This window comes from Podarcis filfolensis (assembly GCF_964270895.1).
Source record: "Podarcis filfolensis genome assembly, chromosome: 6".
NCBI lineage: Eukaryota > Metazoa > Chordata > Lepidosauria > Squamata > Lacertidae > Podarcis > Podarcis filfolensis.
Genome location: NC_139609.1, coordinates 95,033,772 through 95,504,967, shown reverse-complemented (window position 1 = coordinate 95,504,967; position 471,196 = coordinate 95,033,772). Strand labels below are relative to the sequence as shown.

Genomic DNA, 471,196 nt, shown 5'->3' with positions numbered 1-471,196 from the left:
CCAGTCATGGCCGACTCTGGGGTTGCGGCGCTCATCCCGCTTTATTGGCCAAGGCAGCCGGCGTACAGCTTCCGGGTCATGTGGCCAGCAGGACTAAGCCGCTTCTGGCGAACCAGAGCAGTGCACGGAAACGCCGTTTACCTTCCTGCCAGAGCACTACCTATTTATCTACTTGCACTTTGACGTGCTTTCGAACTGCTAGGTTGGCAGGAGCAGGGACCGAGCAACGGGAGCTCACCCCGTTGCGGGGATTCGAACCGCCAACCTTTCAATCGGCAAGTCCTAGGCTCTGTGGTTTAACCCACAGCGCCACCCGCGTCCCCAACAGACGGTACCACACTTCTAAAAGATAAAGAAGCTATTGCGCTGTGCTGGAAAGAACATTACCAACATCTCCTTAACCGCAACTCCCCTGTGGCTGCTGAGGTCCCCGCACAAATTCCGCAAAACCAAGTTAGAGATGAGCTTGCAGTATCTCCAAATCTGGGAGAGTTGTGTACAGCTATTAACCAAATGAAAAACAACAAACCAGTGGACCTGATGGGATACCTGCCGAAATCTTCAAAGTGGGTGGAATTGAACTTACACGACAATTTCACAAGCTCATCGTAAAAATCTGGGAAAGAGAAGGGATCCCAACAGACTTTAGGGATCATTCGATAACAGCAAGAAACCGACACCTTTTGTGTCATTGGCCCATTGGAACTCTCTGCAGCTAGACATTCAGCCGGCACCTTCTGGGCCAACGTCTTGCTGGAAACTTTTCTATTCTGCCATGCCTTGTGGCAGATGCAAATAAAGATTCTAATCTACGCCTCTGTCTGTTCTGCTAGGCTGATGCAGGCAATAGCAGCAAGCTGGCTCAGGAGAGAAGTGCCTCTAATTTGGTCGCTTAAAATAAGAATACCGGAGGCACACTCCATAGTCTCTCCAGACAGACGGATGCCGACAATGTGGGCAATTCAGAATGCATCTTTCTGCAGCCGTTAATTGATAACTCATTTTAGCCTTTTATGTGGTTTGTACAGCTTGTACTGTATGGTTTGATGTACTATTAATTTACTATTGATGTAGTACTGTTGTCAACCACTTTGATTTTTTTTTTAAATGAAATGGCAGTCTATAAATATTTTTGCAAATATTTATTACATTTGTTGAACTGATGTTTTGTTGTGCCACTGTATGAATAAATCTTTGTTTCTTTTTAAAAATATTATACCTGTTTAATTGCTAAAAATCAGTGAACTCTTTTTAAAAATAGTGACAATTTCATGGTAATCCTGGACAGAGCTTAGAGCACGGGTAGGCAAACTAAGGCCCGGGGGCAGGATCCGGCCCAATCGCCTTCTCAATCCGGCCCGTGGATAGTCCGGGAATCGGCGTGTTTTTACATGAGTAGAATGTGTCCTTTTATTTAAAATGCATCTCCGGGTTGTTTGTGGAGCACAGGAATTCATTCATTTGCCCCCCCCCCCCCAAAATATAGTCCGGCCCCCACAAGGTCTGAGGGACAGTGAACCGGCCCCCAGCTAAAAAAGTTTGTTGACCCCTGGCTTACAGCTTCCTTTGTAGTGCAGATAGGAGTTCTGGACATTGCTCAATTGATATGCAGATAATGACTTGGGACTCTGTCATTTCAGAAAAGATGGCAAATTTACTCTGGCTTTCCTTAATGACATGGCTCAAGGTCTCTGAGGCTGCCTCTTTGTGCATCAACTTCTTTCCTTAACCACTCATAGAATGAATTGTCGTGTTCAAAGGGTTCCCAATTCTCATCTGGTCCAACCTTCTGCAATGGAGGAATCACAGCTAAAGAATCTCTGAGACATGACCATCCAACCTCTGCTTAAAAACCTACCATGAAGGTGGTGGGAATGTAAAAAAGTGAAAAACTTCTGGGAAATGATATATAATGAGATGAAAAAGATGTTGAAATATACATTTATTAAGAAACCAGAAACATTTTTACTTGGCATTGTAGGAGATGAGATTAATAGACAGGACTGTAAGTTGTTTTTATATGCAATGACGGCAGCAAGAATATTACTGGCACAAAAATGGAAGCAAGAAGAACTACCAACGAAAGAAGAATGGCGGATGAAATTGATGGACTATGCAGAATTGGATAAATTAATACGAAGGATTCGAAACCCGGAGGACCGGAGATTCTTAGAAAACTGGAGTAAATATACGAACTAATTGAAAAGTAATAGTGATGAACAGATTATGCTAGTAGGACTGCAAGAAGTTTTGTAAAGAGGACTATATGAAATATTACAAGAAAGACTATGAGGAGAATTATTAGTTTATGACAATTAAGAGTAATAGAGAAATTAAGAAATGCAGAATAAGAGAGAAAGATCGGAAAATCATCAGAGGTGTTGACGGAAGTCTAAAACATTGTATAAGATAAGAAGTTATGTTATATGATTGTTGGAAATTATATGTTAAAAAAACTAATACCGTATTTTTTGCTCTATAAGACTCACTTTTTCCCTGCTAAAAAGTAAGGGGAAATGTGTGTGCATCTTATGGAGTGAATGCAGGCTGTGCAGCTATCACAGAAGCCAAAACAGCAGGAGGGAAGCCAGAACAGCATGAAGGAGAGTCCACCATCTTCTGAGGGAGACCGTTCCACCACCAAACAGCTCTTACTGTCAAAAAGTTTCATTGGAATCTATTTCCTTGACATTTGAAGCCATTAATTTGTGTTTACTTCCCTCTGCGGCAGCAAAAAACAACCTTGCTCCCTCTTCTATGTGGCAGCCCTTCAGATATTTGAAGATCTGAAACTTGTTGGAGAGGTAAAAAGGGGAGAGGTTCATATATGCATATGTGGTGGGAATGTGGAAAAAAAATCAAAGAGTTTTGGGACACTGTATACAACGAATACCTAGATAGCATCTTAAAAAGCAGAGACATCACCTTGCCAACAAAGGTCCGTATAGTTAAAGCTATGGTTTTCCCAGTAGTGATGTATGGAAGTGAGAGCTGGACCATAAAGAAGGCTGATCGCCGAAGAATGGATGCTTTTGAATTCTGGTGCTGGAGGAGACTCTTGAGAGTCCCATGGACTGCAAGAAAATCAAACCTCTCCATTCTGAAGGAAATCAGCCCTGAGTGCTCATTGGAAGGACAGATCCTGAAGCTGAGGCTCCAAGACTTTGGCCACCTCAGGAGAAGAGAAGACTCCCTGGAAAAGACCCTGATGCTGGGAAAGATGGAGGGCACAAGCAGGAGGAGCGACAGAGGACGAGGTGATGGGACAGTGTTCTCGAAGCTACCAACATGAGTTTGACCAAACTGCGGGAGGCAGTGGAAGACAGGAGTGCCTGGCGTGCTCTGGTCCGGGGGGTCACGAAGCGTCGGACACGACTAAATGACTAACAACAACATACAACGAATAAAAAAAGATATTCAAGTTCACATTCACAAAAAGACCAGAGGCCTTCTTTTTATTAGGGATAATGTCAACTGAAATCAAGAAAGAAGTAAGACCACTTTTTATGTATGCAACACCTGCTGCCAGGATTCTGGTCGCAATGAATTGGAAGAGTGAAATTGCACCCACAAAGTCAGAATGGCAGGTAAAATTGACAGAATACATCCCAATTGGCAATAATGACAGGGAGAGTTAGAGGATACGCAATGCACAAGGTGAATAAAGAATGGATAGTATTTAAAGAATATTTGAAAACCTATTATTGATAGCAAAACCATCCTGGCAGACCTTAAATGATTCTTGTAATGTATAGACAAACTAAAGAATATTTCTCTGAAGGAAATTAAGGAAACAAAGTATGATACTGTGCAAAAAAGACTTAGTTTTCTGAGAACAATCGGAAGTTTATTTTATCCTTCTTACTTTCATTTTTTATTTCCTTTTCCTTTTTATTTATTTATTGTTGTATTTTTCTTTTTCTTGTGTCGCGTTCGTGCATAAACTGTAATGTGGCAAATTGTTGGGTAAATATGTGTTGAATGTTTAATAATGAATTATATATAAAAAAAAGATGGTTGGGAAATCACCTCTCAGTCTTCACCAGGCTATTGCAAACCCAACTCTCTCATCCGAAAAATGCTCTGGCAAATGCGTGGCAAGCTCTCGGAGGCAGTGACCCATGTGAGGAACGTAAACCGAGTCAATTGGGGGGGGGGTGTTGGAAAAAAATATGTTTGCAATCCTGCTTTGTTTGCTGGCAACCCCCGTCTGAGGCAGCTGCGCCAGTGTAGTACGTAAGGCAGAGGGGGAAACAGAACAACTATATTATCTTTTAATAAAATAGTCCTGTTGGATTTATGGCTGTGCTTGCGTTGGGCTGTCGTGCGTCATCAGCAGTGGAAGAAAGGCAACGTTCCATTCTGTCCATTTAATTGCTTCCACTTGACCTTGATGGCTGGGGCTGGCAACTTCAAGGCTTGACTACTGTAGAGCTCTTTATGTGGGGCTGCCTTCGTATCCGATGCAGAAACTACGGCTAGTGCAGACAGCAGCAGCCAGGTTGAGATCAGGAACATAATAATTAATAATAATAATAATAATAATAATAATAATAATAATAATAATTTTTTATTTATACCCCACCCTCCCCAGCCAAGACCGGGCTCAGGGCAGTTTTATTACTGGCAACATTGCTGTTTAGGCCCTAAACCCAAACTTAGGCCCAAGGTTTAATCGTCATTATCAACATGGATAGCAGCTAACAGACTGAGGTTGAATCCTGACAAGACAGACGTACTGTTCTTGAGGGACAGGAGATGGGCAGGTGTGGAGGACTCCCTGGTCCTGAATGGGGTAACTGTGCCCCTGAAGGACCAGGTGCGCAGCCTGGGAGACATTTTGGACTCGCAGCTGTCCATGGAGGCACAGGTTAATTCTGTGTCCAGGGCAGCTATTTACCAGCTCCATCTGATACGCAGAATGAGACCCTCCCTGCCCGCAGACTGTCTTGCCAGAGTGGTGCATGCTCTGGTTATCTCTCACTTGGATTACTGCAATGTGCTCTACGTGGGGCTACCTTTGAAGGTGACCCGGAAACTACAACTAATCTAGAATGCGGCAGGTAGACTGGTGACTGGGAGCAGCCGCCGAGACCACATAACACTGGTCTTGAAAGACCTACATCGGCTCCCTGTACATTTCTGTTAAGTTGTGGGTGAACATATCAGACGACACAGCAATTCTTCAGACAGCTCTTGTTTATTCACAGGCCAGAATAGAACTCAACTGAAGGGTTCAGCCAACCTGCTTATATAGAGCTCAACTACAAAGCAACAGTAACAACTTTCTGTAACTATCCAATCACTGAACGTCACTTTCAATTCCTTATTTGCATATGCGGACCTGAGTGAAAACTATCTACAGTATCCCCCTGATGGCCCAGGGTGAGAACTTCAGTACATAACAGTTTCCGAGCACAATTCAAAGTGTTGGTGCTGACCTTTAAAGCCCTAAACGGCCTCTGCCCAGTATACCTGAAAGAGCGTCTCCACCCTCATGCTTCTGCCCGGACACTGAGGTCCAGCTCCGAGTGTCTTCTGGTGGTTCCCTCACTGCGAGAAGCCAAGTTACAGGGAACCAGGCAGAGGGCCTTCTCGGTAGTGGCGCCTTGACATCTTGATCTCCTTGATATCTGACGGGAGGGAGTTCCACAAGGCAGGCACCACCACTGAGAAGGCCCACTGTCTGGTTCCCTGTAACTTTGCTTCTCGCAGTGAGGGAACCACCAGAAGACACTCGGAGCTGGACCTCAGGCAGAACGACGGGGGTGGAGACACTCCTTCGGGTAATTCCCTAAGAACTAAGAATAATTCCTGAAGAATTATTATCACACATGGCTGAGTGAGGATTTGAACCCTAGTCTCCCACATCCTAGTTCAGCGCTCTAACCACTACTCCACACTGGCTCTCAGACCTTTTAAGTGTGCATTCACAGTTCACACAGGGCAATGATGAGACCTCCGCGTGGGCTGTCTGCGCACTCTGGAGCCGGACCCATACTCAGTGTAAAAGTAAGGTAAAAAGACACAGGCGACGCTGTGGGCTAAACCACTGAGACTCTTGAGCTTGCCGTTCGGAAGGTCGGCAGTTCGAATCCCTGCGACGGGGTGAGCTCCCGTTGCTCTGTCCCAGCTCCTGCCAACCTAGCAGTTCAAAATCACACCAGCGCAAGTAGATAAATAGGTACTGCTGTGGTGGGAAGGTAAACGGAGTTTCCGTGCGCTCTGGCATTCGTCACAGTGTCCCGTTGTGCCAGAAGCGGTTTAGTCCTGCTGGCCACATGACCTGGAAAAAGCTGTCTGCGGACAAATGCCGGCTCCCTCGGCCTGAAAGCAGAGATGAGCGCTGCACCCGCACAGTCGAATTTGACTGGGCTTAGCTGTCCTTTCTCTTTTCCTTTTACCTTCCTCAGTGTGCAAGTAGCTGAGCAGCCAACGTGTTCGCTGGAGCCAGGAGTTTTGAATACTGCTGAACTCAGAGTTTTCCTCCAGGCCAAGGAGCAAGCAGAGGGAGCCACGCAAACCTCTCCCATAAGCCTGTGAGTCGAGGGCTGTGGCTTCTTTATGATGGAAGCCAAAGGCCACATGAAACTGCCCAGCTCCTCTCACATCGCTGTGGTCTGGGGAACGTTGTGGGAGGTACTGAACGACAAAAACCGCAGTGGGCGACTTGAACGGAGCCATTAATTAGCTGGTGAGAGCTGCAAAGGGTGTTTATGGCAGCGTGAGACAGCTCCTTGCATGGAGTCCCCGTTGCACAGATAGCGGGAAAGACCAACCATCTCAAAGGGGAAAGTAGATCGACAGGTCAGTCAGAGGGAGAGCAAGGAGGAGGAAAAGGAATTCTGTGAGGGCACTGCTGGATGCTTAAAAGGTGCTGGGTGTTGTAAACAAATATCTGCCCTTTTCCCCCCTTATGGGCTATCTAAGAGTCCATATAGAGTCCTTACGTAGGTTCCCTATTGGTAGGAGAAAATAACAGAGGCCAACCAGAGAATACTGAGAAGCAAAGCAGCTGGTAAGCCTGATCTTTATTGAGGGTCCTCACTCACCACACACAGGAGGGAGGAGGAACCCAGAACAATGGTGTGCAAGCCCTTATACAGACTTTTGAAATTGCCACCCTGTAGATCAAGACCTGGGACGCAGGTGGCACTGTGGGTTAAACCACAGAGCTTAGGATATGCTGGTCAGAAGGTTCGAATCCCTGCAACGGGGTGAGCTCCTGTTGCTCGGTCCCTGCTCCTGCCAACCTAGCAGTTCAAAAGCACGTCAAAGTGCAAGTAGATAAATAGGTACCGTTCTGGCAGGAAGGTAAACGGCGTTTCCGTGCACCGCTCTGGTTCGCCAGAAGCGGCTTAGTCATGCTGGCCACATGACCCGGAAGCTGTACGACGGCTCCCTTGGCCAATAAAGTGACCCCCCCGATACATCATACCTACACCACAGAAAGGGCAGTCTACAGCAGAAATCTGAGTGCTTTGTTGACCTCCTGTCTGCTAGGTTACCTGTTTAATGGTCACTTGATTGGATTGCCTGGGGAGCCTGGCCAGTCTTTTGTAATGATAAATACTTAGTTCCTGAGCCAGGTCACAGGCTCACACCCTATTCATATCTTAAATGTGCCCTTAAGACAGGATTTGTGAGGAAAGAGACAATGGGGAGGTTTCCCACTTTGACCTTGCAGAGAAATAATTGAGGTCAGTTTGGGAATCAAAAATGGTTCCAGGTCAGTCTTCCTGTGCTCATCTATGTACATGCTTGGTTGGTACACTTATGAGCATTTAACATATATCTAAGACCTCAAAATTCCTATCACAAGGGCATGGGCCCATGAGGATCCACATTTGGACATGTTAAATTATATGTATAGAAGTCTACATCAGAAGAGCTTTGCTGGATCAGGCCACTGACCCATCTAGTCCAGCATCTTGTTTTCACATTGACCGTCCCCTCCATTTGTCCCACTTTGGTTCCAATGCTCTGGCCACACCAGAGCATGGGACAAGACGACGAGTATTCCCCGCCCCTCGTTCTGCACTGCGGCATGAGACAGTTGGCTCCCACTGGAGCATGGAACCCAAAAATGTCACGGTCTGGTTCACGGGCGATCAAAGTCCCGGCTGGGGACGTTGGGACCGGGGGCAAGATGGCGGGGTGGGAGCAGGCGGGGTCAGAAGCCAGAAGTCAGGAAGCCAAGAGTCTGAGGGTCAGGAAGCAAGGAGTCATGAAGTCAGGGGTCCGAGGATCAAGAAGCAAGGAGTCACAAAGTCAAACATAGCAAGGCAGGGAACATGTTGCTGTGGCAAAGAGCCGAAGGGAAATGCTGACCTTATATCCCTTCCCAGCTCTTGCCACCAGGTGCTGTGAGTTACCAATCAGCTTCACCTGTGAGGCTGCACCTTGCCTCTTTAGAACAAACTTAGGAAGGCCCCAGTCTTGCAGAGTCCTATTGGTCACAGGGCCTGGCTCCTGCACCCGCTCCTGACAAAAAAAATGGAGAAATAACCGACCTTGTCTCCTTCACTCTCCTTTCTTCTTCCGTTGTGGCACTTCTGGAAGCACGTCTGCTGCATCAGCGAAGGAAGAGGAAGCGGAGGTCACGGAGGAGATGAGAGCAAACCAGGAAGAGTCTAGGTAGCCACTGTGGGAACAGGAGGCTGGACTAGATGGAGCTTTGATCCTGTCGGACACTCCATATGACCTTGCTTGGGTTCTCTGCACTTGTCCGTCACCCTGGAAACATATTAAATCATTTGAATCAGACGCAGTAACAAAAAATAAAACTCGTTCAAGAACAGCCAATGCATCCCTCTGAAAATGTAATTGGATTTCTGTCTTATCAGCCGCAGCCCGTGTGACCAATGGTCAAGGATGATGGGAGTGGTAGTCAATGTCAGGAGGATACCATGTTGGTTATCCAAAATTTTAATCACTGGCAATATATGAAAGGCCATCACCTCAGAAGGTGGGATACTCTGCTCCATTTTGTGGGATGTAATCCACTGGGAGCAGTCAAATACAACATTCCTTGTTTTCCTAGAGTGGACATGCGGGGGAATGTTTGGTCCAGCCATTCGAAAACTTCCTGTTTCCTCCTGGCTGGGACATACTTCCTTTGCATGCGACTAGAGGTGGGCATGACCTTACCTGTTCAGGTAACAAAAGGACAGGGCACACAACACACTCTCTCTTCCATCTTCGTTTCATCATGTCAGCTTGAGTTACTGCTGCCTTGCAATCACTGGGATCATTCCCCCATATGGGGTATATCCACATGTATATTTCTGTAACTAAGTCTGCCTTCAGGGAACCATCTGTGAACTGATGTGAGTAAACTTCTTTTGTATACTTGAAATAAGATTGTTGTGTGCTGATTCTTTTTAAGAGGGATAAAAAAGGGAACTTACCAGGAACATACAACTGAATACAGTGGACACTCAGGTTGCGAACGTGATCCGTGCGGAATGCACTCTCGCAACCTGCACAGCGTCTGCAACCCACAGCAGAGTGTCTGCACACACGCGGGTGGCGATTCGGTGTGCATGCGCAAAGCACAATTTAGTGCTTCTGCACATGCACGACCACTGAAACTCGGAAGTAGCCCATTCTGGTACTTCCAGGTTTTGGCGGTCCACAACCCGAAAAAACGCAACCTGAAGCATCTGTAACCCAAGGTATGACTGTATTGAATTGTACGAAAGTGAGAGGCTTACACAAGCTTGCAACCAGCTATCCGCTGTGCATGTTTAAAAGGGGAATGTAAAACTCTGCTAAGTAAAAGAACTTGCTAGCGCATGTTAGGAAGGATATTAATAAACAATATATCCTCTCCTGCCTCCCTGAACACTCCCACAATAAGGCTACCATTTGAGGTTTCTAAGCAGAGGTTAGATGGCCACCTGCCAGGGATGCTTTAGCTGAGATTCCTGCATTGCAGGGGGCTGGACTAGATTGACCTTGGGGTTCCCTTCCAACTCTACAATTCTATGATGCCTATTTTTTGTGCCCCTGACCAGGTGGTGGCCCATCCTAGTTATGCTCGGATGATTAGGATTGGGCAAATTAGAGCCGTCCTTGCGCTCAGTTGATGATGTTGAGCGCAGCTGCACACAGCCAGCAGAACGATGTGTCAGTGGCCACAGAAGCTAGCACACTGCCCCACCACCGTCACGCAAACCACATTCCTCCTTGGCCTCCGTAGTTTTCCCTTGGCTCACAGCTCCTCGCAGAAGGGCACTGGAGCAATATCTGACTTTAACAAGGAGGACAGAAAACAAATTTCTCAATCCACCGGTCAGCCCGAAATGATTGTGCATTGGAAATGGAAAAACAACAGCTGCTGCTGCTGCCGCCTGATTATTCAGAAGTGGCTTCCTATAAAGCTGGGCATTTTTGGGAAGGGTGGAAAAGGGCGAAGCAGGAAGGGATTTCTTACCTTCCTGTGACGCCGTCGTGATCCTTTAACGGCACAGCCAACATTCCATACCACCAAGTAATTCTGACCAAGAACCACAGTGAGGAACGTTTGGGAACGGTGCTCGGATGAGCCTCTGATTCTGCAAAAATCACAGCAACTGGAATTTCTTATGAGGTCCTCCTGGGGAGGAGAAGCTGAGCCTGGAAAGCAAAACATCTTCAGCCAGTAATCAGCTCTGGCACTTGGTCTGAATTGCATCCCGTTTCCTGAAGAGTCATGGTCTTTCCGTGATGAATATGTGAAGGCATCACCATTTACCACGCAACCCAGCTTTTTCAGCCTGGCAGCAACAGCTCTCTGCAATCGTTGTGAGGTGGCCGAAGGTAACACGATTGTGTTTTCCTTTCTGCTAATCGTTTCTCAAGGGACATGGGTGGTGCTGTGGGTTAAACCACAGAGCCTAGGACTCGCTGATCAGAAGGTTGGTGGTTCGAATCCCCGCGACGGGGTGAGCTCCCGTTGCTCGGTCCACGTCAAAGTGCAAGTAGATAAATAGATACCCCTCTGGCGGAAAGGTAAATGGCATTTCCGCGCGCTGCTCTGGTTCGCCAGAAGCGGCTTAGTCATGCTGGCCACGTGACCCGGAAGCTGTATGCCGGCTCCCTCGGCCAATAAAGCGAGATGAGCACCGCAACCCCAGAGTCAGCCACGACTGGACTTAACAGTCAGAGGTCCCTTTACCTTTACCTTTAATCATTTCTCATGCCTTCCCACCTACCCCAGAAGACAGGCAAGCCCAGCCATACTGAGATATATCAAATCCAAACTCTTCTCTTCTTCTTCTTCTTCAGGCAGTTTGTATGGAGGTCCTAGGCTTACCAGATGATGATGAAGAAGAGTTTGGATTTGATATCCCGCTTTATCACTACCCGAAGGAGTCTCAGAGCGGCTCACATTCCCCTTTTCCCTTCCTCCCCCACAACAAACACTCTGTGAGGTGAGTGGGGCTGAGAGACTTCAGAGAAGTGTGACTAGCCCAAGGTCACCCAGCAGCTGCATGTGGAGGAGCGGGGAAGCGAACCCGGTTCACCAGATTACGAGTCTACCGCTCTTAACCACTACACCACACTGGCTCTCAAGATCCCCCTCTCGGCCTCTCTGATGTGGTCCGAAGGAAAGCAGAGCAATATATTTGGCAACAGCTTGGCTGTGGGAGTTGCTGGAAGGAGGCGGACAAGGCCCCATCCAACTCTCTTAGGGACTCCTAAGGGGTTACTCCTTAGCCTTTATTTCTCCTGAAAATGTCCTGCAAGGCAGAGGGGAACAGGTTGTTCCTCAGGCTTTACTCCTGAAGCCTTTCTCACAAATGAGTGTATCTGCAAGGCAAGAGAGGTTTACGACCAGAGTTTTCCTTCTCCTAGATAGGCTCCCTTCCTAAGTTGACAAGCCCCATCTGCCCCTCACTTCCCTCTACAACACGTGCAGAAACAGCCTCCTTGGCCATGTTGTTGTTGTTTAGTCGTTTAGTCGTGTCTGACTCTTCGTGACCCCATGGACCAGAGCACGCCAGGCACTCCTGTCTTCCACTGCCTCCAGCAGTTTGGCCAGACTCATGTTTGTAGCTTCGAGAACACTATCCAACCATCTCGTCCTCTGTCGTCCCCTTCTCCTTGTGCCCTCCATCTTTCCCAACATCAGGGTCTTTTCCAGGCAGTCTTCTCTTCTCATGAGGTGGCCAAAGTCTTGGAGCCTCAGCTTCAGGATCTGTCCTTCCAGTGAGCACTCATGGCTGATTTCCTTCAGAATGGATACGTTTGATCTTCTTGCAGTCCATGGGACTCTCAAGAGTCTCTTCCAGCACCATAATTCAAAAGCATCAATTCTTTGGCGATCAGCCTTCTTTATGGTCCAGCTCTCAATACCATACATCACTATTGGGAAAACCATAGCTTTAACTATACAGACCTTTGTTGGCAAAATTAACCCTCTATTGATCTTGTCCACTCAATCCACTGGATGTAGGGAAAATACCTAACTCGCCAACGGTTTGACACCCATTGGCTACCGCCACCTGCCCAATTCCCTTTTATAATTGTCTTAAATTGGCCATGGCTAAATTTTGTGGTAGTAGATTCCCTAGTTTAATTATTATAGGATTTGATTGTCAGGCTACATTTACTAGAGCCCAGAGGTGTTGCGTTCTGTATCACTGAGTAACACCATCCTGAAATCCGAGTATGTAGATTCACACGACTGCATTTTACTGTAAAAGATGGAGATGGAGTAGCAGTTTTTTTAATGGATTTTTAAAAAAATCCCGTCCGCTGGAAATGTCAATTTTAGTAAAAAAAAATGAAAAACCATGAACCATTTGGCTCAGCTGGCCCCTCCTCTGAGTTCTGAGGAGGGACACGACGGGGAGGCCTCTCTGAGAAACACTGCAAGTCTTAAGGAACCTCTTCCGGGCATGCCTGAAAATCCTGCAAGTTTTTTGGATGGAGAGATTCTCCAACATTTGCTTCAATTTCACCTGAGGCGAAGGAGTCATCACTTGGGACGTCAGAGGCAGAAGCGAGCCAGCCTTCCCAGTGGGAGATCGCAGACCCCTTCAATGCTGCTTTGAAATTCAGCCTCCCGAGAGTACCATAAAGTTCGTTTTAAAGAGTTACGCTTTCAAGAACGCTTCCTGAACAACAGTCCTTTTCACTATTGGTGGGGCAAATGAATGGCGCTTCCTTGTGGCCTTTAAATGTCCACTGAGAATACTTTTCTTCTGACAGGATTACGGTTCAACAGGCTCTTAGGGTCTTGCTCCCAAAGTACACGTGATGTTGCTCCCAGGCTTTGCTTTTGAGTATGCAATTTTGCTTTCAGGAATAGCTATCGGGGCAGGCTTGAGAAAGCAGATAGTGAGAAGTCTTCCTCCCTTTCCTCCCTCTCTTGCTCGATGTTCATTACAACTGCAGGGAATGGTTTTGTGTTGTTGTTTTTTACATCTGTTTATATGCAATGTTTTTGAATTATGGTGCTGGAGAAGACTCTTGAGAGTCCCATGGACTGCAAGAAGATCAAACCTCTCCATTCCGAAGGAAATCAGCTCTGAGTGCTCACTGGAAGGACAGATCCTGAAGCTGAGGCTCCAATACTCTGGCCACCTCATGAGAAGAGAAGACTCCCTGGAAAAGACCCTGATGTTGGGAAAGATGGAGGGCACAAGGAGAAGGGGACGACAGAGGACGAGATGGTTGGACCGTGTTCTCGAAGCTACCAGCAGGAGTTTGACCAAACTGCGGGAGGCAGTGGAAGACAGGAGTGCCTGGCGTGCTCTGGTCCAGGGGGTCACGAAGAGTCGGACATGACTAAACGACTAAACAACAACAACAATATGTGATGTACTTGATTCAGCTGCTAAACCACTCTTCAAAGCATGGCTGCAGACCCCAGGCCCTCCAAATGTGGCGGGACTCCAATACCCATCAGCCCCTGCAGCCAACGCAACCAGTGGGATAGGGATGATGGGATTTGTGGTCCAGCAACATTTGGAGGCCCAAAGGTCCCTCAGCCCTGAATCATACAATCATAGAAATGGAGAGTTGAACAGGACCGCAAGGGACATCTAGTCCAACCCCTGCAATGCAGGAATCTTTTGCCCAGTGTGCGGTTCGAACCCACAACCCTGAATTTAAGAGTCTCATTCTCTACCGACTGAGCTATCCCAGAAGCACCTGAATTGGAATCGAAGGAAAGATTTAAAAAATTGCAGATGAAAATGAACTGAGCCTGAAATGGTAATCATTTTGACCCAGTTTTTGGTCTGATCTGATCCAATAGGGAACTTATATTTTTCTTATGTTTTGAATTCCTCCTTTGTTACAAAGTCTTCACCAACTTTTTAAACAAAAAATAAGAACGTAGGGAGGGCCTGCTGGATCAGGCCCATAGCTCACCTAGTCCAGCATCCTGGCCAATCAGATGCCTCAATGGGAAACTTGAAAGCAGGATTTGAACACAAGACCTTTCTCCCCTCCTGTGGTTTCCAGCACCTGGTCTTCAGAAGCATCGCTTCCTCTGGCTGTGGAAGCAGAGCAGAGCCACTGTGGCCAGGAGCCATCGATAGCCCTCCACAATTTTCTCTAATAAATCTGTCCTGTGAAGCTCCAACATGTGCTTTTCATTGAAAAGGTGCGGTGTTGGGTCAAGAAGACAGTGGTGAGCACATCTGGATGGAAACCAACCCCTCTCTCTCCCCCGGTTTTGTCCCCCGTTCAATATCGCTTGTGCCGTAAATCCCCCTGGTTATTAACCTCAGTTGGAATCCAGGATATGTGGAACAAGCTAATGATGCCTCCAGTATTTTACCCTTCTCAAAAATCAAATCATTCTTGGATGTAGCCATCTGATGAGTCATGGTGGGCTCAGGGCAAACAAGACCAGACCACAGCTTTAAGACATGGTTCTGGGAAGAGAGAGAGAGAGAGAGAGAGAGAGAGAGAGAGAGAGAGAGAGAGGAACAGAACAGAGATTTCGCTGCCTTCATTGTTTTCCAAAGCCTATTGGCAACCCAACCCAACCAGCGTTTATGTCTGCTTCAAATCTTTAATTCAAGCATGCTGGGAGTTTGGAAGTGCTAATTGCCTTCGCTTTTAACATTTCTGATGAAAGCTATGCGGCTTGCTCCGAATGTTCCTCTTGCCTTCCGTTTCCTCCCCCCCCCCCTGCTACTGTGTCTCCAAATATGGTTTGAATTTTGGGTCTGTAGGAAAATCCCCACCTCCCCTTTTCGGCACATGTGCGTCTCGTTGACACACAACCCCCACCCCAATTTCTGAGGACTCCAGGAAGAAAGAGGATTTGATGTATTGGGGACAACGTTTGCTGGGGAAGGCTGGGAGCCAGAGGCCAAGAGGATAATTCATTCTTGCTTGGTTTCCCCCCCCCCCCTCTGGGAAATCTGAGGTTCAGCTACCAGCCGAAACAGCTATGCGCTGCCTCCACAGCTGGGGGCAATATTGAAGGAGAGGCGCAGTAGCCATGACACCTAAGCATGTCCAGACGCAGCCTGCCTCAGAATACCTGGTTTTTTGGGGATCATTTGCGGGGGGAGTGCCGCAGTGCTTGTGTCCTGTTTATGGATCTTCTATCAGGGCATCTGGTTGGTCACTGTGAAAGCTGGATGCTGGACAAAATGGACCTCTCTCCGTCCCTATCTCACAGAGTTGCAGAGTTGGAAGGGACAAAAAACACATTTAGAACCAGCATTAAAATTTCCAGTTGCTTGAAAAATGGCTCAGTGGTCAACATTGCCTGCACGTCATTTCCAAAGGCCTATCTAGGTCTTTAGGGACACAGGTGGCGCTGTGGGTTAAACCACAGAGCCTAAGACTTGCCGATCAGAAAGTCAGCGGTTCGAATCCCCGCGACGGGGTGAGCTCCCCTTGCTCGGTCCCTGCTCCTGCTAACCTAGCATAGAATCATAGAATCATAGAATCATAGAATCATAGAGTTGGAAGAGACCACAAGGGCCATCGAGTCCAACCCCCTGCCAAGCAGGAAACACCATCAGAGCACTCCTGACATATGGTTGTCAAGCCTCTGCTTAAAGACCTCCAAAGAAGGAGACTCCACCACACTCCTTGGCAGCAAATTCCACTGTCGAACAGCTCTTACTGTCAGGAAGTTCTTCCTAATGTTTAGGTGGAATCTTCTTTCTTGTAGTTTGGATCCATTGCTCCGTGTCCGCTTCTCTGGAGCAGCAGAAAACAACCTTTCTCCCTCCTCTATGTGACATCCTTTTATATATTTGAACATGGCTATCATATCACCCCTTAACCTCCTCTTCTCCAGGCTAAACATGCCCAGCTCCCTTAGCCGTTCCTCATAAGGCATCGTTTCCAGGCCTTTGACCATTTTGGTTGCCCTCCTCTGGACACGTTCCAGTTTGTCAGTGTCCTTCTTGAACTGTGGTGCCCAGAACTGGACACAGTACTCCAGGTGAGGTCTGACCAGAGCAGAATACAGTGGCACTATTACTTCCCTTGATCTAGATGCTATACTCCTATTGATGCAGCCCAGAATTGCATTGGCTTTTTTAGCTGCCGCGTCACACTGTTGGCTCATGTCAAGTTTGTGGTCAACCAAGACTCCTAGATCCTTTTCACATGTAGTGCTCTCAAGCCAGGTGTCACCCATCTTGTATTTGTGCCTCTCATTTTTTTTGCCCAAGTGCAATACTTTACATTTCTCCCTGTTAAAATTCATCCTGTTTGTTTTGGCCCAGTTCTCTAATCTGTCAAGGTCGTTTTGAAGTGTGATCCTGTCCTCTGGGGTGTTAGCCACCCCTCCCAGTTTGGTGTCATCTGCAAATTTGATCAGGATGCCCTTGAGTCCATCATCCAAGTCGTTGATAAAGATGTTGAATAAGACCGGGCCCAAGACAGAACCCTGTGGCACCCCACTAGTCACTCTTCTCCAGGATGAAGAGGAACCATTGATGAGCACCCTTTGGGTTCGGTCAGTCAGCCAGCTACAAATCCACTGAGTGGTAGCATAGTCAAGACCGCATTTTACCAGCTTCTTTACAAGTTTTACCAGCTTCTTTACAAGCTTCTTTACAAGCATTTTACCAGCTTCTTTACAAGTTCGAAAGCACATCAAAGTGCAAGTAGATAAATAGGTACCGCCCCAGCGGGAAGGTAAACGGCGTTTCCATGCACTGCTCTGATTCGCCAGAAGTGGCTTAGTCATACTGGCCACATGACCCGGAAGCTGTACGCCGGCTCCCTCGGCCAATAAAGTGAAATGAGCGCCGCAACCCCAGAGTCGACCACGGCTGGACCTAATGGTCAGGGGTCCCTTTACCTTTACCTTTATCTAGGTCTTTGCTTGGCTGTGGAAAGATAACAAGGAGGGAGCCAGGCTAACCCCTCTCTGGGGAAGGAGTTCTGCAATATGGGAGCAGCCACAGAAAAGTCTCTCTCTCTCTCTCTCTCTCTCTCTCTCTCTCTCTCTCTCTCTCTCTTTCTCTCTCTTCCCACCACTAACTATGCCTCTGATCTTGATGGTATCAAGAGAAGATGCTCACCTGAGGATCTTAGCACCTGGGCAGGTTTGTCAAGGGAGATATGAATATATATATATATATATATATATATATATATATATATATATATATAGTTTTCCATTAAACAACATTTCCAACCATACAATAACCAACACAAAAAACCCTTTTTGCTCTGCCGAGCTTACAGCTTCCCTACCTCCCTTCAACAGGTATCCCATATCAAATCCCATCGCACAATTTATCCCTTTACTCTATGTCTACATTGTAGGATTTATCTCAATCCTGTTAGTGTCTTCAAATTCTTACAATTGTCATTCAAATATGCAATAAATTTACTCTAGTCTCTTTGGACTTTCTGACCGTCCTGGTCTCGCATCCTGCAAGTCAATTTGGCCAACTCTGCAAAGTCCATCATCTTCGCCTGCCACTCCGCCATGGTAGGTACTTCTTACAATTTCCATTTTTTGGCCAACAACATCCTTGCTGCAACTGCGGCGTACATAAATACTCTTTGATCCACCTTCGAGATCTCATTTCCCATCAAACCTAGCAAAAATGCTTCCGGTTTTTTTGGGGGAAAGGTATATCTGAACAACATCTTTAATTCATTACAGTATACATCAATTCCCAAAGGGAGATATGAATTTCAGGTAGCCTGGGCTCAAGCCATATAGGGCTTTGTAGTTCATAACCAGCACTTTGAATTGTTCCCAGAAATGGACCGGTAGCCGGTGAAATCGAATTAACAGGGGAGTGGCATGATTCTTGCAACTGGCCACAATCAGCAATCTGGCTGCAGCAATCTTCACCAGCTGCAGCTTCACAGCATTTTTTAAGGGCAGCTACTTCTCTTCTTTGGCCTCATCCAGTAGTCAGGCTCTTCGCCTGTGCTCATGTTTTTTGGAACTTCTGACACAAACGTGCACGGTCTGCCTCCCGCAGCCAGAATGTGTCTTTCTGAGTAAATTCCTGCGTTTAACTAGCTTCTAAGTCAGGCATGTCCAAAGTCCGTTTTGGGGGCCTAATCCGGCCTGCTGGTCTGTTTAATCTGGCCCCTGAGGCAGTTTATTTCCTGGGGTAAAATCCTAAACTCAACAGTTTGGACATCACTGTATCTAAGCACATCCAGGATTCTCCTAGAGTTCTGCCGATCAATTTTGGAGAAATTGCACAAAACAAATGAAATACCGTGAAAATCCCTGAAATGAGAAGTGTTGTTGTTTAGTCGTTTAGTCGTGTCCGACTCTTCGTGACCCCCTGGACCAGAGCACGCCAGGCACTTCTGTCCTCCACTGCCTCCCGCAGTTTGATCAAACTCATGCTGGTAGCTTCAAGAACACCATCCAACTATCTCATCCTCTGTCGTTCCCTTCTCCTTGTGCCCTCCATCTTCCCCAACATCAGGGTCTTTTCCAGGGAGTCTTGTCTTCTCCTGAGGTGGCCAAAGTATTGGAGCCTCAGCTTCACGATCTGTCCTTCCAGTGAGCACTCAGGGCTGATTTCCTTAAGAATGGATACGTTTGATCTTCTTGCAGTCCATGGGACTCTCAAGAGTCTCCTCCAGCACCATAATTCAAAAGCATCAATTCTTCGGCGATCAGCCTTCTTTATGGTCCAGCTCTCACTTCCATACATCACTACTGGGAAAACCATAGCTTTAACTATACGGACCTTTGTTGGCAAGGTGATGTCTCTACTTTTTAAGATGCTGTCTAGGTTTGTCATTGCTTTTCTCCCAAGAAGCAGGCGTCTTTTAATTTCATGACTGCTGTCACCATCTGCAGTGATCATGGAGCCCAAGAAAGTAAAATCTCTTACTGCCTCCATTTCTTCCCCTTCTATTTGCCAGGAGGTGATGGGACCAGTGGCCATGATCTTCGTTTTTTTGATGTTGAGCTTCAGACCATATTTTGCGCTCTCCTCTTTCACCCTCAATAAAAGGTTCTTTAATTCCTCCTCACTTTCTGCCATCAAGGTTGTGTCATCTGCATATCTGAGGTTGTTGATATTTCTTCCAGCAATCTTAATTCCGGCTTCGGATTCATCTAGCCCAGCCTTTCGCATGATGAATTCTGCATATAAGTTAAATAAGCAGGGAGACATTATACAGCCTTGTCGTACTCCTTTCCCAATTTTGAACCAATCAGTTGTTCCATATCCAGTTCTAACTGTAGCTTTTTGTCCCACATAGATTTATCAGGAGACAGATGAGGTGATCAGGCACTCCCATTTCTTTAAGAACTTGCCATAGTTTGCTGTGGTCGACACAGTCAAAGGCTTTTGCATAGTCAATGAAGCAGAAGTAGATGTCTTTCTGGAACTCTCTAGCTTTCTCCATAATCCAGCGCATGTTTGCAATTTGGTCTCTGGTTCCTCTGCCTCTTCTAAATCCAGCTTGCACTTCTGGGAGTTCTCGGTCCACATACTGCTTGAGCCTTCCTTGTAGAATTTTAAGCATAACCTTGCTAGCGTGTGAAATGAGTGCAATTGTGCGGTAGTTGGAGCATTCTTTGGCACTGCCCTTCTTTGGGATTGGGATGTAGACTGATCTTCTCCAATCCTCTGGCCACTGCTGAGTTTTCCAAACTTGCTGGCATATTGAGTGTAGCACCTTAACAGCATCATCTTTTAAAATTTTAAATAGTTCAGCTGGAATACCATCACTTCCACTGGCCTTGTTATTTGCAGTGCTTTCTAAGGCCCATTTGACTTCACTCTCCAGGATGTCTGGCTCAAGGTCAGCAATCACACTGCCTGGGGTGTACGAGACATCCACATCTTTCTGGTATAATTCCTCTGTGTATTCTTGCCACCTCTTCTTGATGTCTTCTGCTTCTGTTAGGTCCTTACCACTTTTGTCCTTTATTATGGTTTCCAAAGAATAGCAAGAAGAGACAAGAAGGCCTTCTTAAACGAGCAATGCAAAGAAATAGAGGAAAACAACAGAATGGGAAGAACCAGAGATCTGTTCAAGAAAATCGGAAATATGAAAGGAAATGAGAAGTAATCGACTAGAAATATTATCTTGTGGAAATAAACTAAATAATAAAAATCAAAAAGTTTAAGGGAAAAAATTAGAAAAACCTAAAATTGAACAAAGCCTGAATTATTTCACTGAATTATTCAGTTTCCTCAGAAGGAAATAGAAAAATCATAAACTTTAAATGACGAAAATTTTTAAAAAAGGTAAACCCCCCAAAATTCTGAAGTATTATAATCCTAGCTTGACCAAGGTAAAGCAAAGGAAACTGAATAATTCAGTGAAACGAGGTTTGTAGCCAGCATCCCATTAAGGCTTTGTTCAATTTTAGGTTTTTCTAATTTTTTCCCTTAAACTTTTTGATTTTTATTATTTAGTTTATTTCCACAAGATAATATTTCTAGTCAATTTTCACGGTATTTCATTTGTTTTGTTTTGGGATAGTGCGGAGACTGTGGAGCACTTTGTAGAGGAGAACTTTGTGAAGAGTTGCAGGACTTTGCAGGCAACTAAACTCAGGACTTATGGACTTTGACAAAGTCCACAGCAAGGACTTTGTAAGCAAGGAGCCCTCTCTGGGCTCAGAGAGTGAAGACTACTTGCAACATCTGTGAATAGTGTGTTTACGTATAAAAGTGTGTGTTGGTGTTGGCTTAGTAAAGACAACTTTGTTAAGCAGCTGTTTCCTGGGCTGAGCTTAGCCACTTGGCTGAGCATCCGCAGTGCACAACCCCCACTTGTCCCCAGCCGTTAGATCCTGAGAGGCAAAACCTGGAGGAGGGATTCTATTTCTAAAATATATTATTCTGCATAATCTCAGTAACCCAACGACAATAAACATTATACTGTATACAAATAATTAGAGGTTACAATCATTCTCTGAAATACATAAGCTTTAATTAATAGTTCCAGATGGAAGCACACGGTGTTGGTGGCCACGCAAACTGCAGAACGTGTCGACATGCTACATTCTTATTTATATAGGAAGAAATTTTCAACTGACATTCTGTGCAGTGCAACTGTGTTAGGCATACAATGAGGGGGCGGGGTAGAATTCTTCTAGGTACGGTGTCTATTGCACTTTGCTGGGGAAGAGCCACATGAGTCAAATTCTGTCCTTAATTAATTTCTTAAACTTTAAGGTTTAGAGGGACAAGAGCTGACAACAATGCTTACATCCCAGCTTTTCAATTTTGGTTTCCAAAACATCCTAGGAAAGCCCAGAAATCTCTTGAGAAACTTTTTTAGTCTTTCTGAAACACTCGTCTTCTTTTGAAATTTCTCAGACGCTTCATCTGGGGAATAATTTTCTTCAAATTCCTTTTTAAGTGGAATTTCAATGGCAACTTTAGTTTCATGCAGAGCTCTGCTGAACGTTCACACATGTTGCAATGGCTTTTGGGTGGGGAGTTGATCCCTGTTCATTTTTGCCGATTGCTGTTATTTCTTTTCTCTGTTGTTGTTTGGGAGCCATTTTGCAAGGAGGTCTTCTCCACGAGGACAGTTGCATGGGTGCTCCCATCTACATAGCTTATGAGATCTGATGGCGTCGCTGATGACATCACTGAGGGCAAATGAAGCCAACTGAGAGGGAGGTCAATGCTTTTTGGGTCAACATTGCCCTCACTCTGAGTGAATGAACAATCCTTCCCCCTTTCAGAGGAATTCCTGGAAAATTGATCATGTGGCTGGATTTTAATATTTCAGCTTTTATGAGGCGTAAAGCACCTACCATGCCTTAATTTAAACATGGTGGGTAGACGGGCAATTTTGTCTTCAGCTTTATACATCTAAGAAGTTGACAGGCACACATTTGAGACAAAAGGCTGATTCCTGTCAAGCCAGGCGCCATTAATGTTGCAATTGCGGGAAAATTCTGACAAGCAATTTCCCTTCAGAACATAAGGTTGGGTTCCCCTAAGCTATGAAATGGTTTGGGGAGTTGCTTCAGTTTAAAGCTTTGCTCTCTCACATCAGCCAGAAAACTGCTACACAGCAAAAGGCTCTCCAAATTCGCAGGCTTTGAGAAATACGACTCTGTGGTCAGATCGGAAAAACAATCTCACATCCTCGGAGCCTGCAGACCACTTGAAGGAGGAACATCAAGGCGATGCAATCACAGCAAAGCGGTGATTTTCTTTTTTTTTAAAAAAAATTTCACTTAAAACAGGACTGAGGGGTCTGTGTGAAAATATTACTGGCCTTTATTAAAGGGGCATTTACCTACTGAACAATCATATACCGCAAAGCGTATTTGAAGGTCCTGTTCATTGCCATTTGGGGTAGGGAGCAATCAATATATTTTCCACTTTGCTGGTTAAGAAATGCTCAGAGGAGCCTTGCAAATGCAGAGCTAGGTGTTTGAAAGAGGACTGAAGGGAACCAGGTCTGAGAAGGGATTTTGGAGAAAGCAAGGGTTATGGGAGAGAACATCACCAGGCACCTGCTTTGTGGGCTGGGTCCTGCGTCTGAATTTTGCTCTCTCCCAGGAAGGGACCAGCAGTGGTCTCCTCCTAACCAAAGATGGGGAGAGGGACACTCCATGAGATCATCCCAGGAGAGCAAGGTGTTGCCAGATGCCTTTTAAAATATCACTTTCTGATTTTGTGGCGCAGTTTAAAGGCAGGCAGGCGGGTCCCCGCAGCAATACTGCTGCCCAGACGCACTGTTGTCATCACATCCTTGTTCCCAGTTACTTGGGCAGCACCAGAACTTGGCACCATTAGGTAACTCACCCGATTTACAATTATTTTTACATTTTGGTCCGAGTAAACAGCCTGCATTCCCCTGTTGAAATTTACTCCAAATCCCATCTCTTCCATCACCCTCTTCATGAAGCTCCACGAAACATTATCAAATGCTTTTTCAGCATCTATAAACATTAATGCTGCTTTTTTCCTCATTTCTCACTTCCAGGTATTCTATAATATTCAGTACATTTCTGATATTATCTTTAATTTGTCTGCTTGGAAGGAATCCAGCCTGGTCACGATGAATAAATTCTTTTAGATTTCTTTTCACTCTATTTGCCAAAACAAATGCAAACAATTTATAATCCCCAGGGTCCTCCAGTCGACCCAGGTGTTTGTGGAGAAGTCCTGGCTGATTTTCTTCCTTTTGGCCCAGGTGCCAGCGGGGGGGGGGGGGCTCCTTTATTTGTTTGTGTGTGTGTTGGTGTGTGTTGGTATAGATTATTTTACTCGGTATAAGGCAGCTTCCTATGGCCATCTTGTGGGCTTCAGGGTTGCCAACTTAAATAAAAGATTGGAAGGGCCCAGGTAAGCCCCACCCCACATAAATGATCACATGACATGGCATACACACACCTTTTGAATGGCAATGCCCATCAACTTTGCCCCCCTCAAATATTTTATGGGGGGGCAAAGGGACCTCGGCCCATAGGAGTTGGCTCCTATGGTGGGCTTACCAGGTGGGTCTGCTGGAAACAGGATGTTGAAATAGGCGAGTAAATGATGACGCGATAGACGTTTATAAAATGATACGTGACATGGATTAAGTGGAGTAAGAACAGTTTTTCTCCCTCTCTCATAACACTAGACTTTGAGGACATCAAGAACTGAGCTACACACCTGCAAATATAACGTTTTAAGTGCATTATGCAAATGTGACACTAGATGGCAATGGTGAGCTTATGGCAAATTCAATAAATTTTTCAAAACGTTTTCTTAAAAGCATTTTCACGGCATTTGTTATATGCAGCTTCCACCCCAATGAAGCCGAATGCTAGAAGATTCAGGATAGAAGAGAGAAAGTCCTCCACACGGCCAACGTCTTTCATAGTTAAACTATGGAACTCACTCCCACAGTGATGGCCGCCAACCTGGGTGCCTTTAAAAGAGACAAATTCATGGCAGAGAGGTCTATCTAACTTTCCTCGCTCTGCCTCAATGGTCAGAGGCAACAATGCTAGCACTTCCTTCTATCTGGTTGGTGCCAAGCAGACTGACCCATTCAGTGCATCAACCCCCCCCCAAAAAAGAGAACATTTTTTTCTTTTAGGCTCCACATAAAATTTCCACATGACAACTGATATGCGTAAGTGCAAATCTGGAAATGATGAGTATAATTTATACAGATGTGTCCTCTCTCACCCTAACAGGGAGGCTGTGATCAGGTAGGTCTGCTCAGTGCGCCATCTGCTGTTGTTGTTTAGTCATTTAGTCGTGTCCGACTCTTCGTGACCCCCTGGACCAGAACACGCCAGGCACTCCTGTCTTCCACTGCCTCCCGCAGTTGGGTCAAACTCATGCTGGTAGCCTCGAGAACACTGTCCAACCATCTCGTCCTCTGTCATCCCCTTCTCCTTGTGCCCTCCATCTTTCCCAACATCAGGGTATTTTCCAGGGAGTCTTCTCTTCTCATGAGGTGGCCAAAGTATTGGAACCTCAGCTTCAGGATCTGTCCTTCCAGTGAGCACTCAGGGCTGATTTCCTTCAGAATGGAGAGGTTTGATCTTCAAATTGGAGGGTGGGCAGCTCTGAGGTCCTCCTTGCCCGCTGTTTAATAGTTTCGCATCTTTAAACTGGACTTGGACCAGGAGTCCTTTGTGAAGTAGGACATCCAAGCAAGGGATACGGAGGAGGAGGAGGAGAAGGATGAATTTGGCACATTCAAAAACCATCAAAGCACCTTGGCTACGTGTCTCTTGTGAGTGAAATGAACTTCACCCACTTCATGTGCAAAACAAAACAGAATCGTTCTTTCTCCCTTAATACAACTGTGGGCTTGCTTGTGGGCAGCAAGGAGGTAGGTAAAGACTCAGGAACAACAGTTCCAGCTCTCTGTGTTTGAATTTGGATTCACCCATGTCCTTCATAGGGACACGGGTGGCGCTGTGGGTTAAACCACAGAGCCTAGGACTTGCTGATCAGAAGGTCGGCAGCTCGAATCCCCACGACAGGGTGAGCTCCTGTTGCTCGGTCCCTGCTCCTGCCCACCTAGCAGTTTGAAAGCACATCAGAGTGCAAGTAGATCAATAGGTACAGCTCCGGCGGGAAGGTAAACGGCGTTTCCGTGCGCTGCTCTGGTTCGTCAGTAGCGGCTTAGTCCTGCCGGCCACATGACCCGGAAGCCGGCTCCCTCGGCCAATAAAGCGAGATGAGCGCTGCAACCCCAGAGTCGGCCCCGACTGGACCTAATGGTCAGGGGTCCCTTTACCTTTATGTCCTTCATGTTCCTTAAAGAAAGAAAATATTATCCCTCCCTCCATCGTTTTTTGTCCTGCGTGGATATTCCCCTGCCCCAGCTCTCTCTCTCTCTCTCTCTCTCTCTCTCTCTCTCTCTCTCTCTCTCTCTCTCTCTCGTTTTCTTTGTGGTCATCTTTTAAAAGTTGTAAAACTTTAATACAAAGGAAATTAAAAAACCCCAAGGAGCTATTTTCAAAATAATTTCCCAATCAAAACATATTCCCTCAGTAAATCTAATTTGTAGGAAATAAAGAACAAAGCATCACAATAAAGGCCTTTTCAGCAGATCTTAATGGCTTACATGTGGCGAGGGGTTGGCGGGATTCTAACCACCCAGTTTAGCATGCCAGCTACTACTGGAGGAGGAGAACGGACAGGGTTCCCCTTCCCTGACCTGCTTTCCCCCCTTCATCAGGCCCCAATCCATGGAACTGGGAGCATGGAAGTAGGCTGTGTGCCAGCTCCTGTTCTCATGGAGTCCTCACTCGCCCCAGTGCCATGGCTGGCTCCCAAGGGTGCTTGGTGGGGCAACAGTCAGAGCTCTCCTGGACAAAAACACTCCAGCAAAATCACATGGTTCTTGCAGCTCACTGGTACTCTGTCTGCTTTCCATGGAGAAAGGTCTCAGGTCTGAGCACTGCTGTCTCCAGACAGGTCTGGGAAATGGCTTCTGTTGCCTGAAATCCCAGAGAGTTGCTGTCAGTCAGTGTAGACAACACCAAACTTGATGGACCAATCATGAGAAGATAAGACTTCGGATCAAGCGAGTGGCCTATATTGTCCAGCATTGCAGTGGCCAGTCAGATGCTTCTTGGGAAACCCGCAAGCAGGATTTGAACACGACAGCCCTCTCCACAGCTTTAGTTTAGTTTATTGTTTGTTGTTTAGTTGTTTAGTCGTGTCCGCCTCTTCGTGACCCCCTGGACCAGAGCACGCCAGGCACTCCTGTCTTCCACTGCCTCCCGCAGTTTGGTCAAACTCATGCTGGTAGCCTCGAGAATACTGTCCAACCATCTCGTCCTCTGTCGTCCCCTTCTCCTTGGGCCCTCCATCTTTCCCAACATCAGGGTCTTTTCCAGGGAGTCTTCTCTTCTCATGAGGGGGCCAAAGTCTTGGAGCCTCAGCTTCAGGATCTGTCCTTCCAGTGAGCACTCAGGGCTGATTTCCTTCAGAATGAAGAGGTTTGCTCTTCTTGCAGTCCATGGGACTCTAAAGACTCTAAAGTCTCCTCCAGCACCAGAATTCAAAAGCATCCATTCTTCGGCGATCAGCCTTCTTGATGGTCCAGCTTTCACTTCCATACATCACTACTGGGAAAACCATAGCTTTAACTATACGGACCTTTGTTGGCAAGGTGATGTCTCTGCTTTTTAGGATGCTGTCTAGGTTTGTCATTGCTTTTCTCCCAAGAAGCAGGCATCTTTTAATTTCATGACTGCTGTCACCATCTGCAGTGATCATGCAGCCCAAGAAAGTAAAAATCTCTCACTGCCTCCATTTCTTCCCCTTCTATATGCCAGGAGGTGATGGGGCCAGTGGCCGTGATCTTCGTTTTTTTTATGTTGAACTTCAGACCATATTTTGCGCTCTCCTCTTTCACCCTCAATAAAAGATCCTTTAATTCCTCCTCACTTTCTGCCATCAAGGTTGTGTCATCTGCATTAGTTTATATTAGTTTATATAGCAACTGGTATTCAGAATCGTTGCTGACTCTAGCTGTGGAGGAAAAGCAGAGCCAAAGTCATGGATTGCCCTCTTTTCCATGATTTACTGTATTTTCCCATGTATATAACACAACCCCAAAATTAAGAAACGAAGAAATCAGTATTTTAAAGTTATGCAACTTTTTGGACACAGCCTCGCATTGCCTCTCCAGCCTGTGTCTGACTTCGACTAAAAAGCTGGGTGGGAGGGAATCGTATTTTACAAAGAAAAAATACAGTAGTTTAATCATCTTTAAAAGCCATCCATGTTGGTGGCTGTTATGTACTAAGCTTGGATCCTAGAACAATCGGCAGGTAGGATTCTAGAATGCAACAACCTGATTGGCTGGAAGAAGCAGCCCAATCAGACCCCAGGAGGAAGTTAATCAGCCTATTAGTCTGGTAGGATCCTAGAATGCAACAACTGATTGGCCCGCAGGAGCAGCCCAATCAGGCTCCAGCAGGCAAGCAGAATCAGCCAATCAGATGGGACTCATTGTGCAAATAATGTATATAAAGCCTGATTTTTTTGGGGGGGGATTCATTCACTGTTTTACGAGCTGCAATAAAGAGCATGAAATCACTATGCAACTCCAAGTATATTTCAGTGGCCATCATTGCCTCTTGTGGCAGGGAGTCCCACAGTCTGACAAAGTGCTGCATGAAGAAGTCCTTTCATTTATCCTCCAACATTCAACTTCATGGGATCCCCACAAATTCTAGCGTTACCAAAGGGGGAGCAAAACCTTCCTCTGTACACTTTCTCCATGCCTTGCATGATTTCGTAAATGCCTATCCTATGAGCAACATTTCCCAGAATGGGTACACAGTCAGTCCTTCACAGGGAACTCTGGGAATTTCAGCTCTTCTTTCAGGGGAGTCTTCTAAGAACTCTTGATGTCCTTGATGTTCCCAGAATCCTTTGGGGGAAGCCAGGACTTTTTAATGTGGTATGATGCTGGTTTGAGTTCCTTACAGATTTGTTGACTTCCGTCTACCTCTTTGCGGCTTCGACTCAACTATTGCAATTCAATACTCTGTTTGTTTGTTTGTTTGTTTGTCCAAACAGGAAGAAAATTTTCCCTTTTCAGTGAAATTAACCAGTATGAAAGACTTTGTGTATTGAGTTGAATTTCCTAATTCATGTTTGCTTTTGATAAGTAATTTTAATTTTTTTTTTGTATTTTTTAGTTTTGGTTTTTTCTTTTCAAGGTTATTCTATTTATCACAGATCTTTAAATATTTCTGCTATGCATTTTGTAATAATCTGTTTTTATCTTAGAATATGTAGTTTAGAATTAATTTGTCTTTTTTCTGTGTAAATTTTGTAAATGCAATAAAGTGTGTATGTGTGTGTGTAATAAAAAAATAAAGTGGTCCGATGCTGCTTTAAATGCGTGGTGTGAAAGTCAACTTTCCTGCCTGCCAAGCCCCAGAAACTCGCATGACCTCAGAGTCCTCCGCTGCTTCCCAAGGCTTTATTTTCCCGTAAAGAACCAAGTTCTTACTGCTGGCAACATGCAGGGCTTTGTTTAACAACAATTCAGAAGAACTGGGCTTGCTCCATCAGGCCAACTTAGTCTAGCCAGATGGCTGAAGTTTAGCCTGGGGAGCCACTGTTGGAATCTAAAGCCATATCAGTCAGAGGAATTTGGCACTCTCCAGGTGCCCGGCTTGGATTCCTTGTTGATCTCCCCCGTCTCGGCTCCCGGCAAGACAAGGCCAGATCTCTATCGGCCGATCCTTCTTCAAACATGAGAAGAACACAACCACTCCTCCCCTCTTCCCTGCCATCCCCAGGGAGGGGAAAGAGACAGACAGAAATGTCTTTACATGCCTTTATTTCTGTCTTTCCAGCAGTGCAGAGAAATCATGTCTGCACTCTCTCAACATCAACAGCAGAGAGAGAATAACTCCTCCCATGTACTCCCAGTACAGGGTCATGTGACACTCTGAGCTAACATCCGGTGCTCAGTGCACAGAATAGACTGTCCCTTGTTCCCACGGTACAGTCCCATAACATCAACATCCTGTTTGGCTTTCCAGCCATCTGGAGCACTCAGCAGCATTGCTCCTTTTTCGTAACAGCCACAGGGCCCCCATCCCTCTTGGTCTCAATTTTAGACTATAACATAAGAAGGTAAGAAGAGGCTGCTGGATCAGGCCATGGCCCATCTGGTCAGCAATCCTGTTCTCACAGTGGCCAGCCAAATCCCAGTATGAGAAACCCACAAGCACAAGAATAAAAGAATCATAAAATTGTGGAGCTGGAAGGGACCACATGGGTCATCTAGGGACGTGGGTGGCACTGTGGGCTAAACCACCGAGCCTCTTGGGCTTGCCGATCAGAAGGTCGGCGGTTCGAATCCCCATGACGGGGTGAGCTCCTGTTGCCCTGTCCCAGCTCCTGCCAACCTAGCAGCTCGAAAGCACACCAGTGCAAGTAGATAAATAGGTACCACTGCGGCGGGAAGGTAAACGGCGTTTCCGTGCGCTCTGGTTTCCATCATGGTGTCTCGTTGCACCAGAAAGTTAAATACAGAAATAAATAAAAAAAGAAAGAAAAGAAAGAAAACCTCACGATGTAAAAAAACCCAAAATACAAAAAAGTTTGAAAAAGCAAGAAAAAAGGGGGGGGGGGGAGAGAGAAAATAAAACCAAAGATTTATACATCATCATATCTATCAAATAAAAATTCTTTGTAAGAAACTTCCGATTGTTCTCGTTATACTTTTTCTGTTGTCATGGTGTTATCGCACAGTTTTGTTTCATATCTTTTTTCTTACATTACAACCGCTCTGTTAACCACTGCCAGTAGTTTCATCAACACCATATTCAGCATAGGAATACAGGTCATGAACTGTATTTTTCCACATATAAGACGTCCCCGTGTATAAGACGCCCCCTCTTTTTTTGGGACTGCAGGACCACAACAGCCAATCGCACACACATTGCCAAACCCGCCACAAATCGCTCATCCAACCTCTCCACTATCCATGTATAAGATGACCCCAATTTTTTGGCTTAATTATTTAATAAAAAAACTTAGTCTTATACACGGTACAATAAGGTACAGCAGTACCTCGGGTTAAGAACTTAATTCATTCTGGAGGTGTGTTCTTAACCTAAAACTGCTCTTAACTTGAGACACCACTTTAGCTAATGGGGCCTCCTGCTGCCACCGTGCGATTTCTGTTCTCATCCTGAAGCAAAGTTCTTAACCCGAGGTACTATTTCAGGGTTAGCGGAGTCTGTAACCTGAAGGGTCTGTAACCTGAGGTACCACTGTATATTGTTTGCAAAACAGCCTTCTCCTACCAGCCCATGTTATTTTCCCTGGAGACCTACATGACCGAATTATCCACCCACCCTTGAGCTCAGTGGGCACACCAGTTGGCATGTTCTGAAAAGGGGAGCCTTAGGTTCCGTGGAACTCCTTGCAGAGGAGGCCCTCGTCTTTGCACCCCCAAAGAGCCCCATTCATGAACTTCCCGCTCGCCATCTCCTCAAAGCCGCACACATTAACACATAGCAATTTTCCCTTTGCTGACATGAAAAACCCGTTCGGTAAACAAAAGCCGTTGGCCTGCATATCTGCAACCGCCCACCTTGTAAACAATTTCCTGGTGGTAATCTTTCAAATTGCTCTCCTGGGCAGAGCAAAACCACCGTGCCAATTTCAACTCTGCCCCTGGACAAAATGCACACATATTGGATCCATTAAAGACTCTTCTGTCGGGGCGCATGAGACCGGGACCCGTTTCCCCTCCTGCCTTGTTGATAAAACTTTCCCCCAAGCTGTTCAAATCCCAGAGCTTTTCCTTTGCTATCTGCAGTCGCTGTTCCATGTATCTGATATTGCTGATGTCTGAAATCTGTGGACAGGCTGCGTCAAGGCTGCATTCTGTGAAGGAACCCGATGGATGGTACCATCTAGAAGGGACTTCAAGTTGAAGCACACCATTCCCCAAGACCAAAGGGACTACAGTCTCCTCCAGAACTGTTATGTACTGAAGTTCTCACCCTGGGCCAGCAGGGGGATACTGTAGATAGTTCAGGTCCACATATGCAAATAAGGGATTGAAAGTGACGTTCAGTGATTGGATAGTTACAGAAAGTTGTTACAGTTACGTTGTACTGGAGCTCTATATAAGCAGGCTGGCTGAACCCTTCAGTTCAGTTCAGTTCTGTTCTGACCTGTGAATAAACAAGAGCTGTTTGGAGAATCACTGTGTCGTCTGATATGTTCACCCAAAACTTAACAAGAACCATCTCCAATGCCTCTTTCATGTATCCCAAGGAGGAAGTAGTCAGTGACTGGGAAAGCTAATACAGTACAGTAGTACCTCTGGTTGCGAACAGGATCCGTTCCAGAGCCCCGTTCGCAACATGAGCAGAACGCAACCCGCATCTGCGCATGCGCGGGTTGCGATTTGCCGCTTCTGCGCATGCGCGTGACGTCATTTTGAGCATCTGCGCATGTGTGAGTGGCAAAACCCGGAAGTAATCCTTTCCGGTACTTCCGGGTCACCGCAGGACGCAACCTGAAAAGATTTAACCTGAAGCAAACGTAACAAGAGGTATGACTGTATAGTCTTTACGCCAGGGGTCAGCAAACCTTTTTAGCTGTGGGCCGGTCCATCGTCCCTCAGACCATGTGGTGGGCCGGACTATATTTTTTTTGGGGAAATGAACGAATTCCTATGCCCCACAAATAACCCAGAGATGCATTTTAAATAAAAGCACACATTCTACTCATGTAAAAACACCAGGCAGGACCCACAAATAACCCAGAGATGCATTTTAAATAAAAGGACACATTCTACTCATGTAAAAACACGCTGATTCCTGGACCATCTGCTGGCCAGATTGAGAAGGCGATTGGGCTGCATCCGGCCCCCGGGCCTTAGGTTGCCTACCCCTGCTTTACACAGTGCAAGCAAGTTTCAGGCTTGCAAGATCTACTTTGTTTTTGTTTTGTTTTCTATACCCCTGAAGTCCACCAACCAGAGCCAGGTGCAAAAGGGTAAAAAGGTAAAGGGACGCCTGACTGTGAAGTCCAGTCATGAACGACTTTGGGATTGCAGCACTCATCTCGCTTTACTCATCTCGCCGAGGGAGCCGGTGTTTGTCTGCAGACAGCTTCCAGGTCATGTGGCCAGCATGACTAAGCCGCTTCTGGCGAACCAGAGCAGCGCACGGAAACGCCGTTTACCTTCCCACCAGAGCGGTACCTATTTATTTACTTGCACTTTGACGTGCTTTCAAACTGCTAGGTTGGCAGGAGCAGGGACCAAGCAATGGGAGCTCACCCCGTTGCAGGGATTTGAAACGCTGACCTTCTGATCAGCAAGCCCTAGGCTCTGAGGTTTAGACCAAAGCGCCACCCATGTCCCGCATGCAAAAGGGTGGCTGGTCCTTAAACTAGGGACCAGGGTGCCTGTGAGCATTTATTCCCACCCAGGAACTCGTTTTCAGCATCAAAACCAAGCTCGTAGTCCTGCATTCCACCATCATCTCAGAAGTCCAATTTTGAAGTGGGTAGAAAGCCGTTTCGTTCTGATCCGCTGCAGATCACTTGGAGACCTGCCATCAGATCCTCATCTACTTTCTGCCGTAAAACTACAGAATCAGCTCCTGCAAGATGGCGACTGAGTTCAATGGCTTTAAAAGGCTATCAATGGGTCCTAGCCACAAATGGCTATGTTCTGCTGCCACAGTTGGAGTCAGCGATGTTTCTGAATATCAGTTGCCGAAAACCACAGGAGGGGAGTGGACTCTTGTGCTTGAATACTGCTTGCGGGTTTCCCACGGGTACAGCGTGTTCTCCTTCATGGAGAGCACGTGTTGCGATGGGGGCTAACAAGACACCCCACTGTTGCTGGGCGGGTAAAAAAGTGTTGGCCACCATTACGATTGGGCTCTTCTTGTTGTCGGGGAGATTTATAGGTTACCATTTTGTGATTGACAGCCAGAACCTATATATTCCCTGCGTGCAGCGTTGAGCTTCCTCTTTTCGCTGCACGCATTGGATCACCGTCTACCCTCCCTATTTTTAGGGTTGTTCGCATTGACCTTGCTATGCCTACCATGGGGTCATCTGCTTTTGTGGCAGGAGCCCGGTAGGAATTTTGTCCATTTGGCTGATTGGCTGGTGCCATTTGGCTTTTGCCTACTGCGCAGCAAATCGTCACAACTTGTTTTTTTTTCCCTTCAAATTTTTTTATTGGTTTCCCACAATAATAACAATTATAACATATCAAAAACACAAAACAAAACATCTTACAATACTAAAAGAAAAAGAAAAAAGAATATAAACAGTCATTACTTCCAAAATCCATGTTAACTTTCATTGTAGTCTGACTTCCTCGATTCCCCCCTAACTGAATTTCACTGTATCTCCTTTGCAACAGTTCTCCAAAATCCTCTTTCTAATACAATTAACTCTATTGTCACAACTTGTAAGGTTGCGGTTAGGCATTGGTTTTACGAATTGGTTGGTGGAGGGGTATGGATTGGCTGTGCCTGCCCCTCCAATGCTGCTGCTGCAGGGTATTCCATTAAAGGAATCCAGGGGTTCGCCATGCTTTTGTCCAAACCCCTGTCAAGGGGCTAGGGCCATGCAAGAGCCCCTGGGAGCATTTGGGGAGAGTTGAGGGCATGGTACCCATTCTCATCTCTCTCCCCAAAATGTTTTCCCTTTTGGACTTTGCGGGTGTGCAAATGTCTGTTTGTCCCCGTGTGGGGTCAGGTAGTCGCAACCAATGCCTAAGTAACCACTCACATTTTTTGTATTTTAATAAAGTTGTGGCCAAAATTATGTCAAAACCCTTAAACCAAAATTCAGTGTGAATTGTGCTTTATTTGGGGTGGCTTGGGGACCTCAACACGCGACTAGTAAGAACAGGATGCTGGTCTAGGTGGTCCATTGGCCTGATCCAACATGCTCTACTTATGTTCCTAACCACTATTCCACACTGGCTCTCTTCATCAGATGGGACACAGGCCAAGGGCCATTTGAACTCCTCCTCCCTTGAGGGTGGCCAACAAGGGCTAACATGAAAAGCTGTTAAAGGCACAAATGTGTTTCCCTCCTGAAAGGTTGCAGAGAAAACTGACGAAGGCTGCGCTGCTTCTGGGCTGAGCCAATTGGACTTGGCCCATCGCGCTGCCAATTGCCTTTTCCTATAGGTTACATCAGAATTAGACGCGCAGAGCATCCTGATAGAAGCTTGCCTCCACGACAAGCTGTTCTTTGGCAGAGAGAGGGCTTGAATTTCCAAGTGGATGAGAGTTCTTTTAATGTTTATTATGATTATTATTTAGAAAATCTATGTGTGCAACCTGAAAGCTTCAGTGTGGGATGTGAAACACAAGAGCAGTCAAGTACAACATTCCTAGAGTGAACATGTTTACACATGGGGAGGAATGTTTGCCCAGCCAGCAGGTAAACTTCCTGTTTCCTTCTGGGCTGGGACAGACTTCCTCTGCTGGGACAGACTAGAAGTGGGTGTGGCCTCACCTGTGCAGGTAACGGCAAAAGCACAGGGCAGGTCAGCCATCTCTCTCTCCCTTTGACTACGTGCATCAAAGAACTTCTGTAGGCATCTGAAGGCAGCCCTGTATCGGGAAGCTTTTAATGTCTGTTGTATCATGTGTTTTTCATATTCTTTTGAAAGTTGCCCTGTGTGGCTGGGACAACCCAGTCAGTTGGGCAGGGTACAAGCAATAAATCATCATCATCATCATCATCATCATCATAATCATGGTGTTGACTACAACACCCATCAGTTCCGGACTCAATGCTCAGCGATGCTGACATCAGTTGGCAACGGAGTGCACTTTGTGGAAAGATGTTTCCTGGCTTGAATCAGAGCTCCAGTTTTGCAGGCCAAATAAGGCTTACTCTAACACAGCCAGCCCGGTGCCCTCTACAAGTTCTGGACTACAACATCCATGGGCCCCAGCCAGCCAAGCCTTGCTGACTGAGGCTGATGGGAGTTCCATGAAAAAGCACATCTTTTGTCAGTCCTTGAATATACCTCTGATCAACATCATTTGGTGTCCTTGAGTTCCAACATGAGAGAGAGAATGGAGGGTGGAGGAAGGGGAGAGAGAGAAAAAAAGTTTGATGAAGGCAGTGTATACAGTGGTACCTTGGGTTTCAGATGCTTCAGGTTGCAGACTCCGCTAACCCAGAAATAGTACCTTGGTGAAATATACTCAGAATCGAGAGTGGATTTCATGCTCTTTATTCAGCTCATAGTGGTGAGAGGGGGAATGAAAGTCCCCTTAAAGTATCTGCTTTATATACATTATTTACACAATGGGCCCCACGTGATTGGCTAATGCCGGAATTCTCCTGTAGGCCAATCAGGTTGTGGATTCACTTCCATCTGGATCTGGATTGGGTGGCTCCTGCAGACCAATCATACTGCTGCATTGTTCTAGGACCAATCAGACTGCTGCATTTTGGATCCTATTGTTCTAGGACCAATCAGGCTTCTGCATTTTGGATCCTATTGTTCTAGGACCAATCAGACTGCTGCATTTTGGATCCTATTCAACTCAGGACATAACACTTGGGTTAAGAACTTTGCTTCAGGATGAGAACAAAAATCATGCGGCGGTGGCAGCGGGAGGCTCCATTAGCTAAAGTGGTGCTTCAGGTTAAGAACAGTTTCAGGTCAAGAAGGGAGCTCCAGAGCAAATTTAGTTCTTAACCCGAGGTACCACTGTACATAGTTCCCTCCAGATGTTGCCAAACTACAACCCCCATTATCCCTGACCACTGGGGCTGATGGTGTTTGTAGTCTTTAGCATCTGGAGGGCGCTGGGTTGACTATCCGGGCTGATGGTCCAGCGGCAGCATTTTTCACAAGCTCTTTGAGACTATAGAACGATGAAATTCCGTCCCCATACCATGGAGGGATAATATCTTTTCCATCTGGTTTTGCAATGGCCAAATTAGATTCATTAGAAAAAGCCTCTGAAATAACCAGATGAAAGAGCCCCTCTGTTTATTTGGAACATATTTGACTGGGAAAATCCCAAGGAGGTAGGAAGGTTGTGTTTCCACTGGTGGTATCCTGACACCCCCCTCAGTCTCAGGTTGTTAAAAGCCGGGGCAAGAAAGCTTGAACTTAATCCAAGGATTCAGGCTGCAAACAGGGGAGAAGCAGGAATGCCTGAAACGTCGAAAACAATGCTCTACCTGTTTGGCTCCCTTGCCCCCTTCTCCCTCTGTTTTCTTTTACGCAGTGCCGGCGTGAGAGGGGCTGACACAGAAATTACTCTGCTGCAAAGCCCTCTTTCATGTGCCAAATCAGGCCATTTCCTAGGCAATTTCCCCAGAAAGCGGAGTCTGATTGAAAGTGACGTGGAAGACGGTGAGGGGATTTAGATCACAAACGTCCACTGGTGGCAAGAGGCTGCCTGCTAGATTGTCTCCCCAGGTTTCATTAACTGCAGACGTAAGAAGTTACGACTTCTGGAATTGCTTCACAATTGGCTCTTCTAATGCGTTGCAAATGGGGCTGCCCCTTGCACGGGAGTTATTAAGACCCTCGCTGACCCCATCTGTGTCCTACAAGCCCAGAGCGGGAAAGGAAACGTTCTGCAGAAGGAAACCCGGGAGCCTCTGCAGGAAGCCTCGTGCAGTATTCGTAGAGTCCTTGCTTGTGTCATCCTCACACCATTATGAAGTTTTGCCAATGGCCCATCCAGTCCGTCATCCTGGTCTCACAGTGGCGGGTCAGAGGCCCATTCAGTGCCGGATTTACGTATAAGCTAAACAAGCTATAGCTTAGGGCCCCACTCTCTTGGGCCCCCCCAAAAAAAAATTTAAAGGGGGAAAAAAGCTGGATGTACATTTTCAAAACAAAAAATAAAAGAAAATAAAACCTACATACAGCAACAGTGTTTTGTGTTGTGTATGCTCTTATGATGTAAGTAATGCTAGCTGGCTCCCTAAAATATCACTGGTTTGCTCATTTCTATATATGCGAACCAAGGTCCGTATAGTTAAAGCTATGGTTTTCCCAGTAGTGATGTATGGAAGTGAGAGCTGGACCATGAAGAAGGCTGATCGCCGAAGAATTGATGCTTTTGAATTCTGGTGCTGGAGGAGACTCTTGAGAGTCCCATGGACTGCAAGAAGATCAAACCTCTCCATTCTGAAGGAAATCAGCCCTGAGTGCTCTCTGGAAGGGCAGATCCTGAAGCTGAGGCTCCAATACTTTGGCCACCTCATGAGAAGAGAAGACTCCCTGGAAAAGACCCTGATGCTGGGAAAGATGGAGGGCACAAGGAAAAGGAGCGACAGAGGACGAGATGGTGGGACAGTGTTCTTGAAGCTACCAGCCTGAGTTTGACCAAACTGCAGGAGGCAGTGGAAGACAGGAGTGCCTGGCGTGCTCTGGTCCAGGGGGTCACGAAGAGGTGGACACGACTGAACGACTAAACAACAAATATATAGGGTGCCTACATTCAGCATGGACTGGTTGTATGGCAACATGTGCAAATAGCTTTAGATACCTATTGGGGCCATAAATGATCATATAGCATGCATTCAGCACAAAAAGCAGTGTCAATTTGTTGTTGACAAAGGACAGCTGGGCATATAAGGGATTGAAGAATTTATTGCTATGTTTTAAATAAACTATAAAAACTATAAATTTATTGGAACCAGGCAGAGGGCCTTCTCAGTGGTGGCACCCGCCCTGTGCAATGCCCTCCCATCAGATGTCAAGGAGATTAACAACTACACAACTTTTACAAGACACCTGAAGGCAGCCCTGCATTTGTTGTTCTTTAGTCGTTTAGTCGTGTCCGACTCTTCGTGACCCCCTGGACCAGAGCACGTCAGGCACTCCTGTCTTCCACTGCCTCCCGCAGTTTGGTCAGAGCAGCCCTGCATAGGGAAGTTTTTAATGTTTGATGTTTTATTGTGTTTCCATATTTTGCTGGAAGTTGCACAGAGTGGCTGGGGCAACCCAGCCAGATGGGCTGAATAATAATAATAATAATAATAATAATAATAATAATAATAATAATTCCAATCATCAGCTGCTATTTTTATTTCTTCTTGGACAACTGCTAAGCTTTGTATTCCTTGCATGGGTTTGTTTCGTTACTTGAAATTAAAAATCAGTTGAAAAGGGGGGGGGGGAGAAACTATACATATTTGGAGCAGAGAAGAGACTTTTCTTCATCCCCAGCTGAAGACAATTTTATATTGAAATGTTTTGGGTGAGTTTTGTCCCACCTTTTCGATTTCCGAAAGAGAAATTACAGCAAATTTGCTGCTCCTAAGCCTAATTCCTTTGAGGCAGGCCCTATTGATAGAGCACTGTCTGCGCCGAAAGCCAAACCTCATGAAACCCGCCGCACTCAATGTGGTGGACAAGTTGTCCCTGCCACTCTGTATAAGCGGGTTTGGCGAGGGCCAGCTCAGCACTCCTTGTTCAGTTTCAATTTCTGCGATTCATTTTGTAGCACCTGGAGACTCGTATCTTCCCAGCAGGAACAGATGCTGGCGCTGTTGCCGCCTTGTAAATCAGGCGCAGAAGAAACGGCAGCAGGTGGTGGGGTCGTCAGCGATTGAGTAATTGCGGTTCCTTGCTTAATTGCAGGAAGATGTTGTCCTGGCGTCAGCTAAGAGCTGCCCACATCAGTTTGCACCCAGGAGCCTTTTGTGGGGGGGAAACTTCCTCCTGGCTTGAATCAGAGCTCCAAATTGCAGGCCAAATGTTGCTCACAGCCAGCCTGGTACTCCGGAATACAAATCCCATCAAGCTCAGCTAGCACAACCTTTTATTGACTGAGGCTGATGGAATTTGTAGTCTCCAAGGTCTGGAAAGCCTCAGGCTCAGAAAAGCTGCTATTTCATGTGGTGGGAGTGCCCCAAAAATCCAACTATTCTGGACAACAACCATATGAGAAATAAGTAAACTAACCAAGCAAGTATTAGAAACCACCCCAGAATTGGCCATACTAAACATCTTCCAAGACAATAATGCCCACTTACACCACAAAGAACTCATAACCCACCTACTTTCAGCAGCCAGAAACACCATAACCAGACACTGGAGAGACCTGTCAGGAGTAAGCATGGACCAATGGTAGCAAATAGCATGGGAAACAGCCCTACTAGAAAAATTAACCAAGAAACTGAAACTGACACAGGGACAAATAGAAGAAGACGCCTTCACCCTGGTATGGCTCCGCTTTATCACATACACAGCCCAAAAAGAAAAAAAGGAATAAAAATACAAAATACAAAAGACAAATAGCTAAAAAAGAATTAAAAACAAATCCGTTTTTTGTAACCTTGAACTCCTTAACATATTTCCTTGGCCTCCTCACACCTCCCCTTTTTGTATTCCCATTTAAATATTCAAATCAGCAAATCCTTACCCTCTTTCGTTTATCTTAACTCTGTATCTTAACATATTATAACTCTATATTTTCATCCATTATCAATTCATTTATGCATATTCTTATTAACTTTGTTGCTAATGCCACTTATTTTCAATCCAACATCATTTTAACATTCATTAATTTTACAGTATTTCTGAAGATAGTCTTTAAATTTCTTCCAGTCTTCTTCCACCAACTCTTCTCCCAGGTCTCTCCGACTGAGTGCAGGAAGCTCCAGCCCCCTGCAATGCAGGAACCTTTCACCCAACGTGGCACTCGAACCCACAACCGTGGGATTAAAAGTCTCATGGTTTACCAACTGAGCTACTTCTAAGTGGTTTTATTTGTTATGTACTGAAGTTCTCACCCTGGGCCAGCAGGGGGATACTGTAGATAGTTATGCAAATAAGGGATTGAAAGTGATGTTCAGTGATTGGATAGTTTTAGAAAGTTGTTACAGTTACGTTGTACTGGAGCTCTATATCAGCAGGCTGGCTGAACCCTTCAGTTCAGTTCTGTTCTGGCCTCTGAATAAACAAGAGCTGTTTGAAGAATCGCTGTGTCGTCTGATATGTTCACCCACAACTTAACATTATTCATTCATATTATATGCCACCCTGCTTCCCAAAGGAGGTCTAATATTAGTCCATTAAAGTTATTTAGAAACGCCATGGTGCATCAGCACAACTAGACGCCTTCATCTGCCCCCGCTGCAACCAAACATGTCTCTCTCATGTCGGCCTCTAATGTCACAACCTTCCAACAGTTTGACTTCACCCTCCAAAAGTGCATTCCTCCATTGTCTCCTGAGACAGACGAGTGCCAGCAACAACAATTTATTTGGGAATAAGTACCATGGAATCTATGGTCAGGTGACCACAACACTCAAAAGTAGGCTTTGCATCAAATTTTCAATTTCCCTCAAGGAAATATTCTTTATATTTGAACCAGACTCAGACTGGTCAATCCTTCAGAGAGAGGACTCTGTATTCTCCAACTGACCCTCCATTAGAGGACTGTTGTCTGTGGAGCAGGACACATGGAGACCCCAGAAAAATAAGACGAGCAATGATGTCAACAACGGAGTTCAAATTGTAAACATCGAAGGAACGATAATAAACAGTAGCGACACCTGAATTGAATTTTTAAAACTTTAAAAGTCGAAACCTGGTCATAAATATAAGCACCAATTCTGTGAATTGGCCATATTTCTACTGTTATTTGCAGCACAATACTACTTTTAATGTCATATTTTTATAAATTGCTTCCTAGTCACTGACCGTATTAAAGAAAGATGATGGGAGACCCCAGAAAGGACTCTAGCCCAGGGGTCAGCAAACTTTTTCAGCAGGGGGCCGGTCCACTGTCCCTCAGACCTTGTGGGGGCCGGACTATATCTTGCGAAAAAATATATGAATGAATTCCTATGCCCCACCCAGAGATGAATTTTAAATAAAAGCACACATTCTACTCATGTAAAAACACCAGGCAGGCCCCACAAATAAGCTAGAGATGCATTTTTAGGAGGTAATTTAATTATTGTTTGATTTTATACCAGTGTTATATATTTGATGTTAGCTGCCCTGAGCCTGACTTCGGCCAGGGAGGGCGGGATATAAATAAAAGTGTTTTTTTTTAAATTATTATTATTATTATTATTATTATTAAAGGACACATTCTACTCATGTAAAAACGCCAGGCAGGCCCCACAAATAACCCAGAGATGCATTTTAAATAAAAGGACACATTCTACTCATGTAAAAACACACTGATTTCCGGACCGTCTGCTGGCCGGATTGAGAGAGCGATTGGGCCAGATCCGGCCCCCGGGCCTTAGTTTGCCTACTTATGCTCTAGTCCATAATGGCAATTGCAAATGCAGAGCTGGTGGGAGGTAATAACCCTGGATCAGCTGTGGAAGAGGATAAAGATGGCATCTTGCACACATGGAACTGCAATGCGTTCTCAGGGAACTACACTTCCCAGAGTTCCTTGGGGGAAAGCAAAGATGTTAAAGCCACTTAAATGTTAACACACTCAAGGAGCCCAGCTGCAACTCTTGGAAAACGTCCAGGTATCCTGTTCTAAATGAGTACTTAGTGTCCTAATTAAGGCTGTGTTGAAATTGCTTCTATTGTTCTGTTTTCCCTTATGCCTTCCTTCAAAATAAAAATAAAAAAATCAGACATGAAATAATGTTGTGATCCAGCACCCTAAACATTTTGAAGGAAAACTAGGTAACCCTGAGATGGCCACTCTCATCCTTGATGTGTGGGGGGACTTGATTTGGCCACACTCTGCCTCCCCCCAGAAAATAATAATAATAATAATAATAATAATAATAATAATAATAATAAAAATTATACCCCAGCCATCTGGCTGGGTTTCTGCAGCCACTCTGGGTGGCTTCCAACAGAATATTAAAATACAATAACCTATTCAACATTAAAAGCTCCCCTAAAGAGGGCTGCCTTCAGATGTCTTCTAAAAGTATGGTAGTTGTTCTTCTCTTTGACATCTGGTGGGAGGGCGTTCCACAGGGCGGGTGCCACTACCGAGAAGGCCCTCTGCCTGATTCCCTGTAACTTGGCTTCTTGCAGTGAGGGAACCGCCAGAAGGCCCTCGGAGCTGGATCTCAGTGTCCAGGCAGAATGATGGGGGTGGAGATGCTCCTTCAGGTATACTGGGCTGAGGCCGTTTAGGGCTTTAAAGGTCAGCACCAACACTTTGAATTGTGCTCGGAAACGTATTGGGAGCCAATGTAGGTCTTTCAAGACTGGTGTTATGTGGTCTCGGCAACCACCCCCAGTCACCAGTCTAGCTGCCGCATTCTGGATTAGTTCTAGTTTCCGGGTCACCTTCAAAGGTAGCCCCATGTAGAGCGCATTGCAGTAGTCCAAGCGGGAGATAACCAGAGCATGCACCACTCTGGCGAGGCAGTCCGTAGGCAGATTGGGTCTCAGCCTGCGTACCAGATGGAGCTGATAAACAGCTGCCCTGGACACAGAATTGACCTGCGCCTCCATGGACAGCTGTGAGTCCAAAATGACTCCCAGGCTGCACACCTGGTCCTTCAGGGGCACAGTTACCCCATTCAGGACCAGGGAGTCCTCCACACCAGCCCGCCCCCTGTCCCCCAAGAGCAGTACTTCTGTCTTGTCAGGGTTCAACCTCAATCCATTAGCTGCCATCCATCCTCCAACCGCCTCCAGGCACTCACACAGGACCTTCGCTGCCTTCACTGGTTCTGATTTGAAAGAGAGGTAGAGACTTGTGGTCTTACCCAGGGGTGGAGTTGGGGGTGGGCACAGCATGGTCAGCTGGCCAATCAGGAAGAGGAGATGTTCAGACCTTATAAATTGGCGCTGCCTGAAACCTGCCACTCTATTTTGTTATGCCTCACTCCATCCCTGCCTGCCTTTTCAGTGGGGAGGGGGGGCTTGCTAATTGCCTGTTGGGGGGCTGAGTAGAATTTTTTGGGGGGCAGCCCCCAATTGGCCTTGAGGGGCTCCTCTTTTCCTCCCACTTCACACGTTTGGGAATTCTTTTGGAGTGGCGTTCCCCTCCCGATTTGATTTAATGGGCTTTTAGTCCGGGAAAGAAAAAGAGAAAGGGTTAGGTAAATCTCTATGTGGGACAAGAAGCTACAGTTAGAACTGGACATGGAACAACTGATAGGTTCAAAATTGGAAAAGGAATACGACAAGGTTGTATATTGTCTCCCTGCTTATTTAACTTATACGCAGAATTCATCATGCGAAAGGCAGGGCTGGATGAATCCCAAGCCGGAATTGAGATTGTCGGAAGAAATATCAACAACCTCAGATATGCAGATGACACAACCTTGATGGCAGAAAGTGAGGAGGAATTAAAGAACCTTTTATTGAGGGTGAAAGAGGAGAGCGCAAAATATGATCCGAAGCTCAACATCAAAAAAACGAAGATCATGGCCACTGGTCCCATCACCTCCTGGCAAATAGAAGGGGAAGAAATGGAGGGAGTGAGAGATTTTACCTTCTTGGGCTCCATGATCACTGCAGATGGTGACAGCAGTCACGAAATCAAAGGACGCCTGCTTCTTGGGAGAAAAGCAATGACAAACCTGGACAGCATCTTAAAAAGCAGAGACATCACCTTGCCAACAAAGGTCTGTATAGTTAAAGCTATGGTTTTCCCAGTAGTGATGTATGGAAGTGAGAGCTGGACCATAAAGAAGGCTGATCGCCAAAGAATTGATGCTTTTGAATTCTGGTGCTGGAGGAGACTCTTGAGAGTCCCATGGACTGCAAGAAGACCAAACCTCTCTATTCTGGAAATCAGCCCTGAGTGCTCACTGGAAGGACAGATCGTGAAGCTGAGGCTCCAATACTTTGGCCACCTCATGAGAAGAGAAGACTCCCTGGAAAAGACCCTGATGTTGGGAAAGATGGAGGGCACAAGGAGAAGGGGACGACAGAGGATGAGATGGTGGGACAGTGTTCTGGAAGCTACCAGCATGAGTTTGACCAAACTGCGGGAGGCAGCGGAAGACAGGATTGCCTGGCGAGCTCTGGTCGATGGAGTCACAAAGAGTTGGACACGACTAAACAACAAACAACAAGAAAGGGTTGGGTAAATCTCTGAGGCATATTTGGGTTAATTACTTAATTTCATAAAATTTATGCACCACTTGATTTTGTGGGGGGGGGAACCAAACACGTCAATCAGTGCTTTTTTTCTGGGGAGGGGCACAGGGGTACGCATACCCCTAAACATTTTTTGAATCTTTGTACTTTTGTCCATTTACTGTATTCCCTACCACCACCCATTTGAACTATAAAATGGTGATTCTCTTGAGTCAAAATGAGAGTACCCCAGAAGATTTTTTTTTTTTAGAAAAAAAGCACTGACGTCAACACTGTTTACAAAAAAAGGTGAACCATACAAGATTCGATAAGAGGAATTAGCAGCAAAATTTTAATTCTTTTGCTAAGTTAGTATAGCAACAGGCTGAAAACACATCAACTTTAGAAACATCTGGATAGGCTTGTCTAAACAAAATTCTTTTATCAGGCGCTGAAATGAGTAAGGTGAAGGGGCCTGATCTCAATCGGCAGCCAGTTTCCAGGGTTAAAGACACTCTTTGGTCATATCCCAAGGAATTTCCTCACAATACTTTGCAGGGGGTGCCTGTAAACATTCCTAGGAGACAGGAGGAAGTAGATCCCGCTGTCATTAAAGAAATTCCTGACTATTCTTTTATTTTGCTAATTCTAATTGATTTGGGGTTTGTTTGCACATCCCATAAAGGCAAAGGTAAAGGGACCCCTGACCATTAGGTCCAGTCGTGGCCGACTCTGGGGTTGCGGCGCTCATCTCACTTTATTGGCTGAGGGAGCCGGTGTACAGCTTCCGGGTCATGTGGCCAGCATGACTAAGCCGCTTCTGGCGAACCGGAGCAACGCATGGAAACGCCGCTTACCTTCCCGCCGGAGCAGTACGTATTTATCTACTTGCACTTTGACGTGCTTTCGAACTGCTAGGTTGGCAGGAGCAGGGACTGAGCAACGGGAGCTCACCCTGAAATAGAGCACGCTGTCATTAAAGAAATTCTGACTATTCTTTTATTTTGCTAATTCTGATTAATTTGGGGTTTGTTTGCACATCCCATAAGTTATAGTTTAAGAAATAGAACATTTTCTGCCATAATTATGTGTCAAGAGCCTTCTTTATGGATGTGAATGGCAATTTGCAGCCACAGGCTCTGCAGGTTTTGTGGAGGACGGTATCGAAGCGAGTAGCCACAACACAACAGCTTCCTGGACGAATACACAAGAAACAGCAAAGCAGTTTGAGCACTATGGTGTCTAGGAAGTGAAACGTGAAGCAGTGAAACTCAATGACGTGAGCGGCCTTTTCATTCAGAAACTGCTAGTTCACCGTGCTTATAATGTCAAAGAGCCATGCTTCTTTACTTAGCAGATGGGTCTTGTCGTTAACTGTTCCTCCCCCACCTAGCCTTTCAAAATATTGCAACAGGATTGTGGGTTGAGCTGGATAACCTCAAGGGTCCCTTCCTGCCCTGGTGCTGATCGCAACAGTGAGGTCGAACCAGTAGTGCTGGCGGAGATGATCTCAGTAGCTCTGGCTGAATGGGCAAGTCCCTTCCCTGGTTCTGGGGATGGTTTTCTATCTGGAATCATCTGTAAGAAGAGGGCTAACCTTTTCCTTTCCTCCTCACCAGCTGTGCAATGTGCTAGTTTTAATCACTTTAATGTGCTAATAATGTACAATGGTCTCTCTAAGCTGTGAACAAAGAAAGAAGCGGCTTGAAGAGTTGCAGACTGATACGAGACTGCAGGCGGCGGAGCAGAGAGATGAATGGAGCTCTGGGGGATTTTAAGGTGCCTGTGCTGTGAAACTCCACCTAGGTGCAACCTGTACATACGTATGTGTAAATAAACTATAAATCACAGCATGCTGGTAAATCTCCAGTGACCTCATTCCATAGAAAACAACACCTGGGCTCATGCTGTGCTTTTACACAACTCTGAAAATTAGGGTGTGTGTAACATTGGACAGCATCTTAAAAAGCAGAGACATCACCTTGCCAACAAAGGTCCGTATAATTAAAGCTATGGTTTTCCCAGTAGTGATGTATGGAAGTGAGAGCGGGACCATAAAGAAGGATGATCACTGAAGAATTGATGCTTTTGAATTCTGGTGCTGGGAGGAGACTCTTGAGAGTCCCATGGACTGCAAGAAGATCAAACCTCTCCATTCTGAAGGAAATCAGCCCTGAGTGCTCACTGGAAGGACAGATCCTGAAGCTGAGGCTCCAATACTTTGGCCACCTCATGAGAAGAGAAGACTCCCTGGAAAAGACCCTGATGTTGAGAAAGATGGAGGGCACAAGGAGAAGGGGACAACAGAGGACGAGATGGTTGGACAGTGTTCTGGAAGCTACCAGCATGAGTTTGACCAAATTGCGGGAGGCAGTGGAAGACAGGAGTGCCTGGCGTGCTCTGGTCCAGGGGGTCACGAAGAGTCGAACACGACTAAACGACTAAACAACAACATTGGTGTCAGAAGTGGGATTGTGTTTCATCAGATGCATTTCCTTGTAAGCTGATGACTGATCCAGAAAAGATGGAGGTTAGCCTGAAAGGCTTTCTTCTTTGATTCACACAGATCAAATTATCCAAGCAAGTTACTATGAGGCTTCTAAGTGTCAACCTCCATAGTGCTTTACCCATTCTACCACAATTGCTCTGCTCTGAATGAAAACCTGATGGGCAGATATATGGTCATCAAGCAGGACATCTAGGCCACGATATTAGCCTGCCTGAATATCAAGCCAGCTGATCTGTAAGAGTTATTCCCTGTCACCTAGAAAGCCTGAGGAACATAAGAAGCTGTCTACCCAGCTCCACCTCTCTTTTAAATCGGAACCAGTGAGCGCAGTGAAGGCCCTGTGTGAGTGTCTGGAGGCGGTTGGAGGATGGATGGCAGCTAACGGATTGAGGTTGAATCCTGACAAGACAGAAGTACTGTTCTTGGGGGACAGGAGGCAGGCAGGTGTGGAGGATTCCCTGGTCCTGAATGGGGTAACTGTGCCCCTGAAGGACCAGGTGCGCAGCCTGGGAGTCATTTTAGACTCACAGCTGTCCATGGAGACGCAGGTAAATTCTTTGTCTAGGGCATCTGACTACCAGCTCCATTAGGTACACAGGCTGAGACCCTACCTGCCTGTAGACTGTCTCGCCAGAGTGGTGCATGCTCTGGTTATCTCCTGCTTGGACTACTGCAATGTGTTCTACGTGGGGCTACCTTTGAAGGTGACTACAATTAATCCAGAATGTGGCACCTAGACTGGTGACTGGGAATGGCCACCGAGACCACATAACAGTGGTCCTGAGAGACCTGCATTGGCTCCCAGTATGTTTCCGAGCACAATTCTAAATGTTGGTGATGAGCTTTAGGGCCCTAAACGGCCTCGGCCCAGTATACCTGAAGGAGCGTCTCCACCCCCATCGTTCTGCCCGGGCACTGAGGTCCAGCTCCGAGGGCCTTCTGTCACTTCCCTCACTGCGAGAAGCAAAGTTACAGGGAACTAGGCAGAGGGCCTTCTCGGTGGTGGCACCTGCCCTGTGGAACGCCCTCCCACCAGATGTCAAAGAGAAAAATAACTACCAGACTTTTAGAAGACATCTGAAGGCAGCCCTCTTTAGGGAAGCTTTTAATGTTTGATGTATGACGGTATTTTAATATTTTGTTGGAAGCCGCCCAGAGTGGCTGGGGAAGCCTGGCCAGATGGGCGGGGTATAAATAATAAATTGTTGTTGTTGTTGTTATTGTTATCAGTCGTCTTCCTTGTGAACAAACACTGGCTGCCATCCTCTCGGGCTCCGCTTATAAACCCAGTTTATTATTTGCCCAAAGGTGCTTGTCATTTTTCAGACCTCATTGCCCCGGAGGCCCTCCCAAACCAGCTCCTCTTTTGCTCCGTCCGATGTGCTGTCTGTCTGTCTGTCTGTCTGTCTGTCTGTCTCTCCCTCCTTCTGCCAGTTTGATTCTGGACAGTCTTTTTCCCCTCCCCTACTGGAACCTATTAACTGCAAGCGGAATGTGATGTTGGCAAAGATGAAACTACACAGGGTCCCCTTTAATGAGAAACAGTGACATTGCGATGGGATGGAAGGAGCGTGGGGCGGGGGGAGGAGGAGGGAAGAAAAATGTAAAATTGGCAAAGTGGGCTGTGCTCTGCAAGCGAGGCAGGCGAAGAGGGATGCTACAGGCGAAATGTGCCATCTTTATTCCATTAATAGGAATCGGAACAGAAGAGCTATGGGAGCCTTAATTGGACAAAAAGGGGTGATTCTGAAGCTGAGATGGCGCATGTTGTTGTTTTTTTTAAAAAATATTTTATTAATTATTGCATTTATATTCTGTCTTTTCCTCCAAGGAGCTCAAGGTGGCGAGTGAAATTCTCTGGCTCAAGGGGCATGGAACGCCATTTGCTGGTTTGCAACAGCAGGGAGAGGACTTGAGCCCCATTTACAGCTTGGGCTCCCCAAGGAAGGTCATTGTGGGAAGCAAGATGGCAGAATGAATGGCTCTTTGGTCTGGCCCAGTAGGACTCTGAGGTCGTAGGCATATGATGAGTGGCTGGAACAATTAAGAATCTATCTTTTGGGCGATCCGAGAGACTGCAAGTAACAGATCAAGAAGGGGACCATCTGCAAAGTCCACAATGCTTATAACATGATGCTATTCCTGTACAGAGGGTGGCGCTGTGGGTTAAACCACAGAGCCTAGGACTTGCCGATCAAAAGGTTGGCGGTTCGAATCCCCGCGACGGGGTGAGCTCCCGTTGCTCGGTCCCTGCTCCTGCCAACCTAAGCAGTTTGAAAGGACGTCAAAGTGCAAGTAGATAAATAGGTACCACTCCGGCAGGAAGGTAAAAGGCGTTTCCGTGTGCTGCTCTGGTTCGCCAGAAGCGGCTTAGTCATGCTGGCCACATGACCCGGAAGCTGTACGCCGGCTCCCTCGACCAATAAAGCGAGATGAGTGCCCCAACCCCAGAGTCAGCCACGACTGGACCTAATGGGGTCCCTTTACCTTTTTATTTTTGTACAACTACTGAACCTGATACCGGCTGCTCATTTCCCCTGCTGCTCCAGATGGTGTTCGATTCCGAGGTTGGCAACTCTGCAAATTAGTTCTAGGTTTGATGGATTATTGACCCGACCCAACCTGGCAGCAAATATGTTCTTATGACTTTGGGTTTTTCAGAAAGGAAGGGGAGGGGGAGAGAGAGAGAGAGCTGCAGTCTAGTTCTGGACAGCAGGTTTGGATTTTCAAACAACTGGGAGTACTTTGGGGTTTCTATTCCACCCCCCCTCCTTTCTCCTGGTGGAGAATGGAGTCAAATCCTATCCAGATGGGATTGCAGACCAACTGCTAATGTGGAAAATAATTACACCACTGGATTTCCTATTAATACTGAGAGAGGTCGGCTGTAAAACAAGGACTGAAGTCAGAGGTGGTGAAGCAGGACAAAGGTGGGACGTCAAACAGGCAAGGGGGCTTGGAATAGCAGCCTTCAGCCAGGATCTCAGAAATTTTAGGGATTCCATGGGAGAAAGGAAAGTCAATGCTGACAGAGAAACACCAAAACATGCCCAGCTTGGTCTTTCTTTAAAGGGAGGGAGCTAAGGGACAGGGGAGAGGTCAGATTCAGTTTGCATTTGAAGGAGAGCTTACTTAATTCACATTTTCTGAAACAAGACGCGGACAAAAGCTCTTCAAAGTTTGCAGCTCTTTGAATTTTGCAAGGCAGCTCTCCAGCCAAGGAAGTTACCTGTATTAAAAAATAAATGTGCAAACCATAACGTGGATCTACATTCAGACACGCGGGGAAATCACACCCCTAAACGCATTACGTTGGTGAAAATTGCTTTGCAAATGATGTGTGTGCAAATTGCATACATAATGCGTCTATTAGGATAAATTTGCACTGAAAGATTAATGAATTTTGGTGAGGGTTTAAAAATAAAAATTCAGTGACGTGGAAATGTGGAGAACTGGAAAAACGAGAATCCAAGAGAAACTAGAATTGGCATATTCATCCATTCATTGTGGAAGTACAGCTCAGTGGAAGAGCTCATCTCTTGCCTGCCTCTATCTCCAGTTAAAAGAACCGGGCACGAGGTGATGGGAAGGACTTTTCCACATCTGGGACCCTGGAAAGACCCTGATAATTGGGAAAGAATAGAGTAATGCCAGGCCAGATGGGTCAAACACTTTGGCCTGGTATAAGGCATGCTCTAAAATCATCCTTAAACATGGGTCCTCAAACCTAATAGCCAATCACCCATTCCCTCCCCTCTTTCTCATTATATATAAGGGTCTGATGACTTCTGTTTCATTGTATCTGAAGAAGTGTGCATGCACATGAAAGCTTATACCTAAAACTACTCAGTTGGTCTCTAAGGTGCTACTTTATAATTTTTAAATTCTTTTGGAAGGATTATTTTAAAGACTTTCTTAGATCATAATAACTTGATTCTTTTAAGGGAGTTTTTGGGTTTTTAAGAAGAGTCTTTTTAAATATCTTTTAAAAGAATTGTTTTAATTTACAGTGGTACCTCGGGTTACATATGCTTCAGGTTATGGACGCTTCAGGTTACAGACTCCGCTAGTCCAGAAATAGTACCTCAGGTTAAGAAATTTGCTTCAGGATGAGAACAGATATTGCGTGGCAGCAGCGGGAGGCCCCATTAGCTAAAGTGGTGCTTCAGGTTAAGAACAGTTTCAGGTTAAGAACGGACCTCCAGAATGAATTAAGTTCTTAACCCGAGGTACCACTGGATTTTGAAATGGGTCCTCACATGTTGTTGGACTACAACTCCCATCATCCCTGACCTCTGGTCATGCCAGCTAGGGATGATGGGAGTTGTGGTCCAGCAATATCAGGAGGGCATCAGACTGGCAAAAGCTTACCTCCAATAACAAATACCTATTTCTCATGGCAGTAGACAATCTGTGCCTGGAACCCCTCACTTCCAACCTCAACTAGCAGTTCGCGTGGTTGAATGATCCTCCATTGAATGATCTAATAAATTAAAAATTCTGCACAGAGGGGGAAATTAAGCGAGGAGAAGGGGTCTAGCGTATCCTTGCTAAAAGGTCTTTGGAGATGTGAACCTGATAAGTGCACTGCTGTGTCACTGGTCAGCATTCGCCCTGGTGCACAGGCCAAGTTTAAAGGGCACCCGGTGGGGTTCCATCGTGGCTGTCCCCCTGCCCGCACTGGGCGCCCCACCCCCGGGACGCATGCCAGCCCCGCCTGCTCACCACGCCCCCGTGCCGGAGCATGAAGCTGCGCCACTGGCTGAAGGGAGTGTTGCAAATTCTTCATGGCGCTTTAGCAGAAATGCTCAGAGTTCCAGGTTCTTCAGTGCAGTATATTTATTGTGAGCTATATATACAAAAATCTACAGGCTATAATGGGACGCGGGTGGCGCTGTGGGTTAAACCACAGAGCCTAGGACTTGCCGATCAGAAGGTCAGCGGTTCGAATCCCCGCGACGGGGTGAGCTCCTGTTGCTCGGTCCCAGCTCCTGCCAACCTAGCAGTTCAAAAGCACCTCAAAGTGCAAGTTGATAAATAGGTACCGCTCTGGTGGGAAGGTAAACGGCATTTCCGTGCGCTGCTCTGGTTCGCCAGAAGCGGCTTAGTCATGCTGGCCACAGGACCCGGAAGCTGTACGCCGGCTCCCTCGGCCAGTAAAGCAAGATGAGCGCCGCAACCCCAGAGTCGTCTGTGATTGGACCTAACGGTCAGGGGTCCCTTTACCTTTACAGGCTACAATAATACACAAGCAGTTCATACAGTCAAACAGAGTACCTGGCTGCACCTTAAGGCAAACAGGAAGACCTTTCTACCTCTCTCTCTCTCTCTCTCTGACCACACTTTTCTGCACCACCACATTTACAGGTTTCCCTTTGAAACCGATGACAGCCAATCAACTGACAGCACATTACTGCTGAGTCTTTCTGACTCAGAACTTCCATAGAAAGTATTGCAGGCTGATTGCACCAGCCAGTTGCATCAGTTAGCAAACTCAAGCCTGCAGGCTTACTATCTCACACAGCATTCTGTGAATCCCGACAGGGAGGCCCCCCCCCCCCAGAAGCAGCCCGGGAGGGGGGCAACAGTGCGCTGCCCACCTGCAACTCCCAAGCCTCCCCCGAGTTGTCAAAATGAAGGGGGAAGGGGGGAAGGCCGGCGGCAAGCCGGCACAGCTCTGCCCCTTCTCCCGATGGCTCAGGGTAGTCATGGGAGTCGCAGGCGTGCGGTGTGCCAAATGTCACCCCCCCTCAGTGATGACACCCGGGGCGGACCACCCCCACCGCACCCCCTTCCTCTGCCCCTGCCCTTAACTCAAGAATGCCTCACAGGTCCCCTTGGTGGGGATGCAGAAGAAGCGCTTCTTGGTAGCTGCTCCCAGACTCTAGAACTCCTTCTCTAGAGAAGACAGACCAGCTCACTCCTTGCTGTCTTTCCCTGGCAGGTGAAGACTGTTGTATTCTGGTGGGCTTTTTGGGACTGGGTATTATATATTTTTATGGGAAGGGCTTTTAAATACAGTGGTACCTCAGGTTACATATGCTTCAGGTTACAGACTCCGCTAACCCAGAAATAGTACCTCAGGTTAAGAACTTTGCTTCAGGATGAGAACAGAAATCGTGTGACGGCGGCACGGCGGCAGCGGGAGGCCCCATTAGCTAAAGTGCTGCTTCACGTTAAGAACAGACCTCCAGAATGAATTAAGTTCTTAACCCGAGGTACCACTGTACTGCTGTGCTGCTTTAACAAGCTGTTATTTTAGCAGATCTTGTTTTTATATTGTTTAAATTACATTTCAGCGATTATCCCTGACATGCTTTAAAGCCTTCCTGCATTTTATCTGTGTCATTTTAATTTGTGTTAGCCATCTTGGATCCCTTGGATCATATATATATGATGTAATTTTATAAGACATGCTAACCATTTGAACTCCACAAGCATATCTTCCAATATTTCTCAGATGAAAATAGGGATGGCCTTAATAATAATAATAATAATAATAATAATAATAATAATAATAATAATACATCACCCATCTGACTGGGTTGCTGGAGCCACTCTGGGTAGCTCCCAACATAAATAGAAACATAACAACACATTAAGCATTAAAAAAACCCAAAACCTTCCCTATACAGGGCTGCCTTCAGATTTCTCCTAAAGGTTGTATAGTTGCTTATCTCCTTGGCTCAGGGTTCACATAGATCCATATCCTCCAACATTTCTCCAATGAAAATAGGGACTTCCTAATGTCAACCCTATCCATCTGGTAAATAGGGACATCCTAAGGAAAAGCAGAGGGACGCGGGTGGCGCTGTGTGTTAAACCACTGAGCCTAGGACTTGCCGATAAGAAGGTCGGCGGTTCGAATCCCCGCGATGGGGTGAGCTCCCGTTGCTCGGTCCCTGCTCCTGCCCACCTAGCAGTTCAAAAGCACGTCAAAGTGCAAGTAGATAAATAGGTACCGCTCTGGCAGGAAGGTAAACGGTGTTTCCGTGCACTGCTCTGGTTTGCCAGAAGCGGCTTAGTCATGCTGGCCACATGACCTGGAAGCTGTACACCGGTTTCCTCAGCCAATAAAGCAAGATGAGCGCTGCAACCCCAGAGTCATCCGCGACTGGACCTAATGGTCAGGGGTCCCTTTACCTTTACCTTTTAAGAAAAAGCAGGGCATTCCAGGATCAAATGAGAAACCAGGACACCTTCTGTAAACCTGGACTGTCCCTGGAAAGTAGGGACACTTGGAGGGTCTGCACAAGGACATGTTAACATGCTAGGTGGGGTCACCTTGAGCCAGAAGGAGGGAAAGATGGTAAGGAAACCGATCGGATTGATTGAATAGAGTGACACCGTCTGCCAGCCACAGACACGAGTGTCTGCAATGAACATGCCCTTCTCCTTCTGGGGCTTCTAGAGTGGGTGTCCTGAATGCACAAACAGAGTTCCTTTCTGCTGTGTGGTCTTCTTTGGGTGCCGTGACTTAGAAAAGTACATTATTAAAAGGGACGGAGCACTACTAACCTCTAATCATCTCTGCTGCCCACTTAGAAGAGACCTCTGCCTAGAAACATTTCACTCCACTCTTTCATTACGCTATTAAGACATTTTGGCCTCAAAGGCCAGCGAGTGGTAATGGAAACATTGCCTGTAGCCACAGGACCAATCTGCCTGGTTTCTCGTACTGCCTGGACCCGCAGCGGGTCCTGGGTGGGAGCTGTTCCTTTGTTTATTTTAAACGCTGTCAGTAATTTTCAGTAGCCCTGCTCACATCCTGATTGCCAAATCGGGGGCCCTTGAGACGTCATGGAGACTGCTCTTCAAGAAAGAAGTTCTGGCCGGAAACCATCGCAGCGAAGCTGAAATGAGAGTTTGCGTCCTGCAGGGTGTTGCCAGATGTTCCCCCAAAGAGGAAACAAACCTACGTACCATTTTGAAAAGTTTGGGGGTAGTTGTTTTGGGGGAAGGGGAAAGGAAGGAATCCATTTGGAAATTTGCACGTTGACGATTTGGAGTGTTGACGCATTCGAAGAGCTAATGAGGCAGATGAGCAGTCTGGCTACCATGCATATGGGGAGATCTCCACAATAGTATTTGAACAAGTCACCATTTTTCACCCACTTACCCCCCCCCCAGCCCTCTTCATTTCCTCATAGAAAATGAATGTGTGAGCAAGCAAAAGAATTCACATATGGGCACCATCCGGGTAGCCAACAACTTCCCACCCCTGGAAAAGCCGTTTACCAACATTCCATCGTCACACACTGGCGTGACCAAGGAATAGGTCCCAGGGTGGGGCAATTTGTCACACCAGAATGCGGCAGTTTAATGTTGGGGGTTGGCTTCTCATCCACCACCCATCCATCAAAGAAGCCTTAGCTGATTAATTCACTTTGATCAAGCAATCAATTAAATCTGTACAGATTTGCACATGATAAGATTCTTATTTAGAGAGGTTTGGGGTATCTGCTCCCGCTCTCTGGACTGCTGTTGCTATGAGTTTGGTTCATCTCCCTATAGTTCCATCATAAAATGGTAGAATTTGTTTGAAGGGATCTTGAGGGTCATCTAGTACAATGCCCCAACCATGCAGGAATCTTAGCTAAAGCATCCATGACAGATGGCAACCCAACTTCTGCTTAGAAACCTCCAAGGAAGGAGATTCCACAACCTCCCAAAGGAGACCATTCCACTGTTCAGCAGTTCTTACTGTCAGAAAGCACTTCCTGGTGTTTAGTTGGAATCTCTTGTAACTTGGAGTCCTTGGTTTGTGTCCTACCCTTCAGGGCAGGATTAAACAAGCTTGCTCCTTCTTCCCTGGGACAGCCCTTGACATATTTGAAGATGACTATCTCCTCTCAGTCTCCTCTTTCCCAGGCTAAACATACCCAGCTCCTTCAACTGCTCCTCATAAGGCTTGGTTTCCATACCCTTGATCATCTTGGTTGCCCTCCTCTGCACAAGTTTCAGCTTATCAACATCCTTCTTAAATTGTGGCTCCCAGAATTGGACACAGTATTCCAGGTGTGGTCTAACCAAAGCTGAACAGAGTGGTTCAATTATTTCCCTTGACCTGGACACTATACTTCTGTTGATGTAGCCTGGAATAACTTCTACTCTTTTTTGCTTCTGCATCACCCAATTGACTCACATTAAGCTGTGGTCTTCTAAGACCTCTAGATCCTTTTCACATGTACTACTGGTGAGACAGATATCTCCCATCTTATATCTGTGCATCTGGTTCTTCCTGCCTAAGTGCAGAACCCGACATTTGCCCCTGTTGAAGTTCATTCTGTTAGCTTGGGCCCAGTTTTCCAATTTGTTAAGGCCATTTGGAATGCCTGGGAAACTTGTGGCTCTCCAAGTGTTCATGGACTACAAATCCCATCATCCTTGATCATTGACATGCTGGTTTGGACTGATGGAAGTTGCAGTCCATGAACATTTAACTTCGTCGGAAACTGTGTCTGGGCAGAAATCTCTTAAATGTTGATTTTGGCAAATTTCATTAAAAATGGCTCAAGAACTTTGAGATTTTCCAAAAAATTAAAAAGGCTCAACATCTTTGGGCAAGAAAGCTCAACAACCTTTGTGTCCAGATTTTCAACTTTTTGAAATATGGCACACCCTACCTTATCTGAAGACAAAGGGTGGTTTAGAATATAAAAACACAAAAGTATGTTGGAAAATGGCATTGCAAAATTCAAATAACTACAAAGGTTGAAGGAGAGCCCTTCAGCTTGTGTAGCTGTTGAAGTTCCTGGTCATCATTACATCTTGCAGGAATGGGCTCCATAGTTTAACTGCCGGGTGGACTTCCCTTCTCCTCAAATCTCCTACTATATTCTGCTTCTTAGAACTGTGAGAGAGGGATAAAAATGTCTATTTATATCTACTCTCCTGCACCACACATGATTTTACACACCTCTGTCATCTTTCCCTCCTTATTTACCCTTTTCTCTAAGCTAAAAAGCTCTAAATGTAGCCTTTGCTCATAGGATCCCCTTGATCATTTAGGTTCAGGACCGCCCAATCTCCTCTTTGATCCAACTGGGCCCAGTCTGACCTGCATATTGGAGACACGTTGTTGGAGCTCAAACTGAGGTTCGCTTCCTTGAATGAGACTTTTGATTTTCTCCCCCCCCCAAAAAAAAACCCCCTGTGTGTAGGGGAAATGGGTGGGTGGGAGCATAGATCTGTTTGTGATTAGTTGCTGGGTTTTTAATATCGTATAGGAATGCGTTGGGCTGCGATTCGCCCAGGTTGCTGCCTCCTCGCCTTTCAGGGAGAGCAATATCATCCTCCCTGAGCTCTTTTTTTTTCTTTTTTGGAAAAAAAAATGCATTGCATATCCTGTTTATACCACAACAAATTGAATTTTCAGGAGTTGGAATAAGAAACACAGTTTGCTTTAACATGTCGGGGGCGGGGGGAGGCCTGTTAAATTTTATTTTAACGTTATTTCTTTTGTGGTCAATGGGAGCGCAGAGCTGGAAGTTCACGGAATTTCGGGGAAAGGGAGACTGTATAGTGAGTTGGGGGAGGAAGGAAAAGCGAAGGATCAGAGGGCTATTGTCAGAGGTGAGGCAGGATCCGGGAGCCAGGAGCTGAGCCAATGACTCAAAGGGCTTTCATACTACTTCCCTTTCCAGGAGAACTCAGTGGCCGGAACTGGGTGGGCAGTTCCAAGATGTGTTGCAAGCTGCATCACTGATGGGTCGCCAAAAATGAGTTGGGCAGAAGCAGAGGCAAAAGGTGGGAGATTTTTTTAAACTGGTCTTGGTGCAAAAACCAAAGCTCATCCTTCAACTACAATTCTGCTTTTGCGAACAACTTCAGGAGAAGAACAGGCTAAGGAGTGAAGCCTACCTGCTGAGACCATATAACACCAGTCCTGAAAGACCTACATTGGCTCCCAGTACATTTCCGAGCATAATTCAAAATGTTGGTGCTGACCTTGAAAGCCCTAAACGGTCTCGGTCCAGTATGCCTGAAGGAGCGACTCTACCCCCATCGCTCAACTGAGGTCCAGCTCTGAGGGCCTTCTCGCAGTTCCCTCCTTGTGAGAAGTGAGGTTACAGTGAACCAGGCAAAGGGCCTTCTCGGTAGTGGTGCCCACCTTGTGGAACGCCTTCCCATCAGATGTCAAGGAAATAAACAACTATGTTTGATCTTTTATTGTGTTTTTAATATTCTGTTGGGAGCCACCCAGAGTGGCTGGGGAATCCCAGCCAGATGGGTGGTGTATAAACAAACAAACAAACAAACAAACAAACAAATTATTATTATTATTATTATTATTATTATTATTATTATTATTATTATTATTACCCAAATCTGGAGTGGAGTCTCTAAGTCTCAAGGGGGCTTCACAGCCAAAGGAATGCACATGGTAGATAGTTAACTATTTATTGTTGCTTCTACAGCTCTGGATATCTACGCAGACCAATCCAGCCAGTAGGCAGCTATTCTTAGGTCTGTGCTCTATAGCGCAGTTGCAGCAACAGGGGACCATACCCCTCCACCAGTTTATGTACCTTTCCCCAATGGGCTGCATACACACAGCCAGAGACTATGCCTGCATGGAAATGTCCTCTGCTCATCCCTCTTCAGTCCCCTCCTGGTTCTGGGAGACAGTGGTGCAGGAGAGGGTAGGGAAACACCCAGCTCTGGCCTGGCCTTCCTGTTCCTCCTTTTCTTCCCTGCTTTTGATTCTTGCCTCCTATCTGTTCCTGGTCCCTGCAAACCACTGCCACCCCCCGTTTTGAGCCACAACTCCCACCAGCCCCAGATCTGTAGTCCAAGACATCTGGGAAGGACATCAGCTTAGAAAAGCCTGGCCTGGAGTATCAGAAATGCTAGAGCAGGCATTCCCAAACTCGGCCCTCCAGATGTTTTGGGACTACAATTCCCATCATCCCTGACCACTGGTCCTGTTAGCTAGGGATGATGGGAGTTGTAGTCCCAAAACATCTGGAGGGCCGAGTTTGGGGATAATTGTTTACGTAGCCACCTACAACCATCACCTAAAGGTGAGGTCAGCCCCAAGAGGGTGGGGGAACAAAGGCCAGAGACTCTGTGGCACATAGTGACTGCATCATGTGTGAGTCAACATGACTCAACACTGTTTGCTCAAAAGCGGCAGGAGCCCAGGGCATTGCTGTGCGGCATCCAAGGAGGCAGATGGAGAGGGATTTGGTTGGCCGTCTTGGATGTGGCCAAGACTGCAGGTTTTCTGATCCAAGACACAAACTTCAGAGAGCGTCGGTCCATTCCTCCCGGAGTGATGCCGAAAGAGATCTGACAACTGTCCGTTTGTACCCTTCCTTTCGCCAGCGCCACTGTCAGAATGACAATGTAAGCTCGAGGGATCTGCAGCCATCCCTATCGTTAAAAGAAGAATCTTTGGCACCGCAATTTCATTAAAGGCCAAATTGCTAGAGCAGCTGAGGAAAGGGGCGTCACCATCGCTCCCCTTTATTAAACTTGGTGGTTACAGAAGCTGACAGTTTTAAAACGGAAAGTTCTGTGCCAAATAAACAGGAAAAGCAATGGCAAAAAATAAAAATAAATCTCGCAGCTTTTCAAAAGGATTATTATTAAAACAAACAAGTTCCCCCGTTGTAACTCAATGTATTTGGTCATGGAAATGTATTCCTTTCCCTTGAAGAAAATCAAGGACAATCTATCCTCCAAAATTCACACAGGTTTTTTATGGTGCCCCTTGACGTCAGCAAAAGGACGAGACAGTTTCCTATTTGTTGGGGCTTTGGGGTTGGATGGGATCTCCACAAATAATAATTATCACTTTGTTTTTTTGCTGGTGATATTGAACGTCTCTCTCGTTTCATTAATTTTTTGGCAAGAGGCTTTATTAAAGTTGTCTGCATGCAATATCTCCGCTCAAGCCCGAGACTGTTACCAAACAAGAAACTTGCGGCGGCAATTTCTTTTCCTGGGTCTTGCAAAGAAGGCGTTGTCCAGGCGTTTCTGCCTTCAATAGAAGGGACTGCACTGAAAGGTGGTGGAGGTTTTTAAACAAAGGTTGGAAAGCCATCAGCCAGGAATTCTTGAGCTGTGATTCCTCCATTGCAGGGCGTTGGACTAGAGGATCCATCAGTTGCTGTTTGACGCTACAATCCTATGATTCTATTATTCTAGATCCCTGAGGTCCACCAACCAGAGCCAGGGGCAAAAGAATTGCTGGTCCTTAGAATAAGTACCAGGGTACCAGTGAATGTGTGTTCCCTACACAGGAATTAGTTTTCAGCACCAAAACTTAGCTCACAGCCTTGCACTCCCCCACCATCTCAGAAGTCTAATTTAGAAAGGAAGAGAGCCTTTTCATTCTGCAAATCACTCTGGGAGCTGCCAACAGATCCTCATCTCCTTTCTGCCTGCCTCACGTAGTAAAACTACAGAATTCCCGTATTTTTCACTCCATAAGACGCACTTTTTTCTTCCCAAAAAGTAAGGGGAAATGTGCGTCTTATGGAGTGAATGTGTGGTCCCTGGAGCCGAATTGCCCAGGGGCAAAAAGCAGATCATGCCTTTTTTTTTTGAAAGAGGGAAGTGGGTGTTGAAACAAAGCCGCTGATCGTTTGCTGATCGGGGAGAGAGATAAGGGACGCTAGAGATAAAGGAGGCTGCCTGGGAGCGGGGAGGTAAAGACAGCAAACTTGCAAGGAGAGGAGACAGGAAAACTAAATCAATGAGGAGAGAAATTAGAAGAAAAGGAGGAGCAAAAAACTGCTCCAGCTAAGGAAAAGACACTAAGGCAAACAAGAAGGAAGGGAGTGTTGAAAGGAAGCAGCTGATCGGTGGGATCGGAAGAGAGATAAGCCCATGGATCCTCAGGATTTTTATATTGAGTCATCCCAAATTCGCCATCAGATCACATAGCATGTCCATGGCTACAGCCTGCAGCAAAAAATCACGCATCCACTGTTGCCTGGGGCTGCAATGGTGCAAAAATGGTGCACAAAGCACGGATCCACATGGATCCTCAGGATTTTTGCATTGGGCTACCCCAAACTCACCATCAAATCACATGTCTATGGCCACAGCATGAACCACAAAAATCATACACCCACTGTTTTGTTCAGAATATTTTTTTTTCTTGTTTTCCTCCTCTAAAAACTAGGTGCGTCTTATGGTCAGGTGCGTCTTATGAAACCTAAAATATCGCTCCTGCAAGATGGAGCGATGGTGGGCAGCTTTAAAACGCCTTTAAAAGAGGATTAGACAAATACGTGGAGGATAGGGCCTGGAGACGGTTTTGCGGCGTGAGCTCTCAGCTTTCTGAGAAGCTCAGTAGGCCGACTCCCGAGGCTAAAATCGTGACGTTCCTGGCTCTGGGCCCAGAGTCCCTGGCACTATAGGATGCCAACCATCACACCATGCATGAACCCAATTACTAGCCTGGCATGTTCTGAGCTGTGTTCAGAATATAGCCGTGCTTGTCAAAGCATTATGTTTCCATTATGCAGAAACAATTTATGGACTCGTACCGGGTGCATGAAACGGGTTACGGTCTGGCCTAGATGCTTCCCATATCTTCTTGCAGCCGGGACATATGTTTCAGATCTCCAAATTCATGAAACACATTGGATCAAAGATCTGACCACGTTGATGCCCCATAAATACCAAAAAATAAAATACAAATAACCCCCCAGCCCCTCCCCAGGATAGCTGGACAACAGAAGTGCAATTGATGTAGCTTTGGGCCAAACTGGGGTGGGGGTTTCAGAGAAGGAAATCAACCTATTCCCCAGCCAAGTGAGCCAGCAGGGAGGGGAAAATGCTCTTTTTACCGCAAGGAATGGGAAAAAGACTATGTTTATCGTTAGTGGAACCATTTCATCATCTTATTTCCCTGATAAGTATATGTTAGGGAAATCAGACAAGCAAGCGGGGGGGGGGGGAGATAGATTCTTTTTCGTTGCTGTTTCTGAAAGCGCCCGCAGCAAGGAAGGGGCAGAGAAATGGAGAAGTGTTTTCTAGCTTGCAAAAAAGAATGGCGATAATCACTGTTATTGACATCTGCCAGGCTCCTATATAGGTTCAGATGCCTGCTGAACAATTTTTGTTTCTGTTTCGCAAACCCTACCCAGGCATGTAATTTAGTTGCCTATATTGGTTTTTGAAAGATTCATTGATTTGTTTTAAACGATGATTCCTTCTCAGTTTGCTTTTAATTGCTCTGCGGTGGATTTTAGCTGTGTTTTATGTATGGCTTTAATAGTTGGTGCTCTGAGAGCTCTTTGACTGAGCGGGTTACGCATCTTCTAAATAATTGTTGTAAAAAAAGAATTCCCTGCCATTTCGTTATAACTTCACATATTATATACTGGTCAGCTGTGAATCTATGTGAATCTATGGTTCGTATGTATTAAGAACATAAGACTGGTCTAGAAAGAAGAAAGTTAAAGCTAAAGAAGGTTGGCGAGTTAAATATGATGAAATAGCAAAACTGACAATGAAATTAAGAGGAAGAGATGACAACGAATTTAAGGAAGAATGGAAGCGGGGGCATATGAAGTGGAGGTGGCGGAGGGGACGGGCCGCCCCGGGTTCCACTTGGGGGGGGGTGACAAGATGGCCCCTGCCTCCCCCCAGCTGTAGAGCGGCCGGGGGTGCGCACAGTCAGTATGGGCGCCACTTGCGCGGCGTCCGTACAGGCTGCTGCGCATTTGCATTCCGTATGGGATGCCACACATGTGCACTCTGTACTGACGCCGCATATGCCAGGCTTTGGCTGGGGAGGGCGGAACATAAATAAATTTTTATTATTATTATTATTTCTCCGCCACTGAATGGAAGTACTTTACTGTGTATACAGTGGCACCTCAGGCTAAGAACTTAATTCGTTCTGGTAGTCCGTTCTTAACCTGAAACTGTTCTTAACCTCAGGTACCACTTTAGCTAATGGGGCCTCCTGCTGCCACCGCGCCATTGGAGCATGATTTCTGTTCTCATCCTGAAGCAAAGGTACTATTTCTGGGTTAGCGGAGTCTGTAACCTGAAGCGTCTGTAACCCGAGGTACCACTGTATACAGAAGCAATCTGCACAGGTTAACACACTGGCAGGGTTTTAGGATTACTTGTAGTTTTATTATGAATGGACAATAAGTAATTCAAATGGCTAAAACCTTATAATGTACATGTGATACATTGATATACAATGGAACCAGGAAGGGGAGGAATTTGAAATTTCCCCCTGCAGGCATTCATACCGAATGTGTGGACATCAGGGCCAGAATAAATGTGATGATTTTTTCTCCTTCTCCTTCTCCTCTGCAGCATTTCAGGTCCATCTTTGGATAAACACCTGTTTAAGTTCGCTCCCATCACCTCCTGGCAAATAGAAGGGGAAGAAATGGAGGCAGTGAGAGATTTCACTTTCTTGGGCTCCATGATCACTGCAGATGGTGACAGCAGCCATGAAATTAAAAGACGCCTGCTTCTTGGGAGGAAAGCAATGACAAACCTAGACAGCATCTTAAAAAGTAGAGACATCACCCTGCCAACAAAGGTCCGTATAGTTAAAGCTATGGTTTTCCCAGTAGTGATGTATGGAAGTGAGACGTGGACCATAAAGAAGACTGATCGCTGAAGAATTGATGCTTTTGAATTCTGGTGCTGGAAGAGACTCTTGAGAGTCCCATGGACTGCAAGAAGATCCAACCTCTCCATTCGGAAGGAAATCAGCCCTGAGTGCTCATTGGAAGGACAGATCCTGAAGCTGAGGCTCCAATACTTTGGCCACCTTATAAGAAGAGAAGACTCCCTGGAAAAGACCCTGATGCTGGGAAAGGTGGAAGGCACTAGGAGAAGGGAACGACAGAGGACAAGATGGTTGGATAGTGTTCTCGAAGCTACCAGCATGAGTTTGACCAAACTGCGGAAGGCAGTGGAAGACAGGAGTGCCTGGCGTGCTCTGTTCCAGGGGGTCATGAAGAGTTGGACACGACTAAACGACTAAACAACAACAACAATCTATTCCCTTCTGATTCCATGTATCCACCACATCCTACTATTGCCTTTGGAACACAAAATTTGCAGGTTTTTGTATCATTTTCTGAAAGCATTATTTTTTTCCCCCCAGTTCAGTATGAAACATGTCTTCCTATTGCAAAAATCTGTGTATGTTCTGCACATGTCAAACGAGTCATCACCGCTGCAATAAACTCAAGCATATGAATGTAGTGTTTTCTATTTTTTTAAAAAAAGCATCTTCATTCAGCCCCCGCAGTAAAGAAACTGTGGGCTAATTTTAGGACTGAAAAAAATAATAAAACAATGGTAAGAATACAGCTTTTATTAAATAAATAAAGAAAGGGCCTCACTGGAAATATTTCCATAAGATGTTTTCTTTTTAAAGCTTCCTTTGGAAACCATTTTTAATTAAACTTTCCTTTGCTAAATTGGCAGCCCAAACAATACTATGAAGGAGGGGGAAAAACCTTGGCTATTCAGACCGTAAAAATAGAGAAATAAATGAAATAGACTTTTTTTGTGTGTTTTGCTTTGTTTTGTTTTCCGCTGTTTGAAGAAATGCGCAGCTAATTAAGCAGCAGGAATAACAACCGGACTTTGGAAGATATGGAACACCCTTGGTTGAGCACAGCTTCCCGTTGAAAAATATATCCCCTTTATGACGAGGCTCCAATCTGGCAGAAGACTGAAGAAGGCACTCTTACAACCCATGTGCAAAGCATCAGAGACAGTCTTCGCTCTTTGCCAAGGCGGGATTAGCCACTATCCTAAACAGGCTACAGTGCAGGGCCTGAGCCAAACTGAGGCCTCTGTTGTGATGTAATTTATTGAAGCAACTTTTCATGTGCTCTGCAAGATACCTTAGCCAGCTGAAAGGTAACTGCAGGCCCTTGTTCCTTGCAGCTGAAACTTGAAATGGAAATTCGATCCAGACGCTTTCCAAACAAACTGGGTTGTGAAAGGCGTATTATGTCGGGCACAGGAAAGACATACCCTCCAACATTTCTCCGATGAAAATAGGGATGTCCTATTCCATCATCATTGTTATTTATACCACACCCATCGCATTGGGTTGCCCCAGCCACTCTGGGCAGCTTCCAACATATAGTATGTGAAAACATAGTAAAACATTAATCATTCAAAAACTTCCTTATACAGTGGTACCTCGGGTTACATATGCTTCAGGTTACATATGCTTCAGGTTACAGACCCCGCTAACCCAAAAATAGTGCTTCAGGTTAATAACTTTGCTTCAGGATGAGAACAGAAATCGTGCTCCAGCGGCGCGGCAGCAGTGGGAGGCCCCATTAGCTAAAGTGGTGCTTCAGGTTAAGAACAGTTTCAGGTTAAGAACAGACTTCCGGAATGAATTAAGTATGTAACCAGAGGTACCACTGTACAGATATCTTCTGAAGGTTGTACCAACCTTACTATATGCTTGTGAAACATGGACCACTTATAAACGCCATCTCCAACTCCTTGAAATATTCCCTCAATGGTGTTGCCGAAAAATTCAACACAGCACTTGGGAAGACAGGTGAACTAATGTCAGCGTACTGAAAGAAGCAAAGATCACCAGTGTCAAAGCAATGAGTCTTCAACATCAACTTTGTTGGACTGTTCACGTTGTTCGGATGCCTGATGGTCGTCTTCCAAAGCAACTACTCTATTCCGAACTTAAAAATGGAAAGCGTAATGTTGGTGGTCAACAACAGAGGTTCAAAGACTCTCTCAAGGCAAATCTTTAAAAATGTAGTATAAACACCGACAACTGGGAAACACTGACCTGTGAGCGCTCCAACTGGAGAACAGCCTTTACCAAAGGTGTCATGGACTTTGAAGACGCTTGAACTGAGGACGTAAGGGAGAAACGTGCTAAGAGGAAGGCATGCTTGGCAAAACCTCACCATGATCAACTTCCGCCCAGAAACTTATGTCCCCACTGTGGAAGGACGTGTGGGTCCAGAATTGGCCTCCACAGTCACCTATGGACTCACTGTTAAAACTGTGTTTATGGAAGACCATCTTACTTGGTTACGAGGGATCACCAAAGAAGAAGAAGAAGAATAGTTACTTATCAACTTGGCTCAGGGGTTGCATAGCTCCATACCTTCCAATATTTCTCCAATGAAAGTAAGGATGTCCTAAGGGAAAGTGGGACATTCCAGGATCAAATCATAATCTGGGGCACCTTCTGTAAATCCGGGACTGTCCCTGGAAAATGGGGAAGCTTGGAGGGTCTGGAAAGTCCCTGCTAACTAATCTACTTAGAACAAAGAGATGCACTTTATATCAAAGCTGATCTTTCTCCTGCCTGTGGTGATTCCTCTGTTGGCTTTTCCCCCCGGTTGAGTTTCATCCAGTGGTCTTTTTCTAGAAAAAGAGGTGCTGAAGCTTACCATGAATGCCTCCCTTATTCGAGAAGAACAAGGATAACAACAAGAAGATTGAAAGATGGGACTGGTGAACACTAAAAGCAGCAGAAATATGAGATGATTGGACCCTACTGAACTCGAAGCATGGGAACCCCCAACAAAAATTTATAATTTGGCAAAATATTTGGACTTTATGATATGTATTGGTGTAATTTGGAATAATTAATGTGATATGATTGAATTGCTAAATGGAAAACTTAATAAAAATTATTATATAAAAAAAGAATGCCTCCCTTATTCTCTTATAATAGCAATGGCGCCCACCTGAGAGGTGCCGAAACTCAGTTCCATTGAGAACCAGCTGAAAAAAAGCCCTGGGAATATCCGATAAAGTTAGTTAAACATGAGCACATGAGCATGGATCTTGTTGCTTGAAAGGGACAATTTTTTCCCCTTAAGGTACAAAGCAACTGCTTTTTCCAGCAGCTATCAGATTTCAAAACTATATTTTCTGCAGCCTGTGGGAAGGGGAGGGGTTAAGGCATATTTCCCTCTGTAATGACATCCATTAGGTCGGCTCAAGTCAACCCCGCCTTTGAACAAGGCAGTAATTCACATATCAGACTCTCTGCTGACGAGAGAAGATAACATTTGACCTCATTGTTCTTCTTCTTTTAAATCGCTCCCTCTTTCTCATGAAATATTTGGCCACAGCTGCAAATAATTAGAGGGGGAAAGGTGCAGAATCACTTTCCTCTGCTTCCCACCCAAAATTGGTTGACTATCGAGGAGGGAGTACGTACCTAAGGGGGGCGCTAAATAGGCAGTACGTACCTAAGGGGGGCGCTAAGGAACAAGGGGTGGCAAGGATACGCTGGGGTTGTAAATGACAACCAGATGTTGAAAAACTGGTCTCATTGATCAAGCTCATCATTTTTTTCTGAATGAATTAAACTAAATGGTTTTAAATGGATTTTGAATACACGTGATTGCTGTTGCCTTAGTCTTTATTTTGTTATGAAATCGGTCATGATGAAATGGGCACAAGATATCGGACATAGCATACAATTTGAAGATTGGGAAAAACTGTGGAAAACAGACTTAAAATTTACAGACTTCTTCTCTTCTGAAAGAAAATCACATGAAAATGATGTATGGATGGTATATAACACCAGTACAGATAGCAAAAATGTATAAAACTGGGTCAAACATATGTTGGAAATGTAAAGAAAAGGAAGGGACCTTTTACCATATGTGGTGGGAATGCAGAGAAATTAAAACATTTTGGGAAATGATATACAATGAGTTGAAGAAAATGTTTAAAATGACATTTATAAAAAAAAACCAGAAGCATTTTTGTTAGGGACCTGCCAAGGAAAATAAAGAATTTATTTATGTATGCTACACCAGCGGCAAGAGTCTTGATAGCACAAGGATGGAAGAATGAGGAAACCCCGACAAAAGAACAGTGGCAAGAGAAATTGATGAACTATGCAGAACTGGCGAAATTGACATGCAAATTGCGAGGTAAGGACAACTGTGACAATTTTACAATATGCAGAAGTTAACATGGGTTGAGAAATCAGAGAGAGGAGTTGAGGGAAGTCTTAGGGGAGAGGGAGGGAGGGTTTGTCGGGGAGGTGGGAGGCAAAAATGGGGGGGGGAATAATGAAGATGATTTGTTGTGATAATTTGTTAGGTTGAAATTGTTAATAAAAAATTATTTTTTAAAAAGTCTTAATTTTGTTATTATATTCCTTAGCAGACCAAGCAAACCACTATTCTGAGTAATGCTTTTTATAGGGAAAGGGGCAATTGGGATAAGTTGATGGAACCAAGAGGGCAGTATCCTGAAAAAGTCTGAGAACCAATGAGTTAGTTCTCATTGGTTTTGGCATATTGGTGACACAGAGAGGACAACGTGAACGAAAGAGGGGGAGGGAATCAAAATGAGATTCCAACCCAAAGGCCAGGTGGAACAATTCTGTCTTACAGGCCCTGTGGAAAGAAATCAGATCCTGCAGGGCCCTGGTCTCATGAGGCAGAGCGTTCCACAGGCCGGGGCCAGTGTTGAAAAGGCCCTGGCTCTGGTTGGGGCTAATCTGACTTCCTTAGGGCCCGGGACCTCCAGGGTGTTGCTATTTATGAACCTTCAGAATCACACCCTTTTCACATATTCCATATACAGGCAACCCCTGAATTGTGCTGGGGTTGCATTCTGGATCATTGTGCGCGACATACAACCCCATTTTTGGGCCACTTATGGGTCGCTGTGATGTTTGCATGCGTGGTTGCGCAGCAATTGGATGCACATAAATCGGTTGTTGCCTGTATCTGCCGAGACTGTTGTTAAGGAGTGTCGCAGCAGTGCCCCGTTAGTATTACTATAGATTTGTGGGGGGCAGGGGGAGCACCCTAAGCCCTAGAAATTAATAAAGGGTAGGATTTTGATGATTTGGGATGTGAAGGGAGAAATACAGGAATGCCTGAGCTAGCAAAACAACTTGACCAAGCCAGGACCATCATGAAACACAACAGGGCCGTGGAGGGACATTGGCAATGCAAGAGAACTGTGTTCCCCCCTTTGCCCTGAAGTGTGAACAGAGACTGGGGATTTGGGGGGTTGCCAGGGTAACTGGGTTTGGGGTGACTGGAAAAGAGCGTTTTTAGCAGGGTGTTCTGGGAAGCAGAGGGAAGAAGAAAGACTGGGATCCATTTTGGGCAGGCTGGCTGAAGGCTGGCTGGGAGAGATGCCTTGGACTTATGCACTGCTATGGGGGACGAGCCCCTCTTGAAATGACCATGCTGTAAGATCTGGCCTCCCTCCATGCAGACTGAAGGTGTAAATAGATGAATCAACCATATTTCTTAAAGCAACGGTGGTCTCCACTGTGTCTCAGGTCTCCAAAGAACCCAGACCCCGGGTGAATGCCAGGAACCCACTGGAATCTGGCACAGAATGGGGCTGGCCCCCAACTTTTGCGACAGTATATTCCAGCCCAGCTGTTGTTGAGTTCTCAAGTCCCATCTGCTCCAGCCAGCATGGCCACTGGTCAAGGATGATGGCAGCTGGAGCCCACGAGCATCTGGAAGATCACATCTGGGCCTCTTAGAGTGTCCCAGTTCCTGAATCTGGTCCCTCCTTCGCTGCGGACAGGCTCAGCCCCCTTAGTCCCCCTCCAGCTCTTCGGAGGCTTGCAGGCTCCCACCCAAGTCTGCCTGGTTGATCCTGCTTGGAAAATTTGACACTTACACCCCTGGAAACCAGCAGCTCAGCCTCTGCCAGGGAATCCGCTTTTGTTCTCTTCGCTTAAGCGCTTTTGGAGGGCGCACTGTAATCAGCAAGCTATTTATTTCAAATTCCCTCTTTTATGTTTATCTGATTTTCACTTTAAAGGAGAAGTCTTGTTTTAATTAGGCCTTCCTGAGCTATTTTGACTATACCCTGGCCCAGAAGCTCACAAGAATCTCGCTGTTTAGCCATACGCTACTGTGCTATAGTAAACAAGAGGGTTTTTGAAAGAGGAGCCCTGAGTGACAAGCCTGGAACAGACCCCCGTGTTAAGCTGGAGAAGGGAGGCTTAGCGTCACATCAGTTTCCAGTTTATTCCTAGTTCGGGCCTCCAAGCAGACTTACCACCTGATTTTAAAGTATGTGGTTGAAGGGTGCGAGACTGCGAAGAAGGAGTGAGAAAGCTACTGAGCCTAGATTGGTTTCGGTCCCTTTTAAGCTGCCATCCGCACTGTTATGTGGAACCAGAAGGAGTGAAGCTGCTTCACTTCCAGAGAGCTAGATTGTTACATGATATGCGCCATGAGGACTGGAGACTTGATCGCTTTCATGATATGCAAGGAGCAAAGGCTTTGAACAGTCAAGAACATTGTTTAGATTGGCAGCTCCACAGAGTCATAGAATTGGAAGCATAGCTGTCAACTTTTCCCTTTTCTTGCGAGGAATCCTATTCGGAATAAGAGAATTTCCCTTTAAAAAAGGGAAACGTTGACAGCTATGGTTGGAAGGGATTGCGAGGGTCATCTAGTCCAACCCCCTGCAATGAAGGAATATTTTTTGCCCAACGTGGGGTTCGAACCCACCACCCTGAGATCTCATCCTCTACTGAGGGAGCTACTGCTAGGAGCCATTACACTAATCTGCGTAATGAATTTGACTTTCTTGGCTCCCTTTGCATCATGGGTATGCCTATAGAAGTGTGAGAATCTAAGAAGAATCCTGCTGGATGTGACCAAATTTCCCTTCAGGGGGTTGAGCTAGATGGCCTTTGGAGTCCCTCCGAACGCTACAATTCGGCAGCTAGACTGGTGACTAGGAGCGGACGCCGAGACCGCATAACACCAGTCCTGAAAGACCTACATTGGCTCTCAGTACATTTCTAAGCACAATTCAAAGTGTTGGTGCTGACCTTTAAAGCCCTAAATGGCCTCGGTCCTGTATACCTGAAGGAGCATCTCCACCCCCATCGTTGTGCCTGGACACCAAGGGCCTTCTGGCGGTTCCCTCCCTGAGAGAAGTGAGGTTACAGGGAACCAGGCAGAGGGCCTTCTTGGTGGTGGCGCCTGCCCTGTGGAACGCCCTCCCATCAGATGTCAAGGCAATAAACAACTATTTTACTTTTAAAAGACAACTGTTTGGGGAAGTTTTTAATGTCTCGTGCTGTATTGTTTTTAATATTCAGTTGGAAGCTGCCCAGAGTGGCTGGGGAAACCCAGCCAGATGGGCGGGGTATAAATAAATAAATTAATAATAATAATAATAATAATAATAATAATAATAATAATAATAATAATAATATATTATATGGTAGGAAACAAACTCTGGTTAGTCTCTGCCAAGCAGAGTCGGTAAATCTGGGCTAGACAGTCTAGCTCATTGTAAGGCAGCTTCACAATACAGTGGTACCTCGGGTTACGTACTTAATTCATTCCGAAGGTCCGTTCTTAACCTGAAACTGTTCTTAACCTGAAGCACCACTTTAGTTAATGGGGCCTCCTGCTGCTGCCGCATCACCACAATTTCTGTTTTCTTCCTGAAGCAAAGTTCTTAACCTGAAGCACTATTTCTGGGTTAGCGGAGTATGTAACCTGAAGCGTATGTAACCTGAAGCGTATGTAACCCGAGGTACCACTGTATGCCCACGTCCCATTTCCCCCACTTCCAAACAGAGATATTTAGGCGAAATTCCTGATGCCAGCAGGAGGTCGATCTTCACGGCAATTCTGACTCTGTTACTTGAGAACGCCATGGAGGCCTTTGCAAAACCATATGTTTTCCAAGCGCCTCACCTGATTCCAATTTGATAATACATCTTTAATGCAGTTTCCCATTTCATGGCTCTTGCAGGGTAGCATTGCAGCCCCTGCAGCCAGCAGTTGTCACGCTCGGTCTGTAACCCGACAAAGGCGTCTTGGGCCTTTCCTTTGGCACTTATAACCAGACACATCCATGCAGGCCGGTTAGTGGAGCTGCAGGATTCGCACGAGGACCCGGCGGCTGGCGGAGGCCACCCAAGCCTGAAGACCTGCTCTCCGTGAGCGCCTGCCGTGCTTCCTATTTTGACAGCTGCACGGAAAATTGGAAGGCGATGTCTACATGTGTCAGTGATCCACTAAATAGGAGAACTGGGGGCCATCTTTCTCCCGGCTGCCTCTGGGAGCCCCACAGCTGCTCACCAAAATGCAGAAGTCAAGGTGTTTAATGCATCCACTCTCAGTTAGCAACGGAGAGGCAATCCCATTCCATTTGCATTTGAAGGACCTTGTCTGCACACTGCGAAAACAACACGGAAACTGAAACACGGCCACCGGTGGAAAATTGCACTTCTCCAAATTTCACTGTAAGGGACATGGGCGGTGCTGTGGGTTAAACCACAGAGCCTAGGACTTGCCGATTAGAAGGTTGGCGGTTCGAATCCCCATGACGGGGTGAGCTCCCCTTGCTCGGTCCCTGCTCCTGCCAACCTAGCAGTTCGAAAGCACATCAAAGTGAAGTAGATAAATAGGTACCGCTCTGGCGAGAAGGTAAACGGCGTTTCCGTGCGCTGCTCTGGTTCGCCAGAAGCGGCTTAGTCCTGCTGGCCACATGACCTGGAAGCTGTACGCTGGCTCCCTCGGCCAGTAAAGCGAGATGAGCGCCGCAACCCCAGAGTCGGCCACAACTGGACCTGATGGTCAGGGGCCCATTTATCTTTACTAAATTTCGCTGTGCTGTTCTCCAGCCAAGGAATAATGCATATGGAAGAGCGACGTGTGGACGAAAATGCATCCTATCATGGGAAATATAAATACATAGGGAAACGTGCATTTGAAGTTTGTAAGGAAAGATGCAGACCACGGTGGGTTTATTAGGAGGATTTTGCACTAAAATGCTGGTGGGTTTTCCTGAGGGTTGCTGCAGAAGTATGGAAAAAGGAAATTAAGACCGGAAGAATGAGTGAAAGCAAAATTTTCCCAATAGAGAATTGTCTTTTTTAAAATAATAATAAAAATATTATTTTATTAATTTAGCAAAAACAACAAAAAATAAAATTAACAATACATATTCAACCATAGGGAAAAAAAATAGAGTTGACTTCCCCCTTTTCCTTTCCCTGGTTCCATTGTTTATCATCATACCGCATGTCCATTTTAAATTATAAAATCATTAAAATTACTTATTGTCCAGTCATAATATCTTTTCAAGTATTTTAAAATCCTGCTAATGTATTAACCTGTGTACATTGCTTCTGTACATATGCAATAAAGTCCTCCCATTCTTCTTTAAATCCATTGTCATCTCTTCCTCTTAATTTCAAAGTCAGTTTTGCCATTTCAGCATGTTCCATTAATTTCACTTGCCAGTCTTCTTTACATGAGACACCTTCCTCTTTCCAATATTGTGCTAACAGTATTTGTGCAGCTCTTGTTGCATACGTAAATAAATCCTTTTGCATTCTTGGTATATCCACACCTAGTAGGAAAGCTTCTGATTTTTTTAACAAACGTTATTTTAAACATCTTCTTCAATTCATTATAAATCATTTTCCAGTGCTTCTTAAGAATTTTGCAATCCCACCACATATGAAAAAATGTACAGGGGGTACAAAAATACCAGGCACTCCTGTCTTCCACTGCCTCCCGCAGTTTGGTCAAACTCATGTTCAAAGCTTCGAGAACACTGTCCAACCATCTCGTCCTCTGTCGTCCCCTTCTCCTCGTGCCCTCCATCTTTCCCAACATCAGGGTCTTTTCCAGGAAGTCTTCTCTTCTCATGAGGTGGCCAAAGTCTTGGAGCCTCAGCTTCAGGATCTGTCCTTCCAGTGAGCACTCAGGGCTGATTTCCTTCAGAATGGATAGTAGCACCTTAGAGACCAACTAAGTTTGTTATTGGTATGAGCTTTTGTGTGCATGCACACTTCTTCAGATACCACGAATGTAGGAAGATGGTTAAACCATGGTGCCGAAAATGCCAAGGTTGCGGGTTCGATCCCCGTATGGGACAATTGCATATTCCTGCATTGCAGGGGGTTGGACTAGATGATCCGTGGGGTCCCTTGCAACGCTACGATTCTACAATTCTATTGGTCCATCTAGTTCAGAATCGTGAACACTGACTGGTAGCAGCTCTCCAGGGCTTTCAGACAGCGGTTCCACTCAGACCAACCTGGAGACATCAGAAATTGAACCTTGACCCTTCTGTATGTGTAGCAGATGCTTTGCGACTCAGCCACAGCCCTTTCTCCTGCTCACACTCCTCCATAACACATCAAAACGAACAGTTAGCACACCATCTCTGAAAGGAGCTGATGCACAGCGATGCCGGGCGACTTCAGGTTGCCAAGATGCGTTAGACCTGGACGGTTCTGTAGTCTTCTCCCCTCTCCCCCTGGTTGCCAGGTGCTGCTCTGCTTCTGATTATCTCTCCGTTTTTTGGTCTGTGGCCACAGGAGAGTGTCGGGGTCTCTCTGCGCTGATCTCCAGGTGTTAGCCATCCTCGGCTCCCTTCAAATAGCTGCCAAGTTGGGCTCATCTCATTTGGGGAAAGCTGGAGGGGGGGATTTAATTCGCTTGTTGCATGGCGTAGTTGGCTGACCCCTGAAGGCCACCTAGCCGAAGTAAATATTGGTGGGAAACAAAGAGGAGGGAGGCAGTGTCGCAAAGACAGGAAGAAACGTGTCAGCAAATCAATGCAGGCTTACATCGCCGGGACCAATTTGTGGGAATGTCGAGGAAGGTAGGAGAGGATATATTGATTAAATATTATGCCCCCTCACTCACACTAGTGAGCAAGCAGCAGAGCACATTCCTGGAAGCAAGTTGATGATTCGTTAGAATCCTTTAAATTAAGCAATCCAATCTGGCTTGTCCCGTCTGGATTGTTCCTGGTACATTTCCCCCTGGGACCCCCCCCCCCCCCAGGGACCCCTGACCATTAGGTCCAGTCGTGGCCGACTCTGGGCTTGCGCCGCTCATCTCGCTTTATTGGCCGAGGGAGCCGGCGTACAGTCATGTGGCCAGCATGACTAAGCCGCTTCTGGCGAACCAAAGCAGTGCACGGAAACGCTGTTTACCTTCCCGCTGGAGTGGTACCTATTTATCTACTTGCACTTTGATGTGCTTTCGAACTGTTAGGTTGGCAGGAGCAGGGACCAAGCAACGGGAGCTCACCCCGTCCACGCAGGGATTCGAACTGCCGACCTTCTGATTGGCAAGTCCTAGGCTCTGTGGTTTAACCCACAGCACCACCCGCATCCCATGTCCACTCTAGGCAACAGGAAAATGACTGCTACATCCCATACAATTCACATATGCTGGGACATCATTTGATGTTCACCTGATGGTCCCATTCAAGGCAGAATGGCCGTAGCTCAGTGGTAGAGCAGATGATGATGATGATGATGATGGTGGTGGTGATGATGATGATGATTTTATACCCCGCCCATCTGGCTGGGTTGCCCACTACATGTGGATGATCCTGGGTTCAATTCCTGGCATCTCTAGCTGAAGTTGGGAGAAAAGCCATTTCTGAAACCCTAGAGAGCCTGTAGATAATGCCCTACCCTCTAACACTTCTCTGATGAAAATAGGAAAGTACTATTACAGTGGTACCTCTGGTTGCGAACAGGATCCGTTCTGGAGGCCCGTTAGCAACATGAATAGAACGCAACCCGCATCTGTGCACGCGCGGGTCATGATTCACTGCCTCTGCGCATGCGCATGATGTCATTTTACGCGTCTGCGCATGCGCGAGTGGCGAAACCCGGAAGTAACCCTTTCCAGTACTTCCGGGTCGCTGCGGGACGCAACCTGAAAAAACGTATCATGAAGCAAACATAACATGAGGTATGACTGTTTTTTTATATTATTATTATTATTATTATTATTATTATTATTATTATTATTATTAATAATAATAATAATAATTACCCACCCATCTGACTGGGTTGCACCAGCCACTCTGGGTGGCTTCCAACATATAAAAAAACATAATAAAACATTAAGCATTAAAAAACCTCCGCTATACAGGAGGGCCTTCAGCTGTCTTCTAAGGGTTGGCTCAGTGGTACCATAACTCCATACCCTCCAACGATGAAAATACGGACACAGTGGTGGAGCTTCAAGCTCTGGCGGGGGGCGGAGGGTGGAGAGCAGGTGGGGGCGTGACAGGGGCATGTCCCGGGGGCATGGCACGCTGCCCGCAGGGGTGTGGCACATGTCCTGGGGGTGTGGCTCCCAGCACGGGGGGGGGGAGCAGCCGCGATGGCACCCCACCGGGATTGTGGTGCCGGGGGCGATGCGCTCCCCCCTCACTCCTGTTCCTCCACCAGTGTACGGACATCCTACCCATACCCTCCAACATTTTCCCCGATGAAAATAGGGAGATCCTAAGGAAAAGCGGAACATTCCAGGGTCATACCAGAAGGTGGGTCAGCGTCTGTAAATCTGGGACTGTTCCTGGAAACTAGGACACTTGGAGGGTCTGTTAAATGCTGAGAGAGATGAATGAGTAGTTGGAAGGCCAAAGAACTGTTCAATAATAATAATAATAATAATAATAATAATAATAATTTTTATTTATACCCCGCCCTTCCCGGTTCCAAAACCAGGCTCAGGGCGGCTAACAACAAATTTAAAACACTTTAAAACACTTAATTATAAAAGCAGCATAAAATACAGTATAAAAACATGAATAACAAGAAAATTCAAAAGTCAAAAATCAATTAGATAATCCCCAGGGCTAGCTGGCTGAATTGGTCCTGCTTGGGCCAGCAAGGGGAGAATTGGCTGTGGAGTCTTCATAAAAGGGGAGGGGGAGGGAAGTGAAGGGAAGGGAAATAAAAGATCAGGCTGAATTCAAATTAAAGGCCAGGCGGAATAGCTCTGTCTTACAGGCCCGACAGAAGGAGGTTAAATTCTGAAGGGCCCTAGTCTCATGGGACATTCTAAAGATGTCTCATCCAAATGTTGACTGGCACTTCTCTCTTTTGGGCTCAGGCCTTTGGTCTTCCAGGTTTTGTGAGGATCCAGTTGCCATCACCCTCTGCCAGCCTGGCCAATGGTCAAGGGTGATGGGAATTGTGGTCCAGCAACATCTGGAGAGCCACAGATGCCCCAGTCCTGGCCAGGCTGCCGCAGAAACTGCGGTTATTGAGAGCTGGAAAGTAGCTTCAAGAAACGAGCGTCGAACCCTGAGAATCTCATAATCCTCCAGATCAATTCTGCATTTGAAATCGTAACCTGAGTGCAGCAACCATGGGCTCTGCAACTCTCCCATTTGCTTTCTCAAGAGCGAATGGTTGGAACGAGAAGTGAGTTTTGAAAACCTTACATTTCCATATGAAAAGCGTAGCATGTCTACAAACACTCATGAGCCTCCGTTAGCCAAAACTGGCAAGGCAACAGCTGTGAATTTCCATTCTTGTGGGGAAGAGGGCTGCTGCCACCACCCAAGGCATCTGGGGTTGTAATGGTGGAAGAATGCTGACTATTTTTCATTCTGATCCTCCACCATCCACCCCAAATCCTCCCGTGATCAAACCCACATTTGTTGTTTCGGATGCAACTGCCTTCCTGCCCCTGAATCTTTTAATGTGGCCAAGCCAGTAGCCGGCTGTGTAGTGGTTCAGAGCGGTGGACTCGTAATCTGGGGAACCGGGTTCACTTCCATGCTCCTCCACATGCAGCTGCTGGGTGACCTTGGGCCAGTCACATTTCTCTGAAGTCTCTCAGCCCCACTCACCTCACAGAGTGTTTGTTGTGGGGGACGAAGGGAAAGGAGAATGTTAGCCGCTTTGAGACTCCTTCGGGTAGTGATAAAGCGGGATATCAAATCCAAATTCTTCTTCAAGCTCCAGCGGGGGGTGTGTGTGTGCGTAGAGCAGGTGGGGGTGTGGCACGCCGCCTCCGGGGGTGGGGGGGGGGAGAAGCCGTGATGGCACCCCACCGGGAGCGTGCCGCACCCCTGTTCCTCCACCAGTGGCCATAATGATCACATCTTCTGTGGGGGTTAGATTTGAAGGGTTCTGCATAGACATGAAACCACCAGGTTGGTAGCTAGAGGGAGAGAGCTCTCGTGTACCAAGTGGGCCTTTGCCTGTAAGCAAGGCAGAGAGCTTAAAAGCTCTTTTTGCACCAGGTAACCCAGAGCAGACCTGGCACAGAAGGAGCCAGTGTGGTGTAGTGGTTAAGAGCAGTGGACTCGTAATCTGGGGAACCGGGTTCGCGTCTCCGCTCCTCCACACGCAGCTGCTGGGTGACCTTGGGCTAGTCACACTTCTCTGAAGTCTCTCAGCCCCACTCACCTCACAGAGTGTTTGTTGTGGGGGAGGAAGGGAAAGGAGATTGTCAGCCGCTTTGAGACTCCTTCGGGTAGTGATGAAGCGGGATATCAAGTCCAAACTCTTCTTCTTCTTCCTTTGGAGGACTTTAGAAGCAAGAAGGTAGCCTGCCAGGGACATCTTCCTTGTGTGTTTCATAATAATAATAATAATAATAATAATAATAATAATAATAATAATAATTTATTACTTATACCCCGCCCATCTGGCTGGGCTTCCCCAGCCACTCTGGACAGCTTCCAAAAAATATTAAAATACTGTAATACATCAAACATTAAAAGCTTCCCTAAACAGGGCTGCCTTCAGATGTCTTCTAAAAGTCTGGTAGTTGTTTATCTCTTTGACATCTGGTGGGAGGGCGTTCCACAGGGCGGGCGCCACTACCGAGAAGGCCCTCTGCCTGGTTCCCTGTAACTTGGCTTCTCGCAGGGAGGGGACCACCAGAAGGCCCTTGGAGCTGGACCTCAGTGTCTGGGTAGAACGATGGGGTGGAGACGCTCCTTCAGATATACTTTCTTTTGCTTTATCAGCTTCGCAGTCCAACCTGATTCCCAGGTGGTGAGGGAGACCTGGAAAGTTCAGTGCTAGGACATCTGCCTTGCATGCAGAAGGTCCCAGATTCAGTCCCCAAAAGCATCTCCAGGTAGGACTGGCAGAGTTCTCCGACCAAAAACCTGGAGAGATACTAAAAGTCAGTGCAGGCAGAGCTAGATGGACCAATGGTTTGATTCAGTATAAGGCAGCTTCCTCTGTTCCGATGTTTGCATCATGAGCAACGATGCCATGTAGTGATGAAAAAGAGGCGTATGAAATCAAATAATAATTGTAAAACCATTAAATTCTTAAGAACATAGCCATTATTCTGTTACCGTATTTTTCGTTCTATAAGACGCACTTTTCCCTCTCCTGGCTTCGATTTGCTGGAGCGGCGCTGCGAGAGGGAAAGCTGCACAGCTCCCCTTCAGCGAAGTGGGAGGAGAAACAGAGCCCCTTCCATTTCTCCTTCCACTTTGCTGGAGAGGCGCTGAGCAGAGAGGGAGAGAATAATTTTTTTCTTGTTCTCCTCTAAAACTAGGGGTGTCTTATGGTCGGGTGCGTCTTATAGAGCGAAAAATACGGTATATTAGCTGTGAGTCCTGTCCTGCAGGGGGCTGGACTAAATAACTCTGTTCTTCATCTTGGACAGAGTATTTGAAAGTGAGAGTAGGTGTGTGTGGAGATAGACAGACAGACAGACAGACAGATAGATATAGAATCATAGAGTTGGAAGAGACCACAAGGGCCATTGAGTCCAACCCCCTGCCAAGCAGGAAACACCATCAGAGCACTCCTGACATATGGTTGTCAAGCCTCTGCTTAAAGATATAGATAGATATAGATATGTAACTGAGAAATTAGGAAGAATGCTGAATGTATGCTTTTCCTTACGATTTTACCTGTAAAAATAAAATAAAATAGTAACACATAAGGAAAAATCATTTAAAAATGAAAGCAATAACCAGACCAGATTAAGATTAAGCCTTGGAGCTATACTGGTGTGTGTGTGGTTTTCTTTGGGGGCGGGGTGGCAAGAATGCACCCCTCTTTTTTGTAAACTGCTTTGAGGTGTGTGTCCCCCACATACAATAATGTCATGAGGCACTGGTTCGTTCGTGGAAGAATTCTGTGCATGCCTTGGAGCAAAGGGGACAGAAACACACATACTTCTGCTATGCTTTTCCTGCTGTAGTGAATGCAGGGGTAAACTGGCTGCCTGCAAAAGGCATTGCAGAGCTCATTCAGGCTCGGAAGGGGCTCAAAACGACTTTTGAAAAAATATCAAAGCCAAATTAGATTTGTGAAACTTCATCCCAGGCTCTTCTCCCTCTTTGCACAAACACGCTTCTTCTTTTTCTTTCTCAGATCCAACGCTCCTCTTGTTTCTCAGGCATCTGTTGTCAGTTTGAATTAGAGTTACAAAAGACACAGATCTGGGGGGGGGGGAGAGGAAGATAAAGGCTGGGTTTCTGGAGGCGGCTTTCTCCAGGCTTAAGATTGTCAGAGGCATGTTATTTACTGGGTAGCTTTATGGGCCTTCGGAGAGGGAGCCAGCCAGGATTTTTAAGCAAAGGTTTCCACTCCTGAGTCCAGCCAAGCCGAGAGAGATGCGATAAACTCCTCAAAACTCGCTTTCAACCATCCGTGTCAAAGCTGGGGTGATCCGACACAAACTTCAGCCTCTGTTTCATGCGGCTGAGTGACACAGCCTAGGAAGATATAGAAGGGTTTCATTGCCTTACTCAAAAGTAGCCAAAGCCCTCTCTTTACTCGATGCCAAAGATCGCAAGCGAATGTTTCTAAGACCACGAAAAGTGTGAAACAGCTGGGGAGCGAACTCTTGCCCATCGATTAAGATCAGTATCGTGTCTCTGGCAGTTCTCAAATCCAGACCTTTCAGGAGGCTTTAAAACAGGGCGGGGGAAAACCTCAGGGCCCCCAAGCCTGTCTATCTGGCCTTTCCAAGCTCTTCCCGGGCCATAGCCCCCTACAGGTCTTGCTGTGCACTCTCCATGAATATTTTTGCCTGGCTGGAATAGGCCCTTGAACTCTGACGACACTCTTGGTTCTCGGTTCAGGTAGGTAGCCATGTTGTTCTGACGCAGTCGAAATAAAAGTAAGAAAAATAAAAATTGTCCAGTAGCACCTTATAAGGGACGCGGGTGGCACTGTGGGTAAATCCACAGAGCCTAGGACATGCTGATCAGAAGGTCGGCAGTTCGAATCCCTGCGACGGGGTGAGCTCCCGTTGCTCGGTCCCAGCTCCTGGCCCACCTAGCAGTTCAAAAGCACGTCAAAGTGCAAGTAGATAAATAGGTACCACTCCGGCGGGAAGGTAAACGGCGTTTCTGTGTGCTGCTCTGGTTCGCCAGAAGCGGCTTAGTCATGCTGGCCACATGACGCGGAAGCTGTATGCCGGCTCCCTCGGCCAATAAAGCGAGATGAGCGCCGCAACCCCAGAGTCGGCCACGACTGGACCTAATGGTCAGGGGTCCCTTTACTTTACTAGCACCTTATAGACCAACTAAGTTTGTTCTGGTATAAGCTTTCGTGTGCATGCACACTTCTTCAGATAACTCTTGTTTCTCGTGATGGAGGGAGAGAAGGGGTGTGTTTGTGTATGTGTAGAAACCAGCCTGTTGCGCAGAGGTAAAATTTCCATCAGTTGCTCAGAATTGAGTCAGTGGCTCATGTGCTTGCACTCTTTATAAAGATTTGAGGAGTGAGGTTATTACCTCTCTATTATTGTCCATGCCGGGTCACTCAACCATTGCTAGTATGTCCTTTCTTTTAACAGATCATGATCAGGTGTCAAAAAACCCCACCCCTGCAGGGTTTTTAGCGGGGGCAATTAGAATAAGATCTATTATTTGATTATTGATGTAAACCCCCAAGGTGTATTTTCTATAGCAGGGATGTCCACCAGGTTGATTGCGATCTACTGGTAGATCCCCGGGAGCTTTTGGTAGATCTGCAGAATGAAAGATGGAGTTTACTCAGTGAGGCTGCTTGTTTCCCCAGCAATCTGTTGGTGAGTGGCTGCTCCTCTTTCTCCCCCAAAACCCATAGAAACGGGGCTTTTCTCCTCCCTAAAAAAAGCTCAACCCCCCCCCAAAACAGGGCTTTTATTCACAGAAAAGGTCAACAACTTTGACATGAACCCCCCAAAAACGGGGGTAGATCACTGCCAGTTTTCAATTCTGTAAGTAGATCACAGTCTCTTGGGAGTTGGCCACCCCTGTTCTATAGTTAAATTTTTACCTCTATCTTCAGAAAATTTGTTTTATTTTATTGCTATGGCTAGTGGCCGGTGCAAAGGAAGATTCTTCTGACTCATCAGTCTGCACACGTTTGCCTCTGGCTCCCCGCCCTGCGTCTCTGGATGTTTCCTCAGGGTGTAAATTGAACCTCAAGCTGAAAAATGTCTCTTCCTGCTTTAAAATAGCAAATGCCACCCCTTTGGCCACTGTCACCCTTCAAGAGATGTTCAACAGCGGAACTGACTCCCTCAGAAGGTGGTGGACTCTCTTACATGGGAAGGTTTAAAGCAGAGATTGGATGGCCATCTGCCATGGATTTTTTTTTGTTGTGATTCCTGCATTGCAGGGGGCTGGACTGTTGAGATGTGTCCAGGGAATGGGGACAATTCGCAGGCCCCCAGCTGGCTCCAGCCCACCGGCCGGCAGCTGGGCGAACTCCGGTCTCCCTTGGAACAGCATCAATCAGCGACTCATAGCTTCAGAAGCCTTCAGAAACTTGAGCACGCTCTAATCAGCAGAGTGAATAACTCTTCACAATGGAAGTGGCGGACAGAGGCATATGTAAAGCATTTTATTCGGCATAGTTCAGGACAAAGAAAACATGTCTGCTCTCTTTCGTGTCCAAGAGCAGGAAGCACAAAAACAAAAGCTATACACAACGGAAGTTCCCAGCAAGCAGTGCTGGACTGTAAACAGGCATGCAACACACAACAGTCATGTCTGTTTCTTTTAAGGTGGAACAGAACATCAATATCCTAACATGGACTACATGACCCTTGGGGGTCCCTGTGATTGGGGGACGTGAGTGGCGCTGTGGTCTAAACCTCTGAGCCTCTTGGGCTTGCCGACTAGAAGGTCGGTGGTTCAAATCCCTGCGATGGGGTGAGCTCCCGTTGTTCTATCCCAGCTCCTGCCAACCCAGCAGTTTGAAAGCATGCCAGTGCAAGTAGATAAATAGATACCACTCTGGTGGGAAGGTAAATCACATTTCCATGCACTGTTCTGTTTCGCCAGAAGCGGTTTAGCCATGCTGGCCACATGACCCAGAAAGCTGTCTGTGGACAAACACCGGCTCCCTCGGCACGAAAGTGAGATGAGCGCTGCACTCCCATAGTCGAATTCAGCTAGACTTAGCCATCCAGGGGTCTTTATCTTCTTCTTCTTCTTTTTACCTTTTACCCTGTGATTCTATGAAAGCCACTTCCGCCTAAGGAGGAGGTGGGGTTGTGGGCTTCACGACCCCTCCATGTGCACGGCAAGCGGAGCCAGCCCCGTGCGATTGGGGGGATTCCTGGCTGAGTCATCCCCTGACCAGCCAATCGGCAGGTTCGGGGGGCTTGGCCTGCCCTATTTAAGGCGGGACGCAGCCAGGGATCTCCCTCTTTGCCGCCTGCCTGCTGTTCCTGCTTTTCCCGTCCTATAAGGTTTTCGTTCCTTGACCTTGCTATGGACCTTGGTTGGTCGCCGTTGAGGGGCCTGGTAGGAATTTTTCCACTTGGCAAATTGGCACCAGCCACTTGGTTTTCGCCTACCTTGTAGCAAATCGTCACAACTTCGTGGGTATTGGCGGTTAGGCATTGGTATTGATCTGTAGATGGAAGAGGGGAGGTAGTGCCATCACCTGCCCCACATACTGAAGGGTAGTCCATTAATAGATTCTGGGGGCATGGCCCTGTCCGAAGCCTGGGGAGGTGGGGGCCTAAGGCACGCCCCCTATCAGTGACCCTGGGGGGGGGAGTTCCTAGTTGATGTCCATCAGCAGGACTCCCCCTACTGGTGGTTAACCCTTCCCGGACTTCAAGCTGATGGGCTGAAGTTGGATATAGTTGGTTAGGTCCAATGCCTAAGCCAATAGCTCTCTTCACCTGTAACCAATAAAGTTGTGGCCTTTTTTAGCCCATTAACCTTAATGATTGTGTCATGTGTCATTATTTCCATCGGGGGGGGGTCGGGAACTCGTCACGCAACAGGGATGGAGCTCAGCAGCATTCTGCTCCATGGACTTCTCAGAACTATCCATTTGACCTCCTGGCTCCTATGACTGTGTTGGCTACACATGTGACCACACAGATCACGATTCCTCGATGATGTTGATGTTATCTGAAGATCTGGCGCTCTTAAACTTTTTTTGCTTTTAAACAGACCGGCCGCTCCATTGCCTTGCTTCTGTTTTATAGTTTCTCTTGAAAACAAAGAGACCAAGAAGAACGATAACTTTCGGCTGACCCTGGTGTTCCAGGACGGAAGCCAAAGAGGAAAGCTGAATCATTTGCATTTATAGAAACGTTGCGTAACATCATTAAAAGGTTACGAGTGTTCATCACAGATTTTGCCATTTGGTTCATGATAATGAAGTAAATTGCTTTCGTCACCAGTGTAAGTAGCAAAGTTTAGGGTCTCATTATAGGGTCATTTGCTGTTGTTTTAGCAAAGTTTGTGGGGGGAGCTTCTGTGTGTTGATGTTGCACCAGATTTAGGGAGGTGCAGGCAGTTCTCCTGCACAGGGCACTGAGCCAAGGGGGCACAGAATAATAATATTGCAAAGATCCAATAAAAAAGCAGCTGTACCAAAAATAATTATGGTAAAAATAAGAAATATTTAGACGAAGTGCCAAATTTTGTCAGATGACAATTTACGACCTTAAGATTTCTTTCAATCTTAAATTCACTTCTTGATATTTCTGCATCAATTTGCAATTAAAAAAAAAATCCTCATGAAAATTTGTCAAGAATTTTAGTGTGAATTTCTCCTAATAAACTCATGTATGCAAGCAATTTCCCCATATAGACTGGATTTTTGTATGTTATTTTCATGAATATATTCGTCTTTATACACCTTTTCTCCTAATAGAAATATTTGTGTAAACACTACTTGGCTGGAGAACGGTGTTGCAAAATTCGGATAAGGGTGAATTTCAAAGGCTGGCTGTATTTTGGTTCTCGTGTTGTTTTGGAAACTCTGAATTAGGTAGGTGAGCCTATAATTTTTTTTTAAAAAAGGAATTTCTCCTCCATCTCTGTCTGCTTGATGCATTTGCATCTGAGTAACTCTGTCTCAAAATGATTCCTTTGGTGATGGCCCCTTCTCAGGTTCTTCCTAGCCCTTTCCATCTCGGCTTGGGTCCTCATCTTGCTGAAATTCACACTTTTACTCCTCAGTGTCCAATTGATTAACTGGGATCAGAGCATCTCAGTTTTTCATTTTTCCATTCTTAAGTTTGGTCCTCCACATTTCCACAGCAATTTGTGATTTATTTTTATTTCTTTAAAGTCACCATGCAACTTTATCGGCATTTTAGTGTAAATTTCTCCTAGGCATTTGTTGTTTAGTCATTTAGTCGTGTCTGACTCTTCATGACCCCCTGGACCAGAGCACGCCAGGCACTCCTGTCTTCCACTGCCTCCCGCAGTTTGCTGGTAGCTTCGAGAACACTGTCCAACCATCTCGTCCTCTGTCATCCCCTTCTCCTTGTGCCCTCCATCTTTCCCAACATCAGGGTCTTTTCCAGGGACTCTTCTCTTCTCATGAGGTGGCCAAAGTCTTGGAGCCTCAGCTTCAGGATCTGTCCTTCCAGTGAGCACTCAGGGCTGATTTCCTTCAGAATGGAGAGGTTTGATCTTCTTGCAGTCCATGGGACTCCAGCACCATAGTTCAAAAGCATAAATTTTTCGGCGATCAGCCTTCTTTATGGTCCAGCTCTCACTTCCATACATCACTACTGGGAAAACCATAGCTTTAACTAGACGGACCTTTGTTTGCAAGGCAATGTCTCTAGGTTTGTCATTGCTTTTCTCCCAAGGAGCAGGCGTCTTTTAATTTCGTGACTGCTGTCACCATCTGCAGTGATCATGGAGCCCAAGAAAGTAAAATCTCTCACTGCCTCCATTTCTTCCCCTTCTATTTGCCAGGAGGTGATGGGACCAGTGGCCATGATCTTCGTTTTTTTGATGTTGAGCTTCAGACCATATTTTGCTCTCTCCTCTTTCACCTTCATTAAAATACTTTACTTCAAAATATAACTTTTTTTATACATGTTACCAGGCTGGAGCACTGCTTTGCAAAATTCAGAGAAGTGTGGATTATTTAAAGTGAAAAATAGAGAGGGATTTTGTCCAGTGGTCTTGTGGTTTATGCTAGTGGCCTTTGGAAGCAAATATTATGAACTTGAGAAGATTCTGGATCAGGCCCATGGCCCCTCTGGACCAGCATCCGCTTCTCAGAATGGACAACCAGATGCCTGTGGAAAACCTGCAAGCGGGATTCGAACACAAGATCAACTGGGATTCAGAAGCATTGCTGCCTCCAACCAGGGATGCACATCATCACAATCACGGCTAGAAGCCATTGATAGACCTCTCTTCCTCCATTAAATGGTCTTATCCTCTTTTATTATTTTTTTTTAATAATTTTTATTGAATGATTTTATGTTACAAAAAACATTACAACCACATTCCCACAAAATATAACTGAGAAATAAAAATTACATGCATCAATGTTTTGTTTGTTATTTGTTATTTACCGTCTTATTTCCTCCCAAACATTTCATACAAAACACACACACTGAAAATAATAATGAAAATAATGAAAATAAGTATTTTTCCCCTTTTAAAGGTGAAGGGACCCCTGATCTTTAGGTCCAGTTGTGGCCGACTCTGGGGTTGCGGCGCTCATCTTGCTTTACTGGCCGAGGGAGCCGGCGTACAGCTTCCGGGTCATGTGGCCAGCAGGACTAAGCCACTTCTGGCGAATCAGAGCAGCGCATGGAAACGCCTTTTACCTTCCCGCCGGAGCGGTACCTATTTATCTACTTGCACTTTGACATGCTTTCGAACTGCTAGGCTGGATGGTTACGTGGGAGCCGGTTGAAGCTAAATCCTTCGAAGACAGAGGTCCTGTGGCTGGGACGGGACGATATGGGATTGGGGGGGCAACTCCCATCTCTTGCGGGAGCGCAGTTAGTGCCAGCACCGTCCGTTAAGAGTTTGGGTGTAATCTTCGACACCTCCCTTTCCATGGAGGCGCAGATTGCAGCTATAACAAAGGCGGCATTTTTCCATCTCCGCCAAGCTAAGCAGTTGGCTCCTTACCTCTCTCGCCCTGACCTAGCCACTGTGATCCACGCGACGGTCACCTCCAGACTGGATTATTGTAACTCGCTCTACGTGGGGCTGCCCTTAAGACTGACCCAGAAACTCCAGCGGGTGCAGAATGCTGCAGCGAGACTCCTTACGGGGTCTTCGCTGCGAGATCACATTCATCCGGTGCTATATCAACTGCACTGGCTCCCGGTGGAGTACAGGATCAGGTTTAAGGTGCTGGTTTTAACCTTTAAAGCCCTATACGGCCTTGGACCCTCGTACCTACGGGACCGCCTCTCCTGGTATGCCCCACAGAGAAACTTACGGTCTTCAAATAAAAATATCTTGAAGGTCCCAGGCCACAGAGAAGTTAGGCTGGCCTCAACTAGAGCCAGGGCTTTTTCGGCTGTGGCTCCGACCTGGTGGAACACTCTGTCACAAGAGACTAGGGCCCTGCAGGACTTGACATCTTTCCGCAGGGCCTGCAAGACAGAGCTGTTCCGCCAGGCCTTTGGCCAGGGCACAGCCTGACTCCCTCCCTCGGCAATCTTCGCGGAGCTCTGGCCCAATAGTGGCCAGTGGCTTGAACTTAATTAATTTTATAATGAATGATTTTAGAGCGTTGTTTGTGTTGTACTTTTGTATTGTTTTATTGTTGTTAGCCGCCCTGAGCCCAGCTTCGGCTGGGGAGGGCGGGATATAAATAAAATTTATTATTATTATTATTATAGGTTGGCAGGAGCAGGGACCGAGCAACGGAAGCTCACTCCGTGGCAGGGATTCAAACTGCCGACCTTCTGATCAGCAAGTCCTAGGCTCTGTGGTTTAACCCACAGCGCCACCCCCGTCCCTTTCCCCCTTTTACCTTACAAAATCTTTTCTTCAATTTTGACTTCCTGTAAAGTCCCTTTGCATAGGTTTTATCTTACATGTGAATGTACACAAAACAATAAACCTTTCTATATAAATTTTCCATTACATTCAGAAAACATAATAAATCCTTAATTGTTATCCACCTCCTGTTACTTCCTTTGTCACTCGAATGCTAGGGTCCTATCCTCTTTTAAAGCCATCTGCTTTGGTAACCATCCCTGCCTCCTGAGGCGGTGAGTTCCAGAGATTAACTCTGTGCCGTGTGAAGAAATACTTTTGTTTATTCTGAATAAAACAGAATGCCTGTACAAAACATTAATTTCTGAAGTCAGCCCAGAAGCAGCATTTCAGGAACATTTGTGCCCTGTTCCCCAGAAAGCAATAATAATGGCTGGGTTTATTTTTGTTTTAATGCCAAAGTCAAATAAATGTTTTTTAAAAATGATCCACGCAGTGCTTTTCTTTCTTTCTTTCTTTCACCATCTGGCTCTCTTTGGTCGTTTCGTAAACAAAGTGGAATAAGTGCCCTGGACTCTTTTAATCTTTTAATTCTAATTCAGGGCTTCCCAAATTGCTTGGTCAATCCCTCGCTCAAAGGACCAGACCCTCTTGAGTTCCTTCTCCCTGGCCTAGCCCACCCACTCAGAAGGGGCTCAGCTCCCTTTGGCCCATCAGGATGCAAAGCTGCTGGGTGAACAAGCTCCCTGAAGCACCTCAGGGTGGAACTGGGACTCTGGTTTTCAAAGAGGGGGGAAGCGTCGCTCAGTGGTCAAAGACTCGCTCTGCACCCAGTACAGTACAGTACAGTACAGTACAATAACATAACTGGTACAATTCCTGCCCCAAAGATGAAAATAACTGACTTGAAAGGATGGACCGATTCACACTGGTGACCAAAAATAGCAGATGATCATTGAAGGATCTCCCATAGTTTTAAACAGAAGAAAAGCAATTCAGCATATATCAATGAATGACTTTAAATAGTGTAGTTAAACCTGTATATGGTTAAACTTATGAGAGTTAGCAAAATAATCAATTCATAGAAGAGTGGAGTCTTTTTATTCATTACTGGAATAATAAAGCTCAGAATCCAGTTCATCCCTCCTCCTTGTTAGGTACGATCTAAATCCAATTCATGGTTGTTGTCATGCCTTTGATTTTACCCAGCGAACTTATGTCTGTTAATTTAATATTAACCATACAGCCGTAGCTTGCGTTAAGAACTTAATTCGTGTCGCAGTCCGGTTCACGGGCAATCTAAGTCCCAGCTGGGGACGTCGGGACCGGGAGCAAGATGGTGGGGTGGGAGCAGGAACAGAAGTCCAGAAGCCAGGAGTCAGAAAGCCAAGAGTCCGAGGGTCAGAGAGCCAGGAGTCAAGAAGCCAAGGGTCCGAGGGTCAGGAAGCAAGGAGTCACAAAGTCAGGGGTCCGAGGATTGAGAAGCAAGGAGTCACAAAGTCAGGGGTCTGAGGATCAAGAAGCAAGGGGTCAAACACAGCAAGGCAGTGAACGTGTTGCTGTGGCAAAGAGCCGAAGGGAAATGCTGACCTCAGTGGTGTAGCGTGGGTTGTCAGCACCCGGGGCAAGGCAAGTAATTTGCGCCCCCTAACCTGTGGATTTGCGCCCCCTAACCCATGGATTTGCGCCCCCTAACCCGTGGATTTGCCCTAACCCCAGATGTTGCGCCCGGTGCGGCCCGCCCCCCCTGCACCCCCCACGCTACGCCACTGGCTGACCTTATATCCCTTCCCATCTCTTGCTACCAGGTGCTGTGAGTTACCAATCGGCCTCACCTGTGTAGCCGCGCCTTGCCTCTTCAGAACAAACTTAGGAAGTCCCCAGTCCTGAAGAGTCCTACTGGTCACAGGGCCTGGCTCCAGCACACACACCTGACAATTCATTCTGGAGGTGCGTTCTTAACCTGAAACTGTTCTTAACCTAAAGCACCACTTTAGCTAATGGGGCCTCCTGCTGCTGCCACATCGCCGGAGCACAATTTCTGTTCTCATCTTGAAGCAAAGTTCTTAACCCAAGGCACTATTTCTGGGTTAGCAGAGTCTGTAACCTGAAGCGTCTGTAACCCGAGGTACCACTGTACTTATTCTTTTTACTACTCTTAAATAAGCACTCTGTCCAGTTTCCATCTCTTTCTCTCTCTCTCGGCTATGAGTGACCGCCGAAGAGGAAAATATATATTTCTCATTTATTTATGTTTTTATTTGTTTATATATGATTTTTCAATAAAACATGAGACAGTGGACAAAAAAACAAATGACTCTATAGAAGGTTGTATTAGAGCAGAGCACTAGCAATTGTGCTAACCAGTTCTTTCCCAGACGTGGCAATTTATGGCTCCTGGCTAATTAACAGCAGCTTTCCCCCAATTAGTCTGCTTTGCCTGGGAACTATTTTGGGACATTGCAGAGACTGTTCTGTGCAGGTATACATTGCTGCATCCTGCTCCCTGCTACCCCAAGTGATGAGAATGGGTTGCACAATTGCACAGTAATTCCGCAACTCACATGAATTTAATCTGTGTGAATTCAGCTTTATCCACTTGGCAAGAATAAAAAATAAAAATAAAAATAAATTAATAAGGGGGCAGAAAGAGAGCAGGCGTCTGGGGCGGCGGGGGGGGGAAGACTTCAGCAATCCCACCCATTGTGTTTTGACTATATGTGATTTTGGCTTTAGGTACAATCTCTGGAACGAAATATCAAAAAACGAAGATCATGGCCACTAGTCCAATCACCTCCTGGCAAATAGAAGGGGAAGAAATGGAGGTAGTGAGAGATTTTACTTTTTTGGGCTCCATGATCACTGCAGATGATCACAGCAGTCACAAAATTAAAAGACGCCTGCTTCTTGGGAGAAAAGCAATGACAAACCTAGACAGCATCTTAAAAAGCAGAGACATCACCTTGCCGACAAAGGTCCATATAGTCAAAGCTATGGTTTTCCCAGTAGTGAAGTATGGAAGTAAGAGCTGGACCATAAAGAAGGCTGATGGCTGAAGAATTGATGCTTTTGAATTCTGGTGCTGGAGGAAACTCTTGAGAGTCCCATGGACTGCAAGAAGATGAGATGGTTGGACAGTGTTCTCGAAGCTACCAGCATGAGTTGGACCAAACTGTGGGAGGCAGTAGAAGACAGGAGTGCCTGGCGTGCTTTGGTCCATGGGGTCACGAAGAGTCGGACACGACTCAACGACTAAACAGCAACAACAACTATGCACTATTAGAGCTGGATCAGTGAGCTGGTTTTTCGTAACCTATATATAAATTCTGTGATCTGCTGAAGTGCGGAAAGTATGTCCATCACCAGAGCAACAAATTGATACAATCTGAACTTGGACTGGTTTAAAAAAGCACCTGGTAATAATTGCTGCATTTTGGTTTTGTGATGTCAATTGGAAACTTTAAAAAGAACGGCTCATAGTTCTCAGCCTAACCAACCTCACCGGGTTGTTGTGAGGATCAAATGAGAAGGAGAGCCCTTTATGCTACCTTGAGCTCCTTGGAGGAAAGCCGGGATATGAATGCAATGGATAAAGAGATTTAAAAGAAGCTTTGCCGAAATTCTACCCCTGCATATACAATGCCCCACTTTCCCTAAGGGAATGATAGAAAACAACCACCAGAAATTGGCGTTGGAAACTGACCCAGGAGGAGGGTGACAGCAATCTCTGGTAGCCAAACAGTGACTGGAGACACATGGTCAAAGTGTGTGCTTAAAACCATTTGCTGGAATGAATTGAATAAAATGTTCCATCTAACATTTGTTAAAAAACCTGAAGCATTTTTGTTAGGGATTGTAGGAAAAGACCTGCCAAGGAAGCTGAAGAACATCTTCATGTATGCGACAACAGCGGCGAGAGTCTTAATAGCACAAGGATGGAAGAATGAGGAAATCCCGACTAAAGAACTGTGGCAAGGGAAATTGATGGACTATGCGGAATTGGCGAAATTGACACATAAACTACGGGAGAAGGATAACTGTGACTTTAAAGGGGAATGGGAACCTTTTACAAAGTACCTAAAGACACAACAAAGTGAATTGGACTCCTTGGTAGGCTTTGAATAAACACTCACAAATTTGTTATTGATTCGTTAGATTAATTAAGGACTTATACAGTTCTGTAACATGCAGAGAATAGCATTTATAGAGAAACCAGAGGTTGGAACTGGGGGAAGTCAGGGGGGCAGGGAGGGAGGGGTGTTTGTGGGAGGGAGGGGGAGAAGGAAAAACGAGGGGGGAAATTAAGGATGATATCTTTTAAGATAATATGTTTTGTTGAATTACCTAATAATTTATTTATTTATTAAAAAAACCATTTGCTGGAAGGAACAGGGACCAGACAGCAACACCCTGTGAGTTCACTTTGACACCATGAACTGCTGATGAGGTGTTCATTCCCCGGGAATGGAACTGGTGCAACATGTTCTCCAGCTGTCCTGTCTCTGACACAGTCCACATGCCAGCAAAAATCTTAATCAGTGTGCATTTGCAAATGGCTGGTCTCAAAGAGGTGATGACTGCTGACCATTTACAGAGCACTAAAGGGCTGTCGAAAGACTGGTTTCCGTGGGCTTAAGCTGGTGATTCACACGTCCATGTATTTATTCAGCACATACGTTTGAATGTGCGCAAATTGACCTGTGGCCTTCCTCCTTGCGACATGTCCCCATTGCGGTGTCTGTTTCTGAATAAGCTGTCCATCTCTCCTTCAAGACATTTGCCTCCTTGCGCAGCTGTCTACCCCAGGAATGTGTCACACACCAAACGGGATGGAAATGCGCCACTTCCCATCAGGCCAGTTTCTGCTGCTGCAGTTTTTCAAGTTGCACACGATGTCTTCATCTGTGTCGTGCGGCTGTAAAAACCTGGCTTTCCAGAAGGCTGGGAGTCTGCATTGATTGTGCAGCAGCAAATGAAAGAAATCACCTTGCCGACAAGGATCCGTATAGTTAAAGCTATGGTTTTCCCAGTAGTGATGTATGGAAGTGAGAGCTGGACCATAAAGAAGGCTGATTGCCGAAGAATTGATGCTTTTGAATTCTGGTCTGGAGGAAACTCATGAGAGTCCCATGGACTGCAAGAAGATCAAAGCTCTCCATTCTGAAGGAAATCAGCCCTGAGTGCTCACTGGAAGGACAGATCCTGAAGCTGAGGCTCCAAGACTTTGGCCACCTCATGAGAAGAGAAGACTCCCTGGAAAAGACCCTGATGTTGGGAAAGATGGAGGGCACAAGGAGAAGGGGATGACAGATGGTTGGACAGTGTTCTTGAAGCTACTAACATGAGTTTGACCAAACTGCGGGAGGCAGTGGAAGACAGGAGTGCCTGGTGTGCTCTGGTCCAGGGGGTCACGAAGAATCAGACATGACTAAACAACTAAACAACAACAACAAAGTTCTCTCCATCATTCTAAGAACATAAGAAAAGTCTGCTTGATCAGGCTAATGGCTCATATTGTCCTTAGGCCGAGATGGAAATTGGGCTCATGACCTGGGGTTTAAAACTTAGTTTTAATTCTTCTTTTAACATGATTTTTAGTAGATGAGAGCAGGAAGGAGGTGTGGGTGTGAGACTCAGGGTGAGTTTGGGGTTGGGTGATTTGGTAGGGAAAGTTCTCTGCCCCAGACTTTAAGCTTCCCATGTTAACTCCATTTTATTAGATTCCCATTTCTTCTGGTTGCCTCAGTGTTAAAAGAGGAGGGAAAACATTTGTGCAAAAACACCCATAAATATGGATGGGGAACCTGGGACAAATTGACGCATTCCTAACAAGCAATCCCATAAAAGGAGAGTTGGAGTCTGTTAAGGAGGACAGAATCTGCGTTAATTGGTGTCAAATTCGCACCTCGGTGGGTGTTAATAGACGCGGACTGATTTATAACAAGAACTTGACCCTCTTCCCAAAGACACCCCTTTTGGAAGGGGATGGATGAAGCAGATCTTTGAGAATCCCAGCCTTCTGACTTTGAAGATCCTGGTGTTTTCCCCCCTTTTGGACAAGATCACGCATTGAAGTGAGAACCTCTGGCCAAATCTGTATGGCAGATCAGAGAAAACCCGCTTCCCTTTGACTGGGGCTGAATATGCGAGACATACTTATCCAATGAAGAGAGGGGCTTTCATTCATATTTTCTGAATTTCATTTATAAATGCCTGTGGTCGCATGTGGTGTATTTCCACTGTCTCTTTCCCAAGAACCGGGGGTATTGTTGCTATTAAATAGCTCGGCTCCAGCTGTTCCTCTACTGCCTTGCAATTCTTTTCGTGAGTCACCCGGGAAGCCAGTGTCTACCTTCTCCCTTCTTTCCACCCCTTGCCAACAGACAGGAGAGCTGCGTCACCTGGAGCAGAGGATGAGCAGCGTCACAAAGGGTTAGCGCTCGCTCCTGGCTCCCTGTCGGTTAGCGCTTCCGTTCCGCCCCCGACGTCTCCATCCGCAAAGAGAACCACGTGGACGTCCTTATGAAAGCCTCAGTAATCAGAAATTCCTTCGAAAGGACATTGCTGGCGCAAACATCTGGAGAAACCCCAGTAAATGTCACGTTATTAATGGCAACCAGAAGAAAGAATTCTGGATTGTACAAAAAAGGAAGACAGGGTGGGGAGGGAAGAGAGATTTGACATTATTTTTAAGGCAAGCTTTAAAAGGTCCAATACCATGGCTCTTCCTGATTTGTGCAGCTGCTCCTTCTTCCTTCTGGGTTTTGCCAAAATGTCGCACCACAACAGTGGCGGCAGGATTAGGCCAAACCTGAGTGACACCCTTGAATGGAACCGTTCCATGTATGTTAAAAACTGGTGACTGGATAACATTAAGGGCTATTTTATACATGTTCTGAGTTATAATCTGCCTTGGGCTCTTAGGTCTAAAGCCCTAAACTTTAAACCTCGGCTTCTTAGGTCTGTGTGGTCTCAGCCCAGTATACCTGAAGGAGCGTCTCCACCCCCATCGTTCTGCCCGGACACTGAGGTCCAGCTCCAAGGGCCTTCTGGTGGTTCCCTCCCTGCGAGAAGTGAAGCTACAGGGAACCAGGCAGAGGGCCTTCTCGGTGGTGCCCCCCCATGGAACGCCCTCCCATCAGATGTCAAGGAGATAAGTAACTATACAACCTTTAGAAGACACCTGAAGGCAGACCTGTATATGGAAGTTTTTAATGTTTGATGTCCATCCAGAGTGGCTGGGGAAATCCAGCCAGATGGGTGGGGTATAAATAATAATTTGTTGTTGTTGTTGTCGTCGTCATTATCTCGTTCTGTTTTTATATTGCATTTGAAAGCTGCACAGAGGGGCCAAACAAGTCAGATGGGGGGCCTATAAGTAATTGTTGTTGTTTAGTCGTTTAGTCGTGTCCGACTCTTTGTGACCCAATGGACCAGAGCACGCCAGAGATTTCTGTCTTCCACTGCCTCCCGCAGTTTGGTCAAACTCACGTTGGTACCTTCGAGAACACTGTCCAGCCATCTCGTCCTCTGTCGTCCCCTTCTCCTTGTGCCCTCCATCTTTCCCAGCATCAGGGTCTTTTCCACGGAGTCTTCTCTTCTCATGAGGTGTCCAAAGTCTTGGAGCCTCAGCTTCAGGATCTGTCCTTCCAGTGAGCACTCAGGGCTGATTTCCTTCAGAATGGAGAGCTTTGATCTTCTTGCAGTCCATGGGACTCTCAAGAGTCTCCTCCAGCACCATAATTCAAAGGCATCAATTCTTCGGCGATCAGCCTTCTTTATGGTCCAGCTCTCACTTCCATACATCACTACTGGGAAAACCATAGCTTTAACTATACGACTAACTTAAACTATAGCTTTAACTATAAGTAATACATTATTATTATTATTATTATTAAAGCCAAATAGCCAAATATATTGTTGCAGGACTGGGGTGGGGCAGTTGTTTGTATGTCATATTTGGGGTTCATGTGCAAACCTGTGGGCTTCTGTAGAAGACGATGAAACCAATCCCTTTTTTAGGTTAATGGACCTCGCCGAGTCAGTTAGGAAAAGGTTACCAGATGTTCCTGTTTCCCGGGGACAGTCCCCAGATTTACAAATCAGTCCCCTGACAAAATCCATCTATTTAGTAGGTAGCCCCTAGATTCACTGAAAAAAATCTGGTAACCTTAAGTTAGGAATCTCTCCCTCTATAACTAAAGAGTTGGCCAAGTACAGGGGTCTTGACAAAGGAGGGCTTTTTTCCCCGCCGGAACTCACCAGAATTCGGTTCTGACAGCTCTCAGGTGGCTGCCATTGCCATTCTCAGAGAACAAAGGTGAGCTCATGGTGAGCTCCAGCACCATTTTTTCTAGAAAAATAGCACTGCTTCTTCCAGAAGAGGGCAGGCCTTCTCCCCACCAGCAAGGTTATTTACTTATTTATTTATTTATACATACATACATACATACCCCGCCCGTCTGGCTGGGTTTCCCCAACCACTCTGGGGAAGGTAAAGGGGACCCCTGACCATTAGGTCCAGTCATGGCCGACTCTGGGGTTGCAGCACTCATCTCGCTTTACTGGCCAAGGGAGCCGGCGTACATCTTCCGGGTCATGTTGCCAGCATGACTAAGCCGCTTCTGGCAAACCAGAGCAACGCACGGAAACACCGTTTACCTTCCCGCCAGAGCGGTACCTATTTATCTACTTGCACTTTTATGTGCTTTCGAACTGCTAGGTTGGCAGGAGCTGGGACCGAGCAACGGGAGCTCACCCCATCGTGGGGATTCAAACTGCCGACCTTCTGATCGGCAAGCCCTAGGCTCTGTGGTTTAACCCACAGTGCCACCTGCGTCCCCAATTGATACATAGTGAACAATAAAAGGTATTTTAGCCCTGTGTTCTGGGCTCAGATTTGGAAATAATTCCTCTGAGACATTCTGCTAGCTAGCAGTAGATAAACACCTTTCCTTTTCCATTGCTGCGTGGAGTCTTCCTTCAGCCCGAAGATTTTTGCAACAGCAGAATTTTATGAAATATGAGGGATGCAGTGAAGAGGGCATTTTCTCTCTCTTTCTCATAACAATAAAGCATAAAATTCAGGGTCAGTCAATCAAGATGAGTCGCATTGGGTTTAGTACTGACAAGAGAAAGCGTTTCCTCACAGAACTGGCAGAACACATTTGCTCAGATGGCTTTGAAAATGGATTAGCTCCATTAATAAAAACGAAGTGTCTGTCAGGGGTTGTTGGCTGTCATAGCTAAATGGAACTTCCTCGTACAAAGGCAGTCTATATTCTGAATTCCAAGATTGGAAGAAATTTAAAGACTATTTACAGAAACATTGTAAAATTAATGAATGTTAGAATGATGTTGGAATGAATCTATGTGATTTTAGCAAAAATGTAACAAAGATTTAAGAAAAATAGACTGTTAATTGGTGAAAGGAGGGAAAGCAAACTTATATTAAGATCAAGATAAATTTTCAGGATAAAAATTTGAAGAGAAGGAAAGGATTTGCTGAAATGGATAATTGACTTAGAATACAAAAAAGGGAGGTGTGAGGAGGTCAGGGAAACAAGCAAATGAAAGACAAGTTATGGGAAGGTTCGATTTGGTGTTTTTTTTCCTTAATTGTTTCTATTTTTCTGTTTTTTATTGTGATGTGTTGTTTTGCTGTTGTTTAATTTGGTGTTTCCTCTTTTTTCTTTTTGTAAACTTAAAACTTCAATAAATACTATTATAAAAAATATATATATTCTGAATTCCAGATGTGGAGGGCCAGTGTGGCTTTGGATTTTCTGCTTTGCCTTAAAAAAAAAAAAGAATTTCAGTCTCCCCCCCCCCTTTTTCCTTTAGTTTTGAAGCAATAAGGACATACAGTCATACCTCAGGTTACAGCCGCTTCAGGTTGCGTTTTTTCAGGTTGCAGCCCGCTGAAACCCGGAAGTACCGGAACGGGTTACTTCCAGGTTCTGGCGGTCGCGCATGCACAGAAGCACTAAATCGTGCTTTGCGCATGCGCAGAAGCACTGATTCGCAACCCACGCAGGCGCAGACACGCAGGCGCTGGTTGCGAACGTTGCGGGTTGCAAATGTGCATCCCGCATGGATTACATTCGCAACCCGAGCGTCCACTGTACATGCTGACAATATTCTGCCCAATTACTCACTTAGAAATCAATTTATTTGCCCTGAAGAGAACATGAAGGAATTTTCAGGTGTTTCATGGTGCATCTGCAGCAGCACAACCACACACCTTCATCTGCCGTCCTTGGAGTTTTTAAAGCAGAGGTTAGATGGCCATCTGCCATGAATCCTTTAACTGAGATTCCTGCCTTTCAGGGAGTGGAGTAGATGACACTCAGGTTCCCTTCCAGCTCACAGTTCTATGATAGGAAACGGCCATGGATCTTTCAATGCAGACGCAGGATACATTCTGGGTCTAGACTCCAAAGCACCTTTTTCTTCAAAGTAAAACAGGTCACTTTAAGCACCCTGTTTGATCTATCGTATTATAGGCTTGAATTTCCCAGACATATTCAGAATACTGCCCCCAGCAGCAGTGCCTGGGTGGGAATCAGCAAAATGTCCAGGAAAATCTGCCCATGTCGGCAGTCCGTTTTGGCCGATTTCCCATAAAAGTAGCTCAAAACTGGCAAAAGCTCGACAACTTTGGCAAAAGAAAGCTCACATTTTTCTATTTATCTACTTCTCTGTCTGTCTCCTGTCTGTCTGTCTGTCTGTCTGTCTCTTGTTAATATACAGCTTGGGTTCGACTTAACTGTCCAGGAGTCCTTTACGTTTTTTTACCTATTTACCTTTACCTTACAACTTGGGTCCGGGATCCCTTAAGGACCACTTGAATCCTCATCTCCTGATATCAGTCACAAAGGCTGCATGCGCTCCAAATGTTTAAAGCACATCCCTCCCGAAGAATCCTGGGAACTGTGGTTTACTCCTCGCAGAACTACAGTTCCCAGAATTCTTTGGGGCGTATGTGCATTTGCTTTAACTGTGCTTTAAATGGTCTGTACGGCAACTAAGGTGCTCAGGAGGAGCTGTTAGTGGCCCTGCCATGTTGCTGAGGCCCAGCTGGCTTCAACTATAAGTCAGGCATGCTTTAGTTTAGTCACTAGCTGCCTGCGATGGGATATTTTTCCTGCAGAAATTCTGCTGGGCTCCTCACCATTGACTTCCAGATTTCTCTTGAGCATCTTCTGCCTCTGACAGACCTAGGCAGCTTCCTTGATTAGCTGATCATTTTAATAACTATTTGGGATTGTTTTGTGTGTGTGTGTCCCCACCCGCCGGGTGTTTTGTGGTTGTTGTTTTTTTTGTACATGTATACATTTGTGTGCAGTTTATATGAGTTGGTAGTATAGAAATAGTTTATAAAATGGAAAAAAGGAGCCTAATGGAGGAATTCAATGTTGTTTTGTTTGCTTGCTTAGTATACCACTCTTCCTCTGAAAATCGCAGGCTGCTGCCCAATATAAAAACAGAAAGCGAGAACACAAAATTCAGCCCCTGAATTCGGCACCAGCTGAATTTTCAAAACCGTTTTCAGAGTTAGTCCCGTGAAAAACGCATTGCAGTAATCAAACCTAGCAGTTACCAGAGCACAGATGACAGAAGTTAGGTAGGTTATTGAAATATGCTCGGAGTCAAGAGTGGATTTCATGCTCTTTATTCAGCTCATAGTGGTGAGGAGGAATGGAAGTTCCCCCAGAATGTCTGCTTTATATACATTATTTACACAATGGGACGCATGTGATTGGCTAATTCCAGGATTCTCCTGTAGGCCAATCAGGTTGTGGATTCACTTCCATCTGGAGCTGGATTGGGTGGCTCCTGCAGACCAATCATACTGCTGCAATGTTCTAGGACCAATCAGACTGCTGCATTCTGAATCCTATTGTTCTAGGACCAATCAGACTGCTGCATTTTGGATCCTATTGTTCTAGGACCAATCAGACTGCTGCATTTTGGATCCTATTGTTCTAGGACCAATCAGACTGCTGCATTTTGGATCCTATTCAACTCAGTACATAACAGTTATTCTTGTCCAGATAGGGGCACAAGTTGTTAAGTTCATATGTTTAGCTGAAATGTTTTTGCTTGCCGGCTGAAAAGATCTCCTCTCTCTTCCCCAATCGTGCTGTTCTGAGGACTTTTTCACCCCCAGGCCAATTTGGGGGGCAGCAGGGAAGTGTGGGCTGGTGGGGGAGAAAGCCTATTGCACTAGCAGCGCCCATTGTTCTGGCTCTCACTAGTCTGACGGGTTGAATCCAGCCCCAGGTAACATACAGCTTGGCCCTTCGAAGTCTCCAGTACAAAGAGTCTTTTCTAGGCAACTGCAGCCCTGGCAAAGCACTGGAAAGTTGGAGAGGATTTCTCCAGAGTTATGGAGCTGATCAAAGATCTAGAAGAAAAATTGTAGGCAGAAGAGATGAAGGAACACCACTTCCTGACACTCGAGAACAGAAGATTAAAGGGGAGATGTTCGGGACTGGAACATATTTGCCGATCCCGAGGTGCCAAAATCATTTTGCACGCCAGCATTAAATTTGTAGGTATCTGTGGCTTTCTTCCTGACCCTCATCCACCTCCAGCCGTGAACATGCTGTTCTCAGATAGCAAGAAGGAGAATCTTTAAAAAGAAGGCAAGAAGCAAGAAGCCTTTGCTGAGGTCGAACGTTAGTGGAGAAACCCGAGATTCTCAGCTCCTGCTGAGTGTGGAAGGCTAAAGGACGAAATTTGAAATATTTCCACAGTTCTGGAGACCCAGAACTAAGGTGGAAAGGACAAAAAGTCCCAAATTCTTAATGTCAATAAGGTATGATCCTGCTACAAATCACCTCCCCCAGCAATTTTCCTTCCCACTAGGAATGGGGGAGAAATTTGATCCTGTTTGCATTTATAGGTGAATTTTGCAATGCATTTTCTCCAGCCTAGCAATGTTTACCAAAATGCATATACTGGGGTATGAAAAGTGCATAAATAAGGCACGCATCAGTAAAAAACAGTGTACAAAAATGCATCACGTTAAGGGAAATTGCTTTGCAAAAAGGTGCGTAATTAGGCACAATTACATGCAAACATGTGCGTATTAGCATAAATTTGCATGGAAATGCTGATGACTTTCCACAAGAAAATGACAATTCTCAGAAGTGTTTAACAGCCAGTCAGTCCTCCCAGGGAACTCTGGGAATTGTAGTTCTGTGAGGGAAATGGGGGGCGCCCTTAACAAACTACACTTCCCATGATTCTCTGGGGGAAGCCATGAATGTTTAAAGTGGTGTGATACTACTTTAACTGCAGGATGCAGATGGGGGGGCCAGAGAGAGAGAAGAAATAATAAATTAATACGCAGCCATCTTTTCATTTAATTGTGAAAGTTTTTAACCATCATTTTGCAGGCATATTTCATGCCCTTTTTAGAGATGCATAATGGACGCGGGTGGCGCTGTGGGTTAAACCACAGAGCCTAGGGTTTGCCGATCAGAAGGTCGGTGGTTTGAATCCCTGTGACGGGGTGAGCTCCCATTGCTCCTGCCAACCTAGCAGTTCAAAAGCACGTCAAAGTGCAAGTAGATAAATAGGTACCGCTCCGGCGGGAAGGTAAACGGCATTTCCGTGCACTGCTCTGGTTCGCCAGAAGCAGCTTAGTCATGCTGGCCACATGACCTGGAAGCTGTACGCCGGCTCCCTTGGCCAGTAAAGCGAGATGAGCGCCGCAACCCCAGAGTTGGTCAAGACTAGACCTAATGGTCAGGGGTCCCTTTACCCTTTACCTTTAATGGTTTCAGAAATATGTTTGATTAAGTGGCATATAAATATTGCTAAATGAATACATAAATGTTGACACACTAACATTCTTCATTTCAAAGATTTCTAAATCTTAAAAAGCAAAAAAGATTGAAGTTTATGTTCAATACGCTCCGTCACCAGGAGGATTAAGCCGCTATTTTGGGGGGAAATTAAATTGGCAGTTTCACTATTTAAAGAAGTTTTCCAAGCTGCCCCCCTCCTTAATATTACTGTGTAATGGTGTTCTGTCCAAATGTAGATAATGTGAATGATTAGAAGCTCAGTTGTGACAGGGAAATTATTCCATTTTTTAAAAAAGCAGCTGCCTCTTGTTTTCTGACCTTTGTTGTTTCGCCCCTTAAAAATCAATCTGGATTTTCCTTTCCAGGAGAACGTTCATTTTTGGCTGAAAATGTGTGGAAAATTCAAAGAGCAGCACTGCAGTTAACGAACACGCAAGACATACAGAAGAAATCTGCTGTTGTTTTGCTCACAGGAGGGGAATGAAGAAGCAAATCTCCCGCGATGCAGAGATAACGTTGGGAAACAAACGTCCCAGGTCAGTAGCTATCAAATGAAAATTTATTAGTTGCTGTAATAAACAGTGGCTGTAAAAATGCAAAGAGGGAGTCCCTTTGATTTTCATTTCTCTCTCTCTCTCTCGTTTTTTGGCTGTTCATACCCCCTGCCAAAAGACACCGACTTTGTCATATGGAATGCGGCTGAGTAAATTGAAGTGATTAAATTTCCCCTTTCTGAAATAAAGTCTGGGGGAGAGACCAGCATTTGTGACTGAGTAATCCAGAAAGTCTGTCGAAGTCTGTCTTTCTTTAACCGGGGGGGGGCGGCACGGCGACACGGGGGCAAGGGTGAACGAGCGGCTCGCCGGCAGGGACACGGTTAATTCCCTGACTCCACCCCAATAATTTGGAAGGGCTTTACATTGAACCTGATTTCCGAGTCATGGCAGAAGTTCAGCTTGAGCGGCGCAAGGCAGACCAGCAGCTCTCGGCAGAGGTGAAGTCTGGAGCTCTCCAGAGAAGGAAGTTTGCAGGGTTTTGCTCCCTTTGGCCTGGGAGTGCTGCGCATGAGACAGGTGAGGAGGAGAACTGCCACTTCTAAGAGTGCCCTGGATCTGCCACTGAAGCTTCTTCTGCGCCATGGTTCTTGGGACCGGCCGCTGAACTCCTGCCATCTTCCCTGATGCCACCATAGAGAGCCCACATTTGGTGACCAGCTGGTGCCACGACCCACCTCACAGGGGATGCTGTGAACCGTGCTTTTGTCCCCATCATTTTCTCTTCCTCCCACTTTTTTCTTTTATCCCACTCCCCTCCAAAAAGAGAAAGAGAGAGAGCTGTTTTCCCTCCTTTTGCTCAATCTGCGCTTGGCAGCAGGAGAACTGTCAGCCGCCTGAATGATCTGATTCTTCCCTTGCGCCAATTTATTTCTGGCCAGATGCAGTGGATTCTGTTCCTGTTGCTGTTATTCGTAAACTCCATGGAAATGCTCGCTCAAGCCAGGAGGAAGAAACGAGGTAGGGGTCGCGTCCGCTCCGTCGGTCGGTTTCGCCTCCAGAGCCGCGCAGGGCTCCCCGCGTATTCCCACTATGCAGTGCCAACCCAGGTCGATTTCGGTGCTGAGCCGGTCTTGCGAATTCCGCGACAGGTGTTCGCAATTTGCCATCCATTGTGCTCGATCCCAAACTGCTCTGGCAAAATCTCTTTTTTTAATTTAATTTTTAATTTTATAAAGTAAATACACAGATACCCCCACTATCCCCTATTCCCGCTTTCCCAAGAGCAGAGCGTTTATGGAAAAACATTTCTCCAGAGCTGAAACTGGGAGTCTAGAGGACGCCACTTTGTGGAACTCTCAGTTGAGATTTTTTTTCTGCTGAGGCTTTTGCTTATTTGGTCAATTTTTCAAACAAAGCTATTGTCCGTGCTTTCTTATTGCCACAAGGAGATCTGCATGTATTCACAACTCTTCCATGTTGCAGCTATAAGCTGCTACTTATAGGGAAATGATCAGTTTCTTAGAAGGTCAATGCCCTCACCTTGAGATATTGTCAATAATGCTAGTCTGGGAATATTTTTTCAAGGCAGGGCAAGGATTGTTCGGGATGCATGTTCAAGATTAAGCCAGGCACAAGGCTTTAGGTATGAACCAGCTGGTCCTGTGTTTGATTCAAAAGACCAGACAAGACAGAAATCACCCTATCACACCCATCCCAGTTCTTGCCCCCTATCCAGATAGCTCTGGATAGGATAGAATGGGAAGGAGAGGGCATGAGTGTCACCCGGAGACCCAGTAAGTGAATCAGGGCAGGGAGCAACGAGACACATTAAGAGGTCAGAGACATTTTCTTCCAGGTGGATGAAAGGTGTTATAATAGAGGCCTCACTGATAGTTCATTAAACTTGTCCTCACCCATCTTTTGTGCCCTGCTTTCATCTGCAATCAAATAGGTCTTGCAGGCTGGCAGGTACTCCAGAATCCTGAAGAACCTTTTAGTGGAACTGATTGTGGGATAGGTGGGCACACCAGCCAGGCCTAGCTGATGGGGATGAGGCAGGCCATCCTCTCGCCTTCCTCCGTCTCCCGAGGGCTCCCCAGAGAAGTAAAATCCCAGCTCCTGGGCTCAAATCTGAATGTTGCCCATTCTGAGCTGAGCACTGCTCCATCTGAAGCATTTGCAGGGTAGATGCTCTGGCAAAGGTGCTGTAAAAAAAATCAGCTTGCGTTCTCCCAGACCAGGTGCATCACCTGAAAAACCACAATTGTGTGACTGGGTATCTCTCGTCCCCAAATGATGAAGTTATCTAGGGTGTGTGTGTGTGCATGTGTGTGTGAACAGGTGGGCAAAATCAGATATCGCACAGGATGGAAGTGAAAAGCAAATGGCAAATGGTGGGTGGCAAACCTAGAAACAGAGGGTTGAAAAGGACGCAGAAAAGGGTGACTTCAGAATCATAGAATTGTTGGAAGGAACTCAAAGGGTCGTCTAGTCCAACCCCCTGCAATCACAGCTAAAAGAGTTGGGGACCTAGACCCGAGGAGAGTTAAAATCACATGGGGCTTTTTAATTGAGAGAGAATATGATCAGGGTGTTGAGAAAGCACACAATTGCCTTTCTTTCTTTGGTAGTATAATTTGTTCTTGTGGCCACTTGCTAAAAGAAATTCACCGGCAGGTGGCTCAAACAGAACAAAGAAAGGACTTCATGAAAACACACAGTTAGCTTATGGAACTCGCTGCCACAAGAAGTCGAAAAAAGGATTGGCTCCGCTTGTGAAGGGTAGGGCTATCCAGTCAGACCAGTTGCCCTGCTTGTGAGCTTTGTAGAGGTTCCTGGCTGTCCCCTGTTGGAAACTGGATACTGGGTGAGATGGACCAGCCTTGGTCTGATTCAGCAGGGCTTGCTTTCATTGGTTCCCGCAGAATCCTATGGAAATATCCTGAAGGAAATGATACCCGATGTTATACTCTGTAGATGTCAGAGGGGATAGCTTCCTCGATGAAGGATTTATGTTCCTGCTGAGGTACTTTGGTGTTAAATCAGACACCTGAGGTGCTCCTGGAAAATACAGACAATGGGCAGGTGTTAAAGGGATACTGTGAATAGTTTGGGATAAGCATTGCTGTCTCCTGGACAGAAAAATTGGCATAGAGGACACCCGTATGGTGTGTGATCTCTTTCTGTGCACTGCAAAATGGTGCAATAGAAGTATCTTGAGCATAAAGTGAAGGGAAAAGTAATGCAATGCCTATTGATGATGAGAGACTGATGATATTAGGAGGAATCATAGAAGGAAATAGATGCCAAATGCTAAAATAAATTAGTATACCAGAAGTAATTGCAAGGGGTGTGTGTGTTATTTGTACATTTAAATTATTACATTTATTCCCTTCCTTTCCTGCAAGGAACTCAAGGTGGCCTTGTGTAGTTCTCCTCCTCCCCGTTTCAGCCTCACAACAACCTTGTGAGGTAGGACAGGCTGAGAGGCCTGAGAGGCAGTCAACAGCCCAATGAACTTCGCTTGGCCGACTGGGAATTTGAACCCTGGTTCTCCTCTCCCAGGTCTGAGTTCGACACTCAGTACACCACCACTGGATCTCTAAAGTGCAGATACATTTATCAAATTCATGGAATCATAGATGCATTCAGGGAATCAGGTAGGGACTGGGAGAGATGCTCTCCTATGGCTGCCAGGTGGTTTGAGATGCCCTTGTCCAGTGGCGTAACGTGGGTTGTCAGCACCCGGGGCAAGGCAAGTAATTTGTGCCCCCTAACCCGTGGATTTGCGCCCCCTAACCCATGGATTTGCGCCCCCTAACCCTAACCCCCAGATGTTGCGCCCGGTGCGGCCGGCCCCCCCTGCACCCCCCACGCTACGCCACTGCCCTTGTCACCTGAGAGACTGGTTTTCCGATGGGGGATTTGGTTAAGTCATACTTAAGTCCACTGAAACCAATGGATTTAAGTCAAGCTGGTGAAACTCAATGGGTCTACTCCGATTTGGTCAGATACAGCCCAATGTGAATATTGTTTCCAGAGGCATAGCATGGTGGGACCAGGGGGCGGGGCACATTTTTGAGGGGGCACAATCGTGATAGGCATGGAGCCCTGGCAGCTGAGGAGCAGCAGCAGGCAGGTTGGTTTAGTGGGCAGGTGGATGGAGGCAGCAGGTGAGGAGCCTGTTGGAGGCGGAATCCGTTCACTTTCTGCATGGGCTACACATGCCCCCCCCCCAGCATGTTCCCCAGCCCAGCTGCCCAGTCCACAAGGGAGGTGCAACACTTGCCCTGCCCTGGGCACCAGAAAGCCATGCTATGCCACTGATGGTTTCAGATAGCAATCATCACAACCTTCTGTAATACAGCGGTACCTTGGGTTAAGTACTTGATTCGTTCCGGAGGTCCATTCTTAACCTGAAACTGTTCTTAACCTGAAGCACCGCTTTAGCTAATGGGGCCTCCTGCTGCTGCCACGCAACCGCTGCACGATTTCTGTTCTCATCCTGAAGCAAAGTTCTTAACCTGAAGCATTATTTCTGGGTTAGCAGAGTCTGTAACCTGAAGCGTCTGTAACCCGAGGTACCACTGTATTATTCTGCCCCAGGGAAATTTTTTGCCTCTTCAAGTTGAGTGGAGCAGGAGAGATAATAATAATAATAATAATAATAATAATAATAATAATAATAATAATAATAATTTTATTATTCATTTTATTTATTATTCAATTTATTTATACCCCGCCAGAGCTGGGCTCAGGGCGGCTAACACCAATAAAATCACAGTAAAAACATAATAGGGGGAAGAAGAAGAAAAACCAATTTAAAATACAGGTTAAAATGCAATTTAAAATGCAGCCTCATTGTAAAAAGTAGCTGATAAATCAAGACCATAAGGGGAGGGAAATATAAGGGTCAGACTGAGTCCAAACCAAAGGCCAGGTGGAACAGCTCCATCTTGCAGGCCCTGCGGAAAGATGTCAAGTCCCGCAGGGCCCTAATTTCTTGGGACAGAGCGTTCCACCAAGTCGGGGCCAGTGCTGAAAAGGCCCTGGCCCTAGTCGAGACCAATCTAACCTCCTTGAGGCTCAGGACCTCCAAAGTGTTGTTATTTGTGGACCTTAAGGTCCTCCGCGGGGCAGACCAGGAGAGGCGGTCCTGTAGATAGGCTGAATGGACACTGAAAGGTGTGTCGGGATTTCCCTCCAACTGCAGCTGCTGCCTGTACTGCCAAAGTACATCAGTTTGCAACGAGCTGCACGTTCTGAAGGCAGAATTGCAACCACAGCAAAGACAGTCAACCAACACCCAAAACAAGAAGAACACCATTCATGGGGGACAAAGAGACATTCAAAAAATATGCTGGAGAGCCAGTGTGGTGTAGTGGTTATCTGGGCTATCACTCAGGAGCTCAGGGTTCGAATCCCCCCTGAGCCATGGAACCTCCGTTCCTCTCAGCCTAACCTACCTCTCAGGGTTCTTGTAAGAATAAAAAGGGGAGGAGAAGAAGTTTGTATGCCACTGTGAGCTCCTTTGGAGAAGAAAAGTCGGGCTATAAATGAAATGAAATGAATATTGCAAATATAGCTTAAAGACTCCATTGAGTTTTCATGGATATCAGAGAGTGTGAAGCGATCAATCGGGGGCAGAGGACAGGTTGCATGCTTATTTATTTTATTTGATGATAATAATAATAATAATAATAATAATAATAATAATAATAATAATTTATTATTTGTACCCCGCCCAACTGGTTGGGTTTCCCCAGCCACTCTGGGTGGCTACTAACAAAAGCTTAAAAATACATTAAAACTTAAAAAGACAAAAAATACATTTCATTTGATTAGGAAAAAACCAATAAACCTCAAACAGTTTACAAAAAGAATAAAACGATAACTGTTTTTATCCATAAAAACGGTTAAAATGGCTATTTAAAGCATTCAAATAATAACTACAATCCGTGGTACGATTAAAACACATGCAAACGTTCTAAATATCTGGGTAGACTTTCCTGAACAAAAACGTTTTTTGCAGGCAACAAAAAGAGTTCAGTGAAGGAGTCCATCGGCAGGGAGTTCCTAGGTGTTGCGGCACAAAAATCTTGCTCTTTTCCTACCGTGGAAAGGGCATTAAAAGGTAAAGGGACCCCTGACCATTAGGTCCAGTTGTGGCCGACTCTGGGGTTGCGGCGCTCCTCTTGCTTTATTGGCCAAGGGAGCTGGCGTACAGCTTCCGGGTCACGTGGCCAGCATGACTAAGCTGCTTCTGGTGAACCAGAGCAGTGCACGGAAATGCTGTTTACCTTCCTGCCGGAGCGGTACCTATTTATCTACTTGCACTTTGACGTGCTTTCGAACTGCCAGGTTGGCAGGAGCTGGGACCGAGCAACAGGAGCTCACCCCATCATGGGGATTCAAACCGCCGACTTTCTGATCAGCAAGTCCTAGGCTCTGTGGTTTAACCCACAGCGCCACCCTATCCACATTTGGAAAAGAGCGCAGATCGAAGTGGTCGGGTGGGCACATAGAGAGTAAGGTTATCATCTCTACCAGTTGGAGCTTGGAAATGGGTGTTCAGCCTTTAAGAGCCAGTGTGGTGTAGTGGTTAAGAGTGGTGCACTCGTAATCTGGTGAACCAGGTTCGCTTCCCCGCTCCTCCACATGCAGCTGCTGGGTGACCTTGGGCTAGTCACACTTCTTTGAAGTCTCTCAGCCTCACTCGCCTCACAGAGTGTTTGTTGTGGGGGAGGAAGGGAAAGGAGAATGTTAGCCGCTTTGAGACTCCTTAGGGTAGTGATAAAGCGGGATATCAAATCCAAACTCTTCTTCTTCTTCTTCTTTAAACTGCCTGCTGAGCAGAGCTGTGAAGAAGTGCAGAACCCTCTCCTATTTGGCACACTGGCAAGCGGGTTTGGCCACCACACAAGGATGCGGGTTTAATCACTTTTTCTTCCTTTCTTTTTCCTTTCGCAAACCTTCTAACCTAGTTCCTCTCCTTCCCCCAGCCGCAACGGCGTTCTTCTGATCTGTGAGTCGAGCCCCCTTAAATGACCTCTGAGAGAGAGAGAGGGAGCAAGCTCAGTTAGGCCCCCTCCGTTCCACTGCAAGCCAGACTTCATGATGGTGGCAAACATGGCTTTTGGAGAGGAGCAGGTGGAGAGAGCTGGTTGTCCATGGAAAAGTAAACAGACGGAAAACAAAAGGGATACAGCAGAGCATATGAGATACTGGAGAACTGGATGGATTTGGCGGGTTTTATAAGAACCGGATGGGTTTTGTGCCGTCTGAAAGGTTTGAGCAATACTTGGCATTCAGCGTACGGAAAAAACCATCCTCTCATTAGAGCTGCTTAGGCGCTGTCATGCTTACAGCATGGGGCATGCAAAGCTTTGGCTGGCCCAGTGCTGGGCAAAAGCTGTCCAGGTCTGAATGGCATTGTCCGGTCTGAGAGCTAAGTCTTTTTGCCCCATATTCCCCCTCCCCAGTAGCAAAAAAGGAGAGGTTTCCCTGTTGGAAATCATCTCATTCGAAAAAGCGTCTGCAGAAATATTGCAAAGACCTCAGTTTGCCAGTGATGGGGGGATTCCCAGACGATTCAGGATATTGTTATTGACAATGCAGCACTTTTGAGGCAATGCTTTCCATGTGAGAATAATAATAATAATAATAATAATAATAATAATAATAATAATAATTTATTATTTATACCCCACCCATCTGGCTGGGTTTCCCCAGCCACTCTGGGCAGCTTCCAACAAAACACTAAACTACAATAACCTATTAAACATTCAAAGCTTCCCTAAACAGGGCTGCCTTCAGATGTCTTCTAAAAGTTTGGTAAAAGCTATGGCTTATAATGTGAGGATGAAGTTGTTTGTGGGATCTTTGAAACATGGGGACCTAGCCAGATGCACTGGTTTTATAATTCCCCGTGGCTGTGTACACGCCATATGTTTAAAGGACATTTCACTCCCCAAAGAACTTTGGGAACTGTAGTTTGTGCCCCACAGAACTAGAACTCCCAGCATCCTTAAACAAACTACAGATCCTAGGATTCCTGAGGGGGGGGTGTGCTTTAAATATACTGTGTGTAAGCAGCTAGATGTGCAGGAGCCAGGGGCATTGCTGGGTAGCTAAAGAGCTCAAGGTTTGGATCTGCAGCGCGAAGGTGCCTAAATGTATACAGGACCTCCAGGCATGGGCTGGAGGAAGAAATTCAGTTCAGGTCACATTCTGATGCAAACCTACCCAATAGACAGTTTTCAAAACCGTATGTGGACCAACACACTGTTATCCTTTGAAATGTACGTTTCCAAACCCAAAAACTGGGTACCAAAAAATGGATACATTTCTAAAAATGCATATAATTAAGAACAACCACAATTACTATATTAATAAGACTGGATATAAACATGCATTATATTGGGAGAAACTGCATGGGAAAATGTGTACGTTAGGAAGAGCAGCGCACTAAAAGGCTGCTGAATTTTTGTGAGGACTTTCAGAATAAATACCCAGATGGCGAACTGTTGTGAAAACGTCAACTTAGGGGTGGAATAATGAGAAAGTGAGAGAAACTGAAGACAAGCGATTCCTCCAACCTATTCTGTAAGCAAACTTTATTATTATTATTAAAGTTTTTAAAGAGTAGGGAAGTAATAGGAGATCTGGGGCCCGGCAGGAAAGACTTGGAGCTCTGGACCCCGGTCCACCCCTGGCTGTGCCAAAGATAAAAAATGCCTTGTGGCTCTGGTGCAATGCAGTGAGGTCTAGCAAGTGGCGCACAGGGCCGAGGGTGGACAGTTATGGGATGCTTTGGTGCCTAGTGCCGCCCACACACGCCATTCCGAAAGGGAAGGAGAGGCTTGTTCGTCAATCTACTAGAACGCAGGCACATCCATGGCAGTGAGGGCAAAGCAAAGTGCTCAATTTTCAGTTTCCTTCAGTCTCTCATTTCTCCAGTCCTCCATTCAGTCCTCCTCTTTCCAACATCAGCCTGCAATTTTTCTCTTTAAAAAAAAAGCCTGCATGAAAATTTAGCGGATTTTTAGTGCTGCTGATACGCACATTTTTCTATGCGCTGTTGCCTAAGGGACCCATGCTTGCAAACTAACGTTCCCTAATCCAAAGCATTTTGGATGTTCAAAGTTTTGCATGGTGTCTTCCCTATTATATGCGTTTCTGTGCACGCTTTACCCTGGTTTGTGCATTTTTGAGCATGTCACTTGGCTGGGGAAACGCATTACACATTACGGAGAAGGGCGGATTTTGATGTGCAGCTATGTTTGGGTTTGCACATTGCTTTCAAAAGTGCAAATTAAACGCAAACTGGGTCAAATTTCTCCTGCCCTTCCCCATCCTCATGGTTAGCTCAGAGTTAAAGAATCCTGGCTGGGTGGTAGCCTGGAATTTTGGGGATGAAAGCACACTGGGAGCAGCTCATTCTACATTTCTGATCACATTCTGTCCATCCTCAAAGTAGCCGTTGAAGGTTGGCTCTTAATCTACCCATTTCACAGACGGAGAACTGAGGCTGCCGGACTTGCCAAACTCACTCAAGTCTGCTGATGACTTAACTGGCATCTGAACCTGAGATTCCCCTGCTATCATCTGCATGGTCTTTCTTCTCAGTTTCTGTTCTGCACCTCCGGGTGGGTGCGGCCAAGCGCTAGATGCTTGAACCAGAGCAGGCTCCAGGCCAGGGACTTAAGCCGAAAAAATGCAGGCCTTGAATTCGAGTGGCGACAATTCCAGACGCAAAATACTTTCAGTAAAACCCCGGCTTTCTCGGAATTCCTGCATGTGAGGGATGAAAGAGGTGGCAGGCAGGCTGGTTTGGGGGTCGGAGCGGAGGCTGTGGGTCAGAAACCTCTGGCTTGGCTCTGCTCAGCTCCGGTTGCAAAACAAAGACACCTGTTTGCGAAACAGACGCTTCCAGGAGCTGGAGGGGACTGGATGAAGGGAGGAGACGGAATGCATCCAGGGACATAAGCAGAGAAAGAGCCCGTGGGGTCTAGTGGCTAGAGCGTTACATTAAGACCTGGGAGACCAGGGTTCATTGAAGCCACGAACATCGGACTATCAGTGCTGAATGAATGTCAGATCGTAGCAGAAACTGTCTTTGTGTGTGCGCAAGGGATTCTGAACTCTCTCCCTGCGGGCTGGGGATTATTGTAAATATTAGGTATTTTTGTTGTTTTTTAGTCATCTAGTCATGTCCGACTCTTCGTGACCCCATGGACCAGAGCACACCAGGCACTCCTGTCTTCCACTGCCTCCCGCAGTTTGGTCAAACTCATGCTGGTAGCTTCGAGAACACTGTCCCACCATCTCGTCCTCTGTCGTCCACTTCTCCTTGTGTCCTCCATCTTTCCCAACATCAGGGTCTTTTCCAGGGAGTCTTCTCTTCTCATCAGGTAGCCAAAGTCTTGGAGCCTCAGCTTCACGATCTGTCCTTCCAGTGAGTTAAGTATTAGTAGTCTCAAATAATTTTTGGTGGTCTGTAGCAGTGGCATGCGGTTCAGATCCCCGTGATGGGATGAGCTCCCGTTGCTCGGTCCCTGCGCCTGCCAACCTAGCAGTTTGAAAGCACGTCAAAGTGCAAGTAGATAAATAGGTACCGCTCCAGAGGGAAGGTAAAGGGCGTTTCCGTGCACTGCTTTGGTTCGCCAGAAGCGGCTTAGTCATGCTGGCCACATGACCCGGAAGCTGTACGCCGGCTCCCTCGGCCAGTAAAGCGAGATGAGTGCCGCAACCCCAGAGTCGGCCACGACTGGACCTAATGGTCAGGGGTCCCTTTACCTTTATCTTTAGAGCTGGATCAGGGAGCTGATATTTTGTAACCTATATATAAATTCTGTGATCTGCTGAAGTGCGGAAAGTATGTCCATCACCAGAGCAACAAATTGATACAATCTGAACTTGGACTTTGAGCAAGATTTGGTATGAAAAAGGGATAGCATGAAGCCTCAGATCCATCTGGACTGTGTTGCTTGATTTGCTTTCCTTCCGTCAGAGAAATTACTGAAACTATCAGAACTATGGAGTGAAAATTGAAATACGTGTGAGAAGGGCTGAGCAAGTGGAGGCTGGAATCTGAAGGCTGTGTTTGCAAGGAAACTATGAGGGAAGGACAAAGAAGGATGATAGCCGGACCTTGTTATTATACGGTTACCAGATTTTTTCAAGGAATCCGGGGACACTTTTTTTGGGGGGGGGGGTCATGCTTTATTTTAGCAAAGGGTTGCCCAGAGTTCTGGACCCACCTCGGAGGTGACACCTGGGGCAGCCACACCCACAGCACCCACCTTGCTCCGTCTCTGGTCTGTAGCCTGCCCTTGTAGTGGAAAGAGAGGAAGAGAAAAAACCAAATATCTTGAAATTTCCCCATCATTCCCCAAATTAATTTTGAGCCCCGTTAATCAGCTAGAATCATGATGTTTAGTTGCAACCTCCTTTCTTGTAACTTGAAGCCATGGGTTCGAGTCCTGCCCTCCAGAGCAGGAGAAAACAAGCTCGCTCCATCCTCCATGTGGCAGCTCTTGAGATATTTGAAGATGGCTCTAATAATAATAATAATAATAATAATAATAATAATAATAATAAAAAATTTTATTTATACCCCGCCCTCCCCGGCCAGAGCTGGGCTCAGGGCGGCTAACACCAGTAAAATTACAGTAAAAACATAACAGGAAAAAAACAAATTTAAAATACAGGTTAAAATGCAATTTAAAATGCAGCCTCATTTTAAAAGTAGCCCATAGATCAAAACCATAAGGGGAGGGAAACATAAGGGTTAGACTGAGTCCAAACCAAAGGCCAGGCGGAACAGCTCTGTCTTGCAGGCCCTGCGGAAAGATGTCAAGTCCTGCAGGGCCCTGGTCTCTTGTGACAGAGCGTTCCACCAAGTCGGGGCCAGTACTGAAAAGGCCCTGGCCCTAGTTGAGACCAATCTAACCACCTTGCGAACTGGGACCTCCAAAATGTTGTCATTTGGGGACCTTAAGGTTCTCCGCGGGGCATACCAGGGGAGGCAGTCCCGTAGGTACGTGTGTGTAGGATCTTTCCAACATTACCTCTCAGTCTCCTCTTTTTTTAGGCTAAACACACCCAGCTCCCTCAACCGTTCCTCATAAGGCTTGGCTTCCAGACCCTTGATCGTCTTGGTTGCCCTCTTGTGCACACCTTCCAGCTTGTCAACATCCTTCTTAAATTGTGGCGCCCAGAACCGGACACAGTATTCCAGGTGGGGTCTGAAGGAGGCAGAATAGAGTGGGACTATGACTTCCCTTGACCTGGACACTTTGGTTGATGCAACCTAAAATAACATCAAACAGAGATTCGTTCACTTGCATGGAGGATAAGGCCTCAAGGGGACTACTAGCTACAATGGAGATGTTCCACTAATTCCACTGTAGATCTTGGAACATCCCTTCAGACGGGAGAGCTGCTGCACTTAGATCCTGCTTGCACCTGGTGGGTGAGAACCTCCTGTGAGAACAGGAATCAGCTGAGCTGAATGGGCCTGATCCAGCTGTGCTTTTCTTGTTTGGGAGCGGGCAGTCAAATCACAAAGCTGCAGCTTTTTCTCTGACATGCTACATTTCTACATGCAATGATTCTGAGGGGTTTGGTGTGTGCATGGGGGGGGGCACATGCAGACAGTGCATCCTCCACCCCATAGACTGAGGATTGGACACAAGAAAGAAGTTAATACTGAGTTAATCTGTGGAACTCACTGACACAAGATGTGGCTTTGCTGGCTTTAGAAGTGGAATTAGATTATTTCAGGGAAGAGGAGATTTCTCTCCATGGCTAAATTAGCCATGATAACCACATGGAAACTCCAGAACACCAAACCTATAAAATCCAGCAGTGGGGAGCAGGGCTGTTGCCTACTCACTTCCTCCTTTGCAGCTGTCCACTCTTGGAAATAGGATACTGGGCCTATGAGGACTCCTGACCTGATTCTGTATGGTTCTCCTTGGGTCTGTAGAACTAGGCATGCACACGAACGTGCATGGACAAATCTGCCTATTTCACTTTCTCTCACTTTCTGATCCTGGATTTAGTTCTCCCCATATCTGCAGCAATTCGCAATTCTTCTTCAAGAAAATCAATTTTTTAAAAAGCAAGCAATGTTATTTTCTCTAATCAATGCCTTTTGTGCAGACTTCCCAATAACGTCGGCATTTTCGTACACATCGTTAGGTTGGGGAAGGGCATTGTAAAATTCAGAAAAAGTTAAATTCTGCAGGGTGTTTCAGCTCATGGCTGGTTTGAGAAGTGTGAATTAGTTATTATGTCTTTAAAACACAAATTTGCATTTTTACCCATACTCACTGATATCCCTTTCTTTGTCTGGAAACAAACTATGATGGGTTTGCTGCCCTCAAGTCACACTTTCTCATGAGGATATGAGACAGGCCATCTGCAGGTGATTGCAAGAGGGAGATTTCAAATGGTTCTGGTAGAAGGATAATTTTGAGGCCGAAGGACATGGCAACGAATGCAGCAGCCACACCTGTGATGCCTGGGCCTTGGGCTGGGGTGGGAAGGTGCGCCAGGCTCATGCGTCAGTCTGAGAGACATTGCAGGTGGAGCTCCCTTAACATGTGTACTTTCAATGCGTAGATGTGAGCCCTTTCTGAACGCCTATGTTCTTCCGTAGCTCAGTTGTACAGCAACAGTTTGGCGTGCAGAAGATTCCTGGCTCAGTCACCAAAATCCGCAGCAGCACAGTTAAACTATGGAACTCCCTCCCACTTGAGGCAGTGATGGCCTTCAACTACTGGCTTTGAAAAGGATTGAGCAAATTCATGGAGGAGGAAGATGCTATCAATGGCTATCCTAGCTCCCTTCAGTCTTCTCTTTGCCAGGCTAAACATGCCCAGCTCCCTCAACCATTCCTCATAAGACTTGGTCTCCAGACCCTTGATCATCTTGGGCACCCTTCTCTGCACACATTCCAGCTTGTCAACATCCTTCTTAAATTGTGGTGCCCAGAACTGGGCACAGTATTCCAGGTGATCAAGACAGAATAGAGTGGGACTATGACCTCCCTTAAGGGATGCTGGTGCTGTGGGTTAAACCACTGAGCCTAGGACTTGCCGATCAGAAGGTCAGCGGTTCGAATCCCCACGACAGGGTGAGCTCCCGTTGCTCAGTCCCAGCTCCTGCCAACCTAGCAGTTTGAAAGCATGTCAAAGTGCAAGTAGATAAATAGGTACCGCTCCGGTGGGAAGGTAAACTGCGTTTCCATGTGCTGCTCTGGTTTCGCCAGAAGCGGCTTAGTCATGCTGGCCACATGACCCGGAAGCTGTACGCCGGCTCCCTGGGCCAGTAAAGCGAGATGAGCGCCGCAACCCCAGAGTCGGTCACGACTGGACTTAATGGTCAGGGGTCCCTTTACCTTTATGACTTCCCTTGATCTGGACACTAGACTTCTGTTGATGCAGCCTAGAATAGCATTAGCCTTTTTCGCCGCTGCATCACACTGTTGACTCATGTTCAGCTTGCGGTCCACCAAGACCCCTAGATCCTTTCCACATGTACTGCTAGTAAGCCAGGTGTTCCCCATCTTATATTTGTGCATCCGGTTCTTCTTGCCTAAGTGCAGAACCTTAAATTTGAAATTCATTTTGTTAAGGTCATTTTGAATCCCGATTCTGTCTTCTGCGACATTGGCTACCCCTGCCAGTTTGGTGTCATCTGCATCCCCTCAATTCCTTCATCCAAGTCGTTCACTCTCTTTTCTTCAAAAGTGGGGTCACTTTTAGAGGAATTACTTAAGAGTTTAGACCTCATGCAGGTTCGTGGCTCCACGCAGTGTAGTAGTATTAGTAGTAGTAGTAGTAATAATAATAATAAAATTTATTTATACCCCGCCCTCCCCGGCTATAGCCGGGCTCATGGTGGCTAACACCAATAAAATCACAGTAAAAACATAATAGGGGGGGAAAAGAGGGGGGGAACCCAATTTAAAATACAGGAAAAAAATGCAATTTAAAATGCAGCCTTATTTTAAAAGTAGCCCATGGATCAAAACTGTAAGGGGATGGAAACATAAGGGTCAGACTGAGTAAAAACCAAAGGCCAGGCGGTACAGCTCTGTCTTGCAGGCCCTGCGGAAAGATGTCAAGTCCCGCAGGGCCCTGGTCTCTTGTGACAGAGCGTTCCATCACGTCGGGCCAGTTCTGAAAAGGCCCTGGCCTTAGTTGAAACCATTCTAACCACCTTGCAACCTGGGACCTCCAAAATGTTGTCATTTGGGGACCTTAAGGTTCTCCGCGGGGCATACCAGGGGAGGCAGTCCCGTAGGTACGTGTGTGTAGGATCTTTCCAACATTACCTAGTAGCCCATTATTTGATACCCAATTAACTCACTCAAGCATCGACACCATTAGGGCTATCATTAGACTTGCAGAAGAACACCCAGCTGAAAACATTGAAACCAAATGTAGAAAAGAAGGCCATAGTTCAGGGGGGAACATCTCTTCTGCATGCAGAACATAGGAGCTAACTTCTAGGGACTGTGTGGGTTTCAGCCCCCACAATAAAATATTGGAGGGGGCTGGGCCCCCCAAATTTTATGGGCATTCCCATTCAAGTGGTGTGTGTGTGCACCGTGTCATGTGATTATGCAGGGTGGGGCTTACCTGGGCCCCCACAAAAAATTATTCAAGTTTGCACCCCAGGTGCAGAAGGTTCCAGGATCAATCCCTGTCATCTACAGGTAGGCTGGAAATGGCCCCTGCCTGGAAAGCTGGAGAGTCCCTGCCCCTGCCAATAGCAAGCTAGGTGCTTGAGAATATGGAGAGGCAGTGTGGTATACTGGTTAGAGCGCCGGACTAGGACATGGAAGAGACCGGGGTTCAAATCCCCACTCAGCCATGAAATTCAGTGGGTGCCATTGGGCCACTCACTCTCTGCGTAGCCTACCTCAAAAGGCTGTTGTGAGGATTTAATGGGGAGGAGGAAAACTGTGTAGACCACCTTGAGGTCCTTGAAGGAAACGGTGGGATATAAATGTAGTAAATGAATAAATTGAATGAGTGAATGAATTAATGGATAAAAATGAATTCAGTATAAAGCAGCTCCCTATGATCTTCTAATCAACGCAGAAAGGTAAAGGTGTCGGCAAATGCAGCTAATTTGGAAAACCGTATCTGAAGATTTAATTTGAATTGCTCTACTCTGGGACGCGGGTGGCGCTGTGAGTTAAACCACAGAGCCTAGGACTTGCCGATCAGAAGGTCGGTGGTTCGAATCCCCGTGATGGGGTGAGCTCCCGTTGCTCGGTCCCTGCTCCTGCCAACCTAGCAGTTCGAAAGCAAGTCCAAATGCAAGTAGATAAATAGGTACCACTCCGGCGGGAAGGTAAACGGCGTTTCCGTGAGCTGCTCTGGTTCGCCAGAAGCGGCTTAGTCATGCTGGCCACATGACCCGGGAGCTGTACACTGGCTCCCTCGGCCTATAGAGCGAGATGAGCGCTGTAACCCCAGAGTCGGCCACGACTGGACCTAATGGTCAGGGGTCCCTTTACCTTTACTCTGGCTCTGCGTTGCTGGAAAAAAGCAGCTTTTATTGATTACAAAAAGGAAAGAAGGATTTGAATGGAATAACTATCTACCAGGACAGACGTGTTCTGAAATTCTTACCGCTTGGTCAGAATCCTCCAGGGTGTTAGACAGGGGCAGCAGTTCATATGCTGTGTCAAAAGAGACAACTGTCATGAGATCAAGTTTTGAGTGGAAAAGCACATTCTGTTCCCCTCAGAATGCAAGTTCACCTGCATCCTAAACCCCACTGACCTGGGGTTGATAGGCCTTGCTTCTGAGTAGACATGGTTAAGATGTGCTGCCATCCTGCAGGTTCTGGTGCCTATCTTGGAGCTATTTTGAAATCTACAAGTAGCTAGAGCAGTCGTTCCGCCACCCCCTGGATTCCATAAACTCACCCCTATTAAAAAATAACAATTTGCACAACCCACTAAGGAAGATGATAACCCAATAAAATTCAAAACAGTAACGGTCAATTGCATCTTTGTTCGGAATCCAATGAAAACAATTTAATGATTCAACAAAACCGATGCACTTGATGCCAGCTTTTCAAAGTCTGATAGTCATTTACGCTTCCAGAGTCCCACTGCCTCTTGGTGCCCCCCCAGGTAATCCCACGACCCCCAGGGGGCGCTCCCACCCACTTTGGGAACCACAGAGCTAGATTTTTTTTAAAGAAATATTTATTAAAGTTTTACAAAAACAAATATGCAAAAACACATAATAAAAGAAAAAAAAGAAATAAAAATAAACACACGGGAAAAAATAAAAAACAATTAAAAACAATTCCATTTTTCATAACTTAAAACTCATTTGCTTGTTTCTTTGACCTCCTCACACCTCCCCTTCTTGTAGTCCCATTTAAATAATTAAATCAGCAAATCCTTACCCTCTTTCATTTATCTTATCTCTATAACTTAACATTTTATAACTCTGTATTTTCATCCATTATCAATTCATTTTTGCATATTCTTATTAACTTTGTTGCTAATACCACTTATTTCCAATCCAACATCATTTTAATTATGTTTTTACCTAATTATAACCCTTTTTTCCATATTCTCTTAAAGCATTACAGCTGGAAACCACTTAATTTCTATCCAACATCATTCTAACATTCATTAATTTTACAATATTTCTGTAGATAGTCTTTAAATTTCTTCCACTCTTCTTCCACCGACTCTTCTCCCTGGTCTCGGATTCTGCCAGTCATTTCTGCCAGTCCCATATAGTCCATCATCTTCATCTGCCATTCTTCCAAAGTGGGTAGATCTTGTGTCTTCCAATACTTTGCAATGAGTATTATTGCTGCTGTTGTAGCGTACATAAAAAAGTTCTGTCCTTCTTTGGCACCAATTGGCCGACGATGCCCAGAAGGAAGGCCTCTGGTTTCTTCAGGAAGGTATATTTAAATACCTTTTTCATTTCATTATATATCATCTCCCAGAAAGCCTTGATTCTTGGGCACGTCCACCAAAGGTAAAAGAATGTACCTGGGAACCACAGAGCTAGATTATCGAAAAACAAACCAGGGGGATTTTCAACCCACCATAGCCAAAAGCAGTTGGCTGGGGGCACAAGTGAGATGATGCCACTCACTCTCCTTTTGAACAGCGAGCATCAGTTCTGGTTTTGGAGAGAGGGAGGGGTGAGGCACGCAGAGGTAGGTGCGGCAGCAGGATTGGTTCTGCTGCCGTGCTTGCACCATGCCTCACCCTACGCCCCATCTCAGGAACCAGCATCACCCCTTGCCCCAATAATAATAATAATAATAATAATAATAATAATAATAATAATTTTTTATTTATACCCTGCGCTTCCCAGTTCAAAAACCAGACTCAGGGCGGCTAACAACAAATGTAAAACACTTTAAAACACTTAATTATAAAAGCAGCATAAAATACAGTATAAAAACTTGAATAACAATAAAATTCAAAAATCAATTAGATAATCCCCAGGGCTAGCTGGCTGAATTGATCCTACTTGGGCCAGCGAGGAGGCCAGGGGTGAATTAGCTGTGGGGTCTCAGAGCGGGTGATCTTCATAAAAGGGGAGGGGGAGGGAAGAGAAGGGAAATAAAAGATCAGGCTGAATTCAAATTAAAGGCCAGGCAGAATAGCTCAGTCTTACAGGCCCGACGGAAGGAGGTTAAATCCTGCAGGGCCCTAGTCTCCTGGGACAGAGCATTCCACCAGGTCGGAGCCATCACCTCAGTGACCACTTCTGATCGCAGGCAGCACTAAGTGTCCGAGAAATTGTAGGAGGGGGAGTCATTGAACAGCTTCCAGACGACTCCTTGTGATGCCAGGAAAGTGTCTGCCAACTCTTAGTTTGCAGATGCCCTGTGCCAGGCGAGCTGGCACATAGTACAAATCAGAGAGAGACAAGGCAACACCAACTAACTTGCGGGGATTCGTTTTATTAAGGAATTGAAATAGAGAAACATACGGAGGCTCCTGAAATACTGTGCTTTTCCGTGTATAAGACAAGGTTTCTTTGTTTAAAAATTATGTTAAAAATTGGTACCTTGGGTTACATACAGTGGTACCTCGGGTTACAGATGCTTCAGGTTACAGACTCTGCTAACCCAGAAATAGCACCTCGGGTTAAGAACTTTGCTTCAGGATGAGAACAGAAATTGAGCGGTGGCAGCGGGAGGCCCCATTAGCTAAAGTGGTACCTCGGGTTAAGAACAGTTTCAGGTTAAGAACGGACTTCTGGAACAAATTAAGTACTTAACCCGAGGTACCACTGTACATGGGTAGTGTATAAGGGTGATATGGGAACGGTTGCTGCAGCGAGCCGGAGATTGTCAGTGGCTATTTGGTGTGTTATTGGTGGCTGAGGCAAAGGCTGGTGTTGATTTGCTGTCGCTGTGGCACTAGGGCGGGCGATTGGTGGCTCTCCTGCTGGCGCTGGGACAGACGATAGGTGGCCTTTGTGATGTGTGTGAGTGGCAACCCATTTTCTTAATTTTGCATCCCACAAAATCGGAGGCGTCTTATACACAGGGGTGTGTTATACACGGGAAAATATGGTATATTCCACTACAGCAAGCCATGTGGACCAGAGCCTTGCATTCTTGTGGGCTCTGAGCTTCAGAGGTGGATATCTGCCTTCATTTGTCCAAATATGGGCCCCGGCTTTTTAATCTAACCGGAAAAGGCTTTGTGCGTGCTCTGGTTACGTGATTCATCAGGCTGGCCAAAGGGGTGAGTCATTTTATTAGATCAAGCCCTCCATCAAAGGAGCGGTAGCAGGGAAGTGTGTGGACAGTCATGGTATGAATTGCACCTCAAAGGCGAAGGCACAGACTGGTTAAGAAACAGCAGGAAATGGACTCACACACTCCTTCTCTTCTATGTGCCAATTTCATGCCACAAAGAGAAGCCAGTAGACTTTTGTTCTCACTCTTTAAAAAGCCACAGTTCCCTGCGACACCTGAACTCAGAGACCTGGGATCGATCTACAGTGAGGACAAAGCATGCTGAAACTACAGTTATATCAAGCCACAGTTCCCTGGGTTTGGACGTCATGGGGAACTGCGGTTTGTTTAAAACAGGAAGTGGGTGCTTGCAGTTCCCTCCTTCAGTGGGCAAAAAAGGAAGAGAAAGGATGGGGACAGAGTCCAAACATGAGGTTCATTGATGTACAGGGAAAGTACAGTTTCAAATTTGATCTGAATTAGGCCCAGACATTTTATTTCCACCAAAAACTCAGTTTCAGCTTCATGAAGGGAAATACATTGCAACTGGTGATACAGTTCCATTGGTAATTCCCGTAAAACTACTTTTTCCTTTTTTATTATCACACTAAGGGCCCAGAAAAGAAGGAAACGGAGGTATGTTTTTAAAAGAGAGGTTGAAAGAAAACAAGATTAAATCAAATATGACATGATGTCACAGGGAGATCCTTTGAGACGAAGCTTAAAATAATGACGCAGCCAGCATATGACAAATGCAAACCATAACGTCTTATGACTCCCAGGTGCATTAGTAATGGGAGGAGAGGATTCTGACCTCCCTCTGTACCAGCAGCCATGTCAAATAATAAAAGGTAAAGGTAAAGGGACCCCTGACCATTAGGTCCAGTCGTGACCGACTCTGGGGTTGCAGCGCTCATCTCGCTTTACTGGCCGAGGGAGCCGGCGTACAGCTTCCGGGTCATGTGGCCAGCATGACTAAGCCACTTCTGGAGAACTGGAGCAGCGCACGGAAACGCCGTTTACCTTCCCGCCAAGTGGTACCTATTTATCTACTTGCACTTTGACGTGCTTTTGAACTGCTAGGTTGGCAGGAGCAGGGACCGAGCAATGGGAGCTCACCCCGTCGCGGGGATTCGAACTGCCGACCTTCTGATCAGCAAGTCCTAGGCTCTGTGGTTTAACCCACAGCGCCACCCACATCCCATGTCAAATAATACCCATGTCACAAAGGAGCTTGCCAGGGTTGGGGTGCAGCCATTGTCGAAGTTGGGCTGCTTTTGCAAAGGACATTTAAAAGTTGCTGTCTAGTCCAGCTTGCCTTGGGCCACAGCTTAGCAAGAGAGTGCCTGGCCCACATATGGATGATCCCAGGTTATTTCTGGTACCTCCAGTTAAAAGGGGTCTCTGGTAGCAAGACAGGGAAACTCCTCACCTTGAGAACTTGAAGATGCACCGGCAAAGTAGACAGTTCTGGACTAGGTGCATTTGTGGTCTGACTGGGTACAGAACAACTTCCTCTGTTCGTGAGATAGGTTTCCTTCTGGAATCGCTAACCACCACTTCCTCCAACCCAGTGCCCACAAAACTAGGCAATCCATTATTGACACAGGGCAAACAGAGAGCCAGTGTGGTGTAGTGGTTAAGAGTGGTGGACTCGTAATCTGGTGAACCAGGTTCGCTTCCCCGCTCCTCCACATGCAGCTGCTGGGTGACCTTGGGCTAGTCACACTTCTTTGAAGTCTCTCAGCCCCACTCACCTCACAGAGTGTTTGTTGTGGGGGAGGAAGGGAAAGGAGATTGTTAGCCGCTTTGAGACTCCTTCGGGTAGTGATAAAGCGGGGTATCAAATCCAAACTCCTCCTCCTCCTCCTCCTCCTCCTCCTCCTCCTCCTCCTCCTCCTCTTCTTCTTCTTCTTCTTCCGGGAGCACAAGACTCTTAAACTCAGGGTTGTGGGTGTCAGGAGCTCAGCCTACACTTGAGTAGGACCCTGGCAGAGACACATGCCCAACTGGCATGTTCTCTCCCTCCTGGTCGATCGTTCGGGAGCTTCAAAAGCTTTCTTCAGCCCAGACATCACAGCGACTGATGCCAACAGACATCGCCACACTTAGGGATCTGCAGAGTTTGCGCATCATGCGTGACAGACCTCAGCAACTCAGCATGTTGGCTAATCTACTTTATTTACATATAAACACACACGGAGCACTGCAACATGGCTCCCTCTCTTTCTAGCATCAGACAGCAAAGACATAGAACAAAGGACAATAGTCCCACTTCACGGAACACAGTAACATAAACATCCTGTCTCTGTCACTTCCCTCTTTGTGGAGTCAAAATATACACCGTCATGTGATAGACAACAATCCCATGACTGCAATCATGGAGCAGGAATTCTAACAGTGGGTTCGAGTCCTATATTGGGTAAAATATTCCTGCCTTGCTGGGGGTTGGACTAGATGACCCTTGAGGTCCCTTCCAACTCTACAATTCTATGATTCTATGATGGTAGGAGATGCCCTGCTTATGAATCTCACGAGGAATCATATAGGGAAAGGTGGGAGGAAGTGGGTATGGTTAGCCTAGAGGAGGGAAGATTGAGAGGTGGCAATAATATCACTCTCCGTCTCTCTCCACATACCTGAAGGGCTGACCCACTGAAGGGGGGAAAGGCTGCTCTCCGCTGCCTCCCAGGGGACAGGACTAGATCGAAGGTGCTTACATTACAGGAGGACAGAGTTCAGTTGAGCATTAGTGGAAACGTCCTGACAATGGAACCAATTTCCCGGTGGGCTCTTCAAGCAGAATCCAGAGGACCGTCTGTGGGAGATGCTCAAAGTCCAGATTTTCTTCACTGAGCAGGGGGGCAGCACACCATATGGCTTGCAAGGTCCCCTCCAACCTTCAGATTCTATTGATACATCCTCAGATCGCAGAGAGATTGCCTTATTTTGCTCTCTGCCCTCAAGGTCCCTTCCAGCTCTCCAATTCTATGATTCCACAAGAGGTGTGAGCTTGCTTTTGCTGGGCGATCTCATTTAGATGAGGTCTGATTTGAGACAAACAAATTCTCGTCTCCTCATCAGCACAAAGAAGCCTTTATCTTTTCCGATCTTTCATATTCGCCAGAGTTGAAAATCCCTGTTCCCAACGATATGTTTGTGGAGAACTGCAGAATAGCCAATGCTCTTGAAGAGAGAGGCGCAGATGCTGTTTGTAGTTGTGTGTCCAAAAAAGATTTATTTTGATACCATGCTGCACTGAAAGGTTTAGATGTTTCTTTGATGGTCCCTGAATCTTCCTGCCACACTCGCCATTCTCTCATCGCACCCTTTGAGAACCACTGCTCAATTCTTATTGCGTCTACTTAAAGCTGGGCTTCTTGTTGACACACTGAAGCTTGCTGGACTGATCGATCTGGAGGGGGGAAAGACCACTGAAATGAGGGAGGTGGGAACATGTGGATGATGCTGGCATTAGAAAACACCAGTAAACATTAGGAGGAACATTTTGACAGTAAAAACTGTTCAGCAGGGGAACGGTCTCCCTCAGAAGACTCTCCTTCCTTGGAAGTTTTTATTTTTTATTATTTTTATTCAATTTCCAATACAAGATTTAAACATACATTTTCAATATTGTCACAGATTTTGACTTCCTTCAGCTCATCCGTGAATCTTCCGTTTTCTAATCTTCTATCCGCAATTCTAAATTTAACATTGCCTTTTGATTTGATTTAAACCTATTCCCTTGTTCCCTTTTTTACAGTGTTTCTAATATTGTTTCTTCACAAAGCTTCCTGTAAACCCACCAACGTTATTTGTGCATCACATATGCTTTTCATATAGTCCACAAATTTACTCCAGTCCTTGGTAAACTTGTGATCTCGTCGGTTTCGGACCCTTCCTGTTAATTTATCTAGTTCTGCGTAGTCCATTCCTTGGAAGTTTTTAAGCAGAAGTTGGATGGTCAGGGATTCTGTAATTGCGATTCCTGCATTTCAGGGGGTTGGACTAGATGATCCTTGGGATCCCTTCTACAGTTCTATTATTCCAGAAGCGCAGTGGTGATAATGGTGGAGTTAGTAAGACCAGCCCAACGAGGACAGGGTGTGAGACATCCCCATGCAGAAACGAAAGCTGCAGATTTGGGGGAAGCATCTAGATATTTTGTTTGTTGTAGTATTCTTCTTTTAACCACATTGGCTGTGGGCATGGGGAGCACGATTTGCATGTTCTGTTCCAGGCGCCAAAATGTCTTGGAATTAGGGAAGAGTGGAATGGAACGGTTCCATCCCATAATTGTTCTGGGATCCTGGCTCTCTGTCGGTTCTCCTCCGCTCAAATTCAAGTCAGAAACAATGGATGTCAGGATGGAACAATTGCCATCGCTATTAATTTTTTTTGTTAGTAAACTTAAATACAAATTTCAATTTCACAAATGCACTATTTGGGGGACTGGTCAGGGTGACTGAAGAAACGCGGGCTTTGAAGATGAGCCTACAACAATCTCTGAGCAGGATGAAAACCATTCTCGGTCCTTCTTAATCCCTCAGATGGTGAGCGTGATAGTCCCCAAATCACAAAAACTGCTGCCCCCTCCTCTATATCTTCCCCCCTTGGTAGCAGTACAGGCCCTCTGCATTCTGTGCCTCACTCTGAGAAAGGACGCCTTTGGTCCATGCAAAATCTAGATGCCTATTCCCCATCAACACCAGACAGCTGGGACTGTGCTGTGTGGGGACCACCAAGTCTCCCCTTTGGTCTTGTGGGGGCATTTTGGCCAAGTCCCGCCCACCTTCGCCTACCCCTGGTGTAATATATGTGGACTGGGCTTTGCAAGTGCCAAGAATCAGCTGACAGTGGGCATTTGCAAAGTGCTTTGCCTTCAGTGGCATAGTCTGATTTCAAACCACATTGGGCCAAAGTAGGTCACCTTGGGTCGGGTGAATGACAGTTGGGAAGCCCCTCCCTCCTGTCAAACTGGATCCGTGGGGGTTCCCAAACCCTGCTCTGAAAGATGCTTGTCTTATCCAAATCTTGGAACTGGAAGTGCGTACAGGTGCATTGTATCACCTTAATTGCCTCTCTTGGCCAGAGAGAATGGGCAGAATTCTAGCTTCCTTTAAAGGACTGCATACTGTTGGGTAGGAATAAAGGCCAAGGATTAAATATAAAATACTTACAGAGGTGAAAGATAGAGGCGGGTTTGCCCTCCCAGACCTTAAGTTGTATTATGAATCTGCCTGTTTGGTATGGATCAGGGACTGGATGAGGTTGGAAAAGCAAGAGGCATTAGAATTAGAAGGACATGATAACAGATTTGGCTGGCATGCACATTTATGGTATGGGAAAGGAAGGTTCACAGAAGTTTTTATAACCATATAATTAGGAAATCATTAATGAGAGTATGGGAGAGATATAAAGACCTGCTGGAACAAAAGACTCCTTGGTGGCTTTCACCACATGAAGCATTACTGCTCAAACCACTTGGAAATGGATTCTATTTACATTCTAATGTGAAGCTGCCTGACTTGCTCTTCTGGAACTAGGAAGCAGATGGGGGGGGGGGAAATGGCTCCCTTTGAAATTTGCAGTTCTCTGAATTTTGTGATGCATTTTGGAAGATTCAGAACAGACAAAATTTCTCAAATGGTGCATGTTGACCTGTGGAACTCACTCCCACAAGAGGTAACGCTGACCATAAGCTTGAATGACTTTAAAAGAGGATTGGAAAAAATGCATGGAGGAGAGGGCTATCAGTGACTACTAGCTAGGATGAATATCAGGAAAAGTCAGAGCTATTTTTCTAGAAAAAGAGGTGCCAGAACTCACCATGAATGCCTCCCTCTTTCTCTTAGAATGGCAATGACACCCACCTGAGAGGTGTCAAAACCGAGTTCCGGTGAGTCCTCCCTGGAAAAAAAGTCCTGGGGAAAGTGTTCACAAAAATGCATGTGTTAGTGAAAGTCACTTTTAAAAATGCATCATATTAGGAAAAAATTGCTAGCAAAAATGTGTTAGAATCTTCTTGAAGACAGATGTGGAAGTGGGACGAACAGAAATCAAAGATGTGGAGAATGAGAAATTGAGAGAAGCCAACATTGCCAAGACTCATCCATCCCTGGTGGAGTACCTCATCTTAATATCTTGTTGGTGGCTTCTGTCAGAGAGTACAGGGATGAGACTGTGCCTGGAGGAAGCATGTGACAGGTGTCATCAAAAACATCTGGAGGGCACCAGGTTGGAGGATGTGGAGCTTGCTTCGTGTATGTAAAGCTGATTATCCCACTTCCTTCCCCCGCTTCCCATATGGAGCCTTCTGCATGCAAGGCAGATGTCCGGCCACTCAGCTATGATCATCTCCCAGATGGCTGTAGGTGATCCTGGCCACTGTGTCTTGCTTACTTACTCAATACCACAGCTGGTTTCCTATATCCCCATGTCCATTACCAGAGAGCATTGGCGAGGTCTGTTGTGTGGGTCTCCCTGTTGCCTTGTAAATAAAAATGGACACTGTCTGGGTCTGTGCATTGCAGGGGAAGATCTGTAGTGCTGATCTCCTGTTTTTCAGGGAAGCTAGTCTGCCATTAGGGACACCGGTGGTGCTGTGGGTTAAACCACAGAGCCTAGGACTTGCTGATCAGAAGGTCGGCGGTTCGAATCCCTGCGATGGGGTGAGCTCCCGTTGCTCGGTCCCTGCTCCTTCCAACCTAGCAGTTCGAAAGCACATCAAAGTGCAAGTAGATAAATAGGTACCGCTTCGGCGGGAAGGTAAACGGCGTTTCCGTGCGCTGCTCTGGTTCGCCAGAAGTGGCTTAGTCATACTGGCCACATGACCCAGAAGCTGTACGCTGGCTCCCTCGGCCAGTAAAGCGAGATGAGCATCGCAACCCCAGAGTCGGCCATGACTAGACCTAATGGTCAGGGGTCCCTTTACCTTTAGTCTGCCATTATTGACTTTCTCATGGAGACCTGCTTCCAAGCAACCTCAGGTTTTCCTGGAACACCATTTCAAAGCCACATCTTTGGCTCAAACTTTGTTCTTTATAGTATACCATCCATGCACAGGATGCTTTACAAAAATGAAGGGACAAGTCCCTGACCCCAAAGGGCTTACACTCAAAAATCCCTGAGCTTTACAATCAATCTCTCAGCCTGTTCCATCTGCTGCACAGTTTTTAATGAGATAGTTTTATTGCACGTTTTCATTGTGGATGCTTATAATGTCAATGTTTTACTGGGCTTGTGCACTTGAGGTTAATATTTTAACGTTTGTGGAATTTGCAGAGCCTTTCCTTTTTTAAAAATCATTTTTATTAAGTTTTCCATTTTAACAATCCAATCCAATCACATTAAATATTCCAAATTATACATATACATATCAAATAATCCAAATATTCTGCCAAATCATAAATTTTTTGTTGGGACTTCCCATGCCTTAAGTTCAGGAGGGCTCTGATCATCTCATATCTCTACTGCTTTTGATAGTCATTTCTAATAGTTCCTTTAAATCTTCCTGTTGTTAACCTTCCTTCTATCACCACCTCTGAGTTGTTCCCACAAGCGAGTTGAAATAAACAATGATTGCAGAGCCTTTCCTATCGGAAGAAGGGTGAGTGCCTTCACCACTTCACCAATGGGACACAGCCACACATGCCCTTTTGTAGATTTACAAAAGGAAAAACACACACCAATAAATAAATTTTAGAGAGGGGAAAGGTGAGACGCAGATGCACAAAGCATTTAAACAACAACAAGCAATGCCCCTTATGCTCTGTTCTGCTCCCTCTTCCTTCTTGCCCAGGGTGGCCCTGACCTTTACCTGCCCCTCAGAGCCAGGGGGGGTGGTCCTTGATGGCGGCAGACTCCCCTCCTCCTCACTTGCTCTCCAGCAGCTGCTATGAGCTACCCAAAGGAGGAGGCAGCCACGGAGAGGCCACGGGATGCTCTCTCATGGCCACTGCAGCTACAGCTGCCACTTAGGACAAGCTCATCCTTCTCCCTGAGCTCATAGGCACTGGAGCTGGCAGGGGAAATAGGGACATTCTGCATCCAGAATCAAAGCAGAAGACGGGATGGCTTTCGTAATTCCAGGACTGTCCCTGGGAATTAGGGGCACCTGGAGGGTTTGCTTCATGATCAGGGCTGGATTTAGGTTTGATGAGGCCCTAAGTTACTGAAGGTAATGGGGCCCTTTATATGTCCAGCCGCCCTTTGTCAACAACAAATGGTCGCTGTTTTTTGTATTGGATATATAGGTAAAGGTAAAGGGACACCTGACCATTAGGTCTAGTCATGGATGACTCTGGGGTTGTGGCGCTCATCTCACTTTACTGGCCGAGAGAGCCGGCGTACAGCTTCTGGGTCATGTGGCCAGCATGACTAAGCTGCTTCTGGCGAACCAGAGCAGCGCACGGAAATGTTGTTTACCTTCCTGCCGGAGCGGTCCCTATTAATATATTTGCACTTTGACGTGCTTTCGAACTGCTAGGTGGGCAGGAGCAGGGACCAAGCAATGGGAGCTCACCCCGTCATGGGGATTCGAACTGCTGACCTTCTGATCGGCAAGCCCTAGGCTCTGTGGTTTAACCCACAGCACCACCCACGTCCCATTGGATATATGCTATGTGGTAATTTATGGACCTATTAGTTATCTAAAGCCATTTGCACATGTTGCCCTGCAACCAGTCCATGCAGAATGTAGGCACCCTATATATAGAAAGAGCAAACCAGTTATATTTTAGGGAGCAGGCTAGCAGGCGGGGCCCATGACTTACATCATAGGAGCCTACACAACACAAAACACAGTTGCTGTATGTAGGTCTTATTTTATGTTTTTTTTATCTTATACAGTGGATGCTCGGGTTGCAAACGTGATCCGTGTGGGTTGCGCGTTCACAACCCGCGTCTGCGCAGGTTGCAATTCGGCACTTCTGCACATGCGCAAAACGTGATTTAGCGCTTCTGCACATGTGTGACCGCCAAAACCTGGAAGTAACCCGTTCCGGTGCTTCCAGGTTTCAGTGGTCCGCAACCTGAAAAGATGCAACCTTAAGCAGCTGGAACCCAGGGTATGACTGTATTTTGGAAATGTACATCCAGGTTTTTTCCCTTTAAATTTTTTTTGGGGGCCCCAAGAGAGTGGGGCCCTAAGCTATAGCTTGTTTGGCTTATACATAAATCTGGCACTGCTCATGCTGTCAGTAGTCCCTGTTCACTGCCTCCTTCCCATCTCTGATTCCTCTCTCTCCCTACCAGTAAGCACCACGTTGTTTGAGAACTGCACCGGGTGCGTCATGTGTTCGGAGGACAACGGCTGCATCTCCTGCCAGCAGAGGCTCTTCCTGCTCATCTGGAGGGACGGGATCCGGCAGTACGGGGCCTGCGTCCACGCCTGTCCACCGGGATACTTTGGGGTGCGAGGCCAAGAGGTCAACCGTTGCATTAGTAGGTGGCTGATTACGCAAGCGGGTCTCTCCTATCCCAGTGGGGCTCCTTATAGCTGGTCCTTGGTTCATTCAGAGGTCTGGCCTCTCTGCTCTCTGGAGGTTGCAGCTAGGGAAGAGAATTGCAAAGCCAAACTACCTCATTTTCATTTCCCAAAATGCAGCTATCCTTTGGAACCTGCACTCCTCTGAATTTTGCTCTGCAGTTCCCCGGACAAATAGTATTGCAAAAACGTGTTTCATAGGGGAAAGTATACAGAAAAATGCACATGTTGTTTAAACACCATACAAGAATGCATTATAATGGGCGGAATTGTTTGCAAAACTATGTTTATTTCCTGGAAAAGCATATGAATTTTTATAGAGAAATAATAATAATAATAATAATAATAATAATAATAATAATAATAGCAATGCACTCTATGTGGGGCTACCTTTGAAGGTGATCCGGATACTACCGTACAACTAATCCAGAATGCGGCAGCTAGACTGGTGACTGTGGGCAGCCACTGAGACCACCTAACACCAGTCCTGAAAGACCTACACTGGCTCCCAGTATGTTTCCGAGCACAATTCAAAGTGTTGGTGCTGACCTTTAAAGCCCTAAATGGCCTCAGCCCAGTATACCTGAAGGAGCGTCTCCACCCCCATCGTTCTGCCTGGACACTGAGATCCAGCGCCGAGGGCCTTCTGGCGGTTCCCTCATTGCAAGAAGCAAAGCTACAGGGAACCAGGCAGAGGACCTTCTCGGTAGTGGCGCCCGCCATGTGGAACGCCCTCCCATCAGATGTCAAAGAGATAAACAACTACCGGACATTTAGAAGACATCTGAAGGCAGCCCTGTTCAGGGAAGTTTTTAATGTGTGACATTTTAATTTATTTTTAATCTTTGTTGGAAGCCTTCCAGAGTGGCTGGGGAAACCCAGCCAGATGGGTGGGGTATGAATAAATGTATTATTATTATTATTATTATTATTATTATTATTATTATTATTAATTTTAATAGCAAACTGATAAACTGATAAATAAGATGAACTGAACTTACAGGCTGAAAATGCAATTCTGGAAGAAAATGAAATTGGTAGATTCCGCCATCACTAGTTAGAATAATAGGATCATAGAACTGTAGAGTTGTGAGAGTCCTGTTGCCGTGGGAAGTGGGTTGGAGATATTCAGGAAGAAATAAATATATGGCAAGGTGTTGCTGACCTCCCTCCCTCCCTCCCTCTTTATTCTCTGTTGTCTCATGCAGAGTGCAGGTCTCCCAGCTGCGACAGCTGCTTCAGCAAAGACTTCTGCATGAAATGCAAAGAGCAGTTCTACCTGCACAAAGGCAAATGCTTCAGCTCGTGTCCCCAGGACACAGTGGCCCAGCACAGCACCCGGGAATGCCAAGGTAAGCCAAGCAAGGAGTCGCGAAGAACCCACCCCAGACTCTGTTAGAGATGCTTATCGGTCACTTGTCACTCAAAGGTCTCCAAGTGACTTACATTAAATAAAAATGTATACACATACATTAAGGTTGCCGTATTTCAGAAAGCGAAAAAACCTGGACACAAAGTTGGGGGAAAGTTGTTGAGCTTTTTTTGGCAAAATCTCCAAAAATAAATTCAGTTTCCGAGGTATTATAAAGGCGCCTAAAGGTGTATAATGAAGGCGCCAGGTGAACTTCAACTGGGGAGAGCATTCTTCAGACGGGGAGCCACTGTAGAGAAGGCCCCGCTCTCGTGTTGCCACTCTCCGCACCTCTCGAGGAGGAGGCACACAAAGGAGGGCCTCGGAAGGTGATCTGAGGGTCCTGGTAGGTTCATATGGAAAGAGGCAGTCCTTGAGGGATTGCGGTCCTGAGTCGCTTAAGGCTTTATAGGTCAAAACCTGGCCCACCACCAATCCCCAGACTCTAAGCCTTCTTCCCATGGGGGTTCCCCAGCTGGTTCCTCCACGGTCCAACCAGTCCCTGACAGGTGGTGAACTTCAGGTGCACGGTCCACATGCAACCCCCAGGAATTTCTTATCTGGCCCGTGGAGTGTCTCCAGGCCATGGAAGAAAATCTGGCCCCTGGGTTCCCTGCCCCTGAAATAATCTTGGGCTTAGATCAGCCTTTCTCAACCTGTGGGTGCCCGGATGTTGTTGAACTACAACTCCCATCACTCCTAGCTAGCAAGGCCAGAGCTCAGGGATGATGGGAGTTGTAGTCCAACAACATCTGAGAACCACTGACTTAGATGGACAAAGCTCAAACCAAGCCTGACCTGGTGGTTGTGGGTTTTTCTTCCTTATTTCACCCCCGCCAGAAAAATGTGAGGTGGGTCCCTGGGGCAGCTGGAGCCCCTGCAACAACCAAGGACGGACGTGCGGCTCCAAGTGGGGTTCGACGACCCGGGTCCGCGAGGTTCTCAGGCCCAGCAAAGATGAGGCGGCCGCGTGCCAAACGCTCTCCGAGTCCAGGAAGTGCCGATTGAAGAAGATCTGTCCGGGAGGTGAGGTGCAGTGGGATGGAGGGAGGGGGCAAAGAGATTGGAACTTGCCAGCATTTCTGAATCCCAGACAAGGTTGGGAAACCTCTGGTCCACAGGGGAGGTTTATCTCTCCAAGAGATCCAGTTCAGCCCATGAACTACACCCACCTGCAGTGCCGGATTTACATATAAGCTAAACAAGCTATATCTTAGGGCCACACTCTCTTGGGGGCCCAAAAAAAATTTAAAGGGAAAAAGAACTGGATGTACATTTCCAAAATATAAGATAAAAAACCCACATAAAATAAAACCTACATACACCAACAGTGTTTTGTGTTGTGTAGGCTCCTGTGATGTAAGTCATGGGCCCCGCCTGCTAGCCTGCTCCCTAAAATATCACTGGTTTGCTCATTTCTGTATATAGGGTGCCTACATTCTGCATGGACTGGTTGCACGGCAACATGTGCAAATGGCTTTAGATATCTTTTCAGTCCATAAATTACCATCTAGCATATCTTCAACAGAAAAAACAGCAAGAATTTGTTGTTGACAAAGGACAGCTGGGCATATAAAGGGCCCCATTACCTTCAGTAGCTGAGGGCCGCATCAAACCTAAATCTGGCCCTCCCCACCTGCCAATCAACTGACAATCAACTGGTGATGTCACTGGGTTGGCAGGTGCATGGACTGCGGTTCTGCATTGGCTGCGCAGGGCAGTTGCCCGCAAGGTGCTGTGAAATTTGTCTCTGTTTGCACTGAAAGGCGAACCTCCCCACTTCCCACTTTCTCGAATGCTCTGGGGACGGAAAGTTCACACTGCTCCAAATTTTGCCAATGGAATTTTCCAGTTGGGACACTTGTGTGAAAGGTAGAGCATTTTAGAAGCTGAGTGGCATTGAGATTCCTACAATTCATTAAATAGAGAATACACTACAAAGCAAGGCAAGGATGTTTTAAATAACACCAGCATCCCCCAGGACTCACCAAATGGCAATTGCGAAACAATAATGGATAGCAGCAGACCATCACTAACAGGAAACAGAGCAAGATGCAGGTTGGTGGCCGGGGGTGGGGTGGGCAAGGAGGCTAAGCAACCTATTTCCCATCCCATAATACTTCCACTGCTGCGAGCAGGATGCTGCTAAGGCTGGCATTCTCAAGATCTCTGGATGGAATAATGTTGTTAACTGAAACTGCTTTTAGATGGGTTAAATGGTGTCCTCAGAATGGTGTAAGTGTTTTATTGTTTTAAGACCAGCATGCGTAGAGTGCTTCCAGGTTCTTGCTCTTTTCCGGTGAGATTCAGTTACGTATTGGCATGTTCAGATTGCAGAATTGCAATTGATTGGGACTTCTTGCTTGGACTTCTTGCAATAAATAAAGTCCTTTGACGCAACTGTCGTCTAACGTCCCTGCTAACCAACTGGAGCAAATGCTTGCTAAATTGCCAGCATCACCTCATCTCGTTGCAAACAGATCAGGGTGAACGCTCAGCAAATAGGTTGTCTGGAAGCACCCTAAGGACTTGTAGGGCAGTTCATGACCTGATCTCCTATAAAATGCTAATTTAGATAGTATTGTGGGATACTAGAGTCATCAAACCATCTCATTCTCATGGGGAATTCGCTACTTTCCTCCCTGCCCCCCAGCTGTTATTTCCTACACATATTTTTGCAGCAGTGATGAGGTTTGCTACTACCTCTAAATCCACATCTGAAACTAAATTATTTCTACGGAGCCTGGAAATGATACTTTCAGTGCTAATAGTAATGCATATCCCCAAGGCTTCTGTTGTTGTTGTTTTTTGCATGTGGCATGAAACAAACCCCTGAACTAAACGTGGTTCTGGTTTTGCCTTTCAGAGAACAAGGAAAAGCAAAAGAACGCAAAAAGGGAGAGGAAACAGAGGAGGAAGAAAAAGCTGGAATCTCTCATGGTTATTTAATCGCCGTCAGAGCAAGTGGAAATGTCAGGGAGGGGAGCAGTACATGAGGCAGTCCAGCAGGGGGCATCCTAGTGGACAAAAAAAAAGACCTTCTTTCTCTGCCTCTGCGAGGTTCCTTCCTCAGCTATTTTTGCATTGTTGTTGTTTTTCCATCTTTTCCATCCAGATCACGTTGCACAATCCTTCTTTCCAGAAAGAGAGAAAAGGAAGCCTTTGCGGCCTGTCAGATGTTTCCCCTTTAGAGGTCCTAATTTGTTGCCACACACGCATCTCCCTCCTCACCCCCAGATTGCCGGCACAGACAGAACAGTATGGAAAAGGACGCTGGGGACCGTACGGCGTTTGTGTCGCTGACACTCCCTGCACAGCCTTCGTTGAACTGGAAAGGCACCCCAGAGGGACTCAGAGAAGGAGGACGACGTCTCCCAAAGGATGGAAAGAGGCTGTAATTCAAAGGTGGAACACCTGTTTGGGGCTCAAAAAGGCCTCTCTGCCCGAACCCCTGGAGAGCTGCTGCCGGCCAGTGTAGACAAGCTGAGCTAAATGGACCAATGACCTGACTTGGTACGAGGCAGATTCTTTTATGTTCCAGAGGCGGCAAGTCACCCTGACTTGGTGGCTTGTAGGCTTGTGTTTATCTCCTTCCAAAGCAATGCAAATATACCACAGGTGTTCACAGGTGGGTGGATAACCAGCTCTCCTGGCTTTCCCAAATGGGCCGACCCAAACTGCCTTGCACCCTTTGCCTGAGAGCAGGTGAGCTCACCTAGCAGAACTGATGAACGGAAGAAGCTGGCTAGGCTCTAGCAGCCCCTCAGAGTATCTTTCCTCCTAAGAAGAGGCCGGGAAGTCTTTCAATGCGTTTGCTAGGCCGCCACGCAATGCTTGCCTTCTCTCTCTCCTGCCCACTTGGAACCCATAAAGGCAGAATCCTCTCTGCACAGATGCCAAAGCAGTTTGCCCGGAGTGTCTCTTGATCTCCACCTTCCTCACACAGGAGGAGTTGTGATGGCTGGGCAGTTGACAGGGGCTCACTGATGCATGTGGAAAGTCCAGCAAGCCAAGCCCTAGACCTGTTGAGACCTCCAGGTCACCTTCTCCGCTGCTTCTCCAGCGCACTTTCGTTGGAGAGTCTCTTGCTGCCGCCAGGACAGAAGATGGCTCCATGTCAAAGAAGTCTTTGAAAGGCCTCAACTGGTTTCTCTCCATTCAGGCGACCATGAGGGGTGCATGAATATCCCCCCCCATATTGTTCTTCCATTTGTTTTGGCCTTAATAACACCACTCCTTTCGTTGTTTATTGAAATGGCAGTTGTTCTCGTTATTCACTTGCAAAAAAGCTCCTTTCTTCTGTAGGCTTTCCTTCCTTTCCTCGTTTATTGTGGCTCGGCCCCCAAATTTGGAGCAGTGGCAGCAGAGCTTGATTTCATTGGCTGCATCTTCCCAGCAACTCTTGCTTTATTTTCCCAGAATGCCCCTGGTTGTCGTGTCATTCTGGAGCACGGGGAGAGGAGTGCCAGCTGCCATTAGACGACCTGGAACGATGCAACACCCAGGGCATTCTGGGAAAACAAAATGTCTCCTGTTTCCACTTCTACTGCAGGAACTTTCCAGATAATCCTGAATGACACATGAGAAACGGGGGATATCAGTCATGAACCTAGTTTTACCCAACCCTATTGGCATTTGCGAGCTATTGGCTTAATTTTGGTGCATTTTAAAATTTGTTATGGAATGAATGCATACCGCTGTACGGGGGGAGGATGGGGAAGGATTTGGGGTCTGAGCAATTGGTGCTCTAAGGCTACAGCCCGAACGGCACTATTCAATGGGCTGGATGCAGGCTAGATTGGCTGAAGTTAGGGCTCATTGAAATCAATGGGACAAGTTGGCCATAACGACTTCAGGGGCGGAGAAAGGAGGGTGCGGTGGGGGCGGACTGCCCCAGGTGTCACCACTGAGGGGGGTGACAAAACGCCGGCGGCACTCACTGTGGGGCCTGCAGCGTGCCCAAGCCACACATCTTTCCTGGGAGTGACGCGGTGGCTTGGGTGCCCGCAGGCTCTGTGCTGTCCCAAACTCTCCACCTGTGGCCTCCCACTCAGCTGTGGGGCAGCTGAGTGGGAGGAGACAGGCAGACGACTCGGAGACCCTGCGGGCAACTAGCCCCACCCCACGGGTAGCTGGCCCTGCCCCTGGGCACAGGGCATGCACACAGCCCCAGGCACCCAATTGGCTTGCTCCGCTGCTGAACGACTTACGTCTCATCAATTTCAGTGGGAACTAAGGGCAATCAACTTCACCTGGAGCTGAGCCATCGGGGCCATAGCTGTCAACTTTCAAATTTGAAAATAAGGGATCAGCAGCCTCACCTGTCCCGGGGACAGTCGACAGGATATCTAACAATCTGGGATAGCAGCAGGAAATGGTGCTGGAATAAGGGAATTTCCCTCAAAAAAAGGGAAGTTTGACAGCTATGATCGGGGCTCACTTTGGATTCAACAAGCGTGGAGAGTCAAGAAAGGACAACTCTCTTGTCAGAGAACTCCTGGAAGTGACTCCAGCTCCTGAAATACCCCAGGACAGGGCCCAGAATAGAAATAACCCAACCCAGTTTGTGCAGACAGGTCATGAGGATTTATGCTGTAGTTGGAGCTGAGCTGTGCCTCTGTCTACCATCTGCTACAATGGCGCTGCAGACTTTCCAAGTCAAAATTTTGAAGAGGGAGCGAGAGCGAGTGAGAGAGAGTGCATTTGCTAAATCAGTCCCATAGCCGTAATCCTTCCTGCTACAAAACCATAGATTTGAAAAATAACCTGGGCCCTAGGGGTTGCATTTCCCTGAAAATATAGTGGACACAACACACAGGAAGCTCTCCTGCATGACTAAAACCTATAGCAGCGATGGTTTTCCACAAGGCCCAAACAGGGAGGAACTTCCCAGTGGAGAAATCCTGTTAGTTCTACAGGAAAAACGAAGGAATCGACATTGCTCTATAAGTGGCGAAGGAGAACGACCTTCGAAACCCACAGCTGAGCAAGACCTTTATTGGGATAACTGAGCAATACGTCACAAAAGTGGCGTGAGCTTTTGAGTTCCACAGAATTCTTCATCAGCCTAGAGGTTACACAAACTGCGGGAAGTGAGGGGTGGGGTGAAAGGGAAAGGGGAGGAAAGTACAAAATAGCACCACATTCAGCCCCCGATCTGCATCTTGGAACTGAGTCTACATAGTGAACTCGTGGCTAAGTATCAGCTTAATTTTTATACTTAATAAAGAAATCCTCTCCCCCTTCCCACTTTATGTTGTCCAGCTGAGGGTTTGTGGAGGGTCCAAAACCCCAACCATCTACCCCCTTTACTTTATTTTAGTTACTTGCCTTTGAGAAAACTTGCACTGTAAGCCTACATAGGTACATTTCTTCAGCAAGATGCAGATTTTTGGATAGGTTCCTGTGATTCTGGATGAAAGCAAATTACATTTTATTGTTGCTATGAATAATAAATAAATATATATATATATAATATAGAGAATTTATTTGTAGAATGTCAATGTATTTAAAATGCTCTTCGTCATATAGATTTATTTCTTCAATTTTGTTTTAAATGTATTTTTGTTTTTGTTTTTTTTTAAAAAAGATGCATTGTAAATAGCAACCTCCGTTTGAAACCTTGTCGAGACTTAGGCTGAAAAAAACAAATGTGATTGCATGGAAGATGGACACAACCACATCTTAAAAGAAAAGTTTTCCAAGGAAAGGGATATTTTTGTTGTTGTTTTTTTTGTTTTGTTTTTACATACACATTTTTTGCAGCTACCACTTGGGGGCGCTACAGAGTAGAGGATGGCTGGTACTCCGTTCTTGCATTTAATACAATTTCAGCTGTTGCCTTCTAGTGAATGCAAGTGAAACGCAAAATCCGCAACTGCTACGGTTTTGTATATTGCTTGTATCACTTTCACAAGCAGGGCAGCTGTCTGACTTGTTTGCTTTCCAATAAAAACGTTCTTTTTTTAAAAAAAACAAAACTTCTGAATGTGTGCATTATATGTTGCTGTTGCTGTTTAGTTGTTTATTCGTGTCCGACTCTTCGTGACCCCCTGGACCAGAGCACGCCAGGCACTTCTGTCTTCCACTGCCTCCCGCAGTTTGCTCAGACTCACGTTTGTAGCTTCAAGAACACTGTCCAACCATCTCGTCCTCTGTCGTCCCCTTCTCCTTGGGCCCTCCATCTTTCCCAAAATCAGGGTCTTTTCCAGGGAGTCTTGTCTTCTCCTGAGGTGGTCAAAGTATTGGAGCCTCAGCTTCACAATCTGTCCTTCCAGTGAGCACTTAGGGCTGATTTCCTTCAGAATGGAGAGGTTTGATCTTCCTGCAGTCCATGGGACTCTCAAGAGTCTCCTCCAGCACCATAATTCAAAAGCATCCATTCTTCGGCAATCAGCCTTCTTTATGGTCCAGCTCTCACTTCCATACATCACTACTGGGAAAACCATGGCTTTAACTATACGGCCCTTTGTTGGCAAGGTGATGTCTCTGCTTTTTAAGATGCTGTCTAGGTTTGTCATTACTTTTCTCCCAAGAAGCAGGCGTCTTTTAATTTTGTGACTGTTGTCACCATCTGCAGTGATCATGGAGCCCAAGAAAGTAAAATCTCTCACTGCCTCCATTTCTTCCCCTTCTATTTGCCAGGAGGTAATGGGCCCAGTGGCCATGATCTTCGTTTTTTTGATGTTGAGCTTCAGACCATACTTTGCGCTCTCCTCTTTCACCCTCATTAAAAGGTTCTTTAATCCTCCTCACTTTCTGCCATCAAGGTTGAGCCTTGCTTATTTGGAGCAGGATTAAGCCAGGGATAGGGAACATGTGGCCCTCCTGGTGCAATTGGACTACAACTCCCATCATCCCTGTCTATTGACCACATTTTGATGGATGCTGGTTGTAGCCCGAAACATCTGGAGGCACCAGGTTGCAGGAGACTGACAAAGGAACCAACAGGAATGCAAAAGCTTTCTCCCATCCATAACCCCCAACACCGACATTCGTAGAATCATGGAATCGTAGAATTGTAGAGTTCGAAGGGACCCCAAGTCACATCTGGTTCAACCCCCTGCAAGGCAGGAATCTCAGCTAAGGCATCCACAAGAGGTGGCCATTCGACCTCTGCTTAAAAACCACCAAGGAAGGAAAGTTCACCACCTCCCGAAGGAGACCGCTCCACTGTCAAACATCTCTTACTGTCTTAAGTTCTTCCTAATATTTACTCGGAATCTCCTTCCTTGCAACTTGAATCCATTGATTGGGGTCCTACCCTCCAGAGCAGGAGAAAACAAGTTTGCTCCACCTTCCATGTGACAGCCCTTTACATATGGCTCTCATAATAATAATAATAATAATAATAATAATAATAATAATAAATTATTTATACCCTGCCCATCTGGCTGGGTTTCGCCACCCACGCTGGGCAGCTTCCAACACAATATTAAAATACAGTAGTCCGTCAAACATTAAAAGCTTCCCTAAACAGGGCTGCTTTCAGATGTCTTCTAAAAGTCAGCGTTGGGCCTCGGCGCTGGACCTCAGTGTCCGGGCAGAATGATGGAGGTGGAGATGCTCCTTCAGGTATACTGGGCTGAGGCCGTTTAGGGCTTTAAAGGTCAGCACCAACACTTTCAATTGTGCTTGGAAACATACTGGGAGCCAATGCAGGTCTTTTAGGACCAGTGTTATATGGTCTCAGTGGCCTCTCCCAGTCACCAGTCTAGCTGCCGCATTCTGGATTAGTTGTAGTTTCCGGGTCACCTTCAAAGGCAGCCCCACGTAGAGCGCATTGCAGTAGTCCAAGCGAGAGATAACCAGAGCATGCACCAACTCATATCACCTCTTGGACTCCTCTTTTCTAGGCTAAACATACCCAGCTCCCTCAACCATTTACTCATAAGGCTTGGTTTCAGCCCCCTTCATCATCTTGGTTGCCCTCCTCTGCACACATTCCAGTTTGTCAATATCCTTCTTAAATTGTGGTGCCGAGAACTGGACAGAGGAAACAAAATGATCGTGGCTTTAGCCTTTGGCAGGATTCTCCTCCTTTATAGCACTGCAGTGCTCAGAACCAGATGTGATTCTCCAGGTGTGGCTCGATTAGGACAGAATACAAGCTCTCAGAACCATCCCTTTCAATTGGTGGGCAAGTCAGCGGAGGGAAGGCAAAAAGATGCACTGGTGTGTTGGGTTGCCAGACCTCCAGTTTCACCTGGCTCTCTCAAGGTGGCAGGTTGGAGAGTATGGATGTCCAGGTGAACAATATGGCCTTTAGTCGTAATAATAGCAGTAACAGCAATAACTATGATGATAACAGGGCCGTGCCTGCTCCTTGCAAGCTTCAGCTCAGCAGGAGATGCCTGCAAAGTATAGCATATAGACCAGCCTTCCTCAACCTGTGGGTCCCCAGATGTTGTTGAACTATAACCCCCATCATCCCTAGCTAGCAAGGCCAGAGCTCAGGGATGATGGGAGTTGTAGTCCAACAACATCTGGGGACCCACAGGTTGAGAACCACTGATATAGACCATGGGTAGGCAAACTAAGGCCCAGGGGACAGATCCAGCCCAATCACCTTCTAAATCTGGCCCATGGACGGTCCGGAAATCAGCCTGTTTTTACATGAGTAGAAAGTGCCCTTTTCTTTAAAATGCATCTCTGGGTTATTTGTGGGGCCTGCCTGGCGGTTTTTACACGAGCAGAATGTGTGCTTTTATTTCAAATGCATCTCTGGGTTTTTTTTCTTTTCAAAATATAGTCCGCCCCCACCCCACAAGGTCTGGAAAAGTTTGCTGACCCCTGGCATAGACACTCTGTCCGCTCCCCTCTCCCAATTAACCTCCGTCTCCAGGGCCCAGCCAATGACGTCATCAGGGGATCGTCACAACAACATCACCAATGGCCTCCACTAGTGACAATGCCATGCCCCCCCCCCCGCCCCAGGTCTCAGCTTTGTGTCCTGAAATTTCAGCATCTGGGATGCTACTGAACTGGCATCCCTACATATGTGGTGGAAATGCCTCATTTTCTCCATCCTGGGGGTTTCCAGGGTTCCACCCCCTTGTTTTGCACCTGGTCTGGGTTCCAGTGTAAAACCAAGTATTTCTTGCAGGCTTGAAGAAAAACAGCGGGATTCTTTAGCTGTGATTCCAGCATTGCAGGAGGTTAGACTGGATAACTCACTGGGACCCATTCCAACTCTACGATTCTGTGGGGCTGCAGCAATAGCCTCCCAGAAGTGGCAGCAGCATCACAGTTGCTTCCCAGGAGGGGCAAAGTGGGGCTTCACAAGCCTGCCCCGTTGGCCTAACGTGGACTGGGTTTGCATCAAGCGTTCCCGTTTCCATTAGGACGCAGGAAAAGCTGGTCTAGTTCCCATCCCAACTGCAGGCCAAAGGGCAGCATCTCAAAGGAGTGATCCCGCTCAACATGTAAACAGAGCCGGCCGGGATGTTTATTTGCCCAGCTGGCACGAGCCCAGGGTGCCTGGCAGGGCGAAAGGAAGAATTCCTCCTAGTTTCTCTTGCGACATCTCTGACAAGGACTAGAAATGCGAAGAGTCTCTCTTGCGTTGTTTGGACCTAAGCAATGCATCACCTTGGGTTTGAATAATGAGAAGAAGGCAATAAACCACGTTGTAGAACCTTAGCTGTGCTGCAAGACATTGCAGAATATTCTCTATCCAGAAGAAGGTTTGGCCCAGGCTATCCGAAGGACCGAATTCTCCCCTATGAACCTGCCTGGGCTCTGCGATTTTCACCAACATTCCTGCAATGAAAATAGGGACATTTCATTCCTTCAGCAATATATTACTGAAATACTTTATTGTCACTTGTACAACTTGTATACCGTGAGATTACACAAGCACCCCCCACTCAGATAATAATAATAACAACAACAATAACAATAAATATTACAAGAAGAAGAAGAAGAAGAAGAAGAAGAAGAAGAAGAAGAAGAAGAGGAAGAAGAAGAAGAAGAAGAATTTATACCCCGCCCATCTGCCTGGGTTTCCCCAGCCACTCTGGGCGGCTTCCAACAGAATATTAAAATACAATACAGTGGTACCTCGGGTTACATACGCTTCAGGTTACATAGGCTTCAGGTTACAGACTCCACTAACCCAGAAAGAGTGCTTCAGGTTAAGAACTTTTCTTCAGGATGAGAACAGAAATTGTGCTCCAGCCGCACAGCGGCAGTGGGAGGCCCCATTAGCCAGTGTGGTGTAGTGGTTAAGAGCGGTAGCCTCATAATCTGGTGAACCGGGTTCGCGTCTCCGCTCCTCCACATGCAGCTGCTGGGTGACCTTGGGCTAGTCACACTTTTCTGAAGTCTCTCAGCCCCACTCACCTCACAGAGTGTTTGTTGTGGGGGAGGAAGGGAAAGGAGAATGTGAGCCACTCTGAGACTCCTTAAAGGGAGTGAAAGGCGGGATATCAAATCCAAACTCCCCTTCTTCTTCTTCTTCTTCTTCTTCTTCTTCTTCTTCTTCTTCTTCTGGTGCTTCAGGTTAAGAACAGTTTCAGGTTAAGAACGGACCTCTGGAACGAATTAAGTACTTAACCCAAGGTACCACTGTAGTCTATTAAACATTAAAAGCTTCCCTAAACAGGGCTGCCTTCAGATGTCTTCTAAAAGTCTGGTAGTTGTTTTTCTCTTTGACATCTGGTGGGAGGGCGTTCCACAGGGAGGGCGCCACTACCAAGAAGGCCCTCTGCCTGGTTCCCTGTAATTTGGCTTCTCATAGCGAGGAAACCACCAAAAGGCCCTCGGCGCTGGACCTCAGTGTCCGGGCTGAACAATGGGGGTGGAGACGCTCCTTCAGATATACTGGACCGAGGCCGTTTAGGGCTTTCAAGGTCAGCACCAACTCTTTGAATTGTGCTTGGAAACGTACTGGGAGCCAGTGTAGGTCTTTCAAGACTACATATAATATAACCTTGCACTAGCAAGTGATGATGAATGCCCAGTAAACAGGTAGTCTTGAGACAATGCACAAGAAGAGTTTGGGATCCCCAGAAATGGGAGGCCACTGGTTCTTGTTCTCTCTCTCTCTCTCTCTCTCTCTCTCTCTCTCTCTCTCCCTCTCTGGTGTTATGGTTGGCAACACACTGTTGTGCAAAGAGGGCCTCTTCAACTTCCCTGGGGATGCTCTCGAAAACAAGCTTGGCCTGGCACTGAGAACTGCGACTGCCGTTAATCATGTCCCGGGCTTGGTGGCCAGGCCTGAAGTCTGTAGAAGAGGGGTGGATGGAAAAACCGGTTACCAATTCCTTCTAGAGTAATCAACTAAGTTTGAAAGCCAGCTATAGTAGAACCATTTTTCATTTGTTGACTGACAACAGAGCAAAATCTCTCAAAACAAAAGCCTTTCCATCTCTGGGATTATGGAATTATTTTAACTGGAAGGAGTGTGCATCACAAGATCACTTGCCACAAAGATGGTCCAGAAAACATGACCCTAATAAGAAGTGTGGAGAAATTTCAGTAATCTGTTTTTAGTCTACAGTTATTTTAACAGAAGGGACGTGGGTGGCGCTGTGGGTTAAACCACCTCAAAGTGCAAGTAGATAAATAGGTACCGCTCCAGCGGGAAGGTAAATGGCGTTTCCATGTGCTGCTCTGGTTCGCCAGAAGCGGCTTAGTCATGCTGGCCACATGACCCGGAAGCTGTCTGCGGACAAACGCCGGCTCCCTCGGCCAATAAAGCGAGATGAGCATCGCAACCCCAGAGTCGGCCACGACTGGACCTAATGGTCAGGGGTCCCTTGAACTTTATTTTAACAGAAGTCTTAAATTATTGCTTCTAATTCTTACTGATGATTTTATTGATTTATCTTTCTCGTAAACAACTTTGGCTCTTTTTAAAAATCAAGTAGGATCTACCCATTATCACTAAGATTCCACCCCTGAGATTCAGGATCTAAGGCTCAGGAGGAAGTTTGCAATTCCTGAGATCATCTCGCTTTGTTTTTGTGTGTGTGTGAATTATTGAGCCCAAGCTGCTTCACAGCTCTTTCTCGTCCTTAATTTTATTGTTCCATACTGCCCCAGTCTCCCAGGGGTGACAGACCCCAGGCGTTTGAAGTGCTTACCCAGGTTCTGTTTCCTTGGAATGAAAGTATGTGGAGACTGTGGTGTCTTTCGGATATATGGTTTCATTTAGACACATATACAACCTGAGCGTAGGATGGAGGGGCTCACAGCATTAACACCCCCAACAGATCTCGCTTTTCCATTAGGTTTCCAGAGATGCCCCCTAGTCATGGGTTTGTATCCAACAAAACGTGTCTCTTTCTCTCCCGCTTTGGGAGGAAGGACAGGATATAATTTGAAATGACAGATAAATTCATATAATAACAGGCTGGTGCTCAATGCACGAGAATAATCCATACCCAAAATTAAAATGGCACCAAAGCGGATGCTTCTCACCGGTATGTTCCTTAATGCTAAGGAACTTGGTTGTGGGCAATTTGTCTTATACACAAATGTTTGCAAAGCAATTTGGCCCAATGCAATGCATTTTTCTGTGTTGTTTTCACTAATACATGCACACTTATCCTAGTATCTGTGTTTATGAGTGTTATGTACTGAGCTGAATAGGATCCAAAAGGCAGCAGTCTGATTGGTCCTAGAACAATAGGGTCCAGAATGCAGCAGTCTGATTGGTCCACAGGAGCCACCCAATCCAGCTCCAGGTGGAAGTGAATCCGCAACCTGATTTGGCCCTACAGGAGAATCCCGGAATTAGCCAATCACGTGGGGCCCATTGTGTAAATAATGTATATAAAGCAGACATTCCGGGGGAACTTCCATTCCTCCTCACCACTATGAGCTGAATAAAGAACATGAAATCCACTCTCAACTCTGAGCATATTTCAAAGAGCCAGAGAACTGCATTGCAAAATTCGGGAATGTGCAAATTTCAACAGACAGCTGTGTTTTTGTTTGTGTCTCTTTTCAGAAAGTGGGACTCAGGGTGGTTTGCCTTTAAATGCAAATCAAACGGACTCCCCCATCCTATTCAAGAAGTCTCAGAAGTAATCTCAAGGACTCCAAATCCTTTGTGGCTTGAGAGAGAATATCCCTTGATGTGAGAAAGGTTTGCAGGAGAGTCCTGACTCATTTCCCTGGGACGTTATAAATAGACCACAGAGAAGGAGGAATCCCTGAATCTAATCTGAATGCGGCTCAGCTGAACCCAGCAAGGTCACAGCTGGTCCTGATCAGAGAAGGATTTGCTGAGTTATGGCATGAAGAGCAGAGGGGTGCTAAGAAAGAAACACTCTTTGCTTCAGAGGCTTGCTGTCTGCTTTGCCTCCTAGAACGGGGCCAGGGTGCCACACTCTTGCAACCAAGGAGCCTCCGACTAGAGAACTGGTGCAAGGCTAAGAGGCAGAAAGAACGAGCAGGGTGTGCAACTGAAGAAGAATCTGGGGTGAAAAAACAGTGAAAGGGTGAAATGGGAGAGGTTCAAGGCAGTTTGCATTCAGAGACGATCCTATCTGATCTGAACTTTCTGGAACAACCAAACCAGGGCCATCTTTGGGAGTTTGCATGCTTCTGATGGAGCAAGGCATTTGTATGAGGCACCTGGGCCAAGTTGGGTACCATATCAGCTGTCTAGAGAGAGGCTGTGGTCCCTGCATTCCTGCGGTGCCTTCAGCCCATTCGCTCTGCCTCCTATCTCTTTCAAACGACAAAATGCTGTTTCTTCAAGCCAGCTGTGATGGCCTGGGACTCGGGCTTGGACTCGGAACCAGAGGAGTCTCAGTCATGCACCGGATCCTTTGCCTCAGGCATCACCTGAACCAGGTCTGGGGCCTGAGTCTGAAAAGCCCCAGTCTGCACAGGTTCCCATGCAACAAGCACCAGGTGGGCCGAGTCCGGGTCTGAGCCTGCCCTGGCTCCAGATGCGGGGATGACCTCGTTGCCTGGGCCATCACTTACAGCTGCTCCACTACCGGTTGGGTCAGGAGAGGCTGAGGCAGCCTCTGGGTCTAGTAACCCACCGACGTCTCCTGAGCTGCAGATACTAAGGTCTGAGAGAAGGAGAGACCTGAGTACTCGCAGAAGGAGTGCTCGCCTATGGGTGAGACAGGGAGGTGAGTCACCGGGGGAATCAGGACCAGCTGTTACCCTGACAAAGATAAAAGGCTGTCAGACCCTGGCCCAGGTTGCGGGAGCAACATTGCTGCATGCTAGATCCTGCCTGAGACCCTGTCCCTGACCTAGCCTGGTTTCCTGCCTTGGCCCTGTTGGACTGATTCCTCGCATAATCCTTGGGTTCGGGACCGGACGTGGACCACGTTGCTCAGGTTAACCCCCGGGCCCAGCACACCAACCCACAGTGACAGGAGTCTGGGTGTGCCTTTCCTTCTCCAAGGCCTCTCTTTCCAAACACTTGGATTGGCAGGTATCAGGATCAGACTTTGGACAAAGAGCTCCCATCAGGGAGTCAGGAAGCAAATATTTAAAAAATCCTTTGGAGCAAGGCACCCTGACAGATCTCAAAGAAGTGGCCCACTTCTTTGGCTGGATGATGTAAGAATATAAGAAAAGCCTGCTGGATCAGGCCAGTGGCATATCTAGCATCTTTTTCTCACAGTGGCCAACCAGATTCCTGTGGGGAACCTGCAAGTAGCATAATTATAATAATAATAATAATTTATTATTTATTATTTATACCCCGGGCATCTGGCTGCGCTTCCCCAGCCACTCTGGGCGGCTTCCAACAGAATATTTAAATACAATAACCTATTAAACATTAAAAGCTTCCCTAAACAGGGCTGCCTTCAGATGTCTTCTAAAAGTCTGGTAGTTGTTGACATCTGGTGGGAGGGCATTCCACAGGGCGGGCGCCACCACCGAGAAGGCCCTCTGCCCAGTTCCCTGTAACTTGGCTTCGCGCAGTGAGGGAACTGCCAGAAGGCCCTTGGTGCTGGACCTCAGTGTCTGGGCAGAATGATGGAGGTGGAGACGCTCCTTCAGGTATACTGGATTCGAACCCAAGAGCAACTCCTTTGGTTTGCAGCAACTGGCATTCAGAAGCACTGCTGCCTCTGAGCACAGCCATCGTAGCTAGTGGCCAGTGATGACCCTTTCTTCCTCCATGCATTTGCCCAGTCCTGTTTTAAAGTTGGTGGCCCTCACTGTCTCCTGTGGCAATGAGTTCCACAGTTAAACTTTGTGCTTCCCAAGGTCCTTGCCTCCAACAGGAGAGGTAGAACAGAGCAACATATCTGCGACAATCTTCAGATACAATGCCACACTTTCTTTGCCACGACCATGGCAGTGTGGCTTGCTGGAGCAGCCTCTCCACCCCCTCACTTGCCCTTTGGCCTATCGATTATAAAATGATAGAGAGCAGACAGGATGCAAATCAAACCACAGAGCGTTGCTAAGATCTGCGCAAAGCCCTTGGGAGAGCCGTCGGCTTGGTTATGTGTATGCAAAAAACCTCCTGTTTCTGAAACTTGAGCTCTTGTACTGGGATAGGGAGACGAAGGAGGGGGAAAACGCATCAAACTTCTCTTTTTAAAAAAATGAAAAATGTCCGGCCAGCCAATATTGTTACTGGAGCCAGCATAATGATAAAAGAAAGAGTCTTGGAGGGGGGTGGAGAATGTTAAAATGAGAAGAGGAGGAGGAGGGGCAGGGTGAGAGGAAGTCGAGATTTTGCAGGATTTCACTGTGTGTTGAGGAACGGGCAGAGCCTTTTGGAGGCTTCACTCCAGCTGGGTCTCCAGAACCAGCACCCAAGGGAGTTCTGACTAGCAGCTTCTACACCCTGAGAATACCAACTGGGTGCTGGATCGGTGCAAGGGGTGGTGGGTGGCCTGGGACTCGGCGAGACCCACCCCCTCCGTGCTCAGCCATGTGGACGGTTGCAAATCTCAACGTTGGGGCCTTGGGTCTCTTGGTGGTCACGGCTTCCTGGGCAGTGGGCAGCCAGCGGAGGGCGGCCGAGGGGGGCATCCGCAGGAGGTCTCACCGGGTTCAGAACGGGCGCTGCAGTTACACCTTCGTCTTGCCAGAGGCTGACCCCCAACCCTGCCAGCACCCCGGGGAGACCTTCAACGTCAACACGCTGCAGAGGGATTCGCCAGCCGGCCCTTTGCTGTGGAGTGATGACCAGTCCACCCAACGGGTCCAGCAGTTGGAGAGGGTCTTGGAAAACAACACCCAGTGGCTGCTGAAGGTAAGGGGGAAGGGAGGGTCTTTGGGGGGGTGAGGGCGGAGGATGGGAGCCCCAAACGGGAAGAGATGCTGTGGATCAAGCCTGCCCATGCCTGAGCCTAGACATCAGCCTTTGGCTCAACGGCAAAAGATGCTCTGCACGTCCTCAGGAGCTATTGCACACTCATTCGGCAGTTCTTGGACGGAAGCTTGTTTGGGATCAGCGAAGCCCACCATCTAGTCCTCTGTCGTCCCCTTCTCCTTGTGCCCTCCATCTTTCCCAACATCAGGGTCTTTTCCAGGGAGTCTTCTCTTCTCATGAGGTGGCCAAAGTCTTGGAGCCTCAGCTTCAGGATCTGTCCTTCCAGTGAGCACTCAGGGCTGATTTCCTTCAGAATGGAGAGGTTTGATCTTCTTGCAGTCCATGGGACTCTCAAGAGTCTCCTCCAGCACCAGAATTCAAAAGCATCCATTCTTCGGCAATCAGCCTTCTTTATGGTCCAGCTCTCACTTCCATACATCACTACTGGGAAAACCATGGCTTTAACTATACAGCAAGGGCTAGTATCACATAAAAGGTTCTGGGGCAAAACGCAAGGAGCCCTGAGCTCTCTTGCCGATGCTGAGGACCCCTCTCAGCCTCAGTTTCCCGCTTGTGAAATGAATGAAGAGGTGGTTCTAACTTTTGAGGAGGCATGCAAAAAGTCACTCGCCTCACTGCCTGGGAAGACGGCAGGCTCTCCTTCTATGGAGGTTTTGAAGCAGAGAATGGATGCCTGTCTGTCAGGGATTCATTAGCTGTGACCCCTATATCGCAGGGGGTTGGGCTGGATGATCCTTGAGGGTCCCTTGCAACTCTACAATTCTATGGTCCTGAGTCAGAAGCACCTCCAGGCACCCAAGAAAGCTCTTTCCTTACTTCCAGGTCATGGAAATACAGGTGGGTTTGTCAACCTCTGGAGAAAGACGCACCTACTTAATTTTAACTCGCTGGAATTTCAGCGCATTGGTGCGGCGCAGACAGTTTTTCTTGCTCAGAAGGAACACCCACAAAACAACAACAAACCTCTGGTTACGTGAAACATATTCAATAAACACACAAGACGTAGCCAGCTGTACGTTTGAAAAAATAATATATACTATTCATTGTACAGTGGTACCTCAGGTTACATACGCTTCAGGTTACATACGCTACAGGTTACAGACTCCGCTAACCCAGAAATAGTGCTTCAGATTAAGAACTTTGCTTCAGGATGAGAACAGAAATCGCGCTCCGGCGGCACGGGAGCAGCAGGAGGCCCCATTAGCTAAAGTGGTGCTTTAGGTTAAGATCAGTTTCAGGTTAAGTACGGACCTCCGGAACGAATTAAGTACTTAACCCGAGGTACCACTGTATTGAATTGTAGATTTCAATAGAAGTAGCTCATAATGTTCAATGAAAAATGTAGAAGATTAGAGAATGAACTGATCTGAAGAAGAAGAAGAAGAGTTTGGATTTGATATCCCGCCTTTCACTCCCTTTAAGGAGTCTCAAAGCGGCTAACATTCTCCTTTCCCTTCCTCCCCCACAACAAACACTCTGTGAGGTGAGTGGGGCTGAGAGACTTCAGAGAAGTGTGACTGGCCCAAGGTCACCCACCAGCTGCATGTGGAGGAGCGGGGAAGCGAACCTGGTTCACCAGATTACGAGTGCACCACTCTTAACCACTACACCACACTGGCTCTCATCTGCTGGTTCTTCTACCTTTTTCGTTGAACTTTATGAGCAACTTCTGTTGAAATCTACAATTCAATACAATGAATATTATTTTTATAATATAATTATTATATATTATATAATAATAATTATTATATATTATTTTTTCAAACGTACAGCCGGTTACATCTCATGTGTTTACAGAAGGAACACCCAGCATGCACAAACACCCAGGTGTGACAGGTGAGGGCTTGGTGGAGATATTACCCCGGTCAGCAGCAAAATGGCCATCATTTTGATGGATGGACAGCCTTAGAAGTTTCATAGAAGCAGAGGTTTTTTTCGGCCACAACTCACGAGTTCCGGCACCTCTCAGGTGGGCACCATTGCCATTCTAAGAGAATGAGGGAGGCATTCTGGCCCTTTTTCCCTAGAAAAATAGCGCTGCATAGAAGTATCATAGATTCAGAGTTGGAAAAGACCATGGGAGTCGTCTATTCCAACCCCTTGCAATGCAGGAATCTTTTCCCCAATATGGGCCTTGAACCCACAGCCCTGGGGTTAAAAGTCTCATGCTCTACCAACTGAGCCAACTCAGTCATGTGTGTTACAAGGCAGCCCAGCACACCTCTGCATGCCATAGAGAAAGGGGAAGGGTCATAGCTCAGAGTTAGACCATCTGCCCTGCCTAAAGGTAAAGGGACCCCTGACCATTAGGTCCAGTCGTGGCCGACTCTGGGGTTGTGGCGCTCATCTCGCTTTATTGGCCGAGGGAGCCGGCGTACAGCTTCCGGGTCATGTGGCCAGCATGACTAAGCCGCTTCTGGCGAACCAGAGCAGCGCACGGAAACGCCGTTTACCTTCCCGCTTGAGCGGTACCTATTTATCTACTTGCACTTTGATGTGCTTTCGAACTGCTAGGTGGTCAGGAGCAGGGACTGAGCAACGGGAGCTCACCCCGTCGCGGGGATTTGAACCGCCGACCTTCTGATCGGCAAGTCCTAGACTCTGTGGTTTAACCTACAGTGCCACCTGCGTCCCATCTGCCCTACCTACAGAAGCTGCAAAGTTCAATCCCCAAAGGGCTTGGAGAGATCCTTATCCAAAGCCTTGAAGAACTGTTGCCAGTCCGTGTAGGCAATACTGAACTCGGTGGACCAAGGGTCTGACTCTGTACATGGCAGCTTCTAATACATACTGTACCCCCACATGCAATTTCCACAGGATCCAGGCCAGTCAGGGCCATGTCCGAACCAATGGATTCAAACTGAAAGGAAGGAGATTCCAACTAAACATGAGGAGAAATTTTCCGGCAGTGAGATCTGTTGGATTCCCTTGGAAAGTGATGGGCTCTCCTTCAGGTTTTTAAGCAGAGGTTGGGTGGCATCTGTCATGGATGATTTAGTTGAGATTCCTGTGGGATGTGAAACACAAGAGCAGTCAAGTACAGCATTCCTAGAGTGAACATGTTTACACGTGGGGAGGAATGTTTGTCCAGCCAGCAGGTAAACTTCCTGTTTCCTTCTGGGCTGGGGCAGACTTCCTCTGCATGTGACTAGAGGTGGGCGTGGCCTCACCTGTGCAGGTAACGACAAAAGCACAGGGCAGGGCAGCCACCTCTCTCTTTTTTGACTACATGCATCAAAGAAGCAACATCTGCTTAGCCAAAGATGCTCTTTGAGGACAAAGGGACTGTCTTCTTATGGGATAGTTTCTAGGTATATGTTACTTTTCTAAGCTAAGTCTGCCTTCTGGGATCCCATTGTGAACAGAATGACATGTGAGTAAACTCTTTTTATACTTTTAGAGAAGACTGTGTCGTGTCTTATATTTTATGAGGGAATAAGGGGGAAATACCAGAACAGTTAGAGGCTTTAGCGAGCTTGAGCAAATGCATCCGCTGTGAGTTCAGAAGGGGGAATGTTACTCTGCTAAATTGTGAACTTGTTAACACAAGTTGGAAAGGCTATAACCAAACAATATATCCTCTCCTGCATCCCTGAACATTCCCACAATTCCTGCATTGCAAGGGGTTGGACCAGATGGCTTGGGGGGGGGGTCCCTTCCAACTCTTCAATTCTCAGGTTCTCTTTTACTCTGAGGTTTTCCGGAGACAGGGACGAGGGGCGTGTTTTTCTCTTCCCCAAAGCAGTGTTCCGAAATGCAGAAGTGCCTGGTGTGCCCATGAGAATGGAAATTTCATTCAAATGGGGGGGGGGGATGCACCCAAGGCCACTGGTTTTCTTCTTCTGCTTCTCACTCCAGGCGTTAAGAATTAAGCATGCGCCTATTTGCATGGCCACACCTCCTGATAGGCATAGCCCCGCCTTTGGTTCTCTTTCTTGGTCACACTGAAACATGACAGAGTTTGGAAACTGTGGCGTGTGGGGATTGAGAGAGAGAGAAAGCTGTTGCTGTCATTTTGGAGAGGACGGAAGAGATATAATTTGCTAGAGCCAAATAGTAAAGATCTGGAAATATTTGGAGTCTACGAGGGAGGAGGCTAGAGAACTAGTTTTTATCTGTACTCTTGGATGGAGTGAAGCTACTGAGCATGCACAGAGTGCCTTCCTCTCCAGCTGAGCACTCACTCATAGCCTGGCCCGAAGGAGACAATGTGTGTGAATATTGGACGTCGCATTATTCTTCCCCCCACCCCCGCGATGACCAGTCCCTCTCCACCACACCACCCCCCGGCCATCACTAATCCTACCTCTGGGAGTTGAGGAGGGTCAGGAGGATGTGGTTTCCCAGTGTCCTCTGGTTCATCTTGCTACCAGAACTTTGCTTCTGGGGCTCATCTAAACTCAGCTCCCGGGGGGATTTTCGGAGGCTTGCAGGCAACAATTTATATGTGCTGATGTGCAAGGGCGGCGGATGAGGGGGGGGGACTCTGCACAGACAATGTCAGGCAATGCCAAAGAACTGAAAACTTAAATACCAGTGATCTAATACAGAATCATAGAATCATAAAGGTAAAGGTAAAGGGACCCCTAACCATTAAGTCCAGTCGTGGCCGACTCTCGGGTTGCGGCACTCATCTCACTTTATTGGCCGAGGGAGCCGGCGTAAAGCTTCCAGGTCATGTGTCCAGCATGACTAAGCCACTTCTGGCGAACCAGAGCAGCGCACGGAAACGTCGTTTACCTTCCCGCTGGAGCGGTACCTATTTATCTACTTGCACTTTGACGTGCTTTCAAACTGCTAGGTGGGCAGGAGCAGGGACCGAGAAACGGGAGCTCACCCCATCGCGGGGATTCGAATCACCGACCTTCTGATCGGCAAGTCCTAGGTTCTGTGGTTTAACCCACAGCGCCACCTGCGTCCCTCATTAATTACACTAGCATACATAGACCTCAGGGCGGTTCACAACAAAAAAGAATAATAGAAATGTAGTTGGTAGGGACCCCAAAAGTTATCTACAGTGGTACCTCTGGTTGCAAATGGGATCCATTCCAGAGGCCCGTTCGCAACATGAAAAGAGCGCAACCCGCAGCGGCGCGTCTGCTCACCCGTGGGTTGCGATTCTGCGCATGCGTGAGCAGCGAAACCCGGAAGTAACCCTTTCCGGTACTTCTGGGTCGCCGCGGGACGTATCCTGAAAGAATGTAACATGAAGCAAACGTAACGTGAGGTATGACTGTAGTCCATCCCCCTCAATGTGGGAATCACAGAGCAAATTTGTGTGTGTGTCTTATGGCAGTGGTTCTCAAAGGGCGTGCGATGCGCCACACTGATGTGGCAGGAGAGGCTGGCAAGTGTGGCAGGAAGATTCAAGGACCATGAAAGAAACATCTACATTTCAGTGCAGTATGGCATAGTATCAAAATATTTCTTTTATTTGCAAAAGTGAGCTCATTCCTCTTACTGTGTTTTTATACACAGTTAAGGTACTTATGATTATATTTTGGGAGTGATACATTTTTTCTTATGTAGCTGCATCGTTTTATACTTTCTGCATGTCCCGTGATCGTATTATAAAGTAGTCATGTTCTGTGTCATGAATGCTAGGAGTTTTTTTATTTTTGTTTCCCAACACATTACTTATCAATGAAAAATTTTTGGTGTGGCACGAGCGAATTTTTATCTTGAAAGTGTTGCCTGGAGAAAAAGGTGCAAGAATCATGGAGTGTGAAGGCAATTTTTGTCAAAAGATGTGTTAGATGCCCGTCCATCAGCCTGGCCCTTAGCAGTCATTGGCCAGAAGACCATTGGGAGGTGGGGATAAGTTGATTTCTCACCCAGCAATTGGCCTGCACATTTTTTTTCTCATGAGAGTGGAAGTGAAGAACTGGAGACACAACCTTGACATAGATAGATACATGATAGATAGATAGATAGATAGATAGATAGATAGATAGATAGATAGATAAGATAGATTTGAAGTTGTTACGGAAATTACGGGGAGGGGGCACATTTTTAAAGTTGTTAAATGTTACAAATATTATGCCTGAATGTATCCTTTCAACTTGACAGCTCAGGGAAGTTACCTAGCTTTAAAAATAATATAAAATTAACTCCTTTGCCATTTTCCTCCATTCCAAAGCTATTTTCCCCTTGAAAAAGGATCCAGGAAGTTCCCAGAGGGGACAATTGCTGAGCTGATTGTTGGCCAAGGAAACACCGGACTTGCCAATGGGCCAGACATGCAAAGGAAGTTCTATTGTACTTTGGGTGGTGGGACTTCAGAAGGTGTTTGCCTATGCTAATCTTATACCTGAGTCTTGCCCTGCCATGTCTGCTTATGATAATCTTGTACCAAGGACTTGTCTGTACATATTTGCCCAGGTTAAACTAGTATAACCCGTTTACCCCTCCCCTTTTGTGACATGTCAGTGATGTAGCAATGATGTATCAATGATGCTGAAATATGCTCGGAGTCAAGAGTGGATTCCATGCTCTTTATTCAGCTCATAGTGGTGAGGAGGAATGGAAGTTCCCCCAGAATGTCTGCTTTATATACATTATTTACACAATGGGCCCCACGTGATTGGCTAATTCCGGGATTCACCTGTAGGCCAATCAGGTTGCGGATTCACTTCCACCTGGAGCTGGTTCGGGTGACTCCTGTGGACCAATCAGACTGCTGCATTCTGGACCCTATTGTTCTAGGACCAATCAGACTGCTGCATTTTGGACCCTATTGTTCTAGGACCAATCAGACTGCTGCATTCTGAATCCTATTGTTCTAGGACCAATCAGACTGCTGCCTTTTGGATCCTTTTCAACTCAGTACATAACAGATGCTGTACAAACTGTATTCTGGGATACGGTGGGAAACTTTTAAAAGTCCTTGTCACCCCATCCTCGGGGTTCAAAATTCCTCTTTGAACCTGTTGCACAATAAACTTTGGTCTACAGCTATTTGGTGGCTGGACTCCTTCTTTTATTCCACAGGGACCCGCGGGCTCTGCCCGACGAGCTGGGTGACTGAGCAGCCTCGCACCTAGATTTTCCCCTGTAACAAACTGGAGGGAGGTAAGCGGATTGATTCAGAGAAGGAGCTAGGAATATCTATCGGGGGGGCCCAGCTCTCCTCTCCCTCCTCCCCACTATTTTCCTGGCAGCCGACTCCCTCCGAAATAGGAGATGGCCATGGCGAGGAGAAAAGTCGTCTTCTCTCTAGAGGACCGGCTGGACCTCTCGTCTGTCATCTAAGCTACAGTTGCTTGCGTCAGACCTGCAAATAACTCCATCCCTGATTGGGTTGGGACCAGAGAGCGTCCCATAGCATCCGGTGGACAACTGGAAGGAACTGAGTTCCCCGGCAAAGGGGGAGGAATCTCTGGGCCTTCTTCTCATGAGAAATGGAATGGGAGGTTGCGGGGGGGGGGGTGAATGCTTGTGAGCCCCCGCTCTTCAGTCTGCTTTCCACCACGGTCACTTCAAAACGGAGATTTTGAGCAGGATACGTTGCGCTGCTTAAATGGCCCGGGGTACAGTCCTGGCATAGGGATTTGCGTAAAATTTGCTTTTTTACATGCAAAGATGCAGATATAGGCTGACTTTCAGAGGGGAACTGACTCTGCCTCTTTATGCCAGGGGTTAATCAGCGCCCTGGGGAAATTAAATCAAATGGACGTTGATGAAATTATGTGTGGCATGGAGAAAATCGACAGAGAAAAGTTTTCTGCAATTATTTATATTAATTGCCCAAATTATTACAGAGCCAACCAAATTACTTTAATGTAATACAATTTCTTAAAATCAGGTTTCCCGCTCCTGTTGCGACATATGTTTGATACAGTTTTCCTCCCTCATAAACACTAGTATTCATCCATTGAGACGAATGTTGGAAGATTCTGAACATGTAAAAGGAAGCACTTACTTACACTGCCCAGTGTGCTGGGCCTGGGGGTAACCTGAGCAACATGGTCCAGGTCCAGCCCCGAATCCAAGGGTACCATGATGAGTCAGTCTGGCAGGGCCAAGGCAGGACACGAGGCAGAAAACCAGGCAAGGACAGGTACAGGATCTCAGGTAGGATCTAGCATACAGCAATGTTGCTCCCGCAACCTGGGGCAGGGTCTGACAGCCTTTCATCTTTGTCGGGGTAGCGGCCAGTCCTGATCCCCCGGCGACTCACCTCCCTGTCTCTCCCGAAGGCGAGCACTCCTCCTGCGAGTACTCAGGTCTCTCCTTCTCTCAGACCTTAGTCTCTGCAGCTCAGGAGACGTCAGTGGGTTACTAGACCCAGAGGCCGCCTCAGCCTCCCCTGACCCAACCGGTAGTGGAGCAGCTGTAAGTGATGGCCCAGCTGGAGGCAATGAGGTCATCCCCGCATCTGGAGCCAGGGCAGGCTCAGGCCCCTGACTCGGCCCAGCTGGGGCTTGTTGCAGGGGAACCTGTGCAGACTGGGGCTCTTCAGGATCAGGCCCCAGACTTGGCTCAGGTGATGCCTGAGGCAAAGGATCCAGTGCAGACTGAGACTCCTCTGGCTCCGAGTCCGAGCCCGAGTCCCAGGCCATCACACCCAGAGTTAAACTATGGAACTCCCTCCCACAGGAGGCAGTGAGGGCCCCCAACCTAGATGGCTTTAAAAGAGGATTAGACAAATTCCTGGAGGAGGAGGAGGCTATCGATGGCTACTAGCTGGAGGCAGCAATGCTTCTGAAGATCAGTTGCTGGAAACCACAGGAGGGCAGAGGGGTCCTGTGTTCAAATCCTGCTTGCTGGTTTCTCATGAGGGCATCTCATTGGCCACTGTGGGAACAGGAGGCTGGGCCAGATGGGCCATGGGCCCGATCCACTAGCCGGGCTCTTTTTACAATGTTCTGACATTGCATGTTTTGGCCATAAGACAGCACCTCTGAAACCAGCCAGTTTGGATCTCATCTTAAAAATAATTTAACTCATTTCACCTGTAGACACACACACCTCTTTAAAAAAAGCTGCCAAATTAATTAGGCTCACCTTTGTGATTTATTTTTCTTTTTTTAAAAAAAAGCAGGTTATACATAGGGCTGCCTCTGAAGATGGTTCGGAAACTTCAGCTGGTGCAGGTTGCTCACCGGAGCAAGATGGTTTGAGCACTTTACACTGATCCTGGTACCACTGCACTGGCTACCAATTAAGTTTCCGGGCCCAATTCAAAGTGCTGGGTTTGACCTATAAAGCCTTAAGCGACTCAAGACCGCAATCCCTCAAGGACCTCCTCTTTCCCTATGAACCTACCCGGACCCTGAGATCATCTTCTGAGGCCCTCCTTCGTGTGCCTCCTCCTCGAGAGGTGCGGAGGGTGGCAACACAAGAACGGGGCCTTCTCTGCAGTGGCTCCCCATCTGTGGAATGCTCTCCCCAGTTGAAGTTCACCTGGCGCCTTCATTATATACTTTTAGGCGCCAGGCAAAAACGTTCCTTTTTAACCAGGCCTTTGGTTGATCTTATTGACATCCAACACCCTTTTAGAATGCGGTTCTTTTTTGGGGAGTTTTAATTGGGTTATTGTTTTTGGTTTGATTTTATATGTTGCAGTCTTGTTTGTGAACTGCCCTGAGACCTCTGGGTATAGGGCGGTGCATAAATTGAATTAATAATAATAATAAATCTGACTGATAAAATAAAGCTGTGTGAGCTTAATGAGCACAGTCATACCTCGGGTTACAGACGTTTCAGGTTGTGTGTTTTTTTGGGTTACGGACCCGCCGAAACCCAGAAGTACAGTGGTACCTCGGGTTAAGTACTTAATTCATTCCGGAGGTCCGTTCTTAACCTGAAACTGTTCTTAACCTGAAGCACCACTTTAGTTAATGGGGCCTCCTGCTGCTGCCACACCGCCAGAGCACGATTTCTGTTCTCATCCTGAAGCAAAGTTCTTAACCCGAGGTACTATTTCTGGGTTAGCGGGGTCTGTAACCTGAAGCGTATGTAACCCAAGGTACCACTGTACCGGAATGGGTTACTTCCGGGTTTCGGGGGTTGTGCATGCTCAGAAGCACTAAATTGCGCTGTGTGCATCTGCAGAGGTGCCAAATTGCAACCCACGTGTGCACAGACGCGCCACTGCGGGTTGTGAATGTGCCTCCTGCACGGATCACGTTCACAACCCGAGCATCCACTGTACACAAGACTGCCCCTACCAATTTGGCTTAGGACTTGATGTTGCTCTTAGTAAGTTGGGTGGAGAGATAGAGAAATTAAATGCATCCATGGCCTGAGCATCAAAATCATTTTAGCTCTGAGCTGGCTCTGAGCAGTCCCTCAATGGAAAATAGTAGCCCCTCTTAGAAGGTCTGTAGCCACTTGAAGCTGAGGACTCTTTCCACGTTCCTTTGGAAGAGTATCTTCTTGATATTGGACATCCGGCTGCTCTCTTCTGTGTACACAGCTGCACCGGAGGCAGCTACTGGGAAAGTCTGGCTGACCCAGCAACGCTTTGCAGGACGAAATGTACACAGAGCACGGGGGTAGAATAGCAAGGAACTACTGCCTGAGCCTCCAGCAACGACCACGACTCCTTTCTTCCTCAAGAGCCAAATCCCACTGCTGAGACTCTTCGCTAGAGGACATGCAAAGATTTCAGCGCACTTTGCACGGTCAGATCCGAGTCAGGATTGCGTGCATTACACAAATCCTTGCATTAGATTCGTGAACACAGAATCGTGTCTGGCACAGAACCAGGCAGCGTGAGAATCATAGCTGTCAACTTTTCCCTTTTCTTGCGAGGAATCCTATTCGGAATAAGAGAATTTCCCTTTTAAAAAAGGAAACGTTGACAGCTATGGTGAGAATGCCAGATTCGCTGAAACGAAATTTCATAATATTTTCACAGCGCTGCAAATTTCAGCAAATGCTAAGGTGAGGGTGTCTGCTGTTACTTATTATTTTATTTATTCCACAAAGTTCCTATACTTCTTGAAAGGCTTTTTAAAAGAAAACAACTTAAGGAGGTTTACAAAACAGATAAGACAATAAGAAAAGTTATGAACACAAATTTAAAACTTTGGGAAACTTAAAATAACAGTAGGCTGGAAACAGATTAAAACTCACATCAACTTTCTAAATATCTGGGTGGGCTTGTCTAAACACTGGAAGGAATTCAGGGAAGGTGCCTGCCTGGAATCAATAGGCAGGGAGTTCCAAAGGACCACACTAAAATATCAAGAAATTTATACATTTGTTGTGGTGACTGTTACTATTTTTATTATAGTAAGAGCTGTTTGGCAGTGAACCGACTCCCTCGGAAGGTGGCAGAATCTTCTTCATTACAGGTTTTTAAATAGAAATTCAATGGCCATTTGTCATAGATGCTTTAGTTGACGCGGGTGGCGCTGTGGTCTCAACCACTGAGCCTCTTGAGTTTGCTGATCGGAAGGTCGGCGGTTCGAATCCCTGCGACGGGGTAAGCTCCTGTTGCTCTGTCCTAGCTCCTGCCAATCTAGCAGTTCAAAAGCACACCAGCGCAAGTAGATAAATAGGTACCACTGTGGAGGGAAGGTAAACGGCATTTCCATGCATTCTGGTTTCCATCATGGTATCCCGTTGCGCCAGATGCGGTTTAATCCTGCTGGCCATGTGACCCGGAAAGCTGTCTGTGGACAAACGCTGGCTCCCTCGGCCTGAAAGCGAGATGAGTGCTGTAACCCCAGAGTTGCCTTTACTGGACTTAACCGTTCGGGGGCCCTTTAGCTTTTTTAGCTTTTAGTTGACATTCCTGCACTGCAGGAGGTTAGACATGGTGATTGTTGAGGACCCTTGCTACTCTACAATTGTGTGATTCGATAAAAGGGTTGTGTCCTGCACCTGTGTCTTGCAAGGTGGCCATCTATAAGTAGGGACGTGGATGGCACTGTGGGTTAAACCACAGAGCCTAGGACTTGCCAATCAGAAGGTTGGCGGTTCGAATCCCCGTGACGGGGTGAGCTCCCGTTGCTCGGTCCCTGCTCCTGCCTACCTAGCAGTTCGAAAGCACGTCAAGGTGCAAGTAGATAAATAGGTACCGCTCAGGCGGGAAGGTAAACAGCGTTTCTGTGAGCTGCTCTGGTTCACCAGAAGTGGCTTAGTCATGCTGGGCGCATGACCCGGAAGCTGTATGCTGGCTCCCTCGGCCAATAAAGTGAGATGAGCACCGCAACCCCAGAGTCATCCATGACTGGACCTAATGGTCAGGGGTCCCATTACCTTTACCATCTATAAGTCCTGAAAACATGGGCATTACTCTCCCCCCCAGTGATTTGACCAGGTAGAGCCATTTTCAACCCTAAAGACTTCAGGATTTGGAAGTTAATCGGTGTGCAGATTTGCTGTCGGTGGGTTGCTTGGGACCTCTAACGGAGAATCCTGCAAACCACACTAAACTTCAGCTCCCAGGGTTCTTTGTGGGAAGGCATGGCACTTAAAGAGGTGCATTGGAGCCAGTGTGGTATAGTGCTTAAGAGCGGTGGACTCGTAAATCTGATGAACCGGGTTCGCGTCTCCGCTCCTCCACATGCAGCTGCTGGGTGACCTTGGGCTAGTCACACTTTTTTGAAGTCTCTCAGCCTCACTCGCCTCACAGAGTGTTTGTTGTAGAGGAGGGAGGGAAAGGAGATCGTTAGCCACTTTGAGACTCCTTCGGGTAGTGATAAAGCGGGATATCAAATCCAAACTCTTCTTTATCAAACTGAGAACAAATCTTTAGTGTGCTGGAGAGCCAGTGTGGTGTAGTGGTTAAGAGCGGTAGTCTCGTAACCTGGGGAACCGGGTTCGCGTCTCCGCTCCTCCACATGCAGCTGCTGGGTGATCTTGGGCCAGTCACACTTCTCTGAAGTCTCTCAGCCTCACTCACCTCACAGAGTGTTTGTTGTGGGGGAGGAAGGGAAAAGGAGAATGTGAGCCGCTCTGAGACTCCTTAAAGGGAGTGAAAGGCGGGATATCAAATCCAAACTCTTCTTCTTCTTCTTCTTCTGAAAGTCTCTGGCTATGGCTAGGTTTGCATCGCTGTCCATTTAAAATGAGAAGCGATGCATGCTGAACCCTGAGGCTCTGGGCTTCCTGATTGTGGCTGTGCAGGGAACCTGAAGGATTTCTCAGAGAAGGGGGAGCATCTGCTCTCCCCCCCCCCGACCGCCTCTCCAAAAGACCCGTGTCCCCATGACCCCCATGCCACAAGGCGCCTCTTCCAAAGCAGGCCTGTTTTTCATAAATCCAGCTGGAAGCACTTAATGGGACCTGTTTTCTTTGGATCCAGGTCCTGAAAAAACAACTCTGTTGCAGGCATTGGGGGGGGGCAAGCGGAGGGGAGGAGGGGGTTGTGAAAGAATTGGAAAATGTAAGAAAAATATTGGCCAGGCAGTTAAAGGGAAAGTTCTGCCTGTCTTCAGGCCATGATGCCTGCCTGTGGAGGCCAGGGGTTACTATGAAGGAAATTGACAGCATTGTTGTTAATAATAATAATAATAATAATAATAATAATAATAACTTATTTTATTTATACCCCGCCCTCCCCGGCCAGAGCTGTGCTCAGGGCGGCTAACATCAATAAAATTTCAGTAAAAACATAATAAGGAAAGAAAACCAATTTAAAATACAGGTTAAAATGCAATTTAAAATGTTGTTGTTCTTGTTCTTGTTAGTGCATATGCAGAGTGCTCCCCCCCCCGATGGATAAATCTGTCTTTTGTGATTTCTCCTGGTTTCTCATTTTTCCAATCTTAAATTCAGTTCAATTTCTTTCAATCCTCATGTCAATCCAGCAGCAGTTAGTGAGAATTTCTTTAAATAACTAATAGGCACATTTTGACTGATAGGCACGATTCCCCCAATTAATTCCTCCAAATATAATGTGATCTTCAATCATATATATCCGTTCGTATGCACGCTTCCCCCCCAATATCTGTGTTTTTGTACACATTGGCTGGTTGGAGAACTGCATGGCCAAATTCGAATAGGAAGTCCAATTTCGGAGGATAGTTGCACCTCCATTCATATACAGTCATACATCGGGTTAAATGTGCTTCAGGTTGAGCGCTTTCAGGTTGCGCTCCGCAGTGACCCGGAAGTAACGGAACGCGTTACTTCCGGGTTTCGCCTCTCGCGCATGCGCAGACGCTCAAAATGACGTCATGTGCATGCGCGAAAGCAGCAAATCGCGACCCACGGACGTGTAGACGCAGGTTGCATTTGCTTCTGGATGTGAACGGGGCTCCGGAACGGTACCACTGTACTGGTTCGAGGGTGCGAATTAGGCAACTTTGTCATTAAAATGTAAACAAAACTGAATTTCCTCCCATCCCTAACACACACACACAGACACACACACATAAAGCGAGTGTGTACACCATGAATATTGATGCCATAAGAAGCAAGAGGCTTGGCTGAGGACACATTCTGGATCATGTTTGCTCGTTGGAGTCTGGCAGCCTTAAACTATCTGTTTGTCCCTGCCATTGCCACACTAACTTCTTAATTTGAAGATAAACAGGCGGCAAATTAAGACCCTATAGGACTCCCCGGCCTTCTCCACCAAAGGTAGCCAACTTTGCAGTGGTGTAGCAAATTCCTTCCTTCAGTGGAAGAGGGGAAGAGAAAGAACGGTATTTGGAGGAGAGAATCCTCCATCTCTCCTTTGTCTCCACCCTCCCTGAATTTCTCTCCCTCCTTCCCTTAAACTGCTGCTACACTGCACATTTCAAGCAAATCCTTCCCTCTCTGGAAGCTTCCCAGGGACAACGAAAGCACAGATCGGTCCTGCCGTTCCCAAAATAACGAGGCATGTGCCCGCGACCCCGTCCTGTTCCCTCGCTGGCACTTTTGATGGTTTTGAGTTTGTTATTCTGGCTTTGTCAGAAATCAGGGCGACAGGGCCTGGGCTTCGAGTTCCTTTCTGAACTCGATGTTTTGCATTGTGGGAGAGATTCGATTTAGTTGAAAGGAAAACATGGGGCAGCGGGGAGAAAGCGAAAAAGGAGGAGGGGGAGCAGAGGGTCTTGTGCACTAGGCAATAGGCAACCATGATTAATGAGAAGCTGTGGAGAAAGTGAATTAGCAAGATGTCCTTACGCTCCCCCCAAACTCACTGGAGTGGTTTTTAAGAGATAGCTACAGTTTCTGCAGAGCTACTGAAATATACTCGGAGTCCTGTAGTGATTTCATGCTCTTTGTTGCAGCTTGTAAAACAGCGATTGAATTGCCCCCCAAATCTCAGGCTTTTATATGCAGTCATACCTCTTGCTACGTTTGCTTCAGGTTGAGCGTTTTCAGGTTGCGTCCCGCGGTGACCCGGAAGTAGCTTCCGGGTTTTGCCGCTCGTGCATGCGCAGACACGCAAAATGACATCACGCGCATGTGCAGAAGCGGTGAATCGCGACCCATGCACGATGTGGGTTGCATTCTGCTCATGTTGTGAACGGGCCTCCGGAACAGATCCTGTTTGCAACCAGAGGTACCACTGTACATGATTTACACAACAAATCCCGTCTGATTGGCTGATTAACTTCCTCCTGGAGCCTGATTGCTCTTTTCCTGCAAGCCAATCCATTGTTGCATTCTAGGATCCTACTTGCCTATTGTTCTAGGATCCAAGCTTAGTACAGCGGTACTTTGGGTTAAGAACTTAATTTGTTCTGGAGATCCGTTCTTAACCTGAAACTGTTCTTAACCTGAAGCACCACTTTAGCTAATGGGGCCTCCCGCTGCCACCGGAGCACAATTTCTGTTCTCATCCTGAAGCAAAGTTCTTAACCTGAGGTACTATTTCTGGGTTAGCGGAGTCTGTAACCTGAAGCGTATGTAACCTGAAGTGTATGTAACCTGAAGCGTATGTAACCCGAAACCCAGGTACCACTATACATAACAGCTACTATCAGTCTTGACGGAAGGAGGAACAGGCCGGGAGATGGAAAGCAATTTGGCTCAAATCCAGGGCAAATAACTTCATTGTACCTCTCGGAACTGAGTAGACTTTGCTGCTTTTCTGCATGTTCCTAATGCTCGGGGTCAGGAACTTTTGAGACTTTCTAGTTTGGAGAAAAGGCAAGTAAGGGGCAACATGATAGAAGCTGATAAAATTATGCACAGCATGAAGAAAGGGGAGAGAACAAAACTCTTCTCCCTTTCTCAATAGTAGAGCTCGTGGGTGTGCAATTTGTGTGGCGAGTTCCCCCCCCCCAGTGGAAATAAAGATACATGACACAATTATTTAAGGTTAATGGGCTAAATATGGCCACAACTTTATTTAGTTGGTTACAGGTGATGAGCGGTATTGGCTTAGGCATTGGTCCTAATAGACTACCCGGCTTCAGCCCGTCCGCTTGAAGTCCAGGAAGGGTTAACCACCAGTAGGGGGAGTCCTGCTGATGCACATCAACTAGGAACTCCCCTGGGGTCACCAATTGGGGGCGTGCCTTAGGCCCTCACCTCCTTAGGCTTCGGACAGGGCCACGCCCCCCAGAATCCTTTATCGGACTACCCTTCTATATGCGGGGCAGGTGATGGCGCTATCTCCCCTCTTCCATCTAAAGATCAATACCAATGCCTAACCGCCAATACCAAGAAAGTTGTGATGATTTGCTATGAGGTAGGCAAAAACCAAGTGGCTGGTGCCAATTTGCCAAGTGGAAGAATTCCTACCAGGCCCCTCAACGGCGACCAACTGAGGTCCATAGCAAGGTCAAGGAACGAAAACCTTATAGGGCGGGGAAAACAGGAACAGCTGGTATGCGGGAAAAGAGGGAGATCCCCGGCCGCACTTGCGTTTAAATCGGGCAGGCCATGCCCCCAAAGCCAGCCAATTGGCTGGCCAGGGGGGTGACGCGGCCGGGGATTCCCCCAATCGCGCGGGGGCTGGGCCGTGACGCCCGCAATCCCACCTCCTCTGCAGGGCGGAAGAGGCTTAAGCTGAATGTGGGGAGATTTAAGACAGATGAAATAAAGCAGCACCTTTACGCGTCACATGCCCTTTACGTGTCATACTGTGGAACTCCCTGCCACTGGAGGAAGGTGGCTACCAACCTGTATGGCTTTAAAACAGGATTGGTCCACCTGGAGCTCCATCTCTGAAAAGGTAGGGATGGTTATGGGGTTACGGTTCCAGGATCATTCTGACTACAGTATATGCAATTTTGCCTTTACGTACAATCTCCCCAGAATGTAACTCCCATGTAAAACACAAATGTGGTTCATAATTTCCCCCCATTTTTAAAAAAATAATATTTATTACTTTTCCAACAATTTAAACACTACAAAAAAAAAAGAACAGTACACACACAAACACAGAGGAAGATCAGATTTTCATTTATGGATGCTTCTTCTTTCCCCATTTCCTGTGTTAATCTTGCGGATCTTGGAAAAAGCCTTGGATTTCTCAATGAAACTTCCTCCTGCCCCCAGGGAAAACATCATATCCCACTGGGTTCAGCAGGAGCAAAGTTTCCGTGTGACCTGGAGCAGGCCTTGTTGTGCATGGCCAGCAATTTTGGCCGGTGGTCATTTGCTCTCAGAAAACCTCCCCGGTCTTGAGATTTCAGATTCTGAAAACCCTAAAAAGACTTAGAAATGTCGTCATTTGGTTTAGATTGGCTGAATTGGAAGACTCAGGACAGACAAAATACATCTTCAAAGAGAGCAATCTTCAACTATGGAACCCCTTGCCACAAGAGGCAGGGAGGGCCACCAATGTGGATGAGACAAATTCATGGAGAAGATGAATAACCATTGATGGCTACTAGCAGCAGAGACATCACCTTGCCAACAAAGGTCCGTATAGTTAAAGCCATGGTTTTCCCAGTAGTGATGTATGGAAGTGAGAGCTGGACCATAAAGAAGGCTGATCGCCGAAGAATTGATGCTTTTGAATTATGGTGCTGGAGGAGACTCTGGAGAGTCCCATGGACTGCAAGAAGATCAAACCTATCCATTCTTAAGGAAATCAGCCCTGAGTGCTCACTGGAAGGACAGATCCTGAAGCTGAGGCTCCAAGACTTTGGCCACCTCATGAGAAGAGAAGACTCCCTGGAAAAGACCCTGATGTTGGGAAAGATTGAGGGCACAAGGTGAAGGGGACGACAGAGGACGAGATGGTTGGACAGTGTTCTTGAAGCCACAAACATGAGTCTGACCAAACTGTGGGAGGCAGTGGAAGATAGGAGTGCCTGGCGTGCTCTGGCCCATGGGGTCACGAAGAGTCGGACACGACTAAACAACAGCAGCAATGGCTCTGCTCTGCCACCACAGTCAGAGGCAGCAATGAATGCAAGTTGCTGGAAACCACAGGATGGGAGAGGGTTGCTCTTGTGTTCGAATCCTCCTTGCATGTTACCCACAGGCCTCTGGCTGGCCACTGTGAGAGCAGGTTCATCTTATGTTTTTATGAACGGATGACACGATGGAAATCACGGTCTCCTTACATCCCTAAGTACAGGGATGTGAGGACAGCATCACAGCAACACCCAACTATCAAATTAATACAATTTCTGCAGACTTCTACAGCTTAGTCCCCTTTATGGGCTGTTTCTTTGTATTCATCGGGACAGTCTGTTGAGTTGCACTCGAATGAAACTTGACTTGAGCAGACTAATCCAGTTAGCAAGTTTGTCAAGAAAAGGAACTCAGAGTTCCTTCTGGGGTATGTATTAAAAGGACAAAAAACAAACAAAACACTCACTTCTGACCCTCTATTTCTGTCTTTCCTCATGCTGGCGTCACTTATTTGGGTCACTTTCCTGTAAAGCAATCCAAGCTGTCATTACACATTTTATCCCTCTTATTATCTACAGTTGGCTTAATTGCACACCATGTTCCCCGTTCTAAAACACGGCGCAAGGCTCTCACTTCTGAATCATTGTGCTCTGCATGTGACAACGGCGTGTAGATCCAGACACGGCTTTCTTTTCGGTGTACATCTGATGGCAATCTGCTTGCAAGAGCAAATCAGCTATTTGTTGGAAGTCAAGGATCATGCAACTTAAGGGTTAATCATCTTGATTTGAAAGCCAACTAGCTGAGAGGGAGCTGTGTGGAGGTGTTGGTTAGCATCCAAACAAAGTGACATGATCCTCACCGAAGAAGCACATGTTCTGATTGGCTCTGTAGTTCCAAGGGAATTTTCCTCTGTATGTTTGGTTGAGTGTCTCCTTGCAAAACAGGGAGGTGAGTCGCCGGCGGATCAGGACCAGCTGTTACCCTGACAAAGATAAAAGGCTGTCGGACCCCACCCCAGGTTGCGGGAGCAACATTGCTGCATGCTAGATCCTGCCTGAGATCCTGCACCTGTCCTTGCCTGGTTTCCTGCCTCGTATCCTGCCTTGGCCCTGTTGGACTGACTCGTAGCAGAACCTTCAGATTCTGAACCAGTCCTGGACCACATTGCATGGGTTACCCCGGGGCCCAGCACACTTGGCATAACGTTAACTTCCTGTAACAGATTTCCTTTCCTGACCAGGAGAGAACCCCACATCTGGTTTGCCAGTGTGAGGACAGGAGGCTGGGCTTGATGGACCACTGGCCTGCTCCTTCTTATGCTCTTACACCAAGCTCTGGAAAATATTTGCGACAAACAAGAAGCAGTTCACACTCAGTCCTGATTAATTCAAGCCAGCTGCCTCTACTTGCTCCATTTTTTGCTCCATTTAACCAACATTAGACATGCCCCTTTCCACAAGAAAATGAGAAGCCAAGTTGCAGTTGGTGGGCATGTTGTTTTGGGTAATGTGTTCCTCCCAGCCTCGACCCGTGACCACCCCTCCCCCAGCCTCTGCTTGTGTTTCCTGTACTCAAATTTGTTCATTTTCATAAACAAAACTTTTGCCCGGTGTCAGGGAACTGACCTCGGAGCCAGAAGTGGAGGCAAGGCTCCCAAGCGATGCCGGAGAAGGGCCCAGCAGGGAGAGAGGGGACTCATCGGCTGGGGAAGGAAATCAGCGTAACACCAGGGATAAAGGGGGGCGGATGGGGGAATTGGAGAGGGGGCTCCAGGACTCTTCGCCGGAGACCAGTGGGGAGAGCACAGGTCCTCCGCTACCCACACCCACCCTGCGCAGAAGACTTCCGCGCAGGGAAAGTAGGTGTAGACTTGGCGTCAAAGAACTTCTTTGCTGGAAGAAGTTCAAGAAACGCCCACTGACGGATTCTGCTAGCGACTGAAACAGCCACGAAGTGAAGGGGTGTCCAGCCAGGAAAAGGTTTAACCAGGCAACCTCACCAAGAGTGGCGGCAACTTACGCACGAGCAACCCCATATAACCATTACACCTGGCAAAATTGGAGGATTAACAATGTGACACTAAGGGAAAGTCTCCAGGAGCTGTGGGTATTCACACTGACATGTTCTCTCCAGATACTACCCTCTGCTCGACAAACTACTCCTAATGTGCCACGCAGATGATGTAGGTGACGCCACACATTTGAAGGATTGAAATATTTCTCTCCATCATTCCAAACACCTTTTGAAGAGTCCACCCCAAGCTATTGCTAAGCCCTCAGCTTTCAACAATCCGCAGCAGAACATCTCTGCACATCATAGCACAAGGGAGGTGGCTGCAAGGGCGTTTATTCCCCCCCCCAAAAAAAATAATATTTATTATTTTCAGTAGATAAACATAGTAAGAAAAGATTAACAATAATAAAAACAAACAAAAAATAGGAGAAAAAGAGAAAAAAGAAAAAAGATACATACAACATATTACCACTTAATTAATTAAAATTAAGTACCATCCATCTTCATAAACATAGTGTTTGATTTCCTCGAATCTCTTCCATCCAAATTTCTTAGTAATTATATGTAGCAGTTTCCAATATCAGAGTTTCAAAAGACCATATCACAGTCCTATCATATTACATAGCTTTCCTTATCGTACATTTTCTTATTTATAAATTTAATTCCATTTGCAAGGGAGTTTATTGTGGTGTTAAGAGGCAACATCTGAGGCTGAATCCAGATGTCTGCTTCCTGCAATCCAGCCTATTAAATCACCATGGTGAATGATAGAGAATGGAAAACTATTGGCACTGCTGGCATCTTTGTGTGACTGCCTCTTGTGGTGGGAGGCTGAATTGCAGGAGTTAACATTTTTAGAGAAAATGAGCTCGCTCTGCCCATTCAGGTTGACCAATGGTGCTTTCTAGACAGGGAGGGGCTTCCTTCTCCAGCTGAATATTGCTCTGGCACAAAGCTTTTCCTTTATTCTTCTTTCTCCCCTGGCTCTGCTTTACCTTTGGTCCTGCCTTATCCATTCTATCCACTGATTCATCGGCTCCTGCAAGGGCTACCCATAACTCAGACTGACTGTCCTCTTCTCTCTTGGGATATTCCAGGTCATCCAGGGAAGGGCATATATTCAGGAAAGACAGCTATTATGGACCTATGGTACTCCCTGCCTCAGGCTCTTCTTATGTCCTTAAGCTGGGGAATTAACCGTCAGAAGAATCGTGTCTAACAAAGTTGCTGTGTCCAGAAGTGTGTTGCAGAAGGAGGGGAAGAGGGTAAACTTGGTGCTGGGGTTTATTATGGGGCTTGGTTCGACCTGCCCTTCATGGATCGAGCCTAGTCCTTTGAAAGCCATCTGCATATGTCTTGGCATTGTCGGGAACATGGCTCATCTGAGCGCAAGAGTCAGACTCAGAAATTGAACTAAGTGAGAGAAAGAGCCAAGAAAGGGTGATTCGACCCCCCCACCTTCCCAAAGATGACACTGTTAGCTCTCAAGGAGCGGGAGAGTTGGGAGGCAGCTAGAGCATTGCTAGGCAACCAGCAGATAAGCAGAGGACTGAGAGTGTGTCAAGTGGAAGTAGGGAGGTAGGAAGGCCAGCTTCTCAGTCCCCGTTTTAGGAGATTGGATAAGGTCAGAGGACAACCGTAGGGCAAGAGGGGAAGGGCGGGAATTTGGCATCCTTCCTGCTGTGAAAGGGGTAGAGATTCAGACTGGCCAATGCGAGCAGGCGAGAAGCCGTGCTCTGGATGTTTTAAATAAATGCACATAAAACTGCCGGAGAGTCATTACTTCTTATCGGGGCTTGCTTGCCTGCCTGAGATCATTACAGGCATCTTGTGATGCAGGAAAACTGGTCCTTCACACCCAGAGACTCCTAGTTCAAGGCCTGGTCCCTCCGCAGTAGGAATCTCTTTCTGCTACGTTCTTGCTTCAGGGGCCTCAACAGCATGTATTCTGAAGTCCCCATTTCCCTGTCTCCCACAAGTCCTTCCAAAAACAGGGGGCACCTGGGATGTATCAAATTAACCAAACATTTGATTCACAACAACCTCTCCTAAAAATAGGCCAGTTTTGGGAAACTCATCTCCCTGGTGGCTTGAGAAAGAGGAAGGGACATCTGACTTTCATCTGCATCCTAAGCTTGAGGCGTCTTTCCGTTTTTCTCAGTGACAACTCGCGGATGCCCCTCTCTGCCGCTGCATCTTCTTTGCCCTCAGCCAGATCAGACCCAGATGCTTAGAGGGACGTCGCTGGTCAGCTTTTAGATGTCACGATTCAAGGCAAACCTCACTTTCTGAAACAATATGGGAACTGAAACGCAGCCCTTCTGCAAAATTTGCCCTCTGGCATCCTGTTCTCTCAGTGGCCAATGAGATGCCTTAAGGAAATGCCGCAAGCAGGATCCGGACACAAGAGCTCTCTCGCTTCTTGTGGTTTCCAGCCACTGGTATTCAGAAGCGTTTAGTTATCGTGGGTAGGAGCTATCGGCAACCTTTTCCTCCCTAAATTTGTCTAATCCTCTTTTAAACCCATCAGTGCCTCCTGTGGCAGGGAGTTCCATAGTTTAACTCAGTGGGGTTTTTTTCTTTAAAAAATGTTAGGGGTACTCTCATTTCGACTCAAGAAAATCACCATTTTATAGTTCAAATCGGGGGGAAAGCAAATGGACAAAAGTACAAAGTTTCACAAAATGTTTAGGGGTATGTGTACCCCTGTGTATCCCTAGCAAAAAGCACTGGTGACAGGAATTGGACCTTGTGGCGTTTGCCCTCCTAGGTGTGTGACATCATACTGGGCTCATAAGGAAAGGGTTTTGTTGTTGTTGTTTAGTTGTTTAGTCGCGTCCGAGTCTTCGTGGCCCCATGGACCAGAGCATGCCTTCCACTGCCTCCCGCAGTTTGGTCAAACTCATGCTGGTAGCTTCGAGAACACTGTCCCACCATCTCGTCCTCTGTCGTTCCCTTCTCCTTGTGCCCTCCATCTTTCCCAACACCAGGGTCTTTTCCAGGGAGTCTTCTCTTCTCACGAGGTGGCCAAAGTATTGGAGCCTCAGCTTCAGGATCTGTCCTTCTGGTGAGCACTCAGGGCTGATTTCCTTAAGAATGGATAGGTTTGATCTTCTTGCAGTCCATGGGACTCTCCAGAGTCTCCTCCAGCACCAGAATTCAAAGCATCAATTCTTCGGCGATCAGCCTTCTTTATGGTCCAGCTCTCACTTCCATACATCACTACTGGGAAAACCATAGCTTTAACTATACGGACCTTTGTTGGCAAGGTGATGACTAATTGTTAAATGACTAACCAATGGGAACCCAAGGGGCATAAGGTATAAGGTTTAAGCACAGAGGTTTTTGGGGGGAGTTAGAGTTGGGGTGGTTGAGAAGATAGTCTGGAGTTCGAAGAGACAGTCTGTGGGTTGGGCTAGTCTGGTGTGAGAGAGTGAGAGAATTTTCTAGGAGGAGTCAGTCAAACAGTTGAGATAATCAGTCAGAAGGTATTAGGAAGGCATAGGCTGGTAAAGAAACTAAAGTTAAGATACTGACAGGGATATTATCCGAGAAACCATAAACTTGTTAATGTTTGTAAAATAAACTTGTTTTTTGGTTCACTTTTAACAACTGTCTGGACTCAGTGTTTTACCTGAGAGTAACGGGTTGGTGGCAGTGGGGAAGCGAGCACAGTGGTGGCACAGGGATCAATAGACCATTAAACATCCGGGGACCCTGTGTGATTGCCACAGACCTGTATAGAAATACAGTGCTTAGCCAACTGCCTGTTGTCTTTGTCCATGGAGTTTTCTTGGCGGGGATACTGGAGTGGCTTGCCAGTTCCTCCTCCGGGTGGATCATGTTTGGTCAAAACACTCCACTATGACCTGTTCATCTTGGGTGCCCAGCTCGGCATAGTTCATAGCTTCTCTGAGTTATTCAAGCCCCTTCGCCACGGCAAGGCAGTGATCCATGAAGTGAGAGCTGGACCATAAAGAAGGCTGATCGCCTAAGAATTGATGCTTTTGAATTCTGGTGCTGGTGGAGACTCTTGAGAGTCCCATGGACTGCAAGAAGATCAAACCTCTCCATTCTGAAGGAAATCAGCCCTGAGTGCTCACTGGAAGGACAGATCCTGAAGCTGAGGCTCCAAGACTTTGGCCACCTCCTGAGAAGAGAAGACTCCCTGGAAAAGACCCTGATGTTGGGAAAGATGGAGGGCACAAGGAGAAGGGGACAACAGAGGATGAGATGGTTGGACAGTGTTCTCGAAGCTACCAGCATGAGTTTGACCAAACTGCGGGAGGCAGTGGAAGACAGGAGTGCCTGGCGTGCTCTGGTCCATGGGGTCACGAAGAGGCGGACACGACTAAACAACAACAGGCAACTGCACCATCAGAGCTGTTATTTGTGCTGCACCCTTCATCCTGGAATAGTTTTGGCTGGGATTCCATATTCCTCGACTCCAAGCCAGCAACTGTGAGCAGTCCATCAAGCGGGTGATTTGCTCAGTTAGCAAGCCCTTTAAACAATGCAGTTGAAACTATAGTGGATTGATCACAGCAATTATCTGATTAAGGCTGGCTCTCCCCTGAAGCTCTTTCAGCTAAAGGCTTGGAATAGGAAGTGCTTTAGAGGAAATGACATGTTTATTCTTACCCTGCCCCAAGCCATGCGGAATGGTGTTGGCGGATCCCAAGGGAGAGATGCACACAGACCTTTCCCAGCTGCCGGCCAGTTGGAGAAGGGGGAAGAGGAGAAGCAGGAGAGGGAGCGGGGGCCAGTGCTTTTTGCCTTCTTTTCATCCAATATATCAGGGCTTTGGGGGCAAAGATTGCGTGTGCCTCACAACAAATGCACAGTTGCTATAGGGAATCCCGTGTGGAGTGCTCCTGTTCAGGGTGCTGGCCAGCCATGCCCGTTTCCCAAATACTCCATTCCATTCCCTGCCCCGCCCCAAATAGACACTCGATATTCCGTGCTCACTGAGCATACTCAGTCTTCCTTGGGAAGTTTTTGTGAGTTCCTCCCCTCAATAATAATAATAATAATAATAATAATAATAATAATAATAATAATTTATTTATACCCCACCCATCTGGCTGGGTTTCCCCAACCACTCTGGGTGGCTTCCAACAGAATATTAAAATACAATAACCTATTAAACATTAAAAGCTTCCCTAAACAGGGCTGCCTTCAGATGTCTTCTAAAAGTCTGGTGGTTGTTTTTCTCTGACATCTGGTGGGAGGGCGTTCCACAGGGTGGGTGCCACTACCGAGAAGGCCCTCTGCCTGATTCCCTGTAACTTCACTTCTCGCAGTGAGGGAACCGCTAGAAGGCCCTCGGCACTGGTCCTCAATGTCCGGGCATAATGATGGGGGTGGAGATGCTCCTTCAGGTCAAGTGATGCTGTTTGGGCTGTAATAATAATAATAATAATAATAATAATAATAATAATAATAATAATTTATTTATACCCTGCCTATCTGGCTGGGTTTCCCCAGCCACTGTGGGCGGCTTTCAACAGGATATTAAAAACACAGTAAAAGATCAAACATTAAAAACTTCTCTAAACAGGGCTGCCTTCATACGTCTTCTAAACGTCAGGTAGTTGTTTATTTCCTTGACATTTGATGGGAGGCTGTTCCACAGGGCAGGTGCCACCACCGAGAAGGTCCTCTTGCTGGTTCCCTGTAACCTTGCTTCTCGCAGCGAGGGAACCGCCAAAAGGTCCTCGGCACTGGACCTCAGTGTCCGAGCTGAACGATGGGGGTGGAGACACTCCTTCAGGTGTACTGGGCCGAGGCCATATATGACGATTCACACTCAGGTGACAAGTTCGCTGTTAGTATCCCAGATCTCCTTTTTGGAGAGGAGAATTCGGGGCGAGCAAATGCCTTTCCTCCCTGCAGATTCTCTGCCAATTCATCTTTGAAAGAGCCCCTATTTTCTCAGAGAAGCTATCCAGCTCCAGCATTGAAACCTGTATGTTGGATGGAAGCAGGATTTTTGCAAGAGAAAATGGGAGTCTAGAAAACGAGAGGGATTTCAGGGACACCATAAACATCCAGCGCTTTTCTTAGCCAACATTTCTCAGAGAGATAAATTTTTCCAAAAGCAGATTCCACCCCCAGTCTCTCATGGAGGCAGCGTTCCAGGTTTGCTGACAACATGTCAAGACCTCTAGATAGCTCAGGATTTTGCCTGACCACAAAAAGCATCCCTGAGCATCATCTTGGTCAAATTGCCCTGAGTTATATTTCTCAAGAACTGCTCCAGATTTGGCACCGTTGTGGAGCCAAGAGAACCCAAGGTGCCTCTCTAGAGACAAACGCCGCAATTATTTCATCCGAATGAGTTTCTCAATTATTTCTTCCGAAGGAGGAAATGGGGAGGGGGGGGAGCAAAGGGACCTTTTTGTCAAATGGGCTGGAGGAAGGCAAGACAGAGGGGGAGGAAAGGTCTTGAGGAGTTTGCCTTAACATTTTGACTCCTTCCCCTTTAGCTGGAGAGCTACATCCAGATGAATATGAAGTCAGAAATGGTGCAGATCCAGCAGAACGTGGTGCAGAACCAGACGGCCACGATGCTGGAGATTGGAACGAACCTATTGAACCAAACAGCGGAGCAGACCAGGAAACTGACCGACGTGGAGGCTCAGGTTGGTGGAGGTTTTCTAATGGAGGAAAGAGGGTTGAAGAAGAGAAGAAATACAGAAAGTTTGTTATGAGCTTCCAGAGGTCAGTCTAGATGCTACCCTGGTGTACCTTCCAAATCTGCAATCCTGTAGTTGTGAGGGTAGAATGTATTATTCGTTTATAAAATATATTTATAGATCATTATACGGTACTTCATCCCAGCTTCAGGTTTTCTTCTGTGCCTTGCGCAGGTACTCAACCAGACCTCTCGCATTGAGATCCAGCTACTGGAGAACTCTCTGTCCACCAATAAGCTGGAGAAGCAGCTGCTGATGCAGACGAACGAGATCCACAAGCTGCAGAACCGAAACAGGTAGGTGTAGGAACACCTGTGCAGGTGTAGGAGCACCTGGATTCCTGCAGAGCTGCCTCTTTTCAAGGCAGAGAATATATTCAGGGGCTCAGGGCTGCTGCTGGAGGTGGGTCTCTTTATGTCCAGGGTCAGCAACCTTTTTCAGCAGGGGGCCGGTCCACTGTCCCTCAGACCTCGTGGGGGGCCGGACTATATTATGTTTTTTTTTGGAGGGGATGAACAAATTCCTATGCCCCACAAATAACCCAGAGATGCATTTTAAACAAAAGCACACATTCTACTCATGTGAAAACACCAGGCAGGCCCCACACACATATATATATATAAATACTTCCGGCTATATATTTGTTTCACCTTGTTTTTGTTAGTAAGAATGCATAAAAATATTTTATGCACACACACCTGTGCCTATAAGTGAGTTTATCTGGGAACCTATAGCTATAAACTGGAATTTGAATAAATGTGCAATTTATTGTTACTGTTACAGCTATTATCTTCCTTTGTGGGTCGAACCACTATTTTGTATACTTTTTATAGGCTAAGGTAGAGGGGGCACTGGGGATGAGTTTGTGGAACCAAGTGAGCGATGCCTGAAAAAGTTTGGGAATCACTGTATTTACGGGACCACCTCTCCTGGTCTGCCCCGCAGAGGACCTTAAGGTCCATGAATAATCATGAATAATCATGGTTTAGAGGTCCCAGGCCCTAAGGAAGTCAGACTATCCTCCACCAGGGCCAGGGCCTTTTCAGTGATGGCTCCGACCTGGTGGAATGCTCTGTCCCATGAGACCAGGGATATAACTTCCTTCCGCAGGGCCTGTAAGACAGAGCTATTCCGCCTGGCCTTTAATTTGAATTCAGCCTGATCTTTTATTCCCCTTCCTTCCCTCCCCCTCCCCTTTTTATGAAGATTACCTGCTCTGGGATCCCACAGCTAATTCTCCCCTGGTCTCCTCGCTAGCCCAAATAGGACTAATTGAGCCAGCTAGCCTTGGTGATCATCGAATGTTTATTGGATGGATTTCCCCCCTAAATTGATTTTTGAATTCTGAATTTATCGTTATTCACATTTTATACTGTATTTTATGCTGTTTTTTGTCTCATCAATTAAGTGTTTTAAATTGTTAGCCACCCTGAGCCCGGTTTTCTGAACCGGGAAGGGCGGGGTATAGATAAAAATTTATTATTATTTATTAAAGCAAATCATTCTCTCTTTCATTAGTTGCTACAAACACATTCTCTTGGGTAAAAGGAATCTCCAGTTTGCTAATCCTATGAGCCAAGAACCCAGCAGGGCTTGGGCTTTGATTCTTGGTTGATTCCCTGTCCAGAAATGTACTCAGGAGGCGTTGAAATAAATCCCCAACTGCAATTGGCTCTCTTCCTTATCTCAGTCTTGCTCTCCTGGACTACAGATCTCAGCTTCCAAAGGACTGAGTTTCTCTTCCCAGCCATCACCATCCATGGCTCTGCTGATATGTGAGGGCCTCTTGGTTTCTCTGTAATTCCAGCAGCGTTGTCCAAAGGAGCACCTCGTTCCATTAGGTCACTAATGGATTTGTTGGCCGAGGACCAATATGTGGATTTTGCTGCTTGGTTCCCAGAAGATAAGGAGCAAAGGATAAAGCGAGTTCCATTGACTGGGGATGGAGGGTGTGCAAGTTCTCAAAGTGGTGCAGAGCTGTATCCAGCATTCATCCTGTAGAAATAATGGGCATGACTAAGGTCAGTCCATTAATTTCAGTGGGTCTACCCTGTCGCCGGGGGCGCTGTGGGTTAAACCACAGAGCCTAGGACTTGCCGATCAGAAGGTCGGTGGTTCAAATCCCCGCGACGGCGTGAGCTCCCGTTGCTCGGTTCCTGCTCCTGCCCAACTAGCAGTTTGAAAGCATGTCAAAGTGCAAGTAGATAAATAGGTACCACTCCGGCGGGAAGGGAAACGGCATTTCCGTGCACTGCTCTGGTTTGCCAGAAGCGGCTTAGTCATGCTGGCCACATGACCCGGAAGCTGTACGCCGGCTCCCTCAGCCAATAAAGCGAGATGAGCGCCGCAACCCCAGAGTCAGCCACGACTGGACCTAATGGTCAGGGGTCCCTTTACCTTTTACCCTGAGTAGAGTGTAGTTAAGTAGAAGCCATAGTCTAAGGTTACCAGACGTCCCCGTCTCCCAGGGACAGTCCCCGGATTTAGAAATCAGTCCCCTATCATTCCTAGTGTCCCTGGATTCATTGAAAAAAATCTGGTAACCTTACCATAGTCTGCCTGCCAGCCCACAACTGAAGTCCCTCCTGCCTATGTGGTCACAACATTTAGTTGATGCATCAGATACATCCATGAGCTTTATCCAGGTGGTCCATGACATGTCTCTGGATTCGTGGTTGAAGATGGGAAACAGGACATCCATCGCTTTAAATATTCCTCTTGCTTTTTTAATTCTATTTTTTAATCGCTTCTTCCATTGTATATTACTGCGTTACGATATGAATTTCTATGGAATTACAATTGCTACAGCAGGTGGGAAAATCACTAAGTGATCCATCTGAGACCCCCAGGAATTTTCAAGAGGTTATGGGCAAAAAAGGGGGGGTTGGTGGGGAGCTGCTGAGCTAGATGAATCAGTTTAAAACATTTTGGTCCCTTGCGGGAGAGGAAAATAAAAACCTTCTATGAAATAAGTAGAAAAACAATTGGGCACCAGCTTCAGATCCTTGGAGGATGAAGATTTGCTCGCAGTTAGCAACACCCTGCCGCTCAACTCTCATAAGACCAGCACAAAAGAGCATTTAGAAATCAAAATTATTTATTTATTTATTTTCAAAAAAAAATATTCATTTTATAACACAAATAAAGAACACAAACAATACAAACAATACAAACAAATTCTTGTCTTATCCTTATTTTCCTAAACATTGTTAAGTGGGCTTCCCCAAGTCCCACCTATCTGATTTTCATTTTACTTCATCTTTAGCAGTTTACATATATCATAGTTTCTAACCATCTTTCCCCCCCCCACACACACTTAAAATAACTTCACAATTTATCACTTTCAAATAATACTATTTTAAAATACACTACCTTCTACTTCTAACCCTACAGCCGATATCCACTTCCAAAGCTATTCAAAGATTTAAATATTAACATATTTTTTTCAAATATTCCTTAAACTAGAAATCAAAATTAAAAGCTATATGGAGTCACTTTGGAGTGACTTTGGTTTCCCTGCTGCAGTTCCTCTCCATTCTTGCAAAGGATCCAAACTGTGCTGAGATCAGTGCTCGTTGCATCCCGGCCAGCTGGCTTCCCAAAGTTTTGGGGGGTGATTTCTCTTGCAACCGCAGCACTTTTTGGATTGTTCCCAAGAGGCGTTTGCTGTGCCAAACTGTTATGAAAAGCCAATTTATGGCCATCTCGCCTGGCCAAAGAAAGGTGATGGGGGCAGTGGGGAGGGGAGCCAATCGTGCAGCACCAATATGGCGCAGAAGCATCACGAGAGATGTTGTCTTTTTTTTTCTTTTTAAAAAATGAAATCCCTGATGGCTGCAAAAATAAACTGATGAAGTGCATGGTGATGACAGAAGCAGCAGCAGTGACAGAGTCGTAGAAGTTGCCTGTTACGGCCTTTGTTATTCCAGAACACATGCACGCACTCTCTCCTTCGGGGACGGTCTCTAAAAATGGCAAGCATGAGAACATACAAAGAGCCCTGCTAGATGCTCGGTCAAGCCAAAGGCCCATCTAGTCCAGCATTCTGATCTCACGGGAGACACTAGATGCTCGTAGAAAAGCTGCAAGCAGGACTTGAGCACAAAAGCCCTCTCTCCTCCTGCAGTTTCCAGCAACTGAGATTCAGAAGCATTTATTTCTCCAACTATGGAGGCATGGCAAGTAGCCAACAATTGCCCTCTCCTCCTCCATGGATTTGCCTATGGATTCCCCATGGATTTTTCACAGTTGGAGGAAGCAACGCTTGTGAATCTCAGTTGCTGTAAATGGCAGGAGGAGTAAGTGGCCGGGACGCAGGTGGCACTGTTGGGTGGTCTTTTGTCAGGAAGGCCATCTGTTAGCTGTGATTCCTGCATAGCAGGGGATTAGACTAGATGACCCTTGGCACCCTTCCAACTCCAAATGCCCAATCAGCATTTAACTGTCTGCATGTTGATTGTGTCTTCTTCTTTGGTCATTCCTCGTAGCTGAGTAAGATTGCCTTCCATGAACACAGTCTTAACAGTGAGTCCGTAAGTGACTGCGGAGGCCAATTCTGGATCCACACATCCTTCCACAGTGGGGACATTGGTTTCCGGGCGGGAGTTGATCATGGTGAAGATTTGCCAAGCGTGCCTTCCTCTTAGCATGTTTCTCCCTTGCGTTCTGAGTTTGAGCGTCTTCAAAGTCCATGACACCTTTGGTAAAGGCTGCTCTCCAACTGGAGCGCTCACAGGCCAGTGTTTCCCCTTTGTCGTTGTTTATACAGTGGTACCTCGGGTTAAGGGACGCGGGTGGCGCTGTGGGTTAAACCACAGAGCCTAGGACTTGCCGATCGGAAGATTGGCGGTTTGAATCCCCGCGACGGGGTGAGCTCCCGTTGCTCGGTCCCTGCTCCTGCCAACCTAGCAGTTCGAAAGCATGTCAAAATGCAAGTAGATAAATAGGTACCACTCCAGCGGGAAGGTAAACAGCGTTTCCGTGCGCTGCTCTGGTTCGCCAGAAGCGGCTTAGCCATGCTGGCCGCATGACCCGGAAGCTGTACGCCAGCTCCCTCGGCCAAGAAAGTGAGATGAGCGTCGCAACCCCAGAGTCAGCCACGGCTGGACTTAATGGTCAGGGGTCCCTTTACCTTTATATACTGTCCCAAAATGCCTTTGGTTTTTTTACACAGCCACCACATGTGGTAAAAATCGCCAATCTTATCTAAACATTTCCAGCATTTTTTACTTCTAATCCTGTACATTTTTGCCAGCTTGGTTGGGGTGAGGAAACCCAACTAAATTTCCAACTATCTTTACACCTAAAACAGGACCCACATCCTGGTGAATCCCATAGATGAACTCTGTGGATGTGACTGTGCGGCCCTATAGGCAGGTGCCCGCTTTTTAAGCTGACCGCCTTCTGAAAAGTGTCTCTTGCCAGCTCTTTGCAAATCCACCAGCCATCCGCCCTGCAGTTCTGTTGCCCTCATTCCCTCTCCTTCCTTCCTTGGCAGTATTTTGGAGACCCGAGTCCTGCAGATGGAGACAAAGCACCTGATGGAGCTGGAAGGGATCCGGACGGAGAAGGAGGAGCTGCAGCAGCTGGTGATCCGCCAGAGCGACACCATCGAGGTCTTGGAGAAGTCTCTCCACGCCGCCAGCGGCAACACCAGTCTGCTCCAACAACAGCAGCTGCAGCTTTTGGAGTCGGTTCAGAATTTGGTCCAGCTGGTCTCCCAAGGCAAAGGTGAGCTCAGAGCCACCAAAATAAATCACGCTTTATCTCAAATGAGGCAGCTTCCAAGCCTCTGCTGCTTGAGAGCTCTGGATGATATGCATGCTAGCCAGAGGTCCACCGCAGACGGAGATAGCTCAACAGTTCACAGTCTTCTTGCTCCTTTTTCTGAACTCTCCTGGCTGCTTACACAGGTTCCACCTGCCGGCAGCCTCTCTCCTTGTCCCTCCCTCCTAGTCTCCCCTTCCAAAATGAACTTTCCTTTCCTTAGCAGAGTCGCACCTTTTTGCCAATGTTCCATCATCAGGCCTTTCCCCTCTGAACTACTTGATTTGTGAACATTCCTTTACATCAGAGCAGCCGAGCCAATGGGAAGAGGGAGTGGGACGAAGCCTCCAGAGATGCTCTGTGTCATTTGAAAGTTCAGATGTGCAGAATAGCGCACGAGGCCAATTTGGCGCAACTTACAGCAAAGAGTGGACGCGTTCCATTGTGAGGGATGCTTTTGAAAAACTTGAAATTCTATGTTGCTTTCTAAATATTAAAGCAATATTTTGTTGGAAGCCGCCCAGAGTGGCTGGGGAAGCCCAGCCAGGTGGGCAGGGTATAATTTTTTTACTATTATTATTATTATTATTATTATTATTATTATTATTATTATGTGTAACAACTTTTCGAACTCAGTGCTTTTACACCATGTCTTCCCATCCCCACCTGCAATAAACTCAGGTCAGATCCACAACATACCTTTGATGGACATCTAATGCACCTGGCTTTCCCCCAAAGGATTCTGGGAACTATAGTTTCCCTGCACAGTGCAACACTTCACAGCACCCTTAATAAGCTACGGTTCACAGAACTCCTTGGGGGAAGTTGTGCGCTTTAAATATGCATTAGGTGTTTGTTAAATGCATGGTGTGGATCTGACCAAAATATTACTGGAAGGATGAGGATCCTCCAAGTGCTGTTGAACTACAACTCCCATCATCCCTAACCATTGATCATGCTGGCTGCATCTGGAGACTCACAGATTCCCCACTCTGGTCTTTAGCTTGGATTGATGAAGAAAGAACAAGGCAGGAATTTGTAAATATAATCGCAGTTTTCCCCCAAGCAAATTTTAAATAGGAATTTTATTCACATTTCAAATAGGGAAATTTGCTTGAGACTGGCAGCTCACCGTTGCTGTATCCATGACCCAAAATGCTTATTTAATTTGGAGAGGCCAACTCTTTAGCATTTGACTTTCTCTTGCTAGTTCCTCCAAAGAAAGAAGACCGGCTGTTCCAGGACTGCGCAGAAATCCGCCAATCTGAAGTTAATCTCAGTGGAGTTTACACCCTCCATATCAACAATCTGACTGAACCCAAGAAGGTCAGTGAAACCACAAGAGCCTATGAATGGAGGCAGGGAGAAGGATCATTGCTCAATTTGTACAGCTAAAAAAAAGCACCTTGGTTCTCCTACCGTCGGTGCTTCTAAAGGAATCTGACCCTGTTAAGTTGTGGGTGAACATATCAGACGAAACAGCAATTCTTCAAACAGCTCTTGTTTATTCACAGGCCAGAACTGAACTGAAGGGTTCAGCCACCCTTCTTATATCGAGCTCCACTACAACGCAACAGTAACCACTTTCTGTAACTATCCAATCACTGCATGTCACTTTCAATCCCTTATTTGCATATGTGGACCTGAGTGAAAACTATCTACAGTATCCCCCTGCTGGCCCAGGGTGAGAACTTCAGTACATAACAGACCCTCTCTAAGGCTGTCTGGAAAACGTCCTGATCCAGAAACAGGTTCTGCAAAGGCCCAATGTTGCCCAAACTTGGGTTTCCAGCTGTTGTTGGACTACAAATCCCATCATCCTTGACCGCTGGTCCAGCTAGCTAGGGATGATGGGAGTTGTAGTCCAAAAGCAGCTGGAGACCCAAGTTTGAGAAACATTGGCAGCTAAGCAAAAGAGGGGCAGGGAGATTTTATTCAAATGGATTGCCTTTCTGTGCTTGGTTCTGGTGGCTAGATTTTGCTTTGGGCTGGGGAACATTCATAGGTTCAAGGGGAAAATTGGCAGGACCTGGAAGGAACTCTGGAACACAGGAAGTTTCCTTACAACTTCTATATAGACCATTGGCCTATATAGTTCAGTACCGTCTACACTGATGGGCAGCGCAGGAGCAGGGACCGAGCAACAGGAGCTCACCCCGTCGCGGGGATTCGAACTGCCGACCTTCCGATCGGCAAGTCCATGGCTCTGTGGTTTAACCCACAGCACCACCTGCACTATGCACAAGAAAATTGTTCATTCCAAGCCAGGTTCAGTACTCCACAGTTCCACAACAGTTTCCAGCGTTGTTTATTTTTATTTTTTTTAAAAAAAGTCTGAGCATCCTCTGCTTTCTTCCTTTACAGACCTATTGCGATATGGAGACGGACGGAGGTGGCTGGACGGTGATCCAGTACAGAGTCAATGGCAGCGTCAGCTTCCAAAAGAGCTGGAAAGAATACAAACAGGTCTGATTCTGCCTTGGACTTGTCATCCTCACTCCGTCAGATCTTTTCGATCAAAAGTAGAAAGAGCGGAGACCACATAACAATCACCACGGGGCCAATAGCAGCCCAGGGCTTTGCTGACCCCTATTTTGCTGACCCACTGGCTTCCTGAGGCCATGGGTCAATGTGCATAATTTTATGCAGAGGAAACTTGCTCGCCACTGTTTGGTCAGTTGCACACTCTACTCTCCCAAATCAAGCAGGAGGGAACCATATACCGGGGTTCTGCACAGCACTGATTGGCCAGGGAGTGTGAAGTCACGAACGCACTTTGCTCTCCCTCCCCAATCACTGTTTCAGCGTCCAAAAAATTATTCAGTAGTGATGGATTCAAAGAAGGGGACAAATGTGCATTCTACTGAATAAATTACTTTAATCGTAAAAAAAAGAGAGAGAGACAGCTGATCTGAAGCCAGGCAGTACATAACACAGCAGGAGCTTCTTCTTCTCCATGTTACACAAAGTAATAAGAGGGAATCAGAAGCTTGGAGTCAACTAAATTACTCTCAGAGTAGACCCAGTGAAATTAATGGACTTGGACTACTCATGTCTATTAATGAGTCTACTCTGAACTAACATTGGATACAACCAATAGTGTTGGAAATGACCACAGAGTTAATCTCACCTTTCCTACCATGGACCCCCCCTCCAAAAAATATGTGTCATCTGATTTTTACAAGACATTGCGGTGTGGAGTGCTCTTGTTCAGGGTTCCAGCCAGCCAGCTGTGATCCTCTTGCAAAATACCCCATTCCGTTCTGTTCCTCTTCCCAGTTTTCTGTCCCTTTCTCCAGAGACTCAGCACGCTGTTGCTCTTCATTTGTCAGTTTTTTGGGGGAAGGTTGCCTAAATATTTCCCCCCCGTAAATGATGTTTGTACATCTGCAGACCTTGGAGTTCTCCTGACCATGCTGATCCCATTTCTTCTCTCTCTCTCCCCATCGTGGTCCCATTTCGACCGCATTCCTTTCAGCCCTCACTCACCGGCTGATTTCAATATTCAAGGAAGGGACAGTCTCTCAGCTGATATATGAAGAACTTAATTGAGCAACCCACTTAGTGCTTTGTGTTTTGCCTCTCCCAGGGCTTTGGGGATCCAGCAGGAGAATACTGGCTGGGGAATGAGGCAGTCCACCTCCTGACCAACCAGGCAGCCTATTCTTTGAGGGTCGAACTCCTGGACTGGGAAGGCAATCGCGGCTACGCCCACTACGAAAAGTTCCAGCTGGGAAGCGAGCGTCAGCGATATAGGTAATATGCGGTCTTTGCCAGCTGTATGCAAACAGCGTGGTAGGTGTTTATCAGCAGGGTTCAAATCTCCACTCAGCCGTGGAGCTCACCTTGGGCCATTCGCCATCTCTTAGCCTAACCTACCTTGTGAGGGTGAAATGGGGGGGGGGGGGGAGAGAACCACACACACCACAGTTCAGACCCTCTGAGTGTCCCTGTTTTCCAGGGACAGTCCTGGATTTACAGAAGCCACCCCGGTTTTCTGATCTTACCCCGGAAAGTTGCACTTTTTCTTAGGACATTCCTATTTTCATTGGAGAAATGTTGGAGAGTTTGGTAAAGGTAAAGGGACCCCTGACCATTAGGTCCAGTCGTGACTGACTCTGGGGTTGTGGCGCTCATCTCGCTTTATTGGCCGAGGGAGCCGGCGTACAGCTTCCGGGTCATGTCACCAGCATGATTAAGCCGCTTCTGGCAAACCAGAGCAGCGCATGGAAATGCCGTTTACCTTCCCACCAGAGCGGTACCTATTTATCTACTTGCACTTTCAAACAGCTAGGTTGGCAGGAGCAGGGACCAAGCAACGGGAGCTCACCCCATCGCGGGGATTCGAACTGCCGATCTTTTGATCGGCAAGTCCTAGGCTCTGTGGTTTAAGCCACAGAGCCACCCCTGTCCCTGGAGAGTTTGGTAGGACATCCCTATTTTTATCAGAGATATGTTGGGGGGTATGGAGTTATCCAACCCCTGAACCATCTGAAGGCAGCCCTGTACAGTGGTACCTCTGGTTGCAAACAGGATCCGTTCCGGAGGCCCATTCGCAACATGAAAAGAACGCAACCCGCAGCGGTGTGTCTGCACATGCGCAGGTTGTGATCCGCCGCTTCTGCGCATGATGTCATTTTGTGCTTCTCCGCATGTGCGAGCGGCGAAACCCGGAAGTAACCCTTTCCAGTACTTCCGGGTCGCAGCAGGACATAACCTGAAAAAAAGTAACATGAAGCGGACGTAACATGAGGTATGACTGTATAGGGACATTTTTTAATGTTTTATTGCGGGTTTTATGTGGGTTGAAAGCCGCTGTAGAAACTGTGAGAATGATCAGGAACATACCAGAGAGTGAATCCTATTCAACTTAGTGGGACTTAGTTCTGAGTGTTTAAGACTGACCAGTTTTTACCCCGTTACGTAGGAGTAAACTCCACTGAATACAGTGGGACTTCTTTCTGAGTAAACAGTATAAGGCTCCATTTACAAGAAAGGAATAAGCACTCCCTGTGTTTTCTAATAAATGGCTGGCTGCAGAAGCATGGCAGTGAAAGAATTTAAAGTGGATTGGTGACATTGTCTTTCAAAATGATAAAAGGTAAAGGTATAGAATCATAGAATCATAGAATCATAGAATAGAATCATAGAATCATAGAGTTGGAAGAGACCACAAGGGCCATCGAGTCCAACCCCCTGCCAAGCAGGAAACACCATCAGAGCACTCCTGACATATGGTTGTCAAGCCTCTGCTTAAAGACCTCCAAAGAAGGAGACTCCACCACACACAGGGGTAAAGGGACCCCTGACCATTAGGTCCAGTCGTGGCCGACTCTGGGGTTGCAGCGCTCATCTTGCTTTATTGGCCGAGGGAGCCGGCGTACAGCTTCCAGGTCATGTGGCCAGCATGACTAAGCCGCTTCTGGCGAACCAGAGCAGCGCAGGGAAACGCCGTTTACCTTCCCGCCGGAGTGGTACCTATTTATCTACTTGTACTTTGACATGCTTTTGAACTGCTAGGTTGGCAGGGGCAGGGACGGGAGCTCACCCCATCGCGGGGATTTGAACTGCCGACCTTCTGATCGGCAAGTCCTAGGCTCTGTGGTTTTACCCACAGCGCCACCTGCGTCCCTATCAAAATGATAGGATGGGCTTTTTATGCCAGCTTCACCATCTCCTTCGTTTAGTGCAGGACTTTTATTTCCAGGATAAACAGGAGTCTGTTTTTGCAGCTACACACAGCACTTCTAATTGTTTTCCGGGACGTGGAGGGGAGGAAAAAGGAAAAGAAGGACATTCTGGGATCAAATCAGAAACCGGGACGGCTTCTGTAATTCCTGGACTGTCCCTGGAAAATTGGGACGCTTGGAGGCTATGAGATCCCCTTCATTTTAGAGCTAATCCCTGTCTGGAATCTGATAGAGAACTGGTCTCACCTCCTAAACCATTGAGCTCCATGGAGATTCCACCCGGGGGTTTTTTGTACGTGCTTCAAGCACCAAATCAGCCAAAGTCACCCGAATGAAAATGCTTGCTCTGGCCAGCTTAGAAGGAGATTTGAACCTACTCTGATAAAGGCGAAGGGGCTTGGACAAGTTGTTCCAAGAGTGCTTTGCCCTGGAGGTCAGCCACCTAGCAAATCATCAGCCCCGGGTGCAGGGACCATCTCCTGTGGGTTTAATGGGGGATCTCAGCCCATCTCAGGTGGCCTTTTGTGAGAGAACTTTGCCACCTAGCAAATCTCCAGCTCTGTTTGTGTCTTCACCTCCGCTTTCCTTGGGAATTGCCCTTCCAAGAGCAGAGTGTGCCAAGCCTCCTTTAACTTGCTGGTATTTGTGGATGTGACTAAGGGTTTCTGGCGAGCAACTGTTTCTCAGAGAACATGGTGCTCTTTCAGGGTGTCCTCCTTGCCCTCTGCTCACCAGGCAAGGACACTTCTCATTTCATCTGCTTTTGATCTGCTGAGGTATTTTTGGATTTCCAAAAACATCATCATCATCATCTCTCTCTCTCTCATTTTTATTTATTCTCCATTTAATAATATACATTCACATCATCATTATCCACTTTACCTCCCTGGCTCTTTAGAGCCTATTGACTTCCTTCCCTCCTGCCTCATGGCTTTCAAAATTAACCTTTATATCATTGCCTTTTGTATGTTTCCCCATTCCAATTACACTCGTTACAAAATAGCTCAAAATTTAAATAAATATAGAAAGGGAGAAGACTTCTCATTATAAGTCTTCAGATATCTCTGATAGTGATGTTAATTGCTTACAATAATCTTTCAGATATTGTATAAATTTAGTCCTTTTGGAATACTGTATTTGGTTGTGCTGGTTTCGGATTTTTCCTGTCAGTTTCACCAGTTCTGCAAAGTCCATCATCTTCATCTGCCCCTCTTCTTACGTTGGTACTTCTTCTTGTTTCCATTTTGGGGTTAAAAAAATTCTTTGTGAAGTTGTTGCATACATAAACAGCCTTTTATCTTCCCTTGGTATCTCTTTGCCCACTATACCCAATAAAAAAGGCTTCTGGTTTTTTAACAAAAGTATTTTTAAATATTTTCTTTAACTTGTTATATATCATTTCCAGAAAGCCTTTCCCTCTTGTAAGTCCACCACATATGGTAGAAGATCCCTTCCCTTTCTTTACATTTCCAGCACTCATCGGTTCTTGTCCGGTACATTTTAGCAAGTTTAAAAGGAAAAGGGACCCCTGACCATTAGGTCCAGTCGTGACCGACTCTGGGGTTATTATTATGATTATGATTATGATTATTATTTATACCCCACCCATCTGACTGGGTTTCTCCAGCCACTCTGGGCGGCTCCCAACAGAATTAAAAGCACAATAAAATATCAAACATTAAAAACTTCCCTAAACAGGGCTGCCTTCAGATGTCTTCTAAAAATCAGATAGTTGTTTATTTCCTTGACATCTGATGGGAGGGTGTTCTACAAGGCGGGCGCCACCACCAAAAAGGCCCTCTGCCTGGTTCCCTTTAACCTCGCTTCTCACAGTGAGGGAACCACCAGAAGGCCCTCAGCGCTGGATCTCAGTGTCTGGGCAGGACGATGGGGGTGGAGATGCTCCTTCAGGTATACAGGACTGAGGCTGTTTAGGGCTTTCAAGGTCAGCACCAACACTTTGAATTGTGCTCGGAAACGTACTGGGAGCCAATGCAGGTCTTTCAGGACTGGTGTTATGTGGTCTCGGCGGCCGCTCCCAGTCACCAGTCTAGCATTCTGGATTAGTTTCTGTTTCCAGGTCACCTTCAAAAAATATCTGTCACCAGCCCTGCACACAAGGAAATACAATCCTGGAGCCCCAACCTCTGCCAGTGTGGTGTAGTGGTTAAGAGCAGTAGACTCATAATCTGGTGAACCGGGTTCGCTTCCCCGCTCCTCCACATGCAGCTGCTGGGTGACCTAGGGCTTGATGGGCTTGATCCAGCGATACCAGCTTTTCAAAGCCGGATAGTCATTTCCACTTCCACTGACACCCCGCTTGCCTCTTAGTGCCCCCCCTAGCAGGGGTGCCAACTTGACTTCTTTGAAGTCTCTCAGCCCCACTCACCTCACAGAGTGTTTGTTGTGGGGGAGGAAGGAAAGGAGAACGTTAGCCGCTTTGAGACTCCTTCGGGTAGTGATAAAGTGGGGTATCAAATCCAAACTCCTCCTCCTCCTCCTCTCTCCTCCCTGCTGCAACTTGTAGGGGATTTTGTTCTTTCTCATCATGATGCCTTCTGTTCCACAGGCTTTTCTTTTTTAAAAAATAATAATAATAAAAGTTTTCAAATATAACAATAAAGGAAAAACATTCCATCCAAAATTTACATCCAATTCTAATCTTTCTACTTTCAGACTTCCCTCAGTCTATCTGGAAATTTTCCATATTATCACAATTATTCACATTTCTTCCATCTATATTGTTGTTGTTGTTGTTTTACCATATGAATCTTAACAGTTATTATAAAACAATATTTCTTTCCATTATTATCACAGAGCTTCTTGAAAACCTACAAACGTTAATTGTTCTTCACATATATTTTTAATATACTCTGTAAATTTATTCCAGTCCTCGGTAAATCTTTGGTCTCGCCGGTTCCGAATTCTCCCCGTCAATTTATCTAATTCTGCGTACTCCATCAACTTCATTCTCCATTCTTCTTTCGTCGGGATTTCTTCCTGTTTCCATTTTTGTGCCACCAGAATTCTTGCCGCTGTTACTGCATATGAAAACAACTTCTCATCCTTCTGTTCCACAGGCTTTTCTTGAGAGGCTACAAAGGCAGCGCTGGGCAGCAGAGCGGCTTGCCTCTCCAAGGGACGGGCTTCAGCACCCGAGACTCTGACAATGACAACTGCCGGAACTGCAAGTGCGCCCAGATGCTTTCTGGTGGTGAGTCGGCCTTTGAGCTCCCTGACTGGGAAGGAAGGGGGGAGAGAGCGAGGGGTCAAGTGAGAATCCAAGAGCTTTGAATCTTGAGTTTCTCTTTTCCCAGACTCCACATTTCCAAATCAGTTTGCATACACACATATATAATGCACCAGCATTTCAGCGCAAAATTCTCATCCTATAAACATTTGCATGCAATTTCCCCTGCTATACACATTTTTGCAGAGCACCTTCCCCTAATAGAATGCCTTTTCATGTTTCTTTCGCTAATGTATACAATTTTACACACACTTTCCTCCATTTTTATACACATTGCTTGGCCAGAGAGCTATGTTGTAAAATTGGGGAAAGCGCAGATTTTTTTAAGGATGGCTGCGTTTCCATTCTCATATTGCTTCAAAAAGTGTAAATTTCTCTTCAAACTAAAGCTCCACTAAAAGCCAAAGAGCTTTGGCATTTTAAAGCAGTTTGAGTTTTTAAGCACTCTGTACATGCTTGTCTTCTGCTTAAGCATTTGGACAACAGTGGTTCACAAACTTTTTGGAGGCCACTTGGTTCTATAAACTCATCCCCAGTGCCCCCCTATAAAATGTGGTTTGCATGAATAGTGATTTGCAAGAGCCACTGAGGAAGGCAATAACAGAATAAAATTCAAAACAGTAGCCTACGGGACCACCTCTCCTGGTATGTCCCATGGAGGACATTATGGTCTTCAAATAAAAAACATCTTGGAGATCCTGGGCTACAGGGAGGTTAGGCTGGCCTCAACCAGAGCCAGGGCCTTTTCGGCTGTGGCCCCGATCTGGTGGAGTGCTCTGTCACAAGAGACTAGGGCCCTGCGGGACTTGACAACTTTCTGCAGGGCCTGCAAGACGGAGCTGTTCCACCAGGCCTTTGGCCAAGGCACAGCCTGACCCCCCTCCTTCGGTAATCCTCACAGAACTCTAGCCCAATAGTTGCCATTAATTTGATTCTGAATTGATTTTAGAATGCTGCGTTTACTTTTACTTTTGTTAGCCGCTCTGAGCCCGGCTTTAGCTGGGGAGGGCGGGATATAAATAAAACATAATTAATTAATTAATTAATTGCACATTTATTCAGAATCCAGTTAAAACTATTTAGTTCAATTATTCCAACAAAACTGATGGGCTTGATCCAGCGATACCAGCTTTTCAAAGCTGGATAGTCATTTCCACTTCCACTGACACCCCGCTTGCCTCTTAGTGCCCCCCCTAGCAGGGGTGCCAACTTGAAAAAAAATATTGGGGGTGCCAGGTAAGCCCCGCCCTGCATAAATAATCACAAGATGTGGTACCACACACATGGCAATGCCCATCAACTTTTGGGGGGTGTCCCACTCAAATATTTTATGGGGGGGCAAAGGGACCTCAGCCCCTAGGAGTTGAATCCCACCACGGCCAGGGGGTGGTAGCACCTACTTTGGGACCCACTAATCTACGGTTTGCTTCTCCTGATGCACGTTCAGGTTGGTGGTTTGATGCCTGCGGACTCTCGAACCTGAATGGCATCTACTACCCGGCAAAGCACAATATCCGGAAACTGAACGGGATCCGATGGCACTACTTCCAGGGACCGGGCTACTCCCTAAAGGGCACGAGGATGATGATCCGGCCTTCGGGCAGCCCTGAAGGAGCATAACAGAGAGACGCTGAGCAGGACTGCAGTTTCTGTGAGCCAGGGAGAGCCAACCTTGGCACAGGTAACAGGAACTGCCTTCCGGTTTGGACAGGTGGCAGGTGCAGAGAAACTCCCTGGGAAAGAGGCCCTCGCGGCTAGGAATTCATGGCTGCGGTCGGATGCAAACAGCACCAGCTCTCTCTTTCCCCTCCCAGATGGCGCAGGAAGCTGTCTTTTGTGGGCTTTTGGACTTCCGAGAAAATGTACGGCGAACTATTCTGTATGTTAAAGGCTGAATCTGCCCGTGAAAAGTGTGTCACGCTATCTGGCTCATTTGGGGGCAAGGGGCGAGCTTGTTGGGTAAATGCAGAAAAATCTGGTCAGATTTATATTATGTTGTTGTTGTTGTTTAGTCGTTTAGTCGTGTCCGACTCTTTGTGACCCCCTGGACCAGAACATGCCAGGCACTCCTGTCTTCCACTGCCTCCCACAGTTTGGTCAAACTCATGCTGGTAGCTTCAAGAACACTGTCCAACCATCTCATCCTCTGTCGTCCCCTTCTCCTTGTGCCCTCCATCTTTCCCAAGATCAGGGTCTTTTCCAGGGAGTCTTCTCTTCTCATGAGGTGGCCAAAGTATTGGAGCCTCAGCTTCAGGATCTGTCCTTTCAGTGAGCACTCAGGGCTGATTTCCTTTCAGAATGGATAGGTTTGATCTTCTTGCAGTCCATGGGACTCTCAAGAGTCTCCTCCAGCGCCATAATTCAAAAGCATCCATTCTTCGGCGATCAGCCTTTATATTATTTATATTATGCTTCAGGCTTTATTTGGGTAAAGACACACATGATCCTGCCAGTGTTGGACACTGGTTCTGCAGAGATTGGTGGGAGTTCAGAAACATCTGGATTGCCTAAGGTTTTCCCCATCCCTGATTTAATATAAGACAGGGTCATGCTCTGAAGATGAAGCTGAGTTCCCTTCTTTTGCTTCACATAAACACAGATAGGCTCAGAGACCCCACAGTTTGGAGCCTCGGTGCCGTGAATGGACTAAGCTGCCCTCTGCTGGCATAGTCTGGGTTGCAACATCCTTGCAAGAGACTGTGAAGCGTTTCTGCTGTGGTTTATGGGGGGGTCAAACTGGCCATTTTCAACCCCTTGCTTCAGCGATGGCTGGATAAGCTGGTCTTTTCTCCACGTTGAACTGGTCAGCAAGGCTAGCCCAAGATGGGAAAATCAAAAGGACCCCTCCCCTTATTAGGTAGCAGGGGGAATCAAGTCTCCAGCAAACCCTCCTGCAAAAGGCTCAATAAAATCTCACCTCGCCTTGGCTGTTCTGTTTCAAAACATTTTGAGCCAGCTGTGCGAAAGGCATGAACGTGATGGGGGCAGTTTTTACTGTGCTCTGCCTGCAGGATATGTCTGCCATTTACTTGTGGAACAGCTTCTTTGGAGAAAAGGTGGCACAACACCCCAAATCCTCCAGCCTCGAAAGCTGAGATTTCCCCCTTCTACCTGCCCTGTATTTATCCCTACAAGCCCTGCTTGAGGGCCAAAGCATGACAGCTGCCCGGCAAATAATGTTGGTGAACATTCCGTGACGTGCAGCAACTCCGCCGATAGCGAAGTGGCCATTTTTTGCTTGCAATATACCGTATTGGCCCGAATATAAGCTGCACCCGAATACAGTATAAGCCGCGCTTCTAAAATTGGAGGGGGGGAAAATACCCGAATATAAGCCTCTCCATTCCTTGTAGCTCCTGGCTGCATACTAGACAGGGGGAGAGGAGGGGACGGGGGACCATAGCTGTCAACTTTTCCCTTTTCTTGCGAGGAATCCTATTCGAAATAAGGGAATTTCCCTTTAGAAAAGGGAAATGCTTGTGCCGTGCACCTGGCTGCATATATATGCCACACTTTAACTTTTCATGGACAGAATTTGGGGGGTGGGGGAATGAGGCATCTATTCAGGCCAATACATCATAAAACAAAAAGTATTTTTCTTTCTGTTGCACCTCCGATGTAGCAAGCGCTTCACTTCCTACGGTGGCCTGGAGTCCAGGGATGGCCAATTGCCCAGGGCCCAAATCTCACCCAGGGAGGACATGATTCCAAATGTCCATAGATGCACACATGAATGGAAGTCTGATCAATCTATATACCACGAATCATCCCCATTTCCTCTGCATGCAATCCATTCATGGGAGTTTGGCAGGTTGGTGTGGATATAATTTCTGGTTGACTTTAGAGTCCAAGGCCATCAAATTGTGACACTCTGGTGTCTCTGCCTTGTACCTGGTCCTAGAGACATCAGAACAGACACCTGGGATCCTTTGGGAGGAAGGACACAAAATAATAATAATAATAATAATAATAATAATAATAATAATAATATAGTATCCTTGTCATGGATATTTGTGAAAAATAGGTCGATTGGGATCACAGAAGCCTCTCCTTAATGCACAATTTCACTTAGTTTTAAATGAGCTTTGTATATAGTCATCTTTGTTTTGTGATTGGGTTGTTGTCAATGATTCAGTAGAAGAAAGGAGTTATATTCACTCTCATATTAAGCTTTATGTAGCTGACCACCAGTCTCATCTTTGTCTTTTTCACCCCGTCTACTTCATAGTGTTTCCTAAATGGTTTTGTTGTTGTTGTTTTTGCTGCTGAAGCGATGTATTTGACAATTCTACAGTTTAAATATGGGACGCGGATGGCGCTGTGGGTTAAAGCCTCAGCACCTAGGACTTGCCGATCGAAAGGTTGGTGGTTCGAATCCCCGCGGCGGGGTGCACTCCCGTCGCTCGGTCCCAGTGCCTGCCAACCTAGCAGTTCGAAAGCACCCCCGGGTGCAAGTAGATAAATAGGGACCGCTTACCAGCGGGAAGGTAAACGGTGTTCCGTGTGCTGCGCTGGCTCGCCAGATGCAGCTTGTCACGCTGGCCACGTGACCCGGAAGTGTCTGCGGACAGCGCTGGCTCCCGGCCTATAGAGTGAGATGAGCGCACAACCCTAGAGTCTGGCAAGACTGGCCCATACGGGCAGGGGTACCTTTACCTTTACCTTTACCTTTACAGTTTAAATGATACAGCAATTAACTTTGTGGTACAATAGTCAATGTTCAGCTTTTATTCTTCCACATTTGCCTCTGTAATGTTAATTTGTACTATGTATCTGAAAAATAAACCCCAAACAAAAAACTTCAGCCAAACTCCCCTTCCTCCTCCAGCTTTATTGATAGTTTAAAACTACATTTCTATATTCTGGGACTTCAATTGCTTTTACCATCTGACGGTATTTGAGATCTTTGTTCATTCAAATGTCTCTTACTTTTATTCTTATCTCTGGGAAACCAAAGAAAGGCTTTGGAAAGTGGCTATCGAGGGAATGATGTTGGTCAAGTTAGTATTGTTAATGTTGTTGGTTAATGTACCAAGATGAACGCAAAGAGGGAATATTTTCTGAAGCTTCGAAAGAGCTCTATGACAGGTAACCAGCAGGCAGCACAAACCTAGAACAAAAAGCGTTTTGTTTTGAGCTTAGTGGAAAGTCGTCGTTTAGGAAAGGTTGGCATTTAAATGACGAAGTTGGGATTCAGATAGTTCATTATTTAGGAGCGATAATCCAATACATTTTGAATTACAGTAGATTTTAAAAATGAGAGATCATTGCTGATATACATGAGTTCAAGCATATAAATATTATAGTCTAGTCTTGGGGAGGGACAGACACTTTTGACACCTTAGCCTCTCAATTATCTTGACTTCTCCACCTCCTTCAGGACAAGAATGGAGAGATCATTTTGATAAGATTTTTGAAGAAAAGCCTAACTCCTTAAGAAGCTTTGGAAAGCTTTCGAAATGCATTTTCACTTATTACAATTACCACTATTGCGTTCTTTCTTTCCCTCTCTCATGCTATATCTCATTATCCTGTAAATACAGTTTTGAAAATTTGAAATAAACTAAGTTTTTATAAAGAACTTTTTCTCAGGTATTTTGAGTTGCGTTCAACATCTGTACAACACCTGTCAGAATCCACAGGAAATACAGGAGGATGTTCTTAATGGGTAATAGCACACATTCAGGTTAACACAAGCAACTCAAGAGTTTGGTACTGGAGTGTGAGAACTGATCTCTTTATCCTGGCTTTTGACCCCTGAGGTATTTACTTTTAGGCCCCACCTTATTTCTGGGATTTCAAGTTGTTTTGAATTGGGGGGTTTTCCCCCAAGGTGGCCAGCGAAACAGATGTTTAATTGAGGTGCATTCTGTAACATGTTCTTGGTTTCTTTCTGTTTATTTTATTTTTCAAAAATTTACAGACATACAAATCACAAACACACAAATCGCACACAATTCCAATACACACATATATTTGACTTCCACCACCCCCACCTTTTGTGGTTTCTTTTTAATTTCAATGTTTTATGTTGCATTTTCACATTAAACAATTTTTAAGTTACTTTTCAGTTTCCCTTGATAGTATTAAAAAAATTCCTTCCAGGAGCACCTTAGAGACCAACTAAGTTTGTTATTGGTATGAGCTTTTGTGTGCATGCACACTTCTTCGGATACCAAGTGTGCATGCACATGAAAGCTCATACCAATAACAAACTTAGTTGGTCTCTAAGGCACTCCTGGAAGGAATGTTTTTATTTTGTTCCGACTATGGCAGACCAACACGGCTACCTACCCATATCTTGATAGTATGTTTAACTGCTTGTTTTACCCTGTTTTACCCTGCTAATGAACTTATTTGTATGCAATAGTTTTTCAGATATTCCACAAATTTTGATAATGTTTTCTTCTTCTTGGTTTCTTATTACACCTGTTAATCTTGCCATTTCAGCATAATCCATTAATTTAATCAGTCCCTCATTCTTGGTTAGTACTGCATCTTCTTTCCATCTCTGGGCAAAAACCATTCTAGCTACAGTTGTAGCATACATAAACTATTATTATTATTATTATTATTATTATTATTATTATTATTATTATTATTATTATTATCATTGTCTTTTGGTATTATCCCTAGAAGAAAAGCTTCTAGTTTTTTGGGTTTTTTACTAAAAGTTATCTTGAACATTTTCTTCAATTCATTATAGATCATTCCCCAGAAAATTGTTTTCAATTGTTTTAATTGCTGAAACCCACCTTAGGGCGAATGCTATTAATAGGGAACAGAAAGAGGAAGGAGCCATTTTTTCAACGAAATTCACATTTTCACTACGTGAGCTTGGCATCCAAGCAAAAGAGGAGACCCACAGCCTGTGGTTCAGACAACATCTTTGCTTGGGCTGAGTGACTGTGTAGGGAGATCCAGTAGATCAGGCATAGGCAAACTCGGCCCTCCAAATGTTTTTTGGGACTACAACTCCCATCATCCCTGACCACTAGTCCTGTTAGCTAGGAATGATGGGAGTTGTAGTCCCAAAACATCTGGAGGCCCGAGTTTGCCTATGCCTGCAGTAGATCCTGCCTCCTCCTAATGCGTATAGCTCTCGTACTGGTGTTTACTGAATCCAACATGTAGGATTCTGACTCTCCCACCATGCTCATTTGCTCGCACTGAAATATATTTTCACAATGAACAGATCCAAGCGGGGCCGGATTTAGGTTTGATGAGGCCCTAAGCTACTGAAGGTAATGGGGCTCATTATATGTCCAGCTGTCCTTTGTCAACAACAAATTGCCACTGTTTTTTGTGTTGAATATATGCTAGATGGTAATTGATGGACCTAATAGGTATCTGGGACGTGAGTGGCACTGTGGGTTAAACTACAGAGCCTAGGGCTTGCCGATCAGAAGGTTGGCGGTTCAAATCTCCACGATGGGGTGAGTTCCCCTTGCTCGGTCCCTGCTCCTGCCAACCTAGCAGTTCGAAAGCACCTCAAAGTGCAAGTAGATAAATAGGTACCGCTCCGGCGGGAAGGTAAATGGTGTTTCCGTGTGCTGCTCTGGTTTGCCAGGAGTGGCTTAGTCATGCTGGCCACATTACCCGGAAGCTATATGCCGGCTCCCTCGGCCAGTAAAGCAAGATGAGCGCCGCAACCCTCGAGTCAGCCATGACTGGACCTAATGGTCAGGGGTCCCTTTACCTTTACCTTTAATAGGTATCTAAAGCCATTTGCCCATGTTGCCATGCAACCAGTCCATGCAGAATGTAGGCACCCTATATATAGAAAGGAGCAAACCAGGGATATTATAGGATAGCAGGCTAGCAGGCGGGGCCCATGACTTACATCCTAGGAGCCTACACAACACAAAACACGGTTGCTGTAGGTAGGTTTTATTTTATATGATTTTTATCTTATGTTTTGGAAATGTACATCCTGTTTTTTTCTTTAATTTTTTTTGGGGGTCCCCAAGAGAGCAGGCCCTAAGCTATAGCTTGTTTAGCTTATACGTAAATCCAGCACTGGACTGGATCATCCAAGTTAAACTCAACTTGCGGGAAAGTCAACCCCAACTCGAGCGTGCAAATAAAGCTCCCACCACTAGAGGTCGCCGCAGGCCAGAAATATAATTTGGAGCTGAACTGAAATTCAAATCAGATGCAAGTGAGATGGTAGTGATTCCCAATCAGGCATTATCATTGAACTGTAGACACCTCGAGGATCATCTAGCCCCAAACCTGAAATGCAGGAATCTTTGCAGTGCATGCACTGCAACCTGCCTTGTGTCCCCAAAGGTAACCTGCTGCCCAATTGCCAGCGTTGGAGTAAGATTCAGCTGCCAGTCTTGGTCGGCTTTTGCCTATGAAAGGAATCTTTCTCCTTCGCCGCATGCAGGAAAATGTCCTGGGCCAATCTGGGGTTTGCACAGGGTTCCATGTCTCCCATCAGATCACTGGCAGGTGGCTTGACGGACGGTGTCGCAAGCATCAGGTTCTGCTGCAATGTGGCCAGACTAGTTCGGCCGCCGGAGCTGAGGGGTTTTCACTGGGGGTCCAGTTGTAGCCTGCAGTGTTCATAGCTATAAATTCCATTGCTAGGAGAGTAATTGTTTCAGCCTTCGGCACAAATAAGTCAAAGGCTAAGCTGAGCATGCACGGCCACATTGCAAGCCCAATGGTCAGGTAAAGGTAAAGGACCCCTGGACAGTTAAGTCCAGTCAAAGGTGACTTTGGGGTTGCGGCGCTCATCTTGCTTTCAGGCCGAGGGAGCCGGCGTTTGTCCACAAACAGCTTTTTCCAGGTCATGTGGCCAGCAGGACTAAACCACTTCTGGAGCAACGGGACACCGTGATGGAAACCAGAGCACATGGAAACGCCGTTTACCTTCCCACCGCAGCGGTACCTATTTATCTACTTGCACTGGTGTGCTTTTGAACTGCTAGGTTGGCAGGAGCTGGGACAAAGCAATAGGAGCTCACCGCATCACTCGGATTCGAACCGCCGACCTTCCGATCGGCAAGCCCAAGAGGCTCAATGGTTTAGACCACTGGAGCTGCAGTTCAGAGACCCCTATTCCCATTGCAGAGCTACAATTCCCCAAAGTTCCCCATGACGAGGGATTGATTAAGCTACTCTGGGAATTGTAGCTCCGGGAGGGGAAGAGGCGTGTTTTAGCAACTCTCAGCACCCCTAACAAACTACAGCTCCCAGAATTATTTAGGGAAGCCACAGCCATTTAAAGTGGCATTGTAGTGCTTTAAATGCATGACATTATTATTATTATTATTATTATTATTATTATTATTATTATTATTTCAATTTATATACTGCCCTTTATCCAAAGATCCCAGGGCAGTGTACAACATTAAGAACATAATTTACACAGCATAATACAGTACTAAAAACTTAATACACAGCCTAATAATAAAATAATCATATTAATACATCTAGCAGGACTTTTAATAGGCCATAGGTTATTTAGTGGTGGAAAGCCTGGGTAAAGAGGAATGTTTTCCCCTGGTGCCTAAAAATATAGTCGTATACCTTGGTTCTCGAACGTAATCCATTCCAGGAGTCCATTCGGCTTCCGAAAATGTTCAAAAACCAAGGCACAGCTTCCGATTGGCTGCAGGAGCTTCCTGCACTCAACCGGGAAGCCGCATCAGACGTTTGGGTTCCAAAAAACATTCGAAAACTGGAACACTTACTTCCGGGTTTTTGGCGTTCAAGAGCCAAAATGTACAAGTACCAAGGCGTTCGAGAACCAAGGTACAGTGGTACCTCAGGTTAAGTACTTAATTCATTCCGGAGGTCTGTACTTAACCTGAATCTGTTCTTAACCTGAAGCGCCACTTTAGCTAATGGGGCCTCCTGCTGCTGCTGCACGATTTCTGTTCTCATCCTGAAGCAAAGTTCTTAACCTGAAGCACTATTTCTGGGTTAGCGGAGTCTGTAACCTGAAGCGTATGTAACCTGAAGCGTATGTAACCGGAAGCGTATGTAACCTGAGATACCAGTGTACCACTGTATGTAATTATGGTGCCAGGCGAGACTTTCTGGGGAGAGCGTTCCACAGACGGGGAGCTACCACCGAAAAGGCCCATTCTCAAGTTGCCACCCTCCAAACCTCTCAGGGAGCAGAAGGGCCTCAGATGACAAGCGCAGCATCTGGGTTGGTTCGTATGGGGAGAGGTGGTCCCTAACGTATTGAGGTCCTGATCCTGCAACCCAAAGCCCTGCATAATAGGTGCTGGAATAGGCGACAGTGTTTAACACCCACTGAATGGAGGAGAAGAATAGAGTCATAAAACTGTAGAGGTGGAAGCGACCCAAGGGGTTGTCTGGTCCAGCTCGCCGAAATGCAGGAATCACAGCTAAAAGCTTGTTGTTGTTGTTGTTGTTTAGCCATTTAGTCGTGTCCGACTCTTCGTGACCAGAGCACGGCAGGCCCTCCTGTCTTCCCCTGCCTCCCGCAGTTTGGTCAAACTCATGCTGGTAGCTTCGAGAAGACTGTCCAACCATCTTGTCCTCTGTCGCCCCTTCTCCTTGTGCCCTCCATCTTTCCCAGCATCAGGGTCTTTTCCAGGCAGTCTTCTCTTCTCATGTGGGGGCCAAAGTCTTGGAGCCTCAGCTTCAGGATCTGTCCTTCCAGTGAGCACTCAGGGCTGATTTCCTTCAGAATGGATAGGTTTGACCTTCTTGCAGTCCATGGGACTCTCAAGAGTCTCCTCCAGCACCACAATTCAAAAGCATCAATTCTTCGGCGATCAGCCTTCTTTATGGTCCAGCTCTCACTTCCACACATCACTACTGGGAAAACCAAAGCTTTAACTATACGGACCTTTGTCGGCAAGGTGATGTCTCTGCTACTAAAGCTACTAAGAGGTTAATGCGCCTGGGAGGGAGGGAGGCTTTTAGTTCAGTTTCCGTGTTCCCCTCCCTGATTTGTAATGGCTGATCCTCTTAAGTCAAGGAACCTGTTTAAACCTCCCAGCTGAGGCTTTCTTCCTCGGAAGAGGACAAAGAACCTCCCTCGCCACAGTAGGGAGGAAGCTTACTTCTGAGGAAACACAGTGAGGATTGTGCTGCACCCAGAAGTGACTTCCCCCCGAATCTTTTTGGCATCGCGGGTGGCGCTGTTGGTTAAACCACAGAGCCTAGGGCTTGCCAATCAGAAGGTCGGCAGTTTGAATCCCCGTGACAGGGTGAGCTCCCGTTCCTCGGTCCCAGCTCCTGCCAACCTAGCAGTTTGAAACCACGTCAAAGTGCAAGTAGATAAATAGGTACCGCTCCGGTGGGAATGTAAACGGCGTTTCCGTGCGCTGCTCTGGTTTGCCCAGAAGCAGCTTAGTCATGCTGGCCACATGACCCGGAAGCTGCACAGCGGCTCCCTCGGCCAATAAAGCGAGATGAACGCCGCAACCCCAGAGTCGGCCACGACTGGACCTAATGGTCAGGGGTCCCTTTACCTAACAAATGCTCAGTATTGCCAGCACGGACTGGCAGCTGCGCTCTTCAAACTTTTGCGTAGGGAATGTTCCCAGATGCTGAGAATCAATCCTGGGTCCTTCTACATTCCAAGCAGAGGCTCCGCCAGGGATCGATGCATTTGCAGCGCACATGTGCCAGAATGTAACTCCCAAAGTCGAAATTCAAGTCAAAGGCCAACAATGGGAATCACAGGGCAGGTGATGAAAGTCAGATTTATAAGATTATTACGGTACTACAGTGGTACCTCGGGTTACATATGCTTCAGGTTACAGACTCCGTTAACAGAGAAATAGTACCTCGGGTTAAGAACTTTGCTTCAGGATGAGAACAGAAATCGTGCTCCGGCGGCGCGGCAGCAGCAGGAGGCCCCATTAGCTAAAGTGGTGCTTCAGGTTAAGAACAGTTTCAGGTTAAGAACGGACCTCCAGAATGAATTAAGTACTTAACCCGAGGTACCACTGTATTAGGATCTCAAGTGCTCAAAGCATGGGTTCAGATCCCAGCTCACAAGTGCAACCTGCAGATCTGAGGCTTAAAAGGCCAGTCCCATGCCCACCACCAACTGCACATAGAATTGTAGAAATGTACAGCTGTAGGGCACCCCAATGGTCATCTAGTCCAACCCTCTGCAATTCAGGATTCGCAGCTGACACACAGCTATGTTACCTACCCATTACATGCAAGCACAATGTTCTGCTTTGAAAGAGGAGCTTCAGGGAAGGAGATTGAGCCAAGAGACAGTTAGTGAGGAGGGATGCTTAACCCTTTCTTGCCTGCCTGCCTGCTCCCCGTCTTTGGTGGGGATGAGAGACAGGGCCTTCTCAGTGGCTGCCCCCAGCCTTTGGAACTCCCTTCCTAGAGAGGCTAGACTGGCTCCCTCCTTGTTGTCCTTCCACCCTCCTTGTTGTGCCCCCCCAAGTGCTGTGCTGTTTCTATTATCTGTATTTTAATAGATTTTTTTATCCTCTATTGTTTCATTTCCATTAATTCAATTACTTTATAGCGGTTATCCTTATAGGATTTTAGCTCCCTCTTTGCATTTTATCCATGTTGTTTTAATTTGTGCAAGGCGCCTGGAGTTCCGATCTGGGGAAAAGGTAGGATATAAATAGTAACAACACAGTAGCTTTCCCTCCCCATGCATAAAGTCGCGTTCTGAACCCCACAAGGGGGACTTCCACGTGCAATAGCAATGCAGAGGGTGGCGATTTGGAGACACTGTGATTAAGGGAAAGAGGGAACCGTCTTGGACCCTTCACGTCCCCACCTCCAAGCACACACAAAACCCACGCACCCGTTCCCCCAGAGCGTCCAAATAAATAAATTAATTAAAATTCGGGATCCGAGGGTCTGAAGACAAGCACCCGTAGGTTTTCAGAGGCCAACAAAGGGCCAAGTCATGCAAGAGGATTGAGAGGCCCGTCGCCTTTCGATTCCTAATGTCTCCGCCACACTTCAGCCGAGGCAATATTTTAAAAGATTTGCATCGACTCCATCCCAGGATTGGCGATTTGCGGAGATAACGCACAGCCTCGGGGGATCCGTATGGATTTGTGCGCGCGTTTGCGCCTGGCAGCCTGGGCTGAGTGATCACCGCACATCCCACAGGGGCTGCTATAGCAACTGCCTAATCACCCCCCCCCCAGGCTCCCCCATTTTTTCCTGTGTACATGAGCAGCCCCCTGCGTGGGGAGGGGAGGGAGACAAAGGAGGGGGCGGCTGCCAGCTGTCACGCGGCAATGCTGCTCCTCCAAAACCTATAGATCATAATTGCACGCGCATTAGCGCAGAGCCCACACCTCCTGCTGCTTCTCGGGGGCGCACGACACACGCCCCCCCCTTGACTTTCCACCCGCTGCTCAGAACACGCAGCTGACTTGAGATTGCAAAGCGATGAAAAGGGAAAACTGACCGGCTCCGGATGCCAAGATAAAAGAGATGGGGGGAGGCCAATGTTGGGTCTGTAGGTCTGCCTGCAACTAGTTTCTTTCCGCTGAGAATTTCTGAGAGGCAGTGTGGCGCAGTGGTTAGAGTGCCGGTCTAGAACCTGGGAGATCAGGGTTCGTATCCTCCACTCGGGCATCTAGGGTGGTAACCTTGGCCCGTTGCAGAATTATAGGCTTGCAGAGTTGGAAGGGACCTTTGGTGGTCATTTAGTCCAACCCGCTATGATGCAGGAATCGCTACTAAAGGATAAAGTCGCTGTTTAAAGACCTTCGCTGAATTAGAGTCCACCAGAATGCGGCAGCTAGACTGGTGACTGGGAGCGGCCGCTGAGACCACATAACACCGGTCCTGAAAGACCTACATTGGCTCCCAGTACGTTTCTGAGCACAATTCAAAGTGTTGGTGATGACCTTGAAAGCCCTAAATGGCCGAAGGTCCTGTATACCTGAAGGAGCGTCTCCACCCCCATTGTTCAGCCTGGACACTGAGGTCCAGCTCCAAGGGTCTTCTGGTGGTTCCCTCCCTGCGAGAAGTGAGGTTACAGAGAACCAGGCAGAAGGCCTTCTTGGTAGTGGCACCCACCCTGTGGAACGCCCTCTGACTTTTAGAAGACATCTGAAGGCAGCCCTGCTCAGGGACATTTTGAATATTTGATTAATTATTGCATTTTAATATTTTGCTGGAAGCCACCCAGAGTGGCTGGGGAAACCCAGCCAGATGGGCGGGGTATAAATAAATTATTATTATTATTATTATTATTATTATTATTATTATTATTATTACCACCTCCCAAGGGAAAGTGTTCCATTGTCAAAGAAGCTCTTTCTGCCATAAAGTTCTTCCTGATGTTTCAGGCAGAATCTCCTTTCTTGTAACTTGAATCCAGTGGTTCAAGCCCTAACCTCCAGAGCAGGGGGGGGGCAAGTTGTCTCCATCTTCTATGTGACACCCCTTGAGAGATTTGAAGATGACTCTCCTTATCATGAGCAGGAAACCCCAGCCTGCTGTTTCAACCCACAAACCAGGGTGGGGAGAGATTCATTCAGAAGTGGATCTCCTGGCAGATGATCTACCGTATTTTTCGTCCCATAGGACGCTCCGTCCCATAGGACGCACCTAGTTTTTTTTTTGGGGGGGGGAAATAAAGGAAAATTTATTTTTCTTTATTTCCCCCCCCCCCAAAAGCTGGTCGGGGAAACTGAACCAGGTCGAGGAACAGCGGGATGGCGGCGCTGCGCCTCCCTGCTGTCCCCCGAGCTTGTGGGGCTGGCCGATCTCTGCCCAGCGCGCGGGGCACTCTGCTTCAGCGCGCCCTGCCTGCCGGGCGGCAGGCTGCTATCTGCAGCGTGGGGAGCCCTGCGGGGAACTCCTGCAGGGCTCCCCACGCTGCGGATGTATGCCCGGCGCGAGGGGCGCTCTGCTTCAGGGCGCCCCTCGCGCCCGGCGGCAGGCTGCTATCCGCAGTGAGGGGAGCCCTGCGGGGAACTCCTGCAGGGCTATCTAGGCTGCGGATAGCAGCCTGCCGCCCGGTGCGAGGGGCACCCTGAAGCAGAGCGCCCTTCCCGCCGGGCGGCAGGCTGCTATCCGCAGCGTGGGGAGCCCTGCGGGGAACTCCTGCAGGGCTCCCCACGCTGCGGATGTCTGCCCGGCGCAAGGGGCGCTCTGCTTCAGGGTGCCCCTCGCACCGGGCGGCAGGCTGCTATCCGCAGCCTAGATAGCCCTGTGGGAACTCCCGCAGGGCTGCCTAGGCTGCGGATGTCTTCCTGAAGCCTGGAGAGCGAGAGGGGTCGGTGCGCACAGACCCCTCTCGCTCTCCAAGCTTCAGCGAAAGCCTGCATTTGCCCCATAGGACGCACCCAGATTTCCCCTTCATTTTTGGAGGGGAAAAAGTGCGTCCTATAGGGCGAAAAATACGGTAACCACCTTGCAGGTTGGATTAGTGAGCTGGGGGGGGGAGGCTTACTCACATGTAGACAAAGACACATCCCTCCAGCCTGCTGGGTCAGGTGTGCAGAGGAGCTCTCACCTGGGAACATTTGTGTGGGCAAATGTTCCAGCTTGCCCTTTTAAATAGTGAGGTGGAGCAAGTTTCCAAGAGTGGTCCTATGTGATGGCCTGGGACTCGGGCTTGGACTCGGAACCAGAGGAGTCTCAGTACGCACCGGATCCTTTGCCTCAGGCGGCATCTGTACCAAATCTGGGGCCTGATCCTGAAGAGTCCTAGCCTGCACAGGTTCCCCTGAAACAAACACCAGCTGGGCCAAATCAGGGGCCTGAGCCTGCCCTGGCTCCAGATGCCGGGATTCCCTCGTTGCCTTCAGCTGGGCCATCACTTACAGCTGCTTCACTAACAGTTGGGTCAGGAGAGCTGGGCAGCCTCTGGGTCTAGTAACCCACCAACGTCTCCTGAGCTGCAGAGACTAAGGTCAGAGAGAAGGAGAGACCTGAGTACTCGCAGGAGGAGTGCTCACCTTTGGGCGAAACAGGGAGGTGAGTTGCCGGGGGATCAAGACCGCCCATTACCCCGACAGAGATAAAAGGCTGTCGGACCTCACCCCAGGTTGTGGGAGCAACATTGCTGTTTGCAAGAACCTGCCTGAGACCCTGTGCCAGACCTAGCCTGGTTTCCTGCCTCGTGTCCTGCCTTGGCCCTGTCGGACTGACTCCTCGTGGAATCCTTGGATTCGGGACCGGACCTGGACCGTGTTGCTCGGGTTAACCCCTGGGCCCAGCACATCCCACTTGAGAGATAGTAGTCTAGCCTGCTCCTTCAAGCAACAAATGCTTTCTTTTCCCCCTCCCCTCTCTTGTTTACGTGCTTCAAAAGCAGGTGGTAGGAGCAGGAGCAACTAGAACCAAGAGGAATTTGCGTCTCTCCCCTCCTCCTTTCCTTCCAAAGCTGTTTCTGTTGGAAGTACAGCAGCAGAGATCATTCCATTAGTAACCTAAGGGTTAATTCTAACCAACCAAGAGGGCAGTGAAGGTCACCCCTAGCAACCAATCAGAATGGCATGATCCTTGCTGAGGTAACTCATGATAGGCCCTGACTGGCTGTGTAGTTCTGAGGGAATTTACCTCCTGTAAGTGTTGTTGAGTGTCTTCCTGCTTTCTACCAGACCAAGAAAGACATAGCCCCTTTCTCTCCCCCCCCCCTTCACACTACACACTCTTCTTGACCTGTTTACTTGTAAGGTTCCCTCAGGGTTTCCTTTGCTCTCTGGCAGGCATGGCCAAACTTGGCCCTCCAGCTGTTTTGGGACTACAACTCCCATCATGCCTAGCTAACAGGACCAGTGGTCAGGGATGATGGGAGTTGTAGTCCCAAAACAGATGGAAGGCCAAATTTGGCCATGCCTGCGGGTCTGGATTTCATTTGCGTTATTTAAAGGACTCCGCTAAAACCCATATTTCCTGTATTTACTCACGAGGCGTTAAAGGATGGGAGTGGGCGACTGAGGGGGGGAAGGAAGGAGGGAGAAACAGGAGAGAAAATATTTTGAGTGTGTCTGTGTCTGTGTGTGTGTGATTTAGTTTATTTCCAAATAAATAATAATTAATAATAATAATAATAATATTGTTGAAATAGTGGCCAATGGGCCGGGGGAGTCAGCGGGGCTTGTCGTTTTCCTGCTTTTTCCTTCCGTGCTTTAAGCATAGATTGTGTGAACCTGTTTAGCATTGTTTTATGACTACAGTGGACGCTCAGGTTGCGAACGTGATCCGTGTGGGAGGCACGTTCGCAATTTGCAGCGTTCACAACCCGCAGCCCCACGTCTGTGCACGTGCAGGTTGCGATTCGGCGCCTCTGCGCATGCGCAAAGCATGATTTAGCGCTTCTGCGCATGCACAACCATTGAAACCGGGAAGTAACCCGCTCCTGTACTTCTGGGTTTCGACACGTCCATAACCCGAAAAAACGCAACCTGAAGCGTCTGTAACCCGAGGTATGACTGTACTATTAAATGTACCTTTCGATTACATAATATGGAACACGGAAAGTTGCCCCCCAAGAGATCCTATGGATATGGGTTGGGTGTGTATTGGGGGTGTGTGTAGGGTGGAATTCTGACTCATGGTTGTCTTGTGGGTGGCACCTCTCTCTCTCTCTCCTGCCTCTCCCAAAATAAGGCAGGATGATCCGTGACTCAGGCGCTCAGAGGATGGCTGCAAAGCTGAGTGACTCACAGCTTGGCTGCCAGAATCCTACCCTTCTCCCAGGGACCACCTCCTCCTTCGGTGCTCGTCCTTCTGTGCGGCACAGTTCTGATCTTCCTCCCCACTCCTCAGCGACGTCAGGACAACTGTTGCATCAAACAGGCACTCGGTGTTTTATTTTCACCATTTGCCGCCAATTAAGGAGAACAGAAACGGCGTTTTAAAAAGCATCAGGAGAGAGAGAAAATTTCAGCAGCATTCTCGTGGGTGTGGTGAAAGCCTTTCCTTCCCATTTTTGATGCACTTGTCTTTGGTTTGAGGTAGAATCGTAAACTTGGAAGGCCGCCGAAGGGTCATCTAGTCCAACCCTCTGCAATGAAGGAATAACGGCTGATTTCAGTCCCATGAGACTGCAGGGTGTTTGTCAGTGTCCTTTCTTTTGCTTTGTAATAATAATAATAATAATAATAATAATAATAATAATAATAATAATAATATATTTATACCCCACCCATCTGGCTGGGTTTCCCCAGCCACACTGGGCAGCTTCCAACCTAATATTAAAAACAATACAGCGTCAATTTCCCTAAACAGGGCCGCCTTCAGTTGTTTTTTAAAAGTAAAATAGTTGTTTATTGCCTTGACATCTGCTGGGAGGGTGTTTTACAGGGCAGGCGCCACCACCAAGAAGGCCCTCTGCCTGGTTCCCTGTAACCTCACTTCTTGCAGCCAGAAGGCCCTCGGCACTGGACCTCAGTGTCCGGGCTGGATGATGGGGGTGGAGACGCTCCTTCAGGTATACTGGACCAAGGCCATTTAGGGCTTTAAAGGTCAGCAGCAACACTTTGAATTGTGCTTGCAAATCATCTCCCTACTGGCCTGGAACATATCACAAGATATCCACTCCCATCGTTCAGCCCAGACACTGAGGTCCAGTGCCAAGGGCCTTCTGGCGGTTCCCTCATTGCGAGAAGTGAGGTTAAAGGGAACCAGGCAGTGGGCCTTCTTGGTGGTGGCGCCCTCCCTGTGGAACACCCTCCCATCAGATGTCAAGAAAATAAACAACTATCGGACTTTTAGAAGACATCTGAAGGCAGCCCTGTTCAGGGAAGTTTTTAATGTTTGGTGTTTATCATGTTTTTAATATTCTGTTGGGAGGCGCCCAGAGTGGCTGGGGAAACCCAGCCTGATGGGTGGGGTATAAGTAATATATTATTATTATTATTATTATTATTATTATTATTATTATTATTACTACTACTACTACTACTACTACTGACATGGAGGCTTCTTCATATCAGAAAGGACAAGGGGTTTGGTTTATATGTAATAAATCAAACGAAGAACCAAAAGGACACAGTGTAAAATACCAACAAGGCAAGACAGAGGCCGAGGTCAGCAGAAGGACAACACAGAGCAATTATAGTGGGTTAACACGCCCATTTTACAGATGAGGAAAACTGCCTGACTTGTCTCGGGGTCCTCCAAAGAGTTTGTGGATGAGTTATGAGCTTCCAGGTCAACCTGCAAAACTGGACTTTAAATAATAATTACGCAAAACTGCATTCCTCTAGAGGGGTTTTTCTCAGGCCCGTAGCACACAAATAAACTCTGAAAAATTCCCTGCGAAAGAAATTGCCTGCAACCATCTAGGCCCCAGGAAATGAAGGATTCCTGATGGCAGGGGAGAAAAAGGCCTCTGTCCTCATTCCTTACTCCGAAACCCAATCTTTGAGATGCCAACAGGTGCGAGGGAAAGTGATCTAGGGTGCAAGCTGCCGTCCCACAGCCGGGGAGTTCTGTGCAGTCGGCCTGGCGGGGTGCGGTGAGGAATTTTGTTTTTGCTGTCCAGCGTTCAGTCTCCTCCGGAGGCGTTGAGATTGGCTACTGATCAGAAGATCTGGTCCAGCCTGCTCCTGAGCCTTAAACAGAAACTGTGTGTCCAACATTTCAGAGGTGTCATCGCATTCATTGGCTATTGCAGGGTAGAATGCCAACTTCAAATCAAAACACGAACTTCAGTGAATTTGTTTAGTCCTTCAAAAAAACAACAACAAACAAACAAACCCCACACATTCCAAGTTAGCGGCTGTCCTCAACAAATCTTGTGGCAGTGAGTTCCATAAGTTAACTACTTTTTATTTGCTCCTGCCAGGGCCAAGCTTTCCACTTCTATAGTTTATCTGTGAGCTGTGTGCAGGAGAGCATTCTGATTGTTCCCAATCAATGCAGACAAGCCTCTGCCGACCTAGTAAATTTTAGATCAGCACACCAAACGCCCAGATTTCTTTGTCCGTCTTGCAGACAAGGAGATGCATCGCAAGCTTTTGAGTCAATGGGCCTTGGAGAGTGGGTGTGTTTTTAAATGAAGAAAGTAGATATTTGTATCCAGCAGAGACTGTGGCTTCTTGCTAAAATTAGACCCATTGATCCTTAGGCTCCAACCCAGCAGTAAGCTGATCTCTGAGGAAGTCTGGGAAGAATTTTCCATCCCTCAACAGCATCTGGGGAGTCACAGGGGGTCAAACAGGAATGTCTGCACTCTCTGGTCAATGGGGTGGGAGTCAGGACAGGATTTGACAATATGAGGCAGGGTTCGTACCCAGAGCTCCTTACAGTGCCAACCGTGGAGTGGAGGGCAAGTTAACAAACTGTTGTGGTTTTGGTGGGGTCAGTCTAGATGATGCCATGAGTCGCTTCCAGTTCTTGGGGTCCTGTACCCAGACAGGGTTAGAATCTAACAGGGGATATAACACCAGTCTTGAAAGACCTACATTGGCTCCCAGTACGTTTCCGAGCACAATTCAAAGTGTTGGTGCTGACCTTTAAAGCCCTAAACGGCCTCGGTCCAGTATACCTGAAGGAGCGTCTCCACCCCCATCATTCTGCCCGGACGCTGAGGTCCAGCGCCGAGGGCCTTCTGGCGGTTCCCTCATTGCGAGAAGCAAAGCTACAGGGAACCAGGCAGAGGGCCTTCTCGGTAGTGGCGCCCGCCCTGTGGAACGCCCTCCCAGCAGATGTCAAAGCGATAAACAACTACCTGACATTCAGAAGACATCTTAAGGCAGCCCTGTTCAGGGAAGTTTTTAACGTGTGATATTTTACTGTATTTTTGGTTTTTATGGAAGCCGCCCAGAGTGGCTGGGGAGGCCCAGCCAGATGGGCGGGGTATAAATAATAAATTATTATTATTATTATTATTATTCCATTGCTGAAATAGTCGCATAAGTTTCTTTGTAAGACTGGCCTTAACTGGCCACTTAAATGTCTTCTTCAGCATCCCAAAAGAATGAGCCAGGTTGCAAGAGTTATAACAGGTGAATGAGTAGGAGGAGAACCATGCCTGCCACCTCTGCTGAGGAGAAAAGCAAAAATCCTGAAATTAAGTGGTTTCCAGCTGTAATGCTTTAAGAATATGGAAGAAGGGTTTAGCAACAAAGGTAATAAGAATATGCAAAAATGAATTGATAATGGATGAAAATGCTGAGTTATAAAATGTTAAGTTATAGAGATAAGATAAATGAAAGAGGGTAAGGATTTGCTGATTTGATTATTTAAATGGGAATACAAGAAGGGGAGGTGTGAGGAGGTCAAAGAAACAAGCAAATGAGTTTTAAGTTATGAAAAATGGAATTGTTTTTAATTTTTCTTATTTTTTCTGTGCTTTTATATGTTGTATCTTTATTTTTCTTTTTTCTTTTATTATGTGTTCTTGTATTTATGTTTTTGTAAAACTTCAATAAATATTTCTTTTAAAAGAAAAAGAAAAGCAAAAATCCTTTGGCCTCCTTCCCTACGTTATGGAGGGGTGCAAGCCTGACTGTTTACCTTTGTACATCCAGCAGACATGCGAGCCTCTAGGCCTCCTGCTGTTGATATACTATGCATCTGAAGAATGCAAGAAAAGGCTGCTGGATCAGGCCAATGGCCCATCTAGTCCAGCATCCTGTTCTCATAGTGGCCAGCCAGAAACCCACAAGAGCCCCTCTCCTCTCTTGTAGTTTCCAGCAACTGATATTCAGACACATTGCTACCTCCAGCCGTGGAGGCAAAACCATTGCACTGGCTCCTGGTGGAGTATCGGGTCAGGTTTAAGGTGCTGGTTTTGACTTTTAAAACCCTTTGTGGCTTAGGGCCCTCGTATTTACGGGAGCGCCTCTCCTGGTATGCCCCGCAGAGGACCTTAAGGTCCATGAATAATCATAGTTTAGAGGTTCCGGGCCCTAAGGAAGTCAGACTATCCTCCACCAGGGCCAGGGCCTTCTCAGTGATGGCTCCAACCTGGAGGAATGCTCTGTCCCATGAGACCAGGGCCCTGCAGGATTTAACTTCCTTCCGCAGGGCCTGTAAGACAGAGCTATTCCACCTGGCTTTCAATTTGAACTTAGCCTCATCTTTTATTCCCCTTCCTCCCCTCCCCTTTTCATGAAGATTACCTGCACTTGGGGTGTTAATGCTGAGAGCTCCTCCATCCTATAATAATAATAATAATTTATTATTTATACCCCACCTCTCTGGCTGGGTTTCCCCAGCTACTCTGGGCGGCTCCCAACAGAATAATAATAATAATAATAATAATAATAATAATAATATTAATAATGCGACAAAACATCAAACATTTAAAACGTACCTAAACAGGGCTGCCTTCAGATGTCTTCTAAAAGTCAGATAGTTGTTTATTTCCTTGACATCTGGTGGGAGGGTGTTCCACAGGGCAGGTGCCACTACCAAGAAGGCCCTCTGCCTGGTTTCCTGTAGCTTCACTTCTCACAGGGAAGGAACTGCCAGAAGGCCCTCGGAGCTGGACCTTAGTGAACGATGGGGGTGGAGACGCTCCTTCACGTATACTGGGCTGAGGCCGTTTAGGGCTTTAAAAGTCAGCACCAACACTTTGAATTGTGCTCAGAAACATACTGGGAGCCAATGTAGGTCTTTCAGGACTGGTGTTATATGGTCCCAGTGGCCACTCCCAGTCACCAGTCTAGCTGCCGCATTCTCGATTAGTGTAGTTTCCAGGTCACCTTCAATTGCATTGCAGTAGAGCGCATTGCAGTAGTCCAAGCGGGAGAAAATTTATTGGGCAAAACCGCACACAAATAGGTAGGTTTCCCACAGGCTTTTGGTTGGCCACTGTGAGAACAGGATTCTGGATGAGATGAGCCACTGGCCTGATCCAGAAGAGCTATTCTCGGTGCTATTTTTCTAGAAAAGGGATGCTGGAGTTCATTATGAACACCTCCCTTGTTCTCTTAGAATGGCAATGGCGCCTACCTGAGAGGTGCCAGAACTGAGCTCTGTTGAGTTCCAGTTGTTTGTTAAGAGAATAAAATGCAGGTTACTTTTTCTGAGAACTTCTTTAAAAAAAAAAAACTCATGCAGAAAATAGTTCAAGGCTGAATTTAAGATTGAAGAAAATGGTGTTAGGATTGGAAATTAAAAGAGAGAGAAACCAAAATTAACAGATTTATATATATATCTTTCTCTTATTCCTGTCCTCCCTGAATCTGGAAGATATAAAAAGTGCAAGATCCATGATTGCTTTGACCAGTGTTTTTTGTTTGTTTGTTTTAAAAAACTCAAAAACTCCTCTCTGAGTATTGGGGGGATTGTGACACTGGGTGTGTGTGTGTGTGTGTGTGTGTGTGTGTGTGTGTGTGTGTTTAACCCTTTCCTTCCATCCCATTTGCTCAACCAAATTCACACAGAGACACACATCAAACTGCTATCAGCTCTACGGGTGGGTGAGGGTTACAAGATACGATCCTGCAATCCCCTGCTGTAGAAGGACTTTGCACCCTGACCGGCTGGGTTTTGCAATGGGTATCTCTGATCTCAGCTTTGCAGAACTCACAGGCTCCTCTTCCCGCCTCCTCAGGAGCTCTTTAAGTGGTCAGAGGAAGGAAGGAGAACCTGTTTTTAAAGTCCCCAAGTTACGGTAAGAGGAGACTTCAAAGGGAAAGGGAGAGCGATGCGCATCCTTCAACACCCTTTCCTCCCCATGGCCAGAGGCAAGAGCTCATTCTTCCCAACGCAACATGTTTTGAACTGGTCGCATGACGTGGTTTCTGGACGTCTTCTTACCGCGTGCCAGAAAGGCTAATTACATTGTTTGGGTTTATGATGTGGCCTCGTGCAATCAGCGCTTTGAAAGAACAAAGTCATCTGCAAACATTGTCCTAGAAGGAGCGTGGATGAAGGATAAACATTCTTAGGCTATCTGACAGTCTTCTCACTTTGCCAATGACACCATGTTTCCACCCCATAGCTGGGAAGATGAGTCTGAATTCCTGGACAGTCTTAACGACAGAGAAGGGATCAAACAAGACAAAATTAATGGACTACGCAGAATTGGACAAAATGACAGGAAGGATTCAAAACCTGCGGGACCAGAGATTTACAGAAGATTGGAAGAAATACACAAATTATTTGAGGAGCAACTGTAATCAACAAATTATGCTAGTTTTGTAAGGAGAAATATATGAAAGATTGCAAAGAAGAGAAAGAAGAGAGGTATTAGTTATGAGATTTAAATGTAATAGTGAAAATAAAAAATGTAAATTAAGTAATTAGATTGGAAAATTTTCAGATGTGATTGATAGAAGTAAAAAAAAAATTGTATAAGGTGTAAAAGTATGTTTAATTATTGTTTAAAATGATATGTTGAAAAACTAATAAAAAATTATACAAAAAAAAAAAAGAGAAGGGATCAAACAGAAACATCAAGCGATTAGTCCCCATTGTTGCATCCTTGAACTCTGAGAATGCCTCTGGCTTGCCTGGACAGAGGACAGAGGTGTGTGACGTCATGGCACAAAACACATTTTTTGCTTTGCCTGCTCTTTCCTCTAGCCTTCCGCTGGCATGCGGCCCCTGGAAATTCCCTTAAAAATGAATGTGGCCCTTCGGTCTGAGAGAGATTCTGCATGGCTAAGGAAGGTGGACAGATTAAGACTTGGTGTCAGGCAATTTTGTACGTAAGAGATACTTCAGCCTGCCTTGGCCACATCAGTTCACTACCAGAGCTTGTGACAATAAAACGGGGAGGTGGAGAATGATGTCTGCCATGTTGAGCTCTTTGGTAGGAAAAGGTGGGATGTAAAAGCCATGAAAAGGGATGCGGGTGGCGCTGTGGTCTAAACCACAGAGCCTAGAACTTGCCGATTGAAAGGTCGGCGGTTCGAATCCCCGCGACGGGGTGAGCTCCCGTTGCTCGGTCCCAGCCCCTGCCAACCTAGCAGTTCGAAAGCACGCCAAAAAGTGCAAGCAGATAAATAACGTATTTTTCGCTCTATAAGATGCACCAGACCACAAGACGCACCTAGTTTTTGGAGGAGGAAAACAAGGAAAAAAATATTTTGAATCTCAGAAGCCAGAACAGCAAAAGGGATCGCTGCGCAGTGAAAGCAGCAATCCCTCTTGCTGTTCTGGCTTCTGTGATAGCTGCGCAGCCTGCATTCACTCCATAAGACGCACACACATTTCCCTTATTTTTAAGGAGGGAAAAAGTGAGTCTTATAGAGCAAAAAATATGGTAGGTACTGCTCCGGCGGGAAGGTAATGGGTGTTTCTGTGCGCTGCTCTGGTTTGCCAGAAGCGGCTTAGTCATGCTGGCCACATGACCCGGAAAAAACTGTCCGTGGACAAACGTTGGCTCCCTCGGCCAGTAAAGCGAGATGAGGGCCGCAACCCCAGAGTCATTCTCGACTTGACTTAACTGTCAGGGGTCCTTTACCTTTTTAAAAGCCATGAATGAATGAATGAATGAATGAATGAAACGAAACGCTCGGTCTGCCCTTTTCCTGAACCTTACATGTTGTACAGAGGTACCACTGTACAACATAATTTAGCATGAAGGCAACATGCTTAAGAGAGCAGTGCAATACTTACTTTGCTCCTAGACCAGGGATACACTGCCACCATACTGGTAGACCAGCCACTCTATTCTAGGTGTTCACAGCCCAGGAGAGAAGGTAAAGACATATTGTTGCGTGGCACCCCAATCTCCGAGCATTGCAGGATTCCAGGGGTTCCAGGTGCTTACCTGTCATGACCTGGCAGGACAATGGGGATAAGGATGTAGCCACAACTAGTACACAGCGGGGCAAGGTGGGGATGGAGACGACGACCCCCAATTTCAAACTTCAAAAATTTGGGGGGAAATATAGTCTTATACACAGAAAAATACAGTACTTTCATCCAGAAGTGCCGCGACACAGCGGGAAAGAGGAGCGGTGATGTGCAGGGCCAAGCTACGTCTTCCTTCCGCTCTTTGGTCCTGCGCTCTGGTGTGAGCCAACACCCGTCTTTTGGAACCAAACTCTGGCATGGCCAGAGCATGCGAGCCAAAGCAGGGCATCTGGGATTGGGACCAGTGCCAATCCTGGTTAAATTGGGGCACTTGAAGGGTACGTGATAGGGGATAGGGGGACAAACAATGAGAGTTTTAGCAGATTCCGAAACTGCAGCTGCACAGAAACAGCTCTGGTTGCAGCGAATGCTGCCTCCTTACAGTCCGAGCAGCAAGTGATGGAGAGAGGGGAAGGGGAACCGGCCCTTACGAGGAGGCCTGGCCCTTGGTTTCCAAAGCTCCCTGCTGGCACCGTTCTGCTTGGCAACTGGAACGGGCAGAGCTCATTCTGCTAAGGATGCGTAGGACAGAGGCAGCTGCTCACCTGTTGTGGATCAGTTGCAGCACAATGATTCTGTTGCAGCTTGCTTTGCTGTCTTGAAGCTCACGGCCCGGACTTGCCTCCTGTTCCTGGCCTGCCCCTTCTGGCTCGCTGCCAACAGGAGCAAAGAGCAGCGAGCCTCATTCAAACCTCCCCTCCCGGCCCAACGCATTCTCTGAGCCAACTTCGGCTGCAAATATTGGGGATCAATCCTAAGTACAATTCAAAGAGCACAATTCAAAGTGTTGGTGCTGACCTTGAAAGCCCTAAACGGCCTCAGCCCAGTATACCTGAAGGAGCATCTCCACCCCCATCGTTCTGCCCGGACACTGAGGTCCAGCGCCGAGGGCCTTCTGGCGGTTCCCTCGCTGTGAGAAGTGAGGTTACAGGGAATCAGGCAGAGGGCCTTCTCGATAGTGGCACCCGCCCTGTGGAACGCCCTCCCACCAGATGTCAAAGAGAAAAACAACTACCAGACTTTTAGAAGACATCTGAAGGCAGCCCTGTTTAGGGAAGCTTTTAATTTTTAATAGACTATTGTATTTTAATATTTTGTTGGAAGCCGCCCAGAGTGGCTGGGGAAACCCAGTCAGATGGGTGGGGTATAAATTTATTATTATTATTATTATTATTATTATTATTATTATTATTATTATTATTGGAGTTGCCTCATTGGGGTGCATAGATTTCCCTCTTCCATCCATGCCTTGATTCCTGAGTTTATGAAAGCAAAGAAAGGATTGGGAGAGATCTGGGATGTGCCCTCCAGAAAAGATGGAGCAAAACCTTGCTTTGTGTTCATTATAATTTCTAGCAAGTGAAGGCGGGTCCCATCAGGGCAAGTGGAGCGCTGGCCTGTCAATCTCAGCATGCTCTCAACCAGCCTCACCTGCCTGTCAGTCCAGGGGCTGGTGGTGTCAATAGCCAGCTTCCCTCTGCAAAGTTTTGGAGGAGAGGGGAAGTGTGGTGTAGTGGTCAGCGTGTTCGTCTAGGACCTGGGAGACTGGGGTTCGAATCTCCACTCGGCCATGATGCTCACCAACTGACCTGGGGCAATTCACTGTCTCTCCACCTAGTCTACCTCGCAGGATTGTTGTTTTGATTAAATGAATGGAGAGAGCCATGTACATCACACTGAGGTCCTTGGAGACAAGGGTGGGAGGGAAATCCAATCAATCAATCAATCAATCAAAATGTACAGGCACTGTTCCTCTGATTTTGGGGAGGAGGGGGGGAAATGGTTTCAAAAATGGGACACGAAACAGGTGGGGATAGGTTTAAGAACAGGGACAAAAAAACTGGAAAAGCTTGTTGAAACGAAAGTGTCTTCAGTTATTTCCAGAGTGCAGATAAATACGGGAAAATCAGAGGCTCACTATGTCAGGTTCCTATTGGAAGACTGGTATCGGTGGTTGCAAGAACCAATGATCCCTATCTTTAAGTCTGAACAAAATGCTTGTTTAACCTGGAGGTAGGCTGTCTGAATTGTGCATTGCTTTGTAACTATTTGTTCGGTCTCTGGACCATAATAAAGATTGATTGATTGATTGATTGATTGGTGCCTGTCCTGTCATATCTCACAGGGATGGTATTCCATAGTACCAGGACAACCTCCCTAAAAGCCCGGCTCCAAGTTAACATCCAGTGAGTTTAGGAGGCCATCTCCTGCAGAACGCAGTTAGTCCTGGGTATATACAAACTGGGCTCTGAGATCTTCAGGGGAGACCCTTCTCTCGAACCGACCACTGGCACACTTGGTGAGGATGCAGAATAGGGCCTTCTCGGTGGCTGCTCCCAGACTCTGGGACTCCCTCCCTGGAGAAGTTAGACTGGCTCCCTCCTTTTCCTTCCACCAATGGGCCTTTGGGAACTCTTTTTTTCAGGAAAGGGCTTCAAATAGTGCTGTTTTACTCTCTGTGTTTTAATAGATTTGTTTTTTTACATTATTCTGATGCATTATTATTTATTATTATTATTATTATTATTATTATTATTAATTTGTACCCCTCCCATCTGACTGGGTTGCCCCAGCCACTCTGGGGTTTTTACACTCTGGGGTAAACCCTTCCCTTTTATACGTCGTTAGCTTTTTTTGTATTTTTATCGGCGTGCTTTTACGTTGTTCAAGCTGCCTCGAGCCCCCATCTGGGACGTAATTGATGGACTGATTAATTACATTTAAGGAACGAGTTGGTCTCTCAAGTAACCCAGCCACCCGAGCTGTATGTTCCTACCAACACCTCAGATTTGGCTTGGTAAGAGATTGGCAGACAATGTACTCAATGAAATCACAGTGTGTGTGTGTGTGTGTGTGTGTGTGTGTCGCTTCCTGGCCAGCTGTTGCATAGATGGGACTTCTCTGAGGATGGAGGGGGGAGAGGGAAAGCGAGGCCGCAGGAAGCGCTAATGTGTTTCTAGCTCCAAATATGCCCTGAGTGCATTAATACAGGATTTCCCTCGGCTGCCTTTGCAACCACGGCCAAGTCATACTTGGCAAGTGGTCAGCGAGCTGAGCCAACCTTTACGGAGGAGCTCAGGGGACGCAGATTGCTGGCCCAGGCAGGGGCAGAGGAGAACAGCAAAATTTCAGGGCTGGGTTACAACGCAGGGCGAGGTCTTAGGAGGGTGCTATGCTGCGTTGCGGAGCTCCCACGCAGCTCTGACTCACAAGCCAAGTCTCTGCAAGCGCTCCTCTGAAAGCTAGTGCGGTGTAGTGCTTAGAAGTTTGGGCTGGGGGTTCAAATCCCGACTGAGCCATGGTGGAAAGATACCCACTATGGAGGAATGTCTGGTGAAAAGCTGTTGGGCTCGGTTGAGATGGCAAAGTGAACATGCTTAAATAGAGAAAAAAATCATTATTGACATTGAATCAGGATGGGAAAATTCCCATGGGCTTTTTTCATGAACGAGAAAACCTGCAATTTTGGTATTTGAAGATTGAAAAAATACTGGTTTCACAAGAGATAGAATGGTTGGGTTTTAATGAGTTGGAGACTGTATTTAGCTGCAGGACAGAGAACCGGAAGTCCTTTTATCTTTCTTTAATCTCTTCTCTCTCCTCCTCTTCTTTTGTTTTCTCTGTCTTTCCATCTCTTTCCTTTTTTCCTTTGTTCTTAACTAGATTAAGTGGTGTAATATAGAAATATGCTTTGCAATGAGCATCATATTTGTACATTTTTGAATAAGTATCAATATTTTTTTTTAAAAAAAATCCCAACTTAGCCACGAAGCTCACTGGTCGGCCATTGGCCAGCTGCTCACTCTAAGCCTCATCTCCCTCACTGTAAGTATAAAATGTGTAGGAGGAGAACCATGCCTGCCACCTTGAGCGCCTTGAAGATGTTTTGGACTACAACTCCCATCAGCTTCATGGCCGTGTGGAGAAGTGAACTCCAGTCTCCCAGGTCCTAAACTGACACTCTAATCCAGTGTTTTTCCCCCCAACCTGAGTCTCCAGCTGTTGCCGGACTACAACTCCCATCATCCCTAGCTAGCATGGCCCATGGTTGTGGATGATGGGAGTTGTAGTCCAACAGTCGCTGGCGATCCAAGTTTGAGAAACGCTGCCAAAACACTACACAACCCTGGCTCTGTTTTATTCTTTGTTTTTAAACGAAAGCTGGGAATTTGGGGGGTTCTGCCGCCACCCCTGTGGACACTGCAGCCCCTATCAGTTGTGGAGGTGCAGATCAATTTCTGCAGGCCCTCTGGCCGCCATTCCTGATCTCAGATTGTCCGGTGGCATTTTTGCCCTCACCTCTCTCTTTCCCTCCCTCTCTGCGCTCCCTCCGGGTCCATTCTCAGAAATGAGATCATAAGGGCTGCTTCTCACAGCCTGACCTTTCCCGCTAATGCCTCTCGAGCAACAGCGAGCCAGGGAAAACCTTTCTCTTTCCCCAAAAGCGGGTTTCTGCCAGAGGCCCGCGGCTGAAATTTCAAACGGGGGCACGGCGGCAGGCTGGCACAGAAGGGATTAGGCAGAGGGCAAAACAGGCTTTGCTGTTTTTAATGCGCACTTTGCAGATTTCGTAGGAGGCGTATTTTGGTCTCCCCTATAAGCTCAGCTCTTGGGACAGAAGCGTTTCCCAACCGAACCACAGAACTGTAGTCAGAAGGGACTCCAATGGGCCATCTAGTCCAACCCCCTGTATGCAAGAATCACAGCTAAAGGACTGTATGAACAAAGGAGACATCCCTTTTTCCTTGCCTCACTATGTCCTGTCCTGGATTTGGGGGAGTTTATCATTTCACAGGGACGTGGTCCACAGGGACGCGGGTGGCGCTGTGGGTTAAACCACAGAGCCTAGGGCTTGCCGATCAGAAGGTCAGTGGTTCGAATCCCCACGACGGGGTGAGCTCCCGTTGCTCGGTCCCAGCTCCTGCCATCCTAGCAGTTCGAAAGCACACCAGTGCAAGTAGATAAATAGGTACCACTCTGGTGGGAAGGTAAACGGCGTTTCCGTGCGCTGCTCTGATTCGCCAGAAGCGGCTTAGTCATGCTGGCCACATGACCCGGAAGCTGTACACCGGCTCCCTCGGCCAATAAAGCGAGATGAGCGCCGCAACCCCAGAGTCGGCCACGACTGGACCTAATGGTCAGGGGTCCCTTTACCCCTTTACCTTTACAGGAGAGGAGAGGGGCTCTTGTGGGTTTCTGGTTGGCCACTGTGAGAACACGATGCTGGACTAGATGGGCCATTGGCCTGATCCTGCAATCTCTTCTTGCACTCTTAAGAAGCATAGTATATCAACAGCAGGAGGCCTAGAGGCTCGCATGTCTGCTGGATGTACATAGGTAAACAATCAGGCTTGCACCCCTCCATAACGTAGGGAAGGAGGCCAAAAGATTTTTGCTTTTTTCCTCAGTAGAGGTGGCATCAGAGAGTTGTCCTCTCTCCAAATACTATCCATTCTTCCATTTTCTGTACAGATTTCAATCCCAGCTGTGCAGGCTGGCTCCAGAACTGCCCCCCCCCCCGCTTCTGCAAAGAGGGCTTATTTTTAAACACAAAAGCATCCTTCCCCGACAAGTCCGTTCCAATATACCCTTTTCCTGCTGAGGTTACATGCGTTCAACCGGGTGTGTCTATCCGACAGGAAGAGAGAAAGAGATAGAGAGAGGCAACAGGCCATTCTTTAAAGAACAAGACTTTAATACAAATAAGTTGACAGGGGTTTTTGTTTTTCTCCCCCGCCTTTCCCTTGCTAGCTAAACTTCACAACCGTGGGCACAAAATAATATACAAACTTGGAAAGAACAAATACAAAGAAACATTATATAAATAACAAGTTTGGGCAACTTCAATGCAAACAGGCTCAGAGTTTCGAAATACAAAGAGAAGGAGTTGCACTCATACACAAACACACACACACAATAAAAACATAGCCAAAGTTGGGAAAGGTGACTAGAGGCGGGTGGCTGCATTGCTAAACATCCTGGCCAAATTCTGTTCCTGCCAGACTGTTACAGATCTGTATCCACCAGAGACAAGGGACCTGTGGCTATCAAGGTATTTGCTGGACTACAAATCCCATCAGCTCCAGCCAGCATGGCTACTGGGGAAGAATGATGGGGGTTGTAGTCCTGGGAACATCAGGAGAGCGGCAAATTTGCCTGGTATAAATCCACTACTGATGGCTATCTTCTGGGTCAGGTCCTGGACAGAAAGAATTGCTTGTTTTATTTTTCAGTCTGGATGTCTTCACCCATTTCCCTCCAGCCTTTTTCTGTTCCCTGTGTACCACCTGTACGGGACGGGGCAGCTATTCTTTATTAGACAGGAGACCCACTCTAGCCAAAGTGATGAGCACCAGAATTGACTTCCCTTCCTAACAGGAAATCCTATGGCTGACCAAGACTCAAGACAATTGGGTAGGGGGCAAATACCATTCTACCAGAAACTGTGGATCCCAACACTTTCCCAGTGCGTTCTTCAGCTCACCCCTCCAATGGGGAGTTCGCAGCCCCCCATTCATATTGGAGAAGAGGTGAGATAATCACACGTAAAACAACATCCAGTTATGGAAAGGGGGTGGAAGCAGAGGAGAACTATTATCCGCTTTGAGCTCAAGCCTTCGGAGGAGAATAGGTGCACAAACACCAGGCAGGTGGAAGAACACCTGCAAACGGTTCGCAGTATTGGAACAGAGTCAAAAGAGCTGTGCGTTAGCCAGCTGCACCCTTCAAGGAACAGGCAGGACAGTGATCCCCCCAAAATATGGGGAGATTCAGTCCATGCCCCCCTCCAATGTCCCTTTATTGCTCAGTTGGTGACTGGGAGAGAAAATCGTTCTCCCTGGAGAGCCTGGACAGAAAAGGACCCTTTGTTTTCTGCAAACAATTCAGAGGGGTCCACGGTCTGGTTTAATCACCAAATGAATTTCTCAATTATCTTTCTTTAAAAGGGGTTTTAAGAAGGTGTGTATGACCCAAGTCACCTCTGCAAAGGGGGAAAATTAGGCTCGGGGTTTTTGGGAAACCTGCTGGCTGATGACAGCCAGTTTATTCCACATTCTCCACCCCGGCAGACAGCTCTTGCTTGGCAAGCATCAGAAACAATAGGATATGGACGTGGAGGTTGCATCACGGGCGGCGGTTGTTTGATGGAAGACTTGGCGCCACGTGCCCTGAAGCACAAGCTGTTAGAAACAAGGGGTTTTCCCTAAAGCCTGGGGGGAGAGGTCCACACACCTTCCTAACAACACAGACCCCCCCAAACCTGGAAGACACCTCCACATTACCAAAGGTTTGCAAAAGCAGTTGCTACATCCTCAAGGATGCTATCAGCACCCCATCATTCACTCTCCTTTGTTTTGGACACCTTGGGACCAGACTCTACTGGATTGCCCAGTTTGGGTCTTTGGGGGGGGGGACTTCCAGGGCAGAATGCCACCACAGGTCAATGGGTGCTTGGCTATTTCCTGGGCTTGCAGGCCCAAGCAGGTATTTCCTGGGCGCCTGCAGAAACAGCTTGCATTCTTCCGCCTCTCTCACAATAGGCCCGGTGGGGTTTTTTTTTTACAGCCCTCTCAGCCGTTAAGATTTCCATTGTTAACAATCCCATTGTTGCTTCTGCAAAAGCTTATCCCTGTCTGCTCTGTGCTGCACAGATTCCCAAGGCTTAGCACACAAACGGGTGCGACCAAGACCTTGGGAATTAAAACAGCAATGTCTGGCTTAAGAATTGACTGTACTTGGTAGCACAGGACCCACCAGTAATGGACCCACCAGTAATATTTCCAGGGCACCAGCACCACCAAATGTGGCCAATGGTCAGTGTGGATGGGAGTTGGAGTCCAGGAACACCTGGAAGTTTGCAGATCCCTCCTCCAGTGGGTTGCTTTCCTCCTGGTGTAACATTGCCCACATATTCAGGGGGCTCCTTCCTTACAGGACTTGGCAAGAATCTAGCAACCTGCTTGCTCTGGGCTTCTCACTCCTGGAAAAGACGTTCTAATGAACTCTCTTCCTTTTGGACTTTTTGGAGATTCAGAAGGAGCCCAGATACTTCTCTTCCCCAGGTGGATTTTCTGCAGGGATTTAAATTATGGGACGCCTCATCAGAACCACCCCGCTGCCCCAAGGCAGACCAGACATTTCGCAAAAGGAACACGCACAAAACCCATGCAACAGTTGCCAATGTTTTCCCTCCAACAGTAAATATCAAAAACACACACTGAAACAAACAGTGGGGTGGGGAAAGTTTGTTTGTTTGTTTTCCTCGCTTCCTGTTGGAGCCCGCCAAAGTACCGCTATACGTTGGATACCTTTTGGGACTCTCTGGCTTGCCGTAGTCCATACAGCCACTTGATGACCCGGGCGTTGCGCTCGATGATGGAGATGCCGTAAGGTATGCGCTCGGCCTGCCTCTCCTCCAAGGTGACGGCGCTGCGGCGAGAGCGGGTCCCCTCCGAGCTGGCCGTGCTGACGCTGTGGAACTTGACGGACACAATGTCCGAACTGGCCCGGGTGAAGCGCTCCACCTCCACGTCCCCCATGTCCTCCGGGTCCAGGCCACAGTAGTTGAAGAAACGCTCAAGGTCCGCCGTCGCCCGGGAGTACCGGTCACTCAGGTCCGATTTGGAGCGGTGCAGCAAGGTCTGGCGCCTGGCGCTGTCTGTCCGCAGCTCGTCGCGGGGGCTGGGGGAGCTCAGGGGCCCAGCGGACAGGATCTTGGCCTGCGCGGGGGAGGAGGGGACCGGCGTCAGCTGGATGCTGGGAATGACCCTCGCCCTCAAGGCCCCGCACGGCCGGACGTCCACCCTGCGCACGGCGACCGTGCTGGGCGGCTTGGAGGAGGCCGAGCTTTGGGACAGCTTGCTCATGCCTTCCGCCGGGTGGCCCTTCTTCCTTGGGGTATCCGGGAGGCTCCCGGGGCTCCAGCCCTGGCCCCCTGCCCCCCACTTGTGCTCTGCGGGGCTCTTCTCCGGCTTGGGGAACGACAACGGGCTATCGCAGAAGTTGATCAGGTTGTTGAGGATCTCCAGGTTCAGGGAGGTCTTGGCGGCCCCACGCGCCTCCGCCCGGCGCCCTCCTTGCGGGGTCTTCCGGCTGGGGGTGAGCATCACCCGTCGCACCCCTGGGGTGAAGAGGGGCTGCTTGAGGAACAGAGCCCTCACCGGCTCCTGTCTCGTGCTGGCCACCTGCTGGCTCTTTACATACTTGGCCTTGTCCGCTTCCAGCCTCTCCACCGCGCTGGGCTTCTTGGTGGCAGCGCCGGCTGCCGGCCGACGGAAGTACTCTGGGCCCTTGTTCAGGATTCGGAAAGGCATGGCCGAGGTGAAGGGGGCAGCGGCCGGGACGCCTTTCATGGCGTGGCTGGCTTGGAGGGTCTCCACCGGCATGGCACTCACCGCAATGCTTCTAGACCACCGCCGTGTCCCGTGGCAGGGAAGGGGTTGTCACATGCCACAGAGGGCAGCCCGCCCTGGAAACACGTCGCTCCGGCTTGCCTCCCCGCTCTCGATCAACAGGAGTCTGCTGCTGGCCTGACACTTTGCTGCGGAGAAGGAAAAGAGGGCAAAATCAGTAGCCGAGACCTGGCAGGCTTCCTTGACCCTGCAGGTCTTTTCCACCCCTCCTGGCGCAGCTCAAGTGCTGCTGTCGCTGCTCCAGAGCCGGGATTTCTGTGCTGTCGTCCCCTCAGACAAACAGCACCCGGCAGACAAAGGCAGGAGCTGGCGCTGGGCAGAGAGGGCTGAGCGCTGAGCAGCCTATTTCAAGGCAAGGGACCGCCCACCGCTTTCAGACCGGGCTGTCCCCGCTGGCCAATCGGAGAGGAGAGAGGCACTTCAAATGGGGGCCTCAGCCTATCAGGAGGAGCCTGGGGAAAGGGAGAGAGGAGGGAGGCGAACTCATTGAATGAAAATAGCCCTGGAGAAAGAAAATCAGTTCCCGTCTGGACCTCCTGCCAGCTCCAGCCTCCACTCGGCTATTATTATTATTCCCTACCCTCCTCCTCCCACTTCCTCCTGCCTCCCCCCTTCCCAACATCACCTGTGCTCTTTCCACATACTAGGATCCGACAGCTTTAAGAGAGGGAAAGAACAAGCGGAGGAGGCAGCGTCATCATTCAAAGATAAAGCCCTGCTCCCTTTCAAATGTTACTAGATTCGCGTAGGTATTATCTGCCAACCTCCCAGTACATCACGCAGAGCAAGGTTCTCCCCAAAGACCAGATGAAGGAACAGATGATCAGCCGCAGCTTTTCCACAGGGGAAAGGAGGGGGGATTTTGCAGGAATTTATGTATAGGTTGGGGGGGTTGCCCCTCCAGCAGATATCATGCACATGCAGCCCACTACCAAAATCAGCACAATCGCTTTTGTGACTCTTGTGATTTGTCCCCACAAAACACTTCATTGCAGTTTCTTCCTATCTATTCAAAGGGCCTTTGCTGCACGATACCAAATGTAACAATTCACTGATCAATGTCTCTATGTACTGGCTCACTGGGAAAACTTCAGAAATTCATATAGACATGTGAGCTCAGCTACTCAGCAGCCCCTCTGCCTGAGTGACAATTCCTGGCATCCTGATACCCGAGTGCCAGACAGGTAGCCATTCCAGAAATAACAAACCCAGATGAAGACAAAAGGGTGTGATTAACTTGGCTGGGAAACAGATAAATGTAAATATCTTTTTTGATACACTTGATGGGTGTTTGGTGGAGGGCAAGGAGAACCATGGGGCAGGGTCCAGGATGCTCAGATTACGGCCACCAGACTTCCCCTTTTATGATGTAACCGTGATGTATGAGTGATGTAGTTTGGGGGGGTGTAACATGGGGATTAGCAGCTAATAAAAGTTTGGGTTCTCTTTTGTTGGGGGCTTACATCTTGTTCCACCTGGTGGCAGGTGGGAGTCCTGTCGCGACAGTCTTCAATGAAGACCAAGCCTACTGGCTGCTGTTTTGCATTGCTATTCCTGGCTGGTGTCCCTGTTTTTTATCCAAGGGAGCCCTCAGATTTCTCCGTTAACAGGATAAATAACACCCCAAGTGGGGAGTGGGGCAGCGATGGCACACTCCCTGCTAAGTACACAAGACAAGCACGGCTCCAGGATCAGGCCGGAGGGCCACCCAGAGCCCAGGATCCTGTTCTTGCAGTGGCCAGACAGATCCTCGCGGTCCAAAATCCCAGGCATCTCCAGGGAGGTCTAGGAGAGACCCTGGTCCTGGAAGGCTGCTGCTGGCCAGTGTGAACAATACTGAGCTACAGGGGTGAAAGGTCTTATCCATTAGAAGGAAGCTCCCCAGCGTTCCTATGTTCAAAACAGCTGGTGGGCACCAGTTTGGGGAAGCTTGCTTTAGAACAAAGAGGGGAATGGGGAAGAATTGAAAACCACCCATTTTTGGGGTGGTGCTAGGCCAGGGGTCAGCAAACTTTTTCAGCAGGGGGCCGGACCACTGCCCTCAGACCTTGTGGGGGGGGGGCCGGACTATATTTTTTGGGAGGAAATGAACAAATTCCTATGCCCCACAAATAACCCAGAGGTGCATTTTAAATAAAAGGACACATTCTATTCATGTAAAAACACGCTGATCCCTGGACAATTCGTGGGCCGGATTTAGAAGGTGATTGGGCCGGATCCGGCCCCTGGGCCTTAGTTTGCCTACCCATGTGCTAGACAATCCTCTCTTGCCTACCCACCCCCACCCCCGCTTCAAATCAGGATTTTGATTTTGTTAGGTGGCTATACAGGTACAGTACAGATCCGTGTCGTTTTCTGTATTCATATTCATGAATATATTCATCCTGAATTGTGGCTGGGGTGGCACGATAGAAAAAAAATCAATTCACAACATCAATGGCAATTCTTGGGAGCTACAGCTGCCCTCCCAAAAGACACACTCTGTTTAATGCTATAAGATTACAGCACAATTTTTGCATTTAAAAAAAGCCAGTGTTTGAGAGAAAAGGGGAGAGCAGGGTTGCAGGCAGTTATGGACCAGGAAGAAGAAAGAGAAGATGATTTTCTACCCACAGGGTGGCAGGAAGTCCCAAAGGCTTGTCCTCCCCCCTTTCTCTCATATGTGATAGTGAATCGCACACACAAAAGCATCGCCCAGACCTGGAGCCTTTTTTAACCCAAAGCGACTTCTGCCTTCTCCTCCCTCTCTCCGCCCCTTATCCTCGCAAGAGAGGCATTTTAAACAGTTTGCAACTGCTCTGGGTACCTCATTAGCCAGAAGGATTAGCAGCAGAGGTTGCTCAAATGTCTGGCAAGGGGGAAGAGAGGCTCATCAAAGGCTCAGGAAATGGCTGGTAGGCAGTGCTGGGCTCTCCCCATAGGAGGGAGTGGGGTGTCTGCTGATCTGCCCCCCACCCACCCAGCACGAGCTGACAAAAAACCAAAAACAAAAGGCAATTAAGAGGGAGCTTCCATAAGGCCAAAAGGTATCTGGCCATCGCTGCAAAAGAGGTCGTAGAACACAGTGCAGATACCCCCTATGTAACCCCAAAGAATTTGGCTTTTTATTTTTAAGAGAATGGTCGCACCGTTTCCACTTTCCCCAACAGTATTTATTTTATTATTTTTTAAACGCCTTGTACCCAAGGAGAAGTTATTGTATTGTGTGACAATGAGATGCAATACGTCCTATGGTCGCTGGGGTGCCTTCCCAGGGAAAAACAGGACCTTGCCACCAAAGGTCCGTATAGTTAAAGCTATGGTTTTCCCAGTAGTGATGTATGGAAGTGAGAGCTGGACCATAAAGAAGGCTGATCGCCGAAGAATTGGTGCTTTTGAATTATGGTGCTGGAGGAGACTCTTGAGAGTCCCATGGACTGCAAGAAGATCAAACCTATCAATTCTGAAGGAAATCAGCCCTGAGTGCTCACTGGAAGGACAGATCCTGAAGCTGAGGCTCCAATAGTTTGGCCAACTCATGAGAAGAGAAGACTCCCTGGAAAAGACCCTGATGTTGGGAAAGATGGAGGGCATAAGGAGAAGGGGATGACAGAGGACGAGATGGTTGGACAGTGTTCTCGAAGCTACAAACATGAGTCTGACCAAACTGCGGGAGGCAGTGGAAGACAGGAGTGCCTGGCGTGCTCTGGTCCAGGGGGTCACAAAGAGGCGGATACGACTAAACAACTATACAACAACAACAACCCTTACAGGAACAATCAAACCTATAAGAACTACACTTTCAGATCAGTCCAAGAATCCGTGCGGCCCAACGTTTGGCTTCCCACAGTGGCCACGAGAAGATGCTACCAAGGAGAGCACAAGGAGCGCAGGGAGAGAACCACTTTCCCCCTGTTATTTGCCCCCTAGCTATTGATATCCAGATAGACTGCTTATGAACCAGGAGGTTCTATTCCATTGTGATGTTTCCATTCACTTGTGTTTCTACCCTGCCCTTTCCCCAACATGCTCCATGCATGCTTCTCTCCTGCTTTTATCCTCACAACAGCCCTGTAAAGTAGGCCAGTCGAAGGAGAGAGTGAACGGCCAAAGACCACCCAGTGAGCTTCATATCTTAAGGAGGATTTGAACTCGGGCCTGGTCTGAAAGCCAGCTATTTCCAAAGTGGATGGCACTACCCCCTTGTGAGTGGCAGGGTTACATAAGGGGTACGAAGAGGCCAGTGGGGTGCTGGAGGTGTAAATGATTTCAGACTTTGAGAACCTAGTATCACCGGATCAGGTTCATCAGAGAATCATAGAATTTTGAGCTGGAAGGGACCCCGAGGGTCATCCAGACCAACCCCCTGCAATGTAAGAATCTCAGCTAAAGCATCCATGACAGATGGCCACCCAACCTTTCAAGCCCTAAACTGCCTCGGCCCAGTATACCTGAAGGAGCGTCTCCACCTCCAACGTTCTGCCCGGACACTGAGGTCCAGTGCTGAGGGCCTTCTGGTGGTTCCCTCACTGCAAGAAGCCAAGTTACAGGGAACCAGGCAGAGGGTCTTCTCGGTAGTGGCACCTGCCCTGTGGAATGCCCTCCCATCAGATGTCAAAAAGATAAACAACTACCAGACTTTTAGAAGACATCTGAAGGCAGCCCTGTTTAGGGAAGCTTTTAATGTTTGAAGTTTTATTGTGCTTTTAGTGTTCTGTTGGAAGCCGCCCAGAGTGTCTGGGTTTCCCCAGCCAGATGGGTGGGGTACAAATATTATTATTATTATTACAGTGGACGCTCGGGCTGCGAACGTGATCCTGCGGGATGCACGTTCGCAACCCACAGCATCCGCAACCCGCGTCTGCACTTCTGCACACGCACAGGTTGCGATTCGGCGCTTCTGTGCATGCGCGACCGCTGAAACTCGGAAGTAACCCGTTCCGGTGGTCCACAACCTGAAGCGTCTGTAACCCGAGGTATGACTGAATTATTATTATTATTACCTCTGCTTAAAAACCTTCAAGGAAGGAGAACCCATCACCTCCCGAGGGAGTCTGTTCCACTGTCAAACAGCTCTTCCTGTTTGGTTAAATTGATTAAACTAAATCGTTTTAACTGGATTTTGAATAAATGCATAATTGATGTGCAACTGCTCCGAATTTTATTGTGTCATTGTCTTCTTGGTCATGCCATCAGCTCTTTTGAATAACGCTTTTTAGGTAGGACAGGGGACAGTGGGAAGAGTTTACGGAACAAACCGAAGTACCAGTGGCCTGAAACAGTTGGCGAACCACCAGTCTAGCTGCCATATTGCACTGGCTCCCGTAAGGGCAAATAGCAGACAGTCCGTCAAACTGCCTGCCGTGCATCTAGCTCAGGGGTCAGCAAACTTTTTCAGCAGGGGGCCGGTCCACTGTCCCTCAGACCTTGTGGGGGGCCGGACTATATTCTGAAGGGGAAAAAAATAAACAAATTCCTATGCCCCACAAATAACCCAGAAATGCATTTTAAATAAAAGGACACATTCTACTCATGTAAAAACATGCTGATTCCCAGACCGTCCGCGGGCTGGATTTAGAAGGCGATTGGGGAAGATCCGGCCCCCGAGCCTTAGTTTGCCTACCCATGATCTGGCTGATTTTGCTAACATCTCCACCCAAAGGCATTTGGGAGAGGGAGCCCCAAAGCAAACTAGGTAGTCGCTGGGAGAGCCAGGATGTTGTGCTGCTTTTACGTCTGATTTAGCAAGCCTCTTTGGAGAATATATCAGGCCTTCAGCAGCAGGCTTTCTTCCCCCACTCCACCAGAAGCCACATCTTATCTCATGTCCAGGAAAGGATATGTGCAACTCTATCGGTGAGTAACACTTTGGGAAATTCTGACAGTGCCCGTCACGGCGGAGTGGGGGTGATGGCACACTGTGAATTTTCAAAACAAAAAAAAATTTTTTTTTCCTTCCAGTAGCACCTTAAAGACCAACTAAGTTAGTTCTTGGTATGAGCTTTCGTGTGCATGCACACTTCTTCAGATATCTTCATGTATCTGAAGAAGTGTGCATGCACACGAAAGCTCATACCAAGAACTAACTTAGTTGGTCTTTAAGGTGCTACTGGAAGGAAAAAAATTTTTTTTTTGTTTTGACTATGGCAGACCAACACGGCTACCTATCTGTAACTGTGAATTTTCAGCTTTCCATAGAAGGAAGGATCACAGAATTGTAGAGTTGGAAGGGAACCAGAAAGTCATCCCTGCAATAAGAATCCAAAGAAAAGAGAAGGGATTCAAGACAAACACACCCCACTACCCACTTTTGAGGCTCACCTGTCTATTCAACAAACAGGAAAAGTTAAGGACTTTGAACGGGGCACAGCCTGCAGCAGGAATCCATGAACATGAGAGATTAGGGAATGTGTGGCCTTGGGTTATCGTTCCTTTGGCGGGACGTTTTCAGCTATCTGAAGGAGCGTCTCCAACCCCATCATTCTGCCCGGACACTGAGGTCCAGTGCCAAGGGCCTTCTGGCGGTTCCCTCACTGTAAGAAGCCAAGTTACAGGGAACCAGGCAGAGGGCCTTCTCGGTGGTGGCGCCCACCCTGTGGAACCCCCTCCCAGCAGATGTCAAAGAGAAGAACAACTACCAGACATTTAGAAGACATCTGAAGGCAGCCCTGTTTTGGGAAGCTTTTAATGTTTACTGTATTTTAATATTTTGTTGGAAGCCGCCCAGAGTAGCTGGGGAAGCCCAGCCAGATGGGCGGGGTATAAATAATAATAATTATTTTTCCCTGTTTTCCAGGGACAGTTCCAGTTTTACAGAAGCAGTCCTGGTTTCTCCTGTTTTTCCTTGGGGCATCCCTATTTTCATCAGAGAAATATTGGAGGGAATGGAGTTATCTGATCCCAGAGCCATCTGAAGGCAGCCCTGTACAGAGAAGTTTTTAAATGTCTAATGTTTCATTATGTTTTTTATATATGTTGGAATCCACCCAGAGTGGCTGGGGCAACCCACTCAGATGGGTGGGGTATAAATAATAAGATGTTGTTGTGGTTGGTGATAATGGAATAGGATGCAACTATTTTCATTGGAGAAATGTTGGAGGGTATGAACTATTATTATTTTGTTTGATGCAAGGACATATGAAGAGCCAGTGGCACATCTAGTTGGTCAGACAGTGGCCAGCCAGATGCCCATTATGGGAAATCCACAAGCAAGATTCGAACACAAGAGTGCTGTCCCTGCCCTCCTGCGGTTTCCAGAGACTGGCTGTCAGTAGCATTACTGATTCCGAGCGTGGAGGCAGAACATAACCATTGAGGCTGGAGCCCACTGATATATTTCAGCAAGATGCCTTGGGAGGGTTTTTGGGCCCCCCAAGCCAGCCTAAAAGTGTGTAAGTAAAGAAAATAAAAAGGAGGCAATGTATGGCCTCGATCCAGTATACCTGAAGGAGCGTCTCCACCCCCGTCGTTCTGCCCGGACACTGAGGTCCAGCGCCGAGGGCCTTCTGGCAGTTCCCTCGCTGCGAGAAGTGAGGTTCCAGGGAACCAGGCAGAGGGCCTTCTCGGTGGTGGCACCCGCCCTGTGGAACGCCCTCCCACCAGATGTCAAGGCAATAAACAACTATTTTACTTTTAAAAGGCAACTGAAGGGAAGTTTTAAATATCTGGTGCTGTATTGTTTTTAATATTCGGTTGGAAACCGCCCAGAGTGGCTGGGGAAACCCAGCCAGATGGGCGGGGTATAAATTATTATTATTATTATTATTATTATTATTATTATTATTATTATTCATTAAGCCAGACTTTTCTAGACAACAATTCCAAGTTCCCTCATTTAATATGGCACTTGTGCCTGGCCTTTTTGTAGCAATGCTCTCAGACTGAAGATTCGCCACCGCAACATCCGGTTTCCCACAGCCGTCAGTCACATGTCCTTGGGAACCCCATGTGAAGAATGTGAGAACATCAGAACAGCCCCTCTGGATCAGGCCAAAGGTCCGTTCTGAGTCAGCATCCTGTTCTCACAGTGGCCCGGCCAGAGGCCTGTGGGAAGACCGCAAGCAGGACATTGGGGGATTGTTATATTAAAAAAATGTTTTTAAACCCTCAAAGTTGCTTACAAATAGCTAAAGCAATAAAATCAAGAAAAATCTGCAACCCTGCTTTAAAATACGCAAAAGTTAAAATACTAAAATGTATTAAAACCACCTCCCCTTTCTCAACATCTGGGTTGGCGTGTCTAAACAAGAATGTTTTTAGCAGGCACTGAAAAAGAGTACAGTCGTACCTTGGATCTCAAACGCCTTGGCTCCCAAACAAATCGGCTCCTGAAAGATCGAAACCCGGAAGTGAGTGTTCCAGTTTTCGAATGATTTTCAGAAGCCGAATGTCCTGTTCCGGGAGTCGAACGGACTCCCGGAACGCATTCTGTTCGAAAACCAAGGTACAACTGTACAGTGAAGGCGGTCGCTTGCTTCTCAATAGGCAGGGATTTTGTAGGCACTGCCCCGTGAAGGAGAACTACTTGGAAATGATTTACAGATGGTATTTAACTCGGAGTAGGCTTACTAAGATGAATAAGACTGAATCAGATAAGTGCTGGAGATGAAATGAGGTTGCGGGTACGTTCTTTCATATGTGGTGGACCTGTAAAAGGGTAAAAAGAGTATTGGGAAATAATTTATAATGAATTGAAAAAAATGTTTAAAAGCACCTTTCCAAAAAAAGCTTTTTGGTGGGGATAATTCAGACTGAAATTCCCAGGTGTCAAAAAAGGTTATTTATGTATGCCACTACGGCAGCCCGTGCTTCGTTAGTCCAAAAATGGAAAATGAGCGAGGTCTCAACCAAAGAAGAATGACAACTTAAACTGATGGAACATGTGCAGCTTGCAGAACTAACTTATAGATTAAGAGAACAAGGAGAACATTCGTTTAAAGAAGATTGGAAAATGTTTACTGAATATATGGGGCGGAATTGTGTATACTTGAAAACATTGGCAGCATTAAGATAAATTCAACAGTGTGAATAAGTTTTGCTGGAAGTAATATATGCAAGGATATATGCTATGTAAAATGAACAATGGAAAGAGAAGAAGGGAAATCACTGATATTTTAAGGTTGTCTAAGTTATAAAGAAGGCTGATCGCCAAAGAATGGATGCTTTTGAATTCTGGTGCTGGAGGAGACTCTTGAGAGTCCCATGGACTGCAAGAAGATCAAATCTATCCATTCCTGAGGAAATCAGCCCTGAGTGCTTACTGGAAGGACAGATCCTGAAGCTGAGGCTCCAAGACTTTGGCCACCTCATGAGAAGAGAAGACTCCCTGGAAAAGACCCTGATGTTGGGAAAGATGGAGGGCACAAGGAGAAGGGGACGACAGAGGATGAGATGGTTGGACAGTGTTCTCGAAGCTACGAACATGAGTCTGACCAAACTGCAGGAGGCAGTGGAAGACAGGAGTGCCTGGCGTGCTCTGGTCCATGGGGTCACGAAGAGTCGGACACAACTAAATGACTAAACAGCAACAACAAATGAATATTCTAAATTGTAAAACAGAAAATTTAATAAAAATTACACACACACACACACAAAGTGTAGGCACTGCCACACCGAATGGTGGAGTCCTTACAAATGTGGAATGGGCATTATGTGGCACCTATAGTAGTGCCGGTTCCACCAATCAAAGCACTAGCAAGAAACCAGTCTTTTAGTGGGCCGCGTCTCCACTTTGGAACTATTGACATCAGGCAGGTGCCCTCCCTTTACTATTTTCAATACCTGCTTAAAACATTTTTGTTTAGGCGGGCCTATCCGGACATGTAAAAGGTGGCATGCGTTTGAGTCTCTTTTTAACTTGCTTTTGCTTTTAATTATATTTGGGGTGCTTTTATTGCACCTGTTTTCAACAGCCTTTCATTGATAAATTTAATGGGTGTGTTTTTGCAAACTGCCCGGAGGCTTTATTGCAACATTTCCAAACATGAAATGAAATAAACAAATCTGCCGCCGAAGGCAGTTGCCTCACTCTGCCTAATGGTGCAGCCGGATGGCCCTGCTCAGGCGGATATTGTTCCTGCACATGGGAGTATATTATAACTAATAGCCACGGATAGCTACTAATTTGCCAAATCCCCTGTGGAAAAGAGCAGTGGAGAACAGCCTGTAAGCAAAATGAAAAGGTGAAGAGAGGAAGAAGAGGGAGGAAATGAACTGAAGTTTGTAGCAGCTGCTTCTGGGAGCCAGAGTTTTCAGCTGAAGAAGATTTGGGGGTGCAGTCCTAATTCTGTTTGGCTGGGAGCAACTGCTACCAAATGCAAGAGGAGTTATTTCTGGGTAGACATTGTTAAGATAGTGCTGTTCAGGGCCGGATTTAGGTTTGATGAGGCCCTCAGCTACTGAAGGTAATGGGGCCCTTTATAAGTCCAGCTGTCCTTCGTCAACAACAAATTGTCACTGTTTTTTTGTGTTGAATATATGCTATATGGTAATTTATGGACCTAATAGGTATCTAAAGCCATTTACACATAACGAAGAGGTGCCAACACAACACAAAACACTGTTGCTGTGTGTAGGTTTTATTTTATTTGTTTTTTATCTTATATTTTGGAAACGTACATCCATTTTTTCCCTTTAATTTTTTTGGGAGAAAGCCAGAGAGTTCCAGAAAGACATCTACTTCTGCTTCATTGACTATGCAAAAGCCTTTGACTGTGTCGACCACAGCAAACTATGGCAAGTTCTTAAAGAAATGGGAGTGCCTGATCACCTCATCTGTCTCCTGAGAAATCTCTATGTGGGACAAGAAGCTACAGTTAGAACTGGATATGGAACAACTGATTGGTTCAAAATTGGGAAAGGAGTACGACAAGGCTGTATATTGTCTCCCTGCTTATTTAACTTATATGCAGAATTCATCATGTAAAAGGCTGGGCTGGATGAATCCGAAGCCGGAATTAAGATTGCCGGAAGAAATATCAACAACCTCAGATATGCAGATGACACAACCTTGATGGCAGAAAGTGAGGAGGAATTAAAGAACCTTTTATTGAGGGTGAAAGAGGAGAGCGCAAAATATGGTCTGAAGCTCAACATCAAAAAAACGAAGATCATGGCCACTGGTCCCATCACCTCCTGGCAAATAGAAGGGGAAGAAATGGAGGCAGTAAGAGATTTTACTTTCTTGGGCTCCATGATCACTGCAGATGGTGACAGCAGCCACGAAATTAAAAGACGCCTGCTTCTTGGGAGAAAAGCAATGACAAACCTAGACAGCATCTTAAAAAGTAGAGACATCACCTTGCCAACAAAGGTCCGTATAGTTAAAGCTATGGTTTTCCCAGTAGTGATGTATGGAAGTGAGAGCTGGACCATAAAGAAGGCTGATCGCCGAAGAATTGATGCTTTTGAATTATGGTGCTGGAGGAGACTCTTGAGAGTCCCATGGACTGCAAGAAGATCAAATGTATCCATTCTTAAGGAAATCAGCCCTGAGTGCTCACTGGAAGGACACATCGTGAAGCTGAGGCTCCAATACTTTGGCCACCTCATGAGAAGAGAAGACTCCCTGGAAAAGACCCTGATGTTGGGAAAGATGGAGGGCACAAGGAGAAGGGGAAGACAGAGGATGAGATGGTTGGATGGTGTTCTTGAAGCTACCAGCATGAGTTTGATCAAATTGCGGGAGGCAGTGGAGGACAGAAGTGCCTGACGTGCTCTGGTCCAGGGGGTCACGAAGAGGCGGACGCGACTAAACGACTAAACAACAACAGCTGGGATTGGACTGAAAATCTGCAACTATACCTAGAAGTTTACACTTGCAAACTATATGCAAATCTGTGCCTATTGCCCAATGGCCCCAAATCTTTTAAGTATCTGGCAACACCCCTGCGGTATAGTCCCATCCCAACCTGCTGCTTGCAAGTTGCTTGGAAAGCGTGGTGGAGCAAAGGTGTTCCTCAAGTTGAAGAGCAAGGATTTCCCCGTAATCCATCAATTAATTACAGGATTGCAAAAAAACTACAACACCCCAAACCCTGCAGTTTAGTAAGTGGTTAAATATACCTCTCCTGCCAGCCTGGGATATAGTCTAAGATTGCAACAGGAGAAGAATGTCTACGTGTCATCACAAGGGTGTTTGCAACGTGGGAGGCTGAAACTATCCTGCCCTCGGGGTTTGGGAAGAAACATGTCGGCAGGCCAGGCTCCTCAGGACTCAGCCATCAAACTGACAACAGAGGCATTTGCAGGGTCATGCCATGCCACCAGCAATTCACACAACCATCTGTTTAATAATAATAATAATAATAATAATAATAATAATAATAATAATTTATAACAGTGGTACCTCAGGTTACATACGCTTCAGGTTACAGACTCCGCTAACTCAGAAATAGTGCTTCAGGTTAAGAACTTTGCTTCAGAATGAGAACAGAAATCATGCTCTGGCGGCGCGGGGGCAGCAGGAGGCCCCGTTAGCTAAAGTGGTGCTTCAGGTTAAGAGCAGTTTCAGGTTAAGAACAGACCTCCAGAACAAATTAAGTACTTAACCCAAGGTACCACTGTATTTATACCCCTCCCATCTGGCTGGGTTTCCCCAGCCACTCTGGGCGGATTTCAACAAAGTATTAAAATACAGTAGTCTGTTAAACATTAAAAGCTTCCCTAAAGAGGGCTGCCTTCAGATGTATTCTAAAAGTCTGGTAGTTGTTGTTCTCTTTGACATCTGGTGGGAGGGCGTTCCACAGGGCAGGCGCCACTACCGAGAAGGCCCTCTGCCTGGTTCCCTGTAACTTGGCTTCTCGCAATGAGGGAACCGCCAGAAGGCCCTCGGTGCTGGACCTCAGTGTCCGGGGCTGAACGATGGGGGTGGAGACACTCCTTCAGGTATACTGGACTGAGGCCGTTTAGGGCTTTAAAGGTCAGCACCAACACTTGCTGACAAGTGCTTGGAAATGTAGTGGGAGCCAATGTAGGTCTTTCAAGGCTGGTGTTATGTGGTCTTGGATGAATGAGCCTGACCTCCGGGAAGCTGCCTTATACTGAGTCAGACCAACAGTCCACCAAGCTCAGTATTGTCTACACTGACCGCCAGAGGCTCTCTAGGGTTTCAGGCAGGGGACAAGACCAGCCCTAATCTGGAGCGGCCATTGGGGGTTGAACCCGAGACCTTCTGCATTCAAAGCAGATGCATCTGACTTATGCTGAGTCAGACCCATCTAGATCAATACTGTCTGCACTGACTGGCAGCAGGTCTCCATGGTTTCCAGACAAGGGACTTTTCCAGTTTCAATCCTTCTCACAATAATCCATTATAAACTGGTCACACCTGGCTGCTGGGGGAGGTCTTAGTCAGGCTCAGCCGGCCTGTGGTTTCTGACAGCTCACTAGGCATGGTCTTTCTATTTCCACACCCAGGACTAGCAACTTGAAACAGAGGAGGAAAAACTGCTATTCCAAGGAAGGTGAATTCTAGGCCCAAAACCACATGTGGGATAGACACAGTTGTGTGCCTTTGTTTCTCATTTTGACCCATTTCCCATGGGTCTGTATGTAATAATAATAATAATAATAATAATAATAAATTTTATTTATGCCCTGCTCTCCCCGGCCACAGCGGGGCTCAGGGCAGCTAACATCAATAAAATCATAGTAAAAACATAATAAAAGGTAAAGGGACCCCTGACCATTAGGTCCAGTCGTGGCCGACTCTGGGGTTGCGGCGCTCATTTCGCTTTACTGGCCAAGGGAGCCGGCGTACAGCACGGTCATGTGGCCAGCATAACTAAGCCGCTTCTGGCGAACCAGAGCAGCACACAGAAATGCCCTTTACCTTCCCGCCGGAGTGGTACCTATTTATCTACTTGCACTTTGACATGCTTTCGAACTGTTAGGTGGGCAGGAGCAGGGACCGAGCAACGGGAGCTCACCCCGTCGCGGGGATCTGAACCGCCGACCTTTTGATCGGCAAGTCCTAGGCTCTGTGGTTTAACCCACAGCACCACCCTTGTCCCAAAAACATCATGGGGGGGGGGTTAAAATACAGGTTAAAATGCAGTTTAAAATGCAGCCTCATTTTAAAAGTAGCCGATAGATCAAGACCATAAGGGGAGGGAAACATAAGGGTCAGACTGAGTCCAAACCAAAGGCCAGGCGGAACAGCTCTGTCTTGCAGACCCTGTGGAAAGATGTCAAGTCCCGCAGGGCCCTGGTCTCTTGGGACAGAGCGTTCCACCAAGTCGGGGCCAGTACTGAAAAGGCCCTGGCCCTAGTTGAGACCAATCTAACCACCTTGCAACCTGGGACCTCCAAAATGTTGTCATTTGTGGACCTTAAAGTCCTCCGCGGGGCAGACCAGGAGAGGCGGTCCCATAGGTACGTGGGTCCTATGTATTGCAACATAGAAAGCTGCTTATTGTATGAAGCTACTAGCTGTGTGTTCTGATTCTTTGGGTGGTTCCTGATGGGGCGAAACTGAATTAAATCGGAGTGGGGGTTAAATATGGCTTGGCATTTTGATGACAAGTATATTGCGTGGACAGACATTGCTAAAAGCAATGAAGGTTTGAGAAGTCCTGATCCCATAATAAACACCCACCATGTTCTACTAGGGTGGTGGGTTTGGATACTGAGATCCAGGTTCAAATGTTCGCTTAGCCATGAAGGTCAGGCAGATTCACCACCGCTCAGCCAACTCTACCTCGCTGGATCAGTGCTGGGATGAAATGAGAAGCTGACGGAACAGTTCTGCAGAACAGCAAATGCTTCGTCACATCCCAATGACAGCTTGCCAGAGTTCCTGAGGAGGAGCCACGCCACCTCTGGGGTTTAGGCATGTCCTGGGATGACTCAAGAGCCTAACCTGCACGGCGCCTGGCGAACCAAATATGGAAGAGGAAGTCCCAAAAGGGGTGAGAAAAGGGAAACCACAGAAGCTCAGATCCAAGCACAGGCTGTTCAGGAAAAGATTGAGCAACTGGCAAAGTACTAGAGAAGTCAGGACAAGAAATAATAATAATAATAATAATAATAATAATAATAATAATAATAATAATTTATTTATACCCTGCCCATCTGGCTGAGTTTCCCCAGCCACTCTGGGCGGCTTCCAATAAAACACTAAAATACAATAACCTATTAAACATTAAAAGCTTCCCTAGCTGCTGCATTCTGGATTAATTGCAGTTTCCGGGTCACCTTCAAAGGTAGCCCCACATAGAACGCATTGCAGTAGTCCAAGCTTGAAAAGCACAGCTTCTGCTTCCTGTTCATTTACTCAAGCACATGTCCCACCCTGTCCCAGAGGCTCGAGGTGAACAGCAAAACATCTATTATGAAAACAGAAATTAAACCCATCCTATACCCTAGGAGGCTGCTCTAGGCTCCTTTGGAAAGAAGGACAGGATATCATTAATGTTATGGGACGAATGACGAAAGTGGGACCTGCAGTAAAGTTTGGTGGACTTTGGGCTCTCCAATTCCAGCAGCGCTCTGTGGGACACGAAAATGTGGCACCTCCCGCCTTTTGCACTCCATTCCACAACATTGTTGGGATGCCCCCGGCAGTGTGGCCCTCCTTGAGGTCAAACCGGTCAAGCTACCCTGAAACCGCCTCTGCAAAGTGCTCCTGATCAGGGTTCCAGCCAGCCACATCAGGAAGCTCCATTCCATACTTCCGCCCTCCTTGTTTTCCACCTCCCCTGCCTTTTCCAACAGTCAGCTATTCAGACCCCATTTGGCTAAGTCCACTTGCTTATGTGTTTGCACAAAGTTTTGGGGAGGTTAGACACAGGTTTTTGGGGGGAACATCTGTTCTTATTTGTTTGCAGGGAGGTTATATGACAGGGCATCAAGCAAGCCTTTTCCCAAACTTTGTATTTCCTTTTCACTTTTCTTAACGGCAGAAATGGATTTGTTGAGCAAAGGCACGAAATCAACTCTTAATTATGCAACCTGAGTTTGTTAGTATGTGATTGTATCACACCTGAAAGTGCACACACATCCCTTTTAGCGGGATCTATCTATCATCTATCTATCTTTCCTTTCTTCCTCTCTCTTGCTGCAGAAGCGGCGATGGCGAGTCTTACGAGTGACACACATTATTGCCTTTCTGAAACCAAAACAGTTCAAAAGCAAAACAGCAACTCCTAGTCTCCACCCAAAAAACCAGACAGGAGGAATTTCAAACCAAACAAACTTTTGTTATGCAGATTAAAAAATGCCGATGAAATTAATCACTTCTATTTCAATCTGGGAACCGAAAAGCCTTCTGACCAAAATCACCAAATCATTTATTGGGTATGGAAATTCCACTGTTGGTGTTTTACAGCTCCTATTTTGGAAATGTGGTGTTTGTTGGGTTTTTTGCCAATTTTTTTTTTTAAATAAAAGCACAGAAGTCAGATGACCATCTGTCAGGAATTTTAAAGCTGCGTTTCCTAAATCACAGTGGGTCGGACTTGAATGTGTGAAGGAGAATTGGGGAGGGGGGTTCATTCACACAGAGACCCCACATGTGTGGCGTTATTGTGCTTCCCCTCCACAATATTGATATCCCCCATACTCTTCCAGCATAAAAAACCCAAGTACCTAGTCCTCATAGTTGGAATATTTCTGTTGAGAAACACTAGTGAAATAGCCTGGCTCCCTTTGGTCCCAGGCAGGACTTGTGCAAGTTAATTATCACTTTCTTGAGCACGTTTGTTCTTCCCACCCATGGCACGAGCTCTTCCTGGGCTCCCCTGATAACAAGTTTAACTGGTTGAGAGGCCTTGAGAGGCCTATTCTGGGCAGCGGACACAAGGAGAATTGGTTGTGGGATGTTCATCGCTGCGGTACTGAACCTTCCCAGGTTGTGCAGGGGAAGGAGAAAGGCGTGGTGAATTCCCCCCCCCCCCCCATTAATGGAATGCATTATTACTACATCTACATGGCACTTTTTGGAGCGACATAGGCAGGATTTTTTTAAAAAGGAGACGGAAAAAGCAGTAGGCGCTTCCAGTCTGTGGGCTGGGATGACAGCCGAGGACAGAGAGAAAAGCAAGGATAGCAACTATTCTGAGCGGATACGGTGGCGAGGTCTGAATATTCATTTCAGCTGGAGACAGAAGAGGCGGGTGCCCTTTGGGAGTGGAGTAGAGGAGGGCAGGGAGTCCATAGAGTGGGTGGAGCCACAGCCAATGAGAGGCGGAGCCAAGGTGGATTATATGGAATTGGCGGAAATGACTGGCAGAATCCGAGACCTGGGAGAAGAGTTGGTGGAAGAAGACTGGAAGAAATTTAAAGACTATATTCAGAAACACTGTAAAATTAATGAATGTTGAAATGATGTTGGATTGAAAATAAGTGCCCATAAGTGGCATTAGCAACAAAGTTAATAAGAATATGCAAAAATGAATTGATAAATGGATGAAAATATAGAGTTATAATATGTTAAGATATAGAGTTAAGATAAACGAAAGAGGGTAAGTATTTGCTGATTTGACTATCTAAATGGGAATACAAAAAGTGGAGGTGTGAGGAGGTCAAGGAAACAAGCTAATGAGTTTAAAGTTACTAAAAACGGATTTGTTTTTAATTCTTTGTTATCTATTTGTTTTTTGTTTTTTGTATTTTTATTCTTCTTTTTTCTTTTTTTGTATTTTTCTATGTCTTCTTTTTTGTATCTTTTTCTTTCTATGTGACTTTTTTCTATTTTGTAAACTTATGTTTTTGTAAAATCTCAATAAATATCTTTTTTTTAAAAAAGAGAGGCAGAGCCAAGGAAGTAGTTTTGCCCCCGTCCTTGTCCCTGCCAAGTTCTACAAGCATGGCCTGCCCGCTCGTGAGACAAAGTGAGGCACTTGCCTCAGGCGGCAGCAAGAGCTGCTCAACGGAGGAACAGTCTCCCTTGGAAGGTTAAGGGCTCTCCTTCCATGGAGGTTTTTAAGCAGAGATTGGATGGCTGTCTGTCATGGATGCTTTACCTGAGATTCCTGCATTGCAGAGATTGGACAAGACAACCCCTTCCAACTCAATATTTCTATCCATTTCTTGCTCATCATCACGGGGTTTGGGTTGGGTGTTCATCAGTACACAGATGACACCCAGCTCCACCTCTCTCTTAAATCAGAACCAGTGAAGGCGGAGAAGGTCCTGTGTGAGTGCCTGGAAGCGGTTGGAGGATGGATGGTGGCTAACCGATTGGGGTTGAATCCTGACAAGACAGAAGTACTGTTTTGGGGGGACAGGGGGCGGGCTGGTGTGGAGGACTCCCTGGTCCTGAATGGGGTAACTGTGCCCCTGAAGGACCAGGTGCGCAGCCTGGGAGTCATTTTGGACTCACAGCTGTCCATGGAGGTGCAGGTCAATTCTGTAGGCGGTTGTCTACCAGCTCCACCTGCCTGTGGACTGTCTTGCCAGAGTGGTGCATGCTCTGGTTATCTCCCGCTTGGACTGCTGTAATGCGCTCTACGTGGGGCTACCTTTGAAGGTGACCTGGAAACTGCAATTAATCCAGAATGCGGCAGCTAGACTGGTGACTGGGGGCAGCCGCCGGGACCACATAACACCGGTCCTGAGAGATCTGCATTGGCTCCCAGTACGTTTCCAAGCACAATTCAAAGTTCTGGTGCTGACCTTTCAAGCCCTAAACAGCCTTGGTCCTGTATACCTGAAGGAGCATCTCCACCTCCATCATCCAGCCCGGACACTGAGGTCCATCTCCGAGGGCCTTCTGGCGGTTCCCTCACTGCAAGAAGTGAGGTTACAGGGAATCAGACAGAGGGCCTTCTCGGTAGTAGCACCCGCCCTGTGGAACGCCCTCCCTTTAGATGTGAAGGAAATAAGCAGCTCTCTTATCTTTAAAAGACATCTGAAGGCGGCCCTGTTTAGGGAAGCTTTTAATATTTAAAGCTGTATAGTTTTTAACACTCGATTGGAAGCCGCCCAGAGCAGCTGGGGAAACTCAGCCAGATGGGCGGGGTATAAATTATTATTATTATTATTATTATTATTATTATTATTACTACTATTATTCAAGTGACTGGCCCTCATGATCATCGGTAGAGGCTTCCCATCTTCTCCCCAACTCCCCCCTGCCTTCAAGGCGCGTCTCTTGCAGTGTGTTTACAGAGGCTCAGAGCAGAGTGACAGGAGCTGGGCGGGAAGATCTAATCTATGGAGGAGGCAGAGAAGTTTCTGATGAGCCATTCCAGAGACACCTCTAAACTTTCCGCACCCTCAGCACCTTTGGGTGCAGCTTGCGCTTCCGTGCCTCCCACGCCTTTTCCTTATTTTGCAAACACCGTGTCTTCAAACAGGGTGAGCCAAGGTGCTAAATAAATCCTGAAATTATAAGATGATTAAAAACAGCACGCACCGTTTAAATATAGACGCGGGGTTTGCAAAATAAGACGTCTGTGCAAATGTGGTCCCTGTGTTGAATAAAGGATTAAACTCCTAGTTTTCATTGGCACGGGGGAGATTTTGCCCAACGGTATCTTCTAAAGACCGGTCCTTGCACCCAGGACGGGCCCCTTTGCCAACCTGGTGCCCTCTAGATGTTTTGAACTACAACACCCAGTACTGGCTTGGGCTCATGGGAGTTGTAGTCCAAACCATCTGGAGGGCACCAGGTTGGCAAAGGTGCCCGCCCTAGGTGCCAGGCATGGAGATACTCCAAGGAAGACGATTTGCCCAGAAAACAGAGTCCCAAGCTACCACAACATCCAACTGCCGAAATGAGGTCCTTTGGCCTTCATTGTGTTTGACTACTCTGTGCTGGGCCTCATTATCTGACTGTCCGAGAGACGTCCTGACTCCTGTTCTTTTTCATGCAAACAGAGGGGGATCATTCAAACTAGGTGCCGGGAAATTGCAGACTGCTGCCTTCCAAACAAAGGCTGTTAATCAGTAACACTGATTCTTTTTTTAAGTTACAGATAGGTAGCCGTGTTGGTCTGCCATAGTCAAAACAAAAAAATTTTTTTCCTTCCAGTAGCACCTTAAAGACCAACTAAGTTAGTTCTTGGTATGAGCTTTCGTGTGCATGCACACTTCTTCAGATTCTTCAGATGTTTGTCTCAGCATCCATTTCCTAGGTTTGAAAGCACTTTTCTGATCTTGACTTGCATTTGTTTGAATTTTTGAAGTTGGGATGTCCTGGGAAGCAGCACCAATGTTCTGGATGGAGAAAACTCGAGCAAATGGACTGACAGCTTCGGTTATTAAATTCATGGGGAACAAATTCAGAGGTCTACCGATACCTTTTAGCTATGAAAGTTCAAGACTTATTACACTGACTGTGTAAAGGCATTTTATTATTATTATTAAGTTGTCAAAAACTCTTGTTAATTTGTTAAGGAAACTCCATGTGCAGAAGCAGTCTACCACTGGGAATAGGGTGCTGCAGGCAAACAAAAGGGGAAGGCTGTTGCCTTCATTTCCCTGCTTGTAAAAGTAAAGGGACCCCTGACCATTAGGTCCAGTCGTGGCCGACTCTGGGGTTGTGGCGCTCATCTCGCTTTACTGGCTGAGGGAGCCGGCGTACAGCTTCCGGGTCATGTGGCCAGCATGACTAAGCCGCTTCTGGCGAACCAGAGCAGCGCACAGAAACGCCGTTTACCTTCCCACTGCAGTGGTACCTATTTATCTACTTGCACTTTGACATGCTTTCGAACTACTAGGTTGGCAGGAGCAGGGACCAAGCAGCTGGAGCTCTCCCCATCGCGGGGATTCGAACCACCAATCTTCTGATCAGCAAGTCCTAGGCTCTGTGGTTTAACCAACAGCACTACCCGTGTCCCTTCCCTGCTTGTTTCCTTCCCTAAATACTTGGGAGAAGGGGTTAAGTCAGATCCCCGGAGTCCTCACAATGCATTCATTGAGCATTCGCCCTGCTTTGCTTGTAGGGAGGTTAGATGACGCTGTGTCAAAGCCAGCGTTATCCTGCACTTTCCAGTGTATCATTTTTCCTTGCTGGGGGAATCGGGTTTGTTGTGCAAGCGCTCCAAACCAACCACAATTGCGCAAACCTGAATTTCCCAGCGTGCCACAGAATCTCACCCGAAAATAGTAAGAAAGTCTGGAAGCTCCAGGGGGCTTTTTCAGGATGAAGGGAGGGAAGAGGCCTTCACACACCAAACTTTGCTATCAGATAGAAGAATGTTGGAACTAAAAAGAGAGAGGTCGTCACCTATTACATCAGGGAGGTTTTGGCTTCAAGGAGTATCTGAGAATGTTTGACCACAGTCAAATAATGCGTGAGGAACGGATCATATTTCGTCAGCCAACTGCCTGGAATTACTGCAAATAACAGGACGGGCCGCAGGCAACTCAGTTTTTGTTAGATTCACTAATTACAATGGGCCTAAGTGAGTCATGCCTGTTAATTTCAATGAGCCTACTCTGAGTATGAGTAATGCTGGATGCAACCCATTAAGCTCTAATTCTCCCTGCCTCGTGCTTAGGCTCCTTCTCATCGTTTTTAGGAGAAGGAACAAGATCTCAAAGGAAAGGATCACAGAATTGTAGAGTTGGAAGGGAACCCATGAGTCATCTAGCCCAACCCTCTGCAATGCAGGAATAAATCAGAATCAGCGGTGGTAGCACACTTCTCCAGCCTATTTTCACAGCTTTTTTTTCTATTTTCTTGGCGCCCCGGATGTCAGAACATAAGAAGCGCCTGCAGGATCAGGCCAATTGCATCCTGTTCGCACAGGAGCCGCCAACCAGATGCCTATACGAAACATGCAAGCAGGATTTGAACACAAGACCGTGGAGTACCAGCAACCAGAAACATTTCTGCCTCCAACTGTGCAGGCAGGGCATAGCCATGGTGCCTAGTGGCCACTGACAGCCCTCTCCTCTATGACTTTGTCCAGTCTAGCCAACTAGGCTGGTGGTTATCACTGCCTGCTGTGGCAGGGAGTTCCACAGGTTAACTACACACTGCGTGAAGAAGTCCTTTCTTTTATCTACCCTGAATCTCCCAACTTTCAGCTTCCTTGCATGTCCAGGAATTCTAGTGTTGCGAAAGAAAGAGAAAAGCATTTCTGTCCACTTTCTCCAAGACATCCTGCTTCACCCGGAAGCACAAGGCACAAACAGACTGTCCCCTTACTCGGTGCCATAGCTACAGGGGAGGGCCAGCCGGGTTTTTTTGCCCTGGGTGAAGAAAGGCACCATTGAGGCTCCCAGCCTGTGTGTGTGCATAATAATAATAATAATAATAATAATAATAATAATAATAATTTATTATGATATTTATACCCCGACCATCTGGCTGGGTTTCCCCAGCCACTCTGGGCGGCTTCCAACAAAATATTAAAATACCATAATACATCAAACATTAAAAGCTTCCCTAAACAGGGCTGCCTTCAGATGTCTTCTAAAAGTCTGGTAGTTGTCTTTCTCTTTGACATCTGGTGGGAGGGCGTTCCACAGGGCGGGTGCCACTACCAAGGAGGCCCTCTGCCTGGTTCCCTGTAACTTGGCTTCTCGCGATGACGGAACCGCCAGAAGGCCCTCGGCGCTGGACCTCAGTGTCCGGGTAGAACGATGGGGGTGGAGACGCTCCTTCAGGTATACTGGACCGAGGCCGTTTAGGGCTTTAAAGGTCAGCACCAAATGCATGTGGGGGTTGCCCCTGCCCTGACCCACCAGGTGCCATCCTATGCCACTGAGACACTACTAGGCTCCACCCCAGTCTGAGTTGGCCCCACCCCTAAGCTCCCAGGCTCCGCCCACTGCATCTCAGGTGAACTGGCAACCATACGTCTGCTCTGTGTGGGTTGACCATATTGTACTTCCTATTATATATGCACTGTATGGTTCTCTCCTAGATCAAGCCCACCCCAGCAGGGTGTTCTGCATGTTGCCCTCTTTGAGAAAATCCCTTTGCAGGCTCCCCGCTGCTGCTCCACAAGCCAACTGCCGGCAGTGCAATTCCATGCATACTTACTCTGAAGTCGTTCCCACTGTTCTCAATGGGCCTACACCCTGTAAGTTCATGCTTGCAGCTTTGGTGTAATCACGCAGCATCCAGTTCAACTATGGAACTCCTTGCCACAGGAGCCAGTGACGGCCGGTGAGATTAGGATGCTGGACTAGATACTCCATTGGTCTGATCCGGCCATCTTGTCTTACGCTCTTATATGGATTTGATAATAACAGTGTTGCTCAGAAATTATTCCTCTGTCCCACATCTGCCCGGCTTATCCTAATTATAGTGTGGCTCAAGAAAAGCACCTCTGAGGTGCATCATGCCAGAACTGCTGGCTTGTGTTAAAACAACAACTGCCACCACCTTTATAAAGCAACGTAGGTAACTTTAAACAGTGAGCCAAGTTACACGGCCAAAACAAGCGAAGGAGCAAATGTTCCCTCCCTCAGGAGGTTCCTCTTTTAGAAACCTACAAGATCTATGGTGTGAAAGAGGAAACAACACACTTCTGGAATCAGTAATGTTCAATTAATAAGCAAAACCTGCAGAGCCTCTCATATTTTTTGGACAAAGAAAGGAAACAAGGCCTCGTTTTTGGGATCCGTTGGCCAGCACCCCCCTAGCTAATGAACGCTGCAAATTTGCGCCACTGCAGAATATATTTCCTTATCTACTGGGGAAAGTCCGTTTTTTAACTTTTTTATAGGTTTTATTGCTGTAAACCGCTGTGATTTTTTAAAAAAAATCATACAGAGGTATACAAATATTTTTATACACAATAAAACTCGGCTCACACATTCAAACACCACAGCATTTTATGCTTCAGAGTGTGTGCCTCTACACAACATGCACTAGTAATAATGTCTGCAGGGTTTCATTAATCAGTAAAGCAGAATTTTTTGATCCGGTACCAAAGGGAAAACGGTGCTATTTCACCAATTATATCGACTCAGAGGTGGTGACAGAGAGGGACTCCTTTGCAGGTCAAAAAGAACACACTCTGGTGCCACAACACACAACCTCGCCTCGTGGGAAATAACCCTGGGAAATGTCTCTTCCTTTCTTCCAATATCCACCTTTGAGGCTTCCCCAGTCCACCATACATATCCGGCTGTTGTTCCTAAGTAAACCAAGCTGCGTGCCTTTGCTTTGGAAAATGAAAGCAATTAAAACAGAACAAAATAAGGCTAAAAGTCTACAGCTGCCCTAAACGATACGGAGCCAGTTCCTTGCTTGGTCTCTCCTTCTGACCAGGGTCTCTTGGCCAGAGAGATCTTTCCCAGCCTGTTCACTGGAGGCGATGAATAGCGACCCTGGGAACGACCTCCCACCGGCGGAGCGCACTCCACCACTAAAGAAAGCGCCCGCGCTGTATCTGTTGAATTTCTGCCTGCAGCGCCGCAGCTGAAGCCCTGCGAGAGATGTATTTTTTGGGGGGGGGCGTGGACTGAGGAAGCAGAAGCCTTGCGCTACTCAAAAGAACCATCTGGCTTCGAGCCTCTTGGGACAGCTGCCCTTCCGGTCTCCTTCCCCTCCCCAGATTATACCTCCTTCTCAAAAATGATCAACCAGAGAGAGAGAAAGAGAGTCCTCCAAGGGCTGGCATTTTACCTGTCCCAGGTGAGGCTCTTGGATTCCAGAAAACCGACCGACCAGCCAGCCAGCAGCTCCCCAGTAATAAACTGCTCGCTTCGGTGCAGGCGCGCGTTAAACTTAGCCAGCTGACCTAAGGGCTCAGGTAACCTCATTGCACAACTTCCTGTTTACACTCACCTGGGGAATTTCCCTTCCTGCTCTCTCTCTCTCTCTCTCTCTCTCTCTCTCTCTCTCTCTCTCTCTCTCTTCACCCGCCTAGGAGCAGCAAGAAATCCGCGCATGGGGGAACCAACTGGCCGCCCCGTTCCCACGAGACAGTGCGCAAGGGGCGGCCCCACTTGAGTAGCCAAGCTCACCTGGGCTCAGCTTCATTGGAAAGCCCCCTGCGCCCTGCGGGGATGCGCCCCCCCCCTGGGGTCAAAGAGGCTGGATTTTGGAGGAGGTTTCCCGGGATGGGGAGTGGGGGGGGGGTCCCCGCCAGCTGATCGGCCGGGCGCGCCCGCCTCGTTCTCCAGCTGATGCGTTCAGACAAGCTGAACATTAAAAGACAGACGGCCTGACAACCCGCCTCTCCCCACCTCCGCCTCCTGCTCCCTCTTTGCCCTGGGCGGATTGCGAAGCGTGACCTAGAAAGAGAGAGGAGGAAGGCAGATCCCGGGCGCAGCAAGGAATGGCCCCTCCGACATCCATCCCCGGGGATCTGGGGAGAGACAGGAGTCCGGAAAGCCGGGCGGGCTAAATGGGAAGCGCGCGTGGCCTTTGCGCGCAGAGGAGCGAAAGGCAAGCTGGTTGCAGCGCCCAGGAAAGGGGCGCCTACTCAGCTCAGCCGATGAGTGCTATTATTATTATTATTATTATTATTATTATTATTATTATTATTATTTTATTTATTATTTAGTACTATTTATTAAATTTGTCAGTCGCTTTCTCTTACCCAGGGCAACCCAAAGCGACTTCCAGCCAACCACAGAGACATTAAAATTAAGGAGGGTAAAAAAAATGAAATAAAAAAAAAATCACACCAACTTCTAACAGGTTTAGTCGTGTCTGCCTCTTTGTGACCCCACGGACCAGAGGATGCCGGGCACTCCTGTCTTCCACTGCCTCCCGCAGTTTGGTCAAACTCATGCTGGTAGCTTCCAGAACACTGTCCCACCATCTCGTCCTCTGTCGTCCCCTTCTCCTTGTGCCCTCCATCTTTCCCAACATCAGGGTCTTTTCCAGGGAGTCTTCTCTTCTCATGAGGTGGCCAAAGTCTTGGAGCCTCAGCTTCAGGATCTGTCCTTCCAGTGAGCATTCAGGTCTGATTTCCTTCAGAATGGAGAGGTTGGATCTTCTTGCAGTCCATGGGACTCTCAAGAGTCTCCTCCTGCACCATAATTCAAAAGCATCAATTCTTCAGCGATCAGCCTTCTTTATGGTCCAGCTCTCACTTCCATACATCACTACTGGGAAAACCATCGCTTGAACTATACGGACCTTTGTTGGCAAGGTGATGTCTCTGCTTTTAAAGGATCCTAAATATTTGGCTGAGAAATGTTGTTGTTGTTGTTGTTTAGTCGTTTAGTCATGTCCGACTCTTCGTGACCCCCTGGACCAGAGCACGCCAGGCACTTCTGTCTTCCACTGCCTCCCGCAGTTTGGTCAAACTCATGCTGGTAGCTTCGAGAACACTATCCAACCATCTCGTCCTCTGTTGTCCCCTTCTCCTTGTGCCCTCCATCTTTCCCAACATCAGGCTCTTTTCCAGGGAGTCTTCTCTTCTCGTGAGGTAGCCAAAGTATTGGAGCCTCAGCTTCAGGATCTGTCCTTCCAGTGAGCACTCAGGGCTGATTTCCTTCAGAATGGAGAGGTTTGATCTTCTTGCAGTCCATGGGACTCTCAAGAGTCTCCTCCAGCACCAGAATTCAAAATTATTATAGTATATTGCTAGTATATTGATCTGAGTTATTTGCTGCATTTATAGCTTGACTTTCCTCCAAGGAGTTCAAGGTGGCATATCTAGTGGTTATTATTCTGCTTATTTTGTTTATATCCTGCCTGTTCCCTGGCCTGGGGCTCAAGGCAGCTAGCACAGATTAAAAATGAGATGAATAATATGCAGTAAAAGATCATCATTAGAGAATAATTAAACAGTTACAGAATTAAGATAAAAGCAAACCAGTTGAATTACAGATAATAAAAGCCCTATTTAAAAGTCCTTTTCTTGCAAGAGCCCCCAAAGCCTGCAGGAATAATTCTTCACCTCCCGGCAGAAGAAGCCAGTCCAGCTTCTCTAGTAAGGAAGTTCCAAGGGCTAAAGACCATGAATTGGCATGGCCAGGAAAGCCTTCTACAGGAGGCTCAAGAGAGTCACTGTGGGTCAGTGCAAACAATACAGGGCTTGATGGGCCGATGGTTGGGCTTAGATGACTTTTGGGAGTCCCTTCCAACTCTACAATTCTATGATTCTAATAATATATTACAATTATAATAACATCAGGGTTTTATGTTGCCAACTGCTCTGTGATCACTTGGGAAGACAAGAGAACTAATGCCAGAGTACCGGAAGAAGCAAAGATCACCAGTGTCGAAGCAATGATTCTTCAACATCAACTTTGTTGGACTGGTCAGGTTGTGCGGATGCCTGATGATCGTCTTCCAAAGCAACTACTCTATTCCGGACTTAAAAATGAAAGTGTAATGCTGGTGGTCAACAAAAGAGGTTTAAAGACTCTCTCAAGACAATTTTTTAAAAATGTAGTACAGTGGTACCTCTGGTTGCGAACGGGATCCGTTCCGGAGGCCCGTTCGCAACATGAACAGAACGCAACCCGCGTCTGCACATGCGCGAGCGGCGAAACCCAGAAGTAACCCTTTCCGGTACTTCCGGGTCACCGCAGGTCACAACCTGAAAACGCTCAACCTGAAGCAAACGTAACAAGAGCTATGACTGTACAAACACTGACAATTGGGAAACACTGGCCTGCCGGCGCCCCAATTGGAGAACAGCCTTTACCAAAGGTGTCATGGGCTTTGAAGACACTCGAACTCAGGACGCAAGGGAGAAACGTGCTAAGAGGAAGGCATGTTTGGCAAATCCACACCGTGATCAACTCCCTCTTGGCAACCAATGCCCCACTGTGGAAGGACATGTGGGTCCAGAATTGGCCTCCACAGTCACTTACGGACTCACTGTTAAGACCGTGTTCATGGAAGACAATCTTACTCGGCTACGAGTGAGAACCAAAGAAGAAGAAGAAAAAGACCATCTCTGGATGAAAGGCGGAATATACAGTAAATTTAATAAATAACAACAACATTGGAAGCTGCCTTCATAGAATCATAGAATTGTACAGCTAGAAGGGACTCCAAAGGTCATCTAGTTCAACCCCCCTACAAGACAGGCTTGGATCCACAAGTCTGAGCCAGACCATTGGTCCACAGGCTGGCAGCAGCACTCCAGAGTGTCCTACCTGGAGATCCTGTGAGGGATCGAACCTGAGAGTTTTTACGTGCAAAGCATGTGTGCTGCCACTGAGCCACAGCCCTTCTTCAGCTTCTGGCCAGCAGTGAATGGTGCTTTTCAAGAGGATTTCCCACCTGGCCTTGCTAGAAACATTTGTGTGTGTGGCGGGGAAGGGGGGAATGGTTTCAACAAGGAGGAAAAAAAGACTCTCCATTTCTTGCAGAAGCTTCGCAGTCCACGCGGCACACACACAACACACACACACACACTGTTCCACATTCTTGCTGCCCTGGCAGGCGTCCAGCCCTGGCACCAACTGCCAAGCCCACAAACCAGTGCTCAGTCCGACAAAGAGTCCTACAAATAAGTCCTTTGTTCGGGGAATCAAATACAACGCAGCCGTTATCGCGCCGAATGCTTGGAGGGGGCGTCTTTGCTGTCATGGGTGGGCGAAGCTAGGCCGAGGGAGAGGAAAACCTGTCTATATAACCCCTAAGATGGGAACAGTCAGAGCAGCCCCAGCAAGAAGGGGGGAAATGAATAGGGACATTCTATTTTGCACTTTGAAATGTGTCCCAGGAGGGGTTCTGCTCAGCTGACTGTCTTGCCAGAGTGGTGCATGCTCTGGTTATGTCCCGCTTGGACTACTGCAATGCGCTCTACGTGGGGTTACCCTGCTGGTGAGGCTCGCTGACCTCCCAGAAAAGCAAAAAATATCGACCTTTTCCTGTTAGCCAAAGATCATAAGACGACCCGAATGGTCACCAGATTCTGTGTACAGATCTGTAGGCGCAGACCATCCCCCAGCTCAAACTAGTTCGTTAAGAAAGTCCGCAAACTCGGTTCCATGGGGGACTCTGGGTCATCTCTCAGTGGTAGCTTATCTTAAAGTTTTAAGTGTCTATACACTTATCACATTTATAAATTTTAAACTTATTGTTGTACATTGTTTTAAATGTTTGTTTTCCTTCTGGGATTGTGCCCCCACGTGTGTTTTATAAGCTGGTCTCTGACCGTAATAAATTATCTATCTATCTATCTCTATCTATCTATCTACCTACCTACCTACCTACCTACCTACCTACCTACCTACCTGGGGCTACCTTTTAAGGTGACCCGGAAACTACAACTAATCCAGAATGCGGCAGCAAGACTGGTGACTGGGAGCAGCTGCCGAGACCACATAACACCGGTCTTGAAAGACCTCCATTGGCTCCTAGTATGTTTCTGAGCACAATTCAAAGTGTTGGTGCTGACCTTTAAAGCCCTAAATGGCCTCAGCCCATTATACCCGAAGGAGCGTCTCCACCCCCATTGTTCAGCCTGGACACTGAGCTCCAGCTCAGAGGACCTTCTGGTGGTTCCCTCATTGCGAGAAGTGAGGTTACAGGGAACCAGGGAGGGGGCCTTCTTGGTAGTGGCGCCCGCCTTATGGAACGTCTTCCCATCAGATGTCAAGGAAATAGACACCTGACTTTTGGAAGACCTCTGAAGGCAGCCCTGTTTCGGGAAGTTTTTAATGTTTGATGTTTTATTGTGTTTTCAATATTCTGTTGGGAGCTGCCCAGAGTGGGGGCTGGGGAAACGCAGTCAGGTGGGCAGGGTATAAAGAAATTACTATTATTACTACTACTACTACTATTATTATTATTATTATTATTATTATTATTATTATTATTATTATTGTTAGGGTAGTTGCTGGTAGCCACTGGAAATTGTGAATTTGGCTTGCAAATGGTTAACGGCAGTGCGTGCTGCTTGTGCCTCAAATTCTGTCCTTCCTGTGCTGCCGTTGTTATGTACTGAGTTGAATAGGATCCAAACTGCAGCAGTCTGATTGGTCCTAGAAAAATAGGATCCAAAAGGCAGCAGTCTGATTGGTCCTAGAACAATAGGATTCAGAATGCAGCAGTCTGATTGGTCCTAGAACAATGCAGCAGTATGATTGGTTGGCAGGAACCACCCAATCATGCTCCAGATAGAAGTGAATCCACAACCTGATTGGCTTACAGTAGAATTCCGGAATTAGCCAATCATGTGCAGCCCATTGTGTAAATAATGTATATAAAGCAGATACTTTGAGGGGACTTTCATTCATTCCTCCTCACCACTATGAGCTGAATAAAGAGCATGAAATCGCTTTGCGACTCTGAGTATATTTCAGCCGCTCTTTGCTTTCCACTACAAATTGGCCATGGAAGGCCCAGATCGCCTGCTCAAAATCTTTCCCAATCAAACAAACATTGGTGCCCGTCAGAAAAGCTGCTTCGGTTTGAGTGTTGAAACTTCAAAGCTGGAAAAGGTTCTTGGGTGAATGATAACCATTGAGCAACAGCAAGCAAAAGGAAGAGAGGGGAAGCTTTGTGGGTTTTGCAGGGGTGGGTCTTATCTTTATAGCCAGCCCCACTCTTCTTACACACAGCTCGGTCATCCTTCCTCCGTCATACTCTCTTCAGATCATCTCCTTTGCTGACAAAATGATAAGCTATGCAAAGGTTGGCAGACAACTGCTTTCATAGGGTGCAACATGTTTTCTGCGCCTCCACAGCACTCCTCTGCAAGCGCAGAATCCATTACCTGGAGCACCATCCTGCTTTTGTTACATTTCAATGGATTGTGCAAGTTCCTAGACCTCATGGCCGCCACGCACAGGAATGTTAAGGATCGGGACACTGTGATTACGAGCTGTTGCCACGTCCGCCACCCTTTTCTTGAGGAGTGGCCGTTTATTAGAACATAGGAAGCCTTATGCTGAGCCAGACTGTTGTTCCATCTAGCTCATACCGCCTACACTGACCGGCAGCAGCTCCCAAAGGTTTCAGACAAGCCTATCCAAACTTGTGGAATATTGACATTAACCAGGCTTTTAGCTAATCATTGATTTTAAGTATTTTATACAGTGGTACCTTGGTTCTCAAACTTAATCCATTCCAGAAGTCCATTCCAAAACCAAAGCATTCCAAAACCAAGGTGCGCTTTCCCATAGAAAGCAATGTAAAATGGATTAATCCATTCCAGACTTTTAAAAACAACCCCTAAAACATCAATTCAACATGAATTTTACTATCTAATGAGACCACTGATCCATAAAATGAAAACAATAAACAATATACTGCAGTCACACAATCAATCAATCAGTAGCTGAACTGGGTTCCACATGGTGTTTCCTGCTTGGCAGGGGGTTGGACTCGATGGCCCTTGTGGTCTCTTCCAACTCTATGATTCTATGATTCTAGTCACAAAAACAAAAGAGCTGCAAAAACAAAAATGCAAAATAAACAGCAAAAACAGACAAACCTCAGTGTAACACTCAAAACGGAGCACGTTCGGCTTCCGAAAAAAGTTCGCAAACTGTAACACTTACTTCCAGATTTGCTGTGTTTGGGTTCCAAGTTGTTTGAGTACCCAGGTGTTTGAGAACCAAGGTATCACTGTACTCTGCACTGACTGGTAGGATTCCAGGCTAGGATCTCTCCCAGTCCCAGCCCACCCTGGAGATACTGGGGACTAAGCTTGGGGACTTCTGCATGCAGCGCAGATATTCTGCCTTGCCAGTGTCCTATTTGCAATACGGTATGTGATACATGGCTCCTGCATTGCAGGGGGTTGGACTAGATGACCCTATGGGGGGTTTACTCCCAACAGCACAATTCTATGATTCTGTGTTTGCAAAGTAAGACCCCCCCACCTCAATTCCCTCTGAACGTAATGGGCTTAAGGGGTTTTGTTCTAGCTAGCCTTCCTTCAAATTGCTGTTAAAGGTCTACAAATGACAACCTTAAGGTTCACAAATGAGAACATTTTGGAGGTCCCAAGTCACAAGGTGGTTAGATTGGTCTCAACTAGGCCCAGGGCCTTTTCAGTACTGGCCCCGACTTGGTGGAACGCTCTGTCACAAGAGACTAGGGCCCTGCGGGACTTGACATCATTCTGCAGGGCCTGCAAGACAGAGCTGTTCCACCAGGCCTTTGGTTCGGACTCAGTCTGACCCTTATGTTTCCCTCCCCTTATGGTCTTGATCTATCGGCTAATTTTAAAATGAGGCTGCATTTTAAATTGCATTTTAACCTGTATTTTGGGACGTGGGTGGTGCTGTGGGTTAAACCACAGAGCCTAGCACTTGCCGATCAGAAGGTCGGCGGTTCGAATCCCCACGACGGGGAGAGCTCCTGTTGCTCGGTCCCTGCTCCTGCCAACCTAGCAGTTCAAAGCACATCAAAGTGCAAGTAGATAAATAGGTAGCGCTCCTGCAGGAAGGTAAACGGCGTTTCTGTGCGCTGCTCTGGTTCGCCAGAAGCGGCTCAGTCATGCTGGCCACATGACCCGGAAGCTGTACGCCGGCTCCCTCAGCCAATAAAGCGAGATGAGCGCCACAACCCCAGAGTCGGCCATGACCGGACCTAATGGTCAGGGGTCCCTTTACCTTTAACCTGTATTTTAAATTGGTTCCCCCCCCCATTATGTTTTTACTGTGATTTTATTGGTGTTAGCCGCCCTAAGCCCGGCTCTGGCCGGGTAGGGCGAGGTATAAATAAAATGTATTATTATTAATAGTAATAAAGTCAGCCTGGCTTTCTTTCTGATGGTTTCTCGAACGAGATCATGGCAAGGTGATATTTGCAGGTGTTGGACTCTTTGGAAAATTTAGGCTCCTCTGAAAGATCTTTGGTATTAAATATCAGCAAAGCAAGCATTGCAAAACCTGGGAAGAGAGCGAGCGAGAGGGCGGGATCCTTGTGCAAGAATGGTCTTGACTTGTAAGAAACGGTTGTGCATCAATCATTTTTTATTTGTTCGCAGGCTGCAAAATCCCAAACAAGCAACTTGGAACAAGCATAAGAGTCCTCAGCAGGGCTGGCCCAATACATTTTGGCATCTGAGGTGGACTCCAAAATGGTGTCCCACTCCCACTCCTGGCCAGGGAAGAACGGATGAGAGAAGATCTACATCAGGAACAGTGGGGGCAAGAAAGATTTGCATTGGAAACTGCTGCCCTGGTGGATTCTGCCACCTGAGGCAGTCCCCTCGCCTCGCCTCTTCGGTGGGCCAGCCCTGGTCCCCGTTATAAGCGGGTTGATTAAAGCATTCAGAGCAAAATTTTGCTTCTCCAACATCTTTTCAGGCCTTGCACAGGAGTGAAATAGTATACACCAGTGATTCCCAAACTTGGAAGTTCCCCACCCCCAAACTGGGTGGTGGGTGAGGTTTTGTGGGGTGGGGCGCTAAGAGGCAAGAGGGTGGCAGGAGGGCTCTGGCCATGTCAATAGCTATTTGTGATGGCCTGGGATTCGGACTCAGAGGCTGAGCCTGAGGGATCCCAGCCTGCACAGGAGTCCCCGCCTCCAGAACCAGCTGAGCCGGGGCTGGGGCCTGAGCCTGAAGGGTCCTCACCTGTGCTGGATTCTCAGGTGCAGCATCAGCTGAGTCTGCTCTGGCTCCTGAGGTGATGGAGGACCCATTGCCTGCAAGTGCTCCACATTCAGCCCCGTCAGGGGAAGAGGAGATTGCCTCTGGGTCCGGTAGCCCTCCAGCCTCTCCTGAGCTGCAGAGGCTCAGGGCAGAGAGGCGGAGGGAACTAAGTTCTCGCAGGAGGAGTGCTCGCCTCCAGGCCAGGAGAGGCAAGTCACCTGTGGACTGGGGCCGCCCTATGCCTGGGGCAGATAAAAGCCAACAGCCCCAGTCCCAGGTAATGTAATTGTTCGCCTGTTCCTGCCTGCACCCTGTCCTGCTCTTCTGCCAGAGCTCTAGACCCCACCAGACTCCCCGCCTTGGACCCAGCTACAGCCTTGACGGACAGCCTCCATACCGCATCATCGACCTCGGACTGGACTCGGACCTCACCTCTTGGTTAGCCCCCGGGACCAGCACACTATCAAACTTTGAGAAGCTTGCGTCACTAGATGAAGTTCATCAGTTTCGTTGCATGACTTAAACAGAGCAGTTTGAACTGGATTTTGCTTAATTTCTACTGGTTTGAATTTTACTGCGTTGTGGCGGAGACACCCCTAAACCCAAGCAGTTAATGAGTGTCAGAATCTAGGTAATATTGGGGAGAGGAAAGGGAAATTCAAGCTACAGAACTGTGCCAGACAAGGAATTCCTGGGCCGAGTTATGCAAACTGCCCTGGCAAGCTATTATAAAACAATAGCCATGCATTTACACATCAAAGGGGCTCAGGTCTGTGCAAAACAGGGGTTGCCAAGGTGACGGAGAGAGGTGTGAGGTGACAGGAAAAGTGTCCTTTTACTGCAGGTGTGCTGGAAACAAGAGGGAGGACAAAGGCCACATTTCCGAGCACAATTCAAAGTGTTGCTGCTGACCTTGAAAGCCCCAAACGGCCTCAGTCCAGTATACCTGAAGGAGCATCTCCACCCCCATCGTTCAGCCTGGACACTGAGGTCCAGCGCCGAGGGCCTTCTGGCGGTTCCCTAACTGCGAGAAGCCAAGCTACAGGGAACCAGGCAGAGGGCCTTCTCGGTAGTGGCACCCACCCTGTGGAACGCCCTCCCACCAGATGTCAAAGACAACAACTACCAGACTTTTAGAAGACATCTGAAGGCAGCCCTGTTTAGGGAACCTTTTAATGTTTGAGGCATTACTGTATTTTAATATTGTGTTGGAAGACGCCCAGAGTGGCTGGGGAAACCCAGCTAGATGGGCGGGGTATAAATAATAATAATAATAATAATAATAATAATAATAATAATAATAATAATTGTTGTTATTATTATTGTTGTTGTTGTTGTTGTTATTCTCCATGAGCTTCTGGACAGACCCATCTTGGCTTGGAGGATGCACTAAGAGACCAGGAGCCATGACTGGCTGCTGCTTTGGAGCCAAGCTTGCTGAAGCTATGGGAGGAGCAGTAGAATTCACAGTATTCACGAACTCATAGAGTTGGAAGGGACTACGAGGGTCATCTAGTCCAACCCCCTGCAAGAAGGGAAACATTTGCTCAATGTGGGGCCCGAACCCACAACCCTGTTATAATAATTTTAAGGTTTCAAATACAGAATAAATATTCATAAATGCACACATATATGAACCATGATATGCCTGAAATGGTCTGGGAGAGCAATTTTGGTGCCATTTGGACTCTCCCAATGACCTCAAATATTCCTCTGCAGTAAGGGAGGCAAACGGGGAAAGCCATCCCATTGTCTTTTCCCTTGCAAATCCTGTCTTAAGGGCGTATTTGTGCATGAATAGGGTGAGCCTGTGCCCAGGATTCAGGTACTAAAGTTTTAACCATCACGAAAAAATGGCCAGGCTGCCCAGGTAATGCAGTCCGTGACCATTATAAGATACCCTGGCAGCCAGGATTTTTGCTGTAGACCGCCTCCTTCTGTGATGTATGTATGATGTTTGGGGGGGGGTGGTCTTGAGCTACAGGGTGGGCAATTTCAAAAGTCTGTATTAGGGCTTGCTCACCATTGTCCAGGGTTCTCCCTCCTGCGTGTGGTGTGTGGGGACCCTGTTGCAACAGTTCCTTTAATAAAGATCAGGCTTACTAGCCACTTTGCTTCTCAGTATACTCCGGTTGCCTGTTGTCTTTGTCCATGGAGTTTTCTTGGCAGGGATACTGGAGTGGCTTGCCGGTTCCTGCTCCAGGTGGATCACATTTGGTCAAAACTCTCCACTATGACCTGTCCATCTTGGTTGGCCCTGCACAGCATAGCTCATAGCTTCTCCGAGTTATTCAAGCCCCTTCGCCACGGCAAGGCAGATCACCTTGCCAACAAAGGTCCGTATAGTTCAAGCTATGGTTTTCCCAGTAGTGATGTATGGAAGTGAGAGCTGGACCATAAAGAAGGATGATCTCCGAAGAATTGATGCTTTTGAATTATGGTGCTGGAGGAGACTCTTGAGAGTCCCATGGATTGCAAGAAGATCAAACCTCTCCATTCTTAAGGAAATCAGCCCTGAGTGCTCACTGGAAGGACAGATCGTGAAGCTGAGGCTCCAATACTTTGGCCACCTCATGAGAAGAGAAGACTCCCTGGAAAAGACCCTGATGTTGGGAAAGATGGAGGGCACAAGGAGAAGGGGACGACAGAGGACGAGATGGGTGGACAGTGTTCTCGAAGCTACCAGCATGAGTTTGACCAAACTGCGGGAGGCAGTGGAAGACAGGAGTGCCTGGCGTTGTCTGGTCCAGGGGGTCACGAAGAGTCGGACACGACTAAACAACAAGCCCTCTCCTCCACGAATTTGCCTAATCTTTCAAAGCCTCCTGTGGCAGAGAGTTCCCTTTGCACTGCGTGAAGAAGTGTTGTCTTCTCTCTCTCCAGAGCGAAATACAAAAGCTGTGCTCATACAGGCAGAAAAGCATGCCTGGATCTGTTTGCTCCAAAATAGCCTGACCTGGTTTTGTTCCTGGCTGCACTTTTCCACCTGTTGGCGTGAGCTTGGTCCGGAAGAAGCCGGCTGGCGGAAGGTGCAGCTGTCCTCACTCTGCAGCGGGGCTCCAGCCTGTCTGCCACTCACTTCCTGAGGGATCTGCCCCGACACGCTTCTCCAGGATCCGAGCTGTCCTCTTTTGAGTTCTGGAGAGCCTGTCAGTCACGCGGCGGTGCTGCCCAAACAGCCTCACCCAGCCTGGGAATAACCCAAGGATGATTGAGAGGGGCCAAACCCTGCACAGGAACTTTCAGATGCACACAATAGTAAACACACGCAAACACACACAGACTGACAACGTCCTTGAGAGCAGGACTGGAGCCGCTCTGAGATCTGGGACAAATGCAGCTAAGGCAGGCCTGAACAAGATGCGATGATTGGGTTTTATTTACTTTTTTAAAAAATGAAGATTGCATCACCCGGGTGGACTGAATTAACAGGATCAGTGCAGGCACCGGGGGGGGGAGGTATGGAGGACCCCACCTGCATTATACATTTGTGTGTCCCCCCCCCCCCGCAAAATATTCATTTTATAACACAAATAAACAACACAAACAGAAAAACAAACAATACAAACATTGTCCTTATTTTTTCTAAACATTGTTAGGTGGGCTTCCCCAAGTCCCCCCCATCTGATTTTCATTTTACCTCATCTTTAGCAGTTTACATATATCATAATGCCTAACCATTTTTTTAAAAAAATCACGCTTACTTTAACCATAAAAATCTTCACATTTTGTCACTTACAAATAATACTATTTTAAAATAAACTATCTTCTGCATCTAACCCTACAAGCCTATATCCACTCCCAAAGCTATTCTAAGATTTAAATATTAACTTATTTTTTCAAATGTTCCTTAAATTTCTTCCAATCTGCATTATACATTTGGGCCAAGATATTTCCACTTTTCTCCCCAGCTGCAGTCCAGATGAGCCGTCATGAGGGAAGACGGATCCATTTTGTTTTCTCCTGCTCCAGAGGGTAGGACCCAAACCAAGGGATTCAAAAGGCGAGAAAGGAGATTCTAACTAATCAGGAAGAACATTCCGGTGGCAAGAGCTGTTCAAAAATGAAACAGATTCCCCCAAAAGGCGTGATATCCGCTTCCAAAGCTATTCTAAGATTTAAATATTAACATATTTTTTCAAATATTTCTTAAATTTCTTCCAATCTGCTTTATACATTTGGGCCAAGATATTTCCACTCCCCAGGGGTCCCTTCTGTAATAAACAAATATCTGCCCTTATTCCCTTATGGGGGACACAAGAGCCTTTATAGAGTCCTTTGTAGGTTCTCCATCGGTTGGAGAAAAGAACAGAGGTCAACCAGAGAATATTGAGAAGCAAAGCAGCTTGTAAGCCTGATCTTTATTGAACTGTTGCAACAGGGTGCTCCTCTCACACGCAGGAAAGGAGGAGGACCCAGAACCAAGGTGTGCCTGCCCTTATATAGACATTTTAAATTGCCCGCCCTGGAGTCCAAGACCACCCCCAGAAACATCATACATATATCACAGAAGGGGTGTAGCTCAAGACCACCCCCCAGATACATCATACCTACATCACAGAAAGGGTGGTCTACAACAGAAATCTGAGTGTGTTGTTTATCTCCTGTCTGGCAGGTTACCTGTTAATGGTCACTTGATTGGATTACCTGGGGAGCCTGGCCAGTCTTTTATAATGATAAATACTGAGGAACTGAGCCAGGTCACAGGCTCGCCCTATTCATACACAGACATACCCTTAAGACAGGATTTATGAAGGAAAAGACAATGGGGAGGCTTTTCCATTTTCCTTCGACCTTGCAGAGAAATATTTGAGGTCAATTTGGGAGGGACAAAATGGTTTCGGGACTTTTTCTGTGGGGTTTCAGACATGTGGTTTATATATGCAGTTATGAACATTTATCTTTTATATACAGTGGTACCTTGGGTTACATACGCTTCAGGTTACATACGCTTCAGGTTACAGACTCCTCTAACCCAGAAACAGTACCTTGGGTTAAGAACTTTGCTTCAGGATGAGAACACAAAATTGTGCGGTGGCAGCAGGAGGCTCCATTAGCTAAAGTGGTGCTTCAGGTTAAGAGGTTTCAGGTTAAGAACGGACCTCCGGAACAGATTAAGTACTTAATCCGAGGTACCCACTGTATATATCTTAGACCTTAATTTTTTATTTCACTTCCAACTCTACAGTTCTATGAAAATCTCTTCTCTACCAATCCCATACAGCAGAGATTTTCAACCTTTTGGGGTCCACGGCTCCCTTGACCAACTACACTCTTTCTGTGGCACCCCTGTGGGGCTCAGGAACCCAGTTACGCCACCCCTTGCCTGCAGAGCTGGCAGCCCTTTTCTAACACCCTCCCTTGTGGAGGGTTCCCTCAGCCTCCTCTCTTCTCCCCTTGACTTGGGGGTCCTCTGGGCAGCAGCTGCCACCGCCCCTGGTCTCTGAGCTGCCCTCCCCTGCCCCAAAGAGAGGTCATTGAGTTTAAGACTGCAGTCAAAGCTTGCACTTTGCTTTGAGCAGGGAACCCCCCATTGCTATCAAAGGAGACTTTCTTCCTAATACAAGCGCCAGAGGAGGGATTTTCCTCAGCGCTGAGAGAGGATTGCCAACTTTTTTTTTTTAACTGGACCTTGCTCCTGTGCATCTTGAACAGCAGAATTAGCCGATGAACATGCTATCTCCATGCCAGGAAAAGTTTCACCTGCTGATTTCTAAGGAGCGAGTAGCTGTTAGAGGCATAGATGCAGGGCAGCTTGTTTTCTTCCTGATCAGTTGGCATTATAATATGTAGGCCCAGGAGCAAATGAAGTCAATATTTTCAGGTCAGTTGGCAGTCCTAGGCAGAGATAGGAGACAGTAGGAGCACTTATATGGAATTGGAAGAGGGGATTGCTGTGGTGGGAAAAATGCTCTCTGTACATGATCAGAGGCATTTTCCTTTCTATTATGACTGGACATGTGCCAAGGACCAAGTCCCAACAATGATAAAGTTACAAGCTTGGTGGATCAGGGGAATGCTTGGAATGTACTGTATCTTGATTTCAGGAAGGCTTTTGACAAAGGCTCCCATGATATTCTTGCAGAGAAGCTGGTAAAATTTGGGCTGGATGAAATAACAGTTAGGTGGATTTCATGACTGACCAAACCCAAAGAGTGCCCATGAATGGTTCTTCATCATCCTGGGGGAAAAGTGACAAGTGAGGTGCTGCAGGGTTCTGTCCTGGGCCCGTTGTTGTTCAATGTGTTTACAGTGGTACCTCGCGTTGTAGAGAGCCAGTGTGGTGTAGTGGTTAAGAGCGGTGGACTCATAATCTGGGGAACCGGGTTCAATTCCCTGCTCCTCCACATGCAGCTGCTGGGTGACCTTGGGCCAGTCACACTTCTCTGAAGTCTCTCAGCCCCACTCACCTCACAGAGTGTTTGTTGTGGGGGAGGAAGGGAAAGGAGAATGTTAGCTGCTTTGAGACTCCTTCGGGTAGTGATAAAGCGGGATATCAAATCCAAACTCATCCAAACTCATCATTCTGGAGATCCGTTCTTAACCTGAAACTGTTCTTAACCTGAGGTACCACTTTAGCTAATGGGGCCTCCCACTGCCGCCGTGCAATTTCTGTTCTCATCCTGAAGCAAAGTTCTTAACCCAAGGTACTATTTCTGGGTTAGCGGAGTCTGTAACCTGAAACATCTGTAACCTGAAGCGTCTGTAACCCGAGGTAAAGGTAAAGGGACCCCTGACCATTAGGTCCAGTCGTGGCCGACTCTGGGGTTGTGGCACTCATCTCGCTTTACTGGCCAAGGGAGCCGGCGTACAGCTTCCGGATCATGTGGCCAGCATGACTAAGCTGCTTCTGGCGAACCAGAGCAGCTTATAGAAACGCCGTTTACCTTCCCGCCGTAGCGGTACCTGTTTATCTACTTGCACTTTGACGTGCTTTCGAACTGCTAGGTTGGCAGGAGCAGGGACCGAGCAACGGGAGCGCACCCTGTCACAGGGATTTTAACCACCGACCTTCTGATCGGCAAGTCCTAGGCTCTGTGGTTTAACCCACAGTGCCACCTGTGTCCCCGTAACCCGAGGTACCACTGTATAAACGACTCGGACAAAGGAGTTGAGGGGATGCTCAGCAAATATGCAGGTGACACCAAACTGAAAGGGGTAGCTAATGCCGCAGAAGACTGAATCAGGAGTCAAAGTGACCATAACAGGTTGGCGAACTGCCCCCCCCCCCGAATTCCAGAAGGGACAAATGTAAGGTTTGACACTTAGGCAGAAAGAACCAGCTGCACAAATATAAGATGGGGGACATTTGGCTTGCCAGTGGGACATCTGAAAAGGATCTAGGGGTCTTAGTGGACAAGCTTAACATGAGTCAACAGTGTGATGCACCAGCAAACAACCAGCAAACAACAACAACAACAACAAATGCTATTCTAGGCTGCATCAAGAGAAGCCTAGTGTCCAAGTTAAGGAAATTGATAGTCCCGCTCTATTCTGCTTTGGTCAGGCCACACCTAGACTATTGTGTTCAGTTCTGGTCGCAACAATTTAAGAAGGATATTGACATTGAAGGGGGTTAGACTAAATGACTCTCGGGTTCCTTTCCAATTCTATGATTCTATGAAAACAGATTGAGAGTCAAAATCCTAGGATTTAGACCTAGTGAGTCATGATGACTCAGATTAATCCTTGAGAATGAGAGAGGGTTATATGGGTGGGAGAGAGAGAGAGATTTAAAATAAGGACCAGAAGCTTGCAAATGCTCCAAGCATGTGGCAATAGAAAGGCTTAAGGTAACTGCTTGTAACAGGCCACTATTCCACAAACCTGTGATGACTTGACTGATCTGTTCTTAAGTTATGGTTACCAGACGTCGCTGTTTCCCAGGGACAGTCCCCGGATACACAAATCTGTCCCCGGACAAAATCCGTCCCTGGATTTCATTTAATGTCCCCGGATTTATATTTTAAGTGTTGCAGATTTATTAGCAAGGAATGAATGTTGCGCGATTGGTTCAACGGCACAAGACACATCACATGGGGACTTCCGGTGAGGCAAAATGGCGGATGCCATGGCAGCAAGCAGCTCCTGAAGCCAGCCAGAGCCAACTGCACTACCAGGCTGGCTCCGGGCTGCTGAGACTGCCACTGCTGAGGGGGAACCAGGAACGCCCGGCACGTCAACTGGGGGAACAGCTGATGACACCCACCCCCATGACCCAAATCGAGCCAGAAGCGAGAGCACCCGGCCACCCAGCCAGCCAGCCGACTGCCCAGTGGCGCTCCGGGGCCAGGAAAACCCCGGAGCCGACACAGGGAGAAGGAGGAGAGGAGAAGGAGAAGGAAGAGAAGAAGAAGAAGAAGAAGAAGAAGAAGAAGAGGAGTTTGGATTTGATATCCCGCTTTATCACTACCCGAAGGAGTCTCAAAGCAGCTAACATTCTCCTTTCCCTTCCTCCCCCACAACAAACACTCTGTGAGGTGAGTGGGGCTGAGAGACTTCAGAGAAGTGTGACTAGCCCAAGGTCACCCAGCAGCTGCATGTGGAGGAGCGGGGAATCAAACCCAGTTCACCAGATTACGAGTCCATCGCTCTTAATTACTACAGAGGAAAGAGGAAGGAGAAAAAAGAGGGGAGCCTCGACCTTGCCTCGCAATCTACCGTCTTCGCATGCACCATTGTTTACATCTCTGCCACATCCCTGCTGCCTAACTTGCTGTTTTCTTCTAAGCTAATTCAGCCAGCTAGCCCTGGGGATTATCTAATTGATTTTTGATTTTTATTGTTATTCATGTTTTTATACTGTATTTTATGCTGCTTTTATAACTAAGTTTTTCAAAGTGTTTAAAATTTGTTGTTAGCCGCCCTGAGCCTGGTTTTTGAACTGGGAAGGGCGGGGTATAAAATAAAAATTATTATTATTAAGCTAAAAAGCGCCCGACATTCCTCATTGGGCGAAGTTGTTCCAGCCCCCTGATCATCTTGGCTACTTTCTTTTTCTCCGTAGGGCATTCCTCAAGACACCTCCAATGGCCACTGTCAGCTACTGGACTAGATCAGGAGTCAGCAAAGTGTTTCAGCAGGGGGCCGGTCCACTGGTCCTCAGACCTTGTGGGGGGCCGGACTATATTTAAAAAATAAAAATAAAAAATGATGGAAGGCACCACGAGCCCCATTGGCTGCTTACCTGTGTCTTGGGAGCGGCAGGGGCTGGTGGTGGTGGCGGCGGCAGGACGATAAGCTGCACACAAAAGGGCTTCGGAGAGGGGCTGCTTACAGTGGCGGCCGCTTGAGCGCTGCTGCTGCTGGCACCAACAAAGCCCAGCCCCCTTCCTCCTCTAGGCAGGGCAGGGAGAAGCCAGGAGGAGGGAGGGAGGAGGTGTGTGAGGGAGAGGGAAAGAATGTGCATGCTGGTGATCCACGTGGTGATTCCCGGACTACCCATGGGTTGGATCCAGAAGGCAATTGGGCCTGCTCTGGCCCGCGGCCCTTAGTTTGCCGACCCATGGACTAGATGAAGCTTTGGTCTGAAACAAACCACCAAGGCCACCCCCCCCCATGGGTGCTTGTGGAAAACATGCAATAATTGGGGTAGACTGGGGACATTCGCAGGGAAACCAAAATGCTTGTTTACAAAGCTATTGTACTACCAGCCTTGCTGTATGCTTGTGAAACATGGACCACTTATAAACACCATCTGCAACTCCTCGAAATATTACATCAAATCTGTCTCCGAAATGTTTTGCACATCACTTGGGAAGACAGGCGAACTAATGCCAGAGTACTGGAAGAAGCGAAGAGCACCAGTGTTGAAGCAATGGTCCTTCAACATCAACTTCGTTGGACTGGTCATGTAGTGCGGATGCCTGATGATCGTCTTCCAAAGCAATTACTCCATTCCGAACTTAAAAATGGAAAACGTAATGCTGGTGGTCAACAAAACAGGTTCAAAGACTCTCTCAAGGCAAATGTTAAAAAAGGTAGTATAAAGACCAACAACTGGGAAACACTGGCCTGCAAGCGCTCCAGTTGGAGAACAGCCTTTACCAAAGGTATCATGGAGTTTGAAGACGCTCAAACTCAGGACACAAGGGAGAAACGTGCTAAGAGGAAGGCACGCTTGGCAAATCCACACCATGATCAACTCCCACCCGGGAACCTATGTCCCCACTGTGGAAGGACGTGTGGATCCAGAATTGGCCTCCACAGTCACTTACGGACTTGTTGTTAAACCCGTGTTTATGGAAGACAATCTTACTCAGCTATGAGTGATGGCAGGAGAAGGAGGAGGAGGAGGAGGAGGAGGAGGAGGAGGAGGAGGAGGAAGAAGAAGAAGAAGAAGAAGAAGAAGAAGAAGAAGAAGAAGAAGAAGAAGAAGAAGAAGAAGAAGAAGAGGAAGAAGAATTGGGGATTGCAAAGAAATGGCCGTATCTGATAAGTCACATACCGTATTTTTCGCTCTATAAGACGCACCAGACCACAAGACGCACCTAGTTTTTGGAGGAGGAAAACAAGAAAAAAAAGCAGCGATCCCTCTTGCTCTTCTGGCTTCTGGGATAGCTGTGCAGCCTGCATTGGCTCCATAAGACGCACACACATTCCCCCTTACTTTTTAAGAGGGGAAAAATGAGTCTTAAGAGCAAAAAATACGGTCTTTTCCATTAACCTCCCATGCATCCATCAGTAAGCTGAACTGCGAAGCCTTTCGGTGATACTTGGGAAGGGGAAGGGCTGTTTGCTCACCTTATCCTCTTCATCCTCTTGAAGGTCTTCCCGCCCCATTATTACAGCTCGGCTCCTTTTTCTTCTCAGAGCGGCAGCCATAAAGCAAGGCACCTTGCCATTATTATCAGCAGGGAACTGCAGAAACTCCCAGGTGGACTTTATGTATTTATTTTGTAATAGGTGTAGAAGGGGAAAAGGGTGGGGCCATTTATTGCCCAGTTGGAGGCCCACCTGGAACAGCGTCACCTTGGCAAGGTATGGCACCCCCTCTCCACACACACCCCCCTCTCTCCCAAGCCACCCCAATTCATCTTATCTGGGTGTTAATGCCTGTTAATGCCTCCAACACGTTTCAACTTATCTGGGTGTTCATTGCAGCCCAGCCAGTTTCTATTATGAGAGCCAAGAGGTTAACTCTTTCAGTGCTTCTCACAAGAAGCACTTGGGCTTCCTGGCCCTCAATGACATTTTTTATTATTATGGCTTTATTAGTTAAAAAAAGAGAAAAAACAGTAAACAAAAAACCAAAGGATAATGTTGTTGTTTAGTCGTGTCCGACTCTTTGTGACCCCCTGGACCAGAGCATGCCAGGCACTCCTGTCTTCCACTGCCTCCTGCAGTTTGGTCAAACTCATGCTGGTAGCTTCGAGAACACTGTCCAACCATCTCGTCCTCTGTCGTCCCCTTCTCCTTGTACCCTCCATCTTTCCCAACACCAGAGTCTTTTCCAGAGAGTCTTCTCTTCTCATGAGGTGGCCAAAGTACTGGAGCCTCAGCTTCAGGATCTGTCCTTCCAGTGAGCACTCAGGGCTGATTTCCTTAAGAATGGATAGGTTTGATCTTCTTGCAGTCCATGGGACTCTCCAGAGTCTCCTCCAGCACCATAATTCAAAAGTATCCATTCTTCGGCGATCAGCCTTCTTTATGGTCCAGCTCTCACTTCCATACATCACTACTGGGAAAACCATGGCTTTAACTATACGGACCTTTGTTGGTAAGGTGATATCTCTGCTTTTTAAGATGCTGTCTAGGTTTGCCATCGCCTTTCTCCCAAGGAGCAGGCGTCTTTTAATTTCGTGGCTACTGTCACCATCTGCAGTGATCATGGAGCCCAAGAAAGTAAAATCTCTCACTGCCTCCATTTATTCCCCTTCTATTTGCCAGGAGGTGATGGGGCCAGTGGATAATACGAATTACAAAAAGGAAATGGATTTCTTATAACACAACTTCTGTTATGACTTCCAGTCACACCATCGAGTGTCCTGGGTTACCTTTACGTAACACACTTTTTTTTATCACTCCAATCTTATCCCATACTTTTAGTTTTTTAAGATTTTCTATGATTCTACAGGGGTCCTTCTAAGCCTGCCAGAGAATTCACATTTTTACAATGCTCTTTACGATATTTTCTGTAAATACCCCACTCTCTAATCAATGTTTGATCTGTGTTATCTCTAATTCTTCCCATTATCTTTGCTAATTCTGTAAATTCTAATAATTTTGTCTGCCAGTTCCCTTTGGTCGGGATGGAATCTCCTTTCCAATTTTTGGCTACTAAGATTCTTGCTGACACTGTTCCTCTTATTTGGGGGAATAGCCTACCTGTTAAATTGGAAGTTAAACCGGTAATGGTTCAATGGGCCAGAGGCTTTGGTTATAATATTCCAACAGACGCATGGGAAAGATTATGGAAAGAAGAGCTGAAGTTTACGGCATGTTAGACCCTGAAAGGGAACTTCATGTAAATGCTTTTCCGTTGGTATCTATCACCATCAAATTTGGCAAAAATGTACAGAACCAGGTCAAGCATTTGTTGGAGATGTAGAGAGGCTGAGGGTACGATGAGACACATGTGGTGGAATTGTAGGAAAATAAGGGAATTTTGAGACTTAATATATAATGAGCTCAAAAAGATGTTTAAAATCTCTTTTGGGGGGGGAACCCGAATGATTAAGTGACAATTTTAGGTTATATTTTAGTGATCAAGATTTAATGTATATTTTTAACTGCTGTTATATCTGAATTGTCTCTGTTAAACCCAACTGCAATTCAATGTATTCCTGTTGTGTTTTATGATTTTTCTGATAATGTAAGTGAGCCGGAACTGGTCTGCAACCGTAATAATAAAATTCATTCATTCAACCCAAAGCCTTTCTACTGGGTATAGCAGGTAGGCACCCGATGATATAAAGGAGACCCTCCCAGTCTCCCTATTTCCCAGGCAGGGGCGTCTTACCTATAGAGGTTAGTGACACTGGACGCCAGGGCGCCAAGTTCTGGAGGGCACCAGGGAAGAGGCGGAGGCTGAACATGGCACCTCCTAGAATCAGCTGGCCGCCCTCACCCGCCTCCACCATGCCACACCGAAGCAGCGCCCTCCAGCCGCTGCCTGCCTCCTCCAGCCCTGCCGGCAGCGCCGTCTTGGTTGACAACACTGGGAAGGGACGGGAGTGCCAGAGGGAGCTTTGCACCACAGCGCCGGATATGCTTAAGACGGCCCTGTTTCCAGGGACAGTCCTGGATTTACAGAAGCTGTCCTGGTTTCTGATCCCGGAATTCGTAGGAGGAATAGATGTGTTGGGTGTGGGTGGGATAGGGAGCCCTCATTGCAATGTCCAGAAACTTAGATAATACAACAAGGCTTTCTTTTTCTCTCTCTATTTTTTTAAATATTGATCGCTGAAGAATTGATGCTTTTGAATTCTGGCGCTGGAGGAGACTCTTGAGAGTCCCATGGACTGCAAGAAGATCCAACCTCTCCATTCTGAAGGAAATCAGCCCTGAGTGCTCACTGGAAGGACAGATCCTGAAGCTGAGGCTCCAAGACTTTGGCCACCTCATGAGAAGAGAAGACTCCCTGGAAAAGACCCTGATGTTGAGAAAGATGGAGGGCACAAGGAGAAGGGGACGACAGAGGACGAGATGGTTGGACAGTGTTCTCGAAGCTACCAGCATGAGTTTGACCAAATTTCAGGAGGCAGTGGAAGACAGGAGTGCCTGGCGTGCTCTGGTCCAGGGGGTCATGAGGAGTTGGACACAACGAAATGACTAAACAACAACAACAAAAATTAGTTTTTTTAACATATGATTTCCAACATTCATATAACATAATTTCTTATCTTAGACCATATTTTTTACTTCCGTCAACTCCTCTGATGATTTTTCGCTCTTTATCACTTATTCTGCATTTCTTAATTTCTCTATTACTCTTAATTATCATTAAGTAATAATTCTCCTCATGGTCTTTCTTGCAATATTTCAAATAGTCCTCCTTACAAAACGTCTTGCAATCCTACTAGCGTAATCTGTTCATTACAATTACTTTTCAAATAGTTCATATATTTACCGGTACTCAAGTCTTCTAAGAATCTCTGGTCCTGCAGGTTTCGAATCCTTCTTTTTCTCTCTCTAAGGGTGAATTTCATGGGACGTGGTTTGCCCTTGTCAAAATGTTAGTAAAATTTAAATAATAATTTCTTATTGGGTTGGGCTAGATGACCCTCACGTCCCTTCCAACTCTTAAGATTCTATGATTCCTAAATGATCACTGCCAATTTCTTTCTTTCCTTTCCAGGCTTGGCATCTGTGCCTTGATGAGCTTTTCTAGGTCAGAGACATTTCTGAGCGTCCTTTTTTTGCATCGTGCTGACATCTCTGCGCTTGGGAAAATCATCACCAGTTGCCATTCTACTTGTTGTGCGCTCTCGTGGAAAGAAGAAGAGGGAAGCTGTCACTGAGAGAAAACAAGAGAACATACATCTCCCCACGGCCTGACCTGTGGGTCCCTTTACTCCCAGAATAGAGGAAACAGAAAATATCACATCACTGGGAAAAAGAAAGACTAGGCTCTTAATTTAGGAGTCAAGTCTATTGACATTCCTCAGCAAGTCGCTCAGGATATCTTCTTAATGTTTAAAGGTAAAGGGACCCCTGACCATTAGGTCCAGTCGTGGCCAACTCTGGGGTTGTGGTGCTCATCTCGCTTTATTGGCCGAGGGAGCCAGCTTACAGCTTCTGGGTCATGTGGCCAGCATGACTAAGCCACTTCTGGCAAACCAGAGCAGTGCACGGAAACGCCGTTTACCTTCCCACTGGAGCGGTACCTATTTATCTACTTGCACTTTGACGTGCTTTCGAACTGCTAGGTTGGCAGGAGCAGGGACTGAGCAACGGGAGCTCACGCCGTCACGGGGATTCGAACTGCCGACCTTCTGATCGGCAAGCCCTAGGCTTTGTGGTTTAACCCACAGCACCACCCACATCCTTAATGTTTAGGTTGCTCCTAATCCCAAAATCAACCAGCCTGGGAATCTTGGATGTGTTCGTGCTCCCCTTAGCACTAGAGATTTAAACTTGGCAGGGATTCAGAAGTAAGCTGAAAATAGGATCGAGGAAGGATAAACAGGAATGTGTGTTTTGCTTTGGAATCAAAGCAGGACTGTGTTTCGAAACCTCTGGCAGACTTCCTAGGACCTCTGATGTCTCATTCAGATTTACTGCAGGAGAGCCTCTTGTGGTTTGAGCAGCCTGAAATTGAGTGTCCAGTATCCTCTCCACATCTCGCCTATTGCAACATTTTAATCGTATCCACACCAAATCATTTCCTGTAATTTCGTCTAATCTGGCAGCACTTTACAGGCATACCTCATGTTACAGACGCTTCAGGTTGCATTTTTTTCGGGTTACGGACGCGCCAAACCCCAGAAGTACCCAGGTTTCAGTGGTTGCGCATGCGCAGAAGCGCAAAAAAATTGCGCTTTGCACATGCGCAGAAGTGCTAAATTGTGCTTTGCGCATGCGCAGAAGCACTGAATCACAACCTGTGCATGCGCACACACGGTGCTGCAGGTTGCGAACGTACTTCCCGCATGGATCACGTTCGCAACCCAAGCATCCACTGTAGTTGTGAAACAAGGCCTGCTTAATATGGCATACATTTTATTCCCCCACTCATTTATCTTCCACTTAGCTCAGTGGCAGAGCACCTGCAGAAGGCCCCAAGTTTAATAATAATAATAATAATAATAATAATAATAATAATAATAATAGATTACTTGACACGGGTGGGCTTGCCGATCAGAAGGTAGGCGGTTCGAATCCCCGTGACAGGGTGAGCTCCCGTTGCTCGGTCCCTGCTCCTGCCCACCTAGCAGTTTGAAAGCATCTGTGCACTGCTCTAGTTCGCCAGAAGCGGCTTAGTTATGCTGGCCACATGACCCAGAAGCTGTCGGTGGACAAACGCCAGCTCCCTCAGCCTATAGAGCGAGATGAGCGCACAATCCCAGAGTCGTTCGTGACTGGATTTAATGGTCAGGGGTCCCTTTACTTTTTTATTACTCATAACCTGCCCATCTGGCTGGGTTTTCCCAGCTGCTCTGGGAGGCTCCCAACAGAATATGAAAACAGGGGATGACCTTCAGATGTCTTCTAAAAGTCAGATAGTTGTTTATTTCCTTGACATCTGATGGGAGGGCGTTCCACAGGGCGGGCGCCACTACCGAGAAGGCCCTCTGCCTGGTTCCCTGTAACCTCACTTCTCGCAGGGAGGGAACTGCCAGAAGGCCCTCGGAGCTGGACCTCAGTGTCCAGGCAGAACGATGGGGGTGGAGACGCTCCTTCAGGTATACTGGCATCTCTTGGTAAGACTGTGAATGTCACCTGTCTGAAACTCTAGAGAGTCACTGCCGAACAATGAGACTCACTGCAAGATAGCTTGGTATGCTTGGGTGTTTCATGGTAACTCACGTGCGCAGGAATGTATTTTCATGGCTTTAAGACTATAAAACCCATGATGCAGTGCACCTGTGAGCGGGACACCTGCAGGCGTGAAAACATTCAGAGCCTTGAATCAGTGAGCAACTGAAAAAGGCCCAGAAGAAAGGAAGTCAGGGTATAAACAGAATGAATGAATGCATCAATAAATAAATAATAGGATAAACAGAGCCATCTGAAATTCAATTAGACAAATGGATTTTCCATGGAAATTGCTCCCAAGAAAGCAAGATTCCTCCTGTGGGCTTCAGCAGAAGCCTTGGATAAAAGCTCCATGCAAATGGAGATAATCTCCGTGAGGAAGGTGACTGTTTTTGCTGCAAAGTGAGCTCTGTCCGTCGCAGGATCGAAAGCCTTTTCCATCTGACTTTGAAGTCATTAAGTCACGTCTCGCCCCAGTGAGCTCCAGCCAGCTTGACCTTTTCTTTGTTTTATATCCAGAAATTAAAAACAACCAGCCCAGGTCCTGTGACATTATTGGGCCCTCCGGGAGTGTTCCTGCAAAGTCTCTCATCATTGCAGCTGGTCAGGCAACCTTAAAGAGACATGAGGTGCGCATAACTCTTAGAGCAAGATTTGCACATGACTCACCAAAGCAGCACTTCCTCCAACGGACGTTTCCTGGTGTCTGGTCTGTGACTCCATTTTCAAAGCCCTACTAAATGATTTCTCACTGTTTCTGGCTATGCCTACAGGCTTGCTGGAGAAGAAATGGTACCTCTGAGCATGTGCAAAGTGACAATCCCCAGAATGGGTACTTCTCTGAGTTTATTGACTAAGTCACCCTGGAAGTTGAAGAACCTCTCAGCTCCTTTCACAAAAGTCAAGTGCAGCTGAGAGGTGTAGGAATGTTTACTTGGGCGTAAGAGCCTAGTGGGCTGGGTAGGGCTTGCTCTCTAGTAAGTGCACATAAGAACACAGATTTTGAGGGGGTTCTGTATTCTCACATCTCTAGGATGATCTGCCACAACAGGCTGCTCAGGTGAGAAACATGAGCTCTTAAAACAAGCCCTGAATGACCACATCCAAGCTGGCTGGGGCTTGGGGAGCTGTATGCCAAAACCGCTGGAGGGCACCAGGTTGGGAATGGCGGCAGCAGCTAATAGACACTCGCTATCAGTGGTGATAGAGAAGCATGAAACATACAGAAGCAAAAATGAGTGTGGGAAAAGATATTCACCATCCATTCATCTAGCTCAGGCCTGTCCAACTGGTCGATTGCAATCTATCGGTCGATCACGGGCTGTTCGTGGTAGATCCAGGTAAATCGTGAGATCTCCATCGATCAACTCAAAAGCTCAACAACTGTGATCTTCCTCCCTAAAAGAAGCTCAACAACTCTAGTCTCTGCCCCTAAAAAAAAGTATAAAAACTTTGGTCAACCTTTCATCCCCCCAAAAAGCTCAACAACTCTGGTCAAGCCAATGGGTGGATCACTGCCAGTTTATTTATCAATCAATCTTTATTACGGTCCAGAGACCCAACAAATCGTTACAAAGCAATGCACAATTGAGACAAGCCTACCTCCAGGTTAAACAAGCATTTTGTTCAGACTTAAAAATAGGGATCATTGGTTCTTGCAACCACCAATAAAAACTTCGCCACTGCTAATGTTCTAGCGTTTGTCCGGTCTTCCAATAGGAACCTGACATAGTGAGCCTCTGATTTTCCCGGGAAAGGGACCAGCAAAGGTAATATCAGTTCAGCCCTGGCTTGCTCGTATTTCGCACAGTGCAGCAAAATATGTTTTATAGAATTGATGTCTTGGGTGCACGAGCAAAGTCTGTCCTGGTAGGGAACTCCTCTCAACCTGCCATCCAACACTGCAGAAGGAAAGACGTTTAGTCTGGCTTTGGTGTATAACCTTCGATAATTTGGTACTGTCAGGTTTTTAATGTGAGGTGTTAACTTAAAGACATGCCCATATTGTACTCCTACTGCCAGCGGACTACAGACTGCGTGTGGTTGAGCTCGCAAGTCACTGTGTGTATTATCCCAGTTTATTTATAGTGGGAGTAGATCGCAGTCTCTTGGACACCCCTGATCTAGCTCAATTTTTCCCAAAGTGGGTGGTAGGACTCTCCGTGGGTGGGGTGGGCGCTAAGAGGCAAGGGGGTGGCCAGCTGCAAGGATGTTGCTTGCCCAAAGTTGGAAAGACAATAAGATACCTATCTGCAGACTGGCAGATGAAACTATTGGACTATGCAGAGACGGCAAGATTAACTGGGGAAATCAGAAATCAGGAGGATCAAAACTTCCAACAGAGAATGGGTCAAATATAGATTGTATTTGAAAGACCACTGTAAACACTTGAACTCTTTGGCAGACTCTTGCAATGATATATAGACTTTGTATATAACGGAGGACTGTAAACTGGATGGACTTATAACACGAAGTTGGGAAAGCTTTTTAATGAACCCACAGAGGGAAGTCCTAGGATTCGAGAAAATCTCGTGTAAAATTCTAATATTTGCAAGAATATTTTTTGTGTGAATGAACTTGTAAAACCAAATTAATTTTAAAAAAGAGAGAGGCAAGGGGGTGACAGGGGGGTGCTGGCTGTGTCAGTGAGATAACAACAAAAACAACAACTTATACCCTGCCCATCTGGCTGGGTTGCCAAGGTGGCATTTTTGTTTCAACCATGTTTGTTTTTTAGAATGCTCCCTGCTTAGAGGCTTTTGCAATGCGGAGTGGTACAGAAATGCTTTTAAATAAGTAAAACAAAGAATCAAAAGCTGGTGAATTTTGACGAGGACAATTTTTTAATTACAGTGGACGCTCAGGTTGCAAACGTGATCTGTGTGGGAGGCACGTTCACGACCCGCAGCATTCACAACCCACAGCGCCGCGTCTGCACATGCGCGGGTTGCGATTTGGCGCTTCTGCGCATGTGCAAAGTGTGATTTAGTGGTTTTGCGCATGCACGAGCGCCAAAACCTGGAAGTAACCCGTTCCAGTACTTCTGGGTTTGGTGTGGTGCACAACCCGAAAACACGCAACCTGAAGCGTCTGTAACCCAAGGTAAGTAAAGGTAAAGGGACCCCTGACCATTAGGTCCAGTCGTGGCCGACTCTGGGGTTGCGGCGCTCATCTCACTTTACTGGCCGAGGGAGCCGGCATACGGCTTCCAGGTCATGTGGCTAGCATGGCTAAGCCGCTTCTGGCGAACCAGAGCAGCGCACGGAAACGCCGTTTACCTTCCCGCCAGAGCGGTACCTATTTATCTACTTGCACTTTGATGTGCTTTTGAACTGCTAGGTTGGCAGGAGCAGGGACCGAGCAACAGGAGCTCACCCCGTCGCAGGGATTTGAACCGCCAACCTTCTGATTGGCAAGTCCTAGGCTCTGTGGTTTAACCCAAAGCGCCACCCGCATCCCATAACCTGAGGTATGACTGTATTATTATTATTTTAAAAAAACAACAACACCAAAATATCATAGTCATGAAGAATTGTGATAACTGAATTTAAGATGGAGGGGGGATAAAGGAGAGAAAGTGAAATTGACAGAAAGTGAAATTGACAGATGTAGCCAAGCGCCCCACAATTGGGAGGGTGAAGCCCTGCTCCCTTTCACCCCCCACCCCAAGCCAAACTATCAGCCCCCCGAGTGCTACCCAAGGAGCCCGAAGGACACAATTCTCTCCTCCCCGCAGTTCCCAGCCAGAATGGGTCTGCGGGCTGCCTCTGCCTGGCCTGATCATTAGACGTGAGGCACACTTGCCGGGTCAGAGGTCAAGGTCTGGTCTGCGCCGTCCGCTGACCGCAGCACCCCATCTCGATGACAGATGGAGATTTACCATCAGGTTGGAAGGTGGGGACTGGGCTTCCCCCAGGGGTACAGCACTTTTGTCTCTGGCTGACGACTGTCGCGCTGGTTTTCGCTCATTAGGGAAGCGAACGTCCCTCCCTGAGCCCCCCACCCAAAAAAACCCTCTTCATTTCACCCCCCAGATGGCTGAGCGGCCTGCTGACAGTCGGGGCTGCAAAGACCCTCTTTTGAGAAGCTAAGATGAGGCACTCAACTGGGCTGGGGCAGGCCAGCACCCCGGGGACCACCGCCTTTTGTCCCCTCCTAACCCTGCACAGCAAAAGCCCCTCGCCTCCATCCCCCCCAAGGGATGAGCAGACAGAAGCCTTTCAACTTTCAACTTGACCTGGTCTTTTGGTATGGAAATTGGATGCAAATCGGGCAGGGAAGCAAAGAATGGCGTGAGGTCTCCTGACGCCAGCCGTTTGTTAGCTGCAAATTATTATTTGGGGGGGGGGGGGCGGAATCCATATCACCCCTGAAAAATTGCAGGACTGCTACGGAGAACAAGGGGAAGGAAAGAATTTGAAAGAGGCATATCCATTCTCCGTTCGTTTCTGCCACATCTATATGCATACCCTCCAATGTGAAAATAGGGATGCCCTATATAATAATAATAATAATAATAATAATAATAATAATAATAATAATAATATCCTGCCCATCAGACTGGGTTGCCCCAGCCACTCTGGGTGGCTTCCAACATATATGAAAACATAATAAAGCATTAAACATTAAGAAACTTCCTTATTCAGGGCTGCCTTCAAATGTCTCCCCTAAGTGTTGTATAGTTACTTCTCTTTTTTGGTATATAATTTTTATTAAATTTTCTGTTTTACAATTTATTTATTTTTTTAAGAAATATTTATTAAAGTTTTACAAAGGCATGAATACAAAAATACATGAAAGAAAAAATAAGAATAAAAAATATAACATACAAAAGACAAAAAAAGTAAGAAAAATTTAAAAACAAATCCGTTTTTCATAACTTTAAACTCCTTTGCTTGTTTCTTTGACCTCCTCACACCTCCCCTTTTTGTATTCCCATTTACATAATCAAGTCAGCAAATCCTTACCCTCTTTCGTTTATCTTAACTCTATATCTTAACATTTTTTAACTCTATATTTTCATCCATTATCAATTCATTTTTGCATATTCTTATTAACTTTGTTGCTAATGCCACTTATTTTCAATCCAACATCATTTTAACATTCATTGATTTTACTGTATTTCTGCAGATAGTCTTTAAATTTCTTCCAATCTTCTTCCACCAACTCTTCTCCCAGGTCTCGGATTCTGCCAGTCATTTCCGCCAATTCCATATAGTCCATTACCTTCATCTGCCACTCTTCCAGGGTGGGTAAATCTTGTGTCTTCCAATACTTTGCAATAAGTATTCTTGCTGCTGTTGTTGCATACATGAAGAAAGTTCTATCCTTCTTTGGCACCAATTGGCCGACTATGCCCAGGAGAAAGGCCTCTGGTTTCTTCAGAAAGGTATATTTAAATACCTTTTTCATTTCCTTATAGATCATCTCCCAGAAAGCCTTAATCTTTGGGCACGTCCACCAAAGGTGAAAGAATGTACCTTTCTTTACATTTCCAACACTTTCTTTCACTTTCTTTACATTTCCAACATTTATTATCGGGCAGATGATATATTTTTGCAAGCTTGACTGGTGTCATGTACCACCTGTATATCATTTTCATAATATTCTCTCTTAAGGCATTACATGCCGTAAATTTCATACCGGTGGTCCACAACTGTTCCCAGTCAGCAAACATAATGTTATGTCCAACATCTTGTGCCCATTTAATCATAGCAGATTTAACCGTTTCATCCTGCGTATTCCATTTTAACAGCAAGTTATACATTCTTGAAAGTATCTTAGTTTTGGGATCTAACAGTTCTGTTTCCAATTTTGATTTTTCCACCTGGAAGCCAATTTTTTTATCCAAATTATAGGCCTCTCTTATTTGATAATAATGTAACCAGTCTCACACCTTATCTTTTAATTTCTCAAAACTCTGTAATTTCAATTTGTCTCCATCTTGTTCCAATATTTCCCAATATTTCGGCCAATTGGCCTCCATACTCAGCTTCTTCTGAGCCTTTGCTTCCATTGGTGACAACCACCTTGGGGTTTTAATTTCCAGTAAGTCTTTGTATCTTATCCAGACATTGAACAATGCTTTCCTGACAATATGGTTTTTAAATGCTTTATGTGCTTTAACCTTGTCGTACCACAAATATGCATGCCACCCAAAAACATTATTGAAACCTTCTAAGTCCAAAATGTCTGTGTTCTCAAGAAGCAGCCAATCTTTCAACCAGCAGAATGCTGCTGATTCATAGTAAAGTTTAAGGTCCGGCAGGGCAAATCCACCTCTTTCCTTTACGTCAGTTAGTATTTTAAATTTTATTCTGGGCTTCTTGCCCTGCCAGACAAATCTAGAAATATCTTTCTGCCACTTCTTGAAACAGTCCATCTTGTCCAAAATTTGCAATGACTGAAACAAAAATAACATTTTTGGCAATACATTCATCTTTATAGCTGCAATTCGACCCAACAAGGAAAGCTTCAAATTTGACCATATTTCCAAATCTTTTTTCACTTCTATCCAACATTTCTCACAGTTATCTTTAAATAAATTTAAATTCTTAGCAGTCATATTAACCCCCAAATATTTTACTTTCTTAACTAATGTTAAACCTGTCTCCTTCTGAAACCTCTCTTTCTCAATTGGTGTGAAATTTTTCTCAAGCACTTTAGTTTTTGACTTGTTCAGCTTAAATCCTGCCACATGACCAAATTCTTTAATCAGTTCTAATACTCTTTTTGTACTAGATTCTGGCTCCTGTAACGTCAAAACTAGGTCATCTGCAAAAGCTTTCAATTTGTATTGTTTGGCTCCGACCTGAATACCTTTAATCAGACGGTCCCTTCTAATCATATTCAGCAAAACCTCCAGAACCGAAATAAAAAGCAATGGGGAAATTGGGCAGCCTTGTCGTGTCCCTTTCTCTATCTTAAATTCCTCTGTCATCACATTATTGACTATTAACTTAGCCTTTTGTTCTGAGTAAATTGCACTTATACCATTTTCAAACCCTTGGCCCACCCCCATTCCCTGAAGACTTTTCTTCATAAAATTCCAAGAAATATTATCAAAGGCTTTTTCCGCATCTATAAAAATTAAAACTGCTTTGGTATTGATGTTCACTTGCAGCTTCTCCAAAATGTTAATTATATTCCTCGTATTGTCAGACAGATGTCTACCTGGGAGAAAGCCAGCTTGGTCTTTATGTATCTCTTCGACTAATACCTTTTTTAATCTGTTAGCCAAGATATCAGCAAAAATTTTGTAATCCACATTAAGCAGGGATATGGGGCGGTAGTTCTTGAGTTGTGTCTTTTCAGACTCAGTTTTCGGTATAAGTGTAATGTAAGCTTCCTTCCATGACTCTGGCGCCTTTTCCCCCTCCAAAATTTTATTACAGACCTCCTTTAGTGGCTGAATTAACCAGTCTTTCAAAAATCTATAGTATTTGGAGGTTAGACCATCCGGCCCTGGAGTTTTACCCAACTGCATGTTCTGAATGGCACCTTCTACCTCCTGTTCTGTAATTTTGTGGTTCAACATTATCTTATTTTCTTGAGAGATTTTTTGTAATCCATTTGTTCTTAAAAATTGGTCTAAATCAGTCTCTTTCTGTGGCCCTTGTGTATATAGTTGTTTAAAGTATCTCTGGAAGCACTTTCTAATCTCCAATGGATTCTGTATGTTCTTTCCTTCCACATCCAGATTTGTGATAGTGTTTAATTTTTGTCTTTTTTTCATCTGCCAAGCTAGCAGTTTCCCGCATTTATTAGCCGATTCAAATGTATTTTGTCTCATCTGCTTAATTTTCCATTCTACTTCCTGATTTATCATTTTCATATATTGTACTTGATATAGCTTTATTTCTCTCAGAATCTCTTGCGACTTTGGTTTCGCTCTTAATTTCTTCTCTCCTTCTTTTATTTTTTCCAAGATTTTATCTTTTTTCTCATTTTGAATTCTCTTCTTTATTGCGTTCTGTTGAATCAGAAACCCTCTCATGACCGCTTTGCTTGCATCCCAGATTATTCTTTTTTCAACCGTGGTATTCAAATTTATCTCAAAATAGTCTCTCAAGATTTTTTGGGCCTTCTTGGTAACCTCTTGATCTCTAAATAAGGTGTCATTCATCCTCCATCTGAAGGAACCGATTGGTGTTAGTTTCATCTCCATCTTCACCGCATTATGGTCGGAGCAAGTTTTTGGGCAAATTTCCACTTTTCGAGTCTTAGGTGCCAGTCCTCTAGTTATCCATATTTGGTCAATTCTTGTCCATGTCATTTTGGCTTCAGAGAAGAATGTTCCCTCTCTTCCAAGGGGGTTCTTAGTTCTCCAGATGTCAATCAAGTCCATATTGTCAGTCAATTCAAAAAAAGTTTTTGGTAGTCTGCCATCTTTAGTTACAACCTGTCTCTGCGACTTGTCCATATTTGTAGATACCACTCCATTCATATCTCCCATCATAATGATGTTGTAGTCCATATAGTCTAGCAATGTCTCATGCAATTTCTTGAAAAATTCAGATTTCCCCTCATTTGGTGCATAAACTCCTACAATCAGAAATTTTTCTCCTTGTGATTGAATCTCAATTGCCACAAATCTTCCTTGTTCATCTTTAAAAACAAATTTCGGTGATAGGCTCTCTTTGGCATAAATAACAACTCCTCTCTTTTTAACCTTGTCCGATGAGATAAACTCTTGGCCCAATCTTTTATTAATCAGTACTTTCCTATGTAGCCTTCTCACATGTGTTTCTTGTAAACAAATTAAGTCCAATTGTTCCTTTTTTAATAAATGAAAGACTTTCTTCCTCTTCTCCGGGGAGTTAAATCCATGAATGTTCCAACTTAATAATTGCAGAGACATGGTGTGGTTATTCTATTCTCCTCCAACTGCTCCCAAAAGTTCTTCTTGTTCTGACGGTGGTATCACTTTTTTTAGTTTGTCCAGTCCCAAAGGTGGTGGTACTATGTCTAGTATTCCTAATATTAAAGCTCTTAGCTCTTCTAGAACTTCTTTTTGCAGGTCTTCTTCGTGGTCTCTCAAAAATTTTCCCTTGTCTTCCACTGATCTTATTTTGAACTTTTTCCCTTTAAAGGTAAAAGATAGTCCCTGGGGGAATTCCCACCTAAAAACAATTCTGTTTCTTCTCAGGAGGGCCACCAGATCTCCGTAGTTGGTTCTAAGATCCAATAGATGTTTCGGAATATCCTTAAAAATCTCCACTCTCGAATCGTTGATCTCCAAAGTCTTCTGGAAGTGCGCACTCAGTATTTTGTCTCTCTCTTCTTTCGTTCGGAGGGTAACCAAACAGTCTCTCACCCTGTTTTTTCTCCCTCCTCTTCCAAGTCTGAACGCACTTACTATCCTAAAGTCTTGCTCCACCTCCAAATTCCAAAATTTTCCAAATTCCTGTGTAAGATAGTCACTTAGGTTCTCTTTTTCAAGTTCCAGTACTGCCCTGGTCCTCAGATTGGTCTGTTTCTCCCTCAGTTCAATCATAGACAGAAGTGACTGATGATCCCCAATCTGCTTGCGCATCGGTTTTATTTCTTCCTCTACAGCCACTGCCTTTTCTTTTGCTTCCTCAGCTATTTTTCGATTAGACGCAGATTCTTCCAGCAATTTTTCAATAGATTCTGTATTGGAATTCACCTTCTGTCCCAAATTATTAATGCTGGCAGTATTCCGGTCTATTTTAGTTGATTGTTCAGTAACTTGTTTGCTTAGGCCTTCCAATTTTTCATAAATTTTATTTAACACAGAAGTAAAATCCCCTTCTGAAGCCATTCCTTTTGACCCAGCTTGTGCAAAATCTTCCCCCTGTGTCACAGGAGGGCCGGGAACAGATGATCTACGTTGCTGGGAAACTGTGCTGGGCTGCTGCACTCTAGCCTTGCCCGATCTTTAAAATACTCATTTTTACATCCTTAAAATATCAATGAATTCCCTTCTTCTCTTTCCATGGTTCATTTTACATATCATAAATCCCTGCATATTTTAAAAAAACTATATACCTTTCAGTATTCCCTTACTGCATCCATCGAAGCTTATTTACACTGTTGAATTTATCTTAATGCTGACAACGTACACAATTAGAATCGAATTTATTAATTTCGGTCACAGACCAGTTCCAGCTCCCATACAATATCAGGGAAGTCCTAAAACATGATAGGGATACATTTGAAATTGCAATTGGGTATATGAGTGCACAACCCTAGAGTCTGTCAAGACTGGCCCATACGGGCAGGGGTACCTTTACCTTTACCTTTATGACAGGGGCAATACAGATATAGCAGCAGTTAAAATATATATGTCAAATCTTAATCACTAAAATATAACCTAAAATTGTCATTTAAGGCCTTAGTCATTATGGTAGCACAGCTACCATACACAATTATTTCCCATATTGGCTGGGGGAGGGGTCACATAACTCCATACCCTCCAACATCTCTCCAATGAAAATAGGGACATCCTAAGGAAATACTTTGGCCACCTCATGAGAAGAGAAGACTCCCTGGAAAAGACCTGATGTTGGTAAAGATGGAGGGCACAAGGAGAAGGGGACGACAGAGATGGTGGGACAGTGTTCTTGAAGCTACCAGCATGAATTTGACCAAACTGCAGGAGGCAGTGGAAGACAGGAGTGCCTGGCGTGCTCTGGTCCATGGGGTCATGAAGAATCGGACACGACTAAACAACAACAGCTCCCCTTCAGGTAACTAACATGCTATGCACCCACAAACCTAGACAGCATCTTAAAAAGCAGAAACATCACCTTGCCCACAAAGGTCCGTCTAGTTAAAGCTATGGTTTTCCCAGTAGTGATGTATGGAAGTGAGAGCTGGACCATAAAGAAGGCTGATCGCCAAAGAATGGATGCTTTCGAATTCCGGTGCTGGAGGAGACTCTTGAGAGTCCCATGGACTGCAAGAAGATCAAACCTCTCGATTCTGAAGGAAATCAGCCCTGAGTGCTCACTGGAAGGACAGATCCTGAAGCTGAGGCTCCAAGACTATGGCCACCTCATGAGAAGAGAAGACTTCCTGATGTTGAGAAAGATGGAGGGCACAAGGAGAAAGGGACATCAGAGGAAGAGATGGTTGGACAGTGTTCTCGAAGCTACCAGCCTGAGTTTGACCAAACTGCGGGAGGCAATGGAAGACAGGAGTGCCTGGCGTGCTCTGGTCCAGGGGGTCACGAAGAGGCGGACACAACTAAATGACTAAACAACAACAAAGGAAAAGCTGGACATTTCAGGATGAAATCAGAAACTAGGATGCCTTCTGTAAATCCGGGACTGTCCCTGGAAAATAAGGACACTTGGAGGGACTGCTTAAGTGGTCATTTCCCCCATTTAGGTAAGAAGCAAATCTCCTTCCCATTAGGCCTTGAAAGTTGCCTGCCTGTTAGATGGAGGGCTTATTTACACTTCTGTTTCTCTTAGCATGGGTCTGAGATGTTCTTTTATTATTTGGCTGCTTTCCCAGGGAAAACCCTCTTCTGAATCAGAGCAGGCATAAATATGCAGAAAACCTGATTGACATTTGTTCCGATTCAGCTGTAAGCTGTGGCTTTTCCAGGAGGAAGTGGCGGGATAAAAGAAAAACCTCTTGGATTTGTGACTAGAAATCAGGGGACAAACAGACGGAGCCACTGCTCCCTTGGTTGTTATTATAATTTTATTATCATGGTTCCACCAACTCATCCCTAGTGCCCGCTACCCTACCTTATAAAAAGCGCTATTGAGAGCTTGCACAACCCACTCAGAAAGATATTGGTGCAATAAAATTCAGAACAGTAACAAGTAATTGCACATTTATTCAAAAGCAAAGCGATTTAGTTTAATTAACTCAAGGGAGTTGGTTAACTTGGTCTGGGGATACCAGCTTTTCAAAGTCTGATAGTCATTTGCACTGCCAGCACCTACTTGCTGCCCCCTCGCTTCTTAGCTCCCCAAAAGGTAATCCCCCCAGAGGGTGCTACAGCACACTTTGGGAAGTACTGAATTAGGCAAAGAGCTGCATAATTCTACAAACAGTGCAAACGTTGGGTTGAAGCAGCAGGGTGTGAATGTTCTGCTTGCACAACAAAATGTTCTGCCCTTTTCTTCCCGTTCTAGGGGTTCCCCCAGCCTTCACAAGCAGATTTGGAAGGCCATGAGGCACGCACGGTGGTGGTGAATGGGAGAGACCCATTGTGCAATCAGAAATCCTAGCGCTGATGGGATCCATAAATTGAATATTGCCCTTTGTATTTGACTTGCAGAGTCATTGAGAGAATGATTGCATTTGGACTCCTAGATAGCTCCTATCTAAAGTCTCGCAAAGTCCTGTATATAAGCTGTTAAACTGCTTAGATTTGTAAAAGTGTAAGGATCACCCTATCAAATTTATGTCATCTACCTTTCCACTAAGAAGTACAGATGTGCATTTTAGCTTCACAAAAAATCCTGGGCTGAGAGAGGTTGCTATTTTCCTGAAGGTCTCTCTATTACCAAGGCCAAGACAGAGCTGGGATTTCCATATCTCAGCATCCTGGGCTATTACACCACAATGTCTGTCTACCTAACCAATAAATGCCTGGATTAAAAACTGCAGAGAAAAGTAATCTCCCCAAAGGATTACTCTCTTTCAAATAATCCTTGAAATTTGGCATTCTAAAGCTTCTGGAACAGCTTATAGAAATGCACGGAGTGAAACATATCACCATTTTTCTTGCCTTGCATTTCGCGTGAAACATTTAGGCTGCAATCTTCTATCTGTATACTTACTTACCTGGGAGTAAGGCCCATTGTATTCAATGGGCTTTGCTTCTGGGTAGAGATTGCAGAGGCTTACACTATCAAGAGGCTTCAAGATCAAAGGCAGCAGACTATGTTTACCACTTTGGGACTTTGCAAAACTGGCTAGTTAAGTCTGCCTCTTCTTGTCACCATTCGAGGAAGCAGGATTCTCAGAGGTCGAAGTGTCCACTGAGCCACAAATCCCTCATTCCAGTCATGCGGTCTTGTAAGCAGGCATGTTGCGTGTGTTTCTGTGTTAGGCAGACCTTTGCTTTCAGATAATAAACTAAATGTTTTGAGAAGGGGTGCATGATGCTTGCTTACATTCTGGAAAGCGCCTTGCGGAAACCTGTGGCTGATGAGTCAGGATAACATAGAAGGCTGGCAGAACCAAAATGAACATTCCTACCTGGGACCTTTGTCCATGGAGTTTTCTTGGCAGGGATACTGGAGTGGCTTGCCGGTTCCTGCTCCAGGTGGATCACGTTTGCTCTAAACTCTCCACTATGACCTGTTCATCTTGGGTGGCCCTGCACGGCATAGCTCATAGCTTCTCCGAGTTATTCAAGCCCCTTCGCCACGGCAAGGCAGATCACCTTGCCAACAAAGGTCCGTATAGTTCAAGCTATGGTTTTCCCAATAGTGATGTATGGAAGTGAGAGCTGGACCATAAAGAAGCCTGATCACCGAAGAACTGATGTATTTGAATTATGGTGCTGGAGGAGACTCTTGAGAGTCCCATGGACTGCAAGAAGATCAAACTTATCCATTCTGAAGGAAATCAGCCCTGAGCGCTCACTGGAAGGACAGATCGTGAAGCTGAGGCTCCAGGACTTTGGCCACCTCATGAGAAGAGAAGACTCCCTGGAAAAGACCCTGATGTTGGGAAAGATGGAGGGCAAAAGGAGAAGGGGACGACAGAGGACGAGGTGGTTGGACAGTGTTCTTGAAGCTACAAACATGAGTTTGACCAAACTGCGGGAGGGGGCCTGGCGTTCTCTGGTCCATGGGGTCATGAAGAGTCAGACACGACTAAACGACTAAACAACAACAAACTGGGACCTTCCTCATAAGAAGCAGATGTGGCCCAGTTCTGATGCAGAAGTAATTCAGATGCAGGTGAACATTGGAGGAAGGTGAGAAGTGGGTGGCTGTGAGAAGAAGCCCCTTCTTCTCTTGCAAGCATCCTTCACCCCAGAGCCGTCTGTCCCATCGGTCTTCGTGGTGCATTGCGCCAGGGCGCTGGCCTCTCAGGGGCGCCCCGGTGAGTGGGGGAGCTGCATGGCTTTGCCGGCGGCCTCCGCTTTCCCTGAACACCCGCCAGACGCGCCCCATCAAACATATGGCTGACGGGCGTGCATCTTGCCTCCCGAGCCTCCGCTGGAGGAGAGTGATCCCTGCAGAGTCTTAGGGTGGAAGCTGTACCCCCCAATAGCTGGCAGTGCGTAGCTTCGCTGCCCCCCCACTATCTGTGGTAATTTGGGGGCACTGGGCGGATATTTGCACCCCGGCGCTGCATCTGCTAAAGACGGCCCTGCTTTACCCTGAAAGAGCATCTCCACCTCCATCGAAGGGAGCCCAAAGGTCATCTAGTGCAGCCCCCTGCAATGCAGGAATCCCAACCAAAGAATACCTGAAGGAGCGTCTCCACCCCCAAAATACATATATACATCAACTCTGTGAGGTAGGTCAGGCAGAGAAAATAGGAAATGGGTTATATTTGCTTTTTTAAAAAACAAAAAAAAACCAACAACCCTCAATGACTGATTGCAGATTTGAAGTTGGGTCTTCCCAATCTTATTATGGCAACTTACCTACTATGTTTCCGAGCACAATTCAAAGTGCTGGTGCTGACCTTTAAAGCCCTAAACAGCCTCGGTCCAGTATACTTGAAGGAGCGTCTCCACCCGCATCGTTCTACCCGGACACCGAGGACCTTCTGGCGGTTCCCTTGCTGCTAGAAGCGAAGTTACAGGGATCCAGGCAGAGGGCCTTATCGGTGGTGGCACCCGCCGTGTGGAACACCCTCCCACCAGATGTCAAAGCGAACAACAACTACCAGACTTTTAGAAGACATCTGAAGGCAGCCCTGTTTAGGGAAGCTTTTAATGCTTAATAGGTTATTCTATTTTAGGGTTCTGTTGGAAGCTGCCTAGAGTGGCTGGGGAAACCTAGCCAGATGGGTGGGGTATAAATAATAATATTATATTATTATTATTATTATTATTATTATTATTATTATTATTATTAACACTAACCAGAAGACACGTGCTTAGGGAACATGCGCCTGCCAGCGGATTCGAAGAGAGGTCTTCCCGCAACTCTCAACATCCTTTGCAAACATCCGTTCCCAGAACATGGCTGTTTAAAATGGTGTCATCGTTCTTTAAAAGCATGGTGGGAATGTGGCCTTGGATGAACCAGCGGCCTCACTGGGCAGGAAGCTGTTGAAACATGTACCTCTTTTTTACTCCAATGTGATGACCTGCTGCTTCCTACAATGGAAGTTGAGGGTGCACACCTTTACATTCACATCCACTGCCAGCTGCACTGGCAGCTGCACTGGCTCCCGGTGGAGTACAGGATCAGGTTGAAGGTGATGGTTTTGACCTTTAAAGCCCTATATGGCCTAGGACCCTCGTACCTACGGGGCCATCTCTCCTGATATGTCCCACGGAGGACCTTACGGTCTTCAAACAAAAACATCTTGGAGGTCCCAGGCCACAGGGAGGTTAGGCTGGCCTCAACCAGAGCCAGGGCTGTTTCGGCCGTGGCCCCAATCTGGTGGAACGCTCTTTCACAAGAGACTAGGGCCCTGAGGGATTTGACATCTTTCCGCAGGGCCTGCAAGATGGAGCTGTTCCACCAGGCCTTTGGCCAAGGCACAGTCTGACCCCCTCCTTTGGTAATCCTCATAGAACTCTAACCTAATGGTTGCCATTAATTTGACTCTGAATTGATTTTAGAATGTATTTCAATTAATTGATTGTGGTTTTATGTATACTGTGCTATTTTTACTTGTTAGGCACTCTGAGCCCAGCTTCGGCTGGGGAGGGCAGGATACAAATAAAATATTATTATTATTATTATTATTATTATTATTACCCGCGAATTGCGGGAGGGTACGCTGTACGATGAGCATCTTCAAATATCTGAAGGGTTCTCACACAGAAGATGGAGCAAGCTTGTTTTCTCCTGTTCTGGAGGGTAGGATTCGAACCCATGGCTTCAGTTTACAAGAAAGAAGATTCCAGCTAAACTCCAGGAAGAATTTTCCAGCAATAAGAGCTGTTGGACAGCGGAACGGTCTCCCTCGGGATGTGGTGGACTCTCCTTCCTTGGAGGTTTTTAAGCAGAGGTGGGCTGCTCATCTGTCGGGGACTATTTAGCTGTGATTCCTTAATTTTTTGGGGTTGGTCTGAATGACCTTTGGGGTCCCTTCCAACTGTATTATTCTGTGTCACACAATGTTGATTCCTGAAGCCGCAGCACCCGGGCACGTGTCCCTGGGTCCCCCAGCCCAGACCCAGCCAAGGAGGGTCACGCTTCCAGATACCCCTCAGCTGCCAAATGTCGTCGTCTTGCGCCAGGGGACTTCGCTCACATCTGTTCCGGTCTCAACTGGGGCAACTGGGATTTGACAGGCTGCCGTCCTCCTCACATCGCCCCGATCTGTTGGCTGACATCTCAGCTGCTGAAGATAATTTGGGATGGGGTGAGGGGAGAGGAAAAGGGGGGGGGAGAGAAATTTCACGCTGCCTCACCCAGACGGGGGAAGGCGGCACGTGTCGGGAAGGGGGCCTGGGGCGATGGGATGGCGCAAACCCCCCCTTCCACGCGGATTACTTCCCCCTTTTGTCTGCCTCTTGTTCACCCTCTCCCCCAGCAGCCAAATTGATTTGGAAAGCGCCTTCATGCTGACGACCACACAGCAACTGCGCCAGCCAGCCCTCTTCCTTTGTGCTCCGTGGGGCTCAGAAATCAAACCCGAGACAAAAGCCTCTGAGCATCGCCTCCCTCTCTCCTCCCCAAACCTCCAGAGATCTCTCAGCTTTCGACTCTGAAAGCAGGACCATTATATAGGACGCATCTCTCCATCTCCCCAGAGCAGAAAGGACAAAGAGAGCTCGGGATGCGGGGAGAAAGACCCTGTAATAATTTCCAGAAAGGCAGCGGCGACCGTCAGAGGAGATGGGGCGAGCCTCTGGTTTTGTCAGGGAAGATGTCTGGGGCCATAATATTAAAACCAGTGGAGGCTGGTCCATTGGAGGGCGAGTGGAGCACTGCTCTACAAACCCCAGCAGCCAGCAGCCACCTGGCTGCCTCCAGGTTTATAACCTGCCTAGGGGATGGCAATGGCAGCCAGTCTCCTCCTCAGATTACATTTGTGACACACAGGACCGCTTTAATTTTCTCTGGTTTTCCCCAAAGTATTCTGGGAGGTGTAGTTTTCTCAGGAGGTTGAAAGTTGTTAAGAGGCCTCTACTCCCCTCCCGAGGGACGCAGGTGGTGCTGTGGGTTAAACCACAGAGCCTGGGACTTGCTGATCCAAAGGTCGGCGGTTCGAATCCCCGCGACGGGGTGAGCTCCCGTTACTCGGTCCCTGCTCCTGCCAACCTAGCAGATCGAAAGCACTTCAAAGTCCAAGTAGATAAATAGGTACCGCTCCGGCGGGAACGTAAACGGCGTTTCTGTGCACTGCTCTGGTTCACCAAAAGCAGCTTTATCACACTGGCCACATGACCCAAAAGCTGTACGCTGGCTCCCTCGGCCAATAAAGCGAGATGAGCGCCGCAACCCCAGAGTCGGCCACGACTGGACCTAATGGTCAGGGGTCCCTTTACCTTTACCTTTACTGCCCTTCCAGAGAGGTTCAGGAATGTCTGCCACCTTCCTCTTGATCCATTCCAATTTCTCAGTATCCTCCTCAACTGTGGTACCCACAGTCCACTAGGGACACATTCGCATCACTTCTCCTACCTGGGCAGTTATCTTTCCACAAGGGGCGACATTGATGCCGAAATTCAGCATCGCCTGAGCTCTGCAAGTGCAGTTTTATCCCAATTGAAGTGCAGAGTGTTTGAGGACCGGGACATTTTCAGGGAAACCAAAATGCTTGTTTACAAAGCTACTGTACTACCAACCTTACTGTATGCTTGTGAAACATGGACCACTTATAAACGCCATCTCCAACTCCTGGAAAATTTCCATCAACAGTGTCTCCTAAAAATTGTACGCATCACTTTGGAAGACACACAAACCAATACCAGTGTACTGGAAGAAGCAAAGATCACCAGTGTCGGAGCAATGATTCTTCAACATCAACTTTGTTGAACTGGTCATGTTGTGCGGATGCCTGATGGTCATCTTCCAAAGCAACTACTCTACCTCACATGGTTGTTGTATGCAGAACAGAAGATGGAAAGCAGGCACATTTCCTTGAGGTGATACTTGGATGAAATAGCTTGAAAGAAAAAACCATAATAATAATAATAATAATATAAAAAAATTTATTTATATTTATATCCCGCCCTCCCCAGCTGAAGCAGGGCTCAGAGCGGCTAACAACAGTAAAAATAACACAGTTTACATAAAATCAGCTCTGATGCCCGGAAAGTTTCTTTCTTTCTTTCTTTCTTTCTTTCTTTCTTTCTTTCTTTCTTTCTTTCTAGTATTTGCAGCTTTTACAACTGACAGCCACTAGATGTCACCCCTGCATAGCTTTATAAAGTTATCTCTGCTCTGTTACTCAAGCCTTTAAAAAAAAAAAAAACTTTTGCAGTTATGGTGCAAGCCTATGCATGGCATAGCAAGGTCAAGTGGCACCCGGTACGGAAAATTTCTTGCCACCCACCCACTGAAATTATTAAAAGAATGCAAAATAAGATACAGATCCTATGTCATTGTTTAAAAGGTAAAGGTAAAGGTACCCCTGCCCGTACGGGCCAGTCGTGTCCGACTCTAGGGTTGTGCGCCCATCTCACTTAAGAGGCCGGGGGCCAGCGCTGTCCGGAGACACTTCCGGGTCACGTGGCCAGCGTGACGAAGCTGCTCTGGCGAGCCAGCACCAGCGCAGGACACGGAAACGCCGTTTACCTTTCCGCTATAAAGCGGTACCTATTTATCTACTTGCACTCTGATGTGCTTTCGAACTGCTAGGTGGGCAGGAGCTGGGACCGAAAGATGGGAGCTCACCCCGCCGCGGGGATTCGAACCGCCGACCATGCGATCGGCAAGTCCTAGGCACTGAGGTTTTACCCACAGCGCCACCCACGTCCCATGTCATTGTTTATTCTCAGCCAAATGAAAGTCCTGCTATGTCCAGTCACAGGGCTTACTCCTGGGAAAGTGTAATAGAATTACAGCCTTACATTCCCTTCCGGGGTTGGGGAACTTCCAGGCTGTTGCTATTCAATCACCTATTGTAAATTTCTGGTTGTGCAATTTTAAGATTTTGTGCAAGTGGATTTGTTATCACAGCCCCATCTTCCCACACTACCCCATGGTCAGACTTCCACACGCACAGTTTCTCCTTCTATTCTTAAATCTACATTTTGCATCTAAAAAAAGCAAATCCTTTTCGAAATCCATCAGCATTTTCGTGCGACTTTCTCCTAACAGACATGCGTTATATGTGGTTTTGACAAGCGCACCATATATTTTGCAAGCAACGCCCCCTAATAGAATGTGTTTCTGTGTGATACTTTTGCCAACGTATTCATTTTTATTCACACTTTCGTCTAAGAGGTGCATTTTTGGAAACATTGTTTGCTTAGAGAATTGAATAGCAAAATTCAGAAATGCGCAGGTTTCAAAGGATGGCTGTGCTCCCGGTTTTCATGTTGTGTCGGAAAGTGCAAAAGATTCAAAGATTCGCCTTTTAAGTGGGAGGGAAGGAAGTCAACAGGCTCTAAAGAGCCAGGGTGGTAAAGTGGATAATGATGATGTGAATGTATTAATTTTAAATGGAAAATAATAAAAAAATTATATATATATATATATACTGTATATACTCGAGTATAAGCAGACTTTTTCAGCACATTTTTTTATGCTGAAAAAGCCCCCCCCCCCCCGGCTTATACTCGAGTCAATAAGTTTCCTCAGTTTTTTGTGGTAAAATTAGGTGCCTCAGAACTGGCCAAATTGACTTACAAATTGCAAGACAACTGTGACTTCAAGGAGGAATGGGAACTTTTTACAAATTATCTAAAAAAGACAGCAAAATGAATTGGACTCCTTGGCAGGTTTCTAATAAACATACACAAATTTTTTGGCAACATGATGGATAGATATGTAAGGATATGTACAATTTTATAATATGCAGAGGAAATATATGAAGAGAAATCAGGGAGAGGAGCTGAGGGAAGTCCTGGGAGGGGAGGGGGGGAAATAATGTATGTGATTATATGGTCTGATAATTTGTTATGTGGAAACTGATAAATAAAAAATATATTGTTAAAAAAAAATAGGTGCCTTGCCTTATATTCAGGTCGGCTTATACTAGAGTATATATGGTATGTAAACAGAGGAGAATCCGCTTGAAAGTGGATCACAGAAAGTGGATCCCTATTTCCTACAGCCACTGGGACATCCTCCCAGGAGCCTCAGGGATACACAGGGTTGTTTTATTCTGGTATTCCTAGTCACGTGTAGGAGGAAAGAGTAACACTGGAAGTTTTCTTGAGTCACCCTCTTGGTTTCTGGGTGTTCTGCAGCCCACACGCTTTCGAGAAAATCTGCTCCATCGAATGCCCAGGATCTTATGGAACCAGAATCTCTTGGCAGCACAGCACATTCTGGTGGTTTCCAGAACACCTGTCTACTGAGCGCTCTTCCTGGTTCAATTTGCAAGGGAAGGTGAGGGTGATTAAATTAATTACCTGCCCATTTGCAAAGCAGGCTACGACAATTAAAAACAGGTAAAACAGATTACAGGCACGAGAATTGGGTGAGCCCTGGAAACAAAAATCTCCCAGGTGTCAAAGGCAGTACTGGATTTACGTATAAGCTAAACAAGCTATACTTTAGGGCCCCAGTTTCTGGGGGGGCCCCCAAAAAATTAAAGGAAAAAAACTGGACGTACATATCCAAAATGTAAGGTAAAAAACAAATAAAACAAAACCTACATACAGCAACAGTGTTTTGTGTTGTGTTGTGTAGGCTCCTATGATGTAAGTCAGGGGTTAGCAAACTTTTTCAGCAGGGGGCCAGTCCACTGTTCCTCAGACCTGGTGGGGGGCCGGACTATATTTTTTGGGGGGAAATGAACAAATTCCTATGCTCCACAAATAACCCAGAGATGCATTTTAAATAAAAGCACACATTCTACTCTTCCTAAAACACGCTGATTCCCGGACCGTCTGTGGGCCAGATTTAGAAGGTGATTGGACCGGATCTGGCCCCCGGGCCTTAGTTTGCTATATATAGGGTGCCTACATTCTGCATGGACTGGTTGCACGACAACATGAGCAAATGGCTTTGGAGACCTATTAGGTCTATAAATTACCATATAGCATATATTCATATAGCATATAACCTGTTCCGGTACTTCTGGGTTTCGGTGGTCTGCAACCTGAAAAAACGCAACCTGAAGCAGCTGTAACCTGAGGTGTGACTGTAGATCTAAAACACTTGAAATATAAATCCAGGGACATTAAATGAAATCCGGGGGATTTGCAGGGATGGATTTTGTCTGGGGACAGATATGTACCGTATTTTTCGCTCTATAGGACACACCGGACCATAGGAGGGGGAGAACAGGAAAAAAAATTCTCCCCCTCTCTGCTCAGCGCCCCTTCAGCGAAGCGGTAGGAGAAACGGAGCCCCTTCCATTTCTCCTCCCGCTTCGCTGAAGGGGCGCTGCGCAGAGAGGGAAAACTGTGCAGCACCTCTCCAGCGAAGCCTAGAGAGCGAGAGGGATTGGTGTGCACTGACCCCTCTCGCTCTCCAGGCTTCGGGCAGCTATCCGCAAGCCTTTGGAGCGCAGCGGGAACTCCTGCTGCGCTCCGAAGACTTGTGGATAGCTGCCTGAAGCTCCCGGAGCGCAGCGGGAGTCGCGCTGCGCTCCGGGGGCTTCAGGCAGCTTCAGCGAAAGCAACGCGAAGCCTCCGGAGAGCGGGGGGGGGGGAGCTCTCCCTCTGCGCTTCGGAGGCTTCGCATTGCTATCACTGAAGCCAAGGAGCCTGCATTCGCTCCATAGGACGCACACACATTTCCCCTTAATTTTTGAAGGGGAAAAAGTGCTTCTTATAGAGCGAAAAATACGGTAAATCTGGGGACTATCCCCAGGAAACAGGGATGTCTGGTAACCATACATTACACCTTTCCTTAGTTTCCCCCTTTGGCTCAATTTCCTCCTTCAAAGACACAAACAAAGTTAGAATACTGCAACCTGACTCACTGTGGTGCAGGCAGAATAACTACTCACAGCATTCCCTACTTAATATGCTAATGACATTTGCTTCCTCAAATGAACCAGGAAGTTGGAGGCTGGGACACAGATGCAATGATATCCTACTTCTCCTACTTCATACAAGTGTGTAGCTTCTTTCCCTTTTCTGCAAAATATTTTTAAGTTCAAGCTTAATGGATTTGCTTGCTCGTTTTGCATAATTCATCTGTGCAACAGATGCACTTAAGTACTAACCTGGTTGTACTTCAATCTAAAGGAATAAGCAAACACTTTTTTTGGGTGCCTCCAGACTGCCACTTGCAGGAGTGATTCGAACACCTACCATAAATTTAGGTTTGCACAATAAAAGTGGTTTAAAGGGTTCTGTCAGCCTGGTACCACTGATCCACTTTTTTACACACAAAAAAAGGAAATAAATTTACAAGGGAAGCAATGAGGAAATGCACTGAAAAGAGTGTAATGGGCAAATGATGAATGTGAAGATGCAAAAATGCCTTGCAAGAAAATCAGGATGAATGCAGGAAGGGTTGCAGCCCTTTAAAGTGCAACCGATCCTAAACTTGTCCCCTCAGAAGTACCGGTAACTCCTTTTCGATTCAGTGGGGCTTCCTCCCAGGTAAACGATTATTTTTATATCATAAAATTTATACACCACTTGAGTGTAACAACAGCAACCGCAAAGCCATTTTCAAAAAAAGGTATAACGACAAAATCATCAGTAAGAAAAGTTAACAGCAATAACTAAAGACTTTCAAAAAGTTAAAATAACAACAGATAAAGAACCAATTAAAACTCACATTGACTTTCTAAACGTTTGGGCTTGTCTAGGCAAAAATGTTTTAATCAGGTGCGAAAAAGGGCACAGTGAAGGTGCTTGCCTGAAATCAATAGGCGGGGAGTTCCAAAGTGTAAATTAAATTAGGATTGCAGCCTTAATTGTGAAGAGTTGCTGGATGGGAGCTGGGGAAAATCAGGGCTGGAATTTTAAGAGAGGGGACCTTGGCTTAGGCTAAAACTCTTTCATTCCTCCCTCTTCCCCTCCCTGCTTTCTGCCACACATTCTTGGTTGTGTTTGAAGAGTATTGTCTGCCTGTTTCCGGAAAGAGAGAAAGAGAGATTTAATTCGTTGTGCAAAGGGTGAGTCAGCAGCAATGAAAAGATGGATTAGACACATGCTTGGCGACTCTCTTTTTGAATTAAATCCTACCATTGTTTCAAAGAGCTTTGGGAGGTTCCTTTTAGCAGCTGCAGCAGCACCACCACCAATCCTTTAAAGTAGGCCAGAAGGAGAGATATGAAGTGGATATAAAGTCTGCTCATCAGCCAGAGACTGAACATAGATTGGAACCCAGCCCCTTTCTCCAGAACAACCCTTAAAATGTTACTTAACACATTAGTATGTTGTCCTTTCTACGAGGAATTCAGGGTAGCCATACAAGAAGCTCTCATATTTTGTCCTCACGACGACCCTGTGAGGTAGGTGAGGATGAGACACAATGACTGAGCTAAGACTGACATTGGAAGGATTTAACATCAGCAGCACAACCCTATGCACACAAGCTGTGAAACAGTCCCGTTGACTTCAGTGCTTTTTAGTTCCCGGTAAGTGGGTGCAGGGGGACGCGGGTGGTGCTGTGGGTTAAACCACAGAGCCTAGGACTTGCTGATCAGAAGGTCGGCGGTTCAAATCCCTACGACGGGATGAGCTCCTGTTGCTCAGTCCCTGCTCCTGCCAACCTAGCAATTCGAAAGCACCTCAAAGTGCAAGTAGATAAATAGGTACCGCTCCGGCGGGAAGGTAAACGGCGTTTCCGTGCACTGCTCCGGTTCGCCAGAAGCGGCTTAGTCATGCTGGCCACATGACCCGGAAGCTGTACGCCGGCTCCCTCGGCCAATAAAGCGAGATGAGCGCCACAACCCCAGAGTCGGTCACGACTGGACCTAATGGTCAGGGGTCCCCTTATCTTTACCTTTAACTTGTGTTAGCAAGTTCCTTTACTGAGCAAAGTTTACATTCCCCTTTTAAACGCCTAATGGTCAGGGGTCCCTTTACCTTTAAGTGGGTGCAGGACTGAAGGCAAAGTTATCGAATTGAATCTCCTCCTTTAGTTTTCTCCTTTGCCTTTTTGGAGTGCAGCCTCCTCAGGGCAGAGACCTCCCTTGCGGTGCAACTCTAAACAAGCTTGTTGTTGTTGTTGTTGTGTAGTCGTGTCCGACTCTTCGTGACCCCATGGAGCAGAGCACGCCAGGCACTCCTGTCTTCCACTGCCTCCCGCAGTTTGGTCAAACTCATGCTGGTAGCTTCGAAAACACTGTCCAACCATCTCGTCCTCTGTCGTCCCCTTCTCCTTGGGCCCTCCATCTTTCCCAACATCAGGGTCTTTTCCAGGGAGTCTTCTCTTCTCATGAGGTGGCCAAAGTAAACAAGCTTACTCGGAAGGAATTCCCACAGAGCTCAGTGAGACTTGCTCCCATGTAGGTGGATATAGGATCTGAATTTTCTTCCTATAGCTTAGAACACTTTTCAAAATAATTGTTAGGGCAGGATGCAGTCGTAATTTAAGGACTTTTAAAAAGCAAGAACCACAGGTTTCACTGAGAAAGATTGGTTTGTGGTTAACTCCACTGAAACCTACAAAACTTCAAAACAGAGGTGTCTCACCTGTGGCCTTCCAGGTGTTGTTGGAACTACAGCTTCCATAATTCCTGGTCACCAGTCATGTTTGTTGGGGTTAGGAGTGTGCAGAATGGAGGAGAGAGGCAGCAGCTTCGGAAACAAGATTGGGAAGGTGGAAAAGAGACTTAGGAATTGCATTTTTGGGAGGGAAATGGGAAGGTCTGATGGGGGGAAGCAGAGGTTGGCGAATGAAACTAGCGAATGCAGAGCCTCTCCATGTACTATAATGTCTGTTTGCTTTTAATCTACACTTGCAGTCTTTAAAATTGTGTATTTTTTTTAAAAAAAGTTGAGACCTCTGTGGTGTAAGCAGGCAGGTAATAATGTTAATGCACCTGATCAGGATTTTTATTTATCAAAAATAAAATAAAATAAAATGTGCATGCTGCTTAATTGCAAATAAAACTTCGAAGCGGTTTGCAAAGGGTGACAGTCAACTAAGATTTATGTATTTCTTGTTGTTGTTTAGTCGTTTAGTCGTGTCCGATAGAACACTATCCAGCATCAGGATCTTTTCCAGGGAGTCTTCTCTTCTCATGAGGTGGTCTTGGAGCCCCAGCTTCAGGATCTGTCCTTCCAGTGAGCACTCAGGGCTGATTGCCTTCAGAATGAATAGGTTTGATCTTCTTGCAGTCCATGGGACTCTCAAGAGTCTCCTCCAGCACCATAATTCAAAAGCATCAATTCTTCGGCGATCAGCCTTCTTGATGGTCCAGCTCTCACTTCCATGTATTTATTTTATTGCAATTCCATCCCGCTTTTTCTCAAAGGAGCTCAAGTTAGTGTCTGCGGTTCTCTTAACCTCCTCATTTGACCCCCCACAACAACCCTGTAAGGTAGTTTAGGCTTAAGAATCACTGACTGGTCCAAGATGACCCAGCGAGTTTCATGACTAAGCAAAGTGATTTGAACCCTGGTCTCTTCCAGGTCCTAGTCTGACACACTGCACCCTGCTGACTTACTCATAGTAGACCCACTGAAATTACTGGGCCTAACTTAGTCATGTTCATTTAGCTGTGATTCCTGTGTTGCAGGGGCGGGGTGGACTAGATGTCCTTTGGAGTATCCCTTCCAAGGGTGCTACAACCTACTTAATGCAATTAATTCCTGTGCGTCTACTGTGAGTAAAACACCCCCAAAGAACATAAAACTTGCATTGAAATGATCAAAGTTTTAAAAAATGGGGGGGGATGTAAATTATAAGCTAAAATAACCGATTAAAATAGAATAAACTTGACTTGAAACATGAAATTTATTACGGTCAGAGACCAGCTTGAGAAACACAAATGGAACTACAATCACAATAGCAAAACAAACATTTAAAGCAATATGCAACAATGGATTTTAATGGGTGGGTGGGTTTGCTTGAGCAGAAAGCTCTTTGGCAGGTGCCAAAGGAGGGATGCAGCGACGCCCTCTGCTTAGCATTGTTAACGGAAAAATCCGAGGGCTCCCTTGGACAAAAACAAAGACACCAACCAGGATAACTTGGAGCAAAACAGCAGCCTGTAGGCTTGGCCTTTATTGAACTGTTGCAACAGGGTGGTCCCCTCACTTGCAGGAGAGAGGAGGACACAGAAAAATAGTGTGCAAGGCCTTATAAAGACTTTTGAAAATTCCATCCTGTAGACCAAGACCACCCCCAGAAACATCATACATACATCACAGAAGGGAGGGGGTGAGGGAGGAGTTGTGGTGGTAACCTGAGTATCCTGTCACCTGGCTGGTTCCCTCTTTCCCCCTCCCCATGAGTACTTTCCAGGTGACAGAGGGGAGTTTGCAGTTTCCTGCCCCCAGAGGGAAGAGCTGATTATTGTCCTTTGTTCCAGTCTGTGCTGAATCCACTCCCATATGCAAGTTCTTTGTGATCTTGATGGTCTTCTATCTAGGACCATCAGGGTTAGCATAGCAACTGGGCAGGGCTCTTGTGGATGTGCTGGCATGGTCAAGGGATTATGGCTGCCCTGTATCAAACCTTCCCCATTTTGTAGTCCTTCCTTCATGGAGTAAAATAAAAGGGGAACAGTGCAAATCTGATGTATGGTTGATTTTCTATGAATTTATAACAGAAGCGTAGCGTATGTAGTGTGTGAGTGTGAGTGTGTGTGAAGTTTGTACAAACTGAATGATTGGGGGGCGGTTTCCTGCTACAGCATCAATGGGCAGGGAGTTCCAAAGGGCAGGATCTGCCACTCTGCACTCTGCGGATCAGCCTGGGCAGAAGAGAGGGATTAATAGCTCCCGGCAGCCATAATATATCCAGCTGAGCTGGCTTAGCCACTTCATCAAATATCAATAGTGCCTTTGGGGCAGACGGAGGCCAATCTTGGTGCTTCCGAGGCTCCAGTTTCAAGGCGGAGCTTCTGGAAGACACCCAAGGATTTCTAAAGAACCTGCCTGAGCAGAAACCAGCCTCAGCGTATCCCGGTCCATGTCTTGAGCACGCAAATGGTCTCGCACCTTTGCAGGTTCTGTTGGGTTGGGATAAATGAGGAAAGGCACCAGGTTCGGGATTCGCCGGGGACCTTTTCCTGCTGTGAGGGCTAGAGCAGAAGGAGGTCACCCTTGTTCTCCTAGGAAAGTGAAGTTGGAGATCTGCTTCCATCACTGAAGGTAGGTGGACTCAAAGACATGGGCTTCTCCACCCAGCTGAGCCTCCTGTTCTCATTTTGTGCATAGGTAAAGGTGAAGGGACCCCTGACCATTAGGTCCAGTCGTGGCCGACTCTGGGGTTGCGGTGCTCATCTCGCTTTATTGGCCGAGGGAGCCGGTGTACAGCTTCTGGGTCATGTGGCCAGCATGACTAAGCTGCTTCTGGCGAACCAGAGCAGCGCAGGGAAACGCCGCTTCCCTTCCCGCTGGAGTGGTACCTATTTATCTACTTGCATTTGGACTTGCTTTCGAACTGCTAGGTTGGTAGGAGCAGGGACCGAGCAACGGGAGCTCACCCCGTTGCAGGGATTCGAACCGCCGACCTTCTGATCGGCAAGTCCAAGGCTCTGTGGTTTAACCCACAGTGCCACCCGCGTTGTATTTTGTGCATAGCACATGGTTAAAAGCAATGACTTGCCTCCAGCTAAGTCTGACTCAGAATAGACCCGGAGAAATTAATGGCACTAAGTAAGTGGTGTATGTTGGCATCCGTCCGTCTTGGGAGACAATGGAGGAATGCTCTGTTGTGGGTGATGTCAAACCAGCAGAGAGTTACAGCGCCTGCTGTGGCTGTAGAGATGGATAAGGGAGAGACATGTTTTGTTGCAGCTGGGGCAGATGGTTGTGTTGATGCAGATAGAATATCAGAGCTGGAAGAGACCCCCAAGGCTCATGTAGTCTGACCCCCCAGCAATGCAGGAACCGAATATGCAATGAGGTTGAGGGAATGTTCTTTCACATGTGGTGGGCTTGTAAAAGGGTAAAAGCGTATTGGGAAATAATCTATAATGAATTGGAAAAAAATGTTTAAAAGTACTCTCCCCCCCAAAAAAAACAGAGTCCAGGTGGAAATTCCCAGGTGTCAAAAAGGTTATTTATGTATGCCACTACTGCGGCCCATGTTTCGTTAGCCCCAAAATGGAAAATGAGCAAAGTCCCAACCAAAGAAGAATGGCAACTTAAGTTGATGGAATATGTGCAGCTTGCAGACTTAACATATAGAATAAGAGAACGAGAAGAACATACGTTTAGAGCAGATTAGAAAACGTTTATTGAATGCATGGGGGGAAATTGTGTGCACTTGAAAACGGCAGCATTAAGATCGACCGTGCAAATAAGTTTTGATGGCTGTGATAATGGAATACTGTTTGGTAGAGTTTTTGTAAAATATGCAGGGATTTATAATATGCAAAATGAACCATGGAAAGGGAAGAAGGAAAGTCATTAATATCTTAGGATGTCTAAATGAGTATTTTAAATTTTAAAACAGAAAATTTAATTTTAAAATTATATATATATATATATATATATATATATATATATATATATATAGCAATGCAGGATGGTCATTTGTTACTCTCAATGGGTCTACTCTGATTCGGGCTAGCATTTGTACAGCCCTCTGGAAGATGCTGCTAATCTTGTTCCCTGCAGCTCCACTTACAGTCTTTGGGTGAATCACGCACCCTGCACTTTGAGCCCGTGTGGTTTTCTTGCGCAACACTTCCAGGTTTCCGAGAGCTGAGAGTCAAAGTCTGAGGGTGGGAGGCCAAGAGGACATTTGAGGTATTTGAGCAGCCTACCCAAGCATTTGACTTGTATTGGAATGTGCTGTTTTATTTCGCAATGTACTGTATATGTTTTTAAAAACTGCTGGTTTTATGATGAGGTTTATCTTAAGCAAACTTGTTTTCAACATCTCATTTTGCAGCAGTAGAACGAGCCTTATGTGCTTCTTGAAAGAGTAGAGGTGGCCCCAAGTCCTTACGGTCTTTATCAACCCATTTTGATTGAGTGAGTTTATTTAAGGCATTTTTTCCCACTGTACTACATACCGTATTTTTTGCTCTATAAGACGCACCGGACCACAAGACGCACCTAGTTTTTGGAGGAGGAAAACAAGAAAAAAAATATTCTGAATCTCAGAAGCCAGAACAGCAAGAGGGATCGCTACGCAGTGAAAGCAGCAATCCCTCTTGCTGTTCTGGCTTCTGGGATAGCTGCGCAGCCTCCATTCGCTGCATAAGACGCACACACATTTCCCCTTACTTTTTAGGAGGGAAAAAGTGAGTCTTATAGAGCAAAAAATACGGTAATCATTAACATTTCTAAGCAGTTTTTAGCACTGCAAGGTTTCTCAGACAAGGAGACCACGAGGCGATTGGAGCGCTGCGTCCATCCTTCTCCATTTTTTCTTTCTTTTAAGAAATTAGCAATCCAACCAACCTCACAGCCTTGGGCAGCAAGGGCATGGAGACCCATGGGAGCAGCAGGACGTTGGGGCATTCCTCCGCTCTCTGGGGGGATTGTATGGGGGGAAGATGGGTACCCAAAGTGCTGGCTTTAAACTGGGTCTGGACACGAGCAGGCAGCCGGCGTCACTGGCACAGAACTGGTGTCCCGTGTTCTGAATGCCTGGCCGCTGCCAGGATTCTCGCTGCCATATTCAACTTGGAAGATTTTGCTGGAGAAACCCCACCACATAAGAGCCAGGAGGCAGCGTGGTGTGGTGGTTAGAGTGTTGGACTAAGTCCTGGGAGACCAGGGTTCGGATCCCCACTCGCTCGCGAGCCTTGAGCCAGTCGCCGCATCTTAGCCTAATCTACCTCACAGGGTCGCTGTGAGGAGAAAATGGGGAGGAGAAATATGCATGCCACTTTGAGCTTCTTGGAGGAACGGTGGGGTATAAATGTAAAAATAAATGAATGAGTAACATGAGACCAGGCAGTGGCTTATCTACTCGTGGAGCCACAGAACTGGAAAGTTGGAAGGGATCCCAAGGAACATCTAATAATAATAATAATAATAATAATAATAATAATAATAATAATAGTTCTATACTGCCCTAGACCCATGGGTCTCAGGGCGGTTCACAAGCCAAAACCCACAATATGAAAACACAAATACATAATCAAAATATAGACAGAACCAGCTGAATAAAGCCCCCCCCAAAACACATAAAAACAGTTAAAAACTATTATTTTTTTAAAAAAAACAACACTACACAATTAAAAAGCACTTTAAAAGAATGTGAACAGTACTCTCTGCTGGGCAGCAGCAGCCGTTTTGTAGTCTAGACTATCTATGTATTCCAACATGGAAACCAGAGACGGAGGTTATGCGCTTCTTATTACAGGGGAGAGACCAGGAGCTCACCAAGACAGTAGCTAAGCTCCTCTATTTGATTTTTTTTGTCACTGAAGTATGCTACAGGATCCTGCCCTTGCTGGAAACCCACAGAGATGAGGCAGATCGCTCGCCTCTTCTGCCCTTTGGCGGGTGACTGTGCCCTTGGGGTGGCGACGAGATCACACTGGCCTGTCTATTCTGAATGTATTCTGAATGTTCTTATGTGATGCCAATAAAGGCTACTTGACTTGACTTTGGCTGGACTTAACCGTCCAGGGATCCTTTAACTTTTGACATGACTTCAGCTTCAAGCCTTCCCAGATGGTTGCCTGGGAGGAACTGCAACCCCTCCTCTGATCCGTCTCTCTTCTCCAGCAGGTGCACCACCGAGGAGCGAGATGGCTCTGCTCACCCACGTGCTGGCTTGCATCTTTGGGATCGGCTCCTGGATGTCCATCAACGGCGTGTGGGTCGAGCTCCCGGTGCTGGTGAACGTTCTGCCCGAGGCCTGGTACCTACCTTCCTATCTAATCATCATCATCCAGCTGGCCAACGTGGGCCCTCTCTTCATCACCCTCATGCACAAGTGGAAGCCGGGCTTGCTGAGCGAGGTCCTCGTCATCTGCGTCGTGGTCTCCACCGGAGTCGTGGCCTGCTTCCTCCTGGCCTTCCTGTGGCACTACACCATGGATTTCGGCGGGGCTCGCCACAGCGTGGCCTTCTTCATCTTGACCTTCTGCCTCTCGCTGGTGGACTGCACCTCCTCCGTCACCTTCCTGCCGTTCATGGCTCGCTTCCACCCTCGATACACCACCTCCTACTTCATCGGGGAAGGTCTCAGCGGGCTGGTCCCTGCTCTCTTTGCTCTGGCGCAGGGAGCAGGGATCTCCAGCTGCGTCGAGGTTGCCATCCCAAGCAACCACACTCACAGAAGCAACGCCACCTTGGGCAACGTGAGCGCGGGCGACCCCGTCCCTTTCCGCCTAGAGACCCGCTACTCCCCTGCCAACTTCTCCAGCTTGGTCTTCTTCCTCATCCTGTCCGGCCTGATGTTCTCCTGCCTCGTGGCTTTCTTCTTCCTCAATCGCCTGCCCAGGGTGTGGGATCTTTCGGAGCAGAAACTCTGCGCCAGCGAGATCACCCTCCACTCCATCAGGAAGATCCCTGCGGATGGAGGGCTGAAAGAAGGGTTCACTAACTTCCCTGTAGAGGGAAAGGCAGAAAGTTGCTCCAAAGAAGACAAGGAAGGAGCTCCAGAGAAGGTTGTCTACTCCTGGACCACGTTGGCCTTCATGTATGTCCTCATCACTTGGTGCAGCTCCTTGATGTATGGAGTCCTGCCCTCAGTGCAGAGCTACTCCTGCTTGCCCTACAGCAACTTAGCCTACCACCTCTCCACCACCCTGGGTGCCATGGCTGTTCCTCTTGCCTGCAGCATCTCTTCATTCCTGCCCAGCAGGTACGTACCCACCCATCTTCGCAAGAATTCTCCGAGCTCTGGGGTTTATTCTGCTTCACGAGTATATTTTGCTTTTGCCACCGCTGCCTTAAAGAAGGCTCGAGATGCAACTTGCAATGAGGAAAGGTTGCATTTCATAGAATCATTGGGTTGCAGAGTTGGAAGGGACCCCCCCCCAGTCATCTAGTCCAGCCCCCTGCAATGCAGGAATCCCAACCAAAGCATACCTGAAGGAGCGCCTTCACCCCATTGTTCTGCCTGGACACTGAGATCCAGCGCCGAGGGCCTTCTGGCAGTTCCCTCCCTGCGAGAAGCCAAGTTACAGGGAACCAGGCAGAGGGCCTTCTCAGTGGTGGCACCTGCCCTGTGGAACGCCCTCCCACCAGATGTCAAGGAGAAGAACAACTACCAGACTTTTAGAAGACATCTGAAGGCAGCCCTGTTTTGGGAAGCTTTTAATGTTTGACAGACTATTGTATTTTAATATTTTGTTGGAAGCTGCTCAGAGTGGCTGGGGAAACCCAGCCAGATGGGTGGGGTATAAATAATAAATTATTATTATATTATTATTATCCATGGCAGATGGCCATCCAACCTCTGCTTAAAAACCTCCAAGGAAGGAGAGTCCACCATCTCCCATGGGAGACTGTTCCACTGTCCAACAGCTCTAACCATCAGACAGTTCTTTGTAATGTTTAGTTGGAATCTCCCTCCTTATAATTTTAATCCACTGGTTCAGGGCCTCTACCCCCCAGAGCAGCAGAAAACAAGCTCGCTCCATCTTCCATATGACAGCCCTTGAGATATTTGAAGATGGCTATTCTATCTTCTCTCAGTCTCCTCTTTTCCAGGCTAAACATACCCAGCTCCCTCAACCGTCCTCATCAAGCTTGGTTTCCAGACCGTTGACCATCTCAGTCACCCTCCTCTGCACTCCTCCCAGCTTGTCAACATCCTTCTTAAACTGCAGTGCCCAGAACTGGACACAGTATTCCAGGAGTAGTCTGACTAAGGCAGAATAGGGTGGTTTATTTATTTAAATATCGCGACATAAACTTGGGAGGATTTGCCTAACCAGGTAACCAAACTGAACCAATCAGCCAGATCCAATTAGTCAAGCAGCAACATTTGCTGCCGAGAAAAGGAGCGTCTCCCTTCCTGTTCCTGGACAGAACACCTTTCATCCTGCAACAAGGCAGGTTTACAGAAGTGTAGCCAGTTTGTCCACATTAAGCGCCAAGCTAAGGGGCCACTACAGGTGGCGCTGAAACACTAATGAACGAAAGAAGGAGAGAGGCGGGGGGTGGCACCAATTTTTGGTGCCGCACATGCCCTACTGAAATTTTAAAGCCCAAAGTCCACCACTCCTTAGAGCTGCCATATTTTTTCACCCCATAAGACGCACCTGACCATAAGACGCACCTAGTTTTTAGAGGAGGAAAACAAGAAAAAAAAATATTCTGAATGAAACAGTGGATGTATGATTTTTGTGGTTCATGCTGTGGCCACAGATATGTGATTTGACGGTGAATTTGGGGTGACCCAATTCAAAAATCCTGAGCATCCATGTGGATCTGTGCTCTAACCACATTTTTGCGCCATTGCGGCCCCACGCAACAGTGGGTGCGTGATTTTTTTTAGTGCAAGCAGTAGCCATGGACATGCTATGTGATCTGATGGTTAATTTGGGGTGACCCAATGTAAAAATCTTGAGGATCCATGGGCTTTTACCTCCCCCCTCCCGGGCAACCTCCTCTGTCTCTAGCATCCCTTATCTCCCTCCCGATTGCTTGCCGATCAGCGGCTTTGTTTCAACACCCACTTCCCTCTTTCAAAAAAAAAAAAAAAAAAAAAGCTTGATCTGCTTTTCACCCCTGGGCAATTTGGCTCCAGGGACCCAGGCATTTACTCCATAAGATGCACAGACATTTCCCCTTACTTTTTAGGAGGAAAAAAGTGTGTCTTATGGAGCAAAAAATATGGTAGCTTATTTTTTACAGTCCAGCAGTATATAAATGTTGTTAAAGAAATAAACACCCTGTAAGCAAATGCACAACAAAAAGAATCGCTGTTGTATAACCTCACTGCAAGAAAATCAGTGCCAGATAGAATCTAACCTCTGCTTTGAGATTTGTGCAATCAAATCAGGATGAATGCAAATCGAGATGCTCAATAAATAGGTCATCCGAAGGAGCTCTGAATCTCTCCCTCTCTCTGTTTGAGGCTTCATCCCATGTGAAATCCTGACCCCAATTTGGCTTGAAATTTGCTGCCTATTTGCCTTGATGCTTTCCTTTGCCCTCCCCTCCCCCAGGTCCCTTGCCTTCTTGAGTGTCTTGGCAGCCACCGGGACGGCCTTTGGCGCCTACAACATGGGCATGGCTGCCCTGAGCCCCTGCCCGCCCCTAAACCACTCGGAGTGGGGGGACGCACTCATCGTAAGTAGCTTACACCAAAGGCTCTGTTTTGCAAGAGAGATGTTGCTCAGAGACGTGATGGGGTGCCCTGCAGCTTTGCAAACGGGTCCAGGAAACTTCCTAACCCAGAATGGGTCTTGACAAGGACCCAAAGGCTGCAACGGTTGCTCACTAGCTGCGAGGGCCACATTCTGTCCCAGGCAGCCTTCCAGGGGCCGCTAGCCGGTGGTGGGTGTGGCCCGAGGTCAACAGGGGTCAGGGCCCTGGGTGCGGATTTTGCAATTGTTCAGAAGGCATGTGAAAATTCAATTTTCTCCAGCCTCTGTTCAGGCAAGAGGTAGGCGTTTGGCCGGTTCAAGGACAAATTCCAGCCAAGCAAAAGTGTGGACACGGGGGGAGGGGGGGTACAGGGTGAAGCCAAAGGGGGGTGGGCCCTACAGGGAGGGGTGGGGCCTTGGGAGAGTCCCAAAGGCCAGGTAGAAAGCCCTACAGCTTCTCCCCTCCTGCCCTAAAAGAAGATGAGGCCAGTTCCTGGAGGAGAATAGGTCTACTTGGCTACTAACCAAGACAAGTGGGACCTGAGACTGTTGTAAACAAAAATCTGCCCTTTTTCCCTTATGGGGTATCGAAGAGCCCATATAGAGTCCTTACGTAGGTTCCCTATTGGTAGGAGAAAATAACAGAGGCCAACCAGAGAATATTGAGAAGCAAAGCAGCTCGTAAGCCTGATCTTTATTGATCTGTTGCAACAGGGTGATCCCCTCACCACGCGCAGGAGAGGAGGAGGAACCCAGAACAATGGTGTGCAAGCCCTTATATAGACTTTTGAAATTGCCACCCTGTAGATCAAGACCACCCCGAGAAACATCATACATACATCACAGAAGGGGTGTAACCTAAGACCACCCCTCAGATACATCACACCTACATCACAAAAAAGGCGGTCTAAAACAGAAATTTGCATGTTGTTTTCCTCCTGTATTTGTTTATCTCCTGTCTGGCAGCTTACTTGATTGGATTGCCTGCGGAGGCCAGCCATTCTTTTGTAGTGATAAATACTTAGTTCCAAATGTTATAAGGAATTAAGCATAAACAAGTATTATAGTATTAATGGAAAATAAGGTTAAAATATGTTAAGATAATTATATGACAGAAAATAGAGAAAGATGGAAAGGACTTGCTGAAATAATTAATAGAAATGGAATACAAAAAGGGAGGTGAGAGGAGGTCGATGAAACAAGGGAATGAAAGAGAGGGTATTGAGATGGCATGATGTGTGTTTTTTGTTTTTGCTCTCATTTTGTTTAATGTGTTAATGTTGTGTTGTGTATTGTTTATATATTGTACTGTATTGTTTTTTCTTTCTTTTGCTTTTGCTTTTTTTTCTTTTCTTTTCTCTTTTTTGTAAGGTTTAAAAGTAATAAATATTATTTAAAAAAATAAAAATAAATAGTTCCTGGGCCAGGTCACAGGCCCACACCCTATTCAAACACAGACATACCCTTAAGACAGGATTTGTGAAGGAAAAGACAATGGGGAGTCTCTTCCATTTTCCTTTGACCTTGCAGAGAAAACATTTGGTCAGTTTGGGACAGTTTGGGAATCAAAAATGGTTCCAGGTCGGTCCCCCTGCACTGATCTATGTACGTGCTTGGTTGGTACACTTATGAACATTTAACATATAACAAAGACCTCAAATTTCCTATCACAAGACAAAGGGGAGTGATGCTCTTCAGGATTTTACCCACTCCAGTTCATCCCTCTCGCCACGTTTCCCATTCCCAACACCCCTTCTACAGTCCATCAGTTGCTCAGTATGTTATGCAGAAAGCATGACCAGTCCTTATTGAGCCTTTGGGGGTTTTTTTTGCCCCAAACATGTTTTGTACTTCTGCAAACCTTGTGGGTTCCGTGCGGGCTGCGCGTGCCTCCCTCTCACGTGTGGGTGGCATTGTTTTAGCTACATAACACTCGATCACAGACCATTGGGAAGTGGAGCCTGCAACAAAATGTTGCAGCGTGGAATGCTTCTACTCAGCCAGCCAGGCCCCTTTTCGGGGCACCTCATCCTGTTCCCACCCCACGCCCGGCCACTCCATCATCAGCATTCTGTGCCCACTGAGCATGCTCAATCGTCATTTGGGTGCTTATTGGAGGGGTGCAGGTTCATCCAAACCACACTGGGGTTTGGAAAAATTCCCCTTTTCTGTATTTTTGCCATTCCCTCAAGCCTGCTGATACTGCCTCTTGAACTGAGATTCCTGTGAGCATGTAGGGTGATGGCAAGATGGAGCCTCCAGGTTTAAAAGCACTCTACCACCATTTGCTGATCGGTGGGGAACAGGAAAGCTAATGTTTTCATTAAAGGTGTTGACCTTTAAAGCCCTAAACGGCCTCGGCCCAGTATACCTGAAGGAGCGTCTCCACCCCCATCATTCTGCCCGGACACTGAGGTCCAGTGCCGAGGGCCTTCTGGCGGTTCCCTCGCTGCGAGAAGTGAGGTTACAGGGAACCAGGCAGAGGGCCTTCTCGGTAGTGGCACCCTCCCTGTGGAACGCCCTCCCATCAAATGTCAAAGAGATAAACAACTACCTGACATTCAGACGACATCTGAAGGCAGCCCTGTTGAGGGAAGTTTTAAATGCGTGGCATTTTAGTGTATTTTTGGTCTTTGTTGGAAGCCGCCCAGAGTGGCTGGGGGAACCCAGCCAGATGGGCGGGGTACAAATATATTATTATTATTATTATTATTATTATTATTATTATTATTATTACCCTTATCTCAAGTATCTGGCTAGCCAAGTGGGAAGCAAATTGCTGAACTAGGTTAATGTTTAGCTTGTTCCAATGCAACTTCTGTGTGCTTAATGGAATAATGAAAGGGGAAGGTGATAATTTGTTGGCTTTGGGCCAAGAAAGGAATGCAATAGCAGACATTCAAACACAGCTGTTTCTGTGCCGACAGGTGATCTCCTGGGTGCTCTTCAACGGGACCCTCGCGTACGTCAAGGTGATTCTAGGAGTGATCCTTCGTGGCCACAGCCAGAGCGCCCTCGTGTGGTATGGAGCGATGGAGCAGCTCGGGGGGCTGCTTGGAGCTGTCATCATGTTCCCCTTGGTGAATGTCTACAGCGTCTTCAAATCGGCCGACTACTGCAGCTTCCGGTGCCCGCCGTGACCTCAAGAGGAGGAAAGGGCTTGTCTCGGATCAATGCAGCAGTCAGGACGCTTGTTCTGTTTCCAAACTGAAGGAAGGAACCGTGTGAATAAGTTCCCCTTAAGATCAAGGCGAAGGGACGCAAGGGATCGTCAGCCAATGTCACCCTTGACTTTGTGTAACGGTGACAGACGATGAATTAACTTTAGACATGGCTCCACGCTCCTCCTCCTCCTCCTGCCATTTCTTAACCTTGGATGGACAAGAACCCTGCTGCAGGCCTGTGTTCAGAACCTGGCCAAGGAGTTGTATGCCTTGTAAATAAATCAGTCGAATTACCAACTCCTGTGTCGAACCTGGATTCAGCACAGACGTTGCCACCAGTTGCTTAAGGTCCCTTTGGGCAGCCGTAAGCCACAGCCCACATCAGTGAGCTTCCCATTTAGTTTTTCAAACCTTTTTTGTAAATTCAGTATTAGGACCTTTGAGTCCTTAACCCTTTATTACTGCTCTTTGCTTCACCTAGGTCGAGCTAGGATTATAATACTTCAGAATTTTGGGGAGTTCTACCCCCCTTTTTGAATTTTGGTCATTTAAGGTTTATGATTTTTCTATTTCCTTCTGAGGAAACTGAATAGTTCAGTGAAACGAGGTTTGTAGCCGGCATCCCGTTAAGGCTTTGTTCTATTTTAGGTTTTTTCTAATTTTTTCCTTCAACTTTTTGATTCTTATTATTTAGTTTATTTCCTTAAGATAATATTTCTAATCGATTACGTCTCGTTTCAGGGATTTTCACAGTATTTCATTTGTTTTGTGCAATTTCTCGGTTGTGTGACTGTCTTTTTTCTACTTGCCACACCAGTGTGCTTGGCAAGACTGGGGAGACTGGGGAGGAATCGTAGCATGTGCCAGCGTTGATGGTGCTGCAACCCACAGGGTGATCCTTAATCCACATGGAATAGGATTTCTAAGTCACGTGCAAAGGGGAAAAGGAACAGACTCCACACCCAGGATGGAGCCCAGGGAGGGGTGGGCAAACTGGTCCATTTCAGTTCTCATTTTTCCAAACTGAATTTCATTTCTGCACATTTCCACATCAGTTTGCAAAACCGAAAACCAAAATTCACATAAGAATGTGAGCCTGCTGGATCAGGCCAGTGACCTATCTAGTCTGGCATCCTGTTCTCACAGTGGTTCACCAGATACCTGTGAGAAACGCACAAGCAAGATCTGGTCACAAGAGGACTTTCCCCCCTCCTGTGGTTTCCAGCCGAGCCATAACAGCTGCACATTTTTGTTTGCAATTTTGCTTTATTTCTGCAGAGCAGTTTCTCCTAATATAATGCACTTCTGTGTGCGATTTACCCCAGTATTTGTAAGCCTTACATGGCTAGAGAACTGAATTGCAGTCTTCAGGGAAGCACAAGTTCCAAAGGATGCCTCGTGGGAGTTGTACTCTGAAACATTTAGAGGGCACCAGGTTGGGAAAAGCTGGTCTCTGGGCCAGCCCAAGACCTTTTGGGGCCTGAGGCAAAGGACAGACTGATGCCTCCCTCCACTCTCTGTACAGGTGCAAACCGAACAAGTGCTTCCCTTCACCTCAAGACAGCAGGCACACACACATCACTCTGCCCTCCATCCTCCTGCAGCTGTTTTCCACCCACATCCCTCCCCAGTATCTCCCGCTTGAGGAAGCTACCTTGAACCACATCACTGTGGCCGGCACTGGATGATCTATAGCAGCACAGAAGGTGCTTTTCCTGATTTGCAAATATCTGAGAATAATCCAAGAATCCCTTAGGTACGCGGGTGGCGCTGTGGTCTAAACCACAGAGCCTCTTGGGCTTGCCGATCAGAAGGTCGGCAGTTCGAATCCCCACAACGGAGTGAGCTCCCGTTGCTCTGTCCCAGCTCCTGCCAAACTAGCAGTTTGAAAGCATGCCAGTAAAGGTAAAGGTACCCCTGACAGTTAGGTCCAGTCGTGGACGACTCTGGGGTTGCAGTGTTCATCTCACTCTATAGGCCGAGGGAGCCGGCGTTTGTCCGCAGACAGTTTCGAGGTCATGTGGCAAGCATGACTAAGCTGCTTCTGGTGAACCAGAGCAGCACACGGAAACGCCGTTTACCTTCCCGCCGGAGCGGTACCTATTTATCTACTTGCACTTTGATGTGCTTTTGAACTGCTAGGTTGGCAGGAGCAGGGACTGAGCAATGGGAGCTCACCCCGTCTCAGGGATTCGAACCGCCGACCTTCTGATCGGCAAGCCCTAGGCTCTGTGGTTTAGACCACAGCGCCACCCGCGTCCCTAAGCGTGCCAGTACAAGTAGATAAATAGGTACTGCTGTGGCAGGAAGGTAAATGTCATGTTAGACAAACTAAGGCCCCGGAGCCGGAGCCAGCCCAATTGCCTTCTGGATCTGGCCTGCAGATGGTTTGGAAATCGCTGCATAGATCGACGTGGAGATTCTGATCGTTTGGGCTGCACCATTTCCCCCTCACCTTCCTCAGACATACCACGGTGGAGCCTCCTCCCTCCCTCCTCCTGGCTTCTCCCCGCCCTGCCTAGAGGAGGAAGGGGGCTGGGCTTTGTTGAGCTGCAGTTGGCTGAGCCATTTTAAGCAGCCCCTCTCCGGAGCCAGCCCTTTCGGCCCCTCATTGTCCCACTGCTGCCACTGCCAGCCTCTACCACTCGCAAGGCACAGGTAAGCAGCCACCGGGGCTCGCCCGGCGCTGTGGAGAAGGGAGGGGAGAGTCAGTGGGGAGGATTCCCCCCCATATAGTCTGGCCCCCCACAAGGTCTGAGGGACAGAGGACCGGCCCCCTGCAGAAAAAGTTTGCTGACCCCTGGTAAACGGTGTTTCCGTGTGCTCTGGTTTCCGTCACGGTGTCCCCTTGCACCAGAAGTGGTTTAGTCATGCTGACCACATGACCCAGAAAGCTGTCTGTGGACAAACACTGGCTCCCTGGGCCTAAAAGTGAGATGAGCGCCACAACCCCATACAGTGGTACCTTGGGTTAAGTACTTAATTTGTTCTGGAGGTCCGTTCTTAACCTGAAACTGTTCTTAACCTGAAGCACCACTTTAGCTAATGGGGCCTCCCGCTGCCACCGCACAATTTCTTTTCTCATCCTGAAGCAAAGTTCTTAACCTGAGGTACTATTTCTGGGTTAGCGGAGTCTGTAACCTGAAGCGTCTGTAATCCAAGGCACCACTGTAGTCGCCTTTGACAGGACTTACCTTGAGATCCACCAGATGGCGGCATAGGTTCAAGGAACCAGGTCCCGACGCTGGTTCAGCAGTTTTGCTTTTCCGCCTTTGTGGTTTTCTGCGTAGCCTTGCATGCCACGGAACTGGTGCTGCACAGTTGGCAGCAACAGGAAGGCAAGAAAAGCCATGTGATTCTTTTGGGGCTGCTCAGCCACCATTGCTGATTCTTGCACTTGGAGCACATCCTCCAAAAGCCCAAGAGGGTTCTGAGCAACTCAAGGATGCCCCAGAAGTGGAATGGAAGCCATTGCTCTGCTTCCCATGGGCTTGTTTGTTTTTCTCAAGAGCAGGGAACCCTTTTCTGTCTGGGGGCCACATTCTCTTCCCAGCAGCCTCCCAGGAGCTGCATGCTGGGGTCCCAGGAGCTGCATGAGGTGGCCATGGACAAAAGTGGGCGGAGCAATGAATGCAAGTTTTACTGTTGTGGTTTCTAAGCACACAGCCCTCTCTATCCTGCACCCAGGGAAAAGAGGCACAATACCAGAGTTCAATGACAAACCTAGACAGCATCTTAAAAAGATTGAGGGCACAAGGAGAAAGAGACGACAGAGGATGAGATGGCTGGACAGTGTTCTCGACACTACCAACATGAGTTTTACCAAACTGCGAGAGGCAGCGGAAGACAGGAGTGCCTGGCGTGATCTGGTCCATGGGGCAAGAAGAGTCGGACACGACTAAACGACAACAACAACCAGAGTTCAAGAACGCATTCCCATCAGGTGAACACACTTGAGGAAGAAGAAGAAGAAGAGTTTGGATTTGATATCCCGCTTTATCACTACCCGAAGGAGTCTCAAAGCGGCTAACATTCTCCTTTTCCTTCCTCCCCCACAACAAACACTCTGTGAGGTGAGTGGGACTGAGAGACTTCAAAGAAGTATGATCTGCCCAAGGTAACCCAGCAGCTGCATGTGGAGGGGCGGAGACGCGAACCCGGTTCCCCAGATTACGAGTCTATCGCTCTTAACCACTACACCACACTGGCTCTCCAGGCTGTGATGTAGGGCGAGTGAGAGGCATGGTGTGCAAAGGGGGGACTGGGGAGGGCAGCAGGGTGGGAAGAATCATGGGGGCCAGATGGAGAGGTGTGGAGGGCCACATACTCCCCTCCCCTGTTTAATATGCTGATAACACAGATTTTGCCAGCTGATTCATATAATTTTATAATTAATCTAAAGGCCAGAGAAAATCTGGAGAGGATCAGACATTTGCTTGCAAATCTTAAGGTCAACCATGCATGTAATATTCTCTTCTGCAAACTGCATAAGATCATATAAAGTGGTGAGCGGAGCATGGAATGACAAATATAATTTCGGTACCGTGTTATGCTTAATGCAAATTGGCTCAAAAGGGCAACGTAAGTCACTAGATTTCGCTACCTCTGTCTCTGGAATTCAGTCATGGGACATTTTCGCTCCTTACAATACACTTTCAGTAAATGACCGAAATCTCATCCAGCATTTAAAATGCCAAAACGAAGGCTTGCGAGGCAACAATTTTAGGCATTCTCAGAGAGCATTGTCACTTCTGGTGTTAAGGGGTAAATGATGATAGACATATGCAAAAACTGCTGCCTCTTGGGTTCTTCCAGGTGTCGCAGATCTTCACTTGTGAAATGGGTGTAATCCCTTAACAGCTGCAACACACAGTTTTGGCAAGGATGGAAGAGCAGCTGATGACTGGATCCAGCTCCCCACGGTTCTACAGTTCTGTAGATATGATATATGGTGCATCCAGCCTCAGTTCTCCATCTGGAAAATGGAACTTCTGTGGGCATTTCAAGGACTTGGAGGCCCTCTCATTAAGTATGATTTTGCATTTCCCACTGCTACAATTCAGATACAAAACCCTTCCACTTCTCCCCCTGCAGGAATAACTTTCATGGATGGGGCATCACAGTCTACAGGAAGTTTGTAGTGTCACCTGTGAGGGAGTGTGCAGTGACAGCTGGGAAGGTCTCCAATAAGTATAAGGTAAAGGTAAAGGGACCCCTGACCATTAGGTCCAGTCGTGACCAACTCTGGGGTTGCGGCGCTCATCTCACTTTACTGGCTGAGGGAGCTGGCGTGCAACTTCCAGGTCATGTGGCCAGCAGGACTGAGCCGCTTCTGGCGAACCAGAGCAGCGCACGGAAACGCTGTTTACCTTCCCGCCAGAGCGGTACCTATTTATATACTTGCACTTTGACATCCATCAACTTCATCTCTGGTTGGGACTTCGTCTTCTTTCTATCTCTGGGCCAATAACATCTGTGCAGCTGTGGTCGCATACATAAATAGTCTTTTCTTCTCCCTTGGGATTTTGGCACCTAAAATTCCTAAAAGGAAGGCTTCAGGGTTTTGTTTTGTTGTTGTTGTTGTTGTTTAGTCATTTCGGGGTGTCCGCTCTGTTGTCCCCTTCTCCCCAACATCAGGGTCTTTTCCAGGGAGTCTTATGTTCTCATAAGGAGGCCAAAGTCTTGGAGCCTCAGCTTCAGGATCTGTCCTTCCCATGAGCACTCAGGGCCGATTTCCTTCAGAATGGATAGGTTTTATCTTCTTGCAGTCCATGGGACTCTCAACTGTCTCCTCCAGCACCATAATTCAAAAGCATCCATTCTTCAGCGATCAGCCTTCTTTATGGTCCAGCTCTCACTTCCATACATCACTACTGGGAAAACCATAGCGTTAACTATACGGACCTTTGTTGGCAAGGTGATGACTCTGCTTTTTAGGATGCTGTCTAGGTTTGTCATTGCTTTTCTCCCAAGGAGCAGGCGTCTTTTAATTTCGTGACTGCTGTCACCACCTGCAGTGATCACGGAGCCCAAGAAAGTAAAATCTCTCACTGCTTCCATTTCTTCCCCTTCTATTTGCCAGGAGGTGATGGGACCAGTGGCCATGATCTTTGTTTTGTTTTTAGCAAAGGTTAAAGATTTTAGCATCTGGACAGAGTATATTCCTGTTATACTTCCCTTTTCCTGTCCACCAACAGCATCTTCCTCCCCACCCCCTTTGACAATCGGCCAGAGGGGGGGTTCCCTCTATCTGTGCCCATTGCCCAGCTGCTTGCAATTTCCTCCTCCGCAAAAGCTGTTCTTTAAGGAGGCTCGCGACTTGCATGAGACACGCACATATGTGTATACACACACACTGCAATGCCTCCCCCCCCCCACATTTGCCTGCCCTGCACTTAATCACAATTAGGCAGAGGGTGTCAGTCCCATTGTCCAGATCATCAATCAGAGCAGGCACAGCCGGCAGAGGCGGCCAGAGGAGAGACTGGGTGACCCACTTGCCATCCGGCCAGCTTGTCAGGCCAGTGAGTGGATGGCATGCTTGATGCCCCAGGAAGGCCAAGGCAGCTCCTTCGCCTGTCAGAGCGGGGGGGGGCACTGGGCTCCCCCCTTGCCCGGCAGCAAGTGATCCTATTAAGAGCAGGATGGGAATCTCTGCATCTGAGCACAAGTTGGGAGTCAGGATAAGGGAGAAATGGATTTCAGTTTGCATTTAAAGACCACTTCACGCCTTGCAGAACGCAAACTGAATTTTGCAATGCGATTCCCCAGCTGAGGAATGTGTACGATAATTCCTATAACTGGGGCACAGTCTTGTTTATAAAGGTGTATATATTACCGAGGGTAACAAGCAAAAAACAAAAGTGCATTAGATCGAGGAGGATTGGTTTGGAGAGCTATGTACGGTACTTTGGGTGAAATTGCCTGCAAATGTGTATACTGCATTAGGAGAAATTTGCACTAGAATGCCGTTGAATTTTCATGAGGCCTTTAAAAAAAATAAGAACCCTGCAAAGTGAGGTGGATATGTGGATTTAAGAAAAATAAGAAACGGAGAGAAATCAAAATTGATGGATTCACCCGCCCCATGTGAATGTTTTACGTGTTTATATGTGAGTAAACAAATACCTGAGATTGCTCAGTTGGTAGAGCATGAGCTTCTTAATCTTAGGGATGTGGATTCAAGATCCACATTGGGCAGAAAGATTCTACACTGCAGGGGGTTGGACTAGATCATCCTCATGGTCCCTTTCGACTCTATGATACTACGATCTTTAGTTACTGGGCTTATGAAAAGGATTTCCTCTGCTAAAGTGTTTCTCTATGATGCCCTGCCATTTCACTGGCAGGAGAAATCTTTTTTTTAAATAATAATAATAATAATAATAATTGTTGTTGTTGTTTAGTCATCTGGTCATGTCCGACTCTTTGTGACCCCCTGGACCAGAGCATGCCAGGCACTCCTGTCTTCCACTGCCTCCCGCAGTTTGGTCAAACTCATGCTGGTAGCTTCGAGAACACTGTCCCACCATCTCGTCCTCTGTCCTCCCCTTCTCCTTGTGTCCTCCATCTTTCCCAACATCAGGGTCTTTTCCAGGGAGTCTTTTCTCTTCTCATGAGGTGGCCAAAGTATTGGAGCCTCAGCTTCAGGATCTGTCCTTCCAGTGAGCACTCAGGGCTGAGTTCCTTAAGAATGGATAGGTTTGATCTTCTTGCAGTCCATGGGACTCTCCAGAGTCTCCTCCAGCACCATAATTCAAAAGCACCAATTCTTCGGCGATCAGCCTTCTTTATGGTCCAGCTCTCACTTCCATACATTGCTAGTGGGAAAACCATAGCTTTAACTATATGGACCTTTGTTAATAATAATAATAATAATAATAATAATAATAATAATAATAGATGAACATTCTGAAGGACATCCGTCACCTGCACCCAGAACAGGTCAACTCCATATCCCCAAGGCAGGAGTCCACATTCTGTTGCCTGTGTGGATGAGTCCCTGGCAAAATCCCTTGGCATGTGACCAAACCCTCTAATTAGTTAATTTCTTGGAAAGACCATGCATGTTGTCTTTTTCTGCTGATTCCAGGGATGTAATGAGCAGGAGGTTGGATTAGGTGGCCTCAAATGTAGTTTTGGTCCCTGTGATTCGACACAGAGGTTTGCAACAAAATGCCACAGCTTCGAGTGCTCCTGATTCAAGATTCCAGCCTCTCCAACTCCACTCACAAACAGAAACTGGAAGTCAGTTTGAGGGAGTAAAGTTTGTTGGTGCTTCTACGAACCTCAGTGTGTCCTCACACCTGCTGACACTTCCCTTGCACATGTGCAAAGTGCCATTCTGACACTCCAAACATTAGAAACAGAGGGGATGAACAGTTTGGTTCCCAAACGTAATCCGTTCCAGAAGTCCGTTCTTAAACCAAAGCGTTCTAAAACCAAGGCGCGCTTTCCCATAGAAAGTCATGCAAAATGGATTCATCCATTCCAGACTTTTAAAAACGACCCCTAAAACAGAAATTTAACATGAATTTCACTACCTCTATTGTTGTTCTGTTAATGGTTCTCTTGGCTTTGCAGCTTTTATCCATTTCCACAGTCACACCATCAATCAATCACTGTGTAGAACTAGGTTCTACACAGTCAGAAAAACAAATTAACCAAAAAAGCCACACAAACAAAAACATAATTTTTAAAAGCAAAAACAGAAGCACCAAATATAAGCTCCAAATATCTAATCGGAAGCAGGTGTTCAAATCAGAAACAGAAAACTCAAACAGGAAGGTAAAGGTAAAGGGGCCCCTGACCCTTAGGTCCAGTCGTGAACGACTCTGGGGTTGCGGCGCTCATCTCGCTTTACTGGCCGAGGGAGCCGGCGTCCAGCTTCTGGGTCATGTGGCCAGCATGACTAAGCCGCTTCTGGTGAACCAGAGCAGTGCACAGAAACGCTGTTTACCTTCCCGTCAGAGCGGTACCTATTTATCTACTTGCACTTTGATGTGCTTTCGAACTGCTAGGTTGGCAGGAGCTGGGACTGAGTAACGGGAGCTCACCCCGTTGCGGGGATTCGAACCGCCCACCTTCTGATCGGCAAGCCCTAGGCTCTGTGGTTTAACCCACAGCACCATCCACATCCCCAAACAGGAAGAGGAACACACTAATCAGAAGCAGAGGACAATAAAAACAGAGCACGTTCAGCTTCCCCCCCAAAAAAGTTCGCAAACTGGAACAGTCACTTCCGGGTTTGCAGCGTTTGGGTTCCAAATTGTTCGGGAACTAAGCTGTTCGAAAACCAAGGCACCACTGTATTTACGTGTGAAACGCACACCCTTCCCCCCCAAAAAAAATTGAACAGAGCCCTTGAGATACGGGTGGGTGCTGCTTCATACTAAAATGGCATGGAACCTGCATGCAGAGAGGCAAATTCTGAAACCAGGGGTTGTCTGTGTGTCCCTGACGCCAAGTTCCATCTGTCTGGAATCTCCCATAAAGTTGGCAGAAGGTGTAGAATGATTCCAAGCCCCCTCCCCTCTCGCTCCAGCCCTGGCCAATTTTCCAGGCATAAATTTGGTTGCAATTTTGCCTCCAGCCTGCAGGAGTCATCCTCAAGAGACGTCTGTGTGTGTGTGTGTGTGTGTGTGTTGATGTGATGGGGAGGGGTATAATTAACTCGGAGCTAATAAAATGCCGATTTGGGGGTTCTTTTGTGCTGGCTGCAGAAGGCAGCATTGAGATGCAAAGTGCATCATGTCAGCGCCTGGTTGCTGATATCCCTCCTTGGCTGCAGCTGGCCAGGAATGGCCAGCTGTACATGCCAGATTTGTCTGAGGGTGCAGATCTGGAGCTGGAGTGGGGGGAGGCAGGAGAGAAAACCTCCCCCCCCCATTTCTCCTGCAAGTGGCTGACTCCATCCACTCAGGCCTCTTGCCTTGAAAGTCTCTCTGTTTGCACACAGGAGGACAGTACGATTGGACACTCTTAGGTAGAGCCAGGATAGATAATAATAAAGCAGATTATTATTATTATTATTATTATTATTATTATTATTATTATTATTATTACTTTGCCACCCATCTGGGCGGCTTCCAACAGAATATTAAAAACACGATAAATCATCAAACATTAAAAACTTCCCTGAACAGGGCTGCCTTCAGATGTCTTCTAAAAGTCAAATAGCTGTTTATTTCCTTGACATCTGATGGGAGGGCGTTAGGACTTGGACCAATGGATTCAAGATACAAGAAAAGAGATTCTGCCTGAAAAAATCAGGAAGAACTTTATGGTAGAAAGAGCTTCTTTGACAGTGGAACAGTTTCCCTTGGGAGGTGGTAATAATAATAATAATAATAATAATAATAATAATAATAATAATAATAATTTATTATTTGTACCCCGCCCATCTGGCTGGGTTTCCCCAGCCACTCTGGGCGGCTTCCATAGAAACCAAAAATACATTAAATATCACAGATTAAAAACTTCCCTGAACAGGGCTGCCTTAAGATGTCTTCTGAATGTCAGGTAGTTATTTATCGCTTTGACATCTGATGGGAGGGCGTTCCACAGGGCAGGCGCCACTACCGAGAAGGCCCTCTGCCTGGTTCCCTGTAGCTTTGCTTCTCGCAATGAGGGAACCGCCAGAAGGCCCTCGGCACTGGATCTCAGTGTCCGGGCAGAATGATGGGGGTGGAGACGCTCCTTCAGGTATACTGGGCCGAGGCCGTTTAGGGCTTTAAAGGTCAACACCAGCACTTTGAATTGTGCTCGGAAACGTACTGGGAGCCAATGTAGGTCTTTCAAGACCGGTGTTATGTGGTCTCGGCGGCCGCCCCCCGTCACCAGTCTAGCTGCCAATAATAATAATAATAATAATTTATTTATACCCCACCCATCTGACTGTCATAAAATTTAAAGGGTGTTTGGAGGGCCCCATGGATTGAGCCTGAGAACCTGGCATGAAGGGAAAGGGTTCATGCTCCCCCTTCTTCTTCCTGTTGCTTTGATCTTAACTTCCACGGCTGCTTTCAAGTTAAATCAATCATCCGATCCATCAGGAGTTGCAACGTCATGTCAATCTGGCCCTGCAGACAAGCGGGCAATGAGCCCATCAAATATCACCCATGCACTCTTTCCTTCCCCAGGTGGTAAAGCAGGAGTGGGAAAATCTATGGCCGTCCATAGGTGATTGGGCTCCCAGGAGCCCCAGGAAGCATGGACAATGGTCATGAGAACATAAGAAGGCCTCAGGCCAATGGCCCATCTAATCCAGCATCTTGGATCTCACAGCGGCCAACCAGATGACCATGAGAAGCATGCAAGCAGAAAGAGGAGCACAAGGAAGCTCACCCAACTCTGTTCGGAAGCAACTATGCAGGCAGAGCTTCTTTCTTCTTCTTTGGAGATCCCTCGTAGCCAAGTAAGATTGTCTTCCATAAACATGGTTTTAACAGTGAGCCCATAAGTGACTGTGGAGGCCAATTCTGGATCCACACATCCTTCTACAGTGGGGACATTGGTTTCCAGGCAGGAGTTGATCACGGTGTGGATTTGCTAAGCATGCCTTCCTCTTAGCACGTTTCTCCCTTGCGTCCTGAGTTTGAGTGTCTTCAAAGCCCATGACACCTTTGGTAAAGGCTGTTCTCCAACTGGAGCGCTCGCAGGCCAGTGTTTCCCAGTTGTTGGTGTTTAATAATACTTTTTTTTTTTAGATTTGCCTTGAGAGACTCCTTAAACCTCTTTTGTTGACCACCAGCATTACGCTTTCCATTTTTAAGTTCGGAATAGAGTAGTTGTTTTGGAAGACAAGAAGAAGAAGAAGAAGAAGAAGAAGAAGAAGAAGAAGAAGAAGAAGAAGAAGAAGAAGAAGAAGAAGGAGGAGTTTGGATTTGATATCCCGCTTTATCACTACCCAAAGGAGTCTCAAAGTGGCTAACCATCTCCTTTTCCCTTCCTCCCCCACAACAAACACTCTGTGAGGCGAGTGAGGCTGAGAGACTTCAGAGAAGTGTGACTAGCCCACGGTCACCCAGCGGCTGCATGTGGAGGAGCAGGGAATCAAACCCAGTTCACCAGATTACAAGTCCACCACTCTTAACCACTACACCACACTGATAATCAGGCATCCGCACAACATGACCAGTCCAACGAAGTTGGTGTTGAAGACTCATTGCTTCAACACTGGTGATCTTTGCTTCTTCCAGTACACTGGCATTAGTTCGCTTGTCTTCCCAAGTGATGTGTAAAAAATTTCGGAGACACCATTGATGGAATCTTTCGAGGAGTTGGAGATGGCATTTATAAGTGGTCCATGTTTCACAAGCGTACAGATCATGGGTAGGGAGTCATCAATAGCCCTCTCCCCCATGAATTGGTCTCATCCTCTTTCAAAGCCAGTCAAGTTGGGGGCCATCACTGCCTCATGGAAGAGTGCATTCCAAAGTACAGTGGTACCTCGGGTTAAGAACTTAATTCTGGAGGTCCGTTCTTAACCTGAAACTGTTCTTAACCTGAAGCACCACTTTAGCTAATGGGGCCTCCTGCTGCCACCGTGCCAACGTCGTGCAATTTCTGTTCTCATCCTGAAGCAAAGTTCTTAACCCGAGGTACTATTTCTGGGTTAGCGGAGTCTGTAACCTGAAGCATCTGTAACCCGAGGTACCACTGTACAGATCTGGCCACCCTATAAGATCAATTTCTTGCAAGTGCAGAATTAATATTACTTGGCCCTTACAGCATTGCCAGTTCTGTAGTTTTCTGGTGTGGCATAGAATACACACGCAAACCTATGAGCAGTAAGGGGGCAGCTGTTGCCTCCACTCACCCCACACCCATGTCCTGAGGGCAGATCTGGATCTGTTCTCATCCTGAAGCAAAGTTCTTAACCTGAGGTTCTATTTCTGGGTTAGCGGAGTCTGTAACCTGAAGTGTCTGTAACCCGAGGTACCACTGTACAGATCTGGCCACCCTATAAGATCAATTTCTTGCAAGTGCAGAATTAATATTACTTGGCCCTTACAGCATTGCCAGTTCGATATTTTTCTGGTGTGGCATAGAACACACACGCAAACCTATGAGCAGTAAGGGGGCAGCTCTTGCCTCCACTCACCCCACACCCATGTCCTGAGGGCAGATCTGGAGCTGTCAACAACAACCCCCCAACAACAACAACAACAACTCAGTGCAAGAGAACAGGGATAATTGAGCTTCCCTTCCTTTCCAAGAGTCAGAAATGCAGATGCTCCAATTTGTTTGCTGTCTTGGGTTCCCCAACAAATGGAGCAAGCAGCACGGGGTGTCACAAACAGCTCGATTCAATCAAGGTGCTAAGCGAGGACCCTCCAGTGTGTGGAGCACAGCTATCAGGAAAACCACATCAATTTCTGCTGAGAGAGAGAGCAAGAGAGGAAGGTTTCTGCAAGGAGTCTGATAATTGCATTCCACCTGCATCCTCAGCTTAGGATGTTGAACTATTGATCCGAGACCCCACTGAGAGATGGGCTGGGGGACTATGCAGAGAGAGAGAGAGAGAGGCAAAATGGATTTCAGAGAAAGCCTTATGGCGGACAGCTCCATCCACAACTATTAGGTATGATTGCCTAAAATGGTGGCACCAAGCTGAGAGGCGGCAGAACTTGCCTTCACACAGCGAATGCAAACAACAAAGGCATCCTTGTTGCCTGTATTTTTATTTACTCATGTTTTATTATGAATAAATTAAATTTGTATACCACCCTTCATCTGTAGATCTCAGGGTAAGGTAAAGGTAAAGAGACCCCTGACCATTAGGTCCAGTCGTGGCCGACTCTGGGGTTGCGGCGCTCATCTCGCTTTACTGGACGAGGGAGCCTGTGTACAGCTTCCGGGTCATGTGGCCAGCATGACTAAGCCGCTTCTGGCAAACCAGAGCAGCGCACGGAAAACCTTCCCGCCGGAACGGTACCTATTTATCTACTTGCACTTTGACGTGCTTTCAAACTGCTAGGCTGGCAGGAGCAGGGACTGAACAACGGGAGCTCACCCTGTAGCGGGGATTCAAACCGCCAACCTTCTGATCGGCAAGTCCTAGGCTCTGTGGTTTAACCCACAGCGCCACCCGCGTCCCCTCAGATCTCAGGGTAGTTTACAACATAAAAAATACAAGATGAAAACACAAAATACAAACACACACACAGACCAATAACCTCCTTGCCCACTCCCTCCCACAAACACATTTAAAAGGGGCATCAGGTGTCACTCAGCCCAAGGCCTGGTTGAGGAGGAACGTTTTCACCTGGCACCTAAAGATGTACAGTGAAGGCACCAGGCAAGCCTGCCTGGGGAGAGCATTCCACCAATGGGGAGCCACTGCAGGTAAGGCCCTGTTCTCGTGTTGCCACCCTCTGGATTTCACGTGGAGGAGGCACATGACAAAGGGCCTCAGATGGTGATCTCAGGGTCTGGGTTGATTCATATGAAGAGAAGCAGTCTTGCAGTACTGAGAAGCAGTATTGAGGTATTGCTATCCTGAGCAGTTTAAAGCTTTATAGGTCAAAACCAGCACTTTGAATTGAGCCCAGAAACGAATTGGCAGCCAGTGCAGTCGGACCAGGATCAGTGCAATATGCTCAAACTTTCTTGCCCCAGTGAGCAACCTGGCCACTGAATTCTGCACATCTTACAATAATCTAACCCCGCCTTTCTTCCATCATGAAACCCAATGGGGCACACCTGTGATTCCTGAATTGAAAGGGTTTGGACCAGGGTCCACTTGTGTCCCTTCTGATTCTATGATTCTGTGTGGGCCCCAGGTGGTCTCCCATCCAGGCACTGACCACCCTGAGACCTGCTTAGCTTTAGCAAGGTGGCTGCCTCATGAATCCTCAGGTGAGGCCCAGACTGTACGTTGTGAGAGTTTCCCTTTTGTAAAAACTGAGCTGCCTTATATCGAGTCAAATACCACTGGTCCAACTAGCTTTGTTCCTGTTGCTCGGTCCCTGCTCCTGCCAACCTAGCAGTTCGAAAGCATGCCAGTGCAAGTAGATAAATAGATACTATTGTGGCAGGAAGGTAAACAGTGTTTCCATGCGCTCTGGCACTCGTCACAGTGTCTTGTTGCACCAGAAGCGGTTTAGTCCTGCTGGCCACACGAAAGCTGTCTGTGGACAAACCCCAGCTCCCTTGGCCAGAAAGCAAGATGAGCGCTGCAAGCCCATAGTTGCCTTGGACTGGACTTAACCGTCCAGGGGTCCTTTACCTTTTTACCTTAAACGGCCTCGATCCAGTATACCTGAAGGAGTGTCTCCACCTCCATCGTTCTGCCTGGACACTGAGGTCCAGCTCCAAAGGTCTTCTGGTGGTTCCGTCATTGCGAGAAGCCAAGTTACAGGGAACCAGGCAGAGGGCCTTCTCGGTGGTGGCACCCGCCCTGTGGAACGCCCTCCCACCAGATGTCAAAGAGAAAAATAATTACCAAACTTTTAGAAGACATCTGAAGGCAGCCCTGTTTAGGGAAGCTTTTAATGTTTAATAGGTTATTGTATTTTAGTGTTTTGTTGGAAGCCGCCGAGAGTGGCTGGGGAAACCCAGCCAGATGGGCGGGGTATAAATAAATTATTATTATTATTATTATTATTATTATTATTATTATTATTACCTTTACCTGCACACAATGGCTCCTTGATACAATCCCTTGCATCTTCAGATTGGGTTTGCAGAAACCCGGAGCTGAATCTCTGGACAGCTACTGCCAGTCCGTGTAGACAAGAGCAAAATGAAGCGACTCAGTACAGAGCCTTTTTCTTTCAAAAGTGGAGTGATGTGCATGGCAGGGGGTTGGACTAGATGACATGGATGTCATCCAAAATGGACGTATTATTCAATGTGAAAATTAAGCACTGCGCTTTCTACATGTTTCCAAAAAACCGCCAATGCAAGTGTTGCAGATGGTAAGGAAAACCTCAGTGAGAGGCGTTGAGAGGGGTTGTTTTTCATGGCTACGCTGTGAAGTCCTGGCTCCCTTTTCCCTTCTGGAGAGACCAGGTTCCTCCTTTCGCCCACCATCCCTTCATGCCCCAAGCAGAACCCCACTTGCCCCCCAAAGGAGACCCTTTTTTATCGCTGGCCCTTTTGACGAGCGGCACGTCCAAGATCAAATTAACTTTTGCACACTTAATTATGCCTCCTTCTCCTCTCCTGCCCCCACAATGAGACACACACACACGCACACACGCACACACACACACACACAAGGCAGCCAGATCTCACACTCCAGTCCTTTGGGCAATTAATCTTCGCACCTCAACCAGCCAACTGGCTATTGTGCGGCCATGAATGGGATGGGGGTGCAGGCAGGAGCCGTGGGGCTCAGGGCCTGTTCACGGTGATAAGGAAGGAGACACACTGCCAAGGCTGCTTCCCCCTTTGTGAGGGGCTCAGGGAGGAATGGATAACCCCCCCCCCACCGGCACACTCCTCCTTGGCTGTCTCGCTCCCCTCCTCCTTCCCCTTTCGCCTTCCATCCATCTGTTTGCACAGGACTATTCCCCCAGGGTGCTGGGAAGGGGGGAAACAGAAAGAGAGAGAGAGAGAGAGAGCGCTGATCTATGGCTTTTGTGTGTCCTCGTTACTGCATGAAAGTATAATTATTTGGGGAAGGAATGGGGTGGGGGTGGGAGGTTGCAAAATAATTGTTCTGGAGCTGAACTTGGCATCACGATCATGAAGTCACCAGGGGCCATCAGAAAGAGGTCCATTATTTCCTCCCCATCCTCTCTCAGCGATGGAGATCAGGAAGTTCGGATCCAGGTGGGAAAGTCAAAGAGGAAAAAGACCACCTTCAGCTAGGTCACCTCCTGCCCCAGTTCAAATAAACAGGAGCTGCGCAACACGATGTTGGAATCCTTGCACCTTCCCATTTTGGGGCAAATGCAGGCAATAATATAAATTCAGCAACGACATTCAGTTTATGCAGGACAAAGGATTCTATTTTTTCTCGGAACAGAATTTGGGCTGCCTGGGGGCCTCATTATGTTTCCGCTTTATATCGGCATACAAGGAGACACAACTTTGCCTGCGTGGGCCTCTTGCTGCTGGGTCCTGTCACACATGAAAATAGGTAAGAACAATCTAACAAATGGGTTGGCAGGCAGGTTTCCCAGCACCACCACTCCACACAAAAAAATAGCATTTGTTTGCTGGTTTGCTTCCATGCAAAGCGCTCTGAGGAGAGCAAACCCGAGTAGGGGGTAGCCACAGCCAAGAACTTGATTGATCACAATAATAATCCAGTTAATTAAAATTGGAATCTGGGAAGAAGGCATCCTCCAAGGCTCTGGGGAAGGCTTCGATACATTCTGTTACAAGCTCGGGGTTTTTGGACTGCAATCGTTGGCACTCTGCTGCATGGGCCTCTCTGGTGTCCACGCCACTCCTGGTTCAATTTCCCCTTGCTATGTTAGAATCAAAGAATTGTAGAGTTCGAAGGGATCCCCAAGGGTTATCTAGTCCAACCCCCACAATGCAGGAATTCAATTTTGCCTAAACTCATGACAGAGCCAAGGGTGAACTTGTGCAAATTGCAAAATGACTCGGGCTACTGCTGGGGGCAGAATGGATGGCAGCTAACAGATTGAGGTTGAATCCTGACAAGACAGAAGTACTGTTCTTGGGGGACAGGAGGTGGGCAGGTGTGGGGGACTCCCTGGTCCTGAATGGGGTAACTGTGCCCCTGAAGGACCAAGTGTGCAGCCTGGGAGTCATTCTGGACTCACAGTTGTCCATGGAGGCGCAGGTTAATTCTGTGTCCAGGGCAGCTGTCTACCAGCTCCATCTGGTACACAGGCTAAGACCCTACCTGCCTGCAGACTGTCTCACCAGAGTGGTGCATGCTCTAGTTATCTCCCGCTTGGACTACTGTAATGAGCTCCACATGGGGCTACCTTTGCAGGTGACCCGGAAACTACAACTAATCCAGAATGTGGCAGCTAGACTGGTGACTGGGGGCAGCCACCGTGACCACATAACACCGGTCTTGAAAGACCTACATTGGCTCCTACATTTTGCTCCGAGCACAATTCAAAGTGTTGGTGCTGACCTTTAAAGCCCTAAACGGCCTCGGTCCAGTATACCTGAAGGAGCGTCTCCACCCCCATCGTTTTGCCCGCACACTGAGGTCCAGCTCCGAGGGCCTTCTGGCGGTTCCCTCACTGCGAGAAGCCAAGTTACAGGGAACCAGGCAGAGGGCCTTCTCAGTAGTGGCACCCACCCTGTGGAACGCCCTCCCATCAGATGTCAAAGAGATAAACAACTACCTGACATTTAGAAGACATCTGAAGGCAGCCCTGTTCAGGGAAGTTTTTAATGTGTGACATTTTAATGTATTTTTAATCTTTGTTGGAAGCCACCCAGAGTGGCTGGGGAAACCCAGCCAGATGGGCGGGGTACAAATAATAAATTATTATTATTATTATTATCATTATCATCATCATTATTATTATTATTATAGATGACCCTTAGGGGTCCCTTCCAAATCTACCGTTCTGTGGTTCTGCGATTCCATGCGCAAACACTCCACTCTCTCCCCTACGGAGAGGCGCTTCGCACATATCATGTTTGAAGCAGCATGGAAACGGCTTGGACCTCTGGTGCTCCAGCTGCTTAATTGATACGCAGATCGATCCGTTTGATTGGCCGCTGCTGGAGACCTTCTCCTGCGACCTTTCGGCACGGAGGGCCAAGCTGGGTGGGCTCCATTTGCCCACCCTGTGGTGAAGAACAGAGATCACCGAGCAGTGGTGGGTCTAACTGATACGTGGTTGAGAGGGCCTGAGTGGAGCAAGCTGCAAAAGCGAAAGCCACAGGGCTCTTTCCTCAAGCCATGGGCAGCCAGAGGATTAAAGGTTTATGAGAGAAAGAGACCAGGAAAAACCCTTCTCATTGTTGGCCGCCATGTAAGTCATCCGGCCAAGCGATGAGAAGCCCTGCGGCAAATCAGCTGCTCTTTCGAAGCTTGAGGTTGTTCAAATAAATATGTATTTACATAGTATGGAAAAGATTTGGTTATCATATCTGATTTAGATGGTCAAATTCTGAATCTTTAGAATGGAAAGTTCTGTTGATATGCTTGGGCCCATACTTCACTTACTTGCATTCACTCACCAAACTTAGTACAGTGGTACCTCGTGTTACAGATGCTTCAGGTTACAGACGCTTCAGGTTACAGACTCCGCTAACCCAGAAATAGCACCTCGGGTTAAGAACTTTGCTTCAGGATGAGAACAGAAATTGCGTGGCGGCGGCAGCGGGAGGCCCCATTAGCTAAAGTGGTGCTTCAGGTTAAGAACAGTTTCAGGTTAAGAACGGACCTCCAGAACGAATTAAGTTCTTAATCCAAGGTACCACTATACCATAGAACTGTCTAGTTGGAAAGGGATGCCAAGGGTCATCTAGTCCAGCCCCCTGCAATGCAGGAAATTCAACTGAAAGATCCAGGACAGATGGCCATCCAACTTCTGCTTAAAAACCTCCAAGGCAGAAGAGTCCACAACCTCCCAAGGAAGACCGTTCCAATGTCAAACAGCTCTTACGGCCAAAAAAGTATTCCTGATGTTTAGTTGGAATCTCCTTGTTCAGTTGAAATCTCCTTTCTTGTAGCTTGAAGCCATGGGTTCGAGTCCTACAGAGCAGGAGAAAACAAATTTGCTACCTCTTCCATGTGACAGCCCTTTAGATATTGGAAGATGGCTATCTCTTCTCAGTCTCCTCTCTTCCAGGTTAAAGATACCCAGCTCCTCCAAGGACTCCTCATAAGGCTTGGCTTCCAGACCCTTGATCATCTTAGCTGCCCACCTCTGCACACATTCCATCTTGTCAACATCCTTCTTAAACTGTCGTGCCCAGAACTGGACACAGTATTCCAGGTGTGGCCTGACCAAGGCAGAATGGAATGGTCTTATGACTTCCCTTGATCTGGACACTACTATTGATGCAGCCTAGAAAAGCATTAGGTTTTTTTTGCTGCTGCTGCATCACACTGTTGACTCATGTTCAGCTTGTGGTTCACCAAGACCCCCATATCCTTTCCACATGCACTGCTAGTAAGCCAGGTGTCCCCAGTCTTGTATTTGTGCAGCTGGTCCTTCCTGCCTAAGTGCAGAACATTACACTTGTCCCTATTGAAATTCATGTTATTAATTTGGGTCTAGTTCTCCAATTTGTTAAGGTCATTTTGAATCACTTACCTGCTCTTATGCTCTATATGTTTCCCATATTCACATGCTTCCCACAGGCATCTGGTTAGCTACTGTGAGAACAGGACGATGGACTAGTTGGAGCCCTGGCCTGATCCTGCATGGCTTTTCTTGTGTTCTTATATTCTCATCATCAGGCAAAAACGGCCCTGTTCTTCCAGGCATTTGATATCTGGTTCCTGTTCCTCTATTTGTTGCTGATGTTTTGAGCAGCTGACAATATTCTTTACGGTTCCATGGCTGGCGTTGGCTCAGTAATGTTAAGTTGCTAACTAGTTGTGGTTTTTGTTCTAAATGGTTGTGTGTTTTTAAATCATGTTGGAAGTTGCCTACAGACCATTTGGAATTACACAACTAGCACATGAAAATAAAAACAGCAGCAGCAACAACAACAAACGACTCATGAAGGCATTTGATCCACAAAGTAGCTTGCTGACGGGATGGTGAGTGATCCATTGCACATTTTGACTGCACAAGCATGCTGCACTCTTAATTTTAGCAACAAGGTGAAAGAAGAATGGCAGACGAAATTCATGCACTATGCAGAATTGGACAAAATGACAGGAAGGATTCGAAACCTGCGGGACCAGAGATTTACAGAAGATTGGAAGAAGTATATGAATTATTTGAAGAGCAACTGTAATCAACAAACTACGCTAGTAGGACTACAAGAAGTTTTGTAAGGAGAAACATACGGAGTGTTACAAAGTAGAAAAAGATAGAGATATTGGTTATGAGTTTGAAATGTAATAGGGAAGATAAGAAATGCATACTAAGAGATTAGATTGGAACATTTTCAGACAGGATTGATGGTTCCAGAGAAGCGGACACGGAGCAATGGATCCAAACTACAAGAAAGAAGATTCCACCTAAGCATTAGGAAGAACTTCCTGACAGTAAGAGCTGTTCGACAGTGGAATTTGCTGCCAAGGAGTGTGGTGGAGTCTCCTTCTTTGGAGGTCTTTAAGCAGAGGCTTGACAACCATATGTCAGGAGTGCTCTGATGGTGTTTCCTGCTTGGCAGGGGGTTGGACTCGATGGCCCTTGTGGTCTCTTCCAACTCTATGATTCTATGATTCTAAGTCAAAAAATTGAGTATGATGTAAAAGTATGTCTAATTATAGTTGAAAATGGTATGTTAAAACACTAATTAAACATTTTTATTTTTAGCAACAAGGGGCACCGTTCCCAACCTGTACATCTTGCAGGGCTGAGCCTCATGAATGACTCAAGGGGAGACCTTCCACAAATGATTTTACACAGCCAGATTCCTGTGCAAAGAACACTGACTTTTGCAGTTGGAGGTATCGTCTACTTAGCCCATAGGCCCTTGGTGGTGGTTTCACTAGCAAAAAAAGGACATTCCACTTCCCTCACAGAAATTGCATTATTGTCTGTCAAAAATTTATTGCTGAACAATTTAACTTCAGCCATTTGAATATACACACAGAGGTGGTTTTAGGGGAGCACGACCTGTTCTATTGCATTGGGAGCCAAGCCTCAGGGGCGCTGCAGGGGATGGAGCAACTATGATTTAGAAAAGGGGGAGATTTTGGCACTGCACAGGGCACTGCTGGAATTGGAGACCCCAAGGTCCACCACCACTGATACCCAGACCCTCTAGGACAGCAGTTCTTAACCTGTGGGTCCCCAGAGGTTGTTGGACTACAACTCCCATCCTCCCTGAGCTCTGGCCTTGCTAGCTAGGGGTGATGGGAGTTGTAGTCCAACAACATTTGGGGACCCACAGGTTGAGAAAGGCTGCTGTAGGAGATCACAGCAGTGGTAGCTGTAGGTGAGACCCAGGGGGCTCCTCTGCATTGCTGACCCAAATCGGTTTGAATCTGGAGAGCAAAGAAAGTCAAGGCATTAACCCCGCCTCTGGTTATTTGAGCTTTGCCAAACTGCAAGTGTGGCAAGAGATCCAGGGCAGCCCTAACTCAGCAGGGTCAGTCAGAAGTTAGTCCCACTGAACTCCATGGGATTTACTCATTTGCTAAGTGTTTTCAGGATTACGTTAATCTGTCATTCGCCGAATGGAGGATGAAGTTAATGGACTATGCAGAACTAGATAAACTAACAGGAAGGATTCGAAACCGGCGGGACCAGAAATTCACGGAAGACTGAAGTAAATTTACGGACTATTTGAAAAGTATTTGTGAAGATCAGAAGACGTTTGTAGGTTTGCAAGAAGTTTTGTGAGGAGTATTATTGGAAGTATTGCAAAAATGGAGAAGGGGGAGGATGATTTGTTAAGAGATGTAAAGGCAATATATATATATATTTTTTTATAATAAATTTTTATTGGTTTTACAACATATATTAACACACAAAAACTAACAGTTCACAACATAACACATTAACTAACAAACATATAAACACGTATAATTTCATCACCTTTTTTTCTTAAACCTTATTTCAACGACTTCCCCATACCTCCCTTTTCTGCATCCCTGTTTTAAACTTTCTCAGCAACCCCTAATTTCAATTACTTATGATTCAATTTCTTTGATCCTTTTTCTCTTACCCAATCATTTATCGCTGCAATTCTGTTTTACGTTACCCATGACATTTTAGCACTCATTAATCTTACAACAGTTCTTAAGATAAACTTTAAATTTCTTCCAATCTTCTTCCACCGTCTCTTTCCCTTGGTCACGGATTCTGCCAGTCATCTCAGCCAGTCCCATATAGTCAATCACCTTCGTCTGCCACTCTTCCAGCGTGGGATGTAAAGGCAATATAAAGTTAAGAAATGCATAAGAAGTGGTGAAAACGGTGGATCATCAGAGGTGCTGATGGAAGTCTAAAAAGATTGTATAAGTGATAAGTTTTGTGGTACATTTTATAATTTATATGTTAAAATCAATAAAAATTATTTTTTAAAAAAATAATAATCTGTCATTCGCCATGTTGGCCAAATTTAAATGAAATTTACATGTGCTACTTTATGTGCTGCTGCCAACCTAGCAATTCAAAAGCACATCAAAGTGCAAAGTAGATAAATAGGTACTGCTCCGGCGGGAAGGTAAACAGCATTTCCGTGTGCTGTTCTGGTTCGCCAGAAGCGGCTCAGTCATGCTGGCCACATGACCCGGAAGCTGTACACCGGCTCCCTTGGCCAGTAAAGTGAGATGAGCACCACAACCCCAGAGTCGGCCACGACTGGACCTGATGGTCAGGGGTCCCTTTACTTTTACGTGTACAGGTATAAAGTGCAACTGATTTTCAGTTTTGTTTGTGAAAATTCAATAAAAAGCATTGGGGGGGGGGGAAATAGAGGGGAAGTCACCTAAGGTTTTTTTAAAAAAAAATAAGAAGAAGAGTAAAGACCCAGGAGAGGAAAATACTCAGATACAGGCTCAGCGTTGAATAGACAAAAGGGAGCCAGAAATTCAGGAGGTGTGATCAAAACTCTCCAACCACCACAAGTTATGCAGCCTTAAGGAAATGCAAAACTCCTTGTGTGCCATCCATTTGAGCAGCTGGCACTGTCAGCATGCAAAGCAGGGTGGCTCCTGACCCCACTCTGAAAACACCCAACAATTCCCTTCTGAAACTGGGGCACAATTCCCAGGCCACCATCCTCAGCTGCCCTCCTCATGCCAGCAAGGAAGAACAGCCGAAACACCTGTTTTCTCCTTCCCCTTTAAAAGGGTCCAAGATGCCCTGTCGTTTCTCCCCCCCTTCTTTTACTTGGGGTGCTTCCCTCTCTGTCTGTGACTCCAGCTGGGGGTTTTATGGGACGGCTGCGGTGCTAACCTGTCTTAAATCAAGGCAGGATGAAAGATGCCACAGGGAGCCAGGTGTGCCCAGCAGAAAAGATGGAGGTCTGAGGTTGTGAATGTGCCACCTGTGAGCTCTCTGCCCTCCCCCCTACCGCCTGCCCCCCCAGCCCCCCCCAGGCTACAAAGGAGGGGGCCACTTTCATGATTCATGAGTGAGTGGGCCAGAGCACATCAGGCAGGTGGTGCCAGGGAAATAACCAAACAGAGCCCAGTCACCCACAATTCCAACTCTTAGGTTTAACACAGAAGCATTCAGATTATGATTCCCAGAACCAATGCTTAATCCTACACAGGGGCATAGGAAAGGGGGGCATGGGGGCGGGCTGCCCCAGGTGCCATAATGGAGGGGGGGATGACAAATTATCAAGGAACAATAGCTGCCCTCTAGGGCAGTTCATAAAAAACTTCAAAAAAAAAAAGCCTGCTCCAAAGGTTCTTCTCTACACTACACTACACTAGGGATTATATAGCTATATATGAAATATCATGCATATCAGTTAATATCTTGACCTCCTCCATGAAAACAGCTGTTTACTTGACCGTTTTCCTATGTCGTGAAGGCTGGAATTTCAATTCAGTGGAGCACTTACTGTTCCCAACCCTAACCCTGCGGAAAGCCATCTAATTAGACTTTAATTTGAATTTGACATGTTTTTAGGAGGTAATTCAATTATTGTTTGATTTTATACCAGTGTTATGTATCTGATGTTAGCTGCCCTGAGTCCGACTTTGGCTGGGGAGGGCGGGATATAAATAAAAGTTTGTTATTATTTTTTATTCCTTTGTAAGAAAATATGAAATAACATAAAGCCATTTTTGCGGGCAAAAAAAAAAGTCAATGTGTGTGTGGGGGGGGGAGACAAGAAATTTTCCACACCGGGTACCACCTGAACTTCCTACACCTCTGATCCTACGTTTAAAAAACACACACCCCTATTTACACTTAGAATTGTAGAGTTGTAAGGGACGAAGAAGAAGAGTTTGGATTTGATATCCCGCTTTATCACTACCCTAAGGAGTCTCAAAGCGGCTAACATTCTCCTTTCCCTTCCTCCCCCACAAAAAACACTCTGTGAGGTGAGTGAGGCTGAGAGACTTCAGAGAAGTGTGACTAGCCCAAGGTCACCCAGCAGCTGCATGTGGAGGAGCGGGGAAGCGAACCCGGTTCACCAGATTACAAGTCCACCGCTCTTAACCACTACACCACACTGGCTCTTGGGAGACCCTAAGAGTCATCTAGTCCAATGTTGGCATCACAGCTAGAAAATCCCTGACAGGTGGCCATTCAACCTCTGTTTAAGGAGAGACCACCAGAGTATTCTGCTCTGCTGTTCCACCATCAGAAAGTTCTTCCTGACTTTCAGTCGGAATCTCCCTTCTTGCTATTTAAATCCATTGGTTCAGGTCCTACCCCCTGGAGCAATGGAAAACAAGCTTGTTCCATCTTCCGTGTGGCAGCTCCTCAGCCCTTCAGGAGGGCTGCCTGCTGAGGGCCTGAAGGGCCCTGCCCTTTCCTCTCTCAACGCCAGTATGGTGTAGTGGTTAAGAGCGGTAGACTAGTAATCTGGTGAACCAGGTTCGCTTCCCCGCTCCTCCACATGCAGCTGCTGGGTGACCTTGGGCCAGTCACACTTCTCTGAAGTCTCTCAGCCCCACTCACCTCACAGAGTGTTTGTTGTGGGGGAGGAAGGGAAAGGAGATTGTTAGCCACTTTGAGACTCTCTAGGGTAGTGATAAAGCGGGATATCAAATCCAAACTCTTCTTCCTCTTCTTCTCTCCACCTGGCTTGGGGCAGGGCCTGACAAGCTTCACAAGGACTGCAGCTGCTGCTCAGCAGAAAGGGTTCCTCTTTCAAAATTGTTTTTAATTTTTATCTGCATTGTTTTAAATGAGACTATCTTATTGGCTGTGAGCCCTGGAAGACCTGCACCCTGCCTTGCTGGCCCTTTTCCCATCTGGCCTGGGAGAGTGGAGTGCGGACTGACTCCAGCTACAAAAGCTGAGGCTGTTGAACAGATTCTTGGGCTGGAGTATTGTTTACGGAGGATTGAGAGAGCTTGTCGCTGTTATGGATATTATTGTTGCATCTTTAGTTATAGATCTTATGTTTACGTGGAAATTGTTTCCATTTGGTTGTGTACTTTTTGATGTGTTTTATTTATTGTTTATGACTTCTGCTATGTTTATAATTGTGTAAATCTTGTCGTGTTGTAAGCCGCTTTGAGAATAGTTTCAACTATGGAAAGGCAGCTGCAAATAAAATAATGAAGATGATGATGATGATGATAATGATGATTGAAGATGGCTCTGGAATCAACGCCCAGTCTTCTCTCCTCCAACTTGTTTGCTCAAACCACATCTCCTATTTGCTCTCATTGTCTCCAACATTTCTCTGATAAAAATAGGGATGTCATAAGGAAAAGCGGGACATTCCGGGATCAAATAAAAAACAACAACCGGGATGGCTGCTGTAAATCTGGGATTGTCCCTGGAAAATCGGGACAGTCGGATGGTCTGCATTCATGCTTTCCACCTCCAAATCACCACACGCACATAACACCCTCCTGAAACAACACATGGCCCATGAGAACAATCTGGGGCTCTTTATGACATCATAGCCCATATGTCTCCCCGGCAAGGAGCCGTGACATCACACGCCTTGCAAGTTCAAGGTTAGCAGTCCCGCTGGAGCAAACAGAAGCCACCTCTCCAGACAACTTGCCTTTTAGGTCCGCAAAGGGCAGCTCTTATTTAAATGCCGCTGCTTAGCAATTCTCTCCCCCCCCCCCTTTCTCCCTGAGCCCATCTCCTTGTTGCTCCTTTATTGCATGCTTCGGAGATTCCCTTTTGCAAGGCCTTGGGCGGTGGTGGGGAGATAGAAGAGTCCGGTTTTCCCTGTACCTTATCTGTTAATATGGAATCCTGTTTCCCTTTCCTTCCTCGGAGGCACAGCAAGCGAATTGGCGATTACTCATGCCCTATTTGTGCCAAGCACACTTGCCCGCTGCCCTGCGATATTTCTGCACCCCTCCCCACCCGATGTAGTGCAATAAGCGAGGTAATTAAGTGTAAAAGACAAGGTAGGGGTGCGGATTGGGGAGGGGGGAGCGAGAGGAACGGCTGGGGAGGGGAGAAAGAGAATAGCCCCCCCTCTCTTTTCAGGAGCAGGGGACTGAGATAATATATGCTAATAACCGGCAATCAGAGCTGCCGAGTGGCATTAATACTGCTGACTGCAATAAGCCTCTGTGTGTAGCCCCCCTCCCCAAATGCACACAAAGAACCCCCTTCTCCATGCACAAAAAAGGACAGAGGGGAGAGACACACAAGGAAGAATGCAAACCTTTTCTTCCACGCTAGGAAGAAAGGACCCCCCCCCCCCAGCCTCCAGCAACCCACAATGATCTTAAAATTCGTGGCTTTCTGGGCAGCTGTATGGAAATAATTTTCCTCAGCTGAATGTGATAGCCCCCAATGTGAGGTTGGTGAGGGTTTCAAAAAAAAAGTGGGGGTGGTGAAGGAGTTAAGAGTACGGGGCTGTATTGAGGAAGGGGGAACAGATACAGAAAGCCAGTGGGATGCAATGGTTAGAGTGTCGGACTTGGGTAGACAAGGGCAGGGTTCGAATCCTCCCTTGGCCATGAAACTTTCCCTGGCTGACCTTGTGCCAGTCAGTCACTGCCTCTCAGCCTAACCTACCTCACAGGGTTGTTTGGGGGATTAAATGTGAAGCAGGGAGAACCACGTACACCTCCTTGAGCTCCTGGGTGGGGAGAAGGGGGGATATGAATAGAATAAAATCAAGAAACATAGAGACCAAGCCATCTGGGGCAGGTTGAAGCACAAGAGAAAGAAGGAGAAGTTGCAATTGCAAGCTTCTTTTGGATGGAGAGGTCCAAAACTCTGGTTGTGTGTCCAGAAGCGGTGGCCATCTGGGCTTTGTCTAGTCTCTTGTCCACCTTCCTGTTTTCTAGGGTGTGACACCTGCACTGACATCAACAGCAACAACATACAGGGCCATCAGCTTGCATCAGGGGTCTTTTTCAGCCTGTGGGGCCACATCCAGGGCCCCCATGCTGGTGGTGAGTGGGGTCAGATGCTAAGATCTTCTTCTTCTTTGGCGATCCCTTGTAGCCGAGTAAGATTGTCTTCCATAAACACGGTTTTAACAATGAGTCTGTGACTATGGAGGCCAATTCTGGATCCACACGTCCTTCCACAGTGGGGACATTGGTTTCCAGGCAGGAGTTGATCTCAGCATGGATTTGCCAAGCATGGCTTCCTCTTAGCACATTTCTCCTTTTCACCCTGAATTTGTGCTTCTTCAAAGTCCATGAAACCTTTGGTAAAGGCTGTTCTCCAACTGGAGCACTCACAGGCCAATGTTTCCTAGTTATCGGCGTTTATACTACATTTTTTAAGATTTGCCTTGATAGAGTCTTTGAATCTCTTTTGTTGACCACCGGCATTACGCTTTCCATTTTTGCTTTCGGAATAGAGTAGTTGCAAACATCCGAACAACATGACCAATCCCACAAAGTTGATGTTGAAGAATCATCCCTGCAAGAGCAACACACAAAATGCATCAAACAGGCAGCAGTGATATGGTCACTTACCTGGCTTGTGGCCCAGGGTGGAGGGGTGCAGGCTATTGTTTACTTTTTATTTATTGTTATATTTAATTTCCATTCTGTGTTTATATACAATATGTATATCATTGAAATACCAATTTCAAAATAAATTTTATTTCAAGGGTTTTTTTTTTGAAATTTCATTTTAAAAGAAAAACTGCGCAGGGCAGGTTGTGGGACTCCAAATCCCATCAGCCCCCAGTAGGGATGAGAGGGTAAATTTGACACAGTTCACATTTTAATGCAAGCCTACATGATTCACGCGGGACGCGGGTAGCGCTGTGGGTTAAACCACAGAGCCTAGGACTTGCTAATCAGAAGGTTGGCAGTTCGAATCCCCGTGATGGGGTGAGCGCCCGTTGCTCGGTCCCTGCTCCTGCCAACCTAGCAGTTCGAAAGCACATCAAAGTGCAAGTAGATAAATAGGTACCACTCCGGCAGAAAGGTAAACGGCATTTCCGTGCGCTGCTCTGGTTCTCCAGAAGTGGCTCAGTCATGCTGGCCACATGACCCGGAAGCTGTACGCCGGCTCCCTTGGCCAGTAAAGCGAGATGAGAGCCGCAACTCCAGAGTCGGCCACAACTGTACCTAATGGTCAGGGGTCCCTTTCTTTACCTTACATGATTCACAGTTCCTGAAACAATGCGGAATGAAACAAGGCTCATTTTCACCCGGGTCAAGGAAACGTTGCTGTGTACAAACATAGGCTGGGAGCCTCAATGGAGCCCCTTTGGAGGCTTCACCCAGAACAAAAAAAAATGTGGCTAAAACAGCTACGGCTCTGAACACTTCTCCAAATGTGTAGAAGAATAATGTGTAGAAGAATAATGTGTAGAAGAATGCATATGCCGCAAAAAAGGGAGCATTAAAATGCAAATAAAAGTAATAGCGTACTACTACTATTATTAGTTTGCAAAATGTGTACAGCGGGTAAATATGCAAATATTAGGAGAAATTTGCACAAAAATGCTGACAGATTTTCATAGGGACTCTTTGCAGTTACATAAATGTGGAGAAGTGAACTATTTCCAAAATGAGAAACTTTAAGAAACCGAATTGGAAAGATTTGTCCATCCCTGAGCCCCAGTCAGAATGGGCAGCAGTCTGGGATAATGTGAACATCTGGGATATGGCAACATCTGTAATGTCACAGGTCTGCCGCAGCTGCTTCCTAGATTAAGGACGGTGCGTTAGTTTCTGCTCTGAAAGCTGCAGGGAAACTTTGCAATCTGTAGCCTTCCTGGTGCAGTAGTTAGGCCACAGGCTAAACAAACAATGGCTGCGATAAAATGAATTATCCAAGGACACGGAGGACAGGATTCATTTCATCCCCAGGCTGGCAACGCTTTGTGGATTTGAGAGGGAGCCATTTCAACAGGCTGCTTGGCCCAAGCTGACAGGCATTGGCAACAGGCAAAGAAACACCATCCGTCAAACGCCTGGTGGACTTTTTAGTGGCTGTCCTGGCCTGATGGCACAGCGTAAGGAACAGGCCCTGATTTATACCCCGAAGGAACTGGAAATGGTCAAAGTCAAGAAGAGCCTGTGCAGAACACACACACACACACAGGTTTGCAATGCATCTTGAACAAGCTGGGGTCTGTGCTGTCCTCCCATTACAACTGCCCTTTTCTGGGGTCAAATGAAGACACAGGCAGCTTCACGACCAGGCAAGGGGCAGCTGGATGATTAGGGATGTCATCAAGGGCTATGGAACAGAAGACCAAGTTGGAGGTCTCAGGGGTCTCTCAGATTTCAGCGGCGCCCTGTGCGATGCCAGAATTCAGCCTTGCTTGCCGTGCGACCAAACCAGTCGCACTGCCCTAAATCCGGCTCTGTCTGGGGTGCAATCCATTGCAAACGTCTCCCATTGAAAAGGAAAAGGAACCGGAGCTGTGCACTGGGGCTTGTGGGGGAGAATTACCTCCGTGGGTTGTGTGCCTCACATTATTTTGGAGAGTGGTAGTGGTGGCACCATTGAGGGTTTTGTTTTAACCTTCTCGTCTCAAGCAGCGAAATAACTTCAGCTGGCTCTAGATAAAAGGAATAAACTGACTCTTCTCCTTCTCCATTCCAAAGGTCAAAGTACTCCACCTTTTGTTGAACTGGGAAATCAGGGTTTCTCCCCGCCCTTGAATCCAGGCTCAATAACAATCATAATTTGCTGGGTCTTAAACCACCCTGGGTTTGCACCAAGACAAAGAAACCGTGGATGGTGGTGAAGAGAGGGATTGGGGGGGGGGGAGAGAAAGAGGGAGAGAGACAGAGAGAGAATATTTTTTTTTCTCCCCCCCCCCTCTTCTTCCTCAGACACGTGTCCCTATTGTTCTGCCTTTGGCTGGACACGAGGAAGGGGAGGGGAGGCAAGAGTTAATCAACCCTCCGGGTGGAGAGAAACGACTGTCGAAGGAGCAGTTTTGCTCGAGGGGAGGGGGTCGATTTGGAGGAGGAAGGGGAGGGGAAACGACGAGGGGGGCGGAGGAATTCCCTGCATGGCGAGGAATTTGGGTAGCTGGGTTAGGAAACGTTGCGGGGGGGGGAGGAGAGGAAGAGTGTTTCCAAAAGGGGGCAGAAAATGCCGGCCTGTTCTGGAGCTTTGCTCAGGGGGGAGAGAAAGGGACGGATGCAGCGGAGGGAGCGATAGGGGTCGATAGCTACCTATTTTTGCCTCCATCCCTCTGGCAACCAGCATTCCATTTTATTTTCTGGGGTGCAGAAGGGGAAGGAAAAAAGTTATCTTGCACTGATTTTAGAACAGATTTCAGAGCGCCGGCCTCTCTCCTCATCTTGGGTACAGACTTCGCCTGCGAATTTCTCCCGGAGCTGAAATTGGCCGTCGCCGCTCGGGTTATACAATGCTGGCGCGGGGGTGGGAGAGCCGAATAATGTGGAAAAGGTGTTTATAGGCTCAGACCTTGGACTCTAGACGTGTGTGTGTGTCGCAGTGTTAACCAGATGGGCAATGGAATACTGTGTTCCCTCCCTCCCTCCTCTCTCTATTTTTCTTTCTTCCTCCCCCCCCTCACCGCACTGCCAACCCGGTCCCCTTGTCTGTTTCACCCTCCTCTCACTTTCTCACTCCCCTGCCCCCCTCCCCTCCCCCCACCCTCTCTTGCCTTGCCTCTCGCAATATCCCCCCAACTCCCCCCCAACACACAACGCCCCTGTCCTTTAGCCCGGCCTGTTCTTCGCTCACGTGCTGACGGTCCTGGGGGACCGTTGATGGATTAATCCACCTGATCGCCCCCCCCTCCAACCCCACTCTCCGCAGCCTGCGTCCCATATAAAGACAGGAGGAAGGGGGGGCGAGGCTGGAGCGTGCTGCTGACCTCAGCTATTCCTCGGCAGTTCCCGCCTCCCCCCCCCAACCTTGTCTCCTCCTCCACTTTCCTCTCCCCCCCCCCCCCGCTTCCCATCTCCGCCCCTCCCTCCTCTCGCTCCCCAGCGGAGAGCGGGCGCTGTCCAAAGTGCTGATCGCGGCTCAGGAGGCGGCAGCAGCAGTAGCAGAAGCCAGAGGCGGCGGAGGCGGCGGCGTCTCGGGTCCTTTGCACGATGCCTCGCTCTTTCCTGGTCAAGAAGATCAAGGCGGACGCTTTCCAGCCCAGCCCGGCGACCCCCACTTACCACCCCTTGGAAACTTCCTACAATGAGTTGGCGGGACCCCTGGGAGCCGGCGACCCTGGGGTGGAGGACGGTAAGGAGGCGAGAGGCGCTCTGAGAAGGGTCGGAGGGCGGGTTGGGCGGGGGGCGCGTGCGATGCTAGGAAGTGATGAGAGCGAAAGTGTGGGGATGAGGGAAGGGGACTTAGAAGGGGACAGGAGGAGCGTGTAAAGGGGAAATACTTGGTTATGCGCGTGCGGGGTGAGCCAAGAGCGGGCGCAACCTATTTGGCGAGGTCTGGGTCGTTTTGCATAGAGGGACCTCGATTATAACCACGGAGGGTGTTAATGGAGTTCTCCTTCCCTCTACCTCGGTCTCTCTGTTCCCCGGGCACAGTGACACCCCCCCCCCTTCGTGGCTCCTCTAGGGAACGGAAACAGGCAGCAAAAAGTGGTGTCAATCTTTTTTTAAAAAAAACACCACAAAACACAAAACTGCCTGCAGGGTGAGCGCGGAGGGGGGGTCTCTTCTACTGCTCCCACCCATCCTCCCACAGCATCATTGTGCCAGAGGGATAGTCCTGAACTTTAGAACAGGATTGTGTGTGATTGCCCCCCCCCCGGGGGGTACATCGCCAGTGAGCAGGGAGAAATAACCTTTGTGAGAGAGCGTTGGATGCGTTATGACACACCGGCACCCAAAGTCTGGCTGGGCAAAGTTTGGACCAGGCGGTGGTCCTCACTCACCCCCTCTGCTACCGAAAGGGTACACAAAACGGAGGAGGGCAGAGATGATACTGCACTTAATTGGGATGCATATGCAATGTGAGATCTTGGAGTTTTCTGCGGGGGGGGGGGAGATGTTGTGAGTCCAAGAGATTTGTATAAATACATTTTTAAACGGGGCGCGGGGACAGAGATGGATAGGGTTTGCTCGCCCCTAGGCCGCAAAAGGGGGTTTTGAGCTCAAGGTAAGATAGGCAAAGCCTCTGTTCGCGGTCCGGACTCAGGATTCTTCCTTGCTTTCTTTCATCCATTTCGTCCTACAAAGAGGCAGGATGTTCTCCCCTCCCTCCTTCTCCTCCCAGCCGCTTTCATCCTCGGCTGCCTTCTTCCATCTCCCAAGTTTATGACCCAAAGCAGCAGCAGCAGTACCTCCCATTCTCTCCCCCCGCCAACCAGAAGCCCATGTTGGACAGCTCAGGTGGACGACTTTAGCGGAGCCGTTGCAAAAAAATGGGGCATGAAAAAGTTTGGTCTTTCTCGCGTTCTTGTGCGTGGCTAGCTGTGTGTGTGTGTTGGAAAGGGCATTCTGCGCGTGTTTCTCGAACCTCAGGCATTGGCCCAATGTATGTGAAAGCGAAGGGCGCGTTTGCAAAGAGCGGCTCCGTGTTTTTGTGTGTTGTCGTGCTAGTTTATTGCAGATGAATTCCCATAGGTGCACCCTGCGTAAAACTGCTGCGTCTGCAGAAATATGACATTCCTTCCTGAGTGGATGCGGCGGCCTTTGCAAGGAGTTTTGGTTCTGTGAGTGGCGTCGCTCCAGTCCGTTCGCCCCGACAGGACTGCTGTGCGAAGCTTCAATAGGTCAAGGGTGTGGACGTATTTCTAAGGATTTAAGAGATGCGTTGCTGGCCCAGATCAAAAGGTCACACACTCTTTAAACAGCAGTCAGTCCCTTAAAACGCTCGTAGCAAGAAAACAATGGAACTCTCCTGTTGTTTCACCCTAGTATTTGGGGTGAAGAGATATACTGTCCCTGTAGAAGGAGGCTTGATTAAACCACCATGACTAAGAGCTGCTGGTAGTCTGATCCTCCATAAATTTTAATTAAATTCTGATGGATACATATCATTCATTCATTCATTCAAAAGTGGGATCCCCATCTTTCCTCTGTGAACAATGATACCTGGGAGCAGGTCAGTCCCATTGAGATCAGTGGGTCTTACTTCCAAGCAGACCTACACGGGATTGATGAGGCTGTATATTTTGTGGTTGTTGGATTTGTGTTGTTTAAATCAAATTACTGTGCTAAGGAAATCCAACTCCTGTGATCAGAATAATCTGTGGAACGACCCTCTATCACATTATTTTGAGAAGGCTGCTTCTTGCATACAATGTAGGCTTCTGAAAGGATCTGAAACTTTTTTTGCAAACGTTGGGAATGGGAAGCAAAATGATTTGAAGATTTGAGAATGTGGGATTTAGGGACGGGAGCCAGGAATTAGTGGGAGGGGGAGGAGAACCACATGGCGGGGGCGGGGCGCGTTAGATTCAAGCCTTCACCCCCCCCCCACCCCCAGTTAGTGGGAATCCTGCTCAATCACCCTCTGACATATGAGATTTCACACCTGCCCTCCCATTTACAAGGATATACTATGCAGTCATGGAAGAAAAAGAGAGAGAAAGGGAGACTGTAACCCAATTTTTTGTGACTCTTGGGCAGCGGACCTCCTTGTTTAAGAACAAGGAATTTGGAGGAGGTGGGAAGAGAACATTCCTATGTCCAAATGATTTTTGCAAGCATGTGAGAGGTAGTGACCAGAGTGCTGGACTAGCACCAGGGAGACCCAGACAAGCTATGAGATTCCTAGGGTGTTGTTGTTTAGTCGTTTAGTCATGTCCGACTCTTCGCGACCCCCTGGAACAGAGCACGCCAGGCACTCCTGTCTTCCACTGCCTCCCGCAGTTTGGTCAAACTCATGCTGGTAGCTTCGAGAACACTGTCCAACCATCTCGTCCTCTGTCGTCCCCTTCTCCTTGTGCCCTCGATCTTTCCCAACATCAGGGTCTTTTCCAGGGAGTCTTCTCTTCTCATGAGGTGGCCAAAGTCATGGAGCCTCAGCTTCAGGATCTGTCCTTCCAGTGAGCACTCAGGCTTGATTTCCTTCAGAATGGAGAGGTTGGATCTTCTTGCAGTCCATGGGACTCTCAAGAGTCTCCTCCAGCACCAGAATTCAAAAGCATCAATTCTTCGGGGATCAGCCTTCTTTATGGTCCAGCTCTCACTTCCATACATCACTACAGGGAAAAGTCAAATGATACCTCAAGACATGAGGTTCTCTAGATGACCTTGAGCCAACCTCTCTCTAACCTGCCTCACAGGGTCCTTGTGGGTTTCAAAGTGGAGGACAACTTTTCCATTTCTTTGCTACCCTACTTGTGCCAAAGCTAAAATGGGGAAATCAGATTCACCTTACACTCAGATAGCTCAGTTGGTAGAGTATGAGACTCTTAATCTCAGGGCCATGGGTTTGAGCCCACGCTGGGCAAAAAGATTCCTGCATTGCAGGAGGTTGGACTAGATGACCCTCAGGGTCTCTTCCAACTACAATTCTACGATTCCAGCTGCCTCCATTGCAACTAAAGGACTGTGTTGCTGTTCTCCTTATCCATCCTCCCCAAGAACAGCGCCTCCCCTATTTCTTGCCCTTATAAGTTTACCACCCAAGTCATACATTGATGATGGTGTGCATGAAAATATTCAGTCCATGATCAAGGATGATGGAGTTGTCATCCCATGTTGGCTGCCTCTGATGCCGTCCTTCGTCCTGCCTCCTAAGACCCCCTCTGCGAGAGGGGATGGAGCTCAGTGGTCCCTAACCCTCTCCAGATGGTGTGGACTACAACTCCCACCATCCTCACTCAGCATGGCCAACGGTCAAGAATGATGGGAGCTGTAGTCTATCACTGATGCCTTCCTTCATCCTGCCTCCTGAGACCCCCTCTGGGAGAGGAGATGGAGCTCAGAGATCCCTAACTGGCCACCCTCTCTGTAGGAAGGCATCAGGAATAGCCAACATGGGATGACAACTCCCTTAATCTTTTACCATTGGCTGTGGGCTGGATATTCTAATCTGAATGCACACCATCAAGTTGTGACCTGGGTCCTTTAGTTACAATGCAGTCAGGTTGAAGCTGTGGTCCAGAACACCCTGGAGAAGGCAGCTGATGTAGCTCATTAGCAGAGCGCTGACTTTGCATCCCACAGTCAAGCCCCAACATCTCCAGGTGTTGTTGGTTTGTTTTGTTTTTTAAGGACCTTGTGTACCTGCCTGAGAAAGGCCTCTTCCTGCCTGGGTCCCAGAAACCCTGGCAGCTCCTTTTTATCCAGCCCAGACCTCTGAGCATCTGGTGGAGCCTAGCTGCCATTTTGATTCCCCAATGGAGCGCAGTTCTGGGGCATTGTGGGAAATGTAAATGTTGGCTCACTGCTCCTCAGCGCTGCTGGCTGGTAAGCTCGCTGGGGCCCAGCCAGAGAGGAGGGGGTTTGCCCAGGCCCTCCACAAACCTGCAGCTGACCTTGACCTGGGATGTAGCCAATGCACACATTCCCCCATATTCCCTTTTAGCCGTGGCAACTTCCCAGCTGTTACCCTGTGGATAGGAAACTCTGATCTGCTGCCGTGTCCACAGTCCCACAGGTGTGCTGATTGCACAAAATGCTGCTTACATGCAAGTGGGGGGCTTCTGAAATTATTTCTCACTGTGGTGCTGCAACATTTTGTTGTGGTGTTGCATGGCTTATGTGAAATGTTTTCCAAGAGTTTGCAGCAAGAGTCATTGATCTTTGCAGTGGCATAATAATAATAATAATAATAATAATAATAATAATAATAATAATTTTGTTTTTATGCTGCCCATCTGACTGGGTTGCTCCAGCCACTCTGGGCAGCTTCCAACAAATTAAAACACAATACGACATCAAATATTAAAAACTTCCCTAAGCAGGGCATGATTCTTGATGGGCACATTAGGGCAGAGGTCAGCAAACTTTTTAAGCAGGGAGCCGGTCCACTGTCCCTCAGACCTTGTGGGGGGCCGGATTATATTTTGAAAAAAATAACAATGAATGAATTCCTAGGCCCCACAGATAACCCAGAGATGCATTTTAAATAAAAGGACACATTCTACTCATGTAAAAACACACAGATTGCTGGATCATCCATGGGCCAGATTTAGAAGGCGAATGGGTTGCATCCAGCCCCAGGGCCTTAGTTTGCCTACCCATGTCCTAGAAAGCTACTGCCGGTTTGTGCCGGCAATATGGAGATCAGTGGACCAAGCATCTGATTCACTGCTAAGACAGCTTTCTGTGTTCCACTGGGACTCTGTCTTGCACAGGCTCTATCATTTTCCCTTCCTTTCCACGGGGAACCCTGCAGGACGACATGTGAGGGGGGTTGTTAACCATCGCAAGGAACTGGAGAGTCGATTCTCCCCTGGTGGAACCGAGGCAAAACAAAGGCAAATTGACTGGCAAGAGCTCTCTCTCTTGTCTCAGGCAGCGGGGGCTGGCAGATCAATGGCAAGAGGAAAGCAGCAAGACCATATGGATTGCTTTTCCCCAGGGGGGAAGATTCCGGAGTGTGGGGGGAGAGCATGAACAACCCTGCAAAGAGAGAGAGAGGGAGAGGGAGAGGAAGAAAGCAGCAGAGCGTGCTGCCATTGGCCTACCAGGCTGTCAGCTACAAGCATCCATGCATGTAGCTGCATTGTGTTAGATCTGCACTTTAGCCTCCCTGCCCCCACTTACAGTTGTCCCTTGAGGGTATGAGGACTTCCATGTGCACACGGAAAAAGAGAGAGCTGTCCTGTATGCAGGCGCCTCCCCATTCCCTTCAATGGAACAGGATGCGTCTCAATCCATTCAACGGTAGATTAATCAACTAAAAGTTTCTATTGATTAATTTATCAGGGAGGGTCCATTTTTAGGTAAAGGGACCCCTGACCATTAGGTCCAGTCGTGACCGACTCTGGGGTTGCGGCGCTCATCTCGCTTTATTGGCCGAGGGAGCTGGTGTTTGTCCACAGACAGCTTCCAGATCATGTGGCCAGCTGTGGTCTAGGTCGGTGGTTCGAATCCCCACAACGGGGTGAGCCCCTCAAACCCCCGTTGTAATTCTGAACTGTCTTTTCTTCTCTGGAAGGGTCAGGCTGGAGAGGTGGTCTCCACTGTTCCTGCCATGCCCAGTCCCTGCCACAGGGTTGTGAAGGATGAGGCAATATGCCCTCCATGAGCAGGTCCATCCTCTCTGCACTGCTGTGGAGTGAAGGGCCGTAGCTCAGTGCTAGAACTTCTGCTCTGCATGCAGAAGGTCACCGGTTCAATCCCCAGCATTTCATATATATATATACACACATACATATACACATTTTTAGTTGTTGTTTCTTTAACATATCATTTCCAACAATCATATAACATAACTTCTTATCTTATACAATATTTTAGACTTCTGTCAACACCTCTGATGAGTTTTCATTCTTTATCACTTATTCTGCATTTCTTAATTTCTCTATTACTCTTAATTATCATTAACTAATAATTCTCCTCATAGTCTTTCTTGCAATAGTCCTCCTTACAAAACTTATTGCAATCCTACTAGCGTAATCTGTTCATTACAGTTACTTTTCAAATAGTTCATATATTTACTCCAGTCTTCTAAGAATCTCTGGTCCTGCAGGTTTCGAATCCTTCCTGTTAATTTATCCAATTCTGCGTAGTACATCAATTTCATCCGCCATTCTTCTTTTGCTGGTAATTCTTCTTCCTTCCATTTTTGTGCCAGTGATATTCTTGCTGCCGTCATTGCATATAAAAACAACTTACAATCCTGTCTGTTAATATAATTTCCTACAATGCCAAGTAAAAATGCTTCTGGTTTTTTAATAAATGTATATTTCAGCATCTTTTTCATCTCATTATATATCATTTCCCAGAAGAATCCCTGGCATTTCCAGGTATGGCTAGGACTATCTCCTGCCAGAAAGCCTCGACAGCTGCTGCCAGTCAGAGTCCATATTACAGTGTCTCCCTCCCCCCTATTTATTTTTATTTCATGTATTAAATTGCATACATAACCCCACCTTTCCCCCACGGAGCTCTCCTCCTCCCTATTGTACATATACAACAACCCTGTGAGGTAGGTTAGGCTGAGAAAGAGAGAATGACCATCCCAAGGTCACCCAATGAGCTTCATGGCTGAGTGAGGATTTGAACTCGGGCCTTAGCCCAAGACTCTAACCACTAGTCTACACTGTCTCTTTCTGCCTCCCCTTCTTTCTCCCCCCCCCCTTTCCCTTTCTCCCCACCCAGCAGGCTCTGAACACTTGTGCCAGAGGTCTGAACTGGCTGCGTGGAGAGACCCTTTGAAAGTAGGCTGAGGAGGAACAGAGGGACGCAGATTGCCCTCCCCTTTCCTGAATTGTGGGCTGCCTGCTCCGTACAGCTCAGCACATTCAGAGAAAATGCAACATCTTTGATCACAAGTCAGAGCTGCTTCTGAGAAGGTCTCCCTCCCTTCCCTCCCTCCCTGTAAAGAAAACCAGACATTTCAGGAAGGAAAGCAAGAATCAGGGGAAGGATTAAGCTGTCCTGGGCTGAGTGAGAAGATGAGCTGTCAAAAGCTTTCCCGCTTCAAAGCCTTGGCAGGCCTGTTCTGCCCAGGGAGGCTGCAGAAACCTGGAAACTTGAAAGGAGGGTGTGTGCAAAGTCTTTTCCTACCAGTTCCCCTGAGATCCTTCACCTCCTTCTTTAGGAGTTAAAATGCACTGCAGAAGCGGTAGAGGTGGCTAGCTTGGCCTCACCTCAGCTAGAAAAGTGCCAGCCCTCGCAAATGCAGCATTTGGCCCAGGAGGGGAGTAGTAGTAGTAGTAGTAATAATAATAATAATAATAATAATAATAATAATAATAATAATAATAATTTATTTATTCCCCGCCCATCTGGCTGGGCTTCCCCAGCCACTCTGGGCGGCTTCCAACAAAATATTAAAATACAGTAATGCATCAAACATTAAAAGCTTCCCTAAACAGGGCTGCCTTCAGATGTCTTCTAAAAGTCTGGTAGTTGTTGTTCTCTTTGACATCTGGTGGGAGGGTGTTCCACAGGGCGGGTGCCACCACCGAGAAGGCCCTCTGCCTGGTTCCCTGTAACTTGGCTTCTCGCAGTGAAGGAACTGCCAGAAGGCCCTCGGCGCTGGACCTCAGTGTCCTGGTAGAACGATGGGGGTGGAGATGCTCCTTCAGGTATACTGTCCCTAATCATGGTGGACACATCACCAGATACTGGGGATCTTGCCCAGAATAGGGCAACCACACTGTTTTAGCTATGCGTTCTGCATTGCAAGGGTTGGGCTGGATGACCCTTTGGGTCCCTGCCAGCACTACAATTCTATGTGGGAATGTTGAGGAAAATAGGAGAGGATATATTGATTAATTATTATCCCTCCTCACTCACGCTAGTGAGCAAGCAGCAGAGCACATTCCCTTGCAGATTTCTGGAAGCAAGTTGATGATTCATTAGAATCCTTTAAGTTAAGCAATCCAGTCTGGCTTGTCCCGTATGGATTGTTCCAGGTAAGTTTCCCCTTTTATTTCCTTCTTAAAATTATAATAATAACACAACAGTCTTGATTAAAAGTAAGAGTAAAGTTTACTTACAGTGGACGCTTGGGTTACAAACGTGATCCATGTGGAAGGCACGTTCGCAACCCGCAGCGTTCGCAACTGACAGTGCCCCATCTGCGCACGCGCGGGTTGCATTTCAGCACTTCTGTGCATGCGCAAAGCGTGATTTAGTGCTTCTGCACATGCACGGCTGCCAAAACCTGGAAGTAACTGGTACTTCTGGGTTTTGGTAGCTCCGTAACACCAAAAAATGCAACCTGAAGCGTCTGTAACCCAAGGTATGACTGTACATTCAGTCCAAAGTAGTATTCTGAAGGCAGGCTTCATCTTGTGGTTACAATTACATTTGTAGAGAAAAGAAATCTGAGTTAGGCCTCAGACTTTCTGCTTTCCCATAGACATCTGGCTGGCCTCTGCACTGAACTAGAGGGCCCTTTGGTCTGATCCTGCTAGACTTTTAGGACAGTGGCTGCTTTTCTACTCAGGCAAATAGCAACTTGAGGTGAGGAGTCTGGGGTGGTTCTTAAAAGGAGAATTCGAATTCATGGCAATGGATGATTATCCATGACAGTTCAATCAGTGGCATACCGTGGGTTGCCTGAGTCCGGGGTGCACAAGCCGTCACTGTTGGGGTGCCTCCTTCTCCACCGGAGCCAAGTGGGGCTGTGTTGCGCCACCTGCCTGCCCACATAGGGGTGGGGATCCTGGCCAGCCAACAAAGCCCTTGGCGGGCAAATCCCCCCCCCCCAACGCCTGTGGAGAGGAGGGCCAGGCCTGGGCTGCTCTGCTGCCTTCGCCAGGACAGGATGGGGACCTGTGCAGCATCCTGCATGGGAGCAACTGGTTGTGCCCCCTCAGAATTTTGTGCCCAGGGCACAGCCCCCTGCCTCCCCTGCTACGCCACTGAATTCAATGGAACCTCCTTCAGAAAGTGTGCTTTTGAATGTCAGGAGGTATGGTCAAGGAACAGGGCAGGATATGTGCAGTAAAATAAACACAGGTATCCCTGATTGCTTATGATCTTGATCTTTTCTTAAACCCGCTATATTTTGAACAGTTGGAATGCGATTCAACCCTAACCAAGCTGCACGGCTTTTATGATGAAATTATTTAACTCCAGCTGGCAATATGGTTGGTCTCTGTTTTGGTGATGGCTTCTCCATTTCCCTGGGGACGCGGGTGGCACTGTGGGTTAAACCACGGAGCCTAGGACTTGCCGATCAGAAGGTCGGCGGTTTGAACCCCCGCGACGGGGTGAGCTCCCGTTGCTCGGTCCCTGCTCCTGCCCACCTAGCAGTTTGAAAACACGTCAAAGTGCAAGTAGATAAATAGGTACTGCTCCGGCGGGGAGGTAAACGGCGTTTCTGTGCGCTGCTCTGGTTCACCAGAAGTGGCTTAGTCATGCCAGTAAAGCGAGATGAGCGCCGCAACCCCAGAGTCGGCCACGACTGGTCCTAATGGTCAGGGGTCCCTTTACCTTTACCTATTTCCCGAGTGTCATTGTAGCTCCTGGGTTGTGGTTTGTGGTTTGCAACCATTTTTAAATTGCTCTGCTGTTCATTACCCAGAGCACTTTGGATATAGGGCAAGAGACCTCGGTTTTTGTTTCTTTCTTTGCAGTGCATAAGCATGCGCTGAAAAGGTGGGAGGGGAGAGGGAGAGAATCCAGGAATCCGAAAGAGAGAGAAGGTGCTTTTAGTGCATTAAGGAGCAATCAGTGTCAAGTGTTCTTGAGCAGGGACTCTGGGAATAGCAGGAGAGGCAAGAGAGTGAATGGGCTGCTGCTATAGATCTCCCTCCCCCTCTCCTCCTTAATTCACAAATACCTGCCTGGGGCTTTGAGGCCTGTTTCCCTCCCCACCCCCCTTTCCATAATCAGAAAAGCTGAGAGAGGCAGAAAAACCCGGTGCTTGGCATGTTCTTTGTTGAAGGGAACAGGTGCCCTTGAGAAGCTGATGATTCTGAGAGAGGACACCAGCAAAGAGAAGTTTGCAGCAACCCGGTGGTGGAGAGGGAGGCAAGGTGGGTATGGTTGGATTCTGTACGCCAGGAACAAGGGCAGAGGGGCAGCTGAGATCTGAGCCGTGATAGGGGACGGATTTCCATGCATGCTTCATGACTGAGCCACCCACTCCAAAAGCCCCACCTGTTTTCTGCAATGATGAGAGGGGTTGAAGAGGGTGCAATAAGAAGAAGAAGAAGAAGAAGAAGAAGAAGAAGAAGAAGAAGAAGAAGAAGAAGAAGAAGAAGAAGAAGTTTGCCTATTGTGCGGGTGGAGGGTACAAGTCCTGGCGCTCCCTACAGTTTTGTGCCCTTGTGCAACGATGCTGCCATCGGGCAACCTGGCAAAACCAGAAGTTGTTGTTGTTGTTGTTTAGTCGTTTAGTCGTGTCCGACTCTTCGTGGCCCCATGGACCAGAGCACGCCAGGCACTCCTGTCTTCCACTGCCTCCCGCAGGTTGGTCAGACTCATGCTGGTAGCTTCGAGAACACTGTCCAACCATCTCGTCCTCTGTTGTCCCCTTCTCCTTGTGCCCTCCATCCTTCCCAAATCAGGGTCTTTTCCAGGGAGTCTTCTCTTCTCATGAGGTGGCCAAAGTCATGGATCCTCAGCTTCAGGATCTGTCCTTCCAGTGAGCACTCAGGGCTGATTTCCTTAAGAATGGATAGGTTTGATCTTCTTGCAGTCCATGGGACTCTCAAGAGTCTCCTCCAGCACCATAATTCAAAAGCATCAATTCTTCGGCGATCAGCCTTCTTTATGGTCATCTCTCACTTCCATACATCACTTCTGGGAAAATCATAGCTTTGAGTATACGGCCCTTTGTTGGCAAGGTGATGTCTCTGCTTTTTAAGATGCTGTCTAGGTTTGTCGTTGCTTTTCTCCCAAGAAGCAGGCGTCTTTTAATTTCATGACTGCTGTCACCATCTGCAGTGATCATGGAGGCCAAGAAAGTAAAATCTCTCACTGCCTCCATTTCTTCCCCTTCTATTTGCCAGGAGGTGATGGGCCCAGTGGCCATGATCTTCGTTTTTTTGATGTTGAGCTTCAGACCATATTTTGTGCTCTCCTCTTTCACCCTCATTAAAACCAGAAGTGCCATTCTCCAAGGACACATGCCTCCTCTTCCCCACTGCTCCTCATTCATCATCATCATCATCATCAGTTTACTTGTATGCCACTTTTCCACAGTTGTGCTCAAAGCGGCTCACAAGATACCACACAGAATATAATTTTAAAAAGTGTTAATTAGAAATAATCATAATGCAGAAGATAAATCCTTATAAAAACATACAAACAAGGCAACGCACCCTCATTTGTCTGTCAACGGGTGTCACAATATTGTCATATTCACTATGTGATTCCTGATTGGCTGAGATCATATAAAAAGTATGGAGTGGGGGGAACCCCAAGGAATCAGTAAACGTGTGAGGACACAGGACTCTTCATCCAATGTTCGTGGGTTCAAGTCCCACGTTGGGCAAAAGAGGATTGAGCTAGATGACCCTCGGGGTATCTTCCAAATCTATGGGGGGAAGTGGAGTTCTTTTTAATAGCTATGCCCCCACCAACACCAGAAACACATTTGGCAACTGTGAGGAAGTGGACCTATATGAATAGAGCTGAATTCGCACAGGGTGCCTTTCTCACTAATGGGGAGCATATCCAATGAGTGCAGTCCTGTTCCAATCCCCCCCCCCAAAAAATATTATTCTCTGACTCCCTCTTAGTGCTCTCCATATGTTTGTGAAACAGAAGCACCATGCTGGCTGGGCCACCAAGCTGGCAAAGACTACTCAGTGCTAAAGTGTCACAAAGAACGGGGAAACTTGAAAGACTCGTTATCACCTCATATGGAGCAAAGTAGAGCCCGTCAATTACTCTGGAAAAGGATGGTTGCTCCTGTTCTGAGGGGGTTGGAAGAGTCTTGGAGTGCATCCCCTCCCCTGTCAAAAAAAACCCAAACAAAAATCATAATTCTGATATGCTGGAGAGGATAAATGGAACCCGCTGCTTGACAATTTGAGGAGAGAAGGTCAGGAAGGAACACGGAACGCATCCTAAAAGATTCCCCACACAGACATTGCTTCCTTTCCATCCCTCTTGCTGGAAGCAGCTCCTTGCCTGAAATAGTTTGCTTCTCTTGGCAATAACCTTGCTGTGCGTTCCAGCGAAAGTGTGAAAAATTGCTGAGGAGTGCATTTTCCCGCCAAGAGTGTGTGACTGCACTTGGTAAACAAGGAGGAGGAGGGGGGAGGCGAACCAGGAGGGGGGGAATCGTAGAGATTGCCAGGGTTGGGGAGGGGGTCTCTTAAACCTTCTGAATTGCACATCTGCCAAAATAATAAAAATCAAAGGTGGGTTCTATTTTTAAAGACCCATCGCAGGCAGAAGGAAGCATCTCCCAGTGATCTTCAACAGCGAGAGAAAGCAGGGATAGCTCTATGCGTTCAGGGATTTCTCTTTCCCTTTCTAAATAAAAATCTGTATTCAAGTACAGAGATTGGGGGAGGCAGGAAAGGCTTCTGTCATCCTGCAGTGATCTCTGGTGCTGAGTGTTCAAAATGCAGCGCTGAGGGAATGTGTTTTCCTACCCTTAGAAAACTCACCCTCTGTTTGGGAGGTTGCTAGTGCCCTCCTTCCTCTGCAAAGGAATGAGTGATGGGAAAATAATAATAATAATAATTTTTTATTTATACCCCACCCTTCCCAGTTCAGAAAAGCAGGCTCAGGGCGGCTAACAACAAATTTAAAACACTTAATTGATGCAACAAAAAACAGCTGAAAATACAGTATAAAAGGTGAATAACAATAATTCAAAAACGGTTGAGAGTGGCAAAGCCCCAGTTTACAGATACACAGACACACCTTGATGTTGACGGCATCCGCCTGCGTTCTCCCCGGTGGAAATTTCACTCCTGTGTTGGCTTCGCGAAGGCACGTTTCAACCTTCAGCTACCCGTCCCCTAAAATAAATTTGTAATATGGAACAATAATACTCATCACCGACAATTAAGAGATTTTGGAAGAATAACAGAGGGCAAAATTACTCCTTTCTGGACAGTTTTTAAAAAGCTTCATTTTGGAATGAAAAAGGCGGGCAGATGAGACTGTCACTTTCCCTCCCAGAATTGCCCAACTTCCAGCTCCAACTGCTTGTCTCCCTGCAGAGGAAAAGCTAAGGCATGGGTAGGCAAACTAAGGCCCATGGGCCGGATCCGGTCCAATCGCCTTCTAAATCCGGCCCGCAGACAGTTCGGGAATCAGCATGTTTTTACATGAGTAGAATGTGTCCTTTCATTTAAAATGCATCTCTGGGTTATTTGTGGGGCCTGCCTGGTGTTTTTACATGAGCAGAATGTGTGCTTTTATTTAAAATGCATCTCTGGGTTATTTGTGGGGCATAGGAATTCATTCATTTTTTTCTTCAAAATATAGTCTGGCCCCCCACAAGGTCTGAGAGACAGTGGACCGGCCCCCTGCTGAAAATGTTTGCTGACCCCTGAGCTAAAGGGAACTGTATCTTTTTCCCTGTGGAGGAGAAAAAGCTGTGTGTGTGTGTGTGAGAGAGAGAGAGAGTCAGTTTGGGTGACAAATGGCCAGCACCAAAACGGTTAACAACCCTTTCCTGCTCAGCCTGTACTAAAAATGTTTGTGGGGTGTTTTGAACCCAACTCCTCCCTTGCTTTCCTATCCATCTGGAGAACCTCAGAACCCAGGGGCCAAACTCAGCCCTCTGGGTTTCTCCGTCTGCCCCCACCCAGGTTCTCCCCAGGCCACACCTCCTCAGCAGACCACCCCCCTCATCGGTCCTGCTCCATCCCCTCCCAGTGCCCTGATTTCCCAGGGACAGTCCCAGAATAACGAAAGCCGTCCCGTCTTCTAATTTGATCCCAGAATGTCCCTATTTCCTTCGCCAGCACCGCTGCCAAGCTTGCCGCAGCTGCAAGGGATAATAATTCCATTACTTTCCATGGCCTCTTCATGGCCACCGCTGCCGGCCTCCTCCCTTGGGGAGCTCACAGCTGGAAAGCAGGCAAGGAGGAGACTGCTGCCACCAAGCCCCAGCCCCATGTGACGTGCCAGCTCTGAGGGGCGGGCAGGGGGCAGGACCACCCTGGGCGGGCAGAAACAGGGAGCAGAGAGGAGTGCAAGGAGTCTTGGGGTTTTGTTATGCTTTGTGTATCCATTGGTAATCTTGCCCCTTTCTAAAATTTATTTATTGGGGGGGGGTGTTTTTTCTTTCTGTAAATCTACCAAAGAATCAAATCTAATCAAATCAGGATTAAGGGGTTTTCTTAGGATGCTGGAGGACATGTGTTGCACGTCCTGTTGGCATAATGGTGGTGGAGATGGTCTGCAAGGAGGGGGGACAAAATTTTTTGGGAATGTTCAGGGTGGCAGGAGAGGATATATTGCTTATTAATATCCTTCCTAACTTGTGTTGGGGACGCGGGTGGCGCTGTGGGTTAAACCACAGAGCCTAGGACTTGCCGATCAGAAGGTCGGCGGTTCGAATCCCCGCGACGGGGTGAGCTCCCATTGCTCGGTCCCTGCTCCTGCCAACCTAGCAGTTCAAAAGCACCTCAAAGTGCAAGTAGATAAATAGGTACCTCTCCGGCAGGAAGGTAAACGGCGTTTCCATGTGCTGCTCTGGTTCGCCAGAAGCGGCTCAGTCATGCTGGCCACATGACCTGGAAGCTGTACACCGGCTCCCTCGGCCAATAAAGCGAGATGAGCGCCGCAACTCCAGAGTCGGCCACGACTGGACCTAATAGTCAGGGGTCCCTTTACCTTTACCTTTAACTTGTGTTAGCAAGTTCCTTTACTGAGCAAAGTTTACATTCCCCTTTTAAACGCACAGCAGATAGCTGGTTGCAGGCTCGTTTGAGCCTCTGACTATTATACAATTTAGTCTGTCTAGTATTGAATGGTACATTCCTGGCAAGTTCCCTTGAATCCCTCTTAAAAGAATAAAGACATGACAATCTTACTCAAAGTCAATAAAAGAAGTTTACTCACATCAGTTCACGGTTGGATCCCTGAAGGCAGACTTAGTTACAAATATGTACATGTGGCTCTACCCCATATGGGGGAATAATCCCAGTTCTTCTGCTAGCTGAGAAGCTAGCAGGACCATTCCTAGCTAAGAAGCTGCTCAAACGACAAAGGAAGTGAAAAAGAGAGAGTGTGCTGCGTGCCTTGTCCTTTTGTTACCTGGACAGGTAAGGTCACGCCCACCTACTAGTCACATGCAAAAGGAAGGATGCTCCAGCCAGGAGGAAACAGGAAGTTTTTGACTGGCTGGACCAAACATTCCCCTGCATGTCCACTCTAGGAAAACAAGGAATGTTGTATTTGACTGCTCCCAGTGGATTACATCCCACCAAAAAATGGGGGGTCAAGGAGTGTCAGTTGGGGTGGGGAGTCACTCTTTTCATCCTGGAGCCTATGCTGCTCCACCCCCTCCTTGAGGGGGGTGTTGTCATCTGGGCAGCCCAGGACCTCCATGCACACAGCCCAGGCTTACACCCCACAGAGGTCACTTTGGGGCAGCTAACGCATAGGTTTCACTTCACCCCCAAAGGCACATTGTCCCTCGAGACAGACGGGTGCCAGCAACAACTAACTGACCCTGACTATGAAGGCAAAATATAGCCACCCTGGCTAGTATCCGCCAAAAGCCCTCTCTCTTTCATGAATTTGTCAAATCGTCCTTTAAAGCCATCTAGCTTGGTGGCAATCACTGGCTCTTGTGGGAGGGAGTTCCACAGGTTAACAATGAGCTGCGTGAAGAAGGACTTTCTTTTCTCTGTCCTGGACCGTCTTGGAGAACAGCATTTGTGGAGGCATCACGGAAGCTGCCTGCTGATATGTTGAGGGGCCCGTCTGGAGACATCTTGGCGGATGACCTCAGATTCATTTGGAGAGACCTTTCCAGTTAGGGAGTTCTTCTTGGGCATAAGCAAGAAATTGTTCTCTTGTTTTCTGCCCTAGATCTCAAGAAGATCAGAACAAAAACTCAAATGAAGAAAAAAAATACCAGTTTAGCCATTTATTTCTTTTTTAAAAAGCTCAATTTGTTTACTTTTATTTGTGGGGGAGGGATTTCGACTCTCCCACTTGCCACATGAGCGCCATCTGTAGCTGGAATATACCAAATGGGTGAAACTCTCCTGGTTCTTTTCCATAAGGCACAGATGTTGGGACAAATGGTCGCTTCTGGAACGGACTCCCAAGTAGGCGTAATTTGATTTCCTAACATCATTTAGAGCTGAATACATAAAAGGAGCCTGTTGCTTTTCTGTGGTGTGAGTTCCACTCTGCACAGGAAGAATCCAATTAGCTAGCAGGGAATTGTCATTGCTGTGTTTCTTTGAACCATCATTTTAACCATGGTCAGCCAAAACGCCAGAACTTTGGATGGCCCGGTCGAATTGATCACCGCAGGTTTACGCTAGAAGAAAGAAATTACCGTATTTTTCGCTCTATAGAACGCACAAGACGCACCTAGCTTTTGGAGGAGGAAAACAAGAAAAAAAATATTCTGAATCTCAGAAGCCAGAACAGCAAGAGGGATCGCTACGCAGTGAAAGCAGCAATCCCTCTTGCTGTTCTGGCTTCTGGGATAGCTACGCAGCCTGCATTTGCTCCGTAAGACGGACACACATTTCCCCAAACTTTTTAGGAGGGAAAAAGTGAGTCTTATAGAGCAAAAAATGCGGTATTTCTTCATGTGGTTCCACTAAACTAACTTTCCTTTGTAATCTGCTTAAGAGGTTTCATTGACTATTAAGCAGCACACAAATTCTGATGAATGCAAAAAAAGAAATAAGATGGTTGAGCTAGGACCTGCGAAACCAGGGTTCAAATCCCCACCTAGCCATGGAGCACACTGGTTGTGCTTTAGCACATTATGGAAAGAAGTCCTATAGCGTTGAGATAGTTCCGTTGGTACAGCATGAGGCTCTTAATCTCAGGGTTGTGGATTCCTGCATTGCACAGGGTTGCACTAGATCAGAGCTTTCCAAACTGTGTGTCATGACACGTTACTGTGTCAGCTGCTGTGTGTAGGTGTGTTGCACAAACACTCCGTGCGCTCCTCCTGGGGCTAGAAATTGGTTAGTTTAACTTCCAGTTTGCTAGTGAAACTGAATAACTGTGTCACGAAATGAACCGTATCTAAAAGGTGTGTCACCAACATGAAAAATTTGGAAAGTTCTGGACTAGATGGTCCCTTCAAATTTTACAATTCTATGATTCTAAGTTGGGACGCGGGTGGCGCTGTGGGTTAAACCACAGAGCCTAGGACTTGCCAATCAGAAGGTCGGCGGTTCGAATCCCCGTGACGGGGTGAGCTCCCGTTGCTCAGTCCCTGCTCCTGCCAACCTAGCAGTTCGAAAGCACATTAAAGTGCAAGTAGATAAATAGGTAGCGATCCGGCAGGAAGGTAAACGGCGTTTCCATGCGCTGCTCTGGTTCGCCAGAAGCGGCTTAGTCATTCTGGCCACATGAGCTGTACCCCGGCTCCCTCGGCCAGTAAAGCGAGATGAGTGCCGCAACCCCAGAGTCGGTCACGACTGGACCTAATGGTCAGGGGTCCCTTTGCCTTTACCTTTGTGATTCTAAGTTAACTGGTGGGAGCCTGTTTTCCAAAAGAAGCTTCTGCAACAGCTGATAATTATGACTCTGGGTCCAGTTCCAATCCAGATCAATTGCTGTCAATTGCAGATCACCCTCCCTCCATCCCTGAATTAAATATTTGTGTTGCCTGCTAAGAGCTGGGATGGAATCTGGGAAATAGCAACGGGAGCTCACTCCGTCACGGGGATTCGAACCGCCTACCTTCTGATTGGCAAGCCCAAGAGGCTCAGTGGTTTAGACCACTGAGAGGTAGTGATGGCGGCCACCTTAGATGACTGAAAGGTGATAAAGCAAACTCATGAAGGACAAGGCTACTGGTAACAATGGATATGTGCTATTTCCAGGGTCAGAAGCAAGCTGAGCACTTCACGGTGCAGAAATATTTGTGCATGTGTGCATTTATACGCAAGGGCATTAGAAATGAGATGCACTTAGCCCATCTCAGAGAAATGGCACAACCTTCTTTCTGCAAGCATGCCCTCCTCTTTCTCGGCAGCTTTCTCCTGCCCGAGGGGGCCACCTACTGGTGCAGAAGTTCAGAAGAACAGACTATGAGGAACCCCGCATGCACACACATGCATACATACAGTCTCTCAGATTGTGAACACAGATAGTTGTTACTCCAGCCAAAGCTGTTACTCCAGGGTTGTGGTTTTCTAAAATATCAAGCTCCTGTTTGCACAGCCTGGCATTCCAGTGTGTTTCTCCCTAATCGCTTTTTCTTCTGGAAACAAAGTCACAGGGCTTCCCTGTGGGTCGCTGACATCCACACTTCAGGGATAACTACCCTCTTATTATTTACAACGGGGGTCGGGACCCCCCATCCTCGGACATTGGCCTTGCAGGATAAACTTACTTCCTCTTCTCCTGGCCCTGGTGTCATCTATGGGAATATTCAAGGTGAAGCTGGGAACTTCAAGCCATAGTTAAAAGGACGAACAATTAGGAGAGTACTCAGAACATTCGCTTGACTCCTCCTTTGCATCCCCGACTTGAATTCAAGCCCCCCCCCCCTTCCAAAGGAAGGAAGGAAGGAATCAAAACTCAGGAAGGAATCAGATAAATTGGATGGATGGTTACAATATTATCAGATTAACGAATTGTATAAACTTGATAAGACAAATGGTTTTGCAACAGAAAAATCCAAATTGGAAACGGAATTGTTAGACACTAATGTTAAAAATCTCTCAAAAATGTGTAATTTGTTGTTAGATTGGCATACAAAGGACGAACAAGTTAAATCTGTGATGATTGATTGGGCAAGAGATGTGGGACACAATATAATGTTGGGAGATTGGGAAAGGCTGTGGAAGAAAGGGGTTAAGTTTACTGCATGTACTCTGTTAAAAGAAAATATTATGAAAATGATGTATAGATGGGACTTAATCCCATTACTTTTTTTTGAAGCTGCGTCACCTGGTGTCATGGGGATGCCAGATGACTGACAGGTGTCCAGCCCCATCCCCCTGCCAAAGTGGCGCACTGGGTGTGGCCCACAACTTGGTCGGAAGTTTTAGGTTTTATTCTTTCACTTTTAGAATCATAGAATCATAGAATCATAGAGTTGGAAGAGACCACAAGGGCCATCGAGTCCAACCCCCTGTCAAGCAGGAAACACCATCAGAGCACTCCTGACATATGGTTGTCAAGCCTCTGCTTAAAAACCTCCAAAGAAGGAGACTCCACCACACTCCTTGGCAGCAAATTCCACTGTCGAACAGCTCTTACTGTCAGGAAGTTCTTCCTAATGTTTAGGTGGAATCTTCTTTCTTGTAGTTTGGATCCATTGCTCCGTGTCCGCTTCTCTGGAGCAGCAGAAAACAACTTTTCTCCCTCCTCTATGTGACATCCTTTTATATATTTGAACATGGCTATCATATCACCCCTTACCCTCCTCTTCTCCAGGCTAAACATGCCCAGCTCCCCTAGCCATTCCTCATAAGGCATCGTTTCCAGGCCTTTGACCATTTTGGTTGCCCTCCTCTGGACACGTTCCAGTTTGTCAGTGTCCTTCTTGAACTGTGGTGCCCAGAACTGGACACAGTACTCCAGGTGAGGTCTGACCAGAGCAGAATACAGTGGCACTATTACTTCCCTTGACCTAGATGCTATACTCCTATTGATGCAGCCCAGAATTGCATTGGCTTTTTTAGCTGCCGCATCACACTGTTGGCTCATGTCAAGTTTGTGGTCAACCAAGACTCCTAGATCCTTTTTGACAATCCATATTAAGGTAAAAAGGTAAGGGACCCCAGATGGTTAAGTCCAGTCAAAGGCGACTATCAGGTTGCAGCGCTCATCTCACTTTCAGGCCGAAGAAGCCGGTGTTTGTCCACAGACAGCTTTCTGGGTCATGTGGCCAGCCTGAATAAACCGCTACTGGCACAGAGAGGACCATGACGGAAACCAGAGTGCATGGGAACGCCGTTTACCTTCCCGCCACAGTGGTACCTATTTATGTACTTGAACTGGTGTGCTTTCAAACTGCTAGGTTGGCAGAAGCTGGGACAGAGCAACAGGCGCTCAATCTGTTGTGCAGATTCGAACCACCAACCTTCTGATCGGCAAGCCAGAGGCTCCGTGGTTTAGACCACAGCGCCACCATATAGGTCAGAACAGGCAGCAGTTAGAAATGGAGGAGTGGGGGAATTTAGGCATCAATTTATTTCATTTTTACATATTTCAGGAGAAGTGGAGTAAACTGTTCATATATTTCTGGGCTTCCAATTTAAATTGCAAGGGACTGCAGTGAGTTGAGGGAAACAGTCACAATCATTATTGCAGGGAGCGCAAGGGTGTTTTTCCTTTCCCAAAATGAATTGGTTTTGTGTCCGCCGACCACCTTTGGAGCAAATCCACTGGGTTTTCCCTTTGTCATAAGAAGAGCCTGGTTGCTAAATCATAATCATAAACATTTATTATTTATACCCCGCCCATCTAGCTGGGTTTCCCCAGCCACTCTGGACTGCTCTCAACAGAATTGGTGATGATAATAATAAAGCGATAAAACATCAGACATTAAAAACTTCCCTGAACAGGGCTGCCTTCAGATGTCTTCTAAAAGTCAGATAGTTGTTTATCTCCTTGACATCTGATGGGAAGGCGTTCCACAGGGAGGGTGCCACTACCGAGAAGGCCCTCTGCCTGGTTCCCTGTAACCTCATTTCTCACAGGGAGGGAACCGCCAGAAGGACTGGATCTCAGTGTCCGGGGCGTGGATGGGGGTGGAGACGCTCCTTCAGGTATCAAGTCAAGGGTTCATCTAATCCAGAATCCTGTTTTGACAATAGCCAACCAGATACCCCAAATGGAAAATTCACAAGCAGCCCTCTCCCCTCCTGCGGTTTCCAGGAACTGGTAGCCAGAGGCATATAAGCTCAAGCAGTCGAGGTACAACTTAGCCATTGTGGCTAATAGCCCTTTCTAACCTTATTGTCCATGAAATTGTCTAATCCTTTTGTTAAGCCCTCCACCTTGTTGGCTATCACTGCATGTTGTGGGAGTTAATTTTTTTTTTGGCTATACACTATGTGAATAAACTCTTTTGTCCGTCTTGAGTCAGCCTCCTCACTGACAGACTTACAGTATTAGCAAACCGAATGCTTAGAGAGTCACCCAGCTTCCAATTCCACCAAAGCTTCTGGCAAGCTGTTGGCCTTTTAAATTTTCACTCTTTTTCAGTTGGAAAAAAAAACCTTGGGAAGGTGGGTTGGTGACGTCACAGACCAGTGCCAATCAGTGCTGTGCACGCACCCAGTTTTCCTAGAGTTTGATCCTGGAGAGAAGATTGTACCCCGTGAACAAAATGCACAAAGCGCCTTTCCGCTCAGCGTGACTGTGACCCACTTCCCGTTTTACTAACTTCTAGGCTATTTGGCAGCTGACAAAATTTAATTCCTTTTTTATTTTCGTGTGAGGCAGATGAGGGGAGGTAATGAGATGACCCGGCTCGCCTCTGCCTTTCCCTCCGTCAATCAAGAGGAAATTGGACAAGACAGAAGGAACGGCCTGAGAAAGAGGTCGGCTCTTTCCACTTCAGCTCCTCTTATTTCCCCAGGGAAGGGGGGGAACACAAGCACATTCGTAGTAGCCTCTCGCTGTGGAACCGTGCGCCCGATGCTCCTTTGTTTGCTGAGCTGCTTCTGAGTTGCATCCCTCGTTCGCTGACAGCACTGGCTGTCATCAAAGGCTTCCCTGGAAAAGGGAGTCAAGAGGAAGACTTGGTTTTCCCTTCATCCAGTGTGGGAAAGAAACACACTGGCTTCTCTTTCTCAAGGAGTTGACATTCTGCAAACACGTCTATGCAGATGTCTGTCCTCTCTCCTATGCCCTGTTTCCTAGTTGCAACACCAAAGCATAACCTAGTGGCAAAAACACATGTTTTGCGTGCAAAGGTTCTCAGGTTCAATGCTGAGGCAATCTAGGTTAATAAGGATCGTCAGATGGAAGGCGATAGGACTCTCTGACACAGCCAGATGGGCAACATAAATTATTATTATTATTATTATTATTATTATTATTATTGGCCCTGATCAAAATAGATGGAGCTCTGTGCAGACATCAAAAGATTCGTGAATGAATTATGTGGCACTTTGTTCAATGAGACCACATTTCTCAGATCTTGTTCCTTAATTCCTTTGCAATTATTTGTTTTCTTATTGTATAGCTATCAGATTTTTGTTGTATTCATATTTGGGATGCAGCACCTCAGAATCCGGGACGCGGGTGGCGCTGTGCGTTAAACCACAGAGCCTAGGGCTTGCCGATCAGAAGGTCAGCGGTTCGAATCCCCGCAACAGGGTGAGCTCCCATTGCTCGGTCCCTGCTCCTGCCAACCTAGCAGTTCGAAAGCACGTCAAAGTGCAAGTAGATAAATAGGTACCGCTCCGGCGGGAAGGTAAACGCCATTTCCGTGTGCTGCTCTGGTTCGCCAGAAGCGGCTCAGTCCTGCTGGCCACATGACCCGGAAACTGTACGCTGGCTCCCTCGGCCAGTAAAGCGAGATGAGCGCCGCAACCCCAGAGTCGGCCACGACTGGACCTAATGATCAGGGGTCCCTTTACAGAGGTACCTCGGGTTACATATGCTTCAGGTTACATACGCTTCAGGTTACAGACTCCGCTAACCCAGAAATAGTGCTTCAGGTTAAGAACTTTGCTTCAGGATGAGAACAGAAATCATGCTCCAGCGGCGCGGCAGCAGCAGGAGGCCACATTAGCTAAAGTGATGCTTCAGGTTAAGAACAGTTTCAGGTTAAGTACAGACCTCCGGAACGAATTAAGTACTTAACCCGAGGTACCACTGTACCTTTACCTCAGAATCCATGTTTCAGATGGAGTTAGAAATCTTAGCCATTTTCAGAATTACTGTAATACAGTAATAATGCTAATCCCTCCCTTCCTCCTTTTTTAAAGCAGTGGTTTGTCATGCAAACCACCACAGAAAAAGCTCACCTGCAAACTTCCACAGGTCTTCGGTGGTGCCTTTAAATCATTCCTGTTCGTTGGCTGTATTATACCTGCTTTCCAGAAAGCAAGAGACATTGCTGAGGGGGTACAGCACCTCTTTTGCATGCAGGAGACCCCAAGCTTAATGCCTAGGATCAATCCAGGCAGGGCTGAGGAACACCCCCACCTGAGCTCCTAAAGAGCTGCTGCCAGCCAGTGTTGACAATACTAAGTGAGACAGCCCAATCGTCTGATTCGATATAAGGCAGCTTCCTATTTGAATGCCCTGCTGGCTGTCAGTAGCCTGCGGTATGGGGCAGCGTAGAAATATTATTAAATGCATACGTTGATTCATTATTCCTGCATTGCTGAGGGTTCGACTAGATGCCACCATCATCATCATCAATATGATTTCCAATTTTATACATTTCAATATTTTTACATCATTTTAGCATTTCAAAACTTGACTTCCTTCCCCCTCTTTCTGCAGTTCCTTAAATTTTAATATTTTCCGCATATCCAAATTAACTTAATGTGCTCATTTATTTATCTGCTTTAAATATATACTCTTATAAAAACTGCAGGTTATTACAATAATCCTGCCAATGTTCTTATCTGTTTGCGGTTTATTTGTAAATATTCAATAAACCATTTCCATTCTTTTATATATAAAAAGAATTTTTATCTGGATTGCTTAGTTTTTCGGTAAATCTCGCCACTTTTGCATTTTCCATAAGTTTTCGTATCCATTCTGCTTTCGCTGGGACTTCTTCTTTCCATTTTTGAACTACAGTGGTACCTCGGGTGAAGAACTTAATTCGTTCCAGAGGTCCGTTCTTAACCTGAAACTGTTCTTAACCTGAGGTACCACTTTAGCTAATGGGGCCTCCCACTGCTGCCACGCGATTTCTGTTCTCATCCTGAAGCAAAGTTCTTAACCCGAGGTACTATTTCTGGGTCAGCGGAATCTGTAACCTGAAGCATCTGTAACCTGAAGCATCTGTACATGACTCTTAGGTTCCTTCCAACTCTACAGTTCTATGTATACCTGAAGGAGCGTCTCCACCCCCATCGTTCAGCCCAGACACTGAGGTCCAGTGCCGAGAGCCTTCTGGCAGTTCCCTCCCTGTGAGAAGCTAGGTTACAGGGAACCAGGCAGAGGGCCTTCTCGGTGGTGGCACCCGCCCTGTGGAACGCCCTCCCACCAAATGTCAAAGAGATAAACAACTCCCTGACATTTAGAAGACACCTGAAGGCAGCCCTGTTCAGGGAAGTTTTTAATGTGTGACATTTTAATGTATTTTTAATCTTTGTTGGAAACCACCCAGAGGGGCTGGGGAAACCCAGCCAGATGGGCAGGGTACAAATAATAGATTGTTGTTGTTGTTGTTGTTGTTATTCTGTGATTTCATCAACGAGTTGACCAGACTCCCTTGGAAGATGGGGGACTATTCTTCCTTGGAGGTTTTTAAGCAGAGGTTGGATGGCCGTCTGTCATGGATGATTTAGTTGAGATTCCTGCATTGCAGGGGGTTGGACTAGATGGCATTTGGGGGTTCCTTCGAACTCTAGCATTCTCTGATTAACTGAACCCTTTCTGTCCTCCATAGGCTATCTCCAGACCTGCCTCGCGTCGTCCGGCTACAAGAATGAAAAGAAGAAGCTCCACTTGGCATCCTCAGACCCAATCTACACGCCGTCGCACGAAGACTACAGCGACCCCGAGAGCCCCCAATCCAGCTTGTCGGCGCACTACTTCAACGGCGAAGCCGCCGTCACCGAGAGCTACTCGATGGACGCCTTCTTCATCACCGACGGGCGGTCGCGGCGCCGGGGAGAGGGCCAGCGGCGGGGCGCGCACCGCCACTCGTGCAGCGAGTGCGGCAAGACCTACGCCACGTCTTCCAACCTCAGCCGGCACAAACAGACGCACCGCAGCCTGGACAGCAAGATGGCGAGGAAGTGCCCCACCTGTTCCAAGGCCTACGTCTCCATGCCTGCCCTGGCCATGCACATCCTGACGCACAACCTGAAACACAAGTGCGACGTGTGCGGCAAGGCTTTCAGCCGGCCGTGGCTCCTGCAGGGACACATGCGTTCCCACACGGGCGAGAAGCCCTTTGGCTGCTCCCACTGCGGAAAGGCCTTCGCTGACCGCTCCAACCTGCGGGCTCACATGCAGACGCACTCAGCCTTCAAGCACTACAAGTGCAAGCAATGCGAGAAGACCTTCGCCCTCAAGTCGTACCTCAGCAAGCACTACGAGTCTGCCTGCTTCAAGGGGGCTGAGCACGCCTGCGAGGAGGAGAACTGAGCCGGCCAGGGGAAGGAGAGAAGGTCCAGGGGCAGGACCACGGCAACCGTCTTCAGGGATCTGGGGTTTGGACAAGAAAGGACAAACGTCGCCCTGGGAGGTGAAAGGGACCGCCGCAACAAATTGCAAGTCGTTCTGTTACCGGGAGGAAGCACTTAAGAACCTGGCAACCGCAACCTGTCCTTCTCAGAAGGTGATGGAGACTTTGGGAAGATGGCAAGCATTGGTCCCGAGGCCCAGCAACCTTCAAACCCAGAGGTGGTCCAAGGGATGTTCTGCAGATATTCTTGGACCACCGCTCCCATCAACCACATGTTCATCAGCGGTGGGAGCTGTGGTCCGCAGAACGTTCTCCACCCCTGGTCCTCCTGACCTGCCTTTTTCTCCTTCCTTCTCCAAATCGTCAACCGAAGCAATAACTCCAGTCAACGCCAGCAGAAGGCCGTCTTCTGGGAGACTCCTCGCTTGGTCTTGCACGAGCAAGACAAGCTTTTGACTTTTCTTCAGGATTACCAGGATATAGAGAGGGAAAGAAAGAGACAGTCGTCTCTCTTTCCATATCTTTCTCTCTCTCTCTCTCTCTCGGGTGTATTTATATTATTTATTACGTTATTTATTTAGTGTGCTGCTCCTTCTTCTCCCCTTGATGGGGAGGAAGAAAAGCTATCAGTGTTGCCCTTTGAGATCTTTTGGGGACAGAACAAGCGCAGAAGCTGTGAAACCCGACTCAGGGGGGCATTGCGAGGAAGGGTACCCACAAAGCTGACAAGGCTGGGTGTGGGATGCTTGGACGGAGCGACTTCTCAAATCATGCTTTGGAAGTGAGGAAGAGATTGATTTGTTGTGTTTGGCATAGGAAACAGGAACTTTTTTTATGTCTGAAGGACCCAGGAAGGCACAATGCATGGGTGGGGGGAGAGAACCAGTCATTTATTTATTTCTATATGGTTGTCAGAATTAGGATCTCCCCCAGACAGCCTGTTTGTTGAGCATCCATCCCGATTTTTTTGCACAGAGGTTGTAGGTCTTCTCATTCCCGGTTACTTGACATCTCCACCTAGTGGTTGCTAACAGTGATGCCTTTGAGATGGGACTTCACCAAAGCTGGCCCTCATTCACCCATCTCCACATTGTGGGACGCCCTCAAGAGCTTCCGAGGAACAACACCATGTTCCCGAGAAGAACCCAATGCAAAAACCCCAACCATAACCTCTCCATCCTCCTGTCATCGCAAGAGAAGCATTCTTCATTGAAGGCTGGAAGGGACAAGGGCAAGAAACAGATTGACTGCAGAGCTGAATCCAAACATTGTTTCCAGGCGGCGGCATAGCCAGGCAGTGGCGTAGGAAGGCGGTGCGGTGGGTATGGGCTGCCCTGGGTGTCATCACTGAGGGGGGTGACAAAATGGCAAAAATATGTGGTTTTGAAAAAATAGCTCCCACACCCACCGCACACCCCTTGCTACGCCACTGCAGAAACACTCTCCCCTTGAGTGATTTCCAGAAACCAGAAGCATTGCTGTCTCCAACTTTGCAGGCAGAGCACAGCCTTTATGGCTAGTAGCCTTCGACAGCCCTCTCCTCCATGAACCTGCCTAATTCAGAGGTGTAGCTAGGTGAGGCGGGGGGCACTGGGCGCCACACCGCGGGGCCTGCAACGAACCTGAGCCATGCGTCACTCCTGGGGGGGAGGCGGCGGGCAGACTGCCTGCAAGTTCTGCACTGCTTTTTTGAGTAGCGCAGGGCTTGCGTCTGCCTGCCGCCTCAGCCGCCCTACAGCTGAGGGGGAGGCTGCGGAGAGGCTCCACACAGAGCGCCCTGTCTTGGCTCGCCCCGTCCCCATGGGCGGCTTGCTCCACCCCTGGCTGCAGGGTGAGCGTACCGCCCCGGGCACCAGAGCAGCTAGCTACACCACTGTAGCCAGGAAGCCCTGATTCTGTTGCCATTCCACATTTGTTAATGGCGGGTGTGGAATCTCTTGCTGCTACAGAGGCGCCCGTATTAGATGCCCATATTCTTCCTTTGAGAAGTGTCAATGGATTGTGGCGTACCATTTGCCTTTCAGCCAATCAGGAGGCCTCTCTGCTCAGCTCCCGCCTTCTTGCCTTTGCAAGCCCATCAGAGGTATGGGATGTAACAGGGGATGGGGCAGCTTTATGCCACTCTCATAGCAGAAATATAGTAATTCCATTTCCCTTTGATTGAGGAGTTTGTCCTTTCAAACGTGTGAGTTAGCAAGAATGGCAGCTGCTGCCATAAATTTAGGAGCTCTCTATTTTAAAGTTCTAATTTATGCTATTTATGCTATTTATTGTTTAAGAAGAATGGGTGGGTGAAACATTGGGGGTTTCTTTGCATGAATCCTAGCAAGCAGGACGTCGATGGCAGAAGCTGTTTGCAGGTACACCATTGTCACAGAAGCTGAAGGCATATTAGAGCTCTGTAGCGGCAGCGGCTGTTTTCAAAGAGCTAGGATCCATTTGCAAGGAGGAATCACCGATTTACTTTGACCTGTGTTAGTGATGGTTGTTGAATGATGGGAACTGGACTTTGAATATTCACATGCAAAACATACCCTATTTCGTTGCGCTGTGGGTCTTTGCCTAAGGTTAGTCAGATGCTGCCCCTGGGATGGGATGGGGGGAGACCGAGAGAGAATACAGGGTTCCTCAGATGACCTCTTTATTGAACATGTGTCCTGACTTGCCTGCACAAAGCTTACGGGGAAAGGTAGATTGTACCAAGTCTCTACAGAGCAATCTGAATTGTTTGTGGTGAGGCTATATGACGAGCATTCATCCTGCATTCATCCTGATCTGCTTGTGGGAATATTTACATCTCCATGTGTTAGCTCATACCACTTTTCACAGCATTTCGCTATTACTTCCCTAAGTGCAAACCTTTCGCTTTTAAAGCGCATTTGTCGCGCTAAGGTGGCAAGAGCGTTTTAATCCACTTTAACTGCGCAAACCGAAATTTCTGGTATGCGCTCGAACTCTTCCTGCAAAATAGTGACAGCCTGGAGGCAGCCGAAACTCACCTAGGCAGCTCGCCACAGAGGCAATATTTCAGCCGGAGACTTCCTGATTGGCAGCTCTGCCTCATAGCCAATATCTGGCACCAGTTTTCTCGAACAAAAAGCAGGACAAAATAAACGTGGGCATGCTCTGGGAACCAAAGTCTTTCTCAAACAACCATCCATTCTCTTCCTAGCCATCATCTCCAGCCTAAAACAAGAGTTAAGAACCAGGAGGGGGCAACTCCTCCTTAAATGACATTTATATTTTGCTGATAAAGTGATGGATGTTTTTAAATTGAAAAAACGTAGGGGGGCACAGAACTCTACACTCAGCCGAATGAGTAAAAGCCATGCGGGAAGTGGAATGTTTCAGAAGATAACTTTTCAGTTTCATTGCCCCCTTCGGAACAGACTGTGTTTTGGGCTGTGCAGGACCTGTTCGAAGGCAAAGCTGTTCCGTCACGTCTTCCTCACCGGTGAGAAATGTCGGCTCCTCCGTGGGCTGCAATTCCAGGTGATGGGAAGCAACAGCCGTTTCTATGCAAACTCTCCAGGTGAACGTTGCCTCTCCAGCCTCTGCCATTTTGCATGTGCTTAAAACTTTTCGGCGCTGTGGACAATAGTACATAAACAACATCGGTGTCTTCCAGATGTGGACATATAAACCTCTGGGGAGGGGAAAGGGCCCCAACAATGAATGTGACAAGAGACTCACCCGCTTTTTGTGACACCTCCAATTTTCTACCTCTGACCCAACGAGCCATCTCGCAGGACAACGGACACAACTCGGCAACGGTCTTCTCGGTTGTCCAAGAAAACTGTTTGTTGTTAGAACAGGTGCGTCAAATGCCACAGCTCATCAACGCATCCCCCCTCCACCTTTGGAATGCACCACAAGCATTCCACAAGCCACAAGTCCCATACATTCTCCTGGAGCTGTAACTTCCACTGGGGAGCCAAAACACATTAATGCATCACAAGAGGGTTAAAGGGTGGGGCGTAGCTAATAATCAAAGGCTCCTATGAGCTCAAAGAATCCAAGTTGCCTCTTTTCTCTGCATAGTCTCTGCACCGGAGCTTCTCTCAGACCTGTGACTTTATATGGGAAGGGGAGCATCGCCCCTCTGAGGGAAAAGGAACCCTGTCTGTTACATGCTCAGAAAAAGCAAACCCTTTTGAGGGTGTGTGTAAAAAAATAACACGTGCTTCCAATTTTAATTCAGGGGGAAAGTGTGCCTCGGCTACCAAAAGTTTGGAAATGACCATTCCGTAGGAGCAGGAATGTGTGAATGGCGGAAAAGCAGTTTTGCTACAATTCCAACTTGATGTGCTCATTTGAAACATGGCTTGTTCTCCTCTCTCTGCCCCACAGAGCTGCCTTTCCCCGTCTCTGCCCCACCATCGTTCTCGCTTCCCCCAGGTTTCTTTCCCCACTTCCAACAACAGCAGCACACAAGGTTTTCGCTCCCTCAGCAGCTCACACACACTGGCCGTACAGTATGGGTTAAAGGTAAAGGTAAAGGGAGCCCTGACCACTAAGTCCAGTCGTGGCCAACTCTGGGGTTGTGGCGCTCATCTCACTTTATTGTCTGAGGGAGCCGGCGTACAGCTTCTGGGTCATGTGGCCAGCATGACTAAGCTGCTTCTGGCAAAGCAGAGCAGCGCACGGAAACGCCATATACCTTCCTGCCGGAGCAGTACCTATTTATCTACTTGCACTTTGACGTGCTTTCGAACTGCTAGGTGGGCAGGAGCGGGAACCGAGCAACGGGAGCTCACCCTGTCGCGGGGATTCGAACCGCCGACCTTCTGATCGGCAAGCCCTAGGCTCTGTGGTTTAACCCACAGCGCCACCCGCGTCCCTACCGTACGGGTTACGGGGACCTCGATACAGGCATTATCCTACTTTTTCCCTCCTCTTAGGGCTTGGGCAAGTCTTAGCTGTTCCCACCAAGGAGTGGGAAAAGGCTGTATACAATAATCATTTGTAATTTCCCCCGCGGGGCACAAATAGCACAATTCAAAAACATGCCGAGGCTCAAGGTATTGCTAACGTCTTCTTAGGTGCCATGATGACACTTATGGAATTCTGCACATAGGTTCAGCACCACCATAGTCCTGTGCTTGCACAAGCACACTCAAAGCAGCATCCATGTGATGGTTACATTATTTCATCATAGATATCATTTCGTTACACAAAAATAAAAACCACCTCCCTCTGACATGAGCGAGAAGCAGCAGAAAGCTTCTTTCTGTAAACAAAGGTTCCTGGTTTCTCGCCTGTTGCTTTTTGCACTGGGAACGATCAAGGTCAACCCAGATCCTCGTCAGTGTTTATACTGTAAATAAGATAAGACAGCAATAATTTTCTCTGCATGATAGAGTCTTGTTTTCTCCTGCCAGATTTTGAACTGGACAGATCACGGGGAAGAGAAACAAATCTCCCCCAGATTAAACTACCTGCAGTATTGTAAAACGCAATTCAGGGATAATAAAAAAGGGCCTTCTTCTGCTACCGAATTGTGTTGTCTGTGTTTGAATTGATGGAGTGAGTGGGGGGGGGAAGCAGGGGCAAGCACAAAGCGCTGTACATATTTATTCTGATTATTGCTGTCCCGCCATTTGCACAACCAAGAGGGCAGTTTAAAACTGAATCGAGGAAGATAAAAAGCATCCATGTAGTAACACAGGCCTCAAAATGCAGCAAAACAACAACTCAAATAATTCAGTTTGTTAATAGCTGCAGCAACCACCATATTTTTTGCTCCATAAGACGCACCTGACCATAAGACGCACCTAGTTTTTAGAGGAGGAAAACAAGAAAAAAAATATTCTGAACGAAACAGTGGATGTACGATTTTTGTGATTCATGCTGTGGCCACAGACATGTGACTTGACGGTGAGTTTGGGGTGACCGAATGCAAAAATCCTGAGAATCCATGTGGATCCGTGCTTTGTAACCACGTTTTTGTCCCATTGCGGCCCCACGAAACAGTGGATGCGTGATTTTTTTTTGGTGCAGGCTGTAGCCATGGACATGCTATGTGAACAGATTGTGAATTTGGGGTGACCCAATGCAAAAATCCTGAGGATCCATGGGCTTTTACCTCCCCCCTCCCAGGCAGCCTCCTTTATCTCTAGCATCCCTTATCTCCCTCCCAATCACTTACTGATCAGCTGCTTCCTTTCAACACTCCCTTCCCTCTTGTTTGCCTTAGTGTCTTTTCCTTAGCTGCAGCAGTTTTTTGCTCCTCCTTTTCTTCTAATTTCTCTCCTTATTGCTTTAGTCTTCCTGTTTCCCCCCTTTGCAAGTTCACTGTCTTTACCTCCCCCCTCCCAGGCAGCCTCCTTTATTACTAGCGTCCCTTATCTCCCTCCCTGATTGCCTGCTGATCAGCGGCTTTGTTTCAACACCCACTTCCCTCTTTCAAAAAAGAGAGAGCATGATTTGCTTTTCACCCCTGGACAATTTGGCTCCAGGGACCACACATTTGCTCCATAAGACGCACAGGCATTTCCCCTTACTTTTTAGGAAGAAAAAGGTGCATCTTATGGAGCGAAAAATACGGTAATCCCTTTGTCTAAGCAGGTCTCTCTCTCCTCCAAACAGATGTTGAAAAGGTGTGTCTTTACTAATCACCAAAAGCTATAGACCAGGGGTCAACAAAGTTGTTGTGTCTTGGGCCGGTTCACGGTCCCGCAGACGCCGCGGCAGGCCAGAGTGTGTGTGTGCGCGCACATGCACAAACGCTATTTCCGGCGCTCCTTCCAGCACGAAGGAGGCGTGCGCAGTTTCCCATTGGCAGCAGGAGCTTTCTGCAGCCAATGGGAAGCTGGCCAGCATCATGGAGGGTGGTCCCCGCTCTGCTATGCGGCAGTTTAGCGTGGCGCATGGGAGCCGATGGAGCAGGCGGCGGGGGTCCACGGGCCTTAGGTGGCCAACCCCTGCAAAAGACACAGGGCCAGGCACACCTAAGGAGACAAGGAGGTTCAAATAATAATAATAATAATGATAATAATTTATACCCCGCCCATCTGGCTAGGCTTCCCCAGCAGTAATACATCAAACATTAAAAGCTTCCCTGAACAGGGCTGCCTTCAGATGTCTTCTAAAAGTCTGGTAGTTGTTGTTCTCTTTGACATCTGGTGGGAGGGTGTTCCACAGGGAGGGTGCCACTACCGAGAAGGCCCTGTGCCTGGTTTCCTGTAACTTGGCTTCTCGCAGTGAGGGAACAGCCAGAAGGCCCTCGGAACTGGACCTCAGTGTCCAGGTAGAACGATAGGGGTGGAGACGCTCCTTCAGATATACTGGGCCGAGGCCGTTTAGGGCTTTAAAGATCAGCACCACGAAGAAGCCCCACTGCAAAGACCCAAGGACCAACGCAGGCCAGCCCAAGACTTTTGCTTCCCGAAAGCTGGTCCCAGATCAAGGAGGCTCGCATCAGTTATCCCACCCTTGTCACACCTCCTTTGCTTAAAAGACCACCTGTTTTTAAAAGAGTAGATGCATACCTCAGAAAACCCAAATGGCATTTGTTCCCTTTGAGAACAAAAATTGCACCCACCACCAAGAGATGTGGGTTGTCTTGGTTTTGCACACAAAACCCTGCAAAGTACATATCCCAACTGATGGTGCAGCATACATCGTCGGGAAGAATACTAGGATAGCTTGACTTCTTCCCAAGCAGATCCAAATTCCCCTATCACCCCACTCCCGCAAATCCACCTTCCCAGCTGCAAAGTCCTCATTATGGAGATTTTGGATCCCTCAAAGGCTTCTACACAGTTTGTCCCCAGCAACCAGCATGCAGTGAGATAGACTTCTTATGAAGATGGAGGTTCCTTTAGCAGCGGATACACCTAGAGGCAGAGGTTCTTTCAACATGATCTATCTCTCACACACACACACACAAAAACTGTATAGTTCTTCCATAACAATCCTTCAGCAAAAAGGTATTTTGAAGGTTAAGCATTTCCAGGGGTCAGCAAATTTTTTCAGCAGGGGGTCGGTCCACTGTCCCTCAGACCCATAGCTGTCAACGTTTTCCTTTTTTTAAGGGAAATTCCCTTATTCCGAATAGGATTCCTTGCAAGAAAAGGGAAAAGTTGACAGCTATGCTCAGACCTTGTGGAGGGTGGACTGTATTTTGGGTGGGGGAAAATGAATGAATTCCTATGCCTCACAAATAACCCAGAGATGCATTTTAAATAAAAGGACACATTCTACTTATGTAAAAACACGCCGATTCCCGGACCGTCCGCGGGCTGGATTGAGAAGGCGATTGGGCCAGATCCAGCCCCCAGGCCTTAGTTTGCCTACCCATGAACTAGACCTCTTGACTAATAAGGGAAATACATGAACAAACAAACAACGTCTTTGGACCTCGTTCTTAGTGACAAGAAGGAAGCATAATGCAATAGCCTGATGTCATGAAAGGGGCCAACCATCATTGTGAAATCAGGAAGTACAGTACATAAAACATGACATTTACCCACCTAATGCTTTTAAAATTAAGGACGTCTCTAAAGACTGAAGCCTAAGGGAAAGATTAAGAAACTTCAAACAGCGCAGATTTATGCCGCAGGCAAAAGGGGGAGACACAATAAATATCACAAGGTGCACTTTGGAAAATGGGGGGGAGAGAGAGAGAATTTAAGCACCAAGGAACTAGGGCAGGGAAAATTGAAACACTCTGCTCCAACCCCTCCCCTCTGCTCCAGGTCAAGACCCAGACCTTCAGAGGGCTGAAAAGACTGTGGTGCCCACACCACACATATGTAATTCGAATTAAAAAATACTAAACTGTAAAATAATTTTTTTTTAAAATGGCACAAAGCTTACAGCTATGCTGAAATGCATGTGCAAACATGTGCTTTGCAACACAGGACCAGATCTGATCTCCTCGCATTATTTCGATCTATGTCAGTAGGATGTGGCCCCCCCTTAAGCTTAGGGGTGGGGATAAGCAGTAAAAAGAGAAAAGAAAAATATTAGGAGGCGTGTAAGGAAGTCTAACAAACCCCTGATTTTCCCCAGGATGGTTAATTGCATGGGTGTAGCGGGGGGGTGGTGCAGAGGGGCAACTGCCCCCCTAAATCAATAGAAATACGTAACTGAGCAATCACGTCGGTTCTGCCCCCCCAAAAAACAAAAGTCCTGCCCCGCCCTAACAAAAATCCTGGCTACGCCCATGGCTAATTCGGTATAAATATTTAATTCTCCCCCCCCAAACCCCCCCATCAGTGCCAGATTTACATATAAGCTAAACAAGCTATAGCTTAGGGCCCCACTCTCTTGGGGGCCCCAAAAAAATTTAAAGGGAAAAAAAACTGGATGTACATTTCCAAAATATAAGATAAAAAACAAATAAAACAAAACCTACACACAGCAACAGTGTTTTGTGTTGTGTAGGCTCCTATTTGTTATGTGCAAATGGCTTTAGATACCTATTAGGTCCATAAATTACCATAGAGAATATATTCAACACAAAAAACAGTGGCAATTTGTTGTTGACAAAGGACAACTGGACATATAAAGGGCCCCATTACCTTCGGTAGCTTAAGGCAGGGGTCAGCAAACTTTTTCAGCAGGGGGCCGCTCCACTGTCCCTCAGACCTTGTGGGGGACAATATTTTATTTGGCGGGGGGAATGGAAATATTCCTATGCCCCACAAATAACCCAGAGATGCATTTTAAATAAAAGGACACATTCTACTCATGTAAAAACACGCTGATTCCCAGACCATCCATGGGCTGTGGCCCCGATCTGGTGGAACTCTCTGCCACAGGAGACTAGGGCCCTGCAGGACTTGACATCTTTCCGCAGGGCCTGCAGGACAGAGCTGTTCCGCCAGGCCTTTGGCCAAGGCACAGTCTGACCCCCTCCTTTGGTAATCCTCACAGAACTCTAGCCCAATGGTTGCCATTAATCTGATTTGAATTGATTTTATAATGAAATGATTTTAGAATGTTGCATCATTTTACTGTTGTTAGCCGCTCTGAGCCCGGCTTTGGCTGGGGAGGGCGGGATATAAATAAATAAAAATTTATTATTATTATTATTATTATTATTATTATTATTATTATTATTATTGCCTACCCATGGTTTAGGGCTTCATCCAATCTAAATCTGGCCCTGATTACCGCATTTATTTTTGGTGACTCTGCTTTGTGAGACCTAACTACGTGTTTACTCTGCCCATTGGGCAATCCAGCCCCGATGCCATGGAGCTACGATTCTTCTTGGTCTTGTTACGGTAAAAATCTGGGTGCGAGGCTGCTCTGCCACCCAGCTCGTCGGACTAAGTCCGCGGGTCCCTGCGGAGGAAAAATGAGCTCAGCCGGAGACAGGAGCAAGCTGCAGAAGATCCAAGTTTATTGCGCAACAGTGAGGCATCTGATCATAGCCTGCATTTTTAATCAAGGCTTATATTTTGATCAGATTCCTGTATTCTAAAAATGACCTTAAAGAAATATATATTTGTAAATGTTTGTATCTCTCATGCCAGGCAGAAACCATACTCTGGCAGCTGTTTATCTTCTTGATCAAGGGCCCCCCTGATCTATAGCAGTGTCTCAGGGTTGTAAAAGGAAATTAAAGCCTGGGAACAAAAGGTCACACTGACCATACAAATTATAGAATACAATCAAGGTTGCAAAAATAGTAATTAATTACTGTGCCTCCCATTAAACTTGAGCCACATCTTCCTAAGGTTAAAAAAGCAAGAGCTAATACAAACAGAGCTGGCTAGGGAAGAGGCCTCTCTCTCTCTCTGGAACTGCTTTGAAGCTTCAGGGAATTTAGAAAACTTAGAGAACCTAGCTTTTATAAAGTTCCTTTTTTACTTAAGAAAAGGTCTTTGCTTCTAAAAATCTATATATGTATGAAATATATTGGCTTAAATGTAATTATGCAAAGGATTTAGAAAGTAAGAAATCATAGAATCATAGAATCATAGAAGAAGTTGGAATAGACCACGAGGGCCATTGGGTCCGGACCCCTGCCAGACAGAGAGACGCCATCGGAGCACTCCTGACATATGGTTGTCAAGTCTCTGCTTAATGACCTCCAAAGAAGGAGATCTTTCATTGATAATGTGTGGGAAGATGAACAAAAGATCTGTTTTGGAGTGAATAGGGCAATAGGGCAAAAGATGAAATGTTAGTTAAGGCGCCTAGTCTAGGGCAAAAGGTTATCTGGTAATTAAGGTGCCTTGTAGAGGTTAATGGCTGTTTGCCAATTATAAATAGAAGGAAATATAGCTCTTTGTCTCCCATAAAAGGTAATAGGAAATGGGTGTATCTTTTATGATTGGTTCTAGCGAACAGCCAATAGGAATTTTAACCAGGCTGATTGGACAGAGGCAGCCAAAGGAGGAGCAAGGGGGCTGAGCTGAGGGAATATAAGTGCTGGCCATAATGGCAGGAGGCCAGGCCAGAGCTTGGTAACCATATACCACTGTGCCTCACATTTATTTGTCTGACAAATAAATTATTATTTTAATTTCTCTATTGCTGCGTTGAATATTTCATTCCAGCTAAGCGTTAACCACAAGCAGGGTGCTACATTTTATGGTGCCTCTGTGACTCGGATAAGTGGTCTGCTGGAACGCAGCCCCTTCGCCTTACTGGGCAGGGTACAAGAGGGAGGACCACTAACTGCTTACCCAGCGCGCACTGGAACATTTTTCCAGGGGAACGCAGAAGTCTCGTCTGTCTGATACCCTGCTCACCGACGGCGACGGACCGGGGGGAACCAGAGAAATAAAGAGGGATCCGCTAAGGGTAAGTGCACAAAGGGGTTTTGGCCCTCCAATTAATTGGGAGGAAGAGAAGTCTTGATCAAACTTCTGCGTCTCAGTAAGGGGGAAACTGAGTACGCTAGGTGGTTGGGTACATCAGACGGTGGTCTGGTGGAGGAAAAGGGAAAGGTTGGGAAGTAGAGTGTGGTGAAGTATCCAGCGCATTGTATGTGTGAGAAAGTACAATCTGTAGCTGACCTGAGTGTGGAGTGGGTAGTACTTCGTTTCCCAGTAAGGCGACTTCACTGGGCAAGGAACCCCACGAAGCGAGTGTGTGAGTGACTGAGTGGATACTTCACAGGGCCATACAATGGGAGTTGGGGGTTCAAAGGGGGAAAATACACCTCTTGAATGTATGTTAAATAATTTTAAGAAAGCCTTCTCAGGGGCATATGGAGTCAAAATGACGCCAGAGCGCTTGAGAACGTTATGTGAATTAGAGTGGCCGAAACAAAATACTGAATGGCCATCTCAGGGAACTTTTGATATAAATTTAGTAAGCAAACTTTGGACTAATATCGCCAAAGAAACGGGAGGGTGCCCAGAACAATTTTCATATATAGATTCTTGGCTGAGCACATTAAATAAAAATCCTCCATGGATAAGGGAATGCAAAGTCCAACGATGCAAATTATTGGCTGTAAAAGCCGAAGCTAGGAAAGGAATCTTGCCAAATAAACTCAAACCCATTTTTGAGGGACCAGAGGAAGAGGTGCTTCCACCTCCACCCTATGCTCCACATCGAAGGGAGCCTAATCCAAATACTCCACCAGTTGTAACCCCAAGGCAAGAAAGTGGAACGAATAATGGGGGTGGAGTCACAGAACTTGATTCCTTGATAGATTATGATAAATATCTTCAGGAGGCATTGGAGTCCTATAATAAAGCCCAAGCAGAAGTGGTTATTCCACCTGTGAGTCCCAGTAGAACTCCATCTACAGTCTCCTTTAGTGGAACAACCAATTGCCCACCCCAAACCCCTGTACATCCAAATCCTAGAGAACTATTACAGAAGTTACAGGAAGACCTTGATCGGTCAGCAAGCAATACAGCCAGGCGTATAAAGCTGCTAAAAGAACGCCTTGGGACAGATACCATCCCCTATGATTTGAGGCCCCTAGAGCAAAGCGAAGAGAAAGGTCACGTAGTAGCCCCTCTTAGAAGAGTATTTGATGCACTTGAGGAGCCTGTGCTGGTTAACGGGCAACCCGGACCACGGCCACCTCGAACTTCGACCCTCCAGTACATTCCATTCACAACTACGGATCTGATGAATTGGAAAACACACACCCCATCTTTCGCAGAAAAACCTCAGGCTATGATGGACTTGGTGACTTCAATAGTAAATACTCATAGTCCTACTTGGACAGATTGCCGCCAACTCCTGAATACTCTGTTCACCACTGAGGAAAGAAGAGACATAATTGAAAAGGCACAGATATATTTGCGTGAGCAGGCCAGAGTGGGAAATATTTTTAATATTGACCGTCATCTCCAGGATAACTTTCCTTTGGAAGATCCTAATTGGGATCCAAACAATGCAATTCACCTGGCCAGGCTTACCACCTACCGCCAGACGCTTGTGCAAGGTATCCGCAGGGCATGCCAGAAGCCCACTAATATGTCTAAAGTCTCAGAAGTAGAACAGAAACCAAATGAGAGTCCGGGAGATTTTTTAGAGAGGCTGCAGGAAGCCTATCGTATATGGACTCCTTTTGACCCTGAAGCCCCTGAAAACAGCAGAATGATTACTGCTACATTTGTGGCCCAGTGTGCTTCTGACATTCGTAAGAAAATTCAGAAATCAGAAGGATGGGAAGGGATGCTGATGAGCCAAATTATGGCCATTGCACGCCGAGTTTATCGGAATAGGGATGAGGCTGAGAAACAAGAGAAGAAGAAGTGGCAGAAGGAAAAGATGGTGATGCTAGCCACAGCAGTGAAGCAAGACTACCGCCCTTTAAACGGAGGGAGAGGGCGGGGAAGGAATCCACCACTGGGAAGGAATCAATGTGCGAATTGCAAGAAGGAGGGTCATTGGAAGCGGGAGTGTCCTGAACCCCTGAGGTTGGAAGAAGTACGCCCAGGCCCAGGCCCAGGCCCAGGCTCCGGCCCAAGAAACCAGGGACGGGGACGGGGAATGATCCGAAATGGAAGATATCAGAGACCTGGACAAGGACAGAGTAGAGACAATTTCATTGGACTGGCAGAGGAGGATTTTACCCAAGACTAGGAACGACCGGACTCCATAAAGTTAGGCTTCCAGGAGCCCACGGTCACGATTCAATTAGGGAGCCATTTAATAGACTTTATGATTGATACTGGGGCTGAATACTCAGTACTCCCAGAACTATTGCAGAAAAAGGCATCCAAAAGTGTAGTCATTAAAAGTGCCACTGGTCAGTCAGCTAAGAGGTCTTTCCTTCAACCTTTGGAATGCCAGATTGGGGGACATCGTTTAACCCATCAGTTTTTGTATATACCTGAGTGTCCAATACCTCTCTTAGGTAGAGATATGCTGTCCAAATTGCAGGCCCAAATCACCTTCACTCCTCAAGGTCCAGAAATGAAACTGCCATCAAAGGCAGCAGGAATAATTACCCTCTCAGTACCTAAGGAACAATCATGGCGCCTAATGTCAGCCCTGCAAGTCCAACCCACATTGGATACAGGATTAAACAAGCTCCTCCAAACCCTACAGGTGCCACCAGGAGTATGGGCCGAAAATAGCCCACCAGGAATGGCTAAGAATATAGCTCCAATTGTAGTAACCCTAAAACCTATGGCTACCCCTGTATCTGTAAAGCAATATCCTTTACCCCGGCGAGCAGCAGAGGGCATCCAGAAACATTTGGACCGCCTATTAAAATATGGTCTGCTTAAGCCCTGCCAATCAGAATGGAACACACCCCTTTTGCCTGTTCGGAAACCTGGGACAGATGAATACAGGCCAGTACAGGACTTGAGGCTCGTAAACCAGGCTATCGAGACCTTGCACCCAAATGTACCAAACCCATATACCCTGCTGAGTTTGATCCCACCAGAAGCAACATTTTTTACTGTATTGGACTTGAAAGATGCATTCTTCTGTTGCCGGCTGGCACCACAGAGCCAACCTATATTTGCCTTCCAGTGGGAAGACCCTTTGACAGGAACAAAAGGCCAGCTAACCTGGACAAGATTGCCCCAGGGATTCAAAAATTCCCCAACTTTATTTGGTACTGCCTTGGCGAAAGATTTAACAAGTTACCCCTCAATACCTGGAGAAAAGGTGGTTCTGCAATATGTAGATGACCTTATACTAGCGGCAAAGGATTTTGATACCTGTAAAGAAGGGACAGAGGAACTGCTCCACTTGCTCTGGGAAGCTGGCTACCGAGTTTCCCAGAAAAAGGCACAGTTATGTTTAGAAAAGGTCAAATATTTGGGCTTTGACATCTCACACCAACAACGAGCATTGAGACCAGAGAGGAAAGAAGCTATTTGCCTTATTAAGGAACCTACCACAAGGAAACAACTCAGAGGATTCCTGGGAACAGCAGGGTTTTGTAGACTATGGATACCTGATTTCAGCAGTCTGGCCAAGCCCTTACATGAAAGCACTCGAGGTGCAGAAAAGGACCCATTCGTATGGGGACCTGAGCAGCAACAAGCCTTTTTAGCTATCAAACAACGACTTATGGAGGCCCCAGCCCTTGGACTGCCTAATTCGGAAAAACCCTTTCAGCTGTATGTACATGAACAGAATGGGATTGCAGCGGCAGTCCTGACCCAGAGATTAGGAAGTTGGAACCGTCCAGTAGCTTATTTGTCAAAACAATTGGACTCAGTAGCAAAAGGATGGCCTCCATGCCTAAGGGCAGTAGCGGCCACTGCAAGCCTTGTCAAAGAAGCTGATAAATTTACCTTTGGCCAGACGATGTATGTGAATGTACCTCATGCTGTTCTGACACTTATGGAATATAAGGGTAGTTATTGGCTAACAAACCCAAGGATGGCTAGATACCAAGGCCTATTGTGTGAAAATCCCAGGATTCATCTACGAGTAGTGAATATGCTCAATCCAGCAACTTTGCTGCCCCTACCAGAGGTAGATGATGAAGAATCACATGATTGTCTCCAAATAATGGATGAAGTTTATTCCAGTAGACCCGATCTGAAAGATGAACCATTGAAAAATCCAGATGTTGTATATTATACTGATGGTAGCAGTTACCTGCATGAGGGTGCCAGACGAGCAGGATATGCTGTGGTCACCAATGAGGAAGTTGTGGAAGCTGAAGCTTTGCCTGCTGGCACCTCAGCACAAAAAGCTGAACTTATAGGTTTAACTAGAGCTCTGCAATTGGCAGCCGGATGTAAGGCAAACATCTATACTGATTCTAAATATGCCTTCTTAACCCTGCATGCACATGGAGCTCTATGGAAAGAAAGAGGTCTAATCGGAGCCCATGGGAAGGCCTTGAAATATGGACCTGAAGTAGAAATCCTGTTGGAAGCAGTATGGGCTCCAGAACAGATTGCTGTAATGCACTGCAAAGGTCATGGACGTGGAAGGGATCCAATAACCAGAGGAAATCATGCTGCTGACAAAGCAGCCCGAGAGGCAGCCCAAAAGCCTGTGGGAGGATTTATAGCAGCCCTCATACCAGAGGTAGTTCCAGAAGAAGTTAAACCTCACTATACCCCAGAAGAGAGGAAGTGGGCTGAACAGGAAGGGGCGATTGTGAAGGACGGTTGGATGATCCTGCCAGACAATAGGATTTATGTACCTCATCACTTAGCAGGCACAATTGTAAGAAATTATCATGAATCTACTCACCTTGGCGGTACTGCAACCAGAGAGAGTCTCAGTCGGAAGTTGTATATTATTAACCTATCACAATTAGCAACTTGCATTTCCCAGAAATGTGTTCTTTGTGCTAAAAACAATCCCAGGCAGGGACCGGTACAACCTCCTGGAATCCAACATGTGGGATACGTCCCCATGGAAAGCCTAATTGTGGACTTCACAGAGCTGGTCCCTTCTAAGGGATTCAAGTATCTCCTTGTGTTTGTAGATACTCTTACTGGATGGGTTGAAGCTTTTCCCACCAGAACTGAAAAGGCACGAGAGGTAACTAAGAGACTCCTCACCGAATTGATCCCAAGGTTTGGATTACCTAGATGCATTGGAAGTGATAATGGGCCAGCGTTCATTGATCAAGTAGTACAAGAAGTATGTCGAGTCCTACAAGTGAAATGGAGACTGCATGCAGCATATAGGCCTCAGAGTTCAGGGAAAACTGAAAGAATGAATCGGACTCTGAAAACCCAATTGGCAAAATTAACCCAGGAAACAGGATTGGGATGGGTAGATGTGTTACCCATAACACTGTTTCGTGTTCGGTGCGCACCCACAAAAAGACTTAAGTTGTCACCTTTTGAGCTCCTGTATGGGAGGCCGCCCTCCTTTGTTCAGGATATTCCAGCTGACCTCAAACAAATAGGAGACTATGTGACACAGGGACAAGTGCAATCTCTCTCCCGTGTTTTTGTTTCTCTTAACAGGTGGGCCCTCGAGCGCACGCCGTGCAGCATTGCCGAGCCGATTCATCAGTTCCAGGCTGGCGATAGCGTATGGGTGAAAGAGTGGAAACGCGATCCACTTGCACCTAAGTGGCGTGGACCTTACACCGTCTTGCTCTCTACTCCAACAGCGGTGAAGGTAGCTGAGGTGACCCCCTGGATTCATCACTCCCGTTTGAAGAAGTCCGAAGGCAGTTGGACGTGCAAAGGTGACCCCTCTAATCCTTTAAAACTGACTCTCTCCAAAAACCCCTGTATCTAGCCCTACGGGGAACGGGCTAAGTCACGGGCAACATTAGACGACCGGCCTGCTGCAGCCACAACCTGGAAGCTGGCTGACCTGCGCACGCCTGAAGCTTGAGGAGCATCTGAACCAGCGATTGTGAACGGGAAGATTCTCTTATACAATTGATTGACTGCCCCCCCCCTGTGGAACAATTATCAGAGATATTACTCATTGGGGATCCTTGGGACATATGTTTTGGTCTTGGTGGTTCCCCATTTCTGTCACTGGAGGAATTATATTGGGACTAATATTTTTTTGTTATCACAATAAGGTAATCTTTTGTGGAAGGAATGCATATACTAGACATCAACATGATTTTATTATTAATCCTGATCCCTTGGGAAGGGGAAGGGTCCTTGAATTTGAGCAAATTTGCTAAATATGGATTCAGTCAAAACCACAATATGTGGGTAGGCTTAGCTGAGATGGTAGCCAATGTTACAAATAGGACCAATTGCCTTGTTTGCTCTCTTGGGCCAGATGATTCAGAGGGAGGTATGCCCTTATTACCAATACCATTAAATGCCATTGGTATGGTAAGCAAAATGCCACACCAAACAGAAGTACAGAATTTCCCCGGATGGAACTCAACTAAACCAATACGAGTTATACCTGTACAAGGGGAATTCTGTGTACATAAATCATCAGAGGCAGCTGATTCTACCATGATAGGCTCTTCTCATTGCCACTATACTTGGGATTATATTAAGAATAGTCAAACCTGGGCAAACGGTACTACCTATCGAACTCGGAATACCTTGCCCTGTGCACCTCCTTTTATTCATGCATGGAAAATGGTGTGGAACATAACTATGACAGAAAAAGGCAATCTAACATACTGCACTGTGAGCTCTATGCCCCTTTTGATATTTCGCCTTATGCACTCCACGTACCAAAGACCTCAGACCCGATGGTTGTGGTGGATATGTGGAGAATGGGCATACAAGAAACTCCCTTCCAAATGGAGTGGGACTTGTTTCCTGGGATGGGTATTACCACCAATGTGGATTATGCCCACTAGTTCGGCCAAGCGTACACGAAGAAACGCTGATATTTCTCATATAGCAGGAGGAAGTACCCAAAGTTGGAGCGATACTGATGATTGGCCACCAGAGCGCATTATAGCCTATTATGAACCTGCCTCCTGGAATCCTGATGAGCTCATACAAGGGGCTCGAGATCCTATTTATAATCTAAACAGAATAATTCGATTGCAAGCAGTAGTGGAACTTGTAACCAATGCAACGGCCCAGAGTTTGAGACTTATTGCACAACAGTTGGATGAAAGTAGAGCCGCCATTTTGCAGCTGAAAATGGGAATGGATTATGTACTTGCCAGGCAGGGAGGCCTATGTGGAGTCTTGAACTTGACAGGGAATGCCTGTTGCTTTAACATTTCTGATAATGGTGAGGCGATCCGTGTGTTGGCCACAAAGATGGAGAATATAGCACATGTCCCAGTACAAACATGGGAAGGATGGGATATGGGATGGCTCACCAACTGGTTACCAAATGTCGCAGGACTCAAAGGGATACTATTGTCTTGCTTGTTTTTCTTGACGGTAGTAGTAATGGTTTTGTGTATGGTGCCATGTATCATTTCATGTTTTAGAAGTACAATTAGCAAGATGATTTCAAATGAAACTCTACCTCATATCATGGCCCTATACAGAGCTTTACCTCAGGAATATGATGAAGGTCAAGCTATCAAGGACACTTGGGAAGGTCCTTGAGCTTGAAAGGGGGGAATGAGGCATCTGATCATAGCCTGCATTTTTAATCAAGGCTTATATTTTGATCAGATTCCTGTATTCTAAAAATGACCTTAAAGAAATATATATTTGTAAATGTTTGTATCTCTCATGCCAGGCAGAAACCATACTCTGGCAGCTGTTTATCTTCTTGATCAAGGGCCCCCCTGATCTATAGCAGTGTCTCAGGGTTGTAAAAGGAAATTAAAGCCTGGGAACAAAAGGTCACACTGACCATACAAATTATAGAATACAATCAAGGTTGCAAAAATAGTAATTAATTACTGTGCCTCCCATTAAACTTGAGCCACATCTTCCTAAGGTTAAAAAAGCAAGAGCTAATACAAACAGAGCTGGCTAGGGAAGAGGCCTCTCTCTCTCTCTGGAACTGCTTTGAAGCTTCAGGGAATTTAGAAAACTTAGAGAACCTAGCTTTTATAAAGTTCCTTTTTTACTTAAGAAAAGGTCTTTGCTTCTAAAAATCTATATATGTATGAAATATATTGGCTTAAATGTAATTATGCAAAGGATTTAGAAAGTAAGAAATCATAGAATCATAGAATCATAGAAGAAGTTGGAATAGACCACGAGGGCCATTGGGTCCGGACCCCTGCCAGACAGAGAGACGCCATCGGAGCACTCCTGACATATGGTTGTCAAGTCTCTGCTTAATGACCTCCAAAGAAGGAGATCTTTCATTGATAATGTGTGGGAAGATGAACAAAAGATCTGTTTTGGAGTGAATAGGGCAATAGGGCAAAAGATGAAATGTTAGTTAAGGCGCCTAGTCTAGGGCAAAAGGTTATCTGGTAATTAAGGTGCCTTGTAGAGGTTAATGGCTGTTTGCCAATTATAAATAGAAGGAAATATAGCTCTTTGTCTCCCATAAAAGGTAATAGGAAATGGGTGTATCTTTTATGATTGGTTCTAGCGAACAGCCAATAGGAATTTTAACCAGGCTGATTGGACAGAGGCAGCCAAAGGAGGAGCAAGGGGGCTGAGCTGAGGGAATATAAGTGCTGGCCATAATGGCAGGAGGCCAGGCCAGAGCTTGGTAACCATATACCACTGTGCCTCACATTTATTTGTCTGACAAATAAATTATTATTTTAATTTCTCTATTGCTGCGTTGAATATTTCATTCCAGCTAAGCGTTAACCACAAGCAGGGTGCTACAACAGGTTCAAGGCGAGATTGAACAGCGAGAAAGGGATGACATAAACTTTTGAAACTTCCCTCCATGTCCCAGAATACAGTGCAAAATACATCCCAGTTACATCATGAATACATTAAAGAGAGGTTGGGTTACACAGATTACATCATGAATACATTAAGAAGAGGTTGGGTTACACAGGATTAACATATGGAGGAGGGAGGGGGGAATATGCAGAGCTGGAGATATGCGCAGATAAGCACATCCTGATGAGAAGACAATGGTCCATGTACTGGCATTTCCTGGAGGAAAGGCTTGGCAGAGTGATTTGACAGGATTAGGGTCTTGACACCTTGCTTGAGGGATTATGGAGGACAGGGGAGGTGTGATGGAGTCCTAGAGAAATTGAGCAAATTGGCACGTTGATTTTCTATGAATTTTATAGATTTTAGTCCCTTTTGACATTGACAATTGGAAATAAATTGATATATTGTAGCGAAGAAGAAGGTGAAGAAGACATGCCGCCCCCTTCCGTATCAGTCTCTAACAATCAATTCCTCTTACAGATAGGTAGCCGTGTTGGTCTGCCATAGTCAAAACAAAAAACAAAAATTCCTTCCAGTAGCACCTTAAAGACCAACTAAGTTAGTTCTTGGTATGAGCTTTCGTGTGCATGCACACTTCTTCAGAACTTAGTTGGTCTTTAAGGTGCTACTGGAAGGAAAAAAAATTTTTTGTTTTAATCAATTCCTCCTTCTTCCCAAAAGGATCAGCAGCTGAAAGTTTCGGCAGCCGAAAGCTGGGGCTTCCCCCCCCCCATACGAAGGAATTCCCCCCGGCCCTTCCTCCCCCCCAGGTTCCTCAGGACGAGTGGAAACCGGTTCCGGGGCTGATCCCCGGTCCAGATCGAGCGGCGGCGGCTGCTGCAGCGCCCCGCTTCCTCCTCCGTCGACTTTTCTGCTGCCTCATCGTGACTCAGCCCAAAAACTTCTGACCCAGCCCAGGAAAAGCGCTTGCCCACGTGCGCGTGTGATTCATTCGGAGGGGACGCTTCCATTGGGACTGCAGGGGGGAACGGGCGTCGGGATCCTGCGGGGATCCCTTGCTCTCTTGCAAGCGCGGCATCGGGGATCGGGTTCACAAGGCGTCGCGCAGCCCAGGCAAGTGGGGGGGTGGGGGTGTCTGTTGCTCCTCCGCCTGCCTCTATCCCTTCCTCTCTCTCTCTCTCGTCCACCCCCGCGTCCCAGCGGTGGTGCGATCCGGTGCAAACCAAATGGACGGCGTTATACGAGCCCCGGGGATGTGGGGAGTGAGATCGCGAGCTTGGAGGGCGCTGCTGGGGGCGGATCTGGGAAGGCGGAGGCGCATCGGGGCCGAAAACGTCGCCAGCATGGCAAGCGAAGGCAGCGCAGGGCGCAGCATCCATTCGGACAACATCGCCGCGGTCCACGAGGTGCCCATGAAGGTGATCATCAGACCCATCCCACCTGTCTTGGAGGAAGGCAAGGTGGAGAGCCTCATGAGGACCATCCAGGTACGGCTTCAGGCAAAAAAAACAGAGAGAGAGAGAGAGAGAGAGAGAGAGAGAGAGAGAGAGAGAAAGACTCAGGAGTCAACCTGATCTTCGCACGTGTCGCAGTGCCGGATTAACTACAGCTTCCTTTTAAAAATAATTTTTAAAATAATTTACCTTATTTATGAATCACCCTTTACTTTTTTAAAAAAATTATGTAATCATTTTTTCAATACAAACAACAACCACAAAAGACACATACAGTGGTACCTCGGGTTACAGACGCTTCAGGTTACAGACTCTGCTAACCCAGGAATAGTACCTCGGGTTAAGAACTTTGCTTTAGGATGAGAACAGAAATCATGCTCTGGCGGTGCGGCAGCAGGAGGAGGCCCCATTAGCTAAAGTGGTGCTTCAGGTTAAGAACACTTTCAGGTTAAGAACAGACCTCCAGAACGAATTAAGTTCTTAACCCAAGGTACCACTGTATTGCCAGGTCAAAAGTTATGAATTCAATATCATTACGTATATGGACTTGAAACCGGTTTTGGACGATATATCGCCCAGCCCTAACACACATTATGGTTGGTAGACCACCAGTGATCTAATGAGTTTCATTCAGGAAATCCATGGCATGTCAGTGGGTTTGTTCCTGAAGATGGGATACGGCCTATCCATCATACTGGGTATTATTTTAAATTGCCTTTTAATTGCCTTTTTCATTGCTTCCTTTATTTCTTACATTGTTTTTTACCGTCTTACAATTTGAACCGTGTGGAATGCAATACAGTGGTACCTCGGGTTACATGCGCTTCAGGTTACATTCGCTTCAGGTTACACACGCCGCTAACCCAGAAATAGTACCTCGGGTTAAGAACTTTTCTTCAGGATGAGAACAGAAATTGCGCAGCGGTGGCGCAGCAGCAGCAGGAGGCCCCATTAGCTAAAGTGGTGCTTCAGGTTAAGAACAGTTTCAAGAACAGACCTCCAGAACCAGTTAAGTTCTTAACCCGAGGTACTACTGTATAAGCTAAACTATGGTTACTAGATTTTTTTCAATGAATCCGGGGACACCTCTCTTTTTTTCTTCTTCTTTTTTGAAGCTGAGTAGCAGTAGGGAGTCAGTAGCATAGCTGTCAACTTTTCCCTTTTCTTGCGAGAAATCCTATTCGGAATAAGGAATTTCCCTTAAAAAAGGGGGGGGGGGGAGTTGACAGCTATAGTCAGTAGCAGGATGGTGAGGCAAAAGACCCAAGCACACATGCATATTGTATAAAGGTGCAAAGCCCTTTTTTTGCACCCTGTGAAACATAAATGCACAATTCTTTAAAAAAACTGGGCAATGGTGTGCCGCCTGCCCGTGACTCCGGAGCCTTCCCCGATCTCCTTCCCCTTCCCCCTTTGTTTTGGCAGATCAGGGGAGGCTCGGGAGTCACGGGCGGGCAGCCGTTGCCCAGGAGGGGCCAGACTGGTAGTACAGTTGGCTCTGGCTTGCTTCAGGAGCTGCTCACTGCCATGGCGCAGGAAAAATGGTGGGCGCCACGGCAGCGAGCAGCAAGCAGCTCCTGAAGCCAGCCAGAACCAACTGCGGGAACAGGCTGGCTCCCTGCTGCTGAGGCTGCCGCTGCCACGTTTCCCAGGGACGGATTTGCAAATCCGGGGACTGTCCCCGGGAATCGGGGACGTCTGGTAACCCTAAGCTAAACAAGCTATAGCTTAGGGCAGGCAAAGGCAAACTTGGCCCTCCAGAGGTTTTTGGGACTACAACTCCCATGATCCCTCGCTAACAGGACCAGTGGTCAGGGATGATGGGAATTGTAGTCCCAAAACATCTGAAGGGTCGAGTGTGCCTATGCCTGGCTTAGGGCCCCACTCTCTTGGGGGCGCACAAAAAATTTAAAGGGGGAAAAAACTGTATGTACATTTCCAAAAGATAAGGTAAGTTCAACAATTACTTTGATAAAATACATATTTTGTTATGTGCAAATGGCTTTAGATACCTATTAGGTCCATAAATTACCATATATATTCAACACAAAAAAGCAACAAATTTCTGTTGACAAAGGACAGCTGGACATATAAAGGGCCCCATTACCCTCAGTAGCTATGGGCCTCGTCAAACCTAAATCCGGCCCTGCACGTGTGGTCATAGAATTGTAGAGTTGGAAGGAAACCAAGGATCTTCTAGTCCAAACCCCCCCTGCAATGCAGAAATCAGGCACATGGAACGGACATTCCTGGGAGCTGATAGCTGAATCGGGAGAGCATGAGATTTAATCTCAGAGACTACTGCCATGCACGCTACGCGGGGCTACCTTTGAAGGTGACCCGGAAACCAACTAATCCAGAATGCGGCAGCAAGACTGGTGACTGGGAGCGGCTGCTGAGACCATATAACACAAGTCCTGAAAGACCTACATTGGCTCCCAGTACATTTCCAAGCCCAATTCAAAGTGTTGGTGCTGACCTTTAAAGCCCTAAACAACCTTGGTCCTGTATACCTGAAGGAGCATCTCCAACCCCATCATTCAGCCTGGACACTGAGGTCCAGCACCGAGGGCCTTCTGGCAGTTCCCTCACCGCGAGAAGCCAAGTTACAGGGAACCAGGCAGAGGGCCTTCTCAGTGGTGGCACCCGCCCTGTGGAACGCCCTCCCACCAGATGCCAAGGAAATAAACAACTATCTAACTTTTAGAAGACATCTGAAGGCAATTCTCCCTGTCATCATGGCCGTCTGTAGATATTCTATCATTTGGAGCTGCCACTCATTTATCGTAGGTGTTTTGTCACTTTTCCAGTTCTTTGCGATTAAGATCCTGGCTGCTACTGTTGCACACATAAAAAGTGGTCTATTTTCTTTTTTGATTTCTGGTGACGTTATTCCTAGGAGAAAGGTTTCAGGTTTATTCTTAAAGGAAAACTGAAAAAAAAAATTGGGGGGGGGGGATTCCAAGGTTTGTGTCCAAGGTTTAAGGAGCTTCTGCTTCTCTCCTTACCTCCACCCTCTGCCTGTTTGCTTTGCATGCCTCCCCCAGCAGCACAGGAGCGCACCGCAGCCCCCCCTTCCCCTGACGGCTCAGGGTAGGCGGGAGTCATGGGCGGGCAGCACGCTGAATGTCACCCCCCTCGGTGATGACACCCAGGGCAGTCTGCACCCACCTTGCTCCGTCCCTGAAGACAGCTTCCTTTTCAAAATAATTTACCTTATTTATGAATCACCCTTTACTTTTTTAAAAAAAAAATATTTAATCATTTTTTCAATACAAACAACAACCACAAAAGACACATACAGTGGTACCTCGGGTTACAGACGCTTCAGGTTACAGACTCCGCTAACCCAGAAATAGTGCTTCAGGTTAAGAACTTTGCTTCAGGATGAGAACAGAAATCGTTCTCCGGCGGTGTGGCAACAGCGGGAGACCCCATTAGCTAAAGTGGTGCTTCAGGTTAAGAACAGTTTCAGGTTAAGAACGGACCTCCGGAACGAATTAAGTACGTAACCCGAGGTACCACTGTACAACAAAAACCATAACACTAATAACACAATTTGACATTTCAGATTTGAATACACTGACATACCTATGACCACCTTTTTAAAATTATTTACCTTCTTTACGAATCACCCTTTACTCTATCTCTTATCCTCCTAGGAAGAAGCTGACCATGTGCCCCCGATAGATGTCCTCTGGATCAAAGGCCGAGAAGGGGGCGACTACTTCTACTCCTTTGGAGGGTGCCACCGTTACGCAGCCTACAAGCGCCTGGGCAAAGAGACCATCCCGGCTAAAATCATCCGCTCCACCATCAGCGACTTGCGCACTTACCTGGGCTCCTCCCTGCCTGATTTGCGGTAGGGATGCTCTGGGGACCAAGCGGTCCTCAGGAGGGGAGAGTTGATCTTGTGTTCGAATCCTGATTGCGGCTTTCCCACAGGCCTCGGGTTGGCCTTCGAGAACAGGATGCTGGACTAGATGTTGGCCTCATCCTGCCACTCTCTTCTTGTGTTCCTCAAGGAGATGAGCTTTGCTCTCAGGCTGGCAGGCTTCCGATAAGGAGACTGTTGAATCGCAACAGAAACAGAGACTGTTTTTTACCTCAGGTAATTTCTCCTCCTGGCTTTAGTCATCTGGCTTTTGTATATTTTTTTTAAAAAAACGTTTTTTATATCGTAAAACACTTTTTATGGACTTTTCACAATAGGCTTTGGAAAGATTGAAGAGAAGCGTATAAATGAATAAAGGAAAATGTATCAGAAGTTGTTGTTGTTTTTAATTGTTTAATTCTGTTTAAAAAGTTGCCGCCTTGAGGGTCTCCTGACTGAGAGACGGGATCGAGATGCGTAACTTAATGTGAAAAGATTTTGCCCATCCTGTCAGGCCTTTTGCTCCCATTCGGAGTTTAGCAGGGAAAGAAGGGGGTGGTAGAACCATGGAGGCTTTTATCATTTATTTTTATTACATTTATATTTCACCCTTCCTCCAAGGAGCCAAAGCTTATCCGCATGGTTTCACTACCCCTCTCCATTTTGTGCTTTTACACCGGGCATCCCCAATCTTGGCCCTCCAGATGTTTTGGGACTACAATTCCCATCATCCCTGACCACTGGTCCTGTTAGCTAGGGATGATGGGAGTTGTAGTCCCAAAATATCTGGAGGGCCAAGTTTGGGGGTGCCTACTTTACAACAACCCTGTGAGGTAGGTTAGGCTGAGAGGCAGTGACTGGCCCAAGCTTTGAACCCTAGTTTGCCAGGACACGCTAACCACTACACAACACTGCTTCCCTAGCTATAGGCTTACCTGCTGGCAACCTGCTGAAAACCACACCGACTAGGCAGGCAGAGGGGCAGAGTTCAGGCACCAGTGGACCCTCCCAGAGTGTTTGGGCCCTGGCAACTTCCGGCAACCTCCAGGTGTTGCTTCCACAGCTGGCTTCATTTCTCTGCCCTGTCTTGGCTTACTGGCTAAATCAATTCCTGCTCCCGGGATTGGCCTGTTCTGCAATCTTGCTAGCCCCGATTTAGAAACGGCAGGAAGCGGAATAACGCCTGCACAAATCAAAGCTGTGCGTTCCGCATTTGTGAGAACTCGACCGTTTCTGAGCACAATTCAAAGTGTTGGTCCTGACCTTTAAAGCCCTAAACGGCCTCGGTCCAGTATACCTGAAGGAGCGTCTCCACCCCCATCATCCAGACCGGACACTGAGGTCCAGCGCCGAGGGCCTTCTGGCGGTTCCCTCGCTGCGAGAAGCCAAGTTACAGGGAACCAGGCAGAGGGCCTTCTCGGTGGTGGCGCCTGCCCTGTGGAACGCCCTCCCACCAGATGTCAAAGAGAACAACAACTACCAGACTTTTAGAAGACATCTGAAGGCAGCCCTCTTTAGGGAAGCTTTTAATGTTTAATAGGTTATTGTATTTTAATATTCAGTTGGAAGCTGCCCAGAGTATTATTATGTGTGGCAGCATCCATCCTTTGGAACTCCCTGTTTATTGACATCAGGCAGGTGCCTTCACTGTGCTCTTTTTGGCACCTGCAAAAAACAACAAGATTTTTTAGACAAGGCCTCATAGATGTTTAAAAAGCTGATGTACGTTTTCATCTCTCTTTTGTTCATTTTAACAATTTGAAAGTTTAAAATTCTTGGTATTGATAATTTTATCATCTTTTTTTGCAAACTGCTTTGAGGGTCTTTTTTTTACAATCAAGCAGTGTATAACAGTGGCGTAGCGTGGGGGGTGCAGGGGGGGCCGGCCGCACCGGGCGCAACATCTGGGGGGTAGGGTTAGGGGGTGCAAATCCACGGGTTAGGGGGCGCAAATTACTTGCCTTGCCCCGGGTGCTGACAACCCACGCTACGCCACTGGTGTATAAATTCTCTGAAATAATACATTTAAAGTACACATCCCCAAAGAATCCTGGGAACTGTAGCTTACCCCGCACTGCCCAGCACCCTTAAACTACAATTCCCAGCATTATTTTGGGTGGGAGAGAAATGTGCTTTAAATCTGCATAGACAGTCTGACCCTTAGAATTGCATTGCTTTTTGGTGTTTATGTACATGCTTTTATCTCCAGCGGTAAAATGTTTCCCCATTTCCTGATCAATGTATGAATTAATACACGAGCAGTCCATATGGAATGGCCTTTGCTGTATATGAGGGTCTTTGATGTGGAAGAAGTGCCTGCCTTAACAAGAGCGCCAGCAGATGGCGCCACTGTCCTGAAATTATGGGATTGCTCTTGATCTCAGCAACACATTTGGACAGTTTGCATTGAAAAGGGGGAAATCAACTTGCTCTCTCGCATTAAGATTGGAAACATCATCGCCTCTGTTCTGATGCAACAGGAAGCCAGGGAGGGAATGTCCTCCGCACGAAACCGCCTTGTTTCGAATCTTAAAATTTCAACACCTGGTGCTGCCCCAATACAGCTGCTTCCGTCGCTGGGCTCCATAAAAAGCGGCTTCTCAGTGGAAACCAGGAAATGACCTCCCCAAACAACAGAATTACTTTTTTTCTTATCCCTCTGGCTGCGATCTCCTGGGTGATGCGGGCACTGTTAGGCAGTTGAATGCGCCTGCATACGTCATCAGTTTCCCTCCTGCCACGCGGCCCCAGGAACTGGCAACCCATGCTAGGCCACTGTGTGCAGGCACCAACATTTTACGAGCCAGGGGAGAACTCTTGGAAAGAAGTGAGCTTTCACCCAAAACACTGGTTGACATTGCTGGAAACCAAACGCAGGCCTTTTCAGAGTCCTAGAACAGGGGTCGGCAATTTTTTTTAGCTGTGGGCTGGTCCACTGTCCCTCAGACCTTGTGGCGGGCTGGAGAAGCGGCACTGGGGGCGGGCTGGAAGAAGAGGCAAGGGAAGCAAGTAGTCCTCCTCCACAGCCCCAGCCGCTGCGCTTACCTTCCCAAGGGCTGCCACCGCCGCTGCTGCTGCTTGTGGGTAGACAGAGGGAAGATGAGTGGCGCAAAAGGGCTGGCTCTGGAGAGAGGCTGCTTCAAATGGTATGATCCGATAGTTTTTATTGTCATTGTCCCATACAGAACAACAAAATTGAAAAAATCTACACCAGACATTCAAAAACCAACCCAGCCTGGTTAACCCCCTAAAAACTCTGATACCCCATAATTGAATACAATATACTCCCATAGAGACTACCTTACACTGCATTTAAAACCAAAATCGCATTTGGATAGAAACTGTTTCTCAGGCGGCTAGTCCTAGTCTTTATAACCCTGTACCTTCGTGCTGTGGGTTAAACCACAGAGACTAGGACTTGCCAATCAGAAGGTCAGCGGTTTGAATCCCCGCGACGGGGTGAGCTCCCATTGCTCGGTCCCTGCTCCTGCCAACGTAGCAGTTCGAAAGCATGTCAAAGTGCAAGTAGATAAATAGGTACTGCTCTGGCAGGAAGGTAAATGACGTTTCTGTGCGCTGCTCTGGTTCGCCAGAAGCAGCTTAGTCATGCTGGCCACATGACCCGGAAGCTGTAAGCCGGCTCCCTCGGCCAGTAAAGTGAGATGAGCGCCGCAACCCCAGAGTTGGTCACAACTGGACCTAATGGTCAGGGGTCCCTTTACCTTTACCTTCTTCCAGAAGGCAGAAGCTGAAAGAGATCATTTCCGGGGTGCGCACTATCTTGCGCTATCTCTGCAGCTTTCTTATGGCACCTGGAAGAATAGATTTGATCCAAGGTGGGAAGAGTGCACCCAATTATTCTCTCCGCAGTCTTTACAACCCTGGACAGCATTGTTTTTCCCCTGACGGTGCAGCTTCCAAACCACACACACAGACCATAAGTTAATACACTCTTCACAGCACAGTGGTAAAATGCCATCAACAGGTCCTTTGAGAGATTGTTTTTCCGACCCAATCATAGAATAGTGCAATGGTGCTCAGGCAGCTCAGCTCAGCCCCCTTCCTCCTCTAGGCAGGGCGGGGAGAAGCCAGGAGGAGGGAGGGAGGAGGCGCTGCCACGGTGTGTGTGAGAGAGGGAGGAATGGAATGGCGTGGGGGGGGGTGTGGCACAGCCTGAACGAACAGAATCTCCACGCCGATCCATGGACAGTCTGCAGGCCGTATCATAGCTGTCAACTTACAGATTTGAAAATAAAGGACCAGCAGCCTCAAAAATAAGGGATCAGCAGCCAAAATAAGGGATTTTAGTCAACCAGCTGAAATACAAAGTTAAAAGGGACCAGATAATTTGGGAGAGCAGCGCTGGTTTTTAGCCCTTCGTTTCCAGAGGTTGCTGCTCAAAACACCAGCTGATGAAACACTGCAATTAAATAACTACAAGCAGCAACCACTTTTCGCGCAAAACGAAGTCCAAGTTATGAAGATGCTGCTGCAGTTCTGTATCTTTTCTCTCGTGCTCCATCTGCAGCTCTCAGTTCCATCAGGCGGGGCGGGAGGAGGGGGGGAGAATAGCGCCCAAAGTAAACCCACAGATCAGACCATCTATGCTAGTCTACCACTACAAATCTATGGGAGAAGTGCTTGCGGTCCTTCCTCCGCTTTCTCCCTCTATGGTTAGCCCTTGGCACACCTCCCCACACCTCCGCTGCCTCCTCCTCTCTCTGAACTGCTTTCTCTGTGGTTGCCCTCGCTCTCCTCTCAAGGCTCCTCAGCAATTCATAGGCTGCGCCCGGCTGCCCAACTCATCCAGGTCCTTTGGCGGCGCAGCCGCAGTACAGCCTAGCGGGAGCGGCGGGCAGAGGGGAGGCCCCAGGCAGAGACGCTCTGTTCAGCAGCCACGAGGAGGATGGCGGTGGAAGGGCCCGAGGCTCCGCCAGTTCTGGCGGGGAGGGGCTCCCGGGGGCCAAGGCTGGTGAGAGGAGGCCGGAGGGGGGCAGGCCGGGCAGCCAAGCAACACAGTTGGAGCCTCCCTCCTCCCTGGCCGGCAGGGAGGGAGGGAGGGAGAGGAGCTGCTTCCTTTGAAACCCAGGAAATTTAAGGGACATCATCAATAAGGGACAGCAGCGGGACACGGCGCTGGGATAAGGGAGTTTCCCGCCAAATAAGGGATGGTTGACAGCTATGGGCTGGATCTTGAAGGCAATTGGGCCTGAACTGGCCCGCGGCCCTTAGTTTGCCGACCGCTGCCCTAGATTCAGCAGGCCTTTCCTTGCGTTATTATGAATGAATGAATGAATGAAATACAAAATAGAACCATTGGAGGAAGCGAGGGGATCCTTTTGCAATGAATGAATGCAACGCAAGCGATGAAGGATCCTGCTAGGCAGGAGCCACGTGCTTCGGGAGAGAAAGCCATTTCCTCAGGAGGTCACTGCAGGGCGGAAGAGAAGGAGGTGAGACTGGATGGCTCCTTCCCTTGAGCAGGAGAGACCGCTGGCTTCCCCGCGCAGCATCAAAGCATCCCTCCGGCCCGCAGGAAACGTTGCGAGGGCTCATGGAGGCAAAGACCCTGGGCATCGGCTCCCCTGGAGGATTATAAATTTTGCCCGAAGAATTGTGGCGTGCCAAAAAGTTTCCTCTTGCAAAGACCGGGGAAGGGGGGTTGTGAAAGGAACCACTTGCGAAGGAGTTGTCTCGACAGAGAGCCCTGTCTCTGTCTTACTGGTCACACCCACCCCTGCAGCGAAAACAGGGGGACACTGTCGTCAGCAAGGGGGAAACGGCAGCTTCCAAAGCCTTAGAGACAAACGTTTGAGCTCTTATTATCTGGAAGTGCCTGGGGTTTGGGCATCTGTCCAGCAGAAAAGGAGGAGGATGTTGGGGGATTCTTTTCGGGCGTCCGGACGGAGCGTTTCTGCCCCTGCTCTTCGGCTGGAAAGCTTCCCAAAGTGTGCCATTGATGAAACAATCTCAATGCCTTACGACACGAAAGGGGAAAGGGTTGGGGAAGGAGGAAGGGGGCAAAGCAAACTCAATCTGGTACATGAAATAATCCCAGGGGAAGGCAACAAGGAGACAGGTTTCCCTGGGGTCAGACGTGCGCTGGTGCCAGGTCAACAAGTGCATTTATGCACCTCTTCAGCCTCACAGTGGGATGCGGGTGGCACTGTGGGTTAAACCACAGAGCCTAGGGCTTGCCGATCAGAAGGTCGGCGGTTCGAATCCCCGCGACGGGGTGAGCTCCCGTTGCTCGGTCCCTGCTCTTGCCAACCTAGCAGTTCAAAAGCACATCAAAGTGCAAGTAGATAAATAGGTACCGCTCCGGCGAGAAGGTAAACGGCATTTCCGTGCGCTGCTCTGGTTCGCCATGTAGCTTAGTCATGCTGGCCACATGACCCGGAAGCTGTCTGTGGACAAACGCCAGCTCCCTCGGCCAGTAAAGCAAGATGAGCGCCGCAACCCCAGAGTCGTCCATGACTGGACCTAACGGCCAGGGGTCCCTTTATCTTTACCTTCGGCCTCACAGTGGTTTAACATTCAATCCCTCTTCCCAGGGAACTCTGGGAATTGTAGCTCTGGGAGGGGGAAAGGGGGTCCCCTAAGAGCTCTCAGCACCCACAACAAACTACAGCTCCCATAATCCTTTGGGGGAAGCCACGACTCTGCAAAGAGCCGTGCTCAGGGCAGCTAACACCAGTAAAATTACAATAAAAACATAATGGGGGCAGGGGAACCAATTTAAAATACAGGTTAAAATGCAATTTAAAATGCAGCCTCATTTTAAAAGTAGCCCATGGATCAAAACCGTAAGGGGCGGGAAAACATAAGGGTCAGACTGAATCCAAACCAAAGGCCAGGCGGAACAGCTCTGTCTTGCAGGCCCTGCGGAAAGATGTCAAGTCCCGCAGGGCCCTGGTCTCTTGTGACAGAGCGTTCCACCAAGTCGGGGCCAGTGCTGAAAAGGCCCTGGCCCTAGTTGAGACCAACCTAACCACCTTACGACCTGGAACCTCCAAAATGTTGTCATTTGTGGACCTTAAGGTCCTCCGCGGGGCATAATAGGGCTTTGAATCGATGGTGTGAAATGTACCCAGAGCCCTTTCTTCCCCTGAGTCATATGGCATGGCATTGCAGTCCGGCAAGCAGCCCTGGGTGTCCGGAGGGAGCGAAGGGACGGCGTTATTTATCTCTGTTTGCTCTGTTGATGTTGCCTCTGCCCACCTGTCTCCCTTGCCTGCCTGACCTGCAACTGGACTCCTCTCGCAAGCCAGGCTGACAAACGGCCTCAGCTGCCTCCAATCCATTTGTTCCAGGAGAGGAACAAAGGCGCTTTGTGGGATCCGCTCTCTTTTCTTAATCTTGCGTGGCTCACCGGCATCCCTGGGTCCGGAACTCTGAGAGACTTCCTCCAAAGACAGCCGTGTAATGCCTTCCAGGTTTCCTCCACTGAGTCCTCAGATGGGCTGGACCAACGATCTGTGATTCAGCCCTTAGCCAAGCAGAGGGGAGAGCTCTGCTTGTCTGGCAGGTGTGGGAAAATGGAGGTGAACTGGTCTCTCTCTCTCTCTCTCTCTCCAACAGGAATGTCAGGAGTACAGAAGACACAACCTTTCTGAGCCCCTTCCTTGCCCAGGCAGCGGAGGCTAGGGGCACGTTCCGCAGCTGATTTTTACGATACGATATCTTTATTGTCATTGTCCCATACAGAACAATGAAATTGAAAAATCTACATCAGGCATTCAAAACCCCCTTAAAACTCTGAAACCCCATTTTAAAATACAATATACTCCTTAAAGGTAAAGGGACCCCTGACCATTAGGTCCAGTTGTGGCCGACTCTGGGGTTGCGGTGCTCATCTCGCTTTAATGGCTGAGGGAGCCGGCGTCCAGCTTCTGGGTCATGTGGCCAGCATGACTAAGCCGCTTCTGGAGAACCAGAGCAGCGCACGGAAACGCCGTTTACCTTCCCACCAGAGTGGTACCTATTTATCTACTTGCACTTTCAAACTCCTAGGTTGGCAGGAGCAGGGACCGAGCAATGGGAGCTCACTCAGTCGCGGGGATTCGAACCACCGACCTTCTGATTGGCAAGTCCTAGACTCTGTGGTTTAACCCACAGCGCCACCCGCGTCCAAGTATACTCCTATAGAGACTCCTTATACTGCATTTAAAACCAGAATCACATTTGGATAGAAACTGTTTCTCAGGTGGGTAGTCCTAGTCTTGATAACCCTGTACCTTCTTCCAGAAGACAGAAGTTGAAAGAGATCATTTCCGGGGTGCGCACTATCCTGCACGATCTCTGCAGCTTTCTTATGGCACCTGGAAGCGTAGATTTGATCCAAGGTGGGAAGAGTGCACCCAATTATTCTCTCCGCAGTCTTTACAACCCTGGACAGCATTGTTTTTTCCCTGACCATGCAGCTCCCAAACCACACACACAGACGATAAGTTAATACACTCTCCAATGGTAAAATGCCATCAACAGGTCCTTTGAGAGATTGGGTTTCCGGAGGATTCTCAGAAAATATAACCTCTGCTGTGCTCCCTTCATCAGGTCTTTGCTGTTTTCTCCCCAAGTTAGGTCATCTCTCAACTCCATTACCAGAAATCAAAACACGGAGACCTGTTCCACGCACTTTTCACACTAGCTTGAGAATTTTGCTTTGATTTCCCTTTGAAGAAAGGTTGTCACATTTGGAAGTTTTTTATTTTAGAGGACAGCTGAGTAAGAGGCACCGTGATCAAAGTTTGCAGAATTATATACCAGGTGAAACTCGAAAAATTAGAATATCGTGGAAAAGGTTCATTTATTTCAGTAATTCAACTTAAAAGGTGAAACTAATATATGAGATAGAATCGTGACCTGCAAAGCGAGATATGCTTCTGCTTCTCAGAGGTCCAGTATTGCTCTATTTGCAATCCTTGTTTTGCTGATTTCATTTAATATTCTAATTTTCTGAGATTGTTAATTTGGGGTTTTCATCAGCTGTACGCCGTGATCATCACAATTATAACAAATCAAGGCATATCTCGCTTTGAATGTCATGAGTCTGAACAGGGCTGCCTTCAGATGTCTTATAAATGTCAGGTTTATCTCTGACATCTGATAGGAGGGCGTTCCACAGGGCGGGTGCCACTACCAAGAAGGCCCTCTGCCTGGTTACCTGTAGCTTTGCTTCCCGCAATGAGGGAACTGCCAGAAGGCCCTCGGTGCTGGACCTCAGTGTCCGGGCAGAACAATGGGGGTGGATATGCTCCTTCAGATATACTGGCCCGAGGCTGTTTAGGGCTTTCAAGGTCATCTCATGCTCTGACCGCAGCTCCCATCCACACTTGGCTGGGAGAGGCTGTTCCACCAGATGCTGTCTTACGGGCTTTCGATATTCATTTGGCTTTAAATGGCTCTGAAATTAAGTGACAAACGAACAGCAACTTTTAATACGGATATAAAAAGGGGATATTGTTGCAAACAGGTGCCCGCAGATGTCGGATGTTCAAAGAGATGTTCAGATATGAAAGTCTCTGCCCTCCCGCAGAGCAATCCAATTTGAGAGCGAGTCCGCTTCTCCTTTCAGAGTTTCTCAGCTGAGATCCAGTTTCCAGTTGAGGAACGAAAATGGGGGGAAAGCAGGCGCAGAGCTGGGTTACGTTTTATATGTCACAGGTGTGTGTTTTGCAGCAACATCAATAGTCTGGGTAAGAATGGCCAGGAACCGCAGGCGTCCCGGGAGGGGGAAAAGAGTGGCAGCACAGCCCGCACCCCCCCCGGCACCCGGTATTTCCCTTGCACCGAGACGGCAACTCATCTGCGTGGGCTGCGAATGAGACATGTTAATCACCGCAAACATGTGCACAGACACCGCCATCCCCTCGGGGCCCCACAGACCAAGAGCAAAGGGTTAAGCCTCATACTCTCCAGTTTCATCTCCCCAATCCCCGTTCTCAACAAGCAAATATTTCAGGTTATTTCGCACGTCGGGGGAAGGATTGTCTTTCTTCTTCTTTGGCAATCCCTCGTAGCCGAGTAAGATTGTCTTCCATAAACACGGTTTTAACACTGAGTCCGTAAGTGACTGTGGAGGCCAATTCTGGATCCACACGTCCTTCCACAGTGGGGACATTGGTTTCCGGGTGGGAATTGATCACGGTGTGGATTTGCCAAGCGTGCCTTCCTCTTAGCACGTTTCTCCCTTGCGTCCTGAGTTCGAGTGTCTTCAAAGCCCAGGACACCTTTGGTAAAGGTTGTTCTCCAACTGGAGCGCTCGCAGGCCAGTGTTTCCCAGTTGTTGGTGTTTATACTACATTTTTTAAGATTTGCCTTGAGACAGTCTTTAAACCTCTTTTGTTGACCACCAGCATTACGCTTTCCGTTTTTAAGTTTGGAATAGAGTACAATAGTACCTCTGGTTGTGAACAGGATCCATTCCAGAGGCCCATTCACAACATGAAAAGCTCACAACCTGAAGCGCCGTATCTGCGCGGCACGATTTGGTGCTTGTGCGCATGCACGAAGTGTGATTTAGCATTTCTGCGCATGCGCGAGCGGTGAAACCCGGAAGTAACCCTTTCTGGTACTTCTGGGTCGCTGCGGGACGCAACCTGAAAAGACGTAACATGAAGCAAATGCAACATGAGGTATGACTGTAGTTGCTTTGGAAGGCGATAATCAGGCATCCAAACAGCATGACCCGTCCAACGAAGTTGATGTTGAAGAAGCACACAGAATATCTCAGGGATGGTCAATGGCACCTCCGAAAAGGCCCAGGGAAGGAGTCGTGGTCTCAGACCCTGGAAAGCCATTGCTGTCAGCCAGTGTAGACAGTACTGAGTCCAATGCACCAGTGGTTGACTCAGTATGAGCCAACTTCCAGTGTTCCTAATTCTCTTCATGCTTGGTGGGCCAAAGCTCGTGAAAAGAGCAGCTCGTTTGGGTGGCTTTAGAAGGATTGGGCAAATTAATGGCAGAGAGGGCTATTGGGGGCTCCTAGCCCTTCCTCCTCAGTTGGAGGCAGCAGTGCTTCTGAATCTCAGTTGCTGGAAACCACAGCCATGGCCGTCTTACCCATAGGTGCCAGGGGTGCGGGGCACCCGGGCACCGGGCTCTCAGGGGCGCCAGGCCAAGAGTCCGGGGCCCAAGATGTGGAGTCCGGGGAAGAGCCCGTCCATCAGTCGGAGCGCCGCGACAGGCTCTTCTGCTGTGGACGGCTCTGTGCTGCGAGTTCGGGGGGCGACCGAGCCAGCGAGGCGCTGAGGCAGTTGGCTGGCTCCGCCCTCCTGCGCACCTGGGACTGGGCAACCTGGGGGGGGGGGGCGTCGGGCAGATCTTTCCACTCTGGCACCACATACGGGACCGCCTCTCCTGGTATGCCCCGCGGAGGACCTTAAGGTCGACAAATAACAACACTTTGGAGGTCCTGAGCCTCAAGGAGGTTAGAATGGTTTCAACTAGGACCAGGGCCTTTTCAGCACTGGCCCCAACGTGGTGGAATGCTCTGTCACAAGAGACTCGGGCCCTGCGGGACTTGACATCTTTCCGCAGGGCCTGCAAGATGGAGCTGTTCCGCCTGGCCTGAACTAAACTTTCCTCCCACTTCTGAGCGTAACTTCTGACACTTTCCAAAACCATCGCACCTTACAAAACCTCCTCTGCTGCCACCATCCTCTTCTCCATAAGAGGAAACGAAGGGCATGGCTGCAGGACCTCGGTGAAATAACTCTCTCCCAGCACCGGGGAGTCAGAATCTCTCTCTTGTGTGGGGAATGATGCTAAACAGTTAGGAATCCCAGCTTGTATTCTAAATCATTGTCCCACAGATAAGTTGGACAGGCTTGAGAAGAATCATATCTAACTGTTGGAGATGCAATAGTGACAATGCTTCTCTAAAACCTATGTTTTTTCATTGTCCTATATAGAATGATTTTTGGCAGAAACCATCAACTGCATGGAATAACCTTACATGTACAGAGCAAAATATCGCTCTTGAATTATATACCCAGCACATGGAACCTTACAAAAGGACAATATGAGTGGACTCTCTGTGCCCTTACCAAAAAAGACTGATACCCTGATGAAATGGAAAAATAAAAATGCGGCTCCCTTCTACGATTGGACTGAAGACCTGCATAAACTCGCAACATATGAACAATTTGCATATAAACGCAGGCTTGCCACCGACAAATTCAGTGATATTTGGAATCCATTTTTACAAATACTGTAACAGGTTAAGATCTAGTGAAGTACAATAACAACTTTGTAAAGTAAAAATAAATAAAAAATGCTTGAAAGGAATCATGGTGTTCTCGCTTTTGTGACTTTTTACATGTTAAGACAAACCAGCATCGTTTACTGCAAACAACGTAATTTATGCTGCTTTTCCCAGCAATAATAGATGCTACTAGATAAAGGAGATGGTTTTGTCCCCCTCTTTCATTGACCACACACAATTCCAGCCAGAAGTTTTGCTTTGAGAGTCTTCACATTCCTAGGGACTAGAAACTTGATTTCCTTTGAATAATAAAGGTAAAGGGATCCCCAATCATTAGGTCCAGTCGCAGACGACTCTGGGGTTGCAGCGCTCATCTCGCTTTACTGGCCGAGGGAGCCGGCGTACAGCTTCTGGGTCATGTGGCCAGCATGACTAAGCCGCTTCTGGCGAACCAGAGCAGCGCACGGAAACGCCGTTTACCTTCCCGCCGGAGCAGTACCTATTTATCTACTTGCACTTTGACGTGCTTTCAAACTGCTCGGTTGGCAGGAGCAGGGACCGAGCAACGGGAGCTCACCCCGTCGTGGGGATTCGAACCGCTGACCTTCTGATCGGCAAGCCCTAGGCTCTGTGGTTTAACCTACAGCACCACCCGCGTCCCTCCTTTGAATAATATTTCTAAACAAAAGCTGAAATTGCACAGCGGTTGGATTGTGTGTGCGTGTGCAGAACACACGCAGACCTGGGGATAAGTGTTTCCTAAGCTGGAACGGGGAAGGCTCCCTTCTTTTGCAAACAACACCCTGGAAAATGACCTGCCCCTCTCTAACCCTCTCCGGCATAACGCGGCATGAAGAGTTGTAGGGCCCTGCTGGAAGAGGTCTTGCCCCCACTGCGGTGTTAATATCTGACACCGGCCATCAAAGCTTTGCGGAGGGAGACCCTAAAGGGCACAGGGAGCCTTGTAAAGGAGGCCACCGTGCTAGGGGAGCTTGCTCCCGGGCAGGGAGAGGGCCCTTTAACAAAGGTTCGAGGAGGTCAGGCTGGCAGCATCCTGGTGGCCACATGTGTCCGACGTTTAACACGGCCCAGGTCTGGAATCCATTTGCCTCGGCTGCCGGGAGAGGTAATGGTACCCCAGGGAGATGGGGAAAGCTTCTCAGCACATCCCTCCCATCTGCTCCCTGTTTATTTACTTACACTTAAGGATCACCTCCTGGATAAAAGGTCCCTGTGTGGGGGGTGCAAAGTGTGCAAGGGGGGGTCATTGTCCTATGTTGACACTGCGGAGACCCCCTCTCCAGGTTTTCAAGCTACTGTTTGCATATCTGATCCCACCGGCTGCCCAGCTTTTGGCAGCGAGAAGCCGGATTTGGAGGGCGCAAGGCTGTCAGATGGGCAAGTTGCGCCCAGAGATGCGCCCATATGGCACAAGAACATAAGGGGAGTCCAGAAGTCGAATCGGTAATGATTCACTGGGCAAAAGACTTTGGGTATAATATATGTACATCCTTTGGCACGGGAGAGGTGATGGAAATACGATTTAAAATTGACAGCTTGTTGTACATTGAAAGAAAATCGTATGAAAATGACGCGGCGTTGGTATTTAACTCCCTGCAAATTAGCAAAAATGTATAAGGCAGAGTCAAATCTGTGTTGGAAATGTAAGGAAAAAGAGGGTACCTTTTATCACGTGTGGTGGACGTGTAAAGTAACGAAAGCACTTTGGGAAATGATATACAGTGGTACCTTGGTTTAAGAAGAGTCTAGTTTAAGAACGATTCGGTTTACAAACTCCACAAAACTGGAAATAGTGTCCTGGTTTGAGATAAAATGATAAAAATTATCCATAAGAGAAATGAACAAGAATAAGAAAAATTAACAACAATAATTTTAATGAATAGACTAGAAACCAGGCAGAGGGCCTTCTTGGTAGTGGCCCCCGCCCTGTGGAACACCCTCCCGTCAGATGTCAAGGGAATAAACAACTACCTAACTTTTAGAAAACATCTGAAGGCAGCCCTGTTTAGGGACGTTTTTAAGAATGGATGTTTTTTATCATGTTTTTAATATTCTGTTGGGAGCCAGATGGGCGGGGTATAAATAATAAATTATTATTATTATTATTATTATTATTATTATTATTATTATTAAAACATATTGAAAATCTTATTAACTTTCTCAATAAAAATGGCTGCAGTGAAGGTGTTGGCCTGCTATCAATAGGCAGGGAGTTCCAAAGTGTACAGCAAAATGAATTTAAGATTGGGGGGAATGAGAAACAAGAGAATTGAAATTGACGGATGGAGTCATCGCTACATATTCCCACAAGTTTTCTACGGGATTGGGGCAGCTCCCGTGTTTAAAGATGCAGAAATGTGGCCCCATCACATCTTCCAAAGAGGTTCGTGGGGAGAGGTTCTGCCCTGTATTTTCCTGCAAAGCGACACTCGGTCCCCCACGATCTCTGCTGGCCTCTTCCCCTTCAGATGGCACCCACATGCTCTGCAGCAGCTGCACCTGAGTACACAGCAGTAGCTTATCCGTCAGCCGGCTGTCATGAACCTCGTGCCCCTTCCTTGCTTAGCCAAGCCTCAGCCCAGTAGGAAGTCGGTGCTTGAGAGACACCTTAGCAAACAAGCATGGAGAGAGAAGGAGGGGGGAGACTGCGGCTTGAAATGGAGAGATCAACCTTACTGTATGCTTGTGAAACATGGACCACTTACAAACGCCATCTCCAACTCCTCGAAAGATTCCATCAACGGTGTCTCCGAAAATTTTTACGCATCGCTTGGGAAGACAGGTGAACTAATGCCAGTGTACTGGAAGAAGCGAAGATCACCAGTGTCGAAGCAATGATTCTTCAACATCAACTTTGTTGGACTGGTCATGTTGTGCGGATGCCTGATGATCGTCTTCCAAAGCAACTACAGTGGTACCTCGGGTTACAGACGCTTCAGGTTACAGACTCCGCTAACCCAGAAATAGTACCTCGGGTTAAGAACTTTGCTTCAGGATGAGAACAGAAATCGTGCGGCGGCAGCGGGAGGCCCCATTAGCTAAAGTGGTGCTTCAGGTTAAGAAAAGTTTCAGGCTGAGAACGGACCTCTGGAACAAATTAAGTACATAACCAGAGGTACCACTGTACTCTATTCCGAACTTAAAAATGGAAAGCGCAATGCTGGTGGTCAACAAAAGAGGTTTAAAGACTCTACCAAGGCAAATGTAAAAAACTGCAGTACAGTGGTACCTCGGGTTACAGGCGCTTCAGGTTACAGACACTTCAGGTTACAGACTCCGCTAACCCAGAAGTAGTACCTCGGGTTAAGAACTTTGCTTCAGGATGAGAACAGAAATTGCGTGGCGGCGGCAGCGGGAGGCCCCATTCGCTAAAGTGGTACCTCAGGTTAAGAACGGACCTCCAGAACAAATTAAGTTCTTAACCTGAGGTACCACCGTATAAACACCAACAATTGGGAAACACTGGCCTGTGAGTGCTCCAATTGGAGAACAGCCTTTACCAAAGATGTCATGGGCTTTGAAGACACTCGAACTCAGGACACAAGGGAGAAACGTGCTAAGAGGAAGGCACACTTGGCAAATCCACACCGTGATCAACTCCCGCCCGGAAACCAATGTCCCCACTGTGGAAGGACATGTGGATCCAGAATTGGCCTCCACAGTCACTTACGGACTCATTTTTAAAGCTGTGTTTATGGAAGACAATCTTACTCGGCTACAAGTGATCGCCAAAGAAAAGAAGAAGATTTAGATGGAGCAGGGCAGGGGTGGGGGACTTAATGCTCGAATCACATGGAGCTTCAGAGTCTCGGCCTGTAGAGCATGAGACTCTCAGTCTCAGGGATCGTGGGTTCGAGCCCCACATTGGGCAAAAGTTTCCTGCATTGAGCGGGTTGGACTAGATGACCCGCATGGTCCCTTCTAACCCTACAGTTGTATGAAGCCATGATCCATTCCCATGTTGCTAGACTGCCCAAGAAGCTCAGCAGTCAGGAAGAAGGAATTAAGTTTCTAGTCCACCGGCTTACAATATGACAAGATTTACATAATTACCAATGTAATAAAAGTCATAAGCAATAAATAAAACACATCAAAAAGTACACAACCAAATGGAAAACAATTTCCACATAAATCATAAAATCTAAAACTAAGAATACAGCATTAATATCAATTACAATTTAAAATGACATAGATAAATAAAAGCAATTTAAAAAACAAAAACGGAGCCCTCTCTGCCCAGATGGAAGGAGGCAGGCAAAATGTGCTGGAAAATGTGGGGTGCTGAACGTTTTGCTCCCTGTTTCCCCCTGGGTTACCCCAGCCAGAACCCCCATCTCTCTTGCACACACACAAACAAACACGCCAGCAGGTCTTTAGCTCTGCTTTTTTGGGAATGGTTCTAAGCGCAGAGAAAAGAGGATGGCTGCTCACTCTCCCATTAAGTCCTGTGGAGAGGGAAGCAGAGGGGGGACGTCCTTAACCCCCGACCAGCTCCAGGCCAGCCTGACTTGCCTGGCTGAATGCAAACGCCTGCGAAATGGTCCTCTCCCTGCTGTTCGTCCTGAGATGTCCACTTTGCAAACCGCAGGGCGGACAGCGCTTTCCAGTGGAGCCTGGCTGAACGTTTGTGCAAGGGCAATGGGCCTTGAATGCACCATGTGCGGATATAAACAGGGGAAGGACTAATCACTGAGCACCAGCCTCCCTCCTCCCCCGTAATCCCAAGGTCTAAAATTATCTACTTATCTGCACCACTTGTTCACCAAGTGTACAAAGTTGCCCCCCCCATCATGCCCCACAAATCTTCCAACTGTGATTTAAATGGCATGAAACAAAGGGAGACCTTGCAGACAGGCCAGAGTCTCCATAGATGTGGGATTTCAGGTACTGCAAATACAGAGGGGTGAATATGTCTATTTCAGCTTCCCTTTTTCTAACCTTAAATTCGGTTCCCTGCATTTCCAAATCAGTCGGCAATGTTTTTTAAAAGAAAATTATTCCTCACAAAAGTCCACCTGCCTTTTAGCGCCGGTTTCTCTGCTTGGACATAATTTGTGTGCAGTTTTGCAATGAGCACAATTTTCTCACGAAGCCAATTCCCCTGAAATAATGCATTTGCATGTTATATATGCATCTTTCTATGGACACTTTATACTCCCTTTATGCATTTTTTGTTGTCATAATGGACATTGTGGAGTCCTGTGTCCAGTCCTGTGTCCAGTCCTGTGCCACAGTTTAAAAGGGATATTCTGGATAGCTCCGTTGGTTAGAGTGTGGTGATGATATCACCAAGGTTTCAGGTTTGATCCCCATTTGGGATAGCTGCACATTCGCTGCACTGCAGAGGGTTGGACTAGATGATCCTCAGTTTCCCTCCCAACTCTCCTGTTCTGTGATTACTCAGCTGGAGAACTACCGTATATTTTGCTCCATAAGATGCACTTTTTTCTTCCTAAAAAGTAAGGGGAAATGTCTGTGTGTCTTATGGAGCGAATGCGTGGTCCCTGGAGCCAAATTGCCTAGGGGTGAAAAGCAGAGCATGCTCTTTTTTTTGAAAGAGGGAAGTGGCTGTTGAAACAAAGCTGCTGATCGTTTGCTGATCGGGGAGAGAGATAAGGGATGCTAGAGATATAGGAGGCCGCCTGGGAGGAGGGAGGTAAAGACAGGGAACTTGCAAAGGGGGGAAACAGGAAGACTAAAGCAATAAGGAGATAAATTAGAAGAAAAGGAGGAGCAAAAAAACTGCTCCAGCTAAGGAAAAGACACTAAGGCAAACAAGAGGGAAGGGGGTGTTGAAAGGAAGCAGCTGAACGGTGGGATCGGGAGAGAGATAAGGGACCTAGAAATAAAGGAGGCTGCCTGGGAGGGGGGAGGTAAAAGCCCATGGATCCTCAGGATTTTTGCATTGGGTTACCCCAAATTCACCATCAGATCACATAGCATGTCCATGGCTACAGCCTGCACCAAAAAACACATGCATCCACTGTTTCATGGAGCCGCAATGGCGCAAAAATGTGGTTACAAAGCACGGATCCACACGGATCCACATGGATCCTCAGGATTTTTGCATTGGGCTACCCCAAACTCACCATCAAATCACACGTCTGTGGCCACAGCATGAACCACAAAAATCATACATCCGCTGTTTCGTTCAGAATATTTTTTCTCTTGTTTTCCTCCTCTAAAAATTAGGTGCGTCTTGTGGTCAGGTATTGCAAAATTCAGAGAAGGGCAAATTTCAAAGGATGGCTCTTGCAGCTGGAAACTGTGAATTCAGCAGGTTTGCTTCTAAGTGCAAATTCCACCCAATTTCTCTATCACCCCCAAAGTGTAAACAGGCCTTTCAAATTCTGTAAGAAGCCTGCCTTCTCTTTCGGATCAGCAGCAATGAGCTGTGTAGAAATACATTTCCTCAGGAGGTAGATGGGTCAGTCCCCCCCTTCTTTGTGCATGTGTTTTTTCCAGCTTTGGGGTGGGGAGGGATAAATCCTTTCCTTGCAAGGGAGGCGGGGCCTCCAAATCCACTCGGGGTTCACCGGATCCATTCCAGCCTGAGCAGACTAGTGACCCACCGGCTGGGGTTTACCTCTGCCTCCGAGAGGTCAAAGGATCTCCTTCGGCTTCCCCACAGAGGGAGGTTTTGCTTCCTGAGACATTGAATTATGGCCAGAGAGAGTTCCTTTCCTGTCTGCTCCCCTTTACCGGAGATATTTACTCCTCTCTCTCATTCTCGCTTTCTCACCTCCGGGCTCTCCGCCTCTGTTTCCCCAAGACTCCCTCGCTGGAGTGCCTTGGCCGAAGGCAGCCAGCCAACGAAAGCTCCTTGCCATTTCCTTCCTCCCAGGCCAGCAATTTGGGACATGGGGCACCGTGACCCGGGAGAGGCTGGTGCCAGGAAATTTGGGGCTCTCTCAGATATGGGCAGCATTTCATGCAGCTTCAGTGGCAGCAAGAGAAAAATTGCAAAATTTATTAATTAAGGAATAGAGTGGCGATGTGCTGTGGGTTAAACCATAGAGCCTAGGACTTGGCGGTTCGAATCCCATAGAGCCTAGGACTTGGCGGTTCGAATCCCCGCAATGGGGTGAGCTCCCGTCGCTCAGTCCCTGCTCCTGCCAACCTAGCAGTTCGAAAGCAGATCAAAGTGCAAGTAGATAAATAGGTATTGCTCTGGCAGAAGGGTAAACGGCGTTTCCGTGTGCTGCTCTGGTTCGCCAGAAGCGGCTTAGTCATGCTGGCCACATGACCCAGGAAAACTGTCTGCGGACAAACGTCGGCCAATAAAGCGAGATGAGCGCCGCAACCCCAGAGTCGTCCACAACTGGACCTAATGGTCAGGGGTCCCTTTACCTTACCTGCATGCATCTGCACATACACCACTGCAAGATGAAAAACTGTCAAGACCAATTGCAACTCTTCTCTAATCCCCAATTTGCAAAGCCTCATTCCCAAAAAGCACACTCTTATTTCATCATGTGGCTAGATAGCAACTTGGCTCGTTTTTTTCTCTCTTTTTTGGGAAATGTCACACTTTGCATGTGTTCACAGGGCCCAAGGGCAGTGAATGTTGCCGACATTCCTTCTGCACTTTTAGCAGGGTGCTTAAAAAAAAAAAATCTTAACCAAGGGCAAATTGCTTTATTATCATAATTTTTAATGCTTCCTGTCATCACTTTAAAAATATCCATATGAAGTTGCACCATATAGTTAACAGGAAATTAAAAGTTAAACAGTTTGGTCTGACACATTATTCTAGTTGTTCACGTTTGCTTGAGTGGTGCAGAAATATTAGCCAGAGTCTGCTCTGGATATGCTAAGGATCCTTGAGGCATTTCAGCAAGTTTTTTGTGCTGTGTGTTGATGTCTTCCAGAACCTGCTGCCAGCGTCGCAGTTTACCCAAGTGCTTCTGAATTAGTGCTTCTTTCCTCTGCAATTCACTTCTCAGTTCTGAAACATCCTCTTTAATTACCTGCTCTGGTTTCTGCGCACATAACTGCAGCCTCTCTTTTTTTGTAAGAAAAAGCATCCCATTTCCCGTGCAACATCTAAATATTTCTGGATACACCAGGTCAATGCTACTTCTAATTTCTTCCTGGTCTGGACCGGACCCTGGCAGGTGGCATTTAAAGTTTTTTCCTCCCGTGGTGGAAATGTAATGATTAGACGAACTCTTGACTTGCTGGAAGGTGAGATGAAGGATTAGGGCCCAGGCTTCATCAAACCTGGCCCTCCAGATGTTTTGAGACTACAATTCCCATTATCCCTGACCACTGGTCCTGCTAGCTAGGGATCATGGGAGTTGTAGGCCAAAAACATCTGGAGTGTGAGCTGCATTTCTTTGTAGGAAGAGTTGGTTAGATCAGGCATGGTCCCCTTTTACATGTAATTGGAGCAATCAGGGGCTGCTCCAATCAAAAATTCTATACAGAATGGAAATGCATAGGGGAATACATGAAGAAATATGGTGTTTAAAGCAGAACTCTTAATAGGCAATTGTTAAGCATGTAAGGACAAAAGAAGTAATTATAATTTAACAGTTTTCAAGTTACTCTATTTTGTCAAAGGAACATATATTATGATGGGAAGATCTCACACAGGTGAAGAGAAGCAGTGGGGAGAAGGGGAGGGTTAGGTTGAATTTGGGGGAAAAATAATATATGGGACAGCAAAGGATATAATAGATTCTTATAGAATAGCAATATATTGTAACCAGAATAGAAGTTTAAAAGGGGAAGTAAATGTACTTTTAGAATTTTCATTATTGTAATAGTTATTATTATTTCTTATCGGTAGAAGGCAGTGTTAATTTAGACTTCTTTGTTTTGCTGTCTGTATATAAAAAAATTTAAGTCAATAAAAAAAATTTTTTTTTAAAGAGAAAGAAAGACATCTCCAACTCAAGCCGTCCATGAGGGTACTGTTGGGGTTCCACAGGGCCATGGGGTTTGGAGGGAGGAGTCCAGCTGGGGTGGAGAAGGAGGGGCAGGGGGTGGAGGAGGGAGTGGACCCTGGTTTCTGAACATCCTGGCCAGCCGCCATGTCCTAGCAGGTGGCATTTAAAGTCCCCCCCTCTGCAGTGGAAATGTAATGATTAGAAGAACTCTTGACTTACTGCAAGGTGAAATGAAGGATTAGGGCCCAGGCTTCATCAAACTTGGCCCTCCAGATGTTTTGAGACTACAATTCCCATTATCCCTGACCACTGGTCCTGCTAGCTAGGGATCATGGGAGTTGTAGGCCAAAAACATCTGGAGGGCTGAGTCTGAGGACGCCTGGATTAGGCACAAACTTGTTTTACTTTCAGCTAAAGTTTTCTGCATTGCAGAGGGTTGGACTAGATAACTCTCAGGGACCTACGATTCTATGATTCTAAAATCCAAGTGGCCATTTTTGTGAGAGAAAACCACTTCAGAAGGAAACAGCGCGGAGTGAACCAGCAACAGAGGATGTGCTTAACCCTTCTTCACCCCCTATTATTCTATGGCAAACCTCTCTGCCCCACCCCAGGGTTTTTCTTTCCAGGGGGTTTGCAGGGCATATTTGTGGAGTGAGCATGTGTCTTGAATCCAATATGGGGGAGAGGAATAGTAAGAGTCGGGAAGGGTGCATGTGAAAAATGTTGGGCAGGAAAAGGGTTCAGCACTGGTAGCCTGCCACTTCACCATTAAACCTCCCATAGATGGGGTTGTGTGCAATGTTTAAGGATGGGGGGCCAGTTCAATTTAGTTTGCATTTAAAGGTGAAACCAATGCACACTTCTTGAAGCAACAGGCGCACTACACTGAAATCTGCACTTCAACCAAATGTTGCGGTGAAGTTCTCCAACTGACAATGTGTCAAAAAATTGCACCTCTTAGGGCAGTGTTTCTCAAACTCTGGTCTCCAGCTGTTGTTGGAATACAACTCCCATCATCTTGCTAGCTAGGGATGATGGGAGTTGTAGTCCAACAGCTGAAGACCAGAGTTTGAGAAACACTGTCTTAGGGAAAGTGCCCACGAATGCAGGTACAGTCATACCTCATGTTACGTTTGCTTCATGTTACGTTCCTTCAGGTTACGTCCCGCGGCGACCCAGAAGTACCGCAAAAGGGTTACTTCCAGGTTTTGCCGCTCACGCATGCGCAGAAGTGCAAAATGATGTCACGCGCATGCGCAGAAGTGGCGAATCACAACCCGTGCGTGCGCAGACGCGCCACTGCGGGTTGCGCTCTTTTCATGTTGCAAACGGGCCTCCGGAACAGATCCCGTTCACAACCAGAGGTACCACTGTACAGTGGTACCTCGGGTTAAGTACTTAATTTGTTCCAGAGGTCCATACTTAACCTGAAACTGTTCTTAACCTGAAGCACCACTTTAGCTAATGGGGCCTCCCGCTGCTGCTGCACCACCGGAGCACGATTTATGTTCTCATCCTGAATCAAAGTTCTTAACCCGAGGTACTATTTCTGGGTTAGCGGAGTCTGTAACCTGAAGCGTATGTAACCTGAAGCGTATGTAACCCAAGGTACCACTGTATTGGTGAAAATTTATTTCATTGCTTCATTCCAACTCCAAGGTTCGATGACGCCTATCCCCTTCCTCCTCCTGTTGCCCCCGGGAGAAATAGTGCCATGTTTATTGCTGAACTACACAGCTGAGGTTGCCACCATTGTTCTGGCAAAAGACAGGACAGGGTGAGGCAGGGCAGTTGGGGGACGATTTTTATTTATTTATGGGTCATCTGGTGCTGAAGTGACTTCAGATCAGTCCATTACAATCTCTTGCAGTCTAACAGGATGGCCCCTCTGGAATTTGTCACACACAGGCTGCACATACATACACATTCATGACATGGGTGTAGCCAGGATTTTTTTGGGGGGGGAGCAAAAAGTAGTAGAGCTTTTTTGGGGGAGGTCACCCAAGCATGGTTGAGCTTCTTTTGGGACATAGCCCCCCCAAATTTGTTCAGCTTCTTTTGGGGACATCACAGGTAAAAATCCCCCCCAAAAGAGGACATTTCAGGGTGTGGGGAGGCTTCTGCTGGGGAGGCAGAATCTCAGTTAATTGAGTATTTTTAATGCTTTTTCAATCCTTTTTGAGGATTTGGGAGGAGGAAGCTATGGCCACGGCTCATCTGTCTGTGCTTTGCATGACCTCTTATACATCCTTTCACACTTATGCATTTGGAGAGGATCCTTAAACTGGCACAGAGAGAGGGGGGGAGAGACTTCAAAAACAACACAAACTAAATAAATTAAAAAATTAAAAAATTGTCCAGTAGCACCTTAGAGACCAACTAAGTTTGTTCTGGGTATAAGCTTTCGTGTGTCATGCACACTTCTTCAGAAGAAGACGAGGAAGACGCCTGTGAGTGAATTTGTTTTTTGTGTGTAGATCAGTGCACGCTGACCAACGCACAGTCTTTGCGGTAGGGCTCTGCTCCGATGGGACGACAAACCGGTAGATTCCTATCTGCTGCAGCCTTCCTCCATCTTCACAGCCGTTGTAACATACCGCTTGTTATTATCCGCCTGTTCTGCCGTTGAGGACTTCTTGGATCATTCTTCGTCTGGCTCCTTCCCTTTGACCTTACCACCTTGGGTGACCCTGCTGGGAGTACGAGATTCCCGATGGCTTCGCTCACAAGGGTCATAGGAACATGCAAGCCCACTCACCACGACAATTTGTCCAGCGAGTGGACAAATCTTTAAAAATGTAGTATAAACACTGATAACTGGGAAACACTGGCCTGCAAGCGCTCCAGTTGGAGAACAGCCTTTACCAAAGGTGTCATGTACTTTGAAGACACTCGAACTCAGAAAGCAAGGTGCTATGAGGAAGGCACGCTTGGCAAATCCACACCGTGATCAACTCCTGCCCGGGAACCAATGTCCCCACTGTGGAAGGATGTGTGGGTCCAGAATTGGCCTCCACAGTCACTTATGGACTCATTGTTAAAACCCTGTTTATGGAAGACAATCTTACTCAGCTACAAGGGATCGCCGAAGAAAGAAAAGAACACCTCTTCAGATACAGTTATACCTCAGGTTGAATATGCTTCATGTTGAGCGTGTTTGATTTGCGCTCCGCAATAGCGGAGCGCGTTACTTCCAGGTTTTGCTGCTCGCGCATGAGCAGATGCTCAAAATGACATCACACGCATGCGCAAAAGCGGCGAAAAGCGACGCGCCCGTGCGCATACGTGCCATCGCTAGTTACGTTTGATTCTGGATGCGAACGGAGCTCCGGAATGGATCCTGTTCGTATCCAGAGGTACCACTGTACACAGATACAGCACAAACTGTTATCAATACAGGACGTAGCATTTTACATTGAAATACAGGACACGTGTGTTTTTGTATGCAATGTTTGGGAGGAAATAAGACGGTAAATAAGGAAATCAGCCCTGAGTGCTCACTGGAAGGACAGATCGTGAAGCTGAGGCTCCAATACTTTGGCCACCTCATGAGAAGAGAAGACTCCCTGGAAAAGACCCTGATGCTGGGAAACTGGAGGGCACAAGGAGAAGGGGACGACAGAGGACGAGATGGTGGGACAGTGTTCTCGAAGCTACCAGCATGAGTCTGACCAAACTGCGGGAGGCAGTGGAAGACAGGAGTGCCTGGCGTGCTCTGGTCCAGGGGGTCACGAAGTGTCGGACACGACTAAACGACTAAACAACAACAACCAGACGGTAAATAACAAATAACAAACTAAATATTGATGTATGTAATTTTTATTTCTTAATTATATTTAGTGGTAGTATGGCTGTATTGTTTTTTGTAACATAAAATCATTCAATAAAAATTATTTATAAAAAAAGAGAAATACAGGACACTCTTGTATTATAACAGGACGGGTGGCAACCTTCTACGCAAACACTGGCGGTGGATGCGACGCAGCGACACATCCGCTTTGCCCTGCCAGACGGCTCCAGATACCGGATCAAACCCGTCTTCCCATTGGCCAGGCCGGCGAGGGATGCTCCGCTCCCCGCGCCGCGATTGGCCGGCGCGCATTCCACCGTGGCCGCTCGCCTCCGCCCTGCGCCTTTTATAGCTATATCTAGACGGCGCCTTGGCTAGCCCGGCAGAGCGCGGCTCCGGGACGCGCGGCGAGGCGTCGGCGAGAGTTCCCCGCGTCGGACGCGCCTTCGCGGGGCTCGGGCCGCGCGCAGCGCCCGTTGCAGAGAAGCGGCGGCTCTCCTTTCCTCCCACCCCCGACGGCGCGGCCATGGCGTTCGCGCTGCTGCGCCCGGTGGCGGCGCGCGTCCTGTACCCGGAGCTGCGCCTGCTGTCCGAAGAGGACGACGCGTCGGAGGACGACGAGGAGGCGCGCAGCGGAGGCAGCAGCGACGCGTCGGAGCGCTCCTTCGGCTGCTGTCCAGCCGCCGCCCGGCCGTCCGGCGGACCGGTGGTGGTGGTGAAGCAGCGGCAGGCGGCCAACGCGCGCGAGCGGGACCGGACGCAGAGCGTGAACACCGCCTTCACGGCGCTGCGCACCCTCATCCCCACCGAGCCGGTGGACAGGAAGCTCTCCAAAATCGAGACGCTGCGCCTGGCGTCCAGCTACATCGCGCACCTGGCCAACGTGCTGCTCCTGGGCGACGGCGCCGACGACGGGCAGCCCTGCTTCCGCGCCCTGTGCGGGGCCAAGGGAGACGTGATGGAGCCGGGCAAGCAGCCGCGCAGCATCTGCACCTTCTGCCTCAGCAACCAGAGGAAGGGGGTGAGTCCTGCTGCCCGAGGGGGCTGCGGCTGCGGGAGTCCAGGATAGCTTAGAAGCGCTCAGCCCTCGGGTTCCTAATCCTTCATCTGGAAGCATGGGCATAGCCAGGATTTTTGTTGGGGGGGGGGAGAGACTTGCTGGAGGGGCAGAACCGACCCGATGGGTCAGTTAAGTACAGTGGTACCTCGGGTTACATACACTTCAGGTTACAGACTCCGCTAACCCAGAAATAGTACCTCGGGTTAAGAACTTTGCGGCACAGTGGCAGCAGTAGGCCCCATTAACTAAAGTGGTAAAGGTAAAGGGACCCCTGACCATTAGGTCCAGTCGTGGCCGACTCTGGGGTTGTGGCGCTCATCTCGCTTTATTGGCCGAGGGAGCCGGCGTACAGCTTCCGGGTCATGTGGCCAGCATGACTAAGTCGCTTCTGGCGAACCAGAGCAGCACACGGAAACGCCGTTTACCTTCCGGCTAGAGCGGTACCTATTTATCTACTTGGACTTTGGCGTGCTTTCGAACTGCTAGGTTGGCAGGAGCAGGGACCGAGCAACGGGAGCTCACCCCGTCACGGGGATTCGAACCGCCGACCTTCTGATCGGCAAGTCCTAGGCTCTGTGGTTTAACCCACAGCGCCCTCAGGTTAAGAACAGTTTCAGGTTAAGAACGGAGCTCCGGAACGAATTAAGTTCTTAACACGAGGTACCACTGTATTTCTATTGCCCCCTTCCTTGGCTACACCCATGCCTGGAAACAATTACTCAGCAGCACTCTGTGCATGCTCATAGGCATGGTTTGTTTGGCAATCATGGCCCCTGTTGCAAGGCAGGGGCCTGGCATTCAGAAGCAACTCCCCAGGGTGGGGAGGTTTATAAAAGCCCTCATTTCCCAGGGGGCTAGCAGATCGTTCCCTTATACACAGGTCAGTTTTGCTTCTCCTGGGAAGACCCTAGGTGGGAGGCAGGCAATCGCCTCCTCCTATCAGCTAAGGGGATTCCAGTCAGGCCAGCAGAGTTGGTTCTTCATTTGATGTGTTTGTATATCCCTGTGCTTTTGATAGACTGCGACAAACAGTGCTTGACTCCAAACCCTCTGTTCAGGGCCAGAGCTAAGACTTGAATCAAATGTGATAGCAATAATAATAATAATAGCAAACAACTTTTATTTATATGTCACCCTCCCCTGCCGAAGTCGGGCTCAGGGTGGCTAACATCAAATATATAACATTGGTATAAAATCAAACAATAATTAAATTACTTCCTAGAAACAGGTCAGAATCAAATTAAAGCCTAATTAGATGGCTTCCCGCAGGGTTAGGGTTGGGGACAGTAAGTGCTCATCAGGAGAGGGTGCCTCTGGACATGCGCAGAATGGTTTTCTCTTACTGTTTAAGCAGGGGTGTACACCTGCACTCACCAGGTTGGGGGGAAAACGTTGGAATTCCTGGCTTCTCCAAAGGCTTCAGTGCGGAAACTTCCAATGCTAGAAGTTTATTCCCCTTTGTACAGATGGGTAGACTGAGGTTGGGAGATGGTGGCTAGCCCTTAGTCCATTGATGAACAAGTCTAGGTCCTGATCTAACACCAGCCCTCTACAATTATTTTTATTGACTGCATTTATACCCCAGCTTTTGGCTCCTCCTCAAGTGTTGCATACATCTCCCCCTCTTCATTTAATCTCCACATCAGCCCTGTGAAGTCGGTTAGACTGAGGGGCCATCACTGGCCCAAGGTCACCCAGTGAAGCTCCATGACAAAGGTTGTAGTTCGGAAACTGCAACCACAAACCTCCAGGATAGCAAGACACAGCATTAGTTCTGCGTGTTTGCACATACCGCCTGTTTTCCATCTACTTCCTGCATCTCCCCACTGCAAAATAGTGATTGGAGGGCTGTAGTCAGACATGGCTTCCATCTCTACCGGGCTGGCCCTCCTGGACCCGGCCGACTCTTCTGACAGTGGTGAGATGAGGAGGCTTTGGGCTTCATAACTTGATGGTGGGCCACTTGCATAAAACAGGATCCCGGAGTTGAATGATCTTTGGTCTGATCCATCTGGGCAGTTTTTTGTTTTTCGAGGTAGTTAGTGCAGCCAACACATCCTCAAAATATTTGAACCTCCTACAGACAATCAGTTGGCACAGCATTCATCCTGATCTGCTTATATCAGGGGTCAGCAAAGTTTTTCAGCAGGGGGCTGGTCCACTGTCCCTCAGACCTTTTGGGGGCCTGGACTATATTTTGGGGCAAAAAATGAATTAATTCCTGTGTCCCACAAATAACCCAGAGATGCAATTTAAATAAAAGCACACATTCCACTCATGTAAAAACACCAAGCAGGCCCCACAAATAACCCAGAAGTGCATTTTAAATAAAAGCACATATTCTACTCATGTAAAAACATGCTGATTCCTGGACCATCCTCGGGCCAGATTTAGAAGGCGATTGGGCCGGATCTGGCCCCCAGGCCTTAGTTTGCCTACCCATGGCTTATATGGTGGTTAGGGTGCGCCCAGTATTTATTGAGCACTCATCCTGTTCTGCTTGGCGGCGGGGGGGGGAGTGTCTCCACATCTTCCCCTTCAGGCACTCCACACTTTTCGATCCACTTTCCAAGTGCTTGTTTCAAAAGTGGTTTTGTTGCGCCAGGGCAACAGAACCATTAAACCCATTTTATTTGTGCACACCTGAAATTCTGGGGTACAAAACAGACAGTCTGGAGGCATCGCCAGTCTGAGCTGCATTTCCTTGTAGGAGGCGTTGGTTAGATCAGGCATGGTTCCCTGTTTTTCCCCTGAAAACCCAGTTTTCAAATTACACTGAATATATATGTTTCAATGGAGATACGGAAATAAAACACCCAAGAAGACGCACAATGGCAGACAAAAATCCATTTCAGCTGCTCAGTCTTTTCCAGATCACTTTGTTTTCTCAGTTGTCAATGGAGAAAGTGATAACATTCAGTTCCTGAAGAGATATCCTGGTTCCAAATAATGTTTTTTTGCATTTGCTTTAGGGACCCTTGTTGTTGTTCTTTGTCCTGATTTAGTATAAGGCTGCTTCCAATATTCCTTTATAAGGTTGCTTGCAAGCTGGGGTTAGTTTGGGTTTATATATATATAGAGAGAGAGCAAACTGTGGCTCAGCACTGCCATGGCTTGGGCTGTTGCATCACCCACAGAGTCTACTGCTTGTAGAATGGCAACCAGGAGGTCTTTGGGCAGACAGAGGTAGAAGGAAGAATAACAAACCATGGTTAGCTTGTGTGTGTCTGATGCAGAACATGCAATAGTCTATGGCTAGTACAAACCATGGGCTATTGTTATGTCTGAACCAGCCTATATATTCAGTAATGGTTGGGGGGGGCAGCATAATATCACCCATTGGGTGACGGTGACCTTTAGCATCATGGAGGGCCAAAGGTTCTCCACCCCTGATCTAGGGGCTGTCCATTGATTCTGGTGGGGTTGGTATCCTATTATGAAAACTGGGACTTGCCCCTTGATCTCCAGCGTGACAATGACATGGGGAGGAAGGGGTCATTCTGTTCTTGCAGAGTTGCCTAAAAATTCTTTAGGCCAAGCCTGTTTAATGTCTGCAGGTCAGTTTTATACTGATGCTCTTTTGCACCAGCAAACATTTCACGCTTGCATCTCCCGAGGGGACTGAAGGATTTGCGCCAACGCGTGAGCCTCAGAGCATCTTTTATGAACGAGCTTTTGCTGTCTTCTGAAACCTTGTAGGCTAGGGTTACCAGACATCCCCGGTTCCTGGGGACACTCCCCGGATTTGCAAATCTGTCCCCGGACAAATTCCGTCCCCGGAATGTCCCCAGATATGCAAATCTGTCCCCAGGAAACGTGGCAGTAGCAGCCTCAGCAGCCCGGAGCCAGCCTGGTAGTGCAGTTGGCTCTGGCTGGCTTCAGGAGATGCTCACTGCCGTGGCACCCACCATTTTTCCTCGCCGGAAGTCCCCATATGATGTGTTACCAGTTCAGGCATAGGCATGATGCTCTGCCTAAGACCGAGGAGTCACAGCTAATAATAATTATTATTAATAATAATAATAACTTTATTACTTATACCCCATCTATCTGGCCGGGTCTCCCCAGCCACTCTTGGCGGTTCCCAACAGAATATTAAAAACACAATAAAACATCAAATATTAAAAACTTCCCTAAACAGGACTGCCTTCAGATGTCTTCTAAAAGTCAGATAGTTGTTTATTTCCTTGACATTTGATGGGAGGGTGTCACTGCCAAGAAGGCCCTCTGCCTGTTTCTCTGAAACCTCACTTCCCCCAGCAAGGGAACCACCAGAAGGCCCTCAGAGCTGGACCTCAGTGTCCGGGCAGAACAGTGGGGGTGGAGACGCTCCTTCAGATATACTGGGCCAAGGCTGTTTAGGGTTATAAAGGTCATCACCAACACTTTGATTTGTGCCCAGAAACATCCTGGGAGCCAATGTAGGTCTTTCAGGACTGGTGTTATATGGTCTCAGTGGCCGCTCCCAGTCACCAGTCAAGCTGCCACATTCTGGATTAGTTAGAGTTTCTGGATCACCTTCAAAGGTAGCCCCACGTGGAGCGCATTGCAGTAGTCCAAGCAGGAGATAACCAGAGCACGCACCACTCTGGCGAGACAGTGCGCAGGCAGGGAGGGTCTCAACAGACTAGACAGTTCCATGCTAACTGGACCTTCTGTGGCAGAATGGGGCTGTGCGACTGGCTCTTCACCAGAAAGTTGGTTGTCTGAGCCCACCCAGGAACAGCTGTGGGCAGAATTCCTACATTGCAGGGGATTGGACTAGATGAGCTTGGGGGTCCCTTCCAGCTCTAGAATTCTATGATTCTATTTCGAGCTGCATCTGCAGCATCCTGTGTTCCTTATCGGGATTCCTAGATGTTAACAGGACCACTAACAGCAGGTGAGCTTCACAGGGAGACTGATTGTGTCTCTGTGTAGTCTAGCCTCAGTAATCAGGACGCATGTATCATCTCCTCATCTTTGGGTCTTTGCAGCACTTTAACAGAATGTCAAGAGAATTCAATTTTGTTGGGATCAGTGGCTTTTAACACGACATTTTCACAACATGACATTCAGCTGAATTTTACAGCCAAAGTGTAGAATCCAGCAGCAGGAATAAAATCATATTGAACATTCCTGCGGTGTAGGGGGTTGGACAAGATCAGGCATAGGCAAACTCGGCCCTCCAGGTGTTTTGGGACTACAACTCCCATCATCCATAGCTAACAGGACCAGTGGTCAGGGATGATGGGAATTGTAGTCCCAAAACATCTGGAGGGCCAGGTTTGCCTATGCCTGGACTAGATGATTCCTCGTAGTCGCTTCCAATGCTACAATTCTGTGATTAGCAGCTCCATTCAGTAGCTTCTAATTATTGGAAGAGCACATGGGTTTTATGTATAATGCCCAGTCTAGCATCTCTGGTTGCAGGGAAAGACATCTGGTGGTCAGCAAACAGACAACTGTATTGATTTTCGAAGAGCAATGCTCTGCTCCAAATATTAAGCAGTCTTCACCAATCCAGTGCCCTCCAGATGTTCTGCAACTGCAACTCTTCCCCAGCCACCATGGCCAATGATCAAAGATAATGGGATCTGTAGTGTGAAGCAACTGCACAGGTTGTTGGAAGGAGAGAGGGGAATGTTGGCAGAATGACTGCGGTGTGTGGGTTTTGTCCTTCAAGCCATGGTACTTTCAACTTCCAAAAATGGAGATGATGATGAGGGGAGCCCAGGATATGCTTGTGTTTTGTTTTGTTTTGAAAAACTGGCTCGATCGAAAAGTTTTCTTTTCTTTCTAAGTGCTGGGAAGGAGTGCGACCTTTTTGGGAGCTGGCTGTCATTCCAGACTCGCTCCGGCTTCCGGCTATTCCCCAGCTGGTGATGACATCATGACCTTCGCCATGGCAACCTTCTGTGAGGACATAAGCAAGACTCCTGGCGGGGAGAGGCAGGAAGGGCGATGCTCCAGGTCCCATGCCCCCTTCTGCCAAAATGGCCATTGCTCTTAGTCCCTTAAGGTCTGGGCGCATCTCCTCCCGCACGTCACATGCTGGAACATGCTGGTTATGTGCTTTCTCCAACCAGAGATGGCAACCCGGCTGCCCCATTGCACGTTGCTGAAAGGGGGAGAGACGGTAGATCAGCTTGCATGAGTTTTGCGTGCAGAAGATCCTGGGTTCAATCCCTGCTATCTCCAGGCACAGCTGAGAATGACCCCTGCGTGGAACCCTGGAGGGTCTCTGCCAGTTGCTGTGGGCAGTACTGAGCTTTGTGGAGCCAGGAGGCCAGACTAAGAGTGCAAAGCAGATTCCCAGGCTCCATCGGGTGTTCAGTGAAGGCGGTGAAGGTCCTGTGTGAGTGTCTGGAGGGGGTTGGGGGATGGATGGTGACTAATGGATTGAGGCTGAATCCTGACAAGACAGAAGTATTGTTCTTGGGGGACAGGGGGTGGGCAGGTGTGGGGGACTCCCTGGTCCTGAATGGGGCAACTGTGTCCCTGAAGGACCAGGTGCGCAGCCTGGGAGTCATTTTGGACTCACAGCTGTCCATGGAGGCACAGGTCAATTCTGTGTCCAGGGCAGCTGTTTACCAGCTCCATCTGGTACGCAGGATGAGACCCTACCTGCCCGCAGACTGTCTCGCCAGAGGGGTACATGCTCTAGTTATCTACTACTGTAGTAGTTACCGTATCTACTACTGCAATGCACTCTGCATGGGGCTGCCTTTGAAGGTGACCCGGAAACTACAACTAATCCAGAATATGGCAGCTAGACTGGTGACTGGGGGCGTCAGCCAAGACCACATAAAACCAGTCTTGAAAGACCTACATTGGCTCCCAGTACGTTTCCGAGCACAATTCAAAATGTTGGTGTTGACCTTTAAAGCCCTAAACGGCCTCGGTCCAGTATACCTGAAGGAGCGTCTCCACCTCTATCACTCTGCCAGGATGCTGAGGTCCAACTCTGAGGGCCTTTTGGCGGTTCCCTCATTGCGAGAAGCAAAGCTACAGGGAACCAGGCAGAGGGCCTTCTTGGTAGTGGCGCCCGCCCTGTGGAACGCCCTCCCACCAGATGTCAAAGAGATAAACAACTACCTGACATTCAGAAGACATCTGAAGGCAGCCCAGTTCAGGGAAGTTTTTAATGTATGACATTTTAGTGTATTTTTGGTCTTTGTTGGAAATCACCCTGAGTGGCTGGGAAAACCCAGCCAGATGGGTGGGGTAGAAATAATAAATTATTATTATTATTATTATTATTATTATTATTATTATTATTATTCATGCTTCCCCTGCAAAAGCCTCTCCTCTCAAGTTTGAAAAGCAAAGGCGTTCGCTCTTTCCGTTTCTCTATTTAAGGCTGGGAAAATGAGAAGCCTGAAAACTCATTTCTCTATATTTCTGCTCCACTTTGTAAGTCCTTGTCACCGGAGTTTAAAGCCCTCTTGAAAATTTGTCAGCATCAACTGGAAGGGACCATGAGGAAAATCTGGTCCAAGTGCAGGAATCTTTTGCCCAGTGTGGGGCTTAAGCCCACAACAATGAGATTAAGAGATGGGCCATTGACGTGATCTAGCAGGCTCTTGCATTCTTATTCTTCCTGGGAGGCAGAAGGGGAAGGTGAGGCAGCAGCAAGGTTGGCACTCTGCAAGCACACAAGTGGAGCCAATTTCCCTCCAGCAAATCTGCACTGGGCAAACCTCACCCCAGCTTCACCCCTAGCCCTTACCCTCCTGGTGATCAGCAGTGACACAACTGACAACAGCAGTGACTGTTGGTGCACCAACACACTGTCCGCTGCTGGGCTGATCCAGAATCATTGGTTGTTCCAGTATGTGTGTGTGTTTGTGTGTGTGTGAAGGCATTATTCAGAATAGCGCCTTGCGCAACCCACTAAGAAAGATTATAGCACAATAAAATTCAGAACAGAAGCAACTGCACAGTTACTCACAATGCAATTAAAGCTGGAGGTGTAAATGATTATCAGACTTTGGAAAACCTGGTATTACTAAGTCAAGATCATCATTTCCTGTTGCATTAAACTTAAATTCAACAGAATTGATGAACTTGACCCAGTGGTACCAGGTTTCCCAAAGTCTAATAGTCTTGCCCACCTCTTGCCCCCTTGTCTTTTGGTGGCCCCATAAGTAATCCACACACCCCCAGGAGGCAGTACTTTGGGAGCAGATGCCCTAGAGAATTCTGGGACATGGGTGTTGTTAGAGGGCGGCCCAGGGTGACTGAACCTTGTGTCTTTCACACTGGGCTTTAGAAAGCGTTATTTTCGCTTTGCTTACAGTGCTGGTGAGACCCCAGCTACTTGCCGTCGTAATTTGCCCAGAGATATCTCTACGCTTTAAGTAACGCACATACCCTGAGCCCTTTCAATACCTAGTAATGACCCTGTTCTGAGACCAGTGGCAGGATTCGGGCTCTCAAACGTCAGCAGCACCCTGTGTGGCACTAAAATTTGGTGACCCCCGCCTCTTGCGCTTTGTTCTGCGGCATTGCAGTGGTGCCCGCTGCGGCCAAACCGGGCACGCCACCCTAAAACCGCCTCTGCCAAGGCATTCGGATCGCATGAGCGCTGGCTGCTGGGCTGAGATGTCACCTTGAAAGGAATCAAATGGTGCATTGCAGGAGAAGGTTCAGCCTGGAGAACACGGTGCCTTTCAAGCCAGCTAGGCTGCCATGAATGACTTTGGGGTGCCAAGTGGCAAAAGGCTTAAACTAGCCTGGCAAAGCCTCACCCACCAAGACTGAACTCTCTGCTCCCCAGTTAATGTTGTTGTTTAGTCGTTTAGTCGTGTCCGACTCTTCGTGACCCCATGGACCAGAGGAAGAGTTTGGATTTGGATTTGATATCCCGCCTTTCACTCCCTTTAAGGAGTCTCAAAGCGGCTAACATTCTCCTTTCCCTTCCTCCCCCACAACAAACACTCTGTGAGGTGAGTGGGGCTGAGAGACTTCACAGAAGTGTGACTGGCCCAAGGTCACCCAGCAGCTGCATGTGGAGGAGCGGAGACGCGAACCCGGTTCACCAGATTACGAGACTACTGCTGTTAACCACTACACCACACTGGCTCTCCGTCACGCCAGGCCCTCCTGTCTTCCACTGCCTCCCGTAGTTTGGTCAAACTCATGCTGGTAGTTTCGAGAACACTGTCCAACCATCTCATCCTCTGTCGTCCCCTTCTCCTTGTGCCCTCCATCCTTCCCAACATCAGGGTCTTTTCCAGGGAGTCTTCTCTTCTCATGAGGTGGCCAAAGTATTGGAGCCTCAGCTTCAGGATCTGTCCTTCCAGTGAGCACTCAGGGCTGATTTCCTTCAGAAAGGAGAGGTTTGATCTTCTTGCAGTCCATGGGACTCTCAAGAGTCTCCTCCAGCACCAGAATTCAAAAGCATCAATTCTTCAGTGATCAGCCTTCTTTATGGTCCAGCTTTCACTTTGATACATCACTACTGGGAAAACCATAGCTTTAACTATACGGACTTTTGTTGGCAAGGTGATGTCTCTACTTTTTAAGATGTTGCCTAGGTTTGCCCCAGTTGGTGAGTGGAGAGTTAATCCTGATCTCTGCAGGATTGTAGAGTGACAGCAACTGGTGGGCAGGTGGATGTGGTTTGAGAGGTGGGAATGGTCTCACCAGCTAGTGGTCACCAACCCCTGCCACAGATAATTATCTTTGCATGCATTGGTTTGTAATTAGCTTTTTTCTTTCTTTCTTTTTTTCATAAACGAAAGGAAATATTGCTAGGGGTGGTGGGGAGGGAGTTGTCACAGTACCAATCTGGATTGTCCCAAAACGTGACCCCTACTCAGAGTTCATTAGTTGAAAATGTCTTTGGCAATGCAACATGCAGCTTAGGGCTATGCCTGCAAGATGGTGAGCCTTAGCCCTGGTGGGGGGCAGGTGTAGCCCCCCAGGCATCTCTGACTTGCCCCCAGGACTCTCCCCAGGTCACAGCCGCCCCCTTTACCATCCCTGTTTTGCCCCATCCTCAAGTGCTTTTTGCTTGCCTAAAAAGATGCTACGTCTTGCTTGCCTGGAAAGAGGACAGTGAGGGTTGTGCAAACGTGACGCCGCTTCTGTACAAAAGGCATTGATTGCCCTGCCCTCTTTGGCCCCTGGAATGTTACACAGACGGGAAGGTGGCCCTCCATCTAGATTATCCTCCACCAGGGCCAGGGCCTTCTCAGTGATGGCTCCGACCTGGTGGAATGCTCTGTCCCATGAGACCAGGGCCCTGCAGGATTTAACTTCCTTCCGCAGGGCCTGTAAGACAGAGCTATTCCGCCTGGCTTTCAACTTGAACTTAGCCGGATCTTTTATTCCCCTTCCTTCCCTCCCCCTCCCCTTTTTAAGAAGATTACCCGCTTTGGGATCCCACAGCTAATTCTCCCCTGGTCTCCTCGCTGGCCCAAATAGGACTAATTTAGCCAGCTGGCCCTGGTGATCATCTAATGTTTATTGGATGGATTTTCCCCCTAAATTGATTTTTGATTTTATTGATATTTACACTTTATACCGTATTTTAGGCTGCTTATTTTGTAGCATCAATTAAGTGTTTTAAATTTGTTGTTAGCTGCCGTGAGCCCGGTTTCCTGAACCGGGAAGGGCGGGGTATAAATAAAAATTTATTATTATTATTATTGTCTGAAAAGAGCCCCCACCCTGGCATCTAGGAAGCTGAGGTTCAAATGGGGGAGCCTGCCGCAATTTCAGGCTTGTGAGTCCACCGGGTGAGTGAGTGACTTCCGGCCACCTCCAACATGCATCTACCTTGGGGGGTTGTTGTGACTGTTGCAAGATAATGCAGGTGAATTGCTTTACTTGCTACATTTCTGCTTCCTCTCCAGGGAGCTCAGTGTGGCATGCATGGTTCTTCCCCCCCATTTAATCCGCACAACAACCCTGTGAGGTAGGTTAGGCTGAAGGACAGTGAATGACACCCCCCCCCTCGGTCACTACCCATTGAGCTTCATGGCCGAGTGCTGATGCAAACCCTGGTCTTCCACAGCTCCTAGTCTAGCACTCTAACTGAAACTGTTAGAAACTGAAATATAAAAGCTAATCGGCAAATAGCACCTTAGGTTACGGATGCCACAACGGAATGTTTCCCATTTCCCCCATTTTTCCCTGATGAGATTTATTGCTATTACTATTCATTTAATTTCTATACATCTTTGAATTTTAAAGAAAAAAAATATTCATTGCTGTTTACCTTAAAACATAACACAAAACAATCGAGAAACAACTGATTCAAGCCTCAAGGAAAATATTTCAGATCCTTCTCTAAATGACAATTTGCTTTACCGATATTTATTTATATGGAACTCCTATTTGGGGACTTCCCTGGCTTTTTCCTGGCCCATGTAGGACCAGTCTAGATAGTTGGCCTTGGTGAAGACTTGACGTTTTCATCCCCAAAAAAGTTTTTGATTTGAGTTTCCACTGAAATGAGGCTGTATTTTAATGTTTTAATGTTGTATTTTAATCTTATTTTTAAGTTGTATTTCAATCAATTGTTTTTATATTGGGTGTTAGCCGCCCTGAGCCCGGTCTTGGCTGGGGAGGGTGGGGTATAAATAATAATAATAATAATAATAATAATAATAATAATAATAATAATAATTAGCCTACTTCATTTATGTAGCTGCCACAGAGCAGAAGGACTCTAGGAAGGCAGTGTGGTGTAGTGGTTAGAGTGTCAGACTTGGACCTGGGAGATTAGGGTCTTCGCCTACCTCACAGGGTTGTCATAGGGATTAATTAAAGAGAGAGGTGAACCATGTACTCTTTGGAGGAAAAGGCAGGGTATCAATGCAATAAATAAGCTTTTCCGCTGACCTGCTTAAGAAAGCTAGAAGGGCCAGCTAAATGTCAGTCACTAACCTGGCATCCAGAAATCTCCATGTGGTCATGATTGGGCCCGTGCCAGTCGCAAAACGTGCCCGGTGCCCGGGGAATTTCTTTTTTTATATATAAATTTTTATTAGTTTTTTAACATATCATTTTCAACAGTAATTAAACATACTTTTACATCTTATTCAATTTTTTTGACTTCCACCAGTCCTGTCTCAAAATTTTCCAATCTAATCTCTCAGTGTGCATTTCTTATTCCCCCTATTACATTTCTAACTCATAACCAATATCTCTATCTTTTCCTACTTTGGAACACTTTGTATATTTCTCCTTACAAAACTTCTTGTAGTCCTACTAGAGCAATTTGGTGCCTGGGGAATTTCTAGCACTGACTCCAACCACTGCACCCCACAGCCTTGGGCAGGTCCGGCGCTGCTTTCAACGCTTTCTCTGCCTTCCTTCCAGGGCATCCGCCGGGATCTGGGCGGGGGCAACTGCCTGAAGGCAAGAGGCGTGGGCCACCTGAAGGTGCTGCGGAGATGAGACGAAGCAGAGACAACCGCCTGTCTGAGAAGCCAAGGTGGGCTTGACGCCTGGGGCGGCTTGAGTTGGATGTTCCTGACTGGGGCAAGAGGGTAGGGTGACTGGAACCAGGGTGGGCTTGGTGCTGGCGGGTGACAATCTCCAAGATGACAGGGAAGCTGGCCCTGCGGACTCGGGGGAGACGGGAGAGGGTGGGAACGAAACCCCCCAACTGAGCTGCGGCACAACGAGGGATTGTGGTTTGCCAAGGAGAGACGGACAAGCCATTCCTTGGACTTCCGCCCAGATCCAGGAGGAGTCACTCCGCCACCGGTGCTTTTCCAGTAGGGGAGAGGGCACGAGAACTTAGTGGATCCCGGGGGGGGGGGTAGCAGGGGCTCCTGAGACCTCTAGCCTACTTTCGAACGGACAACATTGAAACAGAGCTTTATCCAAGATGATTGCTGGTCCGTATGATCACTGTCAGTAGTTGTTGTTATTTCCTCATTCAGCAGGGCTCGAAAATAAAGTTATTTTTCACATCCTCGGGTGACTCTCTGTTTGCTGCTGCGTCCCGGAGTCTTCCCTTATTCTCAGAGGCTCATCCCACTAAGGAGAGCTCGGCTTGGCCTCCATCCCACTTACTAATAAAAATGAAATGGTTCTCAATAAAATAAAGCAAAGCTAAAGAGCAGAATGAACTGGTGCTGCGGCAAGTTGGAAGCAGCGTAAGGTTGGGCATTATCAGGGAACAGATTTCCGTAATGTTTCTAGCTGAGAACAATTCCAAAAGGGGTGTGTGTGTGAAATCGTAGAACTACAGGGCTACAGGACTATGGCGGTCATCTAGCTCAACTCCCTGCAATGCAGAAATCTTTTGCCCAGCGTGGGGCTCGAACCCACAACCTGGAGATTGAGAGTCTATTGCTCTACAGACCGAGAATCTGAAGCGCCACGTGATTCGAGCCTCAGGCTTACGAACTGAGCTATTTGATCCACATCTCCAACATTTATCCGAGCCTAACTTGCATATAAGTATATAAGTACTTCCATATAAGTGCAAGTAGATAAATAGGTACCACTCTGGCGGGAAGGTAAACGGCGTTTCCTGCGCTGCTCTGGTTTGCCAGAAGTGGATTAGTCATGCTGGCCACATGACCTGGAAGCTGGAAGCTGGACCTTTACCTAACTTGCATATTAACTTCACATTATAAGGTGTTAAATACCATTGATACAGGGCTTTTAAGTAGTCCTTTAAAGGTAATGGGACCCCTGACCATTAGGTCCAGTCGTGAAAGACTCTGGGGTTGCGGCGCTCATCTCGCTTTAAAGGCCAAGAGAGCTGGCGTTTGTCCGCAGACAGTTTTTCCGGGTCATGTGACCAGCATGACTAAGCCGCTTCTGGCAAAACCAGAGCAGTGTATGGAAATGCCGTTTACCTTCCCGCCGGAGCAGTACCTATTTATCTACTTGCGCTTTGATGTGCTTTTGAACTGCTAGGTTGGCAGGAACTGGGCCGAGCAACGGGAGCTCACCCCGTCGTGGGGATTCAAACCGCCGACCTTCCGATCGGCAAGCCCAAGCCGCACAGTGGTTTAACCCACAGCGTCACCAGCGTCCCATAGTAGTCCTTTAGGTCTGATGAAATTCTATTACGATGGAAGTCATCCTGATGTTTTTAATAAAAACTAACAGCCGTGAACCTTTGCAGCAACTGATCCTTATGTTGACCAGTAGCACCGAGAACTCAGCCAAATTTGCACACCGTGTCCCCTGGATTAGGGTACAATAGCTTGCAGTGGGGGACACCACTGGAAACTCGCAACATGGGAAGGAGCAGGCCTGATTTATCTGGTCTGGGAAAGGTGAAGGGTGTTGAGGGTGACTCTATGGCCCTGGATGACTCAGAGGCTGTCCAGCCCAGCTGTGGAGACAGGAAGCTTGGGATTCATTTCCTAATAGGCCTGCACGATTCCCTTTTATAGACCGGAGCCTTCATTGCCCAGCTTAAAGACCTTCCCTTCCCAGTCTCTTAAATAGGTCTTTGCCACAAGGAAGCCGCTTGGAGGTGCTCTGCAGAGCCAGCTTTGGAGGGTCAGGGACTGGCAGGAACCCCAGGCGTGGCCAATGGGAGGGGTGCTGCCCCACCAACACTGCTGTGCCCACAGAAGTCAGAGGAAGCACATGAGAAGACAGGCTGCTCCAGGTTCTTGCTGTGCTCAGGGACCCCCGAGCTACAGTTGCTGGTCAGGATGGGGTTAATCAGCTGATGGATTTGCTTTGCTGTGAATCATGATGAGGTTTTGCTCAAGTTAAAGTTCCTTTTTCTTGCATGGACTCTCTGGGGCTTCTTTTAGGGCTGCCAGCCAATTAAAGGATGTTCATCTTATTTTTGTTTGCTGCCCTTCATCTGTTGACCTCAAGGCAGTTCACACCATGAAAATGCAAGATAAAAAACACAAAATACATGACAAACCAATAATCCTCCCTCCCACAACACATTTTAAAGGGTATTGGATGTTAATCAGCCCAAGAAAGGCCTGATTGAAGAGAAACATTTTTTGGTTTTTTTGCATTTCAAAGCTGTATAATGAAGGTGCCAGCCGAGCCTCCCTGGGGAGAGCATTCCACAAACGGAGCCACTGCAGAAAAGGCCCTGTTCTCGTGTTGCCACCCTCCAGACCTCTGATCCTCCAGTGAAGGAGACTCTACCCCCTTTCTGATCAACTAAAGGAGGGGCAGCCAACATGGCGCTGTCCAGCCAACATGCCCAATTGTTTGGGACGATGGGAAATGCAGAAGAACGTCTAGAGGGCATTGTGTTGGCTACGCCTGACCTAAAGTGTCTCGGCCGCCTTCAGTGGCAATCTCACCTGCATTGAACCACACAGGAACACAGGAAAGTGACTTATCTGTTTTCCCAATCTGGTACAGTCATACCTTGGGTTACAGATGCTTCAGGTTCCCTTTTTTGGGGGTTATGGACCGCCAAAACCCAGAAGTACCGGAACGGGTTACTTCTGGGTTTTGGCAGTCGCGCATGCACAGAAGTGCTAAATTGCGCTTTGCACATGTGCAGAAGCGCCAAATCACAACCCGCGCGTGCGCAGACGCGCTGCTGCGGGTTGCAAACATGCATCCCGCACGGATCACGTTCGCAACCCGAGCATCCACTGTATGATCTCCTGCAGGGACAGAGGAGCTGGGACTCTGCAGATGGACTACAGCCCATCTCTTCCTTGACCCACTGGCCAGGATGGTTAGCAGGGGCTGATGAGAGCTGAGAGTCCCTCAACAGCGCGAGGACCACAGTTCTCCCAGCTCGCCTGCTCTGGCTGGCAGCTTGTCTCCAAGGTCTCAGGGTCTCCCTTTCCCATCCTCACTCAGCAAGAATGGAACATCCTACCATCTGGAAGCTGGGGGGGGGGGGGACACTGTCTCCTGCCCTGCAGCGTGTTTGTTCCCCGATAGCATCTTCTCCACTTTTGGTCAATATGTTGTCCCGAGGAACGAAAAAGCTGCCAAAGCAAATTTGTCCCGAAAGAAGGAGGGTGTGAATCTGAGCGTGGTCCAAAAGAAACAATTGCTGGTCAAGCTGGATCTCTGATTTTTTCCCTACAGCTCTGAATGTCTACTCAAAATGAACGTAAGGACAATAAGAAGAGCTCTGCTGGATCAGGCCAATCGCCCATCTAGTTCAGCATCCTCTTCTCACAGTGGCCAACCAGATCCCTCTGCTGGGAAACTAATAATAATAATAATTCATTTATATGCCACCCATCGGACTGGGTTCCCCCAGCCACTCTGGGCGGCTTCCGACAAATTAAAGTTAGACATCAAACTTTAAAAACTTCCCTAAACAGGGCTGCCTTCAGATGTCTTCTAAAAGTCAGATAGTTGTTTATTTCCTTGACATTTGATGGGAGGGCGTTCCACAGGGAGGGTGTCACTACCGAGAAGGCCCTCTGCCTGTTTCCCTGTAACTTGGCTTCTTGCAGGGAGGGAACCTCCAGAAGGTCCTCGGAGCTGGACCTCAGTGTCCGAGCTGAATGATGGGGGTGGAGATGCTCCTTCAGGTATACTGGACTGAGGCCGTTTAGGGCTTTAAAGGTCAGCACTTTGAATTGTGCTGGAAACCTACTGAGAGCCATGTTGATCCTTGAGATGGACCCAGAAACTCCAGCACGTGCAGAATGCCGCGGCGAGACTCCTTACGGGGTCCTCGCTGCGAGATCACATTCACCCGGTGCTATACCAGCTGCACTGGCTCCCGGTGGAGTACAGGATCAGGTTTATGGTGCTGGTTTTAACCTTTAAGGCCCTATATGGCCTAGGACCCTCGTAACTACGGGACCGTCTCTCCTGGTATGCCCCGCGGAGGACCTTAAGGTCCACAAACGACAACACCTTGGAGGTCCTAAGCTGCAAGGTGGTTAGATTGGTCTCAACTAGGGCCAGGGTCTTTTCAGCACTGGCTCCAATTTGGTGGAACACTCTGTCCCAAGAGACTAGGGCCCTGTGGGATTTGACATCTTTCCTGCAAGACAGAGCTGTTCCACCAGGCCTTTGGCCAAGGCACAGTCTGACCCCCTCCTTTGGTAATCCTCACAGAACTCTCCCCAATGGTTGCCATTAATTTGATTCTGAATTGATTTTAGAATGTATTTCAATTAATAGATTGTGATTTTATGTAAGTTGTGTTACTTTTACTGTTGTTAGCCGCTCTGAGCCCGGCTTCGGCTGGGGAGGGCGGGATATAAATATTATTATTATTATTATTATTATTATTATTATTATTATTATTATTATTAGGTCCTGGCAGCTGGCAAACAGGACAAGGGCCCTCCACTCCTTCAGTTTCCAGTAACTGAAATTCAGAAGCATTTTTGCCTCCAACTATGGAACCACAGCATAATCGTTGTGGCTAGCCGCCCTATTAATTTATCTGATCATCTTGTAAAGCCCTCTAGGTCAGTGGCTGTGAGTTCCGTAGTTTAACTATGTGCTGCATGAAGCGAAACGGATTTTTAAAGTTCCCAGTACTTTTGCATGCAGCCTTGGGGAGAAGTTCCTGTTTCCAGGCTGAAGTCAGTAGCAGCCAACCCCTTAGGAAAAAAAAGCAGCATCTTATATGCCCATTGCCTCTGTTCTCCCGAAGAAAAACAAGCTCTGCTTTTAAAAGGGCTGGGGATATTTATTTACGGAACGCAGCGGCCATTCCCAGTCTCCCCAGTAAAGCCCAGTGGCCGGAATGCGGTGTTTTTTTAAGACTCTCACGGCTGTTTATTGGGGTCTGGGATGGATTAGACACAGTGAGAACAAACTGCTCCCCTCCCACCCTGGCCCCACCTGGGACTTTCGCTCACAGCTGCACAGAGCAATCAAGGACCATAAATCAAAACCCAGAGGGGGAGTTGTAGGGGGAGCCAGGGAACTGGAAGAGAACCTTCAAGACCAAGGGTGCTGGGCTCCAGAGTGTGGGGCTGGGTGGTTGGGGGGAGGAGGAGGGATTCCTTCTGGTTCTCTGTGGGGAACAGCAGGGATGGCGTTGCTCGTTCTTCTCCCACACAGCTTGTGAGTCAGCGTGGTTCGGGGTGGGCTGGACGCAAGGAGCAAAAGGAAGTTTTGTGGAGCACGCAGGGAGGCAGCTGTGCGCCGATTCCAGAATATAAAGGATGCAATGCTCTGGACATTTCTGGATTTTATTTCTCATAACCCTGGAGCTCGGGATCACCCTAACAAAACAGCCTTGGGTTAAATTCAGCCCAGAGAAAATAAAAAATGCACGTGGGACAGAATCGCACCTGGGCAAAAGCAACCTTCTTTTTCTTCTCTTCTGCCTTCAAAGGCTCGGGATTTCCTCCTGGAATCACTGTCTGCCTCCTGAAATTACACACACAAACACGTCACCTAAGCACTTCCCTGCAAATGGAAAACTAGAGCAGCAGGCGAAAGACTGGCCTGAGCAGGTTGTGTACGATGGGTTAGCTTTCTTACTGCAGGGAGTTTGCACTAGGAATGCAGGGGATTTTCACTCATTTCAATTTTGGGGCCAAAAAAGGAGTGCCTTGGGTATAATTTCCTGGACCTTTGAAGATAATCTTTATACAGTGGTACCTCATGTTACATACGCTTCATGTTACAGACTCCGCTAACCCAAAAATAGTGCTTCAGGTTAAGAACTTTGCTTCAGGATGAGAACAGAAATTGTGCTCTGGCGGCGTGGCGGCAGCAGGAGGCCCCATTAGCTAAAGTGGTGCTTCAGGTTAAGAACAGCTTCAGGTTAAGTACGGACCTCTGGAACAAATTAAGTACTTAACCTGAGGTACCACTGTACATAGACAAAATATATGAGAGAGAGACATTGCACATACCTTTGTAAATCAATAAAATCCTTAATAAAAAATACATTAAAAAAGAAAGAAAGTGTCTGCCACTTTCTCTCCCTCTGCCTATTTATTTATTGCATTTATATTTCACCTTTTTCTCCAGTGTGTTCGCCCCCTCCTCAGTTAATCCCCACAACAACTAGCAACTCTACCAAAAGGAATTGTTGTGAATCACAGAATCTTAGAAGGGATCCAGGGGTCATCTAGTCCAACCCCCTGCGATGCAGGAATCTCAGCTAAAGCACCCATGACAGATGGCCGCCCAACCTCTGCTTAAAAACCTCCAAGGAAGGAGAAATCCACCATCTCACAAGGGAGTCTGTTCCGCTGATGAACAGCTCTTGCTATCAGAAATCTTCTCCAAATGTTTAGTCGGAATCTCCTTTCTTGAAACTCGAAAATGAGAAATACTTAGGGACGGGGGCAGATTTTGTCCTCGCTCAGGGTGCCATGTTACCAAGGTCCGCCCAGCAACAACCCTGCGAGGTAGGTTAGGCTGAGAGGGGGCCAGGCTTTGTTGCTCAGAGCGCTGAGCCAAAATAAAAATAAGGAGAGGGTGGGCACCAGCACAGGGCCCTGCCAGGGTTGGGGTCCTGGCCATCTGTCCCAGGATATCAGGTGTTGACGCCAGGGCCTCCCCTTTCTCTCTGCATCTCTCTCTCTCTCTCTCTCTCTCTCTCTCTCTCTCTCTCTCTCTCTCTCCATCTCTCTCTTTCTCTTTCTCTCTCTCCCTCTTCCTGCTCTCAGAAACCCTCGGAACAACTCTTGGCTGCGTTCTCTGAGACAGGAAGGTGTCCCCAAGTCTCAGGAAGGAAAAACACTCCGTGCTGAACCCACAAAGACTGTCTCTGTGGGGCTGGGGTTGGCGGGGCTCCAATCTTGACATCACCTGGGAACTGGAACCCGGAGCACAGCTGTGTTCTTCGTCTTCAGCTTCTTCTCTCCCGTTCTTTTCCTTTTTTTTTTGCAGTTGTGTTTTTCAGAATTCTTTTTATAGCTCTTTTCCCCTCCCAAATATTTCAGGCTCTTGAAAACATTTTAACCCCCCCCCCCAAATCTAAGATGTTGAGCTGGAGAGAGAGAGAGAGAGAGATGAGGGTGGACCAGGCCTCTCTTGCCAGGAATCCACCAAGGCAAACCTTTAGCTGCTCCCCATTTTGCTGCAAAGGAAACAGTTCCCATTATAAAAACACAGCAATACTCAATTCAAAAAAGGGGGGAAATCCATAATGGTTGCATTCAATTTACAATGCCTCTAGAGCAGTGGTTGCCAAACTTTTGAGGGCTGCTGCCCCCTTGGTTCCACAAATTCATCCCCAGTGCCCCCTACCCTATTAAAAGCATTATTCAGATAGTGGTTTGCACAACCTGCTAAGAAAAACAACAGTGCAATAAAAACCACTAACAATTAATTGCATTTATCCAAAAATCCAGTTAAAGCTAATTTGTTTAATTCAACAAAATGAATAAACTTGAGTCCGTGAGACCAGCTTTTCAAAGTCTGATGCTTATTCACACCTCCTAGCACCCCCCCCCGGTAATTCCACCCCCAACCCAGGGGGCACTACCACCCACTTGGGAACCACTGCCCTAGTCCATCAGGAGGAATTCAAGTGAATACCGTGACTTTACAATTTTGCATTTAAAGTGATATTAAAATGTTCCGTCTCCCTAACGCAGTGGTTCTCCAAGGGTGTGACCCGCCATACTGGTGTGGCTAGGAAGAATGACAAGTGTGGCAGCAAGATTCAAGGACAATCAAAGAAACATCTAAACATTTCAGTGTAGCATAGCATAGTATACTAGTTCGAATCCCTGTGACGGAGTGAGCTCCCATTGCTCTGTCCCTGCTCCTGCCAACCTAGCAGTTCGAAAGCACGCCAGCACAAGTAGATAAATAGGTATGGTTGTGGCAGGAAGGTAAACGGCATTTCCATGCGCTCTGCACTTGTCACAGTGTTCTGTTGTGCCAGAATCAGTTTAGTCCTGCTGGCCACATGACCCGGAAAGCTGTCTGTGGACAAACACTGGCTCCCTCGGCCTGAAAGCAAGATGAGCGCCGCAATCCCTTTGACTGGACTTAACCACCCAGGGGTCCTTTACCTTTACCTCCCGGTGGTGTGCTATTTAAACAAGTCACTTCCAAAGAAAGCTGCTATTGTTGTTAAAACACAGGTATTCAAAAGTTACAATACAGCTGTGCCCACTGCCATAATATTACAGAATGATCACTGCAGTCCTCAATCCCTCATCACATTCACGCTGGCTCGTCCAGTACATTCAATAGGAACCCATTTTTCCCCCTTTCATTGAAGAAGAACATTTTAATGCCATCATATTCGCAGAGGTGTCTGTGCAGGGGATATATTAATTGAAAATGTCTAGTGAACCAGATCAGTAGAAAAGAAAGCAGTTGGGGGGGGGCATCAGTGTATCCCCTTCTGCTCCATCAACGGCAGCTGACGAAAGAGACTCTCAGAAGGACCCAAAAGAAAGCAGGGAAAGTGCAACGATATTAATATATCCCCTATATTGGCTCTCAGTACGTTTCTGAGCACAAGTCAAAAGTGTTGGTGCTGACCTTCAAAGCCCTAAACGGCCTCGGCCCAGTATACCTGAAGGAGCATCTCCACCCCCATCGTTCTGCCCAGGCACTGAGGTCCAGCACCGAGGGCCTTCTGGCGGTTCCCTCCCTGCGAGAAGCCAAGTTACAGGGAACCAGGCAGAGGGCCTCCTCGGTAGTGGCACCCGCCCTGTGGAACGCCCTCCCACCAGATGTCAAAGAGATAAACAACTACCTGACATTTAGAAGACATCTGAAGGCAGCCCTGTTTAGGGAAGCTTTTAATGTTTGACAGATTACTGTATATTAATATTTTGTTGGAAGCTGCCCAGAGTGGCTGGGGAAACCCAGCCAGATGGGTGGGGTATAAATTATAAATTCTTCTTCTTCTTCTTCTTCTTCTTCTTCTTCTTCAGCACTCAGGGCTGATATCCTTCCAAATGGTTAGGTTTGATCTTCTTGCAGTCCATGGGACTCTCAAGAGTCTCCTCCAGCACCATAATTCAAAAGCATCAATTCTTCGGCAGGGAATCAATCAATCAATCAATCAATCAATCAATCAATATTATTATTTTCCCCACTTTAATCTGCTTGTGTTGTTTTTCCTGCCGCGTGTAGATGCGGCCTGTTTTCCTCTCTGTTCTTGCGACTGGCCTGTGTTTCGATTTACCTGCTGTAAGGAGGAAAGAAGCGCAGCAGAAGCCAGCGGCCTCCCCTGACCTGGAGCCCATTCGTCATTTGGTGTTGAATCCTCTCTTTCCTGACGCAGCTTTCTGGAGCTCGGTGGCTCCTTCCGAGCCAAAAAGGGAGCCAGAGTTCTGCTCTGTCATTTTTGCTTGCAGCTGGAGAAGCGGGGGGACCACAGGGAGAGGTGTTCTCTTAGACATCACAAGTGGAAGGCCATAGCTTTTGGGGAAGAAGGGCCATAGCTCAGTGGGTAGAGCATCTGCTCTGTATACAGAAGGTCCCAAGTTCAATCCTCAACATCTCCAGGTAGGGCTAGGAGAGATCCTTGCCTGAGATGCTGGAGAGGAGTGTCCCTGGAAAATTAATAATAATAATAATAATAATAATAATAATAATAATAATAATAATGATGATGATGATAATAATAATGATGATAATTCATTTATATGCCATCCATCTGACTGGGTTCCCCCAGCCACTCTGGGCGGCTTCCGACAAATTAAAATACATCAAACATTAAAAACTTCCCTGAACAGGGCTGCCTTCGATGTCTTTTAAAAGTTGGATAGTTGTTTATCTCCTTGACATCTGGTGGAAGAGAAGAAGAGGAAGAAGAGTTTGGATTTGATATCCCGCTTTATCACTACCCGAAGGAGTCTCAAAGCGGCTAACATTCTCCTTTCCCTTCCTCCCCCACAACAAACACTCTGTGAGGTGAGTGGGGCTGAGAGACTTCAGAGAAGTGTGACTGGCCCAAGGTCACCCAGCAGCTGCAGGTGGAGGAGCGGAGACGCGAACCCGGTTCACCAGATTACGAATCTACCGCTCTTAACCACTACACCACACTGGCTCTCCACAGGGCTTTCCACAGGGCGGGCGCCACCACCGAGAAGGCCCTCTGCCTGGTTCCCTGTAACCTCACTTCTCGCAGGGAGGGAACCGCCAGAAGGCCCTTGGAGCTGGACCTCAGTGTCCGGGCTGAATGATGGGGGTGGAGACACTCCTTCAAGTATACTGGGCCGAGGCTATTTAGGGCCTTGAAGATCAGCACCAACACTTTGATTTGTGCTCAGAAACGTCCTGGGAGCCAATGTAAGTCTTTCAGGACTGGTGTTATATGGTCTCGGCAGCCGCTCGCAGTCACCAGTCTAGCTTCCGCATTCTGGATTAGTTGCAGTTTCTGGGTCACCTTCAAAGATAGCCCCACATAGAGTGCATGGCAGTAGTCCAAGCAGTAGATAACCAGAGCATGCACCACTCTGGCGAGACGGGGAGCTAGAAGAGACCCCTAACAAGACCTTTGAAACTTCTGCCCTTCAGTTTTGCCCATACAGGACTAGAGAAGTCCGACTCAGTATAAGGCAACTTCTAGGTTCCTATCACCAAACCTGCGCCTCTTGATCCTGCTTCAAGTCTCACTTCCATTTTGCAGGAAAGAAAGGGAGATGAGTCCTTAGCACCTACTGACTTCGCACTACTGTGCCTCTGTAATTGTACAACAGCCGTGTAAGGTAGGCCATTATTAGCATCAATCCCATGATACCAGGAATGGAGATCAATTCAGTTTGCCTTTCTCAAAAATGTGCGTATTAGGCAAAATCGCAGAGCAAGCTGTGAGCAGTGGGATAAATTCACACAAGAATGCTGACACGTTCTCACAAGAACTTGCACAAAAGGTACTACCCCAAATCTCTTTTCTGATGAGAGCAGCTTTTGGGTCTCATTTGGAAACCAAGGACCCAGAGTCTGGAGGAAGAATGGGGAGGCACACAATGCCAGGTGCTTGAAGTCCAGTGTGAAGTTTCCACAGTCTGTGTTGATTTGGGGAGCCATGTCATCAGCTGGTGTTGGTCCACTGTGCTTCATTAAGTGCAGAGTCAACGCAGCCGTCTACCAGGAGATTTTGGAGCACTTCATGCTTCCTCCCGCAGATGAACTTTATGGGGATGCTGACTTCATTTTCCAGCAGGACTTTGGCACCTGCCCACACTGCCAAAAGGACCATGGGATTCAATGCCCATGGGATTACTGTGCTTGATTGGCCAGCAAAGTCGCCTGACCTGAACCCCATAGAGAATCTATGGGGCATTGCCAAGAGAAAGATGAGAGACATGAGACCGAGCAATGCACAAGAGCTGAAAGCTGCTATTGAAGCTTCCTGGTCTTCCATAACACCTCAACAGTGCCACAGGCTGATAGCATCCATGCCACGCCGCATTGAGGCAGTAATTGATGCAAAAGGGGCCCAAACCAAGTACTGAGTACATATGCATGCTTCTCAGAGGTCCAATATTGCTCTATTTGCAGTCCTTGTTTTGCTGATTTCATTTAATATTCTAATTTTCTGAGATTGTTAAGTTGGGGGTTTCATCAGCTGTACGCCGTGATGATCACAATTATAACAAATAAAGGCTTGACATATCTCGCTTTGCATGTCACGAGTCTATCTCATATATTAGTTTCACCTTTTAAGTTGAATTACTGAAATAAATGAACTTTTCCACGATATTCTAATTTTCCGAGTTTCACCTGTACTTGGGCACAGATAGGGGGTTGTAAGGATGGGTTGATAGTGTGGAAGCAGAAATACTATCATGTCCCTGGACTGATCATTCATACCTGCATCCGGGCCCAAGTGCCACAGAGTTAATTTTAGGATGCATGTCTGACTGTACTGAAGAATGAACACATATTCATAAGAAACACACGTTTCAAACTCCAGCAAAAGGTCCTAGACCTCTTGGTAGTGTGTGTAGGAATACCTGCGAGTGCTGGACATGGGTTCAGACCCACCCCTTGTGACAATGTCGGCTGGGGCTGATGTAGCACAAAACATCTGAAAGACAGCAGGGTGGAAAAGGCTGGTTTAAACCTTTCTTTGCCTGTGCACATGTCTGGAAGCACAAATCCTGGTTTGGGTTCTAAACTATGGTTAATGCAAACGAGGATTTGATGTGATGTAATGTCTGGACTGAGCCTCTGCTTTTTCCTTTCCTTTCCTTTCTTTCTCATGGAGACCATTTTTAATTCTTAACAGACTCCACCGCAAGGCTAACTATAAATTCTTCTGCTTCGAGGATTTACGGCAGGTAGGGAACGTGAATTCTTTAAATTGCGGAAAATATTTTACCTACTCTGCACGCTCTTGGGAGAGAGGTTCGTTCTCTTTATTTCAAAGTCCCCTTGGCCGTAACTCAGCGATAGAGCATTTGGTTTCAATGCACAAGGTCCCGGGTTCATGTCCTGCCATCTCCATACGGGCTGGGGAAAAACCCTTCCTATGTTCCTGTGATGCTGGCAGCATCTGACAAGGTCAGGCACTGTCCACAGATGTTTGGAGGGCATCTGAAACACAGAGGCATGCCGCCTCTGAAACTGTAGGTTTTCCTGGATTTTGTGGCTTACACAGTGGTACCTTGGTTCTCAAACACCTAGGTACTCAATCGCCTTGATTCTCAAACGCCGAAAATCCAGAAGTGTTCCGGTTTTCAAACTTATTCAGAAGCCGAATGTCCAATGCGGCTGTCGGCTATCGTTTCCGGGGCACCTGCACCAATCAGAAGCTGCCCCTTGGTTTTCAAACATTTTGGAAGTCAAACGGATTAAGTTTGGCGCTTTTGATTTTGCTATGTATTTTGCATTTTTGTCTTTGAGGCTTTTTTGGTTAATTTGTTTTTGTGGGGAACCCAGTTCAGCTACTGATTGATTGTGTGACTACGGAAATGGATAAAAGTCCCCCATCCAAACAATGACTATCATCAGTGCAGGTAATTTTTTTTTTTTTAAATCATCTACCATACTGTCTTATTTATTTTATAGTACAGTACATTGATTATTACTTTCATTTAATGGATCAATGGCCTCGTTAGGTAGTAAAATTCAGGTTAAATTGCTGTTTTAGGGGTTGTTTTTAAAAGTCTGGAAAGGATTAATCCATTTTGCATTACTTTATATGGGAAAGCATGCCTTGGTTTTGGAACGCTTTGGTTTTGGAACGGACTTCCGGAACAGATTAAGTTTGAGAACCAAGGTACCACTGTATCTGTTATCATCTGTCATGAATGTTCCACTGTCAAACAGCTCTTACTGTGAGAAAGTTCTTCCTGATGTTTAGCTGGAACCTCCTTTCTTGCCATTTGAATCCATTAGTTGGAATCTCCTTTCCTGCCATTTGAAGCTTGCTCCATCTATAATAATAATAATAATAATAATAATAATAATAATAATAATAGTAATAAATTTTATTTATACCCTGCCCTCCCTGGCCAGAGCTGGGCTCAGAGCGGCTAACACTAGTAAATTACAGTAAAAACATAATAGGAAGAAAGAAAACAATTTAAAATACAGGTTAAAATGCAATTTAAAATGCAGCCTCATTTTAAAAGTAGCCCATAGATCAAAACCATAAGGGGAGGGAAACATAAGGGTCAGACTGAGTCCAAACCAAAGGCCAGGCGGAACAGCTCTGTCTTGCAGGCCCTGCGGAAAGATGTCAAGTCCCGCAGGGCCCTAGTCTCTTGGGACAGAGCTTTCCACCAAGTTGGGGCCAGTACTGAAAAGGCCCTGGCCCTAGTTGAGACCAATCTAACCACCTTGCGACCTGGGACCTCCAAAGTGTTGTCATTTGTGAACCTTAAGGTCCTCCGCGGGGTATGCCAGGAGAGGCGGTCCCGTGGGTACGTGGGTCCTAGCCTGCATGTGGCACCCTTTTGGATATTTGTAGATGGCTCTCGTATACCTTTGCAGTTTCCTCTTCTCCAGGCTAAACATACCTTGCGTCCACTAATTCTTTTGCAGAGTCCGGCTTGTTTGACGGTGAAACCAGATAGACAGAGAACAGATGAACATGAATAAATTGGTTGCTGTTGTTTCTTTAAAGGGCAGTTCCATGCATTGCTCCATTCCATCCGTTTGTCTCCCAAGGAGCTGTTTCTCTCTTTCTCCTCTTTGCAACCCCTCCCTGCTTCTCAAACCCCAGCAGGGACAGGGTGTGAAACCCAGGACTGGGGTGAACAGCAGGTTAATTTCCAGCCCTGGCTTCCCTCTGAAAACAATAGGACAATGCCCTGCCGGGGGCTGCCTGCGTAAACCAGCCCCAAGGAGGGGAAGTTGTAATATTTGTATTTAGCACTCAGTAAATTAGGAAGGGGAGAGGAGAAGGGAGGGGAAAACGGGGAGGCAATTAGAGCACTCCTTGGCCCAGTTCCTCGCTGAGCTGTCCAGGGGAAGTCTCCAGGGCCTATTCAGCCTTTGCTTGAAGGTCACCTGGACAACGCTCCATAAAAACAGCCGCTACCTCTCTGCCGAAGCAAGAAAACAAGGGGAAGTGGCATCTCTGCATCCACCCAAGAGCCGGAGGGCTCAACCTCCGTGTGCTCTTTCCCCCTCTTCCTGGCTTGGCCAGCCCAGGGAAGGTTGTGTGGCCGGACTTGTGGATCAGGTCAGTGCCGTGCTGCATGTGGGAAACAGCCACGGAAAGGGGAGCCCTTAGGAATTAAATATGAACCTGCATTCACATTTTATTTTATTTTTTTGCTTCTGTTTTGCACAGGTCACTTCTGAGCATTTTCAGGATGGACGAGTATGTCCAGATGGGTGGGGTACAGATATTATTATTGTTCTTATTAGTGCTTTTTTCTTAAAAAAAATGTTTAGGGGTACAGTGGTACCTCTGGATGCGAACAGGATCCATTCCAGAGCCCCGTTCGCATCCTGAGCAGAACGCAACCCGCATCTGCGAGTGCTGCGATTCGTCGCTTCTGCGCATGCGTGCGATGTCATTTTAAGCGTCTGCGCATGTGCAAGCGACGGAACCTGGAAGTAACCCGTTACGTTACTTCCGGGTCGCCGCAGAACACAACTTGAAAATGCTCAACCTGAAGCTACTTTAACCCGAGGTATGACTGTACTCTCATATTCCTACTCATATTGAAATACTGCCTCTCTGTATGGCCAAACTTAAATTCGTAAAATGTTTAAGGGTATGTGTCCCCCTGCGTCCCCCCCATAAAAAAACACTGATGATGATGATGATGATGCTTTTAGTTTCCTGTTGTCCAGTCTGAAATCCAGTCCGCCACATCTCCACATTAGTTGGCAATTTATTTATATTTAAAGCCTTCATTGCACTTTATCAGCAGCTTTTCTTTTAAAAAAATTTATCAATTTCTCCCAACACATAACAGCATACAGATTAAGTAATGAAATACCCAGTTTTCTCCTAATAAATATATTTTTGTATGCAATTTTACCCAGTAGACACATTTTTGCAAAACAAATTTTGCCTAGCAAATTTTTGTATTTTATGCTATTTTGTGCCAAGCGGAAACATTCCTTTTTAATCAGGCCTTTGACTTTTAACAATCTATGGCTTTTCTGTGTGGGTGGGATGTTTAATGCACTTTTCTTTTTTTCCCTTTTTGAAAAATGAGGGGCAGATGGGGCTCGTTCGCCTGCGAAGGGAGCCCATCTAGGAGAAGGAGAACTCTGACCCTAAATCTCTGCTGCCTTGTGGGATATCTTCATGAGAAGAAAAGGCTAAGGAGTAAACCCCACACAAATCTGGAGTGGAGTCCCTAAAACCCTTGGATGGCACCTCGTACGCCTCCTTCCGGCAACTTCTGTAGCCCAGCTGATGCCAAACATATTGCTCTACTTTCCTTTGGGCCACGTCAGTGAGGCCAAGAGGAGGGTTCTGTCATCTAGGCAACCTGGTACCTCCATACACACCGGGGTCTCAGCTTGTTGTTGTTGTTTAGTCGTTTAGTCGTGTCCGCCTCTTTGTGACCCCATGGACCAGAGCACGCCAGGCACTCCTGTCTTCCACTGCCTCCTGCAGTTTGGTCAAACTCATGCTGGTAGCTTCGAGAACACTGTCCAACCATCTCGTCCTCTGTCGTCCCCTTCTCCTTGTGCCCTCCATCTTTCCCAACATCAGGGTCTTTTCCAGGGAGTCTTCTCTTCTCATGAGGTGGCCAAAGTATTGGAGCCTCAGCTTCAGGATCTGTCCTTCCAGTGAGCGCTCAGGGCTGATTTCCTTCAGAATGGAGAGGTTGGATCTTCTTGCAGTCCATGGGACTCTCAAGAGTCTCCTCCAGCACCATAATTCAAAAGCATCAATTCTTTGGCGATCAGCCTTCTTTATGGTCCAGCTCTCACTTCCATACATCACTACTGGGAAAACCATGGCTTTAACTATACGGACCTTTGTTGGCAAGGTGATGTCTCTGCTTTTAAAGATGCTGTCTAGGTTTGTCATTGCTTTTCTCCCAAGAAACAGGTGTCTTTTAATTTTGTGGCTACTGTCACCATCTGCAGTGATCATGGAGCCCAAGAAAGTAAAATCTCTCACTGCCTCCATTTCTTCCCCTTCTGTTTGCCAGGAGATGATGGGACCAGTGGCCATGATCTTCGTTTTTTTTGATGTTGAGCTTCAAACCATATTTTGTGCTCTCCTTTTTCACCCGGGGTCTCAGCTACACAGCTGCTAATAAAATGATTTAAATGTGTTGCAAAGTGCAATATACAAATATGACACTAGATGGTGACAGTGAGCTATGCCAAATTCAATGTATTTTTCAAAACTTTTTTTAAAAAAGCATTTTCACAGCGTTTTTTATAAGTGTGTAGATTCCACCCGGGAGGTCACTTTGGTGCTGCTAGTGCAGCCATTTGACATCACCCCGGAGGCACACTCCGTTGTCTCTCAAGACAGATAGGTGCCAACAACCCATTGATTTATAGCTTTCCCCAGATGTTCAGGCTGGGTAGGTTGACTGTGGGTTGGGCAGGGCTAGAGAGAGATTATGATGGCAGACCCATTTGTTCTAACGGCAGAGAGCTGCAAGGAATAGTTTGTACCGAGCTGTGGGAAGCCCTAAAGGAAGCACTACAAACTTGAGTTTATATATGAGCAGAATCAATAGACAGACAGCAAAACCGCTTGTCCTGCATCAGGTTCTGAGACCAACAACTTAAACCTTCACGGTTCCCCAGCATGCCTCCAGTACAGCTGAAATTCATACCACTCTGCTCCCTCTATGTCCAGATTTTAACCGCCAAAATTCTCTCCAGATGTGCCCCTGTCCTTCCCCGCAAACTCCGAAGGGTGTTGCATTCCAAAGGCTGGAGAGAGATTCCAGATCATTAAGGAAGGCAGCTATTAACTCCTGTTGGAGAAACGTCAAGCACTCAATCTCCCACCCATCCCACCCTCTGACTTTTAGCAATCCATCAGGTTCACAGTGGATGGTCACCGAACACACCTGTATGGCTGGGTGGCTGTCAAATGAAAAACGCTAGAAGTTCTTTATAAATAATGTCCCCAAATTCTCTTAACTTCTTATTTATAACAAACTCAAAACAATGTTCAAATTCTCTTTTACAAAAAAACATGAAGCCTTCCTGCTTGGTATCATGTCCATGGAAATTAAGAAAACTTTCAGACCTCTATTCATGTATGCAACCACAGCGACGAGAATTTTAATAGCCAAGAACGGGAAAAGTAACAATATTCCCGCAAAAACAGACTGGTTAGCGAAAATGATTGAATGTTTACACCTTGCAAAATTGACAGGGGGAATAAGAAGGAATGCAATACAAAAAGTATAGGGAATGGATAATATTTAAAGAATACCTAAAAAATTACACGGACAATGTAAATCTCCTGACAGATTCAGAATGAATCTTGAAAACAGAGAAAATGTATAGCAAAACTTGTTTAGATAAAAAATAGGAAAGCAGAATAATAAAAATGAAATGCGTACAGATTAACAAATTATAAAACAGCACAATGAGAATAGCTGGAAGTCTAATAGTCATGGTGTGTCTATGTCGGGTATGTATGTAGGTATTGTATGTATTGTTCTGCTTAAGCTTTGTGTAGATTGGTGTATAATAAAGAGTATTTTTAGAGTTAAAAAAATACAATAAAATGCTAGAAGTTCTTGTTGATGGTGGCTGCATTACTGAAAGTTCAGCATTGTAAGGGAAGGGTGGGCAGAAAGTGGTACTGGTAGATCTCTATGCAATTTGCAGAATATTGGCAAGAGTTTTGCACACCCAATTGCAACAAGGGGGGACAGAAAGTGGTACTGGTAGATCTCTAAGCAATTTGCAGGATATTGGCAAGAGTTTTGCACACCCAACTGCCTAACGAAAGCCAGCAACAAGAAATCTCTCCCCACTCCTGTCCAACTGAGGTGCTTATAAGGACCTTTTTTGGGGGGATACAGGAATGTGTTTCAGCTTCTCCCAGGCTCGGGAGCATGAAGTGTATGGGAAGAATTCTCAGTATTGACTAATTTTTATTATTTTTAAGAGGTCGTTCCCAACGGGCCTTTCTCCATCGGACCCCACCTGCCCTTCTGGCCGAGACCCACGTCAAAGGCTTCAAGCTGAGGTGTCAGAACAATCACTTGATAACAAGGCCTATTTTTAGAGTGAGGATACAGCCAGGACTCTGACAATGGGGGGAAGGGGGCTGGGTTTCCCCCCCAGTGACCACTCGGCTGCAAAAAGGCCCGAAAGATTTCCTCGATGGCTTGGAGGTGTACAATGCAAGGAAAATGGAGCCGAGAGAGAGAGAGACAGACACTGCAAGCCAGAGATTATCTGCTCCTTTACCCAATGCCAGTGACCCTGGGAGAGGGCAGGAAAGCTGCCGTCAGGGGGTGGGCAAGGCTCATGCTGAAACAGGAAAACAAGGTGAAACGTGGCCGGGGACTCAGGTTTTCCACTGGGCTTCTCCAAGACCGGGAGGAATGCTGGACGGACTCCTCTTTGGCCCGGCCACAGCCTTAAACGATTCTCTGTTGTTCCATTATCCCAAAGACACCTTTGTCCACCCAGGACTAAGCCAGGAAGTGCACAGGTCAACGGATAATACAACATGGCCAGCATGGTTGCATTCAACCATCATCCTTTCCATCCTATTGTAGTCGCTAGGGAAATTTGCAAAAAACCCTTCCAGGACAAATTCTGTGCTACTCCCAATCCCTAGTGGTGTCTTTCCGTGGGAAACCCATCTACCTGCCCAACCAGTTTTGTTGTGTGGGCTGCTGCTTCTTTGGTACAGCCAGTGGCTCTTTTCAATTAAAGGCCGGGGTGCTTGGCTCGCAGTCGCACTGCATCGTGGGGACGAGAGCCAGCGTGGTGTAGTGGTTAAGAGCGGTAGACTCATAATCTGGTGAACTGGGTTCGCTTCCCTGCTCCTCCACATGCAGCTGCTGGGTGACCTTGGGCTAGTCACACTTCTCTGAAGTCTCTCAGCCCCACTCACCTCACAGAGTGTTTGTTGTGGGGGAGGAAGGGAAAGGAGAATGTTAGCCGCTTTGAGACTCCTTTGGGTAGTGATAAAGTGGGATATCAAATCAAATTCCCCCTCTTCTTCGTCTTCTACTTAAGACCTCATTGCAGTGGCCCAGCATTGAAGAGACACCTATAGGAGGGTGACTGACCAGAGTGATATAACACCTGTGCTCAGAGATCCGCACCGGTTTCTGATTTGCTCCTGCACCAAGTTCAAGGTGTTACACTCGGTATATAAAGCTCTTAGCAACTTGGGACCAGTTTACCTACGAGGTCACCTTACCACAACCCACTTTTTCCTTTGGCAGAACTGGCACTGCTACAAGTGCCACATCATACCTGTTCCGCATTTATAAGAACTTTTGCAGACCCTCCAAGTGTCCCTATTTTGCAGGGACAGTCCTTGATTTACAGAAGCTGTCCCAGTTACTGATATGATCCCGGAATGTCCCGCTTTTCCTTAGGACATCCCTATTTTCATGGGAGGGTAAGGAGCTATGTGACTCCTGAGCCAAGGAGATAACAATCTATACAACCTTTAGAAGACATCAGAAGGCAGCCCTGTACAGAGAAGGTTTTTTAATGTTTTATTATGTAAAGAAGGCTGATTGCCGAAGAATTGATGCTTTGAATTCTGGTGCTGGAGGAGACTCTGGAGAGTCCCATGGACTGCAAGAAGATCAAAGCTCTCCATTCTTAAGGAAATCAGCCCTGAGTGCTCACTGGAAGGACAGATCCTGAAGCTGAGGCTCCAATACCTTGGCCCCCTCATGAGAAGAGAAGACTCCCTGGAAAAGACCCTGATGTTGGGAAAGATGGAGGGCACAAGAAGAAGGGGACGACAGAGGACGAGGTGGTTGGACAGTGTTCTCGAAGCTACCAGCATGAGTCTGACCAAACTGCAGGAGGCAGTGGAAGACATGAGTGCCTGGCGTGCTCTGGTCCATGGGGTCACGAAGAATCAGACATGACTAAACAACAACCATGTTTCTATATATGTTGGAAGTTGTCCATTGTGGCTCGGGCAACCCAGTCAGATGGGTGGGGTAAAAATTAAATCATCATCATCATCATCATCATCATCATCCCTACGTAGGAACTCCCTGCCTATTGATATCAAGCAGAGGCCTTCTCTGTACAGTTGTACCTTGGAAGTCGAACAGAATCCATTCCGGAAGTCCATTCGACTTCTGAAACGTTCAGAAACCAAGGCTTCTGATGGGTTTCCGATTGCGCAGGTGTGCCGGAAACAATAGCGGAAGCTGCGCCGGAAGTTCAGATTCCAAAAAAAGTTTGAAAACCGGAACACTCACTTCCAGTTTTCAAACATTTGGGAGCTGGAACGTTCGACTCCCAAGGTGTTCGGGAGCCGAGGTACAAATGTGCTCCTTTCAGCACCTGCTAAAAACATGCCTACTCAGATGCTTAGAAAGTCGATGCGTTTTAATCTGTTTTTAGTCTATTGTTATCTTCACTTTTCAAAAGTTTTAAGTTATTGCTAACTTTTCCTACTGATAACTTTTATGTTTTACCTTTTTCTGTCAACCGCTTTGAGGATTTATTTTTTTTACAATCAAGCAGTGTATAAATGTTATCAAACAAACAAGGCCAGCATCAGGGGATGGCAAAGTCGGGCATCTTCCAAGGCCCAGATCCCCAACAGGAGACCCACTGCCAAACACCAGGACCTCGCCTGAGCCTGCTCTCCTCCTCCTTGCCCTCATGGACTGCTCACTTGCCATCGTTTGGCCCCACTTTGTGAGTGAGCATTGGCAACCCTCTGCTCTCTCCCTCTGGGTGCTGTCTTGACCTTGAGGGACAGGACAAGGAAATGGGCAGCAGCAACTGCCAGGAGGAAAAAGTCAGGAGCCCTTGAAACCTGGCCATGACCCTGCAACACGAGTGGAACTTGACCTGGTGTTATGTACTGAGTTGAATAGGATCCAAAAGGCAGCAGTCTGATTGGTCCTAGAACAATAGGATTCAGAATGCAGCAGTCTGATTGGTCCTAGAACAATGCAGCAGTATGATTGGTTGGCAGGAACCACCCAATCATGCTCCAGATAGAAGTGAATCCACAACCTGATTGGCTTACAGTAGAATTCCAGAATTAGCCAATCATGTGCAGCCCATTGTGTAAATAATGTATATAAAGCAGATACTTTGAGGGGACATTCATTCATTCCTCCTCACCACTATGAGCTGAATAAAGAGCATGAAATCACTTTGCGACTCTGAGTATATTTCACCTGGGAATGCTTGGAAGTGGTCTAATCACACTAGGGTGGTCGGGTGGCAGGGAGGGCCTCAAAGTCAGCTGTTAACATCTGGACAGCAGACTAAGCAGGCACACAGGCCTGCTTTGGTGAGATGTTTCTTCTGTTTCCATTGCAGCCAAATGGCTTCTAAATTTGCATCCGTGCATATAAATTAGCCCATGCAAACTTTACGCACACCTGTCCCCTGCATCTTTTGCAGTGATTCACACAACCACATAATTCACACAATGACATGGATGGATGTCAGAAAGGTTACTGTTGTTGCTGTAGCAGACTGAGATGGCTAGGATTCACCTGTCCTGGCTATATCGGTACACTTATCCTTTTCAGGAATGGGTGGAACCCGTTCATATGCAGTCCAAACTCCCATTCTTTGAATATAGACAAAACTCTTTAACCTGAAAGCACTTCCAAAGCACAGGTCAATAAACAATTCCTTGCGGAGACAGTCCTTGCACTTTGTAATAGGCTTGTAAGACAGAGCTATTCCACCTGGCCTTTAATTTGAATTCAGCCTGCTCTTTTATTTCCATTCTCTTTCTTTCCCCTACCCTTTTATGAAGATCACCCGCTCTGAGACCCCACAGCTAATTCTCCCCTGGCCTCCTCGCTGGCCCAATTAGGACCAATTCAGTCAGCTAGCCCTGGGGATTATCTAATTGATTTTTGATTTTTATTGTTATTCATGTTTTTATACTGTATTTTATGCTGCTTTTATAATTAAGTGTTTTAAAGTGTTTTAAATTTGTTGTTAGCCGCCCTGAGCCCAGTTTTTGAACCGGGAAGAGCAGGGTAAAAATAATTTTTTATTTTGATTTATTTATTAATATTATTATTACTGTCAAGTCAGCTGTGCACTTCAACACAGTCACTATTTTCAGGTGGGATTCAGTCAAATGCTGACAAATTCAGATCACACAGCTATAGTTGATCCGGAGGACTGGTGCAACCGCCCTGATTTAGTTGCATTGCATGGGGTTGGAATAGATGACCCGCAGGGTCCCCTGTAACTCTACCATTCTATGATTCTATAAAAGACTGGGCTTCTTGCAAGGAGGAAAGAAAACTGACTGGAAAGTGTGGGTTAACGCTGGCTTTTGACATAGCATCGTCCACCCTTCCTACAACTACAGTGGTACCTCAGGTTACATACGCTTCAGGTTACATACGCTTCAGGTTACACACTCTGCTAACCCAGAAATAGTGCTTCAGGTTAAGAACTTTGCATCAGGATTAGTACAGAAATCGGGCTCCGGCGGCACGGCGGCAGCAGGAGGCCCCATTAGCTAAAGTGGTGCTTCAGGTTAAGAACAGTTTCAGGTTAATAACGGACCTCCGGAACGAATTAAGTACTTAACCCGAGGTACCACTGTATATCAAAATGAATGAATCATAGAATTGTGGGATAGGAAAGGGTCCTTCAAGGATCATCTAGTCTAACCCCCTGGAAGGCAGGAATCACAAGTGAAGAATCCCTGACAGATGACCATTCAACCTCTGTTTAGAAAACCTTCAGTGAAGGAGAGTCTGTTATCTTCCTTGGTTGGTCCTTAAACACTCCTTAAAAATCTCCCTGCCACCATTTCAGGTTGAATAATCTGCTCTCTCTGTTTCTGCACACTTTAACATTAGCTTTTTTTATTTTAAAAAACCAGGCTTGCTTGTTCTGTTGCAAGAATCCAAGTCACTTTTCCCAGCGATATAAACCTTGCACCCAGTTTGGTTTAAAAACAGTGCATAAGCGAAAGAATTAGCAGAAGCCTCATCAGTAAAAAAACAACAACAATCACTGTTATTCAACAGGAAAATTTGAAATGTAACACGTTTGAGGAGCAGATCTATTTTGGGCTCAATATGGGAATGTTGGTTGAGAATGCGCTATTTGGGTTGGCGAACAGCAGGCAGGGCTATCAGGCCCCCTAGTGGTGAATACTCATTTGGCGATTGGATCCCATCAGTTACGACGGCTGAGAAAGTTCCCTGCTTATTGGGCAAAACAATTCTATTCATCGTTTATAGATTTATGAACCGCCTTTTACATGTGTAGGAGCTCGTCAGCTTGGGAAGGCGGACCATCTAGGAATGATACGATAATCTTTATTGTCATTGTCCCATACAGAACAACGAAATTGAAAAAAATCTACATCAGACATTCAAAAACCAACAAGCCTGCTATCCCAACTATCCCAGCCTGGTTAGCCCCTAAAAAGTCTACCCCATAATTGAATACAATATACTCACATAGAGACTACCTTAAGTACTGTAAAGGTAAAGGGACCCCTGACCATTAGGTCCAGTCGTGGCCGACTCTGGGGTTGTGGCGCTCATCTCGCTTTACTGGCCGAGGGAGCCGGCGTACAGCTTCCAGGTCATGTGGCCAGCATGACTAAGCCGCTTCTGGCGAACTAGAGCAGCACACGGAAACACTGTTTACTTTCCCACCAGAGCGGTACCTATTTATCTACTTGCACTTCGACGTGCTTTCAGACTGCTAGGTTGGCAGGAGCAGGGACCGAGCAACAGGAGCTCACCCCGTCATGGGGATTCGAACCGCCGACTTTCTGATCAGCAAGTCCTAGGCTCTGTGGTTTAACCCACAGCGCCACCCGCGTCCCTTAGAGACTACCTTACATTGCGTTTAAAACCAAAATCGCATTTGGATAGAAACTATGTCTCAGGTGGCTAGTCCTAATCTTTATAACCCTGTACCTTCTTCCAGAAGACAGAAGCTGAAAGAGATCATTTCCAGGGTGCGCACTAGCCTGCACTATCTCTGCAGTTTTCTTATGGCACCTGGAAGCATAGATTTGGTCCAAGGTGGGAAGAGTGCACCCAATTATTCTCTCCGCCGTCTTTACAACCCTGGACAGCATTGTTTTTTCCCTGACTGCACAGCTCCCAAACCACACACACAGACCATAAGTTAATACACTCTCAACAGTACAATGGGAAAATGCCATCAACAGGTCCTTTGAGAGATTGTTTTTCTGAAGGATTCTCAGAAAATATAACCTCTGCTGTGCTCTCATCATCAGGAACAGGAAAACTCTGATCCTAAACCTCCTCTGCCTTCCTTGAGGCTCTACTCATTCGTGAGAAAGACTTCAGGAGTAAATTCCAAAGAAAAGTCTGTACCCGCTGCCTTGCAGGAAGGACATCCTCGGGAGAAGAAAAGGCTAAGGAGTATATGCTCCACAAATCCAGAAAAATCCAGAATGGAGTCTCTAAGATGGTTGGATGGTATCTCGTAGGCCTCCTTCCTGCAACTCCTGCACCTGAGTTGTTGTTGTTGTTTAGTCCTTTAGTCGTGTCCGACTCTTCGTGACCCCCTGGACCAGAACACGCCAGGCACTCCTGTCTTCCACTGCCTCCCACAGTTTGGTCAAACTCATGCTGGTAGCTTCGAGAACACTGTCCCACCATCTCATCCTCTGTCGTCCCCTTCTGCTTGTGCCCTCCATCTTTCCCAACATCAGGGTCTTTTCCAGGGAGTCTTCTCTTCTCATGAGGTGGCCAAAGTATTGGAGCCTCAGCTTCAGGATCTGTCCTTCCAGTGAGCAGTCAGGGCTGATTTCCTTAAGAATGGAGAGGTTTGATCTTCTTGCAGTCCATGGGACTCTCAAGAGTCTCCTCCAGCACCACAGTTCAAAAGCATCAATTCTTCGGCGATCAGCCTTCTTTATGGTCCAGCTCTCACTTCCATACATCACTACTGGGAAAACCATAGCTTTTACTATATGGGCCTTTGTTGGCAAGGTGATGTCTCTGCTTTTTAAGATGCTGTCTAGGTTTGCCATTGCTTTTCTTCCAAGGAGCAGTCGTCTTTTAATTTCATGACTGCTGTCTCCATCTGCAGTGATCATGGAGCCCAAGAAAGTAAAATCTCTCACTGCCTCCATTTCTTCCCCTTCTATTTGCCAGGAGGTGATGGGACCGGCACCTGAGTTGCAGCCAAACATATTGCTCTGCTTTCCTTTGGAGCACAGCAGCGAGGCAAGGGAAGGGAGGGGAGGTCTTGTCGTCTGGGCAGCCCAAGATTTGCAGACACACTGCCCAGGCTTGCTTCCAAGGAGGTCACTTAGGTGCCACTAACACAGCAGAAACAACACGGGAACTGGGCTCTGCAACCACAGCAGACGCTGCGATTCTCCAGCAGTTTGCGTTCGCTCCCGGAGACACACTCCATGGTCTCTCGTTGTATGCCAACAACCTTTACACATGTGTCCCTTGCAACTAAAGAGTTCTATGTTCTAGGAACATACCATAAAAGCTTTGGTAAGCTTTTTGTCAGGTGGTTCAGACATTTTTTGTGGGGTAGGAGGTGCCCAAATGACGACTAGTTGAAAGTAAACAGGGAATTTAATCAGATGTGATTACATTTATGACTTATATGCATAAAGCCATATACAGCTTGGGACCAGGACTCCTGAAAGATCATCTCACCCCTTATCTTCTTCTTCTTTGGCGATCACTCGTAGCTGAGTAAGATTGTCTTCCATAAACATGGTTTAACAGTGAGTCCGGAAGTAGCCATGAAGGCCAATTCTGGATCCACACGTCCTTCCACAGTGGAGACCTAGGTTTCTGGGCGGGAGTTGATCACGGTGTGGATTTGCCAAGCGTGTCTTCCTCTTAGCACGTTTCTCCCTTGCGTCCTGAGTTTCCCAGTTGTTGGTGTTTATACTACATTTTTAAAATTTGCCTTGAGACAGTCTTTAAACCTCTTAATGTTTAGCACTTACTGTCCCCAACCCTAACCCTGTGGAAAGCCATCTAATTAGACTTTAATTTGATTTTGACATGTTTTTAGGAGGTAATTTAATTATTGTTTCATTTTATACCAATATTATGTATCTGATGTTAGCCGCCCTGAGCCCGACTTCGACTGGGGAGGGTGGGATATAAATAAAAGTTTATTATTATTATTATTATTACTATTATTATTATTATTTTGTAGACCACCAGCATTACGCTTTCCATTTTTAAGTTTGGAATAGAGCAGTTGCTTTGGAAGACAATAATCAGGTACAACATGACCAGTCCAACGAAGTTGATGTTGAAGAATCATTGCTTCGACGCTGGTGATCTTTGCTTCTTCCAGTACAGTGGTACCTCTAGTTGCAGACATGATCCGTTCCGGGGTGCTATTTGCACCCCAAAAAGTCTGCAACTAGAGCGGCACTTCTGCGCATGTGCGAAGCGTGCAGAACGCTTCTGCATGTGCGCGTGCAGTGAAACCCAGAAGTATACACTTCCGGGTTTGCTGCATTTGCAACCTGAAAAGCCGCAACGTGAAGCACACTGGCATTAGTTCTTCTGTCTTCCCAAGTGATGTGTAAAAATGTTCAGAGACACCATTGATGGAATCTTTCAAGGAGTTGGAGATGGCGTTTATAAGTGGTCCATGTTTCACAAGCATACAGTAAGGTTGGTAGTACAGTAGCTTTGTAAACTAGCCCTTCATGGCCTAGGACCCTCGTATCTACGGGACCGCCTCTCCCGGTATGCCCCACGGAGAGCCTCAAGGTCCATAAATAGCAACACCCTAGTGGTCCCGGGCCCTAAGGAAGTTAAATTGGCTTCAACCAGAGCCAGGGCCTTTTCAACTCTGGCTCCGGTCTGGTGGAACGCTCTGCCTCATGAGACCAGGGCCCTGCAGGATCTGATTTCTTTCCGCAGGGCCTGTAAGACAGAGTTGTTCCGCCTGGCCTTTGGCTTGGGGCCAATTTGATTCCCTCCCTCTCTTTCTTTTTTCTTTTCCTTCTCCTCCTGCGATGAGGCTACATTTTACTATTTTAATGTTTCAATATTTTTATGTTGTATTTTTAATTTTGTTTTTAAGCTGTAATCATTTAACTTGTTTTTATTATTGCTTGTAAGCCGCTCTGAGACCGGCCGTGGCTGGGGAGGGCGGGGTATAAATACAAAATTATTATTATTATTATTATTATTATTATTATTATTATTATTTCCCTGCGAATGTCCTGGTCCTCAAGCACCCTGCACTTTATATACTCAATTTATCACTCTGCTCTGCAAGTGAGAGAGTCCAGCAGATACTATCTTATACCAGGAGGTCTGTCTCATGAAGTATAGGAATCACAGAATTGTACGATTTGGAAGGGACCCCAAGGGTCATCTAGTCCAACCCTCTGAAATGCAGGAGTCATATGTACTATCAAATATCTTTCTTTAATACGGTCAGTGACCAGGAAGCAATTTATAAAAATATGACATTAAAAGTAGTATTGTGCTACAAATAACAGTAGAAATATGGCCAATTCACAGAATTGGTGCTTATATTTATAACCAGGTTTTGACTTTTAAAGTTTTAAAAATTCAATTCAGGTGTCGCTACTGTTTATTATCGTTCCTTCGATGTTTACAATTTGAACTCCGTTGTTGACATCATTGCTCGTCTTATTCTTGTTGCAATGTAACAGTACTTTGCCACGGACCTGTTAATTTCGGGCTCTTTGTCAGCTAAGAGGTGTCTGATATAGGTGTCGTCTGTGCTGCGAGGTATTTTCCTCAGAATCGGTTCGATCAGCTCTTTTCTTGAGTCTCGATATAATGGGCAGTATAAGATGACATGCCCAATGGTTTCGATTTCATTGCTGTTACAGGGACATAATCTTTGTTCGATCGGTATTTTATTGTATCTTCCCTCTAGAAGAGCTGAAGGGAGAGCGTTAAAGCGGGCCCTGGAAAATGCCCATCGGTGTTTAGCGTTGTCTAGAACTTTGAGATAGTTTGCTAGATGGGGCCTTTGGGGGTTGTATAGGAGTTTGTAAGTTATCGGAAGTTGATTAAAGTCATTTTGGGCTTCAATGTCCCTGAGTCTTTCTTTGATTATGTTCTTGGCCCTTCCCCTTTCTAAACTTAATAGATACCCTGGGGAGAGACCATATGTGGCCAGTTTTCTGAGAGTGCCCTTCAACCAACTAGATTGGAATTTGTCAAGAAGCATCAGGGAAAGTAGTCCAACCGGCGAGTTGTTAAGTCTTAGCCAAGTGCATAAGGTTCTTATCCATACTTTGGCTTTAATGCTGTATAAGCCCGCTTCCAGTCGTAGGGCGGCGTTTGGGACGCATTTAGGTGTTTGCAGGAGTGATCTAAGGAAACCTGATTGTATCTTTTCATATGGGTCTAGATTAGAGAGGGAGACGAGTGGTGCGCCGTATAGTATTTGTGCTGTTGGTTTTGCAACGAAAAGTTTAATTGTAGCAGGAATGAAATTTCCTCCCGTTGTACGATGGAATCTTAGGATTGCTGTTGTACTTTTTTGTGCTGTAGAGGAGCTGTAATTTATGTGGGCAGTCTTCTTCCTTGATGCTTGGAATATAACTCCTAGATATTTAAAGCATGTCACTTGTTCAATCTCCTGATTGTCTAAATTCCATCTGTATATTTTTCTTTTGTTAGAGAAAACCATGATTTTTGTTTTTTGGTAGTTCACTGTTAATTTCTCTTCTCTACAGTATTGGGATAAGCTGTTAAGAGCTCTTTTGAGGCCCATCTGAGTCTGGGACAATATAACCGCATCGTCTGCATAGAGTAGGATAGGCAGTTTTTTGTCTACTAATTTTGGGGCGTGTGTATCCGCTCCTTGTAGGTGGTCTATTAGGGAGTTTATATAGATGTTGAACAAAAAGGGGGCCAAAATGCATCCTTGTTTAACTCCCTTTGTTGTTCTAATGAAATTAGAGAGTTGACCTTCTTGGCTGCATCTTATACGAAGTCGTGTGTTGTTGTACAATTTGTATATTAGTAGCAGCAGATGTCGGTCTATGGATGATTTGTTAAGTTTGTCCCAGAGTCGGGTTCTTGGGATGGAGTCAAAGGCTGCTTTAAAATCTACAAATGCTGCGAATAGGTGGTGATTGTGGTGCGACGTGTATTTCTCAGCTAGGTGCTGTAGGATCAGGCAGTGATCCATTGTGGATCTCCCCTGTCTAAATCCTGCCTGTGCATCATCAAGAATCTTCGCTCTTTCTATCCATTCGCACAGTTTCTCGCTGAGGTGTTTAGCGTATAATTTACTTATTATATTCAGGAGGCTTATAGGTCTATAGTTGGAGGGATCGTCCCTCGAGCCTTTCTTGTAAATGGGAATAATGATGGAAGTCCCCCAGTCGTGTGGAATCTGTGCAGTTCTATCTATATATGTGAACAGAGAGGCTAGCAAGGGGGCCCACCAGTTCGCATTGGTTTTAAAAAGTTCCGCTGGTATACAGTCAATTCCGGGGGCTTTCCCGTTCTTTAGTTGGTCAATCAGCAGATGAGTCTCTGTTATTGAGACTGCTGGCCATGGCTGTATCTGATCTTCCGGTATGTCTAATGCATAGGACTCATCGCTAGATTCCTCATAAAGATTATGGAAGTGTGTTTCCCAGGCTTTCATTGATATGCAGCAGGATAGTTGTGATAGGCCCCTATCCGGCTGTACAGCTACGATTCTCCAGAATAATGATGGGTTACTTGATTTGGAGGCCTCTATCAGTTGCTGCCATAATAACTTCATTGCGTATCTTTTCTTTTGTGTCAGGAGTTTTTTGTAGCTTCTTTTGGCTTCAAGCATCTTTTGTCTGTTATCCTCTGTTGGATTATCCTTATGGCAGATGAAGGAGTGGATCAATGATTTCTTGGAGGTTATACACTCGTGATCGAACCACTCCCTGGAAGTTTTCCTATGATGGGGAGACTTGGAATTCGGTTTTACAACAAACTCTTGAATTTTTTGTATAAGCATTTCATATGTTGTCATCATGTTCAGGGCGCTCTCCTCTGTTTCTAGGCACCCTTTCATAATTGCTTTTGAGAGACGGTAGCTCTCCTCAGATTTGTACCAGTTAGATATCCGCTCGCTCACTTGTCCATTCCATCTGATTTTCTTGAGGCCTGTTCCAGGTGTTAGATCTGGTTGATATCTGTGTTGTGGTTTGGGCAGATCAAAGGGTAAATCACACACGAGGGATAAAGGTAGGTGATCACTTTCAGCTCTTGCTGTAATGTTGAATTTTGATATCCTAGGGATCAGGTCCTGGGAAACAATGCAATAATCTATCGTTGACAGTTTGTGTCCTGACCAATATGTATATTGACCAGGATAATCTCCTTGTATAGCCCCATTCAGTAAGTGTAGATTCTGTCTGTAGGCCATCTGTGCTAAATGTAGTCCTCCAATGTTGCATGTCTTATCGTAGGCTGATCTTGTCATTAGGGGTGGGATAGTTTCCATTTCTGGAGGCCATTGGTGAAAATGTGCGTATAGGGCGTTGTCGTTGGGGCCCACTCTTGCGTTTAGGTCACCAGCTAGTAGTATCATGGCTGACGGGTGTTGTCTCCTCCATTGCACCAAGTGGGCTTCCACTTCTTTCCATAGTTGTTCTACTTGTGCCTGCCGTCGACATGTAGGTAAGTATAAGTTTATGCATAGCAGTTTGCTTTGTCCAAAATCTAAAACTGCTGCTACAGACCATTCATCATTGGAGGGTAATTGGGTAATATTAGCTTGTATCTGCGTTGAGAACAGTAAGGCTAAGCCTCCTTTGGGTCTGCCCCCTCTTTGACTAGGTGTTGCTCTTTTTATACACGAGTGGTAATTATCCAGGTAGAGCTCGTCTATCGACCAGGTTTCCTGGATGAATAGGATGTCAAATTTAGTGAGGAAGTCCATTAGATTGGGATCTTTGCTTTTAGCTCCCCACCCTGCGATGTTCCACGTACAGGTGGTCAGCTTGTGATTTTTGATTGTCAGACATCTCAAGGGACAATCAAACTTAGGCTTATGGCCAATTTGGGATTTATCATTCATTATGTCCCTTTTGGGGTGTATAGTGGGACATTTTGGCACGGTGTGTGCTTGGACATATTTTAGTGTCCCGGAGGGGCGTTCTTTCCTCGTGACCTTATTTCAGTCATCCGTGTGAATGGTGTCTAGGGCTCCTAGGTTGTCCACAAAGATTGAACCGTTCTTGCCTGGTGGTACCGCTATTTCAGCTTGATGTGTTATTGTTTTCTTTGCTATAGGTGGTTCCGTAGGTCCGAGTTCCTCTGGCAATAGGGATCGCCTTAGTGTCCACTCACTGTTGGATAAAGGTTTTGTGGTATAAGTTGCATAGTTAAATTCCCTGGTGACGGGTGTGGCTAGGAGTGTAATAGATTTCCTTATGGATGCTAATCTTTCAATTAGTGCATCCTGAGCTTTATGTATTTGTTCAATAGTTGCTATGAAGCGGTTTTCCTTCCCTATGCTGGAGCTTTCATCTGGTACGTGGTTTGGGGATAGGGTTTTTGGTCTTTTAGCCAGCTGGTTTGGGGCTTTATCTGCCTCTAGTTGAAGCATCTTACAGTTCTCGTCCGTCATAGACATTGTCGGCTTTATTTTTATCTTATCAGTCTTGATTGTTTCGGTGAGAGGAATGGGAGTACCGGACACTTCGAATAGGCGAGTCACCTGCAATCCAACCCTTTGTAGCTTGTCCTTATTGTCTGAAACTAGTTTGGTTGTGTGCCAGTCTCTGAATGTTACCACAACTCTGTTTAGGTCCTTGTCTGATGGCAGAAATTTAACATTAATGATGTTTTCTGCTGGGACGAGCCCTCTAACGGCTAATTCAGTTTTCTTGAGAATATAGATTCTCTGTTGTGCTGGGGAAAGGAGATCTTTGTGCATGGATACAGGTAGGATGATAAGTTTTTGTTTATTTAGAATTAGATTTCTGCGAGAGTATGTTGTTTTAGGAGTAGTTTCTTGCTTAGGGCTCGGGTTTTCCCTTGATTTTCCCGCGGTTCCATTCGGGAGCGCTAGTTGCTCTGTTGAATTATGAAGCCTAGCCTTATGGAGTTCCTCTGTTGAATTGAAAAGCCCAGCCTTATGGAGGTTTTTATTTGGGCTTGGGCTTCGACTTTTATCAAGGGGTGGCAGAACTGGGTTAGCTGGGCTCGTTGGATTTGAATTCTCTAGTAGCTTAAATAGTCTTGTGAAGTTCGTTTTCTTTGTTCGAGATGGGAGCTTTGTCTTCCTTCCCATTTTTATGTTCTTGGGCTTCTTCTCTTTATTCCTGGGACACTTCCCCTTTAAGAGGGGTTTCTTAGAGTCTATTAAGTTTCCCTTCTGGTTTGCTTTGATCCTAGATGTTTTCCTTTTTTCCACCTCATGTCGGGTTTTATTTTCCTTAATGCTGTTATCGTTTGGAGTGCTAGAGAGAACTTTATATGAATGCAAGTTGTCTATTCTCCTAGTTATTTCAGTCAGGGTGGTAAGTAGGCCCAAGCATTCTGAGAGGAAGTCTTTGATGTGTCCCAGTTCTCTGCCTATCTGCAACTTCTGTTCATTTAACAGATCATTATATAACCCTGTTAGTGTGTAGGGGAGGCATTCCAAGTCCAGATATTGGGCTCTTGTGTCCTCCAGGTCCTCATTCGTCACAGTGTGAAACCCCATCTTCTCCCCGGGCCTGGGTCTTTGGGAGGGCTCATCTGTCTTAATTACTGGGTTTTCCTCTTGTGGCTCTTGTTCCTGCTCCAGCCCCGGTTGATTCACTGAGGTTTCATCTTCTATGGCAGCTTGTTTTATTTCCGTTGCCAGATTGACTCCCACCCCTTCTTCGTCTGTTTCCATAGGCTCCCCGTACCTGGTGCGGTCTATGGACCATTCGTGGGGGTGTCGTCCGTCAGCATTATTTATTTTGTCTGTTTTCGGTTTAAAATATTGTGAGATTTTCACCTGCCTTCCTCTTGTAGAGGGTTCAGCTGCTTTGGTGAGGGGGATTCCCAGCTCTTTATAGCTCTGTCTTGTGAACACCATTCTCTAATTTAGAAAACCGGTATCCAGGCTGTTGGATCAGGGAGCCTCTCTACCTTTCCCTCTTTAAGCCTTAACTTGGGGCGGGAGGGTATTCATGGGGGAGTTCTTGGACTTATCTTATCGAAGTTAGGCTCAATGGAGTTCAGTGGTTTCCTCTGCTTCTTTGGCTGTATTTCAAGCCAATCCGTCGTCCGGGAGCTCCAAGGTTGTAAGTCAGTGTAGCAGTATCAGTCATATGTACTAATCAAGGGGAGGGAACTGTCTCTGTTGTCTTTGCACTGCCTACTGAAGATCTTCCTCTTCCAAAACGCCTTTCCACTTCTCTCTCAGTCTACATCTGTACTGGACTTATTTTTAAGATATTCTGAATATGTTTTCATCACTTTCTGTTTACTGTCCGGGGCTCCTTTGGGAGGAAGGATGGAAAATAATAATAATAATAATAATAATAATAATAATAATAATAATAATAATAATATTAAT

General features: G+C 47.0%; 8 protein-coding genes and 2 long non-coding RNA genes across 22 annotated transcripts; 7 read left to right on the top strand and 3 right to left on the bottom strand.

The window, feature by feature from the left end:
* Window positions 1–102,145: 102,145 nt before the first annotated feature.
* RSPO4 (R-spondin 4) lies at window positions 102,146–301,191 on the top strand. Of its 3 annotated transcripts, none has more exons than XM_083619203.1 (6): window positions 102,146–102,164; window positions 103,064–103,142; window positions 131,142–131,330; window positions 132,582–132,725; window positions 133,625–133,810; window positions 135,651–137,708. In XM_083619203.1, the coding sequence occupies exons 2-6, from the start codon at window positions 103,064–103,066 to the stop codon at window positions 135,731–135,733; spliced, it is 681 nt and encodes a 226-aa protein (XP_083475329.1). In that variant the 5' UTR covers window positions 102,146–102,164; the 3' UTR covers window positions 135,734–137,708. The 3 variants fall into 3 exon arrangements, 1 of the variants encoding a protein (XP_083475329.1); XR_014549205.1 differs by lacking the exon at window positions 102,146–102,164 and adding an exon at window positions 300,961–301,191 and having other exon boundaries at window positions 102,564–103,142; window positions 135,651–136,363; XR_014549206.1 differs by lacking the exon at window positions 102,146–102,164 and adding an exon at window positions 202,064–202,086 and having other exon boundaries at window positions 102,564–103,142; window positions 135,651–136,363.
* ANGPT4 (angiopoietin 4) lies at window positions 149,421–349,304 on the top strand. 4 transcript variants are annotated; one of them, XR_014549184.1, is made up of 10 exons: window positions 149,421–149,978; window positions 176,771–176,926; window positions 177,155–177,276; window positions 182,478–182,710; window positions 183,957–184,072; window positions 185,111–185,212; window positions 186,336–186,502; window positions 191,517–191,650; window positions 193,134–193,680; window positions 349,153–349,304. XR_014549184.1 is itself a non-coding variant. In XM_083618834.1 (9 exons), exons 1-9 carry the CDS (start codon window positions 149,655–149,657, stop codon window positions 193,304–193,306), a joined length of 1,527 nt encoding a protein of 508 aa, XP_083474960.1. In that variant the 5' UTR covers window positions 149,421–149,654; the 3' UTR covers window positions 193,307–195,981. The 4 variants fall into 4 exon arrangements, 1 of the variants encoding a protein (XP_083474960.1); XR_014549185.1 differs by lacking the exon at window positions 349,153–349,304 and adding an exon at window positions 271,424–271,626; XR_014549186.1 differs by lacking the exon at window positions 349,153–349,304 and adding an exon at window positions 271,424–271,626 and having other exon boundaries at window positions 193,134–193,683.
* On the bottom strand, window positions 223,077–251,451 carry FAM110A (family with sequence similarity 110 member A). 7 transcript variants are annotated; one of them, XM_083619046.1, is made up of 3 exons: window positions 251,327–251,444; window positions 229,622–229,784; window positions 223,077–226,943 (listed from the first exon to the last, which is right to left on the bottom strand). In XM_083619046.1, the coding sequence occupies exon 3, from the start codon at window positions 226,786–226,788 to the stop codon at window positions 225,697–225,699; it is 1,092 nt and encodes a 363-aa protein (XP_083475172.1). In that variant the 5' UTR covers window positions 226,789–226,943; window positions 229,622–229,784; window positions 251,327–251,444; the 3' UTR covers window positions 223,077–225,696. The 7 variants fall into 7 exon arrangements, with proteins under 7 accessions (XP_083475172.1, XP_083475170.1, XP_083475173.1 ...); XM_083619044.1 differs by lacking the exons at window positions 229,622–229,784; window positions 251,327–251,444 and adding exons at window positions 227,441–227,472; window positions 230,566–231,374; XM_083619047.1 differs by lacking the exons at window positions 229,622–229,784; window positions 251,327–251,444 and adding exons at window positions 227,441–227,472; window positions 230,593–231,374.
* On the top strand, window positions 303,849–315,088 carry SLC52A3 (solute carrier family 52 member 3). Of its 2 annotated transcripts, none has more exons than XM_083618873.1 (4): window positions 303,849–304,068; window positions 307,615–308,695; window positions 311,010–311,133; window positions 314,078–315,088. In XM_083618873.1, exons 2-4 carry the CDS (start codon window positions 307,635–307,637, stop codon window positions 314,288–314,290), a joined length of 1,398 nt encoding a protein of 465 aa, XP_083474999.1. In that variant the 5' UTR covers window positions 303,849–304,068; window positions 307,615–307,634; the 3' UTR covers window positions 314,291–315,088. The 2 variants fall into 2 exon arrangements, with proteins under 2 accessions (XP_083474999.1, XP_083474998.1); XM_083618872.1 differs by having other exon boundaries at window positions 307,612–308,695.
* SCRT2 (scratch family transcriptional repressor 2) lies at window positions 346,446–377,906 on the top strand. The gene is made up of 2 exons (XM_083619140.1): window positions 346,446–346,653; window positions 371,671–377,906. The coding sequence occupies exons 1-2, from the start codon at window positions 346,512–346,514 to the stop codon at window positions 372,372–372,374; spliced, it is 846 nt and encodes a 281-aa protein (XP_083475266.1). The 5' UTR covers window positions 346,446–346,511; the 3' UTR covers window positions 372,375–377,906.
* A 6,413-nt stretch (window positions 377,907–384,319) lies between these two features.
* LOC310764666 (uncharacterized protein) lies at window positions 384,320–390,408 on the top strand. The gene is made up of 3 exons (XM_083619053.1): window positions 384,320–385,394; window positions 385,644–385,824; window positions 389,537–390,408. The coding sequence occupies exons 1-3, from the start codon at window positions 384,505–384,507 to the stop codon at window positions 389,549–389,551; spliced, it is 1,086 nt and encodes a 361-aa protein (XP_083475179.1). The 5' UTR covers window positions 384,320–384,504; the 3' UTR covers window positions 389,552–390,408.
* LOC310764886 lies at window positions 384,980–385,715 on the bottom strand. The gene is made up of 2 exons (XR_014549322.1): window positions 385,587–385,715; window positions 384,980–385,543 (listed from the first exon to the last, which is right to left on the bottom strand). It is a non-coding gene; the product is annotated as an uncharacterized lncRNA (long non-coding RNA).
* Window positions 390,409–393,917: 3,509 nt separating the features above from the next.
* On the top strand, window positions 393,918–398,720 carry SRXN1 (sulfiredoxin 1). Its single transcript, XM_083619276.1, has 2 exons — window positions 393,918–394,486; window positions 398,116–398,720. The coding sequence occupies exons 1-2, from the start codon at window positions 394,226–394,228 to the stop codon at window positions 398,317–398,319; spliced, it is 465 nt and encodes a 154-aa protein (XP_083475402.1). The 5' UTR covers window positions 393,918–394,225; the 3' UTR covers window positions 398,320–398,720.
* Window positions 398,721–416,129: 17,409 nt separating this feature from the next.
* On the bottom strand, window positions 416,130–416,581 carry LOC310765385. The gene is made up of 2 exons (XR_014549553.1): window positions 416,396–416,581; window positions 416,130–416,178 (listed from the first exon to the last, which is right to left on the bottom strand). It is a non-coding gene; the product is annotated as an uncharacterized lncRNA (long non-coding RNA).
* Window positions 416,582–423,633: 7,052 nt separating this feature from the next.
* TCF15 (transcription factor 15) lies at window positions 423,634–437,219 on the top strand. Its single transcript, XM_083619244.1, has 2 exons — window positions 423,634–424,264; window positions 436,619–437,219. The coding sequence occupies exons 1-2, from the start codon at window positions 423,770–423,772 to the stop codon at window positions 436,694–436,696; spliced, it is 573 nt and encodes a 190-aa protein (XP_083475370.1). The 5' UTR covers window positions 423,634–423,769; the 3' UTR covers window positions 436,697–437,219.
* Window positions 437,220–471,196: the final 33,977 nt, after the last annotated feature.

Coding starts and splice junctions, on each gene's coding strand:
- RSPO4 (XM_083619203.1), top strand. CDS start 103,064: ATGCAGTGGATTCTGTTCCTGTTGCTGTTATTCGTAAACTCCATGGAA. Junction 103,143..131,141: donor AGCCAGGAGGAAGAAACGAG/GTAGGGGTCGCG, acceptor TCTCCCTACCAG/TAAGCACCACGTTGTTTGAG. Junction 132,726..133,624: donor CAGCACCCGGGAATGCCAAG/GTAAGCCAAGCA, acceptor CACCCCCGCCAG/AAAAATGTGAGGTGGGTCCC.
- ANGPT4 (XM_083618834.1), top strand. CDS start 149,655: ATGTGGACGGTTGCAAATCTCAACGTTGGGGCCTTGGGTCTCTTGGTG. Junction 182,711..183,956: donor GCTGGTCTCCCAAGGCAAAG/GTGAGCTCAGAG, acceptor TTCTCTTGCTAG/TTCCTCCAAAGAAAGAAGAC. Junction 184,073..185,110: donor ATCTGACTGAACCCAAGAAG/GTCAGTGAAACC, acceptor CTTCCTTTACAG/ACCTATTGCGATATGGAGAC.
- FAM110A (XM_083619043.1), bottom strand. CDS start 226,788: ATGCCGGTGGAGACCCTCCAAGCCAGCCACGCCATGAAAGGCGTCCCG.
- SLC52A3 (XM_083618873.1), top strand. CDS start 307,635: ATGGCTCTGCTCACCCACGTGCTGGCTTGCATCTTTGGGATCGGCTCC. Junction 308,696..311,009: donor TCTTCATTCCTGCCCAGCAG/GTACGTACCCAC, acceptor CCCCTCCCCCAG/GTCCCTTGCCTTCTTGAGTG. Junction 311,134..314,077: donor AGTGGGGGGACGCACTCATC/GTAAGTAGCTTA, acceptor CTGTGCCGACAG/GTGATCTCCTGGGTGCTCTT.
- SCRT2 (XM_083619140.1), top strand. CDS start 346,512: ATGCCTCGCTCTTTCCTGGTCAAGAAGATCAAGGCGGACGCTTTCCAG. Junction 346,654..371,670: donor CGACCCTGGGGTGGAGGACG/GTAAGGAGGCGA, acceptor TGTCCTCCATAG/GCTATCTCCAGACCTGCCTC.
- LOC310764666 (XM_083619053.1), top strand. CDS start 384,505: ATGGGAGTTGGGGGTTCAAAGGGGGAAAATACACCTCTTGAATGTATG. Junction 385,395..385,643: donor GAGGAGCCTGTGCTGGTTAA/CGGGCAACCCGG, acceptor GATATATTTGCG/TGAGCAGGCCAGAGTGGGAA.
- SRXN1 (XM_083619276.1), top strand. CDS start 394,226: ATGGACGGCGTTATACGAGCCCCGGGGATGTGGGGAGTGAGATCGCGA. Junction 394,487..398,115: donor GCCTCATGAGGACCATCCAG/GTACGGCTTCAG, acceptor TTATCCTCCTAG/GAAGAAGCTGACCATGTGCC.
- TCF15 (XM_083619244.1), top strand. CDS start 423,770: ATGGCGTTCGCGCTGCTGCGCCCGGTGGCGGCGCGCGTCCTGTACCCG. Junction 424,265..436,618: donor TCAGCAACCAGAGGAAGGGG/GTGAGTCCTGCT, acceptor CCTTCCTTCCAG/GGCATCCGCCGGGATCTGGG.